This window comes from Xenopus laevis, chromosome 5S (genome assembly GCF_017654675.1).
Source record: "Xenopus laevis strain J_2021 chromosome 5S, Xenopus_laevis_v10.1, whole genome shotgun sequence".
In the NCBI taxonomy this organism is placed as follows: Eukaryota; Metazoa; Chordata; class Amphibia; order Anura; family Pipidae; genus Xenopus; species Xenopus laevis.
Window position 1 is genome coordinate 18,184,132 of NC_054380.1, and position 576,716 is coordinate 18,760,847.

At 39.2% G+C, this 576,716-nt stretch overlaps 2 protein-coding genes across 8 annotated transcripts; one reads left to right on the top strand and one right to left on the bottom strand.

The window, feature by feature from the left end:
• Positions 1-184,379: 184,379 nt before the first annotated feature.
• LOC108717389 (potassium voltage-gated channel subfamily H member 1) lies at positions 184,380-375,648 on the bottom strand. Its single transcript, XM_041564274.1, has 12 exons — positions 375,275-375,648; positions 356,647-356,673; positions 351,437-351,560; positions 350,671-350,777; positions 349,218-349,346; positions 344,424-344,542; positions 332,619-333,011; positions 315,279-315,702; positions 275,112-275,311; positions 271,361-271,613; positions 239,806-240,002; positions 184,380-186,124 (listed from the first exon to the last, which is right to left on the bottom strand). Exons 1-12 carry the CDS (start codon positions 375,351-375,353, stop codon positions 185,273-185,275), a joined length of 2,904 nt encoding a protein of 967 aa, XP_041420208.1. The 5' UTR covers positions 375,354-375,648; the 3' UTR covers positions 184,380-185,272.
• Positions 375,649-392,775: 17,127 nt separating this feature from the next.
• rcor3.S (REST corepressor 3 S homeolog) lies at positions 392,776-427,017 on the top strand. 7 transcript variants are annotated; one of them, XM_018265017.2, is made up of 13 exons: positions 392,776-393,791; positions 394,021-394,077; positions 399,218-399,295; positions 399,941-399,993; positions 400,839-401,000; positions 402,062-402,186; positions 404,757-404,835; positions 409,546-409,611; positions 410,846-411,064; positions 413,454-413,531; positions 413,642-413,699; positions 423,618-423,859; positions 424,177-427,017. In XM_018265017.2, exons 1-13 carry the CDS (start codon positions 393,644-393,646, stop codon positions 424,516-424,518), a joined length of 1,707 nt encoding a protein of 568 aa, XP_018120506.1. In that variant the 5' UTR covers positions 392,776-393,643; the 3' UTR covers positions 424,519-427,017. The 7 variants fall into 7 exon arrangements, with proteins under 7 accessions (XP_018120506.1, XP_018120507.1, XP_018120508.1 ...); XM_018265018.2 differs by having other exon boundaries at positions 392,777-393,764; XM_018265019.2 differs by lacking the exon at positions 409,546-409,611 and having other exon boundaries at positions 392,779-393,791.
• The last annotated feature ends 149,699 nt before the right edge of the window (positions 427,018-576,716 follow it).

A 576,716-nucleotide genomic window follows, 5' to 3' on the forward strand; every position in this document is an offset into this window, starting at 1 on the left:
TTCGGTTCGGGATTCGGTCAGGATTCGTCCTTTTTCAGCAGGATTTGATTCGGCCCGGCCAAACCGAATCTGAATTTGCATATACAAATTAGGGATTCAGGGGTTCGACCGAATCCAAAATAGTGGATTTGGTGCATCCCTACTTTTAAATATTGTACACTGTGTATACAGTGGCATAACTAAATGTTACCTGGTCCAACACCAAATTAATTTAGTCATAAACGTATTAAAAGTATCAGCCAATGGTCTACTGGGCCCCTAGTACCGCCCCCATAATCTCAGATTAAATTAGTTCAGCCATGGCATCCATCATCCCAATACTGTATTGTTAGTTCCATCACTGGGGTGTCATATGAGAATACTGGGATATCCCACTCATTTAGTATACTTGTTTTATGTTAATGATTGGACTTGACCTCCAGACATTAAGCCAAACACATTCTAATGCTTCCCAAGCCCACTGTGTGCCTCTGGTTGTCGAACCTGTAAAAACAAGCTACACAAAAGCATATCATATATTTTATTTTTCTTTCTGTTCAACCATTTCCCCATAATTGAAACCAGTTTACCTTTGCGAGCATAACAAGCTACCCTGGAAAGTGGTAATAGTATTAGCTTTTATGCTTTTCCAAGGGCACACATACCACATTTCCTATCACCACTCTACATTAGTAATACAAAACAAATGTGAGAATGAAGAAAGCCTTTAGTGGTTACTAATGCATCTGGTTTATATCTTATAATCTCAAGAGGTAAATAGAAGCAGTATGCTACATGTATATTAACCCCTTTCAATGCTAGCAAAAACCAGCATATTATGGTACTTGTGCCTACTGCAATGACTTCTGTATTCATGGAAGGCACCAGACCAAGCTCATTTGCCATGCTCAAGATACACTTGCCATGGCACTATTTCCTTAAAGGGGGAACTATCGCAAAAATGAAAATTTAATATAAGCTTCATCATACTGAAATAAGAAGTTTTCGAAATATAATCAATTAAAAATTCTGTACTGTTTCTGAAATAATCAAGTTTATCTTCACTATCCCTCTCTCACATCTTCGTTTCTCTTCATTCTGTCTTCATGCAGGAATTGGGTGTCAGATATTCATTGACAGTTAGATCCAATCTATCTTATAAGGGGGCTTGTTTTGCCTAGAAGATGTATGAGAGCTCACTCTATTAAAATCCCCAGACATCATGTCTCTCTACATGCAGAATTTGTGCAAAAGGCAGTTATTTTGTTAGATTTTGTTTGTACGGAAATCAGTTATTTGAGTGAGCTCTAATTCATCTGCTAGGAATTGGAGCCCCCTAAAAGATACAGGTATGGGATCCGTTATCTGGAAACCCATTATCCAGAAAGCTCTGAATCACAGAAAAACTGTCTCCTATAGACTCCATTATAATCAAATAATCCAAATTTTTTAAAATTATTTCCTTTGTCTCTGTAATAATAAAACAGTAGGTTGTACTTTGATCCCAACTAAGATACAATTAATCCTTATTGGAAGCAAAACCAGCTTATGGGTTTATTTAATGTTTATATGATTTTATAGTAGACTTAAGGTATGAAGATCCAAATTACAGAAAGATCTGTTATCTGGAAAACCCCAGGTCCCGAGCATTCTGGATCATTCTGGATAATAGGTCTCATACCTGTATACTGGATCTGTATACAGGTATATCTGACTATAAGACGTCCGATTGCTCTGCAATTGAATCTGCACCAAGGGGTAAGTAAAGACTTAGGGGCATTTGCCCGGGGTAGCAGCTAGGTTTGGGGGGTCTATGTGGGGTAGGGGGAGGTAGGATTTTTTTTAATAAGGAGTTTGTTTTTCCTGTAAACAGACTTGGAAGCACACCCAGGAACTAAAAGATTAGACCTTACGTTGGGCAATGCACAAACGAGACATGTGTCTTTAAATATTCTAATTTTGTGAAGACGTCAGATGTGGAAGCTCCGAATAAAGCCGAAAAGACATGATCGGCATGAACCCGGAAGAACAGAAGATACGGAGTGCATCAACCAGTCCTCGCCTGAAGGACGCGAACGCAATGGGTGTCCCTGCCATGGGTATAACGGGCGTCCCCGTTGCACCCGCCCTGGACCACCAGGTAATATTCTCACAGTTGGTGAACAACATGTTGCTTGCGAGCCACTGGTTGGGGACCACTGACATAAAACCTTCACTCGGAGCTGGGGTCTGTACATAACAGTCTATTTCCTAAGACCATGCCCATCAAACATTATCCATGAAGTAAACAGAATATAGGTTTGTTTTATGAGGCTTAGAAAGGTATTAAACTTATTTTACACAAACCACAAATAGTATGAGGCATAGGCGTCTCACAAGGTCCTTAATACGGGGAAATGATGTTAGCAGGTGCCAGCATTGCTTTAATAACAGAGATACCAATGCTTTGGCTCAGTACTACAACAAATTCTCTTTTAGCAAGAATTGTCATACTTGAGCGTTACTGCAACAATTGCGGCCAACAAATTAAAATTCTGAATGATTTTCCAGATGCCTAATGGGAGATTACTGCTTTTGTGTGTTTTACTGGAAGAGTCATCTCTTTGCAGTTTACAAAACATTCCCCCGTAAGTAAACTAAGTTTGCCCAGGAGCAGTAACCAATAGCAACCAATAACATGTTTGCTTTTAAACAGGTGACCAGTAAATGCTACCCGCTGATGGGTTACTGCTCCTGGGCAAATTTAGTGCCTTTTATTACATAAACCCCTAAGTCTTTTAGAAAAAGGCATTGACTGAACAGGAACGGTCTGATGTGGAAAATTGTTGCACAATGATCCAACTTGGCGTCTGTTCTTAAGAGTTGTTATGTAACGGCCTTCACGGAACAGGTTTCCAGATACTTGATGAGAATTAAAGACATGAGATGTCTGATCGTACAGAAACAGGAAGGTTTAAAATGGCCTTCAAAAAGGGCTATGAATATCCTAAATTTAGAAAGGAGAATCACAGGGACATTTAACCGACCAATTATACATTTAGAAAACAATACATTCATTTTCATTTCCTCATTGAGGATTGAGTAGTAATGTTTTCTTTCATTTCAAGTAGGAATTCCCTATTTATAAAGGAAAGGAAATGTATTCTGCCAACAGGGACCACTCTGGGTACATAATCTCTATGACCAACCATGAGACCAGATGTGCTCTCCACTCATTATCAGAAGCTAATAGAACTAATGGTCCTCCATATTAGAATGGCACCACAAAAGGGTACAGAGCCTCCTCACATAAAACACAAAAAGGAAAAATTGTGAGAGCACTCCATGGCTTAATAAAAATGTACTAAAATACATTGGAAGTGCTACTGATCTGGCCAAATTAACTACAGACATAGAAAAAAAGAAGAAAAATTGATCAATGCACATTCCCTGGTCCCCTGTCATATCAGTAATCTATGCAGATGCATGCATTTACAAAGACAGGGGTTTTTTTAGTTACAAAATTATGATCATAAGATTGATAAGCCACCATACCACGTCAAGGTAAAACCCATATGGCGGTCCCTAACTATTTACCTCTGGTCATAATTTCAAATGCTAAAGCCTCCCGGCATAAGAGCATTACCTGAAAAATAAGGTCTCCCGACCTGGGCATTGGTTTTCATCATAGGGCTTAGTCCTATTTTTTTATTATAAACTCCAAAACTGACTGATACACCAACAGTCAGATAAAGTGCAAAGAAACATGACTCACACTAACTCGTGTAACATCCAATATAGTAACAACCTTGGACCAAGTGGATATCTGCCTGTTTTGGGTAGTTGTGTTCTGGGCCAGATCTGGACCCATTTGGGACTGCACGAGGGCACCCAAATAAATGTTGGCCAGGCAGTGCAGAGTGCTCCATGTCAATATTTAGCTGATTTGGTCTGGAGGAACCAAGTTGGCAGCTTTTATTGGCCAGAGCATGGCAGCTTAATTCTACATGTTCACCACATGGTGTTTAGTCTCATCTGATTAAACATGTCCATGTAGTGCAACAGACAAGGTTCCACCAGCAGCAGCTGACGTGAGTGGTGTGCTGAAATACATGTATATTGTACCTAAAGGGAAGCTCAAACATCCACTGCACCTCCGAATAACTGTCAACCTAAACCAGGTGGAACCTGCTCTAGGAAAAATAACTACCTGCTGCTTACATTCATTTGCCTTATTTCCAACACTCGGCAGGGTTGCAACCAACATCAACCATCATTTTAGCTTTCTTCCATATTAAAAAACATTGTCATCAAGCATAATTTTTACCAGCCAGTAAAATGCCAGCTAGACGGCAAAACACACTTTTATCCTCTATTCCTTGATCAACTCATGCTGCAAACTACTGTCACCACAATCCCACTGTCTCTGCTAAGGTAACTAACCTTCCCCCTATTTTAAGCCCCTGTTGCCCCTTTGTATCAGTCTTATCCTCTGGATCATTAACAATGGATGGTCTCCAAGACTTGTCTGTGCCTGATCCTGATTTACTTATACAGATGCCAATTTTGCTGGGCATGGACAAATTTGGGGAAAACATTGTAGTAGAATGTATTGGAGATGTGAGCTAGCAACTAATTAAATATCTGGCACTGTGAAAGCTGCAATTATTGGAGGGCTTTCCATAAATGTGGGGTCTTTCAAGAAGACCTTAATGCCAAACATCACTGTCCCCCCTTAAAGTAAAGGAATAGAGAGACAATCAGAGAAACAGTACAGAGATTCTCATTCGGTCTAAAGTAACCACCCATGGAGACAGCTGCTTCCAGCTCAGGGTATATCACGGAAATCAGATATGGGGCCAACATTCTGGTTTCATGCCAGAGAAAAAAAAAAATAGCTACTTCCATAGTCCCCACTGGGAGAGAATAAAAAGCCAGACCGCTGGGATATAATGGGAGAAAGAGCTATATTCAGTGTTAAAAATGCACTTACATAACCTTCTCATCTTGAGAATCTGAAACCGCAGGAGTACTTTCCACTGCTCTCATGTGTTTAGAATTTTTTTTCCTTGAGCTGTTTTTTCCCTTTTGTTCATTAACCTCTTGGGGGCCACAAGTATCACAATATTACATTTCAACAGTCTCCTTTTAACATGAACGGAGTGAATATTAAGGTATAACCGCACAATCAACCCTTTAAACGTGTGCAGGGCCACGGACAAGGTAGAAAGCTCTTGGCCCCCATGAGGATATAAAGCAGTGATGTCCTGTTCTTTAACCCTCCCTATATTGTTGAACTGCAACTCTGTCACAGCTGGAAGCTGAATGTTAGAAGGAGAATTGGCATATCCAATCTATGACTCCCTATGAATCTATGACTTGTTGACTGCCTTTCACTAGAAGTCAAAGGCTGTAGTAGATCACTATTACAATTAATACCTGTTAAAGTGTAATAATTTCCATTGGGTATACCCGGAGACTGAGGGGTTACAGTGCTTTAGTCACTTTTTCCTAGCAGGACACATGAAGCATGGTTCATCCCACTTCTTTATGTCCCTGTCCCAGAGCCTTTATTTCTTTAATGAGAATGTAGTGGTTGGAGTTCCATGTCGTCTAGCAAGGCAATGGCCTTTTGGCTTCATCCAGGTTTCATGGTTAGGGGGTGCTTCATTCCTCATAGTACCTGAGTCATGTCACAACTGTAACATAGCTGTAGCACACCCTTGAATGTACTTTTGCTGTGTATTAAGGCTGTGTGTGACCAGGCTAAAACTGCTTGTAGTATTCCCCGGACCCCCAGTGTACCCGTGCAACTCCCGGTACCTGGTGTAGATCAATGCAGCAGGATAATCAGCCAGTCAAGTTTCTTTGCAGTAACATAAACTTGTTTATTAATGGAGAACTTTTGCAATGGAGTAGTTCACTGGTACTTAGATGTTCACAGGCATAATAGGATAGCTTCAAACAGCAATATTCCCACCAGGGGGTACAAGGTGCTCCAGGTGAGCTAATATCCAATATATCAAAGTAACAGCAATAATAGACTTAGGAGATAGTTACCACTCTCACTAGGCACTATCCCGCCGGATAAACATCTTATATGGTCCTCACCTCACCCACTGTATTCAGCATGGGGTCTTGGGTCTTGGCACCCTATCTGGTCCACAACTCACCCACTGTAGTCCCTGCTCTAGCGGTTCACATACCACGGGGTCCTAACCCCACTATTTCTCCTCGTTGGAGCCACATCTGCTCACTAGCTACCCTGTGCTGACTCTCACTCCTAGAGTGACTTTTACCGTATTCACTATCACTAACTCACACTTAACTAACTTCACCGGGCAGACCTGGACTTGACCCCAACCACATGGTGCTAAACCCCTTTATATTATCGAATAGTGCCACCTAGTGGACAAACTCAGTGAACTAATGTGGACCCAGCAAGGGACATAGCTGCCTGAGTTAACTAAAGGACCCTTAGGTGTCCAAATACTAAAGGGGAACTGCCTGTGTAATTTAACCGAAATCTCAGGGTCCCTACATAGTATTGCAACTGAGGTTGCGGTGACATTGCAGAGGCAGAGTGATGATGTCACAGGGCAGGGCTATGATGTGGCAATTGCCAATTAGCCAAGCACTGAATCCAATCTCAGGGAGTCCTGCTCGGTTTTTCTAATGTGGAAAACCAGGCAGGCAGTTTTGACCTAAGCAGCCCTTCTGAAACCTGAGTAAAAACCAGACAGGTCAAATGTCAAACAACTGCTTTAACAAGGAAATTGACCTTTCCATGGAAAGGTTTCCTCATAGCTTGTATAGAAAGATTTAATGTCTCTATTCCAGCATCGGCATCCTTCTGTACTAAGCACATTTCTGCAGAAAACTTGATTGCATAGCATGCACTTTTATTCTCTTGTTATTCCCTATGTCTATCCTACCCCACCCCCGCCAAAAACAATTCTAATATTATTAATATATAATGAGAAATCCACACATTGTAAGTGGCATATGCATCCGCCAGTTCCACTTCTTAGACTCCTTGCAACTGTGCAAGCGTTCCCTTTAATATATCACATGCCTTTCTACTTGAAATTACTCAGGGAATTGTAGCCGAAGAATGAAATGTTAATAAATACGCCTAATTTTCTTTTCACCCCTTTGCTAAGCATTGGTATTCAGTTCCATTGTTGGAGAATGAACACTGTGTTCAGCCTCATGCATTAGCTGTTGAGTAATAACTGGGTTCAATGGGGTGGCAGCTCAGTTCCTTATGCTACAATACAATAGAATACCTGTTGATTGGGGGTTTCACTGTAGTGTGCTTTGGTATTTTACTGTATAAGAGCATTGGATTCTATACATTAATTAGCATGTGTCCCCGGATCAGCACTTGCGTGTTTCATATGTTCCATTCACCTAATGGGTTACCTACTCCTCCCATATCCAGTGACTGCCATTCTCTCTTGCAGAGGCAGAGCAGTTGCTATATGGTTACACTAGCTGGGTGGTTATTTTGACACTAAGGGGGTTATTTATCAAAGTCTGAATGCCAAAAACTGTAAGGGGGTTATTTATCAAAATCATCTAATTATTTTTTCTGAAATCCACACGGATTTTCCCAAAAATTAACTGTGCAGGAAAAAACTCAGAAAAATAGTGAGAAATTCAAACAAATTATTTGAAAATTTCGCATGAAAACTCCAAATTTTGCCTGAAAAACCACGAAACCCAGCGCATATCAGGAAATCTTTGGGACTTCTCCCATTGACTTACATTGATATACAACCTCGGCCTCTGAGATGCTGGATTTTTGGATTAAGACTTTTTCCATCCTCATGGTATAATAAATCCTGGGTATTTGTTTTCACTAAAAATTCGGATTTTATAGTCAAAACTAGAATTTTTAGAGTTTTTGGCATTTAGACTTAAATAAATAACCCCCTTAAATGAATTAATTTTTCTGGATTTATTAAACCCCAAGGCTTCAAAAAGCCCGAATCCAAAAATCCAGCATCTCAGACCTGCCGAGGTTCATGGGGAGACGTCCCCATCTTATTTGAAAGTTTCTGTAGTCTGCAGTGGAATTAGCCTGAAAATCCGACTATTTTGGACAAAAATTTGAAAAAATTGTACTATTCAGGAAAAAAATCATCCGTCTCGAGAACAATCGCAAAAAGAAATTGCACAATACGATTTTTTGTACGTTTTTTCCTGATTTTTTCACGACCTGATTAATTCATGCTTTTTTAATAATCAATAAGTTTGAGTTGTGGATTCTAGTTTGGTAGGACTTTTTAAATTTAAATTCTCATGCCAACTGCCAGTCCACTGTGCCATGCAGCTCTAATGCAGAATGGACTGAAGCCACATACTGTATAATGATATTCGATAAGTCTCTTTCAATGAGAATGCTGAATGCAAACACACTCACGTGCACACCCGAGCCCTATGAAGTACTTGACCCGGTGCTCAGACCCTAGGAAGTCGGCACTTCCGCAATACAACAGGAACGAAGAAAACAGGTACCCGCACACAGGTGCAATTCAAGTAGGGGACTAGCCCCTTACGTGTTTATTAAGTCGACACAACGTTTCGGGGGCAATTCCCCCTTCGTCAGGTGATACAGCCAAACATGTGAAATAGGTTTAAGTACCCAAAAGAAACTCCACCCCAGGAACCCATTGTCCAATATCCAGCAGGAATGCAAAATTGTCCAATCCTGGGGAACTCCAATTTAGAATGTCCACACACGTAAGTGAAAAAAACCTATTTCCCAAACGAAAAAACCGATTTCCCAAACGAAAAAACCCAAAATATAAACAGAACAATAATTTCAAAAAAAGTTATAAATATATCTAAAAAAATTGAGTCTAACGAATAAGGAGAAAAACTTTCCCTAATACCGGTAAATAGAAAAATAATTTTGCCTCACCCTGGAGTTTCTTTTGGGTACTTAAACCTATTTTACATGTAAATCTTTCGGGATAACAGATACCATAATTGTATAGCTCAACATAAGCAACTGAGGACAAACACGGGTTGTCCACATCTGTCTCCAGATTGACCACCTAATAAAGTAATTTTATTTTTACACAGACACAGTGTGACCATTGCTGGGGAGAGAGGGAGGGTTGGTTTTAATTTTAAGAGGGTTACTTTTATATTGGATCCTATTAGTCTTGGAACCTTGAACCCCCTTCATCAATGTTGTCCAAAGAAAAGCCAATTGTGTACTCTACGATCAAACCCTTTTACTACACCTGCACTGGACCAGGTCTACACCACATTTAATTACACGAAGACAACTGGCACGGAGTGCTACATATAGTCTGTGCTTGTACCCCTGCTTTCTTACACATAGTGACAGTCTTCCTGTTACTGAACAGCCATTTAATTTAGAGTGAATTTTGCGCCCTGCACCCATGTGTGCTCTTTTTTAACTCCGCCCTGATTGAATGACCCATAATGGTTTAGGCTTGTCCACCAAGGTTTGCTCCCATGTTGCATGTGAAAGACTTGCATGTGCTGAAACGTTTGGTGGGCAAATATAAGGAAAGGCATGATGAATTTTTGTGTTTCCCATTTTGTACTTGCAGATCTCACCCAGTATTCCAGCTAGGATCTGCTGTACCATCCATTGACAAGGAACTCTGTGGGGGAATATTGTGTGTACACAATAATTCTCCCACAGAGTTTTCCACAGCAGGAGCTTCTTATCAAATGGACAATTCTGAATCCTTGACTCCTCAACACCTTTTCAGCAGTACAGGAGAAAAAAGAACTCTAGTATGCCAAGAATCGTTTTTATTTTTCTCTATGCACTGTATCCAGGGCCAGATTTATATAGCAGGTCCCTGGTATTGCCAGAAGGCTGGGGACCCAACTAAAAAGTTCCATGTAACTGCATAAATCAGGAATGTCCTCTCTGTAGCTCTTCAGCTGACTTTACATCTCCTAGAGATCCCTCTGGATCTGCCCTTGCTGCCAAAAACCAGCTACAACTGCACCACCGGAGCACCCTAAGAATCTCGATTTATAATTTCCTCTTGTGATTTCAAACCTTTTGCTTTCCAGCTGTTGTTCAGCTTTAACTGGGATATGGTGGACTGCAACTGGACAGTGCAGGGTGTAGTGTTCTATACAGACTAATGGAAAAGCTTTGATTTATCCTGATATTTAATCCAGGGCAGAGTCTGGTTACCTGCATGCCAAGCCATACACAGTCACCCCCAAGCCGTGCCTGTCGATTCTGCCATCTCTTAGCCGCTTTCATCATTGTGCATTTCCCCATACAGCAGCTCAAGCCTATATTCCATCTTCCTTCTATCCTTTTCATGTATTTTGGGTCTCATTATATATAGTGCTACCGTCTCTACTGACTTCCATCCTTAAATCACTGTAAAAATACTCATCATTGTGATTGGAGCACGCTAATAAATAATGTAAGAGGCTAGAAAAAATGAAAAGCTCTGACAATCTTTCTATGTGGCGTCTCCTGCTTTCATATGTCACCGATAACTTCAAGCCAGTAACAGGCATAGCCATTAACCATTTGGTATGAAATTCTAGTGGTGATACAGAGGCCTGATTAATCAAGTTACATTTTAAAGCCCTTCCTTTTACAAAGGTCACAGACTAACGGCTAGAGCACCTGAAAGGGGTCCCACAACATAGAGTGTCATGGGGGGGGGAATGAAAGCTCAATTGTTGTCCTGGATACTACACATAAACATGGGGAGGCCCATTTATCAAAGTCCCAATTTATCTCATTTTCTGAAAATGACTCTGACCAAATATTATTTATCAATACATTTTCCTGAAAACTTCCTGTGCCAGAAATTAGTGAAAATTCAGATTGTACTGATTGTTCGGATTTTCCGCATGATAATTTAGACTCTTTCGGATTTTTGAGCAAAAGCCATGAAATCTTCAGACTAAACCCATCGCAGATCAAGATATCTTTGGGAGTTCTCCCATTGACTTGTATGCAATCTCGGAATTTCTGAGATGCCAGATTTTTGGATTCGCATCATTGGGGTATAATAAATCCCAAAAAAATTTGAGGTTTTTTTTCCAAACACAAATTTTTCAGGTTTTTGGCATCCGTACTTAATAAATAACCCCCTATATGTGTCTACAGTCTTATTATGGGCTAAATGTTTCTGACTAAATTATTAATAAAGGGCGGGGGGGGGGCAACTGGAGCAAAAAAATCTTTAAAAAACCACATAGACTATTACTGACATTCAAATTCTTCTATGGGATTTTTAAAGGCATATTTATCAATGGGTGAAAGTGAAAGTTCACCATTTGATAAGTGCTCCTTTAAAAATCCCATAGAAATTAACGGAGAAAGGCAGTATTTCACTTTAGTGGACTGTGGTGATCTCTAACTTCACTTTTTGAAAAATATACCCTTTGGGCATTATATTGATCAACTCTATGAGAAAGTATAAACATGAGTATGTGTAAGCCCAGGGATGTGTTAGTAATAAACGAATGACCACTCTAGGTGCCAAAACACACCTAAGAAAAGTAAGGGATTAGACAACACATCAATATTCAGAGGCAGCCAATTGGTTGTGTAATATTTATGTAATATTTTATTGTTTTCTAAACGGTTGGTCCTTAATTCCCCAGGGACTGTGTTTGTGTCTGGGTCCTTCTTCACAGATGGGAGGGGAAGTAGTTCCCTAGGGGTTATAAAAAGGCATTCCCACATGTGTTCTGCCTCTTTCTAGTGCACCCACTGGCTGGAGGAAGTGGGGTGTTGCTGTTAGGGCCAATGGTGGAGTTAGACATTGGCACAGGAGAAACAAGTGTCAGGTCAGAAATTGTTATAGGTCGCTTTAGGATTGACAGATAGGATCAGGAAAGTTCAGGGTCAGACTGCCCACACCCATTCCCTCGCTGGCTCCCAAAAAGAAATATGCAGCAAATTGCACCGGACGCCCATGGGGCCCGTCTACAGCCAAGTCAAATCAGATGGTGATACCCAGGCATGCGCACGGGCCCCGGAGTTTGCGCATGCGCACAGGACCCAGCATTCGCGCATGCGCACAGGGCTCCAAAGTGTTTGAGCCCGGTGGGCCCCAGTGCTCCAGTCCGACCCTGAGAAAGTTAGTGAGCAGCTAAGTCTCCAATATAGAGAGGAATGGGGGTTATTTCCCTGCAGTACCTCTGCTACCATTATAGGGACCTGAAAGGTTAGGCTCAGGATTAGGTAGATCCTGGAGTAATACACCTTTGCGGGCTTTGCCTATTGATAGAGAGTTGGTGATCAAGAGTCAGGCTATACTACCTAAGTCTGCCCAAATCTGTGACGTGATGGAGGATAAATTGGGAGTATTTTGAATATTGCTGACCTGCTGCCACTTGAGCCTTTACTCTGTAATACCATATGAAAGCACAAAGGGATTGGCATCCTGTAATTTGTGCATCTGTTCAATAAATCTGCTCCAATGTTTTTAAGAACCACTTGTGGCCAAAGTTATTGAGTATAAGAGTGAATGCTGTGTGCTTATATCTTCCTCCATTCCATAAGCTGGGGCCCACCTGAGTCTACTAATATTGGTGCTTACTGGGAGTTATGTCCCTTGCTTGGGTCTCTGTTATATCAGTCTGCAGTAACTAGATCTAGATTTGGGGGCACCGTCTCCATACACCTGTTACACAGCTTTAACCTAGTCTAAGCCACCATTTAAGAAGAATAAAAAATAATCCTGGATAATAATCACCCTACTGAGCTGGGGTCAGTTTACATGTTTGTGGATGCAGTTCCAGGGGCACCTTGTGGGCATCAGCTCCTAAGCAGGAACAGAAACACAGTCATCATTTAGATGGTTCCTATATAATGTTCCTTTCCTACTTTGCTGCCTGCAAATTTCAAACTGGCCTTTTGTGACGGCATCTACCTTAAGGTCCTGTTAATAACAGTTATTTTAGTTGAACGGTGTCATTTAACTCTTAAGAACGAGACTGTGTTCCTGAGATTGGACAGATGGGAAATTGTGTAGGGCTTTGGATATTATAGTTATTAAACATCCTGCATTTCAATACAAATTCAATTGCAAAACTGTAATAGAAATCTGTTATTATACCTTCAAGCGTCGGTGAACAAGGGGATTAATGCTGAAAGCTAGACAGGTTCTGTTCTGACTTTTGAGACCTTTAAAAATCTGAGAAAATATTCAAATAGGTGTTTGACACATCTAGTCCTTCATGTGTTCCCAGTGGTGTAAATAGAAGTTGCCAGGCCCCACGGCAAAATGATTTTAGCATTGTTATTGGATTGCTTTGGTTCCTTTTATCATAGCAGGACTTTGATTGTATACATGTTTTAGTTAAGCATAAGGTGTACATCTGCAGACTTCTTTGTTAAGCTGGATAGGGGGGGTCGCCGACCCCCTCATATGCTCCGCTAAAATAGACAAAGCCAGACAATATCATGGGGCAGATTTATCAAGGGTCGAAGTAAATTCAAGGGAATTTTCGAAGTAAAAAAATGTGAAATTCGAAGTAATTTTTTTTGGATACTTCGACCATCGAATAGGATACCACGGGGCCCATTTACTTAGCTCGAGTGAAGGAATAGAAGAAAAAATAATTCGAATTTCGAATGGTCAAATAGGCTACTTTGACTATGACTTCGAATCGAAGGATTCGAACTAAAAATCGTTCGACCATTCGATAGTCGAAGTAATGTCTCTTTAAAAAATACTTCGGCCCCCTAGTTCGCCACCTAAAACCTACAGAGGCCAATGTTAGCCTATGGGAAAGGTCCCCATAGGCTTCCTAACAATTTTCTGATCGAAGGAAAATCCTTCGATAGATGGATTAAAATCCTTCGATTATTCCTTCGATGATTTGATGGTAGGAATAGCGCTAAATCCTTCGACTTTGATATTTGAAGTCGAAGGATTTACATTCCGCAGTCGAATATCGAGGGTTAATTAACCCTCGATATTCGACCCTATGTAAATCTGCCCTAAAGACTTCGAATTTATAATCTAAGTAAAAAAACTTTGACTTCAATACTTCGCCAAATTAAACCTGCCGAAGTGCTATGTTAGCCTATGGTGACCTTCTACAGCATTTTTCTACGTTTTTTGAAGTCGAAGTAAAATCGTTCGATCGTACGATAAAATCATTTGGATTGATAAATCTTCCCCTAAGGGTTGAATAGTAAATTTGAATTTTCAATTTTTTTTTGTGTCAAAAATTACACATAAAATATTAATCCCCCAATTTGAATGTAAATTTGAATGAAAGATTTATCACACCTCGACCCTGGAAACAGTTCTAAATCGAATATTCGCCCCCTTAAACCTGCAGAATTCAATGGCATTGAACCATTTGTATATGTAAATTGCCTTCATGACATTCGAGATTTTTTCTGAGGGAAAACTCGACTCAAATTCGATTAGAATTTTCGGGTCCGGACTATTCGATCGAATTTTAGACGTTCTAATTAGACGTTCACCTTTGAGATAACTTTTAGTATGATGTTGAGAGTGGTATTCTGAGTTTACAATTTGTTTTCATTTTTTATTATTTAAGGTTTTTGAGTTATTTAACTTTTTATTCAGCAGCTCTTCAATTAAGCAATCTGGTAACTAGGGTCCAAATTACCCTAGCAACCATGCATTGATTTGAATAAGACTGGAATATGAATAGGAGAGGCCTGAATAGAAGGATCAGTAATAAAAAAGTAACAATAACAATATATTTGTAGCCTTACAGAACATTTTTCTTTTAGAAGGGAGTCAGCAACGCCCATTTGAAAGCTGCAAAGTGTCAGAAGAAAAAGGCAAATAACTATAAAACTATAAGAAATGATAATTGAATAGTTGCTTAGAAGTGTTATATAACATGGAATGCCGGTCTATAACATAATAAAGGTGAACCACCCCTTTAAATAAATCAGAGTAAAAAAAATTCACATAAATTCGAAATTTGACCTTTGATAAATCTGCCCACATGTATAGTAAGCAGATAACAGACTGGTGCAGTGTGCTGTCCAATAGGCAACAGGAATCACCTGTGAAGGTGATAGCTCCGCCCATTGCAGCATTCGGAAACATATTGAATTATTGAATATCTAGCAGAAGATCAAGAGGTTTAAATTATTGAGTTTTGCATCTAAAAAGTATCAGTATAATGAACATTACTTTTAGGGGCAGATTTATTAACGTTTCGGACCCCACTGGGCCCTTTCTCAAGCCTTGAGAAGGCTTGAGAAAGGGCCCAGTGGGGTCCGAAACGTTGCCTTACATGTATCTACTTTTTGGGGCCAATAAAGAAATGTTGATGCACTAAATCTCCACGTCTGGTGTGCCACAGTGTACCTGGTTTCTTACAGCAAGCTTATATGGCAGCTGCTATCCTAAACAAACAGAGGCAGTGTCTAGAGCTGTTTATGGAAAAGCATTCCAAAGAATTGCACTGTTGTGGCTAATCTATTGGCAAAACTGCCTTGATAGCTTTCCCTCTGCTTTAAAAATTAAGATTCATTCTTTGTTTTCATTCTATCAAGGTCCACAATATACTTGTGAACAGGTCCCTGTAGCAGCGCGGCACATTACTGATAAAATGAGAACAGACCACACAGATTAAGAGAATACAGGACCAATTCTTGTCATAGACCGTATAAGGGCAAAGTATAAGGGCACAAATTCCAGTGATGAGCCTGCTAAGATCTAACAAATACAGTATTTCTCTAACACCAAGAAACCTAGCGCAGGTATGGGATCTATTATCCGGAAACCCGTTATCCAGAAAGCTCCAAATTACAGAAAGGCCATCTCCCATACACTACATTTTATCCAAATAATCCAAGTGTTAAAATATTATTTACTTTTTCTCTGTAACAATAAAACAGTACCTTATACTGGATCCAAACTAATAGATAATTAATCCTTATTGGAAGCAAAACCAGCCTATTGGGTTTATTTAATGTTTACATGATTTTCTAGTAGATCTAAATTACAGAAAGATCCGTTATCCGGAAAACCCCAGGTCCTGAGCATTCCTGATAACAGGTCCCATACTATACATCGTACCAACAGTGATGGCACAGGCAGAAAAAGCTAATCAAATATTTCTATTAACATAGATTTTACATTTCTCGAAAATGTTCAAATTCAGTGTCAGTCTTTGCTGACCTCTTGTGGAATTGTTATCAACTGCACCGTGGCATTTATGCAGTTGTACTCCAGAAGACCCATACGTCTGCGGATCCAAATTTTATTAAGGGAGTGGTTCACCTTTAAGTTATTTAGTATTTTATATAATGGCCAATTCTAAGCAACTTTTCAATTGGTCTTCATTATTTATTTTGTATAGTTTTTTTTTAAATTATTCGCCTTTTTCTTCTGACTCTTTCCAGCTTTTCTGACCCAATCTAAAAAAACCAAATACTCTGTAATACTTTTTATTATTCATCTTTCTATTCAGGCCTCTCCTATTCATATTCCAGTCTCTTATTCAAATCATTGCATGGTTGCTGGGGTAATTTTGGACCCTACAAACCGGATGTCCGAAATTGCAAACTGGAGAGCTGCCGAAATAACGCAAAAATTACTAATAATAAAAAATGAAAACCAATTGCAAATTGTCTCAGAATATCACTCTCTACATTATACTAAATATTAATTAAAAGGTGAACAAACCTTTAAAGTTACAAAGAGTTGCTTTTTTGCTGCCCCTGGTAACTTATGGGCTGCTGCAGGGGTTGGTACTGCCAATAGTAACTGCCCAATCTCCTGCTCCCCAAAATCACGCCCTAATTGTTCTTAACCCCTTAAAGGAAAACTATACCCCCAAAATGAACACTTAAGCAACAGATAGTTTATATCAAATTGAATGACATATTAAAGAATCTTACCAAACTGGAATATATATTTACATAAATATTGCCCTTTTACATCTCTTGCCTTGAACCACCATTTCGTGACTCTATCTGTGCTGCCTCAGAGATCACCTGACCAGAAATACTACAACATTAACTGTAACAGGAAGAAGTGAGGAAGCAAAAGGCAGAACTCTGTCTGTTAATTGGCTCATGTGACCTAACATGTGATTTGTATGTGTGCACAGTGAATCTTACGATCTCAGGGGGCGGCCCTTATTTTTTAAAATGGCAATTTTCTATTTATGATTACCCAATGGCACATACTACTAAAAAAGTATATTATTATGATAATGGTTCATTTACATGAAGCAGGATTTTACATATGAGCTGTTTTACTCAGTATCTTTTAATCGAGACCAACATTGTTTGGGGGGTATAGTTTTCCTTTAATTAAAAAAAGCCATAAAACCTCAGAGAGCGGACAATGGTGGTGTCAACCCCCAGCCCCACTGGAACTGATTTATATAGTGAATAAAGTAAAATATAAGGATATTATAATTTACCGAGGAGTTTCATGACCATATAAAAGAACGAGGCCGAAGGCCGAGTGTTTTCATACAGGTCATGGAACTCCAAGGTAACTTCTAACATCCTCATATTTTACAACTGGGGGTACTTTATTTATTATAATACACAAATTTCAGTGAGTCATGTGACAGAAATGACATCAGAACTCACCATTTATAACTGATGACAACAGAACTCACCGTTTATAAGGATATCATTTAGAAGATATTCATGGCTTTTGTGTATTATAAAAAAATAACAAACTCCACAAATGGACGGCACTTCTGGACAACGGTTTGTAACGCTTTCTTGGGCTATCCTGCCAATTAGGAGTTAAGATGTCCAGCTAGGGTATGAGCATGGGTTACACTGTGAAACTACACTCAGGGCGGAGCCTTCGCTAAATGGAAGCTTCCCCTTTAAGATGGTGTAAAACTACAACCCACAGGCTAATTAGATTAGGAGGTTCTTAAATAGTGAAAACAAGTGAGATGGTTTATTGGCACACAAATATGCAAAGGCAATTGACCACAGGTTTACTCACGCAGGAGCTGTAGTAGGAGTTAGCACATCACAGAGGAGAAAGGATAGCTTGATGATAATACAGCATGTACAGGTGTTACTCCTCCAGTCAAATAGTAGGAAGAATATCTCACTCTCAAAGATGAGCGACCAATGTGAAACAGGATCAATCAAGTAGGGGTCAGGCAGTGCTCTGCTAAACTGAATTCCCTATCACTGAGTTCCTTACACTAAAGGCACCTTAGAAGCCTTTGGGAGGCTACTCCCTGCTATTCTCCTTGATGGAGCACACAACTGCTCATACTACCTAAATCTGGCTATCTCTCTCTCCTAGAGAGACTATTACAGAATCTGCCCTAATGATAGCTAATCCTCATTCACGGGATTGCCTGGTTCCCGACTTCAGCACCAAAGGTACAGGTCCCTTTGGGGTAAATGCTTACTGGGGCCTTGGTGATCCCAGGCTCAATGGGAAACACCTAGCAGCACAGACACCAGGAGCCAAAGAGGAAGAGGCCACTCCCTACACAGCACTATATAGCAGTGTGGCAGGGGAGTGTCATTACACTCTTTGTCCAATAGGTGAAGATGTTACACTTAACCAGTATAAATGGCTTGGCCCAATAACAAGGGATAAGAGAATTTAAGGAAAGGTAGGCATTAACTCTATAGGAGCCTAATAGATCCTATAGGTCCCTACAGGTTTATTGTAGCAGACTGCTGGAAATTGCCTATGATTAAGGGATTCACCCCCGAAACACGTTAATACGCGTTAATTTTCAGCAGTCTGCTGCAATAAACCGTTGTCCAGAAGTGCCGTCCATTTGTGAAGTTTGTTATATGGTCACAAAGCGGACAATGAGGACTGAGCACCTGGCCAGGGGAATAACGGGGAGCTGGAGTGGCCTCTTTGGGTTTTTCTCTACTGATTTATAATAAAACCAAATTCTAAGTTGGTCAGTTGTAAAAAGGCATTGGCACATTATATTAACACACTCCCAAGGACTCAAAATGACAGCATGAGCTGCACAGTGACAACAAATTCTAACAAGTTGCAAGTGGAATTACGCAGCTGGAGGTTTTGAACTTCCTAACTAAAGCTGGCCATAGATGTTGAGATTTTCAAAATTATCTCGGAATAATCGTACGAATTGTCCATCAACTAAAAAGACCAATTTGCCAGGAAAACAAAGGGGAGCTGCCTGCTTGGCACTGCAAACATAGATAGATTGCACTGGGACCGACAAAGATTTTTTAACCTGGCCGATCAATTTACTGACAGATGTCGGCCGAAAAATAGTCAGATGTTCGATCGTTCGAATCCCACTAACCAAACAGTAATTTCGAAGGATTGGTCAGACTTCGCTAAAATCAGTTGCGTCTATGGGGACCTTAACGCAACATTTTCCTTTAGACCCCTCTCTCTCTTTCTCTGCTAGCAAACTGAAGACAAAGACTGCCCAATCAGAAAGCAGATTTCAAAAAGGTCTCTACCTCAGACCAATCAGAATATGTCACACGAGTGACGGCAGAAGCAGCTGTGATTTATAGGGCGGGCTCTTTTTCTTACACATGCCCTTCGAGCCATACAAGCTTGATGGATTGTTTACATTGTGAAAGGGGCAGAGACTGACGGGTCTCGCAGCTAATCAAATCCCTAGAAAATCCCCTGCTATTCCTGCCAACCAATGTAACTATGGGGGCTGGGTTTAGAACTCGTCTGCAGGGTAGGCAGGTCCAGCAGTAGAGAGAGCAGTAAAATGAATGCGCAGGAAGGCAAATAATAATAATAACTTATCTGGGCTTTTATACATATGAGTCGACCATGTTATCTCTTGTCATCTGTAGCCAGTGTATATGTATTGCACCTGAAGCCTCTCACTGACAGGAATGAGTTTCTCTTTGTTGGCAGAGCTGGTTTTAAAGGGACCTCTACATACACTTTTAGGATGACAGTGATATTATATTTGCAGTTGAGCATTTATTTATTATTCTTTGTGGGTTTTGTTTTATTGTCCTTTTTTTTCCCAGAAACTTTCCAGAATATCAGCAGGCATATGGTTGCTAGGGTCCAAAAAGCGAAATAACTGAAAAAAAACCACAACAATTAAAACATTAAGACTTATTGCAAAAAATTTCTGAACATCACTGTTGATGCATCAGACATTCTTGGAACCAATAAAGGAACATCTAATCAAGGGACCTTTAATTGGACAGCACAGATATAACCCTGCCCTTAGGAAGGTGGTAAGGACAGGTCTCTGCTGCCCCCCTGATGCTGCTGTCTGCACTCAGTGCCAGATTTTTGATCAGTGCAAAGTGCTAGTACTCCATAAGTGACTACTAAGGGGTGCTCTCTTACACTTGTGATTTGGGGATTAAAGGGGTTGTTGACCTTTACATTAAGTTTTAGTATGTTATAGAAAGGCTAATTCTAAGCAGCTTTTCAATTGGCCATTTTTCTCCTTTTTTTCTCCTTTTTAAATTATTTGCCTTCATCTTCTGACTCTTTAAAGCTTTCAAATGGGGGTCACTGACCCCATCTAACAACAAATGCTCTGTAAGGCTGCACATGTATTTTATTGCTACTTTTTTCACTCACCTTTCTATCCAGACCTCTCCTAATCCTATCCCAGTCTCTTATTCAAATCAATGCATGGTTGCTAGGTTCATTTGGACCCTAGCAACCAGATTGCTTAAATTGGAATCTGGAGAGCTGCTGAGTAAAAAGCTAAATAACTCAAAAATGCTAAATAATAAAAAATGAAAACCAAATGCAAATTGTCTCAGAATATTGCTCTCTACGTTAATTTAAACGAGTTCAAAAATTATGCTATGCAAATCTGTATTATTGTAAGCCTGACATCTGTGATCTGCGTAATGTTTCTTTATAATGTACTATTGTTTTCATCTGTTACATGCATCTCTATACTGATAAATAAAACAAACAATTTCTGCTCAGAAACAGATTTTCGGCTGCAGTGCAATCATGTGCACTAGATGGCGCCAAACAGGCATTATCTTCCAATTATAAAATGTATTGTTGCATGAAAGAACTCTAGGGAGCAGCCTGGCAATATAAGATCATGTATATATTATATAGTGGTGGGAGCTTTCATCCATGTTTGTAAAAATTGAAATGTAGGCTATTGACTATGCAGTTGGATTTGTAGATCGAAAATATTTGTGTAAAGCTGGCCATAGACAAGCAGATTTGTCCTTATGTTCGACTAGCAATCGTGTGTTGCAATGTCCTGACCTGCCACTAATTATTCAGATTAAGTAAAGTAGTAAGGGCAAGGCCAGACGTGGTGTTTTTGAGGCGTTTTTAAAAAAGAACAGCCAGACGTAAATACGCCACTGAAACCACATGTGACCGTCAACATGCGTTTTCATGCGTTTATCAGCACGTAGGATTCTTTTGCCAACATGCACTTCTCATTTTCATTGTTCTCATTGAGAATTTATGACGCTATATTTAAAATATGTTGCGTATTTACGTAAAGTGTGGTTTCAAACGTGCAGATGCCATAGAGTTTATTGATTTGGTAGTTTCTTGACGTATTGGCGTTTCTGCTAAAAAATGCCAATACTGGCGTCCTGTGTGACGCTTGCAAGCACCCTGTGTGAATTGCCATAATGCGTTTGCCATTAGTTTCAGTGGTAGTGCAGTTTATGCGTATTTACGCCTGGATGTTCTTTTATTAAAAAGCAACGTAAAAACGCTGCAAAAACGCCACGTCTGGCCGTGCCCTAAAACTACAATTAAGTCGATGTTCTGGCCATGAATTGACAGTCAGAAATCTACGAAAGTTATGTCTGACAAGTGACAGTCACCCATTGAAATCGTCAGATAGGCAATACAGGCAGAGAAATTATCGTTAGCTGACAGAAATCTTCTAAGCTGTCCAATCACCGATCGCCATGGTAAAAAAAAGGTCGGGATGATCCGAGCACAGTCCGAAAATCTTATGAATCTTCATTTCATACAACTTTATCTTTGTGTCTATGGCCATCTTAACAACCTCTTTGAATCTGCATTTTTTTACTACGCATTATGTGTATAGTAACAGTTTCCATCCATGTAAGTGGTCAGGAGCATCCCTTCCTATACCTGCCATAGACTATTATCCCACAACTGTTACTATAGGCACCGTCTCTCCCTACTATACCTGCTATCCCACAGTCACACTCCCTTCCCAGAGACTATTATCCCACTGTTACTATAGGTACCATCTCTCCCTACTATACCTGCTATCCCACAGTCACACTCCCTTCCCAGAGACTATTATCCCACTGTTACTATAGGCACCATCTCTCCCTACTATACCTGCTATCCCACAGTCACACTCCCTTCCCAGAGACTATTATCCACTGTTACTATAGACACCATCTCTCCCTACTATACCTGCTATCCCACAGTCACACTCCCTTCCCAGAGACTATTATCCACTGTTACTATAGGCACCATCTCTCCCTACTATACCTGCTATCCCACAGTCACACTCCCTTCCCAGAGACTATTATCCCACTGTTACTATAGGCACCATCTCTCCCTACTATACCTGCTATCCCACAGTCACAGTCCCTTCTCAGAGCATATTATCCCACTGTTACTATAGACACCATCTCTCCCTACTATACCTGCTATCCCACAGTCACACTCCCTTCCCAGAGACTATTATCCCACTGTTACTATAGGCACCATCTCTCCCTACTATACCTGCTATCCCACAGTCACACTCCCTTCCCAGAGACTATTATCCCACTGTTACTATAGGCACCATCTCTCCCTACTATACCTGCTATCCCACAGTTACACTCCCTTCCCAGAGACTATTAACCCCACTCTTACTATAGGCACCATCTCTTCCTACTATACCTGATATCCCAGAGGAACAGTCACTTCTCCATGGTAATTTTTTAGAGTATTCTAAAGTAATGTGAATATCTTTTTCTCACGTTTATTAGTATACATTTTTCCACTGTTCAACTCAATCATTGAGGGAAAAGGCTAAAAAAAAATTCAGTATTGTAACACCTATTTGGGCCACTCGGGGTTAATTCACCAGCTAGAACACTAGAGCATGGGTTACACGCGACTTACACCCAGGGCAGGGCCTTCGCTAAGTGGAAGTGTTCCCTCTATGGTGTAGTGCAACTACATCCCCCCAGGCTACTGTGCACACAAAAACAACTTGGGCGCCAGGAGGTTCTTAACAATCAGGAACGGTTTATTATGCCAAAAAGGGCAAATGACCACAGGTTTCAGTACTCACGCAGGAGTTGAGGAAAACAGCATATTGAGAGTTCACACAGAACAAGGCAGGCTCACACAGAGAGTACACAGGCAAATGCAGTACAACCTTTCCCTCCTGGAAGTTGTCAGACAAGCAGCTTCTACCCTACAGTCCCTCTTCACTGAGGTCCCTGACTGGAGGCAACACACAGAGCCTCTGGGAAGCTACTCCCTTACTGCAAATCCTTGTTGGAGCTTCAGCTGCTCTTTCTCTCTATCCTCTCTGCCTTTCTCTCCTAGAGAGACTATGACAAGTCTGCCCTAGTATATCTGTTCCTCATTCACGGGGTTTCCTGGTCCCCGACTTGGACACATGCCTTCTTCTGGCCCTATTGCACTCAGTCCCCCTGAGCACATCCAGCTGGAATCACATCCAGAGGCAAAAGAGGAAGAGGCCACTCCCTGCACACACTCAGAGCACTGAGGAGGAGAAATGTTGGGGAAATAAAGTTGCTTTTTAATTCACCGCTGGTCTCTGGTTTGTGAAAGTTCACACAACAGTTTTGAAGTAAAAAAAATTCATGACAGACACTGGATATTTGCCTGGCAGGTGTATATTAAAGTAGTTTATTAATCCTAGCAGAGAATAAACTTTAATCTACTGATTATATATTTACTGCATTGTTGTTTAGTTGAATTTCAGGCAGCCTAGTCTACTGTTAATGACTGTGCTCTGTATTATTAATAGTTATAACAATTAAATAATAATATTCAATAACGTGTGCAATTCGGGGCTCCCAAACCTCCTCATGGTAGGACACAGCCGGGACTCAGGGAGAGTTAGTATCAGTTTCCAGACTCTGCGAGGGATAAAATATTCTGTTTTTATGTCATTATGTTTTGCTGTTTATTATCACTAATCGCATGCTATATTGTGTTTCCTACCCGTCAGCCTTCCTGCTGTTTCCTCCCACTCATGTCACCCAACTGTTCCATTCTTACTCACACCTACACATTTTTCCATTTCATTCGTGTAAATCTATAAACCTTTTCCTCGTTCCCCTCTCTGCGGAGTTTGCAGCCTGTTTCCAATCTTGCCAGGGACATTTAATAACGTTCAATTGCTGTTTTATCACCCAATGTGGCATCCCCATGCATGGTGTGTTTTTAACGCCTTGTTTTCACGTACCTGAAGTGTTGAGGTGGGACTTGAGCTCTGTGGGACTCTGAAAATAAGTCTTCAACAGGTACAACGTATCAACAGCGTCACTTACAGAAAGGTTTAATGAAACAAGAATGCTGGGTTTTCCGGAGAATGGATCTTTTCATAATTTGGATCTTCATATCTTAAGCCTACCAGAAAATCATGTTTACATTAAGTAAACCCAATAAGGATTAATTATATCTTAGTTGGGATCAAGTACAAGGTACTGTTTTATTATTACCGAGAAAAAGGAAATCATTTTTAAAAAATTTTTTTAATTATAACGGAGTCTATGGGAGATGTTCGTTCCGTAATTTGGAAATTTCTGGATAATGGGTTTCTGGACAACGGATCCAATACCTGTACCAGCTTTTAAAGCAATCTTCTTCATTCTTAAGTCTACAAAAAATATTTAAACATTAATTTAATTCATTAGGATTGTTGCCAGCAATATGAATTTATGCAGCCTAGTTACCATGAAGTACAAGGCACTGTTTTATTTTTATAGAGAAAAAGGAAATCATTAAAAAAAACATAATAAAAATAATTTCTTATACAGGTATAGGAGCTGTTATCCAGAATGCTCAGGACCTGGGGCTTTCCGGATAACAGATCTTTCCGTAATTTGGATCTTTATACCTTAATATTAGAAAATCATGTAAACGTTAAATAAACCCAATAGGCTGGTTTTGCTTCCAATAAGGATTAATTATATCTTAGTTGGGATCAAGTAAAAACTACTGTTTTATTATAACGCAGAAACAAATTTGGATTATTTGGATAAAATGGAGTGTATGGGAAATGGGTTTTCCGTATTTCAGAGCTTTCTGGATAACGGGTTTCCAAATAATGGATCCCATACCTGTAATGGTTTCTATGTTAAATGCTATTCTAGTCATTCAGAGCTTTCTGAATACGAGATCCCATACCTGTTCACCTTTAGAACAATGGTTGTCTAACTTTTTTGATTCAAGCCCAGCTTGAAGGGCTGACTTTTGTTCAGGAACCTTTACTTTATACTTAGGTTACCATTATAAAAAAATATTGGTATCAGCTAATAATTCATCAGTGGCTCCAAACATATCTAGAGGAGCAAATAAGTGTTCATCTCTGAATCTCATCTCTAGTTGAGCTTTCAAGTAGGGATGCACCGAATCCACTATTTTGGATTCGGCCAAAAAGATTGCGAAGGATTTGGCCGAATACCGAGCCGAATCCGAATCCGAATTTGCTTGTGGAAAGGGAAGGGGAAACATTTTTTACTTTCTTGTTTTGTAACAAAAAGTCACACAATTTCCCTCCCCACCCTTAAATTGCATCTGCAGATTAGGATTCGGTTTGACCAGGCAGAAGGATTCGTCCAAATCCTGCGGAAAAAGGCTGAATCCTGAACCGAATCCTGGATTCGGTGAATCCCTACTTTCAAGGATATATAGGAAAATGAGGCAGAATCCATATTACTTACCTAAGACATATGGCACATTGAGTTATTCCTCAATGTGCCAAAACGCCCTTATTTACCAGGCATGGTAAGGCACAATAAGGGACAGATTTATTAAGGATTGAGTTGAAAAATTCAAATTCGAAATTTGGAGTTTTTTTATGGTCAAAACTCTCAAATTCGAATTGTAAATTATCCAAACTCGATTAGAATTTTAATTTGAATTAAAATTTTGAGATTTATCAAGTCGGTAACATTTGTGCGAGTTTTAGATATTCGATTTTTTAAATTAAATAACCCCCCAATCGAATTTAGAGTATATTTGAATTTAAAGGAGTTTAAAAAGACTTACATGAATTCGAAATTCGATAAATGTGCCTCTAATGTCTATTATAAAGGTAAGGTTGGCCATAGTCATCAGTATCCACTTGTTTGACTAGGTCACCAAACAACTTGATCTTTGCCAGATTTGGCCCTCCATCTGCAGGACAATTCGATTGTAGGCAGGCACCACTCCGGAACACCAATTGCAGAAATAGTAGAATCCAGAAGCCAAAATTTAAATAACACAAAAAGTCTTTATTTTACATTATGTATAAAAATAAAAGCCTTACGCATTTTGTGTCATCCAAGGACACTTCGGGGCAGATTTATAAAGGATTGAATTTCGAATTTGAAAAACTTTTTCGAATTCAAAAAGACCAACCTAAATGAAATCAAAAATGAAATGAAATTTTTTTTGCCCGAATAGGTCAGTTTTCGATCAAATAGGTCCGTTTGAATCGAAATAAAAGCGCATTTGAATCGTACAATTTGAAGTTTTTCCCAAAAAAACCCTTTGATTATTCAAAGTCCACCAATTGATTCCAAATAGGTTCTAAGAGGTCCCCCATAGGCTAATACAGCAATTCGGCAGGTTTTAGATGGCGAATGGTCGAAGTCGAATTTTTAAAGAGACAGTACATACATTTTGATATTCTAATTTTTTTCAAATTCAAATCAAATTTGGACTATTCCCTAGTTAAAGTACACAAAAATTAACCCGAAATTCTAATTTTTTTAATTCTAATTTTCACTTTGGCCTTTGATAAATCTGCCTCTTAATCAGACTTTAATAAATAACCCCCTAATGTTTGGAATGAAGCAGAGTCAGAAGCGACTTCTAAGCAATGTACATGAGGATGGGGATTATGTGGTTGTCTTCGGCAGTCAACATATATTTGCCGTTGTGTTTCACCCTTTTGCTGACCAGATATTTTCTCTTTCTTACAGAAACTCACTCAGAAGTTTGGGTTTGAAGTAGATTCTTTGATCTTAGGGCTAATAAAGGTAGGCTGGGACATGCTTCTTAATAAAGGAAAAGCAAGTATTGAAATGATTTCATTAAGTAAATATTTTACTGCAAGAAACAAATAGAAAATAAAATTAAAATTAAGTGTAAAAATATTACATTTTTGATACATTGGAAAATTATCTTGGGGAGCTTTAAGAAGAAGTCTGCCCTGCATTGTGTGTGGGGCACAGTGTACACTTGTACTGATATTGAGAATTTATTTTATATGCTCTGCTTAATTCCAGGCACTTCTGATTACCGCAGAGCCCATCGCTCACTGATAGAGGTCACAGGTTACTAAATTTCGCTGCTTCTGCTAATTAAATTAAACTACCTGAGCAGTGTGAAAAAGCTCATTACCCAGGTTAAACCTCCATAGAAGCATTGCTGCCCTGAGCATTTAAACAGCAAGAGGATAGATAAATTGCATTCAAGACTTTCATTGCCCCGGTAATTGCCAGGCGTTAGTTATTATGCCGAGAGGCTAAGGGCTCTTACAGACGAGCGTTTTTACCTGCGCTCCCCTGCGTTCCGTTTTTCTGCGTTCAGCCGCAGGGGAGCGCAGGAATAGACGCATTACATTTTTTCCAATGGGGCTGTACTCACACTGGCGCGTGTAGGCGCCGAGCGCAGGTTGAGACGCAACATGCTGCATTTTTCCTGCGTTCGTCGCCTACACACGCCTGTGTGAATACAGCCCCATTGGAAAAAATATAATGCGTCTATTCCTGCGCTCCCCTGTGGCTGAACGCAGGGGAGCGCAGGTAAAAACGCTCGTCTGTAAGAGCCCTTATGAACAAAATAATGACCATTTGCCGTTCAGTTAAAGATGCTTTAGTCAATAGAAGCCGTAAAAAGGGCTACATAAAAAATATTGAAAAGTTGGAATTCAATTTGATTTCACCTTGTATAACAGCTGGCTTCTTTGTTTCAGAAGTCAGAGCCAGCAGTGCAGAGAATATAAACAGCCAGATACAGTAGGTTTTCTGTTTTTTATAAAATTACAGAAATTAAAGGGACACTCCCCATTAAAGGAGAAGGAAATGCAATTTATACTTGGGGGTGCCGAAAGTTGGGCACCCCAAGTGGTTGTATAACTTACCTGATACCCCACACATGAAAGGTGCTCCTATCAGCAGAAAACTGCACGGCCCGGAATTCTGCCAGAGAGCACAACAGAACTATCGTCTTCTTCTCTTCTTTGCTTTTTAAATTTCCACAGGGCAGACGCATGCACAGTCAAACGAAATAGCCAGCTTTTTCATTTTTCACCCCAGTGTCAGACTTGGGGTCCCGGGGCCCACTGGGACTGCTGTTTTGGGGCCCTAACGACAAAGACACCTCAGGCTCCCTGCGCCCATACCCCGCTACGCCCCCTCCTGCGCCTACCTTTCTTTCCTGCTTGCAGTGGCAAAGGGGGGGGGATGGAAGGGAGTTCAGGGAGGGGTAATAGCAGGTCTGGGCCTGCAGGGCCCACCGTGTTTCTTCTCAGTGTCGGACTGGCCCGGCGGGATACAGGAAAAATACCCGGTGGGCCCCGACCCTAGTGGGCCCCCCCGGGCCAGACCTCCTCTCCCAAACAGTTTTTTAAAAAAAAAAAAAAAAAAATTCGGCACATCGCAGCGCCGTTTGCGCATGCGCGCCGTTTGCGCATGCGCGCCGTTTGCGCATGCGCGCCTAGCGCTGTTTGCGCATGCGCGATGCGCCGCCTTGGCAATTATGCCGAGCGGCGATTCACCTTACAAGTAGGTGGGGGGGCAGAGGGGGGGCCCTGGACACCAGTCCCGGTGGGCCCCGGGCCCCCCAGTCCGACCCTGCCTGGGTCTGCCAGCCAGTCCGACCCTGTTTCACCCTACTGCTTGTGCACACCTGCAAGCTGAAACAAGAAGCAGGAAGAAGATCGATCCGTGGTGCTCACTGGAAGAACCTCAGGCCGGTGCAGTTTTCTGCTGATAGAAGCACCGGCTCGGTGTGTCAGGTAAGTATATACAATCACTTGGGGGTGCTTAACTTTTGGCACCCCCGAATATAAAGTGCCTTCCTTTTATATTCTGTATTGTAACTGCAATGTCAAGTACTGGTGCTGCTTGCTGAATATTGTAACAGTGCACATGCAGAAGAATAGCACCATGATTGGCCGAGCAATTTTGACTTATAATATCGAAATAAATCATATTTAAATAAGATTCTAATTCATCCCTTCTGAATATGGGAGTTCTAGCAAAAAAACGTGTATGCATATTACTTGTATAAAGCTTAGGTAAAGTGTACAGTGTGAGGACATGATGCACGGCTACTTGATATGTATGACCAGGGGTTGCTGCTGAGAGTCTTACATTGCTTGAGGCATTCTGCTTGGTTTGCATGAGGACCGCTCTGATGTATAATCTTCTTACTTTGCTTTTGATCATATATTCTGTAAGCATTACCAACAATATTTTTAAGGCACCAGGATCGACACTAGGGGTAGGCAGACTACGATGCAGTTCCCAATGACAGACCCCCTTGAAGGAGGCAGCAGGATGCTGGGACAGTGAGGAAGTGAGTGACTGTAGGGGAACGAGCAAATGACAGCGGGGGATGGGTGTGGGACCTGTAGGGAATGATTGGGGGCCAGATAGTATTTAATAAAAAACAAAGAGTTGTGTATAGCTCTGCTCTTGAAAAAAATCAAATAACAAAGTCCAAAAAAGAGAAAATAGAAATCAATCAATTTTTAAAGGGGACATATAGCATGCATTTTCACAATGCATCAAACCATGTAAAATAATGTAACATAGAAGAAATCGTTTTTATTTTAATACCTTTTGGATCAAAAAACGTCTGTATTAGCTTGAAAACTGTTCTCAGCCCTCCCCCTTGCAACTTCCTGTCCCAGACTCTTCAGTATCTGAGCTGCAGCCCTTGGCTCTTTCTGTATAAGCTACACAGCAGCAGCCAATGAAGGAGGAGTGGGCGTGTCTTTGATGTCTCAGTCCTTCCCTGCAGACTTCTGTTAACCCTTACTGCTGGTTTTCCCTTCCCTTCTCCTTTCTCTCCCTCTCTGTCCTAATTATTACCCCCCTCTCTGCACTGTTTGTTTTCCTCCCCCTCCCTTCACTGCTTGTTCCTTTCTCTTGCCCTGCAATAAATGTGGAAAAGAAAGAAAAGCAAACTTCTGTAATACATAACCTGCTGCTAAAAGTATTTTATTCTTTTCTGGGGGCAATGTGTATGAGCAGTTAGTGTAAGTACCATAGTCATTTTCTACACATTATTGTATACAAAAAGCAATCAACATCTTTTGGGGTTTCCTTTGTAAAGTCCCCACATCTGTTATTATATGTTATACAATTCCAGAACATCACCTGCATTTCCCCTTGCAACTCCCTGCACCTGATCATAAGCCGTTCCACAACAGCTGCATTTCCCCTTGCAACTCCCTGCACCTGATTATAAATTATCCCAGAACAGCTGCATTTATTCCCTTGCAACTCCCTGCACCTCCCTATAAATTTTTCCATAACCGCTGCATTTCCCCTTGCAACTCCCTGCACCTGATCATAAATTATCCCAGAACAGCTGCATTTATTCCCTTGCAACTCCCTGCACCTGACCGTAAACTGTTCCACAACAGCTGCTTTTCCCCTTGCAACGCCCTGCACCTGATCATAAATTGTTCCGCAATAGCTGCATTTCCCCTTGCAACTCCCTGCACCTGATCATAAATTGTTCCACAGCAGCTGCATTTTACCTTGCAACTCCCTGCACCTGATCATAAATTGTTCCACAGCAGCTGCATTTTACCTTGCAACTCCCTGCACCTGATCATAAATTGTTCCGCAACAGCTGCAGACCTGACAGACACAGACAGACCTGTATTCATGCACTCCGATTTGTTGGACTCAGAGATTTGCTGCAATTATTCAGGGAGCCAGACACAAAGTGCAAAAACACAGTTTTTGTTTTGATGTACCCTGTCCATCATTTATTAATTGACTTCCTAAATAGGGCCTATGGGAACATGGATGAAATCGACGCCCTACCTCTGAGTTGTGGTCAGTACATTTGTAATGTGAAATTATCAATGTGGGTTAATTAAACATATTACTTTCATAGAAACGGTGCCACCGATTTTGAATGGAGCTTTTGGAGCGAGTGGGCTTGTTGGCCTTTGCTTTATCTATTGCTGGGGCATTACTGGTTTTGCAGTTCTTCAGGCGTTACTTTGAACAGGTATAAAAGGTAACAGGTGTTTTTAAAGAAATATATATACAAGTATGGTATGTGTTATCCAGAAACCCGTTATCCAGAAAGCTCAGAATTATGGAAACGCTGTCTCTCATAGATTTTATTATAATCAAATAATCCAAATCTTTAAAAATGATTTCCTTTTTCTCTTTAATAATAAAACAGTAGCTTGTACTTGATCCCAATATATATAATTAATCCTTATTGAAAGCAAAACCAGCCTTATTTAATGTTTACATGATTTTCTAATAGACTTAAGGTATGAAGATCCAAATTACGGAAAGATCCTTTATCCAGAAAACCTCAGGTCCAGAGCATTCTGGATAACAGATACCATACCTGTATATAAACCAATGGCCTTTACTTTAGAAAGAGAAATTTCATTTTAAAAACTTTACCCTAATGATCACTTTAGCCAGCCAGTGCATAGAGAAGGTGCCCACTCCTATATTGTAGAAAAACCTTTGGTTTCCATAATAATACATTTTTTTGTCAACCTCTACACTTGTTTCCTCAATAAGGGGGTTATTTACTAAACTCCCAATGCAAAAGTCACGAAAAAATTGTGTGGTTTTTTTTTTTATAAAATCGGACTTTTAAAAAATCACAAATTTTTTGGAATTTTTTGGAATTTCTCAGTCCGAATCTGAAAATCCGGCATTTCAGACCTGTCAAGGTTGCATTTAAGTCAATGGGAGAAGACCCAATGATTTTTTGATGTGTGCTGGGTTTTTGGCAATACCCCGAAAAATTCTGAGTTTTCGGGTGAACAATCTGAAAAAATAGTGAAAATCCGATAAAAAAGAATCGTGAAAATCGTATTTTTCACGATTTTTCTGATTTTTTTTCCCGCAAACAAAATTTTTGGGAAAGTGTATTAATAAATAAGGGTAGGACTGCACGGACATTTCAGGCGTGATCCGACGCGCTGTGACAAAACGCTTGTGAAAAATCACACGCAACAGAAATAAGGTAAGAAATAGAAATGTCAGATGAAGTCGCAGGGTTGATCCGAAGCGACACGACTGTCGGATGCAGACGCAGTGTGCAGCTTTATTTCTGTTGCATGCAATTTGATGCAGCGCGTCGGATTGTTCCGAAAACGTCTGTGTAGTCCTACCCTAAGCCCAAAAAACCTCTGCGGATTTGGTCTGTTTTTTCCAGAAAATATTGAGATAAATTCGGACTTTGATAAATAACCCCCTAAGTGCCTCCCTACTAAATGCCTGAAGAAGGACAGACACACCAGGAAGGTTTGGTTACAAGTAATGAAACCACTAGGAATATGTTATTCTATCAGAATCAGTAAAATGTCTCTTATTTTTATGGTAGTTAGCAATAGGCCAGCACTACCACAAGCAAGCTTATCATCGGGTCAAATTCACTAAAGGGCAAAAATATCTCCTGCGAATAAATCAATTCAAATGGTTAGAGGAGGACAAGGTGCTCCAGAATTAGTTATAAAGTAACTCACCAAACAGTGAAGGTGATCCAGGTGCACCAGCCCCAGACCCCCTGCTTCAGGGAGCAGTACAGCAGAAGATAAAGAAGCAGGGCTGACCGGCACTCAAGACCAGAGATATTCAGTTAAAAAATAAATTTATTGGTAGAAAAGTTAAAATTATAGCTCCATCTCCATCCACCCTAAAAAAAATCAAATCTTTCCTAAGCAGAAGAACATCACAGCAGCCTCTTTCTTTCTCCTGACAACTTCCTTGACTACTTGGTGGTCAGAATGGTCGGAAACTGACCAGCAGGTGGCGCTGTTATATTTTGTTGCTGTTGCTGCTTGGTTACTTTGGGTCAGTAGATGGGACAAACTTTGCAAATGCTACAATATAACTCCCACAGATTTAAATGCTGCCCTCTTTAATACATCTTTTATGCTAGGAACATTCTTATGCCCTTATTTACTTGAATTGCTTCTCCCCTGCCCACTTCCATGCTAATAACATGAGCAAACAAAGTTACGGATTTATCCCAGCTCCTAAAAAGTTTGGCTTAAAAATAAAGAGCATTTGGAGGAAAAACTGCAGCTGATTATATGGGCAGAGGGTATAATTTTGCTTGTTTTTAAGAGCGCTGAACCAGGAAGCCGTGGCTTTATTATGGACAGAAATGTGCTAGTGAGTAGGCAGATAATTCTATAATGTTTATGCGGCTGCATCTTAATATTCACACGACTGGTGAAACAGGGAACAAAACAGAAAGAGAAGGTTAATTGAACATGAGAAAAGCAATTTCTGTAGCCGGACAAATGGAAAGCAAAGTAATTACCAATGAGGGCGTGATTAGCTGGTGAATGAAAGCATGTTGGTACCCCCTATAGTTATTGCACTGCACGGCATTTCAGAACCAGTCATCTATGTAAATGTTTTGTGATGAGTGAAGCATTTGGACCCTACAGGAAACTTCTGTTCCAGCTGGTTCCTCTTGCTCCCAGGAAGAATCCTAAATTGCTACAGATGTTTGTATCCCAGAGGTAGATGAAAACAATAGGACCACTGTCTGTTAATTTGGAATTTACATGCCAGTCTATCAGTGGATAGACTGAAAGTATTACGAATGAATACTTACAGCAACGTTTTCTTGTTTCCTTGTACTCCTACACTGCTTGGCACTCTCTCTCTCTCTCTCTCTCTCTCTCTGTGCCTGGCTTAAACCCCTGTAAAAAAAAATCCAAGATGTCTGTGCATTCCACAGTGGAATACACGTCCATCTTGGATTTTTTCTCAAGAGCGTGGAGCAGAGAAAAACAGCAGAGTTATTATGGGATGAGAAGGGCAGTGGCATGGGGCTAAGAGGGAGGGGAAAAAATGAAAGATATTGTGGCGCAGTGTCCCCTCCCATATTAATTGGTCCTGGCAGATGTCCCTTTATTAAAGCAGCCCTGCTAAAATGCATGCAGACTGCTTTGTTTATTTCCTTTAATGCAGCATTGCAGGTGCCACAAATACATTTGTTATGTTAAGCTTTTGTATTAAATTTCCACTTTAGTTTATTTCTGGAGTGATTGGAATATAGCCATAACATCAGTTCACTTAAATATACAGCTGTAACCTGACTGTGATACATTATCCTCTTATTATTATCCTTCTCATTCACCATATTCAGATGTATTGCTGACACATAACAGCATCCGCTCGGCATGGCGCAACGTTTAGATCCATTATTTACTGTGCAGAAAAGAACCTATGGGAAGGTTTTGGTATTACTTTACGAAAACACTAGCAGTGTATACAGTCTGTTTAAAAGTTCTGTGATTAATAACCACATTACAGACAGACTGCCAGGAGGTTACTACTGCCAAATATCCTTTGGTGATTACTCTTTAATACTGTATATTCAAGCAAGGTAACATAAAGCAAAGAATGATATTCTTTATTTATTTTGGAAAAAGTATCATTACCTAAAAGTAATGCTACCAAATAGATCAAGGTTGGTTAATGATAAGGGTTGGTGTTACATGAATAGGGGCAATGGCATACAAGTGAACAGAACTAGACACTATAAGACCGAGGAAGAAAATTTAAAAAGAAGAACAAAGTGTGCAAAAAAAACCTGATATCAGCTAAAAAATGTTTTCTGTTTTGGCCAGCGTTAGGCAGCAGTCTATCCAAGAGGGACAGGGTACGTAGCCATCCCTCCTACCTGCACCCTAATTTTTGAGTCATTCAGACGCAAACTAGAAAGTGGCAGGACCAGAGTTGGACTGGGCCTGTGGGACACCTGGAAAAAACCTAGTGGGCCCCAGCCCTCATGGGCCCCTGCCGGCCCAAACGTGCTCCCACAGCTGCCCCATAAAGAGTCACTGTTGTGATGTTGTTGCACCACGGCGACGTTCGTGCATGCTCACATTGCGTCTTTCACACATGTGCAGGGCCGGATTTACATAGCGGACGCCCCTAGGCCCACTGCCGTTTGTCGCCCCTGCCCCCTCCCCTTTATTCGTGCAAATTTTCATGGAGATTGTATCTCCTGCGCATCCCCAGTGTTTTTGAACCAATGTGGGTGTGGTTGGGTAGCACGCCTCCCCCTAAAATCCTGCCGCCCTAGGCCCAGGCCTAGGTGGCCTTCCCACAAATCCGGGCCTGCACATGTGCGCACTGAGGCCTGGAGTTTTCGAGGTCTGGAAGGGGCCATCAGGGACTGCCAGGAGGGCCCTTTGTTTTGCAGCCCCGGTGGGCCCCCAAGGCTTCAGTCCGACCCTGGGCAGGACATTAATTTATATATTAGATGAGACCTAAGGGGTGCGCTCTTGCACTTGCACTCTGGGGATAGTTTAGCTTAAAATTAACTATAATATGATTTAGAGAGAGAAATAGTCTGAGACATTTTGCAATGGGTCTTACTCATTTTAAATTAAATATATTAGACAGGCAACTCATCGTCACAGCCAATGGCACATAAAATTAGGTCTACATTGCCTTCACTGGCTTCCAATTAAATAGAGAATTCTCTTCAAAATTGGCCTCCTTTCCTTTAAACATCTGTATATCAAGACATTGCTTATCTTGAAAAATTTTGGATTCCTCATAAACCATACTGCCCCTGTCACTCTTCAGACTCAGGAAAACTCAAGGTACCCCGGGTAGCACTAATATCCTTTGGACCTTATGCTTTCTATGCCATGCACAGTCCAAAGGGAATCTTCTCTGGATGTTTTTAAAGCAGACTCAATACATATTATTTTTATTGTGTTGGACCCTCTGCACTTATGTACAAAAATATCCTATTCCTCTAAGCTCTCTTTAGTACCAGGTCCCAGAAGTGATTTTAATCTACGCTCCCTGTAGTTACCCCTACTTGAAACACAGTTTAATTTCATATATAAAATATTGCATTAATAGCAACTAATTTCCTGATTTATTCTCTTTAAAACACTGCCGTACATAACCAGATCAAACCCAATAGCAATTCATGATACACAAACAAGTGTAGAACTGTAGGTGATTTTACCTTTTAACATGATCTGGAATTGTTTTAGGATTAGCAAGTGATTACCATACTATACTCTTGAGGTTATAAAATCTACACAACATTTTGGATGCTTTGTGTCCCATCTGTACATTTTCATCACATGTTGCTTTTTTTTGATAGTCCAATGGAAAAAAGGCTTTGTGTGTTGCCTCAGGCTTTTAATGATAACCTGCTTGTCTCTGGCGCAGGTTTTCTCACTGTTTCCTATTGTTCTGTTAGTGAGCCGTAGAACTGACTGCTTTGCAGGAACAAAACCATCATCAGAGATCCATTGAAGTCCCTATTCTTCCTTTGCAAAACAGTTGGCTAAAATAAGCTTTGTTTTCATAGGCATGCTCTTATATATATTTTCCCAATGCATGTGACACATTGAAACAACGTCTGTTTATAGAGCAACTGCTCCCTAAAAAATGTGCCAGTACTTATCTGAGTCAGAACTTTTCTTTGCAGAATGCTTTTACACCAGCATACCACTGATACCGCTGCGCAGCGCCGTTCAAAGCAATGTCGGAGTCAGGCGAATTAATATCAAAATTCTGGCTTTATTGTGCGCATTAAAATTGTTAGGGAGAGGGGTTTACATCTAACGCGTTTCGTGTCAGTGAATCTGACACTTCACTCTGATGAAGTGTCAGGTTCACTGACACGAAACGCGTTAGATGTAAACCCCTCTCCCTAACAATTTTAATGCGCACAATAAAGCCAGAATTTTGATATTAATTCGCCTGACTCCGACATTGCTTTGAACGGCGCTCCGCAGCGGTATCACTGGTATGTAGTTGAAGCCGGCAAGAAGGAGCCGATCTATCGCGAGAGCAGCGGCTTAGCAGGAATTGGCGTACAAGGGAAGCGCTCCGCCATTAGCCACATCGTATTTTCGATTGCTTTTACACCAGGTCTGGGAATCAAATTAGGCCCTGGCATTCCAAGTACAGAGAGGCCCAAACAGCCCCCCACCAGCCCACTAAATAGTGACTGTGTATGGGATTTGCCAGAACTCAGAGATTGCCAGCCCGGGCCTGTTTTACCCATAAATGTAAAAAACTTGCTGATTTTTTTTTTTTATATAATGTTTTCAAAGACATGAGCTAGTGTTTTAGCACCAGAGATGTTTCTGTCTCACACCAATTGTCTTCTGGATGAGCACCAGCTAATTTGAAGTGCACACAAGAGATCATTCAAATGACCCGGCGAACCCTTTACAGAAATACTGTTGGCGACGGTATCATGGTGGAAGCACCCAGATCCTTGCTGGATCATTTGGCTTACTTCCATAGTACAAACCCATTCTAAATTTGGCCATACATGTAACAATTACAATCTTTCCCATGACCGTTGATCGAGGTAGGAATTCTACCCCCATCTGACAATTCAGCATTAATGTTTGTCCTTTGAAGGTGCCCATTTAAAATTTTCCATCCTATCTGATCTGACTCATTTCAACGTTAAATAAACCCAATAGGATTGTTTTTCCACCAATAAGGATTAATTACAAGGGTTTAGTAGAGGGCTAATTGGGTGGTTCCTCTCGGCTATGTACGCATAAGAATTATTTTGTGAGCACATCTTAAACTTGTGTACACAATTTTCAAAAACTCTGCGATCAGGTCAGAATTGATACAAAATTAAAACTTTGGTGGTGGGATGTTTAGGAATAATTGTAGTTTTAAACTGTTTCTTGATCAGTTTAAAAACCACTACCCAAACCCAGAAGAACCAGTATATATGTGAGTAATTACAGGTTCACGTACCATTTCTGTCGTATGTTAAAGTCCTTGTTGTGGTTACTGCACCTTGTCGCCTTTGTCATTGCTGTGTTTTTTTTTCCAAAATCCAATGTTAAAGGGGACATATACCTTATACTTTCACAAGCCACTTATCCTTTTCCAATATGTCAAAATAGAATAAACCGTTCGTGACAACTGCGCATGCGCCGAAATTGACAGAAGTTACCAAAGCACTGGAAGGAAACATGAAGACCCGGAAGATGACTGCCGTGAACTCTGATCCGTAAATCTGCACCAAGGGGTAAGTAAAAGGTTAGGGGCATTTGCCTGGGGTAGCAGCTAGGCTGGGGGGGAGGAGGGAGGGGGGTCTATGTGGGGTAGGGGGTAGGGTTTTTTTTAATAAGGGGTTTGTTTCTCCTTTAAGTTCTGTTTACGAAAAGTAGATAATGGCACTTTTGTCTCAGGTTAAGGTCTTGTGCAACGTGACTTTTTGTTTATTTATTTAGCAAAAAACTGATTGTGTAACTTGTGATGAGTTTTGCAGCTGACTGTAGAATACTTAATATGTATGTGGCCTATGTTGTTTCATAACATCCAAATTGGTAAATATATGCCCCTCTTGTAATTTATTGTGAATCATTTGTTTTCGGATAATTCCATCCCTTTTGTTTAGCATTTTGTTTTTGGTATTTTTTGTATAATTTGCATTCAGCCACGTCTAGCCAAACCCAAACCAAACCCTCAAAGTCATGTGATTTCACTGGTGGCAAAATGATTCAGTCCCAGAAGATGAAGAATATTGTATGAGCAAATTGACCTTAACCTTTGTATTGCATTTTACTATCATGTTTCTATATGTTGAAATGGCTAACTATTTACCGTCGACATGCTGCATAATGCATTCACTTCTATAAATAGCCTTGATGGCAAGTCAATTTCACTCTTTAACAATGGATTTGTTTTTGAAATAATGGAGATTCAGCAATTATTTTTTTTTAATCCAAGTCTAAATGATGCAGGGCCAGAAGGTGGCAGCAGGGACCATGCAGTGCCATCTATTAATTTAGCAACTGCGATTGATCTTGTTACTAATGTTTATTCTGAAAGAAGTATATAAGCAGTGGGGCATTGCCTTTGTTTTTATTCACTTTTAGTTTTGTTAATAATGTAACCTTTATAAATTCAGTTTCCCCTATTTTCAATCTAAGATGATGTTTATAATATATACATTACATGCAGGGACATTGAATAAAAGAGCATTATTAAACAACTAGTTGGTTTCAGATAGATCACCAGAAATAACGACTTTTTCCAATGACTTTCTATTTTCTATGTGTGACCGTTTTTCTAATATTGAAGTGCAAAATGTCATTTTTCACCTTCTGAAGCAGCTCTGGGAGGGGGGGTCGCTGACCCTGTAAACTGTTCTAAATGGATACATTTAGTTGATACATTTCTTATCTTTGTCCCTGCTGAACAGAATCTCTGGGTTTCATCACAGGCAGCTGTTAGATTTGATACAATAGTTGCTAATACTCCAGAGATGCTGGTGAGAAATGTATCAACTACATTTTGTAAAATAGTGACAGTTTAGAGTCTGCACCTAAATTACTGAGCTGTCAGACTCAAACACCAGAGACACAAACATTCAACTTTACACTTAGATTTTGGAATAATGGAAAGTAATTGAAAAAAGTCTTTATTTCTGGGGCACAATCTGAAAACAACTGAATTGAAAAAAGTGTTTGGAAGGTGAACAACCCCTTTAAAGGAACAGTAACACTAAAAAAATTAAAGCAGTAAAATGGCTACCCAGCAGCTTGTTTATATAAACTATAGTAGTACTTATCTGTTATCTACTGTGTATCCTGTGATTGAATGGCTGCCCCCATGGCTACACAGCAGCTTGTTTATATAAACTATAGTAGTATTTATCTGTTATCTACTGTGTATCCTGTGCTTGAATGGCTGCCCCATGGCTACACAGCAGCTTGTTTATATAAACTATAGTAGTACTTATCTGTTATCTACTGTGTATTCTGTACTTGAATGGCTGCCCCCATGGCTACACAGCAGCTTGTTTATATAAACTATAGTAGTACTTATCTGTTATCTACTGTGTATCCTGTGCTTGAATGGCTGCCCCCATGGCTAAACAGCTTGTTTATATAAACTATAGTAGAGTTTCTGAAGCAAACACACCAGTTGTACCACTGCAGAGCAATAAGACATTGTACTGTAAGACATCCAGTCACTCCAGCCTTTATATATTACATTTTTGACTAACTGTATTAGAATTTTTTTTTATTTTGCACAGCCTATCTATTTACCCAGTTTTTATTTTTACACTGCTCTGTTCCTTTAAAACAATTTCACTTTTTGGGGTTACTGTTCCCTTAAGATCTCTAAACATAGTTTCAATATTTCTTTCTGTTTCTCAATATAGATCTTTGCAAAAAAAAAGCATTTCGTTTTATTCGCAGATTGTGAAAATTTTGGATCAATTTGCTGGAAACACATCAAATATGGACACTATATACAGGAGATGCAGCCAACCTGCTCTTGGTGGTTTGCCAATTTCAAAGAATTGGTCTTTATGTAGCTTTTTATCTAACAATACATATTAAGTAATGTCCAATAACATATATTCAAGGACATTGATCAGTATTACTGGGAGAAGTGATAGGCAGATGGGTGAATGTATGGATAAGAAATGGGTGACACAGCTCTAGGCCACCAGTTAGGGTACTTTGTTCACTCTGTAGGACAAATACGGATGCTACTGGTTGATGCAAAAAGTATTTCTAAGCATTTCCATTGGTATGGTGAACTGCTTGTATGTACCTTATGCCACTGTGTATATCAGTCTTCTTTTGTAATAAAGGATTCATAAGCCAGCTGACTGAGACAGTGAGATAAGGCTGTCAGTTTAACTCATTTTGGTTATGAGGAGATGTGAGAAGTAACTTCAATATCCCTTCCATTTAAGATATTGATTACATTGTGAGAGCAGTCAGAGCTTCTGTAAATCCGAGGATGAAAATGGTCAAGGTCAAAATAAGGTGGAAGAGTCATGGGATATATAAAGAGTAATGGTTTGTCTTCTTGATTACGAGTTTGTAAAAATTTCATTGAGAACGGGAGGAGGTTTCTGAGAAAAGATCAAAAAGAACTTATGGCACAGGAGCTGATATTTTGGTTACTCAGAGAACCTTATATTGAGTGTTCTGATTCCAGAACACAAGAAGAGACAATGAGGGTTGTGGTATTACAAACGGGGTTGGTGGGAGAGCTCTTTCCTGAGCCGAGATTGTGTTGCAGCACTTGGTTGATAGAGCAAGAGATTGAGCCACCCTTCAGGTAGTACAGGGAGCCAGAGGTGCCCTAGCAGTAAAGAGGCATTGAAACAACCACTATTGGTGCTGCATATCAGTTGCTGTTGCATTGGGAGGCTGAAAAATTTCTCAGTAAAGTGTTCCTCTCTTAATAAATACACCTTTGAGTGCAAAAATGTATTATGCCTATTACATATGAAATTTCCCTTCCTTTTCTGTAATAAAGCAATCACTGTTTTATTTTACATGTTTTTACCCCCCTCCCCGTGCCACACGTTTAGATGGTGAGGATTTATTTATTCAGTGACACTTATGTAGACTTCTGGTCATTTTATTAACTATCATCTCCTCCTTTCATAGTTGCTCATTGTATCCAGGAAGTTGGAACATTAAATGAATTCTAAAGCAACTGGAACTTCTGAGTTTTCTTGAAAACATTTCACCAGTTATCTTAGGGGCATATTCAGTTCAGCTGGGTTCAAGGGAAATTACCTAGAATTTAAACCCTTAAAGGAGAAGCAAGCCCTAAAGTTAAAAAAAACACTACCCCCTACCCTACATACAGTGACCCTCCCCCTAGCCATAGTGTTACCAAGGGCAAATGCCCCTAACGTTTTACTTACCCCTCCGTGCAAATTCTGTCCACCGGAGTTCACGGGCACCATCTTCTTCTCTTTGGTAATCCTCGGAATGAGACTGACTTGACAACTGCACATGCGCCAAAACTCATGAAAATTGCCAAAGTGCCAGTCTCATTCTGAAGATTACCAAATCAGCTGAAGATGGCGCCTGTGAACTCCAATGCCTGAATCTGCACCGAGGGGTAAGTGAAAAGTTAGGGGCATTTGCCCAGGGTAACAGGCTGGGAGGGAGGGAGGAAGGAGGGGGGGTCTATGTAGGGTAGGGGGGTAGGTTTTTTTTTTAAATTTTAGAGTTTACTTCTCCTTTAAGGGTAGTAAAGTCAAAGACATCCAATCACAATGGTCCCATGGAATTCTTCATTTGGTGTTGGCTGAAACTTGATATGTGAAAGTGTAATCTATTCACAATGATAACATGATCCTTATAGAGTCAGGTGTTAATTATTTAAAGTACAAGTGTGAAGTGTGGATTATTGTAAAACCATCAGGGTAAGGAGGTCATAGTGGTATTGTATGTTGATGACAAGCGGTGTCGTAGGCCCCTCCTCTGTTCAGGGATGGTTTTTCCAATTTGGCATACATGGCCTCCTTCACACCTCTTTCAAATGACCTGTCTTCCTGGTCCAAAATATGTACATTGTCATGTTCAAAGGCATGTCCCTTTAAATTTAGATGTAGATAGACTGCTGAGTCTTGACCTGAAGAGTCCGTCCTCCTATGCTGGATCATTCACTTATTGAGCAATGAGCTTAGTCTCCCAAATGTAAAGATCTGAGCATTCTTCACTACACTGGACAGCATGAACCCCATTACTTTTCCTGTGCTTAGTTGTCGGGTCTTTTGGGTGTACCAATTTCTGTCTCAGGGTGTTGTGTGGTTTTAAAAACACAGGAATGCAATGTCTGTTGAAAATTCTCCTAAGTTTAAACTAAGTTTATCTACCTGCCCTGAATTAAAAAAAAACATTAATTAAACAAAATTAAACAATGTAAACTTTTGCAGTTTTACATATTTTTTTTTATTTTTCACAGTCTCAGATATTAGCACTTTTAGACTGCTATTCCAGGCTTTCATGTAAACAGTGTCAGGGACCCTAAATTTAACTGACTATGCAGGTAGCCTCAATCCCATGCAGTGTCGGACTGGGACACCAGGGGCCCACCCAAAAACCATAGATCAGGGGCCCACTCTCAGTACTATTATTCTTCTTTTCCTCACTCAACCTCTATTCTCCGTCTCTTTTCTTTACATACTATAATCCATTATTCCATCTATTTAGCCTCTTTGTTCTCATAGATATAGGGAATGGCCATGAAATAGGCCAAATGTTTAGCAGCATGAGGGACCACTGACACCTGGGCCCACCGGGAATTTTCCTGGTATCCCTGTGGGCCAGTCCGACACTGATCCCATGGCAGACAGGGAAATACTTTTTGCAGTAGTTAGAGCGAGACACTCTCATAGGATTTTTGGGGGACTTTACTCCTCATTTGCAAAAAACAATAGCTGCAACAAAACTTGCTGCTATTCATTTGTGCAGTTATTATTGGGTTTCTGTAGCCTGTGCCCATGCCATAGGACTTGCAGGTCATTGGGCTAATCCCTCACAGATCTATATATACACTGATAAAAATAAGATGTCATATGGCTTTTAACAGCATCACTGAAAGTAATCTATGATTCAATATAGATTCAGTTTGGCTTTAGGATTTGTTGGACTTTGGGGCAGCATTATGTGTCAGTCTTCCTCCAGCCTTAAGGGTCTGTGTGTAACCCATAATCTACTAGGGAGATGTTGTTATACATTATTTTGATCCATTATATGTCTCGTTTTATCAATTGTTTAACAAATTGTTTCCAAAAATAGAACTTGAAACATGGCTGAAGAATTATGAAAAAAATTGACTTATTCTTCAAATTAAGAACTTTGATCATCATTTCGTCAAGTATAGGAATGTAACAAAAGACCATCCAGCAGGAGAGGATCTGGCGCAGGAACAGGTTACACTTGAATATTTAGGCTGTAATGTCCCAGTGGAATATTTCTACAGAGCAGCCACATGGAACATTTGTAGGTTTTTGAAGGCTCTAAGGACTGGACGTCCATTTCTTACAGTATGTGACTTTGACCAGATATCTTAAAAAGAGCTAGCTTGTTTTGTACAAAAGAACCACTAGTAATATTCAAAAATATTTGTTCAAAGGTTCTTGGAGCTTATCAGAGCTAAACATAGGCAGCACTTTTCCCTTTTCTTTTCATTTAACTATGTTTTACCATCCCTTTTATGCATTTTAATACATTTCTGATGAAATTGACTCTAGCATCTTTGTGTCAGCATATACTGTATATACTTTATTAGTGATGGGCGAATTTATTCGCCAGGCACAAATTCGCTGCGATTTTGGCTGGTCCTGTTCTCCTCATGTATGTGTTTCCCGTTTCTGCCTGGTTCCAGTCTGTCTCCTCCCTTCTCTCCACCCATCTCATTACAGTAAAATAATACAGTTTAGGAATAGTTAGTCCTTCAGAATAGCTCTCTCTTGTCGTTCCTTTTCAGTCTCTCAGCTGCGTAAAAAGGTCATATCAAATTTTTTTGGATCAGCGCCTAAAGCAAACTGAGAAAGTGAAAAACAGAAATATGGTGTAGTATTTTGGGTTCTTTCTGGAGCACCCTGTGCTGGAAAAAGAAGTCGCTAGTGTGAGTTCCCCTTTAAAAGAGACTTTCCTTTTTGTTCCAGTTGTGTATATAATTAGATCAAGTTTTTTCAGAAACCTTCACCATTTTGGTTATAATGCCTACTTACAAGATTTTAGTAGAATTAAATACTATGAGATGTCTGTATCCCTATGTTGGACTCTAACAGTGACCTGGGAAGAAGGAGAGAATACTGGTGATCACTACTATATGTGTTAATTCTACTACAATCTTGTAAGTAGGTATTTTAACCAAACTTGCAGAAGGTTTCTGAAAAAAAACTTTGATCTAATTATATACACAAATGGAATGAAAAGGAAAGTCTCTTCTAAAGGGAAACTCACACTAGCAACTTTTTTTCCAGCACAGGGTGCTCCAGAAAGAACCCAAAATATTACACCATATTTTTGTGTTGTTTTTCACATTCTCCGTTTGCTTTAGGCGCTGATCCAAATTACTCTCATATGTTTCCCATCGCTCCTTTATGACCCTCTATAAACCCGGGCCTGACCTTTGTTCAGGGTTTGGCCATTGTTAGCTTCCCTTCATGACTTGTTCTTGTACACTATTCTGAGTTCCTGTGTCCCCGCCTGATTCTTACCTTTGTGGATTCCCCAGTTTTGACGTTGGCCCATACCTGACTACGATTCTTATTGTTATTCGTCACCACCTATGCTTTTTGTTTGCACCTGTTCTGTAACTTTAATCTTCATTAAACCTTGTATTCCTAATGGCTTCAAGACTGTCCTGCCATCTAAGGCTATACCCCAGGCTTCCCTCCTTACTTATTACTTACTTTATTACCACCTGAATACCTCTCTGCAGTGTCAGAGTGTAACAACAAGAAGTTAATACAGGAATCCGACAAAATAAGGTGTCTATGTAAAGTATAGTTCAACCTTAAAATAGAGGTTAACTTTGCTTTGCTGTAAATGAACAATATTGAAGCAACATTTTGATGAATCTTCTATTTTATTTTTCAGGTTTTGTACTGTCTAGTGGACTGTAGGGATCAATGACCCTAGAGCAGATTGACTGTAAGCCTAAGTCTTTACTGTTATTATTAATATTGATTGTCTATGTGTTCTATCTAGGGTTAGTGACCCTTGCAATCAGATCACAGTATAAATGCCAAAATGAAGAACTGTAGAACAAAAAAAAAAGGAAGAATTAGGTCACACAGCAGTGCACTTTTAGGATGATATAGAGATTTGTATATTGCTTTCATTGTCCTTGTTTAATGCTTTTGAAAGTAAATAATTTTTCTTTGTTCTGCAGTCCGTCAGTTGAAAATTTTAAACTATGATGGTCACCTCCTTTGATCAGGCCTTCACCAAAAACCTAACCTTCTACCCACTTATTAGTGATTTTATAAACGTCTCCTTGTCAATTTTTTTGTCTTACACTCTTCTCCTTATCTAATCTTGGTTTGGGATGCCTTCATTATTTATTTATCTTCTCTTGGTAACCCATTTCTAATCTGTCCTCCCTTATGTTTTGCTTAGATTCTTATTTACTTGTCAACTCCTATTCTGTCCTCTACTGTTGATGCCCATGCCCCATTGCCCATGATATAGCAATCTCACAAACAAGAACAAACTTGACTTGATCCTACTTTGTCTACTATGTTGTCTACATTGTCCTACATTTTAATTAAACATTGTATTTCTGTCTCAGGTCTTGCACATATTTCTAGTTCTTCCCTAGTTTCTGCAGTTCTCCATTCTTCATTGAAAAATGTCAAGCTTATTGCTTTTCTCTAAGCTTCTGTCTTGTCTTCTCTTGTGTTACAAACCTTCTTCACACCCATAATTTAATGGTTCATGGAATCTTCTTTTCCACTTTGCACTCTATAGAAACAGCCTTATTTATATTTACTATACTTTATAACTAACAAGTGCAATGATATTTCATAGCACCACATATACAAACGGACACAGGAGGTACAAGAGGGCCCTGCTCAGATTTGCAAAATGTTTCAGGATTATTGAGGTGAGAAAACACTCCCATGTCCCCATCTTTCAGATCTGCTGCAAGAATCCTCCTGGGAGAGAGAGGCTGCTTCATGGTTGTTAAAATCATTAAAGGAGAATTAAACCCTTGCCCTCCTCCACACCCCTCCACTGCTCCCTCCACACAGCAGGTATTCTTTCAGAAATCCCCATCTGCTAACCTGCTATACATCTGCAGAGTTGCGTGGCGGAGTTCAAAGGTGCCATCTTCTGTCTGCTTCTGATCCTCTTCATGGGGCAACACAGGGCTTGGAAGAGGGGGAGCAATGGAGGGAGCAAAGGTTTATTTCTCCTTTAAGCAAAGAATAATTTACCAAATCCTTATAACTTTTAATCATTTCACTCCTTCTCCACCTCCACTTATTTTACTGATTTTTTTTTTCTTATCATCCACTGCCTTTTCAGAGCATCCACTGCCACTTGCTGCTTCTTATCTGTCGAATTGCATCCTTGATCCTTCTGAAGGGATAACCACTCAGTCTTGTCAATACTAAACTCAAATCCTTCCTCCTGAAGCACTAGCACCGTATTAGATTCTGTCTTGGCACTTATAGACTAATGAACCAAACGTTGTGTATATTGCAATTATTGCAGCAATTATAACCCCGATGTAATATGTCTTATGCTTCTAAGTTACACATTAAGTTTGATTGCAGCCTTTTTAAGCCAGGGAACTTTTTCCTCTTAAAATATATATATATATATATACAGTATATATATAGCCTTTTAATTAGTGATCCGTTCACTATGCTAGATTTATATAGATAACTCAAAGAGGTTGGGAATCAAACACTTAGGCAGAAATTGTCTGCTATTGTGCTTTTATTTTTGTCCACACGACATGTTTCGGGCTACAAAGGCCCTTTCTCAAGTAGCCCAAACATGTCGTGTGGACAAAAATAAATGCACAATAGCAGACAATTTCTGCCTAAGTGTATAATTCCCAACCTCTTTGAGTTATCTATATAATACTTGGATGCCTAGGACGGAGTATCCGGGGAACCATTACACGGACAACATTTGGCTCAAACTGCAGCTGACTGGCTAGATTTATATTGTTTACTATAAGGATACTTTATAGAACTACAGTATGCAGATTTAGGAGGTTATTTATTAAAGTCTGAATGGCAAAAACTCAAAACATTCAAGGTTTTTTTTTACTATGAAATCCAAATTTTTAGTGGAAAAAAAACCTAAAATTTTTCGAGATTTTTTATACCCCAAGGTCAGAATCAGAAAATCCGCCATCTCAGACCTGCTGAGGTTGTATATAAGTCAATGGGAACGGTCCCTATCCTATTTGGAATTTTCTGTGGTCTGCGCTGGAATTAGCCCAAAAATCTGACTATTTAGGGCTATTCATGCAAAAATCCAAAAATGTCTGACTTTTCCGGAAGAAGCCAGGAAAAAAACAAGAACATTGGAAAAACCTCAGAAAAAAAGTACGATTTGGGTTTTTGCTTGATTTTATTGAGTTTTCCCCTGATCCGATTAAATTGTGCTTTTTAAATAAGGTCAAATAGTGTATTCTAGTTTGGTTGGACTTTTTTATTTTAGCATATCGGAAAAAATTCGGATTTTGATAAATAACCCCCTAAATCTATTTAAAAGGAAACATTCGTTAGTAAGAATTAAACCATTTGAAACACTTATTCCTTAGTCCTTTTGTGGGTTTGGCAAAAGAACAATAACTCACCAAGTGTTAATAAATATGTTTTAGCAACTCAACGGACAAAAATAAAATCCATTGTTTGTGTCCTGAGAGCTTTGTTTGGAGGCTGTACTTGCCTTTGTCATGTACTTTCTAATATCCCTCAGCTCTAAATTCATTGCTGTAGTCAATAGCAACTTCCTCTCGGGCACATGCTATATACTTGCACTAAATCCTTTTTGAGGTCACTGGCTATTTGTCTCAAAACTGATGAAATGCTTGCTGCTGAGCATGAAAAGACAAAAAAAGAGAGGCGGACAAGGCACTGTAAATTGTAATGTTAAATTTCAGCCTTGGCTTGCAATGCTGTCTCTATCAATTTATAATAAATTAATATACAGGGTATAATACTGTTATTTAAGGATTTATCCTAGCTTTCGGAAAACAAAGTATGAAAAAGAGCAACACATTTCGACAGTGCTATAGAATATTAAGACATATACGCGGCAGGCATATTGCAGGGTTTTTAAGGCTCGAGCACCTTTCTCTGTAATACAGTGCTAGTCAAGCCTCACTTTACCTTATAACAAGGTTACCGGTGTATGAAAAACATTGTTATTACTCTTCTGTGGTTCCAAGAATATTGAGGAGATCAAATAAGCTCTCATGCCAACCTTAAAGGGTATGGGAAAACATGTTTTTTTTTTCAAAACGCACCAGTTAATAGTGCTGCTCCAGCAGACCTCTGCACTGATATCCAATTCTCAAAAGAGCAAACAGATTTATATTTTATTTTGAAATCTGACATGAGGCTAGACATATTGTCAGTTTCCCAGCTGCCCCAGTCATGTGACTTGTGCCTGCACTTTAGGATAAAACTACTTTCTGGCAGGCTGTTATTACTCCTACTTAATGTAACTGAATCAGTCTCAGTGGGACTTGGCTTTTACTATTGAGTGTTGTTCTTAGATCTACCAGGGAGCTGTTATCGTGTGTTAGGGAGCTGCTATCTGGTTACCTTCCCATTGTTCTTTTGTTATGCTGCTGGGCTGGGGGGGGGGGTGGTATCAATCCAACTTGCAGTACATCAGTAAAGATTGACTAAAGTTTATAAGAGCACAAGTCACATGACTGGGGGCAGCTGGAAAACTGACAATATGTCTAACCCCATGTCAGATTTCAAAACTCAAAATTTCAAAAAATCTGTTTGCACTTTTGAAAGATGGATTTCAGTGCAGAGTAGCACTATTAACCGATGAATTTTGAAGAAAAAAAAACATGTTTTCCCATGACAGTATAACTTTTATTGACCTTCAGTCTTTCATGACTTTGAAAACATCCGTAAAAAGATTCAGCATCAACCAGTTCTTCCCCTCCTGACCTCACTGCTCTTAACACTCATTCCGTGTTTGCCTGTAGTTTGCACGTAGTATAGTTTTTTTTACATGCTTTATTGAAGAATGCAAGTACCCTTTAGATTGCTTAATATCTTGAATAGAAAATAAGAATATAATTTTATGTTAAAGGGGAACTATCGTGAAAATTAAAATTTAATATAAGCTTTGTCATACTGAAATAATAACAAATAGGTATTTTGCCTGACCAAAGGGTCTTGGTGCTCCGAAAGCTTGCAACCTATTTTTATTATTAGCCAATATAGGTACCACTTGTACAATACTTTTTGTATTTGTTTGTTTGTTTTTTTATTTGTTATTTTTTGCTACTGGCTAACACGGTACCACAGTTTTTGTTTTGTGTCATAGTGGAATAAGAAACTTTCTAAATACAATATTAAATATTTTGCATTGTTTCTGAAATAATCACGTTTATCCCTCTCTCAGCATCTGTTTCTCTTTATTCTTTCTTCTTTCTTGCAGCAGTTGGGTGTCAGATATTTATTGACAGTTAGATCCAATATATCTTATAGGCGTGCTCCTTTCCTAGAAGATGTATTAGAGCTCAATCAAATAACTTATTCCAGTACAAACAAAATAACTGCCTTTTGCATAAATCCTGCATGTAGAGAGACATGATGTCTGGGTATTTTTTAAAAGTGAGCTCTAATACATCTTCTAGGCGAAAGGAGCCCCCCAATAAGATATATTGGATCTAACTGTCAATGAATATCTGACACCCAACTGCTGCATGAAGAGAGAATGAAGAGAAACAGATGCTGAGAGAGGGATAGTGAAGATAAATTTGATTATCTCCGAAACGGTACAGAATATTTAATTGATTGTATTTAGAAAGTTTCTTATTTCAGTATGCCGAAGCGTGTATACAATTTTCATGTTCATGGTATTTTAATGCAATAAGTTCATTATATAAAATATGGTATTTTTAGCCATATTCATTTTTAGGGTTTAGTTCTCCTTTAAGTCATCATCCTTTCAAAACTTGTAGTTTTGTTGCTACGTTTGTCTTGTTATAAGTGCCTTACTGCATAGCTTTTAATTGGAGTAAGCCAACTGTCAGGCAATGTATATAATCAATTACAACCTTTTACCTTTAGAGTTCATTGATTTTCCAAGTTTTTCCATCAGATTCACAAGAAACACTTTTTAAAAAATCCCAGCAGGATAGAGAGTGAAAGCCTTGCCCATGATGCCGTCTCCATGCGGAGTCTTGTTATATCAATTTGCAGTAACAGCGGTGTCACTTTTGGGGCTGATATTGCCACCTGTCCTGAACTTATTACACCTGCTTCTTTTATGATCTAGAGATAAATATTTTTTTTTGTTCTTGCAGGGGGACTTGGCCTTGGCTCAGGTGTTATTCTTTTATGTGAAATATGTGTCCCCATATGTCCTCCCAGCCCTTATTGTACGATTGGATGGACTAGATCCTCCGGCTTTGCCCCACTGTGTTAGCACTATGTACAGCTTCATGGGAAGGTCAGTGCATAGTTCATGTCTTCTGCTTTTTTTATTTACCGAATTTATAACTAAATATACAGTATATACAGGTATGGAATCTGTTATCTGGAAACCTGTTATCCAGAAAGCTCTGAATTACGAAAAGGCCGTCTCCCAAACACTCCATGTTATCCAAAAAAATCTTTTTCTCTGTAATAATAAAACAGTACCTTGCACTTGATCCCAACTAAGATATAATTAATCCTTTATTGGAAGCAAAACCAGCCTATTGGGTTTATTTCATGTTTACATGATTTTCTAGTAGGCTTAAGGTATGAAGATCCAAATAATGGAAAGAGCCGTTATCCGGAAAGGCCCAGGTCCTGAGAATTCTGGACCAGCAACACTGGGAATTTTCATTACCAAAAAAAATATATTATAGTATGTGCAAGTGACATCATCATTGGGGACCAAAACGTCACGTCCGTTGCACAAACTACTGTATAATATATATTTTTTCTGCTAATGAAAATTCCCGGTGTTGCTGGTCTTTTCACGGATATATTGTTTATTATCGTGCACCTTTTCTTCCTCTCAGTGTAATGAACAATGTGCTGTCCATTACAACAAATTACTTGCTATGGGAAAATCACTTGTTCAATTTAACACTCAAGTTAACCTCGAGGCTGATAATCATAGGTATGGCCTTTCTATGTATATATCGACTCATTGTTGCATTGGGGGAATTAAAGTGTATTCTGGAGTTAGTAAAGCACTTGATTAACTGTCTAAGTGAGGGGTCCCCAAACCTTTTTTTTTTTTTACCCATAAGCCACATTCAAATGTTGGGGAGCAACACAGGCATGAAAAAAGTCCTTGTGGATTCAAAATAAGGACTGTATTTGAGAATTAGGTAGCCGCTGTGTGGACTGGCAGCCTACAAGTGGCTCTGTTTAGAAATACACCTGTTTTTTTATTCAACCAAAAGTTGACTCCAGGCCTGGAATTCAAAAAATAGGCACCTGCATTGAGGCCACTGAGAGCAACATTCAAGGGGTTGGTGAGCAACTTGTTGCTTGTAAGCATGGTATATGTTTAACTTCCATTATAAGATTGTCCCAAATTGGTCACTGGACTCTTGAAATCATCAGCATGACAACCTTATGTTTATACAGTAGGTACCTTGAAAGACAATTTGGCACATAACCTGCTGTTTGCATCTAGTCTATCTGAACAGAAAATGTAGTCTGCCAGTAGTGCTTATTAGTGTATGGATGAAGTTCTGGTTGACTTCTGGTTTAAACTGCTCTTCAAACCAGAAGATGCTGTAGATGAACAACCATTCTATCTACCCATCTGGATAGTCATAATGGATGATATATCATTATGCTGTGTATTTTAACAAATATCTGATTAGTAACCTCTAAACAGACCTGCGATACAGTACAAGGAATATATTAATATAGTTATAGATTTAGAAACTGAATTTATTTAAAAAAATATGTATATATTATGTAAGGCATTTACTTTGAAATCATGCTTCTGACTTATTTAAAGTGCTTAGTGCTTTAAAATGAATGCACTTGAGTATATGACAGATATGATATTTTAATAACACACACAACCCTAATACCGTTCAAAGCTATGCAAATGTTTAATATTTTAGAACAGTACTTGTAAATTCTGTCTGAGATTTACAGTGTGTGGGAGTATCTTCCTTGTCTCTCCGTGCGCGCTCGTCAAACTCGTTATGACTTGTGTGCAGTCTGTGATGTTTAATGACAGTAGACATGCTGGGAAAGAAGAATTTCATAGTACAAGATCTAGACAAATGTGATTTTTGACACTTATGGAACTTTATAAATGGAAGTTTTCTTTGTTTTAAAATTGAGATATTGTAGAGGGCTTGAGTAGATCTTTAGATGTCGCCACTCATCGGGGTTGGTACAGCAGGCCTTCCTGGTTCTGATGTAGGTTTGGCAGCTCTGGAATGCAAATATAATTCTTAATGGATTTTTAGCACTAATAAAGTTATACTAACAGACTCTAAAGCAGATTGCAACAGTTAAATGACATCACCCCTGTGTAATAGTGTAACATTGCCAATAAAGGTGGCTATACACGCACAGATATTATTTCAAGGGATACTGTCATTAGAAAACATGTTTTTTTCAAAATGCATCAGTTAATAGTGCTACTCCAGCAGAATTCTGCACTGAAATCCATTTCTCAAAAGAGCAAACAGATTTTTTTTTATATTCAATTTTGAAATCTGACATGGGGCTAGACATTTTTTCTATTTCCCAGCTGCCCCTGGTCATGTGACTTGTGCTCTGCACTTTAGGAGAGAAATGCTTTCTGGCAGGCTGCTGTTTTTCCTTCTCAATGTAACTGAATGTGTCTCAGTGGGACATGGGTTTTTACTGAGTGTTGTTCTTAGATCTACCAGGCAGCTGTTATCTTGTGTTAGGGAGCTGCTATCTGGTTACCTTCCCATTGTTCTTTTGTTTGGCTGCTGGGGGGGAAAAGGGAGGGGGTGATATCACTCCAACTTGCAGTACAGCAGTAAAGAGTGATTGAAGTTTATCAGAGCACAAGTCACATGACTTGGGGCAGCTGGGAAATTGACAAAATGTCTAGCCCCATGTCAGATTTCAAAATTGAATATCAAAAAATCTGTTTGCTCTTTTGAGAAATGGATTTCAGTGAAGAATTCTGCTGGAGCAGCACTTTTAACTGATTCATTCCCATGACAGTATCCCTTTAACAAAATAAAGTATCGTGAGTGAAATGTAGGAGACAAGGCGACTGATATCAGCAAAAGCCTTGGATAACACTGGTCTTATTGACTGACCATGATGGAAAATTTTCATTGGACACCTTTGAAGGCACCCTATCGGCGGATAGAGGTAAAATTCTATTTCCACCTGCATACCTGACGATTCAGTTCTTAACATTTGTAGTAAAACGAACAATCCTGACAAACGGTCGCAGGAAAGATTTTAATTGTAACATGTATGACCACCATAAGAAGTGAATAAATTATGAGGGCCTTCTTGAAATCATCTTAGAAGAACAAAGGCTCAGCTAACCCAAACAGATGATTTTGTTTGTACTGGAATCAGCTATTCGAGTGAGCTCTAATACATCTGCTAGAAAAGCCCCCGTATAAGATATATTGGATCTAACTGTCAATGAATATCTGATACCAAACTGCTGCAAGAAGCCTGTGGTGTAAGATACCAGTCCTTTTTTACCGTATTCTCAAAGTGGAATAATGATGTGGAAATCTAACATTAAAACTTAAGAGCAGGGTCCGGGGCAGTGGGCACCAGGGCCACCCTTTATCTTTGGTGAGCGAGATATGTTATGCTAATTTATGGCTGGTGTCAGAACCCATGAAGCATTACTATTTTGTTAAGGAGGGCTAAGCCGATAAAAGTGCCGGAGCTTTTTTTCTCTTTGTTTTTAACTTCATTCATTTGATTGAACAACCTAGCCTACCTAAGCCACATTTAAAATTTTTCTCAATAACTCGTTTTATTACATGGCACTGGTGGATTTGTGGTTTTACAAGGAAGGTTAGCTCTCTTTCAAGATAGAAAGTTAGTCTCGAGACCACAGTACCCAGCGTCCTCATGTCTCTCTGTGTGGGGTCCCAGGGCCTAGAAAAAAATCAGGCAGCAGTTTCTTGGGACTTCTCCATCTCTGTACTATTTTCTTTTTCCTAATTTAATTTCCTAAATGCTGGTTTTGGTATTTTTCTCTTTTTTTAAATATTTAATGAATTCATTTTCTCAACACCTAATATCTTAAGCTTTTTTAACAACTAATTCGGATTCATTTTTTCACTACCAATCTGAGATTGTATTTAGCACTAGCAATCGCACTTTATTTTTAAGAAAATTATTTTTGAAATATATACAACCTAAGGTTCAAGAGCATTTGGTCCCATATAGGCAATTAATTAATGCACATTTCTCTACCTCAACACACTTTTATTTAAGCACAGGCACTTTGATGAGTTAATTAATTTACTTTACTTATTCCCTATTAACTAATAATGAATTATATTTGAGATGTTATGCTAAGTTATTTAAACTTTTGATAACTGCACAAAGCACTTTATCAGTGGGTAAAATATTGAGAATCGGTGAGGTGGTGGAGAGAGGGTTTTTTTTTTACTATTTATCTTTAATAAATTAAAGCACCTTGGTTGGACACTAGAGAATTAGATGATATGTAAATGATATAACTTGATTTCACCAAGGACAGGAACTGGGTCATTTAACTGTGATGACTTGTTACCATATATTTTCATACTTGTCAGTAAAATAGTATCTGAAGGCTTCCTAATTTCAGCAGGGATGTGTAATAGTGAGTAGGTAATAAACTGGCTCTGACCTTTAACCTTAATCTTAAATTCTGGTACATGGTGCTGACTGTAACATTTTAATTACTATGCATGTGTTTTAATTGCATTTCTAAGGGAGCCTAATTCTCCTTAATATAAGGTCAATAATGTGGCTTCTCTGAAGCAAATTTAGGTACTGGAAGATTACTTAAACAGTAAGGGGGTTATTTACTAAAATCCAAATTTTTCTTATTTTATTAAAACAACTTTGACCATCTCCCATTAACAATTTGACCTTATTAAGCAATAAAATAATACTCTATAAACTCTTGATAAAATTTTTAAATAATTAGAATCATATGATTTTTTCAGATTTGATGCCTGAAAACTCAGACTTTTTTGGATTATCACCTGAAAAATTACATATTTCTTAGATTATCGTAATAAACCCAGTGCAGATCATGATATCTTCCAGTTGTAAAAAGGACATCTGCCGTTGACTTCTACATGATCTCGACAGGTTTGAGATGGAGTATTTTTTTTATTCAGCAGTCTCAGGGTATAATAAATCTCAAACAATTCGATTTTTAACTTGTTTTTTTTAAACATAGAACTTTTTATACATAGAAAGTATCTTAAAATGCATTATGCTTATTCTTTTAATTAAAAAAAGAGTTTCTTCTTTTCCAAAAGCAGTAAAGGCTAATTGTTTTGTTTTTTATACTCACTCCATCATCTGACTTTAATTACAAGATTTGAGTAAACAATTTCCTCCCATCTGCCCGTTGTTGGAAGCACAGAATCCAGGATTCACCTTTTTTCAGCAGGATTTGAATCCTTAAATTCAGGTGAACTTTTATCACATAAGCAAGAAAGTTAGAAGGTTTTAATGCTACACATGCGTTTCTCTTTAATCCCTTTAAGCCCTGATTTGCATATGCAAATTAGGGTTCAGATTTGGTTCTGTATTCAGCCGAATCATTCGTGACTGTATTTGCAGAATCCCAAAACAGTGGATTTGTGCATCCCTCCTTTTTTGTGTGTTCCTTGTTTTATAGATAAATAGAAGAATGGTAATCTGCTAATCTGCTTTTTCCTCCTCCCACAATTGCTTGCAAGAGCCAGAAAGTTGGAAACTGAAAATAGTTTCATTTTTTTCTTTGCCCTGTTAATTCAAGATGTTAATTCTATAGACAGGGTTGGACTGTGGGGGCCCCAAAGCAGCAGGCCCCCCTGCCCCAGTGGCGAAGACGCATTGGCAAGGCCCTCCCCCTCCTCTGCAGATGCAGCCTCCCTCGGGAGGTTGGAGGGGCAGTGCTAATGGCGGGACTGAGCCAGCAGGGCCCACAAGGGCTGGGGGCCCACCAGGTTTTTCCCGGTGTCCCACCAGCTCAGTCTAACCTTGTCTATAGCCAATAAGTATTTTTAGCACAAGCCTTACTCCAGTTTAACAAGAGGGTTCTTTTGGATTTGGATTTTGTCTACCCATCTATAGTTTCAGTTGTTTATGAGGTTTTAAAGTAGGGATGCACTGAATCCTTCTGCCGGCCGAACCAAATCCGAATCCTAATTTGCATATGCAAATTAGGGGCTGGGAGGGAAAACACATGATTTTTTGTCACAAAACAAATAAAAAATATTTTCCCCTTCCCACCCCTAGTTTGCATATGCAAATTAGTGTTCAGATTCGGTTCGGTATTCGGGCGAATCTTTCGAGAAGGATTCGGGGGTTCGGCCGAATCCAAAATAGTGGATTCGGCGCATCCCTACTAAAATGATTTAGATGCTCTGAAACACATACATTTCGGAGAATTCTACCAGAATTGGTTCATTCACGTGTATTGGAATCCATTTAGTGTATAGGAAAGTTGAATGTTTAGTGTACTAATGCTTGTATCTTGCTCCCGACATCATATCACATTTAATTGATTTGTTTTCTTGCTCCAAGAGCACTGAAGTAATAGAATATCCTGCAGCTTGTAGTAAATTGTGGGTCAATTTCAATTATGCTGGAAAAACAAAACACATATTTGCCTGTGCACCTTCTGAGTTATCATCCCCTCTCTGCACTTACATTTTTAAGTCTATGAATCACTGCTTCCCATAGGGCTGCTATCTATTAGTCTTGAAAATGTATTTATTGGAATAACACTTGAGTCCGGGATAGTAGATTTTATTTTAGAACGGAAAAATGTCAGTCCCAGGAGTGACAATGCTTGCCATGGAACATCTGGGATATAAGTCAGTCTCACCTGCCTTGAGGTAGAGACACAATCGAATAAATATTATTCAGCCAGGGCTAATGATTTTGTGGGGTGAGACAATGCCAAAACTGTTGATATATATTAAACATTCTACAGTATATGCATTAAAGATATTGATACATGTACTGTTCATTGGAATAAAAGACAACAAAATCAGATTCCCTTAATAATACAGAAGTTCATATATTATAATGGCAGTAACCAGTGAGAGTATCCTTACAGTATTGTGCAAAATCACTTTAAAATAAAATAAACAAAGAAAATGCCCCATTGTACACCAGATATTACCTTGGAGTTCTGGGATCAGTAGAGAAGCACTTGGTGCATGTAGTCATAGAATGTGTCTTTCACTTATAATATCATGAGATTTCTCATTAAGGGATAAATATCCCGTATTTATTTTATACGTTTTTATTTTCAGACTGTGACAGTAAAAATGTGACTACTGATGCCCACTTTTACTCAAATCATGTACAGGTACGGGACCTGTTATCCAGAAAGCTCAGGACCTGGGCTTTTCGGATAACTGATCTTTCTGTAATTTGAATCTTCATACCTTAAGTCTACTAGAAATTCATGTAAACATTCAATAAACCCAAAAGGCTGGTTCTGTTTCCAATAAGGATTAATTATATCTTAGTTGGAATCAAGTACAAGATACTGTTTTATTATTACAGAGAAAAAGGGAACTCACCAAGAGTAGAATCCCAAACATTTTTATAACTTGGGAACGTATGGCTCGGCCATAAAAGGTTGTTATCATTGAGAGAGCATAGAGATATCTCTTCACAGCACAGAAAATCAGATTGTTCTTCGTCAAGGTACTATGACCAAGCTAGCTTGAGAACAGAATCTGACAATTTTGTATATCTTATGCTGTATATTTTATATAGGATTTTGTATAGGTTTATTTGTGAGTGTTTTTCTACATACTTTATGTTCCACTGTCATCTTACTTTCATTGGTGCCATCTTGTATATACTGTTTAAGAGTTGCTTGTGGGGTTTAGGGCTCTCTATCAACCTCAGACCTCAAGGGTTTTGCTTTTGTTTTCCTGCCAGAAAAGGTTCAGTTTTATAGGAAAATGCATTTAAATTGCAAAAATTGTGATTTATCCATGATGGAAGCCTTAATAGAGCTGGTATTGGTTTCACAGGAATGAATTACCTAGCAGAGGGGGGGGCATGGCCTGAACCTATTGTGGAGAGGAAATTGACCCCATCATTGTATTGACGTGATGTTGAGTTGGCAATAATCAGGTGTGGCTGAGGCCACAGAGACACAGGAGTATGCATCTTGCCATTGGAACTTGCACCTCTATGCATCTTGCAGCCCCTGGCACTCCATACAGTTTACCAGTAAAGGGTAATCTGATGAAGATGATGGTTTAAGTCAATCTTTTTGTAGATCACCATCATCAAAACCTCATGCCCAGTGTCTGACTAGGACACAAGGGGGCCCACACGAAAACCTAAGACCAGGGTCCAACCAAAAACCTTAGACCTTAGGCCCACTTTCAGTACTATTATTATTCCTCTCCTCACTCAACCTCTATTTTCCCAGTCTCTTTTCTATACATACTTTAATCTATCATTCCATCTATTTAGCCTCTTTGTTCTCATAAAAATAGGAAATGGCCATGAAATAGGCCAAATTAATATTAATGACCTGGAGGTGGGCATTGAAAGTACTGTTTCTATTTTTGCAGATGAGACTAAATTGTGCAGAACTATAGGTTCCATGCAGGATGCTGCCACTTTGCAGAGTGATTTGTCTAAATTGGGAAACTCGGCAGCAAACTGGAAAATGAGGTTCAATGGTGAAAAATGCAAGTTATACACTTTGGCCAACATAATATAAATGCAAGTTATACACTAAATGGCAGTGTGTTGGGAGTTCCCTTAAATGAGAAGGATCTAGGGGTCTTTGTAGATAACAAGTTGTCTAATTCTGGGCAGTGTCATTCTGTGGCTACTAAAGCAAATAAAGTTCTGTCTTGCATAAAAAAGGGCATTAACTCAAGGGATGAAAACATAATTATGTCCCTTTATAGGTCCCTGGTGAGGCCTCATCTGGAGTATGCAGTGCAGTTTTGGACTCCAGTCCTTAAGAGGGATATAAATGAGCTGGAGAGAGTGCAGAGACTAAACTGGTTAGAGGGATGGAAGACTAAAATTAAAATGACGTCATAATGAGCAACATGAAAAGAAATTCTTATAGTGTCCATTTTTATAAAAAGTCCATTTGTGTAAGTCCATAAACCTGTGTACTGAATAATATGAACTTAGTAACAAAATAAATTGGTCTAGTATTACCTGAGACACTTTTTTTCGACAGATGCTGCACATGGTACTCAGTTCTTTTCTGAGATTCATATTCATATGCAGATCCAGTAGTCGGCACTCAGTGAATTTCTCAGACCAATTACTAACCTTGTGAATAAAATTAAAAACAGAACTATTAGAAAACGGATCACAATAATTATACCTTTGTATGTATCCTATGACTTAGTGGACTTGTGCTTTGAAATCCGATCTCGGAATTTCTGAGTGGTCTCCCCAGTATAAATTAAACCACATGGGCACTTCAATAGGTAAATAACAAAAGATGATTCACGAGTGAAATAATGATTAATGTTGTATTGATTGCCCTTTGTTACTGAATTGCACTGAGTACAGTGCAAACACAGGAAAGTAACTCATTTTGGATGCTGTAGAAACCGTTGGGTACCCTTCTTTTGAGGACCGATATCTGCTTTAACCAGTTGTTCCCATATTTCCTTGCTCCTCTGATATGCAATTAGTGGAGGTTGTTGAAATTGTGGAATATGGGGAAGACAATTTTTGAGTAGGTGCCCGTCTTTGTACAATCTTGAACACGTCTACTTGCACTTGTATTTTTGCTGACAAAAAACATTCTGTCTCCTTCTTTCTTAGTCAAATTACTCGGGTGTAAAAGGAGTTTCCTATCCATATGTTTAATCTTTCCAAGTCCTTCCTCAAGTCCCTTGTCTGGATAGCCTCTTTCTGAAAAACCTTCTGCCATTTCTTTGTCAGGTATCACATAAAGAGGTATCACTTACAATTCATTTCACCCTTGTGTATTGTGTTGATGGTAACGATTTCTTTAAATAGTGTGGATGAAAACTTTGAAAGTTATAAGTTTAAGAGTGGCTTGGATGATTTCTTGGATAGACATAGGGGCAAATTCACTAAGCGCCGAAGCGCCGAACGCTAGCGTTAATGCGTTTGGCATTTTCGTTACTGCGCGAATTCACTAACGAACGCTGGTGTAGTTTCGCTAGTGTTACTTCGCACCCTTACGCCTGGCGAATTTTCGCTAGCGATGTAACTACGCAAATTCACTAACTTTCGCAGTGTACTGAACGCTACCTTTTACGCTAGACTTCCTTCGCCACCTCAGACCTGGCGAAGCGCAATAGAGTAGATAGGGATTGTTTTAAAAAAAGTCAAAATTTTTTCTAAGTCCCAAAAAAGCTGGCGTGTTTTCTACATTATGGGTGATAGGCTGAAAAAGATCGAAAATTTTTTGGGGCTCCCCTCCTTCCCCCCTACATTTCCTGACTCATGGCAACTTACCTATACAGTGGGCACATGTGTAGGGCAAAATAAAATTTATATTTGATGATTTGAAGGTTTTCTAGGCATTTGTAGTGCAGATACGTATTCCTCCATTGAAATTTGAATTTTGCGCCGTATGCAAATTAGCCTTCGCTAGCGTAACTTTGCTTTACATAGCGAATCAACGCTAGCGCAACTTCGCAACCTTACGCTACCCCTGTGCGCAACTTCGGATTTTAAGTGAATTTGCGGGGCGCTGGCGAAACTACGCCTGGCGAAGTGCGGCGAAGTTGCGCCTGGCGCAACTTCGCATCTTAGTGAATTTGCCCCATAATATCAAAGGCTATTGTGATACTAAGCTCTATAGTTAGTATAGATATGGGTATATATAATTTATGTTAAAGTAGGGAGGGGTGTGTGTATGGATGCTGGGTTTTCATTTGGAGGGGTTGAACTTGATGGACTTTGTCTTTTTTCAAACCGATTTAGCTATGTAAATATGTAACTATGTAAATGTTTAGCAGCATGAGGGCCCACTGACACTTGGGCCCACCAGGTATCATATAACTGAGAGTTTTCCCATAACTGTTACCAAGGCCTATAACTCATTAAGTAATTGTGATGAGATATATATTCACAAATAAAATGTTGGCCTCTCTCTCCAAGGCTGTCTGTTTTAGATATCTCCAAAACTGGGAAGATGCAAATCTCATAGCTTGTATTTGTAGACTTGGTAGGCATAGATAGCGTAATCAGCGTTTGTTGCCTAGAGAGGATCCCTACCAACAAAAACTGTTAAGCAGTGTGACCTACAACCCTCATTTGGAAAGATGAGAAAGCCTGGAAAAGCGAGGGAGAGAAAGGAGGTAGAGTTCAATTATCACATATTTATGGTAATGAATATACATTATGACCATTCCTGTAAGAACCTGCTGAGTGTCATTATCACATCAAAACGATTTCAAGCCAAATGCTGTCAGATGTATGGGCAGGTTTTAAGTGGCATTAAAGAACACACAAGTATCATTTAACATGACAGACATGCCTTAAGCTTCAATTAAACTTTCTGCTACAGCAAACGATGTACAGTAAATTCAAATTTACCATACAGCGAGTGTGTTCCTGCAGCTCTTTACCCCCTTTGTGGAAATGTAGCGAAATATTGTTATTACTCTGAGTCACGGAGCCATGAATGCAGAATAAATTGGCCGGTATTTTTGTTTGCTGGGAAAGAGTGTGGGAGTCTGCATAATGGCTGCTGATTAATTACAGTTTGGGTTTTGGTATATAGTACAATCATCAGGAAATTCTTAGGCCTCTCATAACATTTGTGGCTTATGGAAGGTATGGAAGAACTTGCATCAAGTGAACCAGCCCCGCATAAAGTAAAATCAATGGCTCAGTTGTGTGACATTTTCATCTCAATTCTTCTAGCCCATGGGTAGTCACACAGTGCCACTTTGTATAAAAGATCAATTATGGGAAATGAACTTCACACTGAACAAAGCCTCTCTAAATGACTTTGTGTCGGAGGAGCCAGTGTTTGTGTGTGTTTTATCCAATTCAAAGCTTTTTCCTTGCACTAGTGTTCTGATTCCACAGCAGAACATAAAGGAAGGTGAACTCCTGAAAACAAATGCTAGGACTTGTGCTTGTTCATTCCATATGGCTAATGAGGAGGAATTGTCTTAAAACAGGTTCCTTTCTACCAGAGCATGATGGCAGGGAAACAATAAAATCGATCCTTTATGTAAAGTTAATTTCAATTTTGAGGAATGATTTGAATTTGATTGCATTTCAGTGAAAGGCTTTCAATATGAACAACACTGCAAGCTTCATGTGCCTCAAATGACTTTACTGATTGATAGTGAAATTGGGTCAGGCTTCATGACAGTTCAACTTTACTGGCAGCTTAACATTTCATATTCGGAGAAGTTGTTTTGGAAAATTAATAAGGAGGGGAAAATATTTATATAAATAGTTAATGCAATGTTGAGCTCCTCCAGGAGATGACAGCAACCTCTAAGGATATTAATGGGTGGGAATCCCCTAAGAAGTTTCTAGAGTGGGGAAGGTCCCAGCTTCAGAAACCTACATTATATAGGGTAGTTGGGATAGAAGAAGAGCTTCTTTGCCTTAAGTTAGGTATGTTGATAGTACAGATTCTTTGTAGCTTGTGCTTTTTTAGCCTAGGCCTATGTGTGGGTAGCCATTCATGGCTAGATCCTCTAATAGTATGCCTTAAAGCCTTAAGTTAGCTTTCATGGGCATCTAGACCCACTGATTGTGGCGTAACTACTAAACAGCAGACTCTGCAACCATTGGGGTCTGGTTTATGCAGGCCCGGATTTGTGGACAGACCACAAAGGCCCAGGCCTAGGGCAGAAAAAATTGGGGTGGGGGGGTGGGGGTGATTCTGGCCGTAACACCACTGGGGACTGGACAGGAGATTTTGACAGTGGTTTGAATCTCCCGCCTTCCCAGTTCCCAGTGGAAGACATTGCAATGGTCCAGAAGAAGCAGAGCTGGTGACAGAAATAGGTAGGGTTGCCACCTGTCCAATTTTTGACCTGGACAAGCCAGTTTTTGACTGGGGGAGGTTGGGGGTGCAGAGGGTTCAGGCAGGAGAGGTGGTGGGGGCCTAGGGGTGCAGCATCTGGGTTTATGATAGTTCTTTTCCTCAGTCTCTCTGACCCTTTATCTTAGTTGCCTGACACAAATGTGTGCGTAACTGGCCAAGCAGGCACCTTCAAGGATTTTTTTTTACAGTGAGCTGCTGCTTTCACGTTATGCCACTGCCCATTGAAAAAGATCTGAGTATGTGGTAAAGCAAACTCAGCTGTGATAGTCCTGCCTTCTGTTCAGAATTGACTGCTTCTGTGTTTTTCGATGCACACCACTGTGTGATACCCCGTAGCTACCATCCTGAACCTGAGAACCCTGTGTCAGTTGCTGCAGCGCAGTTGTGCCTAAAGAGTTGCACTCAGACATCACTTGTGTTGTGTTTTGGTAGCCGAGGATGAGTAGAGTATAACAGTGCTTTATTAGAAGGCTCGTGCAGCCATTACACAACAGTAAGCAACTCTAACACCACACAATTGCACGCCAAACACCAGAAATGACGTTAGGCAGATTTTGGTGTAACTGCATCCAATTTACAGTGAAACCCTCACACAATTATGTTTATTTTATCTACCTGATGCTCAAAATGATGTGTGCATTCTGGGAAAAAATGGTGCATTTTGTGAAAAAAACATCCAAAGCTGCCCTTTGTTCACTGCATCAGGTTAAGTGAATGAGCCCTATTGTGTTCGCACTAATATAATGAACTATGTTGAATCATTTTTCAAAATTATAGTCTCCCTTTAAATAGCATGTCATCAAGTTAATTATTTAGGGGGTTATTTATCAAAGGTCGAATAAATTCGAATAAACTCAAGTAAATCTGATTTTATTCACAATTCGAATGGTATGCTATTTCTGAAAAAATTCAATCAAAAAGTCCCGACCTGAAAAATCGAATTGAGTTTTCCTCTAAAATTTTTTTGACTTTTTAACGTCAAAGACACTACTATTAACATCTTCAAATAGTTCAAGGGACCTCTGCCATTGACTTCTACATGAAATTGGCAGGTTTTAGGTGGAGAATAGTCGAATTAGAATTGTTTCCAGGGTCTAGGTGTGATAAATCTCACATTCAAATTCAAATTCCAGTTGGTGGTATTAAATTCTTATTTGTTCGTTTTGACCAAAAATTTTTTTGAATTTACTGTTCGGACCTTAGTAAATCTGCCCCTTAGTGTGCACTTCATGTGTTAAAGCATTCTGTCTTAGGGTTAAGTGGAATCCCATGGGGCAGTTTCTATTTCTGTAATACTTTTATAGAGGCAGGAGAGTATCTGGAGACAGTTATTTTCCAGACTGTATTTTTCATGCTGATACCAGACATAATCTATGTGGGCAGGCCGGTGACTAGATAAGCTACATGCCTTGAGGTATTTTTATGCATGCTTGAGTGAAAGTTACAGGTGACAGGTAGCTCTATCATGTGGAACCCAGCTGCTCATTTAGAGAATCTTTACTTCCCATCATCTTGGGATTTCGCTGGCACTGTATGCTATTACCGTTTGCATTTTTACTCTTAAAATGCCTGCAATAAATTGATTTAAAATGTGTTTTTAAGCCCTAGAGATGAAAAAAACAAGCCCACAACTTCTTCATCTCTATGACTTCTAGTGCTTTGTAGAAAAATGACTGAACACTGATCTGGTGGGTTTGGGTGAATGTATTACTTGCTGGGGCTGGTGGTTGTTGGGCCATACGCCAATCTTCTATCAAGGCCCCTCTCTGTTCTCAACATCACTTTCCATATCCTGCCATATACAATGATGTAACCACCAAAGAGAGGGTCCCTCTCTGATGTCAGAGTGGTTGGGTTGGTTAAATTTTTTAAAAAAATCTTCAGGCTGGGTTAAGAAGTGGCAGGTATGGGACAGGCATCAAATGACTTGCCTATTTTTTTAACTGGCTGACCGGTGTCCTTAATAGTTCGATATAGGTCTAATTTGTCCATCTGAATGGACTGTTTGGTAGGGCCGATGGGGCTGAGAACAAGGTTATGCAAAGCCTCTGGATCACTTGCTTGTGGTTCCTCAGCAGCCAGGACCTGAGCTTCAGCTTATTTTGTGCTCACAGTATGTCATAAAGAGAAATATGCTTACTAAGTGCAAGTTTTTGATGCAAATTGCCATGGTTTCCACCCATAATTGCAGAGTAGACGGGATTACTTCCTTTTTTGTGATGGTGTTCAAATGCCGTAAGCATGTAGTTCCTTTAGTGCAAGACTGGTTTGCCTTTTGACGGAGCATGTGTACCATTAACATATGGCGTCACTACATGCAACATTGAGCTGCATTTGCGGTTGGAAATACCCATTATAGCATCTGGAGTATTGCTGCGTTCTGTACCTTACAGCAGATGGAAAATCCATTGGCATCCCCAAACTTTAGACTCTATAAGCTCCATTCTAGGGCTGCAAAATGCCATGCCCTGAGGTACAACTCATAGTGCCATTCATTTTGTGCCTGTTGTTTGCACTTTGCCCCTGGCTACATAAATAAGACCTATAATCGTTTTTCTTCTGTTTGTATGTTATCCTTCAGTGGTTTGAATCCATATCTAATTACAAAATTGATAGCAGCAAATCAGAACTATTGATCTTCATCCCTGGGGGAGACCTTCTCCTGCTGCAGTAATTGTTATGGGAAGCTATTGTCTAAAAGGCAAAGTGACACATAGTAAATACATATTGTATTGTGCATTGTTACTGGTATTTTATATCAAGAATTTCCCCTTATAATAAGTAACATTACAGGTTTTGCTGCCCTGTTACTCCTCTTATTTACGATGTATAATCCTTTCCCTCTTATCCTTTTCTAGTCTGAATCTATATCTAATTACTGAATTGATAGGGGTGAAATCAGAAATAGGGATTATAAGAAAATCCCTGAGGGAGGTTCGCAATCTTCTAACTTCTGTATTTGCTATAGGAAACTGTTTCCTAAATGGGAAACTGACACATTTCATAGTTACTTTATTTACTGTACATTTAATGCTAATTAACAATATGAAAACACACCGAATAAGGATACGCATCTTGTATTTATATGCAGACACAGCAGCTGGGTTTCTTGTATCTTTATCTTTCTGTTTTATAGGTCTGTAATCGGTAGAAGGGGGTGTCAAATGAGATCCCTTCCTTACCACTGTAACGGTAGAGCATTATTAGATTGCCAAAATCTCTATCTAAGCTAAGTTGTCATTGGAAGTGTCTGAAGGTAGAGTCCTGCGCAGAACCAATTTTTGAGAACTGCACCTGACCCGAACCCTCAACCCGCAACCTAAACAGCAACCCGCATATTTACCCACTTTATCTGCTACCCGGCCCGCGACTGCCTTATCCGTAATCCGATCTGCAACTAGTCGACCACCATTAAACAGGAAGTGCTGTTGCTGAAAGCCTGAAGTCACAAAAGTGGACGGAGACAGAAAAAAAAGTTTTGTCAAATTTTAAAAGGAGTAAAATATATAGACGATATAACATAACTTAAGAAATATAGATGAGACCCGCATCTGAAAATATTACCCTCATTCCGCAGGGTACACAACCCGCTGCAGGACTTTCTCTGAAGGTGTAACATCCTTGCTGGATTTGAATGAGAAACCCACTGCTTACTAGGTCGTTTCCTTATCGCTCACCTATTTGAGCAAACTGCTATGTTTCTGGTTCACTTCAATAATATTCTTAGTTTTCCAGTTAGGAATGATGGCTATAGGTGATCTCTGTTTACCCACACCTGTTCTAAATCTCCAACTATCCAGCTTATAAATCCCTACCTCTTGTTCCTTCCACACCCCTTATAAGTGTATCTAGCTTAGTTCCTGGATGTGCTCTCTGTTCTGCTTATCTGTTCCTGACCCCCTGCCTGTATCCTCACTTCGACTGAACTCTGCCTAGACTGACCCCTTTGCCTGTTTGACTTCTCTTCTGGATCCTGATTTTGTACCGTGCTGCTGTTTTTCCCGGCCTGCCTGACTCTGATTTTTGTTGCCTCAGTCCTCATCCTACGATCTAGTTCCCTTGCTTGCCCAGAGCCTTTGCCCTGGTCCTCTCACTTTAAGACCTGGTGGCATCTGAGTAACGGAAGGCTCCACCCGAAGCCAACGGTGGCTGTTATAGGCAGAAGGGTTACCTGCGACTGGGACCTTGCCGATTGTTCTCAGTTGTGGAAAGCAGTTGGGGTGGTAAGAAGAAAGATATGGGCACCTGTGGTCCTTAATATAAGGTTTATTAAAATGAAAAATGTACTCCCAGGCAGTATAAAGTACTCATGCACCCAGCTGGTTTGGAGACCACAATACAATCTTATCCTTAATCTGGTTTACTATGACATGTTGCCAATTTACAATTTGGTAAATTCAAGCGGCCACTGTACAATAGCTTCACTAATAATTGGTTACCTAAGGGCTTGATCTTAAACTGCTCTACCACAGGTCCTACGGCACATCCACCTCCTGCTATGATGGAGTACAGAAAGAAAGTGAGCACGAGTTACCTACCATTCTCGTTATGTAGAAAATGATGAGAAATTACAAAGAAGCAAAATCTCTTGGGTCGATGTAACTACTTTGTTTGCTTGCCTGGTATGTATAATTTAAAGTAGCTGTGGCTTCATTGTGCATTGCTTGTCTGGATGGAGCCACTTTAGAAGTGGTGGAGAAGGGAGGCATATTTGGCTCTGTACCCAAGACATTGCCCAGTGGCTTTCATTCATGGTGCATTGCTCTCAGTTTTGTTTTTTAGGTTCTCACATGGTAAGCAGCAGACACCCTGTGACCCAAGTTGACCACCCACTTCCCTGGTACTTCCTCATCGTACTGTAGTCATGGCACTGCCACATACCTCTATCTTTCTTGTGCTGATGGAATAGAAGCAGCTGTCCTGGGGGGTTCACATGTTCATTAGGTGCTGCAATAGGCAGTGCATTAAATGTCAACTTTGGCTGTCCTTGTCCTTTTTAAACTTTTAGGTCTCCTGGATTCCTGTAAGGGTTTGAGGTGTTTTTAGGCACTTACAACTATGCAATGCAGCTCCAACCAAATAGTTTAGTTTCTGATAGCTCTATACCTAAATGAACTTTATTGTACATCACAATGTAGTGTGCTGCTGACTGTTCTTGCAAGAAAGTCCAATTGCCACTGCTGTACCAGTATAGCAGGCTTTTTATGTATTAAGCAGCATAAAATACAGTATATCACTGTTTATAGCTTGGAAAATCATTGATAGCACTGTAAAAGATCACCCAATCTTAACATAATTTAACGTAAATGCTGACTGGAAGTGCTCAACTCAGCTGCCCATTTATTATTCATTAGATGCCAGCATCTGCCGCTGAGTTGTCCAGCATTTTATATTACAATAAGTCTATTGTTCCCACCTTTTTTGTGCTCCTGTCGGGCAAAGAATTCTGAGCCATTGAGTTATTTTGTGATTTGTTTTAGATAATGCAGAAAACAGATGTGCAGAGCGTTCCGCGGATATGTTTCTTCCTATCTGTGCAGAACACCATCGTTTCAGAAGATGAATGAGCTCAAGATGAGTCGTTTTTTTGGGGCCAAGAAATATAAAAAAAATTTGATCAAATGATACAAGTCTGTCAAAGTCAAGTAAATTGAATAGAAGAATGAAAAAAAGAACACATTTTCTTGTCCCAAATATAGTTGTATTGCTTGTGCAATTGCTATGGGACTTGACTTCTAGTGCATGGAGGGCTCAAGTGAGATGCAAGTGGTCCATTCAGAGGATGGATGGACATATCTGGCTCTTGTACAATTATGTACAACCCTCTCCCAATGGCTTTGCCACATGGTTATCTCTATTAGATTATTTACTGTAGTTTCACTATAATAGCTTTCTTACCTCAATAGGTTTCTGACTTGTGCAAAAACCAACATCAAGTCCATGGGGCTGTGCGAGCTTGTGTGGAACCTGGGGTTCAACAGCATTTGTAAATACTGGTGACTAAGATAGGAATTCCTTAATCATGCTTTAAAGCAGGGGTTCCCAAACTTTTTTTTACTGGTGCGCCACAAGCATGAAAAATAGCCCATAGCGAGTGCCAAATAAGGGCTGTTTGACTATTTGGCAGCACCATGTGGAGTGGCAGGAGGTTCTGCTTGGCCATACACATGGTCTTTATGCGTATTAACCTGCCTCTAAGACAAGAATTCAAAATTGATCACCAGCTTTGTGGCCCCTGGAGCAACATCAAATGGGTCAGTGAGCCTTTGTTTTGGGATCACTGTTTTACAGATAGTTAATAGTGCTGAATATACTTTTTGCCTTTTGTGATAATTGTGAAAATCTATGGTTATTGTAATATCTTGACTAGCTTATCTAAACAGGCAAACTGAAGCACCTCCATGTTTGGTTCCTTTGAGATAGAATATTAGTTTACCAGTGCATAAAAATTCCTTCTTACGAAACAGTCACAACAAAGGGTTACGTGTGGGTTTGTACATTATCTTGGTCATCTAATGAGCTCTTTCCTCATTTTATAACAAATTTAAAGATATATATAGAAACATGGCAATAATAATCACTTATATAGTTTCAGAGAGATATGAATTCACCATTGAATTTAATCCTGACTGGTCCTCATGGTGGGCCCCACAATTTGATCATCGCTGTCCCATACACTCATGCTTACCTACTGATTATTCTCTCCCTCCTAGGTGTGGAGACAAAGTGCATAGAGGGCACTCAGATGTAAACTCAAACCACCAGCTACTCTGTCTATACCACCCATCTTAACTAGCTGCCCATGTTCTTCCATAATCTTTCTATGTGCATAAATGTTCATGATCCTATTAAAATGATGACATACAGAAGAAAGTTTGCTTGTAAGGTTGACACCTGTCCGGATTTCACCCGAACAGCCCGGATTTTGGAAGGGTTGCCGGGTGAAACCCTGTCTGAATTTCCAAATTAGGAAATCATGACAGGACATTGAAGTGAATGACATGGTGATCAGCCAATCACTGATCTTCATGTCATCAGTCCTGCCCCTGATATCACCAGCCCGTCCCGACATCACTGGCCGCCCCCTATGTCTCCGGCCCGCCCCCCAGCCCATTTTCTCCAAAAATATATCTGGTTAGAACCACTAGAAAAGCAAACCTGAATGAGGTGTTTTCACTCCTTGCTTCCATTAACTAATCTTTTTAGAGATAATGTACGCAGGCCTCTCTTTCCTATTCTGTATATAGTCTTGTTCCCCTTTAATTTGTTAACTTTTCAGCAGAAAAAATATATATTCTAAATGTTTTTTTTAATTTTTTTAAGAAGAGCCATTTTTTTATCCTTAGGATTAATTTGATGTCCGCATGTGGGATAACCTGAATGTTACATAAGTCGTGGTTCTTGCCTTGGGCTGCAGCGTCAAGAGACTCTGCTCTGTGTGCAGAGATGCTTAAAGAAATATTAATTATCGTGGGCCATGATTTCCTCCTCTCTGTGCAATGAAAAAATCAATTAGGAGAAAATGATTCCAGTCATTCCTCTAGACGTGTTCATTTTCTTCCAGCTTTTCAGATGTTTTATCTCCATACATTTATTTTGTACACATTGAAAAATTCTCACTGGTCACCACTAGTTCTATAATGAAGCTAAACTGCTTTTGTTTGGGGCTTTAAAAGGTCTCATCATTTTAATTAAACTTAACTGGTCATGGTTAAAAGTAAACAGACATTCTGTTCCTTTATTACAAATCGTAAGTAACGATCATTCTCCTGAGTCACAATTTGGCCGGCGATAGGGTGCAAAACTACGCTACGGTCTCTTTTGCTAGCGAACTGTCCTCTACGCCTGTTAGTAAATTGGTGATGTCTTTGCATTCAAGAAAATCAAAAATCACTCTCAAGTTAAACCAAAACCTACACCCAGAACTCTAGTAAATACTGGTAGTGAATGTATAATGGTGAGTGGAACACTATAGCCTTGTAGCTGCTTTATCCCGCGTAATAACAAAAACAGAGAGTATATTTTTCTGTACTATATTCTATATATATATATTATGGTTTAATCCATTGTTTTCCTACTCTAGGGCAAGTATTTATTCCTGATACTCCACAAACACCCATTCCAGTGAGAGATGCCCCATCGTTCCAAATCCAGCACCGTAAAATCACGTCCATTCATACACTTGACTTCTGCAGAAACCCAACAGCTTTTCAGCTGCCAGTTGTTTATATTCAACGTTTTTGTGCCTAATGCGTTTTGAATATGTGCGTTTGGAAAACTTAAATTCAAAAATAGCAAAAAACAAAATTGAATTCCAGCGAAATCTTGATCTCCAGTGTAGAATAATCTGCCCTAATCATAAAATGGGTTATTTACGAAACTCCGAATGCAAAAATCACGAAAAATTTGTGATTTTTTTTCCCTCTAAAATCTGACTTAAAAAATCACGAATTTTACGGAATTTATTAAACCTCGAGGATGGAAAAGTCCGAATCAGTAAAACCCGGCATCTCAGACCTGTGGAGGTTGCATATAAGTCAATGGGAGAAGTCCCAATGATTTTTTTGATGTGCGATGGGTTTCGTGCAATACCCCAACATTTTAGGAGTTATCAGATGAAAAATCTGAAAAAAACTTGAAAATCTGATTTTTTTCCTGCAAAGCTAATTTTCGAGCGGATTTGATTGGAGTGTGTAGCAGAAAATATTGAGATTAATTCGTACTTTGATAAATAACCCCCATAGTGTTAAAGAGACAAGAGGAAGGAAGTACCTACCCTTTAGGGCTCACCATCTAAACAAAGAATTTTCAGATTATTACTCAAATTCAATTCAGTGATAAATATTTAGCTCCTTCTATTCCAGATTTTCCCATAGACTTCAGCAGGATTTAATTTAGATTTTAGGTTTTTCTCCTTTAATTAAATCTGGCCCTATATAATGTTTATATTGGATATATTGGAAGACCATATACCCGTATTTTGAAGCATCAATGAAAGACAGGGAACTGATACTTTTTAATATGTTTCTTTTGTAAATATTACTTTTAATTTACTATTAAATATTTATATTTTAAGGGACTGACTGTACTCTTGATATTGCGGTAATAATTTGCAATAGGATCCAAGTCTTAAACATATCTTTATATTCAGGATTGGTTCTCAACTTGCAAGTGAGATACAAGTATTTCCACTTTAATAATGTATCATTTAAGGGGATGAAAGATCTGATCAGGGTCAGACTGGGCCGACGGTACACTTGGAAAAACCCAGTGGGCCCCACTGACCCAGATCTGCACCCATTTGTTGCCTCCATGGACCCACACTGTCCCCTATGGCTGGGACAGGGGGCCTATAGGGGGGTTGTTGCTGGAGCAGGGGACCCGGTGAGTCTTGCACCCTCCAGTCCAAACACTGAATCTCATCCTGCAATCAGCCATTTGGAATAAGTTCTTCTTTAGATTTCTATTCTCTGCTTCATGCATTTGATTAATTAAAAAAGCAATATTCTTTATTTCTTTTTTATTTATTCACTGTTGTGTATCATTTTCAGGTATGAGCTAGGGGTGCAAATGAATGATAAGTAATGTGCTGATGTAACTTGCTTATGTGATACAACAGTTGCTCGTTTTAATTGCAGGAGGCTCAGCTATGTTTGTGTATCATATGACAAAATTAGAGCTACTTGACATCACACATCACAAAGCACTAGATCAAGTGATGATCAAGCAGAAAAATAGTGCTGGCATGTCCTAGTTATTATAATAATTTTCAATATCCAAATAAAGAGTCAAGGGATGCACTTCGGGAAATGTCTTGAACAAGTAGACAATATACATAGTAACATAGTAACATAGTAAGTAAGGTTGAAAAAAGACACATGTCCATCGAGTTCAACCTTTTTTTTTTTTTTGTTTATTAACTACCTATCTGCCAGTTGATCCAGAGGAAGGCAAAAAAACCCATCTGAAGCCTCTCCAATTTGCCTTAGAGGGGGAAAAATTCCTTCCTGACTCCAAAATGGCAATCGGACTAGTCCCTGGATCAACTTGGACTATGAGCTATTTCCCATAACCCTGTATTCCATTACTTGCTAAAAAGCCATCCAACCCCTTCTTAAAGCTATCTAATGTATCAGCCTGTACAACTGATTCAGGGAGAGAATTCCACATCTTCACAGCTCTCACTGTAAAAAACCCCTTCCGAATATTTAGGCGGAACCTCTTTTCTTCTAATCGGAATGGGTGACCTCGCGTCAGCTGGAAAGACCTACTGGTAAATAAAGCATTAGAGAGATTGTTATATGATCCCCTTATATATTTATACATAGTCATCATATCACCCCTTAAGCGCCTCTTCTCCAACGTGAACATCCCCAATTTGGCCAGTCTTTCCTCATAGCTAAGATTTTCAATACCTTTTACCAGCTTAGTTGCCCTTCTCTGTACCCTCTCTAATACAATAATGTCCTGTTTGAGTGATGGAGACCAAAACTGTACGGCATATTCTAGATGGGGCCTTACAAGTGCTCTATACAGTGGAAGAATGACCCCCTCCTCCCGTGACTCTATGCCCCTTTTAATACAGCTCAAGACCTTATTTGCCCTTGATGCTGCTGACTGGCATTGCTTGCTACAGCCAAGTTTATCATCTACAAGGACTCCAAGGTCCTTTTCCATAATGGATTTGCCTAGTGCAGTCCCATTAAGGGTATAAGTGGCTTGGATATTTTTACATCCCAGGTGCATGACTTTACATTTATCAACATTGAATCTCATTTGCCACTTAGCCGCCCAGATTGCCAGTTTGTCAAGATCCTGTTGCAAGGATGCCACATCCTGGATGGAATTAATTGGGCTGGATAATTTTGTGTCATCTGCAAACACTGATACATTACTTACAACACCCTCCCCTAAGTCATTAATGAACAAGTTAAATAAAAGTGGACCCAATACTGAGCCCTGGGGGACCCCACTAAGAACCTTACTCCAAGTAGAGAATGTCCCATTAACAACCACCCTCTGTACCCGATCCTGTAGCCAGTTTCCTATCCATGTGCAAACGACTTCATTAAGCCCAACAGACCTTAGTTTAGAAAGCAGTCGTTTGTGGGGCACAGTATCAAACGCTTTGGCAAAATCCAAATAGATCACATCTACTGCCCCCCCCACTATCCAGAATCTTACTTACCACATCATAAAATGCAATCAAATTCGTCTGACATGACCTATCCTTCATAAAGCCATGCTGATTGTTGCTCATAATGCCATTCATTAGGACAAAATTTTGAATGTGATCCCTTAACAAGCCTTCAAATAATTTGCCCACCACAGATGTCAAGCTTACTGGCCTATAATTGCCAGGCTGAGATCGTAATCCCTTTTTAAATATTGGAATAACATCAGCTTTTCTCCAATCCATAGGCACCATACCAGATGACAGTGAATCTGAGAAAATCAGAAATAAGGGCTGGTCTAAAACTGAACTAAACTCTCTTAGAACCCGGGGGTGTATGCCATCAGGCCCTGGAGCCTTGTTTACATTAATTTGTATTAAAGCTTTTTGAATCATATCCTGAGTCAGCCACTGACTAGATTGAGCTGAACCATTCGTGCAGTTATTAAGTGAGCCTGTGAACCCAGACTCCTCTATTGTATACACTGAAGAAAAAATCTGATTTAACACATTTGCCTTATCTGTATCTGTTACAACCATACTGGTACCATTATTTAATGGAGCAACACTCTCAACCTGCATCTTTTTACTATTAATATATTTAAAAAACTTTTTAGGGTTAGTTTTCACCTCCACCGCAATTAACTCTTCATTTCTTTTCTTAGCCTTCCGGATTGCTGATTTACAACATTTATTACAGTGTTTATATTCATTAAATGCAGCTTCTGTCCCTACAGATTTGTAGTTTTTAAATGCCTTTCTCTTCTTTCCCATTAACTTCTTTACTTCTGTATTAAGCCACACAGGATGATTCTTAGAGCTTCTACGTTTAGTCCTTAAGGGAATAAATTGAGAACAGTAATGATTTAATATCATTTTAAAGGACAACCATTTCTGTTCTGTGTTTTTAGCTGAAAACCTAATGCCCCAATCAATGCTCTGTAGGGCAGCCCTCAAGGCACTAAAATTAGCTTTGGCAAAATTCATGGTTTTTGTTGCCCCAGTATATTTTTGTTTTTTGCACCAGACATTAAAAGATATAACATTATGGTCACTATTACCCAGGGGTTCAATGACTTGCACATTTGCTATAAGTTCTGGGTCATTTGAGATCACTAAATCAAGAATAGCATTTTTTCTGGTAGGCTCCTCAACAACCTGTGCTAAAAAATTGTCGTGCAATAAGTTTATAAACTTGTTCCCATTAACTGATCTAGCAGTACCGTTGCTCCAGTCAATATCTGGGTAATTAAAATCCCCATTATCATTACTTTACCTAAACTAGCAGCCTTTTCTATTTGCATTAGGAGCTTTGTCTCTTCCTCCTCACTTACATTAGGGGGTCTATAGCATACTCCTACAATTAATTTGCTGGATTCTTTACAATTGGTGAAGAACTCCACCCATACGACTTCTGGCCCCTCATTTTCTAACATAACCTCCTCCTTTATATGAGCTTTTAAATCCTGCCTAACATACAGACATACCCCTCCTCCTTTTCTATTGCCTCTGTCCCTCCGAAACAAAGTATAGCCACTGATATTTACTGCCCAGTCATGCGACTCATTCAGCCATGTTTCGGCCACACCAATCACATCATATTTTCCTTCCATCACCAGCAGCTCCAGCTCTCCCATTTTACCAGTCAGACTTCTTGCATTTGTAAACATACATTTAATACTGGCACCATATTGAACATATGACATGTGGTCCTCCCTATCCTTAACAGTATCCCTAGCCAAATCTCCTCCCCCATTTTCCCTTTCTTTGCCCACTATCTCATCTAACCTGTCTACCACTGAATCTTTTACTGAACCCTCCCCCCCCACACCTAGTTTAAAATCTCCTCCAACCCTCTAGCCATCTTCTCTCCCAAAACAGCTGCCCCATCATCATTGAGGTGCAGCCCATCCCTAGCAAAGAGCCTGTAGCCGACTGAAAAATCACCTTTTCAAAAAGTTTTTAACGGCCAGTGTGGGGGGGGAACAAAAGGGACATTCCATGATGGAAAAACGGGCAGAGCTACGTAGTGTGATGCAAAAAGGGGCAGAGCCGCATCACGTGATGGCCAGAAGGCCAAAAAAAGGGTCCGGCAGAAGTGGGGCACTAGGAGGTCTTGGCCCACAAACTTTGTACGGCTGTCGACCCAAACCCATCCAACCCATGGGTCCCGTGGGCTTTGAACCTGACTTGTGTATTTCTATGTAGGTTTGTAATACACAAGTCAGTCTCAAAGTCATAAACATTCAGTTAATCTACCAGTATGCTTTAAGGCGTGGAGGGAATCTGGAACACCCAGAGGAGATTATACAAACACAAAACCAGTTACATTATTTGATCTTAGCCAAAAAGCTGAGATCAGCTTACGTTTGCCTAAATAAAACTGGCAATGATGCGAGGGCTGAAACCCCAGGTTGCTCACTAGGGGGCAAATTTACTAAAGGGCGAAGTGACTAACGTAGGCGAAAATTTGCCAATGTGACGTCATTTCGGAACTTCGCCGATTTACTAACGGTCGCTGTTGTAACTTTGCTAGTGAAGGAGATAGACTCTAGCGGTACTTCGCTCACGAATGCCTGGCAATTTGCGCTCTGGCGAATGGACGTAACTACGCAAATTCACTAAGATAGGGATTTTACTGAACGTTACCTCTTGCGCCAGACTTGCCTTTACCACCTCAGACCCGGCGAAGTGCAATAGAGTAGATAGGAGTTCCTAAAAAAATAGTTGAACATTTTTCCCAAAGTCCCAAAAAATGCTAGCGTCTTTTCCTTTTTTCAGGCTGAAAAAGAGCCTAAATTTTTTTTGGGGTAACCTGCTTCCCCCCTACATTTCCTAAAATACGACGCATAAACTATACAGTGGGCTCATGTGTAGGGCAGTATAACAACTCTATTTTCTTTTACTAAGGATTCCCTGGGCTTCTGTAGTGTAATGTATTTGCTGCAACATATACGTCCATTGAACTTAAAGTTCCTGCTGTATGCAAATTAAGCAACGCTAGCGCAACTTCGCTTTACTTGGCGTAGTAATGATAGCGCAACTTCACCAGCATTCGGCACCCTGGACGCAACTTCAGATTTTAGTGAATTAGCACAGTCCTGGAGAATCTACACCTGAGGAAGTGTTGCACTTTGAGCGAAGCCGTCGCTGGCGAATTTTCGGAGGTTAGTGAATTTGCCCCCTAGGCATCCACTGAGACTAGAAGGACAGTAGAACCAAACTCTGTATCAGTCTATTGACTTATCCTGTAGCTGATAATAGATTCCTGGGTATGTACAGTGTTGATTGTACCCTCTGGAGTTGTTGGAAACCTGTTTATTAAAAGGCGTGCATGTTTGCATTGTGATCATTGGCTTATTGGAATTCAGCACTGTAATATCTGAGCAGACTGACGGTGATTACATTTGTCTTCCTTTTAATTCGTTTTTATCTTTGCTTTTAAGTAGGGATGGGCGAATTATTTCCACGGAAATGACGCCCATAGACTTGTATGGCGCCATGTGCGTCAAAAAAAAAAAGGCGCGCGGCAAAAAATTGTTGACGCCCATAGACTTTAATGGCAAATTTTTGACGAAACTAAAAGGGTCAAATTCGCCCATCCCTACTTTTACGTCTTCTTTGTAGCAAGACAATCAGCGACAGTGATCATTTATGTATCGATACAATACCTCAAAGTATTAGTACTCCGTACAATTTCAGCCTTTAGGGTTTTATAGGTCCATCTGATTTCTTTCAATACCCAAATACAACATGTGGTATAATAAAAGTAAATGGCCCACACATAAATTAGATTTTCTGTGAATTCAATGGATGTTTTTTGTTAGGTTATAACATAAGAAAATGTGAAAAAGCCCAATGGAGCGGGGTGAATTCTAATGCAAGGCACTAGGCAAGGTATCTCCTTGCTTGTAGGTGCTTACACCTGGCAAATTCCAAGAAGAAGAAGAACAAAGTAGAAACTGTCTACTGGAAGACCTTCATGTTGCTCCATATTCTTCTCCATCCCTTTTGCATTTGATTAGTGTAACACCCAGATTTTAAAGCCCTTATACAAAGAGGACTAGGTGGGGGCCTGATATGATTTTGAGAGGTGACAGTGTCAAGCATTGTTTGATTAAAAATTAGAATCCCACCAAGGAACTAACGGACAGATGTCTACACCCTTGTTATTCTCCTATTTGCTATTATCTGCCACTCACTGTAAATATAAATATTAGTACTGTGAACAGAAATCTTTACAGATAACACTTATGATGTTTAGTAAATCCTTGTGGAGTGGGAATTTGGAGATGTTACTGAATCAAGGGAAAACAATAGAATTTTTCAATTGCGATGTATCAGGGGTGGAGCGGCCCTGATAATAAGATTACTGATTTCTCTGCTTGGAATGTTAGTTCAGTGGTTTTTTTGCAAATGAAAGGGAAAAAAAAAATCAATGTGGAAAATCAATTGCTTTGCCTCATACTACAATATCTGTCTTTCTTTACTCTCTCCCAAAAATGACGCTGATGCGTATCATAAACTTATTTTGCTTCAGTAGAAAACTCATATATATGGAAAGGAAATCTATTAACCAACTCTTCAGCCAGACGTTACTCGTCTCTTGTTAAAGCGTTAATTGGTGCAACAATCTCATGCATTAATGTGGCCATGCAGAGCAAAGACCTTTATCATCTTATATTTGATGTTATCCAGAAACCCAGTTAGGCAGATTCCCATTCCCATAATTATTTCCTTTTTTTCCTCTTTACTAATAAAACAGTAGCTTGTACTTGATCCCAACTAAGATATAATTAATCCTTATTGGAAGCAAAACCAGCCTATTGGGTTTATTTAATGTTTACATGATTTTTCTAGTAGACTTAAGGTATGAAGATCCAAATTACTGAAAGATCTCTTATCTAGAAAACTCCAGGTCCCTAAGCATTCTGGATAACAGGTTCTATACCAGTACAAATGTACATTTAGCAGTGTTCGTAACCACTCATTTACAAGGTCAGAGCAGAGTGCAATGTGCAAGAAACAGCTTCAAAGTACCATATTATTTGAACTTCATGCCCCCATTTCATGGGTTGCACCCTAAGTTCTCCTAGAATAGATCTTTGCTTTCCTCTGTATATAGTGCTACCTGCATTCATCAACTCTGTATTCATAGGGTTTCAGAAGGTGGATGGCATCTTGAATACTCTAAGATTGCAATTCAGAGGTTGCAAGTTGAGTTTTTGCTCCTTGCATGACTTTCTTAATGTCGTATGATATGATTTATGAAGCCTAAAGAAGAACTAAAGCTTAAAGGGCACTTGTCACTCCAAATTTTCCACACACCCAAAACAATCATTTTTTAATAGATGCCTTCTTGCCCAGGCATTGGGAGGACACTCTTGGTGCAGGCACCATGTTCTGGCACCAAAAATAGTGCCACAGCTGGTGCTGGTTATGCACATGCTAATGACTTCACACGCATGTGCATAGAGGGCATGCTGGGAGAGTTCATCATGCGCATGGTTGCCACTGGGAGAAAAAACTATTGTTACATGTCCCCTTTAACAACAGAGAAGGCTAGAAATGCTGCACTTTATGTTTGTGGCTTCTTTACTAGCCCAAGGAGACCACAACCCTTCAGCAAGGAAGGTGCCTCAGAAGATGTCCCAGTAGTTCCCCATCTTCTTTTCTGCTGATTCACATGGTCTGGGCTGCTGTCACTTACTGAGCTTTGCGACCAATCCTTCTGCCAGGCCGAACCGTATCCAAATTCTAATTTGCATATGCAAATTAGGGGCAGGGAGGGAAATCGTGTGACTTTTTGTCACAAAACAAGGAAGTAAAAAATGTTTTCCTCTTTCCACCCCTAATTTGCATATGCAAAGTAGGATTCGGTTCGGTTCAGCTGAATCTTTCGTGAATAAATTCGGGGGTTCGGCCGAATACAAAATAGTGGATTCGGTGCATCCCTATTTAAATATAATTTGAAAATAACCATACAAGACTAATTGATCATTAAGAATTCAGAATTGTATCACATGGCATCTCAGAAACCAGTGCATTCGGCATCAGATCTGAAGCATTAACTCTTTTGACAGAGGAATCTCATTTTCTGCTTGATAATTTCCAGCAATCCCTAAGCGTAGCTTCTCAACAGCAGCCCAGAGCAAACTGAGCATGTGCAGTGCCACTGCAAAAGATGAAAAGAAGGCCTAGAGTGGGATGCTGCTGTTGACAACTTTGAAGGCCTGAAACAGTACTTGAATAGGGCTACTTAACATCTTTGGATCAGTATATAAAATGCATAATTTCCATTTTCAAAACTGAACATCTGTTTCCATTGTAGACATAAGCTAGACGGTTTAGGATGTAAAAGAAGGGGGTCCATTTTTCATTATATGGGTGAAAAGAAGAATATCTTTCCTGAGCTGTGGTGGGTTGGAGGACCCAGTATCGTCTAGTTATAAAACAGGCCAAAACTTTTCTGTTTTTACATTTGAATTTTTTTTTTTTTTAATATATCAATATAATGCTGACATTCATCTTTATTATACAGCAATATTTACTCATCTTATAATATACCTTGTTATACATACAATTAAATATATAGCCCCAACAGATTAAATAATAAATAAAATAAAATTATTAAAAAAAAAAGGAATAAAATTTTGTTAAACAAATGAATACACATGAGGTTGTTGTAGTATGGAGTTATTGACCATTAGCAATATTAGATATGACAAACCGTGTAAAGTATATACCATATCTTATAGTCAACATCGGTCTAATCCCGTGTGAATTGGATATTTGCAAATCTTTTCAAATGTAAGATAAGAAGTTTTTTTCTCCTTTATTTGCCAGTGATAGGGAATTTTATTATAAAAAATCTTTCCTGTTGGATGTTGGCCACATCTGAAACTGGAGGGGTTTTGTCATTGTATGAAGGGCCAGTGGATGATGGACATTTTAGAATATTAGGCACAGAGGCTGTGTCACTATCTCTATTCTAACTGCCAACATTAAAGCTAATTCAATCACTACATATGGCTCTGTTCAGTGTACCATGATATTGGTATAGGCTCATAATGACCATTTAAGCATCAATTTATTTATTTTTAAAAAAAAAAACACTTTAATATGCAGGCTGCTAGAGGGCACTTTGAGTGTATTATTGCATTCAGATAGGTGGTGGTTATCAAGAACATTGCTTTTTATGCTTATGAAAAATACATGACTTAGAGCCCTGTCTTAAAGGATCAGTAACCAGTTACACAAAAAAAAATTGTGTTTTAGAGTAATGAAAATATAATGTACTGTTGCCCTGCATTGGTAAAAGTTATGTGTTTGCTTTAAAAAGACTACTATAGTTTATATAAACAAACTGCTGTGTAGCCATGGGGGCAGCCATTCAAGCACAGGATACACAGTAGATAACAGATAAGTACTACTATAGTTTATATAAACAAGCAGCTGTGTAGCCATGGGGGCAGCCATTCAAGCACAGGATACACAGTAGATAACAGATAAGTACTACTATAGTTTATATAAACAAGCAGCTGTGTAGCCATGGGGGCAGCCATTCAAGCACAGGATACACAGTAGATAACAGATAAGTACTACTATAGTTTATATAAACAAGCCGCTGTGTAGCCATGGGGGCAGCCATTCAAGCACAGGATACACATTAGATAACAGATAAGTACTACTATAGTTTATATAAACAAGCCGCTGTGTAGCCATGGGGGCAGCCATTCAAGCACAGAATACACAGTAGATAACCGATAAGTACTACTATAGTTTATATAAACAAGCTGCTGTGTAGCCATGGGGGCAGCCATTCAAGCACAGGATACACAGTAGATAACAGATAAGTACTACTATAGTTTATATAAACAAGCAGCTGTGTAGCCATGGGGGCAGCCATTCAAGCACAGGATACACATTAGATAACAGATAAGTACTACTATAGTTTATATAAACAAGCTGCTGTGTAGCCATGGGGGCAGCCATTCAAGCACAGGATACACAGTAGATAACATAAGTACTACTATAGTTTATATAAAAAAGCGGCTGTGTAGCCATGGGGGCAGCCATTCAAGCACAGGATACACAGTAGATAACAGATAAGTACTACTATAGTTTATATAAACAAGCCGCTGTGTAGCCATGGGAGCAGCTATTCAAGCACAGGCTACACAGTAGATAACAGATAAGTACTACTATAGTTTATATAAACAAGCTGCTGTATAGTCATGGGGGGCAGCCATTTTAGCAAAGAATACACAGTAGATAACTGATAAGTTCTGAAGAATCCCATTGTATACTAGAGAGCTTATCTACTGTGTATCCTGTTCCTTTTCTCCTTTTTCAGCTTTGAATGACTGCTCCTATGGATACACGGTAGCTTATTTGTATAAACTATAGTTGTGTTTCTGAAGCAAACACAGCTGTTTTACTAGCGCAACACAACAGTACATTATATTTTGAATAGTTTAAGGCACTTAGGGTTTTTGGTGTTGCTGTTCCTTTAAAGCAATGGCTAAAGGGGTCCTGATCAAATGCTGGATCCCATAACATCTGAAAATTGTTGAAAACGTGTGACCAGATTGGTGAAATCAAGTAACACTGAAATGTTAGCTGAACCATCTTACCGAGAACATAATATTTTGTGTTCTTTTTTTAAGAAATAATATACCCCAAACATTGGCAAGCAGAAGTCAATGACACTCTTAAGTCAGACTTCATATTTGTCCGGCAATATAAAATGAAAATATTCCATGAGTATTGACCTGAGGCAATGGTGCCCAGGATGGCAGTGTATTATATAAGAAAGCTCAGATCAGACAATTAACCTTCTCTTTGACACTGGGATTCATCTTCTAAACACAACGTATTATCATCTACTCCAAACCCCTAAAATCACCCAAATACTGGAGCCCAAACTAATGGAAAATAAATGATACAGCTAAGGACGATCTAGTGTCTGTATCAGATATTGTTTGTCCATGAGCGTCATAATCAAGGGCGTTTGTACAACACTCACAATGATTGTTCTGTATAAAGCCTATGCAGTAGATATTAAGATAATATTAAAGGAGAACTAAACTCTAAAAATGAATATGACTTTATATGCCATATTTTATATACTGAACTTATTGCACCAGCTTCAATTTAAGCATATCAATAGCAGCAATGATCCAGGACTTCAAACTTGTCACAGGGGGGTCACCATCTTGGAAAGTGTCTGTGACACTCACATGCTCAGTGGGCTCTGAGCAGCTGTTGAGAAGCTAAGCTTAGGGGTCATCACTAATTATCCAGGTACTGTATATTGTGAGTGGGTCCCTAAGCTCAGTAAGTGACAGCAGCACAGAGCATGTGCAGTGAATCAGCAGAAAAGAAGATGGGGAGCTACTGGGGCATCTTTTGAGACACAGATCTTTACTGCTAAAGGGCTGTGGTTGCCTTGGGCTGGTACAGAAACCCAAAACATAATGTACAACATTTCTAGCTACTTCTTTAGTTAAGCTTTAGTTCTCCTTTAAAATTTCATTATTTGTAATAATCTTTACTAAACGCTTTTTCCTTGAGTAGACTGATTGGTGTTGATAGGGTAGAAATAAGTTTGAGAACCTTCACCAAATGAAATATTGACACTCTGGCAGTTCTCCATCATTTTTTCTTAGCTTGGTTCTATTTAATTTAGAGAATTCTTTTCTCAGGCAAATCAATTCAGACAGTTAGTGCCCAGCTGGATTCCGGCTATGGCACTATGTGCAAGGAGATACAGTAGTATGTTGTCCCAGTACTTACATGGACTTCTTTTAGGTACTCGTGTTTCCTTCCACATTCCAAATTCAATCAGGCAGGTTAATTGGCTCCTGATAAAACTGCCTGCAGTGTATATGAATGTAAGCTCCACTGGGGCAGAGGCTGATGTGAATGATGTATAATTTCTGTGAAGTGTTGTGGAATATATACATAAATAATAATAACTATGTGCATCATTTTTAAACTTCTTGCCATCCAAATTCCCCTAATTGGCCATAGATGGTTCTGATCAAATGAACAGTTTGACTTAAAGGAAAGTGTTTGAAGCTGAAGGTCCTACCACTCTACTGGGCAAAGAGGTATTTCAGTCCGGTGCTGCCTTAGACACCAGACTGCCTCCCCTCGCCAATAGGTGAAGAACAGTCCGCACACGTGCCGACCGAGAGAATCGTATCCCCCATCCCCAGTTTTACCCCAAATTTTTTCTCCAGCAGTGAATTAGATCTCCTTGTTTACAAATATAAATACCCTGCTCATTTGTCAGTGTTTTGTGTTGGGTTCTGTGGCTGATGGGTTTAAGGGTTTTTTTTTACTTAAAGGAGAATTCAACCCTACCCTACCCCCCTACCCTATGTAAACCCCTCCCTCCTCCTCCCCAGCCTAGCTGCTCCCTGGGGAAATGCCCCTAACTTTTTACTTACCCCTCGGTGCAGGATCGCAGTTCACGGTAGCCATCTTCTGGGTCTTCGTGTCTTCTTCCGCCCTTCTGTAATTTCCGTCCACAGTTGTCGCAAACCAGGAAATTGCTCCAACTGTGCATGCGTGGCTTCAATGGTCTCAGTCTCAGATTCCCGAAAAACCGGAAGACGGCTGCCGTGAACTGCGATCCCTGAATCTGCACCGAGTGGTAAGTAAAACGTTAGGGGCATTTCCCCGGGGGGGGGGCAACTAGACTGGGGAGGAGGAGTGAGGGGGGTCTACGTAGGGTAGGGGGTAGGGATTTATCTAGTTAAGAGTTTAATTCTCCTTTAAATCCGAAATATTTTAATTATTTTTTTAAAGCCACTTCGACCAAACACATTTTTACCGTATTTATTAATAAATGTACTGTAAAAATTCTGGTGCGGGAAAAGACTCGATAAAATCTTGAAAAAATCCTAATTGTACAATTTGACATCCGAAAACTCAATTTTTTCGGATTGTCACCCTGAAAACCACTAATTAATCAGATTATTCATCAAAACCCAGCACAGATCATGATATCTTCAAATTCTAAACGGGACATCTGCCATTGACTTCTGCATGACCTCGGCAGGTTTGACATAGAATACTTTTTTATTCAGCCTAAGAGTTTAATAAATCACAAATAATTCAAGTTTTCTTCCCTACAAAAAAATGGCGTATTTCCTGTTTAAAACTCTGACCAGAAAAAAATCAGACTTTAATAATTAACCCCCTAAGGGCAAAGTGACTAGCGCGGACGAAAATTCGCCAGCGTGACGTGATTTCGGTACTTCGCCAATTTACTAATGGTACTTCGCCAATTTACTAATGGGCCCTGGCGAAAATAGTTGAAAATGTTTGTAAGTTCCAAAACACGCTGGCGACTTTTCCTTTTTCAGGGTGATAGGCTGAAAAATAGCGTACATTTTTTTGGGGGTATCTCGCTTCCCCCCTACATTTCCTAACATATGGCACATAAACTATACACTGGGCTCATGTGTAGGGCAATATAACAACTTTATTTTATTTTATTAAGGTTCCCAGGGCTTGTGTAGTGTAATGTATTTGCTGCAACATATACGTCCATTATACTTTAACTTCCCGCCGTATGCAAATTAGCCAATGCTAGTGGCGCAGTAACGCTAGTGCAACTTCACTTCGCTTGGCGCAGTAACGCTAGTGCAACTTCACTTCGCTTGGCGCAGTAACGCTAGCTTGAAGTAGAAATACGCTGGCACTCAAGGCAAGTGAAATGCAAGGTTATCACTTGCTGTTTATTTTTGTGCGAATGTGCAACGTTTCGGGGGAAAACACCTTTTATCAAGCATACAAAATTACCAAAGTGCAGACAATATAAAGAGCAACCCTGCATTTCACTTGCCTTGAGTGCCAGCATACTTCAATTATATATTGGGGGTTGCCATACTCTCTACACTGTGCACCAGGCGTTCTCTATGAAAGAAACCAGAGTGTGCTCTGCCTCACCTTGTTGCAGCAACGCTAGCGCAACTTCGCCAGCATTCGGTGCCCTGGACGCAACTTCGGATTTTAGTGAATTAGCGTTGTCCTGGCGAATCTTGCCCTGTGAGCGAAGCCGTTGCTGGCTAATTTTCAGAGGTTAGTGAATTTGCCCCTAAGTGTTCTGTCTAACTACCATGCCCAGGCTCCACTGAATATTGCTTGAAAAAAGGGACATATTCATATATACAAAGACTCTTTCAAAAGGAGGAATTTGCCTATAGGGTTAATTTAAACGGTTTTTACGGTTTTGTCTGAAAAGTTTTCCCAGAATCACTGTACTGCTTGCCGACAAAAGCATATCCAACGTAAAGGGACAATTTGCACCATGTGACACGGATACAACAGGTTTAAATTGGAGAAATGTTCTTGAAGCTGCAATCTACCATATCATCAAGTACAAAGTGGTCCCCTGGATTTTGCCCTGCGTTTCTTATAGTAGTGACAGCCTTTCCCCCCAACAGAGCCGCAATCTGAAAAACGAGACTGGGATTTTAATGAACGTGTCAGCTGGATGCCTGTTCTTTGCCGACATCAATTTTCTGTAAAGGCGTCACAAAAATTGGTGCTAATTACTATATTTAAAAGTGCTAAATCTTAAAAGAATATTGAAGGTAAACAGAAGAAATAAAATATATAATATACTTCTTTCACGTTTTGCTTTTTATATAGTTTCAGTGATCTAAGGAAATCTAACATACCTAAATCCGTAACACGTAGGTCGTTTCCCTTCCAAGATTGTATATCTTGCCTTCCAAGCGTGTACGATGATGGCTGTGTAACCAGTAACCCTGTTCATGTTCAAGTTTTATAGGGTGTAATTTAATCATTTAGCGTAAGACTCCTTTTTGAAACGGTTAATATAATGTTTTTGTTCCTCGTCCAGCTGAAACAAATGTTTGGGGTATATTGGAACTGGAAAGATCTACTGTACAGTATTTTAAAGGAAAACTAAAGCTTAACTAAAGAAGAAGATAGAAATACATTATGTTTTGGGCTTCTGTACCAACCCAAGGCAAACATAGCCCTTTAGCAGTAAAGATCTGTGTCTCCAAAGATGCCCCAGTAGCTCCCCATCTTCTGCTGATTCACTGCACATGCTCTGTGCTGCTGTCACTTACTGAGTTTAGGGACCCACTCACAATATACAGTACACATAGAATAGAAATGTCACAATATAAAGCTGATAACCAAACCAAATAATACACTTATTAGTACTTAGCAGTTCTGAAACCAGTGTAATTAGCATTAGGATAATCAGACCTTTGGCCAGAGCTGTCAACCTTGACCAGTTGGGGGGGCCCTGTGATGCGCACCACCAAAACATTTCTGGGTTGATGACGTTTATGATGTAAATGGTGGTCACATCAACGGAAATGACGTCACAAGCATGTGCACAACTGCTCCTGCAAACATCACCAGAATGTTCTGCTCAGTAGCATAATTAGAGTGTGCTGGGCCCCCCTGCAGAAAAATCAACAAAGAAGCCAGGCGCACTCTGATCCCCATACTCCCGCCCACTTCCCACCCTGACTACTCCCTGCTCGGAAGCCACCCACTCTCGCCCGTCCTGCGCCCCCCTTCTTTGCCACAGGTAAGAGAGCAGCTGAGGAGAAGGGTTTTTTTATTAGCTATAGAGGAAGCAGACACCACAGTCCGGACCCCCCTGTACCTCGGGCCCCCCTGCGACTGCAGGTCTGTTTCCTCTATAGTTACGCCACTGGTTCTGCTCATGTGCACATCGAATTTTCACTGAAAATCGTATCGAATCTTGAGAAGTAATCAGAAATGGGGGGGGAATGTGCGAGAATGGCAGGAGACCGGGGGACAGACTGCAAAATCTGGTAACTCCTGAAAAAAATCGGGGTGGTTGACAGCTCTGCTTTGGCATCAGCATGTATATATCACACAAAACTCGTTTTCAGCTTGATAATGTGTGATGCCCCCAAAAATTAGCTTCTCAAAAGCTGCGCAGAGCATACGGAGCATGTGCATGTCCAGTGTCGGACTGGGATACCAGGGGCCCACCCAAAAACTTTAGACCAGGGGCCCACTCTCAGTACAATTATTATTTCTCTCCTCACCCAACCTCTATTCTCCTAGGTTCTTTTCTTTACATACTATAATCTATTATTCCATCTATTTAGCCTCTTTGCTCTCAAAGAAATAGGATATGGCCATGAAATAGGCCAAATATTTAGCAGCACAAGGGCCCCCTGACACCTGGGCCCATCGGGAGTTTTCCTGGTATCCCGGTGGGCCAGTCCGACACTGTGCATGTCACTGACACTCCAAAATGGGGAGCCCCTGTGACAGCTTTGAAAGCATGGATCATTACTACTATAGAGATGCTGATCCTTTAGGTTGGTACAATAACTTCAATGTATAAAATATGGCATTTCTAGCCATATTCATTTTTATAGTTTAGTTCTCCTTTAAGGTGTGCTTCAATATGACAATAAGCCCCTCTGTTCACACCCCACACAAGTTTACCCCTCTGTTTAACACAAGCTCAAACTCTCAATAGATCTGCTCCGTAAACAACCAGTTAACCAATGATCCCAAATTCCCATGTTAATGGGAAAAACGTCATTTTACTTTCTGTAAAAATTTGATTTTCACTAAAAAATAATTTTTTTTTTTGAGATTTATTATGCCCTGAAGCTTGCTAAAAGTCTGAATCCAAAAATACTCCATCTAAAACTTGAGGAATTCATGCAGCTATCCTTTTAACTATTGGAAGATGTTTTAGAAGTTTTGGGGTGTTTCACACTGGTTTCCACTTGAAAACACAATATATTTGAAGTTTTTGAGCCTATAAACTCGAACAATATGAGGTATGTAAGTAGGGTCGGACTGGGCCAGCGGAACACAGGGAAAAAACACGGTGGGCCGAGCACTGCTGTTCATGCATGCACAGAGGGGCACCGGGGTTTGTAACCTGGTGGGTGGTGTGCGGCGACGCAGTAGGGGGGCCCTGGACAGCTGTCCCAGTGGGCCCCCCAGTCCAACCCTGTATGTAAGCATATAAACTCGAAAAAAATGTAGACACTCATATAAAACTCATATTTTTAAAGGGTTTTTTTCCAATTTTTATTTTTTGAGTTTAATCAATAGTAAATTTGCCAAATTTGAGGATGGTAGTCAGGTCAAGTAATGTTTCTGGTAAAATATGAGAAAAAAAAGAGTTTTAGTAAATAACCCCCCTACCTGTATATTTATAGTGAATAAAGTACCCCATGTTGTAAATCATAAGGATATTATGAGTTACCGAGGAGTTTCATGACCATATAAAAACACGAGGCCGAAGGCAACTGGGGGTACTTTATTTATTATAATACACAAGTTTCAATGAGTCATGTGACCGAAATGACATTAGAACTCACCGTTTATAAGGATATAATTTACAAGATATTCATGGCTTTTGTGTATTATATATAAATAAATAAAATATAGCAACATTGCTGGTTATTTATATGAAAAAGCAACACGGCATATGTTCCAAATAAAACTTTCATAAACTGACAAAATATTTGATGTAAATATTCCATGTGTTTATAAATAGACCCCTCAGTCATTCGTGTACACATCAGCAGTGATTAACGCACTAAAAAAAGAATAGGTTCTAGAGATACAGAGATTCTACCTGTTTGATCCCGGGCAAAGCTAAAGACGCTTAATGGATTTCTACATTTTTGTTACACAGTGAAAAAAATAACAATGTATCTGCGTGGAATACGGAATATACATTCACCGAGGGATTTGACATTCTAACTAGGGGAATATTTCCATTTATCTAGGCTGTGCTGTATAAAACATGAATATTCAGTTTTATTATTGTATTTATGTCATTTTTTTCAGCCACTTCATAATGTGCATAAATAACTGGGCCATCGATTTCTGCCATGATTGGAGTAATGACTGATGGCTTGGTTTGATGGGGCTAGGTATAATTACAAGGGGTGCTTAGATTTTTATAATATTTGTTAATCGAGATAGTTGTAAATACTATTTTTTATCACTTAGCCTCCAGGACTGAGGGCTCAGAATAATGCAACTAAGCATGTCCAATCATTAAACTTATTTTTGACCTACAACGTCAAACAAACAGTTGTGTGGCCAGTCATTGGATGGAGTGGAGCTTCATCAAAATAACTCTTTTGGGTTCATTTACAAATGCAAAGTGCAATTTTTTTACCCAGAATGCAGGGTACAGGGTCCCCCTACAGTTCCAGTCTAATTGTAGCTTCAAAGGGAGATTCCTCTGACTCAATTGCACCCAATTTAGCAAAATCATGTGCAGAATTTCCTTTCAGAAAGGTGTTGGAATGGTCCATCTACGGATGCAAGTACAGGTATGGGGACTTTATCCAGAATACTCAGGACCTGGGAGTTTCTGGATAACTGATGTTTCTTCATATCTTAAGTCTACTAGAAAATCATGTAAACATTAAATTAACCCAATAGGCTGGTTTTGCTTCCAATAAGGATTAATTATATCTTAGTTGGGATCAAGTACAAGCTGTTTTATTATTACAGAGAAAAAAAAAATTGTTTTTAAAGATTTGGATTATTTGTTCATAATGAAGTCAATGGGAGACAGCCTTTCCATAATTCAAAACTTTATGGGTCACAGGTTTTTAGATAATGGATCTCATACCTGTACCTTTAATGAGTGCAACAAATCCAACTGCAGTTTTAAGTGATTCCTTTACAGGTAGAGTAACCCTTAGCTGGTTTCCACTCAACGGATATTAAGCCATAAAAATACACAATCAACTAACAAAAAGATTTTAGAGATTGAAGGTTTCACAACCTTTTGGGAAAATCGATCAAGAACCCCCCCCCCCCACACTAATGAAGGCCATACATTTTCTCTACATTTGTCAGTTCTTTACTTTACTTTAATGGGCCTATTTATTAAACCTCAAAATTTTCTGGTCGAGTTTCTAGAGGCAAATTTATCAAAGGTCGATTGATCAAGTTTTTTTTACCTCGTATGAACTCCAAACTTGAACAGTATCTTATGTAAGAAAAACTCAAATGTCTAAAACGAATATTACCGACTAGAAAACTCAAATCGAATTCGAATAAAATTAGACGGAACTCGAATCAAGTTTTTTCCCCTGAAAAAAAACTAGAATGTCAGGAAGGCTATTGACATCTTCAAATGGGTAACTGGACCTCTGCCATTGACTTCTACATGAACTTGGCAGCTTTTACATGGCGTACTATCGAATTCGAGTTGTTTTTTGGGTCAAGGGATGATAAATCTCAAATACAAATTCGAGTTTGGGTTATTCCTAACTCAAATTTGACCAAAAATCTAACTTGAAAATTCGAATTTACCATTTGAACCTTATTAAATCTGCCACTCTGAAGCTGCTAAAAATCCAAATCCAGAAATACTGTAGCTAAAACCTGTTCATGTAGAACTGCAGCTAAATCATGTAGAAGTCAATGGCAGATGGTCCCTTTAACAATTGGAATGAGTTTTTTACCTTCAGGATTTCTTGATAGTTTTGGGATGTTTGAGCTGGTTTTTGGGGCTCGATTTTGTTGCGACTTTTTGTCGCACCAATTTTTTAATGAAGTTTTATTGGTAAGTGAGAAAAAGTCGAGTTTTACTAAAATAAAAAAAAACCCTAAATGTTCCAATAGCACTGAAAATTGCTGAGTCATACTGGGCACAAAGACATTTTACCTTCTTAAGTGTCAAACACCATGAGCTGTCCAAAAAAGAATAGTAAAACCAAGCAGGGATTTTTATATTGCAGTTGGTCACTTGATGTAATTCTCTGCTGCCATGTAAAAATGTACTTGGTCTCTTTGTATTTTGAATTCCTATATACCAACCAGCATGAGAACCCATGTGGATGATCTGGTAGACAGATATTTAGCTGAAAAATAGGATAAAAGAGTTCTTAGGACTCTCAGAGGTCCAAGCTGGAGGGTAGTAATGATAGTCCATTGCCAGTGCATCCAAAAACCAACTGGAACCATCTGGAATTCTGCAGCCATACATGGCTGATCCTGACGGTCTCTAAACCAAACCAAATAGACAAATACCATACGAGGGGGCATTCATGGCATTGCGGCCTTTCTAATATTTCAATGCTGCAAACCAACATCCTGAACAAATGGAACAGCAGGAAGTGAAGAAGAGCTGCAGCTTCCTTTTACTTTCTAATGGTCATGGTTCATCAAAAGATTACATTGAACCAACCTTTACATATAATATATATATATATATATATATATATATATATATATATATATATATATATATATATATATATATATATATATATATATATATATATATATATATATATATATACACATAAATATCGTTCAGGATCCTCTGACCACAATACCAGAAATTGGGCAATCCTTTGTTTCATGTAATTTTTTTTAGTATACTATATGCTTCAATCTTTTTGAAGCAGAGTCTATTTTATAAGTAATCCCTGCTATATTACAGATGCACTTAAGGGAGTGGCCTTCAGTGAAAATACTTGCCCCCTCCCACTGGTTTCAATTGCATGGAATTATGGGTGTGTCCCTGTGTTTATTTTGAAGCATTCAGGCCCGGATTTTTGGAGAGGCCACAAGGCCCGGGCCTAGGGTGGCAGGGTTTTAGGGGGCAGCATGCTGCCCAACCACACCCATATTGGTTAAGAAACACTGGGGAGGAATAGGAGATATGATAGTTTTTAACATTTCCTGTACCCAATCCCCATTGCTCTGGTCCCGATGATGAAAATTTGATTGAACAAAATGAAGGAGACAGAGTGGCAAATGGGCTTAGGAGCGCCTGCTATGTAAATCCAGCTCTGGAAACATTGGCAGCCTGCATAACCCTAGCAACAAATGATTGATATTCAGGTAATTAGCTTCCATATCAATGATGATTCCAACAGATTTGTCTCCTTCCTGCAGAGATATTAAAGGAACAGTAACACCAAAATATTCAAATGTTTAAAAGGAATGACAGTATAATGTAATTTTGCCCTGCACTGGAAAACTGGTGTGTTTGTTCCAGAAACTCTACAATAGTTTATATAAATGAGCTGCTCTGTAGCCATGGGGGCAGCCATGCACAAGATAGAGTCCTGCATGGAACCAATTTTTGAGACCCAAACCCGCAACCCATGACCCAAACTGCAACCCACATGTTTACCTACTTGGATCCACTACTGGACCCCGGCCCACAGCTGCCTTATTCACAAGATCTGTAACCCACCAACCACCATTAAACAAGTGCTGTTGCTGCAAACCAGAAGTGACATCATCAAAAATGGGCGGGGAGAGAAAAAAGTTTTGTAAAACAGACAATATAACATAAGATAAGAAATATAGATGAGACCTGCAGCCGCAGACTGCCGACTTGCAGACGCGTATCAATACCTGCACCCAAAAATCCTACCCTCGTTCCGCAGGGTACCCACTTTTTTGCGGGTACCCGACCCACTGCACAGGATACACAACAGTTTCATTCTTTTAAAACAATATTTTTTTGGTGTTACTGTTCCTTTAATCTCTACATGTGCCATTGCTTTAAAAGGTGTTGAATCCATATTTGCTTTCAGTCTCGCTTTCCTTCCTACCTCCCTCTAGCTGCAATTTGCAGCCAATCAGAGACAGTTTCCTGCAGTTCGAAAGAGGCTGGAGGCCTCCTTCCAAACTCTTCATTATTTTTGCAATAATTATAACTTTTTTTATTGGCATAAGTTTAGATTGTGCTTTTGTGTTTGTGGACCCCTGGGATAAAAATACATTTGAAAATTTATTTTTTACAAATATAGAATCCTACTGTTGATATTTCTTTTAATATGATATATGAATAAATGTACAACTTAGCTGGTACCGTTTATTAAATCATCTCGGACATATTATCTTAATATCCATTCATCTAGTATGACATTTAATGCATTCATCCAGTGCAAGATATTTGAGGCTATTTATCACAGTCCACAAGCGCTTAATTTGGAGCATAAAGTGTGACCACATTTACAAGAAAAGTCTATACAATTCAAGCACATAAGCATTTCTTAATGGATATTACACCTTGTAGAATAGAATGGGTTCTGATGGATGCAGTCTCCTTCTAAAATGGAGTTTATTTTTTAAATGTTTTACCCTAGAACTTTCTTTTCCTAAAATTGATTTTGAAAGTTCATGCAACAAAATAAGTACAAGTTATTGCAAACCCTCACATGGAACTAATGACCAAGGAAAAACTTGGCCTTTTGTGTATTTCAGAGGTTCTCTTTTTATTTCAGACCTTACATGGTTATCATCAACCCATGGGCTAGGTCAAATCCAAATTATGGAAAGCAGTGGAACAAATAGTGGTTAGAGATCTAAAAAAAAACTTCCCTATGTTCCCTGTGTGTGCCATACTCTGCCTGCCCTATACTCCTTATGTGTGCCATACTCTAGCTGCCCTATGCTACCAGTGTGTTCCATACACTGCCTGCCCTATGCTCCCTGTGTGTGCCATAATATGCCTGCCCTATGCTCCCTGTGTGAGCCATACTCTGCCTGCCCTATGCTCCCTGTGTGTGCCATACTCTGCCTGCCCTATACTCCCTGGGTGTGCCATACTCTGCCCGCCCTATGTTTCCTGTATGTGCCATAATCTGCCTGCCCTATGCTCCCTGTGTGAGCCATACTCTGCCTGCCCTATGCTCCCTGTGTGTGCCATACTCTGCCTGCCCTATACTCCCTGGGTGTGCCATACTCTGCCCGCCCTATGTTTCCTGTATGTGCCATAATCTGCCTGCCCTATGCTCCCTGTGTGAGCCATACTCTGCCTGCCCTATGCTCCCTGTGTGAGCCATACTCTGCCCAGGGCCGGATTTACATAGCTGGTGCTCCTAGGCCTGCTGTCGTCTGTTGCCCCGTCCCTTCACCTTTATTCGTGCAAATTTTCGGACCGATGGGAATAGGCACACAGTACGTTTAAAAAACTATTTTATCTGCTGCGCATCCCCAGTGTTTCTGAACCAATGTGGGTGGGGTTGGGCAGCATGCCGCTCCCTAAAATCCTGCTGCCCTAGGCCCGGGCCTTGGTGGCCTTTCCACAAATCCGGGCCTGACTCTGCCTGCCCTATGCTCCCTGCATTTGCCATACTCTGCCTTCCCTATACTCCCTGTGTGTTTCATACTCTGCCTGCCCTATGCTCCCTGTGTGTGCCATGCTTTGCCTGCCCTATGCTCCCTGTGTGTGCCATACTCTGCCTGCCCTATGCTCCCTGTGTGTGTCATACTCTGCCTGCCATATGCTCCCTGTGTGTGCCATACTCTGCCTTTCCTATGCTCTGTTTGTGCCAAACTCTGCCTGCCCTACTCTGTACTCCTGGTAGGGTTTGTTCTGGGGGTTTGTTAGCATTTGGAAATTGTTGTTAGGAGCCCCTAAGGTGTTTAATCATGTGCTGGGGGGGGGGTGCTGTGTTATTCACAAGGGAGGAGGCTGCATTTGGATTTTTGGTATATTTAAGGGTATGACTTTTTCACATATGAGTGATGAGTGATATCCCTGCTGTGAGCACCAATCATTTGGTTTCTTTCATTTGTTACCACCATTAATGTGGACATGGTCTTAAAAGTTCTTGAGCTAACATGGGTGTGGTTTAAAGGGGGAGTAGTCAACACTGGCTTCCATTATTTGCCCTCCACCACGAAGTACAGAAGACTTCTGTCCCTCTGTACTACAGAAGTTGACCAGCACTGTGTTACATTATTATCCACCTCAGACCTGGCATTCCTGTCGAAGGAATTATCAAAAATTGCAAATGCTATAAGTTTTTCACAAGTCAACAATTTTTTTAACAAAATGGAGTCCATTACACAATATTCTGCTTTGTATACTGGCATAAATAAACACTCTTTATCATTTAGCTGATTTCATAACCTAATATGTTTGGCCTAGCTTTACACTATTTTCAAAGGCAGAAGCTGCTCATCATGAAAAGTTAATTAACTGTTGAAATAATGAGTAAGAACAGATATAGATGTTATGAATTTTGGATTTTTTTATTAGAAAATATCAGCAGTTCTATAATTAGCATGAAAACCCTACTGTCAAGAAACACATAATGACAAAGAGTTATCCTCTCAGTGATGAATTTCCCCCCTATCTCTGTTAATATACTACAAGCTGTTGTGTTTTTCATGTTTGGAAGCAGATTAATGCATCATAATTGTCTACGAAATAGAAATTGTGGCAATGCGAATTCTGTTTGGAACCGTGACAAAACTAATTACTTATGCTGCCTGCTTCATTAGGTTCCTCGTTGGTATGCAATGGCATACACATGACAGACAGCAGTCAGACAATAGACTTAAAAGTGTTATTGAGCCACAGAAAAGGAATGAAAAGCAGCGGAGGCTGATTAGTATTGATTTGAAGTTTTCCTTCTTAATAAGTTTCATTTCGGCGGCAGACAGGCCTGTGCTTTTGTAATTGTGCCATCTATCCTGTTTACATCGCCCAAGATTTGTAAGGATTTCCATAGCAGAAGGAGCAGGAGTGTAATGAGATTTAAAATACAGATAGATAGTGAGTAGTCTGTTAAGTACTGGCGCTGTTTGTTAATAATTCATGCATCACTAACACTTCAGAATACATGTAACTGTTCCCAGGCCTCTCTCTAGTTCGAGACAGGTTTGTAAAACAAAAGCCTGCCTGATGATCTCAAGAGAGTACATTTGTAGATGTATACATACATAAAAGCACCTGGTACAGCCTTTATCTTCTCCGTGGTCTTCTATAGTTTCATAATCTACGTTGGACTAAGGGTAGCCAAACATGGGTAGATTTAAGACGCCATCAGGTGCTTTAGACTAGTGTTCCCAACCCAACATGTTGCTCTCTAACCACGTGAATGTTGCTCAATCCAACATGTTGCTTTCCAACCACGTGAATGTTGCTCCTAGTGGCCTCAAAGCAGATGGTTATTTTTGAATTTTAGCCCTGGCGGAAAATATCTGTACCTCCTGTAGGCTCCCAGTCCACATAGGGGCTACCAAATGGCCAATCACAGCTCTTATTTCACATTCCCAGGAACATTATTCATTCTTCTGTTGCTCCCCAACTCGTTTTACGTCTGACCTCTGCAGTTTAGACCGATTCTGCAGCTTATCTGGCCATGTACGGGGCCCTCCGGCAGACCTCCCTGATCGATATCTGGCCAGATGTCAATCGAGCAGGTTTGATTTTCCCATTGGATTGAGTACTGCATCGGCTTGATGGTTCACATCTCAGAAGTGCCTATTCCTGGCATTGCAATCTGATCATTTGTTCCTAGGATTGAAACATCGGATTTGGTGGGACCACACCAAATGAGCAGATCTTATAGTGTATGACCACCTTAAAGGGGATGTAAAGCAAAAAACTAAAATCAAATTTTTACTTTCTTTAATGAAAAAGAAACCTATCTCCAATATACTTCAATTAAAAAATGTGTAAAGTTTTTATAAGAAACCTGACTGTATGCAGTGAAATTCTCCCTTCATTTACTGCTGAGGATAGGAATTGTCAGACGGTCCCTAAATGTTCTGTAGGGAAACAATCATACAACAGAGGGAGCCTCCCCCTTATTTCCCAGCCAAGCAGAACTCAAGCAGCTTTGTTTTTTTCCAACTCCAGCTGCAGGGACAAGGATCATGGAGCCAGATTTAAACAGATAAACTGAGATTCTATTTGAAAGATTATTTTGCTGCAGCCACTGGTTCTGCAGAGTTGGAGAAATTTTTATTAAACAATACAAAAACTATAAAATCCACATTAGATTACATGACAACACAGGACCCAGCACAGTCTGTATATTCTGATTATTAATCAGTTTTGCTGTATTGGCTTCTGACAGATATTATTTGACGTGTGCTGTTTTGATCATTTATGATGATCCCTAAGCAGCTCACACCACACTGAGCATGTGCACAGTCTTGGTCTTGCAAAAATGTTTAACAAAGTTACAAGATGGTGACCCCCTGTGGCCGACTTTGAAAGCATAAATCATTTGTTTGATTAGGCTTGTGGTGCAGTAAGTTCGTGTTTATGTTTAGTATACAAAATACAGAATTATTCTAGCCTTATTCTATTTTAGACTTTACTTCCCCTTTAAGTTTCCTAGGGGCCACCAAAGAACAACTCTCTCTTATGTGTGGTATAAACCTGTAGTGCACACAAGTGGACTGTTGCTTTTGCTTTCACAGTTGAGGGAAACTGGGATTTCGTGTTTGCAATATCCAATAAACTACATGTCTGCACAAACCTAGTTGATTAATTAAAATTGTTATGTTAGAAAGTCTCTTCTCAGTTCTACAGTCATTTATTTCTCTTTTTCAATGAGCGCTCAACCATTTAAAAAAAGGAAATTGTATTGATCTTTATTCATCGTGCTGACGATAGGCCTTCTTATATACATATATATTGATCGAGTGAAGAGTAAAGACTGCAAATACTTTAATCTTCTTCAGTCTGGGTGATGCCAATTCTTTTACTAAATGTAATCAAAGACTTTTAAAGGGATTATATAATCTGAAAAAAATAATGTATTTACACATATACCATTATTGAGGTAATTGAATTAAAGTTGACTTAATAGTTTTTTTTTAAACAAAATATTACGGGCTTCATTTACTAGTGCAAAGTTGCAGTCATGGGGGCACATTTACTTAGGTCCCAATTGTTGCTTCGGAAAGCGTAACGTATTCATCAAAATGTTCTATATCCAGAACAAGTTCTAAGCTCCCTGGTCACGGCTCTGCTTCCGCCTGTAACAGCTACATTTGGCCTCGGGAGGAGCCCTCAGTTACTCAGATGCCGCCAGGTCTTAATAAGAGAGGAGCCAAGCAAGAGTTCTGGACGAGCAAAGGGGCACGGTTGTTATAGAGGTTTTGGACGGAAGGCAACAGTTCAGGGAATAGACAAAAGGCGTATTCAGGCAGGCCGGGTCGGTACAAGCAGAGTTCAAGCAGGGTCAGACAGGCAGTGGTCGGTTCAGGCGGAGTTCAAGCAAGGTCAATCAGGCCGGGGTCAATACAGGCAGTGTTCAAAGAATAGTCAGGCAGGCAAGGTCAATACCATTAGAATTCAGAATAGTCAGGCAGGCAAGGGTCAAAACAGGAATCAAACAAGACAGCACCCAGGATACTAACAAGTTAGACCAAACAACAGGCAATGAGTTTGGCTTCCAGGCCCTTAAATATTCAAAATTCGCTTGTGACACGTAAAACCCGGACGTTTGTGCCATAAACGAACCGGCAAGTAAAGGAAGAGGATCACCAAGGCAGGCATCTCTACCGGCCTACTACACCACCAGGGTATGTTACATAAGCTTTTTCACAACGAATCAGCTCATAATGCTGCTTCTGCACTGAAATCCATTTTTCAAAAGAGTAAATTGATTTTTTTTCATTTTTCAGATTCCCAGGTGCCCCCAGTTATATGACTCTGATAAACTTCAGTCACTCTTTACTGCTGCAATGCAAATTGAAATGATATCACCCCCTCCCTTCTCCCCACCAGCAGCCCATCAGCAGAGCAATGGGAAGGTAACTATGCACACATACTTAAATGCTTATTACAACAGTTGCTATCCATGTGTCCAGCGCAGAATAAGAGCAGGTGGATAGGGGGTGCTTTATATGCAGAACAGTATTTCTTAATGCATAGGAGTGAGTAAAGGAGAATGCACCCAGACCGGACCATTTGTGGAAGAGCTGTTCTGTTCCATGCAGCCAGGTGTGTAGTTTACTATATAAAGTTGGGTATGATCAGTTGTGGTTGTATGAAGTTGACAACGCTCATATCAGAAACGTTGATGGTTTACACCTGGTTTGTCGTTCCTTCCTTCAGCAAAGGTCTTACTGACTCAGATTGATTTATCAGCTTCTCCTAACACCCCATTCATCCCAGGCTGACTGGCCAAAGTTTTCTTCTCAACTGAGGTTACCCAAAAATTAAATACATGCATACCTCCAGGAGGACCAGCTTAGCCTGTACAGATATATATACCATAGAATAACAGGAGCAGAAGTATAAAGGAGATACAGGACAAAACATGTGAACTTTAATCTGCACCTGGCACGTTTCAGGCTTCACAGTGAATATAGGGCCTGTGATAAAGGTCACTGGAAAAGTGTTTGGCCTAGTGATCCCACCAAACTATAGGTTTAGGGCAACTCTACCTATAACCTAGTGTATATGTATTCTCTGTTCTCTTAAAGTCATCCGTTTGGCCCTACATATTAGATAATGTATCTAAACCTACCAAAAATTGATGTTAATGCTGGAGGTCCCGGGGGAACAGCTTCCTCTAAAGTATTAAAATCCCAGTAGAGCAGTGTGAGCTAATGCTCACCAGGCCCCTCCAAATTTTTTTCGGCAGGGACGCTCGGCACGGTCTGGTTTCTCCACTACTTGCCACCCCCAACCTGTAATAGATTTTCTTCCCCTATAAGCATTAAAAAATAACAATAGTATAAATAAATTAAAATAAAAAATGTTGGATCTGCTGGAAAGAAGAATCATCTCATTTTTTTTTACAAGGAAATAAAAATGCGGTTGGAGTGTTCCTGGGACATCTTAATTAAGTCCTCGTACTTGAGCGGTATTAGCAATCTTTCTGCATGCATTGCTTTTCATAAAGTAGCTCTCTTCTGGACATTCTTTAATATCCTTGTCGAAGAGAGAATTACTGATTTAAATACGTTTCTTTGTTACTTATTCATACTTTACTGCAGCGATGAAGAAGCGGTATAATAAGTCATTTAGAATGTCTAAATTTGTTCTGAAGTTGTTAAAGTGTCATGCCATGGATACGGCAGATATTCTAACTAGAATTATGCGCATAACATTCCTAAACCATGGCATGGATAAGATTGTAGATGATATATGCTTTTTGTCATCCTCTCCTAATGCTGTGTGTTTAAGGTTTCCACCTTTTAAGAACAATCATTTTGTCTGGATTGTGGCTGGGAGAGGATGGCAGGATATTCATTTCAAAGGGATTTTTTGAGGCGTATATACCAAATGGTCATCTATTTTCACCCATTAATAAAGAAGCCCCCCAAACTCCTACAGAAATGAATATAGAGTGGTGGAATTTCACTCTTGCTGACTGTGAGCTTTAGTTTCACTCCCTGATATGCCCTACTGATTGAAGCAAATCAGGTCTCTTAGTGATGGGTGAATTTCTCCCGTTTCACAGAAAGATGGGCGAATTTTGCGAAAACATCAAAAAATTTGCGACGTTAAAAAAGTCAATTGGCGTCTGAATAGTGTTAACGCTCGGCGGTTGTGACGCAATCGACTTTTTGGACTCCTGTGAATTTATTCGCCGGTCCCAAACACAGAGACTCGAGCAAATTCACGTCAGGCAAATTTATTCGCCCATCACTACTCTATAATGTAAACTATAACTGCTTATGCATTCTTCTCAGAGGTGTGCTTGAAATAATATTTAGAATGAAGAAGATGAATGGGTTTATTATAGCACTTTATAACTCTAGCCATATTCCTGCTGTATATTGACCAGACATTGACTGCCATTGACTCAATTGGATTACCATCCTAGTTGCCATGGTATGAGCACCTCCCATATCAATGTCTGATTGGGGCTCATTTTTTCACATATTAACTGGACCATACAGAAGCTTGCATTGTTCAAGGAATTCATGAAGATGCAGATGTTGTCCACTCTGGTTTGGTCCTCTTGGGATGTAATTGTTCGTCCAATGGCAATTCAACTATTCACTGAGCCATGCAGAAACTTGCATAGATCAAGGAGTCCATCAAGGTGCAGATGTTGTCCACTCTGATTTGGACCTAATGGGAAGTAATTATTTGTCCAATGGCTACATTTTTGATCAACCAAATTTGGTTCGACCCATGAGTGCCCGCAATGTAGTAAAATGTGGGCAACTTTCTGTGTATGGCCAGCTTTATGAACAATTCTTATCTGATTTGCTGACAATGGCCGCAATCTTTGCTGGATTTATGTGCAGCAATAGGTTTTCAGAAAACCAAACCATTGTTACATATTTTCAGTAGTGAGTAATTATTGGTTGGATAAAAGAAAGTATTTAATTACAGTATCCCTTTGGCACAAGAGCTCATTTTTTAGAAATGGGATCAGCAGAATTAAAAAGGTTGCGAAGACATTTTGGAAATGAGCAGGCCCTTGTCATTCTGCTTACTGAGTATCTGTCCCTTGATATCCCCTCAGATACCCTACTCTTTTCTTGATATATTCTACCGGAAGAGCATGCAGTGAAAGGGTTTTCCATATAACCTTATCCCTGAAATGAAAAGAAAACTAAGACATATCGTACATGACATTTTTTGCAGCTCATTTCCATAGGGTACATTTTACCCATGACTATCTATGCATACAAACAGGGTGCCAATTTAAGCAGAATGCCAGGAGCTATCCAGAAAGGTATGGTACTCCATATCCTAAGGCTCCCTTAGCTTCTAATTAGGGAAAGAGAATACATCTTTTTTTTTCTGTGCCGCCAACACTGTGCTCTTGATTTTCCTTGACAAGGAACAGTGAAAGTTCATTAATTGGCAATAGTGCTAGTGTTTCCTTATTTGATGTCCTGCTTCATAGATGGACTGATTCTCCTGACTGTGTGATTGCTCGGCTCCCAAAAATGGCAACAGCGTATCTGATAAAGGTTATGTATTGACAACTGCCAACATGTGCATGAAAATTCCATTACATCCATTACATTTTTTCTTTTCCATCTTGAAAAAAATGTTGGACCAAAAAAATTCATGTGTAACTATGACCAGCAACTAAAGTGTTAAAGTGAGGGGTAATCCCATACTCTAATTTGAATTTGAAATGTATCGTACCTCGACCCTGGGAACAACTCGAATTTGATACTACACCAATGCCAAGTACATATAGAAGTCAATGGCAAAGGTCTGTTGTCCCATTTGAAGATGTTAATAGCCTTCCAGACATTTGAGTTTTTTTCTGAGAAAAATAAGATTCAAGTTCCGTTCAAATTCGAATTGAGTTTTTGGGTTGGTAACATTCATTCAAATTTTTTTCTTAAATAACATACTATTCGAGTTTCTAGGTCATTCAGGTTCATTTGACGTAAAAAAACCCTCAACTTTTGATAAATATGCCTCTAAGTCTGCTAAAAAATTATTTAAACATGAAATAAACCTAATAGGCTAGGTTTGCTTCCAATAAGGATTAATTATATCTTAGATGGGATCAAGTACAAGGTTCTGTTTTAATATTACAGAGAAAAAGAAAATCGTTTTTAAACATTTTATTATTTGGATAAAATGGAGTCTATCGTAGATGGCCTTCCCGTAATTTGGAGCTTTCTGGATAATGGGTTTCCAGATAACAGATCCAATACCTGTAATAAATGAGCTTCTTTTTCAATTTCAAAAAAAGCCCCTTGAATTAAGTCAAATTTAGTTTTTTCTTGATTTGCTGAATATTTTTTACAATATTCAATATATGGAGTCTGCAGAATATTAAAATATTGAGTCTGCAGAATCTCAGAATATCTGCAGAAAATTCACCTCCCATTGATGTCTACAGAAGCTCTCCAAATTTTACCTGGCTTAAATATTTAATTTAAAGTTATTGAGTTTTTTTTTTAAATTGACTCGCAATCTTGTATTTTAAAGGAGAAATAAAGTATTTTTTGTGTGGGGTTGCCAAAAGTTAGGCACCCCCATGTATTTACTTGCCTAACAACCTGGGCTCCTATCAGCAGAAAACTGCTCCAGCGAGCAACACGGAACAATTCTCTTCCTGGAGCATAGTTAGGCACACCCAAGTTAAATAGACTTTTATTCTCCTTTAATTAATCAGCACCTAAATGTTTTAGAGTAAGGGTATTTTTGTAGTGTATTTTATCTTCTAAAATATGAGAATACAGTATATAGCAATAATCAGATCTGAATTTTCTTATACAGGTATAGGACCTGTTATCCAGAATGCTTGGGACCTGGGGTATTCTGGATAAAGAATATTTCTTTAATTTGCATCTTCCTACCTTAAGACTACTAGAAAAACATTAATTGAACCCAATAGGCTGGTTTTGCTTCCAATAAGGATGAATTATATCTTAGATTGGCTTAAGCACAAGGTACTGTTTTATTATTACAGAGAAAAAGGAAATCATTTTTAACAATTTGGATTATTTGATTATAATGAATCTATGGGAGACAGCCTTTCCGTAATTTGGAGCTTTCTGGATACCAGGTTTCCAGATAACGGATCCCATAACTGTAATCTGTATCACTATTGCTTAAATTATCAGAATATTCTTTTAGCACCATTGTTGTAAAATAGTTTTGTACTTAATTCTAATCCTACTAATGGAGCTATACCCAATTCATTTCTCACGACTTTTTACGACATGTTTCTGTAGGTTAATTTATGAAAACATGTTTGCATCATTATTGGTTATAATTATTACATTTTACACATAACCCTACTGTACCATCGTAGGCTTGTAATTTTATATTTAATGCTAGTGTTATTTTGAAGGTTAATGGGCACAGCACAAACGTCTTTTGCAATTGTTAATATGAACAAGTATAGGGGGTCATTTACAAATGGAAGTGCATTGTACAGGATATGATGTCACTGACATAAGATTGAGGAGGATGTAGCTCCATCTTATCAGTTCACCAGGTCTAAGGCGGTGAAGGAAACTCTGGCAAAAGAGGTAACGTTCTGTAAAATTCACACTCTTGAATTTTCAGAGTAATGATCGTTCACCGGAGTGAAAAAAATTTGCCTGGCGATAGGGCGTGAAATTTCTCTAGCGATGTACTCTAACACTAGGGATTTATCCTCTACGCCATATCCCGGCAATATCCCTGCTGATGAGATTTCTGGTGAATTTTCACTAGCGACGACCACTTAGTGAAAAGCCTGAACATTAAAGAAAGGAAGCCACCCTGTATTGTGGAAGCCGCCCTGTATGGTGTGAACGCAGATTCTGTGATGTTGAAACACTTAATGGACTGTATCCCTGTGAGTTTATGTTGGGAAAAACTTGAACTGCCTGAAGATGTCGTGCCCCTGTTCTTTTGCTTCTGATCCTCTGCCGACCTGTCAGAGTCGGGCCAGACCGTGCAGGCGCCCTAGGCAACCTGAAGCTCGCGCGCATGTGTGCATGACTAGTCGACGTGGAAACCACAGGGAGAGAGGAGACTAGGCATGTGATAGGCAACAGAGAAGGTACTTGCCCCCCCAGCTTTGTGCCCTAGGCACATGCCTACTCTGCCTAATCCTAGTTCCGGCCCTGCGACCTGTCTACCATTGCTAAGTGTCCCCAAAAACTACATGTACAGGAACCAAGCTTGTCACAGTACTTTTACTTGAATTATTTTTGGACATTGGCTGTTTTTTTACAAGTCATGGAAATATCCTCATATTGTAAAATAAGGGGGTACATTGTTTTCTAAAATACACAAATTCCAAAGACTAGTGCTGCACAGGGGGCCCAAATCAACTAGCTGAAATACTCTGGTTGATTTCAGCCCTCCTCTCTTTTCTGCATTGAATCGGCCAGTAGCGAACAGACCATGCCAGATTTTAGCTCAAAGTGCAGATACTCTCGGTTCTGTTTCGAGTCTGTTTGCAACAAGCCAATTCAATGTGGAGGAGGCTACTGCCTGCAGTAGGGCTAAACCAATGTATTTCAGCTAGCTGATTTGGCCCCCCGTGCAGCTCTATTCTTCGAATTTGTATATTATAGAAGGCAATGTACCCCCTTATTTTTCAATATGATGATATTTCCATGACCTGCATAAAACCAACCAATGTCCAAAAACAAAGAAAATTTACAAATTCTTGTAACGGGATATTAATAATGGCATATAAGGCTGATCCACATTATTTTAGAAGATGTTCAGATATTTCGCCTTGTAAATTCAGCTTGCTGCAGCATTTTAAAAGCAAGTTTCATTGTTGGTTCCATTTAAAATCAGATTTTTGTTATTAGATGAAAATGAAATGGTCTTTCTATATCAGTGTTACACATTAAATGACAGCCTTGCAAGCTGCTGACAAAACATAAAACCAATGCAGGCTCACTCGAGTGAAAGATATTTGCATTATGGCACAATAGATACACAACAAAATGATGGGCTGCCTTAATTTAACAGTGAGATTAAATGCTGACTACAGCAAGCAATCATTGACAGAAGAAGACAATGGATAGTTCCATATACAGATGATCCTGAACCATGTGTAGATTCAATTTCCTTGCCTACATCTGAATTAAAGGAGGGGGGAGTGTGGCCATACACAATAAACAAGCCAATGAGTGGATCTTTCCCCCAATATGCCCACCGATGGCAAACCTTGCCAAATGATCTGATCTTTACCCAGTATGCCCACCGACGGCAGGACGATATTGGGTGAATCTGAACGTTAGGCCCTAGGGCAGAAGAGAATGGGTGCTGATGGGACGAGGACCACATCAACTACCTAAAGCAGTCCTCGATCTCCAAAAAAAATGAAACCTCCCTGATCGATATCTTGGCCAGATATTGATCAGGGAGACCCTTAAAGACTTGTGCTAAACATTTGGCCTATTGTCTTTATCACAAAAAAACTGATTTTTGTTATTTCTGAAGCTAAGTAGGGAAATTGAAGCTCCTCCATGTTTGTTTCTTTCAAGTAGATACAATAGATATATAGATTTCCAGTTATCAAATAACCTTACTACATGATGGACACCTGCCTGCTTCTTCTTCTACTTCTTTTATTTGTATTTATTATTTGTATTTTTTTTAAAATAAATGTTGGTTAAATACATTAACTTTTTGCACAGTTTTTTTGTTATTTTTTACAGTATCTTTTTCAACACCTGAAACCAGTATAGTTATTCTGTAATGTAAGTTTTAACGGTTGCCTAGGAAACAGTTGTAATTGACAGGAAAGTATCTCTAGCAAAAAATGCTTCAGACAATGTCGGGATTGTCACTGAATATGTATATTATACAGTATTTATGTAATGTTTGGATATTTTGTTTGGATTTTTCCACAGTCTTATGCTAATTTGTCTTGCTTTATATCAGATAAAGCCCTTCCTTCTCTTTTTGTAGAAGCTATGTTCATCTTCTAGGGGGCATATTTAGTGTTATTTTCTAGTTATAACTTTTTACATACAATTTACTTTAAAAAATTTTAGTAGTAGTAGTAGTACTAATTTTTTTAAATGAGGAATTTTTGCTTAAAATAGAGCCTGTGGGAGATGACCTTCCCATAATTTATGGCTGACGGGTTTGAGGATAATCCCATAACTGTAATTCTTGTGCCTAGCCATGGCATCTTAAGTCATTTCTTTCAAAAAGTTCTGAACTGATATTCTTCATTGGGAGGTTCTGTCTGATGTGAAATACTTCAACTCCTCTTTTCAACTTTTAGATGTTTGTACAGAGAAACATGCCTAGTTCTCCACCGCTCTCATGCCTTCATTTATAATGTGAGTAAGTGCTAGGGAAATTAAAAGAAAAATCTAAGAGCTGCCTTTTAATGCAAGCCATTGCAAAGTTATGCTCTAGAGAAATGAGTGCTGGAAAAGTCGATTACTGTATTATTAACTCGACATTATTTCAGATAAAAGTATAGTAGCCATGCTGTCAATTATATTATATTGGAGACCTGATCTGTTCTAGTTTCATTAGAAAAAATTAAAGCAAAATCATGCACATGAATTTACTATTTCAAATGGAGAATAAATTCTTTTAAGTTATGAGTTAATTTCATTTGAAGCTGAACTTCCCCATCAAGACATACTGTACATTAAAACGTGAAAGTATTTCCTTTTTAGAAGAGTAACTCTATATTCCCATTACAGTCAATCAGTTTTCCTAGTCCCTGATTCTCTGCCTGATCCCGTGATGAAAACTTTGTAGCATACAAGTATTAGTCAGCAACCTGGTTATTTGTGCAATCTTTAGGTTTTGCAGGTTTTTTCCCAGCACTCGCAGTACAGCAGATTTGACCTTGGAACAGAGATTGTGGCCATCTTTTGTTGAGGCGGTCTCTAGATAAAAACAGATTATGTGCTGGGTGGCATGAGTATAATGGAGGTTTGACTTACTTATTGGGGCAGATTTATTAAATTGCGAAGTGGCCGTCGCTAGTGAAAATTCGCCAGAAATCCAATCAGCCAACTTACTAACAGGCGTAGAGGACAATTCGCCAGCGAAAGATACTAGCGAAGTTTCATTAACCCGCAAATTCACTAAAGTGCGAATGTTACAGAACGTTACCCCTTTCGTCAGAGTTTCCTTTGCCACCTTAGACCTGACGAACTGATAAGATGAAGCTACATCCTCCTCAACCTTATGTCAGTGACATCATATCCTGTATGCCGGAAAGTCATAAAAATTCTAAAAAAACACTGGCGTTAGTTCATATTTTTTTTAGGGGCATGCCACATTTATTTTAGGGTGGGCTCATATCTAGGGCATTAGAGGATCTCTTTAGTCTTTATTTTGCTTCCTTGGACATGTGTAATAATAAGTGGCCACTTCAAGCATTTGCACCAACATCTCTAATAAAGACATATATATATGACCTATATGTACCCACCCTATTCAAATTGACCTAAGCGTAAGAGTACTAACGAAGTTTCACTAGGCACAAATGAATGCTAGCGAAAGTTCACTATGAAATGCTCGTGCTGATGAATTAAGGCTAGCGGAACTTCAGCAGCATTCGGCTTTAGAGACACAACTTTGCATTCTATTTAATTTGCGTAGTGGTAACGAATTAACGCCTGATGAAGTGGCACGAAGTGTTGCCGGGCGTTCGCTGGCAAAAATTCGCCCTATAGTGAATTCCCACCATTGTCTTGTTGGACCGATTGGTCCGTTCCGCCTATTCCGCCTATTCTGCATTGAGCACAGTGCACCTTTTGACGCATCACTGAAGATGGTGATAGCTCCAGGATTGTAACAGAGGCTGGGAAGTACAATCCTTCCATTCCCCTAATTATATCCTGTAATACTGAACATTTGGCGTAAGGGCCAGCAAAGTATTAGATAGATTATATCAAGCTAAAAATCCAAGATGTGTCATAACTAGGGAAAATAATTAATTCTCAGGAAGCCTGCTCCAGGCAAAGCTAAATCCTGTTCTTTCTGTAGCATGCACCCTGCCTTGTTCATTCCTAAATAAAAGTACTTTATGAAAACATAATATGGGAACTTTAGAGATACACTTCATGTGTCATTGTTCCTTTTGCATTTATCTATGGGGCAGTTAAAAGGTTGAATACAGTATATAATGATATTTAGCTTGCTGTGTTTTTCATGACTTCTATAGAGGAGTTTCTTATTCAGTTTGAAGTTTCAGCTGTGGTTAAACCTCAATTGTTCTTCAGCTGTTTTTAAGCCTTCCGTATTTGTGTTCTTTAGAGTGAAGATTCTCTACCAAGAAGCCAACATGATGTGTATTCTTGCTTTGGCCACCAACAAAAATTGTCCAGTAATTGTAAACTCAATGTATATCATAAGCATGAGAAAAGATTATAACCTCTATAAATAAAGGAAGCATTTATTCTAGAAGTCCTTTGCTGCTTCATCCACCCTATTCTTCCAAGCAAAAACATCTTAAAAATAATTATTTGGTTTTGATAACTTGTGACTCCAGCAAGCTTTGATTTCCCAACTCAAGCTGCTTGGCATCCTAGGATTATGCCTGCCATGTACCTGTGGACAACCCATGCTTTTATGAAGGGTGGGTTCCGGGGGTGGATAGGCACTACCACCCATGTCACCTGACTGACATGTCTGAATGACAAAAGCGCCAGTTGGCAGGGCTGCCTTAAGACCATCAACATCATGCTTTCCAATTCACCCATAGGTGTAGACTGCAGCCAGACTCCAGACACAAATGCTTTTAGAATGAGCACTAAGGGGCACACCTTTGCCCATGACACTATAGACCCAATAAAGTCTTGCTGTCACCCCAGTGAGCTACTTAAATTAGATTCTTCCTTGTGTAATTTCACTGGACTGTACGAGTTATCTTGGTTATTGTTTTGCTATGCCCCACTCCACATGCTTCACCTGCTTGTTCCTGCTGTCTAGCACAGTATACTCCTGCAGGAACGCACGTCAGTGTTTGGCAGACGCAGTGTTGGCAGCATCTGAACCACTTTGCAAAATCAGAGCTCAGCAAGTGCTAACATTGTTCCAAAAGTTTGTGCCAGCTCTTCTATTTTTATTCATTTGGAAACTTGCATTTGTCTTTTTTTTTGTTCTTGGGGGATGGCTACCAGCATAATTCAAGATATCATTTCGTAATTTTTAACACTTTTGTGCAATACTGTAAAATAATTAGGGTTTTAACATCCAAAACTTGGCTGATGGTTTATTTTTTAATGATTGTTGGTTAAAGACTGATCAATTTTTCCATTTGACATTCAATGCAAATTTGTATCTTATAGCAGTGCTGAAGCTGGCATATCAATAAAGAGTTCCAAGGGCCCGAAAATTTAAATGTCGAACTTAAATGTAATAGCATAAGTCCTGGTATGCTCTATTATGGAGGCTCCAGATTTCTTTAATACTGAACATCTATTATAAGTATAAGTAATTCTAAAAAAAAAACTGGACTTCCTGAGTAATCATTGAAGACACTTCACTACTCATCCGAGCAGCTTCTTCAGTTCAACTGACTGTTGTGGGAAGTCCTTTGCATATAAACTCTTCCAATAATCCAATCACAATGGCACATTGTAACTCTTCAGTGGTGTGATTCTGTGTGATACGATTATGACCAAATCCTGGATAAAGAAGACTGCAGATTTGAACGAGGAAATGTTGCAGAGATGGGGACTCACACAACATGTGACATAGTAATAAAGTCATGATTCATGGTATTCATAGTATTTTGTATCACTTAACAGCATGGGCCAAAACTGAAGATATTTCATTCAGGAATCTAGAGTACAGTGGGTGATTCTAGAGTAGACTTTCCAACATTCTAAAAGAAAAAATCAGGATGTCTTCAGACCCTGTCCTAATCTTTTTGGTTATGCCTAGTTATGGCAAGACAGCCCATGAAAAACCCAAACCCTACTACCTTACCTACCATATGTGATTTCCTTTTTGAGCTCTATGAATTGGGATTATATTGCTTGAAGAGTGACAGCTGGGAGGCCCAGTATGCATATTGTGCACCTTGCCTTGGAGCTCAAAAAGGTAGTCAACATTCTAGAAGAAAAAAATTGAGATGTCTTCAGAAGCCACCCTAATCTTCTTTGGTTATGCCTAGTTATGGTAAGATAGCACATGAAAAAACCAAACCCTACTACCTTACCTATCTGATATGACTACCTTTTTGAGCTCTATGAATTGGGATGGTCGTGCTTGAAGAGTGACAGCTGGGAGGTCCAGTATGCATAGTGTGCCCTTGCCTTGGAGCTCAAAAAGGTGGTCAACATTCTAGAAGAATAAATCGAGATGTCTTCAGAAGCCACCCTAATCTTCTTTGGTTATGCCTAGTAATTGTAAGATAGTACATGAAAAAACCAAACCCTACTACCTTACCTATCTGATATGACTACCTTTTTGAGCTCTATGAATTGGGATGGTCGTGCTTGATGAGTGACAGCTGGGAGGTACAGTATGCATAGTGTGCACCTTGCCTTGGAGCTCAAAATGGTAGTCAACATTCTAGAAGAATAAATCAAGATGTATTCAGACGCCACCCTGATCTTCTTTGGTCATGCCTATTACCTTACCTACCTCATGAAAAGGGACAGTTTTGTTTGAAGAGTATATTCATAGTGTCCACCTTACCTTGTAAAAGAGCCCTTCAGTAACATGGCTTCAAATTTTCCTATGATATGCACATAATGCCCTAGAGAGAAAAAAACATTTAAAAAAAAAACCTACTTTAGAGCTTTATATTGCTAAAATGTTCTGACACATGGGAACTGCACAACAAGTTTATCAGGCAACACAACTTTCTCAGCTGTGGATAGACTTGGCTAAACAAAGAAGATGAATTTATGGCACAATTAGAAGCCCATGTGAGACAGAGCATTACTCTTGTTCTCTGAAAGTTATCTCAGTCACACAGCCCCTTTCTTGTATCTGGTTCTCCATTCTCTTCCCAATCAGTTGTTTTCTGTAATTCTCTGGGGGTGAAAGACAGCTGGAGTGTTTGTGGATCTTCGTTACACTCAGGTTTTTAGACAGAAATGACAATGCATTTACAGCACTGCAGTACATTTTCTTCTCCCTGTAAATACCCTTTAGTATTAGGAATGGTAGAAAGAAAGAATATTAGTGCTGGTTCAGCGGCAATGAACTATCCGTGGCTGGAAAATGTTTTGTGCTTTCCGACTGATTCACTTGACGAACAAAAGAACATTCTAAGATCTTGAACTATTTGCAATTGTTGACAAACAGAATTCAAAACAGTATTTTAGAACTAGGAAATGAACAGTATGAACTTGTATGTATCATTGTTTGTATAAAATACTCCATATTTCAGAATTACTAACAGATAAGATTCCAACATCATTTATCTTATCTTTTGATATGTGTTGCACAGTTCAGGCTATGGGGCAAATTTAGTAAAGGGCGAAGTGGAAGTCACTACCGAAAATTTGCCAAAAAGACAATACGCAGGGACATCGTCAATTTATTAAAAGGCATAGAGGACAATCTGTAGCAAAAGAGCTTAGCGCTAATGAAGTTTTGCGCCCTTTCGCCAGACGAGTTTCTGCTCAGGTGAATGATTGTTATTCTGCAATTTCATCAAAGTGCGAGTTTTCCACGTCTATTTCACCAGGTTATATCCAGAAAAACTAATAAGATAAAGCTACATCCTCCTCAGTCTTATGTCAGTGACATCATATCCTGTATGCCAAAAAGTCATAAAAAAAGAAGTGTGTTAACAAAGTTTTGTTAGGAACACTATCAAAAGTTCACTTTCAAATGCTCGTGCTGACGAATTTCCACTGGCAAAACTTCACCAGCGTTCATCTGCTGAGACGTAACTTTGAATCTTGATGACTAAGCATATACGTTGCAAATTAATGTCTGACGAAGTTGCGCGAAGTAGTAAATTTCCCCCTATATTTTGCTTCCTATTATATTTGCAAATTACATTTATTGAATGTAACAAGTTGTCTAAGCACATAGGGAAGTCATTTTGACCCTTCCCTCTCATATATTCTGAGCAATGGCTGCATCTTGCACCTTGTGCCATACTGAAAATCCAGTTCCAGGTGCAGAGCAAGGTTTTAAAAGATTTTTGAATTGAAATCTATAGACAAGAGCCTAGTGCAGATTTTTCTTTAGGTCACTCCAACTTTTGACCATCCCCTCACGACTGCATCCATTCAAGGTCACAACTACAAAGTGCCATGTAATAAAAACAGAAAATGAATAAATTGGAATGTTATATATACTTGTTGCTTCTGTCACGATGCTGTTGCTGTTAATTCAAAGGCATGCATCCAAAAAACAGGGATATCTTGAGCCAGTTGCTGCAGGCAGGATACGTTTCACCAGGACAAGGTCCTGAAATGGGAAGCCCCCCTGAAATGTGGATTAATGGGTACTGTAGTGAAGAATGTGGTTTGTTGGAGTTTGGTGCAAACTAGGTGGCATTACTGGGGTCACTTACATGTTGAGAACCACCCTCTAACATGGAATAAAGGTTTAGCGTTTTCTCCATACTAGGATCTTCCTCACTTTACCGTTCTATGAGCTCAAAGAGCTTCTCCTTAGGACCATCCTGTTGTAACTACCTCTAAAGCACTTAATATCCATATCCTTTGGAAACACAATATTTGAGCTCAGTGAGCTACTCTTTAGGGATAGGGATGGGCGAATTTTTTCGACTCGTTTCGCCGGAAAAAAAAACAGATGCGCGTCAAAACAATTTCGCGTCGCGAAATGGGCAAATTCTCTCCCATCCCTATTAGGGACATTCTGTTGTTTGTACTTTACACTTTACCCCTTGTGTAGCAAATTAACCCGTATGAGGTGCAATAGGTTTTCTCGCCTGTTGCATTTTTCGTTACTTTCTCTAAAGCACTTACTATCTGAAGCCTTTGGAAACACAATCAGATTACCTAATAATGATTGACTTCCTTCAACACTTTATCCTTTAACTAATCATTTTAAAAGGTTATTTACTTGGCAGGTGACCAGTTCCATCCAGTGCTTTTTTCCTAAATTCTCTGGCTCTAGGGTTTTGGCTGGGAATCATTTAGACAAGAGCTTGCGGTTCACAAGCAGCTTGAGGGCCTTAAGCTTGATATAACTGATTTAGACCCCAGCTCTATTATTGAGCTGTTATTTTACATTCCCTTGTTGCTGGAGGGCCAGTAGCATATTGCTGTGAAGCATTGATGTAATAAGTCATTTCTTTAGTGGTCTTGTTGGTAAAGAGTATAACAGTTTTTTTTTTATCAAAATCTATTTTTTGATTATCCTTTTCTTCATGCTTTTTTTTTTCTTTAAAATGTAAATCCCTTCATTTTTAGCTTTAGCATCATAACCATACCGTGCAGAAGCAAAGACTTCCGTGGTCTTAAGCTGACCGTACACAGATCTCTCAATCATATCTCTCTTTCGATCTATCTAAAATCACACAATTTCAGGGTGAAGGGAAGATCATACTTTATGTTGCCTTCCAAGGTTAATGGAGTGGAATGTTTGGCCTTTAGCAAAGAATAAAGCATCCTATTCTGCTCAGAGTTCTCTTGAACGCCACAATACTATATAATACAATAAACATATTCAGCCAGTGACTCCGCTCTTTGCTCTTCTATGGTCTCATAAATTGCCAACATAGAATAGTTTATGACCAACACTTTCCTGAGTTAATTGGTTGCCATTCGAAAGCTTTTCTGCTGAATCGGATTTCTTCAGGTTGTCAAAGAATATTACGGCTGCAATCACTGTTGAGCAAATATCCTCAAATACTACATGTATTCAGATCAGAGTTCCATCTTTCATTAGATAACCCGAGGGACCTATTTGTTTATTATTTCTTGGTTAGAGATTGATTTCCTCAGCTGCAATTGCTTATGCCGCCAATTACCATACATTTATTTACAGAATGCAAAATGGGGATGTGTCAAGTGGTTAGTTTTGATTCAAATCCAGAATATATTATTTGGGGCCAGTTACATATGAATATGTCATCAATTGCTGGTTAAAAGACCTATGCTAATGATCCATGAAATGAAGCTATTGTAGGTTTGCCATGTTGGGGTGGAGGCAGACATCCTTAGAACTACACATTTGATGGAAATAATAAGCAAATAAACAAAGGAACATTGGCATTTATAACTTTGATTCAAATTAAACTAGAGATGGCTAAATTATGTTTTTCGTGGGGTTGTGTAATGGAAGGTGCACAGTTGGATTCAGTTGTCTTTATCTACATCTACAAGTAACCAGGTAGCATTTTGTTTAAAATCAATCATCATGTTGAAATGGGTAACTGAACATAGACATGTTGGGGTGTGATTTTTATAGCACAAATTAGTTCATTATCATAGCGTAAGAGACTTTGTAGTCAAGGCAAGCAAAGTTCAACAAGGCATCTTCTCTAGCAGTGGTGCTGATACTATTAGGAAATGCTTATCCTGGTGGCACCAGGTTACTTTTATATATCACTCTCCCTTGGACACTCAAAGAAGACCATGTGGTTCATTTATGAGTGCAAGAGCAGTGCGCAAAGTGCATTTTCATATGTAAATTGTCATGTTTAGTACCGATATGGTATTCTTTCCCATAATATGAGCGTAATGGAATCCATACTCTGAGTTCCTTCTACTCCAGGCATGTCCAATGCATCAAAATGAACTCAATTGTGCTTGGGTTTAGAATGCAGGGAGTGCCTGCTTTGTCTCATTGCTTTACTCTGAAATATTACAGCCCTTATTTGACTGTAAGTAATCCATTATGGTATTTGAGTAGGATGAATGGAGAAAGGTACAAAATAAGTCAACGCAGTGACCAAGTATAATGATGTAGTGAGAGGTGTGATTGTCTAGATGACTGCAAGTTCATAATACAGCGTTTGCCCATTACTCTGTGATGCTTAATCTTCAGATGTGGTTGAAGGTGATGGACCCTCCTAGAGAAATGTTTCTGCACCTTAAATGTGCACAGAATTAAACTCACTATTGGCCAGGGGCAGATGGGAACTAGTTCATAGAAGTGCCTACATAATGAATATCTTGATTGATTGAATAGATTGATCTTGACATATCTAAATGTATCAGATACAAGTATTTGTTTGCCTATGTAAGTAAAAGGTATGGTAGCCCCCTGTAGCTGGTACTAAACGTGCCTCTCAATGGCTCTGAAATGTTTTGATTATAGACTAAAGCAGGGGTCCCCGACCCTTTTTTACTCGTGAGCCACATTTGAATGTAAAAAAGAGTTGGAGAGCAACACAAGCATGAAAAATTCCATGGGGATGTCAATTAAGGGTTGTTGTTGGCTGTTTGGTAGTCCCTTCATGGACTGGTAGCCTACAGGAGGCTCTATTTGGCAGAACACCTTGTTTCTATGCAACCAAAACTTGCCTTGAAGCTGGGAATTCAAAAATAAACACCTGCTTTGAGGCCACTGGGAGCAACATCCAAGGGGTTGTGAGCAACATCTTGCTCGCGAGCTACTGGTTGGGGACCACTGGACTAAAGCTATAAGATGAGTTTCCATACCATGGGAACATTCTACTAGTAGGGAACTTGAGTTGGTTGTATATGAAAGCCTGTATCTTAGGGTGGGTAGATTGTCAATTATTATGTCTCCACCCAGTCTTTTGCCTTTTTATATCTTGTTCCGAGGAAAGAACTAATTAAACTCATTAATTATTTCTTTTTAGCTTAGTACACATTTAAATCCCTTAGAACATTTCGTCAAAATCATTAATATGACAAAGGGAATTGAAAAGCTGTTTCTCTGATATGGGCCCTGAGCTGGCTTTTATTTACAGTTAAGCATATTTGCTCCGGATTGGGGCACAAATTGCTTTATGGGTCTCATCTCAGAATGCAGACTTTTATGAGTATCTTAGGAAGAGGATCTTCTGTTAACATTTTGTCCTAATGTTTATTTTCAGCTTGCAAACCCATTATGTGCGAGCTGATGGGATTAAACGCCTGGTTTCACGCAGACATTGTACAACTTATTTGCATTTGGTTGCAAGTTGAAATCATATTTATTGAGAATTGTCTGCAACAGATAAAAAGGGAACAGAAGCTGTCGAGCGTCTCACCATTTTGCCTGCATCTTTGAACTTGGCCAGAAATTAGATAATTATACTTGGGCGCATGCTACGATAAGGCTCTGAAAGATATCTGACGCCAAAATAGATTGGATATTCGAGCCCAATAATTACATTACAGAAAATTGAAAAAGCATAAAGGACAAACATTGTATTTTTTGGTATTTATTCTGTTGGGAGACAGATGCTAAAATACAAGTAGTTCATGTTGAAAAAGGAGTTTTAGCATAACATTATAATAGGATTGGGCAGTGGGTAGCATTTCTGCCAGGCAGCACTTGGGTCCTGGTTTGATTTGGAACAAGACATTTTTTCCCTGTGTTTGCATTGGCTACATCCCAAAACATACAAGTACATTAGTAACAGGACCACCCAGGGCTAAGATATTAACCCGTTTTTACATTGTGATGAACCACTATCCGTTGGGTGGGGGGAAAACCTTGAATAAAACACAGCAGACAGGGAGTTGTTATCAAACACTTCTTATTTTATAGTTCATGGCCTCATCCTTGCTGGGCTAGTAATGAGGTGCCAAAGAGGGTTCAGCCACAGCTCCCAGCCCCTCCCACTCAGAATCCTCCGGTTTGGTAGAGAAGGGTTCGGCAAGTGGGTCAGCCCCCCACTGCTCTCCAACCTGACCAACTGGCTCTCCAACACCATCCTCTCCCTTAGGACTGGCAAAGGCGGTTTCCACAACTGTGGGCAGCTCCAACAGCAAGGCTACTATCTTCTCCTCAACTAGTGCACCAGTCTCGCTCTCTGTCCCAACCTCACAGACCTCCTCCGTGGCTGCCTCGGGATACACCGTGGGTGTCGTGCTTATGGCCAGTGCCGCAGCGTGTAGAAGTTGCCCATGCAATTAAGCTCAGACTGCTGGGTCCTTCTCCAACTCTTTTAGGTGGCTCTCTAACTCCTGGGGAACCGGCCCACAGCTGATCAGAAACTGTAGAGCCTCCACGCACAACTTCCAAGTCTCTGGAGCTGGGACTTCCACAGGCATCTTGTGGAATGGTCCCCAATAGCAGGGCTGGTGGTATTTGAGGCAGCTAGCTTCAAAGTCCCACAGAGCCCAGTCGAGCTCTGCATAGCACCGGTCACACACTTGGACCCTCTTCATTGCCCAGGATGCCATTATCTTCTCCGAGAATGCCCCTGTCCATAAATTTCAGGCACCTGTATCGCAGGTTGGTTGGCTTTCCAGCAAACATAGGAACTGCCACCGGGTCACATTCTGCTAGTCAATGCGGTACTGATCTGGCACACCAATCTACAGAGTGTCAAGGCTGGCCATACTGCTACCCACACTAAGGTGCCAAGCAACAGCATTGTCATTCTCAGAACTGCTGCTGTACAAGATGGCTGCTGTCATGTCCTTCCGGGGCTTAGTATGCTTCTGCTGGAAGACCCTCTTTTGCCAAGAGACGCTCAACACTTGTGCCAAAACCATCCAATCAAACGGTCCTGCCAGCCAGCCCTGGAGTGTGCACTTTCAGCAGATAGCCCCACTATGTAATGTCACCAGCACTTAACTCCGACCACCGTGGCTCTGGCACACTTCTGGCCCTTAGTCTCACACACTATGGTGGGTATTCAGACACTACACCCAGGGGTCTCCCAGCATCACAGGGATCCCCCCCATGGGGAAAATGTGGTATCCTGCCAGCTACACCAATTGTAATGGGGGCACCCGGGTTAAAATATTAACCTGTTGTTACCTTGTGATGACACCAAAGTAGAAGGAACAGACGCACACCCTTCAACAGATGAGCCCGGTGCACAATCCCAAAGGATCCGGCAGCCTCACGTATGCTATAGAACAGAAGAGGATCGGCACACAGGCGTTCAAATTGCAGTGTTACCTGCTCGTTTATTGTGCGGACTGCAACGTTTCGGGGTCACGCCCCTTTGTCAAGCATGTGACATGCTTGACAAAGGGGCGTGACCCTGAAACGTTACCTTGCGATGAACCATTGTCCGTCGGGTGGGGGAAAACTTAGAGACACAGCAGACAGGGAGTTGCAATCAAAAACTTCTTATATTTATATACATATTTATATACAGCAAGTAATCAGCAGGACTCTACTCCTCAGCCTTTCACCTTTAACTGCAATTGCACAATGCCAAGGGGGCTCGCTCTCACAGGCACCCCTCCTGGGTCCTGGCTGGCACTCTCCAGCTAAGCCTTGACTCTTAGGCCCTGACTGATGGGTTTCCCACTAGGTACACTGTGCCCACTGCCTCCTCGTAGGGGCCACAGCTGCCCATGCTAATAACCTGTCTATCTTACACCCGCTAGAGTGTAGTAATTACCACCAGCTTCCTGACTATCTCAGTTCAGTAGCTTCTCCAGGGAATGACTAAACTGCCCTAGAGCTGGCTGCCCTCATTCCTTCCCATGACGCATATTCCTATTCCTTCTTACAACCTTCCCTTTTATCACTTCCTACTCTCCACCCACTGGGGACTTTCCCTAGCAACCATTGTCCTCTAGCTCCCCCTTGTGGCACAACTGAAAATATCTGCATTAAACATTGATTATACATTTGCATTAAACATTTAACATTTTCCCTACTACACGTTAAGTGACTGCTGATGAAACTGATTCATGTGCATTTGTATTACTAGGAAGCTCTTCGTAATGATGTAAATAACATGTATCAACAAAAAAATTTACTTTTTTTTCCTGCAGCATATTATCATTATCCTTTATTTATATACTGCCAACATATTGCACAGTACCTTAAAAATATAGATAAACACTATCTGATATAGAGGCAGATTTATCAAGGGTTGACTTACTAATTCATGTTTACATTTTTTTTAACTCTAATGCATTCGATTTTACTCAAAATTCAAATGGGGGGGGGGGGTTATTTATGAATTCGACCAAACTCAAATCGTGTTTTTTCTCAGAAAAAAACCTCAAATGTCAGGAAGGCAACTAACATCTTCAAATTGGTCACTGGACCTCTCCCATTGACTTATACATAAATTTGTTTAATTTTGGTTTTAGGTGGCGAATAGTCAAATTCGAATTCTTAAAGGGACAGAGTTTGATAGATCTTGAAAATCGAATCTGAATTTTTTTATATAAAATTTGATTCGAGTTTGGATAATTCACTAGTTGAATTTGAAAGTTTAGACCATAAAAAATTAAGAAATTTGAATTTTCAATTCGACCCTTAAGAAATCTGCCCCATAATGTATGTACTCTTTTGGGAAGGCTTTCCACTAGATGTTGGGACATTGATGGTTGGATTTGCTTCCATTCAGCCACAAGTGCATTAGTAAAGTTGGGTTCTGATGTGGTGGAGCAGGCCTGGCTCACAGGCAGAGTTTGATAAATCTTGAAAATTGAATTCAAAAAAATTCGATTCAAATTTGCATAATTCACTAGTTGAATTTGACGGTTTAGACCATAAACAAATTCAAAAATTTTCATTTGAATTTTCAATTCGACCCTTAATAAATGTGCCCCATAATGTATGTACTCTGCTCGGAAGGCTTTCTACTAGATGCAGGGACATTGATGTTTGGATTTGCTTCCATTCAGCCACAAGTGCTTTAGTGAAGTTGGCTTCTGATATTACATAGCAGGCCTGGCTCACAGGCAGAGTTTGATAAATCTTGAAAATTGAATTTGAATTTTTTAAAAAAATTCGATTCAAGTTTGGATAATTCACTAGTCGAATTTGACAGTTTAGACCATAAAAAAAATTGTTAATTTGAATTTTCAATTCGACCCTTAATAAATCTGCCCCATAATGTATGTACTCTTCTGGGAATGCTTTCTACTAGATGTTGGGAGATTGATGGTTGGATTTACTTCCATTTAGCCACAGGTGCATTAGTGAAGTTGGGTTCTGATATTGTGGAGCAGGCTTGGCTCAGAGGCAAAGTTCCAATTCCTACCACAAATGATCGGTTGGGTTGAGGTCAAGTCTCTGTTCAGTCAAATTCTCTCAGTCTCATCTTTGCAAACCAAAGAACCATGGAGTTATGCTACTGAGATAGGAAAGGGCCTTCTCCAAGCTGTTGCTACAAAGTAGGAAGCACATATTTTACAAGAATGTCAGTGTATGATGTAGTAGCACGTGTTGGCAATAATGGTTTTAACCAAAACAATATTGAATACTTTTGGCCATGTCATGTATTACATTATTCGATGTAAGTTTGTGCTAAGCAATCTCTGGCCTGGGACTTGTAGGGACCAAAAGTTAGAGAGCTGCATATTTTGAAAGCTAATGGGCAGATTTATCAAAGGTCGAATTTTGAATTTGAATTTTTAACTCTAATAAATTCAAATTTACTCACAACTCAAATGGGAGGTTATTTAAAAAAAATATAATATAATATTCGATTGAATAGTCCCCATCAGACAATTTGATTTTGAATCAAATTCGAATCGAAATTTCCCTCCAAAAAAACCTCGAAAATCAGGAAGGCAATAAACATATCCAAATGGCTCAATGGACCTCTGCAATTGACTCGGGAGGTTTTAGGTGGAGAATATTCGAATTAGAACTGTTTCCATGGTCAAGGTGTGATAAATCTCACATTCAAATTTATATTTGAATTAGGGGGTTTAATTTGAATGTGTGAATATGAATTCGAATTCAAACTTGAATTTACTATTCGACCCTTAAGAAATCTGCCCCTAAAATAACACCATTACTTTATGTATTTAATGAATAATGATGAACGAACTAGCATTAATCATTGATTAATAAATGAAACAATGAAATAGCACATGGAGTCCAGTAGACACCATTCAAGCAGCCTCCTGTTAAACACAGGGCTTTATCCAATACAGAATTAAACTTTTTCCTATCAGTTGAAGGAGGTGTAACAGTGGAAAGAGCCAAGCTGCGGTTTTATTTCCTCGAAAAAAAAAAACAGAGGACGTTTTGTTCCATTTTCATAACGGAAAAAAAGAAAATCTAAATTGCTTCTCAGTTTGGTCAACTAGAGGCAAAGGGATAATTGCTGCAGTTCACTGATAATTAGAAATATATTAAATGGAGAAATTGGACTCAGCTGGATTTTGGCTTGCTTTCATTTCCAACACACTAAAATCCACTTCCCCCAATTCCATGATATATAAATTCTGTATTCGATGATGCCAAGGGCAGAGACATATAGTAGATATTATAAGAGATTTATATTGATATATACAGACAAATTACCAAGAGGCAAATTAACTTCTTCTCCATGCTGTAGAGTTTAATAAGGCATTCATCCATATAAATTCCAAGACCTGTTTAGTGATAGTAGTAGATAGACACTATGCACAAGGACGTTTTGGTCACTATTAGTGAAAAAGATGCCCATAGACTCCAATGGGTGAAAGAAATTGTTGAGTGTCAAAAAAATTGACGTGAGTCAAAAAAAAATAGACGCCCGCAGACTTCAATGCATTTGGCGAATTTTTCGCTGTGTCACGACTTTTCGCCAAAGTGAGCAGGTCTGATTCGCCCATTACTTGTCATTATGTCAGTAGTAGCATATAGTAAATAGGAGGCTGTGCCCAATATATAGGTAAATATGCAAACTATGGAGAATATTTTCTGTCCCTGATGAAGTCTACCATGGCGAAATATGTTGGCCATTGCTGCATTGACTTTTGATGAGCAAATTTCTCACTACAAACTTTTAATACTTTATACAATACATATCTTACATACATGTCCAAGTACAATTTATGGGGCCCTGCTGATCATTCTTGACAGCTTTTGGCCTCTTTCTATCCACTCTTAGAAATCTGGCCTGCACCCTCTAAATCAGTGCAAGCCAGTGGAATGTTTAACAACCTCTTGTTGTCATGCAATGCACAAAGCTCCCTGGGTTTTTTGCATCTTGCCTTGAGCTCCTAGAGAAACACAAGGCACATTTATCAAATGTCAAACTGGGGAATCCAGTAGGCTTTCCTGTAGTTTGATATTTTCCCAAAACTTTCTTGGCTCCCATGACCATGTCACAAGAAGAAGCATCACTGGGACAGGGCCAATTTAAATTTTATTAGATTATAATTTTCCAAACCATGCCTATACATAGTATAAAAGAATTAAACCTATAGGCGCATAGTAGTAAACCGATCTTTTTTTCTAATTAAGTATTATAATATAAGTTGAGTAAGTGTTATGGGTGTCATCCAATGATCAGCTCCAGGAAAATCAAAGAATGTCTAAAGTTACCCGTGAGTCCTGTTACAATTAAAGGGCTCCTATGAGAAGCCAAGCTATCGTCAAGAAGCCCCCACAAAGACCCATTGTTGAATAAAAGATGTGCTGGAGAACTTACAGCTTTTCAAAGAACACATTGACTGGCCTAAAGAGAAATGGGGTAACAATTTGTGGACTGATTAAAGCAAGATTGTTTTTTTGAGGTCTAGAGGCTGCAGACAGTTTGTCAGATGACCCCCCAAACACTGAATTCAAGCCAAAGTAAACTGTGAATGTGCAAGTATCATGCTATGGGTATGTTTCTCATACTATGGTGTTGGGCCTTTTTATTAAATACCAGAGATCTTGGATCGATACATCAAAATACTTGAAGAGGTCATGTTGCCTTATGCGGAAGAGGAAATGCCCTTGAAATGGGGGTTTCAACGAGACAACACCAGTAAATGAGGAACATCTTGGCTTCAGACCAACAAGATTGACGTTATTGAGTGGCCAGCCAATCCCTTGACCTTAATCCAATAGAAAACTTGTGGGGTGACATCAGAAATGCTGTTTCTGAGGCAACATTTCTGAGGCAACACCAAGAAATGCAGAAGAATTATGGAATGTAACAGGTGCCAGAAGTTGGTGGACTCCATGCAACACAGATGTGCAGCAGTTCTCAGAAACACTACTTATACAACTCAATATTAGTTCAATAATTCGAAGGAAAGCAAGGTCTTAAAACATGATTTCAATGATAACTTAGCAAGTCCAGTTGCTCTAGAATTACTTATACTAGATATACAATGATCTGGATAACTGAGAATCTTCATATTCAAGTTTTTTTTTATACCGTGAATGGTTGAGTTTGGAAAGAAGAATGCAGACAATGCTGTTTTTTGGAACCTAATATCGCCTTTTCTTCACTTTCTGTAAAGGAATAACACAAATGTGATATATTTTTTTCAAGTTTTGATCTGGAATAGAATGTACAGTGTTCCCAAAGCATTTATTAGTATGGAAATAAAAGCTAATATAAGGATTTTGAGATTTGTTCACATTTTAAACACACTGCTATCATTCTGAACACAACTGTAAGTAATTGGCCAAACAGATTCTAAATTGCATCCATAATGGAGTATCTTGTCCAAGTTGCAGTGGTCAGAACCACTGCAATTGCAATTATGCTGAGATTCTTGGGGGAAAAAAGGCTGCATTTTTGGGTAAAAAAACATGGTAATTTTTTTCCAGAAATTGCATATTGCACTAGGCACATTTGTTTGCCAAATTCCTGCGGTTGGCAAGACAGGTGGGAAAGAGATGGGCATGCCACAATACTGTCTTTGAATGATAACACTGAGTGCAATTAGGTTCTCTCTGGGTTGCAGGCGAAGAGGAATCATAGAGCATCATCAGTTATGGACCCTGTAGCTGTTGCGTTATTCCCAAGCATGTAGGGAAAAACATGGCTATGCCAAATCAACATTAGGGACATTTTTGAAGGGTCCTCCATATAAATGAAATAACCATCTGAACATACTAAACCAATACTAAGAACTTATGTATTAAAAAACCCAGAATATATTTCTCTGTCTTTGCTTCTCATTGTACCATTGAGTTTCATTTCAAACTGCGAATCATAGGGATATCTTTCAGTGCTTGTAATGTTTATCACATATAGAACACAAGTAGGCACAAGTAGGTACAATAAATGCCATGCTGTGATCACATCTGGCATTGATTAACTTCGATGGTGAATCACATTAAAGGGCATGTAAAGTCTAAAATAGAATAAGGCTAGAAATGCTGTATTTTGTATATTAAATATAAACATGAACTTACTGCACCACAAGCCTAATCAAACAAATGATTTATGCTTTCAAAGTTGGCTACAGGGGGTCACCATCTTTGCAAGACCAAGACTGTGCACATGCTCAGTGTGGTCTGGGCTGCTTAGGGTTTGTCATAAACAAAGCTGCTTGAGTTCTGCATGGCAGGGAAGTAAGGCGGGGGCTCCCCCTGCTGTTCATAAGTATGATTGTTTCCCTGCAGAGCAGTTAGGGACCATCTGACAATTCCTATCCACAGCAGTAAATGAAGGGAGAATTTCACTGCATACAGTCAGGTTTCTTATAAAAACGGTACACATTTTTTAATTAAAGTATATTGGAGATAGGTTTCTTTTTCATTAAAGAAAGTAAAAATGGGATTTGTCTTTACATTCCCTTTAAGAACAGTTTCGTTGGATATATTTTAAGAACTGGTGAATTTAAGAGTTTTAGGTTTAGTAGGTTTTTGGGATTATTGCCTATAACTTTACTGCTGAAGAGTGTTCAAGTACAGAACCAGTGCATGATAATCTATACATTCTCAGAAATACTTTGACATGTTTTCAGTTGATATAAAGACAAGGGGGCAAATTCACTAAAGGGCGACATTTCGACAACAAACGCTCCGCCACACTTTGCACCACTTTGCCAGGCTTAAATTAGTTACCAGTACACTAATTCACTAAAATGTGAAACATTAATTCATCAGCACGAGCATTTCTTAGCGATCTTTTGCTAGTGTTTAATCTTATTATCTGTCATCTTATTAGATGCCTTTGATAACAAAAAAAAGCAATTATTACAAACAGATTACATTATACATTTAATAACAGGAATACGTTTATCTAATAGAACTAACACTTAAATAAGTGGTTGTACACTTTGTACAAAGGAACAGAGCAAAAGAAAGGAAGCCATATTGTGCGACCCCTCATATCTTCTCTGTCTGTTTAGCATGTGGGCTATTCAGGTGGAAAGAGTACCTGGTGGGCCAATGTATGGCTGCCTTAAGAAAAATTCTTGTGTCACCAAGTTATCTTTCTCCTTTCACTGTCCTCTGCTAATGTTCCAGAACAACATCCTTTTTTTTCTCCTTTTCTTCACTTAGCAGTAGTTATATAATGAATGGTAAGTTGAGAACATTTTCATCCAAACTACTGTAATTTTAGAAAACAAATCGAAAGATGTTTCACACTGAGAAATATATAGATGTAAGACAAGAAACAACAGAAGTGATGTTTACAGCAGTGAGGAGACACACGGGTGTTTCTCGCATCAAACAAAATCGGTGGCTTTGCAATTACCATTTTTAGCAACAGAAATTGTCCTTGGAAAAAAAAGAAGTGTTTCACTTTTTGACAAAGAGGTGGTGGAATATGTTATTCTCTCCCTCCTCCCCCAAAAAGAGATCTGAAATCACAAACAGTACCTATATGTCAGTAATAAATTCCTCCCCCTCATTTTTGGTTTGTGAGCCGTTCCAATATTGTGCAGGCAAAGTAATAAGCACAAGTGGTGTGGAAATGTTCGAAGTGGACAATAAATAATAAAGTGTAGGAGTGGTGAAACCAGTTACTAGACACACAACACTAATAGAAAACTATCCAGCTACAAAATAAGCCATTGTATTTCTATCACTACTTTACACCTGCATAATATACCACCTACACCTTTCTGTTATCCTCTTATATTTTTTAATCTAGCTACACAAATAAGGACATGGAAATATGCTATGCCAGGTGCTTGGATCCAGTCAGAGAGGAGAGGTTCTTCTGCAACCCACTAGACAAAGGAGGTGAGCGAGACTCAGCGAGCGAGTAGTCTGTAACAGGAGAGTCATGGGCAATTTCAACAGTGTAGCTCTTCAGAAGGCAGCACTGGAAAACCACTGGTGCCACTAAAAAGAACCTATAGCTAACAGAGTGGAGGGAGTTCATTAAAGAGTGGCAGGAAAGGCAACAGGCTGAAGGCAAATCTTCCATACTGTGCTGTAGAAACAGAACCTTGTGTTCAGTATCCATATCACTGGTTACAGGCAATAGAAGCATTTTGTTGTTTTCTGCCAGTTGCCAGCATGCCATAGGCCTTACAGGGATTCTGTCATGATTTTTATAGTGTCGTTTTTATTTCTAAATTACACTGTTTATACTGCAAATAATTCACTCTACCATGTAAAACTTCATTCCTGAACCATCGAGTTTTTGTTTTTTTTATTTGTAATTTTTTTTAGTTTTTTTGTTGTGTAGGCGCCATCTCAGGTCATTTTGCCTGGTCATGTGCTTTCAGAAAGAGTCAGCACTTTAGGATGTAAATGCTTTCTGGCAGGCTGTTGTTTCTCCTACTTAATGTAACTGAATGTGTCTCAGTGGGACCTGGATTTTACTACTGAGTGTTGTTCTTAGATCTACCAGGCAGCTGTTATCTGGGAAACCACTGGTGCCACTAAAAAGAACCTATAGCTAACAGAGTGGAGGGAGTTCATTAAAGAGTGGCAGGAAAAGCAACAGGCTGAAGGCAAATCTATATACAGACAGAGGTCAGAAGAGGCTTGTTCATGAGGCAAAATCCAGTATTCAGGCACAAGTCATGGCAGGCACAATCAGACTATAAGGCAAGAACAACATTAGGAAACAAGTCACCAGTAGAAACAAATTCTTAGGAATCCCAGGCTATAAGCACCGAGAGCAGGAAAGTGTGGCATATAAAGCCTCTTAATTACAAAACTCTCTCCAGCTCCTAAGGCAAAATCCAGTATTCAGGCACAAGTCAGGGCAGGCACAATCAGACTATAAGGCAAAAACAACATTAGGAAACCGCAAGTCACCAGTAGAAACAAATTCTTAAGAATTTCAGGCTATAAACACCAAGAGCAGGAAACTGTGGCATATAAAGCCTCTTAATTACAAAAATCTCTCCAGCTCCTAAGGCAAAATCCAGTATTCAGGCACAAGTCAGGGCAGGCACAATCAGACTATAAGGCAAGAACAACATTAGAAAACCACAAGTCACCAGTAGAAACAAATTCTTATGAATCCCAGGCTATAAACACCAAGAGCAGGAAACTGTGGCATATAAAGCCTCTTAATTACAAAAATCTCTGCAGCTCATGAGGAAAAATCCAGTATTCAGGCACATGTTAAGAGAGGCACAATCAGACTATAAGGCAAAAACAACATTAGAAAACCACAAGTCACCAGTAGAAACAAATTCTTAAGAATTCCAGACTATAAACACCAAGAGCAGGAAACTATGGCATATAAAGCCTCTTAATTACAAAAATCTCTCCAGCTTTTGTTTTTAAAACAGGCTGCGCAAGTCTCTAGTGACTGCACAGCTGATCCACCACACAGACTAGGGTTCTAGGCCAACTGGAGTAATAGAGACACAGTTTTACGGCTACTTTGCGAGAACCTTTGATGGGTCAGTGGGAAGTGCACTTCTACTCCACTGCAGCACCTTGTCCTTTTTAGAAGTGTCTGCACAGACCACTCATGATCCAGTCTTTTGTTCTGGCCTCTACACCCCACAAAGCAATGTTATTAAACTCCCCATGCTAATGTCACACCATAGAAATTGCCATCACTTTGTTTCTGCCACGTATACCACTATATAAACTGGCCTGGTCCACTTTCTCAGCCCACAGAAATAGCGGCTGGAGTTCTTAAAAGGGGGCCACAAATGGTATTTTAATTGGAATCGCCCAGTTTCTGCCACATCTATACAGACTGGTCTAGTCCACTCTCTGACCTTTTGGCCCACAGACTTAGCGAATAGAGATCTTACAAGGTGCCACAAATGGTATGCGTTTTGATTGTTACAACGGTTTGTGCAAAAGCACAAGATTACACTGGCTCCTCTTCATCTGATGCGCCATTGTGTCCAGTTTTTAAAATACCACCCCTACTTTAGTAAAACTATTGCCAGTTCTGTTTGGTTTATGTAATACAATATACAAAGTGCTGTACATGATATACTTTACATCCATATTGCACAATTGCATCCCAACAGTGGGGGATTTGCAGTGCTAAAGGATCCATTAAGTTTAGTTGAAAAGAACTCAAGGGCATTATTGCATGAAGTGTTCAGGATTGTTCTAGTGACTGCTCTTTGCATAATTTTTTGAGCATGCACTGTTTAATCGTATCAAAGAGGGAACCAAGAAAACCCTATTTTCATCAAGCATTCCATTATCTAGCATTCCATTATCTAGGACTACAGTGTTTTACAGCTTCCCTTTCCATCTTTGAAAAGAGCCTTTTCCTCATTAAAATGAGTCACGCGCAAATGAAAGGCATTGCCTGATTCAGCTCTGAGTACCAAGGGAGCCAAGCTAACGTCTGCTGACTTTGGAAGTTCTCCTTTTGTCTTTTATAGTTTGACATCAATTTGAAGAATTTTTGAACGGGATCCTCTATCTAAATTTTTACAGGTTACTTTTGTATATAGGAAGCTTTTTCATTGCAGGATAGCAGGGCTCATTTACATCTGCAATGCAATTTTGAGTGCAATCGCCATGTATTCCCCAGCGCCCCACAATGCATTCCCCCTAGAATTCCAGCGTTATTTGTTTGCTAGTAGAGTTGCATCAAATCCAAGATTCGGTTCGGGATTCATCGTTTTTCAGCAGGATTCCACAAATTCCCCTAATTTGCATATTTTCCCTTCCCGCCCCTAATTTGCATATGCAAATTAGGATTCTGATTCAGTTCAGTATTCAACCGAATCTTTCTTTCTGGTGTTCATGTTGATGATGGGTGTGAAAGGAACCCTAGAGATACAATCTGTTCAGGAGGTGGCAGTGTCTCCGGGGGTTCGCCTCTGCGAATGGTGCATGATTCGAAACAGAAAGATGTAGAGCGCAATGATAAGGAAGTGCAAGGAGTACATTTAATGAAAGTGGTTTTACCCGCAACTGACTGCAGGAAAATTGTGGGGACTGCAACTTCTCTTGCGGATGTAAACAAGTATGTCATTACCATGCAATAGAGCCCTCAAACTTGTGGCTGTCATCCATGTTGCCTTCCAGCTTTTGGACTCCCAATATCTACTTTTCCCCCAACAATATAGCCACATTGTACTGGGAGTGGGGAGTTTTTAGTGGGGGTCCATTCTGTGCTGTAGAAACAGAACTTTTGTTCAGTATACATATCACTGGTTACAGGCAATAGACGCATTTTGTTGTTTTCTGCCAGTTGCCAGCATGCCATACACTGTTTATACTGCAAATAATTCACTCTACCGTGTAAAACTTCATTCCTGAACCATCAAGTTTATTTATTTTTTTATTTGTAATTTTTTTTAGTTTTTTTGTTGTGTAGGCGCCATCTCAGGTCATTTTGCCTGGTCATGTGCTTTCAGAAAGAGTCAGCACTTTAGGATGTAAATGCTTTCTGTTGTTTCTCCTACTTAATGTAACTGAATGTGTCTCAGTGGGACCTGGATTTTACTACTGAGTGTTGTTCTTAGATCTACCAGGCAACTGTTATCTTGTGTCAGGGAGCTGTTATTTGGTTACCTTCCCATTGTTTCGCTGATGGGCTGCTGGGGGGGGGAGGGAGGGGGTGATATCACTCCAACTTACAGTACAGCAGTAAAGAGTGACAGTCACAGGCCTGAGGGCAGCTGGGAAACTGACAATATGTCTAGCCCCGTGTCAGATTTCAAAATTAAACATAAAAAAATCTGTTTGCTCTTTAGATAAATGGATTTCAGTGCAGAATTCAAATGGAGCAGCACTATTAACTGATGCTTTTTGAAAGAAAAAAGATTTCCCATGACAGTATCCCTTTTAAGAATCCCAGGCTACCCAAACCTTTTCTCAAAAGCAAACATTACAAATAACATTGTAATATTTTAGGAGAAATATAATACCTGCAGAGTTACACAGGGACCTACAGATGGAGCAGTTTTTCAGGTTGACAACACATCGATTTTCTAGTCTTGTTTCTGTGCAAAATGTTGAGTCATAAAGTATCATTAAAGGTTAGATTTATCTTCAAGGGCAAATGTGTCCCAGTGCAGTAACTGATAGCAATCTGTCTTTTGTGTTTTATTTATAATGAAAGGAACTGTCTGATTAGTAGCTGTGTGTTACACTGGCTCTGTGTTAATGTACCGTATATACTCGAGTATAAGCCGAGTTTTTCAGCATCCAAAATGTGCTGAAAAAGTCTACCTTGGCTTATACTCGGGACAGCGGGCAGTAGCTGAGATTGCAGTCACTTTTAATCATTCCTATACCAACAGTTCACTTGGGGAGAGACTGCAATATCCCACAATGCCCTCTGTTGGTTATATGAAAGATTAACAGTGACTGCAATATCACACAGCGCCCTCTGTTGGTTATATGAAAGAACAGTGCGCCCTCTGTTGGTTATATGAAAGAATAACAGTGACTGCAATATCACACAGCGCCCTCTGTTGGTTATATGAAAGAATAACAGTGACTGCAATATCACACAGCGCCCTCTGTTGGTTATATTAAAGAATAACATTGACTGCAATATCACACAGCGCCCTCTGTTGGTTATATGAAAGAATAACAGTGACTGCAATATCACACAGCGCCCTCTGTTGGTTATATGAAAAGAATAACAGTGACTGCAATATCACACAGCGCCATCTGTTGGTTATATGAAAGAATACCAGTGACTGCAATATCACACAGCGCCCTCTGTTGGTTATATGAAGAATTACAGTGACTGCAATATCACACAGCGCCCTCTGTTGGTTATATGAAAGAATTACAGTGACTGCAATATCACACAGCGCCCTCTGTTGGTTATATTAAAGAATAACAGTGATGGCAATATCACACAGCACCCTCTGAACATGGTAGTGGGACAATGCACACAGTAATCCGTTTTGGCAATTCTCTGTCACCATCAACTTTGCAAAGAAGTCCGGTTGATCGCTGGGGGGTAGCTTTGGCAGAATGTGCGCTGCTGGGAGACAGGGCTGTAGTTGTGTCTAGGCTTATACTAGAGTCAATAAGTTTTCCCAGATGAAATTGAGCATAGGACTGGCCAGATATGGGATGACTTTGACGTAGTTGTTCAGCTTAAATATATTGCAATATATGGACAAACAATCCCTGTTTTGTTTAAAGGGTAAGGCATTTTTTAGTAGCAGTATGCACAAAATGTCGCTGTCTTAAATATATTGATAATGGGTTGAGTGCAGAGGACTCTTGTATTTGACTATATGTATTTTGTGGTCACAGCCTCATTGCACCCCCGCCTAATGGTTTTAAAAAATAGTGGTGAGCACAACTTTCCCTTGTTTGTTACAACTTTGCAAAGAAGTCCGGTTGATCGCTGGGGGGTAGCTTTGGCAGAATGTGCGCTGCTGGGAGACAGGGCTGTAGTTGTGTCTAGGCTTATACTAGAGTCAATAAGTTTTCCCAGTTTTCGTAGGTAAAATTAGGTACCTCGGCTTATACTCGAGTATATACGGTATATGTTAGTGTATGTCAAATATTCTTAAGACCTGACTGCAGAAACCTCACCCAAAGTACTGTATCTTATAACACTTTAAATATCTTATGTAATTTGTATGTCAGTCCTGAGTGTGCAGCTACAATACCTGCCATAAAGTGGGATAGGCTCCTGCTATCTGCTAGACAGGAAATAGAAACAGTAACGTGAGTAACAGAAATGGATTCCCCCATGAACATACAGAAAACCATTTTTCCACAAAGATATACCATGCTACACAATACATAGTAACATAGTAGGTTAGGTTGAAAAAAAAATAAAAAAAGACACGTCCATCAATTTCAACCTTTTAGGTCTATATAAAATCTGCCTAACTGCTAGTTGATCCAGAGGAAGGAAAAAAAAAACAACCGTTTTGAAGCCGCTTTGTTAAATGGAACCAGATTTATCTGAGGGGGAGATCACAGGTGTTGCTTTCTTCAAGCTGGAATAATACTTAGGAGCTTAATTCTTTATTTGTTGCACAGAACACATAGGAGCAAATTCACTAAAGGGCAAATTTTCACCTGTGCTCCACCACACTTTGCGCTAGGGATGCACTGAATCCACTATTTTGAATTTGGCCGATCCTACCTTGCATATGCAAATTAGCGGTGGGAAGGGGAAAACATTTTTTACTTCCTTGTTTAGTGACAAAAAGTCACCTGATTTTCCTCCCCATTCCTAATTTGCATATGCAAATTAGGATTCGGTTCGGCCGGGCAGAAGGACTCGGCCGAATCCGAATCCTGCTGAAAAAGGCCAGATTTGGTGCATCCCTACTTTGCGCCACTTCCAAATTTGTGCCTGACGAAGGTTTACACAAACATTTTCGATAGTTAGAACTATTAAAGACAATCCCGCTTTAAAATATGAAAATAAACGGCAGCATTTTTTTTCAAACTTTTATTACTTTTTGGCATACAGGATATGATGTCGCTGACATAAGACTGAGGAGGATGTAGCTTCAGCTTAAGTTTGCCAGGTCTAAGGTGACGAAAGAGGTAACATTCTGTAAAATTCGAACTTTAGTAAATTTGCGGAGTAACGAGTAGCGAAAATCTTAGCGATTAACTCTTTCGTTAGCGAATTGTCCTCTACGCCTGTTAGATTAAATTGTGTCCCTGCAGATAGGATTCGCTAGCAACGCCCACTTCGCCCTATAGTAAATCTGCCCCATGGACTCATGGAGAGCTAGACACAAGAGGTAGAAGAAGCAGCAAAACTTCCATCCAGTTGATATTATTCAAATATTTATTGTCTGTTAATGATATTTGACTGTTAGTGACTTCCCCCTTATGATGTAAAGGCACAGGATCCTGATGAGCATATATAACAACCTGTGTGAGATGGATCTATTGTTATTGCTTGATCTTCAGGAACAATAGATTCACCCCCAAGGGGCTCTCCATCCTGTAAGGAGGATCCCCTACAGACTGCAGTTCAGCTAAACAATGCATCTAGATCCCATCTGTAACACTAGTAGTGATGGGCGAATCTGTCCTGTTTCACTGTAAAATTTGCGAAACTTCGGAAAAAATTGCAAAATGGTGAAAAGCATTGAAGTCAGTGGGCATAATAATTATTTTGACAAGGGACAAGTTTTACACGTGCGACTTTTTTGTTCAAATGCATTAAAGTCAATGAGTGAATGACTTTTTTGTCGCAGCGAATTTTCACAGCAGCTTCCCAAAACAATTGTCGCCCATAGACTTTGATGCAATTTGGTGAATTTTCGCCAGCGGCGAATTTTTGTCAAAGCATAATGGGTCAAATTTGCCCAACCCTAGTGGCGAATAGTCAAATTCTAGTTCTTAAAGGGCCAGAGTATGATATATCTCTTTTAAATTCTTTTAAAAACTCAAATAGATTTTGAATAACTCCCTAGTAGTTTTGACAGTTTTAACCATAAAAAATGCAACAATTTTAATTCTGATTTGAATTTTCAATTCAACCCTTAAGGTGCAGATTTACTAAGTTCTAGTGAATGGTTCGAATGTCAAAAAGTTCGAATTTCGAAGTAAATTTTTGGGTACTTCGACCATCGAATAGGCTTTATTTGACCATACTTTGATTCGAAGTAAAAATCGTTTGACTATTCGACCATTTGATAATCGAAGTACTGTCTCTTCAAAAAAAACTTTGACTTCATATTTCGCCAAATTAAAGCTACCGAAGTACAATGTTAGCCTATGGGGACCTTCCACAGCACTTTTCTGTTTTTTTTGGTCGAATAGAAATCCTTCGATCGATTGCTAAAATTCATCTAATCATTCGAAGTTTGTTGAAGAAACTTTGAATTCGATATTCTACGTTTTTTAATTCGATGGTCGAATTTTGAAGTTTTTTGTACTTCGAAATTCGACCCTTAGTAAATCTGCCCCTTAATAAATCTGCCTCTGAGTGAGTTTTTTAAATTCACTGCTGCCTTATTTCTACATGTGTAGTAGCCTTCATAAGGCCTTCAGCCTACCTGCTCTGAAAGTCAGTTCCTACACTAGGAACCTCAGAAGTCATTTATGTATCTTCTTTACACCTAAATGCAGGTTGTGGTCATATTGGATCTTGGAGGCTTTGTCCACATTTAGACAATATACTGAGTTTGTTAGGTTTTAATTTATATTCTGCAGTATCTACTAAAGGCCATAAAAGGTCCCAGCTCCCTATTTGAATCCCTTCTAGAGGTAGTCAACCTCATGAACTCTTTCCCCTGTTAATCAGTGCTAGCTCTTTAATCCACGTAATCTTTTTAACCTAGGATTCAAGCTCAGGGCACATCATACAGTGCCTTTTATCTCTGAAAAGTATTGGGTAACTGCATTGAAAATATCTTGTGATACAGAAAGGGCAACAGTAGAACTGGCGTTTGGGGCAGCGTCATACCTCCCAACATATTGAAAATAGAAAGAGGGACAAAAAGTTTTGCCCAAATGTTTTGACCACGCACATGTATGGCCACACACCCTAATTACCATCTCCATTTTACAAAAATTGGCAGGTTATGGATACTTTGAACATATTTCTGGGGGTTTTAGGGTCAGGTTTTATGTGTTATTACAATTTTACTAATGAAGATGAATTTAGGATGGTGTAATCCAAATTCCCTGCTTATCGTAAAGGAATACAGTCATGGGAATTTTTTTTCCAAAATGAATCAGTTAATAGTGCTGTTCCAGCAGAATTCTGCACTGAAATCCATTTCTCAAAAGAGCAAACAGATTTTTTTATATTCAATTTTGAAATCTGACATAGGGCTAGACATTTTGTCAATTTCCCAGCTGCCCCTGGTCATGTGACTTGTGCTCTGATAAACTTCAATCACTCTTTACTGCTGTACTGCAAGTTAGAGTGATACCACCCCTCCCTTTTCCCCCCCAGCAGCCAAACAAATGAACAATGGGAAGGTAACCAGATAACAGCTCCCCAACACAAGATAACAGCTGCCTGGTAGACAACACTCAATAGTAAAAACCCATGTCTCACTGAGACACATTCAGTTACATTGAGAAGGAAAAACAGCAGCCTGCTAGAAAGCATTTCTCTCCTAAAGTGCAGGCACAAGTCACATGACCAGGGGCAGTTGGGAAATTGACAAAATGTCTAGCCCCATGTAATAATTTAAAATTGAATATAAAAAAATCTGTTTGCTCTTTTGAGAAATGGATTTCAGTGAAGAATTCTGCTGGAGCAGCACTATTAACTGATTCATTTTGAGTAAATAACTCTAGAAGCTCTCTTTGTCTGTTTAGGATAGCAGCTGCCATATTAGCTTGGCGTGGCATCACTTCCTGCCTTAGTCTCTCCCTGCTGAGCTCTGGGCTCAGTTTACAGCAGGGAGGGGAGGAGGGAGGGGGAAAGGAGCAAACTGAGCATGCTCAAGCCCAAGCCCTGGAGGTTTAAGCTGAAAGAAGGTAGTCTGATACAGAAGTCCATATGTACACAATTGAAGGAAAGAAATGTGGTGTTTCTTTTGACAGAGGACTCAGAGCAGCATTACTTTGAGGGTTTACTGGTCTATTTATATAGACCTTTCTGATAAAGCTTACTTAGTATTAACCTTTCCTTCTCCTTTAACACTTGTGGGCAAATTCCATAAGAGGCGCAAATTCGCTAGCAACCGCTTTGCCCACTTCACAACACTTTGCCAAGCGTAAATTCGCTAGGACAACGCTAATTCCCTAAAATATTAAAGTTGCGCCCAGGGTGCCGAGTGCTGGCGAAGTTGCGCTAGCGTTACTTTGGCAATAAAAGCAAAGTTGCGCTAGCGTTGGCTAATTTGCATATGGCGGGAAGTTAAAGTAGAATGGACGTATATGTTGCAGCAAATACATTACACTACACAAGCCCAGGGAACCTTAATAAAATAAAATAAAGTTGTTATAATGCCCTACACATGAGCCCAGTGTATAGTTTATGTGCAATATATTAGGAAATGTAGGGGGGAATGCGTTTACCAAAAAAAAGTACGGTCTTTTGCAGGCTATCACTCAGAAAAAAGGAAAACGCCAGCATTTTTTGGGACATAGAAAATTTCTCAACAAAAAACTGAGGAAGTCCTATCCACCCCATTGCACTTCACCTGGTCTGAAGCGGCGAAGGCAAGTCTGGCGCAAGAGTTAACGTTCAGTAAAATCTGCATCTTACTGAATTTGTGGAGTTACATCCGTTCGCCAGAGCGAAAATTCGCGTTAGAATGCGAAGCAACGCTAGCGTCTATCTCCTTTGCTAGCGAAGTGACGCCTGCGCCCATTGGCGGGAATTGGCGAAGTACCGAAATGATGTCACACTGGTCGCTAGTGTTAGTCACTTCGCCCTTTAGGGAATCTGCCCTTTGATTTGATGTTATTGCATATAGTAAAATAATTGTTAAATAATTGCTGTTATATCCTCACCCATGTAGGTAGAATTTATAAGCTCATTGTATGGATGATTCTTGGAATAGCTGAAAATGCAGAGGACTCTGGTTTAAAATACCAGCCTAATGGCACATAGAACTGATTGTACTTTGGGGGGGGGGACCCAGTGGGGTTTGCCTGGTAGTTTGTTGCTGGATAAAATTAATACTTTCTTTGAAGGATCAGAAAGGTTTCTTTGCTGAGTCAGCACATTATTTAATCTGCTGTTTTATTGTTAAAAAATTCTTCGTTCAGGAGTGATCTATTGCTGACACAGAAAACGATTTGCCTGAATTTTGCATTTTTATATTCTTTGTAGTCGGATTCCCCATCACCAATGCCGCACTGTAATACTGTATTTCCGGAACTATTGATCCCTCTTCTGTGTTGATTTATTTTAACGTTCCTGAAACTTCATGCAAATCAAGGCTATGACTTACTGTGTGGTTTTCACATATTCTTATCTTCTGCACAACATCTGCTTTTCCTGTCACTTACAGAATTGTCTTGATTTTCATCACTTGATGTTTTGAAGCTCGGGGCACCAGCAATATTTTGATACTAGGATCAGTAAGAAATCCCATTTGCATTGCCCTAAAATTTGCTAAAATTGCTAAATAAAACATTTGTATTATCATTCATTAAAGAGAAACTGTGCTCCATTTGGAGACTCAGCAGGGTCCCCTTTCTTTTGTTTCTCTTGAACATGAAGTCATAGATTTTCTTGCACACAGAACATTATTTTTGTTGCATTACTTGACGTCAATAGGCAACCCTACTGCATGTGTCATCTGATGCATTTCCAGACGTCAGTGAAAGAACTGTGGGCTCTGGCCAAAATTGCTCTGTAAGTTGTATGGAAATGCCTTCACAGCAATTTCCACTATAAATGTGCAGTACTTTTGTTAACCTACTTGTTCTCCTGCTGCCACAGTTACAGCAAACTTCAGATGATGCTCACTTGCTGTCTCCAGGCCTATTCAGATGGCCTTGTGGGTGTGTAAGACAATGGGGGTTATTTATTAACACTGGGCCAATTTGCCCATGGGCTGTAACCCATGGCAACCAATCAAATTGCTGCATTCATTCTTCTACTTGCAGCTGGCTTCAAAAAGCTAATCACTGATTGGTTGCTATAGGTAACTGCCCATGGGCAAATTTGCCCAGTGTTGATAAATGAGCCCCAGTAGTGACTCCTAGAGAACAACACATTATAGCTTAACACAGAGTTTTGAGGTGTTCTTCATTCAAGCCCCCATTGAGATGGCCCCAAGCTCATGACAAGACCACAAACATATGAAACATTGAAACATCTGCAAGTCATAGTTGCAAGAATATCTACCCAAAAAAAACCGGACATGGTGAAAATCTACCAAGTTATATCACACTAAAATCACATTCATTTTCAATCCTGCAAAATCACATTTTCAAAACACGCCTCCCACTGAATTGTACAGAAGGGAAGCAGGTTTTAGCCAAAAAAAGTTTTGAAAAACATTTCTTACCAAAAATATCTCTACCATATAAAATTTAATTCCTGAACCAGCAAGTGTATTTTTAAGTTGTAATATTGGTGTGTTGGTGTCATCTCAGGTCATTTTGTCTGGTCATGTGCTTTCAGAAAGAGCCAGCACAATAGGACGGAACTGCTTTCTGGCAGGCTGTTGTTTCTCCTACTTAATGTAACTGAATGTGTCGCAATGGGACCTGGATTTTACTATTGAGTGTTGTTCTTATATCTACCAGGCAGCTGTTATCTGATTACCTTCCCATTGCTCTGCTGATGGGCCGCTGGGGTGGAGGGAAAGGGAGGGGGCTGATATCACTCCAACTTGCAGTACAGCAGTAAAGAGTGACTGAAGTTTATCAGAGAACAAGTCACATAACTGGGGGCAGCTGGGAAACTGACAATATGTCTAGCCCCATGTCAGATTTCAAAATTAAACATAAAAAAATCTGTTTGCTCTTTTGAGAAATGGGTTTCAATGCAGCATTCTGCTGGAGCAGCACTATTAACTGATGTGTTTTGAAAAAAAACATTTCTTCCCATGACAATATCCCTTTAAGCTGAGCCCTCTGCTTCTATTCTGGCTCCCAACTCCAATGGAGAAGCCCAGCAGCTTTGGAAGCAAAGATAATACAATTCATTGTATTAACACATTAATACTAACCTAAGAGACCTCTCTTTAGTTATCCCTATTAAGGGGCCTATTTATGAAACCTCAAATTTTTTATAGGAATAAAACCCTTGAATTTTCGAGATTTATGATGCTCTGAAGCTGCTAAAAATCTTAATCCGAAAATACGCCAGCTAAACCTTGTCAAAATCAATAGAAGTCAATGGCAGTTTGTCCCTAAGAGTTGGAATATGTTTTTTACCTACAGAATTCTTGATAGTTTCAGGGTGTTTGCACTGGTTTTCGTTCGATAATCAGATATATTTGAGTTTTTCGGGCCGACAATACGATAAATTCGAGTTTTCGGAGTGACAATTCAAAAAAGTCACCCAATTCAAATTGGTGCTCGATTTTGTAATGACTTTTTGTTGCATTGATTTTTTTTTTTTTTATTGGTAAATTAAGGAAATTCAAGTTTGAGAGTTTGCTTGAATTTTTTTTAATTTAATTTCCTCTTTAGTTAGTCTTAATAATATTAATAATCTTTTCATTAATAGTAAACTGGAAAGATGTCATTTTTAATTACATCCACAGCACTTCCCTATACATGTACCAAGACTCAGGGGACCATACATTACAACTACAGCTGTCTGATTATTTTCATTATCCATAATTAATTAGTATAATGTCCCCTTTGGAACATGGATGGTTCACTGTTGCACAAAAGCATAATGACCTGCTTCACTGCACCAGCGGTAGAACTTGGTCCTTCTGACATTTAGTGGGATCACTACATTGTTTGGCCTCTTATTACTAATGGGCAGATTTATCAAAGGTAGAATTTCAAATTTGTGTGAATTTTGTTTTACTCCAATAAATTCAAATGTACTCACAACTCAAATTCTAAAGGAAAATTTGGAACATCTAATATTCCATTTGAATATTCCCAACCCGAAAATTTTAATTGAATTCTAATCGAACTTTCCCTCTGAAAAAAATTTGAATGTCAGGAAGGCAATTAACATATTCCAATGGTTGAACTGACCTCTACCTCTGCCTTTGACTTGTAAATGAACTCGGCAGGTTTAAGGTGGGGAACATTCGAAATATAACTGTTTCCATGGTCGAGCTGTGATAAAGCTTACAGGGGGATTAAAAATCAAATTTGTGAATTTTGACGCTAACATTTTTTTCCCGAAAATTCGAATTCAAATTTACTATTTGACCCTTAATAAATCTGTCCCTAAGAGTATATTGGGATGCACATGACAGAAGGCTTACTAACTATACATGAGCACTCTGTATACAGACTGGATCCCTATCTCTCTGATACCAACTACCATCCAATGGTATGCATTCAGTCTTACCCTAAGTAAACAGCTGTGTTCATCCTCATTATACCATCATAATAAAGGACTTTGTCCCCCTCAACATTTATATTTTCAAACACCCAGTCTAGACAAACAGGGTTGCTATCCCTTGTTGTTGGGTATGAGTATTTTGAAGAAGAGGTTCAACATGGCATTGCATAATACACAAGCCCCTACTTTTGCCCACTGAATAGGTACTTTGAGCACTGCATTTGGTCTACCTAGACTTTATACATTTTCTGTATTGTTGCATACGACACAGAAATGTCATTGTCAATCAAGTGAAAACAATTTAAAGGCACCCTCTGTCCCATCTTTCTATCTGATAGATACAAGGTGCACGGTTCAAACTTATTTTTAGTTACACAACTAATAGAAACATTCTATACATGGGCAAGGGTCAGGACTGGCAGCAGACTAGTCAAGTTCAGGGACAGGCAGGGTCAGGAACAGATCAAAACACTTGAGAATAGCACCCAGGAACTATTGAAAATAGACCTTATATTGGTCAGTGAGTATTTGCCCGAGGCAGCTTTAAATATTTTAATTCGGCATGGACAGGTCACATGCAGTGGTGCATAAAACCCAGAACTGGCAGATTGCGTGAGTTATTACATTATACGGGCGATGGAGCAGCAGTTTGCTTGTTCAAATAACTGATTCTATTACAAACAATATCTAACAAAATAACTGCCTTTGCACAAATCCTGCATGTAGAGAGACATGATGTCTGGTGATTTTAATAGACAGCTCTAATACATCTTCTAGGCAAAAGGAGCCTCCCTATAAGATATATTGGATCTAACTGTCAATAAATATCTGACACCCAACTGCTGCATTAAGACAGATACTTAGAGTGGGATAGTAAAGATAAACTTTATTATTTTAGAAACAGTACAGAATTTTTAATTGATTGTATTTAGAACATTTCTAATTTCAGTATGCTGATGCTTATATTAAATGTTCATTTTCGTCATAGTTCCCCTTTAAAATATTTCAATTTTCCATTTGATTGGCCAAATACTCTCATGCATTAACAGTTTGTCATTTTATATGCTTGTTTGTGGTCCACTCCTGATCTAAATTTCCGCTGCTGTTTTGCTGTCTAGAAAACAGCCAGCAATGTTGACAGACATCTCCATTTCAATTAAAATCTTGCTTTGGTTGGGCATAATTTTAATTAAGACATTCAGCACTTAATTGCCTTCATTAATCTGGTTATGAGTGATGAAAGGGAAATGTGACAAGGTTCCAATATTAAGGTGACAATATGGGAAGAACAATTATGTTGTTTTCTGGGCAACTGGATGCTCGCTCATGTATCAGTAGCCCCCACTGTAAAGTACTCTTGTTTTCAATGGTTAGTGACACTATCATCAATAGGAAAGGATTTTAGCTGTATCTAGAAATAGCTGCATTGGTATTGTCATGCAGTTTGACTGACATTGGCCTTGCTGGTCAAACATTGGTGGTTCTGTGGTTCAGGCAGGCAGTTTAGACTATTCTGAGAGCCCAGCAGATCACAATTGGTCTGAAAAAGAAAATCATTTACCTGTTCTCAACAACACCCATTCTCATTAGGCATCAGCAGATTTTGAAGGACGGGGTCCTCAGTTTCCTACCAGTTCCGTTCAGATCCAGTAATCCAAGTTGTCCTCTCCAGCCCTGCAGTCCTGGAGCATCCTGAAAAAAGGTGCCTGTTCATTCTAAAGATTTCCAACTTCTTTTTTTGAGCAAACCATGTGATCTTTGGAGCATGCACACGGTTTTAATCATACACAGGCTGAAAGGTAAATCCAAGATGGTGGCATGAGCCTAAAGCAGTACCAAGTGAGATTATCAAAAAACAGTATGGTATTTGCTTGAAATACTTCAGCGTTCTAAGTGCCCCGGACTTAATAAATAAGAGCACATATACGTATTTCAGTGCTTTGCTTTCTCCATAATGTTTCAACAATCATCCACATTTCTTAAGTTCAGTTCGGTTCTAGGGAGTCCTCAGCATTAAAAACCTTAATTGAAATACAAGTACCATAGTCCAATTGTAATATTACCAGGGGGGGCAAAGTGCGGATGCCCGGTGGCTCCCCTTTTATGTGCCGATCAATAATGATGCATGCATTGCTATGACGTCAGATTCACACTTGATGCGCAGTTCAAATATTTAAAGGTGCCCTGTACCTTTTCTTGTTGCCCAATGTAGGTCTTTCCTAGATAGTTCCTGGGTAAGATTCTTGTCTGATTCATTGGGGCAAATTCACTAAGCGCCGTAGCGCCGAACGATAGCGTTACTTCGCTAGCGTTTGTCATTTTCGTTACTGCGCAAATTCACTAATGAACGCTGGCGTAGTTTCGCTAGTGTTACTTCGCACCCTTACGCCTTGTGAAGTTTCGCTAGCGACGTAACTACGCAAATTCACTAACGCGCGCAGTGTACTGAACGCTACCTTTTACGCTAGACTTCCTTCGCCACCTCAGACCTGGCGAAGCACAATAGAGTAGATAGGGATTGTTTAAAAAAAAGTCAAAAAAATTTTTTTGAAAATTTTTTAGGGGCTCCCCTCCTTCCCCCCTACATTTCCTGACTCATGGCAACTTACCTAGACAGTGGGCACATGTGTAGGGCAAAATAAAAATTTTATTTGATGATTTGAAGGTTTTCTAGCCATTTGTAGTGCTGATACGTATTCCTCCATTGAAATTTGAATTTCGTGCCGTATGCAAATTAGCCTTCGCTAGCGTAACTTCGCTTTACTTAGCGAATCAACGCTAGCGCATCTTCGCAACCTTACGCTACCCCTGAGCGCAACTTCGGATTTTAGTGAATTTGCGGAGCGCTGGCGAAACTACGCCTGGCGAAGTGCGGCGAAGTTGCGCCTGGCGCAACTTCGAATCTTAGTGAATTTGCCCCATTGTTCCTTGACCCTTGCCTGTCCTAGATCACTTCTGTTTTGCTGCCTGAATTGACCTTTGCTCGTTTTATGACTAAGCTTCTAGATCCTGACTGTACTGTGCTGACTGTTATTGACCCCTGTTTCCCAACTATGCTCTGTTCTTTCCCCTTTACTCCAGTCACACATTCTGGTTCCCTTGCCTGCTCAAAACCTTCACCGTGGTTCTCTCGCTTTAAGACCTGGCGGCATCCGAGTAGCAAAGGGATCCTCTTGACGTGAAAGATGGCTATTATAGGCAGAAGAGGGCGCGTTAACATCTGTTCTGGGATACCGAATGTGACACCAATCTCAATTCTTTTTTTTTCTTCTCGGCTTGGAATTTTGACAACTGTCTAGGGCTCAATTACCCCAGCAACTAGGCAACACTTTGGAGGTCAGAATAGCATAATAATAAGAGATAAAATAAAACAATAAATACAAATAAAAAACAAATTGAACTCTGAGAATATGTGTGCTGTTTGATTGCTCGGGAAACTGAACCTGACAACCAAATAGCTTTTTCATATGCAGGCTAGAAATATACTGAATAGAGAGAATTATTATTACAAAAACATGTATTGTAAATAATGAAGTATTAAGGTAACATCTAAAGAACCACTTGTTTGACAATATGGCCACCTATGTGCTAAGCCATATTGAGCTGATCAAATCATTTGGCCCTCAGGCCAAGGATTGGATCTTTACAAAGGCCAATGCAGGGTGTCAGGGAAGGACAGAATTACTGAACACGTGGTTCTCTCGCTCCTCAGGATTTTTTAAACCTCCCAAAGAAGTCAGGGAGGGCCCATAGATGAGCTCAGTCTGAAGGGTCTGAATTGGCATCTTAAACCTGCCCGCGCATGGTCAACCTGATTGAAAGTCATTCGACATAAGGTGTGAATTATTGTGAAATTGCCAGGATGAAGATTTTGGAGCAGCATTGTATGTGGTTGACACAGTATAATGGATCCCTGTCTTCATCTGTTTGGTGAAGTGTTCCAACTTTTTCAATCCAGTTGTCTTCTCTGTTCTTTTTTGGTGACTCCGGGAGACTTTTGGTGACTCTCTACAGTTAGCCCTATTAGGTTGGGCAGTGCTTTAGCAGAGGGTTGGCTTAGCATCTCAGTTCTACAGGTCTGTTCACTGTACACACTTCACTACACTGTCTTTGTATAACACAGTACGTAGATTTATGTGTTGGGTCTTTAGGGCACATTCATTTATGTCTCAGTGAGTTGTTTTTTGGCTTCTGCTTTGTTTGTAGGCCTGACATTCCTGCTTGACCTCGAAACCCATGACAACAATCATGGGGTTCAAAGCTTCTTTACGACGAACACCCGCGTAGACTTCTACATTCGGGGGCCGATTCACAAAGGGTCGAATATCGAGGGTTAATTAACCCTCGATATTCGACTGGGAATTAAAATCCTTCGACTTCGAATATCGAAGTCGAAGGATTTTAGCGCAAATAGTTTGATCGAACGATCGAAGGATTATTCCTTCGATCGAAGGATTATTCCTTCGATCGAACAATAAAATCCTTCGAATCGAACGATTCGAAGGATTTTAATCCAACGATCGAAGGAATATCCTTCGATCAAAAAAAGTTAGCCAAGCCTATGGGGACCTTCCCCATAGACTAACATTGAGTTTGGTAGCTTTTAGATGGCGAACTAGGGGGTCGAAGTTTTTTCTTAAACAGACAGTACCTCGACTATCGAATGGTTGAATGGTCGAACGATCGTTCGATTCGTAGTTGAAGGTCGTAGTAGCCCATTCGATGGTCGAAGTAGCCCAAAAAACACTTCGAAATTCGAAGTTTTTTTACTTCGAATCCTTCACTCGAAGTTAGTGACTCGGCCCCTCTGTGTGTGTTTTCTGCTATTTTTAAACTTTTTCTAAGCTCCTTTACTGTTTCTGTGCTACTACATTTCTTGTATGATGTGATTTACACCACCCAGTTTTAACTTGTGCTATTTCTGACATGGGTGCAGGGAAGATTTATAGTGGGTGAAGGCTAGAGATACTGCTTTGACCTAACTGTCACCACAACAGGCCATGCATAGCAGTACAGTCTGATTCTGTTCTGCTTTAAAAGATTGGTGGGAAGCCAGCTCATATATTATTAGTTACTGGCTTGTGTGTCTCTACTCATGATAAGACACTACTGCTGCTAAGATGCAAAATACCACACAGTAGTCTCCTTTATTAATGACCACTTCTGCCAGCATGATGATGAATGATAGCACGTAGCTGACATAATTGATTATCCAAATCCATTAGTTAATCTGTTTTATTTCCCTGTCTCTTTAAGAGGGTTCTCATGTTTGACATATTATTAAAAAGAATAACAATTGTTTTTACATTGTGGGAAATAATATCGCTCTGCTTCTATTGGCAAAATCTGCTATTAAATGTGACACTGGAAAAATGGCCCCTGCAGTGAGAGAGATCCCGGTAATTATGCACTATGACACCAATTCTGTTCTCGCAGAGCAAAGGTAATTTAAACCCACTGGAATATTCCCGAAGATTCATTAGTAAAAGTCACCTTGAAACCAGAGCGCGCTCAAATCTTTCGCATTTCATATGCCAAAATATTACTTAGTAATAAGGCTTACTAGGCCTTTAAATAATTTAATTTCTAGACAACTTTGCTATTTGCTCAAGCTCAGAGAAATGCGAAGGGGAAGAAATTAATATTTTTTCAGGTTGGAATGAAAACATAACGTTGAATGAAGTTGAGCTTTCTGCAAATGTCTTTTTACATAATTTGGCAATTTCTTTTGCAAATATCCAAATGTCAAATATTTATTTCATCCAAAATTGTAATAAGAAGTGTTTTTCATAGAAGAGCTTCACCTACTAGAAGAGAAGCACTCGTTGAACATGTATCAGGAGTGTTTGCTTATGTAGTTGCCTTATGGTGGGTTTTAGCACCCACGATGCTCTGTTGGTTCAAGCCTTCCTTTCCATTTACGTAGGTTAATTATCAAAATCCAATTTTTTCGGATTGTTTATTTAAAAAAAGTCCAACTAAAGTAGTGGATCCTTAATGTCTATGTTTTCTAACCAAGTTCCCAACCTTAATATTGTTAAATTAATATGACGAGTTATTTGTATTGATCCCCTTTTTAGATTTCCTTTTTCCTACATGTTGGCCATGGATGCGACTGACCGCATTTATTTATATATATAAATAACCTTAGTCAAGAGATGTAAGTGTTGCCTTCATGGTATGATATACTGTATGTGCAGTGGCAAATACATGCATAAATGCATACACGTCAGTATTAACAGGATTTTTAGTCTGTGCGATCATTGGGTGCACAATTCACATAAATCCCAAACAAGTATGTTAGGGGCAACCAGTTAAAGGAAACTTTACCCCCAAAATGAATATTTAAGTAACAGATAGTTTATATATCATATAAAGTGACATATTAAAGAATCTTACCAAACTGCTCTATATATTTAATTAAATATTGCCCTTTACATCTCTTGCCTTGAGCCACCATTTCATGATGGTCTCTGTGCTGTCTCAGAGATCACCTGACCAGAAATACTGCAGCTCTAACTGTAACAGGAAGAGTAGAAGCAAAATACAGAACTCTGTCTGTTAATTGGCTCATGTGACCTAACGTATGTTGTTTTGGTATGTTTGTGTGCACCGTGAATTCTAAGACCCCAGGGGGCGGCCCTTATTTTTTAAAATGGCAATTTTCTATTTATGATTACCCAATGGCACATACAGTACTACTAAAAAAGTATATTATTATGAAAATGGTTTATTTACATGAAGTAGGGCTTTATTCAATATCTTTTTATAGAGACCCACATTGTTTGGAGGGGGTATAGCTTTCCTTTAATGTTCACATTAACCTCTCCTATCTACCTTTCTTAAGGAATATATACTTGCCAGGTAGGATATCCTATGGATATAGATGGCTCATGGTCTGAATATAAACACAAAATTGGAAGGTTATTTCAGAATAATGAGTAAATACATTTCCATAGTTGTATTCTTGGTTATTCTGAAAGGAATAGTTTTAGGAGAACTAAAGCTTAAAGACTAAATGACGTAGGCAAGAAATGATGGACACTGGGGGAAAAGGATTTTAGTGAATTAGCGTTGTCCTGGCAAATCTGCGCCTGGCAAAGTTTTGCGATGCGAGTGAAGCCCTCGCTGTTGAATTTTCGGACGTAAGTGAACTTGCCCCTGGTACTCTACTAAACAGTCGGCAAATTCACACCTGGTTAGTAACCTATGGCAACCACCAATGATTGCTTTATTGTAACAAGGGGGTGCTCTTATATTTTGTCGGTGTTGCTTTACTTGTTTTTTTTCCTAATTGCTTGTTCTAACTGTAACTGGATAAACAATCTAATCACTGCTTGATTGTTATGGGTTACACTGAGCATGTGCAGTGCCACTGACACTCACAAAAGAGTAACCCGGGGCCATGGCTACTGGACCAATAAAATAAACAAATAAATAAATATATTCAAAAAAGAAATTAGGGTCAGGTCCTACAATTGGTTAATTAGTGAGCCATCCTTATTGGTTCTGCCACTTAATAGGGCTGGGGGGGGGGAAAGAAAGTTTAGGTACTTAAAGATTGTGAACCAAAGTTCCCTCCCACCCACCACTGTATTATTCATTTATTTCACTGTTTTGAATGTTGTTTATGTTCTGTCATTGTCACAGCTTTATTTGCCTATGATAAAGGAGATGGTGGGTTATGCAGTGAAGGACGTGTATCTTATGGCTTAGGTCCACATCTGGCTGCTGGAGACGCTATTTGTTTTCCACTGTTAAATTTGGTCTCCAAGCTGCCATGGCCTGTGGCAACTCCTGTGGACAACTTTGAAGGCCTGTTTTATAAACAGGTTGCTGAACCTCTGGGCTGGTACAGTAATTTCAGTGTATAAAATAAAGCATTTCTGGCCTTATTCATATCAAGGTTTTAATTCTCCTTTAACTACCTTAGTAGTCCATACAAAATATCGATCAGATACTTCCCTGCTACAAAATAGAAGTCTGTAACTTTGAACTTATAGTAAAGAAAAGACAAATGTGTGACAGTTTAATGAACACGACTTTCACTAAAGGAACAGATGAGCCAAAAATGACCTTTAATTGACTAACCGTAGAAAATGAGTCTTGATTGACCTGTCTGCTCAAAAATAAAGTCACTGAGAGGGAAGAAGAAGAATTCACTGGGTTCCCGCTGTGACTGATGATTAAAGCCTCCTGTGATTAACATACTTGTGTTGGTCAGTTTGTTGCTGAAGCCCGTACATAAAGCAGCCGACGTCTGGGTATTTGATCCAGCAAAGCCATGACTAGAGGTGCTCTCGGCTCCCAACGCAGATCATTGCGGCACTGACCTGATCCCCCCGAGCAAAACTGAAAGAAGATATTTGTTTCTTACAGACACTGCATCTTTTCTTTAAAAACAAGAACCCAAATTTCACATGAAAAATAAATTATAAGTTTTTTTTTAATATTTCAGTCATCCCTGTCTTGGCTTTTTTCTAATTTCATTTCTTACTGTAATTTCTTTATAATAATACAAGGAAATAGTTATCCCCTCTTTTTCCTTAGATATTCCATTCACTTTCCTATGAAAGCTCAGTAAATCATATGGACAGGACATCTGCCATTGACTTTTACATGTTACTAGCTCCATCTGTACTTAATATAGTGTGGACTTGCTCCATCTGTACTTAATATAGCGTGGAATAGCTCCATCTATACTTAAAGAGATACTGACACCAGAAAATAAATTTTTTTTTATATCCATCATAATATTATATTTGAATGCTATTTATAATTCTGCCATAAAAGTATTTGCCTGATTCTTTTTCGTTACCTTTCTTACCCCCATGTTCCTCTATGAGATGGCTGCCATATTTGTGCTTCAATAGTCTGTTAGCATTAGAAACTCTAACTGACAGACTGAGATGGGACAGTCAGGTTGGCAAAACAGTCAGGGTTAGGAACTTCAAGTAATAATTACTTACAAAAGCAGAATTATCAGCAAAAAATTATCAACGTGACCTATAGGTAACTTTTAATGTAGATTAATATTTTGAAAACAAATTTTTTAATGTCAGTATCACTTTAGTATAGTTTGGAAAAGCTACATCTGTACTTAATATAGTGTGGAATCACTCCATCTGTACTTACTATAGTATGGACTAGCTCCAACTGCACTCAGTATGGTGTGGACTAGCGCCATCTGCACTTAATATAGTGCGGACTAGTTCCACCTGTACTTAATATAGTGTGGAATAGCTCCATCTTTACTTAATATAGAGTGGACAAGCTCCATCTGTACTTAATATAGTGTGGAATACCTCCATCTGTACTTAATATAGAGTGGACAAGCTCCATCTGTACTTAATATAGTGTGGACTGGCTCCATCTGTACTTAATATAGTGTGGACTAGCTCCACCTGTACTTAATATAGTGTGGACTAGCTCCATCTGTACTTAATATAGTGTGGACTAGCTCCATCTGTACTTAATATAGTGTGGACTAGCTCCATCTGTACTTAATATAGAGTGGACAAGCTCGATCTGTGGACTAGCTCCATCTGTAATTAATATAGTGTGGACTAGGTCCACCTGTACTTAATATAGTGTGGACTAGCTCCATCTGTACTTAATATAGTGTGGACTAGCTCCATCTGTACTTAATATAGTGTGGACTAGCTCCATCTTTACTTAATATAGTGTGGACTAGCTGCATCTGTACTTAATATAGTGTGGACTAGCTGCATCTGTACTTAATATAGTGTGGACTAGCGCCATCTATACCTAATAAAGTGTGGAGATCTTCATCCATTGTGGGTTGCACCATACATAATCCCAGGAAAAAGAACTTTAATTTACCATATAAGGGGCCTCCTTGACACACCACACCTTACATCATTACATTTTACCCTGGTGTTCCTCTGTGAACAACTGGACACATTTAGTATGATGCAATGGAACCTCAATTTTCACATACCCTGATTTTAAGTTTTCTCTTTTTTTACATTTGTTGTGGTCCCAATAATATATAATACATATAGGGGCCTAGATTCAATCTAGCCCATAAAGCATTTCCCTTATTTTTACATTTTTCCCGGATACACTATTTTTTCTGGTCACCCGAAAAATGGAAAATGGGGGTTCTACTGTATTCAGAATTTTGCAGTATTTTAGATACAGGGATGCGCTTCATTCATTCATTTTTTTCTATCGTCGTTGGTGTTCATAGAATCCCACCATTTACTTCTGGCTGTATTTTTACATTTGGTCGTTCCATAACGATGAGAAGTTTATTAAGTCAAAATGACATATTTGGTGCCACTAATTATTTCCCATTATCTCTACAATTCTCCCCTCTAGGTTTCCAACCCCCTTTGGGATTCATGGTGAATAGTTTAATTGCTCATTTCTTTTGTAATTAAATTTGATGAAATAGAATAATTGAACCGGCTACATTCCCCAAAGTCACCCTTCCCTGACACTCGTAAAATATGCAGTTTTAATTATATCTTTATTTCTGTTTTTCTTTCTTTATTACTAGTTTGGGCGTTTTGTGAACGGAAAACTTTGTAGGATCTGTAAAAAAAATCATCAATATCAAGTTTAAAGGTTTTTTACCATGAAATATACAGTAGCCTTCAAAAACCTTATATGTTTGTGTAAAATAAAGCCTCTGGGTTCAGGATAAAGGGGGTTATTCACAAATACATGGGCAAGTGAGTGCATATTGATGCAAGTCATTCGGGTACATGAGTACAAATATGGTCCTGCAGTTCTGCATGGTTGCTGATGCGTTCATCCTGCATTTTTTGATGAATGGTGCCGAACTGCACCTATTAATGCCATAGAAACCTTGGAGATACTAGCACCCTGAATCTGGCTGTTGGCCCCAAAAATTGGATACAAGGGCCAAATAAAACAAAAGCTTCACAAGTGATGCAACCCCCATTCTAACAATTGCTATAAGGTTCTGGAAAGGGGACAAATGTTGCCCTTATTACTTGCATAGTCATCTTAAAGGGCATGTAAAGTCTAAAATAGAAAAAGGCTAGAAATGCTGTATTTTGTATACTAAATATAAACATGAACTTACTGCACCACAAGCCTAATCAAACAAATGATTTAAGCTTTCAAAGTTGGCTACAGGGGGTCACCATCTTGTAACTTTGTTAAACATCTTTGCAAGACCAAGACTGTGTACATGTTCAGTGTGGTCTGGGCTGCTTAGGGATCATCATAAACAAAGCTGTTTGAAGGGATCCTGTCATTGGAAAACATGTTTTTTCAAAACGCATCAGTTATTAGTGCTACTCCAGCAGAATTCTGCACTGAAATCCATTTCTCAAAAGAGCAAACAGATTTTTTTATATTCAATTTTGAAATCTGACATGGGGCTAGACATTTTGTCGATTTGCCAACTGCCCCTGGTCATGTGACTTGTGCCTGCACTTTAGGAGAGAAATGCTTTCTGGCTGGCTGCTGTTTTTCCTTCTCAATGTAACTGAATGTGTCTCAGTGGGACATGGATTTTTACTATTGAGTGCTGTTCTTAGATCTACCAGGCAGCTGTTATCTTGTGTTAGGGAGCTGTTATCTGGTTACCTTCCCATTGTTCTTTTGTTTGGCTGCTGGGGGAAAAGGGAGGGGGGGTGATATCACTCCAACTTGCAGTACAGCAGTAAAGAGTGATTGAAGTTTATCAGAGCACAAGTCACATGACTTGGGGCAGCTGGGAAATTGACAATATGTCTAGCCCCATGTCAGATTTCAAAATTGAATATAAAAAATCTGTTGAGAAATGGATTTCAGTGAAGAATACTGCTGGAGCAGCACTAATAACTGATTCATTTTGAAAAAAATATTTTTTCCCATGATAGTATCCCATTAAGTTCTGCATGGCTTGGAAGTAAGGCTGGGGCACCCCCTGCTGTTCATAAGTATGATTGTTTCCCTGCAGAACAGTTAGGGACGATCTGACAATTCCTATCCACAGCAGTAAATTAAGAGAGAATTTCACTGCATACAGTCAGGTTTCTTATAAAAACGGTACACATTTTTAAATTAAAGTATATTGGAGATAGATTTCTTTTTCATTAAAGAAAGTAAAAGTCGGATTTTATTTTTTGCCTTTACATGCCCTTTAAGGCTCGTGGCACATATTATTCCCTGGCCTGTGTATGCAATATTAAGTAAAACAAAATACTATGATAATATCCCATTAACTTTAGCACTGCCCCTTTAAAATGTAACAGGGCTATTAGCACACAGGGCATTTTGATCACCCTGGCGCCTTCATGGAGACTCTTGGCACTCATGAAATCCTTCCCTGTCTGCAAACCACTTCCCAATTATAAAGATAGGTGTCAGTTCCATTGGTGCCAGTAATGTAACCCTGTTGAACTTGTAATTCTGGCCCTTACGGAGAAATGTATGTATTTTGCAGATATTTCATAGAGCATTTTTAGGAGAGTATAATGTTTGAGTATAAGAGTTGTTGGGTGAAGCATGGTTTGAATTTATAGGAACAATTTAGTCTTCAGTGAAGAAGGTGAGGAAGTGCCATACATGGTTTATCTCTGTGATTTATAAATATCAGATTAAAGGAAAACGAAACCCCACAAATTAACATGTCTTAAAATGCCATATTCTATACACTGAACTTATTGCACCAGTCTAAAGTTTCAGCTTGTCAATAGCAGCAATGATCCAGGACTTCAAACTTGTCACAGGGGGTCACCATCTTGGAAAGTGTCTGTGACACTCACATGCTCAGTGGGCTCTGAGCAGCTGTTGAGAAGATAAGCTTAGGGGTCGTCACTTATTATCCAACAGAAAATGAGGTTGGTCTGTAATATAAGCTGATGCTACAGGGCTGATTATTCAATTCTGATGTTAATTGCACTGGTTTCTGTGCTGCCATGTAGTAATTATCTGTATTAATTACTAATCAGCCTTATATTGTGACATTTCTATTCTATGTGTACTGTATATTGTGAGTGGGTCCCTAAGCTCAGTAAGTGACAGCAGCACAGAGCATGTGCAGTCAAACAGCAGAAAAGAAAATGGGGAGCTACTGTGGCATCTTTGGAGACACAGATCTTTACTGCTAAAGGGCTGTGGTTGCCTTGGGCTGGTACAGAAGCACAAAACATAATGTACAACATTTCTAGCTACTTCTTTAGTTAAGCTTTAGTTCTCCTTTAATGGTACTTAATATGTACAATTTGTGAACAGATAATGAGGGACGGGCTGTGATAGTTTTTATTGCATGGACATAACACCAATGAGTTTAGGACACAGACAGCCATTGTAGAATATGGCTACACAGTGGGTTCCCATGGACACCAGTGAATCTCTCTGATGTTGCACACGCCACACGCATTTTACATGCCAACATAACAGCAGTGCAGACATTGCTCTGCAAATACTACATAGGATACATTGAGGGTTATGTTCATGCAGCCAGAGCAAAGCATATACTTTTGGTTATGTAAAAAACAAAACCTTTGTGTGTCTGACAAACTAGAAAAACCAGACACTTTTTTTGAGATTTGAATTGTCTGAGATACAATTTGAGAAGCTTTTCCTTGGGAAAAGAAGTTGACTGTGATTGTGTCAATTATTCTTCTTTTTTTGCTTTCATCTTGTTTCAAACAATCAAAGAGAACTGTAGGATTATCTGCAGCAAGTCAGGCTTGTTTTGTGCCTGGGACCAGTGTAAAGTACTTACAAATAAGCTGCAGTGTGTACTTTATATCACAGCCACATGTTGTCTGGTGATCAGTTTGCATAAGAAGGGTTCGTTTTAGGTAACAATAACAGGACTTGTTGCTTAAAACTTTAAAGGGATTCTGTCATGAGTTATGATATAGTTTTTATTTCCAAATTGCACTGTTTACACTGCAAATATTTAACTCTACCATATAAAACATCATTCCTAACCCAACTAGTGTATTTTTTTAGTTGTAATATTGGTATTTAGGCAGCCACCTCATGTCATTGTGCCTAATCCTGCTTTCAGAAAGAGCCAGCACTTCACAATGGAACTGCTTTCAGATAAGATATTGTTTCTCCTACTCTGGAGAAACAATACTCTGGAACTGGAGGAGTTGCAGTGGGACTTGGATTTTTACTGTAGAGTGCTGATTGAATGTATTTGGCAGGCATGAATTAGTGGTGAAATTACACACATTGCCAGCTGCAAATTTGTTCACGAAACTGTGCCAATGATTCGGCTTCAATGTGCTTCGCTAATTTTTTTGCTGTTTCGTTAATTTTTTTCGGAGTTTCGTGAATTTTTCGGCAAAGCTAAACAGGACAGACTCGTAAATGCACCTTTACACATGTAATATCAGTTTTTTCTTCTATTCTTTATTCCTTCAAGATATTTCAGGCCAATATCTCTGTCATGCTTCTGAACCCTTTATTGTAGAAATACTGTGTTTTTGGGGCATGTACTACCACTGCATCTTTACATCAATCACAAACACTAAATTCTGTAGTTTAGTGGCCACCAACATAAGCCTGGCTTAACTAGTGGACCAGGACAGTGGCCGGTTATGCCAGCCTGAAGGCGAGTGAGGATGCAAAATAGGGGGAATGCTTAGATACAACTGAAAGCCCAACATGAGCATCAATTTTGGTGAAATTTGGAGTGAACACTTTTTTTGTGTCTGTCATAAATATACTGTATATTCTTGGAATTTTGGCTAAACTACTAATAAGTGGTAACCTGTTATGAGTTAAGAGGGCCCTGGCCAATTGTTTAATGGGCTGGAACGGTGTATGAAAACCTCTTACCTAAGGATTATAAAGCAAATTGTTATGGCTTATAAGGAGCTAGTTAGCACTTTAACATCGCATGATGCCTTCACAACAAGGGCCATGGATGACTCTCCTTAATATAAGAAGAACAATGATACAGCAAGTTCAAGCCTGGATGGACATTTCATCATACTTGTCAAACTTGGAAGTTTAATGAGCAACAACTTGACTAGAATGCCACGACTGCCATGAAAATGTGTTGTTATTTTAAGTAAATAACCATAGAGTAATTAGATTGCTTATTTCTGTGTTCTGGGAGTTCTTAATGAACTTCAACATTTCTAATACCAGTTTCTTTTGTTTTGCTTGCTGATGTTTCATCACATATTTGCTTATATAAAACTATTTCATGGTCTCTGACCAACCCTCTCGCAAATGTAGAGAAAACAAAAATGTTACCCCCCTACAGACCAGAAGGAAAAAATTATTTTAATGTTTTCTCCCAGAAGTTCTATATTTTTTCCCATTTATTGCAACTTTCCTGACTGTCATGTTTGGAATCCCTTTCCTGCCAAGCTGATCTTCCCCTCTCCTCTAAGAGCCCCCTACTTAAAGGATAAGTAAAACTTTAAAATAAGTGAATGTAAAATGATGAGAATGCTATTCTACGCACTTTTGCAAAGTACATTCATTATTTATTCTTTTTTCATTCCAAGATATTAAGGGATACATGTACTGTTAAGTTGAATTAATTTTGTTGCAACAGTGACACCTGCTGGTCAGTTTCTGACCACCAAGTAGTCAGAGAAGTTGTCAGGAGAAAGAAAGAGGCTGCTCTGATGTTCTTCTGCTTAGCAAAAAAAATTAGAAACCTCTCTCAAATCTTTCCTAAGCAGAACATCAGAGCAGCCTCCTTCTTTCTCCTTCTTTTCTCTGACTACTTGGTGGTCAGAATGGTCGGAAACTGACCAGCAGGTGGCACTGTTGTAGCAAAATTCATTCATATTAACAGTACATGTATCCTTTAATATCTTGGAATTAAAACAAAATAATGAATGTAAATTACGAAAGTGCTTAGAATAGCCCCCTCATCAATTTTACATTCACCTTTGTTAAAGGTTTACTTATCCTTTAAGCCTGCCCAAGCAGTCAATCTCACTGAGCTGTCATGGAAGTGATGTGAGACTGGATTGAAAGTGACATCACACTAGACTGGAAGTGACATCACTGAAGGAGGATCACACCGGGATCAGTCATTTTCAGTTTTCTTTATATTTTAGTTTTTTCCATAGCCTGTTGCCTACCAAAGGAAATCCTGCATGGTCAGCAGTTATGGGGTTTCTGGCCATATCTTGACTGCTTCACAACCAGAAAACCTTAGCGTGGTTACTGCGGAGCTCGTCACAACCTTGCTTCCCCCTGTGATCGCTGCTCTTGCGAGAACTCGGTCTCTTCTCTACCGGCTCGAACAGTACTGCGTTTTCCTTGATTCTGAGTTCTGATCTAGATAGAGGAGGCATTCTAATATCAAAGTAGGCTTTTATTCAAGCACACATATTAATGTTACAGCAGTGGGGGTACAAACTAACGCGTTTCGTGCCTATGATCTCGGCACTTCCTCAGAGTTGTGCCATCTTGACTGCTTTGCAGGAATTCATTGCAAAACTCAGTGCAGGACCTGAATCTATTTGATACCATTCCATTTGATTCCACTGATACCATTTCTTTATAATGAGGCATGATAAACTGGCTCCTAAATTCATAATATTTATTCCTAATTAGCTCTGAGCTTATTTGAGAATAATAAACTGTATGTGCCAGTGTGCTCTCTATGAAATATGGCACAGACAATGCCAATATATCACCAAGGATAGTTCTACTGAACTAAAGCCAGACAGGTTTCAAATGGAGAGAATAAACTTTGACTTGGCAGATACAAGAAGTAACAGTTAAGCGGAGAAATGGCTTCAATGCTAAAGAGTCGTTAAAATCAAATTGATCAAGCCGATCTGCTTGCCTTGGAACAGATATACTCCTAGAGCACATCCTGATTTCAAGAAGAAATCGAGCCTAAATTATGGATGGAAAATTGGTTTAACACTGGTAATATATGTGCAACAATGTTATTTGAAGGTTCATTGGTAATTAAATCCAGAAAATGTTTCAGAAGATCTCAGCGACAAAAAATAACATAATATTAGGGTAATATTAACAAGAACAGGTTCTCCGGCTGAGTAAATAGAAGGGACAATCTTGTGTCTAATTTGTTATTGTTTATCATGTCCTGACCATTAGGGGCGCTGCTTTATTGGAGTTTGTCCATGATAATATAATAACATTCCATTGGCCAGAATGTATTGAGATTGCATATAAATGATCTTATTTCATGGTTATCAGAGGTCGTAAGTACGCAGGTGCAATGTGCAAAGTGATTTTTTTTTTTTACCCAAAATGCAACAATTTCCCCCCATAATGCCAGCATGATTGTGTGTGATAATGTCAACAAATGCTGATAGATTTTAAAGTCAGAATTGGGTCATTTCTAGCACTTGGCATCAAAATGTGACGTGTGTACGGATCTACCGCGCATGCGCCGAATGTCACAAAGTGAAATCGGAAAACTTTGTGACATTCGGCGCATGTACAGTAGATCCGTACCGGTCACTGTTCCTACTGCGCATGCGCCAGAAGACGCCGGTCAAAGCAGGAAGAAGACGCGCGTGGGAGAAGATGGCGACTGTGAACTCCGTGGACAGGACCTGCGCAGAGGGGTGAGTAACAAGTTAGGGGCATTTGCCCAGGGGGACAGGTAGGCCAGGGGGGAGGAGGGAGGGGGGCAACACAGGGGAGGGGGGGAGGGATTTTGCTCCCAGGGGGTTTCCTTCTCCTTTAATGTATGGTATCAATGTGTGCGACAACTGTGGTTGCTTTTGTAAGTGACTCCTCTCATGTAGGGTTGCCACCTTTTGGCCCATCTAACTCAGAGCAGGGGGCAGAGACATGATGTAACAGGGGCAGGGCAGTGATGTGACGGGGATAGGGTTGTGATGTCAGGGACAGGGTTGTGATGTCAGGGGAGGGATGTCTGTGACGTACCAATTGCAGGTCAATCATGAGAAATACTGCCCGGTTTTCCTAATTTCGAAAACTGGACAGGCAGTTTTGACCCAGACAGCCCTTCAAAAAACCAGGCTGTCCAAGTCAAAACCGGACAGGTGGCAACCCTTCTGTCATTTGGTTTGAGTTTCCTGAAAGGTTAAACTCAACAGGTCACAATCTTGGATTTAATTTTTAGCTCCATTAATGTGTGTGACGGGTTCTTAAATCCTCTTCGCATTCATTGAAATGAGACGAAGACCAATTGAAAAGTTGCTTAGAACTGGCCATTCTATAACTTATTAAAACTTAACTTTAATAACTGTAAAAACAGAAATGTTTACATTCATGTTCTGTTTTTCCTTTAAGTGGTAAATTCATAATTATTTTTCTCATAGTTTTTTCACCCCTAGCTCCTGTGTGCAACATTGTAGTTTTAAACTTGCATAAGCAGCCAATGTCTTTCAGACTGGCTTGTCACACCTTGCTTATTACACCCCATAGGCCTCATATTGTGTTAAAATCTACTAAACAAGGATAGAACAGAATGAGAATGAAGGATCAGTGCAATTTAGGACACAAGTCTCCATATTTTTTTTGTTTTTTTTTTTAACAAAAAACAAGGGGTTATCCCCCAAAGTCCAGTGTGATAATGGCTGTGAAACAAAGTTGGGCTTGCTGCCATTAGGGGTGAGGCGTCAAAATGTGCAATTGTGCGGCACCATGTTGACGTTTATTTGAATGATCTGAAAGTCTTTGGATTGCGTGACTTCTGGAGCTCTACATCAATGCTGACTACACCTGATACTTTAGACATAAGTCTGCTGTCCCTATTGACATAGCCTGCAGTGGAAATCCTAGAATTATCACCACCTTCAAAGTGGTGGTAGGTCCAGGGTTGCTGAGCATCAAAAATGAAAGCACTTGCTTGTGATTCAGAACAGGATCCAGCCCAACCTGTTGGCTGTATCTCTACTCCTCTCTACCCACACTTTGAGATATGTTTACTGGCATTATGTGCATAAAATGCTAATTTAGAGTGGTCTCATACTTATCTTATTGCATTAGCACTTTTAGGGTTTAACAGTATCCATTCAATTACTACCCTCCTTCATCATTTTGATCTCTGAGTTGTGCATATGATGTCTATAAATAATATGTTGTTTTTATACTGAGTAGTTTGAATCAGAGTATACAGTATATATACAGTATATGCGTTTTTGAGATTGTACCTCTTTAAGAGATATTTTGAGATTGTGTCACTTAAAGAGACATTCCTCTTTTTGCTTTGATTTAAATATGCTTTGTATCTTGCTTCTTATTGGTCATGTTTCCTATAAATACCTACTTCCTGTAAAGATAGTCAATGACTAAGTGCCCTGGGAAGCACGAAACGCGTAGGGCCAGTGGAGATACTGTTCCTTTTTTCTACAATAAATATTACATTTTTAACTTTATTTTTGTCAGCCCTTGTGGAGTGCCTGACACCCCTTTTTTGTACATTTCTGGTTTATCTGCACCCTAAAGTGAGGGACTGGGGCTGGAGCACCTGGACTACGTGTTCTAAGTAGTGAGTGATCAACATGTTTTGTGTTTTTCAGGGGTTTAATATTATTGGTAGATCCAGGGTTCCTGAGTATCGAAAAAGAACGCACTTGCTCGAGATTCAGAACAGGGTGCAGGACTGAAGTTCTTGTGGCAAGCACAACTTTGTACAGAGTCTCTATGGAAGACTTTATTCAATTTTTATGTTTGGACAATGACTACATCTACTTTTGCCCACACCCAGTCGTGTTGCACACTCATGAGTCACAGTCTTGTTGCACACTCAGGAGGTTATTTACTCCGGTCGGGCTTTTTGGGGCAAAACTCACTGTTTTTTTTTAAAAACTCAAGTTTTTCAAGATGCAGTCCGATGCAGCAAAAAGCTGAATCCAAAAATCCGGCCATCTCAGACCTGCCGAGGTTGTGTATAAGTCAATGGCAGAGGTCCCCATCCTATTTGAAAGTTTCTGTGATCTGCGCTAGAATTAGCCCGAAAGGCCAACCTTTTTAGGCAAAAATCATATAAATTAAGGCTTTTCGGGAAAAAGCCCAAAAAAATATAGCAATTTGGGATTTTGCTAAATTTTATCGACTTTTTACCAGAACTGATTGAATCAAGCTTTTTCAATAATAAATATGGTCAAATCATGGATTCTAATTTGGTCGGACTAGTTTGGTCGCATTCACTATGAAACCAAGAATTTCCAAAGATTCTTTTTTTTTAAAAAAAATATTTATATTGGGTAGAAATTTACTCTTAAACTAAAAAATATTTGTGTTGGTTGATGAAACCCCCGCAACACCAAGTTTATAAATAGAACTCGGCAGATATTTATATCTATAAAAGGAGACTCATGAAATCACAACGGAAACCAATGTAGAAAGAAGGGAGACGCACTAAAATGAGGAAAGTTCTGATTGTATTTTTATGTTGGCAATGAGGGAAAAGTAATATCTGAGACCCTTTATGGGTTGCAATAAAAAGCAATGCGCTGAGCTGGGAACGGCGCTCTCTAGTACCAGAAGTGCTATAACACTGTAATATTGGAAAATTTGACAATATAATGAAAGCTCAGAAGAAATAAAATAAAAGGTCCCTCAAAACATTTCGGTTCAGGGATAGTAGTGATGGAGCCCCCTCTAAGAAGAATGAAAAGAAACAACTTTTTGGTTAATTTAGGTGATAAATAAAAAGATAAGCAAGGTGATGAAAACGAACTGCTGATTGGTTGCAATTGGTAGCCGCAATTAAGTTACCAATTACTCCATGAGCTGTAAACACACAATTGTTGGGCCACGGTTGTATAACATACTAACAGGGCCGCTCCTACCATGAGGCAAGGGGGCAAATTTACTAAGCGACAGCTTTGCAGGCAGGACAACACTTCGCCAGGCAAAAATTCCCTCTTTTGCAGCCTATCACCCTGAAAAAAGGAAAAGACACCAGCGTTTTTTTGGGACTATTGAGGAATATTGAGGAACTCCTATCTACTCTATTGCACTTCACCTGGTCTGAGGTGGCGGAGGCAAGTCTGGCGCAAGAGATAACGTTCAGTAAAATCCGCATCCGTCCCTTTGCCACAGCGAAACTTACTCCTGCGCCCGTTAGTAAATCGGCAAAGTACGGAAATGACGTCACTTCGCCCTTTAGTAAATTTGCCCCAAGGTGAGAAGCTTGCCTCAGGCACGCAGCAAACGGCCAGTTACAAGGGGCGACAAAGGCTGCGCAACACTATTGCGCTCATTGCACTAGCGATGCTGGCCCCCTTTGACCTATCACTATAAAGGCCAAGGGGTTTCCTACTTTGTAAGTGGAAAATCCACTTGGTCTCTAGATGGAGTACACAATAATTAGTGTAATATTTCATCATTACAAATAAGATATTGTGCATCAATTGCACAATAATATTCTGCAAGAAAGCATTTTTTAATTCTCTGTAACCATTAAAAAACCTTTGAGTTTCTTATTACCTATGCCTTAACATTGCCTATGCCCCCTGAGAACTTTTCACTCAACAAAAGTTTTTTTGGGCTACTGACTGCTTATCTTGTTGTTTTTTTTACTATTTTTCTTGATTTTTCACTTATTTTTGCATAATATCACAATTCTGCTTTGTGTTTCCCCTGTTACTGTATTCTCCCACGGAGAAAGCTCGTATGAAACAACAAGTTTTGGTTGGCGAATGTATGTTTGTTTCTGATTGGTCACAGCCCCTATATACTGTAAGGAATGTACAGGGGGGTGCCTATTAGCCTATGAGTAAGTGCCCCGGTAGGCACGTATTTTTGTATTTTAAAAAAACCACAAACTTTATTTCGTTATCTTTGTGAATATTCAGAATTTTTGTTTCAGAGGGAGCAGCCCCTCAGGCATTTGTTCGAACTGCCAGATAGCCTTGCCCTGACTACCGCTCACAGTGCTGCTGACCACAGGCGGCTATGTCATTATCAAGGGAATGATGGTCACTGCACTCCATTTGAGCAGATCACCTACTGTTCAACTAGAGTTGCCACCTTTTCTGAAAAAAAATACATGCCGGCCTTCTTATATTTTTATAGTTTTTCCCTATAAATAACATTGGCATCAAGCAACATTTTTAAATACCGATGGCAACCCTGTTCAATACATGGCAGTTTGCAGTAATGTAAATACCCTCTTCTGGGCCAGAAAATATCCTGGTCTGTGATGGGTTTCATGCAATAATCCAAAGATTTTGTGGTTTTCTGGCAAAAATCGAGGTGGAAAATCTGTAGTTTTTCCCCGCACAGGAAATAAGGGGGAAAAAAACCTGTGTGGATTTGGTAAGAGTTGTTTTCATAAAAAACTCAGATATTTTTGGATTTTGATAAATAATCCCATAAAAGTCAGCTCCAAGCATTTCATATTGTTAAATATTTGATGCATAAACAGCCACATAATAAAAGTTCTAAAAACTGCCCAGAGTGGATTGTAGAGCTCTCATGACATGGTGTTAGTTAATGCCTCTGTAATTGCATGTAAGGCATTCTAATTGTTTTGTTTTACTGGCTTCTTATAATACATTGGTGGAAACGGAGAGAAACCTTATTTTAGGTATCATTTTGTCCGAAATGCAAAGATTATAACGTTGACTTTTTTTCATTATATTTGGTCATGTCCAATGATTAAAAAATTTTATGGGAGAAAATCGAACATTTCATCAAAGATTAAATTAATATAAATTAATATTAATTAATATATAAGTTAGGCCCAGAATTTGCACTTTTAGACATGAAAGTTTCATCCGTTAATGTAAATAATGTCCTTTTTGTCAAATCTTCAGCTGAAGTTCTTGACTTTTGTCAACTATTAATGACTGCCACTAGGAAATCTATATTTTTATTCTGGAAACCCCCCACTCTGAAAGATGTACTATCATATTTACATAGCTTATGTATTCAAGAAGTTCTTAGATTCAGAATGGAAGATTCTTCCTTGAGGGAAAAAATAAATAGGAGGTGGTTAATTTATGTTGAAACTTTAGATGACAACAAAAATAAATTTAGACATAAACTCATGGGGAAGGCTCAGGAATGAAACTCGATAGTCACCCCATTTATGTAATTTATGAAATGTGTTTACTATTTCTCTCTTTCTTAATTTTAAAATGCATGTGTTTTGAGCAGGAGAGAATATTAAAGGGATACTGTCATCGGAAAACATGTTTTTTTCAAAATGCATCAGTTAATAGTGCTACTCCAGCAGAATTCTGCACTGAAATCCATTTCTCAAAAGAGCAAACAAATTTTTTTATATTCAATTTTGAAATCTGACATGGGGCTAGACATTTTGTTAATTTCCCAGCTGCATCTGGTCATGTGACTTGTGCCTGCACTTTAGGAGAGAAATGCTTTCTGGCAGGCTGCTGTTTTTCCTTCTCAATGTAACTGAATGTGTCTCAGTGAGACATGGGTTTTTACTATCGAGTGTTGTTCTTAGATCTACCAGGCAGCTGTTATCTTGTGTTAGGGAGCTGTTATCTGGTTACCTTCCCATTGTTCTTTTGTTTGGCTGCTGGGGGGGAAAAGGGAGGGGGGTGATATCACTCCAACTTGCAGTACAGCAGTAAAGAGTGATTGAAGTTTATCAGCACAAGTCACATGACTGGGGGCAGCTGGGAAATTGACAAAATGTCTAGCCCCATGTCAGATTTCAGAATTGAATATAAAAAAATCTGTTTGCTCTTTTGAGAAATGGATTCAGTGCAGAATTCTGCTGGAGCAGCACTATTAACTGATTCATTTTGAAATTTTTTTTTTTTCCTATTACAGTATCCCTTTAAATGAATGTGAAACAGGTCAAATAGTTATTAAATATAAAATTGCATATTTATTTACATGTTGTAAACTGGTCCTAATGCTTTATTGTAACATTCAATGAAAAGAATTTAAAAAGAAAAAACTAGAAAAATTATAAAAATAAAAATCTATGCATGGGTATAAGGTAAGTAATACATGACATAATATAAATAATGGTTGCTCAATATTTTCATTATAAATCTTTCCGTCACACTTGCACCTTGTGTGCAATCTCGAACCAAATCCTGTATTCGGTGCATCCCTATTTCCTAACCTGACAACATTTTGTAAAACGAACATGGTAATTAGGGGGTGTGGCCACAAAAATGGGCGTGGTCAAAAACATTTTTGTCCCTCTTTTTATTTCCAAAATGTTGGGAGGTATGCCATCTTTCTATTTCTTCTGATTTCTTGCTGCACTGCAAATCTAAGGGGCTCATTATCTGCAACTGGAATGCAATAAATATGAAATATTTAGCACTCCTGTAGAAAAATACTAATGAGCCTGAGATGAATAATCTGAGTACTTGTTACAATAAAAATGAACATAATATCCAAAGTAAGGTCTGTAATTAGGATTGGGACATCACATGTTATATATGTCTAATGTTCCCTACTTATTGTTATAGGAAAAGCTTTTAGCCTTACCCTCACTCTAGGGTAAGACATACAGGCAATTCTTTTGGCTGAGTTTTTGGAGTTTTTGGAGTTTTCCAGTCTTTGTTGTTCGCAGTCTTCTATAGTTTAAAATAGAGATTTGTTTAATTTAAAGGCTATATTTTAAAAATGGCATTTGCACTTGAAATTGCACTTTGATCACTTCACTAAAACACACACCCAGGTGCAATTGCATTTGGGAATTATGTAAGATATATATATATATATATATATATATATATATATATATATATATATATATATATAAAATTAAAATGCCAAATAATTAGAATCCCCCTTAGCAAAGGCTTGTCAGTGTTATGTCCCATGTGTGATGCCAAAACAAGGTTTGCTCCATCTGTAGTGGTGAGCTTGGTCTTGTCTATTAGCACTCACAACCACATTGAAGTTTAGCATGCTTTTCTACAACATTCAAAAATTCAGTTTGGGTTATGGGACAGTATAATCGAAGTTTGACTGATCTGGCCAAAATGGGTTTTGCTCCTGGACATCTCTCCCCTATAAAGCCTGTGAGGCCATTTCTTTAGTCTGGAGACACTTTTCTGAAGAAATACAGCCAAGCAGGGAGGTGTCAACCCATGACCTTTTTACCCATAAAGTGGATCACCGTACCAGAGGCCACACCTTTAGACTAGAAGAAAAGAACTTTCATTTGAAGCAACGTAGGGGGTTCTTCACAGTCAGGACAGTGAGGTTGTGGAATGCACTGCCGGGTGATGATGTGATGCTGATTCAGTTAATGACTATAAGAATGACTTGGATGCTTTTTTGGACAGACATAATATCAAAGTCTATTGTGATACTAAACTCTATAGTTAGTATAGATATGGGTATATATAATTTATTTGAAAATATGGAGGGGTGTTTGTATGGATGCTGGGTTTTCATTTGGAGGGGTTGAACTTGATGGACTTTGTCTTTTTTCAACCCAATTTAACTATGTAACTATGTAATATGCCCAGGGCTAAATTGTTATGGCATCATATGGGCTATACAGTATGAGAAAACAAGGCCACAGCAGAGATGGAAGGAAATGCAATAGCATTTTTAGCAGATTTACCCCAGCCAATGCTCTCCCCTAAAGAGGTCTTAATAAATAGGGAGAGTAAAAGCTGAGAACTGCTGCACACAGGTCTGGGGAATTACAACTGATTCTTATTGATCAAACACCAAACTGGTCACCCAGCTGTGACAGACAGAGAGTATCTTGAAGTTATTTGGTGGCTTGGCAATTTTATGATCATTGTATGTATATGTATGTTTTCATTTAGAAAGTGCTACTTGTGCATGCAATGCTGTACAGCAGAACAATGCATTAACTGAACAAAGAGGGATCAATACAATAAAAATAAATTCTCAATATTAAAGAGAGATTAAGAAAGAGGCCCCTGCCCCATAGATGTTACAGTCATTAACTTTTGAATAAAAATCCCTTAATTTGAAAATGTATCGACTAGCACCGAATAAATCACTAGTAAAACTAGTAAAATTTCTTTTTGTATACTTGTAATGAATTCGGCCAGATCAGACACCATTCTATTTTATATTTATTTAATGTTGGAGTCCCCCTCATCCCTCTTTGCACTTTAGTCTTGTAACCCATGAAAAGAAGCAAATTGCAGATCCCAGCCTTCTGAATCCAATAAAGCAGATATCACATGGAATAGAACAATGTGCCTTGGATTCTCAAATCCCATGAATGTTTTGGAAAGACCACTGCAGCTGGAGAGCATTTAAATGCAGGGAACATTTAAAAACTCACATGGGTGCCTTTCCAAATAGGCTTCAGGCAGAAATGAGGAAATCGGAGTCAGAATTCCAGAGCTTTAGCATACCTTATTGGTGAGCCTCATCATCACTGGTGTTTCAAGCGAGCAAATACATTGTGTTAATTACCTATTATACAGCACTTTCTAGGTGTCCATGAAAACCTTGAGATCATTTGCTGTGGCTAATTATATCTGAAGTAAACACACCTACTAATCGACTGGCCATGGCATTGGGACTTTGGCATGCCTGTTATTGGCCGAACTTAATTACTTTTTTTTATCATTAGGGAGAGCTTGCACAGGTGTGTAGTGAGGGTGTATGGAAATCAATTTCATGCATTGTCTTTTCTTTAATTGCGTCTTCATTTCAAAGCTTGCAGCTATTTGGACTTATTTTCTACAGATAAATATATTCCTTTCATCTGCTGTGGAACAAAGTCTATATTTTCTGTAGAGGCCTGCTATTAAAATGCTGGAACTGTTTTTACATAAGATGACAATTTTTTTTTCGTTTTTTGTGTCCTATTGTAATCCTTGGCAAGATTAGCCCAATTGTGATTGATTGCATCATTGTATACCACAATTTACTGTGTTTACTAAGCACCATCTGATAATGCCTAATTATTCCCAGAAATATTGGGGTGCCACCACGAACTCCAGAAATAGTTGGGATTGTGAGCCATGAGTGAGCCACCACAAAAGAACATTTTATAGATATTATAGAATTATATATAGACTTTGTGTACATGGGAACTCATACAACAATATTATGGAATAATACAGAGACCCAGGCTGAACTAAAGATTGGAGGAATAGTTGATCTTTTGTCAGTGTATTCTATGTGACTCTGCAGGCATTATTTCTATCTCATGTTGTCTTCTCAATGAATACCAAAACAGGTCCAAAACTCAACATATTTATATCTTGACATAGACCTGGGGCTTCCCAAATAAAGATTTTTTTGTGGATGTGAGAACTAAGCCTTAAAAGAATAGAAAATGTCATAATATCATGCATTATGTATTTATTGGATCCCTCTCCCAATAAGAGTCCACTCACTGAAAAACATTAAAGTGAAATACCTGCCATGTGACTGCATCATTGATTGTCTGAAGACCAACTCAATAGAACAGAGCATGCATGGAGTGAAGACCAGCTAGATGGACAAGACCATGCATGGAATGAAGATCAGCTAGATAGAACAGAGCATGCATGGTGTGAAGACCAGCTATATAGAGCACAACATGCATGGTGTGAAGACCATCTAGATAGAACAGAACATGCATGAAGTGAAGACCAGCTAGATAGAACAGAGCATGCATGGTGTGAAGACCAGCTAGATAGAACATAGCATTCATGGACCTAGATTAGTGCCTATGAGTTACTGGTTATGCCAATAGCACTGGGCATCACTGAAATTGTGCTTTACATTTTTTTAACATTTAATCATTAAAAAAGGCCAATAGGATTGTCATACATCTTAGACAATGAAATACAAAAGTTATATCCATCTGCCTATATTTGAGAACAAGAGACGATACAACCCTATTATTCAAATTCATCTGGTGATGAAAATAAAAAAAGGACAGAGCAAAACAATAATTTATAAAATAGTTTATTACTATCATAAATAAAATTTACCATTTTTTTGTTTGTTTTTACAAATATTATTTGTGCTTTCTTTAAAAATGCCAGCATGAAACATAACATACGTATTTATCGAGACATTCAGAAACAGGTGATATAACAGATAATATCTTTTCCACCACCAGTTATTTTGTTGACCACAAACATTTTCCTGTAGATTTTTATTTTTTTGGTGAAGTTCCCTGGAGCTGAACAGATTTTCCCCAAAAGTTATAAAGGTGACTGACAGAGTATAAAAGCCAAGCAGAGATAGTGGACAATTGCAAAGTAGAGTTTATAATGAAAAATAAATCTTAAGAAAATAAATTATTAGGAATTATGCCTCATGTGTGATGGGGCAACCCCACAAATTTGTATTGTTCCTGTTCTCATAGTTTACAGGACTTAATTTTGGCAAGACGACTACTTAACAATGGAACAAATTTTAATGACAAGTCTGTTCCACTTCATGCGCACTGGTCATATCAATGGGAAGAAAGAGTGTTGTGTAGCAAATGTTTCAATTATGAGTTATCAGTTGTTCAGTGGTTCAACAACAGTCAAATGCTTGCGCTAAAAACTGTTATTGTTAGAAAGTTGTTATCCAATATCAAACTATTTAATTTTGCATTTATCAAGAACATTGCCTGTCCAAGGGAGCCCTTCTGTGGTCCCTCTTGGTGCACTCTTTTTCTGGTCATGAGCACACTCATATGTTCCACAGCTTTGGTCAATGTGTCAGGGTAATAGTTATTGAATTTTGACTACAAATTTGGGTTGGACTCTCAACTTGCTAACTTGTCTTAAAAAACTCAAAGATTTAATTTGTATCAGGGGTAAAAGTAGGATGATCATGGAAAAATATTAACCTCCTTGCCTAGCATTCTTAGCAAACATTCCTACAAGGCAATTTAATGTATAACATAGTACACCAGCCACATGCATCCAAACACTTGAGCTCTATGGTAGACCTATCTATCTGTTGTTGTTGGTTTAACATGTAACTGCTGGTCCAGCTGCCACTAAAATTTGAGGCACAGTGGCTGCTCTTGCTTTACCTACAAGGTGCATGATTGCAATTTGTCTTGGGCTAAAAGTAGGAAACTCAACTTGTGAGTGAAGCGACAGACCAAATATTGCTTAAGTGTTACACCTTCTGCTGCTTATACTCAGCACATGTTTCTTAAGTAGAGGGTAGTTAATACCAAAAAACAGAGAAGAAATAAGTTTTTGCTGCCCGATAATTGGGAAGTAGGAACGCAATCAGTTCCTCTGAAATGATGAACCCCTGTGTGGTCAAAGCTTATGGCTTGTCTGCCATACCTAGTTCAGACCTTGTTCACACATATAACATTCTTAATTGTCCTAAAACCAACCTACAAAAGCTGTCATAAGCAATCTAGAAAACTGATCAACTGTACAGCACCAACAACAGGCTTGAATGTTGCATTCTTGTAGACATGCTTTCCTCCATTCCAGTAGTATGCCATGGATATGATATACCTTGAAGTTAAAGCAACATGCAAAGGCAACTTCCTACACTGCGCTGCTGTTATGTTTAGGGATAATGCCAAGCACAACATCTATTTCCTACACTATTCTGCTTGGATGTCATTTAGATTGTAAGCTCTACTGGGCCACCATCCTACAGAAAAAAAAATTAATAGAATAAACAGGGAGTTTGTTCTAGTAATTTATTGTTCTGCTGTACAGTGCTTTGTACTCAAGTTGTGCTATATAAATAAGAATACTGTATACATACATACATGTCTGAGATTAATGCAAAACACAGGGTGGATTGTGCACAGCCCATGATATTTCCATACAGTGGTGTAGGTACTGCCTAACAAAACAGGTTCAGTATTATGGAACTGTGGATGCAATATGGAACCGTTTATTGTGGAACTAGAGATTTGGTATGGGACAATGGATTATGGAACTGGAGAAGTGGTATAGAACAGCTTATTGTAGAATTGGGTATGAGGTATTGGACGCTATGGGGCCCATTCACTAAGTTTGAGTGAAGGAATAGAGGAAAAATAGTTTGAATTTCAAATGGTTTTTTTGGCTACTTCGTCCATCGAATTGGCTACTTCGACCTTCGACTACGACCTTTGACTTCGAATCGAACGATTTGAACTAAAAATCGTTAGACTATTCGATAGTCGAAGTACTGTCTCTTTAAAAATTAATTCGACCCCCTAGTTCACCACCTAAATTCTACCTATGGGTAGGTCCCCAAAGGCTTGCTAACAATTTTATAATCGAAGGATAATCCTTCAATCGATGGATTAAAATCCTTCGATCAATGGATTAAAATCCTTCGATCGATGGATTAAAATCCTTCAAATCGTTCAATTCAAAGGATTTAATCGTTATTCCTTCGATCATTCGAATTGAGCAAAATCCTTCAACTTCGATATTCGAAGTCGAAGGATTTTCAATCGGCAGTCGAATATCGAGGGTTTATTAACCCTCGATATTCGACCCTTGATACATCTGCCCCTATGTTATGTAACTGGCGATGTAATATGGAACCATAAGTTGTGGAACTGGAGATGCAATATAGAACAATGAACTGTGGAACTGGAGATGCAAAAATGGAACAGTTAGTTGTGCAACTGGGTGGACAACATGGAACAGTGAGTTATGGAACTGGAAATGTAGTATGGAAAGTGAGTAGTGGAACTGAAATGTGGTATGGAACAGTGATTTGTGGTATGACCTGGTTTGCTGTAGAACTTGGGATTTAATATGAAGTGTTTTGTAACTTGGGATGTGGTATGAAACAGTGTGTTGTGAAACTAAGGATGCAATATGGAAGACAATTGTGGAACTGGGGATCAGATATGAAACAACAAGTTGTGGATATGGGGTGGCAACATGAAAGCGTTAGATACTATATGGATCAATGGGCCAGATTCAATTCATTGAGAAAACTTTTTCTCACTGAATTGAATCTGGCCCAATGTTTGGTGGAACTAAGGATGTGGTGTGGCATGAACCAAGGATTTGTGGAACTCAGGATGTGTGAAGGAACTGTATATTGTGGAACAGGGAATATGTTAGTTGTGGAACTTGAGGTATGTGAAGGAACAATATATTGTTGAGCCTGGCATGTGTTATGGAACAGTATAGAATTTGGGATGTGTTATGAAACAGTAGGCCAGATTCAATTTAGTGAGAAAACTCACGGACAAGATTCAATTTGAGATGCAATTCAACTCAGAAAAAATTTATCTCACAGTTTATCATGTCAAAACTTTATGGAAGTCTATGGAAAAAAACTGGAACTGAATTTTGAGAACATTTTTTTCTCCCTGAATTGTATCCCATTCATGATGTGATAAACTATAAGATAACGTTTTCTCACTAAATTGAATCTGGCCCAGTGTTTTCTGGAACTTGGAGTGTTTCATGTGTTGTGGAACTGGATAAGTTTGTTATGGGTTTGTTATGACACAGTGGGGCTCATTTATTAAAGCAGCGCAGCGCATAAGTGGACGCAAAAGGTTGTCTGCGCCATCACAAGCGTGATCGCTAATATATTTGCGTGATATTGCGCATAACACAGAGCTTTTGCGATGGTTTTGTTTATGCGCATTGCGCAAAAGATTGGGCATTTATGTCGCAAACGATGCCGTGGTTGTTAGGGGCGTGGCTGTGGGCGTGGCTACAATGCGCTTGCACTGCGGCCGTCGCAGATTTGCGTCTGTATATGTGCAAAACTGCACCCGGGCAACAGCACCACAATTTTTACGCCTGCCTCTTCGTGGCGTAATAGTAACGCTCTTCAAAATGCGCATTCCTGCCCAGCTGCGCTAGTATATTCAAGATGAACAACCCTTGTAAAGTGCATATTAACCACGCCTTCCACCCAACATGTTTATATTGACCAAGGTTCCTTTAAGGGTATCAGGTAGGCTAAACACCTTTGCAACCAAACAAATATTAGCACAGAAACAAATGCAGATGCGTCTAAGTGAACGCAATATGCGCAATATGTGACGCAACTAATTAAAGCAGCGCATTCATACATGAGCACAACTAATCCTTACCTTTGCGGTATCTTCCTGTGCGCACAATTTATTATAAGCACTGCGACAGCTGATACGCAGTTTCACACGTCGCACCTGTCTTGTGTCTACATTAGCGCACAAATCGCACTGTTAAGGTATCGTGCGCTACATTATTAAATACTCGCATGCGCTGGGCAAATGTCTGGCCACTGCGCTCTTTTTAGCGCTGCGCTGCGTTAATAAATGAGCCCCAGTGTGTTGTGGAACTTGGGGTGCATTATGGGGAACTGGGGATGCAGTATGGAACAGTGTGTCAGCTGACATTATTTAAAACATTCATCTTTGAAAAAAATGTATGTATGCAGATATTTTTCAACAAAATATACATTTATAAATGAAGCAGATAATTTTTTGACAAAGGTAAGCATTTGCATTCCACCACATTATTGGGGCTTATCCCTCACTGCAATTACATGTAGGGGCAGATTTATCAAGGGTCGAATTTCGAGGGTTAATAAACCCTCGAATTCGACCCTTGAAGTAAAATCCTTCGAATTCGAATATCGAATAAGAAGGATTTAGTGCAAATGCTTAGATCGTTCGATCTAATAAAAATCGTTCAATTGAACGATAAAATCATTCGAACCAAACGATTCGAACGATTTTAAGCGATTGATCGAACGATTTTTATTCGATCAAAAAAAGCTTAGAAAAGTGCTGGGGACGGTCCCCGTAGGCTAACATTGCAGCTCGGTAGGTTTAAAGTGGATAAGTATGAAGTCGAAGTCGAAAGATTTTTACTTCGAATCGTTCAAATCATTAGATTCGATCGAATTTGACCCATTCGATGGTTGAAGTACCCAAAAAAATACTTTGAAATTCAAATTTTTTTCATTCGAATTCTTCATTCGAGCTTAGTAAATCTGCCCCCTAATGTTAACTTAAAAATATATATTATATATAACTAGATTGAATTCTTTTGCCTTGGCAACCTATGAGTAAGTGAAATCTCCACTCCACCTCCTTGCTATTGATTTCCGATATGAGCATGAGTAATGGCCAGTGTTTGTGAGAATATGAAAATGGTATAAATATGCAATCATTTTTCAAAATATTGCTGACATAAGAAAAAAAATGCAACTGGCTTTCCTTCAGGCACTGTCTGTAAGAAACTTTTAAAAATAAATCACAATCTAAAACCGATAACTTTGAAATGGTATTCCGGCATATTTCCTTGCATTAAAATAGTCTCTGCTGACACAAATTTGTATCAACATTTCTTTGAATGATTTTTAGTAAAAATGGTAGTTATATTTTTAAATATTTAAAATTCAGAAAACCCAACTGGATTGTGTCTGTAGATTTATTGCTAGATAATTATTAGTTGATGTTTTTCACAAATTCTTGGACACGTTAAATATAACTCTCACATATGCTATGCTGATAGCCCAAGTTTCCAGATCAATGATGATACACTGTACTGTATATACTGTTCAGTGGCATAAATTGATGACATTTTCATGAAATTTGTTCAGAATTCCAAGATCCTACTGAGGGTTTGGGGGTTATTTATTAAAGTCCGAATGCCCAAAACTCGAAATATTCAAGTTTTTTTTTTACTATAAAATCCAAATTTTTAGTGGAAAAAAAACCTCAAATTTTTTGAGATTTATTAAACCTCGAGGATGGAAAAAGTCTGAATCAGAAAATCCGCCATCTCAGACCTGCCAAGGTCTTTATTAAGTCAATGGGAGAGGTCCGTATCCTATCTGGAAGTTTCTGTGGTCTTCTCTGGAATTAGCCTGAAAATCTGACTATTTTGGACTTTCTGAAAAATTCTGGCTTTTTGGGAAAGTCAGAAAAAATTTAGCAATTCAGTTAAAAAAAGTACAATTTCAGAGTTTCGCTTGATTTTTTTTTTCCGTTTGTCCCCGATCTGATTAAATTGTGCTTTTTTTAATAATAATTAAGGTGCAATGATGGATGTTATCTTGGTCTGACTTTTTTAATTTAAATAGTCCGAAAAATTTGAATTTTGATAAATAAGGCCCTACAGGTCTGATTTATTAAAATGTTACTTAGGAGTTTTTGACATGATTTAAAAATAAAAAGCAAAAACACAGTGAAATAATGGCAGTTTCTATTTTAATACCCTCTCCATCTAGTCAACTGTCAACATCCACAATTGATATAAGGCGTTAACGCTCACCACTACATTTCTCCTGGCTAAATACACATCAAAGACCCCAAAGTACCCAATAAATACCCTGAAATTCTAGTAGAGGTTATTTTAACATGACTCTCTGCTTTACTTGCTTTTCCGTGTGATCCACATAGGAACCAATGAGACGTGGTTAGAGGTGTTTAATGAGGAAACAATCCACAGGAATTGGATCTTTAGCATGGATTCCCTTGGGCTCATTGCACTTGTGATTTATTCTCTGACAGTGGAGAAGAGCCTGAATGCAGCCATGCAGTAAGTATATGCCCTAATTCAATCAAAAAGTGCTTCTTCATTGGCTGAAGAATTATGCTAGAGAATATGCCACATGGGCCACAAGCCTTCGGACGAATAATCATGACTCATTGACCAACAACAGCAAAACTGATGTTTGAATGATGGAATGGAAATGTCGTTGAACAGAACAATAAATAATACAAATAAATGTTACTGCCCTAACACTTAATTAGTATTTTAAAAATAATTCAGAATAGAATATTTTCCAAAGTACAGAAAATTAATTAAGAAAAAAACCCAAATGGCCAATTTTAGAATTGCTTAGATGACTATAACACATAAAAAAGTGACTTCTCTATTCATTTCAGCCAAGTTTATTTGGGGGAAAATGGATGAGACGACGTACCCAGGGTTGCTGACGCAGCCTTCTTTTTAAAAGCAGCTTTCAAATCAATTTCTAAAATAGAAGCACAGTTTATTCATTATTATCTCTGATTTATATTAGAAATGCATCAAGGGAAAGCACAAATTTGCACCGGTGCCAAAAAGAACAACATTGCTCATTCTGAGTCCATAATATTCATTTTGCATAAACAATCAATACAATTTTTTTTAAAGTTGATTTTTTTCTCATGGAAATATGCAGAAGCAGAGCGAGAGGCTTTCCCAGTGCAGAAAAGGCTCAGGGTCATCAAATAAACGTCACTCACATACAGATCAACGCAGAACAAGGTATCGTGACAAATACAACCCAGAACAGAGATCATTCGACAGACGTCAGACATTGTACAAAACATTTATCCATGGAAACGTGTACACATTCTACAGATTCAAGTTTTATTATTTGTCAGTTTAAAAAACACCTTCACATGACCATGTGAAAAAAAAATTAGAAAGTCATCATGTTTGGTGCTATATGTACTGAAAAAAACGAAATTTTTAATGCCAAACACAACCTGCACATGGGAGTTACTTCCTACCTCTGTGTTGGTTAGACACCATTTTCTTTTGCTTACTTTAGTTCTACTAACAATGTGGACCATAAATGCCTATACATTCAGATGAAGGCCAGATCCAGGTGATTGAAGGGGAAAACTGCAGGGTACTACCACTAATCAAGCACTAGATGCAGGAAGTAAACAAGCCATATGCGGTTCCGCACTGTAAAGTGCAAATTGCAGAAAACGGAGACAATGAGGCAAATTCAATTAAGGGCGAATTTTTGCCTGCGAAGGCTTTGCCACACTGCACGCAGCTTTAGCAGGTGTAAATTCGTTACCACTTCGCTAATAAGATGTGAAGTTGCTTCTATGCAGCCGAACGCTGGCAATGTTTTGCTAGCCTAAATTCGTCAGAGCGAGCATTTCATAGAGAATGTTCTCTAACGTTAGTTTCTGCCTAGTTAGTTCTGCCTTCGTTAGTACACTTATGCTTAGGTCAATTTCAATAGGGCGGGTACATATAGGTCTTATATATGTCTTTATTAGAGATGTTGGTGCAAATGTCCAAGGAAGCAAAACAAAGACTAATGATGGGCGAAATTTCTCCCGTTTTCGCCAAAACATTTGCGAAACGGCGAAAAATTCACAAAAAGTGAATTTTGACGCCGGCATCCAAATATTTTGGACGCCGGCTACAATTCTGACGCTAGCGACAATTCCGCCTCTGGCGACAATTCTGATGCACATTAAAGTCAATGGGTGCTGAGAATTGGCGTCGGCGTCTAAAATATTTGACCGCTGAATTTTCACTGGTGAATTTTTGCGGCAATTTTGAGAATTTCTTCGCCACCAGCAAAACACGGAAATGCTTGGCGATTCACTAATAAAGCCTAAAGAGATATTCTACATGAGACCACCCTAAAACAAATGTGGCATGCCCTCAAATGGTTATTAACAGTTAGAACTTTTAAAGACAATCCCACTTTAAAATATGAAAAAATGCCAGCCTTCGGCATACAGGATGTGATGTCACTGACATAAGATTGAGGAGGATGTAGCTTCATCTTATCAGTTCACAAGGTCAAAGCTGGCGAAGGAAACTCTGGTGAAAGGGGTAGCATGTTGGAAAATTTGTGAATTTGTGGAGTAACAATCATTCACCTGAGCGAAAATTCGCCTGGCGATAGGGCTCAAAACTTCATTAGCGGTGAACTCTTTCGCTAGCGAATTGTCTGTTAGTAAATTGGTGATCTCCCAGCGGATTGAATTTCTGGCAAATTTGGCTAGCAGTGGCAACTTCGACCTTAAGTAAATCTGCCCCAATGTGCTCCCAAAAATAAATATTAAATACATTGTATAGATTGACATATTTATACAGGATATGCACATGTATATACAGCAAAAACATTAGCTCATAAATAGAGCGGTAATAAAAATTCTCCAGGCACAACAAGTCCCTGCACCTTAGCATTACACCTAAACAGGTGCCTAATGTACAGGGCAATTTTATTTGATTTGCCCCATGTTCATTAGGGATGTAGCGAACGTCGGAAAAAAAGTTCGCGAACATATTCGCGAACTTGCGCAAAAATGCGAGCGGTTCGCGAACGGTTCGCGAACCCCATAGACTTCAATGGGAAGGCGAACTTTAACATCTAGAAAAGACATTTCTGGCCAGAAAAATGATTTTAAAGTTGTTTAAAGGGTGCAACGACCTGGACAGTGGCATGCCAGAGGGGGATCAAGGGCAAAAATGTATCTGAAAAATCTGCCTGTGTGTGCTTGGAAGAGATAGTGTAGGGGGAGAGCTGTTAGTGATTTCAGGGACAGATGATAGCAAGTTTGCTGGCTAGTAATCTGCTTGATACTGCTCTGTATTGGAGGGACAGAAGTCTGCAGGGATTTGAGGGACATTTTAGCTTAGGTAGCTTTGCTGGCTAGTAATCTACTGTTCTCTTTAAACAACTGCCATACGTTGACCTTGTAGGCATTGTTTGCCCAGTTTTTTTGGACGCAGCCACTGAAGCACAGTTGCCAGAAAAAATATGCCATATAAATGCTGAAAATAGTCATTTTTCGCCATTACGTAAAATATATTATGGCTGCTTGAAAAAAGTGACTCCGGTGTTTTTTCTGGAGACGGTAATATTATGGATATTTAGACAGAATGGGAACAAGGTCACACAGCTCGATGGCGGGTTGAAGAAAACAGTGTGCAAATAATGCCTACAAGGCCAACGTATACACTACTACAGCGGTGGATACGGATTACGTAAAATATATTATGGCTGCTTGAAAAAAGTGACTCCGGTGTTTTTTCTGGAGACGGTAATATTATGGATATTTAGACAGAATGTGAACAAGGTCACACAGCTCGATGGCGGGTTGAAGAAAACAGTGTGCAAATAATGCCTACAGGGCAAATAATGCCTAAAAGGTCAACTTATACACTACTACAGCGGTAGTAAAATAAAAAAAAGTAAAATAAAAAAAAAAAGAATATTAAAAAAAAAAAATTAAAGTTGGTGCTGCTGAACTACTAGGAGCAGCAGATTAGCACACCAGTCCCACTCCCCAACACTGCTAGACTAATAGCACTGGGCTCTTATAGTAGTAGTAGTAGTAGTAGTAGTAAAACAACAAAAAAATAAATAAAAGCAGTCCTTACAAGGACTACTGTTATTGCAGCAGTCAGCAGATGAGATCAGAAGCAGGACAGCTGCCCACTGCAGCTACATACAGAGCACTGCAGTAGAAGGTAGATTACTAGCCAGCAAAGCTACCTAAGCTTAAATGTCCCTCAAACCCCTGCAGACTTCTGTCCCTCCAATAACAGAGCAGTATCAAAACGATTACTAGCCAGCAAACTTTCAACTGTCCCTGAAATCACTAACAGGCAGCAGCTCTCTCCCTACACTATCTCTTCAGCACACACAGGCAGAGTGAAAAAACGCTGCAGGGCTTCGGTTTTTATAGGGAAGGGGAGTGGTCCAGGGGAGAGCTTCCTGATTGGCTGCCATGTACCTGCTGGTCTGGGGTGAGAGGGCAAAAAAAAGCGCCAACAATGGCGAACCCAAAATGGCGAACGTCGCGCGACGTTCGCGAACTTCCGGCGAGCGCGAACACCCGATGTTCGCGCGAACAAGTTCGCCGGCGAACAGTTCGCGACATCTCTAATGTTCATCCTACATTGTTATTACATCTTTTAAACCTTTAAATTTATAACCCCCAGGCTGGTATTGAACCACAGCCACTAGTACCCCTTGAAAATGAAAGATGTTGCCTAATGATTAGTTTAGGTAGCACAGGTTGGACATCACTATACTTCAGGTTTTGGATGATTATAAGAATGGAGTGGTCGCAAATTGTCATATTTCAATACCATGTCACTTTTTAGTGCATAATGCTATATGTACAGAGTTACAATTTATCCATTTTTGGTTATTTTCACTATAACTTTAGTGGACATTATGCCCATAGCAACCAATGAATTGTTTAATTGTATTATTCTATAAACAGTTGGCCAGCCAAAGGTAACCACTCACTGGTTGCTGTGGGTTGGGGATAATTTTACACTTAAGTCATTATAGTATGCTTTATACACACAACATGGAGGAATCTGATGGAAGGGTAAAATAGTAAGACTGAGTGGCACTTGTATTGATTTACATGCCATGCCTTTACTTAAAAAAGTCAAGAGTGTCAATATTTTTATTGATACTTAGCTTTTATGGTAATCCTTTGCATTCATACTCATGTAATTATTGTACAAAATTAGTTATCACACTTACATCTTTGGGTTTTTTTATACCCCCCACCTCAAAAAAAGTAAATAAAGTTCTGTAATAGAAGGATTTCGTTTAATCAACCAGGCCACAGATAGAATGTGAGCGATTGAAGGAAAAGTCTACTGACAAATTGTATAGATGGACAACAATAAATGTTTGGTCTTTCTGTTTCTCTTGTGTAGATCCATGGGTGGAAGGTGGTTCATTCAGTAGTTATTGCTAGGTATAAAAAAAACAAGCATTCTACCCTTTTATGGCTATTTGGCCAACAGGTGTCACTGTTTCACATTAGAAGTCCACAAATACAACAAACTGTGTAACCTGTATGGCTGTTCCTGTTTAAAGTAAGCAACCCAACCATATGAAGAAATGAGATATAGTTTTTTTTTTAGCTTTCATGGTTGGGTAAACCTGACTTACTTTATTTTACTGGTCATACACAATCAACCAAAACTGAAAGGGCATAGCTTGGACTTCCCTGAAGTATATAGTGAAAATATCAATATAAAATACTATGGCCTTTTCCCCCCAGGGGCCCACATCAATTACCCTTTCTGTCCTACTTTAAAACCAAGCCTCTGTCACAATATTTTGTATGGTTATTATTTTATGAACTGTAGGCCAGTTGCAAGTCTTGACAATGAATAATCACAAAGATATTGTTCCCAATTCAACAGCATGAGATATTTCATAGAGACAATGTTTCACATAAGACCAGGGTTGGACTGGCCTACCAGGATGTCTTGGTGGGCCCCAGTGTAAGAGATTTCCTAGACTTTCCCACTTTCCTTATTTGAAAAAAAACAAACAATAGACTATTTATATTTAATTGTTGTTAGGGATGGCCCTGGGTGTCTGGCTCTCTGGTGGATCCTTGGCTACCCAGTATGACCCCGGAAGAGGCCACATCACAGTGGAGCCAGCATTAACCAGGGAGACTGTTGACAGGAGTATGCGTCTTGCAGAATTTCAGAAGAAGAAATGTGTTTATAACAATGGCATCCCGTTGATTGAAAGCCAGAGGGTATCCTCTCCCCAAGATAGCTATTCACCAAACATAATAAACCTAAACATTGGTTGTATCATCTTTCATAACCCCGAAGGTACATTGAACAGTGAAAACAATTCATAAGAAGAGAACTTTCCTGTTACCTTTGCACTATTTATCAAGCAGTTTTGTCAGTTCAAAAACTGCGCTCTCCCATGATTAATTTGGCTGACTATTCCATATGCCTGGAACAATAGAAACTAACATATACATATATTCTCTAAACTACAGTCATCTGGGTCTTTAGTTACTAAAAAATGCAAAAAAAAAAAGTTTTTTTTATAATTATTTCGATGATATATAAATTATTAACTGTAGATTACAAGTTTAAAAAATAGAAATTGCTTGAAATGAACTAAATAACAAAATATCTCTATCCTTTCCTGTTGCATTATGCTCTGAGCGAAAGATACTAAAATGCCTAATATCAGCATAGCACATGCGGAAATACACTATCTTACCATAAAAATATAGTCTGAATATCACAATATATATGAGCAGGAGCTGTTGTTGTCCAAACCATAACAATCCAGTCAAAGTAAAATAATTTTAGGATTATAAAATATCCTAAATTATTCTTTCTGCAAAGTAATGTGAGTTATTGATATATTGTTTTACGTTATTGGAAAATTCTTGGGATCTGATATTTTCTAGATAAAGGGTCCTTTTCTAATCTGGAAAATAATTCTTACAAATCTACTGAGCAAATGGAAAAATCCAAAATAACTATTTGCCAGCCATGAAATTATAGCAGTGCATCTCAACTATTGTGTATCATGGTTGCAACCATTAACTAGTCTGCCATCAGGGGTCGGTACCCTGTCAATGGCCAAGTCACATTTTAGCCAGCAGGATGTGGTGGATCTAAATGGCGGTTGGGGATTTTTTTTTGGGGGGGGGGGTTAGGTCAGATCAGTGCATGTGGGGGATAATAGCTTGGACATATTGGGTTAATAGGGTGACTTTTATAAACTGGACTTCAGTTCTACTTTAAAGCCAGTAGGTCCCCTGGTGGGAAGAGGGTCTTGCAAAGGGAGTAATAAAAGGTATTTCTATTATAGTGTTCCTGATGTGCAATCACATTGGTTATGATCGTTGCAACTATTTTACATAGGAGATCTTCACTGAAGCCACCAATAATATGGAGACATTCAGCATAATAAGTCACCAAACTTAAATTCTATGAAATATTCCGCCATATGCCCCTAAATTTGTAATGCTGTCTGCTAATTGGTTGTTATGGGTTACTGCTCCTGGCCAATTGTTTTTCAATAATTTAGCCTGATTTAAAACCAAATTTAATCTAAATCTGGTAATAATGTAATTATTGGAACACTCAGTGTCCAATTTATGAGAATGTTCATTAAAATGGATTCCATCTTTTTCTTTCTTAAGCAGTGCATCTTCTAGATATCACATATTAGATAAAGAACCAGTAAAAAGTATGCTCAGCATCTTTTTTTATACTACTATATCTGAGTTAATTAGAATATGATTTGAAAAATATTAGTAGTGGATCATTAGCTTTGATGGATGGAATCTTCCATCTGTGGCTCTTCAGATTTTGCTGAAAACAACCCCAGAAGTTCTTGATGGGCCTTATCTAGCAAAATCCAAATTTTTATGATTATTGTAATTAAAAAAGTCAGACCAATCTAGAATCTACTATTGGACCTTATTTATTATTAAAAATTTATGATTTAATCAGATCGGGGACAAATACGAAAAAATCATCAAAAAATTCATCATCAATCAAAATGTGAAAATCTGAACTGTGCAATTTTTTCCTAGTTTTTTCCCTAATCACTAGAATTTTGTGATTTTTTTTTGTGATTTTTGCTTGAAAAGTCAGAAGTAGTCAAATTTTATGGCTAATTCCAGCTCCAAATAGGAGCGAGACATCTCTCATAGACTTATATACAACCACGGTGTATCTGAGATCTGAGAATCTGGATTTTTCCATCCTCAGGGGAAAGAAATATCAAACAATTCAAGTGTTTTTTTTTCTGAACTAAAAATCTGGATTTTATAGTAAAAAAAAACCTCAAAGTCTTCGCATTTTTGGAATTCGGGCTTTAATAAATAGCCCCCTGTGTGTTGCATAGATTTGGATGTATAGCAATACTGGGACTGATATGACTGCCTATCAATTTATATTCCCCCTGCTCCAAAAAATTTATTTCAAAATTCCTCATAGGGCAATCTATATATTGTGACATTCAGCATCTGTTTTACAATCTGATGGTTAAAGCCATAGCAGCAGAGGACGTTTGATACTGCCCCAGGCCCAGTCCATTCCTAAAGCAGGACAAGCATCAAACATAGTTACATAAGGCATGCTTCTGGAAAGTATAAGAATCCAAAAGTATATTCAATCTTCAGCTTTAGAAGGTGCATCCACTCTTGGGAACTGCGCAAAATTCAATTTCAGCTACAACCGCAATGTCCTACTTCTAATTTTCTCTTTTGATCATTTTCCTTTCTAATGCTTAAAAGATGATGACACAATCAGGTCCCATTACTTGCTTTTTCTTCCAATTCTGATTGTGAGATGAAATTTATTTTATATGCAATCGAGGACCAGAAAAACTATATTTAGAATAACATCTTACATTTCCTGGTAAATTGCTGAGAAATTGAAATTACATAGAAATGAAAATTTTGTACCCCACCCTTTTTGTTTTCTGTCTAATTTAGAATTTTTTCAGTGTCAGGAAAATGCTGGTTAGATGTCCGGCTGTAAATCTTTCCTATGTTATCATAGGAATAGCACTTATCCCTAACTGTTTTAAAGTCCTGAATCACATTGAAGAGTGGAACTTATATTCTAGGCACCTCTGATAAAAAAAGAGTGAATAAACTGTCCTCTTTTTCAATGTTATGCTATATTTCAATTGTTCCCTAGTTATTTTAGCTGCCAGGTCCAAAAATATCTCTTTCTGATTCTGGAGACTGCAGTCTCGAAATTTCAAATATTTCTTGTGGGTACTGAGAGCACCTCCTTGAAGCCAATATTCTCAGGATCTCAGCAAGCTGGTTTTCGATATTTGACATTTTTGAGTTCAAGGCTTTGATATCTTCTTTTAACTCGTGCTTCACCTCCAGCACAGTAGCATGAAGTGTCTGTTCTGGAATCGGATAAAAAGTGTGTTTGACTCCTGCTTGCACGGGACTTCGATCCTGAGGGCTTCTGGTCTCTCCAACATTGTCTAAGCGCAAATCACTTTTGGTGATACCACTGTCACATGAATCTGTCTTCTTTAAAGTAGCCTCACCTGAAGGTTTAGTTCTGTCAGGTAATATCTCCATAGACTCTGCTTTGGATACTTTGTTCCAATCCTCCCCCTTCCCATATGCATCTCTAAATTTGGCCCACCCTCTCCTTTTTAAAGGTTCCCCACCTACTTTACCTCCAGTGCTTTCTGAAACTGGGGCATGGAGCCTAGCACGATCAGATACTCCAGAGGTTGAGGCGGATTGTGATGATAAAGGAGTAGCTGGACTTTCTGTTACCGTGACCAGGCTTGCTTTGACTGTATTATAAGCAGAATGTTCCACCAAAATATTTCCTTTTTCGATGTCATGGTCATTAGGATCTCTTATTCCCCTTTCAGCTGCCAGACGAGCTTCTTTTTGCTGCCTAAATCTCTGGAAAAGACGGCGAACAGGATGATCTGGTGGGAGGATAAGTGGTGCTTCATTTTTACTTTTCATCCATTCCTCTTCCTCTCGTTTCACATCACTGATCTTCCTGAAGACAATCTGCAAAAACCACAAACACACAAAATAATTAAATTGAGAGACACATGAAAGCATGTGATAAAAGTAAGTAGAATTATCATTACAAAGTCCTGGCAATGCAATGTATAACCTCAATTTATACTTCACGTTATAGAGTCAATGGTGGTTCGGATCACTCTTAGAATGGATTATAAGGCTTTGGGTGGTCCGGCTGACCTGCTGCCACTGCATTATACAGTAATGATGTATCCAAGTGGGTAAGCTCCATGCATATTAATTAGTCAGGGATTGTAAAATAATTCACATGTTTGCTGAACAATTGTCATGGATTAAACTCCTATGGAAGATGAATGGCTGCCTATTAAACCATAATGGGATTCACTGCATGTTAATCTCAAATTAGCCAATGTCCTTTCTTGTCCTTTATGTTGCTCGCCTCTTGGTAATTGAGGTGATCCATTATTCACATACACACATGAAAAACAAAACAAACAAAAAACAAAGAATTAGCCACGTTTAGCATGTAGAAGGTAGGGAAAGGGAGTAAGGGAAATATCAAATTGTAATTTGCAAAACCCATGGGCCAGATTCAACTTTTAGGGGGTTATTTATTAAAGTTAGATTTTTTTCTGGTCAGACTTTTAAAAAAAACACAATTTTTCATGACTTATTAAACCCCAATGGTGTAAAAAGTCAGAAGAAAAAAGTACCCCAACTCAGACCTAATGTATAAGTTAATGTAGAAGTCAATGGCAGATATGTTTATATCCTGATCTGCGCTGGATTTCGTTCAATAATCTCAACATTTTGTGGTTTTCAGTCATCAAATCCAAAAAGTTGCAGGTTCTGGGCGGCAAATCCGAAAAAATTCATATGATTCTGAGTTTTTCACGATTTTATCGAATTTTTCTAACCAAGGCAATATAAAGGAACTCAGACCAGGGAAAAGTAGCTAAATGCTTTATAGAACTGATATTTACTTCTGTTCCCAGTGGGAGATTAAAATGAAGCATAAAGGAGCGAGGCTCAGGAGGAAGAACATTTCTGTACAGTGTACATGGGAAGGGAACTGTCTGAACATAAATCATTTTAAAAGCTGTAAGTGAAATGCCAAAGGGTTCAGCTCTGTGCCAGATTCTTCTGGATTAATTAATGATCTGGAAGTAGATCTAGGAAGAAGGATCTATGTTTTAGTGTCTGTTTTAAAGGACAAGGAAACCATCAGCATAAATTTTAGCTATGTGTTAGAGCGCATTAAAAGTTGTGCTTAACGGAGAACTAAAGCCTAACTAAAGAAGAAGCTAGAAATGTTGTACATTATGTCTTGAGCTTCTGTACCAGCCCAAGGCAACCACAGCCCTTTAGCAGTAAAGATCTGTGTCTCCAAAGATGCCCCAGTAGCTCCCCATCTTCTTTTCTGCTGATTCACTGCACATGCTCTGTGCTGCTGTCACTTACTGAGCTTAGGGACCCACTCACAATATACAGTACACATAGAATAGAAATGTCACAATATAAGGCTGATTAGTAATTAATACAGATAATTACTACATGGCGGCACAGAAACCAGTCCAACTAGCATCAGAATTTAATAATCAGCCCTGTTACATTAACTTATATTACAGAAAAACCTAATTTTCTGCTGGATAATTTGCGACAACCCTTAGGAATAGCTGCTCAACAGCCAATCAGAGCCCACTGAGCATTTGAGTGTCACAGACACTTTCCAAGATGGTGACCCCCTGTGACAAGTTTGAAGTCCTGGATCATTGCTGCTATTGACAAGCTGAAACTTTAGGCTGGTGCAATAAGTTCAGTATATAAAATATGGCATTTTGAACCATATTCATTTTTAGGGCTTAGTTCTCCTTTAAGTGTTTACTAGTGATGAGCGACTCTGTCCCGTTTCACTTCACCGGAAAATTGTCGAAACTGTGAAAAAATATGCAATATGCATTGAAGTCAATGGGCGTCAAATTTTTTTTACTTGCAACAAATTTTTATGCATGTGACAATTTTTTCTCACTCCAAATGCATTAAAGTCAATGGGTGTTTTTCTTGTGGCAACTTTTTTGTCTCTGACTTTTTTGTCCAAATGTATTAGGGTAAGGGCACACACTGCTTTCGAGAGATTAGTCGCCCAGAGACAAATAGCTTCTTCTTCGGGCGACTAATCTCCCCGAACTGCCTTTCCGCGGCTAGAATGGAAAATACTGTTGGGATGGCACTCGGAGCGCTTTGTTTTCCGAAGCCGCCTCACAAGGAAACTTCGGGCGGTTCGGGAGATTAGTCACCCAAATAAAAAGCAATTTGTTGCTGGGCAGCTAATTTCCTGAAATTGCAGCGTATGCCCTGGCTCTTAAAGTCAATGGCTGTTTTTCTTATGGAGAATTTTTTGTCTTGGTGACAATTTTGTCTTGCCGACTTTTTTGTTGCAGAGAAATTTTTCACAGATTGACAACAGGAATAATTGTTTTTGTTATTTTAAAGAATTGTATTGAATTTTTGCAATGGAACAATTGTTATAATTATAATAATAATGATTGTAATACAATCCATTCCATGGCTGTTCTTCATAGTGCATGGTCTGTTGAGTATACAGATATTTTGAGAATAAAAATAAATGTTATACAAGTGCCAAAATGTCAAATATGGCTCTGTGTGGTGAAACAAGGAATTGCCCTTTGCTGCTATAGGGCATTTTATTTGTATGCAGAAAGGGTACAGGGACAAGACAGCTAAAAGCCAATTACTTGCCATAGACAATACAGGCCAATGAAATCGGCCCGTGGCTGTCAATAACAGTGTGCCCCATTAGCAATCATATCCAAACTTTTACTGTAAGTGTTTATTAATGTGATAGGCAATAGACTGAGAAAATGGAACATGTTAACCAGCTTGCAGACATCATGCGGCAATTCGCCAGCTACCTAGATATCAAAGTTGCAGCCTGACTGAATCCGTATTAGCATCAGCCAAATGGGAACTCCCACTGTTAGAGCCATTTCATGTTGTTCTGAGTAATCATGTCGAGAAACATTTCTTTCCTCCTGACACATTCCAGCCATGTGTTAAGAATTGGGGAAATGCAGTTTTTCTTACAAGGATGTGGAAAAACCAGTGAAAAAAAAAAGAAAGTGCAGCCGCGGTTCCGGTATCATGAAAACACCTTCAGCTGTTGGTACCTTATCCATTATTTGCATCCAAAGCCGCTCTTTAGGAAAAGACACCTCCACTTTAGGAAAGGAAATTTTTACCCTAGTGCAGAAGGCCACAATCCCTCTCCCTAACTGCATGCTCCCAACCACCCCCACTTTAACTGAATGGTGTGCCTCCTGAAACACAGTGCAATGGTATTTGTGGTCACCATGTTCAGAACATCCCTTCTGTTCCTAGAACATAGACACTAGACCAGGACCTAGATTTGGCTTCCAATGCACAAGCACCTGCTCACCGATAGCGATGTCCAAGCTGGAAACTGAAACTTATATTTTTATTTACTGGTGGCGGATTTTTTTTTTAAAGTAGGCTCTCATGCGATATCTTTGATGTTCATTAGTCTTCAGAATTACACTGTATAGTGTACATTGTATATCATAATAAGCCCTCCACCACATAGGCTAGAAAAATTTCAAGTTGGACGGCACTGGAATAGATGAATGCTTGCACCCTTCTGTTCCAGCTTGGAGATGCATGGATTGCAGTTAAAGGGATACTGTCATGGGAAAAAAAAATTTTTCAAAATGAATCAGTTAATAGTGCTGCTCCAGCAGAATTCTGCACTGAAATCCATTTCTCAAAAGAGCAAACAGATTTTTTTATATTCAATTTTGAAATCTGACATGGGGCTAGACATTTTGTCAATTTCCCAGCTGCCCCTGGTCATGTGACTTGTGCCTTCACTTTAGGAGAGAAATGCTTTCTGGCAGGCTGCTGTTTTTCCTTCTCAATGTAACTGAATGTGTCTCAGTGGGACGTGGGTTTTTACTATTGAGTGTTGTTCTTATATCTACCAGGCAGCTGTTATCTTGTGTTAGGGAGCTGCTATCTGGTTACCTTCCCATTGTTCTTTTGTTTGGCTGCTGGGGGGGTAAAGGGAGGGGGGTGATATCACTCCAACTTGCAGTACAGCAGTAAAGAGTGATTGAAGCTTATCAGAGCACAAGTCACATGACTTGGGGCAGCTGGGAAGTTGACAAAATGTCTAGCCCCATGTCAAATTTCAAAATTGAATATAAAAAAATCTGTTTGCTCTTTTGAGAAATGGATTTCAGTGCAGAATTCTGATGGAGCAGCACTATTAACTGATTCATTTTGAAAAAAAACATTTTTCCCCATGACAGTATCCCTTTAAGGAACATGGACACTAAATCAGGACCATGATTCGGCTTCCAGTGCACAAACACCGGCTCACAAGCTGTGAACAGTCACTACCTGTGTCTTATATTTGATAAAGTGCCTCTAATAGATCACTATATTGTTTTGATCTGCTGATGGTGGTGGTTGTCTTCAGGAATGGATATAGCTTGAACGTTCATTAGTCTTCAGAATTACAACGCGCACACACCACAAGACTAGATTGTTGTAAAGATAAATTCTTGCACCATTGAATGTCACCTTCATTAATCAGTTGGTCTTGCATGGAAATACCAAAGCTGAATGTTCACCCACAAAGAACACCCGGTGAGAAATGCATTTTAATTATGCTTTCTATGTTTATGTGTCAGTACATAGAGAAATATGATCAGACTGATTATGGATGGACCTATTAAAAGTCTCCTTTGCTTGACCACCTATGCCCAAGTGTGGACCCCTTTAGCTTCTACCAGAATTTTCTTTAATCGGTTTCAGTGTTCAATTATGGAGGAGCTAGAATTGTTGTAATAGAACAATGCCAACTCTGGTCCTTTTCTTTGTTAGTGGGTGTTCAACATCTCCTGCTTGAGGGTTAACTGAAATAGTACAGTGTTTTGGAGAAACATAGGGCACAAATTCATATCCAAAACAGTGAGAAGAATATTTTAAGCAAAAAGAGAAGCTATGCATTAAAAACATGTTCCCAGTCTGCCCTGTTTCATGATAACTCTAAAACAAACATAAGGCCATATTGTGAAATCTTTTAGTTGCTTTACAAGATATGCCTTTTTTCAAGGGTTTTTCAAGGGTCAACACTGCTATATTGAATAGGGATTGTGTTGAACATACTTTTTGTCTATTGTTTAATTAGATAATATCTATCTATTTTTTTTATATCTTGCACAGAACACAGCAACAGGCGAAAATGAAACTAAAGCCACATTCTACTTCCTGTCAAACAAACCAGCAGTCCACTAATAAACCTCTGTATATAAACCCATTCCTTTCCCAGCTGCAGCCTATATTTTTAGATAAAGGCCAACTCATTAAACAGAGTTTTTCTCAGTGGACTGTTGGTTTTTTTGGGATCAGGAAAAGGGGAGATTGAGGCCCTTAACCCGCCCTCAGGCGGCTCCTTTGATGCCACCCCCCCACGCTCTTACCTTAATTTGTGTCTAAGCGAAGGGGGGCCACATCGGTAGTGCAGAAAGCACAATTGCACTCCCATGCACTAACAGAGCTGAATTTCCATCTTTTTGCTGTCCCTGGTAACTTGCAGGGCAATGCAAGGTTCTCAACTTGCCACGTGGCAGGCAGCTCCTGATCAGGAAGTAGACTGTGACCTTAGTTGCCCATTTGGCAATAAATAACAAGTAAAGATATTTCCTGATTAAAAGAATAAGCCAGTTTCATTAAACTAATTCTACTAATGTAGAAAAAGAAGGTATACTGTTCCTTTAATGGAGAGACATACCCTATTTGTGAGCAAGATTTTTTTTCTGGAAACACATAAGCCATAGATTTGGGCATTATGTTTATGTAAAGTGCATTGATTATCTTGGTACACTTCAATTGGTCCTTTCTCTCAGATAAAAATACAGTAGTTGGCATTTTGTGTGTTGCTGCAATGGTTCTCTGTGGCTGGTAGAACAGGACTACGATGTTTAAAATGGCTGTAACTTCCAGGGACCCTTTTACTAATGGGCAGAAGGGTAATCTGGTGAGAGGCTCCAAAAAAAAACGTCTACTGCACCTTATAATGATGGAGTCAGTTGGATCCTTTTATTAATTGGCAGAAGGGTGGCCTGGAGAGGATCTCCAACAAACAGGTCCTACAGCATCTTTGATGGGGGTCACTGAGGGTTTGACCAGCCATGTCTGGAAATGAATGCTTGAGTAGCATTTAACCTCATCCCTCAGGCTCCCCTTAACTATTTTAGAGTTGGAGTTCAACATTATGGGACCAATTGACTGTATTCAAGCTTACTTTTAAAGTTTTTTTTAAATTGATATTTATAAAGTACAAATGGACCTCTTATTGTGCATTCTGTAAAATTCTTCACAGACCTCAATGTCAAATCATCATTTTGTTTTTTTTAGACTTCTTCTATTGGTTCAGTTGTCAAGGTCTACATCTGCATTTCACACTTGATAAGAAACGGAGTTATGTGGTGATGTAAATTGTCTGCTTACCCTTTAGTATGGTGGGTCCAGGTGCTCAAGCCTCAGACCTTCAGTTTAGGGAGCGTAATCTTAGGCTGACTCTGGTTAAGTACCCCTTGTGGCACAGATCACGTAAGGCTTTTTATGTATAATTGTGTATGGATCTAATAAACTAAGATATTACTAAAAGATTTACACATACAAACACACATATCATATATATATATATTTCATATATATATGGAGAGAGAGAGAGAGAGAGAGAGAGAGAGAGAGAGAGAGAGAGAGAGATACAGCATATACAGGGGTGGTATTCTCTCCATGCAGACTGTAAAACAAGAAAATCCCCATGAAACCGTCTGTAGTTTGGAGAAAAATCACTTCACCTCATGATGGCCACATAAGCCACATAAGCGATGGGAGCCAGTGTGGAAAGTTAAACAATTCATTTGCTCAGAAGACAGATTCAGAGAGTCTGATAGAAGTTAATAGATTGGAAAATGCAAGAGACGGACAGGCAGAAATGAAGCAAGCGTGCTCTCAGGATGCACAGTTAAAAGCTTTAAACTTCATTAGAGGAACCTCAGGTCTAGTCTGAACTTTGCCCACTGCTAAAGGAACATATTGTTTCAGCCTAAATTCTGCAACACTGGAATGTATAACAGAATAAGAAATTGTTGCAATGGATCATGTTTGGAGAAGACAAAAGAAAAACAAGTTGTATAATCGTATTTCTTATCATAACTACTGCATTGAATGGTTTCTAGCCGAAATAAAAATGGATCCTCAGGGCGTGAAAACTTCTTGTGTGGCCTCAAGGAGCTGACACAGATGAGGGTGCATTAATACATTAATATATCAATAGTGGATTTCTGACAGACCATCACCATAAGGATGTATACATACAGTATAAGTAGGAATTTACCTGCCTGGTGAGATGTTCAAGATCACAGTTCTAAAACAAGCATGAACATTAGTGATGAGTGAATTTGTGCCATTTCTCTTTGCCAAAAAATGTGCAGGATAAAAGATTTGCGAAACGTGAATTTTGACGCCTGCTTCAATTTGACTCTGGCTGTCATTTTGACACCGGCGTTAAAGTTAATGGGTGTCCAAATAATGTTGACGCGATGGTCGACTCGGGCGACTTTTCCGACGCATGTCCAAAATTTTTGGACGCTGGAAACACTTAAAACAAATATGGCAGCCCCCCTCAGAGAGGAAGATGGGGGATCAGATGGGTAATGCAAAAGCATCTGTAAATACTTTTATGGCAAAATTATAGATAGCATTCGAAGACATTATTATGATAGATGCAAAAAAAGGTTTATGACAATAATGATAGATCTATCTTCTCCACCGTCTACTACCATTCAGCCTGCATCTGAATCAGTGACCTACACTTTGCGATGCAGTTTGCAATACTTCAACTCTTTCTGAGCAGACAATTAGGTTCCTGGTTTAATGCTTTGTTATCCTTGAGCTTTCAGGTAGGCATAATCTGGTCAAGTGTTTAATCTAATCACATGTGCACAAAGTTCACCATTGACTTCCATATATAATACCCAGATCTGTCCACTGTTGGCCAAGGTCCTAACCCCCTAACCTCGGTGTTCTGATTCCAGCCTTGGTTCAGTCCATATAATTGATCTCCTGGTTTTGACCGTGATCTGTTTCTGTTTACCTTGAGTTTGCCTCACAATTATATGGCAGTTTATCTGGTTCTGAAGTGGTCCATCTGACTATACATAACTCTACCCTGTCTGTCTTTTTCTCAGAATATTAAAATTTTGCTCTCTTGCTTGCGCCAGTGAAACTTTCTGGATTTTCTGGTGGTACCTGAGTAACTGAGACCAAAAGCTGAGGGTGGCAGTTATAGGCAGAATAGCATCCCTTTACTCCCAGGGAGTTGCATTTGCCTAGCGTGACATATCTACAGTGAAGTGTAGTTCTGTTTCTCTGATTCATTATTATGAATGGCATAAGGGCACCATAGAAAAGAAAGAAAAAAACAGACCTATTTATGTTTGTAGATGGGTTAAAGAGGTTATTCACCAGTCTGCATTTCAGCAAAATGGGTGAGCAGACAAAAAGGTTCCTGGTTTAATGGTTGGTTTCAAGGGTCTAAATTATTGCAAAATAATTGATCATGCATTGTACAGATTATATTGATTCATATAAGAGACTGGACTATGAATAGTAGAGGATATCTCCTGAATAGAGAGATGGATAATAAAAAAGTGCAGTAGCAATAACAATACATTTGTAGCCTTACAGAATATTTGTTTTTAGATGGGGTCAGTGATCCCCATCTGAAAGCTGGAAAGAATACTTGAAAAACTATGATAAATAAAAAAAATGAAGGCAAATTTAAAAGTTGCTTAGAATTATCCATCCTATAAAATACTAAAAGTTAACTTAAAGTTGAACCAACCCTTGAAAATTGAATTTGCAAACAAAAGTGACTCGTCACAATCACGAATAATACCAGCTTGGTTTGCACACCTGTAACCAGAAGATAGACAAAAGCTGAGTGAAATGTGGAAACATTAGAGCTTCTTTCGGGTGTTTTTGTAGAAACTCTGTCTCATGTGCACTATACACGTGAAACAATACGGCTGATACTGGCTCAGTGTTGTAGCATATGATTTATTTGTTTGTTTTGCTCCAGTTATACTGTAGTTTTAATAGTTTTTATTCTCTTGATAAGTTACAGTCCCTGCCTACAGGACTTCCAAGCACTATATTTTTTATTGTAGTCCTGGCAGTTTCAATGCTGAAATGTTTCCAGTTGTGGAACAGTGAGAGCTCAACTGGCGTGCGTTGCCTCGACCCGAGACCAAAAAGTAAATCAGTGATCTCAAGTAGACAATCTGCTACATGAGATTGTGAGATCACACTCTGGTGTAAGTACTAAGGGGTACAAATGTACTTTCAACTGCTTTCAGTGGAGAGCACATACAGTGTACAGGCAATTCATTAGGCTGCTGACATCTAAACACTTTCCTGCCCTTCTACATGATTTCCAATGGGTTCATCCTGAAGAATGGTATTCAACTGTCAGGCTCTGCTGGGGCTTGACCCAGGACTTGCTGGCCCTTACGACTGGACCAGGAGAGCAGTTGTAAAGTTTAATTCCCTTGTCATCTGGGTCCTGGGCTAAACTATTTCACCCCAGCATTGTTATTGGTGAGTTGGGGGTCAGCCTATCAGGGCTGACCCTGCCATATATAAGCACAGCCCCCCTCACAGCCTGTGCCAGAGCATTGGCCTTATTTGAGCACTGAGGCACTGTCCCACACTGTCCTGCTCCTGACCTGTCTCTTATCCAGTGCAATCCTCTTCATCGACACAGTCCTTATTCAGCCTAACCCTGACTCTAAGCCTTCATCATCCTGTTCCTGTCAGCACAGTATCAGATCCTGCCTGAAAGACTCTCCTTCCCTACGCATTCCTCTTTAGCGCCCACTACCTATTCCTGACAGCAACTTTCACTAGTGACACTGGGGAACCTTGGAGCTTCTGCCACCTTGGACCTGGTGGTAGCTGCATGGTACACACAGCTGGTTGCATCAATAGGCAGACCAGATTTGGTCCCAGATAATCAAATGCAAATGCCATTTTGAACAAATGCTCTGGAAGTGACTCCCATTTTCCCATTTTGAAAATGCAACTTGCAGCAGATGTAACTTGGATAAAAGTCATAATTTTACCTGAATTATGGGAAAAATGCTGCATTATGGGTAAAAAAATTACACTTTGCACAAATGCCCCTTATAGTTTACGTCTTTTCAGAGGATTTGCAAAATGATTTTAAAATATTACATAAGAATATTTAAGTGCCACCATAGTGGACATTTCTGTCTGATGAAAGGTACAAAAATCTATGTCTGGCATAATCTGAGTAAGATTGTTTTAATTCCTTCCGATGTCCATGCAAAGTGGCTATCTTCACTGATCACTTGCTCTCCCGACTCCAGAATGACTGCTGTGTGAATTGATGCATTAAATAGCAATTGGAACTTGCTTGGCTTGCTGCTCCGTCAGCAGTGCCTACAGTCTTACATACAAAGTTTGAAGTTGACATTAAAACAGCTTTGTTAACAATGTCCACCATCTAGAATTAGATATGTTTATTTAATACTAATGTTGACACCCAAAATCTCTTTCATAGAGTGTATAAAAGTGTATACATAGGTGTAAGGCAGATTAAGATCATTTGGTTGATGCCCAGGGTACACCTGTGTGCGACTGCTAGGCATAGGCATCATAATGAATTCTAATATTGTACTTGACTTAATGTTCACCTGGGTGCACTTTCCCGGTACCCTGAGGACACCAGCTCTGTCTATAAACCATTTTATCCTTCCCTTGGCTCAGGTCAGAGCATTTTCTTTATTGTTCTTGATAACATTATGGCTGAACTGGGATTTGGATATGGTTCAATAAAAGGTCCTTATAAAGCAGAAGTAGAAATAGAAGTAGTGTTGATTAGTAGTGATGGGCGAATTTATTCGCCAGGCGCTTTTCGCGGCGAATTTGCGCTTTTCGCCGCCAGCGAATAAATTCGCGAAACGCCCGCGAAAATTCGCGGCAAAAATTCGCCGGTGTCAAAAATTTTTTTTCCCGAAAAAACGGACGCCGGCGCCAAAAACGGGCGCCGGTGTTGAAAAAACGGGCGCCGGCGTCAAAAACGAGATGCCGGCGCCGTTTCGCGAATTTTTCGCCGTTTCACAAAATTCGCAAATTTTTCAGCGAAGCGAAACGGCGCAAATTCGCCCATCACTATTGATTAGAAGTGGTTAGGGTCCCCTTGCTTAAAACATGATTACAGATAAAAACACTGTTATGTTCGGTGCTCCTATCGTTCCAAGAATATCTAGGACAACTATTGATCATTCCAAATCTTCTCACCCTAACTTACCTTTGTTATTTTATTTAAATATCTATGTTTTTGTCCCTTACAGTTAGTGACCACTTCCTGTCACACTTTAGTATAGTGATTGCAAAGAGGTGGTTCTTGCATTTTGGACCACCTCAAACTGAACCCCAAAAAAACGGAACTAATCATCTTTCCACCTGAACCTGGCTTTACTCCCCACCCTTTAATGTGTCTATGGTATGCCCATTAACTCTGTCAACTCGACACATTGTCAGGGGGTAATGTTTGTCTCCTCTCTTTCTTTTTCTGACAACAATATTGTTCCTGCTCTCATAAAAGAGAATCCAGGCTCATCCCCTTCTGAACTCCATATTATGACTTCCAAAATGCACAGAATAACATACATTATCCTTCTCATAAACTTCAAAGCCCTTCGTTCCTCTGCACTACTGGCCGGATCCTCCATCCCTCTCAGAGACTGCTGTCTCACTCCTTAAAGGTCTTGCTGCTGCTCACATTTGGAATGCCATCCCTGAATTCCTCTGGAGAAAATCCTCCTTTAGTCTCTTCAGAAATAAACTTGCAGACTACCTCTTGGGGCACTTGTATAACACCCGTCATAATGCATAACTCATAAGTAGAGCTTTATAAACAAAAATACATACATGCAGTAATGTTCACTTATGCCCATTGCTTGCAGAATTATAGGTGTTATAGGTGGATAAGTATTAGACCTAATTTTTAGGCAAATAAATTTAGCCCTAATAATATGGGAAATATCTTAAACAACTTTATTTTTCCCATTTGATTTATTTTTTTTTCACTCCCACCGCTTGCTTCTATGAGGTTCACCACTCAGTTAGCAATTTTAGTCTTGTCTAAGCTAACAGAATGCATGGCCACAACTTTCCATGGCCCTCTGTTCTTTTTAATGCTCTTACAAAAAGTCAGGAAAGAAGTGATTTTTGAATGAACCCTAAGAACTCACTTTTGAACCCCTTAGTGCCCTCACACTTGAATTCCGTGGCCATGATATAAGACCACTAGGGTCTGAGGTCACTAGCAATACTGACACCTAAACAAGACATTAAACAGACTTTGTAATACAAAGGAAAACTTATTAGGTTTTTGCATATTGTAGCTTATATACTAAGGTACAGTATATTGACACTTTAATTAATATAAATCTGTTTTAAGAATTTATTTGTCTAAAAGATTACCTCCTAAACCAAGATATTATTTTGTCATACAAATAGATATAAAACCCCATTACTATGTCATTTTGTTTGAATTTGTATTTATAGCACTGTATTAGCATAAGGCTCTATCGCCCATAACAATTTCTTAATTTGGAAATGCAAATATATATGTATTATAGGGTGATATAAAAAGATCTAATTCATTTTGCGGTAGCAACAAGCCATACATCATAATAGTTTCATCAAGCCATTTTATTTTAACTAGGGAATTATATCTAATTATAGTGCTACAATGTACATTCTGGCCTGATTGCCAGATATAGCTAAATCTATAACAAAAATAAGTAAAATGTAGTTTTCTATACAACATTCTAGCTTTGAAGGGACAGAAATGTCTTTGATTATCAATATAATCAATAATAATATCTGAAAATGGTAGGCTATGGGACATGGCAAAGAACTAATACACACACACAACTAACATAGACCAAACTAACTGTAGACCTTGAGATCACTGCAGCCTTGGTTAATATTATTGTCCAAGAAGTCATCCAGTCCCCTCTTAAAGGCATTAATGGAATATGCAACATCATTAATGGAATATGAAACATCACAACATCACCCTCACTGTCCTTACAAGAAGAACCATTTGTGGTGTTTAAGTGAAGTTCAGTTCCTAGTCTAAAAAAGGGCATCTGGTTCTTTGTTGTATTCTATGTAAAATAAGATCCCCCTAGTCTATAATGTCCTCTAATGTAGTTGTAAAGAGCAGTCCATTCCCATCCTTGGTAGACTTTCCTCATTGCTATTTATTCCATTCCTCTTACCTGTTTAGTTGCACAACTCTGCACTCTTTCCAGCTCAATAATATTTCTTCTGGGGCCCAAAGCTGAACTGCATACTCAAGGTGAGGCTTTACCGAGGATATTAAAATGGGGCAAAATGGTTATCCCTTAAGTTTATGCCATTTTTTAACATTAAGAACATTGATGAACAAACTTTATTAGCTTTAGTAGCCACTGACTGACATCCATAACTTATATACTGATTATCTATGAAATGTAACATTAAATATTTTGTTATTTTTACTTTAAAGGAGAAGGAAAGGTTAAAACTAAGTAAGCCTTATCAGAAAGGTCCCTCTAAATATACCAGTAAACCCCCAAAGTAATGCTGCTCTGAGTCCCCTGTCAAATGAAACACTGCATTTCTTTCCTTCTATTGTGTACACATGGGCTTCTGTATCAGACTTCCTGTTTTCAGCTTAAACCTCATTGCCCTGGGCAAGAGCATGCTCAGTTTGCTCCTCTTCCCCCTCCCCTCCCTTCTCTACTGTAATCTCAACCCAGAGCAGGGAGAGACTCAGGCAGGAAGTGATGTCACACCACATTAATACTGCAGCTGCTATCCTAAACAAACAGAGAGTTTCTAGAGCTTTTTACTCAGGTATGGTAAAACAGTCTACAGAATAAATATATCATTCTAGCTTGCACTATTGCAGCTAATCTTTTGGCAATAAAATGCCTCTGTAGCTTTCCTTCTCCTTTAAACCCCCTGAAGTCCCCCTTTGACTTTGCAGGCCCGGTGCAAATACCCTTTCTGATCTACTGTGACCCCAACTCTATGAATGTTAAAATGTACATTACTACAATTAATGTTTTTATCCTAAAATACAAAAAAGTTTGATTCTTTGTCTTTGAAAAAAAATCAGTTTATAGGAAGCCCCTAATTGATGTGATATATGCTGCTGTTTGAGAACAATCCCTAGCTGATGTCCAAGGAGCAAACTTGATATATTTTTTGTAACCTTGAGCTCTTTCTTAAAGTTATCCTAGTGTTTTGCCGCATTATGCGCTTCATTGCAGAAGGCTGAGAATAAACGGCAGAGCTGTATGTTTGCAATGAAGCAGTAAAGCTGTTAATGAAGACCTACTGAAATTATTTTCTCGGGATCAATGATTCCAAAAAACCCTAGTAATATGTCAAGTTCTGAGTGTCAAGTTCTGTGTCCACAGAAGAGCAGGCAGAATTCTGTTGACCTTCTTTTGAGTTCTTAGTAGAACTCTAAAACACAAAGAAAGGATAAAGTGTAACTTTTATGTGACCTATTGTCATTCTGTCAGCAAGGAAAGGGCTGTTGTCTATTAAGTAGGCCAATGGGGGCATTGACTAGAGTTTTGATCTGAATGCAAACCTGTTCATCTCAAGTACACTGGTATAGATGGAAAATTAAACACTTTTTTTTTGCTAAAGCTCAACTGAAATTCTACAGACATAAGTAAAGCAAATGGGAACAACCGAAATACAAACACCCTCATCCGCATTAAAGGCTTCATCAAAAACTAAAGCTAAATTGGTCACAGTATAACAAACACAGCATTCAGGCAGATGTCTGATTCTCAGTGGTGGGCAGAAGTGGAAGGTTTCAGTTGATATGGTCTACTTTATCATCCATCCAATAAACCATTTTAGACATTTTAGTCATTACCATCTCCATGAATCCCGTGTATGACACAGATCATCTACTGTGCACCAATAAATATACTACTGCAGGTTTGTAAGCTGGCCATAAATCTATCAATAATTAGTACATATATGGTGGCCCACCAATCTATTATGGGTACTGGTCGGTTTGGGGGTAGAGTTGAAATTTTTATTTGCCAGTGTGCCATGTCAACCGGTTCATGATCAGCAGATGAAGGTGTGAAGAGAAGCCACAGATGATTGTTTGTGAGCTGTGCCTGAATATTTGGGGCAACACAATGGCCGCCGCACTGCATATGCCCCCTCATTTTCACTGTCTGTTCAGTTTGAGGGTCAAAAAGTAGAGAGCATAACCAACCAACCTATCTATGCCTGCCTTTCTATGCCTGCCTTTTTAATTCAAAAGTTGAGTTAGACTGACCAAACTTTAGCTGTATACCATCGTTTTTCACTGATACACACATCCACTGAAACACATCATCATCTGTATGTTATCCTTTCACTTTCTCCGTTTAGCACCACAGTGGTGCTAAAAGGAGAAAGTGAAAGGATAACATACAGATGATGAGCGACAATTTCGATTTCTGAATCGTAGAATGTGTAATATTAGGTGAGATGTCAATGTATACATTATTTTGGCATTGCTTCTTAATAGGGATGTAGCGAACGTCGGAAAAAAAGTTCGCGAACATATTCGCGAACTTGCGCAAAAATGCGAGCGGTTCGCGAACGGTTCGCGAACCCCATAGACTTCAATGGGAAGGCGAACTTTAACATCTAGAAAAGACATTTCTGGCCAGAAAAATGATTTTAAAGTTGTTTAAAGGGTGCAACGACCTGGACAGTGGCATGCCAGAGGGGGATCAAGGGCAAAAATGTATCTGAAAAATCTGCCTGTGTGTGCTTGGAAGAGATAGTGTAGGGGGAGAGCTGTTAGTGATTTCAGGGACAGATGATAGTAAGCTTGCTGGCTAGTAATCTGCTTGATACTGCTCTGTATTGGAGGGACAGAAGTCTGCAGGGATTTGAGGGACATTTTAGCTTAGGTAGCTTTGCTGGCTAGTAATCTACTGTTCTCTTTAACAACTGCCATACGTTGACCTTGTAGGCATTGTTTGCCAGTTTTTTGGACGCAGCACTGAAGCACAGTTGCAGAAAAAATATGCATATAAATGCTGAAAATAGTAATTTTCGCCATACGTTGACCTTGTAGACATTGTTTGCCCAGTTTTTTTGGACGCAGCCACTGAAGCACAGTTGCCAGAAAAAATTATGCCATATAAATGCTGAAAATATAAATTTTTTGGTTGCAGCCACTGAAGCACAGAGGCCAGAAAATTATGCCATATAAATGCTAAAAATATGCATTTTTTGGTCGCAGCCACTGAAGCACAGTTGACAGAAAAATTATGCCATATAAATGCTGAAAATATAAATTTTTTTGGTTGCAGCCACTGAAGCACAGAGGCCAGAAAAATTATGCCATATAAATGCAGAAAATATGCATTTTTTTGGTCGCAGCCACTGAAGCAGCAAGTCTGAACAGAAAGAATTATGCCATATAAATGCTGAAAATATAAATTTTTTTGGTTGCAGCCACTGAAGCACAGAGGCCAGAAAAATTATGCCATATAAATGCTGAAAATATGCAATTTTTTTGGTCGCAGCCACTGAAGCACAGTGACCAGAAAAATTATGCCATATAAATGCAGAAAATATAAATTTTTTTGGTTGCAGCCACTGAAGCACAGAGGCCCAGAAAAATTATGCCATATAAATGCAGAAAATATCAATTTTTTTGGTTGCAGCCACTGAAGCACAGAGGCCAGAAAAATTATGCCATATAAATGCAGAAAATATGCATTTTTTTTGGAACAAGGCAGAATTTCCATATTGCAGAATATGCATTTTTAAGCACAGCGTTGCCAGAAAAAATATGCCATATAAATGCTGAAAATAGTCATTTTTTGCCATACGTTGACCTTGTAGACATTGTTTGCCCAGTTTTTTTGGTTGCAGCCACTGAAGCACAGAGGCCAGAAAAAATTAAACCAGTAGGGTTTGCACCCTAGTTTGTAACGGTGGCGGAGGGAGGAGGAGGACGCTAAAGGACAGCTGTGTGTGGAGTCATGAGGCTTGAAGAGAAGGACAGCTGCATAGAAGTCAGAACAAGTCTTCCGGCGTGCAGTAACCCTCCGAGATCCACCCCTCATTCATTTTAATAAAGGTCAGGTAATCGACACTTTTGTGACCTAGGCGAGTTCTCTTCTCAGTTACAATCCCTCCTGCTGCACTGAAGGTCCTTTCTGAGAGCACACTTGAGGCTGGGCAAGACAAGAGGTTCATGGCAAATTGTGACAGCTCTGGCCACAGATCAAGCCTGCGCACCCAGTAGTCCAGGGGTTCATCGCTCCTCAGAGTGTCGATATCTGCAGTTAATGCCAGGTAGTCCGCTACCTGCCGGTCGAGGCGTTCTTTGAGGGTGGATCCAGAAGGGTTGTGGCGCTGCCTTGGACAGAAAAACATTTGCATGTCTGACGTTACAGACTGGCCAAAGGGCTTTGTCCTTGCAGGTGTGCTCATGGCAGGATTACTGGCACCTCTGCCCCTGGAATGTTGATGAGTTCCTGAAGTGACATCACCCTTAAAAGCATTGTACAACATGTTTTGCATGCTGGTTTGTAAATGCCGCATCTTTTCGGACTTGTGGTATGTTGGTAACATTTCTGACACTTTATGCTTGTACCGAGGGTCTAGTAGCGTTGCGACCCAGTACAGGTCCTTCTCCTTAAGCCTCTTGATACGGGGGTCCTTCAACAGGCATGACAGCATGAAAGACCCCATTCTCACAAGGTTGGATGCAGAGCTATCCATCTCCGCTTCCTCATTATCAAGGACTGCATCATCCACGGTCTCCTCCCCCAGCCACGTACAAGACCAGGGGTCCCCAAAAGGTCACCACTAGCCCCCTGGGAAGCCTGCTCCTGTTGGTCCTCCTCCTCCTCCTCCACAAAGCCACCTTCCTCCTCTGACTCCACTTCTGGCACCTCTCCCTGCGTTGCAGCAGGTGCCTGGGTTCGTTCTGGTGATTCCGACCAGAAATCGTGCGCTTCCAGCTCCTCGTCACGCTGGTCTACAGCCTCATCTGTCACTCGTCGCACGGCACGCTCCAGGAAGAAAGCGAAGGGTATTAGGTCGCTGATGGTGCCTTCGGTGCGACTGACCATATTTGTCACCTCTTCAAAAGGTCGCATGAGCCTGCAGGCATCGCGCATAAGCACCCAGTAACGGGGGAAAAAAATCCCCAGCTGTGCAGATCCAGTCCTACCACCCAGTTCAAAAAGGTACTCGTTGACGGCCCTTTGTTGTTGCAGCAGACGTTCCAACATAAGGAGCGTTGAATTCCAGCGAGTCTGGCTGTCAGAAATCAAACGCCTGACTGGCATGTTGTAGCGCTGCTGAATGTCAGCAAGGCGTGCCATGGCTGTGTAGGAACGTCTGAAATGGGCCGACACCTTTCTGGACTGGGTGAGAACGTCCTGGAATCCTGGGTACTTGGAGACAAAACGTTGGACTATTAAATTTAACACATGTGCCATGCAGGGCAAATGTGTTAAATTGCCTAGTCTCAACGCTGCCAACAGATTGCTTCCATTGTCACACACCACTTTTCCGATCTGCAGTTGGTGTGGGGTCAGCCACCGATCGGCCTGTGACTGCAGAGATGACAGGAGTACAGATCCGGTATGGTTTTTGCTTTCCAGGCACGTCATCCCCAAGACAGCGTGACAACGGCGTACCTGGCACGTCGAATAGCCTAGGGGGAGCTGGGGGTGCACAGGTGTGGAGGAGGAGAAGGAGGACCCAGCAGCAGAGTAAGAAGAAGAAGAAGACGAGGTAGAGAGCGATGGAGGAGTAGAGGTGGTGGCAGAACCGCGTGCAATCCGTGGCGGTGACACCAACTCCACTGTTGTTGTTGAGCTACCCATTCCCTGCTTCCCAGCCATTACCAAGTTCACCCAGTGGGCAGTGTAGGTGACATACCTGCCCTGACCATGCTTGGAGGACCATGCGTCAGTAGTCATATGGACCTTTGGCCAACACTAAGTGACAGAGATGCGGTAACTTGGCTCTGCACATGTTGGTACAGGTGTGGTATTCCCTTTTTAGAAAAAAAATTGCGGCTGGGTACCTTCCACTGCGGTGTCCCAATTGCTACAAATTTGCGGAAGGCCTCAGAGTCCACCAGCTGGTATGGTAAAAGCTGGCGGGCTAAGAGTGCAGACAAGCCAGCTGTCAGACGCCGGGCAAGGGGGTGACAGTCAGACATTGGCTTCTTACGCTCAAACATGGCCTTCACAGAAACTTGGCTGGTGGCAGATGACTGGGAATGGGAACAGGTGGTCAAGGTGGAAGGCGGAGTGGAGGGTGGTTCAGACGGGTCAAGGAGAGCAGAGGTAGAGCAGTAAGATGCTGGACCAGAAGGAGTGTGGCTTTTAGTTTGCCTGTTGCCTTTGAGGTGTTGCTCCCAAAGTGCTTTGTGCTTGCCGCTCATGTGCCTTCGCATAGAAGTTGTACCTATGTGGCTGTTGGGCTTACCAAGGCTCAGTTTCTGACTGCACTCATTGCAAATTACAATGCTTTTGTCAGAGGCACACACATTAAAAAAATCCCACACTGCTGACTTTTTGGAAGTGTGCGATCTGGCGGTAACAGTAGAAGTTGGCGGAGTTGGCGGTATTGGCGGCAATGGCGGGTGCGTTGGCCGGCTGAACACAGGTGCCGATACATGTTGTTGCCCTACTGATCCCTGCGGGCTGTCCTCCCTGCTTCTTCTAAGTCTTATTCTCCTACTGCCTCTCTGACTCTCCGTCTCTCCATCTGAACTACCCTCCTCTTGCTCTCTTCTACTAGGCACCCACAAAACATCAATCTCCTCATCATCATTCTCCTCAGATGCATCAATTTCTTCTGACACATCACAGAAGGAAGCAGCAGCGGGGACCTCCTCCTCATCACTCATTATGTCCATCTCTATCGTGTTCTCTGCCAGAATTAAATCTGGTGTAAGGTCCTCATCTCCTTCATCTTCTTCTGGCAATAATGGTTGCGCATTACTCAGTTCAAGAAACTCATGGGAAAATAACTCCTCTGACCCCAGTGAAGAAGGGGCACCGGTGGTGGAGGAAGTGTTACGTGGGGTGGCCATAGCAGTGGAGGATGAGGAGGATGTTGTGGTAAAGTTAGAAACGGTAGAGGATGGGGTGTGCTGTGTAAGCCAGTCAACTACCTCTTCAGCATTTTGGGAGTTCAGGGTCATTGGCTTTTTAAAACTGGGCAATTTGCTAGGGCCACAGGATTGCATAGCAGCACGGCCCCTAGCACGGCCTCTGCGTGGCGGCCTGCCTTTGCCTGGCATTATTTTTAAAAAAACAACAACAACAACAAAAACTCAGTTGGTTTTTCTGGAAACGATAATACACACAGCTAGATGGCGGGTTGAAGAAAACAGTGTGCAAATAATGCCTACAAGGTCAACGTATACACTACTACAGCGGTGGATACGGATTACGTAAAATATATGAATGCTGCTTGAAAAAAAGTAACTCAAGTGGTTTTTCTAGAGACGATAATATTATCAATATTTAGACAAAATGTGAACAAGCTCACACAGCTAGATGGCGGGTTGAAGAAAACAGTGTGCAAATAATGCCTACAAGGTCAACGTATACACTACTACAGCGGTGGATACGGATTACGTAAAATATATGAATGCTGCTTGAAAAAAAGTCACTCCGGTGTTTTCTAGAGACGGTAATATTATGGATATTTAGACAGAATGTGAACAAGGTCACACAGCTAGATGGCGGGTTGAAGAAAACAGTGTGCAAATAATGCCTACAAGGTCAACGTATACACTACTACAGCGGTGGATACGGATTACGTAAAATATATTATGGCTGCTTGAAAAAAGTCACTCCGGTGTTTTTTCTGGAGACGGTAATATTATGGATATTTAGACAGAATGTGAACAAGGTCACACAGCTAGATGGCGGGTTGAAGAAAACAGTGTGCAAATAATGCCTACAAGGTCAACGTATACACTACTACAGCGGTGGATACGGATTACGTAAAATATATTATGGCTGCTTGAAAAAAGTCACTCCGGTGTTTTTTCTGGAGACGGTAATATTATGGATATTTAGACAGAATGTGAACAAGGTCACACAGCTAGATGGCGGGTTGAAGAAAACAGTGTGCAAATAATGCCTACAAGGTCAACGTATACACTACTACAGCGGTGGATACGGATTACGTAAAATATATGAATGCTGCTTGAAAAAAAGTCACTCCGGTGTTTTTCTAGAGACGGTAATATTATGGATATTTAGACAGAATGTGAACAAGGTCACACAGCTAGATGGCGGGTTGAAGAAAACAGTGTGCAAATAATGCCTACAAGGTCAACGTATACACTACTACAGCGGTGGATACGGATTACGTAAAATATATGAATGCTGCTTGAAAAAAAGTAACTCAAGTGGTTTTTCTAGAGACGGTAATATTATGGATATTTAGACAGAATGTGAACAAGGTCACACAGCTAGATGGCGGGTTGAAGAAAACAGTGTGCAAATAATGCCTACAAGGTCAACGTATACACTACTACAGCGGTGGATACGGATTACGTAAAATATATTATGGCTGCTTGAAAAAAGTCACTCCGGTGTTTTTTCTGGAGACGGTAATATTATGGATATTTAGACAGAATGTGAACAAGGTCACACAGCTAGATGGCGGGTTGAAGAAAACAGTGTGCAAATAATGCCTACAGGGCAAATAATGCCTAAAAGGTCAACTTATACACTACTACAGCGGTAGTAAAATAAAAAAAAGTAAAATAAAAAAAAATGAATATTAAAAAAAAAAAATTAAAGTTGGTGCTGCTGAACTACTAGGAGCAGCAGATTAGCACACCAGTCCCACTCCCCAACACTGCTAGACTAATAGCACTGGGCTCTTATAGTAGTAGTAGTAGTAGTAGTAAAACAACAAAAAAATAAATAAAAGCAGTCCTTACAAGGACTACTGTTATTGCAGCAGTCAGCAGATGAGATCAGAAGCAGGACAGCTGCCCACAGCAGCTACATACAGAGCACTGCAGTAGAAGGTAGATTACTAGCCAGCAAAGCTACCTAAGCTTAAATGTCCCTCAAACCCCTGCAGACTTCTGTCCCTCCAATAACAGAGCAGTATCAAAACGATTACTAGCCAGCAAACTTTCAACTGTCCCTGAAATCACTAACAGGCAGCAGCTCTCTCCCTACACTATCTCTTCAGCACACACAGGCAGAGTGAAAAAACGCTGCAGGGCTTCGGTTTTTATAGGGAAGGGGAGTGGTCCAGGGGAGAGCTTCCTGATTGGCTGCCATGTACCTGCTGGTCTGGGGTGAGAGGGCAAAAAAAAGCGCCAACAATGGCGAACCCAAAATGGCGAACGTCGCGCGACGTTCGCGAACTTCCGGCGAGCGCGAACACCCGATGTTCGCGCGAACAAGTTCGCCGGCGAACAGTTCGCGACATCTCTACTTCTTAATCATTGCTTCCAGAGGTTCTGCTCCCCTCAAGGGTTGCCATGAAATGACAGCGACAAACTTTGCTCGATCACAACTGCGCTAAATGCTCTTAAATCAGCCCCCTATGGCTATTGCTTGTGAAATTAATTCTAGCTAGGCATATTGAATACTGAATATTGCAGCTATGCCTCCTAAAATCTTCAGTTATGCAAGTGTGTCTTTAAGATATGGTCCACTTTAACTCTTTATCTATTTTAGTAGCATCTAAGCAGGTGCAAGAACAAAACACTCAGGCTCCCAGGTGTCAGGCAATACGTCAAAATGAGGACATCATATTGAAGTACATTTTTAGTCCTATAGCTCTTTGATGTGCACCATACTTATAGCCTTATATCAAATCCCACAGAGCAGAAAATGAAATACATCCCGATAATTATTTCTTATGCTACAGAAATAGATGACTCTGTTGGTTTGGAATCTCGCATCAGCTCTGTGCTAATCCGTTAGAAGGTATCTCAATCTAAAATATTCACTTTTCCTTTAGGCATCAATAAACTCAAAGCCGCGGCAGAAATCTCTGGAGACCAGACTTTAGGCCTCAAGAAGCCACCTTAATTGGTGATGAGAAATATGGTATTTGCGTTGTCACAGAGAAGAGAGAATTGGATTTCTCCACTGTAACTAGTGATGGGTTTTGATTCTTTCTAGTCCTAATGATTTATCTGAGCAGCAGACAGTCTCTTTGCCTTCTGCATGCACTTGGCAGCTTTTAGGTGTCAAATTTTTAACTTTGAGTTTTTCAAGTTTTTTGGGGGCTTAATAAATATATAAAATATCTTCTCCTAAAAGTCATGTTGTCAAAGTGAGCTCCAACCTAAGTTTGTTTTCTTTTTATTAACCTACCATAGTGCTTCAGCTGCTTCCATATGTATTTGCAACAGGGTTTAAGGACTAGTTGTCCTACTCAAGATTTTTGATGTTGTAAAACATGATGATCGATATTTTTTGCCAGGTGCCCATAGACCTCAATGGGCACCAGTCGTGCATCAAAAAAATGTTGTCGCCAATAGAATTCAATGTATTTGGTTAATTTTCTGCAGTTTTTCTAATTTTTGGAAAAGAGAAACGGGGCAGATTCCCCCATCAGTAGTTGTAAAGCAAATCAGTGTCTCTTACCCCCAACAACTAACCTTACCAGCCTTCCTAATTTTCAGCCCTATGAGTAGTATCATGCTCATACTAGAGAAAAATAATATATTTCCCTGCAAATTTAATTCCAGCATCTGATTCTTAAAACCCAGAATTTTGTAGGATATACATACTGAAACAGAGACAGTAAACAGCCTTGTTGAAGAACTTTTTTGAATTTTGAATTAATTGTTTTATGTTTGGTTCTTCTAATACCATTTGGGGTTGCATACAGATTCCTCAAGGGGCCAATGAAATGTCCCAGTACTCCCATATCTTGAAGTGTTAGCCACAATTTATTATGGGCTATACAGTCAAAAACCAACCGATATTGGCAATTTTATAACCAGCCTATCAAATAGTAAATTATTAGTGATGGGTGAAACTTTTCTGATTCGATTCACCGGAAAATTAGCAAAACAACGAAAAATTCAATGGGCGTCAAAATAATTTAGCTGCGCAACAATTTTTATGCGTGTGACAATTTTTACATGTGCAAATTTTGTTGTCCAAATTCATTAAAGCCAATGGGAGTCAAAATTATTTGGGCACATGACAGTCTTTACACAAGCGACTTTTCTATCGCAGCAAATTTTTTCACCGGCGAATTTTTGCAGCAGTTTTGGGAAACAATTCGCAGGTGTCGAAATGCGGAAATTTGCCATGAATCCATGCTTGCCAAATAAATTTCCCCGTCACTATAAATTAACACTGTATGTAGGATACTGTATAATGAATTATCATATAGTATCTTTTTCATTTCGATCCTTATCATCCACATCTTTTACAGTTTTAGTTTTCCCATAAAAAGTTCATTTTATTGCTCCAATCTTCTTCAATGGATCTCTTGACTTTCCCAATTGCAGTGCCTTTTGAAATGTTGCTTATTTAGGTATGTCTCCTTATAGTTTCTTGCTGTTCTCTGAAATTCTGCATGCCTACCTTTTCATAGTTTCATCACCTTTCCTTCTTTTGTCACGTATTTCCAAATGACAGCAGACAGCAGTTTTGCCTTTTTAATCTTCTTCTTTTTGTTTTGGCTTGTTGGCACCTTCCCGATGATGTTGCGTCTATATGTCTATAGGCATTTAGCGTGATTGAAGAAATATCTGGACAGAATTCAGCTAGCTTGTTAACCACTTTATTTCATCATCTGAAGCCAAGAATGCCAGTTATTCTAGGTATTTTTGGAAGCCAAATTAAAATAACATTTTTTCAGTGGCATTTCCAAAAGGTTCTGCAGATCCTCAATAATCTTAAGATTTTTTTCAAGCGATAATCTAAAAAAGTCGTCAATTGTACAATTTGGATTTTTTTAGTATTTTATCCAGTATTTTCCTGCATGAGAAATGTTTTTGAAACTGTATTGATAAATAGGGGGGAACGGTTCTTGCAGATTTGGTCGGAGTCGTTTTCCGAAAATAGTGAGAAAATGTTGGATTTTGATAAATGTAAACATTAAGGGGCCGATTCACAAAGGGTCGAATATCGAGGGTTAATTAACCCTCGATATTCGACTGGGAATTAAAATCCTTCGACTTCAAATATCGACATCAAAGGATTTTAGCGCAAATAGTGCGATCGAACGTTCAAAGGATTTTAATCCATACAATCGAAGGAATATCCTTTGATCAAAAAAACTTAGGAAAGGCTATGGCTTCTCCATAGGCTAACATTGAGTTCGGTAGCTTTTAGATGGTGAACTAGGGGATCGAAGTTTTTTCTTAAAGAGACAGTACTTCGACTATCTATTTTAGTTCGAATAGTTCGATTCGAAGTCGTAGTCGAAGGTCATAGTAGCCCATTCGATGGTCGAAGTAGCCCAAAAAACAATTCAAAATTTGAAGTTTTTTTACTTCGAATTCTTCACTCGAAGTTAGTGAATCGGCCCCTAAATAAACCCAATAGGCTGGTTTTGCTTCCAATAAGGATCAATTCTATCTTAGTTAGGCTCAAGTACAAGATAATATTTTATTATTACAGAGAAAAATAAATAGTTTTAAATTTAAAAAAATGACAATTATTTGAACAAAATTTAGTCTATGGGAGATGGGCTTTCCATAATTCAAAGCTTTCTGGATAATTGGATTACGGTTCAGGGATTCTATACCTGTATTGGAATATCAAACAAACGTTACCCAGGAATTGGAATACAGTGTTTTTTGTACTTTTATATAGGATTTTCACCTAAGGAACTGGGGGCCAATATTCCTCTCCTCTCCATACTAAAACCTGCCCTGCACATACTGGAATGTTTTTTTGCATGGTTGGCAAATGCAGAAGCTGAAATGAATGAAGGCGGCTAAATTGCTGGGTAGCTTTCCAGTTTCTGTCTTGTTTACTGCAGGATCATTTATTGTTGGATTGATTGCTAATTGTTGGCTTGCAGGATGATTTAGCTGCTGATTCTTTACAGGTCTCTGGATAATAGGACTTGGACTGGCAAAGAGGGAGAGAGACATTTATCAGTTGACAAATGCCTTTTGATGATTTGTTTTCTTGCAAACCTTTGCCATTTTAGATATCCAAGGCCATCTATGCAAATATTTCCCAGTGAGCAGATTGTCGATCAACTGTTACCATTTAGGGAGGTTTTTGGAAAAAAAAATTGAGGCAAAATAATGATTTGGATTATTATTGCGTAGCTTTTGCATTTATGACATGAGGGACATGGTGGCTTTTACAGGTTCAGAACACATGAAATAAATGGTTATGGTATAAAAGTCATAAATTATTCACAAGTTTGTAAAACGAATACACGTAATATTCCACTTACACTGCAAATGCTAGTTTTTAAGACTTTACTTATTTTTTGGGTGGAAGAACATTACATTAAGGGGCAGATTTATCAAGGGTACAAAAAACATCGTAATTCGACCATCGAATTATAAAACTTCGAATTTGAATATCGAATTCGAAGTTTTTTCACTGAATTTGGCAATCCTACGATTTAATAAAAATCGAACGTTTCGAAGGATTTCAGCGATCGATCGAAGGATTTTTATTCGATGTGTAAAGACTTGGAAAAAGTTTGTAGAAGGTCCCCATAGGCTAACATAGCAATTCGGCAGGTTTAATTTGGTGAAGTATTGAAGTCGAAGTTTTTTTTAAAGAGACAGTACTTCGATTATCGAATGGCCGAATATTCTAACAATTTTTACTTCGAATCGAAGTCAAAGTAAATTCAAAGTCGTAGTATTCTATTCGATGGTCGAAGTATCCAAAAAATTACTTAGAATTTAGAATTTTAGAAAATTCCCTCGAATTCACTTCGACCCTTGATAAATCTGCCCCTAAGAAACTTTATTATATAGGCTCTGGTACAGTAAAATGTAAACTCTTTTCCCCATGCGGATGAGGTGCTATAAGTTCAGAAAAAGTATACTGAATATGTGCAACTCTTTGTATTGTGCACATTTGTTCTTTTATTACATTAACCTAAATGGATATTGTGGGCTGCTGTGGAATCAATCAATACTTCAGCCCCCTGTCCCCTGCTGAGAATTAATTCTATATCCTTTTTTTATTCTCCTAATCAGCATCGCTACTAATTTTCTGTACAACCATCCATATAATAAGGATTTCCAGATACCGTTGCACAACTGATTCCATTCATTTTAATTTCCCTGGGGCACAATTGTCAACCCCCACTCCAGAAGTAAAATTCTGTTCCCTTTACTCTAAGTATCTCATTCTCTTGTTGTTGAGGGGAAACCATAGCTAAAATACTTTGACATGAATTTTATTTCACACCCTCAGGAATTACAGGTATGGGACCTGTTATCCAGAAAGCTCGGAACCTGCGGTTTTCTGGCTAACAGATCTCTTCGTAATTTGGATCTTCATACCTAAAAGGGGAAGTAAAGTCTAAAATAGAATAAGGCTAGAAATGCTGTATTTTGTATACTAAACATAAACATGAAGTTACTGCACCACAAGCCTAATCAAACAAATAATTTATGCTTTCAAAGTTGGCCACAGGGGGTCACCATCTTGTAACTTTGTTAAACATCTTTGCAAGACCAAGACTGTGCACATGCTCAGTGTGATCTGGGCTGCTTAGGGATCGTCATAAATTATCAAAACAGCACAAGTCAAATAATATCTGCCAGAACCAGACACAGCAAGACTGATTAATAATCAGAATAGGCAGACTGCACTGGGTCCTGTGTTGTCATGTAATCTAATTTGGATTTTATAGTTTTTGTATTGTTTAATAAAAAACTTTGCAGAACCAGTGGCTGCAGCAAAATAATCCTCCAAATAGAATCCCTGTTTATCTGTTTAAATCTGGCTCCATAATCTTTGTCTCTAAAGCTGGACTTGGAAACAGTAAAGGGGATGTAAAGGCAAAAATAAAATCCAATACAAATCTCTACACAGTCGCGGACTGCTCTACAGGGAAACAAACAAAGCTGCTTGAGTTCTGCGTGGCTGGGAAGTAAAGCGGGGGCTCCCCCTGCTGTTCATAAGTATGATTGTTTCCCTGCAGAGCAGTTAGGGACCATCTGACAATTCCTATCCACAACAGTAAGGGGCAGATGTAAGAAGGGTCGAATATCGAGGGTTAATTAACCCTCGATATTCGACCAGGAACTAAAATCGTTCGACTTCGAATATCGAAGTCGAACGATTTAGCGCAAATCCTGCGATCGAACGATCGAAGGATTATTCGTTCGATCGAACGATTAAATCCTTCGAATCGAACGATTCGAAGGATTTTAATACAACGATCGAAGGAATATCCTTCGATCAAAAAATCTCAGGCAAGCCTATGGGGACCTTCCCCATAGGCTAACATTGACTTCGGTAGCTTTTAGCTGCCGAAGTAGGGGGTCGAAGTTTTTCTTAAAGAGACAGTACTTCGACTATCGAATGGTCGAATAGTCGAACGATTTTTAGTTCGAATCGTTCGATTCGAAGTCGAAGTAGTAGTCGAAGGTCGAAGTAGCCCAAAAAAAACTTCGAAATTCGAAGTTTTTTTAATTCGAATCCTTCACTCGAGCTTTGTAAATGTGCCCCTAAATGAAGGGAGAATTTCACTGCATACAGTCAGGTTTCTTATAAAAGAATATTGGAGATAGGTTTATTTTTCATTAAAGAAAGTAAAAATGGGATTTTATTTTTTGCCTTTACATGCCCTTTAAGTCTACAAGAAAATCATGTAAACATTTAGTAAACCCAATAGGCTGGTTTTGCATTATGGATTAATTGCATCTTAGTTGGGATCAAGTACAAGCTACTGTTTTATTATAACAGAGAAAAAAGGAAATCATTTTGAAAAATTCACATTATTTGGATAAAATGGAGTCTATAGGAGATGACCTTTCCATAATTCAGAGCTTTCTGGATAATTTAGTTTCTGGATAAAGGATCCTTTTACCTATAGTACTATCCATAAGGTCTGTATACTTGTACATGTATCAGATATCTTATCCAGAAACCGTTATCCAAAAAGTTTCGAATTACATTCCATTTTACAGTATATTTTAAGCAAATAATTTTAATTTTTAAAAATGATTTCCTTTTTTTCTGCACTTATAAAACAGTGCCTCGTACTTGACAGTAATTCGGCTGTATGAATTTTTAGTGGAAAAACATTTAAAATTTTTCATATCTATTATACCCCGAGGATGGAAAAAGTCAGAATCCAAAAATACACCATCTCAGACTAGCCGCAGTTGTATATACGTCAATGAGAGAGTTCCCTATTCTATTTGGAAGTTTCTGTGGTCTATGCTGGAAAAAGCCAGTTTATTGAGTTTTTCCCAGGGGTCTGATTAATTTTTTTTGATAAAAATTCCAGACTGTCCCAAAAATGATAATAAAATAATGTGAACAGCCCACCTATGACGGGTAACAGTCAGTTTAAAGGGAGAAATTATATAATATAAAACGTCAACTTCACCCCCCAGTTCAGGAGGGTCAAAAGTTAACATTAGTTGGGACACGAGACATGTGAACTGCATGTACACACCCCGTCTGCAGCTGGCAGATATAGAACAAAATGCTTGCTCCATTCGCTACTAGGAGACTGCAATTCTGCACTCTCCCTGTTACAAGAAGGGGGTTATTTATTAAAGTCTGAATGCCAAAAACTCAAAAAATTTAGGTTTTTTTTAGTATAAATTTTTAGTGGAAAAATATTCCTCAAAATTTTTGAGATTTGTTATACCCCGAAAATGGAAAAAGTCAGAATCCAAAGGTCCAGCATCTCAGACATGCCGAGGTTGTTTAAAAATCTATGGGAGAGGTCGGGAGAAGTTTCTGTGGTCTGTGCTGGAATTAGCCTGAAGATCCGACTATTTCCGACTTTTGGGGATAAATTAGAAAAATCTGGCTTTTCGAGAAAAACCCCGAAAAAAATTGAGCGATTAAGGAAAAACAGAAAAAAAATCGTAAGATTCAGATTTTCACTTGATTTTTCCGTGTTTGTCCCAGATCCGAGTAAATCGTGATTTTTTTTTATTAATAAATACAGTCCAATCATGGATTCCAGTTTGGTCAGACTTTTTTGATCAAAATAATCAGAAAAATTCAAACCTTCATAAATAAGGCCCCACGTGTTTTACCATTTCTGGAGTTCCGTAAATTACGGGAAATGCCTTGCCAAGGGTATAAAAACATAGACAAATAGGAGTGACATTTAAAGCTCTCCGTGTCATACTTACTAATTGCAGTGGCGTAACTAGATATTACTGGGCCCCACAGCAAATTATTTTTTTAAATTACTTGTTTCTCCAATATTTATTGAAATAGTATATGAATTAGGGCCTCGTGGGGCCCCTATACCTCTTGGGCCCCCCTGCAGCCGCAGGGTCTGCTTCCTCTATAGTTACGCCCCTGACTAATTGTGACATTGTGACAAGCTTCCCAAGATTCCAATGTTTTGTCTAATAAACTCTTATTCTCAAGAACCTTGTCTTGGAATCTTGTTTAACAATAAGATTTTGGTAAGCAAATGACTAACAAGAGCCAGATGCAATTGAATGAGAAGACCTTATATCACTATAAATTAAAGCTCAAGCAATATCAAGCCCATATAGGCGCAATATACTGCCTGGTCAGGGCAGGGAATACGTGCAGAATGTAGTGGAGCTTGCTCCTCATGCGCCATGGTCAGCTAAACTAGCTAATTGCAAAGTGGCACTAACATAGATTAATTTAATAAGTAGGCACAACAGTGTTTTGCACAATGTTTAAAGTGCATTTTTGTGCCTAGCAATGAGCCAAACAATCATAAATGAGACTGTATAAACTATAGAACATATTATCGGCACATGAAAGATTATAGCAATATTATGGGCAGGACATTAAACAAGTATTAGAAAAGCTGAATTTGAGAAAGAAATAAGGAGCAAAACCATCCATAAAAAAACATATTTTATAGACATTGAGAAAGGATAGAAAAGGCATTTAATGGGAAAGATACAATTTCCAAGGGAACTGTTGAGAAGAGCTTAGATGAGCTTGTACAGCCAAACAAGTATCTAATTATAGAGGCGCAGTAATTTTTGATTCAATTCCAGGCAATTTGGCATCTTTCATTATAAACATTAGACAAATAAAAGAACAGTCCGATACAATAAAACAATTTAAGGAATGAATGGGTTGAATGTTGACTCAGCTTGATTGTTTTATTCCCTTAACAACAGTTGTAGTTGGGAAGCTCAGACTTTTTGCTGTATATGATTGCACTGGGGGCATTAGTGTTTGGATGGATGCTGAGAAGAATTGAGACAGTAAAAGTTTTTATATTGTATTATTTTGTACTGACCAATTAATGATTCAATAAACAGTACATGTTGCACGGCACTACTCCCATAGGTGCATAGTATAAACGTTATCCACAGCTATCTAGCTACATAAACCAATTCCAGATTGTGCATTTCATTGTTGGTTGCATTGCTGTGGATTTGCCTTGGGCAAGATCAACTCAAGTGAGCTAGTTAAAACAACCAAATTACATCTAAAAGGGTGGAATGGGGATGAATTCCCACCCTAATATTATTTTTACATTTATTATCCTACTAGGATGCTGTGATCTTTACTTTGATGGTTCAGAAGAAAGCCCAGTGATAGACAAACTGACAACCAGAGATGATAGAGAGAAGACAGAGATGATATTTACAATGGCAATAACTGGACAATAATATGTTCTGGACAGCCAGCTGTTTCTGGAATGCCTCTTAAATTCTTTATATTCCATTCATCGTTCCATTGATGCCCAAAATAAGTCCACTAAATGGACTTGAATACAACAACCTGCAATAACCAGCCTCTAGGAAGAACGGTGGGGTCTTCAACCCAACCACCAGCCATTTTGAAGATAATTTATTTGTTGAAGGTTTATTGCAAAAATGTAAGCAATGACTTTTAGAGATACTGTATGTTTGAGAAAATAATCTTGCTGCATGTATGATTAATGGAAAAAACGAATGTACCATTGCAGGTAAGAATTGGACATCATTACATCTTGCTCTAGTTACCAACTCATGGTGTCCTCTACTTTTTTATCATGTAAGATCTTATGTGGTTCTGCTGAAGTCTCCACAAGAATCTTCCTAATGATATGGACCAGATTTCATCAATCTCCATTCTTGGAAATTCCAAAGTGAAGGTAAGAATACAAAATCAATCTACCTAAAGGAGTTCCTGACACATACCTAATTTACACTGCTGCTTGTGAACGAGTCAGTTATGTAAAGTTCAATGGGGCCTTCGATTTCTACTTGAGTAAGAAATGAACTGCAGTTAATACTATAAAAGAGCAAATACCAGAAAATAATGTAGGTTGCCTTTTGCAGTATGTCCATCTGGGGAAAGGGATAAATAAAGGAACTGTATTCAAAGGTCCTGAGGAAGCTTTAAGGAAAAAATGTCCATCTTCCCCACATCTGATATTTATGACAGCAATATGAAACAGGAGACATCTGTCTAAACAGGGTGATGTACAATTATGATATCCATGTCCTAATAGAAAGAACCTATTTCTCCCAGAATTAACAAAAATGGGGCATTTTCTGATATAGTCTGTATGCTTTATCGTTGTTATTCCCAAACCAAAAACCTACTTGACTTTCCTCTGTAAACTTGGACTATAAAGTGCATCATCATCAAAAATCCCGAAAAATTTGTCTTTTTTTTTTATAAAATTGGACTTTTAAAAAATCACAAATTTTTCAGAATTTATTAAACCCTCGAGGATGGAAAAGTCTGAATTAGAAAATCCAGCATCTCAGACCTGTCGAGGTTGCATATAAGTCAATAAGTCAAATCACAATGATTTTTTGATGTGCGCTGGGTTTCGTGCAATACCCCGAAGTTTTCAAGCAAAAAAAACATATTTTTTGGCCAAAAAAAGGTGAAATTCAGATTTTTTTCCACAAAGCAAATTTTCAGGAAAATGTAATACAGGTATGGGACCTGTTATCCAGAATGCACTGGACCTGGGGTATTCCGGATAACAGATCTTTCCGTAATTTGGATCTTAATAGCTTAAGTCTACTAGAAAATCATGTAAACATTAAATAAACCCAATAGGCTGGTTTTGCCTCCAATAAGGATTCATTCTATCTTAGTTGGGTTTAAGTACAAGGTACTGCTTTATTATTATAAAGAAAAAGGAAATAATTTTTAAATATTTGGATTATTTGGATAAAATGAAGTCTATGGGAGATGGCCTTTCCGTAATTCGGATCTTCGTGGATAATGGGTTTCCGGATAACAGATCCCATACCTGTAATAAATAAGCATAAAAAACCCTAGCGGATTTGATCTGAGTTTGTAGCAGAAAATGTTGAGATAAAATCGGACTTTGATAAATAAATAACCCCCTAAATTGAGCAGATTCTTCTCAAGTACATGAGCACCTCAGAATACAGGCTAAGATGATGACCTACATGTAGGTCCACAATAGATTAAGAGCCAACCTTTCCTGAAGATTAAACTGTTACAGAAGTACTCTTGAGCTCACATTCATTTGTAATTGTTACCTGTAAATATTTGTCTAAACCTGAGATTTTTAAAAAGCCCTACAGTGTGGATGAATAAAAAAAGTCCTCCAACAACAATGCTATCTTGTCGCACATAACTTACTTATTCGCTTATACAGGGTGCATTCAATCCCAGACTGCTTCCACATCAACATACCTTCCAAGATCCGTGTAAGTGTAACCAAGCAAAACTGCTGAAAAAGAGGTGTGCTTCATCCTTAACACACATCTTAAAAAAAGTCCTCTCCACCAGGATGATGACCAATTTTGCAATTTTGGCTAACAAAATGAAGTGTACCTCAAACAGTTGGGTGGACCCAGGGAGCAGCATTATTTCTGAAAAACACGCAGCATACAGGTACAGTATGTAATCCGTTATCTGGAAATCCATTATCCAGAAAGTTCAGATTTTCGGAAAGGCCGTCTCCCATAGAATCCATTATAATCAAATAATCCACATTTTTAAAAATAATTCCCTTTTTCTCTGTAATAATAAAACAGTAACTTGTACTTGATCCCAACTAAGATATAATTAATCCTTATTGGAAGCAAAATCATCTTATTTGGTTTATTTAGGGGTTATTTATCAAAATGTTCACAATAGCAGGGTACAGACTCACCCAAATTCCCCTTCCAAAGTGCTCTATCTAATGAGGACCAGGTGTGCCAACAATCTTGCAGGGCTCCTCAGCGGCAGCATATAAAACTTGAGAAAATAGAGTTGCACACAGTAAAAAATACTATTTATTAAACCATTAAAAAGTTATGTAGCTGGAGTGCATAGGATGCCTAATGTGTTTCAGGAACACCCTTTAATCATAGGTGATTAAGGGGTGTTCCCAAAATGCTTTAGGCGTCCTATGCATTACAGCTACCTAACTTTTTAATGGTTTAATAAATTGTATTTTTTACTTCAAGAGGTGCCACTCTATTTTCTTAAATTATTTATCAAAATCTCAAATTTTCTCACTATTTTCTGAAAACTACTTCGGCCAAATCCGCACAGACTTTCCCCCCTTATATATCAATAACTTTTCATGAAAATTTATTGTGTAGGAAAAGAATTGTACGTTTTTTTTCAGATTGTCGCCGAGAACTGTGACTTTTTTGAATTTGATGCACGAAACCTGCAACTTTTTCTGATTTAATACCCAAAACTATGAAATCTTTAGATTATTGAACGAAACCCAGTGCAGATCAGAATATCTTCAAAATGTGAATGGGACATCTGCCATTGACTTCTAAATGAATTCTGAAGGTCTGGAGTACTTTTTTATTTTTTAACACCATCGGGGTTAAATTTTTTTCTAAAAATTCAAGGTTTTTTTCCCTATGAAAGAATGTTTTTTCTCCTTTAAAAGTCTGAGCAGAAAAAAATCAGACTTTAAAAAATAACCCCCTAAATGTTATCATGATTTTCTAGTAGACTTAAGTTATAAATAGTGATGGGCGAATTTATTCGCCAGACGCGAATTCGCGGCTAATTTGCGCGATTCGCCGCCAGCGAATAAATTCGCGAAACGCTCGCGAAAATTCGCCGAAAAAACTCACCGGCGTCAAAAAAAACGGGTGCCGTCAAAAACGAGACGCCGGCGACGTTTCGCGAATTTTTTGACGTTTCGCGAACTTCGCGGGAAATTCACAAATTCGCCCATCACTAGTTATAAAGATTACTGAAGGTTTCATTAACCAGAAATCCCCAAGTCCCCAGCATAACAGGTCCCATACATGAACATTATTAGTTAATTTACCTATTTGGAACATTTCACCTGCTTATTTCTAGACTATACGAACCATTTTGTACTAGTACTAAAGAGACTTGGTTGGTCAAGGGTCTATTTTGTTATGACCTTTATACTATGAATAATAGGATTCACAAGAATAAAATGCATATATGTGTACATAGCTCCCTTTCTATCCTGCTAGTATTTCTTTGAAGGAAAAGAACAGAAGCAGCTTCTCTTCTTGCCCTCATTGCCGGATAAATGTGTCAGCAGATAAAGTTGCCTGATTCTGTAACACATCCACAAGTGCTTTAGGGAACTTTCTGATTGAAAGCGCTTCACTGTGACATTTCGATACTAATCCGTGATTATGCTCAGCTTCTCTTACGTGCCTCTGATGAATAAGGAATGAAAAAGCGCATATGTCTATATAAAGAAACTATGAGTCAGCAGCTTTGTTGTTAATATACCTCTTTGCACTCCATAAACTCACGTCTAAAGCCCATCTTATATTACCGACAGGCTAAAAACCTGACGCTCTTCGTACATCAGAGTATTAGCTACTGAGAGCCAAAAACTCCATAGGCTTTTGGAACAATTATACTGAATCAGGATTTATGATGCAAACTCAATGTATCCTTGAGGTGTATTGGCGGAATCCAGAGAAAATGAAGTGCTTGCCTGACGTGATAATAAGTGCTGGAGCCAGGCAATGCAGGAAATTTACCTAAGGGAGGCATATGGAAATTATGGAAATCTAACCTGCCATCCTCCAGCTGTTGTTAAATCCCAACTTCCAGCTTTGGACGTTTTAGTTCAACATCAGTTGAAGGGCTGCAGATTGCACATTCCTAAGATATATATATATGCACTGAAAATAATAAGCAATTGTTCTACAATATTATAAGTGCTTTTGGGGGAATGTAAATAAAGTCGGTAACGGAAAAAAATGTTGGCAATGCGAAAAGTTATTCTTTTGTGCCAACAAATGTTCCTTTATGCGAATTTAATATAGCTTTTGCTAACCCGGAAACTGTTTAGTGACCACTCCTGACAGTGGGAATTTCATACTTTGCAGTGTGCAGTGAATATAATAAAACTTCATACTGGAAAAGCTGTTACATTTGCTACAAAAGTTTACGACACCTCCAAGTACTTCTTAAAAGTGCACAATTAAAATTTGCAATGCAAGAACTGTCTAAGGAAGAATATTACAGTGCGAAATGCAAATTTTTATTCTCATTTGTGCAAATTGTTTTTCTCTACACTAAGGTCTGGGTGGCCTCTGTAGAAATCTATTTTTATCATATCTATTTTTTATATCTTAAAAATGAGCCATGCTGAAAATCTGTGGCACAATCTAAGAAAATTTTCTTGAGTAAAACTTCATAACTCCCTGCAGTGCTGGAGATTTGAAAACAGCTCCTCTAACGACGGTTATTGCCTGGGTAAGTGTGCAGTGCACTACTGACTGTCACAACATTCTGGTGGAGTCTTTTACTGTGGCTATAATTAAATACTGGGGGACTCTCAATGTGGCTATAATGAAATATAAGGGGCCGCACTGTGCCTTTCATGAAATTGTAAGGGTCATGCCGTGTCTGTCATGAAATACTAAGGGGCCACTCCATGTCTGTCATGAGATTGTAATAGGCCACTCTGTTTGTTACATGAAATTTTAAGGATTCATGCAGTGGCTGTCATTAAATTGTAAGGGGCCACACTGTGTCTGTCATGAAATACTAAGAGGTCATGCCGTGCCAGTCATGAAATGCTTTGGGGCCACGCACTGTGTCAGCCATAAAAATGCTTTGGGGCCACACGCTGTATCAGTCAATAACTGCTTTGGAACATGGCTCTCTGTAAATACTGCGCATTGGGGGTCCGGATTTTAGATTTGGACACATTGGGATGGACTTGTGGTTTATACACTTTTGTGTGTGTAGGGGACAGGAAGAATCCTTCCCCTGTTTGTCTTCCAGTGACATCATCCAGCCCAGTTGCATGCTGGATAGTGACCCGATTGGCTGGGAACCCCAGTGCATCCTGGGGAGAAAGGGTGTGCCTGACTTTGGAGCCAAAAGCACAGGGTCTCCCAGGAAGAGAGCTGAGAGAGCCAGCGTGAGTAGCTGTAAGATTGTGAGGTGCAGAGAAGAAGCTGCTGAATCTGGGGAGATTGAGCCCAGCCTGTCCCCTGCCAAGTTGCTGCAAACTCAGGAGAAAGGTGCCACTAGTGAGATTGATTCTGCTGCAGAGCTGAGTGTGATCTCCTGTGTGAATTCCTCTGAGAGCACCCCGGTGAGTGAGCCACCCAAGGGAGGATACTGGCACGGATACAAGCGTGGGGCCCCATACTGAAGACAGCTGTTAACCCTTTACCTGCTACAAGAGAGCTGCTGCCAACATTCAAAAGGGAGAGGTACTTTTGGGGAATAAGGTAGCGCTACCTGGGGAGTAAGAGCTCTGGGGAAGGGACAATCATTTGAACTGTGTGATTATTAACCCCTTCAGGAGGATTGGGACTGTGATATCTACCAAGGACTGTGTGAAGCAACAGTTAAGCACCTAATAGTGGTTTAGGGAGTGTCCCACGTGTCCCCAGTGTAGGAGTGCAGAGTGTATTAGTTGCCCAAGTGTTTACTTTTTGTTTATATAAAGTTTATATTGGTTCAAATTGCAAACTGTGTGTTTTATTATTCCTAGTGTAACCCCCTGAGGTGTCTTCCTCAGTGTTCACTAGGTGGAGGCACTGCGCTGTAATTCCCAGTTCCCAGTACTTTTCAATGCAAAAGGGACTCAGGGCCCCTGGATTGCCAAGGGTAAGTGGTGATTTAAAGAGACAGTAACCAAATTAGTGTTACATTTTGGAGGCACTGCTGAGATGTCGACTGGGAAGCTGGATATGTTTGATGAAAATATGTTTTCATTTGAAACTCCACAAACTGTTCGCCAGTGGTGTACTGCATTGGGACTTAACCCTCGAAAGGTTGCCGCTGTAGGGCCTATGGTGCCCAGAGTGAAAGAAGAATTTATTTACCAAATTCTCGATGGGGAACAGACTTTTTACCGCCCAAGAGTGGCTGCGTCACGGAGAGATTCTGCTGGGGTCCTACTAAATGTTCTTATAGAAAGCCCTAAAGAGATAGATCGTGACCGGGTTCCCCCTGATATTGATGCTGAAAGTGAAGGGCCCTGGAAGATTGTTCTGCCTGATATGTCTAATGATGCAGATGAGTTAACTTCCCAGGGTGATGCCCTTACTACTCAGTATGCTGTGAAGGCACAGGAAAGTGTGCTGCGGGACAAGACATTGTTTGATTCACCAGCTGGGAAGAGTCAAGTAAAGAGATGTCCATCCTGTGAGAGCGTGGTCTCCAAGGGGAGTCGGCATAGCTCTGGTTGCCGGCTGGATACCCCAGAGATTGTGAGCGCGCTGGGACAACTGACTGACCAACTAACACAGCTGGCCTGGAATGGTAATTTTAAGAGACTTAAAGTGTTTTCCGGCACAGATCCTGTACCTAATGGTGAAGAGTCCTTTGAGAGCTGGAGAGACTCCACTGTTGTGTCCGTGAGAGATTGGACTGGCCCCGAGACAACTATGAGAAGGAAGATCCTTGAGAGTCTCCGCAGTCCTGCCGTGGATGTTGTTAAATCCTATATGGTTGGCCACCCTGATGCTACTTCAGGTGATCTGATTGAAGTCCTGGAGGTGACGTTTGGCCCTGTAGAGAGTGCTACAGAGATGCTTCATCGCTTCCACTCTACCTTTCAAAAAGAGAAGGAAGATTTGTCTGTTTATCTTGTGCGGCTAGAACAAGGCCTGAGACTGCTAGTGAGCCGTGGTGCAATTTCATACGGTGAAATGGATCCTCTGAGAATTCGCCAATTAAAGAGAGGGACCCTGAATAGTGACCCTGTTGCCATGACAATTAGAGCACACTACCAGGATAAGTTACCCCCTGGGTACATTGCTCTGATGGAGAGAGTGCGGCGAGAGGAGGCGGATGCCTATGTGAGGGTCAGACGAAGTCCCACTTCAGGGCATACAGAGAAATCCCCTGCTGATGCTAAACTGTTGGAGGAAAACAAGAAGCTTCGCAAAGAGTTGGAGGAGTTAAAAGCTCAACTGTCAGAGAGAGCCAGACCACCCCCAGCTGAGGCTAAGAAAATTCCTAAGTGTTACCGGTGTGGCAAGCTTGGCCACATCCAGCCAAACTGTCCAGTTCCTGATGAAGGTGAAACCCAATCTGCACTGTGTAAAGTACGCCGCAGGCGTAGAAGTTTCTTTGGAAGATGTTACAAGTGCCAAGTGATGGGTCATCAGGCCCGGAATTGTAAGACTTACAAAAATGTTACAGTACAGAAGTCTTATTATGAGCCTTCCATCTGTGAGAGTGACTCCCTTGAAGAGGATAAGGTGTTGAGTCGAGAGAAGACTACTGTGGAGAACCCTATTGGCATGAAGGTGGTCCCTGAAACCTCTGATACCCCCGATAGATCTAAAGGACTGGGTCTGGGTAAGCGCAGGTCTTCATGTAGGGCAAATGTTAGGGTCTCAGGTAACAGTAGTGACACCAACATTATTGACTGTTTTACTGTTCAGGCATGCCAGGGCGTACGGCAAGCGAGGTCGTTGCCGGTTTGTCCAAGGGGAGAATGTAGGGGACAGGAAGAATCCTTCCCCTGTTTGTCTTCCAGTGACATCATCCAGCCCAGTTGCATGCTGGATAGTGACCCGATTGGCTGGGAACCCCAGTGCATCCTGGGGAGAAAGGGTGTGCCTGACTTTGGAGCCAAAAGCACAGGGTCTCCCAGGAAGAGAGCTGAGAGAGCCAGCGTGAGTAGCTGTAAGATTGTGAGGTGCAGAGAAGAAGCTGCTGAATCTGGGGAGATTGAGCCCAGCCTGTCCCCTGCCAAGTTGCTGCAAACTCAGGAGAAAGGTGCCACTAGTGAGATTGATTCTGCTGCAGAGCTGAGTGTGATCTCCTGTGTGAATTCCTCTGAGAGCACCCCGGTGAGTGAGCCACCCAAGGGAGGATACTGGCACGGATACAAGCGTGGGGCCCCATACTGAAGACAGCTGTTAACCCTTTACCTGCTACAAGAGAGCTGCTGCCAACATTCAAAAGGGAGAGGTACTTTTGGGGAATAAGGTAGCGCTACCTGGGGAGTAAGAGCTCTGGGGAAGGGACAATCATTTGAACTGTGTGATTATTAACCCCTTCAGGAGGATTGGGACTGTGATATCTACCAAGGACTGTGTGAAGCAACAGTTAAGCACCTAATAGTGGTTTAGGGAGTGTCCCACGTGTCCCCAGTGTAGGAGTGCAGAGTGTATTAGTTGCCCAAGTGTTTACTTTTTGTTTATATAAAGTTTATATTGGTTCAAATTGCAAACTGTGTGTTTTATTATTCCTAGTGTAACCCCCTGAGGTGTCTTCCTCAGTGTTCACTAGGTGGAGGCACTGCGCTGTAATTCCCAGTTCCCAGTACTTTTCAATGCAAAAGGGACTCAGGGCCCCTGGATTGCCAAGGGTAAGTGGTGATTTAAAGAGACAGTAACCAAATTAGTGTTACATGTGTGTTTTGTTGAAGAAACTACCTGCTTTTGGAAAAAAGATTTCTCTATTAGTGATGAGCAAAATTTTTTGCCAGGTTTCACAGCAAACAAGACACCTATAAACTCTGAGTAAAAATATTTGTTGCACGTCAAAAAAAAATTTTGTCCATAGACTTCAATCATCTGCCGAATTTTTCGGCGTTTTGCAAATTTTCGACAAAGTAAAACAGGTCAGCTTCGCCCATCACTCTTCTCTATACGATAAGCTCAATTCCAAATCAGTTTGTCTGATTCTGTATATTTGATATGCTGACATATTCGTAAAAACCCCAAGTATATGTAACTGCACATTGTCTACCATGGCAGTTCGATGCTAACAGTAAATGACTAGGGATGCATATTGAAACAGGTGCATGACCAAGGAGATATAGCAATTCCTTAAAATTGTCTTGTTCCACTTCCCAGGCTTGAACTTGATTACACACTCCGGTAAAGGCTACTGCTAATAAATAAGCCCATGCTGCCATGTTATGAAGCGTCCAGGAGGCATAGTGCTGTGTTCATTGCTCGGGAAATTGTATTTAAAGCCTCCAGTGATGACCACTTTTAACAAAGACCAGAGAGACAGTTGTACATAGGTCATTTTTTATTAAAAGATTTCAATACCCTTTAGCATAGTGTAAATTAAGCCTGATGCATTCCGTGCCTACATGGGACACAGCCTGTGACTTATGGTCCCATATAGGCATCTAAAGCATCTAAACACTGCATGAACCACTTGGTGTGCAAAGTCTTCCCTATCTCACATTGTATAAATGAGTCAATAAGTAAGACTTGCTTCCATTGATCTGCTAATTCTTAATTATCTATATATTAATTGTTTAAATCTCAGGGCATCTACAGACATGTATATGTGTTGTTCATGGAGTTTTGACCTACTTCCCTGTGCCCAGAGCTACAGGATAATCAGAGAGGAAGATGCTATGTCCAGAGATGTAAGGCTATGGTAAATATGCCATGAGAGGTTATATAAAATCTTGGCCGTAAAGCTCCATCAACTTTGTTCACTGGCTCTCGCAATGCACTTAATTGCGTACCCACTTTGCACCAATAATTTCAGTTTATCGTGTCGGCTATTGTATAAGGCCCTTTCATGGCCATTTTTCACCCAGTTATGGCTCTTAGCATAGATCTTGCCTGTTCCTGTAGAAGGCTCTTGCATTGTCCAATAACCATCTTTTTATCATATCTCTAGGCTGAATTTTCAAGTGGAAGTAAATCTTGAGCAACCGGACTTGCTGAGTAACCATTGAAGATGTTTCACTACTAGTCTTAGCAGCTTTAGTTCTGAACTGGAACTGAAGAAGCTGCTCAGATGAGTAATGAAACGTCTTCAATGATTAACAGGCAAGCCCATTTTCTCTAGATTTACTTCTACTAGATATACAATGACCTGGATAAATGAAAACCTTCGTAGACATATTGACTAAAATATTTTTAATAAACATTTTCTGGTGCCCATCATTGTTATTAATCCCCCTGTAGGATAGGTAGGACCAGGGAGTAAAATGTGCATAGCATAATAGGACTAGGCACTGCCAGCAAAGTCATTTTTTATTAAAAGATTTCAATACCCTTTAGCATAGTGTAAATTAAGCCTGATGCATTCCGTGCCTACATGGGACACAGCCTGTGACTTATGGTCCCATGTAGGCATCTAAAGCATCTAAACACTGCATGAACCACTTGGTGTGCAAAGTCTTCCCTATCTCACATTGTATAAATGAGTCAATAAGTAAGACTTGCTTCCATTGATCTGCTAATTCTTAATTATCTTTATATTAATTGTTTAAATCTCAGGGCATCTACAGACATGTATATGTGTTGTTCATGGAGTTTTGACCTACTTCCCTATGCCCAGAGCTACAGGATAATCAGAGAGGAAGATGCTATGTCCAGAGATGTAAGGCTATGGTAAATATGCCATGAGAGGTTATATAAAATCTTGGCCGTAAAGCTCCATCAACTTTGTTCACTGGCTCTCGCAATGCACTTAATTGCGTACCCACTTTGCACCAATAATTTCAGTTTATCGTGTCGGCTATTGTATAAGGCCCTTTCATGGCCATTTTTCACCCAGTTATGGCTCTTAGCATAGATCTTGCCTGTTCCTGTAGAAGGCTCTTGCATTGTCCAATAACCATCTTTTTATCATATCTCTAGGCTGAATTTTCAAGTGGAAGTAAATCTTGAGCAACCGGACTTGCTGAGTAACCATTGAAGATGTTTCACTACTAGTCTTAGCAGCTTTAGTTCTGAACTGGAACTGAAGAAGCTGCTCAGATGAGTAATGAAACGTCTTCAATGATTAACAGGCAAGCCCATTTTCTCTAGATTTACTTCTACTAGATATACAATGACCTGGATAAATGAAAACCTTCGTAGACATATTGACTAAAATATTTTTAATAAACATTTTCTGGTGCCCATCATTGTTATTAATCCCCCTGTAGGATAGGTAGGACCAGGGAGTAAAATGTGCATAGCATAATAGGACTAGGCACTGCCAGCAAAGTGAAATACACATATAAAATATATAATATAAATGATGGCTGAATAATACATGAAATATATAATTATAAATAGAATCCAAAATAATAGAAAGGGACTGATCCTTTTCATCACAGTGGCCTGGCAGCAGTCAGAGCGAACAAAAAGATGGTAGAAAGACGAGTACGAGAGCAAACAGATATTGACAGCACTGACACAAGTTATTAGAGCTGGGGAGGGAACCTTCACTGTTCTGAAACAAACTCATTTTGACAGCATTGTGGGAAGAAACATGAGAATAAAAAGGTGCTGATATAATCATTAGGTAACAAATTGCTTGTGTCGCTGGTTGGATGTGACATAAATAATGGGATAAGTACTGTATCTCAGCCAATCAGGGTATGTCAATGTGTCCTTTAACCTTGTTATGAACTAAGGGGGGGTCCTGAAAAAAAAAGGTCCTTAAAGTGGGCTTGGATCAAAAAGTCTCACAACCACTGGTTATGGTGCCATGTGTGAAAAATATATGGTTGTTCATGTATTTCCATTGCTATCCTTTGCTTTCAAAAAGTTTTGATTAGATTCACAGGGGTACCATAGTCCGGGGGGGGGTTGGTTCACTTTTATTCTAATCAACAAAATTGAAGTTTAGAGCCAACTTTAATTTCTTCCACCCAAAATTGTAAAACATAATAGACACATTATTCACTTAAGTTATCAACTTGCTACATAGCCAGCCAAACATCCAGTTAAAGAGGAAGAACCCCGGCATTGAGACAATGCCATCCAATTAATATCAAGCCCTTGATTTAAAATGGCTAATTTGCAGCACAGAAACTCTGGTAAAGATCCTTAAGGAATATGTTCAGAAAAGATCATCTGAGCAAATGTAATGAGAGCGATTTATTTTTTTTTAATTATCCTCATCATGCATTTTCCACAAGCTCTACATCTACATTAGATTATAATAACTCATGTCTAACAGTCATTATGCAAACATGAGATCTGGAACGTGCTTATACTGCCACACACATTGTGTTCAATAATTTGGAATTTGAATGTTCTGGGGCCCTATAAATCCTGTCTTTTCAGTGTTATAAGATCTGAATCTTAATATTGATGAAAGTATAATAATAATAAAGTGGGGTTTGGGAAATAGATCAAGGTGTTAAATTTGACTTGCAATGAAGTCCACCTAAACCAGTAGAGGGTCAAGGTGATGGTTTATCTACATTTCAGACTTTTTAGTGAATCATTTGTACAATTGGATTTAAAACAGGTTGGAGAGGAAGACTGAAAATTTTCGAAAATTCAATGACAGTGGGTTCATTCAAGGGGTATAAGAACAAGACAGGTGCTATTTTTAAAAAAAAAAATAGAAAATGTATAATTATAATGGTTCAGGTTAATTAGCTGGGTTATATTCAGGTAGTTGGTTGACTTTTTGGAGGAAACATCTTTTGGGGTGGTTTGCTTTCCCTTCTTGAAGGGAAAGGAAAAGGCTGATTGATTTGGGGTGCCAATATGTTAGGTACCTCTCATTGAATTGCTTTTTTTTATGCAGGCTGGTTATCCTCTTAGGAAGAGAATGTACCAGCTTGGGGGGAAAAATACAGAGCTGCCATCTTTTCACCACCTTTCCCGGGAGTCCCTCTTCAGACTTAGACATGTGTATGTCCATTTGAGAATCACTTTTTGATTTACAATTCTTAGGGGCAAATATCAAATTGAACATAGTTTGGGTTTTTTCAACAGGAGTTGTGAATTTGTGTTTCTGATACTCACATTTTTGAGATTTGTTAATCACAAAATCCATGAAAACTTGAATTATACAAATTTGGTAAAAAAAAAAGTCAATGGTAGTTGGTAATTTTTAAATGTATGTTTTGTGGGAGTCAATAACTGGTCCTTGCACTAGTCACTTGAAGGGGTTATTTACTATGTTACATATTGTTCTACTCAACATTTCTATTGGTATTGTTTTTTCCAGTGTTCTGAACTATTAGGAGGGTTACTGACCCCAGTAACCAAAGAAAAAAAATACATCAATATAAGAAGTTTTCTAAGTTCAAATTTCTCAGTGCACCTATCATCAGCAATTTTAAATAAATCGAAATGCTCGGCTTCAGCTAATGGAATTAGGAGTCTTAAGAAACTTAAGAAAGATTAGCTCGCAGCACCATGTCAGCTTTACAGTCAAATACGTCTTCTCCTTACTCTTTCTTTCTGTTTTGCATGTCTTTTTCCAAACCTGGCCAACAATGACTAAGCTGTTCCCTTAAGATCTTCTCATACACCTCATCAATAATTTATACATTCATCATTTATTTCTCTGATAGAATGAATCTAACTTCCAGAAACCCAAACAAAACTGCATGCGGGTGCATTAATGTCTAACATTCGCAAACATAGCCATGGATTTGTAGGGGAATAAAGTTCTGCCAGTCTATAGTTATAAACCAAGGAGAAATGAAACATGTTCATTTACTCTGTAACTGAGTGGGCTGATACAACTGTACCTAAAATTTCAGTCGGTTGTTGGGATTAAAAAGGAGAAAATAAAAGGAATTGCGTTTGGATTAAAGGAGAAGGAAAGGTTAAAACTAAGTAAGCCTTATCAGAAAGGTCCATCTAAATAAACCAGTAAACCCCCAAAGTAATGCTGCTCTGAGTCCCCTGTCAAAAGAAACACTGCATTTCTTTCCTTCTATTGTGTACACATGGGCTTCTGTATCAGACTTCCTGCTGTCATCTTAAACCTCATTGCCCTGGGCAAGAGCATGCTCAGTTGCTCCTCTTTCCCCCCTCCCTTCTCTACTGTAATCTGAGCCCAGAGCAGGGAGAGACTCAGGCAGGAAGTGATGTCACACCAAGCTAATACTGCAGCTGCTATCCTAAACAAACAGAGAGTTTCTAGAGCTTTTTACTCAGGTATGGTAAAACATTCTACAGAATAAATATAACATTCTAGCTTGCACTATTGCAGCTAATCTATTGGCAATAAAATGCCTCCGTGGCTTTCCTTCTCCTTTAAGATGACTCACCAATTCATAAACCAAACTCACAATGTGAAAATGTTGACACATTTTTATGTGAGAATACCACACATGCTCTCTCTTCTATTCTGCACTTATGATAACAAGTCTAAGAAGTGCTGGCAGGTAGTGATGGGCGAATCTGAGCCGCTTTGCTTCGCTGAAAATTAGCGAAACTGCGACAAATGCATTGTAGTCTATGGGCAACCATTTATTTTTTTTAGTCTATGGTGTCTTTTTCACTGTGAAAATTGGCGAAAAATTTCTACAGGGTTCTACAGAGGTACAGAAAGGGATGAAACAGAATCATAAGTGAGGTCAGGTCAATGGGTCAAATTTAAAAAACAGGTCAGGCAAGGGTCAAAAAACAGCAGCAATGGTACAACAGGCTATGTCAGGTTCTGGCAAAACAATAACCGGCTTGATTAAGAACCATCTAAAGGTAAGGCAGGGGCCAAGGACAACAAATGCAAGAATGAAATGGGATATCTCCCAGCATCAAAACATGAGTCACATACAAATTACAAGGCCCCTTGTGTCAAGAAATGTCACCACAATCAGTATCATGAGCGACTTGGTGTCATTGAGCAATGTATCCAACACTGTCTCCTGGGACATACACTCTACTGTACCTTGGCATGTGTACTGGACCAGTGAGAGCTTGATTGGTCATAGGTTTACTAATCAGATCTAGACAATCTTGTAGTAGAAGTACAAATCTGACCAATGATTTAATGGTTTTGTATACTACTAAGTGGAAACTGCCCTTTCGTTGGGTTATATATAACTTCTCTTGTCCATTATGTGTCCAGGATGTCTGGGTTTCTCTGTATTTGTCCAGACATATTTGAGAAGAAATTATTTAAGCAGCTGGAGTCACATCAGTCAGTATAACCATTATATTTACAATAAGAGCAAAGGGGTTGAACATTCTCTAGCACAGACATAGCAAAATGTGTTTGAGAAAGCAATCGCCACAAGCATAAATGTATGTTGCTTTTGGAAACTGTCATGCAATGGCAATTATGCTAGTGTAACGATGAAGCACTGAATTGGACTCAAAATCCATGCATGCTCCTTAGCAACCTGGGTAAGCATCAATGTGCCCACTACATCTGCTCCAGATGAATGATTTGGTTTTGGAAATTGTCATGCAACAGCAATTTATAAATGGAACGACTTATTTACAGATGCTAGTGCAACTCTGAAGCACTGAATTGCACTGAAAATTAATACATGCCCCTTAGCATCTTAGGTAAGTGTCAATGTGCCCACTACGCCTGCTCCAGAGGAATGACTTTGGTTTTGGAAACTGTCATGCAATGGCAATTAGAACATGGAAAGACGATAACTATGAAGCGCTGAATTGGACTCAAAATCCATACATGCTCCTTAGCAACCTGGGTAAGTGTCAATGTGCAGATGCACATCTGAGTTGGAAACATGAGTCCTCAGAAGTTCCTTGCATAGTAGTTGGCTTGAACTCTACATAGGATCTTGCTATAGTATATATTTTTTGTAGAGCTTTCATACTGTAGCTTGTAAGCGAGCAGATCAATTAGAGACAGATATCTAAGACGAGTGTAGACAATCTGGTGGAGAATACATTTAAGCAAATGGAAAAAAAAATTGCCATTTTGAAAGACTATCCCATTCCCATTCGTGTATATGGATTGATTAGTGGTTTCTCAAACACCAAGATGAAATCCAGTATCTTTTATAACCACCCCAGAAACACCAGGCTTTATGGGAAATGAGAAGGGAGACTTGTCTAGTATTTAAAATAATCGAAGACCTAAAATAATATACCCCAACTTGGAGAAGGAGGTCATGAAGTTAAAAGAGAACTTTACAGGTACTTTCTGGAGAGAATGCAAATAGAGGGGCCAAACAAAACACTTACAAACCATCGGATGAGCATAAATCAAAACAGGGGCCCTACTGTATAAATAAAGCATCTCCTTTATTAATATGCCACTAAGAGCATGTGAACCAGCAGTGAACTAATTTCTTCCCGAATCTCGGTTGTCACCAGCAGCAGGATTAATATCAGTGTATGCTTATGGCTGGGACACCAATACTGAAGATTTTCAGATATAACATCTCTGCAATTGTATAATCATACAAATTGAGGGGCTAGGGGCAGGTTATCACTTTGTTTGATAGCAACACTGATCCAGTTACAGCTCAACATCATTCATTTTTGATTTTGTTTGATGATAGCGTAGCATAAACACAGCAGCCAGTGCTTCTATATGTTGCAGATAAAAGGGGGAAAGGAAGGAACCTGGGTGGGCCAATATGCCACATAAAGCAATGGGGTCCTGCTAGCTTGTTATCAATGTACAACTCCCAGAATCCACTGGCAGCTCTGCCTAATTAAATTAAATTGAATGCATTTAAAGGACACATATGTTGAAAAAAAACATCTCTTCATTGGTCATTGTAGAGTTGAAAAACCTGTTCTGATATAACATTATAAGTTTAACACTGTAACTAACTAACAAAACAGAAGCTTGTTATCCTCCCAACCACAACAATTCCATTTTGGGTTAGCAGCATCCTCATTAGTGAATTTCCTTGCATCTGTAATTAAATAGTGGGCAAATTGGAAGAGATTTGGGGAATGTTTAGTTATCTTGGTGCTGTGTCAGCTGCCCGTGAAAGCAAATCCAAAAAAAACAACTAGTACCCAGAAACCTGTAACAAACCAATATTCTGTCACAAAAAGTGCACTGGCTTAAGGCCTATGGTGTGTGTTATTTTGCTTGCGGTTGGCTTGCGTGCCAGTTATTCTTGGCCTTAATTTGGCTCACTACCAATGGGGCATTGCTCAGGTACCATTGTGATCCTACCAGGCTTTCTAGGAGTTTAAACTTGTTAGAATTTGTTTTTATGTGGGACTGGGTGTTATTTAGCCATTCTAAGCTCAACACATTGGATTTCACTCCTTCAGGCCACCAGGAGCAACTAATTCTTCAGGCTGTATAAAGTTCTGCTCCTTTATTGTACCCCCCTGGAAAACCACTCCTAAATATAGAGGGGTATATTTATCAAAGAGTGAAGTTAATAGTGAAGTTTCGACACTAGAGTGAAATTCTGCCACTCTTCATTCATTTCTATGGGATTTTTCCTATGATGTGTGTTTCCTTTGTGACAGCTTCAAAGGGGGGGGGCAAAATAAATCCTTTACTTATGAAAGTCAGTGTGAAATGTCAAGCCAAAGTAACCAATGAATGGTTTTAAATTATTTGCTAACAATAAGAAAATCTACAGAAATCACACGTAATAGGGAATCTGAGAGCTTTGTTACCCTCTGTTAAACCGGCCTATAGGGTATGGTACAGTGGGTAGGGGTGAGCATTTATACCTCCCCCTGCCCCTCATTAATATAATGCTGCAGAATGCAGGCAGAGATGTATTCATGGGACAAATGAAGGTCTAAATATTTTCTTCTTGTGGGCCAAAGTGCAAAAAACATGGCAGCATTATGCCCTGCATAAGGTACATTTACCCTTATGGCTTCCTAAAATAAGTTTAAACAAGAATAGTTGAAAGAACACACCTTAGGCCAAGGTCACACAGGGCGTTTTTAAGTTATGGTTTATGTTAAAAACACACGGTTGAGCAAACAGTAACGACTATAAAAGAGTAAAGAAAGTAAAGAATTTCCAAAGTAAAGAAATGAAGCCATACTGAAAATAATAGAATACACACTGTATCAATTCCCACTGGGTGTTTGTGAGCCAACATCAGCTAAGAGACACCAGTATGTGCATTTTTTAGCAAAAACGCTGATACGCCAAGGAAATGCCATATTATTGAGCTCTATGGGATCTACAGGTTTGGAAATACACAGCAGAATTTTCAATATGGCGGTCAAACTTTTGTGAGGTGGATTGTGCATATACATATTGGCGGCGTTGTCTGCTGTTGACAAAATAACATTGTGTATTGACAATCAGTCCGGCTATATTTTGCATGTAATTTGCTTTTCCGCTTGGCATTTTTTCACAAAAATTTAATTGTGGGGAACAAGAAATAACAGAAATGCATGTTGGGAAAAGAAAACTACAGGCTGAAAAACACACATTATCATGCATATTTATGCTCCCCGTGCATTTTAAAAAAAGTAATGTAAGTATGCCACGTGCGACCTCGCCTTTACTGCAGAACCTTGATTCTGCAATAAGGTCTGTTTTTTCACAGATTCTTGTTAAACCATTGTAAGAGATGTCCTTAAATCACAACAGACCAGAAAGGAACTTCTAAAGGACATACACAGGACTTGAGTGCCATACACGTTGTGGGGCATTCCAATATTACCCTGTAATAACACACAAGGAGGGAGGGAGCGCTGTGTTTAATGCTTCCAAGTTGCAGAAACAGAGAACATACTGTAGGACCAGATTTACACAGATCAGGCATTCTTTTAAAATAAAGGAGTTGCATATACAGTTGCACTACAGCTATCAGCTCGCTTTAAACTTTGATTGTATGTTCTGGAGTCTGGCAAAATGTGAGCAACGTATGGCTGAGTAGAAGTGCTTTGATCATCTTCAATAAAATTAATAAATGGAAGCCTGCTCAACCTTAGATTAGAAAGAATACATATATGACACTTTAAAACAAGACAAAATGAAATAATACAGAAGATATTAAATTTGATCATGAGTTTTGCAGGCCAAATATTAGGATTACATGTGCTTAATTATATAAATCCGTCACCTTAAGTTACACATGAGGAGCCATTGGTGCTTCAAACCGACTGCACAGACACTTTCATCCAACAGCTCAGCAATAAAAACCACACTATTTCTCTATAGAAATCCATGGCTTGAGACTGTCGCTTGGATTCTCTGGAAAGTGAAGCCAACTAAGGACAAACAGGGTTGAGCACACATTGTATATGTAGGGATGTATAAAATAGCCACCCCTAGTATTTTGTGAAGGCAGTCACTCCATGTTATGGACACCTAACTGGGTCCTAAAATACAGTTGGGAGGGGTACTGTTTGCTCTTTCTGCTCTAAGCTAGGCCCCTACTGCTTCTGACAGTGACCAGCAGATGGCACTGTGCTAGGATATAAAAGGCTCTGAAGCCATGCTTTCAGTGTCCATTTTGTGCTGGCTCTGACCTGAACAGGCAGGTAGAGCTCTGTGGAACCTAGACAGGTCAGGTCTAGTAAGAATAGGCTACTCACCATTATAGGTCACTCTAGGAGTCACAGACAGACAGGTTATTTAGCTGAGCAGCTCAAGGCTCCGACGAGGAGAGTCAGAGGGATTAAGAGCCCGGGTACTAATAGCCCAGAAGTAGGGACTAAGTGTATAAGAACAGGGTAGATAGATTCCCCTCAGGTTCCACTTAGGGAAAAGGCTGAAAGCTGGGTGTACCTTTATTGCTGCTGAGCACGTCCTCTTGCCTGTGGGGACTAATACTGACCATATGGTGCTGTGAGTATTGCCTATTCAATGTGAAGCTAAATCCTGTCATGCTCTATTGTATACTCCACTGAGGATTGTGTATGTTTAATAAATCAGTTCATGTTTAAGTTATAAGAACCATTGGCGCCCAATTATTATACCCTGAATCCAGTTACAGTTACACTACACCCTGCCTCCACACCGTTGCGAGGGCTCACTCCCTAAGATTACAGGTCTCGTCCGGGGCACATTTATTGGGAGTGGAGCTCAATAGTGGTGTACAATACACACAATTTACTATAGCGCTACAGATACTGTACATACTGAGAGATTCAAGGCTGTAGTGAATCAATACAACATCCTCTATATTAGTTTTGCTTTAATATCTAACGAATTAACTGTTATTTACTGTTATGTTCCCCCACCAGAAGTACTGGTATGGCACTATCAATAAGTAGTTCAAGGTAACATATCCAAGGTTACAAGGGCTCCATCCTGTAAATGCAAACTAGTGTCTCTGTAAACATAAAATATGCATCTTTTGATGGATGTAGATGACTTCTGATTTGTGAAATGTATTTGTGTCTATATATTATACGCACAATGATACTATTTTTCTTAAAAGTTAAAAACAACTTAAGCTATTTCTAGAACCTTAAAGATAACTATAGAAAAACAGCTATTCTTAGTGGAGGTCCAGTATATACCTGCTTTTCCATGTATTAAGGAACCAATACTACTACAAAATATACAATGTCCCTATTAGCAAGTCTACTCTTCCAAGAATTTGTCCTGTCCTAAGTACTAATCTCAAATGTTAAAATGGCTACAAAAGTTTTCTTCCTTTAAAGATCTTAATTTAATCCAGAGTATGACCCACGTTTTCTGCATTCTTTTTGATGTCAGATAAACAAGTCATTCATTCCCCAAATAATATGAATTCTTCTTGGGAGTTATAGAAAAGGCACAAAATATTGATGAAAGTAATCAAGTGCGGCCTCATCAATATTCAATTTAATTAGGAATGTATCATTTCCAAAAGGTAAACCAACATTTCAAATTCAATTTCCATAAATGTGCTTCTTGCATTATAATGATATAATATACAAGATAGCCCGATAGCCAATAAAATACTGCATATTCATAGTCATTATAAAGGTGCTTGACAGTAAGTTATTATCATTGTGCATAATGCAAATGTTTGATACAAACAAGGATACTTCGAATAGCCTAAAGAGCTTTGATTTTGCTTGAAGATGGACCTGTTACCAGCTCTTCATTTGACCATTCCCTCCCCAACCAAAGACTGTGCAGGACAGACTTTGAACATGGAAATTGCAGAAGAGATGCTCCCTAAAGCTGCACCCCAGGCCTATATAATACTATAACCCTGGTTGACAATCTCACAGTGGCAATCCTCTTCTTATAGCTGATATGCTATGCTGCTCACCAATGCAATGTCCTAAATATCTAAAATATCTAGCCGACCTTGAATTGCTACATCCCATTAAAAAAAATGTGAATATTAACAACATAATTAATAATCAGAGTTACACTTACCCTTTTCCGCAAGTTGTAAGTAAGAATTAAATTTCTGGAAAACGAGTGGGAGAAGGCAGTGTAGAAATCCAGAACTTTCTGTAAGGCATCTCTTTTAATTACATGAAGGTCACAGTATGTCAGGGCTCTAACATTTGCACAAGATGGGGCGAGGGTGGTTTCTTTCCAGAAAACGTCTCCAAACACATCACCCTTACCTGCCGGGACAAAAACGGGAATGCTAGTCTGTTAGACAGTACAATGTTGAGCTTGTACATTTTTTAGCCTAGAGATGGAGTATATTTTAAGAGTGCCTTGTGACTCAAGCAAGATGTATAGTGGCACCATGATTCAATAATATGCACCATTTATTCCTACTTCATCTTTATTTCATGTTCTGTACTTACAAGCAAATTTGAAAACTGCTCCAACTGTATTTCATATTCTATATGCCCCAAAGCTTCTTTGCTTTATTGTCTCTGCACTTAAATTAAAAAAGAACAGAGAAGACCAAATGTGTAGAGCTTGCTGCACAAAGTGACCTGGCTCTATAAATGTACAAACTATGGGGCAGAATTATCAGAAATGTTTTTTTTCTCATTCATTCTTGATGACTCAAAAACATGAACAAGAATTGGAAAATATCTTCAAATCTGAAAACACAACTACCATTGAGTTCTACATGATCTCGCCAGCTTTAAGATACTGAATTTCTTAGAGTTTTCAAGTTTTTTTTGCACTTAATGCATTTCAAGACGAGTTTCAGAAACTCAAATTAAACATTACCGTTCATGCCACAAAAAAAAAACTTGAATTATGGTAAAAACTCACATTTGAATCTTGATAAATCTGCCCCTAGATGTTATTAGCTCTAGAGCCATTCTTCATGTCTGGCTTGTTCTGCGCAGCTACGCATTTATTTTTATCTCAAACAACAAAAACCACAGAGACGTATTTATGGAACTGAAATAGGAAAAAGTTTGTCTCCTCGATTTGAATCTTGTCCATGAGTTTTCACTTGATAAATCATAATAATAATATTTTTTTCTCATTCAATGAAATCTGGGCCAAAATGCATTAAAGTCACTGGGCTTTTATCTTAAATTTTTACTCATGCCAAATGTATTGTCAATGGAATTTTTTTTACCTATAGAGGATAATGGAATGAGATACTTTTATAATATTAGTATTTCTACTTTGTTTTGACTGTGAGACAATGGAACTGCCATAAATAAGATATAATGGTACAAAAAAAGTCCTTACAAAAAAAAACCCAGAAACGAATTTCATACATTCGGCCACACTGTAACTCCTAGCTAAACAAGAATGTTCCCTTACTTGTACCCTGTCTGACGGGAAAATTATTACTTTAATTACATGGCTACAGAAAAAGCAGCAAAGATTTAAAAGGGCTCTTCTCTTTCTATTACAAGAGTGTAAACAGATTATAGAATAATGTAAGAAGTTCTTACATAACTCCTTTGCCCTGACACCTATATTAAAGAAGAGCTACGATGATGTACCTCTGCACTGATTTAAAGAAAGAAAACAGCCCAGAATGAATACAGTATTGAAAAATCAATTTGTGTTAGGCAAGATGGCAGACATTACATTTGGCCAAGCCATACTTAGAAGGGCATTTTGGAGTGTAAGTCTGGCATTTGCTTCCATACCATGTAGACCCTTAGGCTTCCAGTTGGGCATTTCTGTCATCTTTGTCATTTTTCATGCATTTGACCATTTACCTTCACACCGACTGCTATCAAGATTTAGACATCTACTACATTCACTGTTTTCCACACACCTTTGCACTGTGGGTAACATGAGGATGGGGCTGAAGAATGACTTCAGAAAACTCACCAGAAAGTTTAAAGGTCTCTCATGGTTATGCACCTATGAGAAAATGTTATTTGAAGTGTTAACCACCATATTCTTTGCACATACAGTATGTTCAGTTGTCCTGAACTTTGTAGACTAGTTTTGTAGACTACCAAGTCTTTGCTTTTCTGAATTGAGTTCAAAAAGCTGTGCCTGACCCATAAATACAATGTTGCCAAGCTATATTCATGAGAGGCATGTATGTCCGCTTACCCATCCTCTTAACTTTTCATTTGGACACCCATGTTAGGGTTAACAGACAGACACAGTCCAATAAAGAGCCCATTTTGTAGCACCTGCAGAATTGTTCCCAATTAGTTCTCCTGGGACAAAAACGTATTACAGCATTAGAACAAGTTTGATATTTCTACATCCATGCGTTTCGGTACTAAAAAGAACAAAAAGAACGCCAACTTTCCTGTTGTCTCTTTCTCTTTATATCTGACACACATTTAGTGCTATCAATCACAGTTAGAGGGCATGGATACTCTTACAAGTTATTTAAAATAAAGAGAAATGCTCCATTGAATTACCAAGTGGAGTTATAACATTTCATAAATCTACTCCAGAACAGGAGACCAATCCACTGGAAAGAATGAGATACTACATGAATGGTGAAGTTTATTGGAGCCTTCAAAACAGATCCTTCAGCCTCACTGTTGAAAAATTCTCTGAAACGTTTGTTTTGAAGGCTCCAATAAACATAAGCTGAAAATATTACAACACTGACATTTGTAAGTGGAATACTTTTATTTAATACATATTCTGAATGGGAGTGCTCTTTTTCTCTTCTGTTTCTTCCAATGGACCTCTACTAAATACTTTGATAGTATTTCCATTGAAATTGTTTTTTATATTTTGGTCTTTTAATGACTGTTTAAGTAATGAAAGCAGAGTAAGTCATTATTCTCCTTGTATCTGAGATAACAGCAGGTTGTGTACAAGGGTGGCTGTGTTTCAGTCTTCTCCCATCATACATTCTAACCCCGACATTCCCTTTCCTCATGAACAGTGGCAATTACATAGAAGGAAGAAAGCCATCTCTGAGACCACATAATAAAGCTCACAGAAAAGAATGTGGGCAGTAACTCCATTAAAAACAGAAGTATATTGATCTCCCACATGGAAACCTTACTCATTTCATGCATATCTGCCCTTGATCGTGAAGCATATGAAGTGGAAGACTTTGGCTTTGGACAGGCCTGGTTTTGTGGAAAGGCCATAAAGGTTAGGACTTAGGGTGGCACAAATTAAGGGGCAGCATGCCATCGGAGTGCGTAGCATGCAAATAAGTGTGGGGGGAGCAGAATCGATGGACAGTCCAAGGGGTGGTTGGCCTTGGGGCACCCAACTGGTTCATCCAGGCCTGCTTGGAAGCTCTGTATTTTTATGAGATATGAGGAGCATTCACTCTTGTGCTCTTTATTTGGAGACGGAGTTTATGACAGATGGGGGTGAGTCTTGAGCAACTTTTTGTTTTTTAACACATAATAAAACTCCATATCCAAATGGCTTGTTGACTTCTGTTAACGAATCTACCATGGGTTTTGCAAATCCAGGCAAACTGTTTTCTTTTTAATTGCCATTTTGCAAATTGTTTGGCTGGATGTGCAATGTGGAAATTTGCTGAATTTTGAACTTTGCCCCATAGATTCATATATTATTTCCAATCCTTGTTCAGATATATACCTTTGACTTACAGTATATTAATAGTAGTATAGGCATCTATATGTGGTAAAGGAGAAATATTCTGAAAGTTCTTCCAGTTGCTGTTAGGGAACTACAATTAAGAAATTAAGATGCTGATTGATATAACAAACCCCTTGAGAGGCTGAATCGTCTTTTTCAAATGGAGTGTGTGTGGGGGGAGGAATATATACTGTTGCAGATATTTACTCTTACAGATTGAAAAAGGCACAAACTGTATTCTATAAAATTGTATGCGATGTCATATAAACTGAAGGAACACCACAAAAAAATATAGTGAAATCTCAGTAAATCACTCCAGTAACTGCAGGATTTTGTTTACGGGTCTGACAGGCTGCCAAGTTACTTTCTGCCTGGAACGTGTGGCTCAACTACAGTTTAAAGTAAATTTCCCCCCCTGTAATTTTGTTAGACAGATAGAAAGAATAAAACACATCCCTACAGTTATCAGCCCAGGCTTTTTCATTGCTTGAGACTGCAACAACTTGCAGCTATGAATTTATATAAACTGGTATATAAACTGATTCCAAGAAAAGGGAGATCCGCTTGAGACCTCTCCCCGATATGCCCACATTGAGGTGGGCGATATCAGGCTGAGCCGATCATGGTTCCCTAGGGCCCAACGATTGGATCAGAATAGAGGCCATACAGACGAACAGATGCAGCTGCGATCCGACAGGATTTTTTTACCCTGCCTGATGGACATCGGGGAAGCCCGACACACGGGCCAATAAACTGCCAACTCGGTCTTCTATCAGCCCATGTATGGGGGCCTTAATCTGTGGTAAAGTGATAATGACACTTAAAAAAATATTAATGTACATTACAAGTTGCCTATAGGTCATGTTGATTGTTTTTCGTTGATATGTTGGGTTTTATAAGTAATTGTGACTTGAAGTTTCTAAACATCACTGTTTTGCCACCTGATTGTCCCTTCTCAACCTGTCAGCAGTGTTGGACTGGGTCACAAAGACCCAAAAACCTTAGACCAGGGGCCCACTCTCAGTACTATCATTCTTCCTCTCCTCACTCAACCTCTATTCTTCCAGTCTCTTTTCTTTACATACTGTAATCTAAAATTCCATCTATTTAGCCTCTATAGAAATAGGGAATGGCCATGAAATAGGCCAAATGTTTAGCAGCATGAGGGACCACTGACACTTGGTTTAACTTGGCTCCTGGCATCCCAGTGGGCCAGTCCGACACTGCCTGTCATTTAAAGTTTCTAATAGTAATGGACAATTGCTGCACAAATATGGCCACCCCCCTCATAAGTGGGAATCAGATAAGTAATGTAAAATCATTGGGCAAAAATGTTGATGGCAAAATGATAAAAAAAAGTATTCATAGACAATATTATAATAGATGTAAAAAGGTTTAATTAATCTCTGCTGGCAGTATTCCTTCAAGGTACTGAAAACCACATAATGTTAGGGTGAAGAGAGGCTAACAGCAGCCAAAAGCTCGTTGTTCTGTTAATTACAGACTGCAGACTGCAGTTAAAGCCTTAGGTATTTACATGCCTTATGATTGGCAAATAGCCAATGCAAATATCTCAGTATATGCCTCTGGTCAGCTTTGCACCCAGAACCAATAGTCCATAGACAGATACAACTGTATATATATATATATTCCTATAGGTCTGGATTTATGGTGATATCTGTGCTGTTAATGAACTGGGTTTGGACTATAGTGGACCAAAGGAACATACAGAATAATAAGAGATCAGTAGTGATGGTCTAATTTATTCGCCAGATGCAAATTTGCGGCGAATTTGGCCATTTCACCGCCGGCGAATAAGTTTGCGAATTTGCCGCGAAAATTCACGATGTCATCAAAATTTTGACGCCAGCAACGGTTTTGACGCTGGCGTCAAAGTTTTTCCGATGACGCCCATTTTGCCGCTGGCAAATTGTCACAGGCGTCAAAATTTTGCTAATTTTTCGCCAGTTTCGCAACTTTCGTGTCTTGCTATGTGTGGCAAATTGAAATGATGCTTTTTTTACACAGCATAATAGATAGGCCCCTCAACATGCATTATGAAACTGGGTGTCCACCTTTGAGTTAACTTTTAGTCTGATGTAGAGAGTAATATTCTGAGACTATTTGCAATTGGTCATTTAGCTTTTTATTCAGCAGCTCTCCAGTTTGCAATTTCAGAAATCTGGTTGCTAGGGTTCAAACTACCCTAGCAAACATGCACAGATTTGAATAAGTGATCAAGGTGAATTTTCGAATGAAAAAAAAATCGAATTTTGAGCTATTTTTTGTGGTCTTTGACTAGGGAATAATCCAAATTCGATTTGAATTTGAAAAAAAAAATGTACTGTCTCTTTAAAAATTCGACTTCAACCATTCGCCATCTAAAACCTGCCGAAATGCTGTTTTAGCCTATGGGAGACCTCCTAGAACCTATTTGGAGTCAATTGGTGGACTTTGAAGAATCAAAGTTTTTTTTGTGAAAAACTTCTAATCGAATTCGATTGAATGCGCTATTCCTTTTATTCGAATTCGGCCGAATACGGACCTATACGATCGAAAACGGACATATTAGACCAAAAAAACCTTTGCTTTAATTTCGGTTGGTCTTTTTGAATTCGATTTTGGAAGTTTTTTCAATTCGAAATTCAACCCTTGATAAATATGCCTCTAAATCTCTAGCCTTACAGACTATATATTTTTAGATGGGTTCAGTGCCCCCCCCATTTGATATCTAGAAAGAGTCATAAGAAAAAAGCAAATAATTAAACAATAATAAAAAATAAATAATGAAGATCAGTTGGAAAGTTGATGGGAAGTTAAATTAAAGATGAACCACCTCTTTACTAGGGGGGGATGGTTTATGTCCCTGTTCATAAGCATTTAGCCATAGAATAACTTGGATGGAATAGTGGATAAAGCAATTTACAGTATATTTTTTCATTAAAAGGTACAAACACCCTCTATGGAAATATTAGAAGAGCAGCTATTGCAAGTGGTGGTGGTAACGTGGCTGGAACATGCTGCACTACTAGCGATATGACTTGTCCTGTTATTAATGGATCAGATTCCTTTTAATAACCAGAGCAGTAGTGATGGGCGAATTTATTCGCCAGGCGCGAATTTGCGGCAAATTTGCGCGTTTCGCCGCCAGCAAATAAATTTGCGAAACGCCCGCGAAAATTCGCGGCAAAAATTCGCCGGCGTCAAAAAAAAAATTCCGAAAAAACGGGCGCCGACGCAGTTTCGCGTTTTTTTTGCCGTTTCGCGAATTTCGCGCGAAATTCACTAATTTTTCGGCGAAGCGAAACGGCGCAAATTCGCCCATCCCTACAGAGCAGTGCAACTATTGGAAAAGTGGAGATGTGCCAAAACCATATTACTCTGCACTATTTTTTCCATGTGGCTTGGAAATGACTTGGTTGCATTATTTCAAGGACACATTGCTAAAATACCCTTTGAAATCCATATTGTAATCTTTTTTTGAGATATAGAGCCTGATGTAAAACTGCAGTTCATTGTATAAATTAGCATGATACGGATGAATATGAATCCTTTTACTGACTTTATTGTATCAGAGGGACTCTATGACCTTGTTGAATTGCAAATACATGAAATGGCTTTTTCAAGCGCTTTTCATGGTTAAATTGTCTGAAATAAAGTTCTTTGTACCATATTGCCTAAAGCTGTTCCCTACTGATGCATTCCCATGGTATAAACTGCAAGATAAAATATCATCACCGCCTCTTTTACAACTGACTAGGAAAGCCCATGTTGCACCAAACATGTATCTGAGAATGTATAAGAACCCTGTAAGACCTAGCCTATTCTTTCTTAGGGGCCGATTCACTAACTTCGAGTGAAGGATTCGAAGTAAAAAAACTTCAAATTTCGAAGAGTTTTTTGGGCTACTTCGACCTTCGACTACGACTTCGAATCGAAGGATTCGAACTAAAAATCGTTCGACTATTCGACCATTCAATAGTCGAAGTACTGTCTCTTTAAGAAAAAATTTCGACCCCCTAGTTCGCCATCTAAAGCCTACTGAACTCAATGTTAGCCTATGGGGAAGGTCCCCATAGGCTTGCCTAAGTTTTTTTGGTCAAAGGATAATCCTTCGATCAACGGATTAAAAAAATCCTTCGAATGGTTCGATTCGAAGGATTTAATCGTTCGATCAAAGGATTATTCCTTCGATCGAACTATTTGCGCTAAAATCCTTCGACTTCGATATTGGAAGTCGAAGGATTTTAATTCCCAGTCGAATATCGAGGGTTAATTAACCCTCGATATTCGACCCTTGGTGAATCGGCCCCTCAATGTCAGGCTTTCTTATTTAGGGGCAGAGAACCCTCGATATTCGACTGCCGAATTAAAATCCTTCGACTTCAAATATCAAAGTCGAAGGATTTTGCACAATTCGTTCGATCGAAGGATTATCCTTCGATCAAAAAATTGATAGCAAGCCTATGGGCTAACATTGGCCTCGGTAGGTTTTAGCTGGCGAACTAGGGGGTCGAATAAATTTTTAAAGAGACAGTACTTCGATTATCGAATAGTCGAACAATTTTTTGTTCGAATCATTCGATTCGAAGTCGAAGGTCGTAGTCGAAGGTCGAAGTAGCCCATTCGATGGTCGAAGTAGCCAAAAAAAACATTCGAAATTCGAACTATTTTTCCTCTATTCCTTCACTCGAACTTAGTGAATGGGCCCCTTAGTGTCACTAATGAAAAATGAGCATGAAGAACCAGCAGGTCTGGGAAATGATTGTTTTTTTTCCTGGAGGCTTGTTGTAGTTGCCTTCCCCATTTCAATCAGTCCTGCCCCTCTTTACATTAGACCAGAACTAATGACCAATTCAATCTTGGGGAAACTGTATCATTTGTGTCATGGTGATGCCAATGAAGTCTTAAATAGCAGATCTGTTTATATAAATAAGATCAATTACAGACACAAAGCTTTGGGTTTCTATGCCAAAATGCTAAAACTGTTTCTTAAAAAGTTGCAATGTGTTTTTATGATGGACCTATTAGAAGCATTTTTTTTACATTTTGAAGTGTCCAAGAATACTTCTATGTACCAAAAATTTAATTTTAATTTAAATTGCCCATGTAACGTGTATTATCAGTTTATAACATATTAAAAGTGCTTCACTTCTCTTATGTTTGACCTAAAATGTATCCCCAAACGTATCCCGTCTCCTCTTACCATTTCTCCAGACCATATGAACATTAATGATACACAGATTTGTTTCTATATTTTTGTCTCTAGATTTGCCACATTTTACATCAGTCCTCTATTTACTGTACCTCCAGTTTTGAACGTAACAAATAATCAGTTATTTTATTCTCTAAGCCTTCAATATTGTTCTCACTGCAGGGGATTATTCTGATATAATGGTAGGCTTGTCACTTTGTTGTTATTTTTATTTATACTCTCTTTCACTGTTTTTATTTTTGTGTAAGTTCCAAGGAAGGGCTGCACATTCACTTAATCCCTCAATCAATCAATACCTTAAAGGAGAGTTAAACCCTAAAAATGAATGTGGCTAAAAATGCCATATTTTATATACTGCACTTATTGCACCAGCCTAAAGTTTCAGCTTCTCAATAGCAGCAATGATCCAGGACTTCAAACTTGTCACAGGGGGTCACCATCTTGGAAAGTGTCTGTGACACTCACATGCTCAGTGGGCTCTGAGCAGCTGTTGAGAAGCTAAGCTTAGGGGTCGTCGCTAATTATCCAGCAGAAAATGAGGTTGGTCTGTAATATAAGCTGATGATACAGGGCTGATTATTAAATTCTGATGCTAATTGCACTGGTTTCTGTGCTGCCATGTAGTAATTATCTGTATTAATTACTAATCAGCCTTATATTGTGACATTCCTATTCTATGTGTACTGTATATTGTGAGTGGGTCCCTAAGCTCAGTAAGTGACAGCAGCACAGAGCATGTGCAGTGAATCAGCAGAAAAGAAGATGGGGAGCTACTGGGGCATCTTTGGAGACACAGCTCTTTACTGCTAAAGGGCTATGGTTGCCTTGGGCTTGTACAGAAGCCCAAAACATAGGGGCAGATGTATCAAGGGTCAAATTTCGAGGGGTTAAATCTGGGGAATAGAATCAAACAGGGAATTCGGGCGAATTAACGCGCTGGTGAATAGTGGAATGGGCGGATATTCGCCCGGCGAATAGTCGAGCGATCGAATATTCGATCGAAGGATTTTCATTCGAACGAATGATCGATCGAATGCCTTTTTATTCGATCAAAAACTTAGAAAAAAAGCCTATGGGACTTTCCCATAGGCAGTCGAATGATTTTTAAAAGAGACAGTACTTCGACTATCGAATGGGCGAATAGTCACTGCGTTTTTTCGCTCGATCTATTCGAATCATTCTTCTCAGGCAAATTTACGCCAATTCGATAGTCGAGGAGCACAAAAAACTCCTCGAAATTCATTCATTCACCCGAGCTTAGTGAATGTGCCCCATAATGTACACATAGGGGCAGATTTGTCAAGGGTCGAAGTGAATTCAAGGGAATTTTCGAAGTAAAAAAATTCGGCTTCAATACTGCGCCAACTTAAACCTGCCGAAGTGCTATGTTAGCCTATGGGGACCTGCCAGAGCATATTTCTAACTTTTTGGGTTTCGAAGGAAAATCGTGCGATCGGAATACGATCATACAATGAATAAAATCCTCCGACTTCGATGGACGAATTTCGAAGTATTTTCCACTTCGTAATTCGACCCTTGATAAATCTGTCCCTTAATGTATTTCTAGCCTAATTCTTTAGTTAAACTTTAGTGCTCCTTTAAATAATACAGTTGCATTGGTCAGTTCGATTTTCACATAGGAGCTGATGTGTTATGGCTGTTCCTGGGTTTGCATGCTGTTTGCTTAATTGGTTTCCATTGTCCTGCCCTGAATCCTATGAATATCCTATGAATATCCTTTTCTCATTTCCACCCTAGGTTGCCATGTTATAGGGCAGTCAATGTCTACATACCTTCATATGACCTTGACTTTATCCCTCTATGTTTTGTAATAGAACCACAGTTCTATCTCACTCTTGCATTGCTGTCTATGGCTACTTGGCACTACACTCTCTTGGCTACTACAGCCTGCCTTCTGTTCCACAAAAATACATTTCTCTCTGTATTTCTCCTTATTTATATCCATTCACTTTGCACACTCTTGTGCCACATATATTATTCACTGATGCATACAGATGCTTAATTAATGTTTGTTTGATTGAATGGTGCATAGCAGGGCCCACTTTCATTGTCTTCTAAATTATTTAATTAGTTGTTACTATATCTTAATGCATCTTTCCTCTTCACTAACTCCCCCACTCCCTTAATATTCAGTCTTTGGAATCAACATTTTTAACATCATACATCTACCTATCTGTCTATCTCTCGTTTTATCAATTTATCTACTATCTACTGTATATATCTACCATCAATGTCTTTCTATGTATCAGTTATCTAGCTATATACAGTATCTATCTATCTATCTATCTATCTATAATCTATCTATCTATCTATCTATCTATCTATCTATCTATCTATCTATCTATCTATCTATCTATCTATCTCTCTCTCTCTCTCTCTCTCTCTCTCTCTCTCTCTCTCTCTCTCTCTCTCTCTCTCTCTCTCTCTCTATTTACCTATTAGTAATGCAGAAATTAAGGCACTCATGGACTTTATAATGCAGTGAAAAAGGTGAAAAGAATGATTGTCAACATTTTGGTCCCGATCTGGACCTTTCATAAGACTTAACATACAGGAACAGTGCCTCCCCACCATTTAAATGCAAGATGTACCGTATATCTATCATTTCTAGTGATGGGCGAATTTGCGGCATTTCGCTTCGCCGAAAAATTCACGAATCTCCTCCGGAATTAGCGAAACGGTGAACAATTAGTTGGCGTCTCCCGAATTTATTCGCTTGCGGTGAATCGCGCAAATTCGCCACAAATTCACGCCTGCCGAATAAATTCACCCATCACTAATCATTTCTCATCTATCTCTGTCTCTATGTGTCATCTATAGCTGGTTGCAAGGTCAGCGGCAGCTTGCAATTTAAATGGCAAATTGGAAAAGGTTCAGATCCGAATCAACACAATTAAAAAATAAAAAGACAGTTTATTGAATTACTTATTTTACTAATGTCTACAATGTACTAAAAGCTCATTTGAAATTCAATTTTCTCTACAAGCTACTTTATTAAACTAGCTGAGCATAATGGTGGAAACATGTATAAAAATACTAAGTTGGCAGTGGTTTAAAAGTATTTTTTGTTTGAGCTACCGTGTGTGTATGCTTTTCAGCGCTAGTCATTGATATATTGATATATTTTATTTAGAAAACCCAGGTACCCATTGGATCGCATAGTAGTTTCTGTAACATGTTATTCCAGCTGTTCCCAACAATTGAATAGATGACATTTACATTTTCTTGGCAACAGAATACAAAGTGAAAGTGATATCATACTGTAAAGCTGAAAGGGGCAGCTGTCAATACCGCAGCAGTTTTGTGCCATCTCATAACAGGGCTGTCTCTGAGCAATTTGACAGCTTAATCCAGTTATGAGTAATATTGTCATCACACTCAGTATAATTAGTAGGCTATTGGAGAGGTAACTGCAAAGTATTTCCATATTTTTAAAAAACATTAACATTTAAATATAATGATTTCATTTCTCATAGATGAGCAGGTGACATTCTGAATACAAAAAACATCAACAGCACCATGTTACTGAAACTTTAATGTCATTGGTTATTAGGAGGAGCCGATGATGCTCATTTAAAGAGCAGAAGCCACCTAGAGCCACAAACTGCACATTATTGACACCACTAATTTTTTGTGCAATGAGTTCATAAATAAACCCCCAGTGGCTTACAGTGATCATACTTATTTCTATTGTTTGAAAACATGTTTCCTCTCACTCTGCTTTTTGGGTAACAGATGATGAGGCGACCAGTAGGAATAAGCATTTGCCTTTGGGCCATCTTTGGCCTTTCTAGAATTGCTGGTGTTGTATAAAAGCCTTTTAGTGGACTAGTCGACTTTTCTTCAAGAAGGAAAGTCTCCACGTGTATTTGTATTCTACAAGTTGCTAAAAAGGATCAATGATGGTACAGTCTAATGATTGGGATTGCTGCAGAAGGTAACAGAACTTCTCTTCAACCTGTGTAAATAGTTAAAAAGTTATTAAGAGATTATGACCGTATGTGGCCCTAAAAAAAACGAATAAGTAATTTGAGTTCTTCTTCTTCTGTAGCCAACATAATTTTCTTTTCAAAGACACATATTTCTGCATGCTGCTGCATTACAGGATAGAAATGATGGGACCCTTGCTTGGAGGGACCTGCCTATAATTAAGGGAGCTTGTTCTTGAAATGTGTCAGGTGATCCTTGACCTGTTGTAATAAACTACCTTTTTCATTCGGAGTGCCGCCTATCTCTATTTTGTCGAGCACAGTACACAGGCCTTAGTCCAATAATAATAACCATCACCAGGATGGTTACGGCTGAATACCTGCCATATTAAACCTCCTGCGCACACTGAGCAAATTGTTACACAAATCACATTATCAAATTATTGTAGAGGGTCATTATATTACCTTAGTTGTCACACCATAACAAACACACCACCATGTTTAATCAGACATCAGCAGGTGAAATAGTTCAAACTTTGTTTTCTTTAAATTTCATCTCATAGTATCTATAGTGTTATATAAACACTACAATAAGGGGCCGATTCACTAAATTCGAGTGAAGGATTCGAAGTAAAAAAACTTCGAATTTCGAAGTATTTTTTGGGCTACTTCGACCATCGAATGGGCTACTTCGACCTTCGACTACGACTACGAATCGAAGGATTCGTACTAAAAATCGTTCGACTATTCGACCATTCGATAGTCGAAGTACTGTCTCTTTAAAAAAAAACTTCGACCCCCTACTTCGGCAGATAAAAGCTACCGAAGTAAATGTTAGCCTATGGGGAAGGTCCCCATAGGCATGCCTAAGTATTTTTGATCGAAGGATATTCCTTCGATCGTTGGATTTAAATCCTTCGAATCGTTCGATCGAAGGAATAATCCTTCGATCGTACGATCGTAGCATTTGCGCTAAATCCTTCGACTTCGATATTCGAAGTCGAAGGATTTCAATTCCTAGTTGAATACCGAGGGTTAATTAACCCTCGATATTCGACCCATAGTGAATCAGCCCCTAAATGTTGTAAAACAGCAATCTAGAAGGCAAAGGTAGAAAACGAGGAACGCAGTGCGGCAGAGGTTAAAAAAAGTATATTAATCGTAAAAAGATACAGGTTGAGAGTGTGGCTCCTTTAAATAATGGTACCAACAGATACTGAAGCAATAATGTAACCAATCTATTCTCCAAAAAAACATAGAAAAGGTAGAACAATTTTTCAAGCAATTTAAAGCTAACAAAAATTGGAGGACGAAAAAAAAGAAAATCAATTCACCAAGCATCATATGTCAAATACTAAAATATATGTGAAAATTTTCTGTTACACATTTGAATTTTGCTTGGCATTAGAGGAGAGTCAAAACTTTGATGTATCTTAATTTTGTAAAGATCCGATGCAAAATATTATGCTAGCGAACCTCCCGTCTCCCTTTGCTTTAGAACTGGAATACATTATGATCGCTATCATTTTAAGCTGCCATAATGGTGTAGTCTGGTCGACTGATTGAGTTTCCTACTTGATTGGAATTTATTTAAATTAACCTACTATACAGCTGTTTGTCTGGTCAGGGGATATTGTCTCATATGCCTCGGTCTGGGTTCAATTCCGGTGTAGAGGGTATATGTGGGATTGGGTTACCCAGTGAGATGATATATGAGTAATTTAACCCAAGTATTGAGCCCAGTTGGTTTCATGCAATCATTCAAGGGTCAGATAAATTAGCAGATTACATAGGGACCAGTAGCTGGTCCAATGGGATCCACAACCCAACAACATTTTCTGCTCATTGCCTATGCAATATCTGAAAAAAGATTCAGTGAGATACAGATCAGGGATCTGGTAATTTTTGGTCCAAACAACATGTACAGTATGTAAAAAATTTGGGAAAATTAGTAAAATTTGGTTTTCATTCATAACTCATGGTTGAGTGAGCCCAAAGGTCACATACTGTAGGCTAATCCCTGGCAGCCTGGAAAACAGCTTGGAGGTAATATCATGGGTAGTACAGCAGAAAAGGAGCCAACCTAGTTAGATAAATTCCCCAAAAATGTTGCTGCAACAAAAAAGCCGCCAAAACAAGATTGAAAAAAACCCATTGATTTTAATGAATTTGGAGTGAGAAAAAAATGTTTTTTGCAAATAGTGTTTTGCAAATTCTTCGGCGAACAAAACGGGAAAGTTCGCTCATAACTATTCTTGATACTGTACAAGTAACATTGAAGAGAAAATAAGAATGTTAAACATGTAACCCATGGATGGAGTTCTTAATTCACATTGACAGAGGTACCCAGCACCTCATTTCATAAAAGTGTTCCACCATGGGAGAAAAGCAGAATAAGGATTAGAGGAACCCTGATGGTAACTGAGGGCTGCAGTTTTAAATATAGTATTGATATAATGGCCACTGTAACCAGCAAAGCTGCCCTATCCTAACATTAACATTCTGGAAACGGCAGCAAATATCTGTATAGATCTGTGCACATCCTTATAAATATATTAAAACAAGCAAATGATTGCCTTGACTTCTTGTTATGCAGATGGCAAGATCTGTTCATCTTTTTTCCCCCAAGTGAATTCTACTAATAACTTACATAATATAATGTGTTTACTAGTTCAGCCTTTTTCGGAAGTATAAAACATTAATATCTCTATTCTGTGTTTCCCTTCTTAGGTAAGTGCGCTAATCTCAACGGACTATGGGATAATGCCTTGCCAAGTAGTTTTAAAGATAATTTCCCTTCAAGAAGAGGCGATTGTCCTTAGTCATTAGTTCCATTTACTATGTTTTTAAATGAATAATGGCTAAGCTACTTAAGTAAGTTTTGACCATTGAAATGGTCAGTGATTAAAGTTATCCCAACTGGGAAACTAACCAATCAATATGAAGAACTTTTTAGTCTATCATTCATTTCTAATGCTGTTTTCTCTCTGCCAGCTCCCCAGGTCCGGATTTCCTGCACAGACACCCCAAGTCTGTGTGGTCCTATCACTCGCCCGCCAGGTCCTAGCCAATTGACACAACCAACAATGGGAACCCTAAAATTACCTGCATGTTCTCTTGTGTCAATGGAGGCATTAGCTGTTGATTCAATAAGGCTTATTGGATGGATAGAAAGTGCTCAACACAGTTTTAGCGAGGTGTGAGGAGTGTTTGGACACCAGTATTAAAAATAGTGTTGAGACATGCAATATCTTAACCGGACTTAAAGTTCATGATACCCATTTTATAGAGGTTTTCTTGTCCTATAATTCGAGCTCTAAGTTGAGGCTGCCACAACTGTGTGGAATGCATCAAAGTGGATGCCATTGTGCTTGTCTTATCATGCAAATCAGGTATAAGTTGAACCAAAAATTCTTAAGAGTGGGGCTTGTCACATCCAGAGCACACATTCAACCAAGGGCTTGCATCTAAAGACTCGGCTCAAGTCTGTAGCGCCTGCTGATGCAACCTGCTTAGGAAACATTGGAGCTTATGCTAGGTCCAGATTGGTGGTACTTCCAGGATTCCTCAGCATCAATAGGAGCCGTTGGGCACCATTCATTGCAATAGGCAGGATGGACATATTGGCAACCATATGGAAGTGCAGAACACCTCTTATGTGTTACTTACATAGAGCAGTAAATAAAGAACCGATTACTCTGATTAAGATATTAAGCATTAGCCATTAATAATATTTCTCTGTTGCCTATGTTGCGTATCGAATAAAGAGCTTGGTATATACAATCAACCAGAAGATTCAGCAGTAGTTCTGCATCAACAAGAATATTGGATTGTAATCCATTGTACGACTGGAGCCCTAAATAATTCATTAACTCAGAATAAAGAGTTAGCGAACACTCGGAATAAAATGCTAGAAGAATCATTTCAAATCAATAACCATGAGGCAGCAGATTCTGCTTTCTTTTAGCTTGTACATAAAACTGTGATTAGAGGTTGCTTAATTAACTTGGCTTCTCTGAGGAAAAGAGAGAATAGCAAATTGTTACAGGATATAGGGAAAGTTTACTTGATTTAACCAAACAAACAAAATTCTGTTGAGGGCAAAGGAAATCTATCAACAAAAACAGCCTGGGATTTCGTAAGCGAAATAAAGGTTCTGAAAACAAAATAACTCAAAAGGGACTACTGGGGAATTAATATTAAATATGGGAAGAAAGCAAACTCTTTACACATTGACGAGTATTTAAATTTAATGGTGCAAAACTTGATAATGGAATTAATCAGGATCCTTAAGGCAGAGAGGACAAAATGATTAGAGAGACAATAGGGAAAAGTCTGGAAAATATTCTCAGCTAGAAGCTAGGAACATGTTTGTTGAATAGACAGATATTCTTCTAAAAAATAAATGTCTTGGTTCCTTTTCTATTGGTGTTTAAGGAACTATCCACATCCCTTTTTTATCTTGTCTGTTAATTTCTTATATTTAGGGGGTTATTTATCAAGCTCCGAATATCCGAACCTCGAATAATTCGTAGTTTTCGGGGCAAAAAAAAAACCTTACAAATTATTCAAGATTTATTAACGTCCGATGTATAAGAAAATGGGGAAGGTCCCAGTGTCTGAGATGATGTACCGATATCCGATGATTTTGGGGATTCAGAGCAAAAAACTCAAACTCCAAAAAAATCATAGTTTTCTGAGTTTTGCCTGACCGTATTTTTTAGGGCTTTTTTATTCATGAATAAGGTCCATTCCGGAAATTCTGAGATAAATTCGGACCTTGATAAATAACCCCCTTAATGTCAAATTTTCTTTCCCATCCCCAATTTTTTACTGCATTCGCCCCTCTTCGTGTTTTTCCCATCTTGTCCCATTAAGATCTCTTGAGTATTCAAGCTGAAGTATTACTCCTTATAGTGGTAGTATGCTGGCTCTCAATGTTGTGTATTCCAATTGGTGCTCCCCTTGGTGTTAGCATGCTGGAACTGCATAGAGAATACAGAGGCCCAGCCTAACTTATTCTGGGTATGCAACTTGTCTTCTATCCTTACCTCCCTAGTGGTAGTTTAATGGATTAATGAAGAGAGGGTCAGTTATGAGAGGTTTTTTTTTGATTATCTTATAAGATAATCTTAACCTTCCAATTTAACTATCTTACTGCAACCTCAAGTTCTCTAAAGAACATATCTTACATATGGAGTTTGTGTATTTAAAGCTTCCACTTCCAGTTGTAGGGACAAATAATATAGGGCAAGATTTATACGGATCACCATTTAAACTATGTAGGGGACCCAAGGGGTTTATTCCTGACTGATTCAGGAAGCAGCCAATCGCTATGTTCAAAATCAAAACATCAGCCGTCTGTAACCATAAATCATGTTCATCATATCAACATGGTCTTTCATACTAAAAAAGGATGTCAATTTCTTTGATATCTCTCAGAAGGTACAATCCAAAGACTAAGCATCGACATAAGTTATATTTCTAAAACAGGTCAAGTTAAACCTGAAGATAAACAGAGCAATTACATTTAAGAATTATGAGCATCAAAGTTTCATTAGCATTGTCCAACCTAAAACAAATATATCCCTAATGGCCAAAGCTGTAATGAAGAAACATCATATCATTTCCCAACCGATATGGCAAGTCTTGGAGGAAATTAGTCATAAGGGTAATCAAGTTGCGTTCAGAAGTAAATTCTTGCTGAGAGAACATCACTTTGGTTTTAAACTAATGTGAGTAAATTTCCCACTGGGCTGAAGGAGTAATAACATTTAGGCAAGTATCATAAAAAAGGCAATTAGATCCAGTTATATTTTATAATAAATAACTTGCTGCCATTGGTTGTGGGCCAGATTGTCCCTTGATATTCAGAAGCACGGGACGTTGTGTACCTTCTGTTTTTAACTTTCACCACTTATGTTTTCCCTGTATTTTTTTCTATCCTTTCCCTGTATATTTTCCTATTGTGTGATTTTCACTCCCAAATACAAAACTTCCTAGAAATTTACTTCCCCAAGAGGTGTCTTTTTTTTTTACTTGTTTTATTTATCTCTTCCTTTAATTCATAATTGAACCCATGGCAGAATGGGCAGAAAACATTTGACCAATGGTAAGCTCTCAGATATGGTTTTCCACCTCCTATACTTTAGACTCAGGACAGTTCACCTTGGCACCCTATCCTACCATACCCTACCACTTGATAATAATGATGGCCGAATCTGTTTCCCTTTTGCCCAATATTCACGAAATGGCAAGAGATTCACAAAATGCATTGAAGTCAAGGACTTTTTTTGTGCAATCGTCTTTCAAAATGAAAATTTTTTAAACCATGTGAAACACTGCGAAAAATTTCACTCATTCTGTTCCACAGAATTCTGTTGAATTCCTACTGAATGGAACCATGGTATTGACATATGTTGTATGTGTGAACAGGAAGGCCCAGCTGTAACATTTTAAGTTGTGCCTAAACCCATTAATTGGCCAATGGATAGCAAAATGCCATTGAAAGCTCAGTAAAAACTAACTGGATGAAATGTTGACCCCATTTTATAATACTTTTATGTACAGACTATGAACATTGTTATGCTTTGCCTGTTATTTCCCTTAAAAGACATTTTTAGCAAGTACTTTCGCAAGTGCCATATTATCAGGCCCCTTAAGTTCTCAAAGTAACAGGAAGACTATGGGAGAAGATAATGAGAACTAGGGGTGCAACACGGAAGACAATAGAGAAAATATACATTGAAATCTGATTTACTATAGAAATAAAATATATAACATCAACATAAAAATGTGTTGCGGTCCTTCAATTGAATTTTACTCCTAAAACCCAGCTGTATGAATTGTGAAATTTGTATAGGATCTTTATGTTTGTTTGTCCTTCAGTAACCGACCTGCTTTTATATTGAATTCTGAATATAAATAATCTCCTGTTTATTATTTAAGAGTTTCGAGGACAGGTTTTCTATTCGTCTAAGTGATATTTTAACCTCTGTGTCACCTGCAGTTATAAACTTGCACCCTCGGTCCATAACCTTCTTATTAATAATTAAAACAATTATTCTACTTTATACCTAGCACTCCCTGTTTGAAAAAACACTGCCCCCAAAAATCCTTTCAACAGTGTCTTTTATACAAGGTGCCTTATGAGCCTTAGTTGCACATTGTCATATATAGATTGTAAAGACGTCTCTGGTTATATATTTATTACCTTCCTGTTTACTGGCAAATGACTTTGGATGACCTACCATAAAAATATTTGATTTCTTCCAAATAAAATAATTCTTACCGACACAAACTTAATGCTCACCGTGTGAAATTTTGCACTCTTTACACATTTACAATCCTAATTGTAGAGAGTACTAAAAACAATATCATCTAGAGTCATTCTTATAATTACAAATACACTGAAGCTGAAGTGAAGCTAACAAATAATTGCAAAGGGCTTGACTTATTGTAAATACAAGCCTAGCCAAGATTTGCAGTACATTGTGTAAGGAGAAAATATTCCCCCCTCCCCACTCCACTATAAACTACCAGGATATCAAAGTAATGGAGAAGTTCCAAGACCACATGAAGGCATGAGGCTGCAGGCAAGTCACTAAGCACTATTTATATACAGGTACATCATAAATCTTGTCTTGTCAGGAGTCACATTATTCTTTCTTTATGTTTTCTTATGTTATCAGGCCTGGAAGTAGCAGTTTGCCAATAAAGAAAGGGGTTGGTGTTGCAGGTGAATGCTAAGGCCTAGCACTGCTCCCAATACATATTATGAAAATCCTTAACTCCAACCAGGTCACACACCAAGCCATGCATCAAAATCATTTGAAAACTAATTTCTGTTAAGTATCACCCCACCCATGTGGATATCCTCCCATCTAAATAGGGACAGTTGTTATATTACATAAGCATTGTGTAGTAAAGAACTCTTTCTTTCAATAAATGAATGCCAAAAATCAGTCATGAAACTGTCATGAATAGCTTTAGAAGGCAGAGGGTTGTTAAATCACAAAACACTGTTGTCAATTTGTTGTCAAGACCTAGAATAAGATATAGAATAATCCCTATAGTCTAAAATGCAATGTGGCAAGTGTATGAATTCAGAATAAGCCCTAGGTTCTTAGAAAAGTGTTACATCTACTCTGGCCCACTGAACAGAAGATCTTCAATTTACAGTGATTCTAGCTAGTCCCCTTTCACGAGGTCCCATTGACCTGGCTCTCTCAGATGCCTCCTGTAGAATAATTTTCAACTGACCCAACTACCCCAGGCTTTAGACTACATCCACTCTCAATCCCTGAGATGTTCCAAGGCAAATGATGTCTCATCCACCCCTTTTATACATTCTGGGGTCAGCTGATACTAGTGAGTCCATCATAACCCTCCAACTTAAATAGTCAAAGAAATAATAATGATATATACCTGAAGGTTTCATCCCATTCTCCTATTGGAATCTTACATAGTGAGGAGTTATTTTTTTAATTCATAACTTGGTCCAGTGTTTTGCCTACTGCTCATTTGACAGTGTATAATAATTAATGGCAGGGGCCTAGCTTAATTTTGGTCAAATGTCAATGGATTTCCAACTTGCAGTCCATTAAACCCCTACCTAGGAAGGAAATAAAGCTACAAAACAAGATTCATGATAATAATGTGTTGGTTTACCATTGAGCTGTACAATAGCTTATGGGAAACTGAAGGCCAGCTACAGTGTTACGAGGGGTCATTTACAGCTTCCATCTTTCAAGGTTACAAAGTGCTGGTGTGAGTGGCTGTAACACGCTCTTGTGCCCCTTAGTGCACTTGTGGGTCTTCTCCTGGTCTTTGCAAATGACCCCTACTGTCTCAAACAGTTCTAATACAGCTGTCATATTCCTTCATTAAGCATTGTCAGTACTACTGCTATTGTTACTATGCATTATTCAGTGCAAGCTGTATGGCACAAATTCCAAACCTGTGAAGCTGACCCACCCGCAATGATAATTGGTATAAGATTAGGAAAAAATGCTTGTTTTCTTTTCTATGGCAATTAGGGTAAGTTTTTGGATGAATGCTACTAGACTGTTGGTCAGATTCCTATAGTATAACATGATGACTTATTATGACAATGATTACACCTGTTGCATTTCTATGAGTCAACTGAGGGGGGCTGATCGCAAAGAGGGGCTTACCAAAGTGTTTTAAAACCTATGCTATAAAGGTCCAATATATGCTGTACATAATGGTTTTCCAACTAACTTCTGAACCTTCTATCCAGAAGAACCGTCACTGCCTCTGCAACCATTTCTTGATCCGACTTGGTCTTCTATAGTATGTGTATTGTTAGAGTATATGCATTACATATACAAATTATCAGCTGAAGAAGGCTAATACTGTTGAGTTTTCCTGCCTTTTTTGCAAGCTTTGCAATCTAAGTAGTACGTTAGTAAAGGACTATAGCCAATAAACCAAATACTGTCATACCTCAGAATAAATACACCTGTAGCTATATAATAATGGGAGATGCTACATACATAATCTCTTCCATTTCAAACATCAGTGTGCACTTTGGCCAGCCTCATGTGCAGCAGCAATGCTCAACATCTCATGGCCAGTCAGACCATCAATCAGCCTCTGTATGTCCACCTTTAGTCTTTCAGCTCTTGAAGGTCATTTGCTTGATTCTTTTGAGACTATGCGCTACCATAAATCTTTCCGGCCTCCAGAATCACTGAGCATGATGACAAGATGGAAATGGATGTACTTATCTTACCACCATGAAATATTCTTCTATATACAAGCTGAAGAAAAACAATAATGGACTGTAAAATATGGAAACGGAAGGATGACAGAGTAGAAAATGCAATTTTTTTTATTTCTTTTTTTTTTCCAGACTGAGCATATATTATATAACAAATGCTAGATATTTCCAGTAAAACTGTAGCAGAATAGCACTGTGGATAAATAAACTTTACCGGTATTTTTTCACAAGTATTACAGTTGTTGTTTTTTTTTTATTTTGCTTTTATTAAATATATTCTATATAGTCAAATAATCTCTATTTGTTTAGATTTAATTTTCCAGTATTAGTACTCTATAGATTATGGCAGACAGATGTGTCAAGAGATGGAGAAAAACGGGTCCATTGCAGTGAATAAGATCTGGGTCTCCTAATTCTGAAAAAGAATGTATCAATAAGGGATTTTACAGCAAATCTGCTTTTCTCTTTATCAACTACAACCTATAATATGCAGTGATAGCCTCAAAATAAATGGCGTTAAAACATAGTGTAAGAGATTAGTGTCACCCCTATGGACTTTATCCCCATAAATACTTTCTTAGAAGTGACTGGGCATTAATGTAGGGATTGGAAAGCCCCCTCAGTTGCATTAGCCTATGACTGGTATATGAATGTCAGGTGCTATGCCATAATGAATATAAAATACCATAAATTAGCCTTATTTCTTTGCATACTCCTCGTGGAAGAGGTTCCACAGTCTAGAATGAGTGGAGGCATCAGTGCTGTGAGGAAAGAAGCCTCTTTGAGAGATGAAGTCAGGGAGAGTGACATATGACCACGACCTTTGATCCTTTCTCTAAGAGAGAGAAGTCTGGGCCTAATGTGTAGGGAAAAGGAGGATCCCTTGGTGGATCCACATTTGGATGGCCCTGATGGCACTCTAGTGTGAGTACTACAATGATCTTAACTGGAAAGCACTGCATACCTCTATTTGATACTGAAGATATAGATTGAAGATAGTAATTCTTTGGCATCTGGAGTTTCCCTAATTTATGTAAATAAACTCTTGTTCTTTGAGAAACATTGGTACCATGTACAAAACTGAGCATGCGTGCCATTCTTACAAATAAAGCAGTGGTTAAAGGGTAAAGGTAAGGGGCTCAAGAATGAATCCATGTTTTTCCCAGAGTGAGTCAGGAAGGTCTCTGGAATAGCCCCCCTAATATATTATCCTTTTTTGTAATCTGCACTTTAGGCTCAGCCTACCTCACATATTTCCCATATTTTTCTCTGGGGTACCTACTGAGAAAGTACAGTGCATAGAATGTGAATAGAAAACTCCCAGCATCCCTCTACACTCATCCCTGCTACTTTCCTTCATTTGTCCACCATCAAAGGCACATTAAGCACAAATATAAAATAAATTAATCTCATCTTATAACCAATGGACTGCTCACGCTGACCTTGAACAGTTACCACCTGTAGTTGTTCCGTTGTGATTGGGATGTTTTTACAATTATTCTCTTAACTATCTGTGTAGAACAGCGATAGCACAATGTAGATATTATCTTGGATGAACCCGTTATCACAGTTTGACAGCAATTAAAAGTTCCTAATTCAACTTAATTACAAACATAGAGGATAGAAATGAATGAAGTGAAAAATAAAAACGTAAAGAAGATGAAGACACGACAGGCAGAAATAAACATAGGTAATAGGAAAACATGAATAAAAAAGGAATATATAAAATAGGGAAGAAGGGAGAATAAAAAGACAGAGGTGCTAAAAGAATTTAAATAGATTGAACAAGAGAGTAGATAGCATGGGAGAATACAGGGTAAACAAACTCTCTCTCTCTCTCTCTCTCTCTCTCTCTCTCTCTCTCTCTCTATATATATGAATATTGTTTCGAATAAGGGGTGGACATGTTGTAACAGTCCCTGCCATAAGCACAGTAGGAGGGGGACAGCCAATCACAGCCCTGAAGTCACACAATCAAAGACATGTTTCATTTCCCTATCAGGTCCACCTAGCTTCTGATTCCTTTCCTACAGCGTGCCAAGTGCTGCCGGCTCCAATGCATAGCCTGGGAAAGGAGGCAGCGGGAAGTGGAAGACATAGGCAGGACTGGTAGGGTTTCTGGAGAATTTTTCAATAAATCAGCTTAAAACACGACGTTTTAAAGCACATTCCTTCTATATCAATGAGGTTATAATGCACTGGTACATTCTTGTACTTTACACACTATGTCCCCTTTGATACTATCAGTTTTATTGTTTGCTTGTGGTAGAAAGCATGGAGAAAATTCAACAGCTTTAGAGCTCTTACTCTTAAACCCATTTGCAACAGTTAAGAGGAAGCCTCCTTTCTTCTAAACATAAGGGATTCCCTTGTGTCCTCTAGAAAGACCTACTGATGAATAAGACAATGTTCCCAGGGGCATTAGGAGCCATATGTTTGGTTATTAAAATGGATTTTTTTTTCTAGTGCAGAGAAATTCAACCCCCCCAACTCACTCAAACATAAAAAAAGGTAACTGGAGCAAGTAAGTGGGGCAGCACTGGGGCTAAAATGTCCCTGAATGTACTAGAGACCAAAACGACACTGATTATTTTAGTTAGAACCTTATAAGAGCTCTGTAAAGAGAATGAGTTACAGTTTTAATACAAGACTATGCCATGCTAACCCTTACTATTTGCCATTGCTTGCTACAGTTTATTATTCGCAAGTAGTCCTAAGTCCTTCTCCATCAGGGCTTTGCAGACATAAATAGGATGCATAACAAATCTCAATTTACATTTATCAACATTAAATCCCATCTATCACTTGACTCCCACCAGCTTGTCCAGATCTCCCAGCCACAATGACACATGCAACTGTCACTTCTTGTAGTGAAGATGCAGGGTATAATATGTATAAAATAAAGACTCCCTTTTCATTTGTAATTTTTTTCAACTAAGTATTCCTCCAGAAGTGTGGCACAGGTTGCACAGAACAAACACGGCTATCTTTATAAATTGAGTAATGAGGAGAGCAAGCCCCGAGGCAAGAGAATCCAAAAACAGCAGGCAGGAGAATGGTATCAGTGTGAGCATTGTGCTGCAACACTTTCCTACCATTGCTTCCAATTATTTCTATGCGGCAGGGCTTCTGTTCCATTCATTGGGTTTCCTGGTGAGAAACCAACAAAATGAAATCGAACATGATGAAGACAAATTGGAAATTGCATTTTTACTTTTATAGATGGCATTGTCAGTGTAGTTTGCAATCTCATTCTTAGAGAGTAGAATATGTAAACGTGAACACACGGATTTTTGCTCTGTGTTGCATGCACAGGCGGCGTTTGTTTGCCTTTGTCATTTGTCCTGTAGGCACCTGACTTGGGTTCCTGCCACACTGCATCCCAGCAGCCCTGCCTTATGTTTCATAAAGATATTGAATAGACAGGCAGGAGCATATTTAACGCCATTCAATTAGACAATGGCAAATATATACAGGTACATAGATCAAATATTGGTATTGATATTAGCTGAACAGGGCGGTGAAGCTATTTCCGTGATGGATCACTTATCATCACCACCAAAGACACATTATTTAACAGCGCCCGGTATTAAAATGACATAAACGTTGTGAGAGGTTTCATTTGTAGGGTGTCAGAGGGTGATTTCTGTAAATTAGATCACAGCTTTGTAAAATAATTGTTTAGACATATGTACCACTGACTATGGACTGTGCCCATGCGACAAGCACAACTGGTAAAGAGTGGCTGAACTGGGTGTAGGCAAAAGAAGCAGCTTCATTCAAATATATGCACCTTTTATTTGTCAATCAAAAGTCCATCACTTGGTTCTGTCCTGGTATACGACTAGGCAGTGTCGGACTGGGATGCCAGGGACCCACCAGAAAACCTTAGCCCACTTTCCAAATCATTATTCCTCCTCTCCTCACTCAACCTCTTTATTCTCCTAGTCTTTTATATTTATTTACAAGGAAGAGGCACTCCAGCAGATTAACTGCAAATTTTATTCCAGGTTGTGGTAACACAACATGTTTTGGGTGAATATCCATTATCACACTTGATAAAGGAGAGAAGGAAGGGGCCAACAACTGCCTTAGGCCTGGAATTGATTATAACTACGGACACCAAAGGGCAGAGCAGGTTCCATCACTGTGTAAGCTTGACTGCAAACCATGCCAGCTTTAAGACCTGAACTACAGTTCTTTATTTTTTTGGTACAACTCTGAAAAATTCCCCACTGATACCTTTTTTTTTTTGCTGCCAGTGTATAATGATGGTGGAATGTAAACAGTGTGGCACAAGAGTTGGGCATGACCTTAGCTTTGTAAACAATGTGAATTTTGATGGCACCTTAAAAGGGCGCTTTTCTGCTTCCACATCTAATTGAACACTTGGGTTATTTATTAAAGTCCGAATGGCAAAAACTCAAAAAATTCTAGTTTTTTTTTTACTATAAAATAAAAAATTTTACTGGAAAAAAAAACACCTAGAATTTTTGGAGATTTATTATACCCCAAGCATGGAAAACGTCTGAATCGGAAAATCCAACCTGCCGAGGTTATATATAAGTCAATGGGAGAGGACCCTATTCTATTTGGAAGATTCTGTGGTCTGTGATGAAATTATCCGGAAAAAACAACTATTTTGGACTTGAACTTGGACTTACGGGCAAAAATCTAAAAAAATTGGGGCTTTTTGGGAAAAAAACGTACGGTTCGGATTTTCACTAGGTTTTATCGAGTTTGTCCCCAATTCCAATTAAAACAGGTTTTTTTTTAAATAATAAATAAGGTCACATTGTGGATTCTAGTTTGGTTGGACTTTTTAATTTAAAAAAAAAAAGAAAAAAATCAGATTTTAATAAATAACTCTCTACATACTCCAGTTTTCACAGTCAAATATTTATGACACTCAAGTGATGGTCTTAAATGTCAATGCTATAAATAAAGTGATTGTTAGTTAATTCCATAGCTGTTCTTAGCTACAGGGTTTCCTTGTGCTGCTGGGTCAGGAATCAACCCTTTGCACCCGAAAGCAAAATCAGGTGGGGTGGTGTTGGTGAAGACAGGGAATTTTCCCTATTCACATCCATAATTGATAACTGTGCTTGAAATAAGGTAGATTGTTTCCTTAGGAGAAGTTCTAACAGTAACTCAAGTTGTCAATGCAAGCAAATAATGTATATATAACATAATGAATATTTTGCCCTGTGGGTTTCTTTCTTTCTCTTGAAGACTACTATGGGGTAATGTAATAAAAAGAGCTCCACTTGCCCAATTCCAGTAACCTGTAGCAAATTATCAGATATTTGATAATAAATAGCTGACCTGTAAACACTTCCTGCTAGGGGCTATTAGACCTGCCACAAACTGTACAGATTTGACAACATATCCCCCAAATATCTTGACTAGACAGTCTAGCCTGCAAGAATGCTTACTAAACATAAGAAGATCTTTCCTTTGAGTGCCTCGCTGCACATAATGAATAAAATCCAGAGACCCTATGTGGACTTTGCTACAACATCATTTATAATCAGTTTTGTGAGCCAGCACATGACTATTCCCAGGGTATAACAGAGTGACTGGATGCATTAGGCAAGTGACATAGCCTCTTTAATTAACTTATGCCTATTTTCTCTGACGCCACTTGCATCCACCACTTAGCGTTGGCTCCATTCCAATGCCTGCATTTAATAAATCTCTTGCTTCCTATAAGGGAGAGCATTAGCTTGAAACGGGATGAGCTTTACAACCGAGATTGATTCAAATCAATCCAGATACCCCTGACATCCCACGACTCGCCATTTAAATAGAATCCATACCTTATTTACAAGCAGGATTTATCATCCACTTATTTTTCCTTAAAAAAGGCAGTGAGTGCGAAGGACCAGCTTGTTGCATAGGAAATGCCTTCTCTGCACATTTACATTTCACTTGATTAGTGGGAGCAGATATAGGTCTTTCCTGAGTGGTTTAAAGGTGAAGGTGACCCTTTTAAATGAAAGTTTATTATGTGTCTGATGTTCTGGGATTTTTCTGTAATGTCATGGAGTCATTAGAGTAACAGACCTAAGCAATATGTAAAGCCAAGACTCAGGGGTGTAACTACAGAGGAAGCAGACCCTGCAGGGGGTCCAGGAGGTATAGGGGCCCCATGAGACCCTAATTCATATACAATTCCAATAAATATCCAGATATTTTGGGGGCCTAAAAAAGAATTTGCTTTGGGGCCCATCAATATCTAGTTACACCAAGACTACTGTAAAGGGTTGCATTACTTGTTGGCACTATAGGTTTGAGGCAAGGATTTCATTGCTACTGTATGTTTATGGGAGGTTGCTGTATTCTGTCATTCCAACAAAAACTTGGTTGGTAATTCCAGTGATCTTAGCAATCCAAAGCAGTCAAAAGGTCTAAAATAGTATAAATTCCAACCCCGGACAAAAGGCTGAATAAGTCAATAGCCATTAGATGGTAAAGGGAACGAATACCAGTTTGTAAATGATTTAGAATGATAGTGTCACAGTATGTCATAGGTAATTGTAAGGGGAATTGCTCTTCTAAAAAAAAGTCTCCAAAGGCTGCACAGAAGATAGGACACTTATCAGTCATCAATAGATTGCGTTACATATGGATTTTTTTCATTTGAGGCAAACGTACAGCAGAAATGCAATTTTATGGAGACCCATGTGGTAGCTAAAACCCAATGTCTGAAAATACACACCGTTACATTTTGGTGACCAACCAGTGAGATTTAACCTAGCTCACCCACCAGCCATGGGGGTAGTTAAACCTTATGTTTCATCAAGACTTACGTTATTCTTTATGGGAAAATAATGGGGACATAAGAGCTGTAAAGACATTGACTTAAGCTCCCCATAGACTCGACGATTCTTCTTGCCGAACGACCGATTTTAGGGAAGTCCAACCAATCCTTCTAAATTAACGTGCGGTTAGTGGGATTCGAACGATCGTACATCTTACAATTTTTCGGCCGACATCTGTCAGGAAATTGATCGGCCAGGTCAAAAAATCTTTGTCGTTACCAGTGCAATCTATCTATGTTTGTAGGGCCAAGCAGGCAGCTTGGCAAATTGGTCTTTTTAGTTGATGGTCAATTCGTACGATCGTTCCGAGAAAATCATGGTCTCACGATGAGGATCGGATCTTTTAAAAATCTCAGCTTAACTCCATAACACAGTGATCCCCAACCAGTGGCTTGTGAGCAACATGTTTCTCACCAACCCCTCAAAGCAGGTGCTAATTTTGAATTCCTGGCTTGGAGGCAAGCTTTGGTTGCATAAAAACCAGGTGTTCTGTCTCTCTCCTGCCAGTTCACATAGGGGGTAGAGATGTCGCGAACTGTTCGCCGGCGAACTTGTTCGCGCGAACATCGGGTGTTCGCGCTCGCCGGAAGTTCGCGAACGTCGCGCGACGTTCGCCATTTTGGGTTCGCCATTGTTGGCGCTTTTTTTTGCCCTCTCACCCCAGACCAGCAGGTACATGGCAGCCAATCAGGAAGCTCTCCCCTGGACCACTCCCCTTCCCTATAAAAACCGAAGCCCTGCAGCGTTTTTTCACTCTGCCTGTGTGTGCTGAAGAGATAGTGTAGGGAGAGAGCTGCTGCCTGTTAGTGATTTCAGGGACAGTTGAAAGTTTGCTGGCTAGTAATCGTTTTGATACTGCTCTGTTATTGGAGGGACAGAAGTCTGCAGGGGTTTGAGGGACATTTAAGCTTAGGTAGCTTTGCTGGCTAGTAATCTACCTTCTACTGCAGTGCTCTGTATGTAGCTGCAGTGGGCAGCTGTCCTGCTTCTGATCTCATCTGCTGACTGCTGCAATAACAGGCAGATTTTTCAGATACATTTTTGCCCTTGATCCCCCTCTGGCATGCCACTGTCCAGGTCGTTGCACCCTTTAAACAACTTTAAAATCATTTTTCTGGCCAGAAATGTCTTTTCTAGATGTTAAAGTTCGCCTTCCCATTGAAGTCTATGGGGTTCGCGAACCGTTCGCGAACCGCTCGCGTTTTTGCGCAAGTTCGCGAATATGTTCGCGAACTTTTTTTCCGACGTTCGCTACATCCCTAATAGGGGGTAACAAAATGGCCTATAAAAGCCCTTAATTGGCATCCCCATGGACTTTTTCATGCTTTTGTTACTCCCCAACTCTTTTTACATTTCAATGTGGCTCACTGGTATAATAAGTTGGGGACTCCTGTCATAACATTAGGGTGATACTGATCCACTCCAGGTCATTTTTGAGACTTTATTTCATGCAACTAGTTAGAAATAAATGGAATCAGGAATTTAAGAATCCAGGACTGGATCATAGTCACCCTCATGGTGTGAGGTTAGCGAGTTTGAACTCGACATAATCACTAATTTGCAGTATGGTATATTGAGGATATCTGGCCTTTAAAATTCTAACGTCTGATAGGCCAAAAGGGAGGCCCAAGCTGACGGTGTATGGACAAATTTGCAGAATATCCAGCTGACTAGCCAAGTATCCCAACGTCAATCCATATCCATTAGAAACTGCATTTATTCTACTTGTATGCTTTATTACCTCCTGCCCTGCTTCTTCACATCTCTATGCCCTTGGCCAGACAAGGAGAGATGACTTTTATCCTGAATCAATGTGAAGTCACTTAAAAGGAAAGCACAGATCCAGTTACTCTCACCCAGCCAGGAAACTGATAGAAGATAGTACCACAAGACTGCACGGCTAATTGGCCTTGTTTTATTGCCTCAGTCCGAAGGGGATTTTTGTGGGAACAACGGAAATATTATTCTTATTGCTTCTGAACAAGAAGGGATCTCTAAAGTGAGAAAATATAAGGATGGGCACAAAAAAGGGTTGCAGGTATGATGAAAGTCATTTGTAAATCTTCTATACCTACTGAGCACATCAGGCTCCTTTTGCAGAAATTTGCATTTCCTTTCCAATTTGATTCACATTTCATCATTTCTTAAGACTGCAGAGAGCTGAAAAGCTGCAGGCTGGATATTTCAATATTTCGAACAGGTCTGTGGCTTTTCAGCAGTTATTTTAAGACAGTGGATTGGAAGGAAAAATATAGGACCAACTAAAAAAACTTACCCAAAATTGCAACTACTTCATCATCTTGGATGACTTCCAAAGAGCCAGAAACCACAAAGCACAGTGTATCGATACTTTCTCCTGCATGATATATTAAATCCCCAGGTGCACAGTGTGCGGTTTGAAATTCCATGGCCAAGGCTCGTAGGCAGCCATCACTTGCCAGTCGAAAGGCTGGGTGCTCCTTGAAAACTTTCCGGTTCAGGTGCACACAGATGTCTGCTCGCATGTCCTTAGGGCAGATCTGCAAAACCTACAGTAAGTGGAAAATACAGCAAATTATTATTTTAGCCCCATCAGAAAACAATAAGGCTCTTTTTCAAACACAAGAACAACTGCAAAATTGAAGGTTTATTGACGATATTCACAAAAGAACTTGCATCCATACATGCTCCTTAGCAATGTGCCCGCTCTGATGAACTGGGTGTTTGGATAAAAGAAAACTTGTAGTTACCTACATATTGGAGTTTGCTGTAATTCCAAAGTTTCATTAGAGATTTGCTGCCATAGCCACCACTGACACTGATATTGTTAAAAAAGTCTAACACATTATTGCTAACACTGGCGTTTTTTTGTTTTTTTGCATCCATATAGGGCCATCAGTAGTGGTGGAATTAAGATGGAATTTTAGGAAAACATCTGCATAGAAAGCAATTTGATGACAAACTAAAGGATTTTAAGTTTCAAATCTAATTACAGCTTTAGAAGAGAGGATTTCACAGTTATCAGCATCTAAAAACATTCAGTTAGTGCATCTCCATTATGTTGGTAACACACAAGAGGATTCCCAACTATTATTCCATAGGTTCACTTTGATTACTCATGTGTTTAGTCTAGTTGGCCTGCCTTGGAAGAGGGAAGACCATAAGAAAGTCCCTATGCAGTAGGACTAGACAACAGTGGATCCAAATACTGTAGTTGTTGATGACCCTACACATGATGAGATGGTTGTCCTTGTTTGGGTTTTGGTTTGCTTTATAGGGGAATATAAGACCATACCCCAAGTGGGCATGACAACCATAATTGAAATGAGGGATAACTAAGATGCAAAAAATGCTGGGCTAAATAAAAAAAATTATTGTAAAATCAACCAGCTTAATTCATGGTATATACTGTATTTGCAATTCTATAGGGTGGTATGCAGTAACTCCCTCTGGCAGAATACCAGACTGTAGTAACCTGAAGGCTAACAGTGTTAATGTTCTGTTTGCTATTAGTCTTATAAGTGTGCTGAATTTAATCATATTCCATAACTATATTTTAAAAAACAACACCAAGCAATTTGATTCAAAATAAATATACCCGAGTGTGTTGAGTGTAAGGGAACATATAGACTCCACTGGGGTGGGGACTGATGTGAAGGATGAACAATCTCTGCGAAGTGCTGCTTAAACTTGTTGGCACTATATATATATCATATAATAATAGTCAAACCATGCCCTGAACTAATTATCGAGAAACCTCAAATACAGTACTTCAATAGAACAGGTCAACATTAAAGTGGCCTCCTATGAATGTGGTTCATATATCACCTTCCTGGCACAACAGAATATTGCACAGGGCATTTCCTTGGCTACAATAGATTTGCCTGTAGTTAAGGGAACATGGAGTCCTTTGTTACCCATAAGCTATTGCTCAGAACTGTCCATTTCCACTTTGACAGCAACCACATATGCACACTTGGGTGTAGAACATCAACGTCAAAGTAAATATGCAGTAACTACTTATCAGCTGTGGCATCCAAAGAGCTTGTCTGCTTACACTCTACTTGTCTATGCCAAGCCACCTAGTTATTCTATGCTACCTGTACCCTTCTTATAATTTAGGGCCATCTCAATATTTGCCTTCAAGCAGCAGTTCCTGACTATATAGACATAGGTTTGCACCATGCCTTTTCTTACCTAGCAATTTAGCCCAATGAAGCTCTACATCTAGTAATGCCAACATGCAATAATTTAACATGGCCAAATAAACAGTTATGAGATTCCTTAGATGTAATCAATTGATCTGAAGATAAAGCTGATCATGATCTCAATTCATTATTTGTTCATTAAAGATCACAGGTAATGTGGCATGTTACTTTAAGAAGTGGATTTTTCTAATCAGTTTTCATCTAATTTGGTTAAACAGAATAAATCAATATATCTGAATCCCTGGAGAATGGTTATAATTGGTTGATCAGCATATTCCTCTGTGCACAGAATTCTACTTTACAGTAATATAGGGGATAATTGCAATAGTAGCAGATACAGACTGAATTAAACTCAATCTGAATACAAACATGGATCACGTTATCAGAATTTAGAATTTTACAGATGTTATTTAACAATGTGAAATCCATAGTCATCGAATAAATGGCTGGTGCAAATATTTATTTAAGAAAAACCCAAATAAATTGTTCTTGATTTATATGTGATTTGACACATTCTCAATACAGTTAGTACAGTATAGATTCCAAGCATTAACAGACCAGTATACTGTAATAGAACTGAAGAGGCAATTAGCAAAAAGCTTATCAAGGACGAATTACCACGTCACTTCAGTCATATATGTAGGGATGCACCAAATCCACTATTTTGAATTCGGCCAAACCCCCGAATCCTTTGTGAAAGATTCGGCCGAATACTGAATCCTAATTTGCATATGAAAATTAGGGGTGGGAAGGGGAATTTTTTTTCTACTTCCTTGTTTTGGGACAAAAAGTCACGCAACTTCCCTCCCCACCCCTAATTTGCATATGCAAACAAGGATTCGGTTCGGCCGGGCAAAAATTCGCCCAAATCCGAATCCTGCTGAAAAAGTCAGAATCCTGGCCTAATCCCGAACCGAATCCTGGATTCGGTGCATCCCTACATATATGCAAATGAAACATCACCCTCAAGAGTTAAATTGTCATTTAAAATGGCTGAATTCTAACTGGGTTCTGCTCCACTAAATAAAACTAATTACCAGTCCACTGATAAGTCCCTGATAATGAGCTGCTAAAGGCTGCTGCTTAGAGAAAGGAGGAGTTTGTTTATTCAACACTAAAGAAATTGCACTTTTCTATATAAAGGATGGAGGGTTTATGGTCTGTGAAAATAGCCCAAATTCCAAATTAGTGCTTTAGAATGACAAAAATAGGAAAATATAGAATGTTTTAAAACTTAAACTATAGATAGAATGTAATTTCAAAATATTTCCTATTCATTGTGCTAATTTTTAGGTGAGAGTGGAGCTACAACTCCTCATTTAAATAGAAATGAAACGCCATAGGGTCCTTCAAGAATGCAAGTGTAGTTTGTCAAGTGCAATTTTTTAACCATAAGGCAGGGTTTCCCAATCATAATTCCATGTTGCATCTGGCATTTTCAAATTCGGTGTTTGCACATGATTCACTGAGCACAAGTCTGGTGCGTCACAGCCTACGGTGGGAACTTCTCAGGTACCGTCAGGTCCAAGGTGGAGGTAGCTGCAGGATTTCCCTGAATCAGTAGGCGCAGTTGCACACCATTCACAAGAAAAGGCAGGATGGACACATTGGCAATGATGTGGTAGTGCAAGAGTATGTTTTGATACAATATACTGTATGTCAATATGTACTCTCCATTGTATGCATTTCAGAGCATCCCCACTTCCAGGGCATTATCTGCTTCTGAAAAATGCTCAGAAATATCAAATTTGCATCAGTGCACCAAACTCTCTCGGCAACACCACTTTTTTTTTTTAAAAATGTATTAAGAGAATGTAATGTAAACTAAAGGACACTTACCTTTTCAGTATCTATACCCCTAGACATGGACCATGTGGAGACAATATAATCCATCACACGCTCACTCAGTCCCTTGGGTACTTGGTAGAGTTTGAGGAAATCCCGAACGCTGTTTAACATTTCATGGTACCGGTTTGTGTTGGCGTACATTTGCTGGAAGATAGTTGTGACGTTACCAAATATAGTTGCATATAGAAGTGCTAAAACAAATCGAAAAATAGAAAGAAAAACATATTTTTAGTGCACATTGTCTGAACCAAGACATATGGTGTAATCATAATAATATTCTCAGTCATTATCTAGTACGGCACTAGAGTTTCAAGAGGATTTCAGTGCTGAGCAAGCGGCTACTGAAGTGTAATATGCTTATTGGAAAGCTGTCTAGATGCCTAGAAGGTCTTTGACTGAGGTGAAGCCAAGGAGACCCAAGTGCCAGGACCTTTAAGAAAGCAATTAAAGTGTTATTACTACATAATAAAGTCCAGCTGGAAAATTTCTCTGGCCATAGTCGGACTTTGTCCTGAGGCACTTGTGTGATTGCTGCTGTGGCAAGAGGAGGCTTAATATATTCTTGCAAGAATTCTTCATTCTGTTCTGTAGCAGAGAAACAAAAGCACCCTCAGCAATGGTATTCAGCATTAAAGGAGAACTAAAGATTAACTAAAGAAGTAGGTAGAAATGTTGTACATTATGTTTTGTGCTCAAGGCAACCACAGCCCTTTATCGGTAAAGATCTGTGTCTCCAAAGAGGCCCCAGTAGCTCCCCATCTTCTTTTCTGCTGATTCACTGCACATGCTCTGTGCTGCTGTCACTTACTGAGCTTAGGGACCCACTCACAATATACAGTACACATAGAATAGAAATGTCAAAATATAAGGCTGATTAGTAATTAATACACATAATTACTACATGGCAGCACAGAAACCAGTGCAATTAGCATCAGAATTTAATAATCAGCAAACCTGTAGCATCAGCTTATATTACAGGGGAAGCTCATTTTCTGCTGGATAATTAGTGACGACCCCTAAGTTTAGCTTCTCAACAGCTGCTCAGAGCCCACTGAGCATGTGAGTGTCACAGACACTTTCCAAGATGGTGACCCCCTGTGACAAGTTTGAAGTCCTGGATCATTGCTGCTATTGACAAGCTGAAACTTTAGGCTGGTGCAATAATTTCACTATATAAAATATGGCATTTTTAGCCACATTCATTTTTAAGTTTAGTCCTCCTTTAAGGTTAGGATCTCAAAAGTCAAATGCTGAGGCTTCTGATCACCTGCTTTATCCATACAAATAATGCCCACAATTCCCTGTATAGATCCAAAGGTAAAAGCTTACACACACTATTAACCCTATTAATGGAATATCTTCACAAATATCCCCATCACTGGTACATTTAATGAGTTGTAGTCTGCCTAGTAAACTATATGTCCAAAAGACTTCCAATGGGGCACTGGCTCCTTGTGTAATATCAGCAGTAATATTCACATAGTTATGTCCTTATAGACCTCTCACCCACAGTATTTCCTATTATCTACTATTTCCCATTCCAAGCATCTGCCAGAAAATCCTATGATTAAAACAAAGATTGCAGTCTTGGGCTTTAGAGGAAGCGATGCAGTTTTTCATAGACAAAACCTGACAAAATGTAGCTGAGCATTCTTGACAATTGCCATGAATTTCTTTAACATCAAAGTCAATAGAAAACTTGCCCTAATTACAGACATTTTTCTTGAGTATTTTTGCTGTTGAGAAAACTTGAGCATGAAAGAGAAAAAATCGAGCTACAAATGATAAATACATGCTTGGGATTTTTTTTTTTTTGAAAGGGAAATTCAGCAGGAAACACTCGGGGCAGGGATTTTAGAGGTTTTAGAAACAAGAAATAAATTCAAAACAATGAATGCCGTGAAATTGAATATCAAAAAAAGTGTGAATGAAAAACGCTGAACAATGCTCTAAAAAAATCTTTAAAGCCTCAAAAAGCCTTGAAAAATCGGAGATTTTTGGATGATGCGAAAAGTGGAAAAAAACCCCCCTGAAGACCCCAATAACTTAAATTTGAGATAGGTACCTCTCTCATTGACTTATACAGGACCCTGACAGGTCTGAGATGGTGGATTTTCAGATTTGGGCTTTTTTTTGGGGGGGGTATAACAAATCTCGAAAAATTCTATTTTTTTTCCACTAAAAAATTGAGGTTTTTTTCCACTAAAAAATTGAGGTTTTTTTCCACTAAAAATTCGAGTTTTCGAGTGACAAAAATCATTTTTTTTGAGTTTTCAACATTCTGACTTTAATAAATAACCACCTAATAAATATTGTGTTTTCTAGACGTATAGAGAAATAATTAAAAAAACAGTGTAGTAACTGCAGTAACAATGTTGCCAATTTTTCCTGTTCAGGTATGGGACCTGTTATCCAGAATGCTCGGGACCTGGAGTTTTTCAGTAACAGATCTTTCCGTAATTAAGATCTTCATACCTTAAGTCTACTAGAAAATCATGTAAACATTAAATAAACACAATAGGCTGGTTTTGCTTCCAATAAGGATTAAAGTCAATGCTCTGTTCAGTGGCAACTTATCCATTTCCTGGGCTTTATTGCTTTTGGCTTAGGTCAGGGAAATATAAATTCTGCACAATACCTGAGTAATGAACTTGTGCTAATATAAAGTGCAAACAATTTTGCTCGTAAATCCGCCCACAAAGTGAACCTGTAAAAATAGTTGCCAGTTGTTTTCCATGAAGCCTTTGATAGAGTCTGTCATATTGTGCAGCAGTGAAGGATTTGTGATGCGTTTCTATCTGTCGCCCAGGCACCTGCCAGCTGTCTGCACATGGAAATATGAGGGATGTGTAATACTCCTAAGCAAGCTGCCAATCAGCTGTTACACGGCAATGCACAACTAACTGCAGAGTATTTGTAAAGGAAAAACCTTTCTTACGTTCTATGAAGAAGACTTTTGGGAGCTGTAATATCTAGGAGGGACGAATAAATTCGCCAGGCGCAAATTTGCAGCGAATCTCTGCATTTCTCAAAAACGTTGCGAAAATTCATTGGCAAAAAAACCACCGCATCAAATAAATTTGGGCGTGCATCAGAATAGTTGAGCGCATAAAAATTGTTGCGTGTCAAAATGATTTTTCCACCATTTTCGCCATAATTTTCCAGCAAAGCGAAATGGGACAAATTCGCCCATCACTAGTATTATCTATTTGGATTATTTATGATTGGAATGCACAGTGCTAGGGATAAACATTGGTGAAGAAAATACTTGCACTGAACACCAATCTGATGGCTGTACCTGTGTAGAATAGGGGTGTTGGATAGAACAAGTTCTTCTACATAACATGACTAGATCATGAACTCACTGGAGATCTGAAGTTTGCTTGGCCCTTCTGTTGATGCTTTCTCTTCGGAACTGATTATCTTTAACCTTGACTTAACAAATCATTTTTTTTATATATCATAAAAAGGTAAACATCGATCTTAAACACATTTGTTCATTCTTGCCATTTACAGCTGGCTTCTGACTGACAGTGCGTTGCTCCTAGGATAGAACGCCACTAAGTGATGCTCGGAATGAATTTTACAAATGAATCAACAAGATTATTTGAAGGTTAAATCAATCAATGGCTTTGAGAAGCGTAACAGTATTGGATAAAGATAATAACCGCGTGCTGTGCTCAGTATGAAGGTGCTGAGATGCGATGTTGCTTCAACATTACCGTGACAAAAATCATTTATGCACGAGATTAGAAAATAAATAAAGTCCAAGGTAGGACTGACGCTCAAAGGTACATTCACACAAGATCTTGACGCATTGTTTCCAATCAGCCCAGATCCACCGGCTCATTGCACTTTAAGATGACACGTGATCTATCTGTAATTGGTTCAGAAATGCATTGCATGGCTACACAAAAACAGTGGCAGTTTTGCCGTTTTTGCTCCTGAATAAATTATTATATACATTTTATATATATTATTATATATACAGTCAACAGACATAACCTCACTTCCTTTGTTCCAAAGCTTAGCTTCTCTATAAAGCCTTCAAACATCTAGATTATGACCATACACTTGGCCCTTCCAGATTAAGGGGCAGATTCACTAAAGGGCGAAGTGGTTAACGCTAGCGACTTTTCACTTGCGTTACCATCTGCAGCAACATCGGCAATTCACTAACAGGCGCCAATTCGCTAGTGAAAGAGACCATCACTAGCATTTATTCGCACTCTATCGCCAGGTGACTTTTTCTCTCTGGCGAAAGGTCGTTACTCCACAAATTTAGTAAAGTGCGGATTTTACTGACGTTACCTCTTTCACCAGAATTGACTTTGCCACCTCAGACCAGACGAAGTGCTAAAAAGTAGCTACATCTTCCTCAATCTTCTGTTACTTACATCATATCATGTCTGCCGAAAATGCATTAAAGTTGAAAAAACACTGGCGACTTTTCCTTTTTTAAGCGGGATTGCCTGCAACAGTCCTATCGTAAACTTTTTTTGGGTAACCGGTTTTCTCCAGACATTTCATAACATATGGAACATACAGTGGGCTCATGTGTAGGGCATTATATTAACTCTCTTGTCTTTAAAGTTCCCTGGGCATTTGCAAAAAAAAGTGTTAACTTCAAGCATTTGCACCAACATTTATAATAAAGACGTCCATGCAACTTTAAATTACTTTAAATAGGTACTCCACCTATAGGAGAGAGAAAGAGGTTTTTAGATTTATTACATTAAAGGGATACTGGCATGGGAAAATGTACTACTAATAGTACTGCTCCAGCAGAATTGTGCACTGAAATCCATTTCTCAAAAGAGCAGATTAGCAGATTTTTTTATATTCAATTTTGAAATCTGACATGGGGCTAGATATATTGTCAATTTCCCAGCGGCCCCAAGTCATGTGACTTGTGCTCTGATAAACTTCAATCACTCTTTACTGCTGTACTGCAAGTTGGAGTGATATCACCCCCTCCCTTTTACCCTCAGCAGCCAAACAAAAGAACAATGGGAAGGTAACCAGATAACAGCTCCCTAACACAAGATAACAGCTGCCTGATAGATCTAAGAACAGCACTCAATAGTAAAAACCCATGTCCCACTGAGACACATTCAGTTACATTGAGAAGGAAAAACAGCAGCCTGCCAGAAAGCATTTCTCTCCTAAAGTGCAGGCACAAGTCACATGACCAGGGGCAGCTGGGAAATTGACAATATGTCTAGCCCCATGTCAGATTTCAAAATTGAATATAAAAAAATCTGTTTGCTCTTTTGAGAAATGGATTTCAGTGCAGAATTCTGCTGGAGTAGCACTATTAACATGTTTTCCGATGACAGGATCCCTTTAACAAGAAAAGGAAGGTACCATCTCTACTTAATGTGGTCATGTTTGGCGTTAAAGCTTTTCAGCTTTCATGGCTTAGAAATGAGTTGTACTTTCAGCTCAGCCATTGCATCAATATCCAACCTGCAGCAAAGTCCATCTGCCAGTCCTCTTTGTGACACAATGAAAATATGAACCAAAAACTCTAAAAGTGCATTTTATGCACATCAATCTCTTCCCTGCTGAATATTGGTACAGGTAAGAGATCCATTATCCAGAAACCTGTTATCCAGAAAGATCTGAATTACAGAAAGGTCATCTCCCATAGACTTCATTATAATCAAACAATTACATTCTTAAAAAGGATTTACTTTTTCTCTGTAGTAATAAAACAGTTCCTTGTACTTGATCCAAACTAAGATATAATTAATCCTTATTGGAAGCAAAGCCAGCCTATTGGTTTTATTTAACATTTACAGGATTTTCTAGTAGAACGGGGCCTTGTTTATTAAAATCCAAATATTTTTGATTATTTTAATAAAAAAAGTCCGACCAAACTAGAATCCACATTGGACCTTATTTATTTTTTGAAAACAACAGAAACTTCCAAATGGGATAGGGGCCTCTACCATTGACTTATATACAACTTTGTTAGATTTGAGATGTCGGATTTTCGTATTTGGACTTTTTCCATCCTCAGGGTATAATAAATCTTGACAAATTCAAGTTTTTTTCCTACTAAAAATTCAGATTTTATATTACAAAAAACTGACATTTTTTTAGTTATTGGCATTCAGACTTTAATAAATAACCCCCTTAATGTATGAAGATCTGAATTATGGAAAGTTCTGTAATCCGGGGCCTCTCCCATTGACTTATATACAACCTCGGTAGATCTGAGATGCTGGATTTTCGTATTTGGACTTTTTCCATCCTCAGGGTATATTAAATCTTGACATATTCAAGTTTTTTCCTACTAAAAATTCTGATTTTATATTAAAAAAAAGCTTACATTTTTCAAATTATTGGCAGTCAGACTTTAATAAATATGTATGAATGTATGAAGATCTGAAATATGGAAAGTTCTGTTATCCGGAAAACCCTAGGGCTCGAGCATTCTGGATAATAGGTCTAATACCTGTATTATACGGAACTGGTTTTGCGCCATGATTAAATATAATATCTCTATAATGTACCCATTGAATGTTAGAAACATTAATGTAGCATCTAGGTTAGCCCAACAGGCTTAAAGAATATTGGGCCAAATTCAGTAAGAAAACAATATTTAATGGTTTATCACATGAAAACATATGGGCAAGATTTAATTTGAGGAAAGGAAACTTTTCTCCTAAATCAAGTTCCAGATTTTTCCCCTAGATTACAATTTCCATAAACAGTGAGAAGTTTTTCTCATTGAAGTGCATCTGGGTCTATGGAAACATCTGGAACTGAATTGCAAGATGAGTTTTTCTTATTAAAATTAAATCTGAAACATAGTATGGTATTAAGAATGTAAGAATTATGTCCCTGTATTTTTATCATTTTTATAGGGTAATGTAATAAAAACCATTAGAAAAATACCAGAAATGTTGCAGGAGTCATGCTGGGACTTGTTTGCCTATAAAAATAGACTGCTATATAGAGTTTACCATGAAATGAGAATGGCCAATGGCAATTTTCTGATCCTAATTGTTTTTATAAAAATATGATCTTTTCAGCAGTGAAACACAGGGTCATTGTATTTGCATGAATCAGTCCCTTCTTTGTGTATTTGCAAGACTTCTCCTCTTGAGGAACTGCTGGATATCTCCATAACTTAAGAAATATCTATTTGTGTTACCTCCTGGACCAATGATAAATTAGAGGTGGGAGGGTTCATAGTTACACAAGAAGCTTAGCTCAACCCATGTATCAAGTCATAAAAACCCAAATAAAACTGCAGAGCAAACACTCAAGCCACAAGTTAGTGGTCTACCATGAAGGAAGGTTGACTTAAACCCTTCCATAGAACAGTAAAATGAGTTTTGTTCTATTGTTTTGAGGACAAAACCCCAAATTATTAGAACTTTTCTCGATGAAGAGAAATGTGTGAATCAGTTGATAGGAATAAAAGTGTTAACATGATTTATGCTGGGTGACTTGAGGGAATTTGTTCAGACGATCGCTTTTGTTTAATGTGCTAAAGCACTGAGCATATGGGAGATCAGCGAGGACCATCTGTCTGCGCACATCAGAATAAAATCTGGATTGTTTTATTCAAAGAAAATAAATACACCCATATGAGAGAAAATATAAACATTAATTGCCTGATGATGAGTCATTGTGCTGTAAAGGAACTATTTTATTGGGCAAAGGAACACTGTGTTTCGGTTTAATTTCTTTTCACCCCATAGAATTTATTAACTTGAAAGACCTGCAAATATATTGACTGCTACAACAGTAGCATTATGGCAAATATATTCATTATTTAAGTTGATACAAACCATAGACTAAGTGGTAAAAAGCTGCAGGTCACTGTGGGATATGTAAAATATCGGACAGGGTCCACCAGGGAACATTACATTGAGCACCCACTCTCACAGCACCCACTCTCACATAAACCTATGGTGGAAATATAAAAGGGCTGATAGGGGCTGTCCTTGACAGGGGCTCACCAGGACATTCTCTGGTAGTTTGGAAGATAAGTCTACCATGTAAATATAGAATACACATAGTACAGACCCTTTGCCCTTAAAGGGATACTGTCATGGGAAAAAAAATTTTTTTCAAAATGAATCAGTTAATAGTGCTGCTCCAGCAGAATTCTGCACTGGAATCCATTTCTCAAAAGAGCAAATAGATTTTTTCATATTCAATTTTGAAATCTGACATGGGGCTAGACATATTGTCAATTTCCCAGCTGCCCCAAGTCATGTGACTTGTGCTCTGATAAACTTCAATCACTCTTTACTGCTGTACTGCAAGTTGGAGTGATATCAGCCCCCCCCCCCAGCAGCCAAACAAAAGAACAATGGGAAGGTAACCAGATAGCAGCTCCCTAACTCAAGATAACAGCTGCCTGGTAGATCTAAGAACAGCACTTAATAGTAAAAACCCATGTCTCACTGAGACACATTCAGTTACATTGAGAAGGAAAAACAGCAGCCTGCCAGAAAGCATTTCTCTCCTAAAGTGCAGGCACAAGTCACATGACAAGGGGCAGCTGGGAAATTGACAAAATGTCTAGCCCCATGTCAGATTTCAAAATTGAATATAAAAAAATCTGTTTGCTCTTTTGAGAAATGGATTTCAGTGCAGAATTCTGCTGGAGCAGCACTATTAACTGATTCATTTTGAAAAAACATTTTTTTTTCCCATGACAGTATCCCTTTAAGTGCACCAGCCTTGCAGTCTATTCTTCCATGGAAGTGATAGTATCCAACAACACACCACTGTGCACCCTGCTGTAAATTAAATCTACAATCCACCACAATTGCAAACCTTATGAACATGCTGATTGGTTGATATTGGTTATTAGATCTAGGTTGAAGGGCGACATGGATTGTATTTCAATTAAATGCAATTAATGGAGACCTTCCAGTTGAGTTTCTTACAAGTGACCCCAGTTTTTGTTTGGATCTTGTGACCTTATTTTGGACTTTTTCTCCATTCCAGACAACAACCATCAGGTTATTTTAATTCTCAATGACCTTCACTATCAGACTTGGAGATTCCACCTTCCCAGCCTTAGAACTCCTTTAATTTGAGAGAGGAACATGATGACACTCAATCTGAATAAGGCAGTTCTCCATGGCGGTTAATTTGACAGCTTAATGTTTCTTATTGAATGTAAAAAAACAACAAATTTGCTGCCTCCTGCTATTTTCTGTCATGTTAATATGGGACAAAAGGCAGAAAGGCACATTTGGCAAATGGCTCAGAGCACAAGAACAGTATACGGTAATATCACCCAGTCTTTACTTCTCCTGCACAAAACTGGTGTTTATGGGAATAGTATCTAATCAGCAATCTTTTCGTGTAGACTAAGCATCCCATTTTATAGAGAAACAAATCATAGGACAACAATATAAATGGATCTCAATATAACATCTTAGACAGAACTGCAACATAACTGCTTATCAAAAAATATTCTTGTAAACTGCCTTTATAGTTGACTTTCCTCTAGGTCTTGCTATGCTCTGTTTGTAAATTAATTCCATAAATCTCCCTTCTTGGCAGCACTGATCAAATTATTCATAGTATGGTGGTATAGTATAGCTTCATCATTATACTCAGCATTGGCTATTGTTTTCTTACATCCATCTACACCTACTGTATGTTAGGGACTGGTAAATTAGTCTCCCAGTATTAACCGAGGCAGTCCCCTAGTGTTATAGCCTCCTAAACGGGGTCCTAAAATACAGTTAGGAGGGGAACCTGTTTCCTTTTCCTGCCTTTAGCTACAGCAGTGATCCCCAACCAGTAGCTCGTGAGCAACATGTTGCTCTCCAACCTCTTGGATGTTACTCTTAGTGGCCTCAAAGCAGGAGCTTATTTTTGAATTCCAGGCTTGGAGGCAAGTTTTGGTTGTATAAAAACCAAGTGCACTGCCACACAAAGCCTCAATGTAGGTTGACAATCCACATAGAGGCTAAAAATGGCCAATCGCAGCACTTATTTGGCACCCCAAGAACATTTTTCATACTAGTGTTGCTTCCCAACTCCTTTTACTTCTGAATGTTGCTCACAGGTTCAAAAGGTTGGGGATCCCTGAGCTACAGTATAACCCCTATAGTTGTCCAGTGTCCAGTAGATGGCACTGTGCTAAAGTATATAGTCCTGAGCATCCATGTGCTTAGGGTCCATTTTGAGCAGGCAGGAGAAACAAGTGGAACCTAGACGGGTTAGGTCTAGTAAAGATAGGCTACTCACCTTAATAGGTCACTCTAGGAGTGACAGACAGTCAGGTTATTCAGCTGAGCAGCCTGAGGCTCCTACGAGGACTGTGAGTGGTATCAAGATCCTGGGTACTAATGGCCCAAAGTAGGGACTAAGTTACAGACTAAGGGATGTAGAGATTCCCTGGGTTCCACTTAGGGAAAAGGCTGAAAGCTGGGTGTACCTTTGCTGTTGTGTATGTTCTCTTCCCTGTGGGGACTGATACTGGCTGTTGGTGCTTGTGAGTACAGCATATGCCTATCCACAATTGCTCTTTGTTCCTGCTTGATCTTTATGTACACTCCTTTGTGGATCACTCTGTTCATTAAACACATGCTCTGTTTATGTTGCAAGAACTACTGACACCCAGTTATTGTGCACTGCACCTATTTACAGTTGTACTACACCCTGCCTCCGTATCATTGCGAGGGCTTACCCACTGAGAATTAAGGTCTCATCCAGAGCAAAGTATTGGGGTGAACGGTGCCACTCAGTTTACAATAGTGTTACATGTATATGATCAATTATGTGTCCAGGGCAATGACTACTAAACTAGGGGGCATCTATGTGCCTCCTCTCACCCAGCCTGCCAAACATATGCAGCCATTGCAATTTACGGTTGCCAGTTCCGGCAGAGGATTGGCTCCAGGGCTAGACAAACTTAAATAGGGATCCATCTACAACTGCAGAGCTGCTCTACAACCATGGCTGCTTCATCTCCAGCAAAAACCCTGAGAATGGAGATTATTTGCTAAAATTGCATATAATCAGATGTGTATATTCAATTTGCATTTAAATAGCAAAGTCTTTGGAACCTCAACTCCCAAACCATGTTCCAATCTATTTTAGCACTATTATAGCTCCATCTGTACTCCAGCCCCAGCCTTGGAACAAGGGCTTGGCCTAGGCTTACTATGAAATAATGAAGAAGCATACAGTGACTTTCTCCACAAGCAAACAATTAAGATGTGTTTGTTCTGGGTTTTTTTTTCAAAGACTGATGGCTTTTAAAAGAAGGGTTAATGATTACATAGAAAATCTATTAACTGTCAGTGGTGGAAACTCAGCAGAGAACATCCCGTCCCTCCGTTTATCGTAAATCCACTAAAACAGAATTAAGATCAACATTAGGAAAGTTGGAGCTTTATCTTAATAAACATTAAAACAATTAATAAGTGTAATGGCCATTAAAATTCCCTGATCAAGCACAATTTTTTATGTAAACACAAGGGCATCTCAAGTACAGGTATGGAACCTGTTATCCAGAATGCTCGCGACCTGGGGTTTTCCAATAATGGATCTTTTTGTAATTTGGATCTTCCTAACTTAAGTCTACTAGAAAATGATGTAAACATTAAATAAACCAATAAGCCGGTTTTGCTTCCAATAAGTATTCAGTATATCTTAGTTTGGATCAAGTACAAGCTACTGTCTTATTATTACAGAGAAAAAGAAAATCATTTTTAAAAATGTGGATTATTTGAATAAAATGGAGTCTATGGGAGACGGCCTTTCCGTAATTCTGAGCTTTTTGGATAATGGGTTTCTAGATAATGGATGGATAATGGATCTCATACCTGTACAACTGTAATTGTTTAACTGTGATTGGTTTGTTCACAATGAGCATACGGTAAAAGGGGGGGGGATTCTTCTGTATGTTTATTTTAATAAGGAAACCATTTTCATTATCTAAATACTGGGGAAAAATAATGTAACTATAGTTTTAAAGTAAGAACAGAAGTTAGAAGAATAGAGAGAACAGAATTTTAGCAAAAGGGTGCTTTGCTTAAGGCAATGGTATGTCTCATAACTAGAGAAATAAGAAAGGTTGCTTCTAGAGAACACGGGGATGGGGATGGAATTCTGAGGATGCTTTATATGGAGAGAGAAAGCTTTACTAAACATAACCAATTAATTGACCTGCAATTCACTTTAATGAGGTGGCAAGAAGTCTAGACATTTGCCCCCAGGACCATGCTTCCTGTTTTCAAATAAAGCAACAGCATAAAAAATTCTTTGCCCAAGTGACTAGAGGACATCCAGCGCGACTGTAACCCAAAGTGGACCTACCTGACTCCAGAATAAAAGATGGCCCCACTTCTTTCAGGCCATCTATTACAAAGCTTAAAAATTCTTCATGCCCCTATAATATTTAACTAATTAGCTCCATGGAAAGGCTACAAAATGGGAGAAAATAATGAATTGTTTGCCAGCCTGTTAGTAATTTGTTTATTTTATGTTTTTTTTTTTAAATTTGCTTTCATATCAAGACCTGACATATATGACTTGGACAGAATTCGACCAAACTACTGATAACAACTATTCTTGACATAAAGAAGGTTGCAGAGAAATACAAAATATTTTCATACTTAAGTTCAACTATTATCTTAGAGCAGTGATCCCCAACAAGTAGCTTGTGAGCAACATGTTGCTCTCCAACCCCTTGAATGTTGCTCCCAGTGGCCTCAAAGCAGGTGCTTATTTTTGAATTCCTGGCTTGAAGGCAAGTCTTGGTGCATAAAAACCAGATATACTGCCAAACAGAGCCTCAATGTAGGTTGACAATCCACATAGGTTACCAAATGGCCATCACAGCCCTTATTTGGCACCCCAGGAACATTTTTCATGCTAGTGTTGCTCCCCAACTCCTTTTAATTCTGAATGTTGCTCAGGGGTTCTAAAGGTTGGGGATCCCTGTCTTAGAGGATGGTTTTGAATTCATGTTGATAGGAGTGTCATAGACAACTCTACTCCTCTTGAGCCACTTCGACCTGGTGCCCACTTCAAACTACAGTACACCATGTCACAGCATTCATTTAAAAGGCTTGATAAAGGGCCCGGGTGGCCCGAAACGTTGCCCTGTTTGAAATGTTTTGATCCAATAAATTTCACGTTTGTGCAAATCTACGGTGTGCTGCTGATAACTACTTTGACAGCATTCATTTAAAAGGGAAATGCATCATATCTATTTAAATAAAGTGAGGTGGACACGGTTCAAGCCACATTAGAAGCTGAGCTCTTCTCAGGTGGCCCATTTTGTCTTGCTTCACCTTGCTTTTTTTTTTTTAAAGAAACATTAGTTCAGTAGATACTGCAGAAACATAGGCCAGTAAGACAGACCAGCAGGAGCAACAACTGGCCACTCATATATGAGCTCCAAAATACAGCGTGACACATTGTGGTATGTAGTGTTGCATGGACCATGTATAGAACAGCTTCAATAAACCCATTTAACAACATCCACCTGCTAATAGTCTCTTATTTGATTTGGCATTCATTTCTATAAATGCACAAGAGCCATTATTTTAAGGAACAGAATTAGTCCAATTTACAGTAATGTCGGAACTTTAAAAGAACAAGATGTAATGACCCCCCTCTTGGGGCATGAAGTGAAATGCTGTTTAAATTGCACACTTACATTTAAAGTTCACTGCTCTTTGTTTCACCCCTCCAGATGTGTCAGTTATCGTGGGGGCAGTGAGAAATCAATCAGTAAAGTGATACTCTCACACTCGTCTTCTACATTGGCACAAAAAGCTAAAAGCCAACAAAACTGACATTGTGGAAGTCAGACAGCAAAATGATTTCACTACTCATCTGGAACCAAAATACATAACAGTGTTGACCGGCCTGGATCCCTAAGAACAGCAGTGCAGCAGATGCCTATCATAGCAGCTAAGGCTGTGGGATAGCAGGTATCAAAACAAGTAGTAGGGAGAAATGGTGCATATAGTAACAGTGGATAATAGTCTCTGGGAAGGGAGTGTGACTGTGGGATAGCAGGTATAGTAGGGAGAGATGGTGCCTATAGTAACAGTGGGATAATAGTCTCTGGGAAGGGAGTGTGACTGTGGGATAGCAGGTATAGTAGGGAGAGATGGTACCTATAGTAACAGTGGGATAATAGTCTCTGGGAAGGGAGTGTGACTGTGGGATAGCAGGTATAGTAGGGAGAGATGGTGTCTATAGTAACAGTGGATAATAGTCTCTGGGAAGGGAGTGTGACTGTGGGATAGCAGGTATAGTAGGCAGAAATGGTGCCTATAGTAACAGTGGATAATAGTCTCTGGGAAGGGAGTGTGACTGTGGGATAGCAGGTATAGTAGGGAGAGATGTGCCTATAGTAACAGTGGATAATAGTCTCTGGGAAGGGAGTGTGACTGTGGGATAGCAGGTATAGTAGGGAGAGATGTGCCTATAGTAACAGTGGGATAAGAGTCTCTGGGAAGGGAGTGTGACTGTGGGATAGCAGGTATAGTAGGGAGAGATGGTGCCTATAGTAACAGTGAGATAATAGTCTCTGGGAAGGGAGTGTGGCTGTGGGATAGCAGGTATAGTAGGGAGAGATGGTGCCTATAGTAACAGAGGGATAATAGTCTCTGGGAAGGGACTGTGGGATAGCAGGTATAGTAGGGAGAGATGGTGCCTATAGTAACAGTGGGATAATAGTCTCTGGGAAGGGAGTGTTACCGTGGGATAACAGGTATAGTAGGGAGAGATGGTGCCTATAGTAGCAGTGAGTATAATAGTCTCTGGGAAGGGAATGTGACTGTGGGATAGCAGGTATAGTAGGGAGAGATGGTGCCTATAGTAGCAGTGGGATAATAGTCCCTGGAAAGGGAGTATGACTGTGGGATAGCAGGTATAGTAGGAAGAGATGGTGCCTATAGTAACAGTGGGATAATAGTCTCTGGGAAAGGAGTGTGACTGTGGGATAGCAGGTATAGTAGGGAGAGATGGTGCCTATAGTAACAGTGGGATAATAGTCTCTGGGAAGGGAGTGTGACTGTGGGATAGCAGGTATAGTAGGGAGAGATGGTGCCTATAGTAACAGTGGATAATAGTCTCTGGGAAGGGAGTGTGACTGTGGAATAGCAGGTATAGTAGGGAAAGATGGTGTTTATAGTAACAGTGGCATATTAGTCTCTGGGAAGGGACTGTGATTGTAGGATAGCAGGAATAGTAGGCAGAGATGGTACCTATAGTAGCAATGGACATAACAGTCTCTGGGAAGAGACTCTAGTAACAGTTCAGTGAAAAGTTAAACTTGACAAAAAATCTTGGTGCCTAAGCTTTTTGAACAAAAGCTACACTATAAAGTTGTTTTAGAGTGTTTTCTGTTGAACCTACATTTCCAGTACCTATCCTTCATTTCCATGATTGCCACTTGATTATAGTCCTGACCATACACACTCATTATTTCCCCTGGGTATTCAGTGATGGATTAGTCTGTTGTTTCCAGCTATAACTATGATACATGACTAATGAATTAATACAATTACCTCAGTTCATAAGCAATATGTTACCAATTTATCTGCCCTACTTTTTTTAATTGTGGCCATGTCATCTAAACTGGTGGCTTTTGGTTTATACGACTCCCAGAAATCACTAATCTCATATACAATATTGATTCTTCCCATTTGTGACAAGGTTTTTACTATAATTTATTATTTATAACAAGAAAAGGCAAACTGAACAAGTTACATTAACATTTACATTACACTTCAGATTAGTATTGCTAAAGGTTTGTTTGCCTGAGCATGGTTTATCTTGACCAGGTCAACTACTCGCCAATGTGCTCATCTTTTCTTCAGAAAACTCACTGAATGACATACTGTATAAAACGATAGTTTATATGGGTTTCATAGAAATCCAACATACTTAGATAAAATACTTTCATTTACGTGTTGCCTCCTTTCTGAACTGGAAGAGGATTTCACATTCCTCCAAACTATGAAGAAGAAGGGTTCCTATGTTGATCTCAATCCATGTGCCCAACACTGTAGATCAGTGGTTTCATTACCATGGAGCTGACCCTATATGGGGAGTTCAAACCAAGTTAGGGGGATGATTGACAAATGCACTTTTATTGGTATTACATTATGTATGTTGATCTATTTTTCACAATTAGAATGGGACTGGATTGGCCAATCTAAGTAGGCACAAAAAATGGCCACAGTCCTGTCAAAAAATAGATACTCTTTATGGGGGCATGGAGAACATCAGTTGGGCTTGGTGCATATTCCGAAAGTGTCTTGTCCATATAGTTAGGGGGTGATTTGACCATGGAAGACCAGCAGTAGAGTATGTAGCTGTTGTTGCACCCTAGGGTGGGGCCTTTCCACAAATTAGGATCAGCGGTTTCCCATGGACATCATCAGTCTGTCCTGAATTAAAGCGTTTCACTATTATACAGATCCGACTGTGGTCTCTGTTTAAAACATTAACTTGGCTGTTACATGTCCTGTTTAGGAAATGTTTCCTCCAACCTGTTCTTTAGCACTACTAAAGGAGTGTCAACTTTTGGCAAGGTCCTAACTTCTTCCCATGCTTGAAATGACCCAGGGGTACTGTATTCTCCGTAAAAAATATCTTTATAGCCTTAGTGTCTATACAACATAAATACATCTAGAATGAAGGCTCCTTCCTAAAACTACTGTAGCTGTGGAATTCATATTCATAATTGTTTGCCCTCAAGAGTAAATTATTTGCCATCAGTCCTTAATATGCAGGATGAGTCACTTGTTTTGATCCCCCTGGTTTGTGTCTACGCCCCTGGAAAAAGCTCAGCAAAGTTTAATTTTAGGAGTAGAAATCAATGTGAGTGTCTATTCTTACTTGATAACCCATGGTTGCTGTATGGCACAAAGGTCGTAGAAGTATCCTTGGAAACGATTTCCAATTTTTGGCAGCTATGAAACCCAATGTGCTATCTACCGCCAGGGCCGCTATACACAAATTACTATGCCCCTAACTGTCCAGTACAGTCTTGTTTAATGTCAAAAGAAGCTCCAAGAATGAAAGCTGAAAGGATAGAAGGTAAATCATCTCTTTAACTGTGAAGTATGAAGTTGTGTCTGTGCGAGTCTGGAGAGAATAACTCTGATAAGAAAAAACAGCCAAAAGATGTCAAAACAAAATGTCAGTGTGAAGTAGACGCATTGAACAATGTGAAATTTGGGTCTGCTGAGACACTGCTACAGTTCAAGGTAAAATATTAAGAAAGTAATATTGTAGACAGAACAAAACAAAACAGAACTTGTGTATTCAATGCAAAGGGGTGAATAGGGTCTGCTCCATTTATCATTGGTGTAGTCCATCTTCTGCAATGGGACAGGTTCTAGTTCATTCTTCTATGGATTGAGGAGTTTTTACTTTATGTATATATATATTAAATATCTTTATCTATATCTATATATATATATCTATATATCTATATATATATATATATATATATATAGACAAACGCTCGCACTCTGATCCAGTCTTGGAGATACTGTGGGTGCTGTGTCAAAGCTTTAGCATTGGATGCACAAGTTGAAATAAAAACTTTTTCTTCACGCAACATTGGAGTGCGGGTCCCTATTTAATCACTATATATATATATATATATATATATATTTATATATATACATACATTCCATTAATTATCATTGTGTTCTTAGTGCCTTAATGTGCATTGCTATTATACCTACTCATCATCTCCTTTAAAAGCCTCCTTTGCCTTGCACCCAAGTTTGCTCATACTTCTTCTGTCTTGCAGCATCACGAGCATACAGGAGTGCCCTTCACTTTGGGCATTGTTGCCCCAGTAGTATAAACACAATAGCACTTTATGGGCAAATAATCATATAATACACAAAAGCCATGAATATCCTGTAAATTATAGCCTTATAAACGGTGAGTTCTGATGTCATCAGTTATAAACAGTGAGTTCTGATGTCATTTCTGTCACATGACTCACTGAGACTTATTGTATTATAATAAATAAAGTACCCCCTGTTGCAAAATATGAGGATATTAGAAGTAACCTCGGAGTTTCATGACCTGTATAAAAACACTCGGCCTTCGGCCTCGTGTTTTTATATGGTCATGAAACTCCTCGGTAACTTATAATATCCTTATATTTTACAAAAGGGGGTACTTTATTCACTATATAAACATCTGTTTGAAACCATTTAACCTCTATGTCATCCATTAAAAGGGGCAGTACTGCCATCTTGCTTCAGCTTGTGCCTGGATTCTTGCCCTGCTTTGTTTCCTCAATGTATTAAGCCAAGTCTTCTTCGCAATCCTTTGAATTCTATTGACATTTTCCAGGTGCTTCCCTGGATTCTTTCTTTTGAATTCTATTACTGAACAAAACACATGTTGCAGTTTGTTATGTGTTTTTTGTTGCCAGCAATTGATGAAGTAAGAGTGATTATGGGGTGCCAAAACAAAAGTATTCAAATCGAGACTATATCAAGGGGCGTATTCAATCAGAGCACATTTCGACCCAACGAAATACTGATTTAGAGGGATAAATGGAATTGAAATGAGAATTGAACGGAATGAAGTCAATATTATGCTAATGAGACCAATCTAAATAATAGAGAAACCAAGAATACAATTTCAGTAATGAAAGAATACTCCATTTCCCTCAGAGGCCAAGGCATGCATGAAGGAAGACAACATTTACAGGCAGTATATCAGCCTGGGTACAGTGACCACAACAGAACCAATTGTCTTTACAAGCTCAAGGGCTGCTTAGAATGTGTTTATTTCTCTGCTTAGCTGATTAAATTAGTCAGAACTAAAGGATTTCGATGCTGGCAATAAATTACTACATGAAGTCTAAGTCACTAACCTCTCTGTATTCTGAAACACACATATCATTTACCTCCCCATGGACAAATTTTCCCCAGTGCAATCTAAACGATACAGTATTGCTTTCATTATTCTACCTTCCGTAGATCAAAGTATACTGATTGTTTGCCAGAGGTGAGCCATGAGCCAAGTGTGTTACACCTTCAGAGCTTTGATGACTATGAAATAGCCTGTGGCACAACATGGGCTGATTGTCTTTGGTACTTGGAGATAATCGAATGGGTTTAATTCCCTAGAACCACAAACCGAAAGAAAAAGTGAACCCATTCTGCTCAAGTTCAAGGATGGATTCTTGCTTCTACCTCTGCCTCTGCTCAAGGGGAGGCATCAAACCCCCCCCCCACACACTAAACATCTAAAGGACTTGGAGCAGTAGAGCTGCTAGCTTGTGAGGCCTCTACTGCTCCAAGTCCTGCAGACAGAAGAATCTATAAAGCTGGGATATGTGTCCAAGCTATGGCAATGTGCATAAAATAGTGTTCTTTGTGCCCATTGTATGTTGCCACTGATGCCAGGGTACAAAGGCCAAAAGAACAAGTACAAGCCATTTTTGCATTTTATACCCTGCCCTGCCATTGGGGATTCTGAAGGAGTTGTGCTTTCCATATGAATATAGTATCCCTCCTGGAGCAGGGGTAGGAAGCAAAGGAACCCTGTACTTACCATCTGCACTATGGCATCAAGTAAGGACAGGGCCACCTACCTTACTGGCAATTTTTTTTTCCAAATTCAGTTCCAACTCAACAGAGTTTTCGCTTGATAAACCATGACGTACGTTTTTCTTATTGAATTGCATCTCAAATTGAATCCCGTCCATGAGTTTTCACATGTTAAACCTTTTTTCTCACTGAACTGAATCTAAGTGTGTGATTTTGTTGTTGAAATGATCAATCTGGTGCCTTCAACTTCATGAATGCTGAATCCCTTGTGGAATTCTAGAATCTCTGCCCCCACCCTAAAGCAAGACCGGACTGCTGTTATAGAATAAGGAAACAGAATAACAAATGGACATGTAAAAAGTGACAGTTTCAATCTATTTCTATGCCATGTGTAGGACAGTCATGCCTGTGGGGGACCAGTACATATTAATACTCCACCTCAGGCCAGCATGCCGTCATTTTTCCAGCCTTGGCAAGAATGAGTGAGAAATCATTACATTGGGGTGCGCAGGTTTGTTTATTTTCCTTGTTTTAGAAAAGCCTCTAACATCTAATTCAGATCCTGACAAACTTCGTTTAAATCATTTAGGATTCAGGAATGGAAAGAAAATCAGGGGGAAAAGTGTGACTGGACTAAAAATGTGTCTTTGTTCAGCAGGTTATTATTCTGTCAGTGTGTTGTACTGCAGGAGCCATAATTCAGGAGCAGATGGAGGCGTTGGAGAAATACTAAAACACACAATCATTTTTCCCTGTAAGTATAAAATATCTTTACGCTGAGAGGCGCTGCTAATCCTCCCACAGATGCCCACTGGCTGCCCGCTCTGCTGGCCCATATGGTACCATCACGTTGTCTTCACACCATGAGCCAGGGATGCTGCTTTTGTGACAGTTGCACGTTACACAATATGACTGACAGCAGTTGTATTATAGGATCCTTGTCATAATGTTTGCACACACAATGGACTTCATTAATGTCCATTGTGTGGACCTTATAGAGTCCATAAAGCAATTAGTTATTTATATAAAGTGCTTCGTTCTATCTGCTTTGCCTTCACTCATTCAATTATATCATGTGACTCATCCAGACAGAATGATGGTAAGTTGGCATAGCTTGTAATAAGTTTGGTGATTTTGCCCATCAAGGTATATATTTCATTTAAGAATTTACATTTACAAGCAGAATGATGGGTATTTGGATAAAGCCTTTAATAGGCTCTGGAGTTTCTTGTATGTAGGTAGCATCCCCCAAACTAGGTCTTAGCTGGTCATGGTAAAGCATAGGGAACACTCAGTGGCTTGGATGCCTCAGTTCACCTGTGTACCCCAAATACATTACTATTGGAGTGGCTGTGCTGAATGGGTCTAGAAGTGCCACACCATATAATTAAGGCTTCTACACTCCCTCAACGTCAACTCAGCATTAAGCATCTGTTCCTCCAAAGCTGCCCCTAAGCTTAGCACTCAAAATATGGCCGAACAAGATCAGAAGATGGGGCTGCCCTGGATCATTATTGTTATAGGGCTGCTGTACTAGCACGGTAAGTTAAGCACAGGTATGGGACCTGTTGTGCAAAATGCTCAGATAGGAAGTCTTTCTGTTATTTGGATCACCATACCATACAGTATGTCTCCTAAAAGTAATAGTTCGAAGATCAGAGAGGTGCATAGATAAAAAGAAAAAAAATTGTGTGTTGGGGGGACTGGAGCTATTGTATATAAATCATTGCACAAAGAAATACAGCAGCAGGCAGCCTCTTACTTTCCCATTAAGAGTGAGTGTCGTATGCGGGTTTTACTGCGAGAGAACAATGTTCCTTACTGTCTACGTTGTACTATTTGTAGCTCTGGTTAGTTCTTTTTTGTCATTTTAAGCTCTAACATAAAGTACTTCAGTTTGTATAGAAAATGAGATTATCAGTAGCTGTAAATAAGAAGAGCGGCCCTAGCCTGGCACTTACAGTGATTAGATGGAGGAGGATGGGGGAAGCCTCGTCTGACTGCAATTAGTGATGGACTAATTTGTCCTGCCGCCCGCGTCTCGTTTTTGATGGCGGAGTCCGATGTCCATTTTTTTGGACGCCAGCGAATTTTCACAGCAGTTTCACGAATTTATTTGGCGGCGGCCAAATAAATTCGCCCATCACTAACTGCACTAAGAAAGAATACCAAAGAGATTAATATAATAATAAACCTACAACAACCTCTATATGCCATATACATGCCAGTAGGGTTGGCCATTGGGTTGGGTGTTGCTGTTGACAGTACTGCAATAAAAGTACATGAAAGATAACAAAATTTGGAGGTTACCAGTCATGTCACAATAGGTCTGTATCTGCTGGCTGCTCAACTATTGCTCTGTGAATTCCATGTGGCACCAAATAAGAATGTGGTTGGCTAACACCAGCCCAGATGCAAGTAAAGAGAGGGTTATGCCTCAATGAATGCATTGATGGTACAGATACTATCATGGGAACATGTACATTAGGCCTTTATCAATAGCCTGCAATTTGATGAGCAATCGTTCCCATCAGAAAAAAAAAGAAATTCTGCTGAACTACGTGCTAATTAGTGCAATACCCACACGTGAGTGTTGGTGCATCTCCCAACACTGCCATTATTGCTTTATTCATTAGTTCCATCTGTTGTTTTAGGTTTGAACAGAAAGGACATTTTAAGGGCTCCTTAAAGGAAAAAATGTAGATACAAGTGCAAAGTCAAATATTGTGTGAACCCTGTTAGATGTTTCTAATATGGACGTTGAACTGAAGCTTCCAGGATCATCTACAACGCTGAAAAAAGAAATCATCCTTAAATCATCCTTATCTCTCCAGAAGATGTATGGGCTCAGTCATCAATATTTGGCTGTTATGGTTCCTTAATCCCGAAACTAACAGTCCCCACATCTTCTAATGTTTATTTGACCTTCTGTAGCAGTTTTTGTCCCCTCCTTTCTCTTCTCTACCGCTCTTCAACTTCTCTGGCTCATTGCTGCTTATGGACTATCACTTCCCCTCTTTCTTCTTTTTATGAAAAGATTCTTTCTTTGTTCATTTGAAAACGAATAAAAAGATGTTCAAAAAGCTGTATATTCAGTAGAAGTTATAATTTCATGTGGGGCGTCCATATACAGTATATCTGACTAGTGAAGAACTTGACTGATTCCCTTTTCTGTCCCCATATATAGGAAGGTTGGTGTTTGCATGGTTGCCATATGGCGTGTCAGATGACTATAAGCACATTTCATTGGCACAGTACTCACAAGGAATGCCTTTCAGCCAAGATCATGTGGAATGACTTGTGCCCCTCTCCCATGTTTAGCAATGCCATTAGAGAAGAGAACAACCTGAGATGAGTAGTACTGACAGTATCTGTCGTAGGACTTGTCTTTATGCATTAAAGAAACCTCTCCTGATTACACGCGGCAGCTCTAACAGAGCAACTTGTGCGTTTAACTGCTCCCATGAGGTTAAAATCACAACAGGTTTGTTCTGCCTGCCCCTGAAACACTGGAAATGAGACGAGATTCATACACATGTGAGGGTTCATTTATTATACATGAAAGGTGGGAATTGCAAAAAATGGAACAAGGTGCCTGATACTTGCCTGGTGAGAGGTGCAGATATCCCATCCCCTTAAGGCAGCCCTGTTCTTATCTTCTATAGGAAAGTGGCAGTTACAGGGTTCTATTGCAGCCTGTACCCGCTGGCGCTCCTTAAATTGTGCTTCTGAATGATGCACAAGTTAGGGGATGGGTACAGGGGCATAACTACAGAGGAAGCAGACCCTGCTGCTGCAGGGGGGGCAGGTGGTATAAGGGCCCCTTGAGGCCCTAATTCATATACAATTTCAATAAATATTGGTAAAACAGGTCAACCTCTAGACATTTTGGGGGCCTGAAAAATAATTTGCTGTATGTCCCAGTAATATGTAGTTACACCACTGGATGGGTATAAGGCAGGATGGGGATGCCAACATGTCATCCCCTACTCTTCCCTCATGAATACAGTGTTCTGAATGTGGGGGCAAATGGGGGAACGTTCTCTGTTTTGGAGAGTGAAGACCTGGAGCTGTATTTTGAGGTGCATGGCAGAGCACCAAGTGTAGAAAATATAGTGTATTGCAAATGACCCCTAGGCTAAACATTAAAGTGTCAAAAGTATGGATGTGACTAATCCAGGATTCGTTTCGGTATTTGTCACCTTTGTCTGCCTTTTTCAACAGTATTCAGATTCATCCAAATCCTTGTGCCTGGCCATACCAAATGCCTAAAATCATGTGACTTTTCGGCACAAAACATCGAAGTAAAAAAAAATTATTTACATATTTTACATATGCAAATTCGGATTTGGTTCGGTATTCGGCCAAATCTTTCCTGAGGGATGTGAGAGGTTTGGCTGAATCCTGACACAGTGGATTCGGTGCATCCCTACTTTACATTTATAGCCATTTATAGTGTCATTACGGGGCAATTCGTTTGGAAAGAAGAGGATGCATTGATGCTATTTGCAATGAGTAACTACAGCTTGATGAATAGCAGCTATGCACACACACACATAGATACTATAAAACCTTGGGAACTGTGAATTAAATGCAATTATGGAAGTGACACCATTCCAGCACAAAAAATAGGGAAATAACATGCAGAACAACTTGGAAAACGCTCGCAATAATGATGGAATTCTGGGGGGGGGCTGCATTATGGGTAAAAACATGGGCATTTACTTTAAGGCAGTTCTATAAAAGAGTTACACTACTCTTACAAAGCTGGGGCGCACGGGAACACAGGTGACGGGCAGAATACAGGAGGAGGCACCTGGTTTTTGTGCAACCAAAAACCAAGCCATGAATTCAAAAATAAGCAAAAAAATTGAGGCCAATGGGAGCAACATCCAAGGGGTTGGTGAGCAACATTGCTCACAAGCCACTGGTTAAGAATCCTTGGTCAAGATACTTTATGAAACCAGTTTCTTTTCACTGCAGTGTTTAAGTTATGAACAGCATAAAGTAGCATGTGTCTTAGAAGTACATAAAAAAAGTAAGTACCGTAGCTTCCCTTTAAAGGTGAACTAAAACTATAGAAGTAGGCTAGAAATGTTGTATATTATATTTTGGGTTTCTGTACCAGCCCAAGGCAACCACAGCCCTTTAGCAGTAAAGATCTGTGTCTCCAAAGATGCCCCAGTAGCTCCCCATCTTCTTTTCTGCTGATTCACTGCACATGCTCTGTGCTGCTGTCACTTACTGAGCTTAGGGACCCACTCCCAATATTCAGTACACATAGAATAGAAATGTCACAATATAAGGCTGATTAGTAATTAATATGGATAATTACTACATGGCAGCACAGAAACCAGTGCAATTAACATCAGAATGTAATAATCAGCCCTGTAGCATCAGCTTATATTACAGACCAACATCATTTTCTGCTGGATAATTAGTGACGAGCCCTAAGCTTAGCTTCTCAACAGCTGCTCAGAACCCACTGAGCATGTGAGTGTCACAGACACTTTCCAAGATGGTGACCCCCTGTGACAAGTTTGAAGTCCTGGATCATTGCTGCTATTGACAAGCTGACACTTTAGGCTGATGCAATAAGGTCATTATATAAAATATGACATTTTTAGCCATATTAATTTTTAAGGGTTTAGTTCTCTTTTAAGAAAAAATCTTCTAGGTGGCCACCTTACTTAGACACACTTTATTCATCAGTTTTATTTTATGATGACAGTTAATATTCCCATTGCGCAGAACTGCCCGCGTTGTTGGTGCCCGATAAATAAATAATCACAATGAATAAATGATTGTCCACCATTTCAAACTAAATGGTGTGTCCACTTGTTTTATCCCAAACCGGATCTTCCAAGATGAGAAATGTTATCTGCTCCACTGAGTTTGTCATGAAAGAGCTGAAAGATTGATGAGCTCTTGTCCCAGTCAAAAAAAAAAAAAGAAATTCTGCTGAACTACATGACTACATCTGTGTAATACCCACAGTTAGGGGGTTATTTTTTTACTATAAAATCTGAATTTTTAGTGGAGATTTATTATACCTTGTGGATGGAAAAAGTCAGAATCTGAAAATCCTGCATCTCAGACCTGTCAAGGTTGTATATAAGTCAATGGTCAGAGGTCCCTATTCTATTTGAAGGTTTCTGGGGTCTGCTCTGGCATTAGCCTGCGAATCTGAATATATCGGAATATTCAGGCACAAATGTGAAAAATGCAGGCAAAAATCTGAAAAATTAAGCCAAAAATATGATAAATGCAGGCAAAAATCCCAAACATTTGGGCTTTTTGGGAAAAAGCCAGAAAAATTGAGCGATTAGGGAAAAAACTCATACAATTCAGATTTTCGCTCTATTTTTTCATGTTCGTCCCCGATCCAATTAAATTATGATTTTTTAATAATACATAAGGTCCAATCATGGATTGTAGTTTGGTAGGACTTTTTTGAATTAACATAATCAGAAAAATTCGGATTTTGATAAATAAGGCCCTTAGTGTTGGTGCATCTCCCAACCCTGCCATTATTGTTTTATTCATTAGCTCCATCTGTTGTTTTAGGGTTTGGCAGAAAGGACATCTTAAGGGCCACTTGAATGGAAAACTGTAGATGAAAGTGCAAAGACAAATATTTTTTAAAGGACCTGTTAGATGTTTCCAATATGGACGTTGAACTGAAGCTTCCAGGATAATCTACAAAAAAAAAATCATCCTTATCTCTCCAGTGGATGTACGGGCACAGTCATCAATTTATGGCTGTTATGGGTCCTTAATCCCAAAACTAGCAGTCCCCATGTATTCTAATGCTCATTGGACCTTCTGTAGCAGTTTTTTTTCCCTCCATTCTCTTCTCTATCTCTCTTTAACTTCTCTGGCTTCTTATGGACTATCAACTACCCCCTGTTTCTTTTTTTATATGAAAAGCTTATTTGCTTTGTTAATTTGAAAACGAACAAAAAGATGTTCAAAAAGCTTTCTATTCTGTAGCAATCATAATTGTATGTGGGGCGTCCATATACTGTGATTATGGCCATAGACGCAAAGATCCTATCATATGAATTGAGGATTCGTATGATTTTGGGACCGTGTGTGGAGAGTCCAGGCATTTTTCGCCCGGCGGAGATCGGCCGTTTGGTCGATCAGACAGGTTTGATTTTGTCCCGACCGTTCCCGCCGGAGCCCATTGCACTCTCATCGTAATCTGATCGTTCGGCCATAGGGCCGAACATTCAAATTACCCCCGATATAGCCATGCCCATTAGTGGTATATCGGGGAAAGATCGGCTCATTTGGCAATGTCGCCAAACGAGCGGATCTTTTCGTCTATGGCCACCTTACTAGTGAGGAACTTGACTGATTCCCTTTTCTGTCCCTTTTCCTTATATAGGGGGTTGGCATGGTTGCCATATGGGGTCACTAATCTCATATAGTATTGAACTACTCTTGCTCCTTTACCTACCTAACTCCTAATGCAAGAACTATGAGCTCCATGCAAATGTTTCTACCACAACAAATATAGGGATAATTTGCAAAAAAGGTGTGCAATATGCAAAAAAGGCCACAATTGAATAGAAGACTGTCTGCATTAGACATTTATTCAGTAGGGGCGGGTGGGAGAAGCCCCATTGGTGTCCCCTCTGCCACCCACATGTACATAGATCTGATAATTGACAACAAGGTATCGCCAGTAAGCTCTCATTTATATATACATGTAGAATAATAGTTGCAGCAGAGGGTAATTTACCAATGTCTGTGAATAACTCTAGCTTGTTAGCTGGTAACATTCGCTACAGTGGGTGCAGGTAACATAAAAGAGATCAATGTAAGAATATTTTTTATCTGAAAGTGGTAGATATCTTAATAATAGCCATTATAGTAATTTCATCGTACACTATGAGATTTTGTCAGACAAAAAGACATAGAAAAGCTGAATGCCCCGCGGGAAGCTAGTGGCTTATCTGCTGTATATTCTGTCCTTGTGGCATCTCATTGTTTTACAGCAAAACATTTCCCATAAACAGCTCCAGTAACTTCCATGCCTCGGGCTGACTTGGATAAGCTTCAGGCTAGACTAATGGCACTGATGAGACACTAAATACTGAAAATAAACATCTACTCATCTATATTTATAGGAAGAAATGTGTCCATGAGGTCCCCTGAGGCTGCATAGAGTGCAAGCTTGATATAACACAGAGTCAGACAGGGAAATATGTATATTATATGTATATTAGTGCAGAAACCCAAAGCATTCATTATATTCATTGCTTGACTTATGTCATCAATCCAGTAAAAGTGAAATGGTAATTACTTGCTAAGGGATACCGGTAAGGAGAAGGGCTGAAAATGGACAGGGTTTGGGTGGATGGGGGGCATAAGTTGGCATGAAGAGGGGCATGGCTATGGGAGATTGGGGGCATAGCCCCAATGTCTGTAAAATGATGCACTCATTATATGATGCACTAAATAACTTGCATGAGTAAAGAAGAAGCTGGTGGTGCTGCAGTCTCAGTGTGGGTCTGATGGGGTGCGCAGTGGTGTAATATCTAAATCTGAGCTAGTGGAACCTGGAAAAGGGCCATGCATGTCGGCAGGTTAGGACTGACTAAGATAATTATGGTTTCTTAGTGATGTATAATGACTGAAGTGGACTACAGGTATGACATTCCTTATCCAGAAAGCTCAGAATTACAAGAAGGCTGACTCCTATAGACTCCATTATAATCAAATAATTAAAATTTTGTTAATGATTTCCTTTTTCTCCATAATAATAATAAAACAGTAGCTTGTACTTGATCCAATATTGGATATAATTAATCCTTATTGGAGGCAAAGCAATACTGGGGTTTAATTTGTGTTTAAATCATTTTTGGTGGACCTAAAGTATGGAGAGCCAAATTATGGAAAGATCCCTCATCCAGCAAACCCCAGGTTCTAAGCATTCTGGATAACAGGTCCTTGACCTGTATAAGGTCCACTGTACATTTGAGTGGCAAATGGAGGCTTTCGAGATATGTTTTAACTACGTCTCCCAGCACCCACCAAGAGCTTTCAGCCTTATCAGTTTGGCAGTTCTCTGTACAGGAAAGGACATGAACATTTAGGGATTTGGAAGACAGGTTATCAGCCTAGGACTTGCATAGGATGGTAAAGTTCAGGAGGCAGCATCTAAAGTGGGGAAAAGTGCCGGCAATCAAGGGAACAGCACAAGGGGAGTAGTGGAGAGGAGGAGATGTGAGTGGCAAGGGGTGTGTGAGCCAGTCAGTTCTAAAGAGTGCAGGTGATAGGGTGAGTGGCCTAGTGTTAAATCCGGCCCTGGCGTGTGATTGAGGAAAGGGAACAAACTTGTATCCTTTCTTTAAATAGAGCCAACATATTCATTATTATACATCATTGACACAAGTCCTTGTCCCAGTGGAGTTTACAAGCTAGAGCCAAATACATTAGGAGTCAATTCATCTACTTGTATGATTTTGGAGTGAGGAAGGATACTGTACACAAAGTGATGCTATGCAGGAATGGGGAGAATATTCAAAGACCTTGCAAATAGTGACCTGGTAAAAATCAAACCTAGGGCCCAAGTGCTCACACTGGGGGGCCACACAACCTTGTCACGTATACTGTTTCTGCCAACTGCCGCGGAGATAGTGGAATAACAGCATATTCCAGTGACGGACCCAGTGTAGATCAATGCTGAAGTAGATTAACTCAGATTATTGCATATGCCAATGGAAAAAAAACTTACGGCATCAGACTGAGCCATTATGTTTTATCAAGGTAGATAATGTAAATTGATAATGCTGAGAGCAGGGTTGTGTTATGGAATACTGATGAGAACATATGCCTGGCTCATTTCGACAGCTTTCACAGGACATAAGTGAATAATTGACTTCATTATATTTTCCTAGAAACATATTTGCAGCTTTAGAGGGGGGGATGAGAGCCTTAGAGGAGGGACATTTATCAAAATCCAGCAGGATTCCCAACACACAAACAATGTAGGTATTCTCTAATGATTTAAAGTGGTCTGTCAAGGCTGAACGATAGGCTAGGTTGATTGAATCGATTTGACCCATTGACCTGGTAAGAGCCTCCATTAAAATAAAACAGAAAAAAAACTAGTAGTTTTTTTTTTTAAAGGTCCCTTTAAGAAAGGGAAAGCCCACTGTAGGTGAACCCCCTCCAAAATGAAACCCAGCCACACACCTACACACACACATACTGAAACTATATATACCAATGTCTATATTAATTGTAGATTTTAGTATTACAATAGCTTTGAATTTTCTGCTTGTCTAATAAATCATCCAAGCCACTCTTAAAGGTGTTACCAGAATTGGTCATCACAACATCACCCGGCAGTGCATTCCACAACCTCACTGTACTGACTGTGAAGAACCCCCTACGTTGCTTCAAATGAAAGTTCTTTTCTTCAAGTCTGAAGGGGTGTCCTCTGGTGTGATGATCCATTTTATGGAAGAATAGATCTCCTGCTATTTGTCCTCTAATGTATTTGTAAAGTTTAATCATGTCCCTCTCAAGCATCTTTTTTTTACAGAGAAAACAACCCCAACCATGACAGTCTACCCTCATAATTTAAAGGGATACTGTCATGGGAAAAATTTTTTTTTTCAAAATGAATCAGTTAATAGTGCTGCTCAAGCAGAATTCTGCACTGAAATCCATTTCTCAAAAGAGCAAACAGATTTTGTTAACACAAGATAACAGCTGCCTGGTAGATCTAAGAACAACACTAGTAAAAAACAATAGTAAAAACCCATGTCTCACTGAGACACATTCAGTTACATTGAGAAGGAAAAACAGCAGCCTGCCAGAAAGCATTTCTCTCCTAAAAGTGCAGGCACAAGTCACATGACCAGGGGCAGCTGGGAAATTGACAAAATGTCTAGCCCCATGTCAAAATTGAATATAAAAAAAATCTGTTTGCTCTTTTGAGAAATGGATTTCAGTGCAGAATTCTGCTGGAGTAGCTCTATTAACTGATGTGTTTTGATGACAGGATCCCTTTAAGTCTTCCCTCCCTCTAACCAGTTTAGTTGCACTTAGTCTCTGCACTCGCTCCAGCTCATTTATCTCCCTCTTAAGGACTGGAGTCCAAAACTGCCCCCATACTCCAGGTGAGACCTTACCAGAGACCTATAAAGAGGCATAATTATGTTTTCATCCCTTGAGTTAATGCCCTTTTTTATGCAAGACAGAACTTTATTTGCTTTAGTGGCCACAGAATGACACTGCCCAGAATTAGACAACTTGTTATCTACAAAAAAACCCAGATCCTTCTCAGTTAAGGAAACTCCCAACACACTGCCATTTAGTGTATAACTTGCATTTATATTATTTCTGCCAAAATGCATACTGTACATGCATACTTGAACTTCCCCTTTAAATAAAAAGGTACGTAGTTCCCATCTGGTAGTTACCTTCCAAGACTAGCTGAAGGGCCTTAGGGCAGAGACACACACTGCTATTATGGGAGATCAGTCGCCCATTGACAAATCACTTCTTCTTCGGTAACTAATTTCCCCAACTGCCTTCCCGTCGGCTAGAATGTAACTAGCTCGTGGGATGGCTCTCGGAACACTTTGTTTTCTAAAGTCGCCCAAAATTGCCTCACTAGGAAACTTCGGGCGACTTTAGAAAGCCGAAGTGATCCGAGTGCCATAATTCCTCAGCACGAGCATTTCATAGTGAACTTTCGTTAGCATTAATTTCTGCCTAACGAAACTTTTTTAGTACACTTACGCTTCGGTCAATTTGAATAAGGCAGGTACATATAGATCATATATATGTTTTTATTAGAGATGGTGAAAATGCTTGAAGTGGCCACTTATTATTACAAATGTTCAAGGAAGTAAAATAAAGACAAGATCCTCTAATGCCCTAGACATGAACCCACCCTAAAACAAATGTGGCATACCCCTCAAATGGTTAAAAAAAATGTTAAAACAATATAGTTAATAGTTAGTACTTTTAAAGACAATCCCCCTTTAAAATATGAAAGAATGCCATTGTTTTTTCTAATTTTGATGACTTTTCGGCATACAGGATATGATGTCACTGACATAAGATTGAGGAGGATGTAGCTTCAGCTTATCAGTTCACCAGGTCTAAGGTGGTGAAGGAAACTCTGGCGAAAGAGGTAATTTGCAGAGTAACCATCATTCGCCTGACGATAGGGTGCAAAACTACATTAGCGGCGGTCTCTTTCGATAGTGAATTGTCCTATACGCCTGTAAGTAAATTGGTGATGTCCCTATGGATTGGATTTCCGGTGAATTTTCGCTAGCGACGCCCTTTAGTAAATCTGCCCCCATGTCTTGGGTTTGCTCGTGGCTGATTCTCAAGGAATTACTCTAGTTCCACAATGCACATACAGACAACACCAGAACATTTTCTGCTCAATTGAGCACTCTCCACAAAGATCACCCAGTTGGCACCATTGTTAGAGGCCATTAACCCGATCACCAGCCCCAACGGGTTAACAGAGCATGAGACACAGAGATATCCATTAAAATCTCTTAGCAGTCCTGCGTGGAAAAGCAATAAAATGAGTAAATGTAAAGTGGTTTTGCTGTTACCATCAATCATAATTATTCATACATTCAAGCACAGGGCCAGCGCTGAACACCAACACAAGATCAAGTGCGTCAGAAGCATTCACACACACAATAGGCTGCGTCGCAATCTTTTGGGAACATAATCCCCTTATTTATCCTGCCGTCGATGCAGTGTCACTTTTCTTTCATTGCATTTGTGCTTTATTTATGCAGAATCTTCTCTGCTGTGTATGATAGTTTATATTCTACAGGAATTTATATTTCCTTCAACCCAACAAAAAGGAATGTGTTTAATACAGAAATATATGTGAACATAAAAGGGTATTGTGAACGCATGAGCCTAAGAATAATGCCCAGGAATCTATTTTTAGTAAAAAAAACGATTTATTTTGCTTCTGAAAAATAACTTTTTTGCTATTGTGAGTTGTGTTACCCCAGTACTATCTGTCCTTTGTTGCTTCATGTCTTATACACTCAAGATCAGAGCAAGTGTCTCACAAGATCGATAGCAAGACTTTTCATCCATTTTTTAAAAGACTCATTTTCTGCTGACTTTCCTTACCCAGTGCGTGAATTTCAAGTACCACTTTATATGGAGTAATACAGGTATGGAACCTGTTATGCAGAATGCTCGGGACCGGGGGTTTTCTGATTAATGGATCTTTCCATAATTTGGATCTTCACATCTTAAAGGGGTGGTTCACCTTTGAAATTAGTATGTTATAGAATGACCAATTCTAAGCAACTTTTTAATTGGTTTTCATTATTTATTTTTTATAGTTATTTGTCTTTTTCTTCTGATTCTTTGCAGCTTTCAAACGGGCGTTGCCATACACTTCTAAAAAAACAAATGCTCTGTAAGGCTTCAAAGTATTGCTATTGCTACTTTTTATTACTGATCCTTCTATTTAGACTCTCTCATATTCATATTCGAGTCTCTTATTCAAATCAATGCATGGTTGCTAGGGTAATTTCGGCCCTAGTTACCAGATTGTTTAAAATGCAAATTGAAGAGCTGTTGAATAAAAAGCTAAATAACTAAAGAACCTTCAATAATAAAAAATTAAATCCAATTGCAAATTATCTCAGAATATCATTCTCTACATCATACTAAAAGTTATCTGAAAGGTGAACAACCCCTTTAAGTAAAAAAAAAAATTATACATATATTAAACCCAATAGGTTTGTTTTGCCTCCAATATGGATTGTCAAAACGTTAGTTGGGATTACGTACAAGGTACAGATATGGGGTCCGTTATCCACAAACCCATTATCTAGAAAGCTCTGAATTACGGACAGGCTGTCTCCCATAGACTCCATTATAATTAAATAATTGATTTTCTCTATAATAATAAAACAGTACCTTGTACTTTCTCCAAACTAAGATATAATTAATCCTTATTGGAAGCAGAACAAGCCTTTTGGGTTTATTTAATGTTTACATGATTTCCTAGTAGACTTACGGTATGAAGATGCAAATTATGGAAAGATCGTTATCCGGACAACCCCAGATCCCGAGCATTCTGGATAACAGGTCCCATACCTGTACTGTTTTATTATTACAGAGAAAAAGAAAATCATTTTAAAAATGTGAATTATTTACTTAAAATCAAGTCTATGGGAGATGGTCTTCTTGTAATTTGGATCTTTATAACAAGTTTCTGGATAACAGATCCCATACCTGAACAGTAATTTAGGTGGAAAAAAAGACACACGCCCATTGTGCCTAACTTCTAATTGATCCAGTGAAAGGTGAAAAACCCCTAAAGCCTCTTCAATTGTCCTCATTTAGGAAAAAAGTTTCTTCCTGACTCCAAGATTGGATCAGTCCTTGGATCAGTTTTATAACCCTGTATATTATCTCTTGCTAAAAAGGCATCCAACACTTTCTTGAAGCTATCTAATCAGCCAGTACAACTATTTCAGGAAGATAAGTCCACAATTACGGCTAGGCTCACTGCAAAAAAAGCTTTTCACAACTTAAAATGGAGCCTACTTCATTTTAATCTTTAATAGTTATCATCTGCTCCTTAAAGTTCCTCTTTTCCATTGTAAATAATCCCAACTTGTCCAGCCTTTCTTTATTACTGAGAACTTTCATAACCTTTATCAGTTTAGCTGATCTTTCTGTATTTTAATAATATGGGGCCTTATAAGGGGAAAAATAACCCTCATCTCCTGCAAATGAACAGCTACAGCCAATATATTATTCTCGAGTATCCCCAGATCCCTTTCCATCAAGTAATTGACTAATGTAGCCCCACCAATGGCATAAGCAGCTTGCATACTTTTAATTCTCAGGTGCATGACTGAATCTCTTCCGCCACTTACTTTTCCAAATTGCCAGTTTGTAAAGATCCTGCTCCAAGAATCTGATGGAATATGAGCAGGAACTGCCATTCAGGTTCGTAGAAGCCTCCACTTAAGTTAAATGTCTCTGAGCAGAAGAGCATGTGGGCAAATATGGAATGAAATAATCAAACTGAAAAGAGCCGGAACATTTATTTGTACCCTTTCACAAAAATAAATACTTTTTTGGTATTTAAAGCAGCATGACTAGCTGAGATGGGCATTGATCAAGCACATTATGTATAGGAGCCATGTAGAGTAAATAAGGTAATCTGCTTAAAGACTCATTTTCTTTGAGTTGAACATCTGAACCGCACAGCTTAGTTGCCAACTACGCACTAGACCTGTTCCCACTCACTCCCCATATGGGCATGATTCCCTGCATGTTGCTTGGTTCATAAGAGGAAATTGTCACGGCACCTTTTCAGCATTCATCATTTCTGGAAAAATATTTGTAAAAAATTTAAACTCTTTCTAAGTAGAATAGCTCCAGTAGAGGTCATACTGTAAATACTGTATAATGAACACTTTATAAAGCAAATTATATTATACACTCTGTTCTCATGTATACTGTAGCCCACTGTTATCTCTAGCAGCTGTTCTGTCCTTATCAAATACAGAGAGGGGGTTTGAAATCATTAATAAACAACATTACTTTCAAAACCTTAAATTTCATGGTGTTTTCTTGTACAAAGCTCAATAATTTGGCCATTTACACAGCTCTTTTTAAGTAGAGTAAACAAGCATATCTATCAATTATATTTTTCATTTTCTTTTAATCAAACTCTTAAATTCTGGTCTATATAAAATCATAAATGATATTAGCCACTATTTATTTATATTGATATGTTGGCTATTTTAGTCCTTCGCATGTAAAAACCCACCTGGCTTATTGTTATTTTACATACTCATGACCTGTACAGATATTATGCAATTATTTGTATTCCCTGGGAGGTACTGGGATCTTACTGCAATAAAGAGGAATTGGAGTTCTTGTGCAGAAGCCTTATGTGCCTTTGTTCCTATTTTTGTTAGCAAACATTGTGCACCTCCTTACTTTTTAAGCATAATAAGAAAGGACTTTAGACCGTAAAATGGTAATTATTTGCATTTCCTGGTGTTTCTTTCCATTTCATCTGTTTTAGAAGACTAAAATTAATATAGGGATCAATAAAAGTTACCAACTTGGTTCCCACCAAAGTTAGAAGCTTATTGGCTAATGTATAGGGCCCATTACAGACCAAACCAATATCTGGATGAAAATCAGGCAGATACTGTATAAATAAGACTGGCTGGAAATTTCATCAACTAAGGACTGCATCAGTTTGTTGATACAGTCCTCTTCTGGTGGACCTCTGTAGACCCTGGTGCATGAATCAATGTTCAACCTGATCAGATCATCCCAATTTGGCCCTATTTGTGGATGTCAAATCAGACCTAGATCCTCTTGTTAGGTTGTATGGCCACCTTTTGCAAGTGACATCACATCATCGCTCTTACTGATATACAGTAGCTAGATATAGTGAGATGGAGAAGAAAGAATGTAGAGCAAGAAGATTGTGCCAGCAGCTATGTGTATATCAGAAATGTCACATTTTAACTCAACTAGGGGCAGATTTACTAAAGGGCGAATTGTTGCCAGTGATTGTTTCGCACACTTCGCCAGGCGAAAATTTGTTACCACTACGCTAATTCACTAAAACACGAAGTTGCATTCTGGGCACTGAACGCTGGCGACTTTTCTCTAGAGTTACTTCTAAGTGCGAGCATTTCATAGCGAAGATTCACTAGCGTTCATTTATGCCTAGTGAAAAGACGCTAGTGATCTTACGCTTAGGTCCATTTGAATAGGGCGGGTACATAAAAGTTGTATGGACGTCTTTATTAGAGATGTTGGTGCAAATGCTTGAAGTGCCCACTTTTTATTACAAATGTCCAAGGAACCTTAATAAAGACAAAAGAGATCATACAATGCCCTAGACATGAGCCCTCAAATGTCTGGGGAAAAATGTTAGCCCAAAAAAGTTTAAGTCAGGACTTTTGCAGGCAATCTCGCTTAAAAAAAGGAAAAGTTGCCAGTGTTTTTTCAACTTTAATGCATTTTCGGCAGACAGGATATGATGTAAGTGACATAAGATTGAGGAAGATCTAGCTTCTTTTTAGCAGTTTGCCTGATCTGAGGTGGCAAAGTCAACTCTGGCGAAAGAGCAGTGGCGGAACTACCGGGGGAGCAGGGGGTGCGAGCGGGCCAGGGCCCGCACCCCCTCAGGCGCCCCGGCAGTCCGTTCGCCACTGAGAATGCCGGCATATGCGGCCGAAGAGAGGGGGGTGGGGCCCGGCCTCGCGTCACGCACTAGGGCCCGCCCCCCTCTAGGATCGCCACTGCGAAAGAGGTAACATTCAGTAAAATCCGCACTTTACTGAATTTGCGGAGCAATGACCATTCGCCTGAGCGGAAAGTCGCCTGCTGATAAAGTGCGAACGAACGCTAGTGATGGTCTCTTTCGCTAGCGAATGGTCGCCTGCGCCTGTTTTGGCAATGTCCATGCGGATGTGATTTCTGGAGAAAAGTCTCAAGCATTAGCCACTTTGCCCTTTAGTTAATCTGCCCGAGATCCTACACTGTACATAATGATATCACTATTCACTAGGTCTTGTCAACCTTCAGCACTGCCATATGGTCAGCAAAAGAGCTTTAAAATATTTTATAACCGCACACCTCCTTCCACTTTTCTGCGTGGTGGTGCTGGTCCTCCGTTGACCAAGCCCGGTCTCCTTACTGCTATGCAATTTCAAAAAACGGTCCGCACACACCAATGTTGAAGAAGGGAGGCTGTGTTCCCCCCGAAACGTTGATTGTTGGTGGCATTAATAAAAGGGGCACAATCCCCGACTGCAACATTGGTGTGTGCGGACCGTTTTTTGAAATTGCATAGCAGCAAAAGAGCTTGCCAGCTTAGCATTTGGAGCGGATTGGTAAGAAGCTTTCACTATGTTTGGTTGAATTACTGCAGGCCCCAAGCAGGCAACAGACAACCATCTTAGTTAGACATTGTGTTGCACCAAACAGATTATGATATACTTTTATAACCATCAAGCACCATAGAAAAACAACTAAAACCATCCAATCAAAAGGCCCAAATATATTGATCTTTAGAGACAACAACATATGAATCCGAGTATAAACATATTGAATGCCATCAAAAAAAATAGCCAGCAATTAGTTGTATTGTCTGTCTCTCGTCTTCTCATTACTCTTTTTGAATCCAATAATTACACAGGGCCAATACACAAAGGAGTTCTGGGAATTTAGATGATCTGAGTCCTTTAGTAACAATCTAGTAACAATTCTTTCAAAATAAAGCTGTGATAATGGAACCCAGTTCCTGAAGCATTTAGTCAATCAGCAAGTTATTATTCTGTAAGTTTCCTCCCTGAACAAGAAACACAAATGTTCTATTTTCTCCCAGTTATCTTTATAAGCCATGGCATCAATTACAATTATATTTTAAATAATAATCACACAATACTAAAAAAAATAATTACTTTATAAAATTTTAAAAAAAACCACTAACCTGAAAAATTAGCCTTATTTATGTAGTCGCTCTATTTAAATTGGTATAGAATATATTGTAATTTTAAAATTATTTTAAAAGTTAAAATTATTACACGCCACTTATTATTGTGCCAGTGATATTTCTCTTGTCACTGTTTTTCTTTGCATAATTAAAATAACAGTTTTCACAATGCATTGGACTTCCTCTTGTTGGACTTCGTAAAATCACAGTGGACCTTATACCACATCCATTTCCATTTTTACACATTCATATCATTATCTACACATATCTTACTCACATTTCCATAGAATTAAATGTAAAATAAGGTGGCTTTATTTGCTTATTCTTCTACAGAGAAAAATAAAAAGCTGAGAACAAGGCTGAGATTATTTAATATGCAAATCAATTGATAGGGAAAAGATATAACATTTCACTTCAAAGTTTTTCATTTCTATTGAAGAATAAAGTTAAAGCTAAACCAGTGGCACCTTCATACAAAAATAGAGAATGCAAAACAAATTGTATACATAATTATTATTTATTTATTATATATTAGTATTTCCATTAGACAATACAAGGGAATGGTAAAATAGAAGGGATATTTTACTATTTGCGTGGGCTGAAGTGCAAGAGCATGACCCTTAGAGCTCATAGGAAAATGGTTGGGCACCTATCACTGATGTCATGACTCAACCCAGACACATACCATGACAGTGCACCACAGGAAACTATACTGCATAGAGAAGGGGTGTGCAGAAAGAGACCACCCAGTACAGTCCCAAATAAAGCCCATAAAGGTTTCCCTAACATATAGGGGGTTATTTACTAAAATCCGAATGTTTTTGATTAATTAATAAACAAAATCCGACCAAACTAGAATCCACGATTTACCCTTATTTATCATTAAAAAAATCATGAAAAAATTGGATTGTCAAAAACCGTGACTTTTTCGGATTATCCCACGGAAAATATTTTCATATTGGACGCCTGAATTTTTTTTTCGTGAAATCAGTGGAAAAGCCAGAAATGTTCATATTATCGTACGAACCCCAGCGCAGACTATAATATCTTCAAACTGCCAACAGGACATTTGCCATTAACTTCTACAGGACCTCGACAGGTTGAAGATTCTGACTTTTTGCAGTGTCGGGGTATAATAAATCTCTGAAAATTTGAGTTTTTACCATTTGGACTTAATAAATAACCCCCATAAACTAGAACCACAGCATGAATTTTGTAATAATGTTCCAAAAATAAAAAAATTGCCATGTGTTAGTGGTGAAGTTGCCCCCTAGATACCTGACTTAGTATCTTGCTTTCTTATATGGTAGCATGGCAAGCACATCCTGGGCTAATGGATTTTCCATCCTTTAAATGGCTCATTACAAACAATCTCTCCCCTATGTATAGCAGTAGGGAAGGTATAGATGGCAGCAGCCAATGACTGGGTCTTTATATCAGCATTATGTACTGTAATTTATCCTACCTCTGATAAACTATAACATAGGAGAGTCTAGGGGTATATTTATAAAATTAGATATTGAGTTTTTCCTGCAAAAAAAAACCACGGCGAAAAAATCGAACTCTTTCAAATCTGACATTTCGAAAAATCTATTTTTATTTTAAAATAAATCTAAGCATTTGAATGAAAAAAAAAGGACAGCTTCTATAGAAATCCCTAGGAGGGTGTTTTCAACATTCATGCTGCTTGATTTTTTTGACAGTCAAATTTGTAAAAAAAACTTAATGGAACAATGTAGTTTTCATTGTGATTGACTTTATCAGCCTTGGGGTTATCTTGTTATGCCCTATTCCAGTATACCTACTAGAATAACACAATGCCAATACTTTCTAATTTTGTTGCATTTTTAAAGTGGCGTAACTAGCCACATCCTGCATCCAGGTCACCTGTCGCCCCCTCCCCATCTGGACTTGTACAGTAGAAAAATTTCCCTGACCTACCACCGATGATATGCCTTATCGTGGCTTCAGCGGGACCCAAGGGGGTGTGGGCCCGTGTGCATTTGCAGTCCCCTAACCGTAGTTACACCATCACATTTTTCACTTTACAATACTTGGGTAAGAGTTTAAATAAAGTCAATTAATATTATTTGTACTTACATCCAATCATCATCATGGCAGCGGCAAAGATCTTCTCACCGTCGGTGGTCGGTGCAATATTTCCAAATCCAACACTTGTCAGGCTAGTCATGGTGAAATACAACGATGAGATGTAAACAGTATCCTTGCTTGGCCCACCTTCCCATTTTCCAGAACCAGATAAGTTGAACCGATAAGGACTTCCAATAGATGATCCCAGCTGAAAGAGCCAGCTTTCAGTTCTAATAGTGCCCTCATTGATGACCTCATAAGCTCCAATACTGTACCAGATGCAGGCCAACCAATGTGCCGCCAACCCAAACACACACACCAATAGGACCAACACCGCTGCTCCATACTCAATGTAATGGTCTAACTTCCGAGCCACACGTCCAAGCCGAAGAAGTCGAACTACTTTTAATGAGCTGAACAGGCTGCTGATGCCCTGCAACAACACATGATAGTATAGTGTAGTTAGAAACAGCACAAATAACTAAATATATAACTAAAGATGAATAGCAAGTGGCTGCCTGGTGAAATATGATAATACATTTTTAGTACACTTCTAGCCAATGTTTTCCAAATCACTTGCTTTTCATGCCATAGCTGAAGACAGAACGGCAAAATTAGAAAAATCAGCCTGAGTACGGACATAAATGAGAATGTTAAAAGAGGTGCAGGGTGGTCCAGGCATAGAAACTTATAGCAACCAATTAGCTGGTCTACTGCAGTTAAAATAATGAAACTAAGCAAATGGTTGCTATAAGTTACTAGACTAGAAACAAACATTGGCAATAGCAACGACATTATGAACTTCTAGCGAAAGGAGTTGTGTCACCACTAAACAATTTTTGACCGGTAGGCGGTGGTGGTTTCACAACAAAATGCATGCAGACAAATTTAGGAAAATCTCAGCCCTCGTCCATATTAATATACACAGTATATAACCTGAGTCAGACGCTTGCACTCTGAACCAGTCTTCCATAAACATGGGTGCTGTGTCAAAGTATTTATGTAGAGTTCAAGAGGACCCGCACTCCTTGGTTAGTGAACCAAAAATATCTTTATTTTTCAAACTTGTGCATCCCCAGGTCATGCACAAGTTTGAAAAATAAAGATATTTTTGGTTCACTAACCAAGGAGTGCGGGTCCTCTTGAACTCTAAATATATATATATATATATCTATATATATATATATATATATATATATATATTCAGACATATGTCCATATTTTCAAGCTGTCCAACTACATCAAAGTCATCCCAGGTATCCCATAGACTATATTATAATCAAATAATCCAAATTTTTAAAAATGATTTCCTTCCTCTGTAATAATAAAACAGTAGCTTGTACTTGATCCCAACTAAGATATAATTAATCCTTATTGGAAGTATAACCAGCCTATTGGGTTTATTTAATGTTTACATAATTTTTTAATTTAAAAGGTGAAGATCCAAATTACAGAAAGATCCATTTTCTGGAAAACCCCAGGTCCTGAGAATTCTGGATAACAGGTCCCATACCTGTACACTAATATGTGATCCATTACTAATTCTACTGCTTCATTATACATTTTTCACAGGGACTAATTTAAACTACAACATTGATTTCCAAGGTTAAAACTCTCAAATATTTGCTATTTTTATTGGACACCAGGGGGATCACCTGACTGAAGTTGGGGATGATGGAGCCTGCAACAATATTACTTTTAATTTCTACCATCAGATGCAAAATTCCTCTCCAATGACTGTAATATTAAGAATAATCCAGTCCAAGTTCAAACAATAATGAGTCAAACAAACTATCAAACTTTAATTCCATTCTCTGCAACCTCATGTGTATCAGGACATGTTTTAAATCAAAGTAAATGTCATGTTGAAAATAATTTGTATTTTTTTTTAATGAAATTAAGATCTATTGGTGTTCTGCAGCCCACCTTTATAGGTGGTCCCTGCATTAAAATACTTGTGAAAAATAACTGTAATAAATCCATTTAAAAGATTGAAATTAATTGTTTGTCTGTATATCACTTTGTTGGAAACCATCACACACAAGAGGCCCATCAAAGGCTGAATATCTTTGATGTCAGACCAACCCACTTCACGTTTCCAGCAAACTGGAAAATGAGATTACGGGGCAGATTTATCAAGGGTCAAAGTGAATTAGAAGTGAATATTCGAAGTTAAAAACTTCGAATTTCGAACTATTTTTTGGGTACGTCGACCATCGAATAGGCCTAAATTCGACTTCGATTCAAAGTGAAAATACTTTGACTATTCGATAATCGAAGTACTGTCTCTTTAAAGGAACAGTAACCTCAAAAAATAAAAGTGTTTTAAGGTAATAAAAATATAACACAGTGTTGCCCTGCACTGGTAAAACTGATGTGTTTGCTTCAGAAACTCTACTATTGTTTATATAAATAAGCTGCTGTGTAGCCATGGGGGCAGCCATTCAAAGGAGAAAAGGCTCAGGTTACACAGCAGATAGCAAATACGCTCTGTCTGTCTAATGGTGTTATCTGTTATCCATTAGTTAACCTGTGCTATATAGCCATTTTGCAGCTTGTTTATATGAACTATAGCAGTGTTTCTTTAGCAAACACATCAATTTTACCAGTGCAGGGCAACACTACATGATATTTTCATTACTTTAAAACACTTAAATTTTTTGGTGTTACTGTTCCTTTAAAAAACTTTGACACTTCCCCACCTTAAACCTGCCGAATTGCTATGTTAGCCTATGGGGACCTCCTAGAACATATAGCCAACATTTGGCTAAGTTTTTAGAAGTCGAAGTATAATCGTACGATCGTACAATTAAATCGTTTGATTCGAAGTACAAACGTAGGATGTTAAAAATCCTTCGAATTCTACTTCGAATAACCAAGTATGCAATTCGATGGTTGGATTTCAAAGTTTTTTCCACTTCGAAATTTGACCCTTGATAAATCTGCCCCTCAATGTTGATAAATAGTGATGGGCAAATAAATTCGGCAGGTGCAAACTTGCGATAAATTTTTGAGTTTCTTTCATGGGAAATTCTCGAAGCAAAACAGGACAAAATCGCCCATCACTATTGATAAATGCAAAGTTCTGCACTTTGGCAGAAATAATATAAATGCAAGTTATACACTAAATGGCAATGTGTTGGGAGTTTCCTTAAATGAGAAGGATCTAGGGGTCTTTGTAGATAACAAGTTGTCTAATTCTGAACAGTGTCATTCTGTGGCCACTAAAACAAATAAAGTTCTGTCTTGCATAAAAAAGGGCATAAACTCAAGGGATGAAAACATAATTATGCCTCTTTATAGGTCCCTGGTAAGGCCTCATCTGGAGTATGTAGTGCAGTTTTGGACTCCAGTCCTTAAGAGGGATATAAATGAGCTGGAGAGAGAGAGCAGAGACTTAGTGCAACTAAACTGGTTAGAGGGATGGAAGACTTCAATTATTAGGGTAGACTGTCTAGGTTGGGGTTGTTTTCTTTGGAAAAAAGATGCCTTAGGGACATGATTACACTTTACAAGTACATAAGAGGACATTATAGACAAATAGCAGGGGACCTTTTTACCCATAAAGTGGATCACCGCACCAGAGGCCACCCATTCAGACTAGAAGAAAAGAACTTTCATTTCCAGCAACGTAGGGGGTTCTTCACAGTCAGGACAGTGAGGTTGTGGAATGCACTGCCGGGTGATGTTGTGATGCTGATTCTGTTAATGCCTTTAAGAGTGGCTGCAATGATTTCTTGGACAAGCAGAATATCAAAGGCTATTGTGATACTAAAATCTATAGCTAAAATATGTGAATATAGTGTAAATACGGGTATAAATAATTTATGTGAAGGTATGGAGGGGTGTGTGTATGGATGCTGGGTTTCATTTGGAGGGGTTGAACTTGATGGACTTCGATCTTTTTACAACCCGATCTAACTATGTACAGTATCTATGTCACTATGTCTATAAAAGGGCACAGATGATAATGATAGTACTATTTCATCTAGGATATGAGCCCAAACTTAATCTATATACCACTAATCTGCAGGTTTATACAAACTCTACAAATTACCAACAGAAAACACAAAAATAACATTGGACTAGCGTTCATCTGTCCCTTAACTCAAGCAAACCAGTTCAGATAGTGGCATATTTGTCCCTCTGTGCTGATCCTGTCTATCTACGTAGGAACTGAGTGGGAGCTATTCACACCACTGTCCACCTACAGTATGCCACCCTACGCGTTTCACTGAAACAATGGCTTCTTCAGGGGCATAACTCCTTCAGGGGCATAACTCCTTCAGGGGCATAACTCCTTCAGGGGCATAACTCCTTCCTTATTGCAGGATCAAGTAGCTTTAGTTTCCCTTTAATCTTCTCTATTTCTCCTTGGACTGTGGGTGATTAACCCCATCTGCCCATCTCATCCTGCTGTCAGGCTCTGGCTAGAACATTCCACTTCTGTATACATAACTCTGTTCAAAAAAGTCTCACATTGAGATGTTGGACTGCCAGCTGTTCATTCAGAACTGCATTGTTCTACCTTTTCCATTGGGGAGATATTGGGTTGGAAAGTTACTTTTTCTGGGCACAGCTACTTCCTTATGGTGTGTGGCCATGTTAGAACATTTTCATTGTTTGGGTATATTTAAGCATAATGGTGAGGTGTCTAGGATGCTGGAATTAGGAAAACACGAACCTTAACCTCCAAGACCCTTAAAAATACTTCTTCTAAGTCATCAACATAATTGAACCCCACTGCTGTTAGAGAGAATGAAAAGAAAATGTAAAGAAATGTTTTTTTACAAGTTTAACTCCCATATGAAGTCCAACATTTGGTCAAGCTCCCTCTTAGCTCATAACAAGGGTACAGATAGATTTTAAAAAAATTGTTTGATCAGCCTTTTGACAATAACTCCAAAAGCATTTAGTACAAAAAACGGTACATATTAAATTTTACCCTATTTTAGTTTCAGGTTGTACTTTTAGGACTATCTAGGAGAGCAAATTTCCATTTTGCCCAAATCTTCCTCTAAATGGGTTTTAGGCTGAGCCCCCGCCACAGCTTCAACCCACCTCAACCACAGATGGGCTAGTCCAACAATGTAGTAATTTGGACATTGTTTGGCCACATGTAGTAATACCTACTGGTTGCTTGCTATGCATTTTACTTTGGGTTACAATGCCTGGGCAAACTTTTTACATCAACAGGAAGCCATGATCTCAAAATAAGAACAACCCTCAGGAGTTTGTTTAAATTTACGCAACTGCAGAATTTCCTGGTGCTTACATTCCAAGTACAGCTGATGATGCTGGGACGTGTAGTTCCAAAACAAAAGGAGACCAACAGTACGGCTATGGCTTGTACTAAAGTGAATTAGAGATATTATTTAAAATGTTCGTTGCTACTTTTATTCTTTCGCTTCTTAGCTGATGCCAGTGGTAGTTAATGGCTTGGCAGAGGTGTGTCATTGGAAGGATGGTGATCCTGGAAAGAATGAAACTACCGCCTCTGCCAACTACCATACAGCAACACCTGTCAGTTCAATTCGAACCTCATTTGGCGGCTCAGAACATCGCAGCATCGCAACAAATGATACATCTCCTAATGGACTCAGTGGAAGAGCAAAAAGTTTGTTCGGATTTTGTTCGGACATTGCCCAAGAAATAGGTCTAGTCTTCATTCTCTTGGTCGGGATATTATGTAAATCTCCTCTGATTTAATCTCCTTTGAACAGTTAATCAAGAGTTTAATTAATTATAGTAATTATAGAAAGGCTCAAGCATTTCACTCTCTTTTGAGGATTTGAGAGATTAATCCATTCACTCTCAGGGTTTCTGAAGCTAATACACATCTATGCTTTATTGCATTTCATGCAATTAGCTCTGGGTATGAAAGGGGGTGGCATGAGGATGGGGCTTGGGCATTCTGCTGCATACTCCTTACTTGCCCACTAGTCTCTGGGTACAAAAAAGGCCAATGGCCCCAGCATGCTAAATAAACCTTAACAGCTGAATTCTCAGATGGAAATTGTCTTTTCTATATTTGTTTGTATGCAAAGTATATGACAGACACTGCAGCAATCTAGGATTGTTGCCTTGCGGGCACACAGGTGTTAATTCCCTATGCAGGAATCTTCTCCACTGAGAAGCCTTTCCTTATAGCAGTGATCCCCAACCAGTAGCTCGTGAACAAAACGTTGCTCACCAACCCCTTGGATGTTTCTCTCATTGGCCTCAAAGCAGGGCTTATTTTTGAATTCCAGGCTTGGAAGTTGATTACATAAAAACTAAGTATAGTGCCAAGCAGAGGATCCTGTAGGTCCCCAGTCCACATAGGGCTACCAAATGGCCCTTATTTGGCACCACAAGAGACTTTTTCATGTTTGTGTTGCTCCCCAACTCTTTTTACATTTGAATGTTGCTCACGGGTAAAAAATGTTGGGGACCCCTGCCTTATAGCATATCCACTCTTTATCCTTAAGAGCAGAGCTGCATATAAAATAACTGTCTAAGTGCCTCTGTCTTGCTCTGTTTTTATTGACAAACCCAGTTCTTAATAATCCTAATATGTCCTAATACTCCTGGTAAATGGGATTGCCAGTATTTGGTCAGTGTTGAGACAGCAAACATATGGTACGACTGGGTGTTAGTATTCTCATTTAAGAACTGCAATACGGGCCTTTTTGCAAATGTTATTTTGTGCTATTCCTGGTGATATTCCTACTCGGCTGATCTGGGGTTTGACCTGAAACCCAAAGTGACCAGTGGCCTGACCACCAGTTGGGCAGGTTTGAGTAAAAAAACTTGGCCAACCATTGCTGGTTAGGGCTGGTTGTGGGTCAGACTTTTTCCAAAAGGCGAATTTTCACCAGACACCGTTTTGCCACACTCCTCTCCACTTTGCCAGATGCAATTCGTTGCCACTATGCTAATTCACAAAAATGCAAAGTTGCTTCTCAGCAGCGAATGCTGGTGAATTTTCACTAGTGCTCATTTCTGCCTAGCAAAATTTCGCTAGCACTCTTGCGCTTAGGTTAATTTGAATAGGACGGGTACCTAAAAGTTGTATGGACGTCTTTAATAGTAATGTTGGTGCAAAAGCTTGAAGTGGCCACTTTTTCAAACACATGTCCAATGATCCATAATAAAGACAGAGGAGATTCTCTAATGCCCTAGACATGAGCCCACCCTTAAACAAATATGGCATGTCCCTCAAATTAGTTTTAAAAAATTCCTCACACATAAATCTTTAATAGTTCAGTCTTTTGAAGGCAATCACGCTTTAAAAAAAGAAAGGTCGCCAGCGTTTTTTTACAACTTTACTGCATTTCCGGCATACAGGATATGATGTTAATGACATAAGATTGAGGAAGATTTAGCTTCGTTTTATCAGTTCACCTGGTCTGCGCTGGCGAATTAAACAACGTTCAGTAAAATTTGCATCTTAGTGAATTTGCAGAGTAACGACAGTTCGTCAGATCAAAAAGTTGTCTGGCGATAGGGTGCGAATGAACGCTAGCGTCAGTCTTGTTCGCTAGCTAATTTTCCTCTAAACCTGTTAGTGAATTGGTGATGTTCCTGTGGATGAGATTTCTGGCAAATTGTCACTAGCGACTGCCATTTTGCCCTTTAGTGAATCTGCCCCCTGTCTTGGGACCAAAGGCGAGCACAGAAGTAGCGTATAGAGCGAGAAGATGCGGGTACGGTTCAGGTGCGGGTCCTACAATGGCAACATTTTGTGGGTTAGTGTCAGTTCTGTGTTGTGGTTAGCGGGTTAGGGACGGTTTGAGGGTTGAGGTTTTCCTGACCTGCACATCACTGTCGGCTAACCTTGGTACAGGGATAGAAATGCTAGGGGTTTTTTTTTTTTGCTATTTATTCCTGCTTTTTGATGCCAGACCAGTTCTCAGCTTCCTGACTTTTTCAGGTTAAGGCCCACTTTCAGAACCAGCATTTTGGCCAGGGCCTCCCTTTGCTCATAAAAAGATTATGTAATGTATCAGCCTTTCTGTTATTATGAATATCTAGGGCAGAATATAAGCAAATTTCTCTGTAATTGACGTTCATGTTCAGCAACAAATATTCTTCCCAAATTACCCCTAACTGGCCTTTAGTCTTGAGACCTTCAGCCAAGGTTCTTGGCCCTCCAAGGGAAGCCAGCCTCGCAATTTGGAAACTACTGCTGCTCTACATCAAGCCCTTAGGGCATTGTATTGTGGAGGAATTACCCCACAAGTCTAGGCTAAGATAGGAGGAAACATAGGGGATAGAGACACCTGGACTCAAGATAATTTTCTTGATATTTCCATTAGACCAGGGGTCCCCAATCTTTTGTTACCCATTAGCCACATTCAAATATACAAGCTTGCCAATCATTTCTGAGGGTGCCAGTTATGGGCTGTGATTGACTATTGGTAGCCCCTATGTGGGCTATCAGTCTAGAGGAGGCTCCTTTTCGCAGCTTACCTGGTTTTTATGCAACAAAAATTTGCCTCCAAACCAGGAATTCAAAATAAGCACCTGCTTTGAGGCCACTGGGATCAACATCCACAGGGTTGTTGCTTCTGGGCCACTGGTTGGGAACAACTGCATTAGACAAATACAAAGGGGCTTACTATGGTAATATTGAGAAGCTATCTCTAAGAATTAAGCGTATTAAGACCAAGTATTAAAACCAAATCCCATTATACATTCATCTTGTTCATAAAATAATATGTTTTTTCCACACTCTTTTATCTTCTAATTGTGCAAGGCAACATATGGCTATTCTGTGTCAATGTAATGTCCCCAGATAACAGCACATATTAACTGAACAAAAGCCTCCTAATCTATGTGCAACTCTTAGCCCCAGAACTCAGTTCTTCCAGTCGATTAGTTCTGTACACCACACGTCTCCTCCTATAAATGCCCTGCTGATTAGTTTTTATCTTCGAGGCAATTGACACACGGTCCTATAATGATCCACTGGTGGGTTAATGTAAATACTGCTAAGGGTATAATAAAGGGGAACATGTTTGATAAACAAAGGCCATGTGAGATATGTGGAGTAGTTTGGATGGAAACATTGCCAGAAATGGCACATAGTTGTTGGAAATAGGAATATCTAACTTGAGGTTAATCATTGTTCATATCGGTCAGCAAATCACCTTCATACGCGTGTCAGGACATATAAGGGCACAGGGAAAAGTAAACAGTAGGTTATTCTTCTCTTTTTTTCCTTCTTATTTGTACATATTTATAAATCTGACAGCAGGGAGGCTTCTAGGCTTCTTGGAAGACCCAATGCATCTGCTTCTCGGAGTCATAATTATGTCTTCACATGATTCTTCAGGCACAGGATCCTTTATCTAAAAAGCCCCAGGTCCAGAGCATTTTGGACAGCAGGTCCCATACCTGTACTAGATAAGTGATGCTAAATATTCCTAGCTCTGGTATCAATTGGGCTTTAGGGAACTACTACTTCCAAAACACATGTGATTAAATATTGCAGGGGTCTACAATAGAACCATGTTGTTGATGATATCAAGAATGGCAACAAGAACAAGTTAATTTTAAAATGAGTATATTGACTTAGACATGTCAGATTCACTTTAAAAATTGCCGAAATTAATAATAATAAGAGCCATCGGCTTAGCAATTACAGGCCCCTAGGAAAGCCATCAAGTGTTGGCTACGATAATAATAGTTGCAGGCTACTGTAGATCTGCACAAAAGTCTTACAGTATACGCTCTCAGGTTTAGTTTGCTCTATAAAGGATTATACCACAAATTATGTATAGTGTTGTTAATACAATAGACAAAATAATATATTGTGAAGGAAACAGTTAGGGTAAGGTCACACTGGGAGATTTGGGGAGATTTAGTCGCCTGCCCAAAGTTGCCTCACAGCGAAACTTCGGAAAATGAAGCGCCGCGAGTGCCATGCCGCAGGCGATTTATCATTCTAGCAGGCAAAAGACAGGGGAAAACAGTTCAGGGTGATTAGTCACCCCAAATAAGAGAAGATTAGTCGCGGGGCGACTAAATCTCCCCGAATCTCCCAGTGTGATCTTACCCTAAGAAGGGCTACAATAAGCCAGGAAATCAGAAGACCTTTGTTACCAGAGGTGAAGAAACCTAACATCCATGAAAAAAGAAAACCCAGTCAATTGTTTTTTCTTGGGCTGATTAGGGTAATCACCAGACAGCACCTAGTGACCTTTTATTTGCCTATTTACCCATGCCATCCCCCAGCTTCAAAATCTATAGTTAATGGTGTCTGCAAACTGCTGATGTGGATCTTTGTAAATTAATCCAGAGAAATTTTCTTTGTGATGAGGGTTAAGAGCAAAGAGCATATTCCGGGTCACCATGGCAACCTAGAATTTCAAGCCAAAGTTCTCCAGTAAAGTAGATAAATCATAAGCAAAATAAAGTAACAGGAAAATGAGATTAGGAGACCTCAGCACTATAGCATTTTTATGGGACCTATAAAAGAAAACACTATAGAGAATTACAAATAAAAGTGTGGTTGGCTATGTGCCCAACGGGGTTTTAGCTTGCGGGTTCTGACGATTTCTTAGCACTGGGCTCCCATGGGTCTTATTGTGCTAAATAATTTTAAGGATAATGCCATAATGGGTGATTTTCAGAAGGTAAAAAAACCTTAGGGCAGTCACTGAGGCTGAATGATGAGAAATGGCCTTCTGTAGAGCAAGGTCATCGAAAACCATCAATCAGGAATGCCCCTGGTTGGACGTTCTTTTCAAAAACATATATATTGTACAGGTCACATGTGCGACCCAGTAAGGGTAGCCTTGGGCTCACAAGCCATGTAGCTCTTAAAGCAACTAATAAGCATGAGCTTCACCACCACCCCATCAGTGCAGTTCAAGACACACTGGGGGTTATTTATCAACACTGGGCAAATTTGCCCATGGGCAGTAACCCATGGCAACCAATCAAATTGCTGCATTCATTCTTCTACTTACAGCTGGCTTTAAAAAGCTAAGCACTGATTGGTTGCTATAGGTAACTGCCCATGGGCAAATTTGCCCAGTGTTGATAAATGAGCCCCAACTGCCTTCAAATTCAACCTATTGCATAATTTATCCATGTATCTTACAGTTCAACTGCCTAGTAATCCCATGCAACAATGATCAGGCAAACTGAATATGATAATGTGTGCAGTCAGACACTCACAGACATTTTTCAATCTACACGCATTGGAGGTTAAAAGTGCTGAATACATTAAATAGAATTTTGAAGTGCTTCCTATGGAGTCAGGCATTGTTGAGATCATGAGGCTTATATAACTTACAATTTCCTAGCAATGTTGCCCCACATTTTGAAGCAATTTTTTTTTTAAAAAAAACTAGATTCATGCCTTTACATCTGTTTTTTCTGAAGCCACAAAGGGAAGGAAGTTGACTGGACCAAGGACGGAAAGAACATGTCACTGAAGTAGCCAGTGTGGCCATTTAAGTTGATTTGATAAATAGATCTGTTCAAGCTGATGAGAGTACAACTACACAGATTGGTTTTTTTGGTTCTTATAGGGGAATATGGTGCTTTCTAACTCCAGGTAATAATCAGTTAAGGTTTGGAAAGATTAAGTAAGGGGGATTGAGAAGTTTTGTGTGCAAGGCTAATATACTATAGGGCAGATTTACTAAAGGGCGAAGTGACTAACACTGGCGACAATTCGTCAGCGTTACCGCTTTCAGGCACTTCACCGATTTACTAACAGGAGCAGGCATAACTTTGCTAGGGAAAGAGACAGAAGCTAGCGCTAATTTGCGCTCTGGTGAGTTGAGGTTACTCCGCAAATTCACTAAGATGCAGATTTTACTGAACGTTACCCCTTTCACCAGACTTGCCTTCGCCAGCTCAGACCAGGCGAAGTGCATTGGAGTGTATAGATCTTCCTCAATCTTCTGCTATCTACATCATATTTTTAGTGGAAAAAGTTTCTAAGTCCCAAAAAACGCTGGCGTCTTTTTCTTTTTTCAGAGTGATAGCCTGCAAAAGTTGGGTAACCGGGTTCCCCCATACATTTTCTAACATATGGAACACAAACTATACAGTGGGCTCATGTGCAGGGCATTATAACAACTTTATTTTCTTTAAGGTTCCCTGGACGTGTGTAATGTAATGTATTTGCTGCAAAATATACGTCCATTCAACTTTATAATTTCCTGCCGTGTGTTTCGCTAGGCATAATTGAACACCAGCGCATCTTCGCTTTGATTGCCAAAGTTAGACTAGCGAAAATTTGCCATCGTTCGGGGACCTGGACGCAACTTTGCATTTTAGTAAGTTAGTGTTGTCTGAGTGAATTTTTGGTATTATTAAGTTAATAGGGATGCACCGAATCCAGCATTCGGTTCGGGATTTCGCATTTTTTCACCAGGACTCGGCCGAATCCTTGTGCCTGGCTGATCCGAAACCCTATAAGTTAATGATCTCTATTTCATGGCCCATGAAGCCAAACAAAGCATTCATTGTTATTCTTGTTTTTGAAACTATGCAGGGCCCTTTGTCAAGGCTTGACAAGGGACCTTGTGTAGGCCCAAAATGTTGATATCTGTTTTCATAAGAGTTCACCAGCTTTGATTGTTGGCAAAATAGCAGATGCGCTTTGAGAAAAAAATCAGTCAAAAGGCGTTCGCTCCTTAAAAGGGATTCTGACATGATTTTTATGATGTATTTTGTATTTCTAAATTACAATGTTTACACTGCAGATAGTTCACTCTACAATATAAAATTTCATTCCTGAACCAGAATGTATTTTTTTTTAGTTGTAATATTGGTGCCATCTGAGGTCCTTTTGCCTGGTCATGTGCTTTCAGAAATCGCCAGCACTTTAGGATAAAACTGCTTTCTGGCAGACTGTTTCTCCTACTCAATGTAACTGAATGTGACTCCGTGGAACCTGCATTATACTATTGAGCGCTGTTCTTAGATCTACCAGGCAGTTGTTATCTTGTGTCAAGGAGCTGCTATCTGGTTCATTCCCATTGTTCTGTTTTTAGGTTGCTGGGGGGGGGGGGGGTAGGATGGGGATGCTATCACTCCAACTTGCAGTACAGCAGTACAGTACAGCAGAGTGACTGAAGTTTATCAGAGCACATGTCACATTACTGGGGGCAGCTGGAAAACTGACAATATGTTTAGCCCCATGTCAGGTTTCAAAATGAAATATAAAAAAAATCTGTTTGCTCTTTTGAGAAATGGATTTCAGTGCAGAATTCTGCTGGAGTAGCACTATTAACTGATTCATTTTGAAAAAAATGTGTTCCCATTACAGTATCTCTTTAAAGTTCAAAATAGTTGCAGCTTCATCCACCCCATCCCCTTTTGTGAATTTTACACTGTCTGCCCAAATAGCACTGGGGAAACCCTGGAGTCACCACCATCTCCACAGGTTCCATGTGGTCTACATCAATAGACTCAGTGTACTTGCATTTAAAGAATCCTACGCTGATGTAATTTTGCGTTGGAAATGACAAAATCCCAGCACAAAGATTTTCAGCACAACTTCATTTGATTCGCATGGGGTGGATGCTCTGGTTGTGACTAGTGTGGTATGGTGACAAAAAGGTCCCCAGTTTCCTGGGGAAAAGTGATTGTTGGAATGTATGTTGGACCACGGATTCTCAGATATTGTTACTGAGGTGAGACCAGTAGTGCTGTTAGCAGAGAAACACTATGTCTCTCTGCAAGGTTTTTGTAATTGATGATCCGGGACTGGTCTTACTGGGAACCCGTAAGAGTAGGGTGGGGCGGATTCCCAAATCTGTTTTTCAAGAGGCCCTAGGCCTATTTAGTACACCTGATGCTGAGCAGCAGTGCTGAATGTGTGTGAGACATAGTGCTGGAGTGCTCAGCTTCAGGAGAGAAAGAAAAACATTTATTTTGTGTTAGCCAGGAGGCTGGATATTTCTGTTGAACTGCTGTTTCTTCGGTAAATTTCTGCAGCCGCTGGAAAATAAATGCGGGCAGGAAGCCCTTAAACAGATCCTGGTGTGTGAAGTCGCCTCATTTGCAGCCTACAAACGAGTGAACCCCCACAATAGGAATCCACTTAATTGGTGTTCTCAGGGTAGAAGTAGAGCACTTCTTGCCTTTCTCTAACAGCCGCCCACGTGGATTGCAAGGCACAGTCATAAAAACCCAAGTTGATCATCTTCTAACACTCTTGCAAGTTCTGTAAGCTGAGCACGATCCCTTGAATATGATTCTTAATGCAATATTCCCTTCTGCCTCTCTCCCTAGGCTAATCAATCTGAATATGAATTAGTCGGTGAGTGAAAGCTGCATATTTGAAACCAGTGGACGTGAAGCCATTACATCCCTACCCGGCAGTACAGCTTATTCAACCAGATGCAGACGGTGCAACTTGCTGGAGTGCAAGATAAAGCAAATACCTGCTTATCAGCAACAGAACATAGACCCATCAAAGAAGACAGCTGATTTATTTCAGAAGCCCTTCTGTTTTCAAGAGGTTTGGAGCACATTATTTCAAGTGAGTATTTGAACATGATATCCTTAGTTATACCTAATAAGAGGAAATTTGCTTTCCCTTTAGTATGTCATTGAAAGTACAAATGTTTGGATAATCAAGTAGCTGCTGTCTGTTTGATGAGTGAGTCTGAGAAACATCACTCCAAGCCAACAGGGCTGCAGCACGGGTAGGCAGCAGAAGCACCTTCCTATGGTGCAATTACAGAAAATGCTTATTGCAGTTTATAGCTGTTTTATAGCCCAAATCCATCAACTATGATAAAATATTGTAAGGTGCCTACGTGTTCTTATGCGAGAATACAGACGTACACAACAAGACGTGCCTCAACGTAAACACGTGCTGAAATGGATGCGAGTGTCACTAAGCTTGGTGCCAAAACGCCCTCCTTAAAATGACGCTCAGGAATTGGTTCTGTGCTTGGTTATAAAACTTAGCTCCTGTGATTCGCGAACTCTGCTTGCCTACCGACTCAGATTGAACGATGCCCATCTTAACTTCTGCCTGTTTACGGACCTTGGCTATATTCTTCTATTTTTTCCTCGGCTACTTTTGATTGCACCTGGACAGCCAGTCTTGACTATTAACCATCTGCTCACATATAGGCTCTGGGAATTCCTGACAAATATCTTCAGTACTACTGCATCCACAATCCCCTACCTCTCCACTACTCCAATAATACAGTACTACTGCATCCACACACTCTACCGCTCCACTCCTCCAATAATACAGTACTACTGCATCCACACTCCACTAATGTACCCCAAGTGCTACAACTCGTGGATTCCTGTACCTGCAATGTAGTGGGTGAGGAGAACTGATTGCCACCCATGCTAAGTGGTCTGGCTCTGCCAACTAAACACTATAGAATAGGCGGTATTATATTCTTTATTATCTGTATATCTGGTGCTCTGGTACATTGATTCTCAGCTCAACACACAACAAATGGCATGTAATCCATTTATTAAGCTATGGACAGTGCAAATAGATCATTGTTTCAGGTGAAGAATAATACTACCTTTGATGGGTTCTCTACCTCAAAAACCCTGCCATAATAAATGTTTTACACAGTCTTCACAGCATTTTTTTCTTACTCTTTTTCACTCCATCTGGACATAACATGGCCTCTGTCTATATGAACCCTATTGTGTGATCAGAACATCAGATTTCTCATAATGGGCTACCAATTGAGTTCTGAGTAGCACACTGTACAGTCAATTTCCTCGAAACTTGCTTAACTCAACATTCTGACCCAAAGGTTAGCCTTTTGCTGTAAAAATCTATTTCTTTACTTGAATGGATATGAGGGTTTATGTAAAAAGAAAAGTTCTGAGGAGGGTTGAATGATCACTAGCAACCATCACTGCAGCTAAGATTACTTAATTGTTTGTTTTGCCTTCCAGTAACAGGTTAAAGACCTATCATCAACCAGTAGAAGCTGAGAATTTTTATGAATTCTGCACATCAGAATTTTATGGCTTTAACGTCTTTCTAACAACTCCATTGTTGTGAGGACACTTGCATTCCTTGATCTGAATGATTTTTTTTATGCCAGTCTTGGCTCTATGATTTTCAAAAGAGACTTTGAAGATGACGACCTAGAAATAAGTTCTAAGCTGCCTGTGATGTGAAGTGTTCAGAGATTAGTGACACAAATATTTCACTTCCATACAGAAATCAAAAATAAACTGGTAAGACAGCAGAAGGATCTCAGTTAGAGAAGAAGAGGCATTAAAGCTAGTAGTGACCCTTATCTGAGGGATGTTCATCTTGTAGACCCCCCCCCCCCAAATGTTATTGAACAACTGCTGCTGGGACCAGAGAAGGATATGCTTTTCTTGAAAATTTCCGCCCCAATTAACATGGGATGCTAGATGCTGTAGTTCACTAACAGTTTGAGGGTCACACGTTGTACATCTCTTACACACATAAAGTACCATATTGTTGTACAATGGTTATCAAAATAGGAAAATGTACAGTAAGTGATACCTTTTATAGATTTGGGGGCTGATTCACTAACTTCGAGTGAAGGATTCAAAGTAAAAAAACTTTGAATTTCGAAGTGTTTTTTGGGCTACTTCGACCATCGAATGGGCTACTACGACCTTCGACTACGACTTCGAATCGAACTATTCGAACTAAAAATCGTTCGACCATTCGATAGTCGAAGTACTGTCTCTTTAAGAAAAAACCTCGACCCCCTAGTTCGCCATCTAAAAGCTACCGAACTCAATGTTAGCCTATGGGGAAGGTCCCCATAGGCTTGGCTAACTTTTTTTGATCGAAGGTTATTCCTTAGATCATTAGTTTAAAATCCTTCGAATCGTTCGATTCGAAGGATTTTATCGTTCGATCGAAGGAATAATCCTTTGATCTTTGATCGCTCTATTTGCGCTAAAATCCTTCGACTTCGATATTCGAAGTTGAAGGATTTTAATTCCCAGTCGAATATCGAGGGTTAATTAACCCTCAATATTTGACCCTTTGTGAATCGGCCCCTTAAAGTGGAAATACAAAGACCTTTTGACCAGTTCTACCAAGTGACCTATGAGCCAAATGAATTCAAAGCATAAGGGCCATACATGATAGTTGCGTTTCTATTGTTCTAATCAATGGGGCAAACAGAATGATCGGAACAGAAGGAAGTGAAGCCTCTGCTGTTGCACCATGCACTGACCAACTTGGTGCTTCGGCACATCCCAAAACGGATTGATATCTATAGTATATGGATATCAATTGGGATTAGCGGACCTCCATACACATGCACCAAGAATATCAGAAAATTCAAGCTTTTGGAACTGCTGAGGTCTCTTCTTCAGGCATGAAGAATGAAAGAAAGAAATGAAAATATCACTAACCTCATCCACATTTTCAAAAGCATTGATGACATCATATGGTAAACAGGACAGCAGATCAATCACAAACCAAGTCTTCAAATAGTTCATACGTATTAACTTTGGGTCGGATATCACCTCACCCGCAGGTCCAACAAATGTTGTATGGAAATTGAGGACAATGTCTACCAAAAAAATAACGTCCACAATACTATCCACGACAAGCCATGCAATATTATTCTGCTTAGTCTTGAAGGAGACGTTGTAAGGAACTAAAATAGCAGTGTAGAAAGTTAAAATTAATATGACCCAATCCCAGGTGGTCTTAAAAACACAATAATGCAAAATGATATGTGGTGGGGTCTTGGGAGCCTCCTGCTTGTATTGCGGAAGAATTTCGGAACCGAGCTGTAGCACCTGAAGAGATGTTTGAAAAACCTTATTAGTATGAACTAAACAATAATCAATCAGCATGCTTATCTTCTAATGTGTAAATTATACTTGATACATTATTATTACATGTATATAAAATAATATTCAAGCTGATGTACATGAAATAGGTAATACTATATATGTTGTACAAACTATAAAAATATAAGAGATCACCAAGGAGTTGAGAGACTATAAAAAAAGCATAAGGCCACAGGTTGAGTTGTCTTCTGATACATGGGGTTTATTCTTTTCCTACAATACATACGGTTCAGTGAATAATGTGACTCAAATGAATAAGCACTGATTATTACTAATCATCAACAACCTCAAGGTGATGTCTAATATTGTTTTAATGTACGGTACATAGGCTTAAAATAATTCATTAGTAAAATGGGGTCTATTAATGAATAAGTTGAACATTTTACAGTATACAAAAAAACAAGAGAAATATGTAAAATACAATAAATACATTTTTTGGCTTTTGTGGTTTAATCTTTCATTCATAACTTTTTGAAGACTCTTTACTAAGAGCCTTTAAAAGAACAGTAACACCAAAAAGTGCCTTAAAGTAATGAAAATATAATGTACTGGTACCTTGCACTGGTGTTTTTGTTTCAGAAAGACTACTACAGTTTATATAAACATGCTACTGTGCAACCACGAGGGCAGCCATTAAAAGCTGAAAAGGGAGAAAAGGCATACACAGTAGATAACAGATAAGTACTACCATAGTTTATATAAACAAGCTGCTGTGTATCGATGGGGGCAGCCATTCAAGCACAGGATACACAGCAGATAACAAATAAGCTCTGTAGTATAAATGCGATTCTTTAGAACTTATCTGTTATCTACTGTGTATCCTGTGCTAGAATGGCTGCCCCCATGGCTACACAGCAGCTTGTTTATATAAACTATAGTAGTACTTATCTGTTATCTACTGTGTATCCTGTGCTTGAATGGCTGCCCCCATGGCTACACAGCAGCTTGTTTATATAAACTATAGTAGTACTTATCTGTTATCTACTGTGTATCTTGTCCTTGAATGGCTGCCCCCATGGCTACAAAGCAGCTTGTTTATATAAATTATAGTAGTATTTATCTGTTATCTACTGTGTTTCCTGTGCTTCAATGGCTGCCCCCATGGCTACACAGCAGCTTGTTTATATAAACTATAGTAGTACTTATCTGTTATCTACTGTGTATCCTGTGCTTGAATGGCTGCCCCATGGCTACACAGCAGCTTGTTTATATAAACTATAGTAGTACTTATCTGTTATCTATTGTGTATCCTGTGCTTGAATGGCTGCCCCTATGGCTACATAGCAGCTTGTTTATATAAACTATAGTAGTACTTATCGGTTATCTACTGTGTATCATGTGCTTGACTGGCTGCCCCCAAGGCTACACATTAGTTTGTTTATATAAACTAAAGTAGTGCAGGGCAACAGTACATTATATTGTTATTCCTTTAAAACGCTTTAATTTTTTGGTGTTACTGTTCCTTTAGCCAAGAAGCCTGAAAACGCTGCACAAAGTATGGTTGACCCCAGGGAATGCATTAAAATATTCTTATACAATAACTGGGGCCTTGCAAATAGAAAATGATGAGTTTTCATAGGGATTTATACAGCTATAATATTCTGTCTGTATATTAGAAGAAGTTTCTTCAGGGAGTTGCTTGACCATTTAAAAATCCTTGTGTCATACAAAAAAAGAATGAATATACCCTCTAATATGGAATGCAAAGTTTTTTTTTACAATGGACAGACAGTAGTGGTCACTTCTGTATGAAGTTATTCCTTGGTTATGGCTGGAGGTGGTTTCTGCTCCTTTTGCCAGAATACATCTAAGTGCTCAATGGACTGGTTCAATTTTGCTCCCCTTAGGGCTCTTGCACTTGTGATTAGGGATGTAGCGAACGTCGGAAAAAAAGTTCGCGAACATATTCGCGAACTTGCGCAAAAATGCGAGCGGTTCGCGAACGGTTCGCGAACCCCATAGACTTCAATGGGAAGGCGAACTTTAACATCTAGAAAAGACATTTCTGGCCAGAAAAATGATTTTAAAGTTGTTTAAAGGGTGCAACGACCTGGACAGTGGCATGCCAGAGGGGGATCAAGGGCAAAAATGTATCTGAAAAATCTGCCTGTGTGTGCTTGGAAGAGATAGTGTAGGGGGAGAGCTGTTAGTGATTTCAGGGACAGATGATAGTAAGCTTGCTGGCTAGTAATCTGCTTGATACTGCTCTGTATTGGAGGGACAGAAGTCTGCAGGGATTTGAGGGACATTTTAGCTTAGGTAGCTTTGCTGGCTAGTAATCTACTGTTCTCTTTAAACAACTGCCATACGTTGACCTTGTAGGCATTGTTTGCCCAGTTTTTTTGGACGCAGCCACTGAAGCACAGTTGCCAGAAAAAATATGCCATATAAATGCTGAAAATAGTAATTTTTCGCCATACGTTGACCTTGTAGACATTGTTTGCCCAGTTTTTTTGGACGCAGCCACTGAAGCACAGTTGCCAGAAAAATTATGCCATATAAATGCTGAAAATATAAATTTTTTGGTTGCAGCCACTGAAGCACAGAGGCCAGAAAAATTATGCCATATAAATGCAGAAAATATGCATTTTTTTGGTCGCAGCCACTGAAGCACAGTTGCCAGAAAAATTATGCCATATAAATGCTGAAAATATAAATTTTTTTGGTTGCAGCCACTGAAGCACAGAGGCCAGAAAAATTATGCCATATAAATGCAGAAAATATGCATTTTTTTGGTCGCAGCCACTGAAGCACAGTTGCCAGAAAAAATATGCCATATAAATGCTGAAAATAGTCATTTTTTGCCATATACGTTGAGTCAACGTATGGCAAAAAATTACTATTTTCAGCATTTATATGGCATATTTTTTCTGGCCTCTGTGCTTCAGTGGCTGCGGCCAAAAAAACTGGGCAAACAATGCCTACAAGGTCAACGTCGTTGACCTTGTAGGCATTGTTTGCCCAGTTTTTTTGGCCGCAGCCACTGAAGCACAGAGGCCAGAAAAAATATGCCATATAAATGCTGAAAATAGTAATTTTTTTGGTCGCAGCCACTGAAGCACAGTTGCCAGAAAAATTATGCCATATAAATGCTGAAAATATAAATTTTTTGGTTGCAGCCACTGAAGCACAGAGGCCAGAAAAATTATGCCATATAAATGCTGAAAATATAAATTTTTTTGGTTGCAGCCACTGAAGCACAGAGGCCAGAAAAATTATGCCATATAAATGCAGAAAATATGCATTTTTTTGGTCGCAGCCACTGAAGCACAGTTGCCAGAAAAATTATGCCATATAAATGCAGAAAATATGCATTTTTTTGGACGCAGCCACTGAAGCACAGTTGCCAGAAAAAATATGCCATATAAATGCTGAAAATAGTCATTTTTTGCCATACGTTGACCTTGTAGACATTGTTTGCCCAGTTTTTTTGGTTGCAGCCACTGAAGCACAGAGGCCAGAAAAAATTAAACCAGTAGGGTTTGCACCCTAGTTTGTAACGGTGGCGGAGGGAGGAGGAGGACGCTAAAGGACAGCTGTGTGTGGAGTCATGAGGCTTGAAGAGAAGGACAGCTGCATAGAAGTCAGAACAAGTCTTCCGGCGTGCAGTAACCCTCCGAGATCCACCCCTCATTCATTTTAATAAAGGTCAGGTAATCGACACTTTTGTGACCTAGGCGAGTTCTCTTCTCAGTTACAATCCCTCCTGCTGCACTGAAGGTCCTTTCTGAGAGCACACTTGAGGCTGGGCAAGACAAGAGGTTCATGGCAAATTGTGACAGCTCTGGCCACAGATCAAGCCTGCGCACCCAGTAGTCCAGGGGTTCATCGCTCCTCAGAGTGTCGATATCTGCAGTTAATGCCAGGTAGTCCGCTACCTGCCGGTCGAGGCGTTCTTTGAGGGTGGATCCAGAAGGGTTGTGGCGCTGCCTTGGACAGAAAAACATTTGCATGTCTGACGTTACAGACTGGCCAAAGGGCTTTGTCCTTGCAGGTGTGCTCGTGGCAGGATTACTGGCACCTCTGCCCCTGGAATGTTGATGAGTTCCTGAAGTGACATCACCCTTAAAAGCATTGTACAACATGTTTTGCAGGCTGGTTTGTAAATGCCGCATCTTTTCGGACTTGTGGTATGTTGGTAACATTTCTGACACTTTATGCTTGTACCGAGGGTCTAGTAGCGTTGCGACCCAGTACAGGTCCTTCTCCTTAAGCCTCTTGATACGGGGGTCCTTCAACAGGCATGACAGCATGAAAGACCCCATTCTCACAAGGTTGGATGCAGAGCTATCCATCTCCGCTTCCTCATTATCAAGGACTGCATCATCCACGGTCTCCTCCCCCCAGCCACGTACAAGACCAGGGGTCCCCAAAAGGTCACCACTAGCCCCCTGGGAAGCCTGCTCCTGTTGGTCCTCCTCCTCCTCCTCCACAAAGCCACCTTCCTCCTCTGACTCCACTTCTGGCACCTCTCCCTGCGTTGCAGCAGGTGCCTGGGTTCGTTCTGGTGATTCCGACCAGAAATCGTGCGCTTCCAGCTCCTCGTCACGCTGGTCTACAGCCTCATCTGTCACTCGTCGCACGGCACGCTCCAGGAAGAAAGCGAAGGGTATTAGGTCGCTGATGGTGCCTTCGGTGCGACTGACCATATTTGTCACCTCTTCAAAAGGTCGCATGAGCCTGCAGGCATCGCGCATAAGCACCCAGTAACGGGGGAAAAAAATCCCCAGCTGTGCAGATCCAGTCCTACCACCCAGTTCAAAAAGGTACTCGTTGACGGCCCTTTGTTGTTGCAGCAGACGTTCCAACATAAGGAGCGTTGAATTCCAGCGAGTCTGGCTGTCAGAAATCAAACGCCTGACTGGCATGTTGTAGCGCTGCTGAATGTCAGCAAGGCGTGCCATGGCTGTGTAGGAACGTCTGAAATGGGCCGACACCTTTCTGGACTGGGTGAGAACGTCCTGGAATCCTGGGTACTTGGAGACAAAACGTTGGACTATTAAATTTAACACATGTGCCATGCAGGGCACATGTGTTAAATTGCCTAGTCTCAACGCTGCCAACAGATTGCTTCCATTGTCACACACCACTTTTCCGATCTGCAGTTGGTGTGGGGTCAGCCACCGATCGGCCTGTGACTGCAGAGATGACAGGAGTACAGATCCGGTATGGTTTTTGCTTTCCAGGCACGTCATCCCCAAGACAGCGTGACAACGGCGTACCTGGCACGTCGAATAGCCTAGGGGGAGCTGGGGGTGCACAGGTGTGGAGGAGGAGAAGGAGGACCCAGCAGCAGAGTAAGAAGAAGAAGAAGACGAGGTAGAGAGCGATGGAGGAGTAGAGGTGGTGGCAGAACCGCGTGCAATCCGTGGCGGTGACACCAACTCCACTGTTGTTGTTGAGCTACCCATTCCCTGCTTCCCAGCCATTACCAAGTTCACCCAGTGGGCAGTGTAGGTGACATACCTGCCCTGACCATGCTTGGAGGACCATGCGTCAGTAGTCATATGGACCTTTGGCCCAACACTAAGTGACAGAGATGCCGGTAACTTGGCTCTGCACATGTTGGTACAGGTGTGGTATTCCCTTTTTAGAAAAAAAATTGCGGCTGGGTACCTTCCACTGCGGTGTCCCAATTGCTACAAATTTGCGGAAGGCCTCGGAGTCCACCAGCTGGTATGGTAAAAGCTGGCGGGCTAAGAGTGCAGACAAGCCAGCTGTCAGACGCCGGGCAAGGGGGTGACAGTCAGACATTGGCTTCTTACGCTCAAACATGGCCTTCACAGAAACTTGGCTGGTGGCAGATGACTGGGAATGGGAACAGGTGGTCAAGGTGGAAGGCGGAGTGGAGGGTGGTTCAGACGGGTCAAGGAGAGCAGAGGTAGAGCAGTAAGATGCTGGACCAGAAGGAGTGTGGCTTTTAGTTTGCCTGTTGCCTTTGAGGTGTTGCTCCCAAAGTGCTTTGTGCTTGCCGCTCATGTGCCTTCGCATAGAAGTTGTACCTATGTGGCTGTTGGGCTTACCAAGGCTCAGTTTCTGACTGCACTCATTGCAAATTACAATGCTTTTGTCAGAGGCACACACATTAAAAAAATCCCACACTGCTGACTTTTTGGAAGTGTGCGATCTGGCGGTAACAGTAGAAGTTGGCGAAGTTGGCGGTATTGGCGGCAATGGCGGGTGCGTTGGCCGGCTGAACACAGGTGCCGATACATGTTGTTGCCCTGCTGATCCCTGCGGGCTGTCCTCCCTGCTTCTTCTAAGTCTTATTCTCCTACTGCCTCTCTGACTCTCCGTCTCTCCATCTGAACTACCCTCCTCTTGCTCTCTTCTACTAGGCACCCACAAAACATCAATCTCCTCATCATCATTCTCCTCAGATGCATCAATTTCTTCTGACACATCACAGAAGGAAGCAGCAGCGGGGACCTCCTCCTCATCACTCATTATGTCCATCTCTATCGTGTTCTCTGCCAGAATTAAATCTGGTGTAAGGTCCTCATCTCCTTCATCTTCTTCTGGCAATAATGGTTGCGCATTACTCAGTTCAAGAAACTCATTGGAAAATAACTCCTCTGACCCCAGTGAAGAAGGGGCACCGGTGGTGGAGGAAGTGTTACGTGGGGTGGCCATAGCAGTGGAGGATGAGGAGGATGTTGTGGTAAAGTTAGAAACGGTAGAGGATGGGGTGTGCTGTGTAAGCCAGTCAACTACCTCTTCAGCATTTTGGGAGTTCAGGGTCATTGGCTTTTTAAAACTGGGAAATTTGCTAGGGCCACAGGATTGCATAGCAGCACGGCCCCTAGCACGGCCTCTGCGTGGCGGCCTGCCTTTGCCTGGCATTATTTTTAAAAAAACAACAACAACAACAAAAACTCAGTTGGTTTTTCTGGAAACGATAATACACACAGCTAGATGGCGGGTTGAAGAAAACACTGTGCAAATAATGCCTACAAAGTCAACGTATACACTACTACAGCGGTGGATACGGATTACGTAAAATATATGAATGCTGCTTGAAAAAAAGTAACTCAAGTGGTTTTTCTAGAGACGATAATATTATCAATATTTAGACAAAATGTGAACAAGCTCACACAGCTCGATGGCGGGTTGAAGAAAACAGTGTGCAAATAATGCCTACAAGGTCAACGTATACACTACTACAGCGGTGGATACGGATTACGTAAAATATATGAATGCTGCTTGAAAAAAAGTAACTCAAGTGGTTTTTCTAGAGACGATAATATTATCAATATTTAGACAAAATGTGAACAAGCTCACACAGCTCGATGGCGGGTTGAAGAAAACAGTGTGCAAATAATGCCTACAAGGTCAACGTATACACTACTACAGCGGTGGATACGGATTACGTAAAATATATGAATGCTGCTTGAAAAAAAGTAACTCAAGTGGTTTTCTAGAGACGATAATATTATCAATATTTAGACAAAATGTGAACAAGCTCACACAGCTCGATGGCGGGTTGAAGAAAACAGTGTGCAAATAATGCCTACAAGGTCAACGTATACACTACTACAGCGGTGGATACGGATTACGTAAAATATATGAATGCTGCTTGAAAAAAAGTAACTCAAGTGGTTTTTCTAGAGACGATAATATTATCAATATTTAGACAAAATGTGAACAAGCTCACACAGCTCGATGGCGGGTTGAAGAAAACACTGTGCAAATAATGCCTACAAGGTCAACGTATACACTACTACAGCGGTGGATACGGATTACGTAAAATATATGAATGCTGCTTGAAAAAAGTGACTCCGGTGTTTTTCTGGAGACGGTAATATTATGGATATTTAGACAGAATGGGAACAAGGTCACACAGCTCGATGGCGGGTTGAAGAAAACAGTGTGCAAATAATGCCTACAAGGCCAACGTATACACTACTACAGCGGTGGATACGGATTACGTAAAATATATGAATGCTGCTTGAAAAAAGTGACTCCGGTGTTTTTTCTGGAGACGGTAATATTATGGATATTTAGACAGAATGGGAACAAGGTCACACAGCTCGATGGCGGGTTGAAGAAAACAGTGTGCAAATAATGCCTACAAGGCCAACGTATACACTACTACAGCGGTGGATACGGATTACGTAAAATATATGAATGCTGCTTGAAAAAAGTGACTCCGGTGTTTTTTCTGGAGACGGTAATATTATGGATATTTAGACAGAATGGGAACAAGGTCACACAGCTCGATGGCGGGTTGAAGAAAACAGTGTGCAAATAATGCCTACAAGGCCAACGTATACACTACTACAGCGGTGGATACGGATTACGTAAAATATATGAATGCTGCTTGAAAAAGTGACTCCGGTGTTTTTTCTGGAGACGGTAATATTATGGATATTTAGACAGAATGGGAACAAGGTCACACAGCTCGATGGCGGGTTGAAGAAAACAGTGTGCAAATAATGCCTACAAGGCCAACGTATACACTACTACAGCGGTGGATACGGATTACGTAAAATATATGAATGCTGCTTGAAAAAAGTGACTCCGGTGTTTTTCTGGAGACGGTAATATTATGGATATTTAGACAGAATGGGAACAAGGTCACACAGCTCGATGGCGGGTTGAAGAAAACAGTGTGCAAATAATGCCTACAAGGCCAACGTATACACTACTACAGCGGTGGATACGGATTACGTAAAATATATGAATGCTGCTTGAAAAAAGTGACTCCGGTGTTTTTTCTGGAGACGGTAATATTATGGATATTTAGACAGAATGGGAACAAGGTCACACAGCTCGATGGCGGGTTGAAGAAAACAGTGTGCAAATAATGCCTACAAGGCCAACGTATACACTACTACAGCGGTGGATACGGATTACGTAAAATATATGAATGCTGCTTGAAAAAAGTGACTCCGGTGTTTTTTCTGGAGACGGTAATATTATGGATATTTAGACAGAATGGGAACAAGGTCACACAGCTCGATGGCGGGTTGAAGAAAACAGTGTGCAAATAATGCCTACAAGGCCAACGTATACACTACTACAGCGGTGGATACGGATTACGTAAAATATATGAATGCTGCTTGAAAAAAGTGACTCCGGTGTTTTTTCTGGAGACGGTAATATTATGGATATTTAGACAGAATGGGAACAAGGTCACACAGCTCGATGGCGGGTTGAAGAAAACAGTGTGCAAATAATGCCTACAAGGCCAACGTATACACTACTACAGCGGTGGATACGGATTACGTAAAATATATGAATGCTGCTTGAAAAAAGTGACTCCGGTGTTTTTTCTGGAGACGGTAATATTATGGATATTTAGACAGAATGGGAACAAGGTCACACAGCTCGATGGCGGGTTGAAGAAAACAGTGTGCAAATAATGCCTACAGGGCAAATAATGCCTAAAAGGTCAACTTATACACTACTACAGCGGTAGTAAAATAAAAAAAAGTAAAATAAAAAAAAAATGAATATTAAAAAAAAAAAATTAAAGTTGGTGCTGCTGAACTACTAGGAGCAGCAGATTAGCACACCAGTCCCACTCCCCAACACTGCTAGACTAATAGCACTGGGCTCTTATAGTAGTAGTAGTAGTAGTAGTAGTAGTAGTAGTAGTAAAACAACAAAAAAATAAATAAAAGCAGTCCTTACAAGGACTACTGTTATTGCAGCAGTCAGCAGATGAGATCAGAAGCAGGACAGCTGCCCACTGCAGCTACATACAGAGCACTGCAGTAGAAGGTAGATTACTAGCCAGCAAAGCTACCTAAGCTTAAATGTCCCTCAAACCCCTGCAGACTTCTGTCCCTCCAATAACAGAGCAGTATCAAAACGATTACTAGCCAGCAAACTTTCAACTGTCCCTGAAATCACTAACAGGCAGCAGCTCTCTCCCTACACTATCTCTTCAGCACACACAGGCAGAGTGAAAAAACGCTGCAGGGCTTCGGTTTTTATAGGGAAGGGGAGTGGTCCAGGGGAGAGCTTCCTGATTGGCTGCCATGTACCTGCTGGTCTGGGGTGAGAGGGCAAAAAAAAGCGCCAACAATGGCGAACCCAAAATGGCGAACGTCGCGCGACGTTTGCGAACTTCCGGCGAGCGCGAACACCCGATGTTCGCGCGAACAAGTTCGCCGGCGAACAGTTCGCGACATCTCTACTTGTGATTAGTATAAGAGCCTAATATCAGAACTGCCCCAACCAACATTAGTTTCAGCAATCTACTATCTTGTCTCTTCTGAAGCGGACAAGTTATAAAGCTTCCCCTCCTATGTGTTTATATAAATGTACTTTATATAAATGAGGGGGGTCTGTCCCCTCTGCAGCTATAAGCTGTCGTTCTACTACAACTCCCAGGTAGTCTGGGAATGCAATGAGAGGAGAATACAGGGTAAGGATTTGCCTCAGTAATAAAAAGGGTGCAGGTACTGAATCACAAAGGCTGACAAATCCCATGAAAAAAAATTGGAGTAATCAATTATACTGCCTGTTGTTTCTGCTGTTAAGTCGCGTATCCTTGCAACATCTACACGACTCATTGAGATCTTCAATAAGGTGAGCACTTTACAGACATGCTTTTATCTCAGCAATTGCTCGTCCAACTGTGGTTGAGAAGGGTGCATCCTTGAATACAAATGCTTTGTAGTCACTCGGTTAAACAAGGGAAGTGAGAGGAGGAATATTAACTCCCAGCACAGCGGAACCAGGCTGTGGCAGCTCTGGCTGTTCCATCGACTCTGGGTTTAGGAAAGAAAATAGAGGTCGTGGAACATCTTAGAGGAGATGACAATAAAAAAAAATGAAAGCGCCACTTTCCCAGGGGGCTCAGTCATTGAAGATGGTGAAAAGAACATATTATTTCATGGAACCATTGTTATCTTCGGTACATGAATAAAAGATGTCCACCCTGAAGCTTTCCAGATGTCGTTGTAACTGAACTAAAAGTTCCACCACCCCATTCTCTTTGACTATTATAGTATGTATTTCATATTACTCCCATGGCACACAAACCCCCAAATCCATGTATCTGGCATAAATGAATCCACATCCTTAAAATCACGTAACCTTTCATCACACAAACAAGGAAGTAAAAAAAATGTTCTTTGGCCACTCCTGGCCTTAATTTGCATATGCAAATTAGGGTCAGGAGGGACATGGTCAAAGTTTGCCCAGCCAATAGCAATCAATCATCAGTTAGCTTTTACTGGTTTAATGTTGTCAGAATAATCAAAGCAAACATCTGATTGTTGTTCTATAGTATAATCAATATTATTGAGTTTAGCAGACCACATTGTGTGATCCATATTGGTGCATTAAAGGGGTGGTACACTATGTTTCAGGTTGAGCTGGACCTTGGGTTGAGAATTACTGTACCTCAGCCAGCCGCGAGTGTTTAAGGACATTCTCTCCTTTGTGTACGGTGGGAGCAAGCTGTTGCAGGACTCCCCTGCTGCTTGTAAGGGCTCTTGTTAGGCGTGCAAGTTTCCCCCAGCCTTGAAAAACAAAAAAAAGAGGATTGTTGATGTCAATGCCTGTTCAGGACACAAGAATTTAACATTTGCTTTATATTTTTGGTGACAAAACCTGATAACAATATTGTATGAGATTGAAGGGAAAAATAACATTGCAAGGGTACAAGGCAGCCTAAAACATCACAGGTCAAAAGCTTGTCACAATTTTAGTAAAGCAACCAATCAGATGTTGGCTTTCAAACAACTGACCAGTGAATGCTACTCCTTGATTGGTTGTTTTATTAGATCAGCATCAAACTTTGCCTCTGTGCATATATTACCCCAGTTAATCTTATCTATAATACCCTCAAAATTGTATGTACAATAACCCTTATCTGGTAAGCTACTGTATTAGCCAGAGAGATATGAATTACAGAAAGGCCATCTTCCAAAAAATCCTTTTTAAACAAATAATTAAAATTTTTAAAAATGATTTCCTTTTTCGCTGTAATAATAAAACAGTTGCTTGTATTTGATGGTAACTAAGCAGTATGATTTCATATGGTTGGGTTTATTTAATGGTTAAATTAATTTTAGAAGATTCATGGTATAGAGATCCAAATTATGGAAAGATCCCATGTATTCCATATAAAAGATCCTATATGTCTGTACTTGCAAGATGCTATGTATATAAACATTAGTTATTTCGGTGCAACCTTAAATCTTTCCGTTGCTCTTTGAACTGAAACTGATCTTCATCCAAAAAAAATAAATCAAGGGGCCCATTAACCAGAAAACGAAAGACCAAAAGAAAACATTTACACATAAGGGCAGATTTATTAAGGTTCGAATGGTAAATTCAAATTCGAAATTGTTGAATTTTTTTGTGTCAAAACTCACAAATTCAAATTTAAAAGCAAATATTCGATTGTAAATTCCAAAGTGAGATTTATCACCACTTGACTATGGAAACAGTTCCAATTCGAATATTCGCCACTTAAAACCTGCAGAATGAATATACAAGTCAATGGCAGAGCTCTGTTGACCCATTTGAAGATGTTAATAGTCTTTCCGACAAATTCGATTTGCTTTTCGTTCCTATTCTATTCAAATATGAAACAAAATTTTGTGTCGTTCCCATTAGATCGAATTTTAGACATTCAAATTTTCATAAATAACCACCCCTTCGAATACATTCAAATTTATATTTAAACAAATTCACATCAATTCGAAATTCAACCTTTGATAAATAACCCCCTTAATGATCCATTTTCTAAAATTGGAGATAAGTCTTTGCTTTCATTTTAAACCTTGTAGTAGACAAAACAATCTGGGTGCTATTTGCAGCTGCAAGTTATCTAAACTAAACACAATTTATTTTTTTAAGCTATGTTTCTTAAATGATGCAGAAAAAAATTGTGGAAAACAAAATTTTGACAATGCGTCTGTGATTTTTTGCTGCAATCATATGGGGAGGCACATTTATCAAGGGTCGATTTTCAAATTCATGTGAGTTATTTAAAACTCCCATAAATTCGAAATTCAACTGTCGGATTTATTATTAAAAACAAATTTTTTTTTATACTCGAATTTAAACAACCCGAAAATTCTCATTCAATTCAAATTTGATTAAAACCTATTCTTTATTTTTCTCCAAAAAAACTTAAATGTTAGAAAGGCTGCAAACATCTCCAAATTGATCCCTGCACCTCTTCCATTGACTTAAACAGAAATTCAGCAGGTTTTAGGTGGCGAATAGTCTGATTCAAATTCTTAAGGGACCACAGTATGATAAATCTCTAAATTCGGATTTTTTTAAAAAAAACTTGAATCGAATTTGGATAACTCCCTAGTTGAATTTGACAGTTTTGACCATAAAAAAAATTGAAAATCTGAATTTTCAATCCAACACTTGATAAATCTGCCCCATAGTCACTGAAAAAGAAAACAGTTATGGAAAATGCTGAAGCTACACATCTCGTTGACTTCTATAACATCGCGGCAGGTTTTAGGTACCAAAATTGTTTTTTTTTTGTTTTTATGATAAAATCTCGATCAAGTTTAATTGCAATTCTTTTTAGTAGTTGAGTTGAACTCCAGAATGATAAAGTCTTAAATAAATATTGATTATATAAAATATTGAATATAACTGGGTGGGCGGGTGGAGTTTTGGTTGGAAAGATGCAAGATGGCTCATAACACATATTTTGCATTACAAAACTAGAACTTCTCCTTCCTAGGAAAGATTTCTACAGGTACAGGATAGAAATATATTATGTGGCAGATCAATTTTTTAAAAAAAATATATTGAGGTTAATTAATTCTTTAATACATTATTTTTATTATTATTATTTGTTGAAAAAATATTCTTAGAAAACACTACTTTTCTATGGGGAACCTCTGCCATTAGAATATTGAATTTTTTTTAATCTCTGCATTTCTTCTAGTTCTCACTGTCCATGTCTCCTAGACAATATTGTAAAGAAATTACATTTTGCACCAGACCAGGAAAATTTATTAAATGAGAAAAAGATTTCCATTCAATTACAACCCTGACCTTTCCCCCGGCCCCCCAGCCATTCTCTGCTTTTTTAATACCGATTCTGTTTCAGATCTACTTAAAATAATGGGATAATGCAGCAATCTCAGTTTCATCCTTTCTCAGATCTGTGATTTTTTTTTCCTTTAACAAAGTAGATGAATTCTCCCGCAGACAGAGCGCTTTAACTGGTCGTCTGTAACATGCAATTATCTCTCTAAAATAAACCTGGATTTGATTAACTCCATTAGAGACGACATGTCTTTTTTTAGAACAGCGTAAGCATCACGCGCAGCAAACAAAATAAAGAAGAATTGCTCTCCAAATCCTCTCTCGCTGAGCACCTCTCTCTCAGAGTCTCATTAGGGACGACAGAGAAAAGGTTTTAAAAAATGGATTTATACATTTATAAATGGAGTCCATGTCACAGATTGGAAGAAGACAGACTTGTTGTATTAAAATGATATTTGCGTTTGGAAACATACTTGTGTCACATGTAAAAGAGGCCAAATAAATCACAAATTATGATTCTTTGCTTATTTAACCTGCTATTATTTGGCCATTACAATTTATACAATGAAAGCTTGTTCAACCTGCAGAACTTGAGTTACAACTCAAAATCTTGGGCTGTAGAGAGAAAGGGAGGGCTGCAGTCCATCCATGGTTGATATAATTCTTCCACTCCAGGATATATGGCATTTGCAACACAAAGTTGCCATGACAATTTCATGAGCAGCTCGCTCATGAAATATAATATTGTAACCCCTATAGTATTGTAACTCCTGGAATCCTAAAAGGGCGGAAAGATCTGTGCTGCTTTGCCTTTCTCTTCTCTATCTCAGCAACTCTGTGTATAATTCATCCTATAAGACCCCTGAGGACCTTTGGTTGTAAATCATGGGCCATGTAGTGTACACATTGGGGCTTATTTACTAAACTCAGAATACCCGAAAATCCCAGAAATCCGTAATTAGTGATTTTTGTGTTATATAATAGGCATTTAAACAAATGTTTCGAATTTATTCAACCCAGAGGGCTAAAAATCAAAATCCCGGATATAAAAACACGGCATCTCAAACCTGTCGAGGTTGCATAAAAGTCAATGGGAACAGTCCCATTGATTTTTGCTTGTGTCGGAGGTTTCAGGAAATTTCTGAGTTTTCGGGGAAAATTCACAAAAAAATCGTGAAAATCTGAGCTTTTCCCGCAAAGGTAATTTTCGAGAAAATGTAATAATAAATAAGCATTAAAAACCTGAGTCGGCTTAGATCGGAGTTTGTAGCAGCCGATATTGAGTTAAATTCGGACCTTGATAAATAACCCCCTTTATGTTGGTCAATGTCTTCTTTCATGTCAAGGGAAAGAATTAATGGTGCAGATGATTTCATCACATCGATCTGGTTCAAGAATGGCTACATTGATCTGATTACAATTGTTACATGCCTTTCCAACAATCTCCAAGTGATCCATGGCGATTCATCATTGGGACTATCTGATCTATCTTCACATTATGGAGGATTTTATTTGCGCCCAGTTTAGGCTCAATATGCTGCAGCCCTGCAGATGGTTCGGGTTGCCTATATATGGGTTTAAAAGGACTGTATTTTATGAATCAATATCTTTTTTAAGATATAATGTAGTTAACTGGGATTCAGTGTTTTGTTTAAACACACAAGTTAAGAAGTGCTGAAGGGCACCCTTTACAATGGCTAATGTAATGATGACTTCTTAAAGGATGATTATCTACTATAAATACTCTATTGGGATGAAATAAGAGGCAGGAGAAGCCAATGATGGAGAGAGTCAAAATCTTCAGCAACCTTTATAAAAACTTGGGATTCCCATTGATGAAATGATACATCTGTCTCTTAGCCTTTCCTTTATTTTAGCCGAAAGAACAGAAGCCGACATCTGATTTACAACTTAAAATGGACAGTTAAAAAGATCATAGAGATGAATGGCTTAGCAGTTTACGGATGAAGGCATCAATCTCTGATTTTGGTTTCTGATTTAGAAATCCAGTAATTGACAGACATAAGCTTATCATTAAGAACCTCATTAAATCAATGCCTGTTTCATTTTTAATGGATTGATAACATTTATGACATATAACAGCACATTTCAATGTAGGAAAAGCAATAAGAACATTTATGTCATGTCACAACCCCCAGCACTTACCCTTTGTTGAATCGTCCTCAATGGGCTGTTTAAAGGCTGTGATATCACTAAAAGTGCAAAGAAACAACACAACTTTGTCCTGTTCATTGTGGATGGGAGCAATCTTTACAAAAAACCATACAGGCGTCCCTGGAAAGAGAAATTAATCCATTATGAAGTGATGGAAAGTGAGACTTGAGTGAACATACCTGCTCTTTAACAGTGGACACTTGTGATGCACAGGCCAACACAACACTGGTTCTACCATATCTGGACATTATGCTTTTATGAAAGAGTCCACTTTTTTTTTAATAAAGGCTACATAAAAGGGACCCCCAAAACAAAGATGGATTATTTTAGCAGAAGTCAGTCTAAAGACTAGCAGTGCTGGATCATCTGAATTAAAGTCACAGTTTATGAGTTTATAGGAAACAGTATTTTCATTGTATTCTTATAGCTATAAAATTGCTTTTCATATAAAATGTTCTAGCAATCTTAGTTACAGGGAAAGTGATTCTCAACCTAAAAAACACAGGGATAATGCTGTTGATGCTACTATACCATTGATATTTGGTAAACTTAAAATGTTTGATATATACAAAGGTCCCTCATTGCAGTTCCCCTTATCGTTGCCAGATAAACTGGGTTGGAGTTCTGCGATTTACCCCTCCATTGGTTTTTAGATGACTTTAGATGCTTATTAGATGCCAAAGTGTCAGTCACCTTATTTAAGTTCACAGGATTAAACCCAATAAATAACATTTTTTCAGACACCATAAATAACCCATAAATTCTGGGTTCTCTGGACACTACATAGTTTACATTGTAGCATGGTAGTCTTAGAACATACAGCATATAGTGATGTGCCAAGTGGTACCTTGTAATTAAATTGTCATTTGAATTAAATCTGGGTATGCTATAGATATTTTTAAAATTAGTGTAATATATAGACCCCCTGAAAGCGGAGAAAAGTGCACTTCCTTCAAGGGGTGCAGCATAAAAGCTACACTGATTGCTTTATGAGGTTCAGACACTTGTGTAAAATCATTTGTTTCTTTATTCTAAATAAGGACAGGAAAGAATAAACGCAACCAGCAAGTAGTACCATTATAAACCTAAATCATTTTTATAATAACATCGTAGGTCTTCTAGGTATCTCAGCAACAGAGCCATATGCATAGAAAATCTTTATGGAGAGAATGAATTGAAAGCCAACAGCACACATTCATTGCTTCTCCCGGCAGCACACATTCATTGCTTCTCTGTGTTTATTTGGATGTAAAAAGATTGGCAACAAAAAAGCCTCTCTACCACTGGAAACTAATGAGCAGAAGTGATTTGGCAAGTGACCAGTCAAACAAAAACTGCTGAAAAAGAAAACTCAGCGAAACAATGTCATTATGTCCTGTTTACCCATCGAACGGAACAAGAAAAGCAACAACCCATTCAACATTAATGACGATAAGTACTTAACTGTTCTTCTTGTACATTAAAATCTCAAAGGAATTCATTTCGTAGTTCTCAAATGTCTGTCGAACTTTATCGATGGTTTCTTTGTCCGTCAGCTCCCCATACATAAAACTGGAAGAAAACAGAAAAATATAAGCTTGTCTTACTGTGTGTTGATGTGTCCTGCCTTTACAGTTATCAGTTATCTCAGTAAAAGAATTAGAGAACTGAACCCTCTGCAAAGACTCACCTTGTTTTGGTACCAGGTGGAGTTGGTGGAACAGTCCTACCTGCTAGACCATAGATTCCCAAATTGACGGGGCTTGAAGCTGTTGCAGAAGGGCTCAACCTGAAGGTCAGTAATTTGCTCTTCTAGAAGAGCCCTGCTTGATGATCAGTTAGGCTAAGATTTGAGGTTTTCTAAATGATAAATGCACTGCTAAGGGGAGCCTTGACCAAAGGTTGGATCTTCAAGAGGGTTTTGACCTGAAAAGGTTTGACAAACACTGTGCCAAAGGGTCAGTGATGACAACTGCCCATTGTTGCTATCAGTCAGTAATCAACCTGCACATTGGCCATTTGAGAGGGCGCAAACGTATATTTTTAATTCTAAAAACATATAAGAATAGAGCAAAATGATATAATTTTACGATGATATCAATTCATAGAACCTACTAAATATCATAATGGCAGGAATTAAGAGAAATGAGCAATCAAAACAGAAGGTTCATACCTTTGGTTCAAACGAAACCCTTAAAAATATGTATGAGTTGAGGAACATTCTAGAATACCTGCAAGTGCTGCTTTTTTGCATAACTTCTGCTCGATGATATCCAGAGAGCTTGCAGAATCCATCATTGCTGTAGACAATGGGCCAATCCACTATCTGGGCATTACCCAAAACAAAATTAGTATCTGTTCAAAACAAAATATATAAAAAAAATTATTTGCTGGCTTCATGTTGCAATAAGCATTGATAGCACCCTTAAAACTAGAGCTGTCATTGATGTAAACTGTCATGTTCTATGGTGAAAAATAAGAAGGTCACCCTTTGGCTTCCTAAAAGTGAATCTGACGATTGTAAAGTTTATATTTTAAAGTAAGGCAAAATAAAGAGATGTTTCCATCTTTGGCCTACTGTTGGAGTGTGTTTGGACCTCCTAAATGTAGCTGCCGACAGTTTGCTACTGTGGGTTGGACTTTCCTGTTTGAGGTCCTCTCAGCTGCTTAAACTATGCATTAGGGTCAGTGTATCATGGAAGATATGAAAATAGGTAAATTATGAAATGCAAGAAGACACAATATTATAGGCTTTTCAACAAGATACAGCCACTTATTTTTCTGTTCATTCAGTCAGCTGTTGGAATAACTGGAACAGGAAGTACAATTTCCAACATGTTCACAAACTGCCTAATAACAGTGGTACAGGTATGAGATCCTTTATCTGGAAACGCATAATTCAGAAAGTGCCAAATTATGGTAAGGCTGTCTCCCATAGATTCCATTTTATCCAAATAATTAAAAATTATAAAAAAGATTTCCTGCTTCTCTGTAATAATAAAACAGTACCTTGTACATGATAAAGACTAAGATACAATTAATCCTTATTAGAAGCCAAACCAACTAATTGGGCTTATTTTATGTCTACATGAATTTCTAATAATCTTAGGGCATATTTATCAAAATCCAATTTTAATAAAGTCTGACAAACTAGAATTCATGGGTTCTCATTTATTATTAAAAAAGAATGATTTAATCATATCAGGGACAAACGAAAAGCCCAAAAACTCCAAATTTATTGGATTTTTGCCTGAAAAGTCCAAAATAGTTGTATTTTCGGCTAATTCCAGCGCAGAGCACAGAAACTTCCAAATAGGATAGCGACCTCTCCCATTGACTTATATACAACCTCAGCAGGTCTGAGATGCTGGATTTTCGGATTCTGACTTTTTCCATCCTCGGGGTATAATAAATTAAAAAAAATATATACTTTTTTTCACTAAAAATAGTTCAACTTTTTGGCATTCTGACTTTAATAAATAAGACCCGTTTATCTGGAAATCCCCAGGTCCTGAGAATTCGGGATAATATGCCCCATACCTGTACATGGTCTGGGCAACCTGTGTGTACTATTAATTATATGAAACAATTTCATACAATTCTATCGGTATGTGTGTGTACAATATGCTGCAGCCATAATGGATCTGTGAGACATTCAAAAAAATGATTAATGCTCTACACAGCAGCTGCGAAGAAGAAGAAAATTATCTGCAGGAAAGGATTATGGGTTGGAATGTTATTCTGCACCACTTGATCCCACGCAATAAATATAGAAAACACCTGAAATTTTCCTACCCTGAACAAATCAAATAACTTGCTAAATATGGCAACTGTCTGGTCTGTAGGGTAACATCATAGAATGATTGAAACCAGAATGTTTGAAAACCTTTGCCATATGAGAAACCAGTTACACTGGGACAAATAAAACTCACATATGGATTAAGGTACTTGTCCACAAAGGTAAGAACATTGTCCCTCAACACATGTCTCTTGTTTAACAGCATAAAAACTTCTTAAAGGATTAAGGTGCTACAATGACAAAGCCTGTTAAATGCGCGCTGAGATTATCAAGTGACTACACCGTGCAGAAGCTGAAATATTAGCTTTAGAACTGGGAGCTCATCAACTAAGTGAATTTAATCTGATCCCAGACATTAGGTGAGAAGCCTTTCTGGAAATTAACTTTTTGTGTTGGACAGAAGAGCATTTCAGAATTAGAGAGGCGCTGGTGCACAATTCCATTGCAAGAAAAACCTCCTTTCAAGGCTGCAGCATGTTGTCTGGTTTAAAAATGTGGCTGGAGTTTACCTGAATGAGGGGACATTAGCTAAACTAAAGAAGTAGGTCATAAATGTTGTATATTAAGGGAGTTATTTACTAAACTCCGAATGCAAAAATCACAAAAAAAATAGTGATTTTTTTTTTTTTTTATAAAATTGGACTAAAAATCACAAATTTTTCGGAATTTATTAAACCCTGAGGAAGGGAAAATCCGGCATCTCAGGTGAAAAATCCGAATCTTAAAAATCAGATGAAAAACCTGAAAAAAACTTGAAAATCAGATGAAAAATCCGAAAAAAAAGTGAAAATCTGATTTTTTTCCCGCAAACAAAATGTTCAGGAAAGTGTATTAATAAATAAGCCCAAAAAATGCAGATTTGGTCTGAGTTTTTTTCAGAAAATATTGAGATAAATTCGGACTTTGATAAATAACCCCCTATGTGTTGGGCTTCTGTACCAGCCCAAGGCAAACACAGCCCTTTAGCAGTAAAGATCTGTGTCTCCAAAGATGCCCCAGTAGCTCCTCATCTTCTTTTCTGCTGATTCACTGCACATGCTCTGTGCTGCTGTCACTTACTGAGCTTAGGGACCCACTCACAATGTACAGTACACATAGAATAGAAATGTCACAGTATAAGGCTGATTAGTAATTAATACAGATAATTACTACATGGCAGCACAGAAACCAGTGCAATTAGCATCAGAATTTAATAATCAGCCCTGTAGCATCAGCTTATATTACTGGCCAATCTCATTTTCTGATGGATAATTTGCAATGACCTCTCAACAGCTGCTCAGAGCCCACTGAGCATGTGAGTGTCGCAGACACTTTCCAAGATGGTGACCCCCTGTGACAAGTTTGAAGTCCTGGATCATTGCTGCTATTGACAAGCTGAAGCTTTAGGCTGGTGCAATAAGTGCAGTATAAAAAAATATGGAATTAGCGATGTTCATTTTTAGGGTTTAGTTCTCCTTTAAGTACCCAGGCATTAAAATGCAAGTGCTCACTCTGTAAGGACCAAAATCCCATGAGTATGTATGCATTTGGTGCTTGCACTGGTCCCCTCAAAAGGCTTTTACTTTGCATGTCTGTGTATAAAAAACTGCAAAGTAGTTGATTTGAGATTAAGTGATAATCAATCGAAGCCTTAAAAAGTTGACAAAACAATAGTTAAGCAGAAACAACAATAAAACACAATCAGTATGAGAGCAAGTCCATATACAGCTTGTTTTTAGGAGAACTGGACAACTTTATTTCTTACTTTTATACATTTGTATGTAATTAAACCCCCCTTTTCAGGGGTGACTGTTGCAGGGCTGTGTCACCAGCCAATTGGCAACAGTCACAGGATCCTAGAGATTGGAGGAAAAAATGTTACATTATACTTGAAAGAAAATTCTTTATTGATTAAACTATGCATAGATGGTTAATTAAGTTATATAAAATACGAGTACATACGTAAGAGGAGGGATTTGGGGAACGGAGAACCTAATATACACAAAGAAGGATGAATACATTTCACAATGAGTCTATTCACAAGAAACTTCCCAATATAAATAGTAAAGATGATTTCAAGCTAATACTTCAGTTTTAACCCAGAAGTACACCAAAAACTTTCTCCATTGGCTTAAAGGCTTCTCACCACCCATAGTGCCCGTCATTGACTTGAATGGAAATCACTGTGCATACAGATTTCAGCCCAGAATTGTACAATGCAGGTTGATAACTGTCTGTACACACAATGATAAGAGGTTGCCATTCATTCCAAGTATTATAAGCAGTGGTATGTGTTTCTCTGTGGTGTGGTGTTTTTATTTCTAAATTACACTGTTTACACTGCAAATAATTACCTCCGCCATGTAAAATTTAATTCCTAACCCAACAAGTGTATTTTTTTTTATTTATAATATTGGTGTATAAGAGCCATCTCAGGTCATTTTCCCCTGTCATGTGCTTTCAGAAAGAGCCAGTGCTGCACTATGGAACTGCTTTCTGGCAGGCTGCTGTTTCTCCTACTCAATGTAACTTAAGGAGTCACAGTGGGATCTGGATTTTTACTATTGAGTGCTGTTCTTATATCTACCAAGGAGCTGTTATCTGGTTACCTTCCCTTTGTTCTGCTGGTGGGAGGAGGGTGATATCACTCCAACTTGCAGTAAGAGCACAAGTCACATGACTGGGGGCACCTCGGAAATTGACAATATGTTTAACCCCATGTCAGATTTCAAGATTAAATATAAATAATCAGTTTGTTCTTTTGAAAAACGGATTTCATTGCAGAAGTCTGCTAGAGCAGCACTATTAAGTGATGCATTTTGGAAAAAAACGTGTTTTCCCATGACAGTATCCCTTTAAATAAACACCAATGGCAACCCAGTTTGTAATTTGATAATTCAGAAGTTCTGTTGAATAGACTCCACCAACGGCACTGACTAAAACATAAACATTACAGCAAGGGTTATTAGGGGGTGGGGACACGTACAAAAGCACAGGGTCAATTATTAAACACAGTCTACAGACATTATGGGGGTTATTTATCAAAGTCCGATTTTTTTTAAAGGGGAAAACCCACCATTTTTTCGTAGAAAAAAAAACTAGAATTTTTCGTGATTTGTTAAAAGTACTCCATTTCAGACCTGCCGAGTTCATGTAGAAGTAAATGGCAGATGTCCCGAAGATATCCTGATTTGCGCTGGGTTTCTGAAAAAGTTGTTGTATTCGGCTTTATGTCCGAAAAAGTTGCTGTATTCAGGCGCCAAATCCGAAAAAGTTGCATTATTCGGGCGTCAAATCTGAAAAGTTGCTGTATTCAGGTGTCAAATCTGAAAAAGTCACAGTATTCTGGTTTTCCAAAAATAGTGAGATAAAGTCGGATTTTGATAAATAACCCCCTAAAAGTTCTATGCCAAGATTTGTTATTTTACAATAAACCATATGTTTCAGTCTAACATGATACACAGATAGGAATCAGCAATCAAATGAGTAAGAGCAATATAACAAGTTTGTTCTTGGTGTATAATACTCCTATTATGAAAAGTGACCATGAGTCTAGTGGTTTAGCCCTTGTTTTGTAAATTAACATAAATTGGTACAGAACAAATGTGACAGATAGGGACGGGATCAAGAGAAACTACTATGGATACATTGCTGGTTTTATACCTGTCTGTCTATGAGACAATGTCCAGACTGAAAATCAAAAAAGAAAACATGTTAAAGTAGGTGATCACAATAGTCAAGTATAGTTGTTTAGGATTTGGTGTAGTTGAAGTCATGCAACTGGTAATCCAATGGTTATTCTCATATTACCGGTATGAAGACATTTTAAGACACTCTGTCATATTAACATTGCATCTGTTGGCATACTTTAATTTTAACCTCTACATCTTATATCTAGGGCTACAGTTGGAGAAAAGAAAAGCAGGAAGACTGGAGCCTCCTAAAATAAAATCGAGAATAATTACAACTCCAAGGCAGACTCTTGACAACTGAAGGCTGCCCCACTCAAGGCTGTGGACTGATATTCCTAATACATATGCAAAAAATATTTAACAATTACTAAATATTATGTTGTTTGTACTTTACAGGTAAGTCACGTCCAATAAAACAGATACTAAGACATTGGGACGTTATTCCCAGGACCTGATTTACAGAGTATGAAACTTTGCTGTGCAAAACACTATGGGGCAAATTCACTAAGATTCATAGTTGCACCAGTGTCCGCCTCGCCGGACTTCGCCAGGCGAATTTTCGCCAGTGCTACGCAAATTCACTAAAATCCGAAGTTGCACCAAGGGGAAATGAAAGGTTGTGAAGTTGCACTAGTGTTAATTCGCCAGGCAAAGCGAAGTTACGCTAGCGATGCTTAATTTGCATATGGCGCCAAATTGAATTTACAATGGAAGTATACATAGCAGCACTACACAAGCCTGGGAAACCTTCAAAACATCAAATAAAATTTTTATTTTGCCCTACACATGTGCCCACTGTATAGTTAAGGTGCCATGAGTAAGGAAATGTAGGGGGGAAGGAGGGTAGCCCCAATACAAATTTAGATCTTTTTCAGCCTATCACCCATAAAAAAAGAAAAAACCCCAGCGTTTTTTGGGACTTTGAAAAAATTTCAATTTTTTTTTAAGCAATCCCTATCTACTCTATTGCACTTCGCCTGGTCTGAGGTGGCGAAGGTCTAATGTAAAAGGTAGCGTTCAGAAAAAAATTCGCCAGGCGTAAGGGTGCAAAGTAACACTAGCGAATTTACGCCAGTGTCCGTTAGTGAATCGCCGAATTAACGAAAATGCGCTACGCTAACGAATTAACGCTAGCGTTAGGTGCTTCGTCCTTTAGTTAATTTGCCCCTATATTACTGGTGGTACAGTTGCCCAACGCTCTTGGCCAGACTCACTAAAGAACACTTAGGAAGTCTGGTTGCTGCATTTGTTCATTGGAAAAAATGAGCAGCAACCTACAGTAGCTTCCATCACTTCTGGACAATGGCAAAGACCGAATTAGAGCCCTTGATCTTCCTTACAAAGACCACAATTCTTTGTAGCCACCACAGTTGTAAATCTTAGAAAGGGTTTGATTTTTTTCTGTAATTTGGCAGTTTCCAGAGTGGGCCAATAAGGTGGCAGTTCAGGCAGGTCCATATAGGTACTAGAATGTATTAAAGCCAATCAAAGCTGAAACTGCTTGGTCTATGGGAAGCCAATTGTGGAGCATAGTTTTGTCATCCAGTTGATAAATTACCAGCTAAAGCTGGGGAGATTTTAAACGTTTACTGGCAATGGGCATCCTGGTAAATTGGTAAATATCTGTCATTGTCTCCCCTCTTTGAATTGGAACCAATCTTTTAAGCGGCTCTTGCCGTGTACAGATCCCCAACACTTCACTGATCTACCCATTACCTGCTCCTGATCTGCCCAACCCTCCTGTGATATCATCGATCAGCCCATGATATCACCGCCCACCCTTCTCTTCACTGGCCAGTAATATTAGGACAGAAATGTGGCAACCCTACGTGTCCAGTTTTCAGTAATATTTTAAGGCTGGTCAATAGCACTCATGGACGTGGCCAATCGGCTCCGGATTTGGAAGTAAAATAGGCCAGCCAATCAGGAGAGGAGTATGTGTCTAATTAAATTGAAAAATATACAAATATAAGAATTCCCCTTGACAAAGGCTATAGTGCCGAAACGTTGGGGTGTTCTCATCATTGACAAGTGTATCTGCTCCCTGTGGTTTGTCCCTTTTTGCCTTGATCTTGTAACTTGGTGGTATGTGATATCTATGCTAATACTGTTGTGCATAATATACCAGTTTGTCTGATGTATTTTTGTTTGCTATACACTATATAAAAGAGAATTTTTAAAATACCACCTTTGTTTACTAAGTATTATTTTCTCTATTGAGTGTACATCCCCTCTCTATTCTTACATCTTATTAAGTTCGAAAGCCACACACTCAAACTTATTTAAATACAATTTTATGCAAAACCAGAAACAATGCTGCCCAATATTGCTTGTACCATCTGTGTACAGTTTCAGTATTTTCAGAATCTTTAAAGCAGAGATAATTAACACTCAGCCCTGGTTCAAAATTGCCTAGGACCCCACAAGTTGACTGAGCACCCCAGAAGTTGTTACTTGCAAGAGCTGGAAAGTTGCATATGTGAGATACTGTAGATGCGTAAGTGCCCCTTGCATTCAATATGACCATAGAGATAGAATACATTCCTGGCACTGATGATTCCTTTACCATGTTATTCTATTCCCACTGGAATTGTTTAAGCATCAGATCTCACCTCTCCGAAAGACTGTGAACATTTTTGAATTTCCCAATCAGTTTTGAGAACAGCAAGTAAAGGGAAAGGGCGGTCTAAGCCAAGCTAGAATTGCCTTGTCTGACATTGACTGAGCAGAACAATTTCTTTTCTTGCCACATCACATAATAGAATGTCTGTGTGACCATGTAATACCTCTAACTAAATGGAATAAAACAACAAGCAGAACACTTGCACAACAAAGCATAAACAGACACCTTCCATGCTTCTGATACCAAGCTACTGGCAATCATCATTCCTAGCGCACTTTTAGAATTACAGCAACTTATACATTTTCATTTATAATTATTATAACACTCAAATAAAGCCATAATTTGGCTGTAAAATATATGCTTAGAAGTGTAGTCTAATGGTATCAGCAGTTACTATAACCACTTGATGTGATTTGAGTGATACTGAACAGGATAATAGATGTCACCATAGCTGGTATATCCTAGAACTACCCTTTGACTATTAAAAAAAATGTATAGATTGATGGGAGGAGAGGGTAATTCTTGCCCTTTAGAAAGCACTGGTAAAGCCTCATCTAGAATATGCAGTGCAGTATTGTCTCCATAATTTAATACAGAATGGCCATTAAAGGGCAACTAAGCTGAAGGGTATGGAATATAAAGAAAGACTGGCCAAGATGGGGTTGCTTACGGTGGAGAAGAGGCGCTTAAGGGGAGGTAAAATAACTATGTATAATTATATAAGAAACCCTCTAATGTTCTTTTCACCAGAAGGTCCTTCCTGAGGACATATATTGAGATTGAATTGAGAAGAAACGAGGTTCGATCTTAAAGGACAAGACAAGTGAAAATCACAGACAGGTGCCGTGGGCCCACCAGAAAACCTTAGACCGTGGGCCCATCAAAAAAACCTTAGACCGTGGGCCCGCCAGAAAGCCTTAGTCCATGGGCCCACCAGAAAACCTTAGACCGTGGGCCCACCAGAAAACCTTAGACCGTGAGCCCACTAAAAAAACCTTAGACTGTGGGCCCACTTTCCAAACTATTATTCCTCCTCTCCTCACTGAACCTCTTTAATCTCCTAGTCTTTTATATATATTTACTATATTCTTTCATTATTACCTTTGTCTTCCCATAAAGAAATAGGGAATGACTATGAAATAGGCCAAATGGTTAGAAACAAGAGGGCCCACTGGGAGTTTTCTTGGTATACTGGTGGGCCAGTTCGACACTGAGGGGGCCCATTTACTTAGCTCGAGTGAAGGATTAGAAGAAAAAATACTTCGAATTTCAAATGGTCGATTATGGCTACTTCGACCATAGAATAGGCTACTTCGACCTTCGACTCGAATGATTCGAAGTAAAAATCGTTTGACTATTCGATCATTCGATAGTCGAAGTACTGTCTCTTTAAAAAAAACTTCGACCCCCTAGTTTGCCACCTAAAACCTAAATGTAAGCCTATGGGGAAGGTCCCCATAGGCTTCCTAACAATTTTCTAATCTAAGGAAAATCCTTCGATCGATGGATTAAAATCCTTCGAATCAAAGGGTCGCTAAATCCTTCGATATTCGAAGTCGAAGGATTTCAATTCGGCAGTCGAATATCGAGGGTTAATTAACCCTCGATATTCGACCCTTGATAAATGTGCCCCTGAATGTACCTGGGACAAAGGGAAGAATGCCTTGGATTTTCTCCATCCATTTAAACGTGGTGAAGAACTGGCAACATGAATTCCTCCAAACCTTCTATTTCATTACATCTTATCCTTGTGTTAGACGTCTCCATGCGCAAATGTTAATATATAGCAGCAGAAGGAAATAAACAGGCATGAAAGCCATATGGCAGCCAGTCACTACAGCATGGTGCTTAAGGGTGCGGAGAATATAGGGATGGCAGGGATCCAGTTGTAATGTCTATGAGTAAAAAAGCGCCATATGGTTGCCATATCTTGTTAATATGATAACATGATTAATACAAAAAGAAAAAAGGGATGCTGTTCACATTTCTATTTGTACTGAATCTGTCTGAGCTCATTTGAAAGCCCTGGAATTAATGGATGGCAATATCGCCGGTTCTCCAGAAATATTCTGCCCCATTTTAAATCCCTTAAATACAAATATTTTGTCCTGTTGACACTTTTCAGTGATTTTAGCTTAGACCAGCAGTTTTACGGGAATGGAGTCAGCTCTCCTAGAGCTAAGAGGGTTATTTACCAACATTGTTTTTATTTTATATTTTTATTTGCAATTCAAATTTTTTGTAATAAAAATTATGAATGAGAATAATGTTTTACAAAACAGAAATTTGAAAAATGAATAGTCATAAATAAGGTAACATTTGTGGGGTTTTTTTTTTTTTCAAAGTAGGAAAAAAAACGCTACAAAAGAAGACAAATAGTGGGTTCCTCACCCAGGGACAGATTTCATTTGGATAAGAGAATCTCAATAAACTGTATACAGGGAGATCTGCAAATCAATCTGGAAATATGATTTTCTTGTAGCGTTTTGTATGTTTTTGGGTTATTCCCAAAAAAAGGAAAGAACTTGCCAGGGGATGAGCAAAGATTGATTGGGGGTGTAGCTGGGTATGGCATCATGTAGGAGTGATGGATCAGGGCTTGGCCTAAAATGTCCGAACTTCTAATATGTTTGCAGAAGAATCATAGAGACTCCTATATATTCAGTATGTAAATAATTCAGCCCAAAAGAAATCTAAAAAGGGATATGGCTTCATTATGGTCACAAACATAGCCCCCATTTCCAAATAATTTAGTGTAAACTGAATAGCAGTGAGAGAAGCACACTCCATTATGGAATGTGTAGCTTCCAATTCAATTTCAAAAGCATCAACTTGTTATAGGCTCCACCCACATACCCATGATTCTTCTGAAATCAAGGAAGGAAAAGGACATGTATATTTAAGCAGTACCTTATGCAAACAAATTGTGATGGGCTACAACAACATACCCATGATTATATTAGAATCAGGAAAGGTAAGGTTCATATTGATAAGAGCAGAATATCAACAAAAAACTCATCACAGCCTCCACCACATACCCACGATTTTCTTTGAATCAAGGAAGCCCAAGCCCATCTATATATCTCACATAAACAACTTGTTATAGGCTTCACCCACATACTCATCATTCTTTTGCAAGGGAAGGTAAAGCCCGTGCAGATATGGGGAGCACCTCAAATAAACAAATATTTATAGGCTCCAACCAGATACCCATAAAGTCAAGGAAGGCAAAGCCAAGTTATTGTAGATATGAGGAGCATCTCGTGAAAAGGACTTCATTATTAGTTTAGCTTATACAGGTATGGGATACATTAACTGGAAACATGTTTAAATGATTTTTTACTAGACTTAAGGTATGAAACCCCAAATTACGGAAAGATCCATTATCCAGAACCCCCCAGGTCCCGAGCATTCTGGATAACAGGTCCCATAACTGTAGTTAGAGGATCGCACTGACTAATTCGATAGTACAGGTCCTCATTAATAGCTTGTTTTCTTCACTATAAAAAATAATTACACCAATGTATTCATTTGCCTTATTGGATTAGCAAAACAATCAGTGTTAATGAAGTCTCTGAAAAATCTATATACATAACTTTGATGTTGAGCAAAGAATTGATGAATCAACGTGGAGCAATGCCGTTGCACAAACACACAGCTGATTTAGAGTTAGTTGAACAGAACAACTACATAAATCATTGAATTATTCAGACACCCCCTTAAATTAGATGCAAACACCATGTCTGTATTACTGTGCCAACATCCTTGGCAAACCAATATACGGCCACAAATGTAACGTCCTTACTCCACACTTTTCCCACTTATAGCTGCCTACAGAAAATATTTAAAGCTATATAATTAATAGTTTTATCCAGTGTCTGAAATTGAATATACCCTGCCAGAACCTCCTCCTACATGACTGTCTTCTTTTATTGATTCCATTGCCCTTTAGTAGTATTTTAATACACTTATAAAACACCAGCAGGTATAAGCACCTGGTGACTTTGGGGTGGGATTTGAGTTCAGTGGGGAAATGAACAAGAGGAGAAAAAAAATCAATATTCAACTTATGATCATATCCCAAGTGTATGTGTCAAGGACCAGGACCATGTCCTACAAGCCAGCAGAAACTGCATTTACTGGGTAAAACCACTTTTATTTCTAAAATGATGACACAGTAGAATAAAAAAATGAATACTTTTGGCCATCTTCAATGTGCTTGAGGAAGGAAGCAAGATACTGCCTTTTATCAATTCACTGTAGGAATGTCCAATCAAAACCAACTATAAGACAAATCGCCATTCATATGCAATCACTACAAACCCCTAAAACTAGTAATAACCTATATAGAAAGATACTCTGCAAACATCAATAGATATTGTAAATATTTCTAGGGCCGCATTTCTTAAGCCTGTTTCCTTTTGTCCGTTCCATGGTTTGTTCACCAGCCCAATCCTGGTTCTACCAGCCTTAATGTACTGGGCAACCCATAAACATCCTTCATTGACACCCATGCACTTATGGCCTACCTTGGGAAAACATAAAAATCGATTTGAAAGAGACCTTAATTAGGTAGTTTTAACTACTAGAGATTGCTGAGCGAGTTTGAAGCTAGTGGGGTACTTTTTTCTCTTTCAAATCATTAACTTGTACTGACTAAGGTCAGACCTCCGCTCCTACCGCAGGATAAATTTATTTAACAAGGGATCATTTTTTTGTTTGAAAACATAAAAATCATTACCAAAACATAAATATATAAATTAAATAAAAATAAATAATAAAAGATCAGATACAACACATAGCATCCAGTACAATATATCCGTTAAATCAGGTGACAGTAATGGGCTCATTTACTGCATTTCTATATAAGTTCATTCATGTTATTACATTACCCCAATATCTTAAAGTTCCTTTTGCAAATATGATTTAGATGTATATTACAATAAAGATTTGCCTGTTTTATTAATAGTTATACTTCTGCTGTTACAGTGATTAGAACTTATTAGGTATCCCCCCGGTGTCAGGCTGAGACCCACAGAGGACTAATCTAGTGAGAGGCTTGATCAATCTTGGAAAAAGAAATGAGCTGCATGGAGGCAGTGGAACTGAAAATCACAATAAGATATTCGGTTTCCAATTAATAAAGTGATTTATTGAATGGAGAGCACACCAAACATTATCCTATAGATCAGTCAGACTCCAGACAATATATCCGGTAAATCAGGGACGTACAACATGAGTCCCCTCTTCTGTTACAAAAGGAGAACTCTCAGAACCCCCTGATAGACTTAATAAGGATGGAGTACCCAGTGCATTATGGCAAAACACTTCACATTATTGATTTCACTGAAAAAGTACGTTATGATTTGTTTTCATTGAGTGTCATGGTAGGACACTGAGAGCTAGCTGAGTCAAAAGTCTAGGCAAAATATGCTTCATCTGTAAATTATGAAATTATGATTTCTTCAGCCCCCCCCACACACACACACACACCTTTCCTGTAAGACACCAAAAAAATGCACCAAAAACAATTTCACTGATCTTCAAAACAGTTTTTAAAAAGTGATCATTTGTGCACAGAGCCCACAATTAATTAGAAGGACAGTAGCCGCTAAGTCCTTCAACGTAGCAGTGAAATGCATTCTTGGCCCCTAACTTACACTGTACGTTTGGCAGAACAGTTGGAACATTCCTGAGATCTAAGTATATCATTAGACAGCAATGTCTGGCAGGTCTCCAGTCCTCTAAAAACTCCAATAGTGAAAGCCTTGAAATATTTCTCTAAATGTATCTGCAAGTACAAGGACATCGCTCTTTATTATTCGCACAGTACTGAACTTTGTATTATTCTCTCTTCTTTCATATGAATGCGCTGGGCCTGTATTATAAATGTTTTATATATAGCTAATATTTTTACAGTAATCCATTAACCCTTAGTGCTAAGCAACAGTACACAGCACTATATATTGTTCTGAATAGATGGAAAAAAGAAACGATTCCCACACACACAGACAATTATTAGAGGGTGTCATGGGGCATCTAATCAAATTGTGCACTTCATCTGTGACCTTAGCTAACCCAACTTCATCAAGCTAAGAGAAGCTCAAGAGCTGAAACAAAGGCACAGAGGAGGGCAACAGTTGACAAGTATTTTGAATGCAAACAGACAGTAGTGAATATCTGAACTCTCAAGAGCTCAAACCATCCCAGCTAGACTAGTGTTTGCACTGTTGTAGCCATGGATATTGATGCCAGATGCTTTTTTGTTATATTCCATATTTTGTACAGTACATTTGCTGCTTCTCAATCCTGATAGATATAGATAGATAAGGAGCTTCTTGGATATATGAAATTGCATTTACTATCTCTTTTGGGGAGGAGACAAACAATGTTCCTTGGGGGTGGACACAAGCAATTTGCCATGTACAGTAAGTGGACACAAGCAATGTTCCTTGTGGGTGGACACAAGCAATGTTCCTTGGGGGTGGTTACAAGCAATACTCCTTGGGGGTGGACACAAGCTATTCTCTTTGGCAGAACACAAGCAATGCTCCTTGGGGTAGACACAAGCAATGCTCTGCAGGGGGGGTGAACACATGCAATGCTCTTTGGGGTGGACACAAGCTATGCTCTACGGCGGTGGACACAATCAATGCTCCTTGGGGGTGGACACAAGTGATACTCCTTGAGAGTGAGCACAAGCAATGCTCATTGCGATAGGACACAAAAAATGCTCCTTGGGGGTGGACAGAAGCAATGCTCTTTGTGGTTGCACAAGAGCAATGCTCTTTGGGTGGTAGACATAAGGATTTTTTCATGGGGTAGACACAGGCAATTCTCCTTGGGAGTGGACACAATCAATGCTCCTTGGGGTGACACAAGCAACACAAGCAATGCTTCTTGGGGGTGGACACAATCAATGAAAAACCTCCTGATGTTCATAGACTTTGTTCTGAATATTTCAGACTGTGCTGACTTCTTCAAAAAAACAGTCAGTTGCTGATAAATGACTTGAGAATGTGTTATCTGTTCGAGAGAAACAGCCTCAGTACATCTGGTTTGCTGTACACAATCCTTCAACACATAGTAAAGCTCTACCACACAAAAATGTCTGTTGTCTAAGGAGAAAGGATTTTGAGGAGATAGGACTCTGAAGGTCCATTCAAATAAACACCAAGAAGAGGCCTTGTCCAGGGTATATCTTGACAGGGTTCCCTTTGTCTCTTCTGCACTGAAGCGTCACATATCAGTAGCTTAAGGGTAGTGGTACTTCTAATGCTCACTTGTGTAACCTGGAAGTTGCTCTGAGTGCCTGATGCATCTAACAGATGCAACTCGGAGTTCCATGCATATTAAAAGGAACACATCAGTGTCCATCACTGTGCTTAAAGATTGTAAATGAGTCCTTACATTGTTATAAGTGGTTGGTGTACAAATGGTAGTTATGGCAGATAAAGCTTTTGCAATAACTTGAAGACCATGATGTTGTCTTGCCTTATTAATATCGATGTACTGAATCCAAGATTCCAAATCCTAATTTGCATATGTAAATTAGAGGTGGGGAGGGAAATCACGTGACTTTTTGTCACAAAACAAGAAAGTCATTTTCTCCCACTTTTTCCTTTCTCGCCGAAAATGTGTATATGCAAATTAGGATTTGGTTCGGCATTAGGCTGAATCTTTCACAAAGGATTCGGGGATTTGACCGAATCCCAAAAAATGGATTAGGTGCGTCCCTACTTATTACAAAGGATTTATTGAAGCAGATTTTTTTTAAAACTTGTACCAAGATTGCTGCCCTTTGAAGCATTTGACAGTAGCTCCTTCCTGCTTTTGATTTAGATTTACAAGCATGTCCCATGTGCAGCGGGCAACAGGGGGATTCAAATCTGAAAATGCAGGGACAGCAGTGCGTAGAGACAGGTCTCCTCTGCAGCCACATACTGTATTTTAATCTTGTTCTGATTTCACAGAGACAAAAGCCAGTTTGATCAGTTGGCCATAGTTCGTATTAAAGGGCAACTACAATTTCTTTCTTTATAGAGCCTTTGGATTTGTATAATGGAAAAATATATAAACATTTTCCTTGTAGTGGCTTCTACAAAGCTAAGAAGACACAAGGGCTCATTTATGAATGCAAGAACAGGCTCACAAAAAAAACACAAATCTTGTGCTTATTGACTCTATCCATTATATGTACAGAACACGTGTACAAACGTATTCCATACACTTTCACATTGCTCCATCTTAACAAAAAATTGTGTCCAAGTTTGCCTACTGACGAATGGAAACGCTATAACTTGCAAACACTAAAAGTGCCACCATCACCTCTATGAAGATTTTAGCCTTTAAAAAAACAAAGGATTGTGGGTAAACAGCATGGGGATTTGTATCTAAAATTGCATTTGCATACATCATTTGCAGTTGTAAATGATCTTGAAGGTCTTATCCCCACAGGAGTGTGGCCAGTTGGAAATAGCCATAGATGGAATTCTCCAATCTTATCAAGAACAACCTCAATGTTTACTCTTACACCATGCAGATAAATGCAGATGAAGCATGGCTTTTCTAAAAGGTTTTCTTAGGAAAGCCCACATAATAACATTTTATAAGATAAATGCATATACATATATTTTATATTAACTACAGGAAACTTGAATATTTAAATTACAGGATAAGCTTACCACTTTCCATGGTGGGTCCGGGTGCTCGTGCCCCAGACCTTCAGCATGGGGGAGTACGTCACTGAAATTCAATAGTAGGCAGGCATCAATCCGAAACACAACAAAGTAAAATCCAGGAGCCCAAAATTCAAATAATACAAAAAGTTTTTATTTTTTTATTTTTTATAGGCTATGATTAAGTGTCCATGGATGACACGAAACACGTAAGGCTGTTTAATTTGAAACATAATGTAAAATAAAAACTTTTTGTATTATTTGAATTTTTAGCTTCTGGATTTTACTTTGTGGTATTCCAGATTGATGCCTGCCTACTATTGAATTTCCATGAAGATAGATTCATAGACATCAGTTTGATTCAGATTTGGTTCAGATATGTTGATGACAATAAAGATCTCAAAATAATTCTTTTAAAAAACTAACCCACCAAACCCATCCACTTTGAGAGGTCTTATTATCTGAGAAATCCCCAAAAAATCACATGGTATAGCCAGCGCTCCCTATGTACCACAAAACCACATCAGCACAGGTATTGCCCTGTACTATGAACAATGAAACAGGGGCAGGGCCGGACTTAGGGGTAAGCAGCAGAGGCACATGCAACTGGAAGGGGAACAAGAGAACATGTGGCAGTAGGGTGGGGGGACCAAGTGGTGGAGGAGATGGTGGTGAGCAGGCAGCTGTGGGGGTGGGAAAGTAGGTCCCTGGGTTGGGTGCAAATACTACTTGGCCGAGAGGAAATTTAAGTGCATTATCTCTTTTTGATGTATTTCAGTGAAAGAGGTCTTGCAATTTTTTGTTTCGAAGATCTCATTCGCAAGTGTAAGGGAGGATGACAGTTATTGCTAAAATTATAGTTGCTGACAAAAGTAATTAGTAGTGCCAGTAATTACAAGCAACAAACCAAATTCTATTCATTGCACAAATACATGAACAATGGTAGATGTCCTTCTAACAAACTCAAGATGCGTGGGGGGTTGGTTTCATTGTTAAAGGGGAACTATCACAAAAATTAAAATTTAATATACAGTTAGCTTTCTCATACTGAAGTAGGAAACGTTCTAAATACAATCAATTAAAAATTCTGCATTGTTTCTGAAATAATCAAGTTTATATTCACTATTCCTCTCTCAGCATCTGTTTCTCTTTATTCTGTCTTCATGCAGCAGTTGGGTGTCAGATGAATGATCCAATATATCTTAAAGGGGGGGGGGGCTTCCTTTCCTTGCAGATGTATTAGAGCTCACTCAAATAACTGATTCCAGTACAAACAGAATCTAACAAAATGACTAGCTTTTGCACAAATTCTGCATGTAGAGAGACAGGATTGCTGGTGGTAAAAACAATTGACGTATATTTTATTAGAACTGATAGATTGTGTGCACGTTGACAAATCCAGCGTAACTGAAGACATTCAGTTACTGCTAGTCCCACGCCCTTTAGTATATTGTATGCTGTTTTCTGGGACTTTAATAGGAACTACTGACCAGAGCCCTGTATATGACCTGCAAGGTAAGGTAGGCTAGGAGACTAGGATGGCAAAAGTAGAATTTTTGTATCAGAGCTGCCCAACCTGCACTTATTGACACAATATCCTATATTTCAATTCAACAGTATAACATGCAGTATTCATTCTTCATGAACAGAAGGAACTATAAATCTGAGTATATTCAAGATGTCCTATGCATGTATATTCAAAACAGCTGTTTCACCCAGAGCAGTAATACTAATGACTCGGCAGCCTTTCTCCTTCCAAACACTAGAGGACACCTGCTATTCAGGACCATCAGCAAAAAAAACCCAAACATAGCCAATTCTCCATATGTGAACCATCAATATGAAATTGGTAGTAGTCATGCTTGCAATGCTTAGAGTATTATAGTTGACAACAGGTCATTAGAAGAAGGTAACAAGCAGCTCGGGGGCAAGATCCAGCTCATTCCATTTGGTTGTATTTTAAGACTTGGTTCACAACCATTTCTTAATCGCCACTATTCTCCCCTCTAATTTGCTTTAGGCCAAGTGTAAAAAATATATTTTATATGTAGACAGGTAGTCACATATTGTAATTATCTGCATAGTAAATTTCCTGTGAGGTACACAACAGAGGACTCTGCTTCCATCAATCCCCTATTTGTTAGGATGACCCCTATTTGTTGACTATTTCCCTGCTCATTGTCCAGTGGTCCAAAAGAGGTTGCTAGTGTAGCATTATGCTAATAAGAATCTTTAATGGTGGACTTACTCCCTGCAGTTGGCCCAAGAAATGTGGAAAGCCAACCTGTTGAGCAGCTGAGTAGGCAACAAAGCAATGGAAGCAAGAAGCACACTGATGGTAGGCAAGCCAATCAATTGAAACTGCCTAATGAAATGAACAAGATGTAACAGCTAGTCATTTTCAAATGGTATATCAGTAGTTATAAGCAAATCTGTCCTGTTTCGCTTCACCAAAAAATTAGCAAAACGGCAAAAAAAATTGTGAAACGGCACAAAATTCAGAAAACAAATTGTCACAAGTCAACGTGCGACAATTTTCTTTAGCCACAACAAATTGGTCTCATTCCAAATGCATAAAGTCAATGGGCGATTTTCTTTGTGTGGCAACTTTTTTGTCTAAGCAACTTTTATGTCTAAATGCACTACCATGCAAATTAGGGTCAGGAAAGGAAAAAGTGGGAAAAAAAAAATTTCATTTATGACGAAATGTCACGTGATTTCCCTACCCGCCCCTAATTTACATATGCAAATTAGGATTCGGATTTGGTTCGGCCAGGCACAAGGATTGGTCCGAATCCGAATCCTGCTGAAAAAGGCCGAATCCTGGCCGAATCCCGAACCGAATCCTGGATTCGGTGCATCCCTAACTATATATTAACTAATGGAGATACTGCAAACCTAGAATAAGCCTAGAATATTATGTGGCATAAAAACCCTTTAACAAATTAGACTTTTTAGTACACAAATATAGAACAATGTTGAGCTTATATGGCTACATATTATACTCAGATGTGCAACTATAAATATTTATTGGGTTACTAGTGATTTGCTCCAGTTGTGTCTGTGATGCTAATTATAACCAGTATGGAACATGCATAGATTTATAACATGCTGACACTTGTATCCCCGTAAATCTCCCATTGCTTGCTTAACTGTCAATACTGACCCTCAAAGGCACAATGGATTGTGTTCACATAATGTATATTCTATGCATCCCCTTGCCTGATTCTGCCACCAATTCAGAGACTGAGCAATAATCTTTCCTCAGTGTAAAAATGGGATATAATTATGAAGGAACATACCCATAGAGATTCTCTAGAAGGTTTTTCTTAGGTCTGCAGTCTCATTAATGATACTTGTTTCTAGATCTCTCTAATCTGCCACCATGTTCACTACAATGCAGTGTTACATGGATTATTAATTAAATCGATCCATCGCGGTTTACACTCAAATACAATTAAAGCTGTAGTGCTTTGGTAATATTTAGATTAATTATATATTAGGAAGATTAACCACTTAATCTCTAAAGTAGCATTAGCAGGGAATAGAGAACACCTCCTTCCTAAAATAGCGTCTTGCATAAGAAGGGGAATGACTGAATAACACTAGCATCTCAACAACCCAGAGTAAAACCCATCGAAGCCACTACTTTAGGTGACAAGACAACTGTATGCAATTTAAAAGATATCACTGACATAACTTATTGCTCACGAGTTTCATTTCTGCTCACTGGTAGCCCTGTTCTTGGTTAGTCAGGTGCCAATATGAGTTAGTTGGGTTGGAAGCCATTAGAGATCCCGAAGTAAAATGCAAGAGCTTTCTACACTTTACAGCCCAGACATAAAATGTTCTGCCCCACTTTTTACATTCTCCATCATAAGAAGGCTTAGTAAATATTTAGGGGCCCATTTACTTAGCTCGAGTGAAGGAATAGAAGAAAAAAAACTTTGAATTTCTAATTATTTTTTTGGCTACTTCGACCATCAAATTGGCTACTTTGACCTTCGACTACGACTTCGAACTAAAAATCGTTCGACTATTCGACCATTCGATAGTCGAATACTGTCTCTTTCGAAGGATTTACATTCGGCAGTCAAATATCGAGGGTTTTTTAACCCTCGATATTCGACCCTATGTAAATCTGCCCCGAAGTGAAGTGACTTCATATGAAGTTATTTAAATAAACTGCAAGCCTAGAAACCTTCATAGAAACTGGTGTAGTTAGCTATGTAAGTTCTTTCTCAGTTTAACAAACATCTCAATTACTTGACTTGTGCAGTTTTCTTTCCATACACTGGACATTGCAGTTTTATAAAGACCATTTATATATAATTGTGCTTAGGGTCTTGAGGAGACACCAACCCAACAAGCCTTGCACTCTTTACAGAGTATGTCTCTTTTTGCATTCACCATACCAGAGCCAAAAAGCAAACAAGTCATGGTTCTATTAAAAGCAAGGAAGGAATGTGGCAAAACATGATTTCTAGGCTTAGTAAGTAGGCAGTACTTCTCATGTGGTCCACCTTAATGGACGGAGGCATAGCCTCAGTGATGGTGCATTTCAAACAACAGTCTTCCCTTAAGATGTTTATTAAAGATAAACATTGCCACCTAAGAAATTAAGTGCATTAAAACAAGAGTTGCTTGTTATAATGAAAGCTCTTACAGGCCGATCTGATTTGGAGCTAATTTCCTGAAGGGCACTGTATTGAATATTATTATGGTAATACAGAGGTTACTGAGTACCCAGTTAAACATTCCTATTCAACACCAATCAGAGGGATTATTTTTACAGCGCTAGACTAATCAAAGCTAATTCGTGAATGGTCCTATGGGCACTGCAGCCAATTTGCAAATATAGTTTGTAAATGAGCCCATTAGATCATAATCTGGGTGACATGGCCAACCATAATGGCTACCCTCGCAAAGCAACGTTTAGCAAATATTTAACTAACTTCCTTGTGCTCTTACTGTAAGTTGGATAGCTATTCCCTCATTAACAAAGAACAGGGAACTCAGGAATTCCTAAGAAATATATTTCTCACCAGCTGATGTCAGAGGAACTTTTACTATTCTCAGTGCAAATACTGTTATTATCATTATGATATGGAAAGTTGCTTTCAGATAGACACACACTTTCGTTCCCCAGGATCCATATAAAAACAGTATCATTAAATACTAAATGCTTAGTCCAGGACTGGGCAGTCTGTAAGCTCCTGTAAGATGCCACAGATAGTCATTATTTATTGGGCCTCTTTATACCTGAAATACCAGGGCCTACTTTGAATCTCAGTCCGGACCACCTTTTGCCACACTAATTTTTAAAAAAATGTTAGTTCCTGGTATCTATTGACTTGAATATCATTATAGTTTCAGAATTGTGATAACTTGTCATACGTAGTTTAGCAACTGTACTATTTAGGACAATATTAACACTCATAAGACATTAATTCTTAAATAGCTATATGAGCCAGTAACAAATCCCAGCTTAAAAATATTCATATGGCTAGATGAACCAGTAACCAATCATAAAACAATTATTTTCATATGGCTGGTTGAACCAGTAACCAACCACAACACACGAATATTCATATTGCTAGATGAGCCAGTAACCAATCATAACACAAAAATTTTAATATTGCTAGATGAGCCAGTAACCAATCATAGAGTAACCAATAACACATGAGTGTTCATATAGATGAGCTAGTAACCAATTAAAATGCAATAATGTTTATATGGCTGGCAGAACCAGTAACTAATCAAAACACAAGAATGCTAATATTGCTAATGAGCTACCAGCCAACCACAACATAGGAATGATCATATTGCTAGATGAACCAGTAACCAATCCTAATACAATGCTTGAACGCATACTACAGTTTAATCTCAAGATTAAATCCTTGAGAATGACAGCAATGAATCAGTCTATGAACTGGCAACAGTAATAAACCGCAGTCTCCTTCCCCTCCTTCTGTCCTTGGGGTGAGTGAGGGTGGCTGCCCTTTCATTGGCTAAATCCAACCTCAGCAAGAAAATAATGTAGTACCTGTTGGCTATAATGATAAAAGCTTTACTCTATGTTATTGGTTGAAATGTATAAAAGGTGCAAAAAAAAGTTCTTAAAATCAAATCTAGAAAATCGAATGAAATCAAAATTAGAAAAATGGTCTACATTTGACCACATTGTCTTAGCATATATGTAATATTTATGGAGGACAAAAGAAAGTTATTTTTGGTTAGATGAAAAGTCTTCAAGATGCCACCAGTTGATAATAATGTGGAACTTCTATCAAAATTATGAGATTCTAGTAACATGGGATGGTAACAGAGAAAACAACAGAGCGGAAATATGGTGTAGTACGTTCAAGTTATTCAAATAGCACCATGTGTTGGAAAAGAGAAATCTCTCTTGTGTTAGTTCCCTTTTAAAGAGTCTGCCTCCAAACTTTGTGCAAATAAGCTTATTCCAAAAGCCTCCACCAACTTTGGCCAAAGTGCCTACTTACAAAATGGTAGTTTTACGTATTGCATGTTTTATCCAATAGTGTTCTTCCCCTTCTCTGCACAGCTCCTTTATGCTCCAATATAGGAATACAAAGATCCTATAGCGTAATACTGTTTTATTTTAACAATTAAAATTCTTTAAAACATTACATATCACTTTTATCTCCATGAGGATAGTCACCAAATGTAAGTTTTTAGCAGGTTTCCCCAATTCAGTTCCTCTTGGAACTAGATGCTTCACTATATGGGAAACAGGGCAGCATGAATGCTTCGAAGGAATCATGCAATCTCTGAAGTGCTTACATCATCTCCAATCTGAAGGAGCTAAGAACACCGGAGATACCACCTAGCCCACCCACATATAAACACAACCATATGAAAACTAACAGTAGGTACTGTATTAAACTTCCTGACTGATTAGGTTGTAATAATTAAAGCCTTTAAAACACACACACATCATGCCAACCCTAAGCCAAATCTAACACATGGAAAAAGAAGTGCAAAATAGTGCAGGGCAGTATGTATGTCTTCATTAGATCTTAGTCTGTTTACCTTACTATATAGAATCAATTGCCATCTCACACAAACAAAGTGTAAGTTCCTTGAGCATTTGTTGCCAGAGGGACCATAGCTGGCTTCACTTTTATTGAAATGGCTACAACTGAAACCAAACAAATAAATCCCAGGCTTGCAGCATGAAATATCCAAGTTGTTTTTTTGTGCTGGACCGTTTACTCCTGGCCCCTGGATAGAGGAAGAAAGAAGAGTAAAGAGATGCCTTCCCATATTCTTACCATTGGATCTCCGCACAATGTTCTCCAAAAATGTATTCTGAGGGGCGACCAGCCCTCTACGGCCCCCTGCCATGGCCATGGTGACACTGTCCTGAGCTGGAGAGTTTCAGCGTTAAACTGTAAAGTACCCGGATTGCTCTCCTTTCTCCCTGTATGAGGTCCTCATGGTCCTGCCTGAGAGTCAGCTTACAATAGCAGAATAAGAAGCAAGTGTTGTGCAAGCTGCTCTCCCAGCATCTCTCCAACACTCATCATCCAACTCAATTACTCCTCCTCTGCCCCCACTCATCTCCTTCTCACCTCCCACCTACTAGGTTCCCCTGCTCAGCTGAGTTTCCCTGACATGGAATTCTGAGCTCTCCAGGGTCCTGAAGGAAACATCTCCACAAAACTGTCAGACAGGAGATTAAAAAAAAACTGCTTTTGGCTTGGGGTGGATTTCTGTAGCTTCTAATTGTCCTGTGGTTCCAAATCACTCTTTCGCCACGGGAACTAAAAATTCTCAACGTCAAGAGCAACCATTTACCAACCACTATTTTTTAAATGAAGAATATTCGGCATATTCAACCCGCAACTCTCCAGCTGCTCTTGAACTGCAAGCCCCAGTATCTCACTGACAGCCAAATGCTATTGAGGGGGTGGTGGTGGTAGTTGTAGTTCAAAGACAGCTCGAGGGCTGTAATTTGAATCCTTTTATAGATTCCCCTTAAGATATGGTAAATCACATAGAAACATACACACTGTTGCTTCTATTATAACAGAAAGAGTTAAAGAGGAGTGAGCAATTAAAACCCCCCCAATTGCATGGCTGTATTTTACAATGAGTCAGTATGTGTTTCCTTAGTATTACTTTCTTTATATGTCATCAACATGTTCTGCATGCAGTGTTTATTTTTCTACAGGCTTGCTCACCTTGTTAGGGACATTGGGTATACCCCCCGTGCTTGGTCTTTGGCTGTCAGGGGATATTGGGAGTTGCAGTACAATGATTGAGGACCACATGTTAGAAATCCCTGTTTTGTCTTGCTGACCCTTTAACCTTCCTCAACCTTCCTATGCACCATCCCAGCACTGCTGCTGCTGCTGCTGATTTAATTAGGAATGCACCTAACATGCTCTGCATTCTAACCAGCCAGTGCTGCAGTGTCACTCGCTCCGTGTGTCATTGTTACGGAAGATCCTCATACAAGTGATGCAGATGGCATATAATACAGCAATAGGGGAAAAGATCTTCAGAGAAACCAAGACCCAAGATGAGTCTTTCCTCTGCAATACAATATTAACCCCACTTTCGCTCCGTATTCGTATTACGCACACTTTCTACATTTACCCTCTAAGGCAGCTCTGAATTGTTACCCTCCAGGGAAGCTCTGCTATTGGATGGCTGTTTAATAGATTGTTTAATAATCTGCATGTATTATAAAAAATCCTTACCCCCTAATTGTGTTTTGTATTGAACTGCCTTACTCTGTATCTTTCATCCAATTGGCATGAAGCCGTTGATGGTTATTTGTTTTACATGATTAAACAAATGCCAACGTCAATGGCCAATGTCAAGTTGCAGAACCCGAAAAACTGCCTTTACTGTTCCCCTATATTATCGGTTCAACAACGACAGACTGAAGGTCCGGTTGACTGGACCAGTGTAATACTCATGCTTATATGACTTGATAGCACCTTATTATAAGTCTAATATATTCATAATGTAATCTAATAATAATATTCTCTTACACTTTGTTATCTTTATAGGGGCTGCTGGGAGGGAAATGTCCAGAAAGCAAATTATTTTGGGGAAGAGTCTTTGTGTTTTTTTTTAGTTAACACGTCAAGAATGTCCAGCCTTCACGCCTTTGGTGTTGCTGAACCACAACTTTCAGCATCATGCTTACAGCTGAACTGCAACTTCCAACATCCTTCTGACAAATGAAGGCTTTCAGCAGGGGCTGAGAGATGCAGTCCAGTTGTCACATTGATTCTGAAAGTTGTGGTTCAACAACAGCTGAAGGGATCCTGGTTGGACATCCTTAATTTATTTAACCCCATCTACTCATTTGGAGTTCTCAGCCTTCTACTAACATTACCAGCCCCCCCCATTCTCTCTGGTCCTCCAGTTGCATCTTCCACCAACCCCTGCCTGTTAGTTGTTTTGGAATAGTTGGAATTGCAGCCCCCAGACTGTAATAGCATTATGTACATTACTCACTCCATTGAGGTTCGCTGTCACCCCATTCCCATCTGGTCTATGTTGATATAAAGAACTTTGCAGAGACTAAATGTCATATGCAGATTGTTGCATGGATCAGGAACAATCCACCAGCTATCATTGCATTGACACCCCAAGATCTGTAACCCTCTGGGGTCTAGTGTATTGTCACTCCCCATGCTATCCAGCACAACTTTAACGCATTCCAATGAGTCGAACATTTACTCTGACACAAGCACACACACTCACTCGTGCAATACACATGGTGCTTGTACAAACCTATCTAACGTACTGATGGATGGACAAGCCGTGCGCCACAGACCATGTTCTAGTTAATTCAGTGTCTTTATTACCTTCCACCAGTAGCTCACCCTTGAGAGGGGGGGGGGTCGTATAAACAAGCAGATGCTCCTTAACGGATGGCAGCCAGATGCAATGCTCTTTCATGGAAAGGGTTAAACATCACAAACAGAACAGAACAAATCCCAGGTGGGTGGTACAAGATATTAAACAAGTAGAGCATCCCGGTCCTGTCTTCATCTGCACCATTAATTCCTCGCAGGCTGCTGACTCCTAATGAAATTTTATTTAGCTTTGTGCTGGACAGAGGGAGAAAGAAGAATAAAGATATGGCTTCCTGGGTCCTTACCATTAGATCTCCGGACAATGTTCTCCAAAAATGTATTTTGGGGAGCGACCAGCCCTCTCCGACCCCCTGCCATGGTCAGGCTGGCACTGTCCCAAGCTGGAGGGGTTTCAAGACAGCGGTGAGATGGAAAGCACCCAAATTCCTCTGGTCTCTTCCTGTGAGGTCCTCATGGTCCTGCCTGGGAGTCAGCTTACAATATCAGGAGAAGAATTGGTGGCTGTGCAAGCGGCTCCTAAACTCATCCTCTCCAACACTCCTCATCCACCTCAGTTACTCCTCCTCTGCCTACACTCTTCCCTTTACCACCTCCCACCTACTAGGTTCCCCTGCTCAGCTGAGTCTCCCTGATATTGGGAATGAGCAGAGCTGAGCTCTCCAGGGTCCTGAAGGAAACATCTCCATGCAACTGTCATTCAGACGGCAGATAAAAACTGCGTTTGGCTTGAGAAGGATTCTGTGGCTTTCCCACTCCCCCCTCCTATCTCACTCTGCCTTTTTTTCTAAACACTTGTTCAAATGGTCTCTATCCGTACTGTTCCACTGAGTTAGTCTCTTGTAAATAGGAAATAGCACATCCTATTGCCCATAATTTAACAATCAGTCACCTGGTAACCACTGGAGTTGCCCCCACATACTCATGAAAGCTAAAATACCTATCTGAACACATAGTATGTACCCCAGCCATCTCTCTGGGGTCCAACTACAACTTTCAGAATCCTCTCTGCTGCATTGTCTGGTTTGCTGACACTTTATTTAATCCATTCTATACAATCCATGCTCCTGATTTTAATTAGGAATGTACCTAACGTCCTCTGCATTCTAACCAAGCAGCTTTTGTGCTTCGTTATCACTGAGGCTTTACAAGGGATGCAAATGTGGTCAACAATGGGACAAGCCTTGTCTTTTCCTTAGGGGGAACTGAAAATGACAAATGACCCCTAATTGTATCTCATCCATTCCAAAGGCAGATGCTAACAAGCCAAGCTCAGTATAAAGGAAATAAAGAAAATGCAGTTTTCTGCAAACTTTCATGAGCAAGTTAAATTATATTAGAAATGTTTGCCCCTAAAGAAATCACAGGGGTAAGGGCAGAAATTATATATTGTACATATTTTTAAACTGAATTGATGAGAGTAGTGTCTGTCTATCTACAAGAACACACACACATAATTGCATGTAATTTTACATTACAGCTGGAGACACAATAGGGTAATGACATACAGGTATCACTGCTAAAACTAATATTTATTTCAAAATGCCAATGGAATGACGGTGCCTGGTTAGTGGCTAGTGGAAGAGAGTTGTTAGGAAGAGCAAAGAGTTAATGAGAGCCAGCAGCTGTTTTGTGGGGAGTAGGGATAAGCAAATATTTCACTTCATTTCGCCACACAAAAGAACGCCCTTAGTATAGTAAAAAAATGTTGCTTGGTTTGGAAAATGTTGCATGAAATAAATGCCCCTTGAATTTAATGTATGTGGGGTATTGGGTGCTATTTCACAATTTTTCAGCTAAGTGAAGATTCGCCCATCACTAGCAGAGAGCAGCAGAAACAATTAATTGGTGGCTGGTTAGTAGGTTACAGAAGAAGCTTAGGATGCCCAAGGTGGTAGAAGGTTGAAAAAGTGTTAGTAACAGTTTAGACTAGTATTTAGGTGAATATGTAGGTAACAGAAGAGTTGTCTACAGAGTGTAGATCAGTGTTGACTGTACTGTTTGTTTCAAGCCTTTGCTAGGGAATTACAGGAGGTGTTAGAGACCACAGAGGGTGTTAGTGGTTTAGTGTGTTGTTGTAGAGCTGTGTGTGTGTGTGTGGTTTTGCCTCCAATAAGGATAAATTATATCTTAGTTGGAATCAAGTACAAGCTACAGAGAAAAAGGAAATAATAAAACAAATTTTGGACAACCTTTCTGTAATTCAGAGCTTTCTGGATAATGGGTTTCCTGGCAACGGATCCCATATCTGTGTATATATATACAAGGGCCTTGTACTGTGTTTTATAAATATTGGATTATAATAAAAGCTTGAAAGGCAAAGACAGTGCCGTAGAATTTCTTTTTGAAACAAATCCCCCTGAGTTAAACTATCCCGTGGAGAAGTAGAAGGCATCGCCGAAAGTATCCCCAGGCACGATCGAAGACCGCGTGGAGGAGAACGCCGACATTTGAAACTGCGGTAACTCTGGATCAGCGCCTGCTGGAGGAGACCATATCCCTCTCAACGCAAAGACATCTGGCCGCGATCTGACAAAGACCCGTACAAGTGCCACTCAGCCGACTTAGAAGTGGTGGAATTGAATAAGATCTAGACAGTGTCTTATAAGTCAGCTTTCCGTACACCTCAGGCTCAAAACTGACCGGACACGCCAGCCGCACACTGACTTCAGATTACTGGCAGACGCGATCAGCATCCTTTTGCGAAATGACCGCTTTGTGAATGTGAGTAGAACCAATTGCCTATTATCTGCTAAGGTGTATAGAGGATACTACACCATATAGGCTTTGTCTCCCTCTCACTATAGGTACCCCCAGCGCACCTTCTATTTCTTTCTTTTTTACCGAATTATACGTGGATACGTGGATCCACAGATTGAACTTTGGTGCAGCTCCTATCTCTACCAGTTGGACTGAGCGCAGTCTTCACCCCTCTGATTCATATATATATATATATATATATATATATATATATATATATATATATATATATATATATATACATATATATATATAAGGGTGAGGCTGTTGTGACCCTACAAGGCTCCTTAGTTACGCCACTGGTCCATATGCAAAAGCAGCATAATACATAAACAGTGGCGGCTGTCCTGCAGGTGCTGCAACTAAAACCAACTCTGAAATCCATCAGAAACATTTGCAGACTGCGCTCTGTAGGTTATGCCACAGTGACATTTAGTGGTGGAAACTGCTACGGCAGCCAGGCTAAAAAATCCCTGATTTACAATCATCAGTGGCCCCCAGAGAACACAACATCCAGTATATTAATAGCATGAAAGAAATATTCATGTAAATTATAGCCGTGAACTGGATACATCCATAGTGATTTTAAGTGGAATACAATAAAGCAAAAGCATAGATGGCATATGCTAATTAGTTATTAACAGTAGCAATTAAATGGAGCAGCAGGAGAACACTGGAAGAATTTCTACAAATATAATATCTCTCAAACAAGTGCACTAATTGCTTCAAAAGACAAGTGAACTGTAGCTTGGCATGTAGGGGGGTCCTGTGAGTTGTAGTTCAGCCACAGCTGTTTGATCATAGGCTAGTGACTGATGCATAGATGCAATTTAAAGGGGAACTCCACACAAACATAACCTACGCTTTTTGAAAAGTGAACATAATTTTAAGCAACTTTGCAATATACATCAGTTAAAAAATATGCAGACTTTTCATTATTTTTAATTTTTTAATGGTTTCTGACAGTTACCTAAGCCTAGCCCCCTGCTCTCCTGCTGATCTGTCTTTGCTAAGCTGGCTGACTACTGTTACTTTGTATCAACAGCCATCTGTCCTCAGCCTGAATCCTCCAAACCCCACAATTCCCTGCACATGTGATTTCAAAAAGGATATTAGCATCAGTGCAATGCATTGTGGGTTATGTAGTTCCTGCATGCTGTCTGTAAGCTGTGGAGACGTTGTTACAATTTGTAACATCAGTGTTTAGTCCCTCCTTCCCTGCCAGGATTTCAAATGATGCAGAAAGAGAAGAACTGTTAAACAGCTGGATTTCAGCATAGACAATGGCATTTATTCATGCTTTTTGAAGAAACAGGTAACTGTGATGGGTATATTAGGAGTTTCTGTGTTATGTGGGGCTCTTAACAAGTGGACAGTGGTAGACTGATCCCTTAAAGTAACGGGGCCCTGAGTTTGATTCTGACCTTGGCATTATCTGCAAGGAAATTGCATGCTCTCCTTGTCTGCACAAGTTCCCAGATGAAATAGGAAGATAATGATATTTGAGTGTAAGCTCCATGGGTTCAGGGACTGATGTGAATAATGAACAGCATCTGTGAAAGTGCTGTGTAATTGTGTCAGGGCTACATTTTATGGTAGCATATGAGATCACCATCTACTGGTTGAAGATCATATTGCATCAGATATGCTCTATCATTACAGCCACGGTTCAATTCTATTTGGAGTTTTGCAGGTTGAAGCCCCATATTTCTAAGACAGAACCTAAGCATTCAACCCCAGTCTTTCCATAATTCTGTTAACTGCCTTTCCATGGTATCTAGTAGAGCTTAAAAGAATTCTAACCCATTCTTGCTCTAGATTGCCTTCATGCTGGGACCCCAACTAATGCTTTGGGATCAAAAGCCACATTTTGGGAATGCCTATGCTAGGCAAAGAGGTTGTAATCTGAACAAGAAATATACACATTGTAGTATTATTTAAATGCTGTGTATACTATATACAGTATATCAATGTGCATGTTGGTGAGGATAAGGTGGGGAACACGCCAAAGGAGACCGGGAGAGGAGGCTGTTCTGGGATGAGCACTGTGTGTGTGTAGGTAATTGGTTGCAACTCCAATGAAACATTAAATAAACGTCCTACAGCTTGGCTGGGAGTTGCTCAGAAAACACTGCTTTAGGAGTTGTGTATTTTTATTGTGGATCACATGGCATCACTTCTGTTGTGGCTACTGACGCAAACAAACCCGTTGTAGGAACCATGGAATCACCACCACGTTCAGGATGGAGGTATCTCCAGGGCCCCCTTTCATCAATAAGCACACTTGCACACAATTCATTAGAGTAGACTGGACACACAAAGATGGGCAAATGTGATAAAAAATAGAATAAGGCTAGAAATGCTGTATTTTGTATACTAAACATAAACATGAAGTTACTGCACCACAAGCCTAATCAAACAAATGATTTATGCTTTGAAAGTTGGCCACAGGGGGTCACCATCTTGTAACATCTTTGCAAGACAAGACTGTGCACATGCTCAGTGTGATCTGGGCTGCTTAGGGATCATCATAAATTATCAAAACAGCACAAGACAAATAATATCTGCCAGAAGCCGATAGAGCAAGACTGATTAATAATTAGAATATGCAGACTGCACTGGGTCCTGTGTTGTCATCTAATCTAATGTGGATTTTTGTATTATTTAATACAAACCTACTCCAACTCTGCAGAACCAGTGGCTGCAGCAAAATAATCCTCCAAATAGAATCCCAGTTTATCTGTTTAAATCTGGCTCCATGATCTTTGTCCCTGCAGCTCGAGTTGGAAACAGTAAAGGCAAAAATAAAATCCATTACAAATCTCTACACAGTCGCCGACTGCTCTACAGGGAAACAAACAAACCTGCTTGAGTTCTGCATGGATGGGAAGTAAAGCGGGGGCTCCCCCTGCTGTTCATAAGTATGATTGTTTCCCTGCCCAGCAGTTAAGGACAATTCCTATCCACAGCCATAAATGAAGGGAGAATTTCACTGCAATAGTCAGGTTTTTTATAAAAATGGTACAAATTTTTTAATTAAAGTATATTGGAGATAGGTTTCTTTTCTATTAAAGAAAGTAAAAATAGGATTTAATTTTTTTGCCTTTACATGCCCTTTAAGTTTGCCCACATCTTGTAAATCATTGTAAGAAATCAAATGTTTATTTTTGTACACCTAACTAGTACATGCTAGATTATTTGATTTTAATGGAGACTATGGGAGATGGCCATAGTCCAGAGCTTTCTGGATAACGGGTTTACGGATACCACACCTGTATTGTGGTATTATTAATATTTATAAATTAAACCAGTGTTTGAAAGAACTGAGGGGGGGTATAAAAAATGCCTTAAGGGGCATTTTTATTAAGGTTCGAATGGTATATTCGAATTAAAATTAGAATTTTTTGGGGGGGTAAAAACAATTTCGAATTTAAAACCAGCAACTCGAATGTGAATTTGATTGTGAGATTTATCACACCTCGACCATGGAAACAATTCGATTCAATACGTTCCCTTAAACCTGCCAACTTCACATACAAGTCAATGGCACAGGTCCGTTGAACCATTTGAAGATGTTAATAGCCTTCCTGACATTCAAGTTTTTTCGGAGTATAACTAGATTCGAATTGCATTCGTATTCTATTCGAATACAAAAAAAATTTTGGTTCGTTCCCATTCCAACGAATTTTAGACGTTTACATTTTTTCACGAATAACCTCCCATTCGAGTTGTGAGCACATTCGAATTGATTAGAGTTAAAAAAAAATTTGCATAAGTTCGGAATTCGACCCTTGATAAATAAACTCGTTTTCAGAAATATCAAGTAAAGTCTAACATTTTCTTCTTGACAACGTTCATGTATTTTTTTAAAAAAAAATATAAAACCTTGATGACCATAATTCTTGAAATAAAGTGATTGCCATAAAAATCACCTTGTTTCAATTATTTAAAAAAAATGTACTTCTTTAAAAAAAAAACCCTCAAATGATAAAATAGCTTGAATCATGAAAATGCACCTGACTTCAATAGAAGCTTGCGTTTTATTTGATTAATGTGAAATAAATGGTCACAAGACTGGCTGAGACAAACAATGCAGGGAAAAGAATGAAGTTGGGCAGAACACAGACATAATCATTAGATCAGAGGCAGTTGTCATGAGGCAATGTAAAAAGGTGGGGATGAAAGGTAAACAGGTGGCAGTTGCCAGAATAGTCTGGGCATCCGTGTGTCCCAGGGTCTGGTTATTTAGGTCTTGGCTGCCATAAGGTGGGAAGTGGTGACCTGATATGTGCGTGTCTGTATATTTGGGTAGTTAAAACAAATGTGCTTTTGCAAAAATTGTGCCACTTTTGCAACTTCATTTGGCCATAATGAGCATTCCATAGTCCCCAGACATGATGCCAGTAAGATCTTTTTGGAGAACGGATCACATTAAAGGGATACTGTCATGGGGAAAACATTTTTTTCAAAATGAATCAGTTAATAGTGCTGCTCCAGCAGAATTCTGCACTGAAATCCATTTCTCAAAAGAGCAAACAGATTTTTTTATATTCAATTTTGAAATTTGACATGGGGCTAGACATGTTGTCAATTTCCCAGCTGCCCCAAGTCATGTGACTTGTGCCTGCACTTTAGGAGAGAAATGCTTTCTGGCCGGCTGCTGTTTTTCCTTCTCAATGTAATTCTGCTGGAGTAGCACTATTAACTGATGTGCTTGGAAAAAACATTTTTTCCATGACAGTATCCCTTTAACTATACTCAAAATTGGAGCAAAATACTCATCTCATCACCTTGCCCTTGAGCCAGACCTGGGACATAGGAAACTGTAATTAACTCTGAGCCAAGTTGATCCAGGGAGTAATACAACTGCCATTCTAGGGTCAGAAAGGAATTTTCTCCCTCTCCCCCCAGAGATGTCTTTAGATCAATAAGCAGTTGAGCAGTTTTCATTTGACTCAAAGGTCCAACTTGATGGATGTGTCTCTTTTCAACCTCATGAATTATGTTAAGGGCCCAGGTAAATGCTTTTATTACCTTAACCACTGAAATGCTCCGGGGATGACATTTGCTATGGATTAATGACATTTGAGATGCAACAGGTTTTCCATAGTAATAGAGGTTTTCCCAGCAGCCTGAAAACCACTGTCACTGAAGTTGCCTGATACCCCCTTAAAGATTTGGTTTCTCCCAGACAGCAGCAGTTGAGTCATCTGATTTTCTGATCTCCAGTTACTGGCAGGGATATATACTAAAGCTAAATCTATATATACGGTAAATACAGTAATCAGCTTTACTTCTGTACAAAAAACTATACAGTTGGCCAACTCTCAAAAAATGGCAATAAGATTTATTCAAGCATAAAAAACCTCCTTAGAGCTCAACACAAAATGTAATTCATTTAAAGTTTTTCTGTTTTTTTTTTTAACAGAAATCTTTAAACTGACCTTCGTAGATTATTGATCCTATTACTTCAAAGGGTTCTTATATGTAAGTAAAAGAAAGTCTTAAAGGCAATGGCTACCCTTATGCAGCATCGGACTGGGTCTCTAGCACCCAAGACCCACTCTCAGTATAATTAGATACAGACATGACTAAGGGGCCCATTTACTTAGCTGGAGTGAAGGAATGAATAAAAAAAACTTCAAATTTTTTTTTGGCTACTTCGACCTTCGACTCGAACGAAAAATCGTTCGACTATTCGTTCGTCTCTTTAAGAAAAAACTTCGACCCCCTAGTTCGCCACCTAAAAGCTACCGAAGTCAATGTTAGCCTATGGGGAAGGTCCCCATAGGCTTCCTAAGCATTTTTTGGTCGAAGAAAAATCGTTCGATCGATGGATTAAAATCCTTTGAATCGAACGATTTGAAGGATTTAATCGTTCGATCGTACGATTTTTCATTCGGTCGAACGAATAGCGCTAAATCCTTCGACTTCGATATTCGAAGTATTTAACTTCAACAGTGGAATATCGAGGGTTAAATAACCCTCAATATTCGACCTTAAGTAAATTTGCCCCTTAATGTATGATGCATCATAAAGATCTACAGTGGGGGGGGGGAAGCCTAATGGGAATCCTTCTTGGCTGGGGCCCACCGGAAGATCCTCTACTACATTTTCAATCTGACCCACATTTGGCAGAGGGAACCGTTGCTGTGATCCAGTCCGGCTATTCAGTTAATTTTTTTTCATAGCCCAAATTAGAATTCACATACAACAGACTAGAGGGAAAGGCTGAATTTAGCTTATCACATTATTCATTGATCTGACAACGACTGAATAGTCCCAGGCAAAGCGAAGCAGTCCAGTCTCGAGACACGTATATAGGGCAGCCACAGGATGGAAAGACATGTACTGAACACATACAAGAATTTTAACAGTCATTCCTTTTTATGATTTCAAATACAGAAAGCAGATAGGCACCAAAGGCTTAATGTTTCGTTCAAAGCAGAAATATACAAATTCAGAGGGGTTTAACAGATTTACGGCTGAGCCACACAGTGAATGTTGATATCAGCAACTTGTAGTGGAGATCGGAATGTTGCTTCAGCTAAATGGGAAATGATCAGCAGAAGGTAGTGGTGTTCTAAATGTTACCATGGGTATCAGCAATCAATATGCCATTGGCCTCACATCTAAGAATCTCAGGCTATTATGGGTAGGGTCCACCAGGTACACTTGGATGTGGTTTCCATGTTAAGCCCATTTGAAGTTCACATTTGGTCAAGAACATATATAAAAACATTGGTTTTAATAGTCACCTGACATAGTTCCAGGAGTACTCAGAGCACAAATAAGCACTCACCCTAAATCTCAATCTAACTGCTCTCCAGGTTGGACCCCATTAGCTCATTACAAGATTAAAGATATATAGAAACATTAGGATAACAGTCACCCTGGTATAGGGGTACCCAGAGAACAAATAAATATCCCTTAATTGCAGCTTAACAGGCCTTCAGACTTAGCCCCCAAGCTCATAACAAGGTTCCAGATATAAAGAAACATTGGGGTAACCTTCACCCTGCTATTGTTCCAGGGGTCTCCATATAGTGATACAAAGTGTTGCAATGACACGAGGTACGCTAGCATTCCCTTTTCTTGCGGAGGTCTGTTGACTGAATCCTCCCATTTCCATATAAGGTGCAATATAAGGTGCCATTGCCAGTTGCGACAAACACTTACATCGACAGTATGGAGTCTGCGCAAATAGGGAGCCGTGTCATGACGCTGAGTTGAATACCCAGGAAATGACATTGGCGCATGTTGCGTCACGAATGTGGAGGTGAGGGAAGTGCGCGAACACAGAGATTTTCGCGTCTAATTGAATGGGGTATTTATACTTTAGATAGCTTGGTGACACATCAGAATTCCCCTTGACAAAGGCTATAGTGCCGAAACGTTGCGGCATTCTCATCATTAGCGCATCTGCCCCTTGTGTTTGTCTCTCTTTTTGCCTCGATCTTGTAACTAGGTGGTATATATATATCTGTGTTGATACCACTATGTATAAACTATCTTGTATAATATACCAGCCTATCTGATGTATACTTGTTTGTTATATTTTTTATAAAAGAGGATTTGTCTAATACCACCTTTGTTTGTCAAAGATTTTTTCTTCAAGTGCGCATACCCTTTCTATTTTGTATATTGTTCCAGGGGTACTCAGGGCACAAATAAGCACTTACCCCAAATCTCACCCTAACTGGCCTTGAAGCACTGGGATACAAGCTTACTCATGGCTCTCTCAAAACTGATACTTGTCCCATCACTACGTATAGTACAGAGGTGCTATCTACTGCGTATATGTTTGCTAACCATCTTCAGCCTTAAGCCAACAGTTTTCCTTGCCACTTGTAACTAGTCAATTCCACAATTCCTCAAAGAGTGTCTCAGCAGACCATTATTCATTTGACTCCAGCCAACAGGGAGGACCTTGTAGGATCGCTTTTTTATAAGAGAGTTCTCTATTGACTCGAGCCTTGCTTCTAAAAATCAAACTTGCCACCAAAATTATATTAAAGGGGAAGGAAACCTAGTCGGCGCAAACCCCCACCCCCCCTCCCGTTTGTTGCCCACCCTCCCTCCTCCCCCCTGGCCTACCTGTCCCGCTGGGCAAATGCCCCTAACTTGTTACTTACCCTTCTGCGCAGGTCCAGTCCAGGGAGTTCACCGACGACATCTTCTTCTGCTGACTAGGTTTCCTTCCCCTTTAAGGGGGTTATTTATTAGACCAAATGGTAAAAACTTTTATTATAAAATCTGAATTTGTTTGGAAAAGAGATTTATTATACCCTGAGAATGCAAAAAGAAACTGAAAATACTCCATCCTAAACCTGTCGAGGTCCTGTTTGCAATTTGAAGATATTATTGGATGTGCTGGGTTTTGTATGATAATATGAAATAATATTTTGGGCTTTTCCAGGATTTCAGAAAAAATTGTAACTTTTCGGGAATGAAACCTGGAATTCGGATATTCAGCGAGAAAAAGTCACGGTTTACCAGCGACAATTCGTAGAAATTGCGGTTTTCGTGCGACAAGCCGAAAAAGTTGGGAGTTTTTTGGTGTTTTTAATGATAAATAAGGGTAAATTGCGGATTCTAGTTTGGTCTGACTTTTTTCGTTCGGATTTCGATAAATAACCCAGAACTTGACATGATTTTGCACTGATCCAACAAATCATCTCATGTTGAAAATCACTTGAAGCAATTGTGGATCTGTTAAAGGACCACCCTTGTCTTTTGTTTCAGCTGATAAACCAGAGAGTGATTGGTCCACATTTACGGATTTTGGGGTGTGGGAGCACAAGCACAATAGATTGTACAAATTGGGCATAATTTACTGCATTGCACAAATAAATCTGAGAGAGTAAATGCTTGAAATTGGCGTGTCTACAATTGCCTTTAAAGGAATTGTTCAGTGTAAAAATAAAAACTGGGTAAATAGATAGGCTGTGCAAAATAAAAAATGTTTCGAATATTGTTAGTTAGCCAAAAATGTAATGTATAAAGGCTGGAGTGACTGGATGTCTAACATAACAGCCAGAATACAACTTCCTGCTTTTCAGCTCTCTTGGTTTACACTGTCTGGTTACCAGGCAGTAACCAATCAGAGACTTGAAGGGGGACCACATGGGTCATATCTGTTGCTTTTGAATCTGAGCTGAATGCTGAGGATCAATTGCAAACTCATTGAACAGAAATGTACCAAGTGCCTCCCCTTCAAGTCACTGACTAACTCAGGTTTAGAGAGCTGAAAAGCAGGAAGTAGTGTTCTGGCTATTATGTTAGACATCCAGTCACTCCAGCCTTTATACATTACATTTTTGGCTAACTAACTAGATTAGAAACATTTTTTATTTTGCACAGCCTATCTATTTACCCAGTTTGTTTTGTCACACTGAACTGTTCCTTTAAATCCAAAACAATATAATCATTATGGGTCAATTAGTTCTGATCAGCCTGCGTTTTGTGATTTATGAGTGGAAATAAATCCAATCAAATGACAATGAACTGTTCTAATTGTGATTAATCAGTTAGTAAAGGATCAATTCCAATAATATTGAAATTGATTGAATCAACAGGAAATTGGTTCATAGTCTCCTATGGGATTGGATAGCTCAGACAGACTTAATTCCGTGGCTAATATAATGAATTATGAAGGCTGGGACAACCCAATATTTTTTGGAATGGAATTGGTCGACATAATCAATAAGTCAGTAGGGAAAATGATTGCACAGATGGAATGGGATTCCCAGTTTAAATGAAAACGATACCCCCAAAATGAATACTTAAGCAACAGATAGTTTATATCAAATTAAGTAGCATATTTAAGAATCTTATCAAACTCAAATTTATATTTAAGTAAATATTGCCCTTTTATATCTCTTGCCTTGAGCCACCATTTTGTGATGGTCTGTGTGCTGCCTCAGAGATGACCTGCCCAGAAATACTGCAGCTCTAACTGTAACAGGAAGAGATCACCTGACCAGAAATACTGCAGCTCTAACTGTAACAGGAAGAGGTGTTGAAGCAAAAGACACAACTCTGTCTGTTATTTGGCTCATGTGACCTAAGAAGTATAGTGTGTTTGGTTTGTTTGTGTGCAGAGTGAATCGTACGATCCCAGGGGGTGGCCCTTATTTTTTAAAATGGCAGTTTTCTATTTATGATTACCCAATGGCACATACTACTAAAAAAGTATATTATTATGAAAATGGTTTGTTTACATGAAGCAGTGTTTTACATAAGAGCTCTTTTATGCAATATCTTTCTATAGAGACCTACATTGTTTGGGGGGTATAGTTTTCCTTTAATAACTCTGCCCCTAACAAATAAATAATGATTAAAAACCAATAGGACCGTTCTGTCCAACTTCTGTGGCATCAAGGGCTGGAAGTTTTGACCGTGCCCAGATTTGAAGCCACACCTGCTGTAAGCCACACCCATATTACCACACCCAACATTGAAGAAGAATTAACCTCCCTCCTAAGGAGAAAGTCCCATCCACTAGCCCTCATATGCTCCATCCCCGAATATGCTCCATCTCCGCATAGCACACTACTTAAAAGTGTCGATGAAAGCCACACAGACCTCTGTGCAGATCTCACAGGCACCATCTTTGGATCCTCTTCTTCCCTTCAACTATCTACAAACAAACTGGCTGCAACGCGCACAAAACCTAGGAGCAGATTTATCAAAGGTCGAGGTGAATTTTCAAATGAAAAAAAAAATAGAATTTGAGCTATTTTTGTGTACTTCGATTAGGGAATAGTCCAAATATGATTCGAATCTGACAGAAATTCGAAAAATTTGAATATCGAAATTGATCATGTACGGTCTCTTTTAACCTATGGGGAACCTCCTAGAACCTATTTGGAGTCAATTGGTCGACTTTGAAAAATCAAAGTTTTTTTTGTGGAAAAACTTTGAATCGAATTTGATCAAATGCGCTATTCCTTTGTTTCGGACGATTCGAATTCGGACGAATACGGACCTATTGATCAAAAATGGACCTATTCGACCAAAAAAAAAAAACCTTTCAATTAATTTCGGTTGGTCTTTTTGAATTTCGAACTTTTTTCAATTTGAAATTCGACCCTTGATAAATATGCCCCTTAGTGTCGTCGGTCCTTTAGCGAATGTATACGAAGATGGAGCCCGCGAGATCCACTGCGCTACTCTGCATGGAGAGGCCTGTGCAACATTCAGCGACACTTTTTAAAAATAGTGGACTATGCTCCAGGGGAAGTGGGGAGAAAGGCGGCTAGTGGATGGGGACTTTCTTTTTGGGGGGAGGTTTAGTTCTCCTTTAAGGCCATACTGCAAGACTAACGGCATATCAGACACAGGAGACACCCAAGTGCCGGAGCCAACTGATCCCATGTCATTCTGTCTATTTGTACCCACGTGCACTGGCACTCACACTGCATGTACCTCACTACTAACCCTCCAGCTTATACTGAACTGGGAACCCAAGCACCCCACTTCTGACCCTCCAGTTGATGAATCTCCGCATGGGATGGGCGAAGTTTTTCACCTTGTTTCGGCGCGGAAATGACGTCTATAGACTTGTATGGCGTTGTACGTCAAAAAAAAAAATTTGCAATGCGTCAAAAAGTTTTGACGCCCATAGACTTTAAAGGGCATGTAAAGTCTAAAATAGAATAAGGCTAGAAATGCTGTATTTTGTTTACTAAATATAAACATGAACTTACTGCACCACAAGCCTAATCAAACAAACAATTTATGCTTTCAAAGTTGGCCACAGGGGGTCACCATCTTGTAACTTTGTTAAACATCTTTGCAAGACTAAGACTGTGCACATGCTCAGTGTGGTCTGGGCTGCTTAGGGATCGTCATAAACAAAGCTGCTTGAGTTCTGCATGGCTGGGAAGTAAGGCGGGGCTCCCCCTGCTGTTCATAAGTATGATTGTTTCCCTGCAGAGCAGTTAGGGACCGTCTGACAATTCCTATCCACAGCAGTAAATGAAGGGAGAATTTCACTGCATACGGTCAGGTTTCTTATAAAAACGGTACATATTTTTTAATTTAAGTATATTGGACATAGGTTTCTTTTTCATTAAAGAAAGTAAAAATGGGATTTTATGTTTTTGCCTTTACATGCCCTTTAATGGGCGTGTGCGACATTTTGCCGGAGGCAAATTTTTGGCGAAACGGGTCACATTCGCCCAAGCTTAATCTCTTCTTAATGAACTATAACTCCCAACTTCTAAAGCCGATATTGTACAACTCCCAGCACCCTGCTACCAATCCTGACATTACTGACCTAAGGTTCCCAGAGACACAAAGATTTTTCTTTGGCGAAAGACCGATTTTAGCGAAATCCGACCTATCCGTCAGATTATCGTAAAGTTAGTGGGAATCGAACGATCATGCATTTTACGATTTTTTTGTCCGACATCTGTCAGAAAATTGATCGGCCGGGTTGAAAAATCTTTATGGGTCCCAGTGCAACGTATCTATGGAAATATCGCCTGAAATGGTCTTTTTAGTTGATGGACACGTCGCACATTTAAAGGATTGTTTCGAGGTGATTGTTGTGTCACGACAAAGAAAAGATCTTTTAAAGCTCTTCACATCTATAACCAACTTTAGCCCCACAACAACTATATATATATATATATTGTACAACTCCCTGCACCCCAGTTCAATACAACCCCCTGCAGGCTCTCAGGCCCAGCGTGTCTCTTATGGTCATTTCCCCCGCGGTTACAGAATAACTCAGAGGAGGCACAAGATGACTGATGGGATTTGTAGTCGCACGCCATGAGGAGAGCTGCCAGAAGAAGAAGAAGGAGGAGGACAGTACAGGGTTGCTTCTCCCAGCGGGGCAGGCGCGTCACTGGCAGCCGGGTCACTGCTCCCCTCGCCTGTATCCCACGGCTGCGCACGGACCCCCCTCTCAGCTGGAGGCGGTAGTGCGTCTGCGTGTCACTGCGCCGCTTCCATATTAAGTAGTTCCTCGCTCTCCCCTCAGCCGGGATCCCTGACACACACACAGTCACACGCACCGGGACCAGCGCCGCCATGCCTGGCATGATGGAAAAGGGCACCGTGTTTCTGGGCAAGAACAGAGCCAAGAGCCCGTCCAGCGCCTCCAATGGCCATTGTTCCGAGGACAGCGGCGGCAGCGACGACGACGAGCACGGTGGTAGCCTCGAACTAGAGCGAATGAGTGAGAGACGCAGCGGCTCCGGGTCAGTGGTGGGGTCTCTTCCAGTCCGGGGCTTCCGGCGGCCGCTTATTGTGGGGAAGAGAGAGGGGAAAGCGCAGGAAGTGGGGAAATCCCGGACTGGATGAGGCGCTCGCTGCTGCTGTCATGGAGCCGGCTGAGGGCTGTGTGTGAGTGCGAGTGCCCATGGCAGCTCCGGCTATAGCCTGTCCTGTTTTTCCTCCCTGTGCAGATGTGGGCATGCGGGTGGGAGCCGATTTCCAGGCCCGGATCCCGGACTTCGATCCCGGTGAGTATTTCCTATTTCCCAGGCCGTGGTAGCCTCGGTAGGGAACCCCCCCCCCCATGGACGGCTCTGCTGCTCAGTGGGTGCCGGGAGTTGGAGCTTAGTGGCTGACACGTGATATCTGCAGGATAAAGGCCCGTGACACTAGCGACCCTCCAGCTGGGCTGGGAGTTGTAGTTCTGTGATAGCCCGGGGGGTGTGTCCAACCTGCTGCCCATCGCTGGGTTCCTGCGAGTTGTAGTTCAGGGGAGTCTCAATGTGGCTGCTGCAGAACCTCTTGTATTGAGCAGGTGCCAGCAAAGCTTTCTGTCCTTCCCATTCAACTCCCTGCATTCCCACAGTCACGGCTTTAAGGAGATGCTGGGAGTTGCAGTTCAGTGGCAGCTGGAGGGCCTCCCAAAAATATAGCTTCATATGGGGGGGGAGGGGCGTGGCTGCTGCAGAACCTCTTGCATTGGAACACATAGTCCCCCCCCCGCAGTTGGGCTTTTCCTTCTCTCTGGCTGGAACTGCAACTTCAGGACACAGGGATGCTGGGAGTTGTCCCTCTTTGGCAGTAGTCCTTACAATAAAGGCTGCTCGGTACAGTAGGTAGGTGGGTAGGTGACCCTCGAGCACTTGCAGGCGGGGGCTCCTTTCCTTACTCCCAGACAGGGGCCACTATACATATATCTGTTGACTTGCCCTTGAACCTGGTGTGGGTTGTGGGCATCTCTAGGGGAGACATGATGGGGATAAGTGTGCGGCAGGGGGGTGGCTCTCTATAGGCACCAATAAATGGAGACTGCTCTTGGCAAACCTGGACCCTCACAATTGCATACGCCAGCGGAAAAGGCATCAGAACTGTTACCATAGTAACGGAGAGGAGTCCCTAGCAACACAACATACCATTGAGGTTCCTATGAACCTTTGCACAGGGGGGGGGCACCAGACTGTATGAAACTGCTCAGAGAACAGGGGCAGATACTCAGTAGTACTTTAGCTGCTGCTCTCTCTGAATTTCCACGTGGAAATAGGTTAAGGCCCTTGATCCCTGATAGAGACAGTCACATGGGGGCCCCCCATCTCTCCCAGCAGCTCCAGCCTGTGCCATGTCATGGTGCCAGCTGCAACCTAACAAAATGAAGGAAACAAAGGGGAAATAAACCCCCTATCACCAAATAAATAAGAGGGTAACTAAAAATCAGTTAATAATTCTGTATGGTTTCACCATAATCAAGTTACCCTTCCCTTTATCCCGCCCATGGATCTGTCTGTCTGCACAGTCTACTGTTCCTTTTTTATTATATACAGTGTTTTTAAGTGGTTAAATTACAGCCTTGAGACTGCGCCCTCTGGTGGCTGCAAAGTAGAATGCTGGTTAAGATGGTCCTTTCCTTAAAGGAGAACTAAACCCTAAAAGTTAATATGGCCAAAAATGGCATATTTTATATACTGAACTTATTGCACCAGTCTAAAGTTTCAGCTTGTCAATTGCAGCAATGATCCAGGACTTCAAACTTGTCACAGGGGGTCACCATCTTGGAAAGTGTCTGTGACACTCACATGCTCAGTGGGCTCTAGGGTTACCACCTGGTCGGTATTTTACCGGCGTGGCCGGTAAAAATGATGCTTGATGCCAATGTTATTAATAGGAAAAAATGACAAGAATATAGGAAGGCCGTTATTTTTTTCCAGAAAAGGTGGCAACCCTAGTGGGCTCTGAGCAGCTGTTGAGAAGCTAAGCTTAGGGGTCGTCACTAATTATCCAGCAGAAAATGAGGTTTGTCTGTAATATAAGCTGATGCTACAGGGCTGATTATTAAATTCTGATGCTAATTGCACTGGTTTCTGTGCTGCCATGTAGTAATTATCTGTATTAATTACTAATCGGCCTTCTATTGTGAAATTTCTATTCTATGTGTACTGTATATTGTGAGTGGGTCCCTAAGCTCAGTAAGTGACAGCAGCACAGAGCATGTGCAGTGAATCGGCGGGAAAGAAGATGGGGAGCTACTGGGGCATCTTTGGAGACACAGATCTTTATTACTAAAGGGCTGTGGTTGCCTTGGGCTGGTACAGAAGCCTAAAACATAATGTACAACATTCCTAGCTACTTCTTTAGTTAGACTTTAGTTCTTATTTAATGCAACATATTGAGCATTGGAGTAATGTAACCTGTGGAGCTAATAGGGTTAAATCCCTTTGGGGGCATCAATATAAAAGGCTGAATACCCATTTAACCGTGTCTCTGATTTGAGGAAGTGACATCTTTAGAAGTGGCCGTGGTCACAGAAAAAAGTTTGAAAAACTTGCTATTGATAAGACCGGTAATCTGCAGACCCATCATCCTGCATCTCTATCTGCAACCCGCAGGTTACCCTCTTTTTTTTTTTTTTTTGTGGGTACCTGACCCGCTGCAGGACTCTACCACAGATCCCAAGCCAAACAGTCATGGTAGTAGGAGGATTTTGTACATAGAGAATCATGGTCTTGGGATAAATTTTTAGTGAAGCAGTATTCAGTTGTATGAAATTAAATCAAATGTGAAAAACTGGCCGTGCAAGTGCAAAAATGTGGGTACCCTTTTGCTAATTTGAATGAATGTAACTGCTCAATATCAGTTTGACTTTCCTCTGAAGAGCATCCTCAAAGCAACTCTCAAAAGATCTAAAAACAAAGATTGTTCAGTATCATGGTTTAGGGGGAGGCTACAAAAAGCTGTCTCAGAGGTTTAAACTGTCTGATTCAACTGTAAGGAATGGAATCAGGAAATGGAAGGCCACAGGCACAGTTGCTGTAAAACCCAGGTCTGGCAGGCCAAGAAAAATACAGGAGCGGCATATGCGGAGGATTGTGGTTACAGACAACCCAAAGATCACCTCTAAAGACCTGCAAGAACATCTTGCTGCAGATGGTGTATCTGGACATCGTTACAATTCAATGCAATTTGCACAAAGAAAATCTGTATGGCAGGGTAATGAGAAAGAAGCCCTTTCTGCACTCACGCTTGTTGTATGCAAAAGCTCATTTAGACAAGCCACAGTCATTTTGGAACAAAGTGCTATGGACTAATGAGACAAGTAATTTGGTCATAATAAAAAGCGCTTTGCATGGAGGAAGAAGAACACCACATTCCAAGAAAAACACCTGCTACCTACTGTCAAATTTGGTGGAGGTTCCATCATGTAGAGTCCTGCAGCGGACCGAGTACCCTCGGGTTACCCGCAAAAACATGCGGTACCCTGTGGGTTGCAGGTAGAAGGTGCGGGTTTGCGGGCCGCAGGTCTTCTAAATAGCGATATTTACTCCTTTTTTCTGGTCACGTCTACTTCCAATGACGTCACTTCCAGTTTACAATGACAGCACTTCCTAATTTTTGATGGTCAGCGGGTCCGGGTTGCGGATAAGGTACTTGTGGGTAGGGCCGGTTAGTGGTTCCAAGCGGGTAAGAATACGGGTTGGGTCCCAGAAAATGGACCCGCGCAGGACTCTACCATCATGCTGTGGGGCTAGTTCAGGGACTGGGGCCCTTGTTAAAGTTGAGGGTCGGATGAATTCAACCCAGTATCAACAAATTCTTCAGGATAATGTTCAAGCATCAGTCACAAAGTTACACAGGGGTTGGATATTCCATAAAGACAATGACCCTAAACACACTAGTAAATCTACAAAGACATTTATGCAGAGGGAGAAGTACAATATTCTGGAATGGCCGTCACAATCCCCTGATTTGAATATCATCGGAAATCTATGGGATGATTTGAAGCAGTCTGTCCATGCTCGGCAGCCATCAAATTTAACTGAACTGGAGGTATTTTGTATGGATACATTGTGTTCATTAGGATATTATAGCGGAAACTATTGCAAAAAGGAAAAGTTAATATAAGCTTTATTGTCCTAAAATAAGCAATTTTCTAAATATAATCAACTAAATATTTAGAATCTTTTCTGAAATAATCAAGTTTTTCACTTAGAAGTCAGATTTTCATTGACAGATCCGATATATCTTTTAGAGGGGGAGGGGCCTTTTGCTTAGAAGATGAATTAGCGCTCCCTCTATTAAAATCACCAGAGATCTTGTTTCCCTACATGTAGGATTTATGCTAAAGTCTGTTATTTTAGTTAGGGTTTGTTTGTGCTGGAGTTGGTTTTTTGAGTGAGCTCTAACGCTTCTGCTAGGGAAGGGAGCCCCCTAAAAGTTATTTTGGATCTAACTGTCAATGAAAATGTGACTCCCAACTCCTGCATAAAGAGACCATGAAGAGAAACATGCTGAGAGAGGGAGAGTGAACATAAACTTGATTATTCCAGAAACGGTACAGAATATTTAATTGATTGTATTTAGAAAGTTTCTTATTTCAGTATGCTGAAGCTTATGCTAAATTTAAATTTTTGCTATTTTAATTTTCTATTTAATTAGCAATAGATGCCTATGCTAGACGAATTCAGCATCTCGCAGTTGTAATAATCACATCATACCACACTGATCTCTGCTACAAGTAGCGAAAGTCACAAATGTCAGTGCATCCGTCATTCAACCATAGTTCCAAGAATATCTGAGGTAGAAAATACGTATTCACACTGAATTTCGCCCTAGCTGAGCTTTTATGTGTATCTAGGGAAGCAAATATGCGTTTTCAAATCTCCCTTGTAGGGGAGTTTGGGAACCTGTGCTCTATAGTCTGTGAGTTCTAGAGCCACCTGCTGGTCAGTTCCTCCGACTTTATATGCAGTTCAGAAGGAAAACCGAGAATTGTTCTGATGTTGCTCTACTAAGGAAAGAGATGGAAAAGAGTGTCTGAGGTTTCCAATTTCATTCAGAGGAACCGACAAGCAGGTGGCGCTGTTTATACAGTATTAATTATATTACCGGTTAAATAGCGTAATGGGATTAAAACAAAACAAAAAAAAAGACAAATTGAAAAAGTACTTAGAAAATCACCTCTATTATCAAGTAATTCTTTAAAAACAAAAAGTGGAATTTCTCCAGGCCGTTGCTCCTTTTATGTAACTGCACAAAAGTGACAAATACGCCCTTAAGTGTCATGGCCACATCAGCAAATAGAATGGGGGAGGGGTCATTAGAGCAGCTCCTTTCAGGTATATTATGTAACTCAGAACCAATAAGAGTGGTCTCTAATAATGTGCTTTTGTATTTCAGGTGCAACCAAGTACACTGATAAAGACAGTGGAGGGATGTTGGTGTGGTCGCCTCATCATAATATACCAGATCTGAAATGTAAGTTTGCCCATTTCATTCAGTGAATCAAGTTCTGGGCCGAACCAGACTATATTTTTTTCTCTCACTACAGGTATGAGACCTGTTATTCATAATGCTTGGGACCTGTGGTTTTCCTGAACTTTCTGTAATTTGGAACTTTATGCCTGAAGTCTCCTAAAGCAAGTAGCTCACTATCGGTAGCAAACTGAGCGAGAAACTTCAAGTGTGCCATTGCCTTTAAATTAGGGATGCACCGAATCCAGGATTCGGTTCGGGATTCGGCCTTTTTCAGCAGGATTCAGCCGAATCTCTCTGCCTGGCCGAACCAAATACTAATTTGCATATGCAAAGTAGGGGCGGGAAGGAAGTCACGTGACTGTCACAAAACAAGGAAGTAAAAATGTTTTCCCCTCCTCACCCCTGATTTGCATATGCAAATTAGGGTTTGGTTCGGTATTTGGCCAAATCTTTTGTGAAGGATTCGGGGGTTCAGCTGAATCCAGAATAATGGATTTGTGCATCCCTACTTTAAATGGCTTTTATAGAAGAGTGCTATGTTCCCCCCCAGGAATAAAATAACCACCCTTCTCTCTGCTATGGACGTTATTGCTGAACTGGAACTTAGCACCCTTCTGAGTGTGTTTCTTGCATCTTTTCTTGCAGTGGATGAGTATATTGCTATAGCAAAGGAGAAACATGGCTACAACGTAGAACAGGTATGCCGTCATTCATGTGCTGTGAGTTTGTGTACGTACTAGTGTCTCAAAGGCTTCAGCCATTCTAAATCCCAGCTCTTTTATACTGTTACTATCATATAACTCATAGATCTGAGAAATGTAATGTACTTTATTAGTCATGACGCTGACTTTTTATTAATGTTATTGCTTTTCTTTCTCATTACACCTTCTCCTCTTTATATTCCAGTCTGACATCCAGACATATGGCATGGTTGCTAGGGCTACTGATGCTTGCAACTGAACATTTTGTACAAAACAGCTTAATAAAAAAAAGGTTAAATAACAAATATATTGAGACTGCCTACTTTATATGGTTTCTTTCAGTACTTGTTCCAGTTGTAGTCGTGTCTCTGTGAGCACATGGCCCTGTTTGTATATTTATGTGCCAATATATATTTTAATATACATAGGTACTTGTTTCCTCTTGAGGCAACTTCAAATTTTGATTCAGTTGGGAGACAAAAGTGACACATGGGTTTTACCAGCAGCGTTTCACATTATTGCTCATGGGAAAGCTTTTGCAGGAGATCAGTCGCCCGCAGAAGCCGAGGTTTATCGCTGGCGATTAATCTCATTGCCCTTAAAAACTACAACATAAAAATCATGATGGAATCCTTTTATTTCTAAATGACACTGTTTACACTGAATTTTTACTCTTACCATATAAGAGTAAGAGGGGGTACACCCCCGAAACGTTGTAACCTTTTGGCTTGACATTAAACACGGGTAATAACCCTTGAGCAGATTACGTGTGCTGGAGTACTTTGTTTCGCCATAAAGACAGTACCCAGAAATCAAGTGCTTATTCTTTTTTTTTCTTCGAGGCTTTGGGCATGCTGTTCTGGCACAAACACAACATTGAGAAGTCCTTGGCCGACTTACCCAACTTCACCCCATTTCCCGACGAATGGACAGTTGAAGACAAAGTTCTCTTTGAGCAAGCTTTTAGCTTTCATGGGAAGAGTTTTCATCGAATTCAACAAATGGTAATGCAATCATCATTGCGTGTTCCTACCCTTAAAGTGATACTGACACAAAAAAAATTATTTTCAAAATATTAATCTACATTAAAAGTTGCATATAGGTCATGTTGATCGATTTTTTAGTGCTCTTTTATTGTAAGTAATTGTTACTTGAAGTTCCTATACCTGACTGTTTTGCCAACCTAACTGTCTCTTCTCAGCCTTTCAGTTAAAGTTTCTAATGCTAACGGACTATTGCTGCACAAATATGGCGGCCCCCTCCTAAGGGTTAAGAAAGGTAATGCAGAGGCACGCCAGGCCGGCCAGGTGCCCTAAGCAACCCAGACGGCCAGCTCGCCCCTCCTTCTCCTGTGGTCGCTCGCATGCGCAGTGACGTCGGAGTAGGGGAGCGCGCAAGCTGGGTGGAAGGTGCTTCCGGTCTAGTGGTAGGCAGAAGAGGCAGTTGCCCAGCATCCCCTCAATCGTTGCACCCTAGGCAGCTGCCTCTTCTGCCTACCCCTTCTTCCGGCCCTGATGTAATGTAAAAGAATCACACAAATACTTTTATGGCAAAATTATAAATAGCATTCAAAAACAATGTTATGACAAACACAAAAAAAGGTTATTTTCTGGTATAAGTATCTCTTTAAAGGGATACTGATATCCGAAATAACCTTTTTTTTATTATCTATCATAACATTGTCTTTGAATGCTATTTATAATTTTGCCATAAAAGTATTTGCCTGATGCTTTTACATTACCTTTCTGACTACCCTGTTCCTGTATGAGGGGGTTGCCATATTTGTGCAGCAGTAGTCCGTTAGCATTAGAAACTCTAAACTGACAGACTAAGAAGGGACAGTCAGGTTGGCAAAACAGTCCGGTTTAGAAACTTCAAGTAACAATTACTTACAAAAGCAGAACTATCAGTGAAAAACGATTAACATGACCTATAGGTAACTTTTAATGTAGATTTATATTTTGAAAATCATTTTTTTAGTTTCAGTATCACTTTAAAACTGGCTGTACAATGGCAAAATGTAGATGATCTGCGAGTCGTAATGTAACGAAACTCTCCTTTTTAGCTTCCAGATAAGTCGATTGCTAGCCTAGTGAAGTATTACTATTCCTGGAAGAAAACACGGTCGCGGACAAGTCTGATGGACAGGCAAGCTCGGAAGTTAGCCAGCAAAACCAATCCCGGAGAAAGGTGGGTGAAGTTTGTGTTTAAGAATTCTTAACTGTTTATCTGCTGCTGTTAGGTTAGATTTTACATTTTGCGGGTTAAAACCCAGATCCATCAAAGTTATTCAAGGTTATAATTTGTAACAGAGTTTATTAACATTGTTCAATCATTCTGGAATGTCTCTTATCTATGCGCCACCTCGGGGTATACTCCTAACCGTGCAGGGCTGCCATCTTCAACCATTTTTTTCCAGCTGTCCATGACCACTCGTGTGCAATATGGAAACATTTTCTGTTTATTTCTGTATTGCACATGCAAACGATCCTGGACAGCTGCTCTTCACATGTGTGTGGTCCTGGACAGCCTTGAGGGGACCACATGGGTCATATCTGTTGCTTTTGAATCTGAGCTGAATGCTGAGGATCAATTGCAAACTCATTAAACAGATATGTCCCATGTGGCCTCCCTTCAAATCGTTGACCAACTCAGAGTTATAGAGCTGAAAAGCAGGAAGTAGTGTTTTGGCTATTATGTTAGACATCCAGTCACTCCAGCCTTTATACATTACAGTTTTGGCTAACTAACTATATTACAATTTTTTTTATTTTGCACAGCCTATCTATTTACACAGTTTTTATTTTCACACTGAACTGTTAATTTAAAAGCAAATAGTAAGGTCTGCAGTGCATAGAGCAGCAATCAAACCAACACAGCACATGCACCTAGGAGAAGCACTAGATGGGGGCTCTGCACTCAGAAAGCAGTCCCCCGGGCTGGTTATTTTTTGAGGAAGAGAAAGGCAAGCATAGAAATGGAAGGTAAGCCACTAGAACTACTGGGAGGGGACATAACAACTTGGCATCCCCCCAATGATTTTTTATTTTTAATTTCTGTCCCTCTTATAATGATGTTCTATTCAGTGCTATCAGAAAGCAAAAAAAAAAAAGGTTTCTGAGCAGTGTATTCCCCCTTTTCAACACTTCAATGAATAAGGTTTAGCTTGTTTGCATTGTTTATTCACGCGCTGAACAGGGCAAAATCTGAAATGGAAAGTCCCATTTTGCTTCCTGTTTGTACCTCCATAATCAATTGTCCACTAGTTCACTGAAAAGCATTCACTGTAATGAACTGCTCCTTATCTCACAGCCTAACAGGCTGTAGCTGGGGAGGGGGTTTGTTTATACAGAGGGTTTCTTGGTGAGCTGGTTGTTTTGATTTATTCTTACTTTTTGCCTATTTTTAATCTTTAGTCCTTTTAAAAAAGGGGTTATACAGCAGACACTAAGAATACTGCTGTCGCACCATACTAAAAGTTTAAGGGATACTGGGAAATCGGTTTTGTTTTTGTTATGTTTTTTTCTTCAAAAGGCATCAGTCAATAGTGCTGCCCCAGCAGACTTCTGCACTGAAATCTGTTTTTCAGCAAATGGATTTTAATATATTTAATGTTGAAATCTGACATATTGTCAGTTTCCCAGGTGCTCCCAGACATATGACTTGTGCTCACTCTTTACTGCTGCACTAAAAGTTGGAGTGATTTCCCCCCTCCCCAACAGCCCATCATCAGAACAATGGGAAGGTAACCAGACAACAGCTCCCTGGTAAATATAAGAACAGCGCTCAATAGTAAAAATCCATGTCCCACTGTGACTCCTTCTGTTACATTAAGTAGGAGAAACAACAGCCTGTTAGAAAGCAGTTCCAAAGTGCAGCACTGGCTCCTTCTGAAAGCACATGACAAGACAAAATGCCCTGAGATGGTGCCTACGCACGAATATTAAAACGAAAAAAATTCACTTGTTGGTATAGGAATGAAATTTTACATGGTAGAGTGAATTATTTGCAGTGTAATTTAGAAATATAAAATCATGACAATCCCATTAATTTTAGGGTGAACTGCAGTAGTTATAAGGCCATATCTTTATTTCACAATACCAATTCTCTACCTGTTTGCATGTATACATATGACAGGCTGCTTCCATGTTGGTTTTCTTGGCAACACCTAAGGGCCAGTTCACCCAGTAGTATGTTGCAGAATGTTTTATTAACATTTCGACTGGTCTTTATTTTTTTATAGTTTTTGAATCATTTGTTGGCTTATTTTGCCCTGCCCAGCTTTTAAATGGGGATTGCTAAAAACACGTTTACACGTTTACTGTTGTTACTTTTTCTTTCTTATTTTTCTGTTCAGACACTTTCTTCTTCATGTTTTAGTCTCACCACTGACTGGCTGGTAGGATAAGTTGGATCCTAGCAACCAGATAACTGCTGGAATTTCAAACAAAAAGTGAAATATTTCAAAAACCATAAAAACTGAAGATCAATGTCAAATTTTCTCAGGCTACCTCTGTCCACTTTGTATTACTGCAACTTAAATGGATGTAAATGAAAGAAGCAATCCTAGTGGTGAAAAAAACGATTACATTGTTTTTCTGACGTATCAGAATGTATGTATATTTCTATTTATATATTGGTACTTGCGCACGCAGTGCAGTGCGAGATCAGTGCAAATGTCACTGTTTATAACCTGATCTGCCATGTGACTCTCTGAAGAACTAGGATTAAACTGAAAATTCTCTTGTGTTTATGCCCAGTGACGAGGAGCTGGAGGAGCCAAATCCAAAGGATGGGCATGATAGTGATTATGACCCTAAAAAGGAAACAAAAAAGGAGGTAACGATAACACTTTTTTTTTTTTTTTTCGTTTATTCCTTGAAATGATTATACGTTTGTATTTATTATGTAGACCTAGTCGCACTCACAGGTCTTATAATCGTATAATGTAGAAAAAAGTGTTTTATTCAATGGCACAAACTGAAGTTTCAGCCTTTCTGATATAAAGTTTAGCAAACATCCACTGAAATACTATACATGGCGTGAACCCGAGATGACGTGCACTAATGACGTGTGACACTTGTGCAAATAGCAATAATTAAAATCTAAAATGTATCTTAAATGAATACATCATCAAAAAATACAATGTATCGAGCAATTGTTCTATATCACTTCCATCAACTAATTAGCAATATAACTACTCTCTACACAAAAAAGGAAAAAATAAGTGGAAAAAAAAAATAGAAAACCTCTAAAGAAGAAACAAAGAAAAAAAAGAGAATAAAGGTGGACGGCCATCCATTAATAACCGCTAATTAACCGTAGGCGTCTACTGCTGAGTAACCGTCGGTAGCATACTCGAGTTTTCTACAAAAAAACAACCATATTACAAACTAAAGGCATAACCGTAGTATATTATCATAGTTCTAAAGGGTAGTGTCCAATCGTCAGCACAACTTGTTACCTTTAAACCGTCCACTGCCGGTACATGTACGCAGTGTAGCAGTCGCATCTAGGAAATATACATTTCACTTCATAAACTACACACAGCTCAGTAGTTAGATACCGATATAAATGTAAAATACACTACCTGAGACTGTGCCATATGGAAATCTCAGTCGCATCTACAGCATATCAAACGCTGGTGCGCATATTTGTCAAGATATGTGTACGGATAACACTATGGGGCACATTTACCTAGGGTCGAATATCGAGGCTTAATTAACCCTCGATATTCGACCGTCTAAGTAAAATCCTTGGACATCGAAGTCGGAGGATTTTGCGCTATTCCTACGATCGAAGGAATAATCCTTCGATCAAACGATTAAATCCTTCGAATCGAACCATTCAAAGGATTTTAATCCATCGATCGAAGGATATTCCTTCGATCAGGAAATTGTTAGGAAGCCTATGGGGACCTTCTCCATAGGCTAACATTGGGTCAAAGAATTTTTTAAAGAGACAGTACTTCGACTATCGAATAGTTGAATGATTTTTAGTTTGAATCGTTCGATCCGAAGGTCGTAGTCGAAGGTCGAAGTAGCCCATTCGATGGTCGAAGTAGCCATATTCGACCATTCGAAATTCAAACTTTTTTTCCTCTTCCTTCACTCGAACTAAGTAAATGGGCCCCTATGTTTATGAATGTGCGTTAAAGTTGTAAATCGCATTTATGTCTGGGGCTCGTAACTAAAATGAATTAAACTCAAGAGACTGGTTTTTCTCCCAATTGTTAATTATATCATAGATGGAAAGTACAAGGAACTGTTTTATTAGTACAGCAGAAAAAGGAAATAGTTTTATTAAAAATTAGAATTATTTAATTAAAATGCAGTCTGTGAGAGATGGCTTTCCGATAATTTGGAGCTTTCTGGATAACTGGTTTCTGGACGATGGATCCCATCCCCCTTAAAAAGTATCCTTTTCAAGGGGCCCTATAATAAAAGTGATTTTTGAGAATTTTTCTAAATATAACATATTCAAATTTGGAACCTCGGCAGGGATGCCCCCTTTCCCCACTTTTATACGCACTTAGCATAGAGCCCTTAGCTGCTACTATAAGAAACTCAATACATATCTCAGGGGTCAATATCAACAGGGCACAGTTTAAAATAGTGGCGTCTTGCTCACGCTCATTTTCCTGCAAAACCTACATAAGGTTTTAGATACCTGTAGCAAACTCTCCACTTATAAAACTAATGTTAACAAGACCCTGGCGCTCCCGCTTAATATCCCCCAGAATACTTTACTGGCTCTTCAATCATCCTTCCAATATAAATAGAAAACTATAATATCTAGGGAGCCAGATAACACCGCAATATATCGACCTCTTTAACCAGAACTTTACCCCCTTGATTCGCCAAATGAAATCATTGATGCAAAAATTGTCCACGCACTCTATATCTTTGTTCAGCAAAATATCTGCAATAAAAATGAGCATTATTCCTAAGTTCTTGTATCTACTGTATTCCAAACGCTTCCCATCCCAGTTCCTTTATATGTACTAAAAGAAATCCAGTCATGCTGTCAGATTTATATGGGACAATAGCAGACATAGAATCTCTGGTAAAGTGTTAACAACTTAGCTATGGAGGTCTGGGAGTCCCTTCTTTCCATAAATATTACGAGGCTGCTCAATTCAGACAACTTCTGCATGGTCAAGATGGGCATCTAACACCAGCTGGAGTTTTAATAGAGAATGCTTTTTCTCTTGCCTAATTGGGGGACACAGGCACCATGGGGATGAAGATCCTGCAGCTTGGAGATAGGACACCAACATGTTAACTGTGACTCCTCCTCCTGCTCTGGGCTTCATCCCCTGCCTCCTCCTACTATACTCTGTTTCTTTTAGTGTCCTCAGAGCAGAAGACACAGAAAATTAGTGGCTGGAGCAATTGATCAAGGACCACGTCAACGGAAGGTCATAGCAATCACCCCATTTGGTCACAAACGGTAGATCTCTCTATGCTACTCTCTTCCACAAGCAGCATGTTAACAGACAAAGAGCTAAACGACCATCCTCAAAGTCGCCAAATCTGATGTTCCTAAAAAATCCAAGTTTTCAACCTGGAACTTGTCACCATTTCATTACTAGGTGGCTATACACCTTCTTTCAGAAAGCAAGAGACCAGATTAACACACTTACTAAAGATATGCGTTCAAAGCACCGCAAGGAACTTTTAGATTTTCGGAATATCTACAACTCAGACACTTAAACTTTTCTGCGATGGGGTCAAGAGTACACCACCTACCCCCTTTGAGAACCTGGCAAAACTAAGGCTTCCACAGAAAGGCCTTATATAAAGGATTTACAAAATGCTGAAATTAACATACTCACTAGACGAGAGAGAACACATCTACAACATTTTCTGGTACCACACGCCAGCTAAGTTGCACTCTTACATCCCTAATCATCCACTGCTTTGCTGGAGATGCTGTGGGGAAATTGGTACCTTACCCCATATCTTCAGGTCCTGTTCCGTTATTCAACTGCTGTGGGATGAGATAACCGTACTGTTAAGCAGACTCCTTCACAAGCCAGTAACAAAAGACAAACTTTTCTGATGGGTAAACCTATGCAAAAAACCCACAAGCATTCACAAGCTTTCCTTAACCAAATTTTTTACAGCTGCTCACTTGGCTATAGCATCTAAAGGGAAGACGGCGACCCTACCCTTATTAGAGGAAATAATAAGTAGGATAGAACAACAATAGAACTTTTGAGGCAGCTATAGCCGAACTTCATAATCAAACGCCTTACTTTGTGGAAATATGGTCTGCTTTGGAACTGCTATCTCAAGATTGAGGCATTAGTTTGCCCCGGCCTATCGGGATTGGATTTGCAAACACAAAAGCCTTGAAAGGGGTACGCTCAAGCGGGTCCACCCCCCCCCTGAAACCCAGATTATAAAACCTACCTATTATCCTTTATTACATCTCCAGTTTACAATATTACCCCCCAGACTCCGTACCACATTGATTCTAGACTGGCACCACAGTGTCATTGCCCTATGGAGGAATAACCATTAATAAGTACCATTTTGGTATGTAATCAAGTGATACATCACATAATGGCAGATGCCGATGGCCAGGGGTGCCCCAATGACACATTGAGCCATATTGCTATTTGTGAAAATGTAAGAAAAATTTAAGTTACAAAAAAAAAAAAAATGGAACCTCCCGCAAACTGCAGTGGCTTTTTGGAAAGTGCAGCAATACGCCGTATCACCAGTGCCAATCCAAATCCGTTGTGGGGAGAAGGATTTCTGGTAATTATTTTCTTTACAACCCTGGATAGTAAATGGATCATTGAAGTTACCTCTGTGTAAAATTTATAAAGCAATAACAATTTATTCTGGAAGAAGTATAGGAGGATATTGATTGATAAGTCTTTTCTTTTGAGCACCGCATTGCCATGTTGACTGCTTATTCCACGAATCCCTGGGTACAATCATGTATCCTCCACTTGATACTCAGTTCATGGGTTTAGGCTTTGTTCTACACCCTACTGTATACAGGCATGGGATCCTTATCCAGAAAGCTCCAAATTACAGAAAGGTTCTATTCCCATAGACTCCATTTTATCCAAATAATCCGAATTTTGAAAACGGATACACTTTTTCTCTGTAATAATACAACAATAGCTTGTACTTGATCCAAACTAAGATCGAAATTAATCCTTATTGGAAGCAAAAATAGCCTATTGGGTTTATTTAATATTTACATGATTTTCTAGTACACTCAAGGCATGAAGATCCAAATTGCGGAAAAAACAATTATCCAGAAAACCTCAGGCCCCAAGCATGCTGGATAACAGGCCCCATACCTGTACTGTATTGTTCTGTATATGGTTTCTCTGGTATGAGATTCGGTTTAGCTGCGGTGCATCTTTTCTCATGATCAGCAAGTGGTTATCTTAATGAGGTTGTATCAGCTTCTTTTTTATATGGGTAAAATATAAGATTGTATTACGTAGAGCTATTCCATCTGATTAAAATGATGTTTTGTTCAAAAGTTATTCCATTTCAAACATCGATGTCTTTTCTGTAGCACATGTCAGACTATGGCCCTTTCCTTTGCAACCCTATGGAGAACAATGACCGGTCCGTAACAGTGGTAAGAAGTGGTGCTACACCTATAAATCTACAGACCTGCTCTTCATTCACTTAATTAACAGCAATAACTTTTGAAAGAAGCATCCCCTAGACATAGCAGGCCTCTTCTTCTAACCAAGTGAAAGCTCTACAGTTGTATCTTTGTGAACTCGATAAATTATAAGTTATGATACGTCTTAGTATAAGATATTCCTGCTGTTCTAATTGATGCCCAGTATGATATTCATTCTATGTACTTAGCCTTTGGTAATTGGTGCAACCCTATACGAATTCTAATAGCCATAACGCTACATGTTCATTATTTTTATTCTCTAGCCATTTAAAGGGAATGTAAACAAATACAAATTAATGTAAAATTGCTCTGTCTCTTCTGAGAACTCTTGCAATATCAAGATTTTTTTACATTGCTAATTTTAGTTCAGCCAACAGACTTGAGTCAACGGAAAATTTAATTTGCCTTGTGGTGTTGGTGGGCTTAGAACTGGCCAACTTCATTTTGTAATTTTTTTTTTCTCTTTGCTAGTGTGGAGCTCACCGATTGGATCCAGATGGTCACGTGTGCGTTTGTCCCCACTAGTACTTCTACACACACACAGAAACGGACTGACGCGTTTCATGCCCCATTCTCTGGCACTTGCACCAAATGCGTCAGTTGTTAATATGCGCTGAGCCAATGCTGCCAAGCTTTTATGTATTTAATCAAATAAAGAATTAATTCCTGGAAAGAACATGTCAAAGATGTCCGTTTCTGTGAGTGTGTTCATTTTATAAATGCAGAACCATTACAAGACTTTCCTATGCCGGCTAACTTAATTTTCTGCCAGCTGTTTAACCCGTTGTACAGACTAGACTGCAAGTGATGCTGTTATTTTAAAGTCTGTTACATCATCAGTGTAAAAACTACAAGTATCTTGAAACCTGGACAGAAATAATGAATGTAAATTGCAAAAGTGCTCAGGACAGTTGCAAAGTAATTTGTTTTGAGGGTTTATATTTCCTTTATGCATAAAGATAAGTCTATGGACTGAGAACAGGGGTCAGTTCAGTTCTATAATTATATGTTCCCATTACAGGGTCAATTGGCAATCTCTCGCTTCTCTCTGTACCCAGTACCCTTTCCCTTCACTCTTTTTTTTTTTTATTCCCCCCCTCCCCATAGGTTCAATGAAATTGGTCTGTGTTTGAATAAAAGTAAATCATATATTTTTCATCACACATTTTGTTTCTCCTTTTAGTCAAGTTCGGAATCCTGCTTCCAGCCTGTCAAGGTGGCTCTTGGCAGAAGAGAATACCAGAGTTTACAGCACCGGCACCATTCTCAACGATCTAAGTACCGTCCCCCAAAAGGCATGTACATATCCAAGGAAGATGTGGTAGCGGTGTCTTGTAGTCCCAACGCAGCAAATTCCATTCTCCGACAATTGGACATGGAGTTGATATCATTAAAGCGGCAGGTAGTGCATAATCATACATATTTTTGTTGAAGTCTTCAGGTTGCTGTAAACCTGCTTTAATGCTTTCAGACTTTCTTTCACCTACCAGATCTCACCTTTAAGGAGTTATGGCAAAGAACAGACTAAGTAGCAACTGGAACTGCCTTGCTCATAGCCTACAGACGGAGATATAGCTATAACATGCTATGTTTCAACAGATAATCGTTTGACTGCTGAGTGCGTTGGCAGGGCCCAAGTGATTTCAAATTAGGAGGGGCAGTGTTGTGTATTTTGCCCCTGCCCACCACTGTGTAAAATGGGGGGCAATTGCTTTTAAAAAAGGACAAGAACACATCAGGCATATACACCCTTTCACACTCCTTTCAGGCTAGGGAGCAGATTTACTAAAGGACGAAGTGGCCATTGCTAGTGAAAATGTGCCAGAAATCTCATCCAAAGGAACTAACAGGCATAGATGACAATTCACTAGCACAGTTTAGCGCCCTATCGCTAGGCGAATTTTTGCTCAGACAGACAATCATTGCTCCGCAAATTCACTAAAGTGTGAATTTTACAGAACGTTAACTCTTTCGCCAGAGTTTTCTTTGCCACCTTAGCCCAGGTGAACTGATAAGATGAAGCTACATCCTCCTCAATTTTATGTCAGTGACATCATATCCTGTTTGCCGAAAAGTCATAAAAGTTGTAAAAAAAAAAAAAAACTGCAGTTTCTTCATTTTTTAAATGATGGAGTGCCTTCAAAAGTCCTAACTATTAAAGATTTTTGTGTTAACATTTCTTTCCAACCAATTGAGGGGCGTGCTATATTTGTTTTAGGGTGGGCTCATATCTAGGCCATTAGAGGATCTCTCTTGTCTTTATTGTGCTTCCTTGGACATGTGTAATAATAAGTGGCCACTTCAAGCATTTGCACCAACATCTCTAATAAAGACATATATATGATCTATATGTACCTGCACTATTCAAATTGACCTAAGCGTAAGTGTACTAACAAAGTTTCACTAGGTAGAAATGAACACTAGTAAAGAATCGCTATGAAATGCTTCCACTGACTAATTAATGGCCATTTGAACCCTATCAGTTTAAAAATACATTTTCTTATATTCTATATTCTACTGCTGGGTTGTTTTTTTCTCATACCAGCTCCTGGCAGTGTGAGACCATGACATGAAGCATCATTCCATCGTTTGAAATTAAGTCTTCAATCGATTAAACTAATATTACATTTCCTTGAACCTGTTGGTATTTCAGAAAGATCTTTAAAAGGATCCTCTTGATATGGTTTAGTCTAAAGGTGCCCATACACCGGGAGATCGCCAAATGAGTGGATCTCTCCACGGTATGCCCACATTGAAGTGGGAGATATTGGTCTGATCTGATTGTGGGCTCTCTGGCCCAACGATTAGATTAGAATGGAGGCCAAACGGGCAGTCGGATCGCGGGACCGCATTAACGAAAAGATTTGGCCATGATCCAACTGGATTTTTTAACCTATCGAAAGGCCCCACACATGGGCCAATAAGCTGCCGACCCGGTCTGTCAGTAGCTTTCGTCGGCTTGTGTATGGGGGCCTTAAGACATTATACTTGCTACTGAGCTGAAGACATGAATAGGTGCAGAGTAAGCGCAGCGTAGCTCATGGGCGCCATTGTTTGGCTCTTCGGGAAGTGAACGCCGTATTGGTGCATGCGCAGTTGGAGCAGTCTTCTGGTTCGTAGCAACTGCGCATGCTCCAAAAGTGCCGGAAATTGCTGTCGGGAAGGAAAAAGACCCAAAGAATATTGAAGAGTCGGAAGATAGTGCCCATGAACTGCGCTGTGCTTACTCTGCACCTATACATGAGTAATGAATTATGAGCACTTTCAGGGGTAATCACCGGTGCTGGGGGAAAGCAGGGAGGGGAGACTATGTAAGGTAAGGGACTTTATTATCAGGGGGGGTTAGTTCTACTTTTAGTATCATACACCTCAAAAAATCGAGATTTTAGGATTGTGAAAACTTGAATTGTTTTGCAAATTATTCATTATTCAAGGGCAAACTCAATTAGCTAATAAAGCTGAGGGTCTGGTCATAGAGCTGAATAAAAATCTGATGTGTCCAACTGGGATGTTTGGGACCCACCAGGGATCATCACCCAAGGGCCCACTGAGGATCCTCCCTGCTCCTAAGCCTCCAAGGTTCTGCAAAACTTTACCTTAAGCTAATATTTAGGCTTGCTTGCTTTCAGATCAAGGCACCACACTTCATATCAGATCACTGTCCATTTTTAATTTGTATGACTTCTTTATTTAGAGTGTTAGTTCTAATTTGTATGAAATCTGAAAGTGTGTTTGTGCTAATGTTACTTTTTATCTTATACATTAGTGATTATTTTGTATTTATTTTAAAGGTTCAGAACGCTAAGCAAATAAACAGTGCCCTTAAACAGAAGCTGGAAGGCAGCATTGAAGAATTCAGGACGCCTGAGGTAAATTGGCAGTGGCTCCATTGTTAGCCTTTGAGGATTTGTATCAATACAAATTAGACCATATTTTAGTATAAAAAAAACACAATTTTTTTTCCAACCCGTCTTTCTAGTCAAATCAGAAAGTAAATGCGCGATGGACCACAGAAGAACAGCTGCTTGCTGTACAAGGTATGTTAAAATATAGCCGAGAGGCATTCATACTTGCATGGTACTTGATGTTTTCTACAAAGTTTCTGTTTCCTGGGAGAACCTATTTAATGCCAGGAAATTATTCCAGAATATGATGTTGCTGTTACTCCAAGTAATTTACAAATCTTTATTTGTTCTTCAAAAGGTACATAAACCTTCTATAATGGTGTTGGTCCATCTTAATTTCTCCGCATGGTATATGATACATCATCAAGGTTAAAGCATGCTGGGAGCTGTATTATAGCAACATTTTGGGGGGGAATTCACAAAAGTGGGGATATTGAGACAAAATAAAAGTGGAGATAAAAATGTTGGATTTACCACCAAATTCACAAACCTCTAGCTCCACTTTTGTGAATTTGTCTATTAAACAGACCATTTTCAGATGGTCTTTTGCACGACATTTTGACTGAGTTCTTAGCTCTTATTAAACCTGTCAGTCAGCCATCAAATAGGCATTTCCGGGGGAGAGGTTTTATTTTACCTAGGAAAACTATACATCATGTTTTTCAGGATAACCTGGGCTTTCTTAAATTGCCTACATGTTTGTGTAATTCCACTTCTGTAACAAGAAACAAGGATCTAAATACAATAAATGCTATTTTGCATAAAATACAGATTTGTATCAGAAATATGTTTTATTATCTTAGGTCAAGTGTCTAAGTGCTGCTGAAGCTAAAAAAAATGGCTGGGAGGCTTTACTTTTCCTTTAGATAATATACTCAATATTGCTTCATTCATTAAGAGAAAATGAATAAAATAATGCAAGTGTGAGTTAAAAACTTTTTACATATAAAATGGTATAAAATACACTTTTTTTTTTTGTTTAGTCCGTGTTTTTTTACTTGTTTTGATAATGAGGCTTTTACACTCATAGAGTTCAACATAAACTTGTACCCTGACTATAAAATACTAATCCTTATTGACATGCTAATAATTCCCCAATGGGGCAACTACAAGAGGTGTGAAATGAAGACTGGGTAAACCATAGCAGAGTAGATTATTTCAGAATTGATCTGACACATGGAGATGGGTTAAGGTGACCATACATGATAAGATCTTCTTGTTTGGAGAGGTTGCCAAATGAGTGGAGCTTTCCCTGGTATGCCCACTAATGGCAGGGTGAAATCTGGTTAATCCGAATGTTTGGCCATAGAGAATAGATGTGGACGGGTTGTAGGACCGCATCAACTAGCCGATGCGGTCCTCGATCGCAGGAAAAATCAAACATGCCCGATCAATATCAGGCCAATTTTTGGATTTCTGTTTTGTAAATCTTGGAGAAAGTATTTTACACCAGTTTACCATCACTTTTACTCCAAAAATGGGCTCTCTCTACTTTTGTGAATTTCCCCCATAGACTAAATTTTTAAAGCAACATTTGATAAAGCAGCAACTGCCCTCTCAATGCTGTGTCTGCACTCAACTCACTGTTCTTTATCCACGTGATTGTTGACAAAAGCAAATTATATTTCTATTACCACTTTTATGATGATGGGACACAGAAAGCAAGAAGAAGAATTTTGCAAAAGCAAAGTTTGGGAAAAGGCCTTTCCTATATCTGCAACATCATAACCCTATGCACAATGCGAGGTCCATACTTAACTGACTTGCTTAGATGGGAATTGTAGAACATAATTGACTGCACAGAGCTGTGACTACAACCCAGCAGAACACGTGTGATCAATTGGATTGCTGAGTGTGAGCCAGGCCCGACTGCCCACTACAAAACAATTAACTTCTTTCTTGCTCTCTTTAGTGGAGAAAAAAACTTTCTTTTGTTTCCTGTTGGGAGGTGCTCAATGCAGGCCCTGCTGCAAACCAAAGGCCTTTTTACCATAGACTCAGAAAAATAGATACAAAGGCACACTCCACACAATGCTTCTGCAAAAATCCAAAACTTCTTTCTGTTTTATTGAAGTGAGATCACAGCAAACGTTTCGGGGATAGATATATAGGTCTCGTTCAACTTGCCTGGGTGCAGTGTCCAAAATTTTTGAAATAATTATTCAGTAAAGAAGGTCTGCACTCTCAGGACTTGAAAAATTAAATAATGTTTTATTAACAAAAGACTAACGTTTTGGCCTGGAGTGTGGAGTGTGCCTTTGTACCTATTTTTCTGACTGCCCATAATCAGTGCCGCACCTCAATAATGTTCTTACGTCAAAAGTTGAAAGCTTTCTCAGCAGAGTGGAGACAGTAATGCAGCAAAAGGAGGACTCCATGCAGGTGAAAAAAGCCACCCTTAAGCTGCAAAAACAGAAAAAAAAACATCTGAGAAATTGCTACAGTATTAGTAGTGGCATCTACAGTTTGGTACATCCTGAGAAAGAAAGAAAGCACTGGTGAACTCGACAATGCCACGGAAGACAACAGTGGTAGATAATTGCAGAATCATTTCCATGGTGAAGAGAAACCCCTTCACAACAGCCAAACAAGTGAACAACACTCTCCAGGAGCTAGGTGTATCGATATCCAAGTCTGCCATAAAAACTGCATGAAAGTAAATACAGAGGGTGCACTGCAATGTGCAAGCCACTCGTAAGCCTCAAGAATAGAAAACCTAGATAGGACTTCACTAAAAAAAACATCTAAAAAAGCCAGCACAGTTCTAGAAAAACATTCTTTGGATAGATTAAACCAAGATCAACCTCTACCTAAATGATGGCAAGAAAAAAGTATGGAGAAGGCGTGGAACAGCTCATGATCCAAAGCAATACACATCATCTATAAAACATGGAGGCAGTGTGATGGCTTGGGCTTGCATGGCTACTAGTGTTTATCAATGATGTGACACAGGACAGAAGCAGCCAAATGAATTCTGAGATGTTCAGAGACATACTGTCTGCTCAAATCCAGCTAAAAACTGTCAACTTGAATAGGAGGCGTTTCATCATACAGATGGATAATGACCCAAAACATACAGCCAAAGCAACCCAGGAGTTTATTAAAGCAAAGAAGTGGAATATTCTTGAATGGCCAAGTCAGTCACCTGAGCCGAACCAAATTGAGCATGCATTTCACTTGTTGAAGACTAAACTTTGGACAGAAAGGCCCACAAACAAACAGCAACTGAAAGCAGTTAAGGCCTGGCAGAGCATTTAAAAGCAGGAAACCCAGAATCTGGTGAATTCCATGAGTTCAAGACTTTAGACTGTCATTGCCAGCAAAGGGTTTTCAACCAAGTATTAGAAATGAAGTTTTTAATTTCAGTTTTTTAATTTGTCCAGTTACTTTTGAGCCCTTAAAATTAAGTGATTGTGTTAGAAAAAAGGCTTTAGTTCCTCACATTTTTATGCAATCCCACTGAATTAAAGCTGAAAGTCTGCAGTTCAACTGCATCTTGAGTTGTTTCATTTAAAATTCATTGTGGTAATGTACAGAACCAAAATTAGAAAAAAGTTGTCTCTGCCCAAACATTTATGGACCTAACTGTATCTCGTCCTGCTATTAGGTTAAAGGACCACTTTGCTGTGTCATTGTGCTTATTTATAGGCCTGAGCTTGGGACCATGTAACCGATTCAAACTGAATCCTTAAACTATATATTCACCCTCTTCATTTCTTTTTGAATGAAAAAAACCTGATCGTATCATTGCCCTGCAATGATATATTTGTATAACTGTATATTTGAAATGTTGAATTTGCGCCTACATAGCCATATTGTTTGTTTCCATAATGGCCCACTGTAACCTCGGATTTAGAGATAATGGTAAAAACAAGGACCGTTGTTTCAGGTCAGGGCAGCCACTATAACGAGGTATAAGCTATATATAGGTAACATGGTTGCAATCCTGCTATTATTCCAAATTTATATAGTTAAGAAAAAACTGTACACTTTCATCCCAGATCTTAATCTGATTGGACTTCATATCTAGGAGACCTAAAGGGATACTATCATGGGAAAAAATGTTTTTTTACAAAATGCATCAGTTAATAGTGCTGCTCAGCAGAATTCGGCACTCAAATCCATTTCACAAAAGAGCAAAGAATTCGGCACTAAAATCCATTTCACAAAAGAGCAAACAGATTTTTTTTATATTTAATTTTGAAAATCTGACATGGGGCTAGACATGTTGTCAGTTTCCCAGCTGCCCACAGTCATGTGATTTGTGCTCTGATAAACTTCAGTCACTCTTTACCGCTGTACCACAAGTGATATCCCCCCTCCCCCCCAGCAGCCTAACAACAGAACAATGGGAAGGTAACCAGATAACAGCTCCACGGTATATCTAAGAACAGCACTCAATAGTAAAATCCAGGTCCCACTGTGACACATTCAGTTACATTGAGTAGCATAAACAACTGCCTGCCAGAAAGCAGTTCCATCCTAAAGTGCTGGCTGTTTCTGAAAACACATGTCCAGGCAAAATGACCTGAGATGGCAGCCTACACAACAATATTACAACTAAAAAAAATACACTTGCTGGTTCAGGAATTAAATTTTATATTGTAGAGTAAATTATTTGCGGTGTAATTTAGAAATAAAAACCATATAGTAAAAATCATGACAGAATCCCTTTAAGCTATTTTATCTCAAATCTCTGTGTAACTGGCCATCAGTCTGGGTCAGCCCAATAGCTTGGGAAGATCTGATCTTAAAAGTTTCTGCTGTCGAAAGTAACCTTTATATTCCTGTTGGCTAGACTCCTGGGCTTCTAGTCCATGCTTCTTTCTGTGTTCTGTTAATTGAATTCTATCCCAATAGGAGGCCTGTTGGAGTTGGTTGGAAGCAGAAATTTTAATATTTGTGACACATTTGCATTGGCATTATAAGTTCTGTACCCTCAGCTCTATTCATTATTAGAGCAAGTCACTTCCAAGTAGTTTCAAGCATCTAAATCAGAATTGCAATGTTCTTATTTTTATCGTTCATTATTTAATTGCCTCTATGAAGATAAGTTAGGAATGTCTTGACATTCTATTATACAAGTGTCAGCCCTACAGATCAGAAGGAGATGGTTTTTCCTACCCCTGACATGATAAGCTGGCCTTTCAATCTGTAATGTCATTATAAAAGAAAATATGTTAGTATTAATGACTATACTGAAGTCTTGTTTCTTTTCAAAAATGTCAACATTGCTATACTGCAGTTTGAATATGTTGGTATTAGCAAAACATTTGTCTTTAAACAACAGAAATCGTTCCTCTGGTCATTCTTCAACTGGTAGCCAAGAAAAAGTTACCATGATGTATAGTTACATAAGTTTTTTGTTTTGTTTTTTAAAAGGACACTTCCATCAAGTTCAACCTTTTATTTCTATATAAAACCCCTTCTGAAGCCTTTCCAATATTCCTCAGCAGGGTCAAAAAATTCTTGACTCCCAATATCGTAGTTGGACCAGTCCCTGGATCATCTTGATGCTAAGAGCTATTTTCAATAACCTTTTATTTCCTCATTTGCTAAAAGGCATCTCACCCCTTCTTGCAGCTATGTAATATATTTGCCAGTATGACGTATTCAGGAAGAGAATTCCACAACTTCACCCTACTAAGGCTAGTGCCAAATGATGTGGATCTCAGCCTGTGGAGAAACACAGGCCGAGATACCACTTCTCTGCTGATTGATGCGCCTGCACCAAAAAACGTTGCCTAGGCTTGGGTGCACACAGATTTCAGAGCTCAAATGCAAAATTTTGTACTTTGTGGTTAGTTTTAGGGGCTGATTTGTGAACGTTCATAGAATCATACTTTTTAGAGCAAGCAATCAATTTTTTCGTATAGTTGTTCAATCCACAATTTCTATTAGTTTATCAAGTGTATAGACTTTAAAATCTATGAATACAAATGTACGGCATTTTGTGGTTTTAGAAGTTTTCAGACATCAAAACGCCCACTGTGGTACAAATTTTTCTCACGCACGAAAAGTTTGTGGTTTTCTGATTTTTTTTTTCAGTCCTTTTCGTTTGTACTTTTGTATTTGGATCTTTTAATAACTTTCATGCCATTTGTAATTTTATAAAAATATTATATTGTGGTTTCAAAAAGCTCTAAAACCACTAAAATGTTAATTTATTTTAATTTTTTGAGATGGATTTTCAAGGAGTTTATAGGAGGCAAAAGACAAATTCCCAATATAATTGATCATCAATCTGATTTTGGCTTATAGCTTGTTCCTGCTGTTGAATTGCTATTTATATCCATGTTAGGCTGGCTAGGCTCTTGTACTCTTAGTTCAGGTGTCCTTTTAATAATGAGCTTATCACACAAAAGGGAGGCCTGAAAGAGGCATCGGCAGCCTAAATAGGTAAGAATAGAATCTTGGGGAAACATAACTGAGCCAGGCTAATAGCCTGAAGACCCCCAATCTTGGTAATCAAGAGTCAAGTCAAGAGTGAGTTTGTCATTTCACCCATATACGTTTGTACAGTACACAGTGAAACATGGTCCTCTAGGACCATGGTGCTACACAACACAACATAGATGTACCGGACAACAGACAAAAAGTGCAAATGCAAAAATATGTAACTCCCGCAAGACAGGTCAGCACAGTGCAGGGACAGGACAATACAGTGCACACTCAGCAGATGTAATATGTTAAAGGGATACTGTCATTTTTTTCAAAATGAACCAGTTAATAGTGCTGATCCAGCAGAATTCTGAACTGAAATCCATTTCTCAAAAGAGCAAACAGATTTTTTTATATTCAGTTTTGAAATCTGACATGGGGCTAGACATATTGTCAATTTCCGTGCTGCCCCCAGTCATGTGACTTGTGCTCTGATAAACTTCAATCACTCTTTATTGCTGTACTGCAAGTTGGAGTGATATCACCCCCCTCCCTTCCCCCCCCCCCCAGCAGCCAAACAAAAGAACAATGGGAAGGTAACCAGATAACAGCTCCCTAACACAAGATAACAGCTGCCTGGTAGATCTAAGAACAACACTCCATAGTAAAAACCCATATTCCACTGAGACACATTCAGTTACATTGAGAAGGAAAAACAGCAGCAATGCCAGAAAGCATTTCTCTCCTAAAGTGCAGGCACAAGTCACATGACCAGGGGCAGCTGGGAAATTGACAAAATTTATATATATATATATATATATTCAGATTTCAAAATTGAATATAAAAAAATCTGTTTGCTCTTTTGAGTAATGGATTTCAGTTCAGAAGTCTGCTGGAGTAGCACTATTAACTGATGTGTTTTGAGAAAAACATGTTTTCCGATGACAGGATCCCTTTAAGTAAATAATGCTAAACGTCAGACATGATCGGTGTATCATTGTGACATGACAGTAGCAAGGAATGTGCTTGTTGTGGAATGTACAGTACAATTTATATTCCTGTTGGGTTGGCTAGACTCCTGGACTTCTAAGTAATACTTCCTTATAGTAATTAGACTATAAAACAAAAGGAGGACTGAGGAAGTCGATAAGAAAGCTGGTGGTAAGCCCATCTGAGAGGCATCAACATTTCTGTTCTGTATACTTGTGTTATTTTATGTTAAAGCAGGTCACTTAGTTTCTAGTGTTTTAAAAATTGGCATTGCAATGTTATAATCTTTATTTGCAGCCATTTTCTATTTTATTATTCAGTGACAACCATAAGTAAATGTATTGTGTACCTTATGACTCTCTGTGCAGACTAGAGGGGGTTGTTTATCAAAATCCAAAATTTTCTCACTATTTTCTGAAAACCACTTTGACCAAATTCGCACAGACTCCCCCCCCCCTCCCATTTGTAAATACATTTTCAGGAAAATTTCTTGTGCGGGAAAAGGACTCAAAGAATCCAAATTGTACATTTTTTTTTCGGATTATCACCCGAAAACCTCTATATATTACGATTATTGTACGAAACCAAGTGCAGATCAGGATATCTTCAAAATGTCAACAGGACATTTGGACTTAACACCATCGGAGTTTAATAAATCACGAAAAAATCTAGTTTTTGAATTTCTGAAAAAAATTGTGTTTTTCCCTTTAAAAGTCTGACCAGAAAAATTGGACTTTAAGAAATAACCCCCAGAGTGCGTTATGGTAATATATCCGAATTCAAATCTTTGTATGTTGCTGTAACATGCAGTGGACTATAATCTCTTGTTACCGCATGAAGTACACACGATTAAATTGCTGATATTTAGGCATTCTATTATATGTATGAAAGGGTGAACATAGAATATTGTCTTTATTTAAAAGTTTATGCATGTTTTTCAAAGGCTATAGAAAAAACTTTTTCATTATATTTATATAATAGGGTAGGCAGCTCTGCAAATTGACTCTACATTTGAAATTCCTGGAGTTCTCAAAACTTTTTAAAAAGTATCTTGTACAAAGAGCAGGTGGTCCAATGATGAATTGCTACTGCTGTGCCATTATTTAGAACAGGATCCAATACTCTGTCTGAAAACTTTAGTCCTGTTCGTTTCCTATCAGTGATAGGAAAGCATTTGGAAGAAGTAATATAGTGATACTTCAATACATTGCCTGCGCCAGCATGGTTTTATGTGTATTAGATCTTGGCAGATAAATGTAATAGCCTTCTATGAGGAGGTGAGCAAAAACCTTGACAGTGGGGTGGAAGTTGATGTGATCTACTTATATTTTGCTAAAGCATTTAATATAGTACCACACCAAGGCTACTGATTAATAAGGAAAATGGTCTGGGATATATTAGTTGTCTGCCCTGAAGCTAGTTTTCTTTGCAAATACAAGAGTAGTGCTAAATGGAACAATTTCGGCCAGTGTTATTCATAAACCACGAGGGTCTCTGCTTTGTCCTTGGCTTATTTAGTTTCATGCAGGGTTTTGCAGCTTTGCAGAACTGGGCAGCACATTTGCAGAGGTTCAATGGTGATGATAAATGCTAGTATACACTTCAATAGAAATATAATAAATGCAAATAATAATTAATAAGAATTTGGGTATTTTTGTGGATAACTAGATAGTCACTTAGCAGTAACTAATGCAAATAAAGTAATACACTCTCTTGTCATTTTTAGCCATGTTCCATGTTCGTCTTAGGTTTATGGTACATGTTTTGATTTTTGACTATAACAAAGCATCCAAAAGCTCTACAATCCTTACTGTTGAGGACCTTGGGTTTTGTAGACATTTAGGGGCAAATATTCACATATGCATTTTTACCACAATTTAAAAAAAATGTAACCAAAATTGTGAAATCAGATATTTAGCATTAGAGTTTTCCAAACTGGAATTTTTATAATTTACTTGATCCAAAAAAATCTAGAAATTTCAAATAAAGAAATTTCAAGATAAAATCTGGCAAGCTAATCTATGTTAATTGGAGGTGGATATTTAACTTTGAAACTACTTAAATTTTATGACTTGAATGGAATAATGTGATTTTCATAATCCAGTTCTTCCGATTCAGTTTTTTTTCCGTAATTATGCTAGCATTTGAGGCAAAATAACTAGTCATTAAAATATTCTAGTGACTTTATTCAAGATGTTTTATCAAATATTGCAACAAATCTTATTTCAGTTATTTAAGATGAGGCAAAAAGAAGGCCTTTGGTAGGCTGTGTGCAATTCGGCAAAATAATAAAAAGCTTGTCAAACTAATTAAATTATTTAAAAAATAAGGCAGTATATATTATGTTCAATTATACTGAAAGACAGAGGTACTTGGCTGTAAGAGCCATTGAATTTTTTTTTTCTGGAAACATTTTCCCATTTCCAGTGGGGGAAAAGTTACCACCTATGTAAACATAGTGTGTCAATTTTTTTCATTAAAGTGATATCAAATGGCACCATCACTTCCTGTAGCTACATTTTCCATGGATACTAAATTATAATTCCTAAAGATGTCGTGGATCATTATTTTTGGGGGCTAGATGTGGTGCCATTATACAGAACCTCAAGCAAATTCTAGACATTTTCTAACATAAACACATCATACCATTTTTGGTGAATATTGTACTTTGCCTTCCAGGTGTCCGCAAATATGGTAAAGATTTTCAAGCTATTGCAGATGTAATTGGCAACAAGACTGTTGGTCAAGTGAAGAACTTCTTTGTAAACTACAGGCGTCGGTTTAACTTAGAGGAGGTATTGCAGGAATGGGAAGCAGAACAAGGAACCCAGGCCTCTAATGGTGATACTTCTGCTTTAGGGGATGACACAAAAAACACTTCTCATGTGCCATCAGGAAAAAGCACTGATGAAGAAGAGGAGGTGTGTTTGTGTATCCACAGCTTTGAGTTGAGAAGTTTTTCCAATTGTTGATCTATGCTATGACATGTGTTGTGGTAGCTACGCAGGTAGTATTGAGCAGTATAAACTGTTCATGTGGTAACTTTTTGCCATGAAATTACAGTTAATATTTGTTTATTGTGCGAGAATAATGTTGTAAATGACAACTTTGTATACATTATTGCTTGCTGTATCTTGCTAAAGTTCATTCAGTTTGTTATAAGACATTATTATACATAGTTTACTGCTGCTTTATAAAAATTTTGAAATTGTATTTTTTGCTTTTTTTTTTCTTGTAGACGTTGGGCAACCGGACAGCTTCACACACAAACCAGTCACCTCCAACACAATCCTCTGTTCCAGCACAGGCAACTTCTATTTCGACAGTAAATCAGCCTCCACCTCTCCTCCGCCCAACACTACCGGCTGCTCCAGCTCTCCACCGACAACCACCACCACTTCAACAACAGGCTCGATTTGTTCAACCGAGGCCCGCTCTTAACCAGCCACCGCCCCCATTAATCCGTCCAGCTAACTCCATGCCTCCTCGTTTAAATCCCAGACCTCTAGTGACCACAAGCACTAGTCAGCAGCCACCATCGTTAATTGGGATACAGACTGAATCTCAACCCATGCACTAAATTTATAGGGCAGAAATCCATACTCTTGATTGACCATAATGTAAATCTAAAGAAGAAACATCCCTAATTTCAAGACATTTACCATAAAGCTCTTCACAGACAGATTTAGACAATTTTTGTACTTTTTCTGTATTCTACATTTGTTAAAAATGTAAAATTATATACAGTCCACATATATAACCTGTAAACCAAAGTATTTTTGTTTTCTCTGTGATGATATTCATGTATTGTATTTGTTAAAGGTTTTCATTATATTTAAAAGCACTTAATACACTGACAACATTTATTCTTAATAAATCCCAGGTGATTTCCAAATTTAATTTGTGATAGATTTTTGTATACTGTATTTATGCATTTTTATAAGTTAAAAGAGGAACTTTTTTTGGCTTAATGTTAAAAGTTTTTTTTAATCAGCCATCAGAAATAATTACAAAATTGTTACAACATCCTCAGTATTTTATTTTTGTATGCCTCTTTACAAATATTGTATAATTGAATGATTGTAATCTCTGTTGTGTTTATCTTAATGTAAATATGTTTATGTACTTATCTATGTTGAAATCTTGAGAGTTTTCCAAACTATAGAATTTAGTATCCGTTTCTGTGGACAAATCTTCGAGTTTTTTAGGGTCCCCCCCTCTTATTTCTGTTATCATAGATTTGCGCTCACAGACTAGAATGGGGTGATTACTAGATATTCAGTAAATAAGGTGTTGATTTATTTTGTCTGTACTTGACTCTATATAGTGTAAGTGTTTGTATGTTTACAGCCCCAGTACATATTTTAAATGTTTACTGTGCACTTAGAGGGCAATTTTTACAAAAAAAGTTAAACATCTCAAATGTGTGCTTATTTATTGCATAACTCAATTGCTTAAAAACATGAAAAAAATAACTAGAACAGAAATCATTCTACCCATCAATTTTTCGATGAGTGGCAAATTTCTATTTGATCTTCAAAAACAAAGTGTTTTTTGTGCTTAATACATCTCAAAAGTTCGAGTTTCACAAAAGTGAACTTGAATTTGTGATTTTTGAACACAAAATGTTGATAAATCTGTCCCTTACTACTACTTTTCAAAATGTTGGAAAATCAAATTCTTCCCCTTTCTATCAAGAGTTCCCTTTGGTAGTTAAAAAATCTCCTTCAGCATTCAAGTGCAACTGATTTTAGAGGAGCAAACAACACAATAATCTGTCGATCATAATACTGAAGGCACTTGTTTATCAATCTACGGGTCTTTAAGCCATTTTCTCACAACCAGAAGGCATCTGATTAGAATGAGCCCATCCAGTACATCGGCAGTGATTTTGCGTTGGTTGCCCACCACTGAGATCATCTCAGGTTAAAGCTGCTTCCCCATTTCTTCTTAACCTTTTTTGGTTTTATTTTAAGTGCACTTACCTCTATGCTAATTGGAGCGGTTTAGTTACATGTACCTAAAGCCAACTGGTATGGAGATACATCTCCTTTTAATAGCCAGTGAATATTTTCCTTGGAAAATAATACCAGTATGCCTCCAATAGTATTCTTTTGACAGACATTTTAAGCCTTAAATGTTTTATCTTTACTTAAGTGGTTTAACAACTGAATCCCAGTAAATCAAGTATTTTGCATTGTCTACATAGCTTTATATATTTGTTGAGATTGTGATGGTAAAGTTTCTAGTAATTCTTCATTCTGGCATTAGTGGCAATTCTGGAGAAAATATGAATAAGTGGAGTTATCCATATAAAAACAGGTATGTTTTTTTGATTTTTCTTTAATTTCGGGATCTTTTTCAGGAAAATCAACTTTTAGTTAATAATTTATACAATTAACATTTTTAGATTCTATATTTTTCTGTCTAAAAATAGAAATCAAGTTTTGATATTTTGACTGTTGCCCTTCTTTCATGACCTTTGTTTAGCTTCAAACATAAGCTGATTTCAAATGTCAAAAAAAATAATTATGCACCTAGGGACTTCCATTTTGCGTGTTGATCCATGTATCACTTTTTTTTTTTGGCATGAGAGGATTTAAATCAATCTGACACATTAGATAATGTAAATATGCATTCTCTAAAATGAAATGCCTTATGAAGGATGTTCTTCAGCCTTTTATGGACTAACGTAGATAATGTGAACAGTATTTATGTCCTCTGTTATTTAAATCTGTGTCTTTTTGTGTCTGTGTGTGTAATTTAACATTTTCCCATAAAATACTGAAATGGTGGCGTAACTGAGAAGAGCACTGTAAAATTATTTGGTGTGTTGAAGTGTGTTAAACCTCGTCATGTGTCTTGTAATTTGCAACATTGCTGTAATTTGAGCAAGGTGATGTAAAGAGAAATCTGAAGTTCCATGAGATGACAGCAAGACTAGAACTTCCCAGTAATGTATCATATTTCTGTAATTGGGAATTGTGTAAATACTGGTTGTATGTCTCAGTGTTTTTCTTTTTATTATGGTGAAGTGCCCGATGCTTTGATCGTATGATTAAAGTTTGAAATAACCTTGTCTGTTGTGGTCTGTGTCACACTTTTCCAGTCCTCGTCAAATTATAGAGCAATTTGGATATACTCATGGTCCGTGTAGCCAAAATCCTTATTTATTAGGTAAAATGTTTACAAAAAAATGTTAATTTAATAGATGGAATATTTGGAAGTATTTGCATTCTCATAAATGTAAATTCTGAAGGCCCATTGCTATTGACCTCAGCAGTTCTAGAATGGCAATGTTAAAAAAAAAAAATATCTTCTTTTGGCGACTAACCCCCGAAATGCCTTCCTGCCGGCAAGAATGTGAATCATTTGGTTTTCCAAAGTCCCCTGAAGTTTCCTCATGAGGCAACTTTGGCCGACTTCAGAAGATGAAGCCAGCACGCTGGTGATTCACACTCTTGGCATTTCAGGGAGATTAGTCGATGAGCGAGGATGTTGACTAATCTCCCCAGAACACCACCATTGCCACCACCCTTAGAGATTATGGCAGTGACTATAACCATAACAAACAATGGAAAATTGTCCTCACCACTAATTTTTAAAACCATTAGGTGGGGATGCAATGAGGCTGTGACCACAAAATACATATAGACAATTACAAGAGTCCTCTGCACTCAACCCATTATCAATATATTTAAGACAGAGACATTTTGTGCATACTGCTACTGAAAAATGCCTTACCCTTTAAACAAAACTGGATTATTTGTCCATATACTGCAATATATTTAAGATGGACAACTACGTCTGTCATCCCATATCTGGCCAGTCCTACACTCAAATTGCATCTGATTAATTAAGAATTCTATTGCTTCATTATATATTTTGCAAAGGGACTAAGTTTTACCTGCAACTTACTTGCTGCTTTCAAAGTAAAACTCCCAAATTTGGTTGCCCACCAGTTCTTTTTTTTATTAAAGCATTCATAGCTGTCGTGAACTAATTTCAAAATCTCAGCTGTCAATCAGCATAGAGGCGGAGCAGGCAATTAATTTCCATTCAGCACTTGCTAGATATCACTGCACTCACCATATTCCCCCTCTCTATTTACCATTTAATTGTATAACCAGTGCATCAGGTCCCCCATTCTGGTGCACAAACAAGATTTTGAGATGATATAAGGCTTGTCTTAATAACAGTGTCCACAAAATGGCTCCTGCCTGCTTGTTATAATTATGAATTCCCAGACCGAAGGAAACAAGATTCAAATAATTTATATAGTGTCATTAAAGTTTATTTTGCTTGACTAACTTGATAAAATAGGATTTGGAATATTTTTTTGGGGTGACAGGTCCCCTTTAAAGGTATGGGAAATATGCTCAGGTCCCACAAAGACCAGGCACCTTGGATCACCAGCATGAAGTTCAACAAAATATAGGGTTACACTGTGTTTTAACATGCGGTTCCTGATAGTTCTCACATGCTCCCTTATCTGTATCCCTAATGCACGAATCCACATGGACAGATTAACAAGTAGACCACATATGTAGTCTTGCAATTAATAAAATGTTTTGCTGTGGGTAAATCATGTTCATTATATATAGGGATGCACCGAATCCAGGATTCGGTTCGGGATTCGTCCGAATCCTTCTACACGGCCAAACTGAATCTTAATTTGCATATGCAAATTAGGGGTGGGGAGGGAAATCGCGTGATTGTCACAAAACAAGGAAGTAAAAATTGTTTTCCCATCCCTAATTTGCATATGCAAATTTGGATTTGGTTCGGTATTCGGCCGAATCTTTCACAAAGGATTCGGGGGTTCAGCCGAATCCAAAATAGTGGATTCGGTGCATCCCTAATTATATATCCTCTTAAGTGCAATGAATTTACAAGTTCCACACCTGCTAGCATGACACTTAAATGTACTAGGTAAACCCCCCTTACAGTCACCAGTTGTCTGCTTAGTAAAAATATTAGATGGGGCCACCAAATTCTTTATGGTTCTTGTCCTTCTACAGACATTAGGTTTATCCTTGGTCCATGGAGCTAATACATTGTCAGCCTGCAGAATATGCCAATGTTGTAGTAACAAATTCTTAAGGGATACTGTCATGGAATTATTTTTTTTTCAAAAACGCACCAATAGTACGAAATCCAGTTCTCAAAAGAGCAGACAGATTTTTTTATATTTGATTTTGAAATCTGACCTGGGCTAGACATAGTGTCCGTTTCCCAGCTGCCCTCAGTCATGTGCCTTGTGCTCTGATAAACTTCAGTCACTCTTTACTACTGAACTGCAAGTTGGAGTGATATCACACCCCTAACTCCCCCCCCCCAGCATCTTAACAACTGAACAACAGGAAGGTAACCAGATAACAGCTCCCTAACACAAGATAACGGCTCACTGGTAGATCTAAGAACAGCACTTAATAGTAAAATCCAGGTCCCACTGTGACACATTCAGTTACATTGAGTAGGAGAAACAACAGCCTGCCAGAAAGCAGTTCCATCCTAAAATGCTGACTCTTTCTGAAAGCACATGACCAGGCAAAATGACCTGAGATGGTGCTTACACTAAAAAATGCACTTGCTGTTTCATAAATGACATTTTATATTGTAGAATTAATTATTTACAGTGTAATTTAGAAATAACTACATCAAAAAAATCATGAAAGGATCCCTTTAAGTACAGGAGGAGCCTCATTAAATCTAGTTACAAATGGTATTGTATTTGGGGATTCACGCTTTTTCTTGGTTGTCAATAAAGTATCCCTACTCATATCCCTTGCTCTCTCGTAGGACCTAGAAATAATAGCCTCATGGTAACCCTTCTACAAGAACCTGTTATGTAATGTCAGTGCTTCCTTTTCAAAATCCTCATTGAGAGTACAGTTACGTTTAGCCCGTAGGAATTGATCATATGGGATATTATTAATACAATGTCTACTATACCCACTCCGGACATAAAGGGGACCATTCCGATCTGTCGGTTTTCTATAAAGCTTTGTACATATATTTTTGCTTTTGCTATAAAGCGTAAGGTCCAAATAGTTGATGGATGTGGGGATATGGGTTAAAATTATATTAAAAATATAAAAGTTCATGGATAAAATGAATTGCACCACCTCTCCATACGAATAAGAGATCCTCTATAAAGCGGACATACATGACAACATTATTATTGATGGGTGAATCTGTGCAGTTTCACTTTTTCCCGAAAAAAAATGAGAATTTACAGCGAAATTCACGAAACATAGTAACATAGTAACACAGTAAGTAAGGTTGAAAAAAGACATGTCCATCGAGTTCAACCTTTTTTTTTTTTTTTATTAACTACCTATCTGCCAGTTGATCCAGAGGAAGGCAAAAAACCCATCTGAAGCCTCTCCAATTTGCCTCAGAGGGGGAAAAATTCCTTCCTGACTCCAAAATGGCAATCAGACTAGTCCCTGGATCAACTTGTACTATGAGCTATCTCCCATAACCCTGTATTCCCTCACTTGCTAAACACCATCCAACCCCTTCTTAAAGCTATCTAATGTATCAGCCATTAGATAGCTTTTAGAAAGTAATTTTTATCCGCACGAATATTTTGTCCAAATGCATTAAAGTCAATGCACGGTAATTTTTTTGGAGGCAGCGAATTTTCGCCACAGTTTCGTTTCTCTTGAGGAATGCAGGTGTACAATGAACTTACATCTCATGTAACCCACAAAAAAGCTGGGGACCATTCAAGACTTGCCACCAAATTGAGCAGACCAGTGCTGTGTTAAAAATAATATCTCTGCTTTTGTATTATGGGCTGCAGATGGAAATCAATAAACTCCGAAACTGCACTGGTAAGGGACTTAATGCCTGACACTATAGGATGACCCAGAGGATTTACCAAGTACTTTAGGGAGATGGTATAGCACTGCTATACTTGGATCCTGTCAGTGATTAGCTTCTGCTCCTGAAAGTAATGATTCTGTGAAATATTTTTTTTACAATGCCACAACCTTTGTCTGTTAGTCTAATGACACCCCCTCCTGTCTGCCACTAAATCTTTTAAAGCCTTGCGTTACAGAGAACGCGGAAGATGGATTTGTGCAACTCCGCTGGAAGAATCTGCGGCGAGGGGTAAGTATGGAGTATGGGGCTTTTCCAGGGGGGGTGGGTCTACCTGGGGTGGGGGGGTACGGGTTTTTTTCCCCACAGGTTGAATTCTCCTTTAATGCAATCACCTCGAGCCGCTTGAAACACGTTGGAAGTAAGGAGCAGTCAGTGTCTTATCCTTTGATATTTCTACTGCTTGTACTTTTATCCACTTTGTGGGTCACGTATGGCTCCCTAAATTCAGAACAAGTGTTAAGCTCCTGGGTCATGGCTCAATCTTCAGCCTGTAGCAGCCGCCTTTGGCCTCAGGAGGAGCCCTCAGCTACTCAGATGCAGCCAGGTCTTAACTTGAGAGGAGTAAAGCAGATGTACTGAACGAGCAAACGGGCACGTGTGTTTCCAAGGTTTTGGACAGAAGACAACAGTTCAAGGAGTAGACGAAAAGCGTAGTCAGGCAGGCCGGGGTCAGTACAGGCGGAGTTCAAACAAGGTCAATCAGGCCGGGGTCGTTACTGGCAGAATTCAAGGAATAGTCAGGCAGGCAAGGGTCAATAGCTGTAGAATTCAGAATAGTCAGGCAGGCAAGCGTCAGGATTGGCAGAGTTCAGAATAGTCAGACAGGCAAGGGTGAAAACTGGAATCAAACATGACAGAAATCACTCCCAGGATACTAACAAGTTAGACCTAACAACAGGCAATGCTACAAATCCCAAAAGCCTCTTATATACCTTTGAATTTCGTGCCAAAGGCACGTCGCCTAAAACCCGGAAGGTATACCGGCAGAGGAGGAAGAAGCACCACCAGTATTTGTTACAGTGAGTAGATATTTGTTTTTACTATTTATACATCATCAAAAGCTTTAATGCTCGATTGTATCTTCTATTGTTTTCTGACACACCAACTGAATTGGCCATTGCTGAAACACTGAGGGATCAAATTGTATTTTGAAAAGTGATTCTCAATATCAGGAGGGGGAGCACTGAGATTAAACCCTTACCTGATACATATTTCTCACATTCCCTGCTAAGTGGTAACAGGATTTTGAAACCTTGCAACTACACCATTGGTGATAGTCCAGAGGCCCCTCTTCTCTTACACATTCATCATAGCAGCCCATGGATCTACTCTTTTCCATATGTGTCATTATACGATTGTATAAAATCGAGCTGAATGTAGGTGGTAAGGTTAGAGCGATCTGATTCTTCATCACATGGTCCAATCAATCAGAATTTCAAGACAATAGGGTTGATTTATCACAGCAAGTGCAGTTTTGGAGGAAGCGGTTTTTTTTTTGCCAAAAATGCAGTTTCCCCCCCCAAATTTCTAAGCATCAAAATGAGCACAAATGATTTCATTTCAATAGATCTGAGATAATGGTGAGTGGGGATTGCTCCATTAGTGGTCCCAGGCTTTCTTATGACATTTGCATGTGATTTAATGGGCCTACTGCCATAGCCTGCAGAGGGAACCTTGGAATTACAACCTGCTTGAAGGTGACGGCAACCCAAAAGTTCCCTTGCATCAACATAACCCAGAATGGCCTTTCCTATAATTTTAATAGATAACCAAAACCAAAAATTTTAATAACCAAAACAAGTAGTTTTTAATACATTTTTCACGTTAGACTTCTACAATAGACAACTACAGAAGGGTACAATCGACAGAACATTAATGTTCATGTTTCTTATCCTTCAAGACCAAATGTTCAGGTGAGAAAAGAATATAATACAGGTATGGGACCTGTTATCCAGAATGCTCGGGACCTGGGGTTTTCCAGATAACGGATCTTTCTGTAATTTGGGTCTTCATGCCTTAAGTCTACTAGAAATTCATTTAAACATTTAATAAACCCAATAGGCTGGTTTTGCTTCCAATAAGGATTAATCATATCTTAGTTTGGATCAAGTACAAGCTACAGTTTTATTATTACAGAGAAAAAGGAAATCATTTTTAAAAATTTGGATTATTTGGATAAAATGGAGTCTATGGGAAACAGCCTTTCTGTAATTCGGAGCTTTCTGGATATCGGGTTTCCGGATAAGGGATCCTATACCTGTAATGCGAAATTTACTATTTATTGATGTTTCGCAAAAGTTTTAGCTATTTTGTGCAAAGTGTCATTGTGGATTCAGTAGATATAGATTTTAAAACAGAAACAGAAAAAAGGACCAGCCGTTTGGATGTCTCTTTCCCTCTCCCCATCTGCCTCTCCATGTAACAAAAATAACACCTTGTTATTGTAATAGAAATGTGAATTTTAGGTGCCATAATTATGTGCAAATAACACCTATAATCAGCAATTCTGCAAATGTAAGGAAAGGGAAAACAGCATGTTTACAGTTGGCGTGAGCTCTATGGCTGAGTTGCATCACTTTACCACTAGATGGCACTGCTGTAATAGGATTTTTTTTCTTCATTTTTAAAAGGACTAAATTTAAAGATTAAATCTGGGCAAACTGTGGCCTTGATTGGTCAGAGTGGCTGCAGCAAAAATAAAACAACTGCTTCTCCAGAGACTCTATGATGCACAGGAGGGCATGGTAAAACACTTTTGCTTTCTCTAAAAATCTCAGGGAGTCACAGCCACATGGGTGCAATGAGAGAAAAAGGTACTGTGAAATACATTCTACTACCTGCTAATTGGTTACTGTGGGTTACAAGGTGTGTATTGGCTACAGTACCTACAAGTCATATTTGCCTATGGGTTGTTCTTTGTTAAAACTACAGCTCCCAGTAGAAGCTGTGGATAACATTCAGTCATATCACTAATTAGAGAAAGAACCTTTGACAAATGTACTCAGAGAGTCTCCAGAAACCATACAGGTCAGTCACTCAACATACACTCTCAGTTTTCTATTTCCATTGTTAATGGCATTGTTCTTGTGTTTTAGGGGGACTCCACCGAAATAGGCAACCAATAGGCTTGACCACATTGAAGAAAGGTTTACTCTCACAAGGAACATCTCAACAAAGAACATCTCACATAAAATCCTATGTTTTTGTTTACTTCAGTGTTGTTAATCCTGTTGGCTGCCTGTTCTACTTCTCTGATGATCTACACAAACAAGGTCAATGTTTTTTCTCTTCTGCTCATAGAAAGCCATTTCATCTGTCTATGTGGTTCTATTTCTCATAAAACCAGGCTAGTACAAAATCTTTTTGTTGTGATTTGAAATTTATTTCATGATGTTGTCCCTTTGCATTCCTCCAGGAGCTTTCATGCCACAGATGTCAAACTTGCAGGTCTACAGTTCACTGCCTGAGAATCAGATCCCCTATTTAATAATGGCACCACAGTAGCAATTCACCAAGCTGTTGATACAGTGCCAGGCTTCATAGGATCTTGGAAGATTCTGGACACATATATATAGCCTGTAAATCCCTGCTACAACTATACTTCTTAGCTAAGATATTATGTATTGAAGACGTGTTATCCTTAAATGGATCCATAAATGGCATCTTTAGGAACTCCATCTTTAATATGATCAGAACTCATTTAGGTTTATATAAAGTAGTATTTATATACTAATATAGGTTTTGGTTTCACAGGATGAAATGCATTTTATCTTCATTATATGTACTGCAGGAATTCCCAGAATAGAGCTCAGGTATATGGCATTTGCTTTGCTCTCAGCCAATCATTTATATTTTTTAACTATGCGGCAGCCTTTCGATTGGGGGGTCTTATGCAGGAACTCGGAGGAATGAATGCAAAGGAATTGATTCTGTAAGATGTTCTTTTGTAATTGATAACTAACCGATATCCAGTTTTGGACTCAAATGTAGAATCACTGGGCACCATCAAAGACTTGGTATCCATTTTACCTTGCAGAAGAAATAAATGGCAGATTGGCATCTCTTTTTGAAAAAGGTTCTTAACTGTATATGCTTTTGGGAAGATACCCTAAATGGTTTTATTTTCCGTTAAACGCTGCACAAGTTTTTAGCTTCTTCTGCATGCTTCACTAAGCAGACTCTTTTAATTATACTCAAGGAAGCAACCACTACATCTCTAGTTCTATTTACAAATTCTTTTTTTCTTATAGTAGCGTGTAAGGGCAATGGCTAAAATGTATGGGTACTGGAATTTAAAAAATGGGGACCCTTATGAGATGCCATATCTGTTCGGTCACTTCCATTATACCTACACCTATTCATCCCCTTTTTCTCATGATAATGTTTGGGCTATCTGAAGTTGTCATCCTTATCTTTTTTAAAAATTTTCAAACCCATATTCTTCTCCCTCTCTTTCTTTACAGTATATTTAAAACCTAATGTAGCTATTTTAGTGGGGCAGAGTTCATCCTTTGCACCTGATTATTTTAAGGCCAACTCTGCTGCTTCTCATCTTGTTGGAAAGAGAACCTGGTATTCAGCGCCGGATTTCATTGACGGCCGCCCCTAGGCCGCGCGGTCCGACCAGGCGGCCGCGCAGTCCTATCGCCCACCTCACCTCCCCTTCCCAGCGCGCCGGCGAAAAAAATGCCGGCGCAGCTGCTGTAATTGAATGGGGACGCACACGTCCCCATAATGCGGCTGGGCGGCATGCCGTCCCTATTTTTTTGCCGCCCTAGGCCCGGGCCTATGCGGCCTTGCCGCAAATCCGGGCCTGCTGGTATTGACAGCTATAGTCAGCAAGGGCAAAAACCAGTAAGTTATTTCCCTGTTCTCCATTTGACATCAGAGGACTCAGATACTAAAGTACGACAACCTACAAAGTACAACAACAAATAGCAAAAATGTATGCAGTTGGCTGTATTTTTTACCCAGAATTCAAAATGACTTCTCGGAATTCCAGTGTCATTGGTTGCCACATAAGTGAGTGATTACCAATTTAGCCACCGACACTATGGGCCAAATCAAGGCATTCCAATAATTGGTAATATTAGGGGTTTACTAAAACCTTTCAGAGAGGACTGCATCAGAATGATCCATGCAAAACAGAGTTTTCAAAAAGATTTGAAGGCAGACCAAGTTTTACCTTTTCTTGTTTATGTCAGGGCCACATTATGGTTCACCTTTAAGGTAACTTTTATTGTGTTATAGAACGGTCAATTCTAAGCAACTTTTCAATTGGTTTTCATTATTTATGTTTTATAGTTATTTGCCTTTTTCTTCTGACTCTTTGCAGCTTTCAAATGGGTGTCCCTGACTCCCTTCTAAAAAAACAAATTCTCTGTAAAGATCTTATTCAAATCAGTGCATAGTTGCTAGGTTAATTTGGACTCTAGTTACCAGATTGGTTAAGATGCAAACTGAAGAGCTGCTGAATAAAAAGATAAATAACTCAAAAACCTTCAATAATAAAACATTAAAACACACTGCAAATTGTCTCAGAATATCACTCTTTACACCATACTAAAAGTTATCTCAAAGGTGAGCAACCCCTTAAAGTAACTCAATCTGAATTTTAAAAAAAACAGGAAACATTCCAAGGATCTGTAGAATTCCGCAAGGTACTCCAAGAGTTGTCCGTTAAAATACAGAGTCGGCAAATGGTGGAATTTGTTGGAAACAGTGGATGTGGTAAAAGTACCTCTTTTCAGCTTCTTCAGAGATTCTATGATCCACACCAAGTGTGGTGATAATTATTACCATTTGCCAGAGCAAACTAACCCATGTTGATAATACAGAACAATTACAAGAGAGTAGTCAAGGTCACAGGCTGGGTCAAACACACCAATATTGCAGTACGAAGCAGGATCAAAGAGAGTAGTCAGTACATGGGCAAGCGTCAGGACAGGCAGCGGACTAGACAAGGTCAGGGACAGGCAGGGTAAGGAACAAAGCAGATACACTAAAAATTGCACCCAGGAACTATTGAAAATAGAACTATGTTGGGCAGTGTGTTACCGACCACGGGACCTTTAAATATTTGAATTTCGCACCAATGCATGACGTCAGATGCAGCGCCGCGCCATTACAGATCAGCAGGCAAAGGAATAAGATACGGGCATCCCCGCTACACCACCAGGTATTATCACAAATGCCCTAGTGGTTGCACAATTTGGACCAGGTCTCGGAGGCTTCATTGGAAACAGGTGACCAAAATATGTTGATTGGTTGTTATTGGTACTAGAAATGGTGCAATGGTTGTTATTGGTACTAGAAAAGCCAATATGTCAAAAAAAAAGTTCATTGAAGTATAGCACTCATCAGATCTTGGAGAAAAAAGGCAAACACTTTTATTTAAAGCCTTTTATGTATGTACTGTATATATATGTATATATATATGTATATATATATATATATATATATATATATATATATATATATATATATATATATATATTAGGGGTATCTTGTACATGTATAAGATATTATCCATGGTAACCGTTGATATCTTGTTTGTGTAATTGTAGTTGTAAGTAGACAAATGAGTTTGTTGCACTTCAAAGAGTTTCCTTTTTTTTCTTAACCCTTGTATAAAGGTATGGAACCTGTTATCCAGAATTCTCGGGACCTTCGGTTTTGTGGATAAGGGATCTTTACGTTATTTGGAACTTTATACCTTTAGTCTGCTAAGAATAATTTTAATAAACCCAGTAGGATTGTTTTCCTACCAATAAGGATTAATTATATCTTAGTTTTTAGAGAAAAAGGAAATATGTTTTCAAATTATGAAGTATTTGATTAAAATGGAGTCTATTTGAGATGGCCTTCCTGTAATTCAGAGCTCTCTGGATAACAGGTTTCCGAATAACAGATCCTGTACATGTATTTATTTCACAAGCATATATAATGTGGAACATTCATCATTAGCTTGATCAGTGTCATTACCTATAACATTAATTGTGTAAGTCTTAACTGGTGTATTTTTGTGTTTTGTGAAAAAGTCCATCGATGTCGATGTACAAAGTGTTTTAAGTATTTTTTTCATAATATCGGTTCTTATACTGAAGCCCCTTCCATTGTCTTTGTAATCGTCACTGTAACAATGCCGTTGCATATTGTGGGAATGTTGGATGGAATGACGAAAGAAGTGATGATCAAGGTCCTGGACGTTCAGTGGATTGTTCTGTGTGAAGTTACAGGAACATCTACAAATCTTCTGGTTTCATCTTTGTGCTTTTACAACTTTATTGCTTTCAATAAAGATTTACTGTGGCTTGATTAAGAACATATCAACAATTTTAATGTGATTTCTAAAAGTCTCATCTATCAAAGTGGCTAATATGTCCCTGTAGCAAATGCATATTATATTGGGAAGCCAACATCAGGATACAATCATGAAGACATATGGTGAACAGAGATGCTAACTAATTACCTACCTCTGGTGACACACACAAAGGTCATTTTCTGTGGGTAGAATAAATACAGCTATAACAGCCTGACAATCACCAGCAGATGAAGAAGATTATCTGTCTAGAAGACCACTCAATAAAAAAGAAGAATGTCTCATGTCAGAAATCTGGGAAACATGGCAATGAGTAACCAAAGGCAGCCTGGAAAAGGGTCATGCATTGAACACCAGAAGATAGAAATCATTTCTTATTTTGTTATGGAATGGACCAGAAGTGTGGAGAATATCAGGAAAAATCGTATATGAATGATAAATGTAATGTTCATATCTTGATTATTCCCACCATCTCGGTCAAGATGTTGACCACTCTCGAGATAAATAGACACTGCCATGTTCGAAGCATTATTAATTTAAATGATGTATTAATAATGAGCGGTGCTGTTGCATGGCTCAACATCACTTCAACACTATTCTTTGGCTTGAAGTGTTTGAGAAGGCATAGAAAGCTGTCCCTATGGATGAATGAAACCCATGGAGTGATAAGCTATGCTCCCTACTGATTGATCAGGGTATTATACCATAATAACAGGGCAATGGGAGGTTCTAAGGGATTTTAAGATTTTGTAGTCAGAAATAAGGATAGCTTGGCAAGATTAAAAGAGGGGAAGAACAAACAACGTGGTTCTCAACTGTCTACTGTCTGACACATTAGTATGATGGGTTAAATGGGTTTGGTAGATGAAAGGAAAACTATACCCCTAAAATGAATACTTGAGCAACAGATTTTATATTTTATATCAAATTAAGTGGCATATTAAAGAATCTTATCAAACTGGAACATATATTTAAGTAAATATTGCCTTTTACATCTCTTGCCTTGAACCACCATTTCTTGATGGTCTGTGTAGGCAATAGCTCCAGGGTTCCCCAGCGACCTGTGTCAGTGGCTGCAGCAAACTTGCGCCTAAAGAATGGCACGAAGATGTATTTCTGATGACGGCCTCTGGAAATGACAACTGATTTCTATGCAAATGAATGCAATTTAAACTGAAGGCAAACACCTACCTGTTGTATTCAGAAATGCAATTTGAAGGAGAAGAAATGTTAAAACTATGCAAGTTTTATCAGAAATGTCTATATCAATACACCTTCCACCATCACATTCTCCTTCCATAACCTTTAAAGGAGAAGAAAAAGTTAAAACTAAGTAAGCCTTATAAGAAAGAGCCAGTAGTCCGTCAAAGTAATGCTGCTCTGAGTACTCTGTGAAAAGAAACACAGAATTTCTTTCCTTCTATTGTGTACTCATGGGCTTCTGTATCAGACTTTCTTCTTTCAGCTTAAACCTCCAGGGCTTGGGATGAGCATGCTCAGTTTGCTCCTCTCTCCCCCTCCCTTTTCTCCCTCCCTCCTCCGCTCCTTTCTGTAATCCGAGCCCAGAGCTATGAGTGAGCAGGGAGAGACTCAGTCAGGAAGTGATGTCACACCAAGCTAATATGGCAACTGCTATCCTAAATAAACAGAGAGCTTCTAGAGCTGTTTACTCAGGTATGGTAAAGCATTCTGCAGAATAAATATAGTGTTATAGCTTGCACTATTGTGGCTAATCTATTGGCAATAAATTGCTTTGGTAGCTTTCCTTCTCCTTTAAGCAGCGCTGGAGGTCGCACAGTTGGCATTATTGCTGCCTTGTGGCCAAAGGTACTGTGCTCTGCAATCCAGCTCTAGGTACAGACCCCAACTAGACCATGGATGCAAGTGCTTTCTAAATGGTGTAGAGTTCTACTGCCAATGTTTATGTTAGTCCCTGAGCCTGTACAGTACATACACTGAATACTCCAGGAGGTCACAATAACCAACAGCAAATATTCCACCATAGTATGGAAAAATCTACATACAGCATAAACCTCAAATGTTCTTGGGTCCACCTATGTTATGTTTGTGATCTATATCTGTTCTTTATTATAAGTAAACATACAGTTTATTGTCTTTTTTTCCATCTGAATTAACTAGTCACTGAACTCACATCTGTGTTGGTTTTCTTTGCTTATCTCCTTAGCCCTTCCCTAATGACCTTGGACAAATGTATATTTTGGTTTCAAGAAGGGACTGTAATCCTTCTTCTAAATAAAAAAAAAAACCCTCGATGTTAGTCAGTGTGTCCTGTTAATCTTGGAGGAGGCCAGTGAATTAATAGCAAATCCTGTAGCATCCTGTATTACATATTTGAATGGCTAAATAAAAATAATGTGCCAGGAGATTTGTTTTGCATAAGGAAAACACAGATAAAACAATGGTCTCATATGAACAAGACAAACAGTTACACTATAGTGGCACCTCAAGTGTATTATAAACTGCCCATTGCTGTCTATATTCAGCACAACTCCCTGCCTTAAATACCTGGCTCCCCACCCCACCAACGACTCGCTGCCTACATCCATTATTATTGGGTATTTAACAGATAGAACATTGGATTCTCACTAGTCAGGCAGAAACACATATAGCCACTACTATTTCTATTAAGGGGGCAGATTTACTAAAGGGTGAAGTGGCCGTCGCTAGCGAAAATTCGCCAGAAATCCCATCCACATGGACATCGCCAAGTTACTAACAGGCGTAGAAGACAATTCGCTAGTGAAATAGACCATCGCTAGCACAGTTTTGCGTCCTATCACCAGGCGAATTTTTGCTCAGGCAAACAATCGTTACTCCACAAATTGACTAAAATGTAAACCTTTCCTTACGTTACCTCTTTCGCCAGAGTTTCTTTCGCCACCTTAGACCTGCCGAACTGATAAGATGAAACTACATCCTCCTCAATCTTATGTCAGTGACATCATATCCTGTATTTCGAAGTCATAAAAGTTCTAAAAAAACTCTGGCGTTTTTTTTTATATTTTAAAGTGGGATTGTCTTCAGAAGTTCTAACTATTAAAAATGCTTGTGTTAACATTTTTTTTTCAACCATTTGAGGGGCATGCCACATTTGATTTAGGGTGGGCTCATATCTAGGGCATTAGAGGATCTCTTTTCTCTTTATTTTGCTTCCTTGGACATTTATAATAATAAGTGGCCACTTCAAGCATTTGCACCAACATCTCTAATAAAGACATATATATATATGATCTATATGTACCTGCCCTATTCAGATTGACCTTAGCGTAAGAGTACTAATGAACGTTAGCAAAAGTTCGCTATGAGATGCTCACGCTGATGATTTAACGCTAGTGAAATTTCGCATTCTGCTGAGGAGGAGCAACTTCTCATGAATTTGCGAAGTGTGGCGAAGCCTTCGTGGCCGAAAAATTCGCCCTTTAGTGAATTTGCCCCATGGTGTCATTTATTCATTTTTAGTACTTTATTTCCCTGAAATAACAGTCCTTAAGATCTGCGAATAGGAAGTTGCTTTGATGGTGTTTGTTGCAAGAAAGCTTTGGTGATTTGTAGTTTGTTGGCCCTTGGGCTCCTGGGTCTAAGCTTGAAAGAGTGCAGAGAAGAATGGGGAATGAGCATGTAATTTAATTCAATGTAAGGGAGGGTATTCAACTGATATACAGTATAACTGATAATAGCAAAAACCATTTATTGGGATGAGTCTGTATCGGGTATTGAAGACTCTAATATTCTGGTTCCAATGTGCCATGGGAAATTCAGACAAGCAAAATGTTTTGTTTTTCATTCAATTGCATTTTATCATATTTTATCTATTTTATTTCAGGGATCTAAAAGCAGAAAAATATCATTCTTGATGCAAGAATGACTTTGGAATTTGCCATGTTGGTAAGATTTATAATGAAAATATTGAGCAACCATCATTTATATTAGGTCATGTATTACTTACCTTATACCCATGTATAGATTTTACATTTTTCAAAGTTCCTCACGTATAGTTTAATAAATGAAGTAGCTTCTACACAGGCAGTTGAGTAACAAAAAAAAAAAATTTTAAAAAAAATGTGTTTGTATTTAACGAAAAAAAACACAAAGACACTTTAAATTCTTTAAAAAGAAATAACTTACAGATTCTCCGCTTGCACTCCTCTTCAGAAACGGCGACAGGGTGTTTTTAGTACTTGTGGGTTTTGAGTTATTTAGCTTTTTATTCAGCAGCTCTCCAGTTTAAAATTTCACCAGGCTGGTTGCTAGGATGACAATTACCCTAGCAACCATGCATTGATTTGAATGAGAGCCTGAAATATGAATAGGAGAGAGCCTGAAAATATACTGAGCGTCTCCACGTTAAAAGGAACATTACTAATGGTCCCTATTATCATTAGGGAATCTTGGAGCTACTGCCACCCTAAGCCTACAAAGGCTTAACCAGACTTGTGTCCAATGAATTGGATGCAAGCCACGGGCCCCAGAAGTGATGCAGCACCCCCCAAGACTCTGGGTATGGGAAAACCGCTGCATTATGGGTAAACTGCCATTTTGCATGAGAAATTGCACCATGCATACTGCCCTTCCAGGACCCCTATGTAGTTCCAATGGTACCGCAATCTAAAGCCTTAATAGAAATTAATCAGCAGAGGTCACTGTTTCATTAGAAAAAGTCTTTGGAGCAGATTTATTTTGCAAGCACCGCTGTTCCCCCTGAGAGACAAAATGAGCAGATAAAATGCAGTCTGTGCAGAATAATAACAGGATGTTTTAAGGAAGTTAAGATTTAAGGAAATACAATTATCATTATTTCTCCTTCACTGGAACCCTTTTCTGCTTTGCTGAAAACAGTGCTGCCGCTTAGAGAGTAATGAGTTCATGACAAATGCACTCACTGCACTTTAACTGTAGTAATATGAATCACAGAATCACCAGATCTACACATGGTGCTGCCATACCGAATAGCTAAATGTCACATGCATTTTGTAAAAAATTGGATGGAGTGCAAATGATGGGAAGCTGCTTTAACTTTTGAATGCGGCAAGGCTTGCCATTGGCAGCACAGCATTCACAGGGTGGTAGCAGGGGCGTAACTATAGAGGAAGCAGACCCTGCGGCTGCAGGGGGGCCCAGGAGGTATAGGGGCCCCACGAGGCCCTAATTCATATACAATTTCAATAAATATTGGAGAAACAAGTCAACCTCTAAACATTTTGGGGGCCTGAAAAATAATTTACTGTGGGGCCCAGTAATATCTAGTTACGCCACTGGGTGGTAGGCATCAAATGGGCATTCTTGGAGAGCCACCTAGTTAGGGAGTTCCAGAGGCTGCAAGAAGAGTCCTTCACTTGCTTTGGTTGACCCTTCTACATACTGCCTGCCTATGCAGCAAGCTCTCGATGGTATATCCAATTGAAGGCATGAAGTGTAGCCTACATAAGCCATTGCCTCATGAGCAACTGCTAAATGCTTGGGTCATAAAAGGAGACATTTTTGGTCCTTTGAGCTCCTACACTTACACTTGCACTGGGGCAAAAGTAGATCAACCCCATAACAAGGTTTGTTCTATCTCACTTGTGTCTTCTCCTGTCATTTGATTTCTTTCTTTCCTGAAGCCTCTTAAGTGTCTATTGGACACAAAATGCATAAGGCTTGAGAGATGAAAGAAGGGTCATTGCCCCAGGAGAAACTGCTAATGGCTTGGGTCATAAAAGGAGCAATTTTTGGCTCTTGAAGCTCCTACACTTGCCCTGGGGAAAGAATATATGAACCCCTAGGAGCTAGGTTCTTTCTCACCTGATGCCTATGATTAAGTATCTCTTGGACACAAAACACATAAGGCTTGAGAGCTGAAAGGGTTATTTTACTTTTTTACTAAAATTTTTTGTCTGACTTTTTTTGAGTGCCCAACACCCATTTTTCCTGTTTTGTGTACAGTTTGTCCGCTCCTTTGAACTGAGGGGATAGAGCACCTAGACATTGGTTTTCTACTTTGGATTGTGAATCTGGTATCCATACATTATCTATTTTTTCTTTCCTGACCGTGACTTCAAATATGCCCCAAGAACCCCCTGATTGGTAGATCACACCTTAAGAGATAAACCACTAATTACTAAGAGATAAGAAAGACTATGGAATATATTTATCTAGGTAAAAACTGCATTAGCTAATTTATGTACAAGCCAAAGAACCCCCCCCCAAAAAAATTAATATTATTTTTATATATATATATATATATATATATATATATATATATATATATATATATATATATATATATATATATATAACAAACAAGGGAAAGTTGTGCTCACCACTATTTTTTAAAACCATTAGGCGGGGGTGCAATGAGGGTGTGACCACAAAATACATATAGTCAACTACAAGAGGTCCTCTGCACTCAACCCATTATCAATATATTTAAGACAGAGACATTTTGTGCATACTGCTACTAAAAAATGCCTTACCCTTTAAACAACACAGGGATTGTTTGTCCATATATATGGACAAACAATCCCTGTGTTGTTTAAAGGGTAAGGCATTTTTTAGTAGCAGTATGCACAAAATGTCTCTGTCTTAAATATATATTGATAATGGGTTGAGTGCAGAGGACTTCTTGTAGTTGACTATATATATATATATATATATATATATATATATATATATATATATATATATATATATATATATATATATATATATATATATATATATATATATATATATATATATATATATTCCTGATTTAACACTCGGGATGATGGAAGGCTGGAGGCAGAGCATGGAGACTTTGTTGTGTTTTTAGTGAAACGATGAAACAAACTGATTTTATATGATGAAAAGAACTGATAGGAAGAAGGAATAGGCAGAAACTATAAATGGTGTCTAGATATTTTAAGAGAAAAATAGGACTGTGCTATAATCCTTCTGCTATCCATAGATGTCAGTGATGGTAAAGTATGGGATGTGCCTTTTTTCCTAGCTGATAAATGGAAGGCCTGGTGATCCCAACCAATATTCTCATACTATGGGTATCTGTTGGTTCAGGAATAGGGAACTTTAGTCACTATTGATACTTGTATGAGCTTAATTTAAGTGTTGATGGATTACTGGCTAATTACTGTTTATCCCATTTTCTAAACTGCTTTATTGTAGAGGCAAATGATTCCAGCCCTTGTTTGCACTCCAGCCGCAGCTTTTCCCTGGCATTGAAGTGACCTGACTTTCCCTTCCTCTAAGTCGGAATCTCAATTCTCTAGACAGATAAACTGATTGGAACAATATGTGTGTTATTAATGACAAGGCTTTGCGTCGGGAAGGAATCTTAGATGAAAGGAGGCATCAGTGAGCGCAGAACAGACAGTGACAGTGACCAGATCCCAGGGAAATAAAACGGTGATAGAAATATGGCAGAAATAATGAGAGGTGGCACGTGCCATATGGTGCAAGCATGGGAGCATCCAAGAGAATGCAAATCTGTTCATCAATCAGTGCAAACAGAAAATAAATCAAGCAGTCACATTTCTCCCACCGTCTTCCAGTTGACAGTGTCAATGCCAGTGGCAAGAAGCCCACTTTTCTCCCACCTTCTTCCAGTTGTGTCTTTGTCTTAGGGCTTTCATTTAAGAATAGTTACATTTTGTACTTGAGCCTTCTCAAACACAGTCTCAACACAATTTTGGAATGTCCATTCCCAAGTACTCTTGCCCCTCTTCCCAACATTTTTCTGCATTCCAGATGTTATTTCAGATATCAGCCTAGACCATAACTTGAACTTTGACTTGTGTGACTTGTGTGCAGCAGCAGAAGGTCTGGTGGTTTAAAAATGCACTACTATATAAAAGCCTCAGTGGACCCATGGTCCACAGATCTACAATAAATCCTGGCATTCTGGCAGTCTCTAGGACTTTACTATCCCAAATCTCAGTTGAACTCAGCTGTTTGTGGAACATGACTTGAACAATGTACAGTAGCCAGAAAAAAGGGAGGAGTTCAGTAGGACTACTGCTCTAATCATTTATTTGATGTGTTGCGGGTTATGACATAAAATAGTGATGAGAGAGGGGAAGAAGAACATTCAAAAATGACTAATACTACTACTACTAAATATTTACTATCTCACTATTGTATATGACTATGAGTCACTAGTGAAATTAGTATGTTAGAGGGGTAATTTAGTAACACAGCTGCAGGTGTATGGGAGGCAAATGTTGCTCTTATTGATGTTATTAATTTAAAGTACCTGCATCCAACACCATTTTTGTATCAGTATCTATGTAATCAGTATTGATGCTCCGAGGGCACACTTCCTCCTCCTTCTTCTGCCCAATGACATGTATTGAGGCTGTCGCTACTGCCACCTTGAATGTGCAGGTAATTTTAGGGATCCCCCACCAGGTTTTGTCCATGGGCACAGCAGACAGAGGCCAAAAGAATTTCACTCTGATTTTTTCCAAGAGTGTAATTGTGTTCATTTTGATTCATCTGGTAGAAGAATTGAAAAACTTGCAAAAGTGTGTTCCTGGTGTGGGAACATTTTGTAGAAGCTGAGTATTGCAAGCATTTTCTATTAGACAACGTTGCTGTATGATCTATTCTTACTACTGTTTTTAGAATTAAGGTTTGTCTTATCAGAGGGCCTGACAGTGGAATGTAGATGTTGTTTGAAGGATACGTTTGATGCCTCACCAAGAAGGCTCCACAATATCTCACAGTATCTCTCTCTCTCTCTTCCGAGATGTTTGAAGTGCCTCCACAGGCAAACAGTCTGTTTCTAGAAGAGTGAATAACCGATTCTAATAAATCAAAGTAAAAAAAGGTATCATCTTTGAAGGTTAATTCTTAATCTGACATTATTGACCCACTTTAAAGGTGCCTGAAATTAGACTTTCATGCTATTATCATGTACATCTCTAAATACAAGTTTGTTGACACTATGGGAACCCTAGAGTTATCACCATGTTCCAGGTTCCAAGGTAACCAGCCTCAGTAGGCTCACTAGTGTGCAGTTCATCACAGCAAATGCATTGGGCAGGCAAATTGGTACTTGACAAATACGTTGAAGTGCAAGGTGTATGTTTGGATACAAGTACCTTGCAATATTTGTCTCTATTTTTGCACCATCTCAATTGTGGCTGTGTTTGTAAATTAACTCTTTATAGAGCTCACTAATGTTTTTTTGTTGTTGTTTACAACCAGTGATAAACCTGACATTGGGTACAATTGCCCTCACTGCTGATGGGAAATAAATCAAATTCATGTGATGTATTAAATTCATTGTGAATTCATTCATTTTAGGGAGGAGAAATACTTGAACTGCCCATGTTGCCATTTCTCTTCATTTCAATAAGCCATAAGCTTGAGGATGGGTACAGGAAAGTTTCTGGAAGTATTGTGAATTGTTTCCCTTTAGCTATGCAGCAGCTGGCCATGTAGTATCACTTGAGACATATGCTTGAGGCCCAAGCAACACTTGCTAGTTACTTGGGAAATCTGCCATCTTCAACCCCTATTCACCCATAACCAGAGATTACCATCAGCAGTAATTCTACAGGGAGTCGGTATCGTCCAGCTGAAGGTGGGCATATTGGGAAAGATCCAGGAAAGACTCTTCAAGTGTATGGCCAGCTTCCGTGTTGTCTGACCTGAAGCCCTTCAATTAAAAATACTATTGTATCCAATAGCAACAGAAAGCGCTTGGATCAAATTGTCCTACTGTATTTAAATAGGGGTCAAAAGCAGGTTTCCAGGTTCTCCTACATTTAATGTAGGCTCTATGGGTGCTCGGAACTTTGGGTAGGCAGAAGAGGCATGTTGAAAAGGGTGGAATGAAGTGGGGCCCCAAGCACATACCTCTTCTTTTGCCTATCCCTGGTCTGAACCCTTGTTCCTCCACTGGCACTTCTCTCCCACACCTCTGTGTGCACTCTTCACCCCCATGCATCACCCCACTGCGCAGGCACAAGCATTCGCACATGCGCCCGTGAAGGGGCAAAGTAACCGGCCAGGTTGCTTTGGGCGCCCGCCAGGCTTGGCCTAAACCTGCTCTGAAGGTTCTTCAAACAGAAATTCCATCAAAGTCTGTCCATTATTCACTATAACTTTTTGTTTGAGTAATTTAATAACTGACTATGTATTCTATATCAACAGGACACAGGAGACTGTATATTTCTGTTCTTTTTCAGCTCAGCAGATTTTAGTTTGTGAAGTCTATTTAAAGCCTTTTGCTCTATCAGCGATGAAGTGTTTGCCAACATAAAGCACCGAGTGTTGTGCAACCTGTATGTAACCTCAGCCCCCTACAGATAGCACTGGAAGAGCCTTTGTTTCAATAGAAATAGTATCTCTGTTTATCTATTTTCCAGATATTCCAAACACTGCAAGCCTGTTCCTGTGACTCCTCCGTTTACAGAGAAATACTTGGATAAATTAATGCTGGTGTTTCGGAGCCCATTTGGAGTTAGAGTGTGTGTTAGCTATCTGTTTTTACCCAGTAACACTTTGAAAACATTTTTTTTTATTATTAATCATAATAACACCCTTTTCTATTGGTTTGTTTGGAGACATCTCCACATTGATAATGGAGGTCAAAACTGTGTGTTAAAGTATGAGCATTCAGAGCCAACAGCCCTGGGTAGCACAGAACAACAGTCGCACATATGAGAAAAGTACATAAGCAAAATCAGGACACCTAGGGGGTAGGTTATTAAAATCTGAATCCCAAAAATTCAAAAAATGTTTACTTTCAGTGGAAAAAAACTCAAATTGTTTGAGATTTATTATACTCCGAAGATGGAAAAAGTCTGAATCCAAAAATCCTGCATCTAAGACCTGCTGAGGTTGTATATAAGTGAATGGGAGAGGTCTCTATACTATTTGGAAGTTTCTAAGGTATACGCTAGAATTAACCCTAATATCAGACTATTTCGGACTTTTCAGGCAAAAATCCAGGCTTTTCGGGAAAAACCCTGAAAAAAATGTATGATTCGGATTTGTGCTCGATTTTATCGAGTATGTCCCCAATTCAATTAAATTGCTTTTTTTTACTAATAAATGAGGTCACATCGTGGATTCTAGTTTGGTCTGACTTTTTATTTAAAAAAAAAAAACAGAAAAAATTGGATTTTGATAAATAACCCTCTTAGAGTTAGGGTAAGAAGAAGTGTAATTTTGCTAATGTATAATTTCGGTATCCACACTGTGTTAGTGTTGATGGACCAGCTCCGTGCCTAACAGTGCACACACAAGATGGGGTGGACGGAAGCAGATCTGCCTTATTTGCTGGCATAACTGTGCCCGTTATCAGTAGTGTGCCACTGTGCCGTAGGGTTGGCATGGTAATCACTGGGGTGGGCTGAGCATGTGTTTTGTTCTTGGGTGCTATGATATTGCCTAAATTAGTGAGAAGAGAAGCTCTAGAAAGGGACAATGGGCAAAGTCTAGCTCAAAGGCTCTCCAGCTTCAGGCTGCAGTTTGCAGGATCTCCTGAAAACCACATTCTGTAGAGCAGTGATCCCCAACCAGTAGCTAATGAGTAACATGTTGCTCTCCAACTTCTTGGATGTTGCTCCCAGCGGCCTCAAAACAGGTGCTTATTTTTGAATCCCAGGCGTGGAGGCAAGTTTTAGTTGTGTAAAAACCAGGTGCACTGCCAAACAGGTCCTAAATGCAGGTTGACAATTCACAGAGGGGCTACCAAATGGCCAATCACAGCACTTATTTGGCACCCCAAGAACATTTTTCATGCTAATGTTACTCCCCAACTCCTTTTACTTCTAAATGTTGCTCACTGGTTCAAAAGGTTGGGGATCCCTGGTGTAGAGTATACCAGAAGCTGTTGGTCAGGTAGCTGGACTAAAGGACAATATTAACATATTCCAAATTCTTACCTCTAATTAAAATTAGGTTTCAAGAATCAAGAAACAAATACATCAAATACTAGAGAATCAGCATTCTGAGTGTTGCTGAATACACACCAGCCATTCCAACTCTTTTAACTTAGATTCCTTCACCTGAAGGACCCACAAACTATCAAATTCCCCAGCATGTAGAATAAAAGTCAGTTCTTTGCTTAAAGGACCAGTATTTCATGTCTACATGTAAATGTGGACATTTTGTGTATGGGGACAACAAAAAAGAATTGGTCATATTAACCTAAAGTAACCTTTTCATACTTGTCTGAGGTCATTATAGTTACTTAAAGGATTGGTTTTAATTAAAAAATATTTTTTTTTAAAAAAAAGTTGTTTTTTTGTCCTTCAGTCCAGTCCTTCCATTTACTAAGAACGGAAGTACCAAACTGGCTGAATTCTTTCCTGGAACACTGTATGCTTTGGCCAGGGCCCTTTATTTTCAAATACCAGAGGGTAGAGTTAATCTATCATCTAATATGTCAGTAATCATTTTACGTAGCTCGTGAAATCCAAGAGAAAGTCAATTTTTTTTTCTTATTTTGATTTTTATAGACATTTCCAGTTAATGTGGCTGGTTATTAAGAATAACAGTGTGCAGGGTCCAAAAATAATTGGAAAAAAAAACATAGAGCAACTGTCTTTCAAACATCTCCTGGCACTAAACAGTAAAGTGAGACAACATGCGGCAGAGTATATTATTCCACCGCAAGGTTTTCGGAGGTAGCGGAGCTGCCTCTTACTGGGAAGCAAAAGTGCAGAATCACGAGATCTCAATAGAAGATTTCCAATGCCGAGTGCTCGTGTGGAGCCGAGAGTAAAGCAGTCAGGGTGGTTTTTATAGACACTCAAACATATGGCAATGAAAATCCAATTCCCTCACTGGGGATAATGTTAGACCTCCACGAACTTCTTGCTTCAGCCAGCAGCACTGAATGGAATCACATTCCATGGAATATTCATCTCACAGCCCAAAAGACATCAAACCCTGCTCTTTTATTGCATTGATGGGTGATATTTGCTGTATAAAGCAGCTCTATATATTTATAAAGACATTGATACCTGGAGCTTGACTGAGAGGTTTTTAGGTGGTTGCGGGGCTGGTCAGTCTCCTTTCCAAAGGCAAACTGTAAAAGTTCCTACCAACTTGGCAGAACAAAGGGTATGAAAAGTCCCTTTTTTTAGAAAAAGGATAACAAATGTATTTTCAATGTCGTGTTGAGTGATCCAACAGACTTAAAAGCATTTCCTAATCATACAAATAAATCACATTTTTAAAAATAATTTCCCTTTTCTATGTTATAATAAAACATTAACTTGTACTTGATCCAGTGTTGTGACATTAGAGACTCTACTTTCTTTTAAGATTTAGCCCACATTGGGCCCTGTGCTGTGTCAAAATAGTTGGGGGTACTGACCCTTGTCTCCACTACTTCTTACTGAGATCAACAGATACTATAAGGAAGGAGCCGGATCAGCGCTGGTGTTTTCCGGCTGTTCCTTCCTTCTATCAATGAATTGCATTGTCAGCTAATAATATTCATGCTTATGGTGATGGGTGAAAAGGCAGCACCTCTAGAGCCACTCAGAGCTTTTGGAGGGCAAACATTAGGGATGAGGGAAATATTTTGCTTTGTTTCATTGTGAAAAACGCCCATAAGCATAAGTAGAGTGTGCTGGGCCCCCCTTGCAAAAAAATCTTCATAGGGGCCCGGGGCACTCTGATCCCCATCCTCCTGCTCCACCTCCTGCCCACATCCCACCAATGTCCAACCCTGACTCTGTCCACTTCCCACACCCAACTCCACCCACACCCCACCCCGACTTGCATCCCCCTTCTTCACCAGTAAGAGAGTGGCTGAGGAGGAGGGGGTTTTCTTATTAACTATAGAGGAAGCAGACCCCACAGTCAAGGCCCCCCTGTTCCCCAGGCCCCCCTGTGACTTCCAGGTCTGCTTCCTCTATAGTTATGCCATTGCCAATAGGCTCTAATGTACAGTAAAAAAATGTGTGAAAAAATACCCTTCCATACGTTTGAAGAATTTTATACAGTTTCACGAATCTTTGACAAAACAGGTCAGATTTCCAACCCATCACTGCATTGCTGAACTTGCACATTAGCACCAACGCTATCAAAAAATATAAAGAAACAAGTGATTTTTGCTAACAGGTCCCTAGGACGTAGGTAACCAGAAGGTAGGCATCCACCTTAAAGGGGTTGTTTACCTTTAAATTAAGTTTTAGTATTATGTAAAGACAGAGTCGGACTGGGGGTCTGGGGCTGCTGTCTCAGGCCCCCCTCCCCTACATCAACCCACCTTCATAAACCACCCCCTCCCCATCTGCCTCCGTCAACTAATTTTTTTTTGTTGTGACCAGCCTGGAGAGGGAGTTTGGCGGCAGGAGCAGCGAACTTGGATAGGGAGTGGGTCTGGGCCGCTGGGGCCCATGATAGCCGGAGCTCACTGGTTCTTTTTCCAATGTCCCTCTGGCTCAGTCAGACCCTGTGTACTGGAGTAGAGCATCAGACAATTTCATAAAGCCGGAGCATTCATTGTTTCATACAATTAGAAAACATGCAACAAAAGTCAGTCTCTAATTGTATGTGGCTAAAAAGGACTTTGCCTCAGATTGTGCCCCAGTTTCCATTTGCTTAGCTTGGATTGTGCCTCTGCTATTGATGGTTAACTCATATATAAAACATAATGGGACAAATGCACTTAAAGGCGAATTTTTGCCTGTGAAGGCTTTGCCACACTTCGTCAGACATAAATTCATAGCACATACGCTAATTCACTAAAATGCGTAGTCTCAGCAGCCGAATGCTGGCAAAGTTCCACTAGAGTTAATTTCTGCCTAGCGAAACTGCATAAGTGCGCTTAGGTCAATTTGAATAGGTCGGGTAGATATAGGTCGTATATACAGTTGTGCTCATTTATCAACAATGGGCACATTTGTTACACAGTTACCTATAGCAACCAATCAGTGATTAGCTTTTTAAAGCCAGCTGCAAGTAGAATAATGAATGCAGCAATCTGATTGGTTGTCGTGGGTTACTGCCTATGGGCAAATTTGCCCAGTGTTGATAAATGACCCCCAGTATGTCTTTATTAGAGATATTGGAGCAAATGCTTGAAGTGGCTACTTATTATTAAAAATTATTCCAAGGAAGCAAAATAAAGACAAAAGAGATCCTCTAATGCACTAGACATGAGCCCACTCTAAAACAAATGTGGCATGCCCCTAAAATGGTAAAAAAAATGTTAAAACAAAATTTTTAATAGTTTTAAAGACAATCCCGCATTAAAAAATGAAAAAAACGCTAGCATTTTTTAGAACTTTTATGACTTTTCGGCATACAGGATGTGATGTCACTGACATAAGATTGAGGAGGATGTAGCTTTGGCTTATCGGTTCGCCAGGCGATAGGGCGAGAAACTGCTCTAGCGACGATCTCTTTCGTTGGGGAATGGTCCTCTACGCCAGTAAATTGGCGTTGTCCCTGCGGATGGGATTTCTGGCGAATTTTTTGCTAGCGACGGCCACTTCATCCTTCAGTAAATCTGCCCCATGGAACGTGACTCTTGGAAACGTCCAATAACCAGATTAAGGTTGCCATTTGCTTGAAGGTCAAATGTAGGGCCTGCAAAAATGCCACCTGTGACGCCAGCTTAAGGCATTTTTTTCAAAGGAAAGAAAAAACATATTGAGTAGGGACTCTTACATCACCTGGCACTTAAGGGACTAAACTGTCGTCTGTTTCCTTGGGTCTTAGGCCACATGTTTAGCAATATTTTCTTCCTTGTCTTCTCCTATTCGTCAACCAACCTGCTCATATCCCCGTGTTCATCCCGCAAATTCAAATCAGAGGAATTACCTGGAACCCTTTGTGCCGCTTCACATTTGTGATTTGTTTGTGGCCAGAATTCACAGATGTTTGCGTGATCATATCTTGTTAATGTGTTATCTTTGGAGACCGCCTCACGCACGTCAACTTTTATGAACATTTCCAGCTGCAGCTTAGAAACCCGAAACAATGGAGATTCTTGTGATTTGGGATGTTTGGGTTCCCCAGGGCTGCTGCTGGGTGTAGGGAGATTGCAAGTATGGGACTTGTTATCCAGAATGTTCGGGACTTGGGGCTTTTCGAAAAAAGGGAACATTCCGTAATTTGGATCCCCATACCATAGGTCTACAAAAAGAAATAATTTAAATCGTAAATAACGCCAGTAGCTTTGCTTTGCCTTCAACAAGGATTTCATTATATCTTGTTGGGATCAAGTACAGGGATGTGAACCGTTATCCGGAAACCCGTTATCCAGAAAGCTCCGAATTACAGAATGGCTGCCTCCCATAGACTCTATTATAATCAAATAATTACATTTTTTTTAAATGATTTCCTTTTTCTCTGTAATAATAAAACAGTTCCTTGTACCTGATCCCAACTAAGATATAATTAATCCTTATTGGAAGCAAAACCAGCCTATTGGGTTTATTTAATATTTCTGTGATTTTCTAGTAGACTAAGGGTTCTTACAGACGAGCGTTTGAAGCTGCGCTCCCCTGCGTTCAGTTTTTATGTATTCAGCCGCAGGGGGGCGCAGGAAAAATGCAGCATGTTGTGTCTCAACCTGCGTTTGGCGACTACATGCGCCTGTGTGAGTACAGCCCCACTGAAAAAAACTGAATGCGCTCCCCTGCGGCTGAACGCATAAAAACGGAACGCAGGGGATCGCAGCTTCAAATGTTTGTCTGTAAGAGCCCTTAAGATCCAAACAGCGGAAAGCATTCTGGATAACAGGTTCCATACTTGTACAAATAACTGTTTTATTATTACAGAAAAAATTGATATTTTTCAAAATTTTAATTATTTGATTAATATGGAGTCTATGGGAGACGGCCTTCCTGTAATGCAAAGCTTTCTGGATAGCAGGTTTCTGGATAATGGATCCTATACTCCTTCATTTTTCATTTCCCTTTTGTATTGGTCTCAGGGAATATATATAATATATAGACATAAATGTATAATAAGTTTACATTTGCTTTCATTTCCTTTAATTGCTACGAAGGTATTTCTGGCTTTCATTTCTTTAGTTGTGCTTAAGCCATTACCATGTCTCTGGAAGTCTAGCTGCTGATCATAACAATAAGAAAGTATTTAGGGTCATTTTGGAAAAGGAATAGAAAGCAGTGACTTTTTATTAAAGACTGGACATTATTGATTCCATAACATAATCCATTTTCGAGTGCGAACATAACTACACAGAGCAGGGATTAGGAAGCACAAGTGAATGCCGGAGCATGAAATTAACCCAGACGGGGATCATGTTCATTAATCCTCACAAAGTGTTCTATGACTTTTTTGTCTCTAGATGAGTCAGTTTTCAGCTGTGCCCCATTACAATTAACGGCTGCAGTTGTTGAAATGGTGCATTGCTATTGGCTGTTGGCTTATTTTAGCATAAGAAAGGAAGGGAGGGTTCAAAATAATTCATTAATTCAAGATCTAGCTTTGGGCCAATTTACTGAAGTCCGTGGCAATGGATTGTCTGCATTCAGAGTTTATCTACAGGGTATCACTTTTCTTTTGAAGTCAGACCAGTGCAGAAGCTTGCTCTTATCATAAAAGTATTTTTATACATTTTTAACCTTGAAAGTCATTCTGATGCTTCTAAACTAATGACAGCTTCAGACTACAGAGCCCTGCTCAAATTGGAGAAAGCAGAGCTGTGACCCAGACTCATACCTACTTGGACCTGCTCCCCAACATGACCTGCTATTGTCTTTACCACAACCCGACCCACAGCTGCTGGACACCATGAAACTGGAATTGGTGCTGGTAAAAAACAGAAGTGATATCATCAGAGGCAAAAAAAATGAAATAAAAATGAAGGATTAAAGGCAAAAAATTACTTATATTGAAACCTGCGACCCCCTCACCTCCACCCATATCCAGAAGTCCTACCACCAACCCACAGGCACCTGACATGATGCAGGACCCTACCTTGACATGTCACCATAGCCTTTATAGTAAGCAGGGTCGGACTGGGCCAGTGGGGCACCAGGAAAAAAGTTGGCGGCCCCAGCCCTTGTGGGCGACGTTGACCCAGACCTGATCCCCGTCTGCCTCTTTATCTTTCATGGTGCCCTACCTCACCCAATCATAGCAAAAGTATGTATAAGAACAGTACATGGGTGGGGGGAGTGGCTGCTGGGGGGTGAGCAGGTGGTGGTGAGGGCCTTAGATGAAGTATGGGTCATACCATCCAAGCCATTCTTAAAGGCATTAACAGAATCAGCCATCACAACATCACCCGGCAGTGCATTCAAATGAAAGTTCTTTTCTTCTAGTCGGAAGGGGTGGCCTCTAGTGTAATGATCTATTTTATGGGGATAAAGGTCCCCTCAGCATAGGCCAATGACTTCCACAGGAACTCATTTATCAACACTGGCCAAATTTGCCTCTGGGCAGTAACCCATGCCAACCTATGACATTTTTGCTTTGAATATTCTTCCTGCAGCTGGCTGAAAAAAGCTAATTATTAACAACTGATTTCTATAGGCTGCTGCTCAGTTGGAAATCTGCCCAGTGTTGATAAATGGCTCCTACAATGTTTTTCTCAGCAGGCTTTTTTTTTATCTGTCTTATCTATCTATCTTAGATACCTGAGCAGAGAAATGACCAGTCATCTCCCAAGCTCCCTGTCTCATGTACTCACTGACAGGAATGCACTGGGCAGTCAGCATGCACAAAGCAGGGAAAATACATAGTATCTGGCCCTTGATGCCTGTCAATTCACACACAAGACATGGCAGACAGGAGCAGATTGGCCACTTACTCAAGAAAAACATGCTCTTAAAGATGTACATTCTTGATCTTTATACCAAAAGTAATAAAAATTATTTGTAATCCAAAAGATTATTCTTCCAGGATAACAGAATTCTTCTAAATCCACTCCCAGTCGGCCTTTGGCTAACCTGTATACATGGTGCACTAAAGGATTGTGACACATGATGGCACTCTATAACTAAAATACTAACCTGTAATAATACTCAAGTTTTCTCCTCCACAGCTTGTGTAGGACATTATAGTATCTGTCATATAAATATATATATCTATATATATCTATATATATCTATATATCTATATATCTATCTATATATATAAATATATCTATATATATATATATATATATATATATATATATAGTGATGACTACTGATTTCTCCCGTTTCGCAAAAAAAATCGTGAATTTCCTACAGTGAAAAATTCTCGAAAATTGACGCTTGACGCCAGTTTTAATGCAGGCGTTAAAGTCAATGGGCGTCCGAATAGTGTTGACGTGTGGCGCTTTTTCGGGAACATGTCCAAAATTTTTTGACGCCCGTTTAAATTTTGACGCTCATGTCAATTTTGACGCCATCATTAAAGTCAATGGGTGTCCAAATAGTGTTGACGCGCGGTGCTTTTCACACGAGCAACCGTTTGGGTGCGTGTCCAAATTTTTATGACGCTGGCGATTTATCGCCGGCAATTTTTTTTTGCAAATTCACCGGCGTGGAAACGTGGAAATTCTATGCGAATTCGCGTCAGACAAATTTATTCGCCCATCACTAGTGATGACACATTTACCCAGTTTACACATTTTACATTTCATAGCTACAAACTATATATAAAAAAAACGAAAATTGTAAACAGTTAGGTCCAGAAAACCCTTAAAATTTTGATTCGATATTACTGCCTAATTTTGGGGAGTAACCACCACTTAAAAAAACTAAATCAATGCACCTGAGCTGAAGTCACATTGTAATATATGATCATCTAGATTAGGGAACTGGCTATAATGAGGGACTAGTGTAATGTGCAGAGAATTAGGAATAAAAAAAAAAAAGAACTGAAACCAAGACAGCGAATCCCTATTATGAATGGTTCAAAAAAAGTAACTAGCCACAGGTCGAATTATTCACTTACCTGATTAGGAAAATTGGAATTTCTATACAATTTGTCTCTCCCAACATCCAGACACTGAGTTCCTTTACAGTTATCATGGCAGTTCAAGCATTTAAAGGAAAACTAAACCCTAAAAACGAATATGACTAAAAGTGGCATATTTTATATACTGGATTTATTACACTAGCCTAAAGTTTCAGCTTGTCAATAGCAGCAATGATCCAGGACTTCAAACTTGTCACAGGGGGTCACCATCTTGGAGCAATAACTATACAGAAAAGGGCAAATCTGGCTCTGAAACTTAGCTTAAATCTTAAAAATTAACTTAATACTGACTAAACCCTGCTCACCGTAGATGTCGGTTGGTCCAGGTGCACATAGCCCTGGACCCCACTCTTAAATATAAACACCAGGTTCTCCAAGTCCGCTATGCAAATATTCAAACGGTAAAAGCAGAGCTAAGAATCTTACCCTGCAGGAATGGTGACCCGGGTGCAGCCAGCCCCGAGTCCGTCACTAGGAAGGAACGCCAAAGGTCAAGTAGAGAATTTGCAGGCCGCGCACTCCTGGACATCAACATTAATCACTCGTCTCCAAATAATTTAAAAGGTAAATTCTTTATTAAGGCATAAGATCAATCAAACAACCAAAGCGTCTGAGGTCTGACGCGTTTCGTGATACAACACTTCCTCAGAGACCTCAGTCACCATCTTGGAAAGTGTCTGTGACACTCACATGCTCAGTGGGCTCTGAGCAGCTGTTGAGAAGCTAAGCTTAGGGGTCGTCACTAATTATCCAGCAGAAAATGAGGTTGGCCTGTAGTATAAGCTGATGCTACAGGGCTGGTTATTACATTCTGATGCTAATAGCACAGGTTTCTGAGCTGCTATGTAGTATTTACCTGAATTAATTACTAATCAGTCTTATATTGTGACATTTCTATTCTATGAGTACTGTATATTGTGAGTGGGTCCCTAAGCTCAGTAAGTGACAGCAGCACAGAGCATGTGCAGTGAATCAGCAGAAAAGAAGATGGGGAGCTACTGGGGCATCTTTGGAGACACAGATCTTTACTGCTAAAGGGCTGTGGTTGCCCAAAACATAATGTACAACATTTCTACCCTACTTCTTTAGTTAAGAGTTAGTTCTCCTTTAAAGCAGCCTCTATTAATAAACAGACCTGTCTCAGCAAAATAATGGGCCCAAAGCAAAGGCGATACTTGGGGCCTCAAAAATGTACCACTCAGAACAGTGCTGAGAGTTTAAGGTTATGCCCTCTCTACCGCACTGCTTTGTTTAGCTGCAATGCCCCAGGCACACGAGCACATTAATCCCAGGCATGTCCTTGGTGGCCTTTCTACAAATCCGAGCCTGGGTGGGGTGAAGAACAATTACGTTTACCCATCTGCAAAACTAAAGGCTATAATAGTTCCTATTTCCTGCATTCCATAATATTTCCTATATTCCATTCAGGTTTAATACTTTTGCATATCCTGCTCATATAGGACTATCCATAATATTGTTACGAACGGAGTCCTAAACCCAGAACTAGATTCAAGGTGCCGGTCGCTGCTCACTCTTCTGCCTATAACAACCACCCCTCTCTTAAGGAGGAGCCCTCCACTACTCAGGTGCTGCCAGCTCTTATCGTTAGAGGACCAAGGAAAGAGTTCTGGGCAAGTAAGGGAACCAAACGTTGTAACTGGGATGGAGAACAGTGAGCATGGTCAAGGGACAGGCCGGGTCGATATCAATCAGGAAATTAATTACAGATTCAAGAGGCAAGAGAGTAGTCAAGGTCACAGGCCGAGTCAAACACACCAATATCGCAGTACAAAGCAGAAACCAAGAGGCAAATTTACTAAAGGGCGAAGTGACTAATGCTGATGAAAATTTGCCAGCGTGATTTAATTTCGGGTCTTTGCCAATTTACTAACGGGCGCTGGCGTAAATTCGCTAGCGAAGGAGATAGACTGTAGCGCTACTTCGCACTCTAACGCCAGGCGAATTTTCGCTCTGGCGAATGAACGTAACTACGCAAATTCACTATGATGCGGATTTTAATGAAAGTTACATCCTGTGCAAGACTTGCCTTTGCCACCTCAGACCAAGCGAAGTGCAATAGAGTAGATAGGATTTCCTCAAAAAATATTTTAAGTCCCAAAAAACGCTGACAACTTTTTAGTTTTTCAGGGTGATAGGCTGTAAAAGATAAAAAAATTTTTAGGGTACCCGGCTTCCCCCCTTCATTTCCTTACATATGGCACATAAACTATACACTGGGCTCATGTGTAGGGCAATATAACAACTTTATTTTATTTTTTTAAGGCTTCCCGGGCTTGTGTAGTGTAATGTATTTGCTGCAACATATACGTCCATTGAAATGTAACTTCCCGCCTTATTTAAATTAGCCAACGCCAGCGCAACTTCGCTTTGCTTGCCGAATTAACGCTAGCGCAACTTCACCATCATTTGGACCCTGGACGCAACTTCGCATTTTAGTGAATTAGCATTGACCTGGCGATTTTTCGCCTGGCGAAGTGTGGCGATGTGAGCGAAGCTGTCGCTGACAAATTTCCGGAGGTTAGTGAATTTGCCCCCAAGAGAGTAGTCAATGCACGAGCAAGGGTCAGGACAGGCAGCGGACAGGGAGGGTCAGGAACAGATCAGAAACACTTAGAAATCACACTCAGGAACTATTGAAATAGACCTTATGTTGGGCAAGGAAAATTTACATGGCCCCTTTAAATATTTGAAATTTGCGCCAAGCTAGAGGACTTCAGAGGCAATGCTTGAGCCAAAACCCTCAAGCATTTTTCATTTGCGCATTGGTGCATGGAGGTGCAGGAACGGGTGTCCCGCACCACTAGACCAGCAGGTACCGGCCTGAGATGATAGTAAAATTGTTGTGCACAGGTCACTAGCTTGTGGCACTGCAATATGCTGATAATTGGCCTCCATCATCTTTCGTTAGGAAGTGTGTTCATTGTTAACATAAAAGGATTCATTCAGCTCAGCGTGTGTTTTGAACCATAAGGCGCACCCTTTTATCTCAGTTCTTGTCTTCTCTTTGGAGCTTAATCGCTGCTATAATTGTTTTCTGGCGCTAATATCAAAGTCCGTCTGTCAACAAACTCAATATTTGGTCATAAAATAAGAAGAAAAATGTCAGTATTAATCACTGGTCATTTCTCAGGAGCATATTTTTATAATGAGTTATTTATTCTTGTTATTCGTGCAGCCTCCCCCATTACATATTGGCGAAACAAGTGGGATTAAGGTATTTATTTTATTTTAGAATTTTAGCTCTATGGCGAGTAAAAGGACAATAACATTTTCAAATTTCCTGCATTTTGGTGTTTCTAATTGATTCTAAATCTTTTTTTATGAAATTGATCCTGCAAAATGTTTTTTTTAGAAATGTAAGGTTATCTAGAGAATGACATTGTATAAACGGAGTGGCTGGCAGCATAACTTATAATATTCATAATATTCTGCCCCAAGGTGGAGAATTGGAGACCCATCTGAAGGCCAGTTAGCATTAGTTTGTTAAATAACTACAGGCATGGGATCTGTTATCCAGAATTCTCGGGACCTGGGTCTTTCCCAATACCAGATCTTTCTGTAATTTGGACCTTAAGCCTACTACAAAAACATTTCAACATTAAATAAATGAAATAGGCTGGTGTTGCCACCAATAAAGATTAATTATAGTTTGGATCAAGTACAAGGTATGAAGATCCAAATTACAGAAAGATCCATTATCCGGAAAACCCCAGGTCCCGAGCATTCTGGATATCAGGTCCATATCTGTAAAGCAACTTACCACTTTAAAAAAGAGGCCCAGGTGCACTACCCTGAGCCTTCAGCAAAGGGAGTGGATCAAATAGAATATCTGTTGAGCAGACACTCAAATAAGGCAAGTGAAGACTTGGGGGCCGATTCACTAACCTCGAGTGAAGGATTCGAAAGTAAAAAAAACTTCGAATTTCAAAGTGTTTTTTGGGCTACTTCGACCATCGAATGGGCTACTACGACCTTCGACTACGACTTCGAATCGAACTAATCGAACTAAAAATCGTTCGACCATTCGACCATTCGATAGTCGAAGTACTGTCTCTTTAAGAAAAAACTTCGACCCCCTAGTTCGCCATCTAAAAGCTACCAAAGTCAATGTTAGCCTATGGGGAAAGTCCCCATAGGCTTGGCTAACTTTTTTTGATCGAAAAATATTCCTTCGATCGTTGGATTAAAATCCTTTGAATCGTTCGATTCAAAGGATTTTATCGTTCGATCGAAGGAATAATCCTTCGATCGTTCGATCGCACTATTTGCGCTAAAATCCTTCGACTTCGATATTCGAAGTCGAAGGATTTTAATTCCCAGTCGAATATCGAGGGTTAATTAATCCTCGATATTCGACCCTTTGTGAATCGGCCCCTTAATGTCATAAATAAGCAGCCTTACTCTTTTCATGTTACAAACATCCTATGAGTAAGGGGGTTATTAAAATCTGAATGCCAAAAAACTAAAAAAAAATTTGAAGTTTTTTAACTAAAAAAATCCCAATTTTTAGTGGATAAAAAAACTCAATTTTTTTGAGATTTATTATACCCCCCAGGATGGAAAAAGTCTGAATCTGAAAATCTGGCCAAGGTTGTATATAAGTCAATGGGAGGGGTCTCTATCCTATTTGGAAGTTTCTGTGGACTGTGATGGATGTGCATTGGAGTCAATGGGCCATTTTTCAACACATTTTTTTCTTGAGCCAAATGTACTGAAGTCAATGGACTTTTACTCACACACAGGAAACACAATTTGAAACATATGGTAAAATAATAGCACAGATTTGCAAACATTTTTGACATTCAAGAAAATGCGAATTTTGTAGCCAGTCTGTAGCAGGTGAAAAAATGTGTTATTTCCTAATAAATATGTCCCCTTGAGTACAATGCCATGCAGTTTATGAAAGCTACTGAACCATTGCTTCTGTGCTAATAGGAGTTGCAATAAACACATATAGGTACCCTTGTGAATAACAATTCACTGTCATGATTTTTATTGTGTAGTTTTTATTTCTAAATTACATTGTTTACACTGCAAATAATTCACTCTACCGTATAAAATTCCATTTCTGAACCAAGAAGTATATCTTTTTTTTTTTACTTGTAATATTGGAGTTTAGGCAGCCATATCAGGTCATTTTGCCTGGTCATGTGCTTTCAGAAAGAGCCAACACTTCATGATGGAACTGCTTTCAGGCTGGCTATTGTTTCTCCTACTCAATGTAACTAGGAAGTTGCAGTGGGACATGAATTTTTTACTAACAGAAAGCTGTTATCTGGTTACCTTCCCTTTGTTCTATTGTTGGGCTGCTGGGGGGCAGAAGGGATCGGGATGATATCAATCCAACTTGCAGAGCAGCAGTAAGGGTTGGGGCAGATTCGGGAAAATTAGTTGCCAGGCGACAAATCTCCTCTTTTTCGGGGGGGACTAATCTCCCCCATCTGCCTTCCCCTGCCTTCCACCGGCTTAAATGAAAATCGCCTGGGGACAGGCACTAGGAGCACTTCGTTTTCAGAAGTCATCCATAATTTCCTCACGAGGAAACTTCGGGCGACTTTGGAATACAAAGCTCTCCGAGTGCCTGCCCCCAGGCGATTTTCATTTTAGCCGGCGGAAGGCAGGGGAAGGCAGATTGGGAAGATTAGTCACCCGAAGAAGGCAACTAATCTCCCCGAATCTGCCCGTGTGCCCCGACCGTAAAGAGTGACGTTTTAATATGTTTATAATAGCACAAGCCACATGTCTGGGGACACTTGGCAAACTGACTACATGTAAAGAACCATGCCAAATTTCAAAATTAAATATAAAAAAATCTGTTTTCTCTTTTGTAAAATGGATTTCAGTACAGAATTCTGCTGGAGCAGCACTATTAACTGATTAGTTTAGGAAAAAAATCATGTTTTAAACCATGCACGAGTTCCTAAATGATTAACTTCTAGTAATTGAAATTGAGCTAAATTTTGCCATATACATCTTAAAGGACATTACCCAGGGCTGTTTCTTTTGATATGAAATATGAGGCAAAACACGTAAAAACCAAGATAAATGCTTCGGTAACAACAGACAATAACAGGTATACTGATATATTAAATCAGGATTCAAGAGGACATTTCTGTGAAACAATATAAATCCCACATATGCAGGAAGAATAGGGATACCATAAATTTTCGCTCCATCATAATAAATTGGGTGTTATGGGAGAGCCATTTCTTTCAAGAAATCCAGGTCCAAGGCTGATCTCTCCACTGATAAGGTTGTGTGTTGCAGTGGTTTGTGCCAAAGGAGGAAACAGGGTGGGGGGATCTAGAAGCAGAAAGCTTTGTGTGTATTCACGTCCAAGAGAAATACAAAAGAAATATGGCTCAGATGAAACTTTTCACATTAACACCAGAAGCACACAATGCAATGCTCAAATTTCAACAGCATATATATTTATTTATAAAAATGAAATTGCTTTTACTATACCCTGGAATATCTAAGGAATAACAACAAGAGCAGAGATTTATAATTTTTAAGAAGCATAATAAAATCCAAATGTTTAATATCCAGATTTTATTCTGTGGGAAAACTCTCCTTCAGCCCTCAAGGTTTCCATCTACCTCTCAGCAATGAAAAAATAGTTAGGGGCCCATTTACTTAGTTCGAGTGAAGGAACAGAATAAAAAATACTTCGAATTTTGAATGTTTCTTTTGGGTACTTCGACCATCGAATGGGCTACTTCGACCTTCGACTTCGAATCTAACGATTCAAACTAAAAATCGTTCGACTATTCGACCATTCGATAGTCGAAGTACTGTCTCTTTAAAAAAAACTTCGACCCCCTAGTTCGCAACCTAAAACCTACCAAAGTCAATGTTAGCCTATGGGGAAGGTCCCCATAGGCTTTCTAAGTATTTTTTGGTCGAAGAAAAATCGTTCGATCGATGGATTAAAATCCTTCGAATCGAATGAATTATGGTAAATCCTTCGACTTCGATATTCGAAGTCAAAGGATTTCAATTCTGCAGTCGAAAATCGAGGGCTAATTAACCCTCGTTATTCGACCATAAGTAAATTTGCCCCTTAGTGTAGTATTATTCATGCCATTCCCTCGCTTTGACCAAGTAGCAAAATGTTAGCAAAACAACATTATTTCAACAAGATCAACAAAATGATACACTGGCAGCAAAATATTGATTCATCTTTTTTCTAATTTTGCCAAGAAGAAGGAAAATCCCCCACAGGAAACAATAGGAATTTGCCAGGAGCAGGAAACAATAGAAACTTTGCCCGATTGGAGCAGTTTTGAGCTTAAGAAGGATAAAATGAACTGAAGAGAGTGGAATGGAAGATTTAAATTATGAGGGGAGACTGTCAAGGTTGGGTTTGTTTTCTATGGAAAAAAGGCACTTGCGAGGGGACATGATTACACTTTACAAGTACATTAGAGGACATTATAGACAAATAGCAGGGGACCTTTTTACCCATAAAGTGGATCACCGTACCAGAGGCCTCCCCTTTAGACTAGAAGAAAAGAACTTTCATTTGAAGCAACGTAGGGGGTTCTTCACAGTCAGGACAGTGAGGTTGTGGAATGCACTGCCGGGTGATGTTGTGATGCTGATTCAGTTAATGACTATAAGAATGGCTTGGATGATTTCTTGGACAAGTAGAATATCCAAGGCTATTGTAACACTAAAACCTACAATTAATTTAGGTGTTTATTTGTGAAAGTATAGATGGGTCTTTATAAGCATATATATTAAGTTTAAGTTTGGTTGAAAAAAAAAACAAGTCCTTAGTTGTGCTCACCACTAGTTTTTTAAAACCATTAGGCGGGGGTGCAAAGAGTATGTGACCACAAAATACATATAGTCAACTACAAGAGTCCTCTGCACTCAACCCATTATCAATATATTTAAGACAGCGACATTTTGTGCATACTGCTACTGAAAAATGCCTTACCCTTTAAACAAAACAGGGATTGTTTGTCCATATATTGCAATATATATAAGCTGGCCAACTACGTCAAAGTCATCCCATATCTGGCCAGTCCTACGCTCAATTTCATCTGATTCATTAAGAATTCTATAGTTTCATTATACATTTTATAAAAGGGACAAAAACGTTTTACCTGCAACTTACTTGCTGCTTTCAAAGTAAAACTCCCAAACTTGGCTGCCCTTTTATTAGACACCAGTGGGATCACCTGACTAGTGGTGAGCACAACTTTCCCTTGTTTGTTATAGTTATACAAGAGCAGTGACCAGCTCCATGTTGTAGCTCCCACCCTCTCCAACTATAGTCAGGTGATCCCACTGGTGTTTAATAAAAGGGCAGCCAAGTTTGGGAGTTTTACTTTGAAAGCAGCTGGTAAGTTGCAGGTAAAACGTTTTCGTCCCTTTTATAAAATGTATAATTAAACCATAGAATTCTTAATGAATCAGATGAAAATTAAGCATAGGACTGGCCAGATATGGGATGACTTTGACGTAGTTGTTCAGCTTAAATATATTGCAATATATGGACAAACAATCCCTGTTTTGTTTAAAGGGTAAGGCATTTTTCAGTAGCAGTATGCACAAAATGTCGCTGTCTTAAATATATTGATAATGGGTTGAGTGCAGAGGACTCTTGTAATTGTATATATATATATATATATATATATATATATATATATATATATATACTGTATATATATATATATATATATATATATATATATATATATATATATATATATATATGATGAGCTTATATATATATATAATATATAAGGACTTGTTTTTTTTTTTTTCAACCAAACTTAACTATGGAACTATAAAACCTGTGGCTGTTCCAGAGCCATTTAATATAACATGTGAGACAAGGAATGATTAAAGAGTGACCACAGGTTCACAAAACATATAACAGAAGTTATGACCAAACAATGTCCCAATTATTGCACAGGACACCCCTTGATATGGATTGGGTTGTTTAGATCTCAGATCTAAATCTCAGTTGACACAAACGCTTTTCAGGTTTGTCATATGAAATCCTAAATTACAACTTGCTGCTGCTTATAGAGTCAGTCTTCTGCAACCCCGAGAACTAAAAAGGACAAAGAAATGTGACCTCTGAAGGACTCCGTTCCTGCATTCATTTCCTCCTCAGTCGAACGACAATTACTAAGGTGAGGCTGACTTGCAACGACATACCTCTATAGCTTTCATACTACCCTAGGAAAGCAAATGTCAGGGCACACATTGCATTTATCATCTAGGGAATATTTTAATGCAGGGTAATAAACAAGGAAACTACACAACTGATTTACTACCTTTTACTTTTAGTCAAAAGCAAGTTCATCAGATATTTTGTCACTCATCTGTATTTTCTCAATTTTTTTCCAAAGCACAAATTCCTTAGGTGCAGTCACAGAAATAATTTAATATATAATATAATTTCTATAATATATTGGCTCATAAAGCACCCACTAAACATAAAAATGAGCAAAGGCAACTTGGCAATTAAAGGCATCTCCAGTTGGAGTACGTAAAACAGGTCATTCATAAAGCATGACAATGATGGGAATGAACTAGAGCGTTGGTGGGTACCAATACAACAATATATATTCATGGCACATGCATCCAATAAAAACCATAAGCTAATGTGGCCATGCATTTCCTGGTGTGCCTGATGGGTTTGAATGTTTAAGTACAGAACACAATAAAATATTTTGAATAATCACTGGAGAAACCTGTCAAAAATACCCATAAAACTGAGACTCTCAGAATTGTTCTAGTTTTTGCTGCAGTCTGATCTGGGGAAAAGGAATATGTCAAGATAATATTATTGAAACCCCATGTTGTGTGTGTGTTGATCACAATAAATGATTTATAAAATATATATTAATACTTTTTATATATCTGGCAAATGAGGGAAATGGTACAGTATCTGTATACCTGTAGAGTTTAACTGATAGGACTTAGCAAATTGGGACATTTCAAGTTCAAATGCAAAGTAGTGTGGATATTTTTCTTCATTTTTTTAAGTGTTGTCTTGCTCTGGGATATCATAAACAATTATAATTATTGACTCCATATTTATTGGTATTCTATAAAATTTAAATTTCAAATTTTTTTGAAAGTTTCTTGATGTGGATAACTCCAAAGCATTAACCACACGTGTCCCTGTCCCAGAGGTGCTTACTATTGCACACATACACTTTGACCAAGAGATATGTTCATTCGCCTGTATGTTTTTGTTGTGTGGGAGGAAATCAGAGTAAGCATGCTGACATGAAGGGGCCCATTTACTTAGCTCGAGTGAAGGAATAGAAGAAAAATAGTTCAAATTTCGAATGTTTTTTTTTGGCTACTTCGACCATCGAATGGGCTACTTCGACCTTCGACTACGACCTTCGACTTCGAATCGAACGGTTTGAACTAAAAATCGTTCGACTATTCGACCATTCGATAGTCAAAGTACTGTCTCTTTAAAAAATTCGTCGACCCCCTAATTCGCAACCTAAAACCTACCGAGACAAATGTTAGCCTATGGGGAAGGTCCCCATAGGCTTCCTAACAATTTTCTGATCGAAGGAATATCCTTTGATCGATGGATTAAAATCCTTCGAATCATTCGATTCGAAGGATTTCACCGTTCGATCGAAGGATTATTCCTTCGATCGTTCGATCGTAGGAATAGCGGTAAATCCTTCGACTTCGATATTCGAAGTCAAAGAATTTTACTTCAACGGTCGAATATCGAGGGTCAATTAACCCTCGATATTCGACCCTAGGTAAATGTGCCCCGAAGAGGCTATATAAACTACTGGAGGATAATGCCCTTCTTGAAATCTATGTCTGGACCTCAACAATCTAAGGAAGCAATGCAATGACTGTTTGCACCTTTAAACAACAGAGCCCCAAGAAATGTCACTAGCTGTTAGAATTACTAAATGAGTTAGCCAAGAGGAGACAATTACTAAGCATACTGAGGCTTTACAAAAGATTTTATAAAGAAAACCTGCAAAACACAGACCTCAGAGGAAATGTTTGAGGAACTGGCAGAAAACAAGTCCAAGTTCAGGCACTGGGTCAAGGCAGGCAGCAAAGCAAACACAGTTGGCGAGGCATGCATAAGTCAGGGCAGGCAGCAGACAAGCAAAATCCAAATATTAGGCCAATGTCTGAGTGTGTATTGGGAGAAAAGGCCAAGGTCAAATCCATGCAGACTGCAAAATACAAAATCAGGAAGCATTGTCATTGTCAAATAACAGGCTACGGTCAGTTCAGGCTGCAAAACAGCAATGGTCAATGAACAGGCTAAGGTCAGGAACAGCTAGAGAATGCACCCCACTAGACCACCAGGTACTGTAACACTTGAATCAAAATCTGCATCTTATAAATCTGCTTCTTATTTTGAGGCCCCACAATAAACAATTAATATTCTTGTTGGAGTGAAGGCCTTTATGTGGAACAATGCCAATCTATTATATCCTTCCATTCATTATAAAATAAATTTTCTTCTACGTCCCTCCATGTCAGTACACATAGGGGCACTGCCCCTCCTAGACCTGGAGGTAGGACCTATAACATAACCAATTAAAATTAATCATGACCTATAAGACCACATGACTTCCTCCTCACCACAGTTATTTTTTGTCCTACTGGACAGGGAGGTAGGATCTCCCTCCTCACTCTTTTTTATCTTTTCCCACCCCTTGTTTTTGGGGCATGGCTTGGTAGATCCCATGTGTACTGACATGGAGGGACGTAGAAGAAAGAGAATTTTACTTACCTACTTGACGTAAATTCCTTTTCTTCTAGTCCCGACATGTCAGTACAGGGTTTCCCATCCCAATTTATTTATTTTTGTTACTGTACTGCTATGGCAAAAGTATAACTGTGGTGAGGAGGAAGTCATGTGGTCTTATAGGTCATGATTCATTTTGATTGGCTATGTTATAGGTCCTACCTCCAGGTCTGGGAGGGGCAATGCCCCCATGTGTACTGACATGTCGGGACTAGAAGAAAAGGAATTTACGTCAAGTAGGTAAGTAAAATGATCTATTTCTCTCTGCTCGGTAAGTCATTGTGCAAAGTCATTGTGCAGCGCAAGACAAAATAAAGAACCACATCTGCAGGTGTCTCCATGACCAAAGTGTTGCAACAATGCCAGCACATCTATTATATCTTTCTATTCATTATAAAAGAATAAAATAATTTTGCACCTTGCACAGTGTTGTCATGGTGGAAAGTCATAGTGCCAGACAAAAAAAACCCCTTTCATATGGGAAGTCTGCACGCTTCCCCACGACCAAAGTGGCGGGCATCCTTGTTGCCTCACTAGACCACCAGGTACTCAACGCAAAGCTGAATCTTATAAATCTGCTTCTTATTTTGAGGAACCACTTCCACAGTATTCTGTTAATATTCTTGCTGGACTGAAGGCCTTCTTGGGGAACAATGCCAACACATCTATCATATCATTCTATTTATTATAAAAGATTAAATGCCAAAATGTAGGGTAGCAGATTTTCTTCCCTTCTGCGTTCCTATCAGCCATGGTAACTTAAGAGAGTATAGTTATCAATGTATCATTTAATTTAATTTTCTGTGTTTTTTACACCAACGAACTGGGTTTTAGGCCTTATAAGTTATGCTTTCTTGGTATATCATACAAACAGGTTTGAAGTCTACTTTTTCCTTGTATATTGCAGCTAAAAATGGACACTTTACATTTGGATTTTGACCCTACTGTAGGGTCATACAAGAGCAGAGTCGTGTTACTTGGTCTGACCTTTTCACTTCTGCTCAAGAAAGTTGAGTAATTTGTTTACACCTTTACTGATGAATGAGATAATGGAGCCAAAATATCACTTACAGAGAAAACGAGATTCGATTTTCCACTGGAGATTTCGATTGTATATTTGCATAGAAATGTTCTACTTGGATAACTATTAACCTCTGTTAGCACCTTCACACTTTATGGCCAGCATATGTCTGCTTAGAATTAAAAACTTATGTTACACCAATAAACTTGATGCTGTCTGAGTGATAACCTTTGACTGGCCTTCTACAATGGATTATTTGTGGTCCCAAGCCCTCCATGAAATTAACTGAAATATTCATCCATGTTACAATTAGCGGCAGTTTTTGACTGCCAAAATAGCTAAATTCTGATTGTATCAATAGCAGAACTGACTATATGAGCCTCCAAAAGAGGAAGGTTTAATTGCTAACTGAACAATTAAGAATAGAACTGATGCATGGGAATGATCCTGTCCTTGAACACGACCCTGTTTCTGCAGACCCTGATCAATGGGAGGAACACTGGTCTCATTTTAAAACTGTTGAACTTGTATGTTTGCATGTTTAGCACTTTTTCCTTTGGGGCCTTTACTATTTGTACAGTACATGGGAGATAGCCTGTGGCACTCAAACATTTTTAAATTTAACAAAGGATACCATAGAATATTTGCACATCTCAGTTGAAGCATTTACTGTGAGGAGCATGCCCATGAGAGGGATCTCTTGAAAAGGTTAGCTAAATTGAACATATATATATTGTATATAGACTGTGTGTACCCTTCATATTTAAAGGGATACTGTCATGGGAAAAAATTTTTTTTCAAAATGAATCAGTTAATAGTGCTGCTCCAGCAGAATTCCATTTCTCAAAAGAGCAAACAGATTTTTTTATATTCAATTTTGAAATCTGACATGGGGCTAGACATTTTGTCAATTTCCCAGCTGCCCCAAGTCATGTGACTTGTGCTCTGATAAACTTCAATCACTCTTTACTGCTGTACTGCAAGTTGGAGTGATATCACCCCTCCCTTTTCCCCCAGCAGCCAAACAAAAGAACAATGGGAAGGTAACCAGATAACAGCTCCCTAACACAAGATAACAGCTGCCTGGTAGATACAAGAACAACACTCATTAGTAAAAACCCATGTCCCACTGAGACACATTCAGTTACATTGAGAAGGAAAAACAGCAGCCTGCCAAAAAGCATTTCTCTCCTAAAGTGCAGGCACAAGTCACATGGCCAGGGGCAGCTGGGAAATTGACAAAATGTCTAGCCCCATGTCAGATTTCAAAATTGAAATTTTTTCCAATGACAGTATCCCTTTAAGGAGGATCTCCTTATTTATTTGGTGAGAAAACAGAAACATTAGCCAAATGGGTCACAACATTGGGGTGATGGAATTCAATTATCAGTCCAATTTTATCCAGGATCAGCAACCACATTTCTCTGCAATTCTTTTTCTGCGGGCACAAAGTTTCAACTGAACAAACCCTGTTGTTGATCATTTCAAGAGGGGTTTCACTGTAACATTGTGTCTTTATTAAAATTTGTAATTACACAATTGCTAACATTACATGCCCAAATTTTTCTGGAATTGAATCCTTATGTAATTACGCAATCATTTCCCCCATACATACATGAGAATATGCTGGTGACTTAATACAATACAGTAATGAGGTTTGTTGGACATGGAAAATAGCATGGGTGATATGATGAGATGTCATAAAGTCTTCTATATCTTGGTAGTGGTAGATATTGGTAGTTTGCCAGCCTGGACCAGGTGAAATTTGGTAATTTTTGCATAGGTAAATTGGCATATTTTCATGTCTGGCGCAATTACTCCTGCTGAAAAGAGCCTAATGTTTCTCACTGCAAAGTTAATACTCCAAAATATGTCATATTGCCTTTTGGTTAATACCTCTTATATCACTTATTTTCTTTGTGTAATCTAAAGTCTGACTTTTCCTGGTTTGAAAGGGGTAAACACCATTTTTTTGTGGACAAAAAAAAACTAAAATTTTTCGATATTTATTATACCAGAGGCTTCTAAAAGTCTGAATCCAAAAATGCCTCATCTCAAAGCTGCCGAGGTCATGTAGAATCAATGGCAGATGTCCCTCTTACAATTGAAAGATATCATGATCTGCTCTGCGTTTTTCCGACAATCCAAAAAAATTTGTGATTTTCAGGCGATAATCTGAAAAAAATGTACGTTTTGAATTTTTTTAACGATTTTAACAAGTTCTTTCCCACACAAAATGTTTCTAATTATTTTATTGATAAATATGGTGGATGGGTGTTTGTTGGAAGCTGTTCTAATAAAATAATGAGAAAAATTTGTGTTTTGATAAATAACCCCCTGTATGTTTAGGGTATGCAAAAAAAATAAAAAAAACAATAATAATACATATGGAAAATTTGACCTTTTATACAACAGTACATAAATAAATACTTCACACTCTGTATGCTGTTGAGGCAGCCAAAATTAATTTATTTGAATATAATGTTTTCAATTAGCAAAAACATGCCCGCGGGATTAATGCAACAACAAAAGAGGCAACAAAATGCTACAAAAAGAATTTCATCTCGTGGTTTTATGTAATATATGCTATTTTTCGTGTACTTCGACTAGGGAATAGTCCAAATTTGATTTGAATTTGAAAAAAACCGTTGAAATTTGAAAATCGAAAATTTATCATGTACTGTCTCTTTAAAACTTTGACTTCGACCATTCACCATCTAAAACCTGCCAAAGTGCTGTTTTAGCCTATGGGGGACCTCCTAGAACCTATTTGGAGTCAATTGGTGGACTTTGGGAAATCTAAGTTTTTTGGGGGAAAAACTTTGAATCAAATTCGAGTGAATGCGCTATTCCTTCGATCGTACGATTAGAATTCGGCTGAATACGGTCCTCTTCGACCCAAAAAAACCTTTGACTTCACTTCAGGTGGTCTCTTTGAATTCGAATTTGTAAGTATTTTCAATTCGAAATTCGAACCTTGATAAATATGCCCCTTAGGGGAGTATTCGGCCGTATTAGAATCGTACGATCGAAGGAATAGCGCATTCGATCGAATTCGAGTCAAAGTTTTTCCGACAAAAAACTTTGATTTCTCAAAGTCCACCAATTGACTCCAAAGAGGTCCCCCATAGGCTAAAACAGCACTTCGGCAGGTTTTAGATGGCGAATATTCGAAGTCAAAGTTTTAAAAAGACAGTACATGATAAATTTCGATATTCAAATTTCGAAGTTTTCTTTCTAAATCTGCCCCTTAATGTTAGACCTAATAGCAAAGAGGTGTTACAAAAGATAGACAATTTATCAATTTAAAAAACAAATTGTCCCTTTTTAGTTTTAGGCTCATCACTGTAGGATAAGGATCATTGATCAATATATTTATCAATATATTTAAAACCACTAACGTGGGGCCTAATTCTCTTATTCTATTTTTTACTATTCTGCTCTCTTGTTCTACAAATACTGTATATAGACAAAAAGAAAAAAAGACAAATCGTTGGAATTCCTGATTTTCACCTGGATCCTTCCAGTGGAAGAAGTGAGATCATTGTTCACATACTGTATGAGACTTATTTATTAAAGTCTGATTTTTTTCTGGTTGGCGATTTAAAGGGAAAACCCCTTTTTTTCGGAGGGAAAAAACTTGACTTTTTAGTGATTTATTAAACCTGATACTGCTAAAAGTACTCCATCTCAAACCAGCCAAGGTCATGTAGAAATCAATGGCAGATGTCCTGTTTACAATTGAAAGATATCATTATCTGTGCTGAGTTTCATACAATAATCAGAAGAATTCATTGTTTTCAGGTGTCAAATCTGAAAATTTTATACAATTTGGATTTTTTTATACTATTTTATCAAGTTTTTTCCTACACCAAATCTTTATGAGAAAATGTATTGATAAATAGGGTAATAATTGCACAGGAGTTTAGTCAAAGTGGTTTTAAGAAAACAGTGAGAAATTTTTCAGATTTTAGTAAATAACCCCCTCATTACATAGTGGATCTTGATGAAGGGCGAGTCAACCTTGAAGTTTCACCTACAGTCACTTTGATATACATGCGATATATGCTGTCATTCTGAAAGTGTATAATGGTTCAGGTTAATCAAAACCAAATTTTAAAAATACTAAAAAATATTTGAGAAAAATCTTAAAAAATGAGTTGAAAAAAAAAAAAACCCAGCAGCTAAAAGATGGCAAGTTGTTTTAGCCACTGATAAGTTTACAAAACTTAAGGTATTTCAACATTTGTTTTTTTGAAAAAAAAAATCTGAAAATTGACTTTTGTTGGGAGTTTTAATGAAACTAGAGGGCCTATTTATCAGAATTGAAATGTTGCATTTAGAGGTATATTTAATTCACATTTAATTCACATTAACTCAAATGTTTGTAAACAAATTGATCAAATAAAAATTAATCAAATTCACATTCTGCTCATCATTTACAATGGGTCTACAAGCTGTCAAATAGATTGGAAAAATTTGGAATACAGCTTAAATGTTTCTAGGACAGCTCCCTTTGACTTCTACATGAACAGGTAAGTGTAAGTTTTCATGTAAGTATGCCGGAAGTCAAGATTTTTTTTTTTTAATTTTAAAAAACCCAAAATGTTATTTTTTTCAACAATCTGCCTCCCCGGGTAACGGTGCCTTGACAAAATCTTAATTTATTTTATCTGCTTCCCCAGATAAGATGAAATGAAACAAAACCAACACCAGTCAATAGTCAGTAATACCAGCAGGAATGCACCATTATAAATATGCCTTCTACACCCAGAATGTATAGACAACTGGTAGACCCTTTTGTGTGCAATAGGTCACTGTTCATATTCGCCAAATGCCTTACACCCAAGGGTGGTGGCACACGTAGCGTTCCGGGGAGATCAGTCGCCCAGAGACAAATCTCCTATTCTTCAGACAACTAATCTCTAGTGATGGGCGAATTTATTCACCAAGCGCGAATTCGCAAAAAATTCGTCAAAACGAGACGCCGGCACTGTTTCGCGATTTTTTCACCAATTTTTCGGCGAAGCGAAACGGCGCAAATTCGCCCATCACTACCAATCTCCCTTCGACTAAATGGCATTATATGCTATAATGATAGTTGCCGACGGGATGCCACTCAGATCACTCCAGTTTTCTGAAGTCGCCTGAAGTTTCCTTGTGAGGCAACTTTGGGCGACTTTGGAAAACGAAGAGATCCGAGTGCCATCCCGCTGGCGATTCACATTCTAGCCGGTGGGAAGGCATTTTGGGGAGATCAGTCGCCCAAAGAAGAGAAAATTTGTCTGTGTGCGACCAATCTACCTGGAACACTACATGTGAAAAAAATTTGGGGTTTTACTGCAATTTGAGTTTTTTTGAGCTAAAACTCACAAACTCGAATTATTAATGTAAAAAAACTCGAAAGGTTGTGAGTTTCATGTAGAAGTTGTCCTAAGAAAATGTAAAATATTTATTCAATTCAAGTTTTCAACTTTTTTTGAGCTTGTAAACTAACAGTTTCAAAGTATTTTTAACTTGTAAACTCAAAAATTCGAGGATAACTAAACCCATCAAACAATGGCGATATTTACTTACATGCAGATTTTCTCTCTGGAAATCGCCCAACTACATCAGACGTTATTTCATGACTAATTTGTGTATTCATCAAAATATGTAATTTTGTCTCAGTAAAATAATGCTAGCATACTTTTGTCAGCGAACATTTTTTAGCAAATTTTCTCTAGTGTTACTTCCTTCCTAGCCAAACTTCGTTTACTTACTTACGCTTGCCTTAATTTAAATTCAGTGGGTATATAAAGGTCATATGTATGTATTTATAAGTGATGTTGCTGAAATTGCTGGAAGTGGGGAAATTTTATTAAAAATGTCCAACAAAGCAAAATCAAGACAATAGAATAATAAACCTAATAGTGAAGTGCTGGTCAGGTTTTACCAGACCCGCACCAGCCTGATATCATCCCTCCCTCCCTCCACCCGCGCCCGCCCGTACCCGACTTCCGGGCAGAAGAGCTCAACCCAGACCTGCCTGACACCAGGAAAGGGGGGGGTGCGAGGTCGGGCCAGCCCACACGTCACTAAAACCTCATTAGGTTTTGCACTCAATTACCATCAAACTCATGGCCTACCTGTAATATTGGGATCAAATCTATTATGCCTCATTGCTACATAATGCAACACAACACTTATCTCAGTTCCTCTGTAATCTTAAAGAAGTAGCTAGAAATGTTGTACATTATGTTTTTGGCTTCTGTACTAGTCTAAGGCAACCACAGCCCTTTAGCAGTAAAGATCTGTGTCTCCAAAGATGCCCCAGTAGCTCCCCATCTTCTTTTCTGCTGATTCACTGCACATGCTCTGTGCTGCTGTCACTTACTGAGCTTAGGGACCCACTCACAATATACAGTACACAGAGAATAGAGATGTCACAATATAAGACTGATTAGTAATTAATACAGATAATTACTACATGGCAGCACAGAAAGCAGCGCAATTAGCATCCGAATGTAATAATCAGCCCTGTAGCATCAGCTTATATTACAGACAAACCTCATTTTCTGCTGGATAATAAGTGACGACCCCTAAGCTTAGCTTCTCAACAGCTGCTCAGAGCCCACTGAGCATGTGAGTGTCACAGACACTTTCCAAGATGGTGACCCCCTGTGACAAGTTCGAAGTCCTGGATCATTGCTGCTATTGACAAGCTGAAACTTTAGGCTGGTGCAATAAGTTCAGGATATAAAATATGGCAGTTTTAACTATATTAATTTTTAGGGTTTAGTTCTTCTTTAATACAATGCCCCTTTTGTCTTTAGACTTTCGTTATAAATAAAGAGCCCCTATGCTGCTATTACTATTAATAAATGGAATCACGTTTCTGTTTAATGGTACATTTCCTTGAGGGTTTCCTTCCTGCCAATCCAAATGTAGTTGCGGGGTCTGATTTAGCCAAAGACAGTAGCAAACAGAATAACATAACCATCAGCTGTATAAAAGCCTCACTGTATGTGCTGTTAAACTCATGGCAAAGCAGCTCACATGTTCAATGTCCACCACTAGTTCTTATTGACATAAACTCTATCCTTCAGCACAGATCGTTCCAAATTTCAGATATTGCCTTAATTTGAAAGGAATCCCACTATCCCTTCCAAGACCACAGATGATTGCTGTGTTTATTTATTCTTCCTTTCCTTCCTGTTTCAATACGAATGACTGGCAGCTGTACAATATGATTTCCGTCCTCTCGAAAAAGGTGCGATTTTCACCCTGATCTCCTTGTTTTCCTTATGTCACATTACATTATGGGGCAGATTTATCAAGGGACGAATTTCGAGTTTATGGGAGTTTCTTAAAATTTCCATAAACTCCCATAAACTCAAAATCCGAAAAAACAAAATCTGTTAAAAAAATCAAATTTTATAAATTCAGGATCGACCTTAAAACTCAAATAGTATGCTATTCGAATTCGATTACAATTCGATTTGAATTTGCTTCGAGTTTTTTCACAAAAAAAAAATTGATTTTCAAAAATTCACCAAACGACCAATTGATTGTAGGAGGTCCCCCATATGTTAAAACAAAATTTCGGCAGGTTTTAGATGGCAAATAATCAAATTTGAATTCTTAAAGGAACAATACATGATAAATTTCAGGTTTTTTTTAAACTCAAATCAAATTTGGACTGTTCCCTAATCGAATTACACTAAAAGAATTACACTAAAATAAACTGAAAATAATTTTCAATTCGACCCTTCATAAACCTGCCCCTACATGTCAACTGATAGCAACCTTATTTTTTCCGCAGCGGCGTTCTCTAATGGCCAATTGGAATTTAGTAGAATTCAGAAATGTGGAATAAAACTAAACAGGGCACCTTGGTTATTCTAATAATATGGTAATGATTTAAGCAACGGGTTCCCATGAACATGGCTTCAAAATTTCCAGGGTACTTATAGAAATAGTCAAACAGTTAAAAGTTTCTTGATGTTTAGTTCTTTGTTAAACTGACTTAGCTTGGCATGAACATGGTTGTAGACAGTTTAAGTCGTGTTTTTTTTTTTTTAACTAAAAATTCTATTTATGTCATGTTTATATTTTATTACAGAATTAGCAATCTGTAATCTTTGAAAAATTAACCAATTCTTCAATTTCAATTTAATTCAACTAAAAAAATATAAAAAAATATGTTTTAACAGCCAGCTTTACTGGGGGTGACAATTTGTCCACCAAAGCAGGTGCTTATTTTTGAAGTCCAGGCTTGGAGGCAAGTTTTGGTTGCATAAAAAACAGGTGTACTGCCAAACAGAATCTCCTGTAGGCTTCCAGTCCACATAGGGGCAACCAATTAGCCAATCACAGGACTTATTTGGCACCACCTAGGAACTTTTTTCATGCTTGTGTTTCTCTCCAACTCTTTTTTACAATTGAATGAGGCAAAAACAAAAAAAAAAACTTGGGGACCCCTAGCATAGTTGCTCTCTAAGAACCCTAAAAAAAAGTTTAAAGTCAAGCGATAATTTAAAAATTCACATTATGTTTCATATTCAGTTCAACAAAGCGCTCAGATTTGTCTGAATCTGAATTGAACAAAGACTTTGATTCAGCCAAAACTGCAACCAAATTCAGAATTCAGTATATCCCGACTATCTATTGAAAATGACTAGGGGCCTGTGAGTATTTTTTAGAGAAGAAGAGCTCCACCAGGGGGTCCCTGTCTCTAGTAACAAAGAGACACCACTAAGATTTGGGGGAAATTTAGTCGCCCGGCGCCAAATCACCTCTTCTTCAGGGTACTAATCTTCCTGAAAAGCCCTCCTGAGGTAATTTTGGGCAACTTGGTAAAACTGAGCGTTCCAAGTGCCATCCCGCATGCATATCGAATTTGGCCGAATACGGACCTATGCAATCAAAAACGGACCAAAAAAATTCGGCCAAAAAAAAAAAGTTTGACTCAATTTCGGTTTGTCTTTTTGAATTAGAATTTCCAATTAACATTATGGGGCAGACTTATAAAAGGTGAATTTTTAAATTAAAAAAATTAGAATTTCGAGTTATTTTTTGTGTACTTCGACTAGGGAATAGTCCAAATTCGATTCGAATTTGAAAAAAAATTCGAAAATTCGAATATCGAAATTTATGTGCTGTCTCTTTAAAAATTCGACTTCAGCCATTCACCATCTAAAACCTGCCAAATTGCTGTTTTAGCCTATGGGGGACCTCCTAGAACCTTTTTCTTCAGACTTTCATTCGAATTTGATCAAATGCGTACATATCGAATTTGGCCGAATACGGACCTATGCAATCAAAAACGGACCAAAAAAATTCGGCCAAAAAAAAAAGTTTGACTCAATTTCGGTTTGTCTTTTCGAATTAGAATTTCGAAGTTTTTCAGATTCTAAATTTGACCCTTGATAAATATGCCCCTAAATGTACATATATTTTTGTTCTTATAGTCTTTAAATATTAAAATGTTAAATTAGAAAAACACTATCTTCTTTTTGTAATCTATTTTCACTAGGCAAAAACTCTTACATTCTTTCATTTGAATGGTTTTCTGAGCTCAGTTTGAAATTTGGCAGCTCAATAGATAATCAGGAAATTTCCCTTTGAAATGGTAACGGCTCTGGGACTTTATCTCCTTGAGATATATCAGGAGGAAACTCCCGTTGAATGTGATTATTTCCATACCCGCTCTCTTTGGAGGCATTGTTGGAATATTTTTCCAGTTCTCTCTTACTCGCTCTCTTTTTGCCAGATTTAATCTTTTCATGTCAACAGAGTTGATAACCTAACTGCTCTTTGATACCATGCGGCCAATCTAAATGCTTTGGATCAGGGGATGTAAGGACAAAGATATTAAACAGACAGGTTGCAGAGAGACATGTCAGAGAGCACTGATTTTCAAAGCAAAGCGTCTGCAGTGCATGTCAAACTCAAAAGCAACCATGCAAAATAAAATTACATTAAATAAACTTTGTAATGACTTGTTATCATTCTTCCTTTATACTGTGCAATAGAATAGGTTCAATCTGTTTTAAAGATCACAGTTTGTAAATACATTTATGGTGTAACCTGTGTGCCCCAGTGAAAATATACAACATTCTAAATTGATGGCTTCATTAGAATGAAGTTAATTAACCAGGCAAAGAATATTACTAAATAAAGGCTGTGATGGGTTCAGAACGTGGAAGTACAGCTATGTATACTATGACCCATTCTTCATTATTCAACTACATTGAGAATATACTCCCTACTATACCTGATATCCCACTGTTACTATAGGCACCATCTCTCCCTACTATACCTGCTATCCCACAGTTACACTCCCTTCCCAGAGACTATTATCCACTGTTACTATAGGCACCATCTCTCCCTACTATACCTGCTATCCCACAGTCACACTCCCTTCCCAGAGACTATTATCCCACTGTTACTATAGGCACCATCTCTCCCTACTATACCTGCTATCCCACAGTCACACTCCCTTCCCAGAGACTATTATCCCACTGTTACTATAGGTACCATCTCTCCCTACTATACCTGCTATCCCACAGTCACAGTCCCTTCCCAGAAACTATTATCCCACTGTTACTATAGGCACCATCTCTCCCTACTATACCTGCTATCCCACAGTCACACTCCCTTCCCAGAGACTATTATCCCACTGTTACTATAGGCACCATCTCTTCCTACTATACCTGCTATCCCACAGCCACACTCCCTTCCCAGAGACTATTATCCACTGTTACTATAGGCACCATCTCTCCCTACTATACCTGCTATCCCACAGCTACAGTCCCTTCCCACATACTATTATCCCACTGCTACTATAGGCACCATCTCTCCCTACTATACCTGCTATCCCACAGTCACACTCCCTTCCCAGAGACTATTATCCCACTGTTACTATAGGCACCATCTCTCCCTACTATACCTGCTATCCCACAGTCACACTCCCTTCCCAGAGACTATTATCCACTGTTACTATAGGCACCATCTCTACCTACTATACCTGCTATCCCACAGTCACACTCCCTTCCCAGAGACTATTATCCCACTGTTACTATAGGCACCATCTCTCCCTACTATACCTGCTATCCCACAGTCACACTCCCTTCCCAGAGACTATTATCCCACTGTTACTATAGGTACCATCTCTCCCTACTATACCTGCTATCCCACAGTCACACTCCCTTCCCAGAAACTATTATCCCACTGTTACTATAGGCACCATCTCTCCCTACTATACCTGCTATCCCACAGTCACAGTCCCTTCCCAGAAACTATTATCCCACTGTTACTATAGGCACCATCTCTCCCTACTATACCTGCTATCCCACAGTCACACTCCCTTCCCAGAGACTATTATCCCACTGTTACTATAGGCACCATCTCTCCCTACTATACCTGCTATCCCACAGCCATAGTCCTTTCCTAGAGGCAATTTTACCCACTGTTACTGCCCTTTGTAATGCCGCATACTTATAGATTATTAGCTTATTGGGGCAGGAGGATCCTTATTCTGTTTCAGTAATTCTTTTGTTTACCATTAAACTAAAAATATTTAGTCCACAGCTTGAGGAAAGGCTATTGTAAGCCTGAAATGTTGCTGTGCTGTATGTCTGTCTTAGAAAAATAAAGGCTTTTTAAGAAATATTGCCTTGTTTCGGTGCTGTCTAAATCCAAAAAGAGTTTAATACTTCGGCTGTGAGTGGCTGCCAGAGACGTGCACCTGATTTAAATCTTATCCTGTTGGTGAGTGCTGACTTCTTATCCTGAGAACTATGTCTGGTCTCAAGCTGTATAAAATCATTAATCTCTGAAACATGTGATAATCTTATCCAGAAAATCAAAAAACTACACATGACTTGTGGAGTTAATAACCATTATGTTATTTTCTAAAAATATTAGGTGATGCATTTGTGAAGCATTGCCTTTGCTGGACTTACATCATGATGACAATAAAGTCCCTTTGAAGGAAGACATCTCAGAGGCTTTGTATGAAAAGACATGTATGGTAAAGGATAATGGTAAAATGCTTGTCCAAGCAAGAGAGCGAGATACATTAGCGGAAGTGGAGTACACTATGCAGCATAGGGTTTTCCTGGTATATTACCTAACAATATCATATTAATACATAATTTAAAAATGTAATCTCAAAAAAATATATTGCCATTGCCCTTTACATATTTACATATTATTTTTACAATAGAATATACCCATATTTTTAGGTAAGTGCCACAGGAGGTGACATTCTTTAAAGGGATTGTCCCCTGAAAGTTATTACATTCAGAGACTCCAGAGTAAAAGCGACAGTACATGCATGCAGACCATATATGGAACCCTCCAAGGGGGCCTCTCTAACCGATAAATTGGCCAAAAATTGGCCAGATGTCAATCAGACAAGCTTACAAATCCTGTTGGGTGAGGAACGCATCAGCTTGTTTGTGTGGTCCTTGTCCCAACTCCCTGCTTGTACTTTATTGTGGTCCAATCGTTTGGTCCTTGGGCCAAATGATCAGATCAGCTCAATATGGCCTTCCTCAAGGTGGGCATATCGATAAAGGATCTGACCATTTGACAACCTAAATAAACAAGCAGATCTGTACATGTATGGCCATCTTAATTGTGGTAGGGCTGCTTAGCCCATTGTTCATTAAAGGTCTAATGGGCACATTTACTGTGCCTATGCAAACCAACATGTATTTAGCGCTTTACACCCTTCCTTACCAGAATTGGGTGCAAAGACCCACACCTCTCTGATGAATACATCAACGACAATTTATGTTGATTTTAATGGGCTGTTACTTGAACTACTGTTGTGTTTAGCTGTTGCCATTATGTTATTGGATAGCACAGTGGCCCCACATAGCTTTAATCCTAGTTTAGATTCCAGCCAGGTCACTATTCTCAAGGAGTTTGTATTTTATTCCTGTTCTTGCATGGGTTTCCTCTCATTGTTTCACAAACTACAGTAGTACAAAAACTATATTTTTATTTTAAATGATTTGCCTTCTTCATCTGCCTCTTTCCAGCTTTCAAATGGGGTCACTGACCCAAGCAGCCGAAGAACTATTGCTCTTTGAGGTTACGGATGTATACTTACTATTACTTTTGTGTACAGGTATGGGATCCGTTATCCAGAAACCCGTTATCCAGAATGCTTTGAATTACGGAAAGGCTGTTTCCTATAGACTTCATTTTATCCAAATTAACCAAATGTTTTTCAATTATTTCCTTTTTCTCTGTAATAACAGTTCCTTGTACAGGTATGAGACCTGTTATCCAGAATTCTCGGGACCTGGGGTTTTCCAGATAATGGATCTTTCCATAATTTGGGTCTTCATGCCTTAAATCTACTAGAATTTCATTTAAACATTAAATAAACCCAATAGGCTGGTTTTGCTTCCAATAAGGATTAATTATATCTTAGTTGGGATCAAGTACAAGCTACTGTTTTATTATTACAGAGAAAAAGGCAATAATTTTTAGAAATTTGGATTATTTGGATAAAACTGAGTCTATGGGAGAAATCGGGTATCCGGATAAGGGATCCTATACCTGTACTTGATCCCAACTAAGATATAATTAAATTAATCCTTATTGGAAGCAAAACCAGCCTATTTGGTTTATTTTACATGATTTTCTAGTAGACTTGTGGTATGAAGATCCAAATTACAGAAAGATCCGTTATCTGGAAAGCCACAGGTCCTGAGTATTCTGGATAACAGATCCCATACCCGTACTTCTATTTAGGTCCTCTCCATTTTGTCTTTTGTTCCCATTAAACCATTGTCTGGTTGCTTGAGGAAATTGAGCCCTAGCAACCATATATAGCTAAAAATTCCAACCTGAAGAACTGCTAAATTATTTTTAAAAAAAAACAGCAAAAATAATAAAAGACCAAATGTAAATTTTCTCAGACTATTACTGTCTACATAATTAAAAGTTAATTCAAAGTTGACCCACCCATTTAACTAATTTCTGAGAGAATTTCTGAGAAAATTTCTGAGAAAATTTCTGAGAAAATAGTGCCCTATTGCATTGACAAGCACTATGGACTAGTTTGTGTGAATGCAATAGGGCACTTATAGTAGATTGTAAGCCTCTCTGGATAGGGACTGGTGTGCTTTTGAGGAAGAACCAATAGAAATGCAGAGTAAAGTTTTGCATGGCCATTTTCCTTGATTATATGTACAGACTGGTCATTTCTAAAACTAGTGCATTAAATACTGTAGGAGACCTTCTTTTAAAATGAATTCCACACCCTGTCCTTTTCGCAGTGACGTAGTAATTCAGCCCGGTATTTGGTACTGAAAGGGCTCTATTAAAAGGCCCAAAGATTTATGACTGACAATCTGCTTTTCACCGAGTGTGAATATAAATGACTTTCATTGAACTCTTGTTTGGCATGATATGATTCTTAAATGGCCTTTAAATGAGGAAGCGGCCCATTATTTAATCAATAGAATTACATCAATTTAGGGAAATTTGTCTCCAATGTAAACAAACGGAATATCTTTGCGCACTGTGCAAACAAGCCGAAATTACTTGCAGATCTGAAATATAAAGGGAGAGCAAAGATCCCGACGTCTGACATGAAAATGAAATTTGGGCATAAGACTTCAAATGATTATTGAGAATGAGCGACAGTTTATAAAGGTGGGACATGGGTAGTACAAAGCAGTCTGATGCATCATGGGATCAATGGTTCTGTGTGGAACTTCAATTTCTCTGCTTTCTGTGAGCAGTGAGTCTAGTACCTTGCAGTGCATTATTTCTCTGGGGATTATATCTTTAAGTGCTCATCCAGGTAAAATTGAGATCAGTAAACAAGCCACCCCGTCCAGAACTGACGCGTTTCGCTGACTCTGCTTCCTCAGAGCACCCTTCCATTTCCACGTATCAATCCCATTATCCAGAAAGCACTGAATTATTTGAAGGCCGTCTCCCATAGACTTTATTTTAAGCAAATAATTGTAATTTTTAGAAGAGATTTCTGTTTTCTCTGTAACAATAAAACAGAACCTTGTATTTGATGGTAACTAAGCTGCATGAATTCATATTGGTGCAAAACAATCCCATTGGCTTTATTTAATGTTTAAATATGATTTTTTAGCAGACTATGGTGATCTGAATTAAGGAAAGATCCCTTATATGGAAAATGCCTAGTCCCAAGCATTCCAGATAATAGATCCTATAACTGTTTTCCCTCCTTCTGTGGAAATGTCTATAAAACGGTCACAACAATGTCAAGGAAAATCTCAGGGGACTATTTATGAAGCCTAGCTTTTTTCTGGTCACTCTGACAAAAACTCAATTTTTTAGAGGAAAAAAAACTTGAATTGTACCAGATTTATTAGGCTTGAAAGCTGCTAAAAATCTTAATCCAAATTTACTCCACCTTAAACCTGTTGAAATCATGCAAAAGTCAATGAATGTCCCTTTGGCAATTTGAAGATGTTTCTTGCCTTCATGATCTTTGAGCGTTTCGGGCTGGTTTTCATTCACCCGTAATCACACTATTCCAGATTCAAATCGAAAAAAATTCACATGATTCGGTCTGACGCGCAGCATTTTTCTCACACGTGCTTTTTTTTGTTTGGATTTATTGGTAAATTGATGGCATTTGGGTTTGGGAGTTTGGTTGAATTTTTTTTATATAGTGAAAAAAAGTCAAGTTTTAGTAAATACCACCATCAATTTGATGTTCATTATTACTTTGCCTTTTTATAAATAGATCTTAGTTACAGGTAATAGTTTTAAGCTATAAAACATATTTGTACTTTTTGTAAAACATATTTGTCCCCCATTTATAGTGTCATAACTTAAGAATCGGTCACCATGGGGACCCTTAGTCTATAAGGGTGTAAATCCCCATTTCCTGGGTCACCATATGACTCATAGCTGCCCTAGGTTTGGCCTCAAGATGGCAGTGTGCTTTAATATAAGTGGGTGAGCCATGCAATTCTGGGGGCTTTTTGCAAGATGCTTCTCTCAAGGACTCTCCAAAGGGAATAGAGTCAAACGTGGAGCCATTCTTAGTCAGGACTAGTAAAAGGTAGCTAGATCCTGTTATAGTCTCTCTAGGAGAGCCAGCTAAATATATGGCTATCTATATTGAGTAGCTTTGGGCTCCACCAAGGAGTATTAGAAAGGATTGTATTCCCAATGGCACTTTTCTGGATATTTGTACAGAGAAACTTCTTTTACTCTCCTTCGTCTTTCGGAAGTTGTTTAATTCTCTCTGTGATTTCTCTCCTTACAAAAGTATAAGGTAGTGAAAATATTGAACCATTCCCAAAATATATCAAGCACTTCCTTAGAGGAAGCTGAAATGATTGCCCTTGGGGTGATTGTTACTCTACTACTGCTCTACTGTGTTACCCCACACTATGCCATAAGATTCTCTACACTGGATAAAGGGGGCAATCAAAGCCAATCTAAATTAATACTTGATCTAATTCAATAAGCTCAACTGGAAACAAATGAAACATGTCAATATTTTTGTTTTATACACAATGGGAATGTAGACCTAGAAAGCTGCTTGCCTTGTTACTAGAACTAATTGAACCAATTCAATTTCAAATGATATTTAGGCTTTTTGGAATCCCTGTCCCTGGCTTCTTGGGTCACTCAACCAGTTATATTAAATGTGAATCTTCAAAACCATGGAAAGAGGCAAGTCTCTGACCAGATACTGTCCGTTATGTCATCGATAAAGTGGTTGGGCTAATCCCCCCATGTATTTAGAGAGCCCTCCACATTGGCAAAATCAGACATATAACTGGTGAGTGAGCTAGTTCTCATTTAGTGAACCAGCTGGACTATCCAACCTATCCTATGCAAAATGAGTTAGTAACCTTTTGTCAAATAACTTATATAGCAAAAAAAGAAAACAAAAAAACTACATGAGCACATAATTTACATGATACGTCACTTACCTCATTTTGTAGGATAATATGGGCTATTTATGGACTGTTGGGAATGATGTTGGTGTCGAATTTAGTATATTGAATACATTTCGATGTAGTTCCTATGACTGTATTTGTCCAATTTATTTCATTCCACTAATAATGTAACAAAATAGGCTCTTTCAGGGTTGGACTGGACAAGCAGGACAACGGGAAAAAAACAGATGGGCCCCCAGTCCTTGTGGCCCCGCTGGCGGAAATCCACTCCAGCATGGCTGGCAGAGCTGTTTCCTTCCTGGCCTCCTGGTAATTGACCCCATTAGCAGAGGGGAGATAAGAGGAGACTTGGGAGTGGGGGGCCCTTGGGGGGGTCAGCAGGCCCCTGATGTGGCAGCCTCGGTGGGCCCACACCCCTCCAGTCCAACGCTGGGCTCTTTTCCAGATTTTAAAGACTATACGCCTTAATGAAATGTCCACAAAACCCTCCCCCCAACAGAAACACATGACTATTTACATTGAACGTCGTAAGCCTACCGGTTACATCACTTCCAACATGGATATAAGGTGCTGCTTATTTCTACATTTTAATATTCTAAATAATCGCGCCCAAAATATTGAAACCCAAGATTAAAAAACCAAACTGCTTTTCTTCCTCTGTTTTGTTTGGAAGATACTAAAGTTTATTGTGGTTTCCACCAAGCTGCCAAGCACCAGCCATTCCCTGCTTTGACCAATCTTCCAAACCAGAGATTTGTTTTATAATATTGTCTGCACCGCCCCCCTTAAACTTACAAGATCTTTTTATGTCCCAAATCCTTACATGACATGAAACGGAAAAACATACCTATTCCAACCCCAACAAAATCGCTGGATACAGGATATTTGGAGAGGCTTTTTAATTTTGGTTCACCAGGCAAAAGAATAAATGCTCTGTAAGCCTGATACCAAGCTTGGACCACGGAGCTTTCTACTTGTGCGGCTCTGCACCTACACACAAGTTTTTATAGCCAAAGTGGATAATAAGTCTGTCATGCACCTCGTACAGATCAAACGCCTATTGAGAAAAGGAAACAACTGCAGTGATTAAATTCACTGCACATTAAGGACTTTTACAAGACTGGGCAGGAAGGTAAAACTGTTAGCATTATGCATGTCTATGGTCAACCACAGATTAAACATGACTGTATATCTACGCATGAATATGTGTGTGGACATTCTAGATGTTTCCTGTAAAACATTAACACTTCTATAAAGTTTGCTATTCAAATGGCCCAAGTAAATGGCTCACTCACTTGAGAACTGACACACACAGAATGGTTTTAGTGTATCAGACTTGGGTATAAACTTAATGAAACCTCAGTGAATATTTTGCTGAAACAAGCAATAATGATGTGACTTGTTTGCCTGGTCAGGAATATGCAAAGATGGACAGACGGTAGAATAAGTAATTTGATTATGTACGTTATTGAGTTGTATTGACCAGCAGTCAGAAGTTAGATTGCACTCCTTACTGAAGCTCTCACAGGATGACTAAAGTGAATTAAGTCCAATCCTTAATAGAAAACCTATGTTATAACATGTAGGGCAATTTGAAAAAAGCTATTGCTAAACAAAAGACCTACAGTAACTAAGCAGCAAACAAGTAGGACTCCTCATATAGAAATTAAGATAGGAGATATTGTGGATCGTCATAGTCATCTGATGGATAAATACAATGCAATTGAAATAGTGTAATCAGTGTCATTTGGATGACCAGAATGGAGAGGAGTTTACCAAAGATTTAACTGTGATCCTTCCAGATTCTGATGACCAATGTCTGTTATCAATGAAATCCTTTGTGATTGTTTTGGTAAGGTTTTGGTAAGGTTTCTTTAGAGAGCACTACAGAGTGACAGACCTTTAGGAAAAGTTTGGGGATGTTCATCAGCTCACAGATTGTTTTATTGTTTTCATTTTCTGTAACATGAAGAAGTTTTCTGCAGTCATCACACCTTGACAGCCTAGGTGAGTATTTCCAACAAAGCATGGAGGGGGAAATAACAGCCCTGTGCTCACTGGAAAAAACCCAAGCTAATCTCCAAGAATGACAAAGCTGCACAGAGTAGAGTCCTGCAGTAGAGTCCTGCAACGGGTCGGGTACCCGCAAGTACCCGCAGGTTACCCGCAAAAAAAGCGGGTACCCTGCGGAATGAGGGTAGGATTTTTAGGTGTGGGAATAGATGCGGATCTGTAGGTCGTGGGTTGCGGGTCTCATCTGGGTCTCATCTAAATTTCTTATCTTGTTTTATATTGTCTATATTTTAGTTCTTTTAAAATTTTACTAAACTTGTTTATGTCCCGCCCACTTTTGATTATGTCACTTCCGGTTTGCAGCAAACATCACTTTCTGTTTGATGGTGGTCAGCAGGTCAGCTTGTGCATAAGGCTGTTGCTGATCCGGGTGTGGTAGTGGATCAAAGTGGGTAAATATACGGGTTGCGGTTTGGGTCGCGGACTGCGGGTTGCAGGTTCGGGTCCGGGTCTTAGAAATAGGTTCCACGCAGGACTCTAGCACAGAGTAGACCCAGAATGGGTGGAACGATGCACCTGACCACTTACATTAGCTTCTACAAATTTTCTGGTGGGTCATTAATATGTCTAAGGCTCATGCTAGAAGTTCTAATTCTACAATTTACCCAAACATATCCATTTGCCTTGGTCAGGGAGTACTACATCAGAGGATACTAGTTTTATAAATCTCAAATATTTTTTATCATACACAGAATGTTTGAAATGATCAAGTTGTGTATTTTTCACCAATGGTAGACTGGTAAACAGTTAACTCCAGAGAGAATGTATGTTGTGGCAGCAATAAAGCTTGATAAATGGGTGCCTGTATTGAATGGAGGAGAACAGCATGGACCCACCATCCTATGCTCCATTGAGGGTTTTGCAGTTGTCCAGCTAGAGGTAGCTGTTTGATTAGGCTTTGGGCAGCAAATAAAAGTGGTGTGGGACTACACCTCAGTGCCCCTGGAGACCTCCTTGTGCTGGTGGAGGGTGTGAGGCACCTGGATACCCCCTTGTGTTGGAGGAGGGTGTGTGGCCCCAGGGAGACCTAGTTGTGCTGCAGGGAGTTGTGGTGCTGCCAGAAGGCGATCCTAGCCAGAAGATGCTGACGTTTTGTCCCTGGAAGGGAAAGTCAGAGGGGCTGACTGAGAAGCCTGATTGTTCCAAAGTGTGGAAGCTGCTCTGAATGGTGAGAACCCCAGAGAGGGGGAAAAGTTTAAATGCATGATTCCAAAACGCTAATGAACTGTGTTCCTATGTGTTTATGTTGGGAAAAGCTTGGAGAAACAAAGCTGTGTTTTGCTTGAGGACATGGTGTACCTGTCTTTTTGTTCCTTATTGTCTGCTAAACCTTCCTACCATTGCTAACTTCCCCCCAAAAACTAGGTGTACAGGCAGCCAGCTGGTCACAATACACACACATACATGCTCATGGGAACTACAACAACTTTTAGGATATTTATCAGATAGAAATCATGTATTACTTGAAAAGCTAAGTCCCCCTTGAAATGACTCTAACCTTGAATTTCTAGAGTTCACAAGAGATGTTTAAACTAATTTGTAGACTAATTTATTTGGAATTGGAGCTAAACTCCACAAGTTTATAGTTTCTGCATTCATTTAGTTACCGGGCAATCATTTATTATCTCATAAGATCTATATGAAATTCCCAGTCATCAAATAAACATTCACTGGGAAATAAATGGTGATATGGTTGTTATGCTTCTCCTAATTCCAGGATTTGTCTGGATTTAGGAGTCTCAAGTAAGTCTAGCTTGTGTCCTGCTCGTGACCTTTGGCCTTGGAATTCAATGTTGTCGATGGGAGGTTAGTAAAATATACAGTATCTGAAGCAAATCATACAAAGCAATAAACACCACTAATTGTCTATAATCTATTTTATTATTTTGATGGCAGGCAACTCTAGTTCCTATGATAAAATGGACTGTCATGAGCTTACCTGTACTTATACCAGAGAGTTGTTCTTACTTATGCTGACTGTGAAGGACAGTAAAACTATATGCAGAACAGAACAGATTTGTATCTATATCTATATCTATATATATATATATATATATATATATATATACAGTATATAAATCTACACTATATGGCCAAGTGTATCCGTACACCTGCCTGTACAACATTCCATTCCCAAACCAAACGCTAATAAAAAGTTCACACTTGAAAAAGGGCCTTGGTGCCCGAAACATGTCATGTGGATGCACAATAAAGCTTAAATGCAGTTATTCTGCCTACAGCATGTGATTTCCATACTTTGACATAATTGTGATTTATAAGAGGAGGCCAGGGACGGAGCTTCCAGGGAAACACACAGTCTGGCTATACCAAAAGTGCGGCTAATGAGTGCAAACCTACTATAGAGCTCTAATATAAAGTTGGTTCTCACTTTGCTGCTCACTGTTCTGGGAAGGCTTTCCACTATATTTTGGAACCATACTGGTGGGCTTTGATATTATTCAACCATATTAGCATTAGTGAGGTTGGCCATGGATGTTGGGGTTATTGTGGTTTGCAACTGGCATTCCAATTCTTTAGATGAGTGTTTTATTTGTGTTGAGCTTGGGGTTTTGTATAGGCCAGTCAAGTTCTTCCCCTACTATCTCAGCAATTCCATTCTAGCCAGACACTGCTTTGTGCATTGGATCATTATTGTGCCGAAACAGGAAAGAGCCTTCCTCAGTAGGGAGCACAGGTTTGTCAAATCTTGCATATGTCACTCCAGTTCGGACACACTGCAAGATCAGATGGATTTGTGGATACTGCAAGCCTAATGTCCAATTGCATTGCACCATAAGGCAATTATTATCTTTAGAGTAGGCACTGATCTTTGGATATTATCACAAAAACATTTCAAACATTTAGGTGTCTAACCTAAAACCTAATTTTGTGTTTTGGTATAATTTAAGGTTTCTTGCCTGTAGGGAATTACAGTTATATCAAAGCTACAGTGATGGAAGGAAAATGTTCTGAATCTCAAAAAGTGTGCTTAAAGCACAAAATACTGATATATTGATTAATAATTTTGGAATCATAGATCTGGCTCTTAAAGTTTAGTTGTCGGCTCAAGAGAGCATTTACTTACTGGAAGTACTATGGAACCACCCAAGACAGAGACAAAACATGTTTAAGAGCCCAAAACCCTAATGCCTTAGTACAGTGCTGTCCAACCAGCTGCATATGCTAAAACCCCCACGGTGATACAGTAAGTCCTCACTGCCACCCTCCCTGTCTCCCCCCTACTAAGTGTTACCCCAGAATTGTGCCCCTGTAGGATTACTGACTTTATATGCAGAGTGAGCGCAGTGGAGCTCACGGGCGTCATCTTTAGCGCCTCGGTAATCCTCGTCAATTGCGTATCAGCGCATGCACAGTTGAAGCAGTTTTCTGGTTCGTTACAACTGCGCCGGAAGTAACGAAAATTGCCAAAGGGAAAAGACCCCAAGATTAACGAATTACCAGAAGATGGCGCCCGTGAGCTCTGTTGCGCTCACTCTGCAAGTGTGGTCAGTAATCCTACTGGGAACACAATTCTGGGGTAACACAGAGGGGAGACAGGGAGGGGGGTCAGTGGGGACTTATCAGTTGCAAAACTGCTGCAAAAAAATTGTTGCCAAGGCAAAAAGGTCGCCATAAGAAAAAAAAAAGCCCATTGAATTTAATGCATTTGGACAAAAAAGTCGCTGAGACAAAAAGTCTCCACAAGAAAAACACCCATTGACTTGAATGCATTTGGAGTGAGAAAAATATGTTGCACGCCCAAAAATTTGTGTGTGTAAATATTTTTTGACATCCTACTGTCCCTGTGTGTTCCATACTCTGTCTGTGTGTGCCATACTCTCCCTGCTCTACTCTGCCTTTGTGTGCCATACTCTGCCCACCCTTCTCTCTACTCTGCCTGTTTCCCATACTCTGCCTGCCCTACTCTGCCAGTGTGTGCCATACTCTCCCTGCCTGATCTGTCTTTGTGCCATACTCTGCCTGTGGGAGGTGAACCTGGTGGGGGGTTTGTTAGCATTTGGAATATGAGTGATTAGTTACATCCTTCAATGAGCACCAACCATTTAGTTATTTTGAGTGCTACAACCATTAATGTGGATATGGTATTTTTTGTTATAACGTGGGTGTGGTTTTAAATGGGGAGTGGTCAACACTGGCCCTCCACCACTTAGACTAGAAAAATTCTGGCCCTCGGTACCACAGAAGTTGGACAGCACTGCCTTAGTCCATTCTGTATCTGAGAAGAAATGTAACGTTTTGTCAAATGTATAAATCCATAAACTTTAAATTGAGGGGAATCCAGAACAGATACAGAGCTTTACAAGCCACTATTCATATATGATTTATTTCAGAATACATTTATGTAACTTCTACACTTCAGTCACTGTTTCTTGGCTGCTGGAGAGGGCTCCAACGCCTTTTGACTGGTGGGTTTCAGGGAGTTATTACAAACATATGTTTTTGTGCATGCATATTGAAGCAGCATTGTTATTTGTGTCAATTCTATTCGTCTGCGGGATTTTGGTCCTTCAATGAGTGGGGTGGTGTCACCTGTCAAAAGTCTGTTTGAACTTCATTAATAAAAATTATTTCAGTCTCACTTTTCAACCGCTAAATTTCGTAGAGTATAATTTTCTTTTCAAGACGGTATTGGGTGTCTTCCCATAAACATGCCAGAACAAAAAAAGCTTTTCTCCCAGAATGATTAGTGCTGCCTGCTACCAAACACACAGATCCATTTACAAACATGTTCAGCCACAACAGAGCAAAATGAAGAAAGAAATGAAAGAAGGAAGAGGGAAGAATAAAACTCCCTATTGATCTCTCACCGTAATCCATACCAACAGTCCAAGAAAAACCAATGGGTGCTCTAGCAATAGGGCCTAAAAAAGATACATTATTTAAATTCAAATTATTGCCGCAATTTGAGAATATAAGGGCAAAAAATAATTAATTCAATGGCTACGTTTTTTTTCAATAAATTTGGCAGATAAAACCTGGAAAACTTCTACATGATAACATTTATTCAATACCTGTTTTCATTAGTGATGCACCGAATGCAGGATTCGGTTTGGGATTTGGCCAGGATTCAGCCTTTTTCAGCAGGATTCGGATTCGGCCAAGCAATTTTAAACCAAATTAAGCTCCCTCAAAGATGTTTGTTATTTCTATTTTTTCACATTTCAAGTAAAATGTATGCAAAAAAAACATTTCATTTTAAATTCATAGTTCCATAGTGAATTAAGCATTCACTATTATGATGAGCCCAAATTTTTGCAGACTTTTGCCACAAAAATTAAACCCATAGACTCCAATGGGTGAAAACAATAACCGAGCAACAAAAAAATGTGATGACCATAGAATTCAATGTGTTTTGGCAAATTTTCGCCATTTTGCAAAATTTTGACTAAGAGAAAGGGTTCAGATTTGTCCACCACTATCCACTACGTGATCTCATATTTAGAATTCTAGAATTATAAATAAACTGGATGTTAACCACTGTTCATAAGAGAAATTGCCTTTAAAAATGACACTATTGCAACAATTTGAGAAAACTGTAGAAAACACATCACAAAATAGAATTTTTGAGATTTTAATAAATCTTGAAAATTCATATAAAAAATATTTTTAGAAACTTGGATTATTTTAAAGAGTATATTGGAAATGTGGTCTTTAATTAATGCAATTGAGTTTACCCAATTCAAGTTTTTAAATAAATATACAGGTATAGGACCTGTTATTCAGAATGCTCAGGACCCGGGGCTTTCCGGATAATGGATCTTTCCGTAATTTAGATTTTCATACCAGAAGTCTACTAGAAAATCATGTAAACATTAAATGAACCCAATAGGCTGGTTTTGCTTCCAATAAGGATTAATTATATCTTAGTTTCAATCAAGTACAAGATAATGTTTTATTACTACAGAGAAAAAGGAAATAATTTGGAAACATTTGGATTATTTGGACAAAATGGAGCTTATGGGAGACAGCCTTTCCATAATTCGGACCTTCTGGTTAACGGATCCCATACCTGTTGGAATGATTACCTTGATTGCTAAAAAACCTCAGTCTAGTTGGGACTAGTTGAGAATTGTTTTGTGACTGAGTTATGGAAAAAAGTCCAATCCAAAAATTATTAAATTATCCTTTGCATAGAAATGTAAAGAAGTTTTCTATTTATAGCAAATTCTCCTGTACTGTTTTTGAAGTGGGGTTTAGTTCTGCTAAGTCAATCAGTACTGAACAGTAACAGTATTCAGAGGATGGCCAAGAACTGAACTCGAGTTCCTTAATGTCATTTAATATGTTCCCTATCTATTTTATTTCATTTTTGCAAATGTTTTATCTGACATGAAGAAGAGAAGATGCTGCTTAGTAAGGGCTGCATCTCAACATCTGGTTTTCAAATCACTCATTCTAACATTTTCTCCATTTAATTTTTTTTCCATGCCTCAATGGGAAATGGATTTTAACCTCTTCCCTGTGATGGAATCATTTAAAATACCTTTTAGAACTGAAGGCTAACCCGTTTGAACTTTTGCAATCTCTGTTAGGAAGGAGGATTTGTTTGGCGCAGTTTCAAAATTGTACAACTCAAGGTCATTTAAAGGAAGTTGCCGAAATTTAATCAAAATGGATTTTTGAGATGTTATGAACAGACAAATCATACAGTTTATCAAGACTGCTCTTTGTCCTCTTCATGTTGTTAGGACAATAAATCTAAAAATTCTTGGTTGTACTGTACGTGTCACTATAATGGAAAAGAAGGATAGTGCAATGTCTTGAAAAAAACTTGTTGCTGGGAACACAACATGATGAAAACTAATAGGATAGACACAGCTGTGTTACCTTTTGGCCTTATAAAACATCTTCCTCCAAAAGAAGCTATCTTGTTTATCATGGCAGTCAGGCCATTAGGAGGCCACTGGGGGGTGATTACCCCGGTGATTTTTAAGTGGGGCCCGGCCATACATCCTGAATTAATTGCTAAAGTAGGAGCTGAACCAACGAAGTAGGAGCAGAAACTGCCAAAGTAGGAGCCAACATAGGAGCCAACGCAGGAACCAAAGCTGTCGAAGCAGGAGCTGAAGCCGATGAAATGAGCCAAATCAGAAGAAGGTAGGAAGACTTGAAAGGTAATTTCCGCCAATGATTTTTTTTTTTTTATAAAAAAAATACTTTAATGGGCGGATCCTGGCTACCAAATTTTAAAAATCTTTAAAAACTTTTTATGGGGGGCCCCTGCTCACCTATGTGGTTTTTTTACTTGTGGGGAGGACATTGGCCACCAATGTTCTTTTTTACTTGTGGGGAGGACATTGGCCACCAATGTTCATTTTTACTTGTGGGGGCCCTTAACACCAATTTGTAGGGAGTAGAACATTTTGTTGTATGCTGCCCTACAAATTCTGATGGCGGCCCTGATGGCAGTATTATATTTTTATATGTTTACAAAGGCCTTTGATGAGTAGGTAAATTTACTCAATCATTGAAAAAAAATATCTTGAATAAAACGGATCAGTATTTTTTGCCATGAAGGTTTTTTTCTTGACTACTAGCCTATTAAAAAAAATATTTAAAAAATCGGAATTCAAAATTTTGGGTTGAAGTTTTCTCAAATTGTGAAAAATTCGAATTCCTATTATTAATAAATTTGCCCACACTTTATGCTTTTACGTCATAAAAGCATACTATTAGGTTCTACTGTATAAACAAACAATTGAACAAAAAGCATTCAGAGGTCCCTCTATTATGGTTTTCTCTTCATTGAGTTCTCCCAAGATTCCCCCCTACATAAGTGGCATCCAAAGAAGCCTAACATGTCTACCCCTTACTTTTCATACCACTAGTAGGACACCACCGTACACCTTTAGCTGTTGCCTGAGCTGCACCAACTTGTTTATGCCATGTTAACCAGATGAGCATAGTTGTTGGAAAGCGGACAATTTTATATTAGTTTTCCCAGCACTGTAGTCAACTACATTGGAAAACTGTAACTCTGCTACTCTTCTCTTGTTGTATTTATTATAAGCCCCAGGGGGGTCATTAAACTACAGCTCTTGAATAAGCATTTTAATGCTTGTATTGTATTTGTACATTAGACATATGCCAAACGGTATTGTACAAAGGCATTTGGCATTGTATGTTGCTTATAATATAACAAAGGAAACATGTGTCGGGCTAATCTCTAGGGGCACCTTGCTGAATCCATGTGTAACATAACCTTGCAGGCTTTGCAGTCAATATCATGTGCAACAAGAATGGTTTAGGCATTATTATCATAGGACTTTGTCGGCAGTGACCACTAATTGATATACTGGGGCAAATTCATTAAAGGGAAAAATATACTCCTGCGAAGGCTCCACCATACTTGGCGCCACTTCATCAGCCGTTTATTCGCAGCAAGTACGCTAATTCACTAAAATGCGAAGTTGCGTCTCGGCAGCCGAACACTGGCGAAGTTTTGCTAGCGGTAGTTAGTCAGCGCAATAGTTTCATAACGAACTTTCGTTAAAGGGAATGTAAAGGCAAAAAAAATAAAATCCCATTTTACTTTCTTTTATGAAAAAGAAACCCATCTCCAATATACTTTAATTAAAAAATGTGTACCTTTTTTATAAGAAACCTGACTGTATGCAGTGAAATTCTACCTTCATTTACTGCTGTGGATAGGAATTGTCAGATGGTCCCTAACTGCTGAGCAGGGAAACAATAATACTTATGAACAGCAGGGGGAGCCCCCACCTTACTTCCCAGCCATGCAGAACTCAAGCAGCTTTGTTTATGACGATCACTAAGCAGCCCAGACCACACTGAGCATGTGCACAGTGTCTTAGTCTTGCAAAGATGTTTAACAAAGTTACAAGATGGTGACCCCCTGTAGCCAACTTTGAAAACATAAATTATTTGTTTGATTAGGCTTGTGGTCCAGTAAGTCCATGTTTATATTTAGTATACAAAATACAGCATTTTTAGCCTTATTCTACTTTACATGCCCTTTAACATTCATTTCTGCCAAGTGAAACTTCGTTATTACTCTTACGTTTAGGTCAATTTGAATAGGTGAGTATATATAGGTCATATATATGTCTTTATTAGAGATGGTGCAAATGCTTGAAGTGGTCACTTATTATTACAAATGTCCAAGGAAGCAAACTAAGGACACAAAAAAGATCCTCTTTTTTCCTAGACATGAGCCCACCCTAAAACAAATGCGGCATGGCCCTCAAATGGTAAAAAAAGGTTAAAACAAAAATTTTTAATAGTTACAACTTTTAAAGACAATCTTACTTTAAAATATGAAAAACCGCAATGGTTTTTAATAATTTTTATGACTTTTTGGCATACAGGATATGATGTCACTGACATAAGATTGAGGAGGACGTAGCTTCATCTTATCAGTTCCCCAGGTCTAAGCTGGCAAAGGAAACTACTGGCAAAAGAGGTAACGTTCTGTTCGCACTTTGTGGATAAATGATCATTGCCTGTTCGAGTAAATTGCCGATGTCACTGTGGATGGAATTCCTGGCAAATTTTCTCTCACAACAGCCAGTTCACCTTTTAAATCTCCCCCACGGTATCTATACAGGCTATGAATTAAATCACTGTTGTAAAAAAAACAAATAGTCAAATCATGAGTCAAGAGTGAGTTTATTGTCATTTCACCATATACATTTGTACAGTACACACTGAAACGAAACAACGTTCCTCTAGGACCATGGTGCTACACAACACAACATAGATTTACCGGCAGACAAGTGCAAGTGCAAAAATATGCAACTCCTGCAAGACAGGACAGCACAGTGCAGGGACAGGACAATACAGTGCACACTCAGCAGATGTAATATGTTAAGTAAATAATGCTAAATGTCAGTCATGATGGATGTATCATTGTGATTTGATAGTAGCAAGAACATGATAAAGAACATGACAAAGTGCAGATGTGCTCATAGAGAACAATTTATCCAATGGCTATTCATCCATACAATGGAGTACAGTGGCTGTGCAACGCCGTAGCACATAATAAGGTCAGATGGAGTGTGTGTGTGAGAGAGATCTGTCTGCTACCTGAGTATTCAGGAGCCTTGTGTATAACTTATGTACAACCTGAATAAAAATTTCAAGTTGGTAAGAGCAGTCAATGCATATAAAATGGCCAACCACTTGTTGAGACTTTGATTTGTTGAAAGCAGTGTTCCCTAACCAGTGGCTCACCAGCAGCATGTTGCTCACTAACTCTTGCTTATTTTTGAATTCCAGGCAAGTTTTGGTTGCATAAAAACCAGGTGCACTGCCAAACAGATCTTTCTGGAGGCTGCCAGTCCACATGGAGTCAACCAAATAACCAAACACTTATTTTGAGCCACCAAGGAACATTTGTTATTGTTGAGTCACTCCTCAACTCTTTTTACATCTGAATCTGGTTCACGGGTAAAAAAGGTTGGGGACCCCTGTTGAGAACAACAGTAGGGAACAACAGGAGGGCACCACTTCCAATTTCTCCACCATTGTTCAAAAATTTTGATTTCTACAAAAAAGTTTTGTTGAGTTAACGACTGGTTGATTGGACTTTTTGTCCAATATATAACTGAAATTACTGGTGTTTCCAATAGGACAATAAAGATTTTGTTTTTGGCAGAACAGGACATTTAAGTAAAGAGTCAATAAATAACAACATGCAATTTTGAATGTTTCTTTCACATTTTTCCATGCAAGTTATTGGGAGGCAGCTGGGGGGAGATAAAGCTAATGATACACAGGGGGTTATCTGGACTTCACTGTTGCCCAGCAGAAAATAGCACTGACCCACAATGAAAAGCCCCCTGACTGATGAACAAGGGGTAGTGATAGGCAGACCTTACCAGAAAAATGGTTTTGTGTGGAGATCCCTCTATCACCTCTGTATGCATCAGCCAGAGAGCACTGAACACCACCGTGTCTTCTGCACTTGCTTTGCATCTTAAAAATTTGCAGCAGATATCTGTGTGCCAGAATGGTGAGTCAATACTTCTGTTCCCCTATGAATACAGCCCCGCCTGCATCCATAAGGAGTGGCCAGAGGGTGGCATGTAGACATCTCCCCTCCCACCTACTACCTATACCCTAAACCTCAATCCTATTTAAGTTAGGGACTCTGGGGGTACATGATGCAAAGGAGCCCTGTACTTAGCACTTGCCCTATGGCCTGCACCCTCTGGCACTGTGCTTTGTACATAGCAGCAGATTTTAAATCCAATGGAAGGTGCAGAGGGCAGCCAGACCCCCAGTGCAAGTGCTTTTTGTGCCCCTTGGTGTTCTTGCTCTTGAATCTAGGGTCAAAGTATGAGTGGTAACAGTCAGAAAGGGACACTTTGTCCACAGCTGACTGCTAATATTTCATACTAGATGGTCAGAACTCCCCCATGTAGCATTAGACTAAAGTTGGCCAAACACAGGTCTATTTAGCCCCTTCAGACAGAGTTGGCTGCTTATCTGTCCATGAATGGGCCGCCCTCACCTGCCATCTTGAGACATACCTGCCGTAATCAAACCAGATATCTATTGGCCTAGTTTGACAATCTTGTCGGGCAGGGTGCATTGCTGCGTTGATACTGTGTTCTCCTGACAGGCCTGCATAGAATCCGATTGTTGGTGTGCAGCCCAAATGATTGGATCAACCAAATTTGGCCCAGAATGTAGGTTACTACACAAGCTGGACAATACAATACAGGGGTTGCAGCTGAGGCGGGTGTATGGGCCCCTGAGGTGGTAACCCCAGTGGGCCCTGGACCCCCAGTCCAATGCTGGCCAACTTAATTTATCTGCAGATGCTTTAAATTTCACTTTCTTTCAAAACCCTCCTGATATATTGTTCTGTCAACTCATACAAGGTCTCTTTTCGATACCTTTGCCATCCCTTCCCCTTCTCTCCTCTTCAACGTGTTGTTTATTTTGAAATGGAAATGTTTAGGTGTGAAAATGGAGAATTAGCAATCCATCACCGTATCCCCACCATGCTAATGAAAGCCTGTCAATATCAAGCTCTGACCTTTCCCTTTTAGTGGAGCAAAAAACCCAGGAAAAACAAAAGGAAACCATGGTGCCGATCCAGGGACTGTCAAAGAAAAACAAATACTCGCTCGACTTTTACTTTCCTTTCTTCCTGAGCACCTTATTGAAGCCGGTGGCCTTTGGCCTCTTCTCTAGGACAGAAAGTCAAGCAGATTAACATTGCCAATATTCCCTGAGCCTGGAGCAATATATTCTTATTAGTTTAATGTGAGAACAGAGTGCGCTGGGCTGGCCTCTTAACTCCTTGGAGAGAATATGGCAGGCTCTATCGGGATCAGGTTTAAGTGTGATTGGACATTAAAAACCCATTTTTCTTGTCTTCATTCTCAGGTCAGGTGAGGTCACATTAAGCGAGTTTCCTATTTCACTTTATTGCAGTTTTATCATTTTCTCTTTCATGCCTCGAGTTGCACCCCTCTCCTTTATTTTCCTTCTCTCTTTTTATCTCACCCAGTCTCTTAGCGGTAACACAATGCCCACTCATTCCTTCCGAATGCCTCTTGTACGCCATTGTTCCAGAGCACTTAAAAATAGAAATACTTTTCAAAGTACATTCATTCCAAGTTTTCAATGGTTTTAAAGTTATTTGTAAATGTAATTGCTATTAGAAGCTGCTTCTCGTTAGTTGTAGATTTCCTCTGCACTACTGGTTCTAACTCCTAAAACAATGTAGCACAAGCTGCCCCAGAGGAGAACTGACTAGTGATTGGCAAATAAATTCATCAGGCATGAATTAGTGGCGTATTTCCATGTTTGGCCGTCCCTAAATAAATTTGCGAAACTGTGGGAAAAAATCACCAGCGAAAAATCCACTGCAACAAAAAAAAAAATTGTGGCACGTCAAAATTATTCAGACATCCATTGACTTTAATGCATCTGGACAAAAAATGAGTGCGTATAAAAATTGACAATCGGGACAAAATTGCTGCGCGTCAAAATAATTTTGACGCCTATTGACATCAATGCGTTTCGCAAATTTTTCCGCCGTTTCGTGAATTTTATGGCAAGGTGAAATAGGACAGATTCGCCCATCACTAGAACTGACTCCTGCCAGAGAATTAAAGTGACATATTTTTAAACCAAAAAAATTTTTTTTTTTTTTTTTTTTTAGGGTGGAGGGTAGGTATAAGCAATTTTTTTTTCCACCTCATACACCTCCATTTATTTTGTTTTGGATGGAATAGATTATGTTTTTTTAATGCTGGAAAAAAAACCAATTCATTTGATGTTAAATAAAAACAAAAACCACCCACTGACTCTAATTCATTTGGTGGAATTTCACCATTTCATAGGGCAGTTTTGCTCATCCTTTCACTAATGGAGAGTCATACGTTTGGTATAAGTTATATCTCTGTACTTGCTTAGGTTTCCTCCCATTGCTGCATATCAGTATGTTAATGATGATTGACATATTTGTAGGAGAATGTACAGATGGTACAAAGATTCAGCAAACTGCTCACTTTCTCATACCTAGGCCAATTTTGACTCAAACATGGCATTTGTATAAGTGAATGAACCCAACAGCAACAACACCATATGTTTGTTTAGGGGATTACTGTACCCTTTTTCTGTGCCAAGTGGGATCTAGAAATCACTTCCTTCTCCCGCTTTGTGGAGTAGGGCATTGGGTCCCCAGAATACCATATAACAGTTGGTTAACTTGTAACTATTCTTCTTCCCCAACCACTCGACTCTGAGATAATCCAATAAATTGGCGTGCTCCTGATTTAAGTCAATTTCTGAGTGGAGTAAAACCATTAACTTGAGTCTTAATGGACCCCTTGCCCCTGCCCTTCAAATGAGCCTAGACTATGGAACACCACTGTTGTGTCCTGACTATGTGTTACCTAGGGTTGTCACCTTTCTGTGGGCCACAATCTGGGCAGGAGATGGGGCCATGATGTCAGAGGGGCAAGTCAGTGATGTTGTGGGTGGAGCAAGCAATTTCACAGGGGCAGGCTATGATGTGGTGATCAGCGATTGGCTGATCACCTTGTCAATTAAGGGAGATCCTGCTCGCTTTTCCTTATTTGGAAAACCAGACAGACTGTCTTGACCCGGGCAGCCTTTCTCCGGGTCAAATCCGGATTTGTGGCAACTCTAGTGTTACCTGAGATAATATGTAGCTTGACATGCAGCTAAACTCCTTCCTTCATTAATCCACTAACACAGGTTATTGAGCGTCAGTTTTATTACCAAAGGGGAAGGTGTGAAACTGGGGAAACAAAAAATAACAGCGCTTACTTGTACATCATATCATTATAACATACATTAAACACTGTGGACGAAAGCTTGTATAAGACATAAAAGGAAAGAGGCATCCATGTAGGAGTAAGGCCTAAATGCCTGGGTAATGACGGATATACTGTAGCAGTGCAATGAGGTGAATGCGCAAGTTATAAACTTGCATTAAGGATACAAAACAGGTAAATAATGATTTGCATTAATAAAATAAGATTTGGGGGTAAGTTATACCTACCAACGATGCTACCATGAGGCTGGATGGAGTAAGATTACTGCAGATGTGCTCTCTAGCTGTGAACAGTACAAAGATGGCAGCTAGATGGATCATTTCCTGTAGTAGATATAGTCACATGGTAGGGGTATGGTAACCTAAGAATACATTTCTAAAAGCAATACACATAAACCATTGACTAAACCACTAGGTGGTGCTATACAAACAATAAAAGAGCATAACAACCACTGATGGGTCCAACCCCTTAGCCACTAGGATTTGGTACATAAAGTATCAAAATATTGACCTCTACTACTCATAAACCCATATAAGCAGGTTTTACTACCCATGGGTTGTGCCTTAACCCCCCAAAAATCTGCAATTTATAGATGAAAGAATGAAGATGAATAACAGCAACATTGTGGCACTATCCCTGCCTATTCTTGTATTAAAACAAATTCCCTAATTCCTTCCTAATTCCCTATTTTGGAGATACATCCCTTTAACAAAGTCAGCAAGAAAAGCAAAGTAATTGATGGCTGAAAGCCCAACTGATCCTTATTCTTGCCCTTTGATTGAAAGTCATTAAGGGTGGACTCCATTGCTCCATTTTCCTTAAGGCTCATGGCACGGGGAGTTATTCATATTGACTGAACGTGGTTATGCCTTAGAGACAGAAAAGACATTAGATTACATTTAACAGCAAATTGAGGCACGTCTCCCTTAAGTATGAGGCAAGGGGAAAATGAAATGTAACATTAAATGGGAAGGGGCCGAAGAGCTCTAGCCGTGTATCTATACTTCCAAAAGGATATCACATTCAATTGAGCTCAAATATAATAGGGTAAAAAGAACAATGATTGGCCTCGGTTTATGCAATCACACTAAATTAACCGAGCAATCTAGAAAGAAAATACCAGGATATTGCTGGAAATTAACTAAATGGATCCGGGTCAACCACAGAAATGACAAAGACAAGCGGTAATGGCTGCTTTTATTGACCTCGGTAAAATCGACAAAGAAATAAGAACAATAATATGTCAGCCTTAATTCATTTTCTGATAACTTTTTCAGATTATGCAACGTTTTGATTTCAGAGTAATATTCCATCTGCCTTAGAGCTGGTCAACCACAGCTGTTTAACTGAGGGTTTCATTATGGTTTCCCCTTTTAGATTGAAACATTGTTGTGCGGAAACAATGAGCGGCGATACTCTGCTTGTACAGTTATATTGGGGGAATGGACTCTGCAGAACTTTATCGTTTAAGCATACGCACTGGTGCTGCAGTGGAGCATGCAATCGAATTCCATATTGCAGATGAACATTTGTATCTGAAGCTTACAAACCGTAAGTACAGTATGTAGATTATGGGGCTATGCCCCAAAAAATGGGAAGAACATTCAAAATCGGACAGAGAAATTGATGCTCAGAATCAAACTCATGACTATTTCTGCTTTGGTTTAAAAAATTGTGCCTGATTTGTCTGTACTTTACTTTATTTTGTTGTTAGGCCAAGGGCACATGCAGTGGATCATCCACTTTCTTCCATCTGTGTTTTGCCCATTGGCTAAGGAAAATGGATCCACTGTCATGTATTCCTTCCTGTAGATCTATCTAAAGGTGTCAGCCTAGTTATGTACCCTAGTTAAACAAGGTTGGTCCCAGTTACATAATACATAGCATCCACCAAATGAGCAGCTCTTAGCCCAGTTTGGCCACCCTCATGTTTGGCATAATAGGGCTGTTTTGATCATTTGCCCAAGGACCATGTACAAAAGGGTATATGGAGACTCATTGGATGAAGACCACAATTTGTCAAAGCAGTCCTTGCCCAACTAGGTTTTAAAATCTTCCTGATAGAAATCTGAACAATTTTTGGTCATATATAAGTTGGGCAGGCCAGTTAGTGGGCAGTGTCAGACTGGGTCACTGGGGCATCAGGAGATATTCCAGTCATCTTCACTACACTTGGCCTGCTGCCCGCCCAAGATCTGCAGGATGGGGGAGTGGTTAGTCCATGGACAGATGTTAGTGCTGGTGGCCATAAGAATGCTGCTGGGTGGGTGTTTGGGGGAAGGTACATGTCAGGGGTTGGGGGACCTGGTTGTAAAGTTTCCAGTGTCCACAAAAACAAACCACAAGCCAATAAGCTGTTAACATGCTCTGAAGGGCCTCAGTCTGCAGCTTTTATTAACCCACTTGAGGCATTAGAAGGACACAGAGTGGAATCATTACTGTATATTTCTGTGAAGCTCTTCTTGTGATTCCCTGAACTGAGAACATTGAGGGCCAGCCTACCCTCACCTGATGCAAAGGTTTTTAGTTTTTTTCTGTTCTATAATATACATGTAATGAGTTGCAGGTTTGGTTTGTTCCAGTTGTCTCCAGTGGGTGTATGAGTAAATCCCCTAAAAATTCACAGCCAATGCACCCCCCTGCCCCCACAAGCGTACCTTGAATTTCACAGCTGCAGCCTCAATCTGGGGAGACAGACTTTAGTCTCAGATGAGGAGCAGGTCTGGGTTGGCTAGGTCCTGGGTTTTTTCCCAGTGTCCCTCTGGTCCAATCCGACCCTGATCATACAATAGGTCATGCTGTTAGGAACCCTTTCCATCAGGAACTTGCCTTTGAATTCAGAGAGAAACATTCCAAACAGCACCCTGCACCTTACCCCATATTTTTTATCCAGCTGACCAAAGTGGTCTTTGAGTGAGCACTAGGTGGCAAGCTTGTGTGCCCTTTTTTGCTCTTCCACTTCCATCCAAGGTTTACTTAAAGTCCCCTATACTCCATGTCTCCATCTGCTCTTGTAGCATGGCAGAAATATTCTCTGATAGATTTTCCTATAATTAGATAAATTGGCTTTTAATTTTCAACATTCATTTACCGACGCATTTCTTTCAGAAGGTTGATACTTTACCAGGAACGGTTTTTGCTCGGTGCACATTTTTCAGACATTTTTCAGCCCAATTGTGCAGCTTTAAGCAACAGACCACCTCTTTTTTTTCCCCCAACCGAAATGTTTTACAAAATCCTTAATTCTAAGGATTTTCTTCCGAAGAATCTACCATTTCACACCTGTTAAAACATTGCAGCTGCATGGGCTTTGCAACTCGGTATTGATAGATTTCAGTGGCTCAGCAGGTTAAGCTGAGGAGTATGTACATTGGCGTCAGGCGCGTCTGGCACTGCGAGCCCATTGTCTTATTTTATGTTTTGTTTTGCAATTTCATTGCTGGTCTTATAACAGGGAATCATATTGTTCTGATTATTTTTTTCCATAATGCCAAAACAGAGGGAAGTAACCTGCAAGATGGAAAAACCAGCAGAAGACGGCACGTTGTAAGACGTGAAATCTCGTAACACGTGTTTTATTGCGCCAGCAAGAATGCAGCCTTTGGAAGGTGGCCCTACTGAATGTGCAGTTTATTTCTAGAACCCATGTTTTCCCCCTTTTGCTGTAGGTAGATTTGGTATTTGTATTCTAATGTTTAATAATGCAGTTTAATATATTCTCATAGAAATAACAGGACTAATACTGCAGACAGGGTGCCCCATGATACACTGAAAGACAAAAGGGCCATTTATTTTGGGTACAAGTGCTCAGCTGCATCCACAGGGTTGCATAACCTGTGCCCGGTGCATTGTGATAGAATAAATCGAATGCAAGAGTTTTGGGGATCTCACCCACTTATATTAGTCAGTAATGTCAGACACATGGTGTCTGGAGAGAGCAAAGTGTAATTTGCTCAATGACCATTTTTTCCAGATAATGTTGCATTTCCAAAATTCCGGTGTTTTGCAGTTGCAAGAGGGCGTTGTGACATAGTTGCAGCTGATGTGTTCAAATGAATGCGATTGCACATGCACTTTGACGTTAATCAGAACGCAGCTGAAAGCTTTTCCAAGTCAGCTTGGTGTCATTTCTGGTGTTCAGTGCAAGAGTGATGCATGTGCTCAATTCTTAGTTGCATCTATTTATGCAGGGCACATAAATAACTCTGGAGCTACCGCCTGGCCCCAAAGTGATGGTAACTCGAGGGTTCCTCTGTGTCAATAGCTGCAACTGTACTTGGTTTAGACCAGTAGGCAGTACAAACTGAGCATTTTGACATCTTATAATGTGAGATTGAGTCAAAATGGGCTCCTTGCACTTCCTCTTTAGTTGCACTTGGCCCTGCCCAGTCCGTACTTCCCTCCGTTCTAAATTAAGCGATTTTGCACTTATTGATGCAAGGGAACCCCACACCTGACCTAACCTACCCCTCCACCACCCACACCCGGCCCTAACTTGCCGTATCACTGTATCTATAGGCCTGTGAGTGCCACACTCTGACTTCATGGAAGGGGCAGGACACTCAGTAGATAACAGATAAGTACTACTATAGTTGATATAAACAAGCTGCTGTGTAGCCATGGGGGCAGCCATTCAAGCACAGGATACAAGGTAGATAACAGATAAGTACTACTATAGTTTATATAAACAAGCTGCTGTGTAGCCATGGGGGCAGCCATTCAAGCACAGGATACACAGTAGATAAAAGATAAATTCATTGTATACTACAGAGCTCATCTGTTACCTGCTGTGTGTCATGTGCATTTTTCTCCTTTTTCAGCTTTGAATGGCTGCCCCCATGGCTACACAGCAGCTTGTTTCTATAAACTATAGTAGTACTTATCTGTTATCTACTGTGTATCCTGTGCTTGAATGGCTGCCCCATGGCTAAACAGCAGCTTGTTTATATAAACGATAGTAGTACTTATCTGTTATCTACTGTGTATCATGTGCTTGAATGGCTGCCCCATGGCTACACAGCAGCTTGTTTATATAAACTATAGTAGTACTTATCTGTTATCTACTGTGTATCCTGTGCTTGAATGGCTGCCCCATGGCTACACAGCAGCTTGTTTATATAAACGATAGTAGTACTTATCTGTTATCTACTGCGTATCCTGTGCTTGAATGGCCGCCCCCATGGCTACAAAGCAGCTTGTTTATATAAACTATAGTAGTACTTATCTGTTATCTACTGCGTATCCTGTGCTTGAATGGCTGCCCCCCATGGCTACACAGCAGCTTGTTTATATAAACTATAGTAGTATTTATCTGTTATCTACTGTGTATCCTGTGCTTGAATGGCTGCCCCCATGGCTACACAGCAGCTTGTTTATATAAACGATAGTAGTACTTATCTGTTATCTACTGCGTATCCTGTGCTTGAATGGCCGCCCCCATGGCTACAAAGCAGCTTGTTTATATAAACTATAGTAGTACTTATCTGTTATCTACTGCGTATCCTGTGCTTGAATGGCTGCCCCCCATGGCTACACAGCAGCTTGTTTATATAAACTATAGTAGTATTTATCTGTTATCTACTGTGTATCCTGTGCTTGAATGGCTGCCCCCATGGCTACACAGCAGCTTGTTTATATAAACTATAGTAGTACTTATCTGTTATCTACTGCGTATCCTGTGCTTGAATGGCTGCCCCCATGGCTACACAGCAGCTTGTTTATATAAACTATAGTAGTATTTATCTGTTATCTACTGTGTATCCTGTGCTTGAATGGCTGCCCCCATGGCTACACAGCAGCTTGTTTATATAAACGATAGTAGTACTTATCTGTTATCTACTGCGTATCCTGTGCTTGAATGGCCGCCCCCATGGCTACAAAGCAGCTTGTTTATATAAACTATAGTAGTACTTATCTGTTATCTACTGCGTATCCTGTGCTTGAATGGCTGCCCCCCATGGCTACACAGCAGCTTGTTTATATAAACTATAGTAGTATTTATCTGTTATCTACTGTGTATCCTGTGCTTGAATGGCTGCCCCCATGGCTACACAGCAGCTTGTTTATATAAACTATAGTAGTACTTATCTGTTATCTACTGCGTATCCTGTGCTTGAATGGCTGCCCCCATGGCTACACAGCAGCTTGTTTATATAAACTATAGCAGTACTTATTTGTTATCTACTGTGTATCCTGTGCTTGAATGGCTGCCCCCATGGCTACACAGAAGCTTGTTTATATAAACTATAGTAGTACTTATCTGTTATCTACTGTGTATCCTGTGCTTGAATGGCTGCCCCCATGGCTACACAGCAGCTTGTTTATATAAACTATAGTAGTACTTATCTGTTATCTACTGCGTATCCTGTGCTTGAATGGCTGCCCCCATGGCTACACAGCAGCTTGTTTATATAAACTATAGCAGTACTTATTTGTTATCTACTGTGTATCCTGTGCTTGAATGGCTGCCCCCATGGCTACACAGAAGCTTGTTTATATAAACTATAGTAGTACTTATCTGTTATCTACTGTGTTTCCTGTGCTTGAATGGCTGCCCCCATGGCTACACAGCAGCTTGTTTATATAAACTATAGTAGTACTTATCTGTTATCTACTGCGTATCCTGTGCTTGAATGGCTGCCCCCATGGCTACACAGCAGCTTGTTTATATAAACTATAGTAGTACTTATTTGTTATCTACTGTGTATCCTGTGCTTGAGTGGCTGCCCCCATGGCTACACAGCAGCTTGTTTATATAAACTATAGTAGTACTTATCTGTTATCTACTGTGTATCCTGTGCTTGAATGGCTGCCCCGATTGCTACACAGCAGCTTGTTTATATAAACTATAGTAGTACTTATTTGTTATCTACTGTGTATCCTGTGCTTGAATGGCTGCCCCCATGGCTACACAGCAGCTTGTTTATATAAACTATAGTAGTACTTATCTGTTATCTACTGTATATCCTGTGCTTGAATGGCTGCCCCCATGGCTACACAGCAGCTTGTTTATATAAACTATAGTAGTACTTATCTGTTATCTACTGTGTATCCTGTGCTTGAATGGCTGCCCCCATGGCTACACAACAGCTTGTTTATATAAACTATAGTAGTACTTATTTGTTATCTACTGTGTATCCTGTGCTTGAATGGCTGCCCCCATGGCTACACAACAGCTTGTTTATATAAACTATAGTAGTACTTATCTGTTATCTACTGTGTATCCTGTGCTTGAATGGCTGCCCCCATGGCTACACAGCAGCTTGTTTATATAAACTATAGTAGTACTTATCTGTTATCTACTGTGTATCCTGTGCTTGAATGGCTGCCCCCATGGCTACACAGCAGCTTGTTTATATAAACTATAGTAGTACTTATCTGTTATCTACTGTGTATCCTGTGCTTGAATGGCTGCCCCCATGGCTACACAACAGCTTGTTTATATAAACTATAGTAGTACTTATCTGTTATCTACTGTGTATCCTGTGCTTGAATGGCTGCCCCCATGGCTACACAGCAGCTTGTTTATATAAACTATAGTAGTACTTATCTGTTATCTACTGTGTATCCTGTGCTTGAATGGCTGCCCCCATGGCTACACAGCAGCTTGTTTATATAAACTAGTGTAGAGTTTATGAAGCAAACACACCAGTTGTATCAGTGCACCACACCCGTACATTATATTGTCAATATTTTTACTTATTACTTATTATTTATTACTTATCACTGTCATTGCTTTCAGTTTTTGGTGTTACTGTTCCTTTAAGCTGAGGCAGACACATCTTCATACAGGCTAGGGAAATCTAATATAAAGAAAATATAAAAGCAAAAGTATCCCACTAACCTTAACAAATAACTCGACTGTACTTCTTTGCATTTGCAAGTTCAGAAAGCACCAAACCTCCCTAACACTCCTTCCTAACAAGAAAAAAAACTTCTAGAAAAACCACAAAAAGTATCGGAACATGGAACTGCACTTATCTTTTCAAAAGCACCAACCCAGATTAGTTTATTACGTTTTCTTCTGGTAGGGAAGATAAATATAATTTGAAACAAATCAGGTTTTCTCTTTATGGATAACGACGGCCATAACTGTTTATTGATGTAACCTCTTGGGATAAGAAGCAATTTCATGTTTTCCTGTTTTCCTTTATGATGTCATCTGGAATAATATTGTGTTCTATTCATTCAGAATTACAGATCATACAGCACCTGGCCCAAACACTAAAGCTCGTACATGCTCTGAAATTGCTTCCACACATAGTTTCAGTTTGTTTAATTTGTAGCAATGTTAGCTCCTTACTTTTGTAAGGGGCTCAGTGAGCTTAGGGCATTAGGGCTGCACGAAATTCTTGGATCATTTTGTTGAGATATTGAATGAGAGTGAGTACTTCATCATGTTTATAAAATTCAACTTTGACAAAATGTTAATTCCTGGAACTGGCCACATAAATCACTTTATTCAATATTTATAAATGTTCCTTAAAAAAAATGATTTGGAATGTTGCAAAATACATATTCCTTTGACTTCAATAGTTGCCAAATTTGTTTCAGTTAAATTTTCGAGATTTCCTCGATTGTTAATTCTCAAAAAATAGATTTTGGAAATTGTGAATTATAGAATATATCTGTTCTATATAAAGAAAAAATAATAGGGCTTGGAATTTCGGCTCTGCTAGTGCAGAGAATGCAATTGCGCTCTCCGCATTAGCGATGCAGTCCCTCTACACCGGTTCCAGGCTGGAAATGGTATGCGCCAGGTTTGAAGGGCAACAAGAAGCCCTGAACACCCCTGCTCATGTATGACTATGAAGATTCATCCAGGTCATGGTATATCTAATATAAGTAATTATAAAACAACTGGACTTGCTGAATAATTATTGAAGACATTTCACTACTCATCCGAGCAGCTTCTTCAATTCAACTGACTGGAGTTCAACTGACTGATGTGGGAAGTTCTCGGCATATAGACTCTTCCACTAATTCAATCGCAACGGCACATTGTAACTGTTCAGAAATTCACAGAGGTGTTGATTCTGTGTAGTTACTGTGATAGGATTATCCAATGTGTCATGCAACTCCTAGAAACAGGTGTTACTTGTGAGAGTTGCATGAATGGATGTGTGAAGTGTTCTGAAAACGCTGGGGTACAGATGTCAGAACAACATTGTATGTAGCAGGTGGTGTCGAAGGCCCCCGCCTCTGTTCAGGGATGGTTTCTCCACCTTGACATGAATCACCTCTTTCATGCCTCTTTCAAACCAGCGGTCTTCTTTATCCAAGATTTGGACATTGCTACTCCTAAAGCCACTTGCATCAACATACACTCCATGCACTTATATTTCCATATATTTGCACTTGGCTCTGCTAAGTCCTTCCTACTGTGCCTATTGACACAGGGAACCCAGGAGCTACTGCCACCTTTGGACCAGACAATAGTTCCACGGTTCACTCAGCACCCTGCATCAATTGCCACACCTTAGTTGTGCAAAGAGTAGAGGGACAAAAAATCACACCCAACACTAGAAATTACGCCAGACATCACAAGAAAAGGCAGAAACAACTAAGGTGAGACTTGCAACATGATTGGATGCAAGTCTCACCTGATCAGACATCAGAGTCCAGCCTCATGACTGCTCTTGTGGCTGAATGGAAGCAAATCTCAACAATGATGGGAAAAAGCCTTTCCAAAAGTAGGGGGAAAAGATGTTTTAGCAGCAAAGAGAGGAAGAACGTTATATTAATTGGTGAAAATGTTTGGCGCAACTGCATGCCCAATTTGTGGTGAAGTGTACATGTGATTGCATTCATTTGGCAAACTGGACATTTGCAGTTGGCACAGCTCAACATTTGCAACCACAATGACCACAGAATTCTGGGAAGAAACATTGCATTGTGGGGAAAAAAACCATGGCGATTGTGCTTGATATTGTACTTTGCTCACTGTACTTGCAAATTCGGGAAATTACTCCTTTAGAAGAAAATATAAAGGCAACAGAACAAGAGAAACAAACAAGCCTTTCATAACCACAGGGATTGGGAACTGCAAAAGGTTTTTTTGGTAGTTACTGTTTTATGTTGATTTCTATGATTTTGTCTATAGTATATAGTCTTCTTATGCCTCCCATTAATAGACTGGCCTTAATCTTAACAACCTTAATAATAAGATCAATCTCACCTGATCAACCAACATCAGAGTCCAGCCTCATGGCTGCTCTTGTGGCTGAATGGAAGCAAATCCCAACAATGATGGGAAAAGCCTTTCCAAAAGGAAAAGATGTTTTAGCAGCAAAGAGAGGAAGAACTTTATATTAATTAATGGATGGAGTCCACCATCTGGTGACTTGCCTTCCTGTCCCTAGTTTTCTTGTGGTGATGGCCATCCTGGAGCATGAAGAGCTCAAGTCAGCACCAAATAAACTTCAACATGGCCTACTCCTGGTCAGAAATTGTTTTTATGGATTCATTTTTCCCACAATCCCTAATCTTAGCTTTTCAATAACTGCCCAGAGAACAATGAGCATGTGCAGTGTCACACTAAAAATATGGCCTCACAAAATCCAAGACTTGAAGCTGTTGTGGAGAACCTTGAAGGCCTGGATTTGGGCTAACACAGTAAGTTTAGTATTGCTTGTGATACACTTCAAATTACACATGCATATGCCAGGGTCAATGATCAAAATATAAGTGATTATAAACCACAGTTACACCACCAGAGGGCTCCAAAGGGTTTCAGTATAATCACCGGAAGACAGAGCTATAGGTTTAGATCCCATCAGTGAAAAGGACAACAAATTGAAGAAAAAAACAGCATTGATTCTTGACTCTTGATGGATGGCCGTGGTTTTGTATTAGATTATATCCCTTTATAGTGGAGAGACTCCTTTTCATCTTTAAGCATAATGTACAGTAATGGTCTATGGCATGTGCACAGGCTAAATATGCTTTTATTTTATATGTAGAGCTAGAAGAACAAAAGTAACATAGGGAATCTATGGGAATACTAAATCCTCCTTAAAGTATAAATAAAGTCAACACCAGTGGGTGCCAATTTCTATAGACTAAATTCACTAAACCTTTACCCCAGGCTGACGTGCCTCTTCTGTAACTGGCTTTACAGTACAGCAATTGTCTCTATGGTCCTTGGCTTCCTCTGAGTTGGCTTAGGTTGGGTACATGCATAATACAGTCCCAAGCAGAAATAGTCTATCCATGTACCCAACCCAGGGCATGGCAAAGGGATACCAATGGCTGCAGGAAAGATAACACCACCCAACTTTCATGGTAGACACAGCTAATATACATTCATATAGACATGGGAAAACATTTTTAGAATGATTATTGCCTGCACTGCTTTAATTTCACATACATGTAGGGAATGTGAAAGAGTTAACTACCCCTAATATGTCAAGTGTAACCTATGCCCTGTGGTAGGCACTTGTTGCTATTGGCCCACTGGTGTTATGAGTAAATCTTCCTATAAAAAGGAAGTAACAGCCATGAAATTCCCCTTTGAACTCAACTCCATGATGGTACAAGGGATGGATGCTACTGAAGAGCCTGAGGCTGTTGGCCTTGGTTTGGAGCCTGGGGCAGGTGGCCTCAGTAAAGAAGAAACCAAAATGTCATGTGCCAAGATGAGCCAAGTCTGCCATATGGGCACCTGAATAAGGGCTTCTGGTTTTAGCACAGAATAGACTGTGGGGGTTTTGTAATAAGAGGCACTAAGTTTGCCCAGGAGCAGTAACCATTATCAACCATTAAGTAGGTAGCATTTACTGGTCACCTGGTCTTATTTGTTGCTATGAGTTACTGCTCCTTGGCAAACGTAGTGCCATTTATTACATATGGGGGTTTTTAAGCTAGTAATAGCAGTTCTGTGCTGGTTAGTGTGTGAAAACCCTTTGTGGCAACATGCAAGATCCTCATATGCTGGGGACAGCATAATCATTTGATTAACGCTCATGTGAAATGACTGTTTCATGCTGCCCTCTGTACCTACTGCCAGTTAAAAAAAATCTGGCACTCAGTAATGAGCGTGGCATCAGAATGCGCAGCTTGCCTGGTCCTTACTGCCTGCCTTTAAGTACAGGCCCCAATACTATCTCTATAGTACTTTGGCTGAAGAGTTGACTGTATTGCAACTGTAAAGAATATTGAATTATCCATAAGAGAGATGAAAAAAAGAAATCTTCGAGTAATGTAATACTTGGGAGACTTAGCAATCTCTGAAGAGCACCCTAATTAAATACAAAGGGGCTCTTAATGAGAATATGAAGTCATGGTTCCTATATGTCTTTATATCAAGTTTATCTCTTTGGAGCTATATTTCTGGCTACCATACAGTCAATCCTCTTTGTGCCTAAAGCTTGATTAAACAGATCCTCCTATGGTGTAATTAGTGCTACTTATGCATCGCATGCTTCTGATTTATTTTGTTTGGCAAATCAGCAAAGTCTTATTTCTCATGTTATTTGTCATGCACCTCCTTGGTTTCGTTCGGCGTCCTCCAATGTTTATTTTCCATATGGAAAAGTTAATGTCACGCTTATTTTGATCATATGAAATTATCTTGCAATTTCCCTATGCTTTTACATTCTCCTTTCATTTCCATACTCAATTTCATTTGAAAAAATTTGGCGTGAGACCCAATCTAGCAAAAAAGCTTTCAGGATCATGAATTCCACCGTTGCTGGAGAGACCTTTAGTGTATATGTATATTATATTGCACTGTTCATTTCTTTAGTACAGTGAAGGACATTATTAAAGTTCTAGGGGTAATGCAATGAAGGTAACACAATTTGCCATGGTATTGTAACCCATAGGACTGAAAACAAATGAACTAATGCAATATCCAATGTGTATCTCCAAGTTTCCCCCATATTTCAGAATATTTAGAACATCTCCTGTCCATTTATCTATCTGCCATTCATACCTTATGCTTCTGAGGAAGTGGCGAGACGCCACGAAACGCGTCAAGCGTAGGGGTACATGTCACTGTCATTGATGCTTTTAATGAATTCCAATAAATGAAGATTTTAAGATTCAGCTACCGACATGCTCCGCAATTTTTGGCTTGTTAGCACCCTGTGCCTGACATCATCGTGTTTGGTGCAAAAATAAAAATATTTAAAGGGACCAGGACTAATTATTCCTTGTCCAATGTAGGTCTATCTCCTAATAGTTCCTGAGTGCTCTTCTTCTGATCTCTGTTCCTTAACCTTAGCCTGTCCCTGACATCTGCTACTTCGCTGTCTGTACCGACCTCTGCCCGTTTACTGACCATTCTTCGGATGCTGATTTTGTACTGTTCTACTGTTGGTTGTGACCCCGGCCGGTGACCCTGACTACATCTCTGATTCTTGATTTTGTAATGCACTACCCTATTATTATCGACCCGGCCTGACCCTCAACTATGTTCTTTGTTTATCGTCCTTCTTGTACATGATCGGTTGCCCTGTCTGCCCAGAATTCTTCCCCTTAATCACTCACTTTAAAACCTGGCGGCATCCAAGTAGTGGAGGGCTCTTCCCAAAGTGAAAGGCAGCTATTATAAGTGGAAGTATGAGCCATGACTGGGACCTTGGGGTTTGTTCTGCGTTTTGGGATACCTTACATTACACTAGCCTTGGAGAATCCAGTCATCCAGTTAGAATATTGGAAATTTGGTAGGCAAACCCATTTTACTAAAGCAGCAACCTCGAAACAAGAATGCAGAAACGTGGATGGTTAGAAAACATGTAGAAGAATGGCAAATTGTGAACTATATTACCCAACAAGCGGATCCCACAAGGCAGTCATGGCAGAACATGATTGAAGATATCTTAGAGGGACATTGTTGATGAGGAAACCAAGACTACTGGAAGAAATGTAGACTTCCACTTAGAAATAGGGTCAGATGAACTTGGTAGAGGACATGTTCTAGATCAGGAAGCATGATGAAAACCGATGATATAGTGTATCATGTCAACTTGATTGTAAAATGACTGGGATATTGGACTATGTGGGCCAGATTAAAGTTTACTATACATGATGTAGGCTCTGGACTGCTGTGGAACATACTTGATCATCAGGGATGCTACTGAGAAGTGTTCGGGCTTCATAAATAATGCAACCCTATGCAGTTGCAGGTATTAATGTCAAATTCCTTCATACTTCATGGGTTTGTTGCACATAGAACAGGCTGCACTATATAAAAGTCCAATATTTTATTTGCTGCGCATACCCCAGCCTAATTACAAAACTCATAGAGCTTGAGAATTATAAATACTTTCAATCTAATTAAGGGGGTTAAGCAGTGGAAGTCTCTTGGATAAAGATCTAACGAATGTGTCAAAATAACTTTAAATCCGGATTATCTTTGAAGATTCCTTTATTTGATTCTAAGGAAGTCAGTTGGTCCCTAATAATTAAAAGCCTAAGTGCTATCATACTGAGCACTTTCATTAAGTGCACATCATTAAAGGAAAATAAAGTGAGCTGATTGAGCTGTACTTGATTAAATTTAGCCTCAGCTGTACCTACTTTGTTTCATACAGAGATGCTGTTCTTTTTTTTTTTTTGCCTTAGTAAAGCTTAGACTTTCTTTTTAAGTAGGAAATGAGTCTTGCATTATAGAAATTATTAACTGGAGAAGCATCATATACCTTTAATCTTGGAGCAACGCTTCACTGATGGCATCTACCACTTTAGCATTCTTCCAGGGTAACCAAGCATGATCTTTTTATTTGCATTTTTAGAAATATGTTAATAAATACGATTTTTTTTTGTGTATTTCATGTTTTGTACAGTTATTACTGACTTCAGGGAGCACCTGCTGAATCAGAACTAAATCACAGCTGCATCTGACTCAACCCCTTTCTGATATACATTTGGTGAAATTGACATCACTATGGAGGGACTCTTCTAGCTTTTCTACCCCAGGAAAGCACACAGCTGAAGTTTAGGTCCCTTTCAGTGGAACAAATACATTTGGTATCATCACACTGTATCCCTACACTATAATACTAGTGATGGCGAATTTGTCCTGTTTCGTGAAACAGCGAAAAATGATCAACACGCATTGAAGTCAATGGGCATAAAAATTATTTTGACCCCTGCAACAATGTTTATACATGTGCCTATTTTGTCCAAATGCATTAAAGTCGAATGGAATTTTGACTTGCAACGAAATTATTTTGACGCGGCGGACTTTTTGCCAAACACGGAAATTTGCATTGAATTTGCGCCTGCCAAATTTATTTGCCCATCACTATATAATACCCATTCTACCCCAGCTGCTAGTTAGGAGAGAACTGCCTATTAGAGAACTGTAACATTGCGACTCCCTTTCTCAGGTGGGAAGAAGGGTTTGGCAAGCTGAACTACAATAAAATAAAGTGAGTTACTTCTTTAAACACATCAATAAATGAGGCTTAGAGAAGTTCACAGGTGTTCTACAGAAGTTCATTGACTATTAGCCATTGGCAGTATAAGATTATGAAAGTATAGTCTCACCACTCAGGAACCACATCATTGAAATGGATCCCTTTTCAACTGTGGTCCCTACACTAGGAATGCGTTATCTTGGGAATAGTATCTCCATATTACTAGTGAAGCAAAATAGTGCTCTTCCTAAACTGGCATGTTTATCTCACCACTTCTGTGAGCATGTTATGGAAAACCTTTCTACAAGTGGTGGGAACCATCCTAAGCCATCTGTTCTCAATCTGTGCCCAAAACAGCCCAAGGTTTAGAATGAACTTGATGGCCTTATCTACCACCTAAATATGATGTCAAAGGGAGATGGGTGGGTTTGGGAATACTATACCATCAAAACCAATGAAATTCAGCCATTGCGCACATATGAAACACTGTGGTGGAAAATGACAAAGCAGTGGCCCATAGGTCAGCCAAAATTTAGCCAACCTGTGGGTTAGCTTGGCTTTATTGTGTTCACTGGGTTTATGCTACGCCAATGATTTTGGTTCCCTTAAAGCTCAAAGTTGGATAATGAGGCCATCAGCTGCAGGTTCCCATCACATCCATCCCTAGTACTAGACGGGGACCAAAAAGGGTGAGACATGAACTCCCTCCTCTTTAATAAACTAGGCACAGGAACTGGACATACTACTCAGGGCCTCTTGGGAAATTTTGTTCACACAGGGCATAGGTTACAGAACATGGGCGTCCAAAGTTGAAGGAGACGTTGAACCTTTGGACATTCTAATAGACATTCTTAGCATTTCTTAAGTTAAAGTCTCTTAGCATCAGAAACATGGAAGACAGAAAGGGCTGGGCATATGGATGGGAGGATAAAAAGGGATTAAAATGTATATTAGTTGAATTGATTAGCCGATTCGATTAGTTCCTAAAAATGGAATTTCCAGTCAATAATTATTTAATGCCCAGAGAATTGACCAGTTGCCATGATAACAACTGATATGGGACTTAGAATGCCAAAGAAGGCAATGGATACTGTTAAATTGATTAGAAAGAATATAATAGCACAAAAATGCACATAAACATCTAGAGGGTTGCAAGTTGACCTCATAGTTTTACATAATTTTTCCCCCCTAGATTTTGGGCCCCAGTCTTCCTGTATTGCTTGGGGCCCTTTCTCGTTTACAGCGGCACAAAGGGTTATTTGCCGATCTCAAGCTAATCCTCATTAGCAGAAAAAAACCATACGTGACATTCCTTCCCCTGTACAGTTTTCCCTTTATCTGTTTATATTAACTCTTGTCCAATGTATCCCCAGGGACTCTCTGATAATAATGAACCCCGATCAGTACCTTCCATTAATAACTAAACTGTGTTTGCTTAGTGTGGGACAATTTACTAATGTTTATACAGAGGTCTTTAGGTGACATTTTTTCACTTGTTTAAAATTGCTTTAGAAAGTCCATTTATAACTACCCTAGGAAGTCTATATATAATGAGGCATGCTATATCTGGAACCAAACACTGTCCTTCTGCAGAAATAACAGATTTTTGCACATGTTCTGTACACAAAATAAGTGATCTTCTAATACAAAAAAGGCTTGGGCTTCTGAACAGGCCTCCCCCAGCCACAACCCCCTTTTAGGCCCCTACACCAACCTCAACTCCCCTCTGACACTCCCCTGCACCATTTATGAAATGGATTGTTAATTTTTTTGTTTTAAGAAATGTGTTATATTTAGTGATGGGCGAATTTGCGCCCGTTTTTGACGCCGGCGAATTTTTTTCGCGGGCGTTTCACGAATTTATTTGCTGGCGGCGAATTTGCGCCTGGCGAATAAATTCGCCCATCACTAGTTATATTACATAATCCTGTGACAATAAACCACCAGTTGTAATGAGGGTCCCCATCAGGATGGTAGAGGGGGCACTGCAGTGAAAGGCCCTGTGCCAAAAGGGGGCCTTGAGAAAAATGTGATTTGTGGGTCACAAAATAGAAGAGTTTTGGTGGATTATGGATGAAGCTTTGGCATAACAGGACAGTGGCCAGACGGACTGGGGCATTTTTTTTATCGGGGCCTACACGGGCCCTGCACAGGCCCACAAATCCCTTTGTGGGCCTGTGTAGGCCCCTGCTAATTTGGTAGCATGGGTGCCGCATGACTATTGATGGTGTCCCTGGAGGTCCCTTACTAATTGTCTAAATTCTCTTTGTTAAGGCAAATCATATCTATAGGGAAGGCCATATTCCATAAAGAATAGCCCAATATGATACCAATTTATTTCACTAAATAAACCAACTGACCAAGTAATCAGTCCAACTAGAACGGCAGCTTCCGCTCATAGTAATAAACACAAATATGCACCTAATACAGGTAATGGGATCTATTATTAAAAAAGACCCCATTATCCATTAAGCTCTGAATCACAGGAAGGCCAACTCCCTTAGACTTCATTTTAATTAAATAAATTAAAATGTTTAAAAATGATTTCCTTTTTCTCTAATAATAAAACAGTAGCTTGTACTTCACCATAACTAAAATATAATGAATCCTTATTGGAGGTAAAACAATTCTATTGGGTCTGAATAATGTTTAAATGTTTTCTAGTAGACGTAAGGTATGAAGGTCCATAATGCCAAAAGACCCTTTACCTAGAAAAACCCATGTCCAGGGCATTCTGGATAACAGGTTCCATACCTGTACACAAAAGCAATGATTTACCTATAGAATACTTAGTGATATAATCAGTTATAATTAGAAAGCTCAGTGATGTCAAAAGCCCTGAACTTGCAGCTTTGTGCCTTTATATGTTTCTTATATTATACCACCTGAGGTACATCATTTTCAATATTAATAAAATACGACATTTATGGAAGGACAATGTGAATGCAAATTGTGTATATTAGGGTATATTTTCCCTTTAGAATATAGGCGCGTTTGCACTTTGCACCTGGCTTTGGTGGGTTTATCTTTTCATGATGTTGTTATTGTTCCCTTTGTTCTTGTACCATGCAGAGAATGTTGGGACTTAATAAATAAACAGGGCAGTGATATAATGACATGTTTGGAGTGTCAGTGATATTAAAGGGAGCACATGTTGCTTGTTAACTGTGACTTCAAATTGAACATTGGCTTCTCGGAGTCATAGGGCTAACCTCACCCACTTCATTCCAGCATGTTCTGCAGCTCATTGGGGCCAATGGCTCATTTATTCATCCCCAAGGATAGGCAACAAATCTGCAACTAGTGGTGGTAGGGGTCAGAGCATTGCATTGATCAGCCTTTGGCCTCCAGAAATGATATGTATATGGGGGTCATAAACAAGAGTCAGATTTGTCAGGTTTTTTTTTTTGTGTATTGTACTTGCAAAATTTCCCACCGAATTTATTAAATCCATATGTATGCAGAAAAAAAAACTGTGCATCCTGGCCAATGTGTGCATGTAAATCTTGTGAATCTCCCTCCTGGGACTCAAGGCAAGAGCAACTGTAAAACCCTCAGCTTCATCCAAAAATGTGTTTGACAGAAATGCAAATGGGCTGCTCAGGGCAATATGTTTCACCTGGTCCTGTCACCGGGAAACCACTAGAGCTCGAAAATATAATATAGAAGGCAGATTTAGCACTTTATATGACAGAGAGGAGAACAAAAATGTACTACAGAGACCTGCGTCCCCCCCACCCAGTCCCCAGTGGAGGTGCAGCCAGTGGACAGTATGCCGTCCTTTGAATTTTGCCACCCTGGGGCCAAGTCTTTATGGTCTGCCCACAAATCCAGCCCTGGTTCTATACTCATAAAGACTGAATGTTGGGAGATATGTAGGTATCTTCCCTTTCATCCTCTTACTGTCCTGTCTCCTATATGTGGCATAGTTGGCCACAGGGACATAAAGGAGTGATTAGCATGTCTCCGCTCCCATAATGCCTTATTGCGAAGAGCTTTTTGGCTCCTTTTAGCCCATCTTACCCTAACCAGATGGCTTCTCTGCTCTCCTATAATTTGGAACATTAGTGGGCGCAGGCCACAAGAGAACCCTATACTTAACACCTGCCCTTTGGGTGTGCTAGGTGCTGTCAGAAACTCTGGTTAGGAATTATCTGTTTCACTTCAAAGATGGCAGCACCCATGGCCACAACGTCACTGTATCAGCATGCTGCATAGTGACATACTACCACGTCTGTAACAAAAAAAAATATGTGCTGAGGACCCAGGTTCAATGCCTGAATATATTTCAGGCCCCTGCTGTATAAAATGTACTGCAGAGACCTGCGTCCCCCCCATCCAGTGCCCAGTGGAGGTGCAGCCAGTGGACAGCAAAAAAAAAAAAAAAAGTGCTGAGGACCCAGGTTCAATGCCTGAATATATGCCGGACTTTGTTTGTAAGTTCCTGGGTGCCTCTAAATTTGATATTTTGTTCTTGACTATCTTTGACTACTCTGATTGCTGCATGTCCCGCAACCTAAGCCTGAACTTTGATTAAGAGACTTTTAGCCCCTCGAATACTAGGAATTGGACTATTCTAGCTAAAGCTATACTCTGCTCCCTTCTTGGTTTCCGACTTCAACACCAGCAAAGGCCTTCTGGTCTGAACAGGGATGCCCTTTTGCTGAAAATGGAATCATACCATGCTTCTGAACAGGTGACGAGTAAATGGTACCTGCTGATTGGTTGCAATGTGTTACTGCCCCTTAACAAACTTTATTTACTTAGCTATTTAGTACATAAACCCCATAGAGTTTTAGTTGTGGAACATTACTAAACAGTTCCTAAAATATGAGATAGCCCACTTAAAGGAAAACTATACCCCCAAAATGAACACTTAAGCAACAGATAGTTCATATCATATTAAGTGGCATATTAAAGAATCTTACCAAACTGGAATATATATTTAAGTAAATATTGCCCTTATACATCTCTTGCCTTGAGCCACCATTTTGTGATGGTCTGTGTGCTGCCTCAGAGATCACCTGACCAGAAATACTGCAGCTCTAACTGTAACAGGAAGAAGTGTGGAAGCAAAAGACACAACTCTGTCTGTTAATTGGCTCATGTGACCTAACATGTATGGTTTGTTGGTATGGTTGTGAGTACAGTGAATCCTACGATCCCAGGGGGCGGCCCTTATTTTTTAAAATGGCAATTTTCTATTTATGATTACCCAATGGCACATACTACTAGAAATGTATATTATTATGAAAATGGTTTATTTACATGAAGCAGGGTTTTACATATGAACTGTTTTATGCAATATCAGGGGTGGGGCATGACAGTTGCCACTAAGATGCCCCTGGATCACATTACATTCTGCTTGGCATCTTTGAAAGTGCTCATTGTTTAATAGTTTGGCTTATCAATGGGCAACCATAAGATAGAAGAGAAGTGGAAATACTTTGGATTATATAGAACAAATGGGGGAATGTAATAAAGTCAGTAACGGAAAAAATATTTGCAATGTGAAAAGTTATGCCTCTGCTCGAACAAATTTTCCTTTGCGCAAACACGGAAACAGTTTAGCAACCACTTCCACAGTGGAAGTAGGTTTGCAAATTTTATAGTACATACGTATAGTAGTTATGTTTTTCTCCAAAAGATTACGACTAGCAATGGGCGAATTTCTCAAATTTCGCTTCACCAAAAAATTCGCTGCCAAAATTCCCGAAACGGCAAAAAAATTTGCAGGCAAATTGTGAAATCAGAAAGTTTCACGAAAAAAATTGTGAAATTTGGACATTATCACAATTTTTTTTTTAAAATCTGGCATTTTCGCGAAAAAATTGTGAAAATCGGAAATTGACACCTGTGTCCAAGCTGATGCTGGCGTTAAAGTGAATGGGTGCCGATTTTGACGCAAGCTAGTTTTTGGACGCACGACCAAAAAAATGTTGATGCCGGCGAAATGCGGAAATTTGCTGCAAATTTATTCGCCCATCACTAATTACGACACCTTCAAGCACTTCTTAAAATGTGCAATGAAAATTCGCAATGCAACAGTTTAAGGAAGAATTTTAGATTGCAAAATGCTAATTTTTATTCTTATTTGTGCAAATAATTTTGCTCTTTGAGACTTTTATTACATCGCCCCAATACTGTCTATATATTTTTGCCCGCATGGCATATCAAGTGCACCTATAAAATACTAATTCATAAGAGTGGAATGCATACGGTTGGTGAGGGTCTCACTGGGGGTCAGGGACTGACCAGGCCCCAACTTTAAGCGCCCACTACTCCAAACCCTGTGGCAAATTCCCTTGTGAATGTCCCAAGGCACCAACCACCCGATCTCTCACTCTCCCCCAACACACCACCACATAAGCTTCTCCGTTGGCCCCTGATGAAGTATAGTAGATACGAAACACGTTGGGCGAATGTTTGCATAAAAGATTTTCTAAAAATGAATGGACCCAAAGGACTCTGGTATACACATTCCTAGTATTGAACCGCTGCACTATTCGGACATAAGTGTAACTATCGCAGAAGAACAGCGTCCCCCCACGCAGACCAGAGTCTTCACCGGAAGTATTACCAAAGTCAAGCATACAGATGGGAATCGCTGATGGTGAAATCCCTGCTAATTGCCCGCATAGGGTGCCCTTTAAGATCGTGACCCCAAGTATAACGCTAGTGGGACTGTGATGTAAGAAACTATTTCTTATATGCACAGACAGACAGGGAGATACGTAAAGAAGTCTGCCATCTATTCCACACGCTTGGACAAGCACTCCTCGTATACTACAACACAAGAGCAATACACGATCAAGCCTGCTATCTACTACACGCCTAAACAAGCGCTCCCCATGTGAGTAGTGTCTGATTTGAATGCAACCGTTTTTTTAAAATGTTAATACACCATATAGTATATTCTTTCACCTAGGGAATCAGTGGATAAGAAACACACTAAAGCTGGCCATACACGGGCCGATAAAAGCTGCCGACAGACCGAGTCAGCAGCTTATTGGCCCATGTATGGGGCCCCCCGACGGGCTTCCCCGATCGAAATCTGTCCGAAAGTCGGCCAGATCTCGATCGGATGGGGCTAAAAATTCCGTGGATCGTGCCGCATCTGTTCGTTGATGCAGTCCCGCAATCCGACCGCCCGTTACAATTTGTTAGGATCCGATCATTGGGCCCTAGGGTCCACGATCGGATCAGCCCAATATTGCCCACCTCAAGGGGGGCATATCGGGGAGAGATCTGCTCGTTTGGTGACAACGCCAAACGAGCGGTCTCTCCGTGTAAGGCCACCTTAAAGCTTTCTCGCTAAGCGCACTGACACTTGATCTCTTCTCCGTAGCTTGTACTGCCTCATTCACCTCCATAAAATGGGTGGGACCCATCAGGGCCGCGGCTTTTTTCCTGGTGCCCTGCTGTCCTGTCCGACCCTGTGGTTGGTACTGGCTCAGTATACTTTTTATGTGTATAGGCTCAGCCCTGCATTGTCTTTCCCAGCTCACTTCTATGTACCGGTAGATCATACAGTACATGGAGCTATTTAATGTCAGTTGCTGTTTCTCATTTAATACCTCATACAATATAACATAGTGTCACTACCATAATGAAATACAGACTTGGCTCAGCACACATCTTGCCGTAAAACGTTAAGTCTTCACTCAGAATGGATAAAAATATTTTTTAATATTAATGATGTATCTGCCAAAAGATGTTAGTGCTATTCACGTAGCTGGAGTTCCCCCAGACTCTGATCCCCTCCTTCTTTTGAGATATAAACTGGAAACATTCACAGCAGTTGAAATACTTCATTTTTTTTTTTGATTTCTTTTTCCATATTAGAAACAAACGGCTGAGTTTTCCTCAGGGATCTTCTATGCGGCGCTGCCTTGAAATGAGGAAATTTGCTCTACTTTTATAGCAGGAAGAGTTTGTCCATGGCAACACTAGGGGGCCCATTTACTTAGTTCGAGTGAAGGAATAGAAGAAAAATAGTACAAATTTCGAATGGTCGAATATGGCTACTTCGACCATCGAATGGGCTACTTCGACCTTCGAATGATTCGAACTAAAAATCGTTCGACTATTTGTCTATTTGATAGTTGAAGTACTGTCTCTTTAAAAAATTCTTCGACCCCCTAGTTCGCCACCTAAAACCTACCGAGGCCAATGTTAGCCTATGGGGAAGGTCCCCATAGGATTCCTAACAATTTTCTGATCAAAGGAATATCCTTCGATCGATGGATTAAAATCCATCGAATCGTTCGATTCGAAGGATTTAATCGTTCGATCGAACAATTATTCCTTCGATCGTTCGATCGTAGGAATAGCGGTAAATTTACTTCGACGGTCGGATATCGAGGTTTAATTAACCCTCGATATTCGACCCTAGGTAAATGTGCCCCCGATGTGACAAAAAAATTTGAGGTGCGTTAGTTTAAGAAGGCGAGGCTACAGAAATTACGCTTTTTCTTGGAGCAGAAATAATGAGTCAAAATTAAAATTGGTGGGTGCAGGGCCAGATTGGTGGATGCAGGACCCACCGGGGCTCCTGCCCCACCCCCTACAGTGGCCGCCACCACCCACACTAGCTTGAGCCCATCAGGGGAGGGAGATCAGCGGCCCTGATGACAAGGAAAAGGGACCCTTTTGCCATATTTAATTGTCTAATTAGTCTAATGCCCCTTTTCAATCTATGGGGTTTATTTATCAAAGAGTGAAGTCTGAGATCACCAGAGTGAAATTCCGCCACTCTCCATTCATTTCTATGGGATTTTTAGAATAGCATTTATCAATGGGTGAAAGTTCCCACATTGGGTTACCCCGAAAAGCCTATCACCCTGCGTTTTTTCAACCAAATTTGTAGGAACTCCTATCTACTCTACTGCACTTCGCCTGGTGGCAAAGGCAAATCTGGCACAAGAGGTAACGTTCAGTAAAATCCGCATCTTAGTGAATTTGCACAGTTACGTCTATTCGCCAGAGCGCAACTTTGCCTGGCGATTGAGTGCGAATGAGCGCCAGCGTCAGTCTCTCTAGCAAATTTACGCCTGAGCCTATTAATAAGTTAGCGAAGTTCCGAAATGACGTCCCGCTGGCAAATTTTCACCAGCGCTCGTCACTTTGCCCTTTAGTAAATTTGCCCCTCTGTTTGGCAGTGCACCTGGTTTTATACAACCAAAACTTGCCTTCAAGCCTGGAATTGAAAAATAAGCTCCTGCTTTGAGGCCACTGGGAGCAACAAACAGTACAAGGGGTTGGTGAACAACATGTTGTCATGAGCCACTGGTTGGGGATCACTGGTCTAGGACATTCCAAGGATAACAACTCAAGCCACCAGTGTAAACATACTGAATCCAGCCAAGAACGAGATAAAATTAAGGCATTTAATAAAAACGTACAAATGTATTTGTGAACTGCCTGCTAATTATCTGTTTCTGCTATGAGCATCGTGTCAATACTTTTGTTAATTTGGTATTCACAAGGTGCAAGATGCCACACACTGTGGCCAATATGCATTCTCCATTGAGTCCATTTTAGAACACCCGCATTTTGTAGGCACATTCGTAAATGACCTCCTTACATCTCTGCAAGACAAGCATTACTTCCATTACGTTGTGCCTCATTCACAATTGCATGCAGATTATGGAGCAAACTTGCTCCTGGGCAGTAACCCATAGCAACCAATGAAATGTTTGCTTTCATTGTTCAACCTGCAGCTGGCAGAAAAAACCCAATTGCTGATTGGTTGTTATGGGTTACTGCCCATGGGCAAATTTGCCAGAGATTTAAATGAGGCTCAGTGTGGCTCTAGGCTTAGTATCAGAACATTCTGGATAACAGGACCCATACCTGTTCAGATAATATCCAGAATATGTTGTACCTGAGGATTAACGGATGACAGATTTTTCCATAAATTGGATCTTAATACCTTAAGTCTACTAGAAAATCCCATAAGCATTAAATAAACCCAATAGGCTGGTTTTGCCTCCAATAAGGATTAATTATATCTTAGTTGGGATCAAGTTTTATTATTACAGAGAAAAGGGAAATCATTTTTAAAATTTGGATTATTTGGATAAAATGGAGTCTATGGGAGTTGGCCCTTCCAAAATTTCTGGATAAAGGGTTTCTGGATAACAAATCCCATTCCTATAATAACCTTTTAATGATTATGTGTGTGTCATTTCGCATGCATTGAAGCTGTAGTACAGTATGGGAGCAGATAACAAGTGCACAAATACAACACATTGCCGCCATTTTTGAACCTAGGGTTTCTGCAATGGTACATCAAGGAAAGTTTGAAAATAACAGCAGAATTAGCACCTGACACAGCAACAATACATCCTCCTAAACAGGCTTTCTTTATTAAGAGACATTTAGGGGCCGATTCACAAAGGGTCGAATATCGAGGGTTAATTAACCCTCGATATTCGACTGGGAATTAAAATCCTTCGACTTCGAATATCGAAGTCAAAGGATTTTAGCGCAAATAGTGCGATCGAAGGAATAATCCTTCGATCGAACGATAAAATCCTTTGATCGAACGATAAAATCCTTCGAATCGAATGATTCGAAGGATTTTAATCCAACGATCGAAGGAATATCCTTCGATCAAAAAAACTTAGGAAAGCCTATGGGGACCTTCCCCATAGGCTAACATTGAGTTCGGGTGGTTTTAGATGGTGAACTAGGAGGTCGAAGTTTTTTCTTAAAGAGACAGTACTTCGACTATCGAATGGTCGAATAGTCGAACAATTTTAAGTTCGAATCCTTCGATTCGAAGTCGTAGTCGAAGGTCGAAGTAGCCCATTCGATGGTCGAAGTAGCCCAAAAAACACTTTGAAATTCGAAGTTTTTTTACTTCGAATCCTTCACTCGAAGTTAGTGAATCGGCCCCATAAACTTTCACAAAAAAAAATACCAGTTAATATCAATGAAACCAAGACTTTCTGCAGCGAAAACCAACACATTGAAGTTTAATATTTATGGGAACGTTCCTAATCAAAAGCACATGAAGTCAGACTTGGGAAGCAATGATGTCATCACAGTTATCTCACATCATTTTTTTTTCCGGAACGGAAACGGTATTAACTGCAACTAATCTTTTTTTTTTTTTTCTTGTACGTGTGATTTTTAGTTGGAAACAATAAATGTGACTATTACAAATCCATGGCGGCTCTTCAACCAAAATGTTTTTTTTGTGTGCAAACACTGTTCGGGATAACGCTCGCTCCTTTTCTTCTTTTCTTTATCACCTGCGTGGAGAAGGAATCACACATCTGCAATCATATTCAGCTGGCGGTTATGCAGAATACTAATGGGAGGGAAGGGAGGAGTTCTCTAGAGTTTAAGTGTAATAAAAGAAATACTGCAAATAACTTAGACATCTTGAGCTTAAGGATAGGGAAACCACATTAAAACATACAATTGTGGCCATGGCCTAATATCCGCACTCCATAGTATATATATTTCTATAGATAAACTGTTTCATTCCCCAACACTGTATATGTATAACCAGTATATATAAGTTCAAATGCTGACACGTATCTTCTACTAGAGACTGAATTGGGACCTGGATAGTTTAAAATGATTTAAATGATGTACTGCAAATCCTTATAAATATCTTCAGCTGAGTTTCTCCTGGTTGGTAGGAGAGAAGGACACCAAGAGATGCAAGATGACCAACCCTGCTGCACTAATCCACTTTTTATTTACAGGTGGAGCAAATGGACCACTATTGAGGGTTTGCTGTGATGTGATTTAGTAGGCTGGACTTAGGGGGTTTTCTTTTGTATTAGTTTTAAGCTCACCCATGATCAGATTCTTTTCTGATCAACTGCAGTCTTTCTCCGCATTATATATTGTAACTTGTGTTCTGGGGGTTGCATCGTCCTACCCATAAGTAGACTTGTGCAACAGACAGACTTACTGAGGGTTGATTTCTGATTGCAACTGCCATTTCCGAATGGAATTAACCTTAAAGGAGAAATCAACCTGTGGGGAAAAAACCCCGTACCCCCCACCCCAGGTAGACCTCCTCCGCCCAGGCTAACTACCCCCCCCCGGGGAAATGCCCCATACTCCATACTTACAGGCAGATTCTTCCAGCGAAGTTCCAAGCGTCCATCTTCCAGCTCCTCGGTAAGCTGACTGAGAGATCGGTATTTCTGTGCATGCGCAGTTGGAGCAGTTTTCCGGTTTGCGGCAACTGCACATGTGCGTAATTACACGAAAATTGCCGATCTCTCAGTCAGCTTACCGAGGAGCCGGAAGATGGATGCGCAGAACTTTGCTGGAAGAATCTGCGCTGAGGGGTAAGTATGGAGTACAGGGCATTTCCCCGGGGGGTAGTTAGCCTGTGGGCAGGGTCGGACTGGGGGGCCCGGGGCCCACCGGGACTACTGTCCAGGGCCCCTTCCGACCCGCCCCCCAACCCCTACTGCGACGCGCTGAGCGCGCGCACACAAAGGCGCCGCTTGGCGCACCAGCGTGAAGGCGCCTGGCGCATGCGCAGAAGGCGCTGCGCTGATCGGCGCTGCGGGAGTGCGGGAGGGAAACTTTTTAAAAGATATCTGGAGAGGTGTCTGGCCCGGCGGGGGCCCATTAAGGGTCGGGGGCCCACCGGGTATTTTCCCGGTGTCCCGCCGGGCCAGTCCGACACTGCCTGTGGGGAGATGGGGGGGGGGGTCTATCTGGGGTGGGGGGTACCATTTTTTTCCCCACTGGTTGATTTCTCCTTTAAAGGTACTTGTCTCCAAAGTCGCTCTTTGCACATCTGTATAGTTGTGGCTAGAGTTGGTGTGTCGATCCTGCTGCTTGTGTGGAGTCTTGTGCATCTGTGCCTACTGACGCAGAAGAACCCTAAAGCTTCCCTCTCCTCAAAGTTAGCTCCTGGGTTTCCATAGTCAGTGTTGGACTGGGATGCCAGGGGCCCACCAGAAAACAATAGACTGTGAATCCACTTTCCAAACTATTATTCCTCCTCTCCTCACTTAACCTTTTTATTCTCCTAGTCTACTTACTATACTCTATTCTTCCATTATTTTTCTTTCCCCATAGCAAAATAGGGAATGGCCTTGAAATAGGTCAAATGGTTAGAAGCAAGAGGGCCCACTGACACCTGGGCCTACCGGGAATTTTCCTGGTATCCCGGTGGGCCAGTCCGACAGTACCCGTAGTCACAAGCACAAATAGGTAAAGCAGTCTTCACACCAAAAATGACATGATCCTTTCAAAAAACTTTCTAGCATTGAAGTGTCTACGTTTCTGAAGTTTCTAAGAGCATTGCAAGCCCTTTTCATTATCCTTTCCTAACTCCTGACTTATTCATCATTTTCCCACTCCAATGACTGAATCATAAAATTACACAGTGAATCCTGATCAAGTTCTCTGTTATTTAATATTTAGGTTATTTTTATTGCCAACAACCTATGCCTGGCTATAAAAAAAATTCAGAAGGCCAATACGCCATATTTATTACTTAGTCTTAGTTTTAGATACTATTGTTAATTCATGTCAGTGGGGACAGCCACGATACTTCTGGTAACCTCATCTACAGACCATAATAAAAAGCTTATTGAAGTGGTCATTTTTAGTGATGGACGAATTCCTCCTGCTTCGCTTTGCTGAAAAATTTGCGAATTTCCAGGGAAATTTGCGAAACAGCGAAAAATTCAAAACAAGACTCAGAAATTCAATTTTGATGCAGGTGTTAAAGTCAACGGGCTTCCAAATAGTGTTGACGTGCTACAGTTTTGACGACACTAGTCCAAAATGTGGTTTTCATATGTTCACTACTAATGTATGCCATTGTTTGAATAAAGTGACTAGTGATGGGAGAATAAATTTGGCAGGAGCGAAGTTGCTGCAAATTTGCGCCTGCTGAATTTATTTACCCATCAGTAGTCATTTTATCCAAACAATGGCATACATTAGTAGTGAACATATGAAAACCACATGTACTCTGTATAGATTAATATAAGGGGCTGGTGTAGGGGAGTGTTCCATTTGGGAGGCCATAAAACTTTGAGCCTTCACAAGCAACACCATCTTGAGAAATATATTGTTTTTAGTGATGGGCGAATTTGCGCCGTTTCGCTTCACCGAAAAATTCGCGAATTTCACGAAATGGCGAAAAATTCGCGAAACGGCGCTGGCGCCTTGTTTTTGACTCCGGCGCCCGTTTTTGGCGCCGCCGCCCGTTTTTTTTCGGAAATTTTTTTTGACACCGGCGAATTTTTGGCACGAATTTTCTCGGGCGTTTTGCGAATTTATTCGCTGGCGGCGAAATGCGCAAATTCGCCGCGAATTTGCGCCTGGCGAATAAATTCGTCCATCACTAATTGTTTTCAATACACAGGTATGGGACCTGTTAACCAAAATTCTGGGGATTACCAGATAACAGATCTGTCCATAGTTTGGATCTTAATTCCTTGGGGCAAATTTACTAAAGGTGACTAACGTGGGCGAAAATTCACCAGCGTGACATAATTTCGGTACTTCGCCAATTTACTAATGGTCGCTGGCGTAACTTGGCTAGCAAAGGAGATAGACTCTAGCGGTACTTTGCTCTCTAACGCCTGGCGAATTTGCATTCTGGTGAATGGACGTAACTACGCAAATTCACTAAGATGAGGATTTTACTGAACGTTACCTCTTGCGCCAAATTTGCCTTCGCCACCTCAGACCAGGCGAAGTGCAATAGAGTAAATAGTAGTTCCTAAAAAAAGTTGAGAATTTTTCTAAGTCCCAAAAAACGCTGGCGTCCTTTCCTTTTTCAGGGTGATAGGCTGAAAAATAGCGTAATTTTTTTTTGGGGGTAACCAGCTTCCCCCCTACATATCCTGCTATATGGAGCATGAACGATAGACTGAGCTCATGTGTAGGGCAATATATATAACAACTTTATTTTATGTTATTAAGGTTTCCCGGGCTTATGTAGTGTAATGTATTTGCTGCAACATATACTTCCATTGAACTTCCAGCCGTATGCAAATTAGCCAATGCTAGCGCAACTTCGCTTTGTTTGGCGCAGTACTGCTAGCATAACTTTGCCAGCGTTCGGCGCCCAGGACGCAACTTCAGATTTTAGTGAATTAGTGTTCTCCTGGGAAATAATTGCCTTGGGGAAGTGTTGCGCTGTGAGCGAAGCCATCGCTGGCGAATTTTCGGAGATTAGTGAATTTGCCCCCTTAAGCCTACTAGAAAATCATGTGAACATTAAATAAACCCAAAAGCCTGGTTTTGCTTCCAATAAGGATTCATTATACAGTTTTTAGTTTGGATCAAATATAAGGTACTGTTTTATTACTACAAAGAAAAAGGAAATCGTTTTAAAACATTTGGATCATTTGATTATAATGGAGTCTATGGGAGGCAGTCTTTCTGTAATTCTGAGCTTTCTGGATAACGGGTTTCCGGATAACGGATCGCATACCTGTACAAGATTGTTGTAAAGTGATATTACAGTCTCTTCTCATTGTGGCAAGATTAGAATAATTAGAGTAAACCGGTTCTTTAAACTAAAGTTTACTTTATTCTTTTTGAAACCTTCTTATAGGAAACTCCTAAACAACCAGTTCTCTTAAACAAACACAAGATTTCTGATTTTTCTACATTTTAATTATTTCGTTTTAGAAAATCCTAGCAGTTCGTCCAAAGGTCTCTGAATCATGTGGGACAATGTGAAATTTATGTTGGCTTTACTGTGTTATGCTTCAACAAAGAGCTAATTGTTCCAATTAATGAAATACTAGATAGCGCTGTCGACAACCTGTCATTTTTTCATTTTTCCAAAATGTATTATATTAGTAACGTTGTTGCCCAAAGAGTGGATTTCTTTTTGACAGTATCAAAATATCCTCAAAGGGCTGTGGAAAGACTAACAAAGAATAGCTCTTCCCATCACCAGTAGTATTATTTATTTCCATATATGTAAAATAGTGGTGTGTCTTCCACTAAAAACATGAACGTCCCTTATGTATAGTTGGCCTTGACATCCAACTTTCATTGTTTTTCATATTTGGTTGATGGTCTGCTAAATAAATTTAAGGTGAGTTATCTATGGACTGTAATAATTCTTGCAACTTGAATAGGTTCAGCTTGAAAACTAAACCTAGTGCTCAAAGCCATGGTTCCTAAACAATGGTTCTGGGTGGAGAAGCAAAGCAAATAATAGACTCTATCCTGAAGACCAAGGGGGTTATTTATCAAAGTCTGAATTTATCTCAACATTTCCAGCCACTAACTCAGATTCAATCCACACAGGTTTTTTCTGTGTATATTTTCCCGAAAATTTGTTTTGCAGGAAAAAATTAGATTTTCACCTTTTTTTCCCCAATTATTCACCCAAAAACTCAGATTTCTTATGCTTTTTGCCTGAAAACTTTGTGGCATTGCACATCGAAAAAACTATGGCACTTCTCCCATTGACTTATATGCAACCTCGACAGGTCTAAAATGCTGGATTTTCTCATTCAGGCTTTTTCCATCCTTGGGGTATAATAAATTCAGAAAAATTTGTGATTTTTTAAATGTCTGATTTTATGATTAAAAAATCCCAAATTTTTTGGGATTTCTGCATTCTGAGTTTAGTAAATAACCCCCTAAATTTATTAAGCAATGATGTTTTTGGAGGACATTCCTGGAAATATAATTATTTGGTGATGCAAATAATTTTATGGAACCGATGATCTACCCAACAAAGCTCAGAATCATAGTTTCCAACTGTGGGATTGATCCCCTAGGAAGTGTTGTTCATAGTCACCAAACAAAAGACCAATTAAGGCTTTGGGCCCCATAAATTTGTTTCCCCAGATGTTATTATACTACAACTCCCAGCATGCTTTAAACCTTGATTTTATGTTGAAGGATGCTGGTAATTGTAGTTGAGTCACAATGACTGTCTTTGGCATACCTGGAAGTGCCCATCTCATAAACCACATTGTGGGTTTAAAATAAATGCCTTGCCAACAAAAAGTTCTTATCTTAATACAGTCATTATTCATCGATCCAGGGAGATATCCTATTGTTTCCACTTTGTGTTTCGTAGCGACTTCTTTAACGTTAAACTTAAATGTAGGTTGCTGAGTTCACTTTACTCTGATTCAAGACAAAGGGGTTATATTTATCAAGAATGAAGTTAGAGATCGCCACAGTCCTCTAGAGTGAAATTCCCTCACTCTCCATTCATTTCTATGGGATTTTTAAAGGCGTATTTATCAAGGATGAACTTTCACTTTCACCCATTGATAAATACTCTTTGAAAATCCCATAGAAATGAATGGAGAGTGGGGGAATTTCACTCTAGAGGACTGTGGCGATCTCTAACGTCACTCTTTGATAAATATACCCCAAGGTTGGTTGTATATACAGTATGTCAATGTCAGTATGTCAGTATGTGGTGTGTAAGATAGTGTCCCCAGTTTGTTTTTATGCACAATTTGGGAGAGTGCCTTGCCAATGACGGATAATCATAACCTTGATATATTTTCTTTGTGACCTTTAGCTTTAATCCTGCTGTGCTATGAAAATTACAGGTTATTAAAGTTTGGCGGCACTGCTGCTGTAATTGCTAATTATTGCTGTGTTGCTTTGCTTGTTTCCCTTTCTTCCTTTTCACCTTAGAATAAATAGATTTCTCTAACTACGGCTTCTGTTATTGTGATATTATTGTTGGTATTTTTTCTTTTCCTTTTCCCCCCTTTTTAGTTTTTCCTAATGCATTTAAAACGCACTTTCCAGCTAAGGACTTAGTGGACATTGCCCAGTACATCACAAAAGGATCTTTATTACTCTGCCCTCTGCCAGAGACTTCCAGATGTAAAATTTGGCAGCCTAACGTGTCTCCAAGAGCTGCGGCCAGGATACTAACAAGCCAATACCATTACTGCCACATAAATTCCATCCTATGCTCTTGACATGAACTCAGAATGAAATCAGATCTAAAATGCAATATTCAGAGGTGCCGTTACATAATCATTACTGTCCTGAGTTTCGAGGCACAGCCTGAATTCGTGGTCTGACTCAAAACATCCAAAACAAACTGGACTTAGCATGTAGCATGTAGCAGGTATCTACGATAGACACAAGAGGTTTAAGAGGCTGCAGTCTGAGGAGCAGGTGAGTGTGCATCAGTATACGTGGTCATCTATAACATCTGTAGGGAACTGTCTGCTGCTTTTTAATTGGTGAAAATGTTCCCCCTGTTGGAAATTATACAGTACTGTCTGATCTCCAACATGTAGAGCTCAGACAGAACAGATTTAGTTAAAGATGTCATAAATTACTATATTTGTCTGTTCAGTGATGCACACAATTTTTATGGTTATGGCTGGCACACACCATAACCCTCTAATAGTTGTAGGGGATAAAGGAGTTAACCTTCCCTACTATGAGTAAGAGTATATATGCCTTGGAGAGATGTGTTTCCAAAGGCCCAGGTTTCCTATACTATATAAGGGAAGGGGAGGCACAGGATTTGAACCATCTGGATTAAGATAAAATGGGGTTTTAGACAAAGTAGAGCTCCCTCCAAAAAAAATAAAATTGAACTCTGGAGAACCAAATCAGCTTCTGTGTATTTTATTCAGTCACAACATGTTTCGGACAGATATGTCCTTCATCAGGTGCTATCTGTCCGAAACATGTTGTGATTGAATAAAATACACAGAAGCTGATTTGGTTCTCCAGAGTTCAATTTTATTTTTATCTTGGATATATTGTGGCTTGGACGGTGCCACTTACTCTGTTGTGCAGAACCGTGATACATTTGGACTGAGGGACCACCCGACAACCAATCTATCTCCTTCCAAAAAAAAAGGATGGATGACATGTGCAAGTAAGGTGCAACCAGTTAAGGCAGCATAAGAGCAACAGAACAGCCAAAGGCAAATGGAGTTTTGCCCTGTCTCTCTCACTCTGCCCAGTGCCTATAATAACTATTCTAATAACAATGAATGAATGAAGAAGTGAAGAAGCAATTTGATCATTGTAATTACTTGTCCCTCCATTCATTGTTGTCAATTGATTAAAGTTTATGGGCAACTGGGCTGGTCAAGGTCGCATAACAGGTAATGGGGCTCTGGTTGAGTCTATTTGGACTCTTTGAACCTGATACTGGAGGTGGAAGCTGCTGGCAACTATGATTGAGGTAAGAAGATGACCTATCAGGACTAGAACACCTAAGAAAGGACCATCAATGTGTTAAAGATACTGGAAGGGTAATACTTATTTTAGAACACCCTAAGAGGGTTAGACTAACAGGACAAGAACAGTTTTGTGCTCCACCAAGGAGGCTTTGTGTAGGGTAGTTGCCCAGGTTACACTCACCAAATTGTATGGACTCTAGTGGTGTAATTCCTTTGGATCACTATGGTGTGCATAATACCCACTGTGAACTCAAGTGTGCCTCATGTGCCCCTTGAATATTTGGTGTACAAAAGAAGTACCTTTCTATTTAGTATTTTTACTGTTTCTGGTTAACAACCACTCATGCCCAAGTCTCTTTGTGAGAGTGAATGTATTGAGAGTTATAGTTCAGCCAGGAGACCCTTCCTCTAGTATTTCTGCATAGGTCCTTAGAGAAGGAGTCACACTATAAGAGAGCAATCAGAGTTTGGCAAAACAGCCAAAAAAAGCTTACATATTCTTGCCTAATTGCTCATTCCTAAAAACAGTGCAATGTGTAAAAATTGCCAAAATATGAATGTGCATTGACAGTATTTGGAAAGGTACTTGCTGCTATACTTGCATCCTGGGGTAGCCGGGCCTGCAGGAAAACTTGAGCCAAGAGCCCCCCATTGCTGATGATGGCAATTACTGTCCTTTTATTACAATACTCCTTATTTAAACACATTCTACATTTACAAAACACCGGCAAAATTTAACTTTCTTTAAAAGAATCGTGTATTTGCTTTTTTCCATTTTGACAAATTGATATTTGTCGTAGAGTGAAAGTAGTGTAAAAGAAATGGAAACGAATGTCTGAAATTAATTTCACTCCAGCATAAAGTCATTTTTCTCGGGCAAATAATACACAGCGCCGGGAAAGCTTGTTGAAAACATTTACAGCTTGATGAATAGGGCCCTTTACTGTTTAATTCTCCAGCCAGCCTGAAGAAGTCATTTCCGTTAATCATGGATGATGGCCTTGTCCTTTGTTATTAGAAATTTCATTCATTTTAAAGTGGTGCTAAGGGAGTTAGGTAAAAACAGGTGAAATGCTTGCAAAAGTTCTTGTAACCCATAGCAACACTCATGCAGCATATTCTGCTGTTAAGATGAGCATGTCAAGGAGCTATGGCAGATGGTAGGGATGGGGCCAGCCTGGATTTTTTTACTGGTTCAAAATGTAGGACACAGCAAGAACAGAGAACAAGTGTTCTGTGCAGGAGAACTAAGGGACATTTCTGCCCTGGGTTGGCCCCTATAGAGGACACCCTTGTTTCAACTAATATATCCAATCATACTCATCTGAAGACAAGAGGTCAAATGGTAATCTCCAAAGTCTTATAGTTTTTGTGCAACCCTCCCAATAAACATATTCATGCTCAGAGCGTACTGTATAACTGTATATGTTGCTCAAAGCTACGGTAGAGTATCTCCAGCCGAATTCTAAATTCAGCAAGTAATTGCTTCAGCCTTAAAAAGAAGGGACCAAATACTTTTTTTTTTTTTAAATTACACTTATAATTCAAAATGTATAAACCAAATGTTTTCCATGGAGGCTCATTGAAAGCTTTCTCCATTTTAACAAATGCGGGGTCTGAAATGTATGCAAGAAAAAGTTTTGGTTAGCTGCCAAAAATAAATTGTGAGATTAGTGAATTGCTAACGTCTATTTTCACCAGCGGATCATTTTTCAATGGCAAAGCTCCAGTCCGTGTGTGTGTTCTGTTGAATTTCTAACGACACTGGAGACGAGTGTTGTTCTCTATGAAGTAAGGGATAATAGTGGAAAATATAAGTGTGGTTATATAATCTATCAGTTATGGGATTCTATTTGCTTTCAGTGATACACCACAGGTTAAAATAACTTTAAGCCGAAAGTGTTAAAAAAATTCGATATATCATAATGGATAGGGAGTGTCCAATTATAAAAAGCTAGTGTAGCATCAGTTTGCACCAATCAGACAATACTGAAGAACAATATAATGTCCCTCTTGCTAAAGATTCAATGGACACTTTCATCTTACTGTATCTAGAAGATGTCCTTGCTTTTTTTTTTTGGTCAGTATTAGTGATGGACGAATTTGCGCCGTTTCGCTTCGCCGAAAAATTCGCGAATTTCGCGAAACGGCGCCGGCGTCTCATTTTTGACGCTGGCGCCCGTTTTTGACGCCGGCGCCCGTTTTTGACCGTGAATTTTCGCGGGCGTTTTTGCGAATTTATTTACTGGCCGCGAATCGCGCAAATTCGCCGGGAATTCGCGCCTGGCGAATAAATTCGCCCATCACTAGTCAGTATCCTGTAGCCTGTTTTGATGCTGGTCGAAGGAAGTTCAAGCTACTACAACTGCTATACTTGGTTTAGGTTACTGTATTCTTAAATAATATGCATTTTTTGTTTTGCTTTTTAATTAGCTGCTTAATTAGATAAAGAAAGATAAAGGATGGTTAGCCACACTGCTTGGGACCTGTGGTTACCAAAAACATTCAAAGATTATAAATTCAGTAATGTTTGGTTAATCTGAGATTAGAATTTTGTTGGGAATAGACACTAATACAGTCATCCTCAACCAATGACTCCAGCATGTTGCTCACCAACTTCTTGGCTGTTGCTCCCAGTGCCCTTCTTTTAGAATTTCTTTTAGACTTGGAGGCAAGTTTTGGTTGCATAAAAACGATTTGTACTGTCTCCTGTAGGCTGCCAGTCTACATAAGGGCTACCTTAGCTAAGCATAACCCTTTTTTGTCACTCCCAGGAACTTTTTGCAGGCGCATGATACTCTTCAACTTTTTTTACAGTTGAATGTGGCTCACGGATATAAAGGTTGGGCATCCATGCACAAACGGAAGTAATGTTTATCTGAACTGATAACCATTTAAAGGAGAATGAAAGCCCTCCTTTTTAAACCTTTTTCTTCTGGGCCCCCTCAAATTTGCACTGAATTTGCAAGGTGCTGGCAAACTTCATCTTTGGCAGCAGCAAATACATTTTCTGGCTCCTGGAAGGCAATCACCAGACAGGGGACTATTCACTCGGACTGGGCTGACATGACACTGGGAAAAAATACCATGGGCTCTGCTCTCTGACCTCCCCAACTGGCTGTAGACATGGCTGCAAGAAGAAAAAACAACCTTGTAGTGGGGGAGTGGCGACTATTGTCTTGGGTGGGGATTTGTGGTTGGGGCAGGAGGGCAGTGGGGTGGGGTCTATACACCGGCCTGGCTTCCACTGTGTTTGCTCTAAGTCGGTATGACGTGGCCAAAGATGGTGACACCAACCCCGTTGTGCAGATTCATCTCAGGTATGGGTCGATCCTGGGACATTTCAGGGAAAACAGCTATGTTGTTCAGATGAGGCAGGGGTGGTGGTGGTGGTGGTGATTTGTTTCCATGGGGTCAGGGGAGGGTTTAATTCTGCTACTTTACTTTTGCAAACAGTAGAGATCTTTTGTTTGTTCAGTGTTGATCTGGCAAGAAATTATGGGGCCACATATATCCTGTGTATATGTATTCCATTTACTGTATGCTTTACTTGAATTTGTAAATGACACTTGATCTATTCCTCATGAGATTGGATGCTTTCAATTTGCCTAATTTGGTGCTATTAAAGTCCATCTTTAGAAATAAATAGGGCTACCGAAGTTAAATAATGACTGTTTTTTAAATGGATTATTTTTAACATTCAAGAGTTATTTATTGTATCAGTTTCCAAAATAAAGAAGAAAAATAAGAGCCTTACACACATTTAATTTGAAATGTTAATCTTTTCGGCATGCAGCTAGGTGCTGACAGCTAACCATGGCTTATTTGGCTGTATATGCACCAGGCAGTATAACGTGTATGTTTTGAAAAGACCTGAGTATTGACATATTGATACTGAGTGAAACTGTCATAAATGTTAACTATGAAAGGCAAATCCCAGGACATTCTGCAATCTGAACTGTAAGGAATTCGCACATCACTGAGTAGAGAACATTTACTATAACAGGAAATTTGAATGGAATATAAGATGGTGATACTGAAGCCTGGAAGGGGCTCAGCCTGCACTGATACAGCCATCTAATAATAGAAAGGGGTTGTATCCTATAGCTCTTAGTTGTGCTCTTTATCAATTTCAATTCAAAGAAAAAATATGTTTATTTCGAGTTTTGCCAGCTTTTTAATGGATGTATTTGACTGTTGGACCAGCAGACAGAATGTCTACTTGGCTGTGATGGTACTGAAGAAAAAGAGAGAGATTATATAAAAGTATATTTTTATTACTTACATTTCATAGATCCTTGTTAACTATGTTTATTGAGTGGCTAACATGCCCCAAGGGCTGCTAGGATTGATTCGCGTTAGGTTAATGTTGGCATCGATTCATGCCAAAGAAGTCGACTAATCATGGATTTCCCAAGACTTGATGAGCCATCTGGCCCTGTGCCTAGTTTGCCCTGTGCTTAATGCACCTTTAGAATAAGAACTAGAGCAAGAATGTAACTGTTAAGACTTTGTTTCAAGGAGTTACCTGATTCTGAACTGACTGGCATTTAGAGATTATATAAAAGGGGAGATTTTCTGGGAACTGCACTACATGTCTACTTGCAATAACTAGAATTTCTGTGAATGTTTTCCATATAAATTTGTCTTCTTTATTGGCTAGCTGAACTTACATTTATGATTTAAATTGCTAACATGAATGAGAAACAGGTTTGAAGCAATATGCCTTTAATGTTAAAGGAGAAGGAAAGGTTAAAACTAAGTAAGCCTTATCAGAAAGGTCCATCTAAATATACCAGTAAACCCCCAAAGTAGTGATGCTCTGAGTCCCCTGTCAAAAGAAACACTGCATTTCCTTCTTTCTATTGTGTACACATGGGCTTCTGTATCAGACTTCCTGCCTTCAGCTTAAACCTCATTGCCCTGGGCAAGAGCATGCTCAATTTGCTCCTCTTCCCCACCCCCTCCCTTTTCTACTGTAATCTGAGCCCAGAGCAGGGAGAGACTCAGGCAGGAAGTGATGTCACACCATGTTAATACTGCAGCTCCTATCCTAAACAAACAGAGAGTTTCTAGAGCTTTTTACTCATGTATGGTAAAACATTCTACAGAATAAATATAGCATTCTAGCTTGCACTATTGCAGCTAATCTATTGGCAATAAAATGCCTCCGTAGCTTTCCTTCTCCTTTAACAAAAACAGCCCTCTTCGTTGCAGAATTTTTTTCCAAGGAGAACAGAAAACACAGAACAGTTTGTAAAGTGGACACACACCAGTAGGTACCACGTCATGTGCAAGTATACACTTGCTTTCAATAGGAATCCAATATCCAAAGAACATTTATTCTTAAAATATGCCTTTTGTCCGGTTATATTATATGTTCATCTTAACCAATAAAGTCCCAAAGAAGCACAAAAATGTAATGCACAACCATTTTTGCAGTTCATTATTTTTTTTCAAGCAAGAAAAAATGGGTTTTCTGGGACATTAGGGTGTGAAAACTAAGCTTGCTTCCCAATGCAATTAGTAATTAATTCAGAGTCAATTTATAATCAGCTCTGATAGTCACTTCTATGACAGACCTGACCACACTTTCTGATGGCGTCCTTCAAGGCCCAACTGTCAGAGGAACCGAGGTCAGGCAGGTAAAACAGATTGAGAACAGAAACAGGCTGAAGGTCAGGACAAGAAGCAGGTTTAGTCAAGTATAAAAGGGCAGTCCAAAGGAGTAAACCAGGCCACAAGAGAAAAGAAAAACCTTGAACTGATCAGAAGACGTGGGTCCTTATTAAGTCAACAGAGTGAAAGATCACATATGCAGCATCATTACGATTTCTGCATAATTACAAATATATAATTATTATGCAACAGAGTCATTACACAACCATTGTCATCATGCACATGAGCCTCTGATGTCATCCCACTGGTTTACACAATGACATAATTGCCCTAACATTGCATCATGATACCAGTGACACAGGACTATGGCAAGTTTAGGAAGGATTCCCTGGCCTGGGCCCATACCCAACTGTAGGTCTTACAGGGCTATGCTCCTCAGTGTGTTATAATTCTTTATATACTGGTTTTGGGACTCTACTATTCTGTTGGCTGCCAACCTTGAACAGTGCCTGACAACAAGCTTGCTTAATGTTTTGGATACCTCCCTAGTGGACTTCGATTTGTTCTTCATTGTCAAGCATATTCCAAGTCCTGAAGTCAAATCTAAAAAGGATATGTTGGAGTGTTGTTGAGCGCATGCAAAGACTTCACAGTGTTTTCCAATAACCCTTAAGATTAGCTTCTCAACAACAATCCAGAGCACATTGACCATGTGCAGTGTTACTGACTCTCAAAATATGGCCTAACAAGATGAGGAGCTGCTGTGGGAAAACTTTGTTACAGTAACATTACTGTTATAAGGCTGCTTTACCTCTGGGTTGGTACAGTAAGTTCCATTTATATAAAATACAGAATTTTGTAGCCATATTCTTTTTTAAGCTTTAGTTTTACATTTAGTTTTACTGCTGATGGTGTAAACCTTCGATAAACCCTGTGTTTTGTTTGTCTTTAACAAAATCAGACATTTTCCTAACTATCACCCTCAGTATTATAAGCAAAGTGCAGCAGAACTTGGAGCAGTTACAGCACTTATTATTATTTTCTTACAGATTTTGAATGGCTCCGAGGCTTGGGCAGATGCATTCGCGATGTTCAGCACATTTTCTGCTCCTGAGTAACTACATGTGTCCAATATTCCTCGTCTCATGGCCTAATATGTTTTCCTTCTGTTTTTATTGACCTGTATTGCTAAGCATGCTGTTTTACACCAGAGAAATCAGAGGACAGAGAATAAATTTGTTCTACTAACACTAAACCTGACTTGTCTGATTTCCTCTTGGAATATTATACACCCAAGATATGACAAAGGAGAGATATGTTTTACATTTCTCACAGCAGAATGCAAAGTGCTCCCCATGGATTACGCGGACATTACCTTCGGATCGGCATAGACCTCCCATCTTCTCCCTGGACCGGAAGACCCTCATAACACATACACATGCTAAGTAACTTCTCTGTCAAGATCAACAGATGGCTGTGCAAGCGATAAACTGATCTTCACTACTTCCATTGCTACATATGGAAATTCTGTTACAGTTTCAGGTCAATCTTTCTAGCAAAATTATAGGAGGAATTTTGGATTTATGATACATTTATTTTCTCATTTTGCATGATTATATCAAACAATAGTATGCCCTTTATATAAACAATAGTAGTGTTTATGAAGCAAACACATCATATTTTTATTACTTTAAAACACTTTTTCAAAAACTTTTTTTGATGTTACTGCTCCTTTAACACCTACCTGAATAGTTCAATTGAACTATCATTGACCATTGACAACATATCTTTCCATGAATTGGATCTTCATAACTTCTCACCATTCATGCCTTCATATAAACATGAAATAAACCCAATAGGCTGGTTTTGCTTCCAATAGGGATTAATTATATCTTACAAGGTACTGTTTTATTATTACACAGAAAAAGAAAATCATTTTTAATAATTTGGATTATTTGGATAAATTGTAGCCTATGGGAGACAGCCTTTCCGTAATTCAGAGCTTTCTGGACGATCGGTTTCCTGATAACAGATCCCATACCTTTACTTACCAATTAGTAAGGGCTAATTGGATTCTCAAAAGTGGTCAGGCAGTATCAGCCCGTGGGTAACTTTGTAACATAAAGCTACAAACACAAAAAATAATATATTAAGAACTATAAATCTATAAGTAAACATTTACCAAAATGTATATTTTTATTAAATTTCATCACAACTTTTAGAAGGCAACCCATTAAACTGCACTTGGCAGGCTCCAAATATAAAGAATGAAATCGATACGAAATCAAGTAGTTGTCAACACATCCAACAACAATACAGAATTTTGTGCAGAATCAGTGAAAAGCGGAGAGGGCTTTTCTGTTTGTTGGAGTGTTGCTTCATCTGTAAAATATTAAGGGAAGTGTGACTGCAATGAGAAGAATAGAAGGCTCTCAGGATGGGGTGGCTGTCATGGCTGTAAAACACAACAAATGGATAACATGCTTGACAGAAGTGTGGGATACAGAACTGTAGAAAAGCCTACAAATGTCCACATTGTTTGTTCACTTTGATTTTACCTTCTGTAAATGATTTCTTTATACTCATAAAGGCATAGGGGTTCATTTGCAGAGAATAATCACATTGGAGCACAACGATGTATCTCCTTCCTCCTTGTGCATCACATGAAAATAGTTACCCCGGTAAACTTCATAATCCAACACAATACAAAAGGCATGGAGCAACACGGGATGGAGAGAGTAGAAAACAAATTCAAAATTTTATTCATCCATTAAAATCGGCACAGAATCACCTAAAGATCAGGGAACTAGAGGCTTGAAGTGTTTTGTGTCTGTCCATTCTGCACCTCATATCTGCCATATAGAATATGGTAAGTACAGGACTTCATTGTAGACTGTGCCCACTGCTTGATGCTCAAGTTAGGGTATGGTTGGTGGTGGAAGATGCCTACTTGCCTACCCTATGCCTTCCCCTGATTAATACAGGGCTGCTGAGCACAGTATTCACAGGAATGGATGCAGGCCTCTGTGCTTGACTTTTGCAATAAGTTTTGTGTGCAGGGCAGATTGTGCCTATTTTTTTGCACTCTTGCTCACCAAAAAATCAACCCCTATGGTTGTGTTTTAAACAAAGAACATAATACTTGAGCATTCTGGTAGGTCCTAGGTGATTTGTTAAGTAGCAAAGAAATAACAAACTTTGTATGGTTTAATAACATTGGTCTACAGCAATTCTCACCACTTTGAGGTGCACTAGACCAATTAGCAAATATGCAGCTAAAAAATATTTAGCAAAACCTTCCGCAAAAAAAGGTTGGGAAAGGTGAAAATAATTTGTGAGCTTTTATCACATGGTGTCACCCATTCTCCAATGTGCCATGTGCATGAGGGGCAGGGGATAGGCCTGTCTGGGTCACACTTACCAACTGGTGTAGGGTAAAATAAAGGGACAAATGTAAGTTTTTAAAGGGTTATTCCTTGTCTTTTGTTTCAATGTAACTAACATATTCCTCTACAGACACACAAGCACAGTGAGCAATGGCAGGTTCTGTTCCCTAAGGCAGTTGTTCCCAAAGTCCCATCAAAGTTGGCTTGAAGCAATATTGTCATGCTGTTCATGCTGCCTGTACTTCAATAAATCCACTTGAGATCTTATGAGTCTGCCTGTTTGTCTCACTGAGTGTCTGCTCTATAAGCTGAAGGCTCAGGGCAGTGCACCTGGTCCTCCTCATATAAGTGGTGAGTCCTTGGGACAAAATATTTTTCCCCAGTCATGGAACTATGGCTTAATAGCTACTACTTCAAACGTTTTCCTGTATCTGAGACCTTGTTATAAGGTAAGGGAGACCATGTCCAAAGCTTGAGTCTCCAAGGTTGGCTTGAACTGAAAACATTGGAACCACTTTCCAATGTGAACTTTGAACTCATGAAAATAAATGGTCAGTACACAGAATCAGCTACACCGCTTGGACTGTGACAGTTTGAAATGCACTCCCACATCTGTGCCAGCAGAGTTCTAAAGAAGAGGTTTCATATAACAAACAGCTTTCAGAAGGATAACATATTGACTCACAGCAGATTGTTGATCAGAAGCAATGAGATATAGTAACATAGTAGTAACATAGTAAGTTCAACTTTTTGACTTTTTTTTTTAACCTGCCTAACTGCCAGTTGATCCAGAGGAAGGCAAAAAAAAACCCCATCTGAAGCCTCTCCAATTTGCCTCAGAGTGGGAAAAAAATTCCTTCCTGACTCTAAAATGGCAATCGAACTAGTCCCTGGATCAACTTGTACTATGAGCTACTATGATCTATCTTCCATAACCCTGTATACCCTAGCCTAAAAAGCCATTCTTAACCCCTTCTTAAATCTATCTAATGTATCAGCCTGTACCACTGATTTAGGGAGACAATTCCACATCTTCACAGCTCTCACTGAAAAAAAAATATATATGTCATTTCAGGTGCATACAGTGAACATTTATAAGTGCAAAGAACCAAAATAATATAAAAACAATATTATTTTCTATAAGTTTGTATTATACAAAGAATGCCAATAAACAGCTATAGCCATGAATGCCTGGAATGTAATTACTGAAAGCACTTCTTATTAACAGGAAGAGTTTAGAATTCACTTAATGAAATACAATTAGATTACACATTCATTAAATTCCTTTCATACTTTTATTCCCTTGGAGAAACTCATCATACCCTTTATTTCTGGCCTTTCCTTCATTATTTACTGCAAACTGTCACTGTTATATTTCAGTATAGTCTGTGCCCTTTAGAAGCGTCATGTATGCGTTCCACACTATAATATTTTGACATAAGATGTTGATTGACATAATTATCTGAGCCTGAAAACAAACACATATGGCCACCAAGTGCAAACTTTTGTTTCAATAATTCCTACCTACGTTTCATAGATCCAGATGAAGGCTAATCCAGCATCTGAAGTGGCCTCCAAAGGAACAGAAGGGAGAATTAATTCATTCCTGACTCCTAAATAATAATTGAATTTGTATCTGGAACTTTCTTAAGAGACACAAATCCTTTTCTTGAAACTATTAATTGTTACCACCAATATAAATATTGGGAGATTTCTACAGTTTTCTTTTTTAAAAAATGTGTTCCTTAAAAACAAAATGCAATTCTAGGTCATAGGCATAGCCTCTTGTTTTCTGAGAAGATATAAGGCATCGTTTCCAAATAGCCAAGCAAGTACATGTATGGGATCCGTTATCTGTAAACCCATTATCCAGAAAGCTCCAAATGACAGGAAGGCCATCTCCCTTAGACTCCATTTTATCCAAATAATTAAAATTTTTACAAATTAATTCCTTTTTCTCTATAATAATAAACCAATAGCTTGTACTTGATCCCAACTAAGATATAATTAATCCTTATTGAAAGCAAAACCAACCTATTGTGTTTATTTAATGTGTTCATGATTTTCTAATAGACTTAAGGTATGACGATCCAAATTACAGAAAGATCCATTATCTGGAAAAACCCAGGTCCTGAGCATTCTGGATAAGAGGTCCCATACCTGTACAAGTTAGCACTTTTCTGAATTGCCAAAGAGTTCTGTGTGTGGTCTATAATATTCTGTACGAGTGCAGAAAGACAATGCAAGGGATTTGCACTTCTTAGTACCCTTGTACTTGCATCCAGGCAGGCCGGACTGGCAATCTGTGGGTTCTGGCAAATGCAAGAGGGGCTGCTATAAGGTGCCATAGAAATTCAGTATTTAGTGGGCTAGTGGGGGCTGTTTGGGCCTCTGTGTGGGCTGAATGGGCCTCTGTTTACCTGAAATACCAGGGCCTATTTTAATTGTCAATCCGGACCTGCAGCCAGAGGTCACTATTAGTGATGAGCGAATCTGTTCCATTTTGGGAAAATTTGCGAAACTACAATAAAATTTGCGAGAAGTCGAAGAATTTGTGAAACACATTAATGTCTATGGGTGACATTTTTGTAGCAGAGTCTAAGGGGCTTTTTTGTTTACTGCAACATTTTTGTCTTTCACAATACATTTTTTGTTATGCGCACAACACTTTTGTTGCACATGAAACTTTTGCGTGGCAAATTGTTGGCACCATTTGGCAAAACTTTTCACAGTAAGTGAAACTCAGAAATGCCAGCAAAATCATGCATGGTATAGAAAATTGCTCATCTTTAGTGACGATACAGGACCCCAATGGGGTTTAATCAGAAGCAAGAGAGTTTACAATATGTGGACCAAAACCCTGCTTGAATTCTTCATCAATGTAAACAATCCCAACATAGCCAGGTATGATAATAGCGCCCATATGGACAAGCTAACATTGATCTACACTGAAACTCATCTGTAGCTTTAAAGACAAGGAAACCCAAATTCACTGAAACGTACCAATATTTAGGTACCACAACGTGATTAATTACTAATTTTGTTCCCCAAGCTGGCACTCCTTTTTGGAAAGAAATGAATCAACCCATGGGTCTTTTTATGGTTGTGCCAACATTTTTATTTTGCTTTGAAAGCGTTTATTGTCATTTGGGTGTAGACTTGGACAAAAATAATAAAAATAATAATGAAATAATAATAAAATCTACTGCACATGGGCAAATTTAAGTCTGTCTTAGAGGCAACTGGGGAACCAAGGCAAAAGGTTATCACAGTACTGTGATAGAAAATTCTAGGGGATCTGTCACCCTAAGAAATATTTCCAAATTCTTTTTCATTGTGCTAGTCAGGCAAAATAAACTTTACTTACACTCTTTTTAAATTTTGTTTTCTTCAGTCTTTGAATTCACAACAAGCAGGCAGATGCCATTTTGTGGACACTGTTATTAAGGAAAGCTTTTTACCACCCCAAAGTGAAAGAAACTGCCTACCCTGTTTCTATGCCTGAGGCTTTGCAAGCAATATATGATTGACAGCTGAGATTTTTAAATACCTTTATAATAGGTATGGAATTTTTAATTTTAAAATAATTGACTTTCATGTTTAGTTTGAAAATGACTTTTATTATTCTGTTTTATTGGTCTGGGTGACAGGTTCCCCTTTAACTAGATGCGTCAGTCAACAAGGATACATTGCATTTATTGTATGCTTCAGAATCATTATGAAACAGATTTAATCAAAGTGGTCCCCCCACTCTCTCTCTTGATATATTACTATGTTTATCTCTTAAAGGGGCTGTATAATAAAAGTCCTTTTCAAATAAAACATGAAATCCGAATTCTTTTTTTATTAAAGCGTTTATAAATGTTGTAATCTCATTTAAAAATCTCAGCTGTCAATCAAATATTGCCTGCCCCTCCTCTATGCCTTAGGTTTAAAGGCGGGGCAGACAATCACTTTCACTTTCCATTCAGCACTTCCTAGATGTCACTGCTCTTCCCTCATTCCCCTAGTTCTCTTCACCATTTAATTGTGTAGCCAGGACATGGGGATGGACATCGGGTCCCCCATTCTGGTGCACAAACAAGATTCTGAGATGATACAAGACTTGTCTTAATAACAGTGTCCACAAAATGACTCCTGTCTCCTTCATATAATTATGAGTTCCCAGATCGAAGAAAACAAGATTCCAATAATTTTTATGGTATAATTAAAGATCATTTTGCTTGAATAAAGAGATAAAATAGGATTTGGAATAATTTTTTGGTCCCCTTAGCTATAGAAAATTCCACTCAAAACTAGAGTAGGGACCCATAAGTCTAATGGCCCTTATGGCTTCATGCCCCTACCAGTGCCACATTTCCCGTTTGCTGGTTTAAACCCCATGTAACATGTTGTACCTTATTCTGCATACCAAGTTTATTGGCCCTAGGTTGATTACCATATCTTGCATCACTGTAACAAAGTGCTTTGCAGTCGGAGGTCCTTCCTGTTTGGCCTGCAGCGGTTGATGTTCCATTGAGCTTGAAGTCAACAAGGCCCTAGAAGGGTTAGGTCCTAATGGGACAACCCCTTTAGAGAAGTCAGGGTACAGGGACCCCATAAACGAGTTGAATCTAGTGTGCAGGATAGCCCCTGTTATAGTACTCTTTAGGAGAGTGTGTCAGCGAGCCTTATCTAGTAAGACCAGCATTTCAGCTCCACCAAGGTGGATAGACGGGAGTAGCTCTCCCCCAGGCTCGCTTGCCTGTAGTGAAGGGACCATAGTACTGACAAGGGAAACAGGTCATTGTTCTATCCCTGTTCCACATCTATTGTAGGGATCTGGACCACATGAGATACTGACAACCTGGAGGGTGTATATTTTCAACACCCTATTCCTTCAGTGGTGCCATTTATGCTGTGTCTGCTAAACCTGTGACTGTACCTGACTGCCTGATGTGTGAGTATTATCAACCTTGTGGCACTTTATAATTTAATAAAGCCCGTGTTATTGCTTTGCAAAGAACCACTGTTGTCCATTTTCTATTCTTTGACACTTTTGGCAGTAAAGAGCTGTAGTGTAACAACACCTTCATGTGCTCTTTTCACTTTGCACTAGTAAATGTACAATTTAGCTTATATAACTATATAACTACCCAACTATGAAAGCGAGACAATATCCAGTGCAGCTCTTGCTACCGAATGCAGAACAGTCCATTGGAGGGAAAGCTTCATTTTGTTCCCTTTATCGTTCCAAAACAGAATCTGTATCAGAGATCCATATTGTGAACTATTGCTCTACTACCTCATACAAACAAATGAAACCTAACCACAACATCATACCCAGCACAAGCCTAATAAACAGAAACACGGATTTTGCTTGCACTGGAACATAGAGTCAAAGCTGCAGTTAATTATCAACAGCAGTTCTCCTTCTGCAGAAAGAGAAATCACAAAGGATACACAGGGTTTCAAAGTAAACGCCTCAGACTAAAATTACTTATCAATATTCACACTGGTTCCCACTGTATATACTTGCATATAATGAGTAAAACTGGTAAACATTTATGGTGACTAAATGGGCACAAACCTTTAATTAACAGAGTATATACAGTATGTAGTACAATATAAAGCCCATGCAGCACACAAGGCTGTATTCATATGTGCTCCCTTGAGTCTTTAGGGGTTCTTTACTATCACCCCAGGCACAAGTAGAGAACTAAGAACCACAAATGAGCCCCTGTTGGTACTAATTACAAAGTATTTCAGTCCAGGGTCTGGCTGCTCTCTGGCAGCTGAGAATCTACAGCAGTGATCCCCAACCAGTGGCTCGTGAGTAGGGATGTAGCGAACTGTTCTGCTGCGAACTAGTTCGCGCGAACTTCGACCGTTCGCGTCCGCCGAATGTTCGCGAACGTTTGGGAACGTTCGCATTTTGAGTTCGCGTTCGATTCGAATACAAGTCGTTCGACCATTCGACCATTCGAATTCCTTCGACCGCTAAAAATCGAACGATTTCCATTCGTTCGAACGATTGTAAGCATTCGATCGAATGAAAAGCATTCGATCGAATGGCTTCGATCGTTCGATTCGAATGAAAATCCTTCGATCGAATGATTAAAATCCTTCGATCGTTCGAATCAAACGATTTTAGCGGGTGTTCGAAGTTCGCGAACTGTCCGCGAACGTTCGCATTTTTTGCCGGTGTTCGCGAACACCAAATCGGCAGTTCGCTACATCCCTACTTGTGAGCAACATGTTGCTCTTCAACCCCTTGGATGTTGCTCCCAGTAGCCTTAAAGCAGGGGTTTATTTTTAAATTCCAGGCTTGGAGGCAAGTTTCAGTTGAATTGACAAGTGGTGTACTGCCAAACAGAGCCCCCTTGAAAGCACCAGTCCAAATAAAGGCTACCAAATAGCTAATCACAGCCCTTATTTGGCACTCCAAGGAACTTTTTGCATGCATGTGTTGCTCCCCAACTCTTTTTACAGCTGAATGTGGCTCACAAGTAAAAAAAGGTTGGGGACCTATGATCTAGAGGATTTTGCTTCCAGGGCCTCAAAGCAGGTGCTTCTTTTTCCAGGCTTGGAGGCAGGTTTTGGTTGCATAAAAAACAGATGTTGTGCCAAACAGAGTCTCCTGTAGGCTACCAGTCCTCATCGGGGCTACCAAATAGCCAATCACAGCCCTTATTTGGCAACCCCGGGAACATGTTTGTTCTTGTGTTGCTCCCCAGTTCTGTTTACATTTGAATGTGGCTAATGTGTGCATCTAAAGGACATGCTAGTTTGTATACAAGTAGAAGATAAGTCCACGTAAGTAAGACATACCCCTACATGCCTGACCCTGAGAAATATTTTACTGCTGTGGGCAACTCGGTTCATGGGATAAACAGAGGTTTCTGCCCTCTGTTTTGAAGCCCAGAGACCTGTGACTATTCTTCTTGATACAAGACAGGGTAATACATGCAAAACATATATTATAACTTTGCTGCCTGCCCTGCATGTAGTAAATAACCACCTTGTGTTTGTTGCTCTCTGCTCATTCAGCAGCGTGATCACACTGCAATACACTATAGACAGCATTTTATCTACCTCTATGGAGAGAGCATGAAACCAGACCTTCTACCTTGACTCATATTTGTTACTTTGTAACATTACCAGTATTTCCTAGTATTTTGATACATTTAAATAATTGCGAGTGAGATTAACAACTGTTACAAAGTTTGTTTTTAAGTATCCCCCCCTTCTTAAACAAGGGGTGTTTTAACAGTGATATAATTATCTGTATTTCTTAGTATTTCTTAATGTTTAGTATTGATGTATTTTGAGTTATGCTATTGGATGCATTGTGATGATGACAAGGATGACATGTCAGCCAATTAACTTTTCCCACCATCATGGGTATTTAATGCATTTTTCATTGTCTGTTGTTACTTTGAGAAAGGCCTCAGAGAGGCCGAAACGTTAGTCTTTTGTTAATAAAACATTATTTCATTTTTAAGTCCAGAGAGTGCGGACCTTATTTACTGAATAATTATTTCAAAATTTTGGACACTGTGCCCAGGCAAGTTGAACCTAGTGACGAGAGTGCAGACTCCCCCAAAGTTATATATATATATATATATATATATATATATATATATATATATATATATATATATATATAATAGGAAGCAATAGGAACACTCATGGATATAATAAATTAATTGAAGTTTTACAAGATCCCCCACATCAGCGCTTTTCGGTTCTCCTTGAACCATCGTCAGGATGTATATATATGTATATATATAAGAAAAAATGAAAAACAGCCAAACAAATGTAAGAAGGTTGAGTCCATATTCAGTTCTATGGTGTTGAATGTATAGTTAGTTCTTGGGTGGTCCCAGAAGAAGGAATTTTTCAAGATCAAATAGTTCTGTGTATATAGTACAAAACTGAATGCCTTTGCCAAAAAGTGACCTATTTCTCTTTTTAACATTAACGTGTCCAACCAAAGTTTATAATATTCAGCACTTATAGTTTATCTGAGTTTTGAGCTCGTTGTCAATCACAATGCTCTGGTGGGAAGTGTTTATTTGGGTTAGACACAATGCAGCCAGGTTTCAGCGCTGAGATTTATACAATGGTATGTTCCCTCCATGTCTTGTGGTTGAGGATCACTTCATATAATGAAAACTAAAACTTCCTTTGCAGAACAAATTCCAGATCCATTTCATTACTACCTAGAGTAACCCTGTGACAGAATTAAAATGCACAATTTATTTGTTTCAGAAGGTCACATGCAGGTCTACCATCAGGATCTTGGCTATTTGACTCATGTACCTACTGGAAAAATATTCTTACTTGGGCAAGCAGAGTGGACTTATTGCATCTTATCATTATGGGAAATGATTAGTGTAAATTCCCTACAGAGATTGGGATGGATTACTGCACATACAGTAACTGCAGTGTTCTGACTCCAAAACCAGGTTTATTATTCTGCTTGCACCACAGTTTAAACAGCCAGATCACTTGAGGGCACACACCCAACAGTTCTCTGCTGGAACCTTCCTGTTTGTATAGAGACATCTGACACCTGAATAATTTAATAAAGCTTGGTATTTGCCAGTGCCAGTAAGTTGCAAGAATAGCTTTAACTCAACCATTTGGTTTCAGATAAAAGACCTACTCAGCTTTGAGACTAAAGCTGGCCATAGATGTTGAGATTTTTAAAAGATCCTGATCGTGAGACCACGATCTTCTCAGAACGATCGTACAATCGTATGAATTTACCATCAACTAAAAAGACCAATTTGCCAGGAAAACAAAGGGGAGTTGCCTGCTTGGCCCTGGAAACATAGATAGATTGCACTGGGACTCACAAAGAATTTTTGACCTGGCCGATCAATTTCCTGAGAGATGTCGGCCGAAAAATCGTAAGATGTACGATCGTTCGAATCCAACTAACCGCACGATAATTTCGAAGGATTGGTCGGACTTCCCTAAAATCGGTCGTTCGGCAAGAAGAATCGTCGCTTCTATGGGGAGCTTAAGCCAATCTTACATTGCAATGTAGTGTGCAGCTCAAGTGAACATCTTTTGTTAGCACAACCAGGATAGTGGCATTGGGGCTTAGAAAGTATAGATGACTTGCTGGGCTTGTAGATGGGGGGGTGATAATAATTGAGTTTTCTTATTTACTGAGGTGCAAATAAGAAGTATACACAAATGGACTGTTATTCTCCCAAAGGGGCAATGCCCATGCTAATATCAAAGGAAATATGTGCCAAGCTTCCTCAAAAGAGGGAGGACTGGAGGTCAAAATGGATGGGGCCCTGGTTAACGAAACCTCTGGTATGTGCTGTAGCGAGAAGGAGGATATAAGGTTGTCTAGGTGGCATGGCAGAGGGAAGAAGAGCTTGAGCAGCAGTCAAAGCTTTAGGTTTAGTAGCAGGATATGACAGTCAGGATACAAGCTTCTCCAAGCCCTTTTCGGAGCTGGATTTCTGCATCTCCAGAGCTTCTATGAATTATTTGCAATGAGGTTGCCGTGACTCATATGTGTCCATGCATGAAGCTAAACCTTGCAGGATTTACCCCCATTCAGATGATGCTTCTGATGGTCATTAGAATCCTTATTTTTATAAAACCTATGGTCCTCAGCTGTACAATTACTTCTGCTATTAGTGAAGGGCCTGACTTGTAGTTAAGAAACAACTGAAAGGGCTACAAGCTTTATTCCAAGAGTCTCTTACTCCTCCTGCCTACAATCACTGCTGCTCTGTACAGGGCTTACATATGCAGGACCATGATCATTTGCCCTTGAACCCTTAAAGACAGCTTATAAACACATTCTCGGTATTGCGCTCTTCTCAGCAGGCAATTGCTGAATCAGAATATATATATATATACACAAGTACTTTTATCTGCACTCACCACACCTTTCATCATAGGCTGGGTGCTCACCAATTCATCTCATATCGCCATTACAGAAAGCACTCATGGAAAGTCAGTGTATTAGTGCATGATAATAGAAAGAGCTTTATTCATCCATATTATTGTCTATGCATTTTGATCTCTACAGAAGATGATAATAGAAAGAGGTTTATCCGTCCATATTATTGTCTACGCGTTTGATGAAAGGTGTGATGACGATCTTCTGTAGATTGAAACGCATAGACAGTAATATTCTCTAATGATGATATATATATATATATATATATATATATATATATCTATATATATAGATATAGATATATATGAAACACAGAAAGAAATCGTCAGCTCTCGGTCTAACCCACGCTGTGGCGTTGACCAGCTGCTTGTGTATTTGTACACAAAGAGAAAGAGAAAAACTGCCAACGCGCAGTTTGCCTTTAAAAATAATTATTACAAAAAATAGACTCCATTTTATCCAAATAATCCAAATTTTTAAAAATGATTTCCTTTTTCTCTGTTATAATAAAACAGTAACTTGTACTTGATCCCAACTAAGATATAATTAATCCTTACTGGAAGCAAAACCAGTCTATTGGGTTTGTTCTTCCACAGGTCCCGAGCATTCTGGATAACAGGTCCCATACCTGTACCACACTTTGGCCAAAATATGTAAGCTCACGTGCCACGTCATGGTCACTCATTGCATGTGAGTCCTACACTAGCCATTTAAAATCAAGTGCCCACACTGTCGACATGACCAGCTGATAGAAGCACCCATGTGCCAGTGCTCGGTCTAACCAACATTCTAGAGTTGACCAGTTGCAATAAACAATAAAAAGTCAGTATCTGTAAACAAACCGAAAGAGAAAAATTGCCAGTGCACAGTTTGCCTTTAAAAATAATTAATACAAATGAGGTGTTAGTTCTTGCACTTCCACAGGCTTCATGCAGCTGCAAGAGCATTTTTATTTCTTATTTCAAATGGAATTTGATTATTTTTCTTGAAACAGATATCATTGTCAAGATGCCCTTCTATTTAAGTGAGATTGATCAATTGCTGTTTTCATTCAGACTGTATGTGGTATCTCGTATGAAAGATTGAATTAGAATGACTGTGTTTGACTTTGGCAATGAATAACTGTAGTACATTTAGTGCATTTGCTTTATTGGATGAGTTTAGATTTTTGATATATAAAGCCTGGACGCCAGTGCACCAAAACACAGGGACATGCAGTGCTCTAGGCACAAACACACTGAAATGGTCAATGAGCAAATAAAATGAAATAGAAGTCTGCCAAAGATAGTTTTAGAGTAAGACAGTGAGAGTGTTTCCACTAGGCCCCCAGTATATACATGAAGGATGTCCAACCTTCAACCCTCAAGCCTATTTCTGACAGGCAAAAGTGGGAGAGATGGAATGTACATTGAAATTTCTTGGAATTTAAAGAGAATAAGCACTTGCTGGATAAATCTTACTGGGATGTCTTTGATTAATACAATATGCTCCACCTCTAATATCCCTCTCTCTTTGAAACAGCTGTATTTTAAAATGGAATACCAGGCTAGACATATTTTTCACTTAAAATGGAATAGCCCATACAGCTGCACAAATATATTGTATGTGGTGAACCACAATGGCACAATGTTTTGTATCATGGATTCAATTCAAGCCAGGGCACATTCTGCATTGAGTTTGCAATGGGTGCTATTCATTTTAGTGTATTAAATAGTTTGCTAGTTAATGACACTTGTTGGAGCCAAATAGGAGGATTGTCACTAAAGCAATACTGAGTTTTTAGGATCCGTTGATTGCTATGGGTCAGCACTGATTGTTGTCTACATCGAGCACTAGCCAGTACTTCTGTGCAGCATATTATTCCGAAATGATAGTGATTCTCAAATGATACCAACAGGTCCAGGGACTAAGAATAAGGCAGGTTTCTTAAAAATTTTCAACAATTTGATAAAAACGCAGCAAAAAAATCATCTTGATTTTAAACTTTTCAAGATTTAGCATCTGAAAGAGTGGTCAACTGCCAAGGTTCATAGAAGACAATGGGATGTGTATTTTCAATGTTTAAAAATAAGAGGAACAATGTGATTTTAGTTTTGCTAAGACTATACGTTTTTGCCAGCAGGAACATAGGCTCTGGGATGGCAGTGGATGTGATAGACATAGCCCGTGCTTAGCATTTTATACATTACCACATAGGTGGTTACTCAATAAATTAAGGAATATTGACCTGGAATATTAGACCAGTGTTGTGAGTGGAGTCCCACAAGAGGTCTGTCCTTGTTCCTTTGCTTTTTAAATTGTTTATTGATTATCTGGAAGTGGACTGTACTATAAGTACAGTCTTTATTTTTGTTGATGATAGATACACAGTGAACAACTATACGTCACATGAAGGAAACTGAGGTTCAGTGTTGATAAGTGCAAGGTGATGCACTTTGGTAGAAATTACATAAATGTGAGTTATACACTAAATGGTGTGTTGGGTGCGTATTTAAATGAGAAGGATTTGGTGATTTTTGGGGATAACAAGCTGTGTCCCTCTAGGCAGTGTCATAGAACTTTTACTAAAGCAAATAAAGTACTGTCTTTCATAATAAAAGGCATTAACTTAAGATATGAAAACATACATGTAGGTCTCTGTTAAGGCCTCACCTTGTATATGCAGTTCAGTTTTGGTCTTCAAAAAGAAGTAGGATATACATGAGCTGGAGTGCAGGGGCAGCAACTAAACTGGTCACTTGTGACGGTACATGATTATTCTTTACAAGTATGTTATAATGAGTACATTATAGAGAGATAACGGGTGATCTTCTTTTCCAATGATCATCAACAAACCCGACTTAGAGACTTGAGGAACGAACATTCCTTTGAAGAAGTGTAGGTGGTTCTTTATGGTGAGGGCAGAAAGGTTGTGGATTGCACTGCTGAGTGATATTGTGATGGCAGATTTGATCTATGCCTTTAAGAGTGGCTTGCATTATTTCTTGAACAAGCATCATATCCAAGGCTATTGGGATCTACAGTTAGTTTAGCATAGACATAAGTATATATTGTTTATATATTGTGTATAGATAGGTCCTTATTGGTATGTGTGTGTTAATATGAGCACTTGGGTTCAATTGGATGGGTTGAACTTGATGGAATTTTGTCATTTTTCAACTCAAATGAACTATGTAACTTAATGTGACTGAGTTTTTCCAGTTCAAGTGTTTCTTTAATTATGCTAGTAATAAAAAAAAATTACAACTGTGAAACTAGAATTCCAAAACAATTAATAATCATGCAGAACATTATATTCTTTCATTAAAAGCGAGCTTTGTTTATATTATTAAAGTCTGTAAATAAATCAGCAAACAATATCAAGTGTACAATACTGATTAAAATGTCTGCTTTATTGTGATATTTTTTAATTGTTTTATGTTGGGGTGAAAAAAATGAAAAAAAAAAAAAAACCAGGAAAAGAAAAGGTGTCAGGCACTCATTGTGCATAGTGTTTAATGTGGCAAGCATTCCAAAAGTATTACATGAACTGACTCTTGTAAAGTCCATACAGTTGCTTGCTAGCACGTATTTTCTCACCTATGAATAACGCTATTCATTTAATAAAGAGGGCCTTTTTGATATCTGACCCCATTCAGTTTTTTAGGTCATTTAGCGAAATAGCTGCTGACCCAGCAAATATCTTTGATTTTCATGAACTGCTGCGTGCATCTTTCTTTGAAATTCTAATGTTATAATGGGAAACCAGATTTGTTAAAATGCTACTTAGGTTAAATGACATATAATTAGTAATTAAAGGCTCATCATAATAATAATGACAGAACAGCAAGACGGAAATTCCGGATCTGGTTCCGCATGGATCTTGAGATCTGCTTTTTTTTTTGCAGACCTAAAATATTTATTTCATACTCATAGATGCCTTTTTAATGATCCCTTTAAGATGGCTATTTATAAGGAAAATATACAATGTTAACTACTTGAATATCCCATAATATTGGCATAACAGCCTCATAAATCTTCATGGTGTGTCATCACGTGTTGTACAGCGCCATGGTTTTAGTGGCATGCTGTGTATGCAAAAATAAATAAAGGAAATGGGCGCTTCAGAATTGAATGTAAACCTCAGGAAAGGTGCCATTGAAATCCAGCAGGTCTGGTCTCTTCAGAAGGTGTTTTTAGACAAGGCTTTGTGAAAGGGTAGAAGTGAATATTGTTAACACAGGTGAAAATATCAGAATGGAAGATCCACCTGTGATCATGTGATATCACGTGAAGGTCATAATTAGATATGTATCTGGAAAGCATATTGTTACAGTGTTACTTGATCCATTTAAGAAATATTTCTAGATAACAGGGGAGACTACAGTACCTACTGTAATTCCTTTTCCTGTGTGCAACCAACTGTAAATAAAGCACATATTGGGGCAGCTAACAGCCAATCAAAGCTTTGGAAATGTTGCAAGGTTATATTAACCTTAAAGGTACTGTCATGTTCGGTATCCCAAACCCTGAACAGACACCAAGGCTCCAGCCACGTCACACACTTCTGCTTATAACTGCGGCCATTCATGTTTAAAGGTGCCCTTCTCTACTCAGATGCCACCAGGTTGTAAAGGAGAACTAAACCCTAAATATGAATGTGGCTAAATGTGTCATTTTATATACTGAACTTATTGTACCAGCCTAAAGTTTCAGCTTGTCAATAGCAGCAATGATCCAGGACTTCAAACTTGTCACAGGGGGTCACCATCTTGGAAAGTGTCTGTGACACTCACATGCTCAGTGGGCTCTGAGCAGCTGTTGAGAAGCTAAGCTTAGGGCTCGTCACTAATTATCCAGCAGAAAGTGAGGTTGGTCTGTAATATAAGCTGATGCTACAGGGCTGATTATTACATTCTGATGCTAATTGCACTGGTTTCTGTGCTGCCATGTAATAATTATCTGTATTAATTACTAATCAGCCTTATATTGTGACATTCCTATTCTATGTGTACTGTTTATTGTGAGTGGGTCCCTAAGCTCATTAAGTGACAGCAGCACAGAGCATGTGCAGTGAATCAGCAGAAAGGAAGATGTGGAGCTACTGGGGCATCTTTGGAGACACAGAACTTTACTGCTAAAGGGCTGTGGTTGCCTTGGGCTGGTACAGAAGCACAAAACATAATGTACATCATTTCTAGCTACTTCTTTAGTTAGGCTTTAGTTCTCCTTTAACGTGAGAGAACCAAGGCGAGAGTTCAGGGCAGACAAGGGAACCAGGACATGGGACTGGAGTAACAGGGAAGGTCAAAACAAACAGTCAACACAGTACAAAATCAGAACATTAGTCAGTAACTGGCATACCCAGGACCTACACTGTATCTGACAATAGACCTATGTCTATTAAAATAACAATTGTTATGTTTGGGGTAGCCGAGGATGAGTAGAGTACAACAGTGCTTTATTAGACCTAACGGGAGCAAAAGAGTCAGGAAAATTATTGCCAAAAGTAGCAATAAAGGCAGTGGAACATGTCAATTAGGCAAGGACCTAGTGATCTAGGAAAATAATAAATAGGCAAGACCAGACAGGGCAATGTTTGGGTAAGAGAATTTAATAATGACAGCATTTAAATGAATACAATAAAAAACAGCTGGTCCTTGATCTAATCCATATCTGAGAAACAGGAATGGCAAAGACAGAAAGTTTTAGGTTAGGACTTCACGGACGATTTCAGCTCGATCCGACACGCTGCGCAAAAACACAGGCGTCACGTCGGATGCGACAGAAATAAGGTAAGTAATAGTACTGTCGGATGGTGTCGCAGCATTGATTCGACGCGTCACGACTGTCGGATGCAGACTGTGCACTCTGCACCTGCATCCGTCGTATCACGTTGAATCAACCCTGCAACTTCATCCATTTCCATTACTTACCTTATTTCTGCCGCATCCAACGTGACGCCTGTGTTTTTGCGCAGCGCATTGGATCACATGGAAATCGTCCGTGAAGTCCTACCCTTTAAGTCCAGGTAAGAGCCAAATAAGCAATAAATGTCAACGTAAGTTCATGTTAATCAACAGGAAAAATGATTTACAGAATATATATTTATGTACAGAATATGATGTAAGGTAACAAGAACTTAATGGACAATCCATATCTGTGTAACCACTTGGAAGTAAGTAAAAATGCAGTTACTTATAATTTTAATATTTCTAACACATGTCCCTGTGAGAACTATGTGTTAATTGCCAATGGTTTGAAAGCAATTCCCATAAACAGCACTGGGAAACAACTGGAGGTTGCCTTGTACTTTTTAAGCGCCTGCTTTAAGGCCACTGGGAGCAACATCCATGGGGTTGGTGAGCAACATATTGCTCATGAGTCAATGTTTGGGGATCACTGTTCTAAGCTGTGTGGTCCATATTGAATTGTGTATCCACCACATTGCTGAATGAAAAAGACTGGAAGGTGCAAAGGAGTAGTGATGAGTGAAATCACCAAGTTTCTCTGTAAAAATTACACGTCACAACAAGGAAGTTTGTATATTACATAGATATGTTCAATGTGAGAGCCCTTAATATTACCCACCCCAAGGATTCTTTTTTTTTTCCAGTGTAACCCCTGCATTAAAGCTAATTCCTTCATGCAAAACACTACTCTTTTCTCTTACACTGATTATGCACTTTCCATATTTAGACATATTTGCGTAGACTGTCTCTCTCAACTATCTTTCTTATCTTGAAAACCCACTAGCCTCCTGAAGCTTGTTAATTCTGGTTGTCTCGTTGCCAGGGGCCGAGCACCTTAAAAGTGATTTTGTCCCATTTGATGCATGCACTGAAATTATCCCTGTACAGAAAAAGTCAAACTTCCTTGCAGACCTGAAAAATTTGAGAAGTGTTATGATAACATTTAAGAGGATACATTTATTTTAAAAAATATATAAAATGTATTACACTTATACCATAGAGTGTAGCCAACATAATGCGACTCTTTGTGTTTGAGCGACGGATAAGATCTGTTTCCCAGCATTGAGTATAGATTGGTTCATTCAATATATCTATTCTTCTGATTTGCAGTGAATGAAATGCTCTTTGTAATTTGTAAATTCATAGAACAAAGATTCTCAAAAAGCCACTTTGCTCAGTGACTTTTTTTTGCGTTTTGTTTTTTAAGAGAATCTTATTTTTTAGGCAACATTAATTGTGGGATTAAGAAACTGTTAATGCACTAAAGTGAATCATATATGGCATTAAGTGTAAATGATGTAGAAAGAGCATCCTTGTGCAATATATGTCCCATCTTAATGACAAAATTACATATTGAATATTGTTTTTTTCATTGGTCTGAAAATATTTGGAAAAATATATCTTTATTTAGAATGATGTGATATTGTTATTATATTGATTATCTTTTTTTATGACCCCCCATACAGCAAAGCCCTCTCTGGGCCCCCCGAACCTGCCGCGCAACCTAGCACCGACCCCACATACCTTGCCCCGCCTCGTGCGCGATTGCACCTTTCTATCCATGACCAGACCAGGAGGAGGTTCAGGGAAGCGGTTACAGGGAGCGGGTCTGGGCCAGGCAGGGCCCACCGGGTTTTTTCCCATTGTTCCACCGGCCCAGTTCGACCCTTCCCAAGGGTATGGTTCAAGTCACTCAAGTGCACAGAAAGTGCAAGAAACTTAAAAGAGTTCTCAAGTATGCAATACAGACTCAAAATCCCAAGGTTCCACATAATTCTGCCCCCAGGGCTAGGGGGTTGGAGCCTAATAGCCACATATTCCCCTCCCCCCAATTATAAGGGCCATGATCCATAATTGACTGTAGCAACTGTAAATCTTAGTGAAAAAGACAAAAAAATAAGTGAAAAACTAAACAGAGAAATAAATGAATGTATGATAAACATGGCCCAGCCTATGGGGAGGATTTAAGAATTCTGTAGCCTCATTCAAAAGGCCAGGACATAAGAGCATTGCAGAATTGCCAAAATGAATGTGTAGATTTCCCTACTGATCACTGTGTCCCACCACCCCATCTGTGAATGATCAGGAACCCCAGGTGTACAAGGCCTGGGATGAATTTTTGCCAGAGGATCAAGAAGTACTTTTAGGGCTTGGACAGCACCCCACTGATAATAACATCCACTTGATACCATGCCCCATCCATAGAACCAATGCTAGATTGTATTCTTAATCTTCACCTAGTGATTGTTGTGTTTCTTTAGATCTCACTAGGTTTATAGTAGATATCCAACATAGGGCTAGATTTAATAAAATGATAAAGGCTTATCTCCATATTCAATTCCAGATTGTCCCATAGAGCCAGTTCAACTGTTTATCACATGAAAAACTGGAACTGAATTAGGAATTGAACCTGTGATAAACCATTAAAAAAAGTTTTCTGAATTGTTTTGAATCTGCCCATAGTATGATATGTAGTGTTTGGTTTTCAGTAAGATGTTTGTTTCTTCCCCCTATTATTGTTATTATTATTAACATGTATTTATATAGCGCCAACATATTGCGTAACACTGTAAAGTAAATGTGATTATACAACTAAATCACATGAATTATATACATATGGAGTTACATACATCACAATCAATACCGGTAAGGTGTAGAAAGAGCTTACACTCTAAAGGGAAGGGAGTAATGCACAAGGTGTGGGCAAGATTGAATTAAGTAGGTGAGAAATGTTGTACTGTATGTGGTGTTAACAGAGTGAGGATATGCTTCTCGAAATAAGTGCGTTTTAAAAGATTTCTTGAAAGCAGAAAGGTTGGGAGAAAGTCAGACAGGCCGAGGGAGAGAGTTCCAGAGGAGGGTGCAGCCCTTGCAATGTCTTGAATGTGAGCATGTGAGGAGGTAATGAGAGAAGAGTTGAGTAGCAGGTCTGTAGAGGAGCGTAGTAAGCGGTTGGGTGAGTATATAGAGATGAGTTCAGAGATGTAGGGTGGGGCAGAGTTATGAAGTGCTTTGAATGTCAGGGTCATTAATTTGAATTTGATTCTGAAAAGGTAACGGAAGCCAGTGCAGTTATTGACAGAATGGAGAGGCAGAGGAGGAGCGGTTGCTGAGGTGTATGAGCCTCGCAGCAGTGTTCATTATGGACTGGAGAGGTGACAGTCTCTGGAGGGGAAGGCCAATTAAAAGAGTTACAGTAGTCTAGACGTAATATAACGAGAGAGCAATTAAGAATTTTGGCAGCATCTTGGGTGATAAATGATCGTATTTTGGATATGTTCCTTAGGTGGAGGTGACATGATTTAATAAGTGACTGGATATGAGGAGTGAATGACAGGGCAGAATCTAGGATAACCCCGCTCCCCCTATGCTATATAGAGCCCAACTTAACATTTGTTAGGCCTAGTCATTTTCCCTTTTGCCACGTTATCCAACTGTTAAAGCAAATGTTAATGAATACAGTGTTAACATCTCATTTCTTCAGTTTGCAGCAAGTTTGGAAACCAACACCTTCCATTGGTGTGTTAAGCACATGGATATCAATATAGCTTCAGCTACTAATTAAACCTTCACAAATGCAGAATTTCAGTCTTTGTATTTGCATTGTTGTTTAGAACTAGAAATGACTGGCAGCACAGGATTGAAGTATAAGGAACACCAGTCGGCACTCCTTTCCACTCCAGTGCCATTGGCAAGATGGCCGTGCCCAGGCTCTACATGTGGCACGTTCTGATGCCAATGCGCCAAAACGTGCACAGCGACATGACGCCGGCGCATCAAATGTGCGCATCGTCATGACGCTGGCATGTCAAAATGTGGAGCATCAACGTGCAATGTCAGCGAGTGATGCATGACATCATCTCGCTCGTTTTGTTGCGAAAATCTGCCTATAACAGACGCCAGAGCCTTGCAGACCTTGCACAATTATAGGTTCAATGTATTGTGTTCCTGGGTGTGTTATACTTCTTCTGACCTTGATTCCTGATCTTGACTTCGGCCTGTTATATTGACTAAGAACCTTGCTGCCTGAACTGACCTTTGCCTGGATTGTCTACTCTACTTCTTATCCCCTTGGATACCGTCAACTGTGTTTGGAAATGCTGCAACTCCTATCAGATCCGTCGGGCCCTGACAGGGAGTAGTGGTCTCCAGGTCAATGTGTTTGTGAACCTCTGGCTCACATTGTCGTGATACTTCCTTCAAGACAATGAGCACATGTTGTCTTCTTCACATGCAATCTTCATAGAGGCTTTAGTTATGCTATGGCATTTTTGTAGCTAATATAAGGCAACTTCAGTATTTAGAGGCAGATCAGGATTCATGTTTGCTTGAATAACCAACTGGGAAGGGGAGGAGGATGACATTTTTATTTGGGGAGGTTACCAATAGAAGGGCCTACTAGCTTAGAACCTATAGTTAAATATCAATGGCAGTTGGTTTCTTTTGATCAGGCTAAGCAATTATTCTAAAATTATGGAACTGAGCCTAGACTAAAGAAAATGTAAGAAGGACCCACTAATGACTGCAAATAAGATTTGATTGCCCAGTTAAAACTCAATCAGAGACCGAGGCAATGTGCTTGAAATTTATAGAACATACAGTATATTAGAGAATCCAAATTATTTCATAATCCAGAAATATTAATATATAAAAGATTGAAACATTAGACTGTATTTATGTCATAGATTCATCAGGCTTAAACCATAAATGTTTTGTAAGGCTTTATTGATTGGGAAAATGCAAAACTTCTTGTATTAAACTGTTTTTTGTATTACTTTTTCTTGGGGTACATGCTAGTAATATCTATATAACAGTCCAGATAGTGTTAGACTGGAGAGAGGCAAATAATTATTCTTTATATGGTTAGCAGGTAAATATGTAAGTGACAATTAAAAATTGAGTAGACCTCACTTCTACTCACACCCCCCACACCCATTTAACACAAAGCTGTGACTCATGAACCATTGCAGTGTTTTTTTCTGCCATGCCAACAGATCTGCAAAAAAAACACAAGGTTTGTTTTCATTAATGAACTTAACATCCCCAAGTTTCTGCATAAGTCTTAATACAAAGCTGCCAGCAAAGCATTACATATGTGACAGCTGTTACAAAATGTAAGCCTTAGGAGAAGGTCATATTACTTACTGCTTACCTGGCATGCGGTTCCTCTAGTAGATCCTTGCCAGAGCTAGTGAAGGAGTCACAATAACATTGTGTTCAGGTAGTGTGTTGAAAAATGCAAGTGATCATCATCATTATATGGAGATCATTTATTGAAATGAAAGATGTATAAGTCACTGAATATTGAAATAATGGAACAATGTACAATGTGGTGGCTTTCACCAGTTCTTCCTGTTTATGTTCATGATATAGACTGATGACAATGGCACATGTAGCAAATTAAGCTCAGAGACATTACCTGCCTATCACACAATGTGCTTAAAGTTTTACACAGAACCCAAAGGGACACTGCCCAATCTTTATCCATGATCTGTATACATAATGAGTGCTGTTCTGATTACATAGTCTGTTTGCTCAAACAGTTGAAAGACAGTCATGCCATGTTTGACTACTCATACACTCTTCATCATCAACTACTGTGGCGCTATTGCAATGTTGAGGCCTTCTTCTACTTTTTGCCTTCACTTGCCTTTGATTCTACTCATCTCTACCTGTCACTATTTCTGCTGAATAACTTGAGCTGTACTTTGAAAAGTGTTTGGTTCCAATCATTTTTGGATCCCTCCCAGCAGATTGTCTTTGTAAATATAGTACAGGTATGGAATCTTTCATCCAGAAACCTGTTATCTAAAAAGTTCCAAAGTACGGTAAGGCCATCTTCCATTGATTCAATTTGAATCAAATAATTAAAATTTCATAAAATGATTACATGTAATAATACAACTATATTTTGTAGTAGGAGTAAGTAGAAAGGCAGTTGCCAATGGTTTGAAGGCAATAATTCCCATAAACAGCATTGGGGAACAACTGGAGATGGCCTTGTAATTTTTGAGAAAAAAAAAAAGCATCTCTTATGGGATGTATAATAGGCCTTAGCATGAGCGTTAGCCCATGTGAAAGTGGCAGCAGTAAAACAAACTGCAGAACCCATTACAGAATGAATGAAACTAGGGACAAGTGAAAGGGAGACCACAGTGGAAGTTTGGATGCATTACTACAAAATATATTTTTTACATGTTTCTTCCAAAGACCTCCCGAACTGGGATCACATCATCATTACAAAATGTATTTTTATGTCAGAAAGGAAAAGAGGATCATCGTTCTATGCTTCAACATATAACACATAATATAAATGATAGAATTAACACCTTAGATAAACGACCAATGTAATAGCCCTTTAGGCAACAATTTAAATGTTTTTAAATTAAAAAAATGAATCAATCCAATAAACAATACTTCCATTCGAATTCTTAATTCCGTAATCCTAAATCATCTTAATAAAATATTGAATATTTTATTTTCCCATTTATTTTAATTCCATTAAACCTACTTTTTTTGCATTTCGTCCTTGTTTTTTTTGCCCTATGAATATTAAGTTTCTAAGCAGATGTATCCTAATTAATCCGAACGTGCTCCGTACTGAAGTGATCTCATGTGCAAACACCTTCTGCGTTCAAAAGATGTCTACATCTGTAATGGAAAATTGTGTCGGGGGAGAAAATTTTTTTTTTTTAGTTTTATGTTCTGTGACATATTTCACTGTTATAGAAATATGGATTTTGCCAAAGCCAACAAAATGATTACAACGGAGGAATGATGTATGTGAATTAATATGTTCAGCCTCCCTTAGCGCATGGTTCTGCTAAAGGACTGGCAGTAATAGTTCTTCATCTGAGCTGAATGGCAGACACAGTTAGTAGGCACAGTTATTAAGAGTCTCCAGGCAGCTGCACATTATTAGAATTAGAGCACCACAATGGAACAGTTTTGTGCGGTTCTCTGAGTTTTTTTGGCTTACAGAAATTGACAGATGTAACTGCAGCTAATTGAACAATAAAACCTCAACCTAATTGAACCAGAGGAGTAAAAAAAAACCCAACAATGTATAAAACTACTCTTGACATTAATCACGGAGGAGTTGATGTGTGACTGGAACAAAGCTGAATGATCTATTCTGCGTGATAATCGCTGCAATAATAAGGAAGATGTATTCTTAATTACGAAATTGGCACGGCTGTTTTTGTTGGGTGGCTTTTGGTGAGTCATGTTTCATATGAGGGCCTCACTCGACGGAGCAGCTCAAAAATGGACCCAATCCAGAGAAATAATTGCAGATTTACCAGATAACACATTTATTCTTAAGGACAGTGCCAAATTCTGTAATAGAATTTTATTGTTAGCTGTAATTGACATCGGAAATTTGTAATCAGTTAAAATATGAGTCACAGGCAGCCAGAGCTGAAAAAGAGCATGGCACAGATTTTTAAAGGCTTTTGGAAAAATACCATATTTGCAATTGCGTTCCTTTTTCATTTCTTTTCTCTCTCTGTTCAGAATAAGAAAGCAAGCCCCTCAGGGCAGTAGTTTCTTCTGCTGATAAAAATCCAGCCACTATTGATAGGCCAAACCAAAGAATTATAAGTATGTGTGAATGATTAGTGGCTTGGTGTGTGTTTGCTAAAAGGCAGTAAGAATGAAGACTCCCATGAACGACTCATTTATATTGGGGCGTTACTTAATTTTCTATGTAGTCTTAGGACATAGTTCTTTGCTCGAAGCCTCATGTTTTCTCTGGTATGTTGCGTACCATACCACAGTTAAGTAGCGGTGTACAAGAAAGGGAGCACGACGGTGGCACCATCATTCCAATTCCAATTATATAAAAAAAATCAGCTTAGTTGACCACGCTCTATAGTAGACGCGAATTGGACCTTTCCCTGCCTACTGTCACCTGGTCCTGTCCAGTCACAGATCATCGAGCCCCTTGCACAGATAATTCTGTGTTCTCTAATATTGTCCCAGCTTACATATCTTGCTTATATATTATGTAATATATCTTATATATATCTTTGATATATATTGCCCAAATTAAATTACACTTTTTGCGACTGATGCATCTAACCACCACGAAGCTTTGAGTCTTAAGTGGGAGAACTGCAAGTCTGTGAAGCAGTCATACCACTTTAGATTTCCTTGCATCTCCCTAGCAAATTAAGAATAATTAAATCCTATTCATTCTATCCAATGCTCCCCAACCAATTTGAATTTCTATTTTCACAAATCATTTTTTTTTTCTATTTTTTCTAAAAATTCTGTTTAATTAAAAACAAAAATGTTAGTGGTATTAGAGCTTTTTGAAACCATGCTTAAATTCTATTCCTCTAAAATCACAAATGTCCTAAAAGTCAATAAAAGATCAGAATAAACAGAAAAAGTGCTGAATGATCCAACAAATATACGAATATTTCTAAAACCTCTAAAAATGTAAATTTTTTTAGCAGCAAAATGTCTAAAAGCCTGAATGGTTGTTCCATCTACTGCTTTTACTTGCTGACGTTTTGTATTAGGTATTTTACACCTAATAAGTGATGAATTATTAGGGTTTTAGAGAAATTTGAAAAAACCCCAGTAATTTTTAGAGAAAAAAATACGGTACTGTGAAAAAAAAGGGAATTCGAAAGTTAAACCATGAACAGCTGTAGTACAAAACTGCGCCTTGTAAAAGCTGTTGAGGTCCTCTACAACTCAGTGGGAGCTGCAATTATTTTTCCATTTTTACTCAATTTTGACTTTTACCCCCAAAAAGTAAATAAATTTGCCCAGGAGCAGTAACCCATGGCAACTAATAAGATGCTTGCATTTAAACAGGTGACTAGAAAATTCTACCTGCTGATTGGTTGTTTTTATTTACTACTCCTGGGCATAGAACCCAATAATTGTCTTCTCTCTGCAATTAACTGATGTCCATGTACATCCAATAAAATATAAATAAATATATCATTATATAATATATTTATTATACCCTGAGGATGCAAAATGTTCAGAATCAAAATATCTGCCATCTCAGACATGTCAAGGTTGTATATAAGTCAGTGGGAAAGGCCCCTATCCTATTAGAACTTTCTGTGGTCTGCACTGAAATTAGTCAGAAAATCCAACTATCTCTGGCTTTTCAGCAAAAATCCGAAAAATTTTAGATTTTCGGTAAAAAGCCCAAAAAACTTTGGGTTTCCGGCTTTATCACGTTTTTCCCCGATCCGATTAAGTTGTGCTTTTTTAATAATAAATAAGTTCAAATCGTGGATTCTAGTTTGGTCGGACTTTTTTATTTTGAAAAATCAGAAAGATTTGGATTTTGATAAATAACCCCCCTAGTGTCAAAAATGTCTGAATTTTTGTTCGAATTTTTTGTATACAGCGTATACAGCGTATGCATATATATATATATACAGACCACTACACGAAATAAGTCTTAGTGTATCTACATAGAATCTGTTTCCTTACTAGGATTAACACTTTTGCTACAAAAGGACTATATGGCTATTATGTACTCATTAGAAACTGAGTGTTCTCATGTTACCATTTCTTGTTAATATGTTGCGAATGTTCAAATGGGATGTTATCACATGGTTGCTTTTGTTTTTATTCTCCACAGTTTTTTACCACACCTAGCCTACAAGGGCCTTTTGTCACCGTGGACAGGCTCTGATTACCTGGAGGTACCGAAGGGATAGCAGTCTTTTACAGGTAGGCCTCGGACAGGGAAGACGTTGTCCAGATGCTGTGTACCCCTAAGATTCCTCAAGCAATATTATAATACATAGGCGCTAGCTCTCTCTCCTACTTCCAATTAGGTTAAGCGTTCTGAATGGTGTTGCCAATTGATCTCCTGTATTTTATTAAATGACTAGCTGCCATACGAGAAAGCGCAAATAGGTGCGAGTGGGGTGGGCGTCTTGTCTCACTCCTTCTCTGGCACCTGTGCGCTATACGTTTATGGTAATATATATTAAGACACTTATACTTTGTGACATACGAGCAAGCGCAAATAGGTGCGAGTGGGGTGGGCTCTTTGTCTCACTCCTTCTCTGGCACCCGCGCGCTACGCTCTTTTGGGAAAATACACCAAGATATTTAGACGCTGTGTCGCTAGTACTCACAGCCCTGTGAGTGACATCTGCACCGCATGGAGGCGGGGCCTCCTCATGACACGCACGGGGAGATCGGTACACACCGGTAGTGAGCTGGCGCCAGAGCTAAGTGGCGCATCGGAAGGACAGGTGAAGGGGTCACAGCTTCGCTCAATGGAACACGCCTCCTGCCTTCAGAGGCGACAGAATGAGCGCTCCTTTCTCTCTGCTATCCTCGGTTCTCCCTGGGTAAGTGGCGAATTTGATTTTAAAACAGCACCACAATATATGGGCTGCATCACAGCACGATTTGAGTATTATAAGAGCACCTACATGGCCGCAGAGTAAGTCACATATGCACCCTAATATCCACTTGCATAGAAATAGCGGCTGTTAAGTAAAACTGTTTTATGCACCACTAATTAGTGACGCATCCAAGCCCTGATGACGTCACAAGCTGATGTTTGGCGCCTTTTTTTTTTGTTTAAATAGATTGTCACTGGCACTGTGTATTTCACCTGAGGAAGGCTCTAGTATTAGAGCCGAAACGTCGTAATAAAATTTTTCTTTTTTTGCATCTTTACAAGCCCTGTGAGTGCGGTTCTTTTCAAGATTGCTTTATATATATATATATATATATATATATATATACAGATGCAGCCACTTTGGTTTGTCTGTTTGACACAGAATAACTAAACACAGACATCCCATTTATCTCATTTAACACATCACACATTAACGGTTTTTGTCAATAAAGCTTCAGAACATTGGAGGGAAGAGATTCGTAATGGAAGAACTAAAATGTGATTGAAATACCATTGTTCATCTGCATTTAACTACTTTGACTGGATAATTGGTGGGTAGTAAAGTATTAATGGTTTCTTCTTTTATTCTCTCACTGGCTTCCATATACAGTAGAAGCCCTTGATTCTCCTCCAGAAAGAAATAGTGTGATTTTGGCAAGTTTTAGGCAGAGGAGTAAGTAAGATAGTTATGTCAGCCATTTGCAAACTTTGAAGCTGCATAACTATCCCTGGAATTTTAGGGGGACATTCTACTTGTGTATTGAGGGTAGGTATGATATGACCCTGCCACCACTGACTGTTGAGTTCAACTTAAGGATCCTGTTTCATCATACACCCACCACAAAGACACACAGGTGAATCCTAGACATAAGGGCACAGCAAAACCTGAAGTTATTTATGGACAATGATTGTTGGCCTTTCCATTATGGCTACCCTCACAAACAAGGTCCTCAGAACCTCAGTTACTCAGTTACTGTCCAAAGTAGAAAATGTTCCTCTCCAAGTTTCTGTTTTCATTTGATCGCGTATCAAGAATGTGTTATAATCCCCACCACATTTCAAACAGATCTACTCTATTATTCCACCTCAGAAAATCCTCTCGCTGTTGGACACCCAGAGCTTAAGTCTTCAGGAAATTCTGACTCACTCCTGCAAATTGCTACTGCTGTCGCTTGAAACTGCTCCCATGTGATAATAAAGAAGGCCAAAACCATAGATAGGGTTCATGACGAGCAATAGACTCTACTGAAGTCACATAATCGTCCCCTTAGCTATGCAGTAGAGAAGATATAAATGTTAAGCTGATTGAATATGTAGCTGAAATGGCTGGTATGTAAAAGACAGCTGAAAGCAGAGAAGATGAAATTCTGTGAGCAAAGAGGGTGGTTGGCATGTGCAGCTGGAAAACCGAAGACATTTATATCAATTGTAATGGAAATCCCACCCAAACAGTGTTTGGCTTTACTCCAGCTACAAGACTTCGGTAATATTCTAAATTAAGCCTGTAACTTTGTGTTTCCACTTGGCAGGTAAAACTATTAATGAAATTCATGGTTCAGTAGAAGCGAAAATTGCACTTGTGGCTGAGCTTAAGTGTTTTACTGGTGTACTCCTGTATCTCCTAATTTAAAGGGAAACTGTTACTGAAACCTCTCAATTGAACCTATACAAAGAGTATTTTGTAGCATTTGGTGCCTATAGGAGACTAAAATGGGAATCCCTCTTGAAAAAAACATTTCTAGACACATAAACACACCTTTTACAACAAATTATCTTGTATTGATTAGATGTAAAGTCTGTCTAATGTCACAGAGATGAGTAATGAACGTAGAGCAAGCAAATTAAAGGACCACCTTGTGTTATTGGTGGACATGAAATGCAAACATTAAATATCATGTAACCATAATTCTTTTTGATGAAATTTCGGTTGGTCTTTTTGAATTCGAATTTCGAAGTATTTTCAATTCGAAATTCGACCCTTAATAAATATGCCCCAAAATCTTGAACAACCTGGACTTATTCTTTGTATTATGGATGCACCTTAATTGTGGGTGATTTAGAGAGAGCAAGAGAAAATAATTAAGAGTGTGCATGGGTGCAATACACAAAAGGAGTCCAGCACTAACCATTAACTTAATGACAAGGTTACTGTTTTTAATATCCCTGGAACTACAGCAGTGTCTTAAACTGAAAGTATTGTAAAGTACTTAAAAATAATGTACAGTTGCCCTGCACTGGTAGAACTGGTGTTTTTGCTTCATAAACTCTACTATAGTTCATATTAACTAGCTGCTGTGTAGCCATGGGGGCAGCCATTTAAGCACAGGATACACAGTAGATAACAGATAAGTACTACTATAGTTCATATTAACTAGCTGCTGTGTAGCCATGGGGGCAGCCATTTAAGCACAGTATACACAGTAGATAACAGATAAGTACTACTATAGTTTATATAAACAAGCTGCTGTGTAGCCATGGGGGCAGCCATTCAAGCACAGGATACACGGTAGATAACAGATAAGTACTACTATAGTTTATATAAACAAGCTGCTGTGTAGCCATGGGGAGAGACATTTAAGCACAGGATACATAGTAGATAACAGATAAGTACTACAATAGTTTATATAAACAAGCTGCTGTGTAGCCATGGGGGCAGCCATTTAAGCACAGGATACACAGTAGATAACAGATAAGTACTACTATAGTTTATATAAACAAGCTGCTGTGTAGCCATGGGGGCAGCCATTCAAGCACAGGATAC

Coding starts and splice junctions, on each gene's coding strand:
- LOC108717389 (XM_041564274.1), bottom strand. CDS start 375,353: ATGGCCATGGCAGGGGGCCGTAGAGGGCTGGTCGCCCCTCAGAATACA. Junction 351,561..356,646: donor ATTGTCTCATAGACAGACAG/GTATAAAACCAG, acceptor TGTTTTGAACAG/ATACTAATTTTGTTTTGGGT. Junction 186,125..239,805: donor CTTACAACTTGCGGAAAAGG/GTAAGTGTAACT, acceptor TGGTTTTTGCAG/ATTGTCTTCAGGAAGATCAG.
- rcor3.S (XM_018265017.2), top strand. CDS start 393,644: ATGCCTGGCATGATGGAAAAGGGCACCGTGTTTCTGGGCAAGAACAGA. Junction 394,078..399,217: donor GATCCCGGACTTCGATCCCG/GTGAGTATTTCC, acceptor TTTGTATTTCAG/GTGCAACCAAGTACACTGAT. Junction 399,994..400,838: donor ATGGCTACAACGTAGAACAG/GTATGCCGTCAT, acceptor TTTTTCTTCGAG/GCTTTGGGCATGCTGTTCTG.